The sequence below is a fragment of the Trachypithecus francoisi genome, unplaced genomic scaffold (genome assembly GCF_009764315.1).
Source record: "Trachypithecus francoisi isolate TF-2019V2 unplaced genomic scaffold, Tfra_2.0 Lachesis_group11, whole genome shotgun sequence".
Taxonomy (NCBI): domain Eukaryota; kingdom Metazoa; phylum Chordata; class Mammalia; order Primates; family Cercopithecidae; genus Trachypithecus; species Trachypithecus francoisi.
The window spans coordinates 25,530,454-26,107,169 of NW_022681456.1; the positions used below are offsets into that span (position 1 = coordinate 25,530,454).

The following is a 576,716-nucleotide window of genomic DNA, read 5'->3' on the forward strand; positions in this document are numbered from 1 at the left end:
GCACAATCTTAGCTCATTGCAACCTCACACTCCTGGGCACAGTAGCTGGAGCTACACGTGCATACCACCATGCCCAGCTAATTTTTTTATTTTTTGTAGAGACAGGGTCTCATTTTATTGCCCAGGATTGTCTCAAACACCTGGGCTCAACTGATCCTCCTACCTCAGCTTCCCAAAGTGCTGAGGTGAGAGCCACTGCACCTCGTCCAATTTTTTAATAGTTTGTGATTTTTGTGTCCTATCAAGGTCACAAAGATTTTTGTCTTTATTTTCTTAAGTATTATGGTTTTAGCTCTTACATTTATGTGACCTGATTTTTATGTTCACCTCTCAACTTAATAAAATTGTTCCAAAAGAATAGACATCCAAACCCAAACCTAGTGAAAGTATTCGGCTGGTAATAAGATACATCATCATTCTCTAGGCTCCAGATTTGAAGTCGCATTTCAAGGAATACTGTCTCTCAGTTGGGATGATGACCTTGTTGATTTAGACTTCTATTTGTTGTCAACAGAGAGCAAAACCAATGTGACCTGCCTGCCAATGTTCAGTGAAGTTTCCTTATCTGGAATGTGCTTTCTCTCCATGAGAAGTAAAGGAAGGGAACCATTTTGGGGGTTGACATCCCACCCAACTCTCATCCAAAACGTTGCATGTGCCTCTACCCTTTCATATTAGATTGAATTTTCAAAATTCATCAGTCCCCACTAGACTGCAGGCAGGTGAAGGTCAGGGCTTGTGCCTTGCTGTGTATCCCTAGGTTTGAGATCTAATTTAACAAACGCTTTGTGAATGAGAGGAAGAATCCCTGGATCTGCTGTTCTGCTGGTGTAAGGGAGCCACCAGGCAGTGTGGTGTAGTTTCAACGTCTGCTGCTCAGGAGCTTGGGACCATTTTCCTTTAAAGCCATCTCGGTACTCCGAGCGTTAGGGACAGTGCCTGGCGCGCAGTAGAGAACTAAGGGCAGAGAAAAGGGGAAGGAAATTTGTTTAAAATCCCAAACCCCAGCATTTACGATAGGAAGCAGGCAAACTGGACAGCCTTCAGGCGTAGCAGACGGCGAAAAATATTCAGGATAGAATCTCAATTCCTCCTGGGCAGCAGAGGCAACTCTTGGGGCCAAATCTTGTACTTCGAATTTTGGGGGCTTTGTGTGGACCCATGCTTCTCTAGTAGGGGAATGTCATGAAGACTGAAATCTTGAGTCTGCGGGATTTAGGGGATTCAAAACTCACTCCCTGCAGGTACAGCAACCCTGGTCGCCTAGCAACTATGGGTCGATCGCTCGGCGCTCGATTCTAGCCAGCCGGATGGAGACGCAGAGCTCGCGGCCGAGCCTCTCGCGGCCAGCGCATCTGCCGTGCGCAGGCGCGGAGAGGCCTGGGCTGGGAGAGGGTCGAGGCAGTGAGCCGGCGCCGCTTGCGGGCCGCGGCGGGGAGGGCGCACGCACTGGGGGCGGAGCGGCGGATGCCGAGAGTGGCTGAGGAGCCGGAAACGCGCCGCGGAGGGTGCGGCCTTGAGGAAGCAGCGGGCCGGGAAGGGCCGGGCCGGGCGGCAACGTTAGGGCAACGGCCCCCGGGGTGAGGGGGCCGAGGGGACGGGCAGGGCCCCGAGGCGAACTCTGCCCGGATGAGGAACAAAGCAGTGGGGCAGGCGCGCGCGCCCCCAGCGCAGCTGTCAGGTGGGTTGCGCGCGGGCCCGGAGCGGGGCGGGGAGAGGCGGCCCGGCCTGCGGGCCCCCGGCCGGCGGGCTAATCCGCAGCCCTTAGGAGGCGGTGTCGGCAGCGCCTGGGGCTCTCAGGTGGCTAGAAGATGGGGGCTGCGACCTCGTTGTGGTTTTGGTGACCGCTCTTGTCCCACTCCCCCAGGTTGGGCAGCCCCCCTCCCGAAGCTTCTGGACGGAAGGCCCCGGGTGTTCCCCGACATGCCCCAACCCGTGACGGGGTGCACGGCCACCGGCCGTCGGGAGAAGTTGGGCGGCCCCGGGAGACCCCGGGGACGAGTGGCCGCGTCGGTGCAGCGGTTGTGAGCAAGGTGCGGTAGCACGTGACCCTGGAACGCAAACCCTGATGCCTGTTCCCCACCACCCGAGCCCTCCTTTCTCTGACATTTGGCCCCAAGCCGATGCATCACAGGTAAGTAGGGAGGTGGGCTTCAGCACTGGTGACATCTTTGGAAACTATCTGGCAAGTGAGTGTCCAGGGTCAGTGCCGTTGTTTTTGGTGCGATTAAGAAGGTTACAGGTGTGATTTGCAAAGGGAACAAGAAATCCAGAAACAAGTGTTGGATGGAATGTAATCTCGTGCATCCTAATTTACTCCACATGTGAAAAGTTGTTCCAAATAGCCACACGTTTATTGTTGGCTTGTTGACACCTTTTTCCTGTGTCTTTCAGTTATTTGAGCGTTTAATATATTTTTCTGGATTCCAACGTGTATTGTTATCTCATTATGCTTCACCTTGAGTTTTGCTGGTATGGCAGGGACGATAGAGTGAGGGAATTAAGTTCTTAATTCTGCAAGCTTCGTGCTGATGTTTAAAGTACAGAAGCAGGCCAAAGAAATTGTTGTATTTAGCTGTTTTTTCAAGACCGTTTCAAAGGCCATATGTTTAGAATGAGGAAGATAAGGCACAAATTCATTGAAATTATTGAAACCCCACTGCATTTTGCAAAGTGACTGCATTTCAGTTTCTTATATTTTATGCGAAGAGGTGTAAAATCAGCACCTGGCAGATGGTTGCATAGGTCAATTAGAAACACACACGTAAACTGCAGAACTGTGTAGGAAATTATTTTACCCTAAATGAGTAGGTAAGATAGAGCTTAGTATCTTGATTCTTGCCATCTTCCGGGATTGCTTCTTAGAATCTCATAGGAGAAAGAAAATGAGAACAGAATTGCATTTTAGAATGAGAAAGTCTTATAAGGATCATACTGTACATTCCCTTCATCTGCCTTCTCTCTGTGAGATACTCATTACCTTTGGTTTATGGCTGCTGAGGTCATCATGTTTTAGTGACTCACAACAAAGCAGAAATCTGCTGAGCCTCTCGCATTAAACTCTGGTGTGAGAAGACCTAGGACTCAACCTAGAAACACCATGCTGATTTTTATCTTGAGATTAAATAAATATCAGGAATTTTCAGAATGAGAGTTGAAGGTGCAGACCTGTAGCTGTACTTTTAAAAAAATATTGTAACCAATTTGTTAAGTAGGCTGTTATGGCTGTAGTGATTGTAGTGTTTTAATTATTAAGAGTAGCTATAAAGAGTTATGGGAAAAGTCTGTTTTAAATCAACTCAAGCCCAGCAGCTTTCAAAATTAAGGAGATATGTTTTCTCTAGGCTACAGGGATTGTTTGCTTTTGTTTTTGTTTTTAAGACACGGTCTCACTCTGTCACCCTGGCTGGAGTGTAGAGGTGCAAGCAGAGCTCACTACAGCCCCGACCTCCCCACTTCAGTCTCCCTGTAGCTGGAACCACAAGCACGAACCACCATGCCTGGCTAAGTTAAAAAAAAAAAAATGTTTAGTAGAGACAGGGGTCTCACTGTGTTGCCTAGGGAGGTCTCCAATTCCTGGGCTCAAGCGATCCTTCTGCCTTGGCCTCCCGAAGTGCTGGGATTACAGGTGTAAATCACCACGCCTGGCCTGCTTTATAGTATAATAAAAACTGTTATTAGCATGCTGTTCTTCATAAGGTGTACCTCATTTACCAGATGCTTCTAGCTGTCTTTCTGATAAGGATGATGAGTTAGCATTGCTCAATCCAATTAGAAAAAAAATTCAGAATGTCTGTTCTATACAAGGTACTAGGTTGGCCTTTTACATTTTATTGATGTCTTAGAGCTTAGTTTTATGGGATACATGGCCAGAGATAAGGGTGAAACTTACGGGTGTATCATAATGCAGGAAACAGGTCTATGTAGAACTTTAAATATACGCCACAATATAAGTAGATAGGCCCTAATGTATTGCAACTGTGTAAAAGGCAATATAGTTCCTTTATTGTAATGTCTTTTTCTTACTATAGTTAAGAGCTTTGGTTTCTTAAATTAGATCTGAATTTAAATCCCAACTCTCCTTACTGGTTATGTGATTCTGGTTAAGTTTCTTAGCATCACTGAATTTTAAGTTTCCTCATCTTTAAAGTGGGATTAAGAATAATACTGACCTCCAGCCTGGGCAACATAGGGAGACCCCATCTCTTCAAAATAAAAACAAATTAGCCAGGCATGGGGGCACATGCCTGTGGTTCCAGCTACTTGGGGGGCTGAAGTGGGAGGATCTCATGAGCCTAGAAGGTAGAGACTGCAGTCAGCTGTGATCATGCCACTGCATTCCAGCTTGCAGCGACTGAGCAAGACCCTGTCTCAAAAACAAAAACAAAAGGATTAAGAGAGATAGTTACATGTAAATCACTTAGCCCAATACATAGCACATGGTAAGGGAGCCATAAATTTTAGCTATTATTATTTTCAGGTTGATTGATAAAATGGTGTTGCCATTTTTCAGAATTAAAAACCTATTTAGATTTGATTTCACTGCTGAGGAATATGTAACCTCAGTTGATTCCTCTTCTCTGCTTCTCTGCTTCAGCCTTACCATATGCAGAGAATAATTCATTATTATGATGGCCAGTGTAAGGACTGGAGGTCATTAGAGAGCCCCTTTTGGATAACCTGTTGGCTAGCCTAGTGGTTCTATAATATTTGTAATATGGCAGTCTCTCAATTCTGATAAAAGAACTAATACTTTTTGATAACAGCCTTCAGTGCTGTTTTATTCAAATCAGTATTACTCTTATTCAAAAGACATTTGTAATGGCAGTGCAAGATGGATTGCATAGAAAAGGTCATTCCTAGATTCTTCACCTTGCTAAAAATAGTCTGTAGTTAAAAAAAAGTTTGGGTGCAATGAAAAACTTTTTGGCAGTGTTTTGCAGTTTGATCTGTGTTCTTTCACTTAATAGCTGTGTGATTTGGGGCATATGACATGGCCTCTGTGAGCCGTAATTCCCTCATCTATCTTACGTTGCAGAATTGGTGTGAGGATTTGAAGTCATTTTAAATGAAGTGGTAGCAAAGCTTGCATAGTGACCCTCAATATATGGAGGACATTAATATTAGGACATTAAAAACTGATACAGAATCTTAGTAAACTGTTGCTGAATGGGGAAAATATGGTGCTTTTCACATCATTGATAATTTGGATCTTTAACTCCTATTAGAAATGATTAGTAAAATTTATTTGAGTAAGTTAAAATGCACTGCCTAAAAAACTACTGATTTGAAATAATAAGCCATTTGGAGAAAAATAAATATTGTAAAAGATGAAGCTTGAGTGATGTAAAAAAAACAAACTGTCATTGCCATTGTGCTGTAAGGACTGCAAACCTTGCTTTAGATGGTGTGCCTAGAGTTTCGAGCAAGGCAGAATTCAAATCCTGTTTCTGCTATGTGACATTGAATTGAGTTTTTTAATGTCTCAATCTCAGTTTTCTTATCAGTAGAAAGAATATGGCACTAGCTGTCTAAGAGAATTGTTGAGTGTAAAAGTGAATCGTTGGCCAAGTCCCATTTCCCCATCCCCACTGTTTCAGTTTCTTCAGTATCTTAATACAGAGTCATCGGAGTAAATTTTTGCATAACTAGTTGTGTGTGTTCTTTTCTAGAATGAATGAAATGAACCTGAGCCCAGTGGGGATGGAGCAGCTGACTTCATCCTCTGTGAGCAATGCCTTGCCAGTCTCAGGAAGTCACCTGGGATTGGCTGCCTCACCCACTCACAGTGCCATCCCTGCCCCAGGTGAGTGGTAAGGGAGACCTACTGTTTTCAACACTTAACTATGTTATCAGTTCTAAATGGAGTCTAGAAGAGATCAGAGCCCCTTTAAGGGTAGAAGGGAGAAGGTAAGCAGGCCTGAATGGTGGTTCAACATGTGATAGGTAATGGAAAAGAAGGTTTTTGTAGAGGTAGAATATTAGAATTCTAGTGGATAGTAGTAGCAGTTTTTTTCTGATAGTCCTCTTCTAAGTTGGTAGCTTTTTGTCCAGAGCTGTAATTAACTTGGCATTTTATTTAGGGTTGCCCATTCATCTGGTTCACACTTTAGTACTCTGTCCCTGGGTTAATAGAAGAGAATCAGTTAAAGTTACTCTAATAACTCTTCCCAGAGAGCATGGGGAATTGGGCTTTATATTCCACCGGGTTTGAAATTAAATGGCAGTAACTGCAGGTGCACCAGGTCTAAAATTAGTGGAAAGAAGTGTGGTATTTTTACATGGGGCTTTTACATGGAACGCCTCATGAGCCTCCATACGCAACAAAATAGTATAGGAAAAATTCATTCTTCCTATCACTGTACTTTTTTTTTTTCTTTTTTAAAATGGAATGTCACTCTGTCATCCAGGCTGGAGTGCAGGGGCAGGATCTCAGCTGATAGCAACCTTTGCTTCCCAGGTTCAAATGATTCTCCTGCTTCGGCCTCCGGAGTAGCTGGGATTATAGGCAGGTGCCACTACACCTGGCTAATTTTCTTTCTTTCTCTTTTTTTTTTTTTTTTTGAGATGGAGTTTCACTCTTATTGCCCAAGCTGGAGTGCAATGGTGCGATCTCGCCTCACTGCAACCTCCACCTCCCAGGTTGAAGCAATTCTCCTGCCTCAGCATCCCGAGTAGCTGGGACTATAGGCACACGCCACCACGCTCGACTCATTTTTTGTATTTTTAGTAGAAACACGGTTTCACCATATTAGCCAGGCTGGTCTTAAACTCCTGACCTCAGGCGATCTGCCCTCCTTGGCCTCCCAAAGTGCTGGGATTACAGGCGTGAGCCACCATGCCAGCCATCACTGTACTTTTAAAACCTTTTGTCTGCCTAGCTTCATTTTCTTATTCCATTGAAATGGAATATATATTCTATTGATTATTATAATGATAAGCTGTCAGTTCTTTTTTTTTTTTTTTTTTAGACGGAGTCTCGCTCTGTCGCCCAGGCTGGAGTGCAGTGGCCGGATCTCAGCTCACTGCAAGCTCCGCCTCCCGGGTTCACGCCATTCTCCTGCCTCAGCCTCCCGAGTAGCTGGGACTACAGGCGCCCGCCACGTCGCCCGGCTAGTTTTTTGTATTTGTAGTAGAGACGGGGTTTCACCATGTTAGCCAGGATGGTCTCGATCTCCTGACCTTGTGATCCGCCTGTCTTGGCCTCCCAAAGTGCTGGGATTACAGGCTTGAGCCACCGCGCCCGGCCAAGCTGTCAGTTCTTTAGGATCAATGACATGGTAATGTATTGGACTTTCTTTGTCAAAGTTGGAGTTAGTGTAAATAAATCTATATATTGTTTAAATAGTTCTCTAAAGAGAATTACTTGCTTAATTAATAAAATGCAGCAGTTAAATAAGATTCATCGAAACTAGGGTCTTTTCACATTTAAGTGTCCACAAAAGAAATTTAAAAAAATTATTAGTGTTTTGTAGGCATTCCTTTTAGTGGGCACTCTTGTTAAGGAGGAAAACATTAAAAAATATTGCCGACCAGGCACAGTGGCTTATGCCTGTAATCCCAGCACTTCGAGAAGCCAAGACAGGAGGATCACTTGAGCCCGGGAGTTCAAGATCAGCCCGGGTAACATAAGGAGACCCCATCCCTGCAAAGAAAAAAATAAAAATTAGCCGGGCATAGTAGCACATGCCCGTCCGTAGTCCCAGCTATGTAGGAGCTATGTAGGAGGCTGAGATGGGAGGGCCACTTGAGCCCGGAAAGCTGAGGCTGCGTGAGCCATGATCATGCTGCTGTGCTGCAGCCTGGGCAACATAGCAAAACCTTGTCTCAAAAAAAAAAAAAAATTGCCCCTGGCAAAAATATGCCCATCAGCACTGACCTAGTTGATGGGTATTTGTTATGATACTTAGGCACAGTAAAAGTCATTTCACTTTGGAAGTACATATAACTCAAAGTAGATACAATCTCACATTTAAAGGTTTGTTAATCACTAAGTATACCATATATACAAAAGGTATAAAAATGTACATGTACAGTTTTACTTCTAACTAAATTACGTTATTTTCCAAGTAGAAATGAAAAATTCTCACCATATAAAATGGTAACTATAATACAGTTTAAAAAATACCAAAAAAATTCCATACTATCACTACCTAGGGACCACTCCTGTGAATATTTTATGTTTCCATTTTTTTCTCTATATAATTTGTTTTCTTGTGTTTAAACTCGGTTTTTAATTCTAAATTAAATATTTTCGCTGGGCACGGTGGCAGTCCCAGCACTCTGAGAGGCTGAGGAGGGCGGATCACTCGAGGCCAGGAGTTCGAGACCAGCCTGGCCAACATGGTGAGACCCTGTCTCTATCAAAGATACAAAAATTAGCCGGGTGTGGTGGTGTGTGCCTGTAATCCCAGCTACTCAGAAGGTTGAGGTAGGAGAATCGCTTGAACCCTACCTCAAGGCGGAGACTGCAGTGAGCTGAGATCACACCACTGCACTCCAGCCTGGGCAACAAAGCAAGACTCCATCTCAAATCAATCGATAATTAATTAATTAAATATTTTGGTATTTAAGCACGATACAGACAATTAGAGTATTAACTTGTCAGTTTAGAACTAACTTAAAAACTATCTTTGGGACTACGACTACTTTGTTTAGGACTGTTTGTGGATATTTGCACATCATCTATCTAAGGATGAAAAGGGATACTAGGTGAGATTTTTGCCCATATGTAAAAACCTTTCTAAGAATTTAGCCAGTGGTTGTCGTGAGAATTTTTAATTACCTATTTTCTTTTCACTGAGAAAAAAAATTTTGTTTTGTAGGCCTCCCAGTGGCAATTCCAAACCTGGGTCCCTCCCTGAGCTCTCTGCCTTCTGCTCTGTCTCTAATGCTCCCAATGGGTATTGGAGATCGAGGGGTGATGTGTGGGTTACCTGAGAGAAACTACACCCTACCTCCGCCACCTTACCCGCACCTGGAGAGCAGTTACTTCAGAACCATTCTACCTGGTAAGTGTTGTAGTTATTTGGCATGTTAGAAAAAAAGAATGGCGCCAGCTTTTAAGTTTAGTTCCTGAAGATCTGAATAACACTTTTTTCTGTTTGTCACTATTAGATATTCATCTCTAGGCAGGAAAAGTATCTTTGTTTATATTTATGTACTTTTCCTCTTAAAATGTGCGTATAACACATTATTAATACAGTTTGACTAAGCTGAATTTCTTAATTGCACATTTTTCTTCTTTTTCTTCCAGTATCTCTTTCATTCAGTCTTTATAATTCTGCAGCTATAATTCCAGTCAACCAGTACAGAGAGAGTCTGTCTCTGTCTCTGTCTCTCTCTCTCTCTCTTTCTCTCTCTCTTTCTCTCTCTTTCTCTCTCTCTCTCTTTCTCTTTCTTTCTTTCAGAGACGGGGTCTCACTATGTTGCTCAGGCTGGACTGGAACTCCTGGGCTCAAGTGATCCTCTCACCTCAGACTCTTGAGTAGCTGGGACTACAGGCACATACCTGCCTTAAGACCATACCATACTCTCTTTCTTTTTTATAAATAACTTTTTTTAAAAAAAGAGATGGGGTTTTGGCATGTTGCCCAGGCTGGTCTCGAACTCCTGCACTGAAGCCATATGCCCACTCCAGTATCCCAAAGTGCTGGGATTACAGGCATAAGCCACTGTGCCTGGCCCAAGACCATACTTTCTATACAATTGTTTATCCTTACTTTTTTCACTTTATCTTTTTCTCTGCTGTTACATGGGTATTTTCCTTTGCCGCTACGTGGTTTTCATAATTATCCTTTTTAATGATGCATTACTTTCTACTGAATGGGTATTTGATGGTTTATTATCTTTATTGTTGGACAGTTTGGTTTTTCCAGCTTTTATTACCATTGTAACGCTCTTATGAATGTCTTTATGTATAATATTTACAAAATGGATTTAGAGAAGATTACCATAAGTGGAATTTCTTGTACAAGAGGGTATTAACATTTTTGAGGTTCTTAATATATATACTTCACCAAGAAGTTTTAGCAGTTTACATTCCCACTGGCAGTTTAGTAAGTGTCATTTCACCACATCCTCCCAAGCACAAGTGTTAATTTGTTTTGTTTTAATAAAACAGGTACAATTGTGACTTGTATTAAATAGTTTGTGTTATGGTAGTTTAATTATATTAAATTATATTTAATTTTATTTTTCATGTAGAACTGTTCTTAAATCATTTTACCTTTTAATAATTAGTAGAGCAAATTTTACGCCTTAGGACTCAGGAATTGCAACCATATGTATATTAAAGGCAGTGTTTTTGTTAGTGATTCCCAGTTAGCTTCAAAGGAACATGGTTAACTTTTTAAGGATTTTTGAGTTTTACAGGAAAAACTCAATTATGGTATATGTATGTTGCTATTTATAAAATAATGTGTATCGATTAAATTAAAGAAGCAGGAGATTATTTGAACTTAGTAATGTTTGTAAGGAAGTAGCTTCTAGTGCTTGGAATTCTTCAGTAATGTACTGTAAGTCTCTGATATCTTGTCTTTTCCTTTTCTCAGGCATTTTATCTTATTTAGCTGACAGACCACCTCCTCAGTACATCCACCCCAACTCTATAAATGTTGATGGTAATGCAGCATTATCTATCACCAATAACCCTTCAGCACTAGATCCCTATCAGTCCAATGGAAATGTTGGATTAGAACCAGGCATTGTTTCAATAGATTCTCGCTCTGTGAACACACATGGTGCCCAAAGTCTTCATCCCAGTGATGGCCATGAGGTGGCCTTGGACACAGCAATCACTATGGAGAACGTTTCTAGGGTTACCAGCCCAATTTCGACAGATGGAATGGCAGAGGAGCTTACAATGGACGGTGTTGCAGGCGACCATTCCCAAATCCCAAATGGCTCCAGAAGTCATGAACCTCTGTCTGTGGATTCTGTGAGCAACAACCTTGCAGCAGACGCTGTAGGACATGGTGGTGTGATACCCATGCATGGGAATGGCCTGGAGCTCCCTGTGGTCATGGAGACAGACCACATTGCAAGTCGGGTCAATGGCATGTCTGACAGTGCCCTCAGTGACTCCATCCACACTGTGGCCATGAGCACCAACTCTGTAAGCGTGGCACTCTCTACCTCACACAACCTTGCCTCCCTAGAATCTGTTTCCCTCCATGAAGTTGGCCTCAGCCTAGAACCTGTGGCTGTCTCCTCCATCACTCAGGAGGTTGCTATGGGGACAGGTCATGTAGATGTATCTTCAGACAGTCTTTCTTTTGTACCACCTTCACTGCAAATGGAAGACTCCAATTCAAACAAGGAAAACATGGCAACCTTGTTTACAATTTGTGAGTGTGCTTAGCCTTTCTTTTTTGGAAATATTCGTAAAAAGGGCCACCATCCCTAACAAGTTAAGTCACAAAGTTTGGCATTAAGAGAGTATAGAAAGTAACTAGACCTCGGAACTTTTCTTTGCCTTGGTATTGTCCTTTATATTAATGTGGTGCCTTTTCTTCAAGTAAGCCAAATGATATACATACATTTAGTTGGTTCTTACAGCATCCTCCTGAAGAAATGAAATGTGAAGTTGTCATTTTTGTATTTTGCAGATAAGCTTAGCACGTGCGGTAGTGTGTGCCTGTAGTCCCAGCTATTCTGGAGGCAGGGGCAGGAAAGTTGCTTGAGCCCAGGAGTTTCAGGCTATATTGTGCTACGATCACACCTGTGAATAGTCCTAGCTATTCTGGAGGCTGAGGCAGGAGGGTTGCTTGAGCCCAGGAGTTTCAGGCTATAGTGGGCTATGATCACACCTGTGAATAGTACTGCACTCCATCCTGGGCAACAAAGTGAGACCCTGTCTCTGAAAAACAATCATAATGATAATACAATATTTTTTTAAAAAGGTCAGTTTAGCCCAGTAATAGTTAAGGTATTTCCCAAGATTTCACAAATAGAGAGTTATAGGGGTAAATTCTAGTAAAGTTGTTTGTGACATGCCTTGTGAAAATTATTAGGTCACTTTTATAACCCTATGGAAAAATGTAGGTGAATGTAAATGCATTTTTTTCTTTGTTCAGGGTGCATATAAATTATTCTTGGGCATGTAAAAGTTTTTCTTACTGGGCAACAACAACAAAAAGCAATATAAAAACATTTGATTTACTGGTGTCACTACGTTTCATTCACGCAGGAAACATGTTGAGTGCTTATTTTATTTTATTGATAGGGTTTCTCTGTCGCCCAGGCTAGGGTGTAGCGGTGTGATCACGTCTCACTGCAGCCTCAACCTCCTGGGCTCAAGCGATCCTCCCACTTTAGCCTCTCGAGTAACTGGGACCGCAAGTGTGTACCACCACACTTGGCTACTTTTTAAATTTTTTGTAGAGATGGGGTCTCACTGTGTTGCCTTGGCTGGTCTTGAACTTGACTCAAGCGTTCCTCCTGCCTCAGCTTCCCAGAGTGCTAGGATTACAGGTGTGAGCCATCATGCCGGGCTCTTTGGTGCTTACTATGTGGCAGCCTCTGCTAGATGCTAGGGATAGAACGATCTACCAAGAGACGGTGTGTGTACATACCTTTAAGGAGCTTACAGTCTGGTAGGAAGCATAGGAGACTGTTACAATACAGTATAATAGTAAGTGTGAAGATGGGATTAAGTGTAAGGTACTAAAGTAGCCTGAAGGGGAGCAACTAGCCAGGCCATGGAAGGGTCAGGGAAGACTTAACCAAGGAAAGTAACATACATGTTAAGCACAGACCTTAAGGACAAGAAAGGTGTGGGCAGTTGAGAGTCAGGAAGACGGGAGTTGGCACCTGTAAGTGCCTAGAACCAAAAGAATCGTGAGTGTTTCAGAATTGCTGAAGCATACAATGAGGGTGAGGAGAGGGGTCATGTGGTGAGAGAGAAGTAGGAGCCAGAACACAAAGGCTCTTTTAAGACTAGGTCAAGAGTTTTAGGGAGTAAGGGTTGGGGTAGGGCTTTTGCTGCAATGTGAGAATAAATTTGTTGAGAGGCAAGGAGGTGTGGAAGATACTATAATTTATGGGAAAGGTGATGATTCCCCAATCTAGAGTAGAAGTAATTAGGATGCAGAAGAGTAGAGGACATTTTCAGAGAGCCCAGTTGAGCTTATTGATTGGATAAAGTTGGAGGAGGGAAGGATTAAGGAGAAAACCCTGGTTTTTGGCTTCGGAAACTGGTTAAGTAGAGAAGGCCATGCGTTGGCTCACGCCTATAATCCCAGCACTTTGGGAGGCTGAGGCAGAAAGATAATTTGAGACCAGGAGTTCAAGATCAGCCTGGGCAAGATAGTAAGACCCTGTCTCTGGAAAAACAAACAGAAACTAAGTAGGTAGGGTAGTAGTAAAAGACAGAGGAGGATTCGATTTTGATTTTTATTATTTTGGGAAGAGTGACGATTAGTCAAGTTTTAGACATGTTGATTTCAGTGTCTGTAAGACACCCAGTAGAGATGTCTAATGAAAAGTTGTGTGTGGAGCTGAGAGAGATCTGTCTGGAAATATTTAAGAATTGTCAACATTAAGATGTTATTTGTGTCTGTAGAAGTGGAACGGAATTATCTAGTAAGCGTATGGAATGAGAAGAGGGCTAGGGATATCAAGATACAGCAGCAGAAGAGGAGCTTCCAAATAGACTCAACGGGAGCGCCAAAAATAGGAAGCCCAGAACCATTCAGTGCCACAAAATCCAGGCGATGGGGAGACTAGTTTTTACCTTTTAAAGTCTCAAATTTAGAATTTTAAAATGTTTTAATCGAAGAATGTAATGAATGTAAGGCTCATTAATTTAGCAGAAGGTAAGAGGTGGCCTAAATAAGCTTACTGATTTTTTTCCTAAGGGGGCAAATGGAACCTCTTCTAAGTGTTTGTGTGTTACAATGAGATATAATTTATGTATACATTTTAAATGTGCAATTTAGTGGTTTTTTTGGTATATTTACAAGGCTGTGCAACCACCACCACTGTCTCCTTCCAAAACATTTTAGTCAACCTGTAAAGAAACTTCATAATCATTAGTCACTTCCCATTCCCTCCTTCCGCCTGTTCTCAAGTTTTTGTATGAACATATGTTCTTGGATATTTAGGAGTGGAATTGCTGTGTGCTTAACTTTTTGAGGGACTGCCAGACTGTTTTCCAAAGTGACTGTGCCATGTTACCATCCTAGCAGCAGTGGATGAGGGGTCTAATTTCTCTACATTTTTGCCAACAGTTTTTTTTTTTTTTTTTTTTTTTTGAGACAGAGTCTGGCTCTGTCACCCAGGCTGGTGTGCAGTAGCGCAATTTCAGCTCACTGCAACCTCCACCTCCCGGGCTCAAGCCATCCTTCCACCTCAGCCTCCCCAGTAGCTGGGACTACAAGTGCTCGCCACCATGCCTGGCTGATTTTTTGTATTTTTGGTAGAGATGATTTGCCATGTTGCTATCTGGTCTCATGCATTTGAGACCAGCCTAGGCAACATGGCGAAACCCTGTCTCTACCAAAAGTATTAAAAAATCAGCCAGACGTCATGGTGCATGCCTGTGGTCCCAGCTACTCAGGAGGCTGAAGCGGGAACGCCGCTGTACTCCAGCCTGGGTGACAGATCAGGACCCCATCTTAGAAAAAAGAAAAAAGAGAAAGTAAGATAGATGACTGTGGTTCTAAGGTTTATGTATTCCAGCTATTTTGTGAATGGTTTTGGTGTTTGAACGTAATGGTTGAATAATAGTATCGTAAATACTGTTCTTTAGCAGAGTGGAAAGTGTAAAGAATAGAGCAAAAATGGAGGAGGACACTCATAAACTTGTGAAAATGAAGTTGTAGTTAGAATAGAGAACAATATATAAAGGCAGCATCCTCTCTGCCAATGCCGAAAGAAAGACCATATGAAAAATAAGAAACTAAGAATTTTAAGGAAATAATGTCTGCAAGAATACAATTCTGTCTGCCCTTTGAAATAGCAGGCTGCAGATTGTTTTTGTCTTAAGAATGTGTCATCAAAACTTGGTTGACCATCTTATTTATAGTGAAGCAAAAGAGTGCAGTGGTGCAGCTGCTCTGACCCCAGTGGCCTATGTTCATAGCACAGTCAGAGCATAGGCACTGGGGTCAGAGCCAGCTGTACTACTGTGGCCATATTTTGGCTCTGCATAACAACATTTCAACTCAGTTTCCTCTTACAGTTCAGAATTGGAATCTTTTGGACTTTAGGGCATCATACCTAAATGTATTATCTACTTAATGTAAGGGATAATGTACTTGATTGTTGAAGTAATATGGTGCTATTTTTTCTTTTATTGTTATTATTTTTAACTTTTTTTTAAACAGACGGGATTTCACTATGTTACCCCAGACTGGTCTTGAACTCCTGGGCTTAAGTGATCGTCCCACCTCAGCCTCCCAAACTGCTGGGTTTACTGGCGTGAACCACCATACCCAGCCAATTTTCTGATCAATGTTTCTCTTATGCACTGAATAGGAAACTTGTCCTGTTGGATCAAAAGAAAAAAATCAGATCTTATTGAAGTCTGAAGAGTGGTATAAGAGTGGATATATATGTTAGTGTAAGGAAGTGAGTCTTTGATCAACATATCTCTGTTAGAACCATGCTTCTTACTGGATATGTTTTAGTAATTATAGCATTTACATTAAAGCCTGGGGCTGGGCACGGTGGCTTACACCTGTAATCCCAGCATTTTGGAAGGCTGAGGCGGGTGGATCATCTGAGGTCAGGAGTTCCAGATGAGCCTGGCCAACATGAGGAAACCCTGTCTCTATTAAAAATAGAAAAATTAGCCAGGTGTGGTAGCACACGCCTGTAGTCCCAGCTACATGGGAGGCTCAGACAGGAGAATCGCCTGAACCTGGGAGGCAGAGGTTGCAGTGAGCCAAGATCGTGCCATTGCACTCCAGCCTGAGTGACAGAGCAAGACTCCATCTCCAAAAACAAAAAACAAAAAAAGCCTGATGGTAATTTAGCCTCCTTGAACTAAACCCATTTGTATTGCTCAAATTTGCCATCTACAGGGTGCACTCTCTGTGACCGCGCCTATCCCTCAGACTGTCCCGAACATGGACCAGTGACTTTTGTTCCTGACACTCCAATAGAGAGCAGAGCAAGGCTTTCTCTCCCAAAGCAGCTTGTTCTCCGTCAGTCAATTGTGGGAGCAGAAGTTGGTAAGAACCTTGGGACTGTAAAACACTATTACATCTCTTCTTCCTTTGTAGGGTACAGTTGTAAAAGTGGATGTGTATAATTTAGTAATTATTTGGACCAGAAGTCAATTTATGGCTTAAGGTTTATGCTTTTATGGAATATTAGTCTTGTCCACTGATGATAGCAGTAAATCAAGTCAAAAACTATTGGGAAACCTCTCCTTTGTTAGAATCAGTATTGAGTAAAGCAAAAAGTCCTAGACTGAGTCTTTGAAGATTTTTATTCTCAGCTGTCCCATCCACTAATAATTATTCTAACAACCCATTTCTTAAAACTTAGTTTCTTTTATACAAACATGGAAAATTCACTACTGATAACCTTGACACAAATTTAGATCAAATGTTTGTAAATTGTATAATGGTCCTTAGAAAAAAGGAATAAAGAATGTAGATTGCCAGACTTTACCAATATTTGAATTTAGCATGGCTTCTGAGTTGCTGTGACATTTCTTTGGAAATATAAAATTAGGTTCATTATTCTTTTAGCTGCAGTTTGGGTGTGAGTCATTTGAAAGCATCAGACAGTTTAGGTACAATACAGCAGTGCTTTAAGCACAAAAGATTTTAGAAGTTTGATTTATTTCTATAATAATTGCTTTATATTTTTACAATAGAATAATGTTTTCTGTTATTTTGAATTAATTAATTTATTTTTAAGAGACTGGGTCTATTCTATTGCCCAGGCTGGAGTGCGTTGGCCCGACATCTGGAGTGCAGTAACTTGAGTGCAGCCTGGACCTCCTGGGCTCAAGCAGTCTTCCTGCCTCAGCCTTCCAAGTAGCTGGGACTACAGGCATGTGCAGTCATGCCCAGCTAATTAAAAAAAAAATTTTCTTTTGTAGAGACAGCATCTCACTATGTTGCCGAGGCTGATTTCGAACTCCTGGCCTCAAGCAGTCCTGCCTTGGCCTCCCAGAGTGTTGACTCATTATACGTGTGAGCTACCATGCCCAAACTTTTTTATATTTAACTCCAAAATAATGTATTTGGAGAGACATGGTAAGATTCCCTGTGGATAAAACTAGGTTCAGGAATTTCTGATACTGCTTCTTACTCAGCATTTATTGTGAGCCTTGTGTTATCTGTTCATTACATTTTATGTATTTACAGGCTGGGACCCACAAGGCTTAGCCACTTCTGAGGACTGCTAGCATATTGGTTTTTTTTTTTTTTTTTTTTTTGAGATGGAGTCACGCTTTGTTGCCCAGGCTAGAGTGCATTGGCCCGATCTTCACTCACTGCAACCTCCGCCTCCCGGGTTCGAGCAATTCTCCAGCCTCAGCCTCCCAAGTAGCTGGGACTACAGGTGTGCACCACCACGCCTAGCTAATTTTTGTATTTTTAGTAGAGATGGGGTTTCACCCTGTTGGCGAAGCTGATCTCGAACTCCTGACCTCAGGTGATCCGCCCACCTCGGCCTCCCAAAGTGCTGGGATTACAGGCATGAACCACCATGCCCAGCCTACATATTGGTTCTTAAGTTCACTGAAAATAAGATTCATTGCATGGGTGAAGCACCTCTGTTTTCTATATCCTGCTATTTAAATCATTGATTGTGTAGTTGGTGTCCTTCCACTGATAGGTGTATGGACTGGAGAAACCATTCCTGTGCGGACTTGCTTTGGGCCTCTAATTGGCCAGCAGAGTCACTCCATGGAAGTAGCAGAATGGACAGACAAGGCAGTTAACCATATCTGGAAGGTCAGTCCTGATGAAACTTTTCTGTGGCTTCTGGCTGTTTTTCTTAGTAAGAGGTAGTTAAAAAGTTATGATAAAGTCAAAATCAGCCAGAACTGATACAGTGCCATTCACTGGTCATCATTTATTTAATGTACTTTTTTTTTTTTTTTGAGACAGAGTCTTGCTCGTCGCCCAGGCTGGAGTACAGTGGTGCAATCTGGGCTCACTGCAAGCTCTGCATCCTAGGCTCACGCCATTCTCCTGCCTCAGCCTCCCGAGTAGCTGGGACTACAGGCACCTGCCACCACGCCCGGCTAATTTTTTGTATTTTTAGTAGAGATAGGGTTTCACCGTGTTAGCCAGGTTGGTCTCGATCTCCTGACCTTGTGATCTGCCCACCTCGGCCTCCCAAAGTGCATTCATCATTCTTGGTAGCCAAGTTATAATATACAGCAAAACACCAGCTACTGGAAAGAGAGGACAAACTGTTTTTGTCTCCATTTTGTGAGTTAATCCAATTATTTTAACCATTTAATGCATTTGAATTACTTGTGGCAGCTGAGACCATTTACTTTGTTTATATGATAAAAGTCTCATTTTATAATTAATTAAAACATTCCTCAAATATTTACCTTGGGAAATAATTCTGGAATAAGAAGCTAAGATTATTTTTCTAGTTTTCTTTTTTTTTTTTCTTGAGACAGAGTCTTGCTCTGTTGCCCAGGCTGGAATGCAATGGTGCCGTCTTGGCTCACTGCCACCTCTGCCTCCTGGGCTCAAGCGACTCTCCCACCTCAGCCTCCCAAGTAGCTGAGTTTACAGGCACCTGCCATCATGCCCAGCTAATTTTTGTATTTTTGTAGAGATAGGGTTTCCCCATGTTGGCCAGACTGGTCTTGAACTCCTGACCTCAAGTGATCCGCCCTCCTCAACCTCCCAAAGTGCTGGGATTACAGGCGTGAGCCACTGTACCTGGCCTATTTTTCTAGTTTTCTAATGAAAGGGGTTAAAAATGCAAGATTTTCACATGGATATCTATTGGGAATGATGCTTGCAAATTTGAAGTAAGGGGAAAATGGGTCTTGTGATCATTGGAAAGGTAAGGTACCACTGTCATTGGGAACTTTAAATTTGGAATGCTAGGCCCATGTGGGAAAATCATGAGAAGGGATGATCCTCTGCCCTTAATGGACATTCTGTCATTCAGTGTCTACTGTGTGATAGGTGATGAAGACAGGTGGACAGGTAGACTGGTTTTTTGTCTTTTCCAGGCAAAGTTTGAATAATCAAAAACAAAGTCAGTCTCTTCACTGAGCACTAACTGTAGGTCTCTGATGGTCTTTACTGTATTGCTGGAAATAGGGAGAATGTTGAAATGATAGAATGTTGGAGAAGGTAGGAATATATTTTGACACCAAGAAAGCTGGGACCTACTGCAAATGAGTAAATGAAATGATTGCTGGCCTAAGTGTAATGTAGTACTTTATTGCATGTCAGTGCATTTTACATGTGTGCTTGCTTTCTGTTGGCAGATATACCACAATGGTGTCCTAGAATTCTGCATCATTACAACTGATGAAAATGAATGTAATTGGATGATGTTTGTGCGCAAAGCCAGGTATGAGTAGTCTCGGATGAGAAAAATAGTTACAATTTAGATGTTTTTCAGTAGGAAACTTTGCATAACAGAGAAAAGAGTTAAGAATCCAAATCACACCAACACCTGGACGTACTTAAAGCCCAAGGCAGCATGGCATGGTGGCTCACACCTTTAATCCCAGCACTTGGGTTGGCTGAGGCGGGAGATTTGCTTTGGGCCAGGAGTTTGAGACCAGCCTGGGCAACATAGCAAGACCCTCATCTCTAAAACAATTTTTTTCAAATTAGCTGGGTGTTGTGGTATACACATGTAGTCCCAGCTATTGGGAGGATCACTTGAGCTGAAGAGTTCGAGCTGTGATCATACTATGGTGGTGCTGTTGCATTCCAGTCTGGGTGACAAAGTGAGATCCTGTCTTAAAAAAAAAACTTACTAAGGAACAATATAGTTACCACTGAATTTGCAAGTGGGTGCCTTTTCTTTATATTGGCTGTTAATCCACCCCTGAGTTACCGGAGTTAATCCTTGTTTAGCTAGCTATCTCCATGTCTTTGTCATAATGTTTTTTTAAAGATTTCGTTTTATTTACTTGGTTTGCTTCCAATAAGAGACTCTAGTATTTTTGACTACAAAAGGTCATCAGCTAGTATGCTGAAGTAAGAATTCCGTTTCTCTACAACTGCCTCCTCATAGATAGGATGGGAAATTACGAAAACATTCCAGAGGAAATAGTTCTGCCTGAGCTTTCATATAGGATTTTGCAATGGGGAGAATGTTGTGCTTAGTATGCATTTCACAATTAATGTGCTTCATCTATTAAATGTGATAACTCAGGAACCGGGAAGAGCAGAATTTGGTGGCTTATCCTCATGATGGAAAAATCTTTTTCTGCACCTCACAAGATATCCCTCCTGAAAATGAACTTCTTTTTTATTATAGCCGAGATTATGCTCAGCAGATTGGTAAGTTAATATATGTTTATCATGAATCTAGCATAGTAAAAATACCAAAGACCAGGATTAAAGTTTTGGTAATGATATACATGTTAGCTGAAGCAAATCATATACCTTTGTTTGTATAAAAGCAAACTATTACTTCTGTATTTGAGGTGTTAAAATCTGTGAGGTTCTTCACAAGCCGAATGTTACTGACCAAGCAGTAATTCATATGACATGGTCTTCCATGGTAGGACTTTGGTTGGGAGCATTGAAGTTCCTAAGGCTACTTTTCGAACTAGCACCATTGAGATGTAAACTCACGAAGGACAGCAAAGCCCCTCGGTTTGATTTAACCTGCATAGGCTTTCTCTTTGTTGTGCTGTTTCATGATGACAAGTGGTGTTTAAGAGTTTGTGTATGCTACAAAATCTAAGTATTTTGCTTATAAAAGAGACCTTATAATCCAGTATTTACCAAGTGCTTTCTTGGTGCCTGGTACACTGTTTTATTTTATGTATGTATATGTGTATTTAGAGATAAGGTCTCACTCTGCCAGGGTGGAGTGTAGTAGTGCAATCATAGCCAACTATAACCTTGAACTCCTGGGCTCAAGCAGTCTTCCTGTTTCAGCCTCATGATTAACTAGGACTATGGGTGTGTACCACCATGCCCAGCCAATGATTTTTAAGTCTTTTTTATGGAGATGGGGTCTTGCTATATTGCCCAGGCTGGTCTTAAACTCCTGGCCTCAAGTGATCCTCCCACTTTTGGCTCTCAAAGCACTAAGATTATAGGCATGAGCCACTGTGCCTGGCCCTAAGTACATTATTTTAGATGCTGGGGTTAGAGCACTGAATAAGACATTTGAGTTTTATAGGAAGTGGGCAAATTGGAAATTTGGGGAGAAAGGAGAACTGCAAGCGATCGTTGTTAATATCAAGAACAAGTTTTAAGATTCAAGTATCAGGAGATAATGAGTAATTTTTTATTTTAAAAGGTGTTCCTGAACACCCAGATGTGCACCTCTGTAACTGTGGCAAGGAGTGCAATTCTTACACAGAGTTCAAAGCCCATCTGACCAGCCACATCCACAACCATCTTCCTACCCAGGGCCATAGCGGCAGCCATGGGCCAAGTCACAGCAAAGAAAGGAAGTGGAAGTGCTCAATGTGCCCCCAAGCTTTTATCTCTCCTTCCAAACTTCATGTCCACTTTATGGGTCACATGGGTATGAAGCCCCACAAGTGTGATTTCTGTAGCAAGGCTTTTAGTGATCCCAGCAATCTGCGGACCCACCTCAAGATACATACAGGTAAGTTGTGTTGGCCCATCAGAATGGAATTTTTGCAACAATTAGAAAATGTGATAGTAAAGGCTTTGTAGAGGGACAGTAGGCGGAGTTGAGATTTGATGTCAGAGAAAGAATTCAGGGTGGAAACCTTTGTGGTTTTAACTGAGATTCCTTGGAGGCTGTCACTTCCAGTTTAGGATGTTCTGCTTTCCAGTTCTCGCCACCATAGTTGGAAGGTGCCTGGGAAAATGCACTTAATAATCAGGAAGTCGATCAATGTGTTTGGACTTAAATAGAAACTTCTGAGTCTGAGCCTCTCATTAGAGCTCACTTCAGTCACCAGCCAGAGCTAGTTTCTCTCCTTTAATATTATTGCTCAATAAATATTGCCACAATTTATTTTTTGAGCTTCCATTTTCTAAATTCCATTCAAACCAACACCTTTCTTTTAGTACTTTTTAAGAAAAAAGTTTTTTTTGAGATAAGGCCTCACTCTGTTGCCTAGGCTGGAGTACAGTGACACCATCTTTGTTCACTATCACTTCTGTCTCCAGGGCTCAGGTGATCCTCTCACCTCAGCCTCCTGAGTAGCATGGACTGCAGATGTGCGCCAGCACACCTGACTAATTTTTGTATTTTTAATATAGATGGGGTTTTGCCATGTTGCCAAGGCTGTTCTTGAACTCCTGGGCTCAAGCAGTCTGCCTACCTCAGCCTCCCAAAATGCTGGGATTATAGGCCTGAGCCACTGTGCCTGGCCACTAACTTTTTAAAATACATACTACAAAATAACTGATGGTTTTAGCTTTCTTGTTTGGGTCATCTTTTCTCCAAATCTTCAAAAGTTTCTTCCTCAACCTTTTGCAACAGAGATCTTATGGCTCACAAAGCCTAAAATTCTATCTAGCCTTTAAGAGAAGTTTTGCTGACCCCTGACTTAGAGGAATCTTATTTTTGCACTCTTGGAAGGATTTTGTTTCATCCCTGGTTTACAAGGCAATATTACGTGTTTTAAAAAGATAGAAAACTATGAAGTCTAGCTTGTAAAAATATGTTTCCCTATAGATAAGTCCTAGAATTCATGAGGCTGGTTTTTTTTTTTTTTTTTTGAGACGGAGTCTCGCTCTGTCGCCTGGGCTGGAGCGCAGTGGCCGGTTCTCAGCTCACTGCAAGCTCCGCCTCCCGGGTTTATGCCATTCTCCTGCCTCAGCCTCTGAGTAGCTGGGACTACAGGCGCCCGCCACCTCGCCCGGCTAGTTTTTTTTTTTTTTATTTTTTTATTTTTTAGTAGAGACGGGGTTTCACCGTGTTAGCCAGGATGGTCTCGATCTCCTGACCTCGTGATCCGCCTGTCTCAGCCTCCCAAAGTGCTGGGATTGATTACAGGCTTGAGCCACCACGCCCGGCCTTCTTTTGTTTTTTTTTTTTTTTTGCTTAATGTTTGTGTTAGGCAGGGCATTAGGATTATAACTCATTTTTTTCAAGTTTTATGTATCACCTGTACTTTTTTAACAATACATATTTAGATCAGAGGTCCTAAAGGAGATCAGATTAATTTACTAGCTTTAGTTGCAGAATATAAATTCAGGGGCTCTGAGTGGTCCCGCATAGACAACCCTAGAAAGTCAAGTGCTGCTTACCAGTCAACTCTGTTTCGTTGCTGCCTCTGCTGCATGCCCATATGTGTGCCTGTTTGTCTTGGGGATGCCAGCAGTTGTTTTCTTCACGGTGTGATACTTTGGGCTGATTTGCAGGTCAGAAGAACTACAGGTGTACTTTGTGTGACAAGTCTTTCACCCAGAAGGCTCACCTGGAGTCCCACATGGTTATCCACACTGGGGAGAAGAATCTTAAGTGTGATTACTGTGACAAGTTGTTTATGCGGAGGCAGGACCTCAAGCAGCATGTGCTCATCCACACTCAGTAAGTTATCCTGCAGCCAAGACGTTGTTCCTCAGATGGGGAGCCTTTGTGTGGCTGCAGCCTGCCTGCTGATTGAAGGGCTGGGGAGTCCTGGCTCATCATCTGTTTCCTGCCTTGGTACCATGGTAGAAGCCTTCTGTGTTCCGTGTAGCCAAGCCAAGGTTGGAACATTGTTTTTGGTGTTATCCTGGAAGATTCCAGTTGTTGGCTTCTTTTTCTTATTTTTCACATGTACTCTTTTTTCACACCTACAAAAACATAGAGGCAAAAAGGACTATTGACTACAAGTGGTTGCTTATAGTTGGACGATAGTGTGCATGTAAGACAGTGATGGAGTGAAAAGAGTAAGAGTCAGCAGCCACACCTTGAAGAGCCTTTGGTCCTATTAAGAAAATTCTATTTCATTTTAGAAAATGGCGACACTGAAGGATCTGCCAGTCCCTGCCATTTCGGAACTGTTCTGTTTGTGTGTGTGTGTGTGTGTGTGTGTGTGTGTGTGTGTGTGTGTGTCTGAATTGCAGTAAAAAAAAAATTATCTTAACACCTAGTTCAATAGTGTTAGTTATATTCACATTGTTGTGAAAACTATAGGATTTTAAGGAAAGGAGTGTCATAGTGACATACCCATTCTGTTAATACAAAGATTACTCAGGCAGCTGAACAGAGGATGATTGAGGGTCGAGAAGTCTAAATATTGGAAGACCAATTAGGAATTTATTGCATGAATCCAAGTGTAATTAAATGTCTAGACTGCATTAGTCACAGTGGTCATAGAAAGAAGGGATGGATTTTGTTGTCCTTAGCTTTTAACAAGTGTTAGAAGAGGAAGAAAACATTCTCAGTTTATATTACGGAGATTCTCTTTAGAAATCTATCTTCACTGAAAACATTATATTCTTAATGTAGAATTTGGATAGACACTTGGCTTTGATATCAGTTGTTCTGTCTGCTTCCTCATCACAATGCAGCCTGAGATGCTAAACAGCCAAGGACCCTGGATCTACATTCATAACTCTCAGAAGGACATTCTAAAACAAAGACTTCTTTAGTTTCATTGCTGGTGTGAAATTTTATAAAATGAGACCGAAATTATCAAATATTACATCAAATTGTGCAATATTGGAGCCAAAAGAGATCCCTGGATCATCAAGTCTAACAGCCCATCTAGGCAGCTCAGGTTGCGGTAATAAAATACCACAGATTTTGTGGCTCAAACAATAGGGAGAGACACAGTGAGAGAAGGCAGTCATGAGCAGTCCTGGAAGAGGGCCCCTTGACTGGCACCCTAATCTCTGACTTCCAGCCTCCAGGACTGTGAGAAAATACATTTCTGTTGAGAGAATGAAAGAGAAAGAATATGAGAGCTCTGATCTCTTCTCGTAAGGACACTAATGCCACATCATGGAGGCCCCACCCTCATGACCTCATCTAACCCTAACTGCCTTCCAAAGGCTCCACCTCACACTGGGTGTTAGGGCCTCAACATGTGAATTTGGAGTGAGGGGGACAAATATTTGTCCAGAAGACTGCCCATTATAATTTCCTTGGAAAATGTGAAAAACGTTTGGTGCTAGGACCCCACCCAGGAATTCTAATTTAATTGTTCAGAATTAGAGCCCTGGCCTTGGTATTTTAAAAAGCCCCCCAAGTGATTCTCATGCCCAGCCAGGGTTAAGGACTGCTGACTTCATCCATGTGCAAGACTGATTTCCACAGTGTCTCTGGCAAGTGGATATATTGTTTCTTAAATATCACACAGTTATAATTTGAGGAAAAGTTTTGCTTGAATCAAGATGATATCAGCCTCTATCCTTTCATTTTACATTTGCCTAACAAATGTGGATCTGGACTCTTTATCAGGATAAGAAAATATGGTAAGCCTCTTTTCCAAACTTTCATGGGATAGAAAGAAGGTTTTGGACAGTCAAAACTTAAAACTGGTATAAGTCATTCATATAGGAAGCACTGTTCCCTCAAACTGTTTTTGAATAAGGCTTTAGGCTTCCTATGGAGATCATTGGTCAAATTTTCAGATGCTTGTATTTTTACTGTGGGACATTTCAAAGTGGGTATAGTAGTAGTGGTGTCTTTTTATTTATCTACTTAAAAAGAAAACAGCTACAACCCTAATGCCAAATGCAAGAGGAGTTCTGCCCCAGTGTTCCCCCGAGAGTAGAAGGGTTGTGACAGAACCTGGCTTTGCTCATCCTGTAAGAAAGAGGAAGTGAGAGGAAGAGCAGTAATGTTTACTCCCCAGGTCATCTTGTCTCATGGCTTTAGATACCATCTTATGATTTATGTCTCCACCCTTGTACACCTCACCATAACTCAGCAGCTCTGATGCTGGATGTTCACTAGGCAACTTAAATCTAATGTGTCCCACACTCAACCCAATATTACCCCACGAACTTGATTTCCTCCAATACTGAGCAGCTCATTGAATGGCACCACCATTATTCACCTCACTGGTCAAGCCAAACACCTTGAAGTAATTTTCAACTCAATTTTTCCTTCCTTCAATTAGCACCTTGTCCAGACCACTAGCTTCTTTTCTATGGATGGCTTCAATAGCCTCCCAGTTGATCTCCCTGCTACTACTTCTGTTTCTCCTCATCTACTCCGCAACACAGATGAACACACATACACATAGTTTTCTGTCCACAGTGCCAGAGCAATCCATTTCAAATATAAGTCAGATTGGCCTGTCTCCTCTCATAAGTCTCTGGTGGCTTTCCATCGTATTTGTGTTAAAAGCTTTTTACCATAGTCAGAAGGCCCTTTATGTTATGGTAATAGTACTTGGCTACCTCTCCTGTTCACCTTTATTACTTTTCATATTCTGCTTTGGCCACTCTGACCTCCTCCCCTTGCTACTCCTTGAGCATACTAAGCATATCCATTCTCAGGGCCTCTGCCTTAGAAACTTCTCTCTCCAGATACCTGCGTGTCTTCGTCCCTCCATTCGGGTTTCTGCTCAAATGTTATCTCCTCAGGAGGGCCTTCCTTGACTATCTTATCTGAAATAGGACCCCTTCACTTTTACCTGGCTTCATATGTTTTCATAGTCTTTATTGTTATCTGATATGTTACACATTTGTTTATGGTATAATCTGTCCACTAGAACGTTAGCTTCAGGAAGGCAGGGACTTAGCTTACCTACATCCTAAAGCCCTAGCATCTAGAGCAGTGCCTGGCATATATTACACAGAGTAAATATGTGTTGAATAAACCTCTAAAAACCATAAGACTAGAAGATTAAAAGTCAGACTTTTGATTGGGGTTTTGTTGTGGCCTTGGGCAAGTTCCTTAGTAGTTTTTATGCACATAATGTTCCCTATCTGCAGAATTAAGTGGCTAGATTAGATTGGTGGTTGTAAAACTGCTCCGGGGAGTTCCAAGGATTCTTCAGTGCCATCTGTTGCTAGAACAGGATGGGAGAAATGTTAAGGAAGCCAGGCTTCAGAATGCCCGACTGCACCCTCTCAGTCCTTCCAGGATTTCATTAATCACTTGCCTTAACTGTTTCATATTGGGCTTTCATAAAGACATGGGGTTCAGCTACTCAAAAAAAAAAAAGGTTAAAAAATTCCTGGTCTGTGTGATCTCTGAGGTTCTTTTCAGCCCTAAAGTGTTTAGGCCAGGGTTGCTCAAACCTAGACATTATTGACATTTTGACCCAGTTGATTTTTTGTTGTGGGGCTGCCCTGTGCATTGTAGAATGGTTAGCAGCATCCTTGGCCTTTTCCGACTAGGTGCTGATTGTACCGCCCCTCCCCAGTATAACAGTCAGAAAGGCCTCCAGACGTTGCCAAATGCCCCTATAGAGGCAGTTGCCCCTACTTGAGAACCACTAGTCTAAGAAAAGGACAGAAAAATGGCAATTCCATAAAAGTGGCATTCAGGGAATACAAATAACAGCATAATGAGAGACCATTATGTACTGGCTAATTGGCAGACATTTTCAAATTTGAGTCTTCCAGTTGTTGAGAATATGGGACAACCAGAACCGTCAATGATGGAAGTGTATATTGAAACAACTGCGTTGGAAAACCGTTTGTCATTATCTTGTAAAGTTGAAGATGTGCATATGCTTTGATTTAGCTATGTAGCTCTTGGGTATATACCCTAGAGAAACATATGTATTGCAGGGCACTGTACGAGTATAAAAATGTTCAAATGCCAGGTGCAGTGGCATGCACGTATAGAGCCAGATACTTGGGAAGCTGAAGTGGACAGATCACTTGAGCCCAGGAGTTCAAGGCTGTAGTGCACGATGATCACACCAGTGAATAGCCATTGCACTCCAGCCTGGGGAACATAGCGGGACCCTGTCTCTAAAAAAAAATAATAATAATTTTAAAAAATGTAAAAACATTCATAGCACTCTTGCTTGTGATGATAAAAAACTGGAAACCACCAAAATATTCATTAGCTAGAGACAAATCAAGTACCATAGATAAGTTGTGGTATATTTGTAAATAGTATACAGCAGTGGAAGGGAACAAACAACTGATACAGCAACTTGAATGAATTTTATAAGCGTCATATTGAGAGAATGCAGCAAGACAAAAGAAATACATATAGAATTTACATAGAATTGGAGAATTTACATAGTATTCTAAAACAGGCAAAATCAGCCTACACTGTTTTAAACTATACTCGTTTTATGAGTCTTCTATATATCGCCTATGCAAAAGCCTGATTTGGAAGGATAGAGCTGCTCTGACAAAAGGCCTGCGGTTATGAAGAATAAGTGTTGCCTCAGTTGTTATTTGTAACCCTAAATCAAATGTTTTTTCTTGTGTTCCTCTTAGAGAACGCCAGATCAAGTGTCCCAAGTGTGATAAGCTGTTCTTGAGAACAAATCACTTAAAGAAGCATCTCAATTCTCATGAAGGAAAACGGGATTATGTCTGTGAAAAATGTACAAAGGCTTATCTAACCAAATACCATCTCACCCGCCACCTGAAAACCTGCAAAGGGCCCACCTCCAGTTCATCAGCACCAGAGGAGGAAGAAGAGGATGACTCAGAGGAGGAAGATCTAGCAGACTCTGTGGGGACAGAAGACTGTAGGATTAACAGTGCTGTATATTCAGCGGATGAGTCTCTCTCTGCACATAAATAAAAGGAAACAAGCTATTTTGGATGAAAATGCAAATGGAAAAACACGCATAACCAGTTATCCACTATAATGGTTTTTATATAAAATGGTTCCTGATTTATTTTCAGCCAATAATCACAACAGACTGGGAATGAATAAAGCACTTACAGAAGAATATCCTAATGAAAATACTTTAAAACAGATGGGAAAATTGAGCATGTGTCCTATTTTAAGTGATGGACTGGGAGGGAAGTGTCGACTTCTGAGGTCTGTTCTTTATTTACATGATGATCTGGGAGATGCATTTATGCCTGAATCAAAGCTGCCTTTTTGCTCAAACAAATCAGCTTTATTTCACATTCTTCCATTATTCCATTTTCCTGCTGGTCCTGTGACTTGGTAACATTCTAAACTTGGTCCTTGCCCCATAGCCATCCTGATTGCTGATTGTGTTTTATGCAAACTCCTGTGACTTATACTCACCACAGAATGGATTGGGACACAGCGGCATAAGTGTGCTACTTGGCAGCTAGTAAGTTTAAAGCAGCACCTGCCGTAACTGCTCCTGGCTACTTGGGAGTTTAGGGTAGATCTTGCTTTCCAAAGTTTCAGCAGGTGCCTGGAGGGCAAATAAAAAAGCAGCAGTCAGTCAGTAGTCAACGATGGAGAGAACAAGAGGAGAGATGGCTGGCCTCTGCCAAAGAAACTAGCTTTGATGGAAGCCTGCGTGAGTCACCTGGTTATTGTGACATGGAGATCTTTGTAGGTTTAGACATGGCTCTCTGTCTCCAGTAAGCTTTCAGCCATTCAGACAAAGGGGGCCTAGAGATATAGAGGGCCCAAATAATGCCTGCTGGATTGTCTCCTGACAAGTACATGTGGACTCAACTGAGGAAGGAAAGGAAGGGAATAATCTTTTATGTTTCATTTACCTTATGAAAAGTGTTAAAACTTTGCCAACTCAAAATAACAGATTATTTAATGCATGTGCAAAGTTAGGTCTTCCCAGTTGTCTTGGTGCTGAGGAACCTCATCAGAGAAGTATGGAAGATGCCAAAGGATTTTTGGAAGGTAAAGAAGGCTGAATGGTCACCACATGGGCCTGTTTTCAGGGTCCCAGCTTAGTTAAGTCACCTTTGCCCCTGGTCATTGTGTCTCCCATGTATATCCAGCATTTTTCAGAAGCAGACCCACCCTTAAGTTGACAGGGTTGATGGAACATGCTCTCCTGCTCAAGGCACAACCCCTGGGTTGGAGTAGAGGACTCTGGTGGGAAGGATTTGCTGCTAATGTATTTATGGAATGAATGTATTTCATTCAGATCTGTATTCCTCTAGGAAGGATTAAAATTAAACTTTTTTAACATACAAGATTCCTCTGGTAGTCTCATTTTATGGAGGAAGGAGATGAGTGAGTCTTCTAGGGAAAGTCAAATACAGTTTGAATCTTTCTGAGGTTAGAAGGAGAGAGAGCATTTTTAGAGTATTACAGCTTTCGAGTTCATATTCTTATTGTTTCTGCTATTAGTACTTAAACTGCTTCCTGTGCTTCCAGCGCTCTTCTGCCCTGTTCCTGCCTAAGGTATGCCTTTACTCTGTTACCTTCTTGTAGTAATGTGACAGGTCTGCAGTGGAGAGTTGGGGGATGTGTTGTGGATGGTTAGGGGTGGCTGCTGACACTGGGTCGTGACGCCTCCCTCAGGGGAGCTTTATACTCAGCCTTTTGCTGAAGGCATCCAGCTGGCAGGTTCCCCCATTCTCAGGAAACCACTGGTACTGGAACTGTAAGCTCTCTTTCTTCCTTTATCTCAGTAGCACACACTGGGTTAATTTCATTCATTCCCAAGACTGAAATGATGCCCAAGATCGTTATGCCTAGTGTCACAAACACAAACGGCCGAGGAAGCTTGGAAACCTTTTTAGTGAAAATGTAGCTGTTAGTGCTTAGTATTTACAACTGTCTCTCCATTTTTTTACCTCTTAGTTTTAAATTCTAAGTCATTTTCACAAGATGAATAAATGAATAAGCATCCTTTGACATGAATGTATTCAGCTTTTTCTGCCCATTTTGGATGGCCTTATTGCTACTGTTTAGTAAATGGTCACGGTGAGAGGCAGGATGTGTATATAGGCTCTAGAGCCCTGCAGAATGTTTTTTAGTGTGGGCTTTGCTGTGTGATGAAGGTTTGTAACCTTAGCCAAACTATGTAAGCTCTCTATGCCTCTTCCCTTAACTGTAAATGGAGAGTTTTAAGAGCGCCTCTTCATTATACTGTTTAGATGTTAAGTTCATACATGTCAGTGGCTCCTGCAGTGTTCAATGTAGAGTAAACAGTAGCTGAAATAGTTTCCCATTAGTCTACATTTTTCATTTTAACATAGGTTTCTACACTAAAAAAATTGAGGTGTAGAATACCCAAGAAGCCCTAGATTTTAGTAATATAATTAAGACTGGAATAATTTGAGTTTTCAAGGCCAAAGCCTATAAAGTAGTTCAGAGTATTCTTGTAGCTCACTGTATGCTTGGCATTTCCTTCTCAGAAAGGTGAGTTGCTCATAATCCTGGCATTTTTGTTGTGCTGAGATTCTCAGAGGGCAAAGAGGTAACAGGAACTAGAGTGTTTGTCAGTCTTTTCACGCTTGACCTTTGTCCCTGCTTTCTAGTAAACACTCCTTTACCTGTGTCCCGAGAAGCATAAACATGCCAGAAGCTGTCAGCCCCTCATCAAGTATGTAAACTTGATCTAATCACCAAACTGCATCTTGGAGGCACACACTAAGGAACGACCTATCTCCATATACATAAGTGAATATGGTCTGTTATGGGCTGAGCACACCGCCCCCTGCCAACACCACCAGATTCATATGGTGAAGTCCTAACCTCCAGTAATCTCAAAATGTGACTGTAGTTGGAGATATGGTCTTTAAGGAATGCATTAAGTTAAGTTGTTAAGTTAGGACCTAACCCAGTATGACTGGTGTTCTTAGAAAAAGAAAATTTGGACAAAGCCTTATACAGAGGGAAGATGATGTGAAAACAGAGGGAGAAGACATCTACAAGCCCAAGGAAAGAGGCCTGGAACAGGTCCTTCCCTCACAGCCCTCCGAACAACCCTGTCCTTGCTCAGATCTCAGACTTCCAGCCACTAGAACTGTGAGACAATAAATTTCTGTTTAGTCGACCCAGTCCATGGCAATTTGTTGTGGTAGCCCTGGCACACTAAACAGTCTAATCAAATATATGCTCTTGATAATGATTGCTTAAAGAGGAGCAGCTTCCAGTATAGTGACTTCAGTTTAACCCCAGCTTTACAGATGAGCATGAGCAATATAAAGGCAGTCACCATTTCTAGCGGTGTATATTGCCACCAGCAGATTTCCCTACTACTGAAAGGGATGAAATCACTCCTTAACAGCTTTTTTGCTCCTTAGTTTTTCTTGCATATGCACTGTTGAGGATCATTAGGCACTCAGGCCTGTGTAGTCCTCAGACAAGGAGAGCATTCTTTTCAAAAACCATTTATTAAGTGCTGGCACACTTTAAGGCATTGTAGGGGGAACAGAAAAATGACTAGGGCTCTGCTCCTGCCTTTGGATACTCAAAAGTTTTGCAGTAGCTCTAAGACCTGTCCTCACATCAGGATTATCTAAGGAAATAAGAGAGCCCCAGCCCTACTGATGTGCTCCCAAGGCTCCCTAGGTGATTGTGAAGCAGTCCACAGGAGTCTTATGCTGGGAACCATGCAAGGTATAGATGGCAGATATCTATACCTAATGCAAGCCAGACTGTGGTCAGCCTTATAATAAAGGAACAGAATTTCTTAAGATCTAGGGGCAGGAGCGAAAAGTCACTCCTAAGAAGAGAAGTCTAAGAAAACTGGTAAAGTTTTAATTAGATGCACTCATGTGAGACTTAGATTCAGAACTGAATTAGGCAGGGAGAGAAGCAGGGCCTGAGGTATCTACTGTGCAGGCTTAGATATTACCAGTGAGGTGTGGTTTTAGAGCTGGTGGTGATGGTGGATGGAGGCTTTCTGATGTGGTAGGTGGCTTCTTGACAATAGAGGCAGCAGATGCACCTTGTGAGTTCATGTCTGTGGTATGGGATTAGGAGTCATTCCTAGAACTCAGCTTAGACTCCATTTTGTCAGCATTTTCAGTGAGTGATTCTAAGAGTGATCTATATTGCTCAGTAAATTCTTTTTGCTTAAACTAGAGGAGTTGTCTCAAAATATTGCAGATAACAGATCCTTAAGGAAATGACATCTTGAACTACTTATCTGACCTGGCTGGTTTCAAGGCAGTAAGGATCCAGTTACTGTTAGAGGAGGGGAGACAGAATTGTACCTGGCATGCATGGGTGGGGCATGGGTTAGATTATCACCCATGATCACCTGCAATTAAATGTATCCATATCAATAAACACAGTTTAAACTGTGTTTCTCCTTCCCTGGTCTAGAATCTTCAGAATCTTGCTGACACATATTCCTTGAGATTTTGCCAATACGTTAGGAAATTCTTGCAATTCTGTTAATATGTAAACTTTCTTTTCCAAGGTTTGACTTCGGAATTATAGAGAATTTGAGGATTTCACCTTGTCATAGGTCAGAAACAATAAGAGGTGGTAGGAGTGGTAAATGTAGAGAATGGGGACTATTTTAGAAGATACCTACCTGAGGTGTGGTCTTGTATCTTGAATACAAGATATTCAAGAAAATCAGAACCATTCTCATTAGATAGGGGAGGAGCTACTTCTGTTGGCACATCTTTGGGGTTTTGGGTACTTGGTCATTGTAATGTTCTCCGATATCACCATTCTACTTTTTGGGTTTGCATTCTTTCTTCCAAAATAATCTAATTGTTATTTAAGAAACCTGCTGAAGCAGTGAATTCAACTTACCTTGTATATCAGTAACCTGCAGGATCAGACTCTTTTCTAGTTTTTCACTGTGTAACTCTATGGCTACAGAGAGAAGAAATTATTTCAGGGCAGTCACTGCTTCTTTGACCTAGCCAAACATGTCTGTTGTATATGAATAAGAAGCATGCTTCAATATTCAAATTTTCTATTTCTTCTAGTACCGGTTTTCATAAGTTATGTTTTTCTAGGAATTTGTCTATTTAATATACATCTTCAAATTTAATCACAAAAATTGTTCATATCTTACTGTTTAGTGTCTGTAGTGTTTGTAGTGATGTCTTCCTTTTCAGGTCTCATGTTAATAATTTGTGTTATGTTCACTATTGCTATAGGTTTATCAACTTTCTTAGTATTGTAAATAATCCATTTTTTCTTTGATAATTTTCTATATTGTATTTGTTGTGTATCACATTTCTACTCTGTTATTTCCTTCTATCCACATTTTTGGGTTTAAATTGCCGGTCTTTTTCTAACTTTTCTTTTTGCGGGGGGGCAGGGACAGGGTCTCACTTTGTCACCCAGGCTGGAGTGCAGTGGCATGATCTTGGCTCACTGCAACCTCTGCCTCCTGGGTTAAAGCAGTTCTCCTGCCTCAGCCTCTCAAGTAGCTAGGATTACAGGCACATGCTACCATGCCCAGCTCATATTTGTGTTTTTGGTAGAAATGGGGTTTCACTATGTTGGCCAGGCTGGTCTTGAACTCCTGACCTCAGGTGATTGACCCACCTCAGCCTCCCAAAGTGCTGGGATTACAAGCATGAGCCATTGTGCCCGGCCTCCTTGCTTCTTTTGAATTAATCAAGTATTGTTCGCTTTCTCCCCTTTTGGCTTTTTTCAGTACTCTTGTAGTTCACCTAGAGATTACAACATGCATCCTTGATTTATTAGAGTGTAATAGCGATACTTTTATCCCTTCCAAAACAATGCTGAGATCTTAGAATACCTTAACTCTATTTGTCTCCTTCTAGCCTTTTGTCAGGCATTTTAATCTTCCAGGTATTTTAAGCCCTATACAACATTATTATTACTGTTTTCTGTGGTAATATTCACTTAAATTTACCCATGTTGATCATTATTCCTTCTTGCATTTCTGTATTCGCATCTGGGATCATTTTCGTTCTGCCTAAGTTTAGCGTAACTTTACTATTGTTGTTGTTTGAGACAGGGTCTCTGTTGCCCAGGCTGGAGTGCAATGGTGTGATCTTGGCTCACTGCAACCTCCACTTCCCATGCTCAAGCAGTCCTCCCACCTCAGCTTCTGAAGTAACTGGGACTACAGGTGAGCGCCACTGCACCCAGGTAATTTTTGGATTTTTTATAGAGATTTTTTATAGAGATGGGGTTTTGCCCAGGGTGGTCTGGAACTCCCAGGCTCAAACAATCTGCTTACTATGGCCTCCCAAAACGCTGGAATTATAGGTGTGAGCCATCATGCTCAGCCAGAGTGTCTTCATCTTTTTAAAGAAAGTATTTTACTTACCATAAAATTCACCCATTTAAAGTGTACAATGCATTGGTTTTTAGGATATTCAAAATAGTGCAACTAGTGCAACCATCACCACAATCCTATTTTAAATCACTTCCTCCACCCAAAAAGATCCTTTTTGTTCATTTGCAGTCACACCCTATTCTCACTCCCAATCCCAGGAAATGACAAGGTACTGTCTATGGATTTGCCTTTTCCTCTGAAAATTTTATATATAAATGGAATTATATAATATATGGCCTCATGTCCAACTTCTCTCGTTTAGCGTGTCTTTTTTTTTTTTTTTTTTTTTGAGATGGAGTCTCGCTCTGTCGCCCAGGCTAGAGTGCTGTGGCCAGATCTCAGCTCACTGCAAGCTCCGCCTCCCGGGTTCACGCCATTCTCCTGCCTCAGCCTCCCGAGTAGCTGGGACTACAGGCGCCCGCCACCTCGCCCGGCTAATTTTTTATATTTTTTAGTAGAGACGGGGTTTCACCGTGTTAGCCAGGATGGTCTCGATCTCCTGACCTCGTGATCCGCCCGTCTCGGCCTCCCAAAGTGCTGGGATTACAGGCTTGAGCCACCGCGCCCGGCCTAGCGTGTCTTAAAGGTTCATCTATGTTGCAATATGTATTAGTGCATTCCTTTTTATCACAGAACAGAAATCCATTTTATGGCAGTCCCACGATTTGTTTATTCATTCACCCACTGATGAACATTTGGATTGTTTCCACTTTGGGGCTGTTAAGAATGACACTGCTGCTGAACGTATGCATGTAAGTCTCTGTAAGGACATGTTTTGTTTCTCTTGGATATATACCAAGGAGTAGTTTCAGGTTCATAAACTTGTGTTTAACTTTTGCCATAATCTTTTTGGATATTGCTCTCCGTCATCCTATTCTGATTCCAGTTACATGTATGTTAGACTTTTTTACCATGCCTGATATGCATCTTATACTTTTTTATACTTTTTCCTCTTTGTATTTTAGTGTGGGTATTTCCCATAGACCTACCCTCACACTCACTAATCCTTCTTCAACTCTAATGTTGTTAGTCTCATACATAAAATTCTCTTAAGTTCTAGAGCTCTCATTTAATTCTTTATAGATTCCAATTCCTTGATGATATATTCAATCTTGTTTTTTCTTACATTTACCAATCCTGCCTATTTCAAAGTTCATGTCCAACATAAGTCCGTGTGAATTTATTATAGGTCTCTTTTTCTCATGGTGCTATTTCTTAGTATGCTTAGAAATTTTTGCTGGAATGCCAGAGACTGTGTATGAAAAACTCTAGAAGCTGTGGATGAAATTATCCTCTTCCAGGGAGGATTCCTCTGTCAAACTAGAGCAGGGACACCTCAATGCAGTCAAAAGCTGAGCTTACTTAAGGCTGGGCTTCAGATTCCTAAAGTTAGCTCTACTGGTTTATCTCAACTTTTCGGGTATAGCCTTTGAGGGGTCACAATGAGAGAGCTTGGAGTGTTTTTAGAGAACTTCCTTTTTGAAATCAAGTTCAATTTTTGTCTTTGCTCTGCTCCTTTTTTCAGTTTTCTTACCTTGTACAACATAAAAAGTGGTAAATGCTTAAGAAAGTCAGCATAGGCACATGGGGTTAATTCTGTGTACATCCCTTCTCCCAGGATCTTTACCCTCAAGTTCTGGTTGCCTTAGAAGCACTTCAGTGCCTTCAAATAGATGTTGCATGCCTCTTGTTCAGCTTTTGTTTAGTGTAAGCTATACTATCACATCTAGAAATGGAAGTATGAAACAAGTTGTTTTTGAAACAAAATCTGGCTATTTGTTCTGATAGGATGTTTTAAAAGTACTTATTTTGAAAAGACCTCCCTTGGCCAGGCATGGTGGCTCACGCCTGTAATCGCAGCACTCTGGGAGGCAAGGCAGGCAGATCACCTGAGGTCAGGAGTTTGAGACCAGTCTGGCCAACATGGTGAAACCCCATCTCCACTAAAAATACAAAAATTAGCTGGGCATGGTGGCAAATGCCTGTAATCCCAGCTACTCAGGAGGCTGAGGCAGGAGAATTATTCAAACCTGGGAGGCAGAGGTTGCAGTGAGCCAAGACCACGCCACTGCACTGCAGCCTGAGTAACCGAGCAACACTCCATCTTAAAACAAACAAAAAAACCTCCCTTCACCTAAAAAAGTATATAAGATTATAGTATACATTTCATACACCACCTTTACTGAAAAGAGCTTTATAAGATGTAGTTTGGGTTGTCCTGAAAAATTGAGGCCTTTAAGTTCTTACCTGTATAATGCTTATACAATATAGTATCATAGAAGTTGATATTTCTACTTTATAAAACAATTGGTTTTGCAGAATTTGAACTCCCGATATAATTAGCTGGCACCTGCCTACATCTGGGTAATTTTTTTTTTTTGAGACGGAGTTTTGCTCCTGTTGCCCAGGCTGGAGTGCAATGACGTGGTCTCAGCTCACTGCAATCTCCGCCTCCCAGGTTCAAGTGATCCTCCTGCCTCAGCCTCCCAAGTAGCTGGGATTAATAGGCATCCACCACCACACCCAGCTAATTTTTGTATTTTTAGTAGAGACGGGGTTTCACCATGTTGGCCAGGATGGGTCTTGGACTCCTGACCTTGAGTGACCTGCCCACCACGGCCTCCCAAAGTGCTGGGATTACAGGCATGAGCCACCTGGGATTACAGGCATGCCCAGCCATCTGGGTAAAATTGTTTAATAGCATTGGGTTTTCACTTTGACAAATATGATTTGCTCCATGGCATTTCCATGTGCTATGTAATGAAAACATCAGTCACCAACAAACTACCAGTGGTGAAAATGTTACATGTTGTTCCCCCACTTTCTATGCCAGACAGGCATTCTAAGCCACACATCTTTGGGCTCAGATGTACCCATACTTAGGTGCAAAACGTACCCACGGTAGGAAGTGATGTGGTTACTCTTTCTTCAAAAAGTCAGTATGACACAATGGAGCCTCCTTTTACATTTATAATCTGGGCTTGGATTTTAATCCCCATGTTACCCAGTTCCCACAGCTTGACTACCCCTATTGCTTGTCTACTCAGATGTCTTACCCACTGCCTGCACTGGCTTTTAGCAATAACTGCAGGTCCCGGCCAGCACTCTTCTGGTCCCAGGTGCTCAGATCTGCTCCAACCAGCTGCTTCAGAGACACATTCTTTTGGCTCAGAAAACACCCCATGCATAGCATTCACCACACTAGCACTTTCAAGTTGGAAACAGGTGTCAACCTCATTTACCACTTGGAAATTTGGTATTTATTAAATACAAATTCTTATTTTAGGCAGATCTATATGACTACATAAAGCAGTGGAAGTTATTTTTTATACATAACTGGGTCTTTTCCTGAGAACTGAAAGTCCTGGGAAGATGCCTATTTTAGAGTTATTATTTATAGAAGAAAACATCAAATTTGAGAGAGAATTAATTGAGTTTAAATCTATTAGAGGACTCCCTCTGTTATTAATTTTTAGTGATCTGGGCCTTATTTTGATACCTAAAAGCCAAATCAAAAGAAAGAAACAATACTCTATCCTTTAATCTCTTTAATTCACACATCTGTCCTTTGTTATAAAGAGGTGTTTTGGTGAACCCAAGTTGTTACACCAATGACATTCCACAGTATCAACATTAGAATGATTGAAGTCACATTCATGAATTATACAGGAAATATCAAAGGTTCATGAACTGATTATTCTTCTGGCAAGTTAGGGTTGGGTCTCATATTATCAAACTAATTTTTAATGCCTACTAAAATTCATGCTTAAGACAATCTACAATTAAAATTGTCCCTTGTTAGGTGGAGAGCAAAGACTTATTCACACTGAATCTCCCATGACTTGTATAGCACTAGGCACAGAATGGCATTCAGTGTTCTGAGAATGAATGAATGGTCTGCCTCTTGTCTTTGATAACAGCGAATATCATGATAGGAAAACAGGGGCATGTAACTTTTACTTACCAAACTCCACAAGTTGCACTGAGCATATTTCTCAATCACGAGCATTAATTTGAGAACAGTTAGGAAGGAAAGTGGAGTCTGTGGGGCACTTGCCTCTGTTTGTGGCCTCCTGTGCAATCTTAGCCAAATTAACAACCTTTCCAGGCCTAGGTTTACCTTAATATTACAGGATTTTATGCTTTAAAAATTCTATAAATTACTACTTATTTACAAACCTAGATTAACGGTGACAGATTACGGTATGTTTAAGGAATTACTTTTTAAAAATCATTATTACTCTTTTTTAAGAAATGCAACAAGAGCCTTACAAACCATCCATTTGAAGAGCAAGCACAAAGACCGGCTCTGTTTGTGGTGCCACCACAGTTGCAGAAAGGAATATCAGGCAGTCAGAAATGAATTGTGTTTCAGTCACTCTGCATGGTTGCTGCCACACATGGAACATTTTTAGGCCAACTTTTCAAAATTTCCAGTTAAGGTAAACAGGAAATTAGATGATCTTCATTAATCTTCATTAAGACTCCATGGGTGTGTCTGAGCTCCTGCTGCCAAAAGGGCCACTAATAGATGAATTTCTTGCACTCCCGAGAACAAGCCTCTCTCGTCTTCCAAATGCTTCATTTACTAAAATACAAACAAACAGTTAAACTAACAGATCAGGAAATTAAGTCAGAATATAAAAAGACACTAAAATGCAGACTTGAGCAATGAGGTTCTCTATTCTGGGGCAGAAATTTTATGAAAATATACTTAGTACTTTATAAATGGTAAAGTGAGTAACCAACTCAGAAGTCCAAGTTAATGTTCTGAATGAAGTGAATTATTTTTTTAAATGGTCCAATTTATTTTTGTACTTTACTTTCTTTGCCATGTCCTGGATTTATCTGATCCACCATGGTGACAGATGTCCCATTCCTTGTAAGTGACCCTCTGCTAGCCTTATTCTACTTCTGACTGCTTCCTACTTTTTCTTTCACTTTTCTCTGATCATAACCAGAACAGAACTTTTTGGACTTAGGACTCACATCAGAGTAACCCAGAGAAAAATCTCAGGATCCTTGTTTTGCATGGGAGGGAGGATGCAGGAATCACATAGTGGGGATATATATATATTATCTCTGTGTTTATAGAATGCACCAGACTACCTCAAAGTAATAAATAAGCAGCCAGGATCCCCTGAAGGGAGAAGAGTGGCCTCTTCCGGAAAGTTGGATTTTGTAGAATTTTATAGTTGAGCAAAGGGTGGATTTATTGACATTGGTAACTGTGGGGAAGAGGGCTATTTGTTGAGACCATGCTATATTTCTTTCCAGCTTTCCCCAAATATCTTTCAATTTTAAGATATGTATTTGTTAAATGATGTACACTTAAAAGTGTGAAGACAAACTTATTTGTGAACATGAACATTACCAATTACATCTGATCTTGTCTCTTTCCTAAGACTACACTGCTTTTGCTATCTTCCTGATGTAGTCACAGGTCACATACTCTGCACTTGGTCTTAGCCAAAATGCTGAGAAACAATTCGAGTCACACATTCTGTGTCAGTCCTTATAGAACTCATTCAGAAAAAGGAGAGGCCAGCATGATGGCTCACACCTGTAATCCCAGCTACACAGAAGGCTGAGGACCAAGGATCGCTTGAGGTCAGGAGTTTGAGACCAGCCTGGGCAACATAGTGAGACCCTTTTTTTTTTTTTTTTAAAGAGGCAGGGGGAGGTGTGCAGAGAACTAAAAATCCTTACCTGAAGAGACTGTGCTTATATCCCAGACCCGAAGCCCTTCTTTTTGACCTCCAAAGGCATAAATAAATGGCAAATCAGGGCAACATGAAGAACAGAAGAGAACTCCCTAGAGAGAGAACAGGAAGATGGTGATTTCAATCTCTTCAGAGAGCCCTAATATCTAGATCTTCACTCTTGTTTCTAAGAACCTATGGTTACTCAAAACCAACTTATGAGTATCACTTTCAAGCCTACTGCACAGGTAGCTCAGAGTCAAGTCAGAAGGGCTATTACAACAATATGAAGCCAGACAAGCAGAGCACGCTGGTTCTTCCACGATGGTATATGCATGTTCTGACCACCCAGGCTGCTCATCTTCATTATCACTCTGTCTCTTAGGGATTTCCTAATAAACCTAACGTGTCATGTATTTCCAGAAACTTTAGCTCTCCTTTTAAACAATGACAATGATGCCAGTTCAAATCATTTTTAAACTTTAATATTTTCTTTTTTACATTTTTATTAATAGGTAATACATATTTGTTACAGAAAATATGAACAAGAAAAATATATGAAAATCTCTCAGGGAGATAACCAGTTTATGTTCTGAGATATAATCTACTAGAGTTAAATGGAAGCATTTAGGCAATTATGCATTTAAAAATAAGCATGAGATGGTACTACAAAAACTGCTTCTGTAACCTGTTTTTCCATTTACATATATTTATTTATTCATACACAATTTTGAACAGCTGTGCAGTGTTATTATGTCTGCAGTCTAACTTATATAACTCAGTGGTTGGCATACAGTAGATGCTCAGTGTTTCTTGAGTGAATCTGGTTATTTCTAAATTTTTCCTACTATACAGTAATTCATTTCAGTGTAGTCATAACTAGTTATGCAAAGAGATAAGATACATAAACTGACCCTAATAACGACAGTGCCCTGAGGTTCAAGATTTCTTGGGATGGTCTTGATTTCAGGGTGAAAAAAAAAGCGGCCATTTCACTTGTGTCCTAGAAAAGCCTCTCCCCAGCGTCCTTGGTCTTACCAAGCAACTGTTAATCATGTGAGTTGGAAAAGAACCAGTCACTGAATTCCCCACTAAGTGTTCTAAGTCATAAAATCCCACCAAATTTGACTAAACTCAAAATTCACTTCCCCAACACATCCATATTAGTTAATGCAATGGTTCCAACAGAAAAACATGCAACACAAGTTCCGAAGAAAGACAAGGTCAGAAACAGAATAAATAAAAAACAGATACCCAGGGAGATTCTTACCATTTTCATGTCCCTAGAATGAACTAGACTTGGCCTATCTCCTAAGATGTCCCAGATCTTCACGTATTTGTCAGCTGAAGCAGTCACGAGACAGCCCTTGATTTGACTGCTAAGATCAAGACCTAAGGGAAGATTAGTTCAGACACTCTCACTTTGAAATACAGATTTACTTCATCATAAGTTAATAAAAATGAAAGAAGCATTACTCTTGCTCACCAGAGATTTCATCATTGTGTGCATTAAGTGTAAAAATTGGCATATCTGAACGTGCATCCAAATTATACACAAAGCCGTCATCTGTACTGGCCTAGAAAGAGTAAAAGATGGGCAAGGTCATGCTACGTCACAAAATCTAACAATGGGTAAAAAGTCTAAGTCATAGTGAAAATCAGCTATATGACTTAGTGGTGGAGCTTATGAAAAATTAACATGGACAGAAGTCATTTACTTTTGGACGACCTGAGTTTGCACTCACATGGGCTAATTCAGTTGACATGTCTACTGGATATGAGTATGAAGCTGTGGTGAGTGGTCTGGAATGGGGCTAGAGAGGCAGAAGCAAAGAGGCCATAGTTACGTCCACGTGAACAGAGGCCTGGTAAGCATGGCTACTCAAGTTGTAGGCTGAGGAGGCATCCACAGAAGTGGGTCAGAGAGGGAAGAAGGGACAGGGAAGAGTGTCAAAGAACCAAGGCGTGACCAACAGTCTAATTGACCAGTGTGGCAGCAGAGAAATTCAATCAGATAAGGAACTTAGGACTGAAAGGCAGATTAGAGTGGGTTGTTACACTGTCAAGAAAGGAAGAAGAAATGAAGGAATTAAGAGACAGACACAGAGTCGTAAATGGGAGACAGAAACCTGAGCCTGTATACAGGTCAAGGGCAATAGCCAGTACAAGAAAAAAGGATAAAGAAAGGACGGCTGAGGCAGTCTGAAGGCTGGGCCAGGGAAGAGAAGGCTTGGCTCTTATTTGAGATGAGAGGGAAGCAGGTGAACCATTTCATCTACTTTAACCTCCCACTTCCCTAAATATTTGGGATTTTAGTATCTATGATCATTTGTTAGCAAATAATCTCTAAGTTTCTGTGCTTGAAGAGTGAGAGCCGAAGTACACTACAACATTCAAGTACAACTGGAACTTCATTCCTGATCATTGTAAAATGAGTCTGGCTTCAGGCTGCCTGGCTAGGAACAGCATGCACCTCTACTAATGGTGCAGAATTGAGATTAAGTATCTCAGAATCATTACTTCAGAAACCTTATTAAAACTGTCCACATCTTTTGAGAAAGCTGTTTTTAAAAAACTCTTTCCCACCTTTGCAACACACTACATATTTACTTTAGGAAAACTGGGCAACAGATTTAACTAATCTTCCCTCTGGATGAAAGCTGGGCTCTTCTTTTTACATGTACTGAAATGTCAGTGGAATCTTTGGATGCTACGTGGAAAATCATCGTCCTCCCTAGATAATAAGGGTATTTAGAGAGAGGTCTTATACTTTTTTTCCTATTTGGGAGATAGTGCTATAAATTAAACAGGTTAGCATTCTCATCACTAGAGCTCCATTTAAGCGTGAGGATTTAAATAAAAATATCTTTTTGGACTGATTTAGCCATTAAACAAAAAATACTAACTATGCTTAGTATTTCAAACAACACTACAATAAAATGATCAAAATCATTAAATAAAACGTGGCACACTTTGGAATGGCCGGCAACCAGCAAAATCATTTACATGTTCACTACTTTTAAAATAAGAGCCATTCTCTTATTAAAAAAACAAAACAAAAACCTTATGCTTTCAACCCTAAATCCAAATACTTCATTCTGTTAAAACAGAAAAGGCTTTTCAGATAATTCTCTCTACTATGGAATTTAAAAAGTCTTTAGTAACCTAGAAAAGCAAAACAATAACATGCATACTCTTACCAAAAAATGACAAGGTGAAAAGTGATTCCAAGTCACTCTCTCTATCTGCCCACTGAATCGCCACATTCGATGGCTTTCATCTGGACTTCGGCAGTCATACAAAGCCACTGACCTAGACACATTCAGGCAAAGTTAGGGTTTTAAGAGTTCAATTCTCCTATATGTTTCATTCATAATGAAATAGTAATAAAATAGCACTGTGAAATCAAGATTCATTTAAAGCCTGTTTTAAGGTTCTAAATAAAGTAGAAAAAAAATGAGCTGAGTTTCAGTAATTGATGGATTCTGATCTTAACACTTGAAGGCACTGATGGCTCTAATGTTACAGTGGTTTTGACCTTCTCCAGGTCAAATCTTCCGCTCTCAAGAAGAATCCTCTCTATGTCCAAAAAGCCCAGGACGATTTCTAATTTCCCCTTCTCTGGTTGAGCTCAGAGCCGGGTTACTCATGTCTTAGGCACACTTACTCTCCACAAGCACGTTATTGTGTTGGGGGAAGCAAGGGATGCACTTTTGTAATTCTGCATGAATCACAAGAAATGTAAACATACCACGCTTCAAGAGAGTACGAAATGAAAATAAAGACTGCAAAGCTGGTTTTGGCTTCTACTATCTGTTTCTCCCACCCATAGACCCAATCTATAAAAAGGAGCACTGATGTGAGGTAGAAACCCCATAATTGACCAGTGGCCCCAATTCTTCACATCTCTCTATATCCATGGCCTCTGTCATGTGACATGGGAATTCTTCCCATAAAGGCAAAGTACAGCCTCTAAAAGCCAAAGAAGTTCCTAGTTCCTACAGTTATATTATTATGACAGAACCATGTTCCCTTGTAGCCTGAAAGGACCCAAGTTCAAAGGAAAGATAAGTAGTGCAAATAATTTAAACACAAAGGTGGCCTCAGGGATACATTCTGCCTGGGTATCAAATGATACTTTTAAAATGACTTCTAGAGGATAAAAACAGAGCAGCAATCATTCCTGCTGTGCTTTCTTACTTATCATACGAGCCAGAAATCAGAGTCTGTGCTTCAAATGGATGAAACTGCAGCGTCTGGACCTAAAGGGAGGAAACATAAATGCAGGTATCTCTGTTTGTTTGCTTTTCGTAAAATTACCTAACGTGGTAAGAATCTATTTGACAGTTATTTCTATAAATGCTTCCCTTTGAAATAAACAAAAGAAACATAAATGTACTGCATAATCAAAGGGCAAACCATGCTCCCATATAAAGACTGGGCACTTAAAGAAAATGTAGTTTCCCCAAACTGTTTGGCAGAATACTTAGGTCCCTCAAATGTTAGAAGATACTCAGAAGAAAAAGGGAAGTAGTCAAACCCATCTGGTGAATTCCCCATGCTCCAGAAGTCCCAAAACAATGTGCATTAGATCCCTGGGGAATAATGCAGTAATGGGTGTTAATTCTTTAATATCATTGTGACTGACAGCCCTCATCCTTTTTTAGGAGCCTCTATAAATATGTTACAGGGCACTAAAGTAACCATACCTTTCTGTACCCATTTTTTCATCTCTGAGATGGGCATTATACCTACCACACAGGGCTTTGTGAAAATCCTAAGAGATAACAGGTGAAAGCACGCTGCAAGCCAGGTAAAATTATTTTCAAAGCCATATATAAATGTCTGAGATTATTTTTAGCCAACATTTGTGTCTGAGTTTTAAGAACCGCTGTGATCAACTAAATCACCATACCTTGTCTGTGTGTACAGCGAGGCTAGCTGCTGGTTTCCCCAAGGACATATCCCACAGAATTACAGTGTTGTCCGCTGATGCACTTGCTAAAACATTTCTGAGAAAGGGAAGAATCCAATCAGGTAATCTTTTAAAAGTCAGGAGCATTAAATATGAGAAAAAGATTGCATTTACAATAGCATCAGAAAGATAAAATACTTAGGAATAAATTTAACAAAGACTTACATAATGAAAACTACTGAAGATTATGAAAAGAAACAAGAGTATCTAAAGAAGTGGAAAGACACCCCATGTTCATGTATTAGAAGACTTAATAGTGTTAATATGGAAATACTACATCTACAGATGGAGCTATAAACTGATCTACAGATTCAACCAATCTCTTTCAAAATCCCTGATGACGTTTTTCTTTCTTTTTGCAGAACGTGACAAGCTGATTCACAGCCAGGCAGTGGCTGACACCTGTAATCCCAGCACTTTGGGATGCTGAGGCATGTGGATCACTTGAGGTCAGGAGTTCAAGACCAGCCTGGCCAACATGGTGACACCCCTTCTCTAAAAATACAAAAAATTAGCTAGGCACGGTGGCGCACACCTGTAATCCCAGTTACTCAGGAGTCTGAGGCAGGAGAATAGCTTGAACCCAAAAAGCAGAGGTCACAGTGAACCGAGATCATGTCACTGGACTCCAGCCTGAGCGACAGAGTGAGACTCTGTCTCAAAACAAAACAAGATGTACTACTATTAGTATTAGACTAATAATAATAAAACAAAAGTGACAAGCTGATTCCTAAAATGCAAGGAACCTAGAATAGCTAAAATAGTACTAAAAAAAAGAACAAAGTTGGCAAGCTCATACTTCCTGGCATCAAAACTTACTGAAAATCTACAGCAATCACAGCAATGTGCTACTGGCAATAAGGACATACAGATTAATGGACTAAAACTAACAGTCCAGAAATAAACATTTATAGTCACTGGTTTTTGACAAGGGTACTCAGGTAATTAAATGTTCAATGGGGAAAAAAGTCTTATCAACAAATGGGGCTGGGCATGGTGGCTCATGCCTATAATCCCAGCACTTTGCGAGGCAGAGGCAGGCAGATCACTTGAGGTCCAGAGTTTGAGACAAGCCTGGCCTACATGGTGAAACCCTGTCTCTATTAAAAATACAAAAATTAGCCAGGCATGGTGGCATGCACCTGTATTCCCAGCTACTCAGGAGGCTGAGGCAGGAGAATCACTTGAACCCTGGAGGTTGGGGGGGGGGGTGCAGTTAGCTGAGATCACACCACTGCACTCCAGCCTGGGTGACAGAGTAAGACCCTGTCTCAAACAAAACAAAACAAAAACAAATGGTTCAGGCACAAATGAATCATCTTCATGAAAAATAATGAAGTTGGACCCCTACCTCACACCATACACACACAAAAAAACTCAAAATGGATCATGGACTTCAATGTAAAAGCTAATACTATAAAACTCTCAGAAGGAAACATACATGTAAACCATCATGACCCTGATTTAGGCAATGGTTTCTTAGCTACAACATCAAAAGCATGAACAACAAAATTACACACCATCACATGAAAAACCCGTGCTGCAAATGATAGCACCAAGAAAGTGAGAAAACAACCCACAGAATAGAAGAAAATATTTGCAAATCATGTATTTGGTAGGAGTTAGTATTCAGAATATATGAGAACTCCAAAAATTCAACATCAAACACAAAAAACAGGCAAAGGGAGGCCAGGCTTGGTGGCTCATGCCCATTATCCCAGCACTTTGGGAGGCTGAAGTGGGAGGATCACCTGAGCCCCAGGAAGTCAAGACTACAGTGAGCAATGATTGTGCCACTGCACTCCAGCCTGGGTAACAGAGTGAGACCCCCGTCTCAAAAAAAGTAAGCAAACAACTTGAAAAACATTTCTCCCAAAGAAGATACACAAATGGCCAATAAGTACAAAACAAAGATGCTCAACATCACTAATCGTTAAGAAATGCAGATTAGGCCAGGTGTGGTGGCAGCCCCTGTACTCCCAGTGAGTTGGGAGGATGAGGCGGGGGGACTGCTTGAGTCCAAGAGTTTGAGACCAGCCTTAGCAACATAGTTAGACCACCATCTTAAAAAAAAGGGGGGGAATGCAAATTAAAACCGCAGTGAGATACCACTTCACACCCATTAGGATGGCTATTACGAAAAACAGAAAATAACCAATGTTGGAGATGCTAGAGCCCTTGTGTGCATTGTTGGTGAAAATGTAAAATGGTGCAGCTACTATGGAAAATAGTATGGTGGCTCCTCAGAAAATTAAAAATAGAATCACCATAAGATCCAGTAATAACACTTTTGGGTACATACCCAAAATAATTGAAAGCAAGTACTTGAATATTTGTACACCCACATTCACAGCAGCATTATTCACAGTATCCAAAAGGCAGAAGCAGCAATCCAGGTGACCACACATAAATGAACGGGTAACATACCTTACATACAATGGAATGTTATTTAGCCTTAAAAAGGAAGGAAACTGACACTTATTAGAACATGACTGAACCTGAAGACATTAAGTCAAATAAGCCAGTTGCAAAGAAGTAAGTCTGTATGATTCCATTCATATGAGGTACTTAGTCAAATTAATGGAGACAAAGTGGAGTGGTGGTTGCCGGGGCTGGGGGTTGGGGAAATGGGGAGTTAGTGTTTAAAGGGCAGAGCTGCAGTGTGGAAAGATGAAAATGTTCTGGAGATGCATTGTGGTGATGGTTGCACAACTCTGTGAATGTACTGAAAGCCACTGAACTCCACACTTAAAAATGGTAAAAGTGGTGATATGATTTGGCTATGTCCCCACCCAAATCTCATCTTGAACTGTAGCTCCCATAATTCCCACGTGTTGTGGGAGGGACCAGGTGGAAGGTAATTGAATCATGGGGACAGGTCTTTCCTGTGATGTTCTCGTGATAGTGAATGGGTCTCATGAGATCTGACGGTTTTATAAAGGAGTTCCTCTGCACCTGCCCTTTCTCCTGCCTGCCACTACGTAAGACATGACTTTGTTCCTCATTTGCTTTCCGCCATGACTGTGAGGCCTCCCCAGCCATATGGAACTGAATCAGTTAAACCTCTTTCCTTTACAAATTACCCAGCCTTGAGTATGTCTATATTAGCAGCATGAAAAGACTAATACAAGTGTTAATTTTTATGTTATATGTATTTTGCCATAATTTAAAGAAAAAAGAATAAAAGAGTATATGGTGAGATGTGAAAACAAATAAAAATGTCTCCTGGGAAGACACACAATCCTATTGCATCATGGGCACTGCCAAACACCCTGTTTTTTCCCAGTGGTGGTGGAGATAGGGCACTTGGTCACCAAACATGTAATGAGCACCCACAGTGATGAGCTGGCAGGTGACCTGGAGGATGCAAAGAAACAGATGGCAGAGCTCCTGCCCGCAAGCAAAGCATCCTACAAGAAAGGAAGACAGATAGACACAAAGGTCCATGGCACAAATAAAGAGATGAGTGTAGGCATGAGGTAAGATCACAATGGCTACAGTCTTTTACAGTCATTCAAATGTTATTTCTTTTTACCTGATTAGCTTATTCCATGAAAGGTCAAGGACAGCATCGGTATGCCCTTCTGCTGAGGAACTCTGTAATAATTGTTTTAATTATTTTTTGTATTAAAGTCCCCCCATAATAAAACTGAATATATTAATTTGCAAGATTCTTTAAACCTTAAGATTGTTTTGAGATGGAGTCTCGCTCTGTTGTCCTGGCTAGAGTGCAGTTACATGATCTCAGCTCACTGCAACCTCCACCTCCTGGGTTCAAGCAATTTTCCTGCCTTAGCCTCTTAAGTAGCTGGGATTACAGGCACACGCCCCCATGCCCAGCTAATTTTTATATTTTTTGTGGAGATGGGGTTTTGCCACATTGGTCAGGGTGGTCTGGAACTCCTGACCTCATGATCCACTCTCGGCCTCCCAAAGTGTTGGGAGTGTGAGCTACTGCACCCGACCTATTGTTTTGATATTATATAAACTTTTGAAGACTAAAAGAAATAAAACCTTGTCTCCCTGTTAGAGACTCATGATAAATTTCATTACAGGGGCTGGGCGTGGTGGCCCACACTGTAATCCCAGGACCTTGGGAAGCTAATGTGGGAACATCGCTTAAGCCCAGGAGTTCAATACCAGCCCAGCCAACATAGCAAAACTCTGCCTTTACAAAAAAGGCAAAACTTAGCCAGGCATGGCAGCATGAGCCTATAGTCTCAGCTACTTGGGAAGCTGAGGTAGGAGAATAAGAGGATCTCTTGAGCCCAGGAGTTTGAGGCTGCAGTGAATTATAATCGTGCCACTGCACTCCAGTCTTGGGAGACAGAGCAAGACCTTACCTCTTAAAAAAAAAAAAGAAAAAAATTTCTTTACAGGGAACAAGGAAGAAACTATAATAATTTATTTTTTTAGAGACAAAATATCGCTCTGTCACCCAGGTTGGAGTGCAGTGGCACTCGATCATGGCTCACTGCAGCCTCGACCTCCTGGGCTCAAGCACTCCTCCCACTTAGGCCTCCCAAAGTGCTGGGACTATAGGCATGAGCTACTATGACTGGCCTAGCAGTTCTTTTTTTCCCTTGAGACAGTCTCGCTCTGTCACCCAGGCTGGAGTGCAGTGGTGCGATGTAAGCTCACTGCAACCTCTGCCTCCCAGGTTCAAGTGATTCTCCTGCCTCAGCTTCCCCAGTAGCTGGGATTACAGGCACACACCACCACACCCAGCTAATTTTTGTATTTTTAATAGAGACAGAGTTTCACCATGTTGGCCAGGCTGGTCTCGAACTCCTGACCTCAGGTGATCCACCCACCTCAGCCTCCTAAAGTGCTGGGATTACAGGTGTGAGCCATGTGCATGGCCCAGCCTAGCAGTTCTTAATCTAGGTACTGTAATTATACAAATATCATTATGGCTCCCAACCCTCATAAAACCTAAGTTTTAAAAGTTGCAGGGTTAATACATGGATAATTAGAATTCAACACAATAACAATTTTTTTTTTACAGATTAGTATATCTGTATAAATAGCTACTGTATTTGGAAGAGGCTCATTATCCGAGAGTCCTTCATCTATGGTAGCTATTCATATTAATATACTAGCTTTGAACTAGTTTTGTGTAAGAAAGAACAACATGACAATGGAGGTTTTATGCAATCAGAAATAAGTTTTCTTTGGATGGGCTTTTCAAAACTAAAAATTACAATAATTTCATAACTACCTATCCCATCTCACCAAGAATACCTGATTGAAAAAGTGTATGTTCTTACCCTTCACCCCTGCTCCCGAGTAAACTTATCTCTGACATTAGAGTTTAAATATTTATTAACTTCTTTACCTTCTTTCCTTTCTTTTTCTTCTTTTTTGAAAGTTTACTTCCAAGTGTGAAGACTGGCTCTAAAGAGTCCACTATATCAAGGTCCCACACTTCAATAACAGGGGTCATGTTTCCTACAGCAATGTAATTTCCTATGGGAGGAAACGATGCATGTATGATTACACAAAAAAAGACATACAGAACTTCTAATCAAATACATTACACTGTAGATCAACTGAAAAATGCTCTAGAGCAGTGCTTCTCAAACTTATATGCATATGCAGCATCTGAATATTACAAATACAGATTGTATTTCAGGTGGTTCTGGGTGGGCAGTTCTAACTAGTTCACAGGTGATAACTATGCTGTGCTGCTGCTGGTCTTTGGGCCACAATTTCAGTAAGAAAGGCTCAATCTCTTGGCCCCAGTGTTTTCACTTACATAATGGGAATAACCCTCCTCCCTTCCTCCTTCATGGGGTGCTGCGGGGATGAAGATCAGATCAGATCATGAATTGTGAACAAGGTTTACAAACAAGATGTAAGAGAGTATAATCAGTGTTTATTAAGCACTGACAGTATAATCAGTGTTTACCTTTATTAAAAAGTGCGGAGAGGTGCAACTAATAGTGTGCAGATGTGGTTACAAAGACTAACATGAGAACCTAATTACTTGTGACAAGCCTCTTCATTTCGGTTTTACCTTACTTTTTCTAAAACAGGTTATGCCACTGAAATCTAGCTGGTAACATCTCACACATCAGGCCATTTATACAGAGTCTGTATGGGACCTTTACAGTTCTACGGTCGAAAAGGCTTCAGGTCCCGTCCTTCAGCTTGTAGTAGAGCAGCTACCTCCTTACCTGTCTAAAGTCTGGGGATTTATGGACCCCAAACAATAAAGTGATGGTGTGTTAAGAACTCTAACTTCATAAAATAACAGTAACTTCAGAAAATATCAGCAACAATTCTGAAAACATTCAAGAGAATACATAATTTATGGAGCTAGGAGAAAATACTAAGACTGGAAATCACTGAACAACCTTAAGTTTTCTAATTACCAGTAGAATCATCTGGGCTAGGATCAAAATTCAGCCATTCCACACTCAGAGGATATGCAGACAAGAGTATATCATGGTGTACATAAAAAGAGTCTTCTTCTTGATTATAAACTGAAAAGATTGGGAAAAGAGATTTTAATGCATCAGAACAAGTCATCAAAAATCACATCCCACTCAAAAAAACAAATTTTTTTTTTTATGCCTTTCCTTTTTTATTTAAAAAATTTTCATGCCACCCTAGAAAATTCTTTTTTTTTTTGAGACGGAGTCTCGCTCTGCCACCCAGGCTGGAGTGCAGTGGCCGGATCTCAGCTCACTGCAAGCTCCGCCTCCCGAGTTTACGCCATTCTCCTGCCTCAGCCTCCCGACTACAGGCGCCCGCCACCTCGCCCGGCTAGTTTTTTTTTTTTTTTTTTTTTTTTTAAATTATACTTTAAGTTCTAGGGTACATGTGCATAACGTGCAGGTTTGTTACATATGTATACTTGTGCCATGTTGGTGTGCTGCACCCATCAACTCATCAGCACCCATCAACTTGTCATTTACATCAGGTATAACTTCCAATGCAATCCTCCTCCCCTCCCCTCTCCCTGTGATAGGCCCCAGTGTGTGACGTTCCCCTTCCCGAGTCCAGGTGATCTCATTGTTCAGTTCCCACCTATGAGTGAGAACATGCGGTGTTTGGTTTTCTCTTCTTGTGATAGTTTGCTGAGAATGATGGTTTCCAGCTGCATCCATGTCCCTACAAAGGACTCAAACTCATCCCTTTTTATGGCTGCATAGTATTCCATGGTGTATATGTGCCACATTTTCTTAATCCAGTCTGTCACTGATGGACATTTGGTTTGATTCCAAGTCTTTGCTATTGTGAATAGTGCTGCAATAAACATACGTATGCATGTGTCTTTATAGCAGCATGATTTGTAATCCTTTGGGTATATACCCAGTAATGGGATGGCTGGGTCGTATGGTACTTCTAGTTCTAGATCCTTGAGGAATCGCCATACTGTTTTCCATAATGGTTGAACTAAAAACAAATTCTATTAAATGTATGTGAGCCATGTGCTTCAAAGTGAGACATTTGATATTATAAAGAGATTCTAGGCTGGGCACGGTGGCTCACGCCTGTAATCCCAATACTTTGGGAGGCCAAGGTGGGCAGATCACTTGAGGTCAGGAGTTCGAGACCAGCCTGGCCAACATGATGAAACCCCCGTCTCTACTTAAAATACAAAATTAGCAAAAATTAGCAAAATTAGCAAAAATTTAAGTCTACTGAAAATACAAAAATTAGCTAGGTGTGGTGGTACGCACCTGTAGTCCCAGCTACTAGGGAGGCTGAGGCAGGAGAACAGCTTGAACCCAGGAGGTGGAGGTTGCAGTGAGCTGAGATCGCACCACTGCACTCCAGCCTGGGCAACAGAGCGAGACTCCATCTCAAAAAAAAAAAAAAAAAAAGATTCCAATATCATGACTAGGCAAAAATTCTGCATGTCTAATACAGTCCCATCTTGTGGCATACCCCACAGGAGAAAATGAACACTGACATCTGATACTCCACCTGCATCCTTGTCAGATAAATGGTCCTGTCTTCTAGGTCATTCACAGAAAACAAATGTTCATAAGGTCTCCACAAGAAGTACTTATTTTATCTTTTAATGGTCTAGCTGCTTATAACCCAAAAAGAACAAACAAAAAATAGCACGGGAGAGAAATAACTCATATTTGGAAATGTAAATGCTTATCAAAAATTACTGTTCTTTAATATTTTTAAAAAAGGTTTATGAAGATGAACGATAGAAACAAAGCTCCCGATAACATCCTTTTGGAATATGGCGACTAACAGCTCCTTAACATTCACAGCTGTAATGTTAAGCAGCAAAAACACTGTAAAATCAACGACTAAGAAGTCTTTTTAAAATTTGAAACACTGATAAAACAGAACCCACTAATCAGAACCTCCCCATATGCTTTTTATTAAGAAAGAGGCAAATATATAATAAGTTAAGGATTTTATTTTTAATTCCTCAGATCGCTGCTTCTGGAATCGATCCTGGGACTAGCAGATTGGTGTAATATTCTATCACATCCCTATGATGAGAATTCACGTTCAAAATCATTAGACTGTGGTCCTACAAAAACCTCAACCATGTTCTATATACTCAGCTTACATTTTACATAAAATTGGTAATAATACTTTAAAACATAGTCTTAACCATGTGAGATCAATATTTGGATCAGTTTTAGAATATAAATTTGAAGTTATTCTTACACAGACATACTGGGAAATTTAGAAATTCCTTCCATACCCAAATAATAAAGTGTATCTATAATAACCTAACTTAGAAGGAAATGGAAATATAACAGCTTTAACTTCTTTCTCAGCTCCTCTTTGATCCTGAGTTCAAAGGAATGACTATAAGTTCTCAGATAGGAATGAATAAAAAAACAATGATGACAAAAAAAACTGTAATAGGGTCTCAATTTTTTGGAATAGAATTGGTCTTAAAAGCAAAGTAAACAAATGGTTTTCATTTGAAATATGTAAAAGTTCAAAGATATCAAGAGTTAGAAAGAATGACTTCACATTAAATTGCCTGCTATGCATAAATAGATCACAATGAGCCATGGGATAAAATGGGCCTCATCTACAGGCTTCCCATGGACAGCCTTAAGGATTCTGAAGAGTTATAGAAATCCAAGCTAAACAATGGATGCTGTGATGAAGCAACCTAGAAGATGCCGATAAACATTAAGCCTAAGGGTTTTATTTTTTCAAGCTGTGTAACTGTGTTTCCTGTAACAAAAGGACTTATCAGCCTAATAATCTCTTTGAATCTTCAAAGTCTCAAGACGATCTGAAGACTGCTGGGGGAGGACAGTATCAGGCAAGGATGGACTTGTCTGAGGATATGAGCACAGTGGAAGGGGCATGAAAAACAAAAGGGAGAATCTGTAAGCAGAGTGCTCCAGACATTGTGGAAGTCCACTTTTAGCATATAAAAAACAGATTTTACATTAAAAATACCAAAGTGAGGCAAGCCATTCAATATTAAATCAAAAATAGCAACATTTAAAAATATGATTTAAAAATTCCTATTTTCATGCCTACTTCTGATTACTGCAAAGCTTTCGCTTCTGGCTTTGGTACAAATATTCCTTGAAGTGGAAAAGGTGATCAAGATGTTTTGGTTCCAAAAAAGAAATGTGGCCCTTTGTGTTGAATAATTATGAAGAAAATAAAATGTTTTGCAAAGGGGAAATATCTGAAATAACTATTTAAAAAACATGAGAAAAACCTGTCTATCCAGTATAATCCACATAAAGAAAAAGTAGCCAGAAAATAAATTAGGAGTAAATATCCAAGGTGGCAAGTTATTAACTCAGAGGAATAGGATTATGCATTTTTATCTCCCTAAGAGATGGGGTCTTTGTCACCCAGGCTGGAGTACACTGGCGCAAACACAGAATCATAGCTCACTGTAGCCTAGAACTCATGGGCTCAAGCGATCCTCCCGCCTTACTTAGCCTCCCAAAATGCTGGGATTACAAGTGTGAGGCACCGCACCCGGCCTTCTATTTTCATATATAGTTTTACTTCCAGGTTTTTTATAGTGGGAGTAGGAGATGAGTGAAAAACAGGCAATCCTATTTGAATAAAAGATTGAAAACCTCTATGAGGCCAGGTGTGGTGGCTCACACCTGTAATACAGCACCTAGCACTTTGGGAGGTCAAAGCAGGATTGCTTGAGCCCAGTTCAGGACAGCCTGGGCAACACAGTGAGACCCTGTTTATATATGAAAACAAAAAAAGACACCCCTATGAAAAATTTCCAGGGGATTTATTTCCATAGAAAATTCAGATACCAAAGTGATGTACTGGACTACACATGTCCAGAACAATAACCAAGAAATTGGCCACCTGTGTAAAAGTTAACTATGTAACCAACTTAAACAAGATACAATAGGATCTGGCACCTAAAAATGAAACGGTAACTAATTCACTTATTATTTTACCATCACTTAGAAAATCTTTAGTTAGGGATTTGTCACTTACCATGCACCTCTAAATTGCACTGGTCCTGTTCAGCTCGGCCACAAACTATGAGATTATCACTGGGCTTAATCAAGAAATCTTCACGTTCATATTGTTCCTAAGTGAAAGGAAAAATATGTCATTGGCTAGAAGCACAGAGCCAGTAAGGTTTTTCAAACACTTAAGAGCATAGTTAGAAAAACGATGTAAATATTTACTGTATCTTTCAGAGTAACGTAAGGATCTTGATCATTACTCCCGTAGACCGTAAGACCCAAGAGAGATTCACCAAGAGTCTCAGCATCTGTAAGAAAAATTGACACGCTAAAATAATAAAATTGTCATCTTGACAAAAACATTTTTTCTATGACATCCATTCTTGGACTTACATGCAACCATCTATTTTATAACTAACTCTGGATCATCTAGAGTTGGGAACGGAAACTACATAAGAAGAAGCAGGAATTTAAAAGCCATTTGTATTTGACCTTTGGAATGGATTTCAGACAGTCTTGGAATTCACAATCTTCCATTGAAAGAATTGTATTAGGGAATTAGACCCTTTTAGAAAATATGAGAACTCTCTTGAGATTCTCCTACTAGCTCCCTGCATTCATGACTGAAGGTGCTACAGAGAGGCAGCCTTGAGGACCTGCAAATAAAATGACCCTAAAACACTGAAATCAACAGAATAAATAAGGGTTGCCTGATCAAATAAAACTGAGAAATGACTAGTTTCAAAAAATTAACCAGGTTACTCTACTGCACATGTTCTGATATGCTAATATGCCTTGTAAGCATATGAAAAATGAAATACTGTATGCTCTTTCCACTAAACTTACTTGAAAATGAAATTGTTCTTTTATGGCACATCTACAATGGTAACAAAGGATAACTCAGGAAAAGGAAGCTACACTGAATTGTTAGAGGAAGCCACTTTGAGGAGGCAGGATTGATAGGTCTTAAACATCTGATAAGCAACAGAGAAAGCAATTTCTGCTACATGAGAAAGAGATGATTCTGAATGCCATCTCTCCAGGCTGGGTTAGCTCTTTGTTTCTCTGTATATCCATGGCACTCTGTCCCTAACAAGGTTGGAGCCCATAACCCAGAGTCCAGTGGAAACAACTATCCTCTACTGGACTGTATCTACAGAAAAGATGCAGTGAAAAGAATGAAGGCTTTAGAGCCAGAGAGTGGTCAAAACTTAGCGCCATCTTTAACCAGCTGTGTGCCACCGGTAAATGGAGGTAATGATTCCTTTTTAAGTACTGTGGATAATGAAAAATGAAGTTAATAGTAATCCATAGGACAGATGGCCAAGGGAACAAGGAAAAAGGAGGAGTGAACATCTAGATGGAAAAATGGATAAATGACAATTAAATTCAATTCAGATGGAGTGAAGAAATCAGGGTTACTTCTTGTCTGAAGGAAAAGAGGTACACCACCAATAAGAAGACAGAAACTAGAGGTATCAATTCTGGAAGGATGATGCAAAACTCCCAGCTACCTCTGCAATCCCTTTCTTCCATGTCCTCCTCCTCATTCCTAGTGCCCCAAGCCAGGCCCTCATTGCTTCTGGCCTAATTTATCTTAAGTTTCTGCTCCTCTAAGAGATTCCCCTATCTCCCAACCTGTTCTCCACTGCTGCCAGAGTTAACTTCCTAAAGTGCATGTTCAATTATCATGTGTTCCATGTTCAAAAACCTTTAATGATTTCCTCCCGCACAGAGAACACACAGATTGCTAAGCCTGGTATTCTAAGTTTACTGGGACCCAGTAAGTCTTTTTTCCAGACTTCCCAGCAACTCCCCATCCACCTTCTCTGTGCTTCACTCATGCAGATCAACCTGCCAAGCATTTCCCCTTCTTTGGGTCTTTTTCCAGGCTGTTACCATCACACACATCAGGTCAAGCTCAACACTGCTCTGGCACTAAAGGCTTCCTATAGTTTGTCACATTCCACTAAATTTTCCTCTTACTTGGCTCAGTTCTACCTCCACAATGTTATCTACAGGGCTCAAACATGCCCCGCCTGGGGCATTCAGGCCAAGACAGCTAATTGACTTTGGTCAATCCCATCTCCACCCAGAACCTACTTCCTCATTTCTCATTGCATGTCCGTTGTTTACTGATCTTCCTGTGCCCAACACAGACCATGTCTCATGTCCTATTCTTCACGCACTCCAACCACACTGCTCTTCCAGATACCCCACAGATTGGGTATCTGGAAGTGCTCACCATCAACCCGTACGTGTCTGATTTTTTTAAAACGTTCTATTATAGAAATTTTGAAAAATGAACATTAGTAGAGAGGGCATCATGAACCTTGTATTACCTTGCTTTAACAATTAACACTATTTCCTCAATGTCATTTTCGACCCTTCCTCTCCCCATCTCTGGAGTTTTTCAGGCCAAGGCGGGCAGATCATGAGGTCAGGAGATCGAGACCATCCTGGCCAACATGGTGAAACCCATCTGTACTAAAAATACAAAAATTAGTTGGGTGTGGTGGCGTGTGCCTATAATCCCAGCACTCAGGAGGCTAAGGCAGGAGAATCGCTTGAACTAGGGATTGGGAGGCTGCAGTGAGCCGAGATCACGCCACAGCACTCTAGCCTGGGCAACAGAGCAAGATTCTGTCTCACACACAAAAAGTCTATTATTTTACTCAGCATTTCAATGATACTCTAACAGCTACGGATATTTTTAAGTGTCTGATTATAATTGCTGTAAGACTCTTTAAAACTTTTAAAATTATTTAGACATGGTGTCTCGCTGTCGTCCAGGATGGAGTGCAGTGTGATCTTAGTTCACTGCAGCCTTGAACTCCTGGGCTTGAGTGATCCTGCTGCCTTAGTCTCCCAAGTAGCTGGGATTACAGACATGAGCCACCATGCTCTGCTCTGCTATGACTTTCTTATGTAGTATTTTAACCACCAATTTAACAGGTAGTTGCAATTTAACAGGTAGTTGTGATTTTACTTTGTCACAGATAACATTTGTATTAAGAGTTAATTTTTGTTTCAGATCATCTATATTTTGATTTTATAATTTGGAAGTAGCTGATTCTAGCTATCAGGAGTCCAGGAGTCCCTTCAGCTCCCAAATATGCAGACTAACTGGGATTTACAAGTTAAATAAATAACTTATTTAACCTGCTCAGTGTGCCAAATGCCTATTTCTCAAACCCCAAGATTAGGGGTTAGTGCCACTTAGGGTAGCACATTCCAAAAGAAACAAAGCGAGCTTACCCAGCTTTTGTCAGATTGTTTTCCATTTATCTTTATACTTACTTCCCTCAGAAGAGCAATATACATAGTTGTCATCTCAGCTCACTTTATTCCCCCTCACGGCTTTCTATACAAACTTCTAATTCTAATCTGTCTCCAGCTCTATTTCCTTTTTCTCTTCCCACCCATGATTTTCTTTTTCTTTTTGAGATGGAGTCTCACTGTGTTACTCAGGCTGGAGTGCAGTGGTGCGATCTTGGCTCACTGCGGCCTCCGCCTCCCAGATTCAAGCGACACTCCTGCCTCAGCCTCCTGAGTAGCTGGGATTACAGGGGCCTGCCACCACGCCTGACTAATTTTTGTATTTTTAGTAGAGATGGGGTTTCGCCATGCTGGCCAGGTTGGTCTTGAACTCCTGACCTCAAGTGATCCACCCGTCTTGGCCTCCCAAAGTGCCGGGATTACAGGGGTGAGTCACCGCACCTGGTCTCTTTTTCTAATTATCTCCAACAACAGCATCTCAAAATGCACACAGTAGTCCCCCCTTATCCACGGGGATACATTCCAAAACACGTAGTGGTGGTCTAAAACCACAGATAGTATACAAACCTTATGTACATTGTTTTTCCTATACGTACCTAGGAATCAAATAATTATAATAATATACTGTAATAAAAGTTATATGAAAGTCATCTCTCTCAAAAAACTGTACTTTACTCACCTATTTTCAGACTGCAGTTGACTGTGGCTAACTGAAACCAAAGAAAGCAAAACCGTGGATAAGGGGGCACTACTGTATTCTGAGAAAACCGACTGCAGTTGAGGAAAAGGTATATGGATATAGGTTCAAGCACACCATAGCATTGTAACTACATACAAAAACTCACAAGTGGGTTACAAATGATTAAACCTGGTATATGCAATAAAATACACCGTACTTTTTTTTTAGATCCTAGATTTGTATCTTAGATTAGTGAGTTAATCTTCTAAACTAGTTTAGGAATCATGCTGTCTGCCCAAGTCTTCAACCAGATTATCTTACTGATATCAAGAACAATAAAATCTAAGAGTAAAGCTTTGGAACACCACAAACATGATCCAACATATTAAGCTTATAATTACAAACCAGTAGAAGTGGATACACTCTAACCTGGGTCATCTTCCTCATCGTATTTATCTAAGTCGTACTCAGCCAGCTCATCCTCATCGAGCGTCCTGTCGTCCTCTGGGTCACCATCCTCCAGGGGCTCTCTTGGGCGTGCCTGGGTGCGTGCACTCTGCATGCCATCTTCTGAAGGACTGCCTGTCTCCTCTTCATCACTGCCACCACCTTCTTCTCTATGAGCACAGAAAGAAAAAGAGAATCACCCATAATGGCACCTTCCAATAACAAGACCACCTGGTCATCATTTAAGATGCAGATTTCATCTGGTCCTAAACTTAACTGCAATTTCTCCTTTGCCTCAGCAATGAGACGTTTTACTTCTTCTTTACTCAGCTCTACCTGTAAGAGAGCAAAGATTTCATTACAATATGTGTAAGGAAATCCTCAGAATTCTTTGAATTAAAAAGTAGTTTGCAAACAAATGTAAAATGTAACGCCAAGCAATGTCATCAAGATAAGAATCAAACATCCAGACTCTACATTAAAAAAATATAGATTTCATAGATCCTTACAATTAAGATCCCTCCCCACCTGAAACTTCAAAATTCATGCTCATTCTACTCTACTTCTCCGTCTTAAAACCCCAAAGACTGGTTTTGGTAAAGTGGCTCTGAGGTACTCGTCTGGTTTTCTTCCAGCTATCTCTGACTCTATCTAGGGCACCTCCCTCTGCTTCCCTGGGGGCATTCCTTAACAAACCACCCTTAAATTAGTCCTCTGTTTTCTGTTTTTTTGGTTTTTTTTTTTTTTTTGAGACAGAGTGTCACTGTGTCACCCAGGCTGGAGTGCAATGATGCTATCTCAGCTCACTGCAACCTCCGCCTCCCGGGTTCAAGCGATTCTCCTCCTGCCTCAGCCTCCTGAGTAGCTGGGATTACAGGCGTGTGCCACCATGCCTGGCTAATTTTTGTATTTTTAGTAGAGACAGGGGTCTCACCATGTTGGTCAGGCTGGTCTCGAACCCCTCACCTCGTGATCCACCCGCCTCGGCCTCCCCAAGTGCTGGGATTACAGGCATGAGCCACCACGCCTGGCCTAGTCCTCTGTTCTTTTCCCTATTATCACTGCCACACGGTCACTCATCAGGCTCATGTCCTTGCAAAGCTCATTCATTCTCAAGACTGAAACCACCACCTCTGAACTGATTATTCCAAACTTTCTTCTCTCTAATCTTATATTCCGTTTCCATTTCTCCAACTGCCTACAAGACTTCCCACCTGAATATCCTTTATCCTAATATTACCAGGTTCAAAGCCGAATTCAATCTCTCTACTTCACAACTGACATTCCCTCACCTAATCAATGCTTCAGTACCTTTTAAAAACACCCCTTTCACGGCTGAGTGCAGTGCCTCACGCCTGTAATCCCAGCACTTTGGAAGGCTGAGGTGGGAGGATTCCTTGAGCCCAGGAGTTTGAGACTAGCCTGGGCAACACTGGGAGATCCCCATCTCTACAAAAAATTAAAAAATTAGTCAGGCATGGTGGTACACGCCTGTAGTCACTTCAAGAGACTGAGGAGGTCGGATTACTTGGGACCCAGGAGGTTGAGGCTGCAGTGAGCCATGACTGCACCACTGCACTCCAGCTTGGGTTTTAGAGCAAGACTCTGTATCAAACAGAAACAAAAACACTCCTATTACAACTAAACTGTAAGCTCTCTGAAGACAGAAACTGGCTTGCCATTGTATATCTCAGCATGTAGTTCAGTGCCTGGCCAACGGTGGTGATGCTTAATGACTGATGAATAAATCAGTCACCTAGTTTCCACTGCAATGCCTCTAGTAATATGGAAATCCTCTTGAGAATTCCATTGTGGGATAGCTCCAGAAATTAGTTGCTTGATTAAAATATGCTTATTTGTCCAGTTTCTTTTATTTATTTTTATTTTTAATTTTTTTTTTTTTTTGAGAGGGAGTCTTGCTCTGGCGCCCAGGCTGGAGTGCAGTGGTGTAATCTCGGCTCACTGCAGCCTCCGCCTCCTGGGTTCAGTGAATCTCCCACCTCAGCCTCCCGAGTAGCTGAGATTACACGCGTGCACCACCACGCCCGGCTAATTTTTGTATTTTAGTAGAGACGGGGTTTCACCATGTTGGCCAGGCTGGTCTGGAACTCCTGACCTCAAGTGATCCACCTGCCTCAGCCTCCCAAAGTGCTGGATTACAGGCGTGAGCCACTGCGCCCGGCTTTAATTTTAATTTTTAAGAGATGTAGCACAGCCACAGCTCTCTGCAGCTGTGAACTCCTGGGTTCATGCGATCCTCCCACCTCAGCTTCCTGAATGACTGGGATTACGGGCACGAGCCACCGCAACTGGCTTGTCCAATTTCTCTTAATTGGTCCAAGTTTTCCGTTCTGGGATTTCATAAAATAAATTCAACCTCTTTTTCCTATAACTCTTCAAATATTGGTTCCCAGACTTGTCTGTACATTAGAATCACTTAGGGAATCTTATTTAGGCTACACTCCAGGCTAATTACAACACAATACTTGGGAGTGGGACATACACATCAGTATTTTTTTAACCTCCCCAAGTGTGAGATTTTCAATGTGTAGATTCACTTGGAAATCACTGTCTTCAAGTATTTGAAAGGCTATGTCTCTTTTTAATAACTGTTTCCTCCAACAATTTTTTGTGAGATAATTTTCTGTCCCTATTCTATAAATATACACCGAGTGCCTACCATCAACCAAACCCTGGAGAAACAGTGGTAAATAAAACACAGTCCGTGCCCAGGTGGAATTTACAACTACTGGGACTACTCCCATCCCTCATTCCTGTTAACTCCATGTCCAAGCCAATCACATTCCTATCACCATCATTATTATCTTGGTCAATTACATTCAAATCAACCCCTTTTACTGTTTGGTTGCACTTACTCCCACTGACATAATATATGTGCACATGTCGACTCCATAAACGCAGGGACTTTTTCTGTTTTGTTTATGCCTATCCCAGGACCCTGAACAATGCCTGGCCTACAGAAAGCACTTAGTATCCAGGAATGGGTGAATTAGTGAAGTAATCTTCACCTCTGCTACAGTCTTAGTCTTCAACTCCTGTAGGTTTTTCACGTGTTACGTTTACCTCTCATCCTCACTGCCACCATCAACATCTCACCTGGATTACTGCAAGAAATTCCCAATTCATCTCCCAGCCTCAAGACAACTTAGTCTCCACACCTGTTTTTCTACACCACACTCATCCTCACTCCTTCAGACACGGAACACAGGAGTGGAAAGTGGAGTTTTCATGCTCTCTTCCCACTTATGCTTGAAAATGCATTTGGGTGCTAGTGAAGCTGTGGTGTGGTCAAAAAGCCTTTTGGGGTATTACCCACGAAAACAGCAGCCCACCCCTTTCCGGCCCGCTAAGTCTACGTGCTTGCGAATTTGGGGATGGGGCTGGGCTTGAAGGTGGAAACAGTGAGGAGGCGCGGCCCCTGACTCCCCAGGCTCAGGAGAACCAGTCTCTCTGAACCGCAGCTCTAATCGCGACAATCGGGGCAAAGCCGCCCTCACCCCAGCCAGTCGCACCAGCCAACGCCCCAAGTTCTGGGTCCACGTTCCCCTAGTGGGGCGGACCCGCAGTGCCGTAAAGACGCTGCTCCCCTTGTCTCCCAGCGACCAGGCCTCACCTTGTCTGGTGTCTCTTTGGCCACGCCGCAGCGGACCCAGGCCACGCACGTCACCTGGCGGCTGCGGTTCATGATCCTTAGGTCAAGGGCGTGTCAGGCTAGAAACCCGGCCTCAGCCGGCGGGACCACAGCCTCGCTGCGGCCACACGCTCGGGGCGCAGCACTGGACCGCTGCCAGGGCAGAGCGCATGCGCGGGCTCCTACTCGGGCAGCGTTGGCGCTCGTTTTGACGTTATTTTGAGGCGCCGAATGGGAAATGGCAGGGGACAGAATGGAAGCGGAAGCAGCCAGGCGAGGAATCCACGTGGGCTGGGCTGGGCTGGGCTGTGTTGAGTATCCAGAAAAGGCTTTTCAGTACTGCATGTGACGATGCCTGCGGGCTTTGTAAAGGCCAAGAAAATATTTGGGACTGTAGGGGTCAGTCAGAAGCAAAGTTCCACCAGTCTTTATTTTGCTTGCAGTTCCGTAGACTTCAAGCTGATAAATGGCAGAGGTTTGTGGTTTGCGTTTTTTTAAAGCTTTCTCCAAAATGAATTTGTCGTTTCACGGAGGTCCCACCATTACGTTCCTAAATGTTACTTTCTCATCTTAAAACATTGACCACCAATTATATACTAAGTATGCGGTAGTGATTTAGTATTGGCAAACACAAAGTGCTTGCTTATGTTGAAGTCGCTGTTTTGAGTGCGGTATATTCACGTGATTACTTACCCCTGTGTGGGAGGTCCTATTTCCCTTTTACACCTGGGAAAACAGGGAAAACAGCGATCCTTCCCAAGGTCTCACTGCTAGTAAGTGGTGCAGCTGGGATCTGAACCCAGGCAGTGTGACTCCCTTGTATTTATGTCACGCTTCTCAGCTAAGATCAGTCATCAGTTAGAACTTGTGAGTGGCTGGATGACTGTAGAATGGAAAATCTCACACTAGCATCCCAGAAAAAGCTGGGTTTTGATCTCTTTCTTGGCTATGTGGCACTGTACTGGTCATTTACCCTCAATGCATCTACCTCTGAGAGATGCAAGCAAAAGAAACAGGAAGGTGGCTGCTGTGGGGAAACAGTGGCAAGGATAAACTGACAGTACACATGACCTTCCCCAGTCGCATTGTCAAACGGGGGGTGGCTACATGTGGGCTCTATTCGGGGACCTTTTTGCAACACATTTATCTTTATATACAATATTTTACTTGGTTCTCACAACACTTTGTTTTAAAGATGAAGTTACAATCCCCAGTAGTCAAATACTTTCCTATTCATCACACACACAGGAGCTGATACAACTACGAGTTCTGTCACCAGCTCTACTCAGCTTAGTGCCCTTGGCAATCTCCCAGCCTGAGGAGAGACCCTCCCAGGAGTAAATTGCTCATTGTTTGTGTAGGCAGATTTGTTCATTAAGGCTTCTCCCCCTGCTCTGTTTCTGTAAGATGATTCTTCTGTGGTTTCTTTGCTTTTAATCCATTTTAGAAAGATCATATGGCAGATAATATTTTTCAAGGATGGCTGCAACAATATAGTCCTTCACACATGTTTATCTACAATGTGATCTTGATATTCCTGCATCAAAGCACACCCCCGCCCCCAACTTGAATCTGGGTAGTTGTAGGTCTGTTTTGGCCAATAAAGTATGACAGAAATGACACTTCCAAGGTTAAGTCATAAATGGGATGCAAGTTTTGCTTCCCCACCTCCACACCCACTTCTCCACCTCTACACTCCCCTTCCCCGCCACTGCCCACTGGTAGAACACTAATGTTTGGAGCCCTGAGCCACCATATAAAGTTTGGCTACTGTATTAGTCTGTTCTCACACTGCTAATAAAGACATACCCAAGACTTGGTAATTTATAAAGAAAAAGAGGTTTAATGGACTCACAGTTTCAGTTGGCTGGGGAAGCCTCACAACCATTACAGAAGGCAAAAGAAGAAAGGCATGTCTTACACGGCAGCAGGCAAGAAGAGAGCATGTGCAGGGGAACTCCCCTTTATAAAACCATCAGATCTCGGCTGGGTGCAGTGGCTCACGCCTGTAATCCCAGCACTTTGGGAGGCCGAGGCAGGTAGATCACAAGGTCAGGAGTTCAAGACCAGCCTGGCCAATATAGTGAAACCTCGTCTCTACTAAAAATACAAAAATTAGCCAGGCATGGTGGTGCATGCCTGTAGTCCCAGCTACTTGAGAGGCTGAGGCAGGAGAATCGCTTCAACCCAGGAGGTGGAGGTTGAGGTGAGCCAAGATCACGCCACTGCACTCCAGCCCAGGCAACAGAGCAAGACTCTGTCTAAAAAAAAAATACTAAATAAAAATAAATAGTTAATAAAACCATCAGATCTCACGAGACTCATTATCATGAGAAAAGCACAGGAATACCCCACCCCCATGATTCAGTTGCCTCCCACTGGGTCCCTCCTACCACACGTGGGGATTATTACAATTCAAGGTGAGATTTGGATGGGGACACAGAGGCAAACCATATCAGCTACCCTGAGCCCACTATGCTGTGAGGAAACCAAACCACATGGACAGACCACATGTGGTACTCCAGTAGACAGTTCTGGTTTTTGAGTTAACCCAGACCTGTAAATGAGAGTGCCTTTAGATGAATCCAGCTACCAGACATTGATTCACTCCCAGCCTTTGAGTTTGCTCAGCTGAGACTTAGCCATCATGGAACAGAGACAAGCCATCCCCACTGAGCCCTGCCCAAAGTTCTGACCCCCAGAATCTGTGAGTTTAGTAAAAGATTGTTTCTAACAACTAACTTTAAAAAAAAATCCTTCCATAATTTCTTTTTTATTCTGGTAAAATATACATAACGCAAAATTTGCCATTTTTAAGAAAAGACAGATTTAGGGTGGGCTCAGTGGCTCGGCCTAAATCCACTTGGCCCTCCTTTGAGAGGCCAGCACTTTGGGAGGCCAAGGCAGGATGATGACTTGAGCCCAGGAATTTGAGACCGGCCTGAGAAACATAGCAAAACCTTGTCTCTACAAATAAAAAAAATTAGCTGGGCATGGAGGTGTGCACCTGTGGTCCCAGTGATGGCAGCAGCTGCTGCCATCATGCTGGCTACAGCAAGGAGGCACAGCTGGGGCTGCATGCTCCATGGAGCTGGTGGGAGCCCTGCCCCTTCTGAATTGGGGCGGGAGCTCCGCGGGTACTGCTGCAGTCACCCAAACTGCAGCTGCAGACCCAGGCCTCCTGCTTTATGGAGCAGGCAGCAGCCACCCAAACTGCAGCTGTGGATCTGAGCCTCCCTATGCTCTTGGTGGGGGTGGCGGGAGCAGGCAGGATCTGCCCTCCCAGGTGCAGCTGCAGCCGCAGCCGCCTGACCAGTGATTACAGACCTGGGCCTCCTGCTCCATAGAGCAGGCAGGAGCTGGGGACAAGTGGGATCCCTGCCCCTCCCGAGTTGACAGGGTGGGAACTCCCGGGGTGCAGCTGTGGCTGCCCTCCCGGGTGCAGGACCAGGCCATCTATATAGCCTATGGTCTCAGGGGCCCGGGAAGGGCCCCCAACCCTGTCACTCAGGGCTGTCTGCTTCTAGTGCCTGACTTCTCTCCTTTCTTGGAACCTGCTCAGATCTTGGAGCGGCCTTGGGGATGAGCCCCAGGGCCATGAATGGCATCAGGAGGCAGACAGATTCCTGGGCTGCAGTTCCCCAGTAAGGCCTGATCTTCAGGCCAGGGAGAGCCTGAAGGCTGGGGGCCAGCTCCCAGTTCCGATGCCGGGAGTGGGGACTTATGGTGCCTCTTCTGGGCCACCAGGGGCCACCCATGGACCAATCAGCATGTACTTTCTCCCCTCTGAGGTCCATAAAAGCCCAGGCTCAGCCAGCGCACGAGAGAGGATGGCCAGAGCAGGGCAGAGGACGCAGACGATGGGAGGACCAGCTGCAGAGAGCAGCTCTCCTCTACTGATAGCTGGAGATGACAATACGACTTGCCGGCAGAGAGGAGCCACCCTCTCCAGGGCCTCCTGTCTGCTGAGAGCTGAACACTCGACTGGCCGACCTACCTGCGGAGAGGAGCTACCCACTGTGGGTCTTCTCTGAGCTGTTTTAACACTGAATAAAGCTCATCTTCAGTGTGTTCACCCTTCACTAGTCTGTGTTCCCCATTCTTCCTGGACTCAGGGTAAGAACTCGGGCAAAGGTGCCACCTGCCACAGAGGTTTCTGGCCAGAAAATCGACACCTCAAAGATCCCATAACACCAGCTATTCGGGAGGCTGAGGTGGGAGGATTGCTTGAGACCAGGAGGTTGAGGCTGCCGTAAGCCATGATTGCACCCATTACCTGGGTGGCAGAGTGAGATCCTGTCTCACAAACTAAAAAATAAAAAGGAAAAAAAAAAAAAAACAAACCCTGAGTTGCAGGTTTGGTGCTCCCTTCTTGCAGAGTCCAATAACAAGAATGAGGTCTGGCATAAAAAAAGTGACTTGGCCGGGCACGGTGGCTCACGTCTGTAATCCCAGCACTTTGGGAGGCCAAGGCCGGTGGATCACCTGAAGTCAGGAGTTTGAGAGCAGCCTGGTCAACATGGTGAAACGCTGTCTCTACTCAATATACAACTATTAGCCAGGTGTGCTGGCACATGCCTGTAATCCCAGCTACTTTGGGAGGCTGAGGCAGGAGAATTGCTTGAACCTGGGAGGCGGAGGTTGCAGCGAGCCAAGATCACACCATTGCACTCCAGCCTGGGTGAAGAAGCGAGACTCTGTCCCAAAAAAATAAATAAATAAATAAATAAATAAATAAAAGTGACTGAATTCCAAAGCTAGCTTAAGGGAAGAAGTATAGGCTTCCTGCCTTCAGGGTAGGAAGTATATATAGGCTTCCTTCTGGGGCAGAAAGCTGGGGCTTTTAAAGGAGGATGTGACATGAATGGCATGCATGGGAAAGGGCAGGCAAATAGGGGCCTGTGTGACTTGCTTCAGTGCCTTATCGACCAGATGGTTCAGCAGGTGCCTTCATGGGCAGAATTAAGTTGTAAAAATGGCCCTTGTCTCCAGATACTCTCCAGGTGAGAGAGTGTTTTGTAGGAGACACCCCATGGTTGTAAATTGACTGTTGTCTCTCGAGGCAGTCTCCTGGTGGGAGAAATTTCCACTCTGGAGCTTTTAAGCACATAGTTAGATAAGCTTGCCCTGTAGAGTGTCTGGTGAAGGGAAGGTAAAAGGTTATAATTGCATTTCTAAAGAGCTAAGTAGGAAGTGGGGAACAGGGCAAAAGGAGAAAAGAGAAAAGAATAATGAAATTTTAAAAATAACTCATTCTCTTAAAAAATGGGGGTGCTTGGTTACAACTCTGTCATCCAAGCTGGAGTGCAGTGGCATGATCATAACTCATTGCAGCCTCGAACTTCACCATTTTTAAGAGTATAGTTTAGTGGTAGTAAGTACTAAATCACTAAGTTTTGAGGTCATCTTTTAATGCAGCAACAATAAAGCAGGTGAGAACTATGCTATATTTAGAATAGAGCGCATGAACTGATTTCTTAGCAGAGGCTGATGTATTAACCCCTGGCTAGGCTTACGTGGGCTCACCTGGTATACGGGAGTGGGCTTAGGCTTGAGTATTTGACTCTAGGTCTTTTGCCCCCATGGGTTGCCCTCTCATGAGCCAGCTTCTGCTCCATGATGGCCCAGTCCCTGTCAGCTTTGCTGTCACACCCAGCACAGTGCCTGGTGCAGGGTGGGCTCTTGATAAATATTAACAGTTGTTAAATGAGTGAATAAGTTAAATAATAGAAGGTAAGCTAGGACTCCAGTTATTTTGGGCCTGCTCAACTCAGCTTCTTTTACAGGACTGACTTCTGACATTCTGCCACTTCAGCCCAAGCTGTGAATTCCTTTTAAAAATGAAAATCCCATGGCAGCAGGTATGATTAGTTCCTTATAATGAGAACTGAAAGAGATTGAGCTTAAGTAGCTCTGTTTCTGAGCCTTATGATTGGGAACTGATGAACATATTTAACTCGGAAAAGTCTCTTTGCCAGAGGCCAGAAAAAATGTCGTTGGTGGCACGCTGGCTATTCTTAGTTAAGGGTCCTAGAGGATCGAACCCTGGGCCATGCCAGGCTCTTGTTACACCCTTTAGTTCAGTGTCGTCTGTACTTTGGCTCATAAACATTTTTTTCTAAATGGCATTGAGTGCTGGGAAGGAAAGGAAGGCTGTGGTACCCTTCTCCCCCATTGTACAAGGCTCTGTTTCTTGCTCCTCCTCTGGCTGACCCTACAATATTAGCTGATAAGGAGTGGGAGGAATGATAGCTACCAGTTACCAAGTGCTAGAGACTTAGACCACAAATAGATTTGACAGTGACAAAATCAGGTGTACAAAAATGAAACTTGATTTTTCTAGAACTGAAGTTAATTGGCATTTTCACAAGGATGAGAGCATGAGGGTCTTGTTACCACAGTATTGCCAACACCTGGCAGAGTGCCTGGCACAGCAAATTTCAGTAAATATTTGTTGAATAAATGAATAATATTAGAGTTCTAAACTGAAGTTCAAATATATTAGGAAGGCTAGGCGTGGTGGCTCAATCCTATAACCCCAGCAGTTTGGGAAGTCGAGGTAGGTAGATCACCTGAGTTTGAGACCAGCCTGGCCAATGAAACCTTGTCTCTACTAAAAATAACAAAATTAGCTGGGCATGGTGGCACGTGCTTGTAGTCCCAGCCACTTGGGAAGCTGAGGCAGGAGAATCGCTTGAACCTGGAAGGCAGAGGTTGCAGTGAGCAGAGATCGATCATGTCACTGTACTCCAGCCTGGTGACAGAGCAAGACTCTGTCTCAAAAAAAAAAAAAAAAAAAAAATCAGGAAACTTGCCCAGTATCACAGAGTTAGTAATCGCAAGATACTACCCCGACTCCTGAGATAGGATCCTGTCTGTCATGTGACACACGTTTTCTAGTAGAGTTGCTCATCAATTCATTCATTCATTCATTCCTTGGTCTGTCAGGACTCTATTGAATGCAATTGACAGCTAACCAACTCCAATTGCCTTGGGCAAGAAAGAGAATTTATATGCTTGGTAGCTCAAGAACCTACTGACTTAAATAGTTTCAGACATAGCTGGATCTAGGGGCTGCAGCCACTGTCATCAGGATTGGACCTCTCTCCCATATATTGTCTCTGTCTTCCAATCTGTTCACTTAACTTTAAGCCATCAGCAGCTTCGGGCTTGCTGCATCTTTACTACTTGCAACTTCAGCAGAAAAAGCACTTGCATTTCTCTCTACTTCTCTCTTTCTCATTTGCCTCTTTGGTTCTGGAATGATCACTAGTCACTGTGGTCGGGAGAAGGTGATGTTCTGCTTAGCAAAGCCTGAGCCTTATGCCCAGCCCTGGAGCCAGAGACAGAATTAGCTGTACAGGGAACACAGCCTGTGGCAGCAAGAATTCTCTGGAGGAAGCCTGGGGTGCTGCTGCGAGGAGGCGAGAAGAACTGTCACCCATGCCATGCAACAATTGTTTTCTTTGCCATCTTTATGGAGGACAGTTTGGGAAACAGGGAGCTACAACAATGAACATGACACAGCCCTTCCCTCGAGGACTTTGTACTCTAATGTAAGATCAGAGGTTTATGGTTAAGGGAAAATTAAATAAGACGTGCAAGCAAATGTGGTTGTGACAGTCTGATTGGTGACTACTTCATTCTGTTCACCATCCAGTTGCTGGGTGGCAGCTGAGGTTTCTGACGATCTACCCTTTACCAGAAACCGCATTCCCTCAGTCCCCTCCACCTTGATGCTACCACCATCACCACCTGTCAGAAAAACTCCTTTCCACGGACTTGAGTAGTTTTCTGCCGCCTCTAGCTTCTGTGTAACAACTCAGTGTTAAAGTGAAACTTCAACCCTATACGCTTTCCAACGCAAGTTCTACCTTGGTTTTCTGCTCCAGTCTGTCTCCAGATGACCAGCTGTGTGGTACCAGGGTCACAATCCCAGAGGTGAGGCTGGAGCAGTGTGAACAAGGAGACAGAGAAGAGGGGTGACAGGGAGCCAGATGATGCGGTCTTGCTGTGTGTGGTTAGGGAGGCACAGGGCTGTGGGTCGGGGCGTAGGATGATGAATGACACCGTTCGACTTAGGTTTCAGGTCATTCCAGCTCCCGCATGTGGAATGCAGGGGTGGGGGTGGTGGGGTGGGCAGAGTGAATGTGGGGAGAACTATGAGGAGGCCATTGCAGTAATCAAGGGGCAGATTCCGATGACTTGGACAAGTGTTGCCTGGCTGCGGGATTGAGGGGAGTGGAGAAAGATGCCATCTCCTGATGGGAAAGTCTGTCAAGAATTTGTGGCTACATTTAATCTACCACAGCTGGGAAGACTAACGAGAAGAAGGAAGTGACGGATCTAAGACCACACATCATCTAAGTGTCAAGATGGGGGACAGAGCCTGGGTTTTCCAACTTTAGTCCTGTGTGATTGCTTCCATACCTATGCCACCTCTTTTGGAAGGAAAGACAGAAATGTGTGCCCAGGGAAAAGTGAAAGCCTCCACCAAAGCCCTGGATATAATGAAATCAATCACATCCTTGCCATCTCAAACCCCACCTGATATGGTGTGGCTGTGTCCCCACCCAAATCTCACCTTGAATTGTAGCGTGATTCCCATGTGCTGTGGGAGGGAGCCAGTGGGAGATAATTGAATCATGGGGGTGGTTTCCCCCATACTGTTCTCATCATAGTGAATAAGTCTCATGAGATCTGATGATTTTATAAGGGGAAACCCCTTTGTCTTCATTCTCATTTTTGCCCTTGCCTGCTGCCCTGTAAAACATGCCTTTCACCTTCTGCCATGATTGTGAGGCCTCCCCAGCCACGTGGAACTGTGAGTCCATTAAATCTATTTTTCTTTATAAATTACCCAGTCTTGGGTATGTCTTTGTCAGCAGCATGATACCCCACTTATGTGGCACCCACAGAGATTTCTGAGAGGACAGGGAAATGGACCAGACTGTTCATGAGAAGCAGAGGAAGGATGGGCTAGGCAAACGTTTTGATCTCCCCCTTTGTGATGCCAGAGGAGAAAAGAGGATCTGAGCATGATTACTGGGCCCCTCCAACCAGGCTTTGGCAGGTGTCAGTCGCCATGTAGGTCAGGCTGAGTGGACACCGATCATATGTTTGTCTTCTCCACTAGATGATCTTATCCATTTTAGCATGCCCAGGGACTGGGAGAGAGTACACGCCAAGTAAATACTCAAGGAATAAGTGGAAGGTGACTTCTCAGACCTTGTTAAGGATGGGATGGTGTACTTGTTGCATGGCTGTGAGATTCATCACAGAAGCAAAGAATTTGTTGCCGGAAGATAATTACAGCTCCTAAGTACCGCGTTTAGTGTTGGATTCCCACGCCTGGCACAGAGTGGGTGCTGAGTAAATATTGAATGAATGAATGGATGAGTGAAACTTAATCCCTCACGTATGCGCCACATTCATGCTCTTCAACAGAAAAAAAAAAAAAAATTAAATTCTTGGGAACCCAAGAATGCAGAAGTGTGGCTCCACCTAGTGGACACTCCAGGATTATGCCTGGATTTTTTTTTTCTTTCTTTTGAGAGGAGTTTAGCTCTTGTTGCCCAGGCTGGAGTGCAATGGCGGGATCTCAGCTCACTGCAACGTCTGCCTCCCGGGTTCAAGCGATTCTCCTGCCTCAGCCTCCCGAGTAGCTGGGATTACAGCCATGCGCCACTACGCCTGGCTAATTTTGTATTTTTAGTAGAGACAGGATTTCTCCATGTTGGTCAGGCTGGTCTTGAACTCCTGACTTCAGGTGATCTGCCCGCCTCGGCCTCCCAAAGTGCTGGGATTACAGGCTTAAGCCACCATGCCCAGCCTTTTTTTTTTTTTTTTTTAAGACAGGGTCTCACTCTGTCATCCAGGCTGGAGTGCAGTAGTGTGATCTGTGCTCACTGCAAGCCCTGCCTCCTGGGCTCAAGGGCTCCTCCCACCTCAGCCTTCCGAGTAGCTGGGACTACAGGTGTGCACTACCATACCTGACTAATTTTTGTATATTTTGTAGAGACGGATTTCTAACATGCTGCCCAGGCTAATCTTGAACTCCTGCGCTCAAGAAAAATCTCCTGCCTCTGCCTTCCAAAGTGCTGGGATTACAGGCATGAGCCGCCACACCTAGCCTATGCCTGGACCTTGAACATTTTTTTCCCACTTGTTTTGTTCTGTGTCTTCTCCAGTTGTTCCTGCTTTACCCACTTTGGCACAGACTACCGAGTATGGCAGTGTGGCACTATATGGCAGGTGGGCAGAAGCCTATCTGGAGCCCTGAAATGGGCAAGAAGTTGTAGGGGGCAGAGTGGACTAGATGAGTTGGCTTAGAGCGCTGATGCTATGCCCAGGACAGTGTACCAGGTGTGCTGAGGACTGTCACTAGTTTGCTGTGTGGCCCTGGGCAGCCCACTTTCTCTCTCTAAGCCTCACTTTTATTATCTAGGAAGGCAGAGGCTGAGATCAGACACAGCTGTGATGACTCAATCTACCTTGTGCCCCCGGGGCTAGTTCTCAGATTCCACCACAGCCTCGCTTGACTGGTGGGGACGATTAGGCTTTAGGTTAAAGTAAGGAGCCCAAGGCCTCACAAATAATAAGGGTCAAAGCCTGGAACTGAACTTGGATCTGCTTGACTCCAATGCCTGAACCACTCTTTATAGACTTTCTGAAGCCTTTCTATGATTCTATACATCTTCTTGAATCTGCCTCTCTCCTTATGAGAGGATGTATATGAAAATGGCTAAGGGTAGTGGCCTCTGGAGCAGAACTTTCTCAGTTTGAATCCTGATTCAACTTACATACCTACTCCTGAGGTATGTGACCTTGGGCAAGTCACTCAGTCACTCTCCGTTTCGGTTTCCCCATCTGTAAAATAGGAAGATGACAACAAAATGTTGCCATAAAAGTTTACACATGGCACATACCTGTAATCCCAGCACTCTGGGAGGCTGAGGTGGGTGGGTCACCTGAGGTTGGGAGTATGAGACCAGCCTGGCCAACATGGTGAAACCCTGTCTCTACTAAAAATATAAAAATTAGCTGGGCGGGATGACAGGCACCTGTAATTCCAGCTACTTGGGAGGCTGAAGAAGGAGAATCGCTTGAACCCAGGAGGGGGGGTTTGCAGTGAGCTGAGATTGCACCACTGTACTCCAGACTGGGTGACAGAGTGAGACTCCATCTCAAAAAATAAATAAATAAATAAATAAATAAATAAATAATAAAAGTTTGTACACACGCACATCACTTACAATGCTACCCAACATATCCAGTTTTTATGTTTTAACTATACATAGTTATACATATATGTATATAAACATGTAAGTACTTGTATGTTTTAACTATTATTTTCTGCCTCTGAACTTTTGTTGCTCCTTATGATAAAGCCTCAAAGAGCTGTAAATTTTGATCTTTAATATATTTCTAAGTAAGTATATTTATAGTTACAGAGACACACTGACAGGACTGAGGAAAAGAAAGCTTCCATCAGGTTGTACCCTACTGTAAGGCAATCCTGTCTCTAGGGCACTGTGAATTAATATATAACTTGTATAAATATTGCAATTATATTGTGAATAGTACAAGTACATTGCATTCCATTGGTGGGGGGGTAATGGGGTAATTTCTTACATGCAAATATTTATATTTCTTATGTGCAAATATTTAAAATAAACAGAAATTTTTATAATCTTATTTTGGCATCTTTCTGTACTTTTGTACTTTTTTTTTAGTAGATTCCGGTTTCACCATTTTGGCCAGGCTGGTCGCGAACTCCTGACCTCAAGTAATCCTCCTGCCTCAGCCTCCCAGAGTGCCAGGATTACAGGTGTGGGCCACCACACCCAACCTCTTTTTGCTTTTACAGTTGGAGCCTCCGAGGCATTCCAAGATGGCCAAATAGGAACAGCTCCAGTCTACAGCTCCCAGCGTGAGCAACACAGAAGATGGGTGATTTCTGCATTTCCAACTGAGGTACCAGGTTCATCTCACTGGGGCTTATAGGACAGTGGGTACAGGACAGTGGGTGCAGCCCACTGAGCGTGAGCTGAAGCAGGGCGAGGCATTGGGAAGCACAGGGGTCAGGGAATTCCCTTTCCTAGCCAAGGGAAGCTGTGACAGACAGCACCTGGAAAATTGGGTTGCTCCCACCCAAATACTGTGCCTTTCCAATGGTCTTAGCAAACGGCACACCAGGAGATTATATCACACGCCTGGCTTGGAGGGTCCCATGCCCACGGAGCCTCGCTCATTTGCTAGCACAGCAGTCTGAGATCAAACTGCAAGTGGCAGCGAGACTGGGGGAGGGGTGCCCGCCATTGCTGAGGCTTGAGTAGGTAAACAAAGCTGCTGGGAAGTTCGAACTGCATGGAGCCCACAGCAGCTCAAGGAAGCCTGCCTACCTCTGTAGACTCCACCTCTGGGGGCAGAGCGTAGCCAAACAAAAGGCAGAAGAAACCCCTGCAGACTTAAATGTCTCTGTCTGACAGCTTTGAAGAGGGTAGCCGTTCTCCCAGCATGGAGTTTGAGATCTGAGAACGGACAGACTGCCTCCTCAAGTGGGTCCCTGGCCCCCGAGTAGCCTAACTGGGAGGCACCCCCAAGTAGGGGCAGACTGACACCTCATACAGCCAGGTACCCCTCTGAGACAAAGCTTCCAGAGGAACCATCCGGCAGCAACCTTTGCTGTTCAACAATATTTGCTGTTCTGCAGCCTCCGCTGCTGATACCCAGGCAAACAGGGTCTGGAGTGGACCTCAAGCAATCTCCAACAGACCTGCAGCTGAGGGTCCTGACTGTTAGAAGGAAAACTAACAAACAGAAAGGACATCCACACCAAAACCCCATCTGTACGTCACCATCATCAAAGACCAAAGGTAGATAAAACCACAAAGATGGGGAAAAACAGAGCAGAAAAGCTGAACATTCTAAAAATCAGAGTGCCAATCCCCCTCCAAACGGAACACAGCTCCTTGCCAGCAACAGAACAAAGCTGGACAGAGAATGACTTTGATGAGTTGAGAGAAGAGGCTTCAGACAATCAAACTTCTCCGAGCTAAAGGAGGAAGTTCGAACCCATTGCAAAGAAGCTAAAAACCTTGAAAAAAGATTAGATGAATGGCTAACTAGAATAACCAGTGCAGAGAAGTCCTTAAATGACCTGATGGAGCTGAAAACCATGGCACGAGAACTACGTGACGAATGCACAAGCTTCACTAGCCGATTCAATCAACTGGAAGAAAGGGTATCAGTGACTGAAGATCAGATGAATGAAATGAAGCAAGAAGAGAAGGTTACACAAAAAAAAGTAAAAAGAAACGGACAAAGCCTCCAAGAAATACGGGACTATGTGAAAAGACCAAATCTACATCTGATTGGTGTAACTGAAAGTGACAGGGAGAATGGAACCAAGTTGGAAAACACTCTGCAGGATATTATCCAGGAGAACTTCCCCAACCTAGCAAGGCAGGTCAACATTCAAATTCGGGAAATACAGAGAACACCACAAAGATACTCCTCGAGAAGAGCAACTCCAAGACACATAATTGTCAGATTCACCAAAGTTGAAATGAAGGAAAAAATCTTAAGGGCAGCCAGAGAGAAAGGTCAGGTGACCTACAAAGGGAAGCTCATCAGACTAACAGCAGATCTCTAGGCAGAAACTCTACAAGCCAGAAGAGAGTCGGGGCCAATATTCAACATTCTTAAAGAAAAGAATTTTCAACCCAGAATTTCATATCCAGCCAAACTAAGCTTCGTAAGTGAAGGAGAAATAAAATCCTTTACAGACAAGCAAATGCTGAGAGATTTTGTCACCACCAGGCCTGCCCTACAGGAGCTCCTGAAGGAAGCACTAAACATGGAAAGGAACAACCGGTACCAGTCACTGCAAAAACATACCAAATTGTAAAGACCATCAATGCTAGGAAGAAACTGCATCAACTAATGTGCAAACTAACCAGCTAATATCATAATGGCAGGATTAAGTTCACACATAACAATACTAACCTTAAATGTACATGGGCTAAGTGCTCCAATTAAAAGACACAGACAGGCAAATTGGATAAAGAGTCAAGACCCATCAGTGTGCTGTATTCAGGAGACCCATCTCATGTGCAGAGACACACATAGGCTCAAAATAAAGGGATAGAGGAAGATCTACCAAGCAAATGGAAAACAAAAAAAGGCAGGCGTTGCAACCCTAGTCTCTGATAAAACAGACTTTAAGCTAACAAAGATCAAAAGAGACAAAGAAGGCCATTACATAATGGTAAAGGGATCAATTCAACAAGAAGAGCTAACTATCCTAAATAGATATGCACCCAATACAGGAGCACCCAGATTCATAAAGCAAGTCCTTAGAGACCTAAAAAGAGACATACACTCCCACACAATAATGAGAGACTTTAACACCCCACTGTCAACATTAGACAGATCAATGAGACAGAAAGTTAAAAAGGATATCCATGAATTGAACTTAGCTCTGCACCAAGTGGACCTAATAGACATCTACAGAATGCTCCACCCCAAATCAACAGAATATACATTCTTCTCAGCACCATATCGCACTTTTTCCAAAAATGACCACATAGTTGGAAGTAAAGCACTCCTCAGCAAATGTAAAAGAGCAGAAATTATAACAAACTGTCTCTCAGACCACAGTGCAATCAAACTAGAACTCAGGATTAAGAAACTCACTCAAAACTGCTCAACTACATGGAAACTGAACAACCTGCTCCTGAATGACTACTGGGTACATAACGAAATGAAGGCAGAAATAAAGATGTTCTTTGAAACCAATGAGAACAAAGACACAACGTACCAGAATCTCTGGGACACATTTAAAGCAGCGTGTAGAGGGAAATTTATAGCACTAAATGCCCACAAGAGAAAGCAGGAAAGATCTAAAATTGACACCCTAACATCACAATTAAAAGAACTAGAGAAGCAAGAGCAACATATTCAAAAGCTAGCAGAAGGCAAGAAATAACTAGGACCAGAGCATAACTGAAGGAGATAAAGACACAAAGAACCCTTCAAAAAAGCAATGAATCCAGGAGCTGGTTTTTTGAAAAGATCAACAAAATTAATAGACCACTAGCAAGACTAATAAAGAATAAAAGAGAGAAGAATCAAATAGACACAATAAAAAATGATAAAGGGGATATCACCACTGAACCCACAGAAATACGAACTACCATCAGAGAATACTATAAACACCTCTACACAAATAAACTAGAAAATCTAGAAGAAATGGATAAATTCCTGGACACATACATCCTCCCCAGACTAAACCAGGAAGAAGTTGAATTCCTGAATAGACCAATAACAGGCTCTGAAATTGAGGCAATAATTAATAGCCTACCAACCAAAAAAGTCCAGGACCAGACGGATTCACAGCCGAATTCTACCAGAGGTACAAGGAGGAGCTGGTACCATTCCTTCTGAAACTATTCCAATCAATAGAAAAAGAGGGAATCCTCCCTAACTCGTTTTATGAGGCCAGCATCATCCTGATACCAAAGCCTGGCAGAGACACAACAAAAAAAAGAGAATTTTAGACCAATATCCCTGATGAACATCGATGCAAAAATCCTCAATAAAATACTGGCAAACTGAATGCAGCAGCACATCAAAAAGCTTATCCACCATGATCAAGTAGGCTTCATCCCTGGGATGCAAGGCTGGTTCAACATACACAAATCAATAAATGTAATCCAGCATATAAACAGAATCAAAGACCAAAACCACATGATTATCTCAATAGATGCCAAAAAGGCCTTTGACAAAATTCAACAGCCCTTCATGCTAAAAACTCTCAATAAATTAGGTATTGATGGGACGTATCTCAAAATAATAAGAGCTATTTATCACAAACCCACAGCCAATATCATACTGGATGGGCAAAAACTGGAAGCATTCCCTTTGAAAACTGGCACAAGACAGGGATGCCCTCTCTCACCACTCCTATTCAACATAGTGTTGGAAGTTCTGGCCAGGGCAATCAGGCAGGAGAAAGAAATAAAGGGTATTCAATTAGGAAAAGAGGAAGTCAAATTGTCCCTATTTGCAGATGACATGATTGTATATTTAGAAAACCCCATTATCTCAGCCCCAAATCTCCTTAAGCTGATAAGCAACTTCAGCAAAGTCTCAGGATACAAAATCATTGTGCAAAAATCACAAGCATTCTTATAAACCAATAACAGACAAACAGAGAGCCAAATAATGAGTGAACTGCCATTCACAATTGCTTCAAAGAGAATAAAATACCTAAGAACCCAGCTTACAAAGGATGTAAAGTACCTCTTCAAGGAGAACTACAAACCACTGCTCAACGAAATAAAAGAGGACACAAACAAATGGAAGAACATTCCATGCTCATGGATAGGAAGAATCAATATCGTGAAAATGGCCACGCTGCCTAAGGTAATTTATAGATTCAATGCCATCCCCATCAAGCTACCAATGACTTTCTTCACAGAATTGGAAAAAACTACTTTAAAGTTCATATGGAACCAAAAAAGAGCCCACATTGCCAAGACAATCCTAAGCCAAAAGAACAAAGCTGGAGGCATCATGCTACCTGACTTCAAACTATACTACAAGGTTACAGTAATCAAAACAGCATGGTACTGGTACCAAAACAGAGATATAGACCAATGGAACAGAACAGAGCCCTCAGAAATAATACCACACATTTACAAACATCTGATCTTTGACAAACCTGACAAAAACAAGAAATGGGGAAAAGATTCCCTATTTAATAAATGGTGCTGGGAAAACTGGCTAGCCATACGTAGAAAGCTGAAACTGGATCTCTTCCTTGCACCTTATACAAAAATTAATTCAATATGGATTAAAGACTTAAATGTTAGACCTAAATCATAAAAACCCTAGAAGAAAACCTAGGCAATACCATTCAGGATGTAGGCATAGGCAAGGACTTCATGTCTAAAACACCAAAAGCAATGGCAACAAAAGCCAAAATTGAGAAATGGGATCTAATTAAACTAAAGAGCTTCTGCATAGCAAAAGAAACTACCATCAGAGTGAACAAGCAACCTACAGAATGGGAGAAAATTTTTGCAATCTACTCATCTGACAAAGGGCTAATATTCAGAATCTACAAAGAACTCAAACAAATTTACAAGAAAAAAAAAACAACCCCATCAAAAAGTGGGTGAAGGATATGAACAGACACTTCTCAAAAGAAGACATTTATGCAGCCAACAGACACATGAAAAAAGTGCTCATCATCACTGGCCATCAGAGAAATGCAAATCAAAACCACAATGAGATACCATCTCACACCAGTTAGAATGGCAATCATTAAAAAGTCAGGAAACAACAGGTGCTGGAGAGGATGTGGAGAAATAGGAATACTTTTACACTGTTGGTGGGACTGGAAACTAGTTCGACCATTGTGGAAGACAGTGTGGCGATTCCTCAAGGATCTAGAACTGGAAATACCATTTGTCCCAGCCATCCCATTACTGGGTATATACCCAAAGGATTATAAATCATGCTGCTATAAAGACACATGCACACGTATGTTTATTGCGGTACTATTCACAATAGCAAAGACTTGGAACCAACCCAAATGTCCATCAGTGATAGACTGGATTAAGAAAATGTGGCACATATACACCATGGAATACTATGCAGCCATATGAAAGGATGAGTTCATGTCCTTTGTAGGGACATGGATGAAGCTAGAAACCATCATTCTCAGCAAACTATCTCAAGGACAAAAAACCAAACACCGCATGTTCTCACTCATGGGTGGGAATTGAACAATAAGAACACTTGGACACAGGGTGGGGAACATCACACACCAGGGCCTGTCATGGGGTGGGGGGAGGGGGGAGGGATAGCATTAGGAGATATACCTCACGTAAATGATGAGTTAATGGGTGCAGCACACCAATGTGGCACATGTATACATATGTAACAAACTTGCATGTTGTGCACATATACCCTAGAACTTAAAGTATAAAAAAAAAATAGACTAGATGAAAAAAATGTAGTGCATATACACCATGGAATACTATACAGTCATAACAAACAATGAGATCATGTCTTTTTCAGGAACATGGATGGAGTTGGAGGCCATTATCCTTCTCAAGATAATGCAGGAACAGAAAAACAAATATCGCATATTCTCACTTACAAGTAGGAGCTAAGTGATGAGAACACATGGACATATAGAGGAGAGCAACACACACTGAGGCCTATGGGAGGGTGGAAGGTAGGAGGAGGGAGAGGATCAGAAAAAATAACTGATAGGCACTAGGCTGAATACCTGGGTGACGAAATAATCTGTACAACAAATATTCACGACCACAAGTTTATGTAACCAACCCGCACTTGTAGCCCTGAACTTTTTTAAAAGCCCTGAAGTTTTTTAAAAGGCTGCCAAAAAAAAAAAAAAAAAAAAAGGAAAAGACACTTGTACTGTATGTCCACCATATGGAGGACACAATGAGAGGGGCTGTCTGCAAGCCAGGAAGGGAACCCTCACCAGCAACCAAACCAAGCATGCTGGCACTCTGCTCAGACTTCCAGCCTGCCTCCAGAACTGAGAGAAAAGAAATTTCTGTTGTTTAAGCAATAATAATGATAATAATAGTAATAATCATAGGAGCCTCCAAAATGGGTGTGACCTGGGTTTCTCTTGACCTCCCAGAAGCCCTAATCTAGGTCGAAGTACCAGGATTAGAAGAAGCTAAAAACCCTAGAAATCCCTCTGAAGGGCCGAAGTGTCCTGAGCTCTGATGTCATAAAGCGCCCTGGGATGACACAACCGAATGGGACTGGACTTGGCTCTGGAATACAGCACAATCTAGCTCATCCCAGAGGCTGTTGATATTGCTTTTCCTGTGGTTGGAGAAACCATGGAGGAAGTGCTGGCCCCTATTCCTTCAATATTACTGTGAATATTCCTGTGCTTTGCAGTGAATGGAGGCTCAACCCCATCTCCCAGAACAGAGCTTCTTAACCTCAGCACTACTGACATTGGGGCTGGAGAATTCTGGGTTGTAGGGGACTGTCCTGCACAGTGTAGGATGTTCAGCAGCATCCCTGGCCTCTGCCCATAGTAGCACCCCATTGCCAGCTGTGACAACTGAACACATCTCTAGACATTACCAAATCTTCCCCAGTAGAGAGCCACTGCCCCAGAAGAAATAGAAAGACTCATGAGGCAGGTGGTTTGCTAAACTTTTTCCAAGTAATGTGACTAGTCTCCCCTGGTCTGATACTTTAGCGAAAAGCCGTGATGATGTTGTATATAGTGGTAGTGGTGTCAGGGGCGGGAGAGGTTGGCCTTTTATTATCTGGATAATTGATCAGTCCTTCTTCATGCCATGTTGTAGACAGGACCATGGTCTCTTTGGATGAAAAGAAACAGTTTTTTTGTACTACTGAAAAAGTCATGTTTCATTAATAGGATGACAGGGACATAACCTAAAGGCTGAAATCTTCGGAGTTTGGGGCATTCTGTAAAAATCGATTTCTTATTATTACTTTTGTATTCTCAGAGGACATTTCTAAGGAAGACATTTCAAATTGTGACTTTTGCCCCCTAGATGCACCATTCAGAAGGCCCCCTTTAAGCTGTCTTCATCCATCTGGGCTGCTCTCACAAAAATGCCATAGACTGAGTGGCTTAAACAATAATTTATTTGTCATGGTTCTGGAGCTGGGAAGTCCAACATGAAGGCACTAGCAGATGAAGTATCTGGGGAGAGCCTGCTTCCTGGTTCATAGACTGCCGTCTTCTCACTGTGTCCTTCCATGGCAGAAGGGGTGAGGGAGCTCTCTGGGGTCTCTTTTATAGCCACACTAATCTCATTCATGTGGACTCCACTCTCATGACCTAAGCATCTCCCAAACACCCCATCTTCTAATACCATCACATTGATGACTATGAATTTTGGGGGGACACAGACAGTCTATAGCATAAGCCTTACAAAAACTTCCTTCTCTTTAATCCCTTTCTCTGCTCTTTCCCCTTAGTGGCCCATCTGTCCTACTTTGGGCACAAGCTGGTTTTGGCAAACCTCACACATGTGTATGTGCTTTTAGAAAAAGCCCTTAACCTTCTGTGTCATCATTCTCCAGAATGGAATGGTTTTTGTCTAATGATTGGTAAAGAAGCTATTCATAAAGTTGTCAGCAGAAGCAGGTAGCTGGAAAGCGTGATTGCTTGCACAGTGCTCTAAAGCTTTTTCACAGCGTTCCCCTGGTGAGAGACAGCAGGGGAAAAAAACATCTAATGGGTAAGGTAATTTAACAGACATTCATAGTGGGCTTGAAAAACATCTCACACCTCTAGTCAGAGGGGAAATCATTGGCAATAGATGGGTGCACAAATGACTTTCAGAAAATGCCTCAGAGAACATGGAGTTCTTAAAATGACTTATTACAGATAAATACAAAAACATCTTAAGGATTTTACCTGAGTCCTGACCATATATATAGATGATCTTTTATTTATTTTTTTTTTTTGAGAGTCTCGCTGTGTTATCCAGGCTGGAGTGCAATGGTACGATCATGGCTCACTGCAGCCTCAACCTCCCAGGCCTAAGCAATCCCCCCACTTCTCCCACTTCAGCTTCCCAGGTAGCTGGGACTACAGGTGTGCACCACCACACCCAGCTGATTTTTTATTCTTTTGTAGAGATGTTACTATGTTATCCAGGCTTGTCCCAAACTCCTGGGTTCAAGCAATCCGCCTGCCTTGGTCTCTCAAAGTGCTAGGATTACAAGCATGAGACACCATGCCTGTCCTAGATGGTCTTTTTTTTTTTTTTTTTTTTTTTTTTTTAGGTATTGTTTCAAGTATCCTCTGAGAGAGAGGAGCAGAAGAACCTGATACCGTCGCAGTGACCTGGGAGAACAGAGCAGTCCTCCTCAGACCTCAGTGTGCTCAGCACTGGGCCTCTAGTTAAAATGCAGATTCCACGGTAGTAGGTCTGGAATCGAGGCTGAGATTCTGCATTCCCCACAAACTCGCAGTGATGCAGAAGTGACTGTCCGGCTCCACTTTGGAAAGTGAGGAAGTTGAGTACTTATTGGGGGAAAAGCCACAAATGCTCACAGGGTTGGAGAAGCAGTGACCCAGCAGAGAAGTTACTTACCTTGCCCAAAGTTGCAAACAACAGTGAGAGTAAGCGAGATCTGCGGCTGGCGCTCCTGGTTCCTGAGCCCGTGTTCAAGTCTCGTTGATGCTGTTTCCCTCATTCCAAGTACAAGGAGTAGCTGCTGCACGGTAACCTCCCCATCGGACAATGAAAGAATTTTATGTCCCACTTCAAGCTGCATCCTACCCAAATCTACCTAAGGAGCCATCACCCTTCTTTAAAGCAACTGTGTGACGACTTAGGATGAAACAACTCCACACAATGAGCCAGAACCATCCAACTCAAGGCTGGCATTCCTGAAGGCTTGCACTGGGAGGAGCCCACCCTGCAGCTCAGCCCTGAGTCCACAACCCCAGCCGCAAGTTGCTCAATGTCCTAACCTCCTGCTGCCTCAACATCAGAGCTATTTACCGATTTCCTCTCTTTACTAAAACAACTACCACCACCACAACAAACTTCTGATGAACTGGGGTTTCCCAATCTGCCCTCGTACTTTTGCTCCCCAAGAATCCAGTGCTGTATGTACAGTGGGAAATGGAAACAATGGAACCATTGTGCCAGCTGAAACTGGCACAATTAGAAAAAAAACAACCACGAAAACACTAGAATGCCGACATGAGCTTGGGGATTTTTTGGTGCTTTATTCTTAAGATGCTTTTGAAAGGTTGCAGCTAAAAGTAAAATTTGTTTTGATGGTATTCTCAGCAACAGAAAGCAAATGAATGTCTTGTCCTCCCCACGGAAGTAAAAAGAAGGAGCCCAGTTGCTCCTCTGCAGAAAGTGGCCACAGAATTTGCCTTCTCTGTCCTTAGAATGAAGAGCGTCAAGGCAGCCTTCATTTGCAGGCTTTGCAGGACTTTGCTGATATAAAAAACCTTAGAAGCTGTTGAGTCTTTGAAGTCTTTCTTGAATCTAACAGGAGGCTAAAAGCCAAGTCTCTCAAATTCAGATTGTTCCCTGGGCCTGGAAAGAGACTGAAATCCAGCTTGGCGGTCACCCAACCACACCTGCTCCACCACACCCTGCGGGAACAGAGTGAGACCCGGAGGCCAGCAGACGGCCTTTTGGGGATGTGTCCCTGGTAAGTGAGGTGCCTCACTGAGTGACTGGGGTGAAATCAGCCTTTAGGAAACATTTCTCAGATACTTTTCTTGCTTTACCAAATGAGGCTGAGCACCCAGATTGGTGGGACCTTGGCCCAATGAAAGCCAAAAATCCGAGTTAGTGTATTAGTACAGAGAAAAACAAAGTAAGTATGAAGAAAAAAGTATTTTAAAAATCTGAGTTAGGAAAGGTGCAGACTCAGATAAAAGAAGCAAAATGGGCCAGTCACATCTCCTGTTGAATCCAGTGCCCAGCTGAGCTTGACCATGACAATCAGTAACCATGGACCCACCTGCCAGAGGTGCCTGGCCGTCCTGGGGTGGTGGATCCTCAGTGGCCGTCCGTCCCCACTCCTGCCCCCTCACTTCACACCAAAAGAGTTGGCTTGGCAGCAACTAAGTCCCCCAGGCTGTGTCTGTGTGTCAAGGAGCAGCTCGAGGGACCCCGTCTTCCACACCTCTGTGTCCCCTCTGTGTCCTCAGTCCCATTAAACATTGATCTATCTACATTGAATCCTCATGCCACCCACTATCTCTTTCTCCCCCAAATAATAATCACCAAAAAAATGACATCCAGAACAAGTAGACCCGTCATTACAGTTCATCACAGATACACATGACTAACATTTGTCTTAGCCCAGAAAACTCTTTCTTCCTCCATCTCCTTTTTTTCTTTTTTCTTAAAGACAGGGTCTCACTGTGTTGCCCAGGCTGGCCTCGAACTCCTGGGCTGAAGTGAGTTTCTTACTTCAGCCTCCCAATATGTCAGACTACAGGCACATGCCCCCATACCCAACTGATCATATTTTTTATTATTATTGTTTTTTGAGACAGGGTCTCATTCTGTCACTCACCCTGGAGTGATCGTGGCTCACTGCAACCTCTACCTCCTGAGTAGCTGGGCCTATAGGTACCCGCCACCATGCCCGGCCAATTTTTTTTTTATTTTTTGGTAGAGACGGGGTGTCACTTTGTTGCCCAGGTTGGTCTCAAGCTCTGGGCTCGAGAAATCCGCCTGCCTCGGCTTCCCAAAGTGCTGGGATTACAGATGTGAGTACTGTGCCCGGCTTGATCATATTTTTCAAAGCAGTGGAGAGGAGAGGCGCATCTTATTCACTCCCCTCTCTCTTTAGAGGAGGCATTGTAACTGAAGAGGCACTGCAAAGAGTTGGGCTTAGAGGTCAGGTCAGCCTAGGTCCATATTCACTCTCGGCCACTTTTTAACCTTGTTGCCTGCACCTCAGTTTCCCTATCTGTAAAAATGGGAATCAAAATTCTTACCATATAGGATTTATTATGAGAAGTAAGATAAAGGCATATAAAGAGGAGCACAAAATATAAAGGAATGGAAAACAGCGGCCTCCCGTGTACTGAAAATCGCCCATGATGTTTCAGCCACGTAGAGGCGTTTCCAACGCAGCACACAGAGGCACGGTGTTCAGGCATCGTTTCCATTGCCTCTGGGATGAAATGTGACAACTGGCTGACAGTCACATAGTCACATTCCCTCCCAAAGAGCTCAGAGCAGGAGATGAACAAAATGCTGGGGTCCTAGGGGACTCTGGGGAATGAGGCTGTCAAGAGAGTGCCGTCAAACTGGAGCCTGGTGGATGAATGCTCATATTCCACAGTAGAGTAAGAGTGCAGCCAGTAGGCTGCCTCAGGCTGATGGCTTACAGAGCCACTGCTGGCCTTTGGGGACTTGAGGCTGCTGGGGAGGTGGAATTAACCAATCCGTGATAAAATTGGAGGCGGCCATGTCCAGGGCACAGAAAATCCCTCTCTTGCCTCTTGCTTCTCCATTCATTTTTGACAGAGTTCTCCCTTCCACCATTGCTGCACGAGTGCCTCTCTGTCACCTGTCGTGTTAATGCAACAACATTCCCATTCTGCAGGAGGGAAGACTGAGGCTGACAGGAGACCTCACTCACCAGCCACTTGTGCCAAACTGATGCATGACTCATAGGTTTTCTTTTTTTTTTTTATTTTATTTTTTTTATTTTTTTATTTTTTTGAGACGGAGTCTTGCTCTGCCGCCCAGGCTGGAGTGCAGTGGCCGGATCTCTGCTCACTGCAAGCTCCGCCTCCCGGGTTCACGCCATTCTCCTGCCTCAGCCTCCCGAGTAGCTGGGACTACAGGCGCCCGCCACCTCGCCCGGCTAGTTTTTTTGTATTTTTTAGTAGAGACGGGGTTTCACTGTGTTAGCCAGGATGGTCTTGATCTCCTGACCTCGTGATCCGCCCGTCTCGGCCTCCCAAAGTGCTGGGATTACAGGCTTGAGCCACCGCGCCCGGCCGACTCATAGGTTTTCTTTGTTGAGTCTGGTTTAAAAAAATGCATATCAGACGTGGTGGACGTGTGCAAATTCACATACCTGGATTTCATCCTACTCTCAAAAATGGCCTTTCCCTAACTTGATCATTTTACTGAAATGCATTTTTTTCTTTATAAAAAGAAGTCCTACTTTTCAGTGACCAAATTGCTTCTAGCTACTTTTTCTCTTCCCAGCTGGTAAGGTTTTGTGGACAATTTTTCTTGCTTCTGTATTAGATAAGTAAGAATAATGAATTGATCTGTTGCCTCACAACCTGATGAAGATAAATAGGGTGGCATGCTGTAATAAAATGCAGCAGTGGCCAAAAAATGAAGACTGGGAGGTCATTACAAATTCTACGTAAGCTATATCAAGATTGATATCCATTTTCTGAGGCCAAATAGATGATGTGTATCAGAAGGAGAGAACTAATAATGACAACACCCCGGAGTTGTAAGGAACCTGTAAATTCTACCCTCCCTTTATTGCTTGAATCTCTATCGAGGGGTTGGCTAGCATTTTCTGGAATGGCTCCTGTCATGGAGAACTCACTACTACCTCTTCATTCCATCTTTGGAAGGCATTGCTCTGACTGTTAAAAGTTCTTATTTATACTTAGGTGAAATCTAAATCCTTAAAGGGTCTGTCACTGGGACAGCTCTTATCCTTGTTATCATACTGAACAAGGTAGTTCCTTTTTCTTTTCTTTTCAATGGGGGTGTCGCTCTATTGCCCAGGCTGGGGTGCAGTGGCATGACTGCTGCTGACTGCAGCCTCTACCTCCCAGGCTCAAGTGATCCTCCCACCTCAGCCTCCAGAGTAGCTGGAACTACAGGATGAACTGCTGCACCTGGCTAATGTTTTTAAAATTTTTTGTAGAGATGGGGTCATACTATGTTGTCCAGGCCAGTCTTGAACTCCTAGAAACAAGCAAACTTCCTGCCTCAGCCTCCCAAACTGTTGGTATTATGGGCAGGAGCCACCACACTCAGCCTGATTCCTCTTATCTGTGAGGCCTCTTCTGCTGTTTGAAGACAACTAAAATTAAGATGGTCACCCAAGTCTTTTCTCCTGCAGGCCAAACATCCCAGTTCCTTTGGCTATTCTTTTTTTTTTTTCTTTTTCTTTTTGAGTCTCGCTCTGTTACTCAGGCTGGAGTGCAGCAGCATGATCTTGGCTCACTGCAACCTCCGTCTCCTGGATTCAAATGATTCTCATGCCTCAGCCCCCAAGTAGCTGGGATTCCAGGTGCCTGCCACCACACCTGGCTAATTTTCATATTAGTATTTTGTATTTTTGTCTTAGTAGAGATGGGGTTTCATCATGTTGGCCAGGCTGGTCTCGAACTCCTGGCCTCAAGTGATCCACCCACCTCAGCCTCCCAAAGTGCTGGGATTACAGGCATGAGCCACCATGTTCAGCCTCTTTGGCTGTTCTTTCACCTTTGGTTACTTCCTTCTGATGAGGCTGCAATTTCTCTGTGACTTTCATCAAGCACAGGGGACATTTGTCATGTTCATGGCTACCCATCATCTTTCTATATTTGTAGAAATCACACAGTACACTTCCTATCTCCCTAACGTAGTGGCGCGAAGTGAAACTGCCAGCCTCCCCGGCAGCTAAGGTGCAGGCATGTGACCTAGGTTCTGTCTGTCAGATGTGGATGTACCCAGTGAAATTTTGATACTAAAGGGCCAACATGAGGAGATGGGAGCTTCCATTATGTAGCGCAAGTGGAGGCAGAAGCACTGAGCTTTTTGGGGTAGGCCGAGTTCCTGATGTAGGAACGACATTGGTGCTTGTGGAAAGAGCAGTGACTGAAGCCAGATTTCTGGGAACTACAGAAATACCGTTAGTGATTTCTGCTTCCATATCATTTGGTGGAAGCAGTGGTAGCAATGACTTCATCAGGCCAGTTCAGTGTCATGGTTTATACGTTATTCCAAAAGGTTCTGCCTTTAATGGTTTCTCCAGCCTTCCCAACAACTGTGTAAATCTTCTAATAGTTTTGAATAAACCCTCTTTCTTGTTAAATGAACCAGAGTTGCTTGCTGCTAGAAACCTTGACTCATGCAGGACATGATCTGAGTGCATAATTCCAGCAGAGAGCCCTCCAGTGCACAGTGGAGCACCATCACCTCCATCATTCTAGCAATCTTGCTTCTATTAATGTAGCCCATAGCTAAATGAACTCTTCTAAGCAGCCACATTACACAGCTGACTTACATGAAACTCACTGGTCAACTGAAACTCTCACATTTTAGGGGCAAGGAATCATTCCTTGGCTCAAGGAATTTCTCGAAAAAACAGACTTCATTTACTTTCTCATTACTTATTCAACAGAAAACACTATCTGAGCTTTTCCCTTCCCCAAACAAAATATTTAATGTATGACAGCGAGTCCCTTGAAGTGCCGAAAATGCAGTCGTTCCTTTCACAAGTAAAGAAAATAATGAGTAATTATGGATCAGATCCTACCAGTTTTTCTTCATCCCCACCCACTCATTCCCTATAGCATACAACTGAGAAGTATCAGGGTCACCCAGCAGCCATGTTGAACCAGATACTCCAGCGTCCCTCTCCACTATCAAAGTGTTGTGAAGTGAGCAGGGAGGGGCAGCGTCTTTGATTCTTCCCTTGTTGATTCTCCTGGGTGTCCCCGCCACCCCAGGGGGGCTCTGTGAGTGCAGAGAGAAGCCTCAAAACAGAGTCTGAAAATAAACAAGAATCTTTTCTTTTCCTTCTGCCGCCAACCCTGAAGGAAACAGGACAAAGAAAAGGGGTGAGGTCACCTTTGGTGACCTTTGCTTAATGCCATTGCACAGAGGTGGGTCTCTTATATTAGGGCATCAGTAAATACTCGTGAAATAAATAAACTTGATTTAGATCAACTGACCAGGGAAAAGTAAGGCAGAGTGAGGTTATGAGTAATTCCTTAGCTTAATTCAGACTGTTAGAGCCCTCCACCTAGGAAGACAGAATTACATTTATTTATTTTTATAATTATACTTTTAAGTTCTAGGGTACATGTGCAGAATGTGCAGGTTTGTTACATAGGTATACATGTGCCATGGTGGTTTGCTGCACCCATCAACCTGTCATCTAGGTTTTAAGTCCTGAATGCATTAGGTATTTATCCTAATGCTTTCCGTCCCCTTGCCCCCAACCCCGACAGGCCCTGGTGTGTGATGTTCCCTTCGCTGTGTCCATGTGTTCTCAGAAAGGGCTTAAGATGAATCTCTGACTTCCAGACTCCACACCTTTGCTCCTCAAAGTGAAGTCCCTGGACCAGCAGCAGCAGCAGCAGCAGCAGTAGCAGCAGCAGCAGTGCTGGGATGCTTGTTAGAAACAATGAATTTCAAGCCCCACCCCAGCCCCACAGAGTCATTTTAACAAATTTGGGAAGCACTGCCCTACACCATCAGTGAGATGTCTAGAAGTCGTCAATTACAGAAAGACCTAGTTTGGGAGCAGCCTGGACAACATAGTATAACCTCATCTCTACAAAAAATGAAAAAATTAGCCAGGTGTGGAGACTCCCACCCGTGGCTACTCTGGAGGCTGAGGTTGGAGGATTGCTTGAGCCTGGGGAGGCTGAGGCTGCAGTGAGCCATGACCACGCCACTGTACTCCAGCCTGGGTGACAGAGAAAGCCCCTGTCTCTCTCTGGTTAAAAGGCGATGGGATGCTGGGGAATGCTACTCAGCAATGAAAAGGAACAAACATTTCATATGTGCAGCCTCCTTGGATGGGTCTCTGAGGCATTCTGCTGAGTGCAAAAAGCCAGCCTCGCCGTTTGAGGTGCTAACACCTGTAATCCTAGAACTTTAGGAGGCTCAGGCAGACAGATTGCTTGAGCTCAGGAGTTTGAGAGCAGTCCTGGCAACGTGGCGAGAACCTGTCTCTACTAGAAAATTTTTGAAAAAGTGATCTGGTGGTGGTGTGCATGCCTGTGGTCCCGCTACTCAGGATACTGAGGTGGGAGGATTGCTTGAGCCCAGAAATTCGACACCAGCCTGGGCAACATGGTAAAATCCCCATTCTACCTAAATAAATAAATAAATAAATAAATAAATAAAAAAAATTAGCTGGGCATGGTGGCTCATGTCTGTGGTTCCAGTTACTTGGGAGACTGAGTCAGGAGGATTCTTGAACTTGGGAGGCGGAGGTTGCAGTGAGCTGAAATCACACCACTGCACTCCAGCCTGCGTGACAGAACTAGACCCTGTGTCAAAAATAATAATAATAATAAAAACACCAGTCTCCAAAGGCCACTTACTATATGGTCTCATTGACATAACATTCTTGAAATAACAAAACTATAGAGATGGAAAACAGATTAGTGGTTGTCAGGGGTTTGGGATGAAGTTGGTGGAGGAAGGGCCAGAGTGATTACAAAGGGGCAGCATGAGGGAGATCCTTGTAGTGAGGGAAGAGTGACCTTGGTGGTGGTTACATGAATCCACACGTGACAAGATGTCACAGAACCATACACACACATTGTAGCGATGTCAACTTCCTGGTTTGGATATTGTACTAGATTTATCTAAGATGTCACCATTTGGTTACTCTGTATTATCTTTGCAACTTCCTGCGAATCTGTGTTTCAAAATAAAAAGTGAAAAAAAAAAAAACAAACCCAAAACCAAAAAGGAGATGGTAGTCATGTAGCAATGATCTAGAGAGATGCCATCCTCATGATAAGATAGCTGAAGCCTCATTCTAACGCTTTATCTGCTTTCCTGCTGGGAGCCTGTTTTGCTGAAGGCATCATTGTCAAATGATGAAAAAGGTCCCTTTTGCTAAATCCTCCTGGTTGCAATCTAGAATGTTCTATTACACAAAATGATGTTCTCACAAGGCTCTAATATAGGAGTGTGGTAAGGAGAGTGTGACAGGTTCCAGTCTAGGCTCACAGGACATCAAGTCAGAAGGAGTTGAGGAAACATGTCCAGATGAAGAAGAGGCCTGAACAAGGTCACCCAGGTAGCAGATGACAGATTCAGGGTCAGGGGTGAGATGTGGTGCCCAGCACAGAGCCCCTCCATTGTACCAGTCAGCCTCTTCCCTTTGTAGCTCTTCATCCCAGAGGTTTTCCACAACATTAAAATTCAGAACTCATCTGAAGGTTAACTCTGAAAAGCAACATCCAAAGAACGCATCAATGACATCAGGGCATCTCTTCTAATTGCCTATTCACACAGACAGATTGTCTTTTCAGATTCAGGGCTAAACTTGGAGATGTGTCCTTTCACAGGGCACTCGTTATCTGCCTGCCTCATCAGTGATGGGAACTAAAGCACGATGTGATTGCTGAGTATGAGTTCTATTTTTTTTCTGCCAAGCAGGAAGTTCAAAATCTGTTGAGTTATTTTTAAAGAGGGTGGAAAAAATAGGCATCATAGCAGCTTCTGCAGTGGCCCCAGCCAAAGGCACGTGCTGCTTTATTCAAGGCATTGGCCAGACTGGGAGGAACAGAGGTGACGTGAAGTTCCACCAGGGAGGTTTCTTGGTGGAGTTGGGGCGAGGATGAGTGTCCACACACTCAAGTGGCAGCACAGGACATATGGGCTTGCCTGCTAACTTGATGAGGACAGCAGTCCCAGATTTTTCTGGAGGGATATCTAGCAGTTTATTTCATTTAGGGGTTTGTGGCTACCCTCTCCCTCTTGACAGAGTCGTGGTCCTCAAACCCTGGACTGAGAGTTGGCTCTGGTGGGCCTGGGCCCTGCTCAGCCATTTGTGGGGTCTTGGACCTTAGACGCACACCATGGGAGTCTTGTGTCATCCAAGTCACACATGTGAATCTCACATTCCTGTGTATTCTCTTCCGAGGAATTTGGAAGAGTGAATCCCTGCAACTCTAATCTTTTGAAAATATCATGTTTATATGAAAGGAAATCCAGGTGTACTTGGCTTCTATTTGCAAACATTTCTTGATTACTTTGTGTGAAGCACTGTGCTAGGAACTAGAATCACAAAAGAGCTCAGTTTTGGGGGAATTCTCCTATACTCCTCAGAATAAGTAGCAAAACCCTAGAGAATCACAAATCACCATGGGAACGGCTGCTGTAGAAAGTTCTAGAAATGAAGGCAAAGTCATTAGCCTTCCTTTCCTTGTATGAATCATCAATTTCCCCTTCCTTCTGCTCATTCTTAGAAGTTCAGAAAAGCCTTTTGCCTGCTACTAACAGTGTGAGATTCATACAAACTATCTCCTTTAATCCTCCCAACAACACTATTCACTAGTTATAGTGGTTTTATTTTTTGCTTTTTGAGACAGAGTCTCGCTCTGTTGCCCAGGCTGGAGTGCAGTGGCACAATCTTGGTTCACTGTAACCTCTGCCTCCCAGGTTCAAGCAATTCTCCTGCCTCAGCCTCCCGAGTAGCTGGGATTGCAGGTGCCCGCCACCAGGCCCCATTAATTTTTGTGTTTTTAGTAGAGATGGGGTTGTGCCATGTTGGCCAGGCTGGTCTTGAACTCCTGATCTCAAGTGATCTGCCCACTTTGGCCTCCCAAAGTGTTGAGATTACAGGCGTGAGCCACAGCGGCCAGCCACTAGTTACAGTCAAACCCTTTTTTTTTTCTCGAAAGAGGAAGGTGAATACTAGATAGAGTAAGTAACTTGTCCAAAGTCTCAAAGCTAGTCAGGGGTTGAATCCAGTTGGAACAGGGTTTTCAGGTCTGTGCTGGAGTCCAGGGCTCAGCAATCAGTTGCTGCCAACAGAAGGTGCTCAATAGATGTCTCCCTGAGTGGAGAAACCCACAAAACTGCTGGCCAAGGAGGCTGTGTGTAGGGGCCAGGCAGAAAGAACTATAAGTGGGAGAATGTGAGCCCTTCTGCGACTATTCATTCATCGCTGACGCAAGGTGGGGGTGAAGGGAGGTGGGCGCTGAATTCTGAAGCCAGAGGACTCAAGACTGGTGAAATAGATTTTCTCAAAGAACCCTTTATCCACACAGCCCGATGCTAGCAAAACACTGTGTGATGAAAGTCTTGGTATGACAACAGGCAGTCGAATAGCACTTTTTGCCTGGGGCTTTACAGGAAGAAACAATGTGAGATCCAAAAGCAGAATCGCAGAACCGGGAACACAGAACAAAAGCAGAATCGCAGAATCTCAGGGTGGAGGTCCCAGAGCTCCTCCTCCAACCCCGCCCCCACGCCTGACTGAATCGTCTTCCGGTTTCTGCCTGGGCGTCTCCGTGATGGGAGCTCACATCGTGATCTTCATTTTGAGTGGATTCTCCTTCTTTTGAGGAGAATGAATGATATCCAGGTATGGTATATGTAAGACCAATAGCCATGGGGGTGGGCACAGAAACTAAGGCGGGTCCTTGTGTTTCTTGGGGGCGCCTGCACGTACACACTCCTTCCAGTGTCCCATTGCAAATGGAAGGGGCGGAGGGAACCTGTGGCAGGCAGCCCCCCCACCCCGCCCCGCCCCACGCTTTCCTCCACACCCTAAGATGTTAATGGGCCCCTGCATGGGTTTTGCTGAGGCCTGAATGTCAAAGCCACCTGTGAGACAAGAACAAGGCAAATGGGGTAGCATGCACTTTAGCATCCTAAAAGCAGTAAGTCAAAAATGCCTACTCACCCTGAGGCCACACCGAGGGCGACACACAGTCAAAAATAAACCGACCTTCTGCTTTCCTGGCCTGACTCACAGTTCTGGCCCTAGCACTTGGTTGCTTCCTAGAGAAGGAACAGACCTGGATTGCTAAGCAGGCTTGAGCAGTCATTTCCGGGAGGTGGGGCGATGTGAGCGCTCTACGGGGCCTCACTGGCCCAGGCCTCCCAGGGCTGGCTGGGCCTCTCCTCCAACCTGCTTGTAGGCTTTTGTGGATTGGCCAGGTGGATTCATCTGCACATGCCTGGGTTGGGCCCAGGCTGGGTCAGGAGCCACAGCAGAGCCCCTGGGGACTTGGTTTGACCTCAGCAATGATGACACCCAGGAAGAGAGCTGCCTGTCCCTCCATGACCCCCACCCCCATCCCATAATGCTGCCACGATCCCCTAGCATCAGCTCACCCTGGCCCTTGGTGGGGACCCACCATGTGGAGATAACTTTTCTCATACCCCCATCCTCAAAAAGTGTCATCCAGGCACACAAGTGACAGCCAGAACTCCACCCTCTGCAGGCGAGTTCTCTGCCTTAGTGCTATGGCGGTGGCCCAGGTGGTGGCACCTGTAGCTTCTCTGCCTGATGTGAAAAAGATCACTAGGGCTTGGCTGCCACACCGCCAGCAACAGGAACATTTGTCTTTTATCTAGCGTCTTCATTTCCCTTGACTTTTTCTGCGGGACCACATTGTCCAATCTCTTCATGGAGTGAAGTTCTGAGGCTTGAACTGTTGGGATAAAGAGCTCACTCAAACCACACACATGGTGCACGGCCTGGGAAAATCATTTCTTTTAATGACAGAGAAAGCACACCAAACGATAACAGAAGCCCCATTGGGAGTTGCCACTGTACAAATCAACGCCTGGAGGCCCTGAACTAGCATTAAGACATTCACAGGGAAGTCAGCTGAGGTTAAGGAAACATCCACGCAGCATCTCTGAGGATACAGAAGAGCGAGGAGGAAGGTGACAGCTGCGATGCACACACTGTGTATCTGTAGCTTGGACTCTTCTTCAGGCAGTTCTTGTTTTCCTTCCACATTGGATGGTAGGGGCTGGGGGAGGTTTGCAAATGACCATGTGGAAGAAAGGCCTTGTGTATCAGCCTCACAGAAGAGCCAATACTGTAGACAGATGTCACCCAGATGCTTCATGGGCCATGCACATGAAGCGATGTTACATTGATCCTCTGAACAATGGTTCAGGGAGCTCGTACAATAGAAGAACAGTGGCTCCTTCACAATCTAGGGTCTGGCGCAACTTCCTGAAGGCATGCTAGGAAATAGGTTTATCAACAAAACTTGGCCATCCCCAAGGATAAAAGTCATTCTCCTAGTTTTTACTGCATGTATCTAGGCTTCAAATTAAAGAACGAGAAGAAAGGCCGCAACTGAAAAGTTATCTGGAATACTGTGGCACTTTACCAATCTCTTTTGCTTATAATATATGGCAGAGCCAACGAAACCCTGTTGATATAAACTTTCATTATAATAATCCTATACTGTACACTCTCAGAATACAGAAAGAATCCATCCTATCGTACATGTTTCATCTTTAAAAATAATCTAACATAGTCATACTCTCTGGCTAGTAACAAACTATTAACATCTTCTGAGAATACAGAGAAAACTCTGGGATTAATAGTAAATTCTCTGACGTGCTGCCCCCCTCCCCCCATTCAGCATCATCTATGAACACATTTCTGCAAAAGCATCCCCAAATCATCCATAACTAGGAAAAGAAATGGATATGTTGGTTTCACCAAATGGAGTTTTAGCTAGAAATGATGGAACATTTTTACGTTGGCAAAAATGAAGCACAAACGTAACATTTCACAGGTTCGGACCCATGCAAATGCATGTTATGTGGGGGTGTTTTATTCTCACCCCGAAACCACGATTAGCATGCAGGTTGTTTTCAACTATTGAATTAGAGATACTTATTGGCAGTGCACCTCTTTTGTGTAATCATGATCACTAAGGCAAGATTATTTAGACTTGTTTAGAATATCAGCAGTATCTTATCAGATGCATGTTTACACAGTGTGGACCTGTGACTTACTATTTAAAAAAAAGAAAGAAAGAAAAATCTCAAAACACAGATCCCTAAACACAATTTAGTTGAAAACGAACTGTTAAGCTTTTAGAAATATATTTTAAACTACAAGACTGCCCTGTTTTTGTTTTTTTAAATGAACATTTTAAAAAGTTCCCACCCCTAAAAATTTGCCAAATTATTTCCTCATTATGGGTCACAGCCTCACCAATTTACTACCATGGTTGACGTTTGCTGAAGCACAGCTACCAAGGTCCTCAGTGTGTAATACAATCTCTTCAGGGTCGGGACGGTGAAGTCCTCCAACTATCAACCTGGAACCTGAGTGACCTTTGAAAGGCCTCAATCCATTCATTGGACAGTGGTCCCCGGCAGTGGGTGTTCAAAGGTCCTAGGGGTGCTTTTGGTTGGGGTTAACTTGGTTGTCCAGCTGCCCATTAAGCTCTGGACCCAGCTGATCTGATCTGCAGACCGGTGGAAAGTCCTTTGTTTTTCAACAGGAACACGTGGGAGCGGTAGAGGCAGCTCCTCGGCCCAGCCAAAAACAGGTGCCAGGTGGAATTTGTCTGTGTTTGTGTAAAGCCAATGCGGCAGGAGAACTGGAAGGTTCCCGGGAAGCATTCGCTGCACTGGGCATTTCAAACCACGGAACCTTTGGAAGATGACAAGTGGATGGACTGAATTCTGATGGCCAACGTCCTCTGTAAGTCCTGGAGCACATCCTGGCCGGTCCCTTCACCATTTTTGTCATACAGGAGCTGCTTGAATGCTTCGTTTTCAATGAGGACCATCATGTTTTTGAGAAAGTAGCCTTCGCAATATGCTGAGAGCTCCGTGACGCCAAGAAACTGTGGAGAGTGGAGAGGAAATGGGAGACGGTTATGCTTCTGAAAAGCACCTTTCAGATTATGCCTTCAGAGCTAATAATTTTAAAAAAAATTAGAGCTACTATTTAAAAAAAAAAAAGAAAAATCTCAAAACACAGATCCCTAAACACAATTTAGTTGAAAATGAACTGTTAAGCTTTTAGAAATATATTTTAAACTACAAGACTGCCCTGTTTTTGTTTTTTTAAATGAACATTTTAAAAAGTTCCCACCCCTAAAAATTTGCCAATTATTTCCTCATTATGGGTCACAGCCTCACCAATTTACTACCATGGTTGACGTTTGCTGAAGCACAGCTACCAAGGTCCTCAGTGTGTAATACAATCTCTTCAGGGTCGGGACGGTGAAGTCCTCCAACTATCAACCTGGAACCTGAGTGACCTTTGAAAGGCCTCAATCCATTCATTGGACAGTGGTCCCCGGCAGTGGGTGTTCAAAGGTCCTAGGGGTGCTTTTGGTTGGGGTTAACTTGGTTGTCCAGCTGCCCATTAAGCTCTGGACCCAGCTGATCTGATCTGCAGACCGGTGGAAAGTCCTTTGTTTTTCAACAGGAACAGGTGGGAGCGGTAGAGGCAGCTCCTCGGCCCAGCCAAAAACAGGTGCCAGGTGGAATTTGTCTGTGTTTGTGTAAAGCCAATGCGGCAGGAGAACTGGAAGGTTCCCGGGAAGCATTCGCTGCACTGGGCATTTCAAACCACGGAACCTTTGGAAGATGACAAGTGGATGGACTGAATTCTGATGGCCAACGTCCTCTGTAAGTCCTGGAGCACATCCTGGCCGGTCCCTTCACCATTTTTGTCATACAGGAGCTGCTTGAATGCTTCGTTTTCAATGAGGACCATCATGTTTTTGAGAAAGTAGCCTTCGCAATATGCTGAGAGCTCCGTGACGCCAAGAAACTGTGGAGAGTGGAGAGGAAATGGGAGACGGTTATGCTTCTGAAAAGCACCTTTCAGATTATGCCTTCAGAGCTAATAATTTTAAAAAAAATTAGAGCTACTATTTAAAAAAAAAAAAGAAAAATCTCAAAACACAGATCCCTAAACACAATTTAGTTGAAAATGAACTGTTAAGCTTTTAGAAATATATTTTAAACTACAAGACTGCCCTGTTTTTGTTTTTTTTAAATGAACATTTTAAAAAGTTCCCACCCCTAAAAATTTGCCAAATTATTTCCTCATTATGGGTCACAGCCTCACCAATTTACTACCATGGTGCACACCTGCTAAGGAAGACTGGCTGCAGAATGTCTGTGATTCCCCAGCACACACACCCATGGGGTGTGACTTTGCAGCTCATCCCGTCAAAGGGCTAGAGTCCATTCCTCCATTCCTTGGCCTTGTGCCAGTCAAATCACTTCTCTGGGCCTCAGTTTTCCAAGTTACAAAAGCAAGGGGTGGACTACAGGGGTATCGTGCTCTGCTGTGCCATTTAGGACAGGGATGCATGTAGTAATTCTGTGGTCTCCAAGAGGCTTATAAAGCTTGATGAAGTTTATCTGTGAGTGGGCTAGTTATCCCACAAATGTCCATATAGATGCACAAATCCTGGAACTGACAGAGATCTTAGCAATCCTTTCATTCTTTTTTTTTTTTTTGAGACAGAGTTTCACTCTGTTGCCCAGGCTGGAGTGCAGTGGCATGATCTGGGCTCACTGCAACCTCCACCTCCAGGGTTCAAGTGATTCTTCTGCCTCAGCCTCCAAGGCAGGCCTCCCAAAGTGTTGGGATTACAGGTATGAGCCACTGCACCTGGCTTAGAAATCTTTTCATTCTTTCAACACGAATCCTGCTCTTAGAATCACAGAGTACAAGGCTTCCTGGTACAGGTGAGGGAACTGAGGCTCAGAGTTGCCAATCTGATTCTGAGGACACAGTGAACACTCCCCACCAGCACACCTGGCACTTGCTTTGTAGATTAGTGTCATTCAGCACATGTTAGTGGAAAATAAAAGCATAATATATACCTACATTGATAATATTTGATAGCATTTATTGAATGGTGACTGTATATCAACCTCTGGCCTATCTCCACACAACTAATTACTAACAGAACTGGGATTAGAGCTCTCATTCCCTAGACCATTGGTTGGCAAACTATAGGCCTGAAGGCCAAATATGGCCCACCACCTGTTTTTATAAATAAAGTTTTATTGGAACACAGCCATGCCATACCATTCATTTACATATTCTTTGGCTGCTTTTTGCAAAATTGAGTAGGTACAAAGCCAACTGTGTGGTCTGGAAAGTTGAAAATATTATCTGGCCCTTGTCCTAGACTATAATTTTTTCAAGGGCAGAGACCATGTCTAATTTTTTTTTTTTTTTTTTAAATACAGAGCCTCACTCTGTGGCTCAGGCTGGAGTACGGTGGCGTGATCTCTGCTTACTGCAGCCTTGACCTCCAGGGCTCAGGTGATCCTCCTGCCTCAGCCGTCTGAGTAGCTGGGACTAGAGGTGCGCGCCAGCATGCCCAGCTTTTTTTTTTTTTTTTTTTTTTGTATTTCTTTTTATAGAGATGGGGTTTCACTATGTTGCTCAGGCTGGTCTCAAACTCCTGGCCTTAAGTGATCGTCCCACCTCAGCCTTCCAAAGTGCTGGGATTACAGGCGTGAGCCACTGCGCCCGGCTCCTCTAATTTCGTATTATATTCTGATGAATACAGCTCCTAGGAAATACTGGCTACTCAATAAACACTAGCGAAAAAATCCTTTGGTTTCCAAACCTGTGTTCTTTCCATCATGATGCACTGTTGAGCTTAACCACAACAGCCGAGATTCAGTCTGATGAACCAGCTTGTTCTTTTTCTCAAGAGACACGTTGAAAGGGCCACAAGAAGCTCCAGGGCCTCTTCGTAACTGAATAGTTTGGTACAGGTTTACTAGGAAAAAAGAGATGGCTAAGCCATGCATTTGTGGAATGGGTTTCTCCTCTGTATAAAATTCCACAGCTGTCTCAAACGGTTAGATGTAATACAGAGGTAACGTTGTGGAGATCGTCATGGACATTTGGAACGTGGCTCTTAGCATCTAAATGCCTGTATTGCCTGGAGTTACAAACGCCAAGTGTTGGTTTCTTTCTTGACCACTCTTTTTCCTAAACTAGCCTCTATTTGCAGCACAATCTGCCAGTCATCGAATCCACATGGTGTGTGGCCATTAGCGGACTGCAGCATCCACAGCACAGGGGAAGCAGTGTACAGAAAGGGCAGGGGGCAGCTGGCATTGCCCTCCAGGTGACTATCACGAAGGGCAGGTATTTCTCTTGGAAACACTCCAGGTAGTGACCTGGACGTCTGAGGCAGAGCTGGTGTCCGTAAAAGCCAAAGCCCTGTCTGCAAAGGGTGTCTGTAGGTGTGTATATATATATATGTATGTATATATGTATGTATGAAAGAGGCAGTTTCTCTGCCATAGGTGTTCTAAGCCTGTATTCCCAGCCGAGGCTCACATTGCATCAGGCAATATTATTAAATCACAAGATACGCTACAGAAGCTGCCTGCCAACAAACTTGAAAAGATTAAAATGGGATTGTGAAACACAGGCCTCGCTGCCAAGGTGGGAGGCCACAGAAAAGCCACCGTGGATGTCAAGTTCATGGGGCAATTTGAGTGACCATGGTCAAGGAGGAGGGCAGAGGAGCACAAGGCTAATCAGGCTCTCTGCCTTGGTGCAGAGAAAGAGACCTCTCTTCTGCACAGCAATCAGTTTAAGAATGGAAAAAAAAACTGCTTGTGTCCTGAGAAACCAGATTTTGGTATAATCGTCATTTAACTAGAACCCATGTGTGTGTGTGTGTGTGTGTACAATGTAGACTGACTGTACTTTTTGATTTACTGATAGCCAATCAGAAAATCTTGAGTATCAAGGATTATTGAAAATATTTCCAACATTTATTGAGCCAGACAGTAAACACAGGGTTAAGAACCTATGCTTTGGAGTGAGACAAATCTGGGTTCAAAAGTCTCAGTACTACACTTCTGGGAATATACCCCAAATAACTGAAAGCACAAATTTGAGGCCAGGCGCGGTGGCTCACGTCTGTAATCCCAGCACTTTGGGAGGCTGAGGCTGGTGGATCACCTGAGGTCAGGAGTTCAAGACCAGCCTGGCTAACATGGCAAGCATCTGTCTCTAATAAAAATACAAAAATTAGCCAGGCATGGTGGCACATGCTTGTGGTCCCAGCTACTCAGGAGGCTGAGGCAGGAGAATCGCTTGAACCTGGGAGGCAAAAGTTACAGTGAGCCGAGATCATGTCACTGTACTCCAGCCTGGGTGACAGAGTGAGACTCTGTGTCAAAAAAAAAAAAAACAAAAAACGCAGGGATTTGAACAGATATTTGTACACCCATGGTCACAGCAACACAATATTGTTCACAATAACCAAAAAGTGGAAGCAACCAAAGTGTCTATTGATAGATGAATAAACAAAATATGGCATGTACATACAGTGAAATATTATTCATCCTTAAAGAAGAAATTCTGACGCATGCTACAATATGGATGAACCCTGAGGACATTATGCTAAGTGAAATAAATCAGTCACAAAAAGACACATACTGTATGATTCCACTTATGTGACATCCCTTGAGTAGTCAGATTCATAGAGACAGGAAGTAGAATGGTGAATACCAGGGCCTGGGGGAGGGGAGGAATGAGGATTTGATGTTTAAAGAGTATAGTATCAGTTTGGAAAGATGAAAAAATTCTATAGATGAATGGTAGTGATGGTTGCACAACAATCAAAGGTACCTAATACCACTGAACTGTATACTTAAAAATGGTTAAAGTGGCAAATTCTATGTTATGTACATTTTACCATAATACAAAAATCTCATTACTAGCTGTGTGACCTTAAGCAAGCTACTTCACCTCTCTGTGCTTCAGTCTCCTTATGATGACATGGGACTAGTGTAGCATTTACCTAAAAGGGTTGTAGTGAAGATTAAAAAACAAGATGCAACAAGGCTCTTAGCACAGGTGCCTGCACATTAAAAGGGCTCACTGAATGCTGTCTTAAGCAAGTAGCATCTCACATGCAATCTGATTTTTCACAACAAGCAATAGGAGCGTCATTCAGGTGCATTGTCACTGTCCAGAGCTGTGTGTGATATGGGAGTCATGTGTACTGGGCTCCAGTTATATAAAACAGGAAAATTTTGTGTTAAACTCCTAAAATAACTCTTCATCTTGGCTGGGTGTGGTGGCTCATGCCTGTAATCCCAGCTACTTGGGAGGCTGAGGCAGGAGAATTGCTTGAACCCAGGAGGAGGTTGCAGTGAGCCTAGATTGCACCATTGCACTTCAGCCTGGGCAACAAGAGTGAAACTCCATCTCATCAATCAATCAATCAATCAACCTAACTCCTCATCTTAACTGGTTTTATTGTTTCTTGCTGGAACTGTTAATGCCCCCTGTGCTCAGCACGTGGAACAAAATGCAGTGGTACCCGGACAAAGTATTTTACTTCTCTTGGGCCTAGTCTCCCCACTGATGAAGTGAATTGGATGAAGTCAGTGGTTCCTGAAAACTGGAGTGAAGACTGATTTGAGGGCTGATGTCACTCTAGCAGCTTGTTAAAAATACAGATTTCTGGGCTCCCTGAGGGGATACTGCTGAGGTCTTCGGGGATGGGGGACTACACTGGCATTCTGAAAGCTCCCCCAGGTGGTTCTAATTCGTAGCCAGGTGTTGGATCCACCTGATTAAGCAGACTCCAAAGACTTCAGCAGCGCTTACAGCCTATTCTCAATCTTGGCCACATCTGAGCATCACCTGGGAAGCTCTGAAAGCTGCCTTTCTCCAGGTTTCACTCCCAGAGGCTGACTGATTAGTCTGTGATGGGTCCCAGGCATAGGAAGTTTAAGTGAGTCCCCAGGTGATTCTAACGTGCAGCTGGCATTGAGAACAATTCTGGAAGGGCGGTTCTCACCCCTGAGCACGCATTAGAGTCAGCTGGAGGGCATCAAAGCCACAGGTGGCTGGGTCCCCTCAAGTTTCTGATTCAGTAGGTCTGGGGTACGGCCTGAAAATGTACCTTTCCGACAAGTTCCCTGATGCTGCTGGATTGGAGAACCACTGTTCTAGAACCTTAGAAGGTGTCCCTTAGATCATCAGCAGAGATATCACCTGGGAGCTTGTCAGAAAAGCTGAACAGGGCCCATCCCAGTCTATGGAACCGGAGTCTGTGACATGAGTCATATGCACAAGAGAGTTTGCGAAGCACTGTTTGAGAACTCTGCCTTTGAAACTTCTGGGCTCCTACTTTCCTTGTTCTGGGGGGAGAGGTGGAAGGCATCTTTTCTAGAGCAGGAAGCAGATCTTGGCAGAAGCCAGCGGCTTAGCCCTCAGAGAACTGGCCCAGCACCCGCTCTCTGCCCTGCCTCTGTGTTTGCCAAGGAAAAGCCTCCCCGGCTCCAGCGCTCCCGTGTGCGCACTGCGCAAGAATGAGATTGATTACCTTGGCATGGTTGTAAATATCCACACAGTTGTCGGTATTGATGCTTTTCGCACAAATAATCTCACAGTGTCGCTGCAAAGCCTCCAGCTGGAAAAACTTAGCAGCAGACAGAAGCTAAAAACAACAAAAAGAGTCTGTTAGAGGCTGGGAGGTGGATGGAAAGGAGGTAACAGGAAGGAACCACAGTGGTAAGGCAGTCATCATCCTCATCTTCCACACAGTCAAGGGTGGGGGACAGAAAATGATGCACAAAGGTAACACTACAGGAAGAGGACAAAGATAGGATTCTGTCGTGGGGGAAGATGGGGGAGGAGGGGAGGACTAAACAAACTCAATTCATACCCATCACAGCAGGAGGTCAACCCAAAATGCCCAAAATTGTTATGTCCAGAAACAAGGGTGAAAATCAGGGTATTATCAGCAAGCTGGATATCGAGGTGGCTCACTCCCTCTGTTGTCCGGGTCTCCACTCAAGATGTCGCCTCCTCAGAGGAGCCTCCCTCTACCCCATCTATCCTCCTTTCCTCCTTGCCCTGTCTCACTCCTCACAGTCACAGCACACCAGGTGTGATGTCATGTCTGCCTCCCTCACTAGAGTCCAGGAGGACAGGGATCTGTGTCAGTTTTCATCACTGCTGTAACCTGGCCCTGAGCACAGTGCCGGCCTGGGAGATGCTCGACAGATGTGTGTTGAGAGAACGACAGGCTTTGGGGAGGGGATGGAAGAGCTAAGAGCAAGAGTTCAAAGGACTGGTTTTGGGAACGAGGACTGGAGGGAGGGCAGGGTGGGCCCGGGCAGCTGCTTTGTATTCAAAACCCTTCTGTATGATTGAAATGATTTAAATGTATATTCCTTATTTTTAGTTAAAATTATTTTTATTTATTTTTATTTTTGTTAAGGCTAGACAAATGAAGCAGTGGGAGTGGAGAAGGAACACAGAAATTCATAACTGGTTGTGATCAATTTGTTGTAAACAGCCAGGCGCAGTGGCTCATGCCTGTAATCCGAACACTTTGGGAGGCTGAGGTCAGGAGTTCGAGACCATCTGGCCAACATGGTGAAACCCCGTCTCTACTAACAACACAAAAAATTATCTGGGCGTGGTGGCAGGTGACTGTAATCCCAGCTACTTGGGAGGCTGAGGCAGGAGAATGGCATGAACCCAGGAGGCGGAGGTTGCAGTGAGCCAAAATTGCACCACTGCACTCCAGCCTGGGGGCAGAGTGAGACTCTGTTTTAAAAAAAAAAAAATTAGTTGTAAACACCACTGCACTTTTGTTTACAAACGAGCCCACACCCTTGAGACTAAAACCATCAGAAGAGTAGTCCAGGGAGACAAGAGAGTCACTGTGTCCATGTGTGTCTGCATTTGTGCATGTTTGGGTGGGGAGAGAGTTACCACGGAAGGTTTCACAGAGTAAGAAGAAAGGATCAGTGGGCCTGCAGTGAACACATAGTCCTAATCACAATCACTATGTGCCAGGCATTGTTCTAAGCACCTTAACAATTTTTTAAGATCCTCTAAAAAACCCAGTGAGGTAGATGGTTATCCCCATTTTACAGGCGAGGAAGCTGAGGATTTGAGGTTAACTTGTCCACAGTCACACAGCTCAGAAGCTCTAAAGCCTGGATTTAGACAAGTCTGGCACAGCATCTGTGTTGTAACTACTGTGTGAGGTCTGCTCTTGAACAGTTGATTGTGTCCTGACATCTCTCGTCAGCCAGGCACCCTAGACATCAGACAACTGACCGTGATCCTGGCTCTTTTGCTGGGGATTAATTGGGGGTGATTTTTGGCTTCTGGTTCAAAGTTCCCAGTTTTGATTAGGAAAATGAACAAGATTTCCACTTTTGGCAAGGAACAGGGGAAAATCTTGGCTTTGGACAAAATCGGGCAGAAACAAGTCTCCTGGATAGGCAGGTCTAGAACTGGTCGAATTACAAGAGGTGGACAGGGGGCGGGGGAGAGTGAAGAGTGAAGGAAGCAGGTGTGGGCTGCCTGACTGTGGGATGCTCAGTCTGAGGAAAGCCCGGAGGAGATTATAATCTGCCCTCCACTTCTGCATCTTGGAAGAAGAGACAGTGTTGTGATTTGAGGGATGTTTTTAGGGGATATATTTTTATAAGTGACAAGGGAGAAGACGTCATCTAGGATATTTCCTGATGATATCACTATTAGAGCCTCAGCTGTAGCCTCAGACTTTTCAGTCAAATTCCTTCCCTTCCCTGCCCCCCTACCACCAATGCCAGTTAAAATTGGGTTTCACTCAGTGGCTACTGAAAGCAGTCAGGCAAGCAAGTGCACTAGCACCCCAGCCTACCAGGGAAGGTCTCTGATGAGAAGCCCTTCCTGTCTGGGAGGACTGAGGAGTCAGGACGGAACAAGAGCCTCAAGTCTTCATCCAAATGAAAACCCAACACGGGTCCTTCCAGACACTTCCCTGCACTCTGGCGACCCGAGTTTACAGAGGTGCCACTCACCCAAGGGACTTGCGACAGCCACTACCACGGATGGCTCCCTTACCTCCATGATCTCATTGTTCTTAATGAGCAGTGACTCTGGGCCACCGTAGTAGAGATACTGCATAACCAGCTGGAAGAAAGCACAGAGAACAGTGTCAATGGCAAAGACACATCATCTTAAAGCCATTCGGTGGATGTCCCAGCTCAGGCTTAGTTCCTGAGACCTCTAGGACATCCATTCCAAATGGTTGCCCATTTCCATGTCACCAGTGACCAAGAGCTCACTACTTTAAAGGGAGAAGACTCCATTTTGAACAGTTTCATCAGTCAGATAGTTTGATACCATGTTGAAACTTGCCTCTATGGTTTCCCACCCCCAAGACCAAACTAAACAATCCTAAGCTACTGCTCCTCATGACAGCTTTTCCATGTATGCATGATAATCACGGGTTCCTCTCCCATCTCCCACCCCAGTTATGCTGCGCGGAACTGCTGCACACGTGGTGTGCCTTGAAGAGCCTGCACCAGAGGGCTGTTCCCTGCTAACATGGCCCAGTTTGACTCAAAGCCACCAGTTGAAGTCCCAGAAGGTGAGTCTGGGATGCCACAGGGCCATCTGCTCCTTATTACAATGTGCCGAGCCCCAAGGCGAAGCCATGAGGGGTCCACGGTTTCTGTGTATCACTGACGATGTCAATGGCCCTAGCCCGGATGTTCTTTATTCGTGTGACCCATGATGCCCAAACAGCAGGCAAAGTTTCCAGAGCTTTGCAAACTGGTGTCCCTTGAATGGAATGGGGCCCATAGATGTATCTGACTTTGCTATCTTATCTCCTACGACAACTGGGTATTAATTTTTTAGGTGGTTTGTCCCAGTCTCCTTCACTTCCTATTGTCTTTGCGTGTGTATGTAGGGGTGGGGGGAGATGGAGTCTTGTTCTGTGGCCCAGGCTGGAGTGCAGTGGTGCAATATTGGCTTATTGCAACCTCCACCTCCTGGGTTCAAGCAGTTCTCCTGCCTCAGCCTCCCAAGTAGCTAGGACTACAGGCACACGCCACCACGCCTGGCTAGTTTTCTGTATTTTAGTAGAGACCGGGTTTCACTGTGTTGCCCAGGCTGGTCTTGAACTACTGAGCTCAGGCAATCCACCCACCTTGGCCTCCCAAAGTGCTAGGATTACAGGTGTGAACCACCATGCCTGGCCCCAATTGTCTTCTACCTGCATGCTTGACAAACTCACTTTACCTCCCTGGCTCTCAGGCAGCTGTGTGGGCGAAATCTAGACTGGTTTCCTCCCTTTTTTGGGTACTTGTAAAATAAGCCTAGAGTGGGCTGTCCTCGGTGGTCCCTTCAGGCTGACAGTCTGTGACCAATATAGGACACCGACTAAGTGCAATGAGCCTGGAGTTGGGCTGCCACAGTTTCTGATCTGGCTCTGCCACTTAAAAGCTGCGGGACCTGAATTAAGTTAGGCTCTGTGTGTCTCAGTTTCCTATCTGTGGAGTGGGGATAATGTTACCTTCTTCATGGAATTGTGATGAAGACTAAATGAGTCACTGCATAGAACAGGCCTAGCAGGGGCCAGCCCTCTGCAAATGTCAGCTCTTTAATTTTCTCTGAGACTGAAAAATCGTTTCCTTTGTTTCTGCTACATGCTGCCTTGTTCTCACCCAGGCCATCTGAAAGTCTTTGCGACTGGTCTCAGACTGTTTTTTGCATGTGTGTTTAAGTTATTTTAAAAATACTGTTTACAGCTTTATTGAAATTCTTATTTATCATTATTTTAGACAGGGTCTCATTCTGTTACTCAGGCTGGAGTGCAGAGGTGTGGTCACAGCTCACTGTAAGCTCAAACTTCTGGGCTCAAGCAATCCCCCCACCTCAGCCTCCCAAGTAGCTAAGACTACAGGCACGCACCACCGTGCCTGGCTAATATTTTAATTAATTTATTTTTAATTTGAGACAGGGTCTCACTCTGTCACCCAGGCTGGAGTGCAGTGGTGCTATCATAACTCACTGCAACCTCTGCCTCCCAGGCTCAAGCGATCCTTCCACTTCAGTCTCCTGAGTAGCTGGGACTACAGGTGTGCACCACCACACATGGCTAATTTTTGTATTTTTTGTAGAGACGGGATTTTGCTATGTTGCCCAGGCTGGTCTTGAACTCTTGAGCTCAAGTGATCAACCTGTCTTGGGCCTTCCAAAGCACTGGGATTTACATGTGTGAGTCACCATACCCGGCCAAAAGTTGCCTTTTATGCTTGGACCACTCGACCGCTTGCCTGCATCAGAACCTCCCACCCTCTCTTCTAGTCCCGTGCTTTTGCCCACACTGTTCCCTCTGCTAGGATGCCCTCCCCTTCTTCTGTCCACTGAGCTCTGCCCGCTCCTTCTGGATCTAGTCAGTGGTCATCTGCAGTGGAGCGGCTCCTCAGATCTCCACCCCACCGCAGGTCACATCAGGCAATCATGCATCATCCTCGATTGCAGTGTTGTTTCTCACTAGAGTCTGAGGGCACAACCAGGTCTTGCCCATCGCTGTATCCTAACGCCTGGCACACAGCAAGCAAACAGCCTGCAGTGTGCACACCCTGCCCATAAACACGAATCCTCGTCTCTCTGTGTTTGACTCTCCCTCGTACCGACTTTGGGCTCTTGGGACCATCTGCTTGTCGCAGAGATGGTGGTGGCACCTGAGGATTTGTGAAAGAACATAGCATTGTTTACCCTCCCCTCTCCCACGCTGATGGGTCATAAGCATTTAAAATACCAAGTCAGTAAATGTTGGAATTGGGCCTTATTAAAATCAATTTATTCGCCTAGCAGTTTCCATTTATAAAGGCTAAACAAATAACGATAAGAGCCATAATAATGACCACCCTGAACATTTACAGAGCATTTCTCTAGCACGTGGTCTCATGTATTCCAGGTGGGGCTGCTGAATGGAAATGCTGCTCCTTAGTGGAGGGAGATCCCGGGGCCAATGCCATTTAAATTGGGCTGGCCCGGGCCTCCTTCAAACTCTGCCGGCACAAGCCTTTCTGCAAGGGGGTGAAACGAACACTTATTAGGCTAGCGGGTCTGTTCGTGGAGTTGTTTTTCTTGGCAGTTGCCACCTGCATGAAGCAGGGATTCAAATGGCACCCACAGCCTCGCGGAGGCCCCCACTTCCAGGTGCAGCCTCAGCTGCGTCCGGCCCTTGCCGCCGGCGACTGATGTTAAACAGACTTGGGGGAGGAGACCCGAAGCAGGCTCATTTACTAAAATTCTTCTGTCAGCATGGACTGAAGTGAGCCGGCCCCTGGGAGCCTCCTGCTGGGTCGTATTCAGCCCTCCTTGGCCTATTTCAAGCCACAAATGAGGCTTTTCTTCTTTTATGGGGAAAGGGCGGGAACATGGAAAAGTCCCCGGGGCCTGTTAAATCTTCGCTTCCCATTACAGTAACGTGAGTCTAATGTGGCCAGGAAACCTTCCCCAGTCAAAAGCAATTACAGACCCCGGGATTCCTCCAGGGACTGCCTTTTCCCATGGAGGTCTCGTTCAGCGAGGCCGCTTGGCAAACATTTATTGAGCGCCTACTGCGAGCCAAATTCTTATTACAGGAACCTCCCCAGTTAGTCCCAGGCTTCACAGTGTAAGCTCCCCCTTCATGAGCACTGGGGGAGCACACATTTTCCAGCTTCCAGCTCATGCTCCAGACGAATGGGCTGGAAGATTCTTTCCTCAGGGCTGGGTGAGTTTAGCGGGGGCCCCAGGTGCCCATAGAAGGGAAGAAGTTAAGAGAACAGGTCTGGGAGTCAGCCAGGCCTGAGTTTGAACCTTAGCTCTGCTAGAAGCAGCAGTGGGAACCTGGGCCACTTACTCCGCCTCTCTGAGTGCGTGCCCTCATCTGTAAGGTGGGGATTATGGCTACCTCGCAGGGCAGCTGGAAGGATGAAATGAGGTGAGGGGCAGCAGTGGTTCTCAGAGACAGGTCCCAGAGCAGCAGCAGAAGCACCTGGGTTCGTGTTAGAAATGTGAATTCTGGGCTGGGCGCAGTGGCTCACGCCTGTAATCCCAGCACTTTGGGAGGCCGAGGCGGGCAGATCACCTGAGGTCAGGAGTTCGAGACCAGCCTGGCCAACATGGAGAAACCCCGTCTCTACTAAAAATATAAAAAAGAATTAGTCAGGCGTGGTGGCAGGCGCCTGTTATCCCAGCTACTCAGGAGGCTGAGGCAGGAGAATCGCTTGAACCTGGGAGGCGGAGGTTGCAGTGAGCCGAGATCACGCCATTGCACTCCAGCCTGGGCAACAACAGCAAAACTCTTCTCAAAAAAAAAAAAAAAAAAAAAAAGTGAATCCTGACATGGTGCATATGCACCATGGAATATTATGCAGCCATAAAGAATGAGATCATGTCTTTGGTGACAACATGGATGGAGCTGGAGACCTGAACTTATCCATCTCATGCCTATAATCCAGCTTCATCCATGTACTGCATCCATGTTCTGACTTATAAGTGGGGGCCAAACATTGAGTACACATGGACACAAAGAAGGGAACAGCAGCCACCAGGGCCTGCTCAAAGGTAGAGGGTGGGAGGAGGGCGCCATACTTATTACCTGGGTGACAAAATGATCGGAACACCAAACCCCCATGGCACACAATTTATCTAACGAACTTGCGCATGTGCCCCTGAAACTAAAGGTTAAAATATGAATTTTCACACCTGAAGAATCAGAAACTTTGTTTGGGGTGGGGTCTAGGAATCTGCATTTTAAGACATTCTCTGTGTTTTAACAAGTACCCCACCCTTCTCCAGGTATTCTGAGAGCTGCTAATGTGTAAGAAATGCTGTAACTGAGAGCACAGGTTCTCCAACTTGGTTGCACTTTGGGATACTGGGAGGAGGTGGGGGAGACCTCAAAATGCTGATGCCTGGGCCCCACCCCTAGATTCTGATTTAATTGGTCTGATGTATGGACTGGGCATTGGGAATTGTCAAAGCTCCCAGGTGATTCTATGTGCCTCTGAGGTTCAGAACCACTAGCTTTGAGCCTTACACACAGTGCTCAAGACGTGAGAACTGTTCTTACTCTCAGCACATTCCCATTTAGAAAGGGTATTCTAGAACAATGTCCCCATGCTTTGCTACCAGGCAGGCTGGGTTCAAATCCTGGCTCTATCTCTAACTAGAACTAAGACTTTGGGCACATCATTTAGCTTCTCTGGGCCTCAGTTTCTTCATCTATAAAAGTGGGAATAATGCCACACGCAGTAGCTCATGCTTGTAATCCTAGCACTTTGGGAGGCCAACCAAGGTGGGTGAATTGGTTGAGCTCAGGAGTTCAAGACCAGCCTGGGCAACATGGCAAAGCCTCATCTCTATAAAAAGTACAAAAATTAGCTGGGTGTGATGAAATACTTCTGTAGTCCCAGCTACTCAGGAGGCTGAGGTGGGAGGATGGCTTGAACCCAGGAGGTGGAGGTTGCCATGAGCCAAGATTGTGCCACTACACACCAGCCTGGGCCACAGAGCCAGACCCTCTCTCTCCCTCTCAAAAAAAAAAAAAAAAAAAAAAAAAGGGAATATCATTCCAGACAACACGTGTAAGCACAGATCAGTGCTTCACTACTCATGGTTCCACAAACATTTCCTCATCACCCTCCAGAGCAAAGCCACGGCTGCATGGAACCCAGCTTTCCAACCCAACAGCTGCCATTCAGGAAAGGGCTGTGACCACTTTGCTCTCAGTAGAAAATGGTGCGGAGGGCCTAGGGTGAGGGGACATGGGCACTTGGATGTCTGGAGTATGCCAATTCCCCAGGCCCACCTTGGGGCTCCAGCCTCCTCACTACTCTCCTGACCTCAGGAGGACAGCTCACCCAGGCTTATCTTATCTTTGGAAACTTTTTTTTTTTTTTCAGATAGGGTCTTGTTCTGTTGCTCAGGCTGGAGTGCAGTGGCACGATTAAGGCTCACTGTGCCTTGACCTCTCAGGCTCAAGTGATTCTCCAGCCTCAGCCTCCTGAGTAACTGGGAGTACAGGTGTGTGTGTGACCACGCCTAGTTAATTTTTGTATTTTTAATAGACAGGGTTTTGCCATGTTGCTCAGGCTGGTCTTGAACTCCTGGGCTTAAGTGATCCTCCCACCTCAGCCCACACTGGCCTCCCAAAATGCTTGGATTACAGGCATGAGCCACCGCACCTGGCCTGGAAATTTCTTTCATCCTTTCTCCAACTCCTAGTCCAAAGTAACCTATTCTATAGAGTCTTATGCTTAGTGGGGAAGTGGTTTATCGGTTATGGCTTAGAACTACAACAACCCACTTAAAAATTGCCATGATGCAGCAGATGCGAAGTTGAAGGTTTTCTCATGTTGTCCTACTTGGTCTCTGCAAGAACCTGGGACATGGAGGTGATAATGAATGGCATGAATTGTCTCACTGACCCTCTTAGAACTCAATGGCCAGCCTGAGTCTTACCCACTTAGTACTCTTTCCAGGGCTGTCCTTCCTGAATTGCATTGGAGGAGAAACAACTGCCTGTTGGCATTCTATAAACTCTATCCCCAGGTCACCCACATTGTCTTACAAACCCTGGAAGGTGGGAAGACAGCCTGGTGGGACGGCCTACACAGCCTTCATGTGCCTGGAGGGTCTTGGAGCTGTAGAAATACAGCTGCAAAGCTGGCTGGGGAGTGAGTGAATTTCTATTAGCTGCAAGAACATTGTTGCAGAGCAGGATTTATGAATCAGGCATAACTGAAGGAAGGTGGAAAAGAGGAAAAAGCTGTGGTGCCCCTCAGAAAAACCACATAAACCAAAACTCATTGTTCATGGCATGAACTCCCCCCAAACAGAAGGAGACATGGTCATGTCATCTGGCCTTGGACGAAGAAGCCTTCCTTTCCTAATTGGGGTAGATTTAGACTGATGCTAAAATGATACAAATTCCTTAAAAGCACAGCGGCTCCTGATGACGCTGGGCTCAACCAAAGTTTTGGGACTTCGCACATGCTGTTCTCTTTGCCTGGAATGTTCTAACCAGCTTTCTTGAGCCCTATCCTTCCTGTGGCTCACCAACTTCTCAGCCTTGGATGTTTTGACTCATAAGACCTCATCCAGGAGGTTGTCTTTATTTCCCTTGGTCTGAGTTGCTGCAGCACATTGTCTCACTCCCCTAGAGTACCCTACTGTATACTGTAATTGACGAATTACTCAGTCACCGCCCTCCCTCCCCAGACTCTGAGTCCCCAGGAGAGGACATCCTTTATCCTTGTGTCCCCAGCCCTTCGCACAGTGTCAGGCAGAGCAGGCACTCAGTTAATGCTGCCGGGATGAATGGATGGAAACGGAAGGGGCACTGTGAGGAGGGGCCAGGAGTTCAGGAGACTGACAGCTCATTCTAAGGACCTCTCCAAGTGGCCAGTCCTCAGGCTGAGGATCTGAGGCAACCCCCTGTGCCCCATGGCCACCAGCTGAGAGTCCAGGCTGCAGCAGGGCTCACCTGGAAGATGGAGTATTTCACATAACCGATCTCTATGCAGGTGCTGTCATTTGTTGGCTTGCTGGAGAGGAGTGCTTTGAACCTGAACAAGGACATAAAAAAGAGATAAAAAGGACTCACACACAAATCCATGGCTCGCAAAAATAAAAACAAAAACAAAAGCAAACAAAAAACAAACAAACAAACAAAAAACCCAGCTCTCCTGACAATAGAAAGACTTTGTTTCTTCCCCTGCAACTCTGAAATACAGCAGTGGTATATCCTTACATTTCTTAATTTAAACCCTCCTATTACACCGTAATCTAATTTGAAGTTAAAACTCTAAAGTTAAAAAACAGTGTTTTGAACAGTTACATTCATTCTCCAACTGGTGATTGGAAAAGAATGAGTGCCTGTTAAACCCCCTCCATCTTTCAGGGCCTGTCACATGGCCGCCACCTTCATGGCATCTCTCCTAAGCCTAGGGCTATGGCTTCACTCCCTCTCCTCTGGTGCCCATGGAACACGCTTTGCTCCACGAGGGCAGGGTCTTCAGTGGTTTCTGTCTCTGCTACATCCCCACATCCTGTCCCAGTATGAACCTGACACATCATAGATATTTAATCAATGTTTGTTGACTACCTAATCATCTCCCTTATGGGTGACTTTCTGTCTTGGATTTTCAGTGCACTTTCCTGCCTATCAACTAAACTAAAAGCTCTTTGTGGGTAGAGATCTTATCAATGGAACACACAGATAATATGTTTAAGAATAAGCTGATACGTATCTGTTTTTTTAAACTCATTTTTGAAATTATAGATTTACAGAAGAGTTGCAAAGATAATATAAAGTCCCTGTTTACCCCTCACCCAGCTTTCCCTAATGTTAACAGCTTACACAGGCATGGTACCTTTGTCAAAACTAAGAATCTAACATTGGTACAATATTGATCTGGTTTGTCTACAGTGTCATGACTGAAAACTATGCAAGGGAAAACATATTTTTCTTGTGGTGGCAAAGCAGACATCTGGGGTTTGTGTTTGGTTTTGATGGGGGGATTGGAGATTCCTGGATGCTTTTAGAAATGCAGGGAGTGCTAGTCATACACATTCTCTTAGCAAACTTCCTGGAAGGGAGTTCCATTTCTGGGTTCGCAGTGTCCTTACCCAACTCAGGTACCCCCTGCTCACCACCCAGCTGGGACTCTTGGTATTCTTCATTTTGGCATCATTCTGTCCTGCCGCCTCCTCATTTCAGCATCAATCTCTCCTCTGCCCCAGCCTCACTCCTCCCTGTTCAGGTCTCTGGACAATATGGTTCTAAATTGTCAACCCAATCTCTACTCAAAAGGAGAAGAAAGGCAGTTGCAGAGCTAGCAGAGAGGGTGAGCAGTTCTTTCTATTACTACATGATACTACTGTCTGTTAACTCTACAGTTAGGGATAAGTAAAGTCAGGACCTGTGTATTTCAGTGACTTATGCCAAATACTGTTCCCTGACATTTGGAGAGTGGCAGTCTCAAGGCTCCTGTGTGTGGGGTCTCAGGTTGTTCACCGCTCAAGGCCACCTAGCCAAGGGAGCCAAAATCTAAATCCATGCTCTGCTCCCAAACTCAGCTCCCCCTGCCTCCTTTATTTGCCCAGAGGAGAAGGCGCCTTGTTCTAGGCTGTTTATGCTAGCAGCTTCCCTGTACTCTGGAATTCTTGATTTTATTAAGATGATCTGCCAGTTCGGTGAAGAGACCACCAAAAATGACTTCAAAAAATAGTGATAGCAACAGCCAAAGTCATAATGCAGCTGCCTTCAAAACCGATGATACATACCTTGGAGAGGCTGTAAATAACAGCACTTTGTGAGCATAAAATGGTCTTCCTTCTACCAGAAAGGTAACATCAGACATTTCTTTATTGTTAAGAAAATGAGGATCTGGAATTGGAAAGGGAAAAAAAGGTAGCTTTAGTGGAAAAAAGGATGAAGTTTAGATTTATCTTGTAGAAGGTGCAAATAAGAGTGAGCAAAGAAATCTTGGTGATAAAATACTCATTGGCAAGACAGCAACCAAACAGCAGACAGGACTAATCAGAGGAACAGTCAAGCCACTGAAATTTAGTTTTTCATAGGAAATCCTTATAGCTTATTTGTGATTAAAAGTAGCATTTCCCCAGAGAAGATTCACCTGTAGCTAGAGTGAACTTTTCAGGTGTGAAAGGTAATCACCCACCTACCTTGTCTCTAAGAATGCTGCTCATCCCCACCTCTGCTGCTCTCTCTCAGGGCTCAGCGCCCTCCCTGCCCAAAGTAAGTGGTTTAGAAGAGCTGTCCCCTTGCCACTGCATTCCAGGTGATTTAAGTCCAAGCCTTTCTCTCCCAGGGTCAGTGACAAATGAACCAGTACCCTGCCCTCATTTTCTAGAATAAAGATTTAGCTACTACTTATTGAGCACTTATGATATGCAACCTGGTTGCACATTATCCCCACTGTGCAGTTGAAGAAACTGAGGCACACAGAATTTACAGTGACTTGTTCAAGCTAGTGACTGGTGGAGAAGCTACGATTCGAACTCGGACATTCTGATTGGATGGCCTGCTTTGTTAAACACTAGGATTCTCCAATTTTCCTGTCATTTCAGCCCTTGAGACCCGAGGCTCCTGAAGGTGCCAGTCTGTTCTCAGCTCAGCACTTCTGTCTTGTTGAGAATATCCATCAACACCCCCTGTCCTACGTTTCTTGAATCTTCCATTTCCCTCCATTCCCTTTGATATTACCCTAGTTTGGGCCACATCCTCTCTTCCTGGGAACTCACAGGAGCCTCTGTTGGTCTCTCTGCCTCCACTCTTGGCCCCCTCAATCTGACAGCCCACCTCACTGCAGGAGCCATCCTTCCTAAAGCTAGCTCTGATCATGCCACTCCCCTCCTCTGCTACAAATCATTCAATAACTCCCAAGTGCTCCCAGGATAGAGTCTAAACGTCTTAATGAGGTCACTTGTGACTGGGCTTCACTGCCTTCTCTGGCTTCTCCCTGTTAAACTGTGTGTGTGCTTGAGCTATGGGTGGCTCTCAGTTCCCCATGGGTGCTATGTGCTCTCTCCCCTCTGGGGTCTGCACTCATTGTTCCTTTACCTAAAACACCCTTCCAGCCCCTTCCAAACCTGGCTCATCCCTAGGTGGTCTTCAAGTTTCAGACATACTGATCAGATGCCCTTGGTCAGTAAGCCTTGCCAGATTCCCCCACTTTCCCCAGACCCAGTAGCCCCAGCTGAGTTCCCACAGCATATGCACCCCTGCTGTAGCCTCATCATGCTATGATGTATCCACGTCTGTCCATTTCAAACCCTTTCATCTGTGTCTAGTACAGAAAGGTGGTAAAGTGTAATAACAGTATGGGCTCTGAGGCTAGAAATCTCAGCTGTGTAACCTTGGCAAGTTATTTATCCAACCCATGCCTCAGTTTCTCCTTCTGTAAAATGGAAATTGCAGTACCCATTATACTCCATCACAGAGTAGTGAGGAATAAACGAATGAGTGAATTTATGGAGAGCACTTAGCAAAGTGGCTGACAAATGAGTATCCCTCAATAAACATGACCATAATACTATTTGTAGAGGCTCAATGGATGTTTTTTGAGTGAATGAAATAATGCCTTGACTCCTGTTGCAGAAACTTGCTCTAGGAGGCTGCCAAGGACCCGGGGGCCCTTCTTAGCCTGTAGGCCCCTTTGTTGTTGATGGGCCCTTCCCCAGGGGTCCAGGGGCTGTGCTGAAATGAAACCCCACTGCGTCCTCTGGCTGGATTTATGGGTTGTCCTAAATTATTGAGGGCAGGACCAAGCCCCTGTCTTCCTGGGGGATGTGAACACTCAGCTGCTGGACTCACCCTGTCTGTCTGTACCTTGGGGCCCTGGCCTGGCTGCATTTTCCCCAGACTGCTGTAACTTGGACCCAGAATTTGCCTTCCAGACTGATTCTCTTCACTCAGACCCTGAACCCTGTGCTGCCCCAGATGGTGATCCTGGTGGTCCTCCACTCACCTTTCTCTGTCGGTACAGAGTTGCCTCACTTCTTCTCATTTTTTTTTTTTAAAGGCTCTTACTTTAAAAATATCAGAAAAGACCGGCCAGGCATGGTGGCTGAAGCCTGTAATCCCAGCACTTTGGGAGGCCGAGACGGGTGGATCACGAGGTCAGGAGATCGAGACCATCCTGGCTAACACGGTGAAACCCCGTCTCTACTAAAAAATACAAAAAACTAGCCAGGCGAGGTGGCGGGCGCCTGTAGTCCCAGCTACTCGGGAGGCTGAGGCAGGAGAATGGTGTGAACCTGGGAGGCGGAGCTTGCAGTGAGCTGAGATCCGGCCACTGCACTCCAGCCTGGGCGACAGAGCCAGACTCCGTCTCAAAAAAATAAATATCAGAAAAGCATAAACAGTAAAAATCACCTGTGTAATCCCACTTTCTTTAAACATTTTAATTAAAAAAACTCCCCCCAGAACTTCTGAAATGATCCAGATAAAGGGAAAAGAAGCTGCGAGGGAAAGCCTGAGAGTTGATGGAAACTCATTTCTTCACTTGACTTTCTCTCTGCTCAGTAACCTGCCTCCCTCTGCTCACCTATCACACCCACTGTTCATCTCCAGCCAGTTCCCCATTCCTGCTTCCCAGACTATTAATATCCTCTACTTTCACTTTTAACACTCTCTCCCAGAATTCACTGGAAGGGCAAGAGGACACCATAACACACACACACACACACACACACACACACACACACACACACACCAGTGCTCTCCGATTTGCCACAGTCTCCACCACTCCCTATTGTCTAGTGCTGAACCCATTTCACTCATTTATATCACCTGCCTGGTCCCACAGAGATGCTGGTTTGAGATCCTTGTCACTAATCATTCTTGTCTTTTCTTTAAAGCAGGTCCCTAAAGAACCACTATTTGGCAACCTTTAGTTATGTTAGCTTGAGCTGCTGGACTGAAGACACAAAATGTACCTGCTGTATATTCCATTCGTTAATAATTACATGATGCTTTTTCTTTCATATCATGAGCTTTGAGCCTCTTAGGTCTGCCTTTTCTTTTCTTTTTGGTGCTAACCCTTGGAATTCTAATGCTTGGGCTGAAAACCAGGAACTGAAATTAAAAAAAAAATTTTTTTGAGATGGAATCTCACTCTGTTGCCTAGGCTGGAGTGCAGTGGCATAATCTTGGCTCACTGCAACTTCCACCTCCCAGGTTCAAGTGATTCTCCTGCCTCAGCCTCCTGAGTAGCTGGGACTACAGGCATGTGCCACTGCGCCTGGGTAATTTTTTGTATTTTTAGTAGAGACGTGGTTTCACCATGTTGGCAAGACTGGTCTTGAACTCCTGACCTTAAGAGTAGTGAGGAATAAATGAATGAATTTATGGAGCGCACTTAGCAAAATGGCTGACACATGAGTATCCCTCAATAAACGTGACCATTATAGTAGATGCTCAATGGATATTGATGGTATTTGATCTGCCTGCCTCGGCCTCCCAAAGTGCTGGGATTACAGGCATGAGCCACCATGTCCGGCTCAAAATCAGAAACTTTTAACTGCTAGTGAAAGAAACTTCAGCAAATTCAGGAGGAGAAAATGTTCCCTCCCATCCTGTAGCTAAGGGAAAGCAGATTTTATGCCACTGAAACTGACCTGGCAAAAGTTTGCTCTAAGGATGGTGTCTTATGAGGCACCGAGACATCAGAGATTGTTGCTATCCTGGGAATGTACCCCTCACTCTCTAACGTTTGCTAACTTGACTGGTCTTTATAACGTGTTGCCCTGATAACATTTTAATTAATACATATTTTCTATAAGGGAGAAGTACTTGTGACTTGGGCACATCCCAGTTTTCCCCCACACGTGGTCAGAAAGATAGACAGCCTTTGACTCAGCTGCTAAAATTTTCCATTTCAGCAAGAAGTTGTGTCTCATTTAAATTAACAAGTTATTCAAGATGGGAACAAAAATAACTTTAAAATAGTCCCATGAATTCAGCCTTTTAATTAATCTAAACTGGCTCATCCCTTTCAAATTTTGCTAAAGAGTAGAAATTTCAGTCTTCTATTACTCAGATGTCCTTCAACTTTATTAGGAAAGGGAAACAGGAAGTAGGAAAGGTCCCCAACCTATCTAAGGAGAAGGAATCCTTTATCTTTAATATTTTATAACTCTCCAGGCAGCAGGCAGACAGGTTCTTCCATCAGAAGGCTCATGTTTCAGGCCTCAAAGCAGCCTGATATTCCTTCTCCTTTCTGTAGGTTGATCAACCCGGTTGCAACAGCCCCAGGATCCTCTGAAAGAACCTCGAGCCTGATGGAAAGGTTTCTTCTGAAAAATCTCAGAAGCTGGGACTGCAGAATGACAAAATTATGGCTTCTGGGCACACCTGGGTTCAAGTTCCAGCTTCACCCTGTACTGATATTGCAGCCATAATGTAGGATGAGTCACAGTGCCTGCCTCTTGGGGTGGCCTGAAGATGACTTGAGATAGGGTAGGTCAAGTGCGTGGCTGGAGCCGGCACAGTGAACGCCTCCCAGAAGAAGAGGTTATTGATACTGTCATGGGACTTCTGAGCATCCAGCCTCTGCAGCTCAGGTATGTCCCCTCATATTTTTATGGGGGTGTGTGTGTGTTGGGGGGGCCTTGTTCTCCTGTTCTCTTATTTCCCTGTAGAAGAATCTCCACTAGAGGAACAGCCCTGGCTCCTCACTGTCTCCCGCTCATTCCTTCTTAGTGAGGAAGAAGGACTTTTAGAGGGGAGAGTTTGGGGGACAGAGCTGCCATGTGCAATGTGGCCTTCTTTCAGGAGCCACCTGTGCAGGGGATGTGTATGGAATCAGGAGGTCTTCCGCAGCCCCCACTGTCTGTGTCTAGAGGAGAAAGTCCCTTTAACTGGCAAATCTCCTTGTCCACATTCCCAAGGTATGTTCTCCAGTGTCATCACACAATAAAGGAGAAATTCTGATTTCCCCCGGCCTGACTCCTGAACCGACCTTGTTTGCCCTTGAACCCCTTCCCTCCTTTTTTATGGCATTCTTTGGCTCCCCGTCCTTAAATCACAAAGCAGCAGCCAACACAGGCCCGGGGGAACCACTCACCCAAGCGTGAGGTCTGTTTCCGTTTGATCTCCGTGAGCTTGGGGATGGGGTAGGGCCCGTAGCAGTGTGTGAAGATGACGCACAGCTGCTGGCTGATCACTTCGTTCTGCAGAAAAGAAAGAGGAGGTCATGATACTGGGGGCTGTGGCCAGCCTCAGCCAGGCTGTGCCCCAGGAATGCATCCCTCCAGGTGATTAGAGCTCACACATTTACTGCAGGCCACAGGAGAAATCCTCTGGGGTAGCACACAAGCCGTTTGCACTCACGAGTCCTGGATTTACTTGCTCTGTTTTGTCCACTGTCTATTTCTAGTGGGTTCACTGGTGAAGCTTAAGAAATTTGCAATTAAATTCTTTTCTCTGGCCCTTATGATTCGCTACCCACTGGAAAGCAGGTTTTTGTAGTTCATAGAGAAAGGAAAGTAAGGTCTTACCCCAAACCCACCTTTACCAATACTCTAAAATTCTGGAAGCAATGAATTCTCCTGAAATTAGCAGGATTTCAGGAGAATTATCCTGAAATTAGCCCTTTTGATCCTGTGGCTGTGCTCTCCATTAACGAGACAAATTCTCCTGATTCAGCTTTCATGTGAACTTGATTCTGGTGCTGAGGCATTTCTGGACCCAGAAGTGCTCAGCTGAATCACTGGCTCCAAACAAAAGGTGGGAAGGAGCTGGTTCCGCAATCCCAAACTACAGCTGCCCTTCACTGCTGGGGACATAGGAGCCTGCTTCTCCCTGACCCTCAGCGTTCCATTGATCTCTTCCCACTTTGCAGCCATTTCCTTTCATGAATCTCCCTCCAGCTGCAGGTGTATAGGAGGAAAAATGAAACACAGCATTTTGTTTCTATTTATTGGATAAAGGGTGTTGAAACTAGGGGCTCAAAGGGGTCACATTGAAAAATATTTACAATAGATTAAGGAAGAAAAGTAGGTTACAACACAGTTTGTACCAGGTCTTTTTGGAAATAAAACCCTCTACAAATATATTTGTATTGACAGATATGTATAGAAAAGGATCTAAAAAAAATAGAGTAGTTACCTTTGGGTGAGATGAGGATGTTTTTTCTTTTATTTATATTTTCTACAACAAACAAGCATTGCTTTTGTAATAAAAACAATAAATATTCTTTTGAATTTTAAAAGATAAGTTTGGGGCCACTAGTGATGTGACTGGTTCAAGCTGTTCTTAAATCTACTCACTTCATTGTGTTCCCAAGGCAGAAGCACACAGCTTGGCATATAAAAGATAATCCAAACCCTTCAATTAAAGTGGGTAGATCACAGAAGGAACAGTGTCACCTCAGATGTGATTCACAGAGGCATAATCATAGTTGAAGGACAAAGAGACTCAACTTTCAAAGATGAGGCTTTATAACCAGAGGGCATTCAGTGCTCCCCTCATTTAATAGTCCTAAAAATAACTGCCTACCTACGGGCTTAATGCAGTTCTTCTCGAAGTGTGGTCCCTGGACCAGCATCACCTGGGAGCTTATTAGAAATGCAAATTCTTGGGCCTTGCCCCAGACCTTCTGACTTAAAAACCCTGGGAGTGAGGCCCAGGAATCCACATATTAACAAATTTTCTGGTGATACTGACATTCCCTTAAGTTTGAGAACCACAGGTTCCATACACTGAAATTCTCTCATGGGTCTGACCTGGGCTGTAGGCTATAAATTTGTTTCCTCTGGCCTAAAGCCCTGCCACCCAAAACGTACTCCATAGACCACGAGCAGCAGCATCCTCTGGGATCCTGTAGGAAATATACACTCTCATTCAGACCCACTGAATCAGAATCTGCATTTTTAACACACTCTGCAAGTGACTCCCATGCACATTCATGCTTGAGAAGCACTGTGTGGTAAGAAGAATTATGGCCTTCTAGAAGATTGCATGGCCTAATAATCCCTGGGACTGGGATTGTGAACATGTTACATTACATGGCAAAAGCGACTTTGCAGGAGTAATCAAGGTTAGTGCTTTAGTCCATTAGGGCTGCTAACAAAATACTCTAAACTGGGTGGCTTATAAAGTGCAGAAATTTATTTCTCACAGTTCTGGAGGCTGGGAAGTCTAAGATCAAGGTGCCAGAAGACTTGGTGTTTGGTGAGGGCCCGCTTTCTCGTAGATGGTGCCTTCTAGCTATGTCCTCACGTGGTAGAAGGGGTGCTGAGGCCCCTCTGGGGTCTCTTTTGTGGACCGACTCACCTCCCAAAGACACCACCTCCTAATATCATCACCTTGGGGGTTAGGACTTCAACATTTAAATTCTGAGGGGACAAACATTCAAGAGCATAGCAGTTCCTCATGAGTCAACCTTCAAATAGATTATCCTGGATTATCTGGGTGAGCTCAAAGTAATCACATGAGCCCTTAAAAGTAGAGGCAGAGAAGGACTTCAGATAGGAGAGGGGAGAACAAGATGACAGAGATTCCAGTCTGAGAAGGACTTGATGCTCTGTTGCTGGCTTGAAGATGGAGGGGCCACATGGCAAGCTTGTGAGGGGACTTAGGTAACCACACTAGGAGTTAAGTGTGACACCAACAGTCAGCAAGGAAGTGGGACCTCAGTCCTACAGCCACAAGGAACTGAATTCCACCCAAAACATCTGAATGAGCTTGGAAGCAATTCTTCCCCAAAGCCCCCAGACAGGAACACAATCCTGCTGACTCCTTGATTTTGCCCTTGAGATCCTAGGCAGAGAACTGAGCTGGGTCACACTGCACCCAGATTTCCAATCCAGAGAAACCATGAGATAATAAATAGGTGTTGCCTTACGCCTCTGAATTATGGTCATTTGTTACTGCAGCAATAGAAAACTAACACATCTCATCTAAAGTTTACATCTATTGAACTATACTTCATCACCTCTGTAACCCAGAGTACCAGACACATCGTGGACATTTGATAAGAACTGGCTGATCATAAAAAAGATAAGACTTGTTATCTGCAAAAATGCTTTGTACAGACTGTATTATGAATGTTAGGGATAAGTCTCACTCGTCTACACCAGGGTGTGTCTCATGCATCTTGCTGGTGAATCAGCTCCCATCTAATCAACTCTAAATGAAGTAATAAAAACCTGTTTCTTGGATTCTTGTGCCCTTCAGAGAGGCCTGTAGAGTCTGTAGACTCTTCTGCACGTTTTTCTTTTTTGGCAGACAGTGGTGGTGGTTTGATTCGATTCAGGAGGTATTGATTAAACATGGAAGAGGTGTCCTGCAGTGTGAAAGGCACTCTTTTGGGGCCACAGAAGTAGGCAAAGCAAGACCCCTCCTCCGCTGGAACTCACAGTTGACCTCTCTTTCTAACTTCAATGTGTAGTATATCACCTGAGAACGGAAATATAAGGGCTGGCCATGCTTGTTCCGAATGGACAATCTTCAAATACGTAACAATGGTCATGGGGAGGTGCAACTCCCCACTTTTCAGTGGAGGGCATTGCATGCTCACTGCATTCCAAAGAGGACAGTATGGAAAGAGGGGAAGAGAGGAAGATTACAGTAGAGAAACTTGACAAACACTGCCTCAGTCAGGTGGCCCAGGTCAACAACAATAGTGATAACTCACCTTGATGGAATGTGCCCTTGATAAGATGTCTTTCTCTCTGGGGTTTCCCTCTGAAAAATCCAAAACCCCAGTCTAATCATGAGAAAAACGTCAGGCATATTCCACTAGAGGGGCAGCCTACACAATGCTTGACCAGTACTCCTCAAAACTTTCAAGGTCACCCCAAACAAGAAAAGACCGAGGAACTGCCTCCATCAGGAGGAGCCTAAGAGAAATGATGACGAAGTGTAATGTGGTATTCTGGATGGGATCCAGTAGCAGAATAAGACACCAGGTACAAACTAAGAAACTCTGGCTATTTCTCAAAGAACTACAAATAGAGCTACCATTAGACCCAGTAATCCCATTACTGGGAATATACCCAAAGGAAAATAAATCATTCTACCCAAAAGACACCTGCACTCACATGTTCATTGCAGCACTATTCACAATAGCAAAGACATGGAATCAACAAAGGTGCCCATCAATGGTGCACTGGATAAAGAAAACGTGCTACATATACACCATGGACTACTATGCAGTCATGAAAATGAATGAAATCATGTCCTTTGCTGTAACATGGATGCAGCTGGAGGCTATTATCCTAAGTGAATGAAAGTAGAAACAGAAAACCAAATACCCCATGTTCTCACGTGTAAGTGGGAGCTAATCACTGTGTACACATGGATATAAAATTGGGAACAAGAGACACTGGGGACTCCAAAAGAGTGAGGAGAGAGAGAGGGAAGGAGGCAAGGGCTGAAAAGCTACCCATTGGGCCCTATGTTCACTATTCGGGTGACGGATTCAATTGAAGCCCAAACCTCAGCATCATGTGGTATATCCATGTAACAAACCCACACATAAACCCCGTGAATCTAAAACAAAAACAAAAACAAAACCCTAAGAAACTCTGAATAAGGTATGGATTTTAGCTCATAGTAATATATCAATATTGGTTCATTATTTATAACAAATGTACCTAGTAATATAGCCTATTAATCATAGGGAAAAGTGAGTGAAGGGGTATATGGGAACTCTCTGTACTATCTTCTCAATTTTTCTGTAGATCTAAAACTGGGCCAAAAAAAAAAAAATCTATTTTAAAAACCTTGTGTGGTGGTGCATGCCTATAGTCCCAGCTGCTTGGGAGGCCAAGGATTGCTTGAGCCCAGGAGCTCCAGGCCAGCCTAGGCAACACTGCGAGACCCTGTCTTTAAATTATTTTTTTAAAAAATTGGCTGGGCGTGGTGGTGCATGACTGTGATCCCAGCTATTCGGGAGGTTGAGGTGGGAGGATGGCTTGAGACCAGGAGTTTGAGGCCAGCCTAGGCAACATGGCAAAACTCCATCTCTAAAAATAAATTTAAAAAAAACTGCCCACCATGGAAATATGATTATAATGAAAGCACTAGAAGTTCAGAAGACCAAAGGAAAGAGGGAGAGTGGAAGCTTAAACTGGACATCGGGGGCTCCCTACACTTCATCCAGTCATTCCCCAGAGGTTTAGGGAATGTTTCCCCATGCACTAAGCTACATATTCATTCATTCATTCATTCATTCATTCTCCAAATATTTATTGAGCATCTACTAAATACCAAGCACTGGCTGGTCCCCAGGAGTTGGACATTGTGCAGAGGATTAGGGGGCTATGCCAAGTGTTGGCACCAAAGATGCTGCCTTTTGCGAGGCTTTCTTGCTGCTTTCTAGCCACTTCTTTTTCAAGGAACAGAATCCTAAGAGAAAATTCCCTGCTGTATCCTTGAATCTGTCCATGTTTGTGGAGGTGTCTGCCCTGTGCCCTTCCCAGTGCTCCTCCTCCAGGCAGTGGAGCACCAGTGTCATTTGTCCTGGTTACCTGGGACCCAAAACGATTGTGAACTCCAGGAGGGCCCTCTGAGGGTGAGGGGTGGCGTCATTCCTATCAGGTGACTGCTGTCAGGGGTGAGATCCGTGGGTCAGGGGGGTCAGACTGGGATGAAAAGCTGGGTTATCCGATGGGTTTGGTAAATCCTGGACCAAAACCCAAAGACAATAGAATGGAAGCAACCAAACTTGAGGCTCATTCCATTCTGGAAGTGGGAATGGGTGGTGGTTGTGCTGGGACAGATGCCTGGATTCTCTGAGCAGCACATTTAAGCACAGTGCTTCAGGCCAAAGGGATGACTGGCTGCAGTCTCAGGGCAGCAGGCCAGTTGGTCTTCACATGCCGAGTCTGACCTGGGAGGCCAGGACGAGTCCGGGAGGATGGGTGGGTGGGGGTGGGGCCAGGCCTGAGGACACAGTCCCGGGTTAGTGCATGCTATTGGCATGCCGCTGGGTATACCTGCCATTCAAGTCTCTCACGGAAAATTCTAGATGTGCAGATGGAGTAAATTCAGGTCCCCTGGACTCAGAACTGTGTGACCATATAAAAGAACTAAAGCGGAGTGAAGCAAAATTCTTTTTTTTTTTTTTTTCTGAGACAGGGTCTCTCCCTGTTGTCCAGGCTGGACTGCAGTGGTGCAACCGGCTCATTGCAACCTTGACCTCCTGGGCTCAAGTGATTGTCCCACCTCAGCCTCCCAGGTAGCTGAGACTACAGGTGTGCGTCACTATGCCCAGCTAATTGTGTGTGTGTTAGTGTGTGTGTAGACGAGGTCTCAGTATGTTGCCCAGGCTGGTCTTGAACTCCTGGGCTCAAGAGATCCTCCTGCCTCAGCCTCTTGAAGTGCTGGGATTACAGACGTGAGCCACCATGCCCGACCTTGCAAAATTCTTAATAGCATGGTTGCCAGGAAACTCTCCTGAGATGGAGTCCTGTGGATTTTGGGGGTGACATCTTTCCTCTTCTCCTTTGCCTCCACTCTTCTCCTAAAAAGATGTGGAAATACTTTCTTATCTTCTGAAAGGAGCACTAAGATTAACCCCAAAGGTCCTTTATAGGTGGCTCAGGCTGGAGTTCTATGTGTTGGTAAAAATATAAACAATGGGATGAGGTGGCGTGGGTCCCAGTCCCAACCCTTCACTCACTAGCTCTGTGACCTTGGGAAAGTTACTCAGCTTCTCTGGGCCTTGGTGTTCTTTTCCAAAGAGGATTAAAAATACTTGCTTGATGAGGTTGCTATGAGGGCTAAAAGACAACATATCACCATATGCTGTTAGGTTGAACTAAAATAAAGTGCCGCTATTTGATCATTTTTAATCCCTAAACACAATGTACCATAGTTGAACCTCATTCCTTTTTTTAAGATGTCATAAAATTCATGGCAGATTTTAAGAAAAAGAAAAAAAAAGCCCTCCTTATTAAATGTACACATCCATCTTAAGACCTGTTTCAAATGGAGAAATGCTCAATTGTGAAAAAAGCTGTTCTCAGAATCAAGAGAAAGTAGAATTACTGTTACTTTTGGGGACACTGACAGCAAGCTCTCTGTCTCAATCCACATCAAGGAACTCACTTTGGCTGGGCGCGGTGGCTTGCGCCTATAATCTCAGCACTTGAGGAGGCTGAGGCGGGTGGATCACCTGAGGTCAGGAGTTCAAGACCAGCCTGACCAACATGGTGAGACCCTGTCTCTACTAAAAATACAAAAAATTATCCAGGCATGGTGGCAGGCGCCTGTTAATCTCAGCTACTTGGGAGGCTGAGATATGAGAATCTCTTGAACCTGGAAGGCAGAGGTTGCAGCGAGTCGAGATCGCCCCACTGCACTCCAGCCTGAGTGACAAGAGCAAAACTCCGTCTCCCCCCGCCCATCGCCCTCCCCGCAAAAAAAGACCTACCTCTACAGATGGCTCCCTTGTGGAGCAGGCTAGGCTGCATTGTGAGGGGGGAGCACACCTGGAAAGGTGGAAGCAGGTGGAGGGTGGGCTGCCAGCCCCAGAAGGATCCCAGCAAGATCCTCGGGCCCTGAGTGCAGCACTCATCTTACTGCTATTGTGCAGTCACACATCTACTTTGATATGTCCCTTCCACTCATGGCAAGTGATGTAGAGTATCGACTTATGGTAGTAATATGTTTCAAACACATTTAAGAAAAAGATCAAGTAAATAATAAACTGCATCGATGGTAGTTTTACCTACTTCATGCTTTCTTTAAGTAGTACTTTTTCCAGGTCTGGAAAACATTCTGACAGCAGGATTCAGATGACTGGACTAGGAGAATCACTGGGCTAGATGATTTCCAAGGTTCCTCCCAATGCAGATGCTAGAGGCCCATGACTGCACCTGACTTGGGACCGTCTTCCCACCGAAAGAAGTCACCATGGCTGCAGGCCATGTCTGCTTCTGCCCTTAAAGGGGATGACGCTGTCATTCCACAGTGAGATGTGCACTGCAGGGAAAATCCTGAAAGGGAGCCGAGTGGTAGGGTGACCTCACAGTTAAAAGCATGTGCACTGCAGGGAAAATCCTGAAAGGGAGCCGAGTGATAGGGGACCTCACAGTTAAAAGCATAGGTTTTGTGTCTGGGTCAGGATCCTGGCTCTGCAGGGTGACCCACTCTTGGGCCTCAGGGCCATCATCACTAACATAGGAATAAAAATACAACTGCCTGCTTCCCAGGAGATGATGAGTAGAAAGTACCTAGAATGGCACCTGGTACACAGTGATCATTTCCATTAGATCCGTGTCCAGGCTTGCGTGCCTGGGGCCAGTCACTTCCTAAGCACAGGTCCTGACCAAGAAAAGGGAGGCCAGAGGGATGGTGAAGAACTGAGTGAGGAGAGGGGAGGGAGTGAAGAAACGAAACAAGGAGGTGAGAAAGACAGGCCCAATCAGTTGCTAAACACAAACTTGTCCCTGGGGTCAACAAATTAAGAATTTTTAGCAAACTGTTTTACTAACTCTTATTTTAAAAGGTTTTGAATACACACTGTGACTTTCCTCTCTTAGATGGTTGGACTGTAGTTTTGTGTAGAACTGGGAATGTCTCAGTTGACTTTCTTTTTTATAATTAATTTTTGTTTGTTTGTTTGTTTTTGAGACGGAGTCTCGCTCTGTCACCCAGGCTGGAGTGCAGTGGCGCGATCTCGGCTCACTGCAAGTTCTACCTCCCGGGTTCACACCATTCTCCTGCCTCAGCCTCCCAAGTAGCTGGGACTACAGGTGCCCACCACCACGCCTGGCTTTTTTTTTTTTTTTCGTATTTTTTAGTAGAGACGGGGTTTCACCGTGTTAGCCAGGATGGTCTTGATCTCCTGACTTTGTGATCCACCTGCCTCTACCTCCCAAAGTGCTGGGATTACAGGAGTGAGCCACTGCACCCGGCCTTTTTTTTTTTTTTTTTTGAGATGGGGTCTTGTGATGTTGCCCAGGCTTGTCTCAAACTCCTGGACTCAAGTGATCCACCTGTCTTGGGTCCCAAATCAGATGACTTCTTGAGCTGTTTGATATTTTTGGGATCTGATCCTATGTCTATTTGGTAGTTGTCATTTTGTTCATGGTTAATTATTACAGAGGTAGAGGCAAAAAGAGATTGGACCATTCCTTAGAGGCTTTATGGATCCCATTTACTATTATTTTTTCTGCTTACATGGATGTTTTTGCTTTTGGTGACATGGACAGTCACTGTCCAACTGGGGGCTTTGCAAACAGATTCACTTCTTTGAGGGTGCCTGAGATCCCAGATGGCTTAAGAAGATGACAATAAAACCCAGCACTTTGGGAGGCCGAGGCAGGCAGATCACAAGATCAGGAGATCAAGACCATCCTGGCTCACACAGTGAAACTCCATCTCTACTAAAAATACAAAAAAAATCAGCCGGGCATGGTGGCGGGGACCTGTAGTCCCTGCTACTCAGGCGGCTGAGGCAGGAGAATGGTGTGAACCTGGGAGGCGGAGCTTGCAGTGAGCCTAGATCATGCCACTGCACTCCAGCCTGGGCGACAGAGGGACACTCCGTCTCAAAAAAAAAAAAAAGATGATGACAATAGTACACAGTGGTCAGACTGATTTTTTTTTTTTCTTTTTTTTGAGACGGAGTCTCGCTCTGTCGCTCAGGCTGGAGTGCAGTGGCCGGATCTCAGCTCACTGCAAGCTCCGCCTCCCGGGTTTACGCCATTCTCCTGCCTCAGCCTCCCGAGTAGCTGGGACCACAGACGCCCATCACCTCGCCCGGCTAGTTTTTTGTATTTTTTAGTAGAGACGGGGTTTCACCGTGTTAGCCAGGATGGTCTCGATCTCCCGACCTCGTGATCCGCCCGTCTCGGCCTCCCAAAGTGCTGGGATTACAGGCTTGAGCCACCGCGCCCGGCCAGATTGATTTTTTAAAAACACATGATTACTTCTGCTTCAGGAAGATGTAATAGACATACTTTTCCCTAATCCTTTTGCAAAGTGCAACTAAAAACCCTGGACATTATATATAAAAGAAACATAAGACTTTAAAAGGTAGAGAGAAGATGGCAGACAACCTAGGGAGCTTAGGACTGGAGGAGCAGCACAGTGGTGGTTTCACTGGACTTCCTTTTTGCCTTATCATCCCATACTTGACATTGAAGAAGCTGCAACTGACGGCACAGATGGGGAAAAAAACCACAACAAAAGCCTGTTCTCTGTAGCCAAAGGACCACTAAAGGGATAGCCTAGAAGGCAGAAAACTTTTAGATAATAGCTGCTCTACTCCAGCCAAACAGCACAGAAAACCTGTGGACTCACCTTGCCAGCAAAAGTCAAGTGGGAAGCCTAGACTTCTGCCCTTGCCAGGCTGCAACAGGGCACCCCTGACACTCCACCGAGATGGTGTCATTGAAGGTCAAGCAGGGAGCCAGGACCTTTATCCCCACCAGCCAGTAAAGAGCCTTGGCCCAACCCCCTGACACCCAGGTGTCAGTGGAGACCCAGGGAGCCTGTGTTCCCCTCTCACCCAGCAGTAATGAGGCATCTCTCCCACTTCCTGCTGGGGTGGTGTCACAGGACACCACTGGAGAGTCAGACTCTTACCACTGCCCAGTAGTCATGAGGCCACCCTCACCACATGTCAGAGAAGACCACGTGGGGGCCAGAACACTTACCTGCTCCCGCCTATCCCGAATAACTAGCCCCTAACTTGGGTACCAACAGAGGCCAAGTAGGGGAACCTGGATTTCTACATCCACCAGGCAATAATGAGGTGACAGCCACTCTTCCCCTGTCAGAACAGTGTCAGAGAAGGTCAACTAAAGCAGAAGGTCTAAATAAGATCAAGAGCCTCAGAAAACATCCAGATTTCAATCAAAGACCACTCATAATACCATGGACCAAGAAGATTTTCAAGTGAATGAATAAAAACATAAATCAATGCCAGCATCAAGATAGCAGGATGAAAAGACAAGCTACAGAGTTGGAGAAAATATTTGCAAACTGCATATCTGACAAAGGACTAGTATCTACTATACATAAAGAACAATCAAAATTCAACAGTAGAAATGCAAACATTTAGAACACAGGCTTAAGACACAAAGAGACATTTCACTTGAAGAGAATATACAAATGGTGGACAAGCACATGAAAATATATTCAACATCATTAGACATTTAGGGAAATGCAAATTAAAACTACAATGAGATATCACTACATACCTATCGGAATGGCTAAAATGAAAAATAGTGACAACATCAAACAGTGAGGATATGGAGAAACTGAATTACTCAGTCTTTTCCAGTGGGAATGTAAAAGGGTACAGTCACTTTGGGAAACAGTTTGGCAGTTTATTTAAAAACCAGACATGCAACTGCCATAAAACCAAGCAGTTGTACTCCTAGACATTTATACCAGAGAAATGAAGATAGAGTCACACAAAAACCTGTGCATAAATGTTTGTAACAGCTTTACTTGTGATAGCCTAAAGCCGGAAACAACTCAGATGTCCTTCAACAGTTGTGTGCTTAAGCAAACTGGGGTACATCTATTCCATGGAACACTACGCAGCAATGAAAAGGAACAAGCTGTGAATACATGCAACATCCCGGATGATCTTCAGAGAATTATGATAAGTGACAAAAGTCCAATCTCCAAAATTACATACTGTATGATTCCATTTAAATCACATTCTTTAAATGACAAAATTAGAGAAATGGAGGCTAGGTAGGGGCTGATGGGTGGAGGCAGGAGGGAAGTGGGTGTGGTTCTAAAAGGGCAACATGAGGAATCCTTGTGGTGATGGGAATTTTCTGCATGTTGACAATCATGTCACTATGTTGGTTGTGATATTTTACCATAGTTTTATATTGCTGTTGGGAGAAACTGAGATCCCCCTGTGTAAATGGCACACAGGAATCTCTCTGTATTACTTTTTACAACTGCATGAATCTACAATTATCTTAAAATAAAAAGTTTAAAAACAGAAACATTTTAACTTTTGAGTTTTTCATCACAAAATGAAAATCTTAAAAACTTAAAAAAAATTTTAAAAAATCCCCACAGATCACACTTTGCCCCCATCTAAAACCTCTCTTGTCGTGTCCCATTCATTGCACACAGAAGAAAACCCAAACTTTCCCTGGCCCAGTGCAATCTGATTTTTATCTCCTACACTTTTTCCTTTGAGCACACAAACATGTTCCTACTAGGAGCCTAATCACCTGCAGTTCTCTTACGTGGAATGCTTTTGCCCCAGATCTCTGCACAGCTGGAAGGTTTTCCTCACTTAGGTGGTTGTTCAAATGCCACTTTCTCAGGGAAAACTTCCTGACCATTTTGTCTAAGTTAGACCTCACCAGCCCCACCCCCAGAAACCATAATGGTCCAGTTTCATTTTGTAAACACTGATCATGCTCTGACTCTGTTTTGTTGATTTATTTTCTTGCTTCCTATCAGTAAGCTCCAGGAGGATAAAGAACATGTCTGTCCCATCACCACGGTAGTGCCTGGAACCAAGTGGGCCCTCCTGATTATCTCTTGATTATGCCTAGAGGAATTATATGTTAGAAAAATAAGCTAGAGGCCAGATGTGGTGGCTCATGCCTGTAATCCCAGCACTTTGGGAGGCCAAGGCAGGTAGATCACCTGAGGTCAGGAGTCCGAGACCAGCCTGGTCAAAATGGTGAAACTCTGTCTCTACCAAAAATACAAAAAGTAGCCAGGCATAGTGGTGGGTGCCTGTAATCCTAGCTACTTAGGAGGCTGAGACACGAGAATAGCTTGAGCCTGAGAGGCAGAGGTTGCAAGGTTGCAGTGAGCTGAGTTCATACCACTACACTCCAGCCTGGGCAACAGAGTGAGACTTTGTCTCAAAAAAAAAAAAAAAAAAAAAAAAGGCCGGGCACAGTGGCTCACACCTGAAATCTCAGCACTTTGGGAGGCCAAGGCAGGCAGATCAGGAGGTCAAGAGATTGAGGCCATCCCAGCCAATGTGGTAAAACCCTGTCTCTACTAAAAATACAAAAATTAGCTGGGAGTGGTGGCACGCGCCTGTAGTTCCAGCATACTTGGGAGGCTGAGGCAGGAAAATTGCCTGAACCCAGGAGGCAGAGGTTGCAGTGAGCTGAGATTGCACCACTGCACTCCAGCCTGGGCAACAGAGCCAGACTCCATCTTAAAAAAAAAAAAAAGAAAAAGAAGTTAGGAACTCTTTTTAAACAGATGTATTTAAAAAAATGAATATATTGTTCTGCTCCTGGGGAAGTCTGGAGACGCTGAATTCATTTGAAGTTCAAATTTAGAAGCAAGAACATAGAAGCAGATGTGCGGTCAGATTTCTAGTATGGTTTGAGTGAGCACAAACCAAGAACGGTGGCAGGAATATGCCTCATTTTACAGGACAGCTGTTTCTAAAAATTGACCATAAAGTGGATTTATTGGCAATAATCTATTCACTACTCTGATAAAACAAGATGTTTGGCCAGAAGCAGTGGCTCACACCTCTAATCCCAGCACTTGGGGAGGCTGAGATGGGAGGATTGCTTGAGATCAGGAGTTCGAGATCACTCTGGCCAACATGGTGAAACCCTGTTTCTACTAAAAATACAAAAATTAGCCAGGAATGGTGGTGCATGCCTGTACTCCCAGCCACTTGGGAGGCTGAGACACGAGAATGACTTGAACCTGTGAGGCGGAGGTTGTAGTGAACCAAGATCATACTGCTGCACTCCAGTCTGGGCGACAGAGCGAGACTTTGTCTTAAAAAAGAAAAAAAAAAAGATATTTGTTTGGACAAACATTTGAACAGGAATCCTAGTCCAACAGGAGACTGTCTTCTCAACTTGGAATTTCTCTGTCATCATCTCTCTCCAGTTTTTCTTTTGACCATAAGAATGTCCGCCGTGCTTGGGGAATGGGTGACTTCATCCTGCAGGCTCCGGGAAACTGATTTCCTCTTTAACCTCCCCGGGGCCCGTGGTCAGTTCATGTGATGTGTAAAGCCACATTTCACCAGTAGGGGATGCCATTGAACCCCCTGTAAAAGCAAAACATCCTTCACTGCCTCCCTCCTCTTGAGACACCACGATGCCCAGTTAATTTTTGTATTTTTTGTAGAGATGGAGTTTCATCATGTTGTCCAGGCTAATCTCGAACTCCTGGGCTCAAGTAATCCTCCCACCTCGAACTCCCAAAGTGCTGGGATTATGGGCATGAGCCACCGTACCCAGTCAACCTGATTTTCAAATGACTGACTATTAAACGATGGGAGCACCCACCACTTCTGTGAATGGAGGGTAGTTTGTACGCTGCCCTGTAGATTCTTATAATCATGGGTTCAGGTTCTGAGAACTATTTCCTATCTAATGAGCTGTCCAAGTCAAACGCACTGTGGCTCCAGGCAAAACAAAGTGTGGTGTTAGACATCGGGAGAGTGGCGGCCCTTTGGGGGATAGCAGCAGAGCAGGGCGAGAGGGGACCACTCGGGTGCTAGTCATGTTCCATTTCTTGGTCTGGATGCGGATTGAACAGTTTGTCTATCTTATGAAAATTCATTTGGCTTTGTAGTTATGAGCTGGGCACTTTTCTGTACACATGTCATACTTCAAAGTAAAGTTTTAGAACACACAGTTTAGGTTTACTTAATACACTGAATGTCTCAATAAATTCTGGAATTCCCAGTATAGCCTGAAGAAAAGTTAAAAACAACAAACAGACAAAGAAAACCTCAAAAATGATTGAACAGCAGACCCTGGGAACAGACCCAGCAATGTTTCTCACTAAGACAGTTTCTTAGGTGATTTCAGGTGAAAGCCTCTTTATTCATTTACTTATTTTTAAGTCGGGCAGGGAGTTTGGTTTTGAAATGCTTCCAGCAGGTTTTACTCCTCATGGACTCGCTGAAGCTTGTTATCCTAGGCCTGATGCACCTGCTCCCATTTGGGGTCCTGGTGGGTCTTGACCTTAAGCACAAATCCAGCCTGCAGATGGCCCAGGGACACCGGGCTAAGGACAGGCGCTAATGAGAACACCTAATGGGACTTGCTTTCCACCCGAGGCCCAGAGCTCCGAAAGCAGAGATGCTGTGTTGCTGCCTCCTTACTGAAGGGCTGTCTCTGCTGTGTGGAGGAAGCAGCCTCATGACTCTCTAATGGCCCCTGGACAATCACGCAGCCCCGTTTGGCAGGGGGACCCACACTGCCCTTTGGTTCAGAGGCCAATTTCCACTGAGACTTCCCAGGCTCCGTGGTAGACCCCAGAGTTCCACAAAGGCTGTTCTGGGGCAAAGAGGTGAGAGGGCTGGTGCTGGGGTCCTGCGGGGACTGGAGTGTCTAGAGAGCGTCACAAAACAACCCCAAAGAGATTTTTAAGAATTAATATTGTAATCGTTGAAAGGCTGGACTGCTGTTAGGAAGAGGCTGCATTTCCCTGTTGCTGGGGATATAGGCATCAGCAGGGGTAAATCCCAAGAGGTCAGAGCTAGGTTCATTTGACCCTCTCGACCTGAAAAGCCTTCTCCCAGGGCCTGGCTTTCCAGAAACCTCAGCAGGGTCTGTGTTTTATTTATCCAGAAAGCTGCACCCATTTCCCTCATCCTACCGATTCCTATCGTCCATCCTGACACGGTCTAGTCTCAGCACCTCAGGGGGGCCCACCCTCCCATGACTCCCTCCTGAACTCCCACACCTCTCCTAGCCTGCACCCCCAAATTTAATACTGTCTTATCAACTGTCTCATAATGCTGTTGGGGCACACATGTTGGTATCATCTTTCTAGTTCTTCTGCAAGTTCCTTGAGTTAGAAGGTATCTAAGCTGTCCATGTACCCAAGTGTCTCAGCTCATGCAGATGCTCAGCAAGACAGCTGCCCTGCAAATGAGTGCACAGGTAGCTTTCGTCTGCTGGGGTACATTCGCCACTGGGTGCTATGACCGTAGTGATCCCACTCAAAGGGGAACACCAGGCTAAAATACCGTTCAGATCTGGGAACCTCCGGCTATGTTCTCTGCCGATGACCACAACAGCCTCAAACCCCACATACCTTGCTGGCTTTCAGGATCTCAAACATCAGGGGCAGGCCTTGGGTCACGAGCTCCTCTGTGTATTCCTCCTCCTGAATGGTCTTAAACTCCTTTAACAAGCACTGGATGAGAGGCCTGCGGTGCTGCTGGAAGGCGATCCGCAAAGACTCCAGCCATGTGTGTAGAGTCCACGGGACGCCTGGAGCGGGAAGAGGAGCCAGGGAAGGTGGCAGGGGAGGGGGAGAGAGAGGGGAAAGGCAGAAAACAACCAGAGGAGTAGGCAAGTTTTTATCTGGAAGTTGGCTTTTCCCTAGGACATTACTAAATGACGAGACCAAGGGATTGACTTTCAACGAATAGAACAAGTGTAGGTTTTTTCCAAAGACCTGCAAAAGTTGAAATTAAAGGTCATAATTTAATTCCCTCAACTATGGGTGTCCATCTCTGCATGCTACTCATATTATTAGGGGCTGCATTTCACAAGATGATATATATAATCATCGTGTAGCCTATTGGAATTATTATGCATGCTACTTATGCATATTCCATACTTTTGGATTCTGAGCGCATAGGCTCCATCCCCTCTACTTACTGGAGAAGGAAGCTCAGTGGGGAGAAGAGTCTTGCCCAGGATTAAAGAGTGGATGTGCCCAAGGATCTGGAACACATCCATGCCCAGATGAGAGCTTAGAGCTGGTGAAACCCATTGGTGGACTTCACCATTTACAGCTCTGGCTAAGACAGATATTTATACCCGAATAAGAAGACATGGGAGGATATTCCTGCTGCTCCTCTGTGCAAAACAACATTTCCATCTGCAGGTACTTCATCAGGTCTTCCTCCTTTAACAGGGGCCTCTCCAGCAGCTGATTGCTATAATTTGCCTCTCCCCTCTCATGCAGAGGCACAGACTGAGGAGGAATCTCGCTACTGTTTATAACAAGTAGCCCATTCAGAATCTCGAGCTTCACAATCATGCAAAATGGGCTCCCAGGGCAATAGCACAAATGTTTCACGTACTAACCCCTCCCCACCTTCCCTGGAGAGAAGTCGTTTCCAGAACAGCATTAGGAGTCTTCTCCTCAGCCCTCAACCTGCCTTAATCTGCCACACCCTGTGTTTAGGGACCCATGGCTAGGTCCGGCTGTTTCTAAGCCAGAGTGAAAGCCACTAGGCTGGTGAAGGCTAGGCTAGCCTTGTTCCCCAGACACACGGAGGAGATGGCTCTGGGCTAGCTCACCCAAGGAAGAGCCAGCTCAACCTTCCTGAGAGTGGATTTGCCCTCAGAAGCTCAAGAGGAGTTGTGGTAAGAAACGGGCGCCCTCACCTTAACAACTGCCCAGTGCTGCTTCGTGGAGTTGGCTGCTCTAAAGGCAGTGATTCCTCAACCACTGGGAACCACCTGGGATGATTGTTAAATATAAAGATTTCCAGCCTTTATCCATCCAGACCCTCGACAGCAGAGCCTCTGGGTGTAGGGCCTGGCAATCAGTATTCAGACAAGTTCCCCAGGTGATTTGAATTCCTGCCCCAGGGTCCAGTGTTTGGGAATCATGGAAAGATGGTCTGAGGATGGGTCTTTGGGGCAGGCAGGACGCTGCTATCTATGGGGACGGTGTGGGCATCTTGGCCTGGAAGTGTTTCGACTGGTAAAGGGGAGGCTCCCTGGGCCCCCTTGTATGTGTGTGCATGTGCGTGTTTTGCATGTGTGTGTGTGTGTGCATGTATGCATGCTCATGTGCATGTGGACCTAAAGCTGGAGGCACCATGGTGCCCGTGGTGGAGGGTGCCCAGACTGACCTATGCTCCTGATATCAATTGTGACATCCACGTAGCCATGCTCAGCGCTGTGATACATGGCCTCCCTCAGGGCCCTCAGTTTGGCCTTGCTGTTGCGGCTGGCGCACAGGGGGGGCGGGGCTGTCTCTGCCAGGTCAGTCCCCTCAGCCAGAATCTCCTCCAGGGACAGGATATCACTCTTCTCCTTCTCTGGCTGGGCGAGCAGTTTGCGGAACACATTCCTGTCAATCATAAACCCAGAGAGGATGACACTCAGAGATGGAAGTGGCTTTGCCGGGGCAGGGCAAGGGCAGGCTGGGGAAGCAGGGGGCCACTAACTTGGGTGGGAGGATGACAAGAACAACGGGTGGCACTTTCAGAGGCCTAACAGTGGGTGTCACGTTTTGGGGATGGAGGAGATGATGGGGCACGACTGGCCTTGTTTCCCTGAGGCAACTTGGACCTAAGTGATTTCCTCAAAAGTCTAGAAGGCTCTAGAACTCTGCACTTGTCACCATCAGCCTGCCCTCCCTCCACAGTGAATGTGCTTTGCTCGGGGTTATGTGTAATGAAAGCTGATGATCGGGGGGAAATTCTGAAGGAGATGTAGAAGGGAAGTCACCAAACATGAAAGGTTTTATTATTTTTAAAATGGATTCTTGTACTTCATGGCAGCTGACATGACGTGCTCTGAGCAAAACCAACCAAGAGTGACGTCTCTCCGTGAGTTTAAAGCCGGCTGGGAGCGCGTAAAAGAAGGCATTCTGAGTGGATGTGCGCTGCATGGGTCGCTCTGGCCAGGCCCGGGGCCTGGACCACCTCACACTGCCTCTGGGCCCCACATCCAGAGAGACAATGGGTCTGGGGTAGGCCTGGGAATCTGCATTTTTAACAAGCACCACTCGGGATCTCTGGCTCTGGCCCATCCTAGCCTACCTGTGTCCGTGGGCTGCAGCCTGGCTGAAAGAGTTCATATCACCCTGGGGGGTTGTAGAAATTCCATTCCTGTACATGGTTCCTATCAGGGGATCGGCACCACGCTCCAACAGCAAACTAACCAGCTCAAAATTTCCTGCAAGCCCAGAGAAGGGGGTTTTATAAGAGAATAAAGCAAAAATATAGTCACAGGCACTTCAAGGGCCAGGGTGGGAACTGGCAGCTCTTACCTACAGCAGCTGCCAGCTGGAGGGGCGTTTCCGAGTAGTTCTCCTCGCCGTGCTCCACCGAGCCTTCCACCTTGGCCCCAGCATCCAGAAGGAGCTGCGGAGGAAGAGCGGCCATCGAGACGGTGAGAGGAGATACACTGTGCACAGGCGTCAGGAAAGACTGCTGGGATCGGTGAGATGCCAGCGCTCCTTCCCTCCCTCTGGGTCGGTGACCGCGTGCACAGGCTGAAGGGCAACTGTACCTCAGAGGATGAATTGAGAGCCTCTCATTGCTGCTAGAACCCCGGACTACTCAGAGTGTGTTCCATGCACAACAGCATCAGCACCACCTGGGAGCTTGTGGGAAATGCTGACTCTCAGGCCCCACCCAGGTCTACTGAATGAGAGTCTGCATTTTAACAAGATCTCCAGGGGATGTGTACATACATTAACATTTCTGGAAGCACTGGGCTAAAGGTCCTTGGCACAGGAATGCTGGAAGACTCCCCTCCTGGGCTGGTTACACAAAGCCTCAGAGGGCACTAGGGTAGCCTCGTAGAACCACAGACTCTCAAGAGTTCTGAAGGACTTTGGGGAGCCCCCAGGGCCCCACCTGGATGGCCCTGAGCACAGTTTAGCAAATGCTAAGGTTTCTGGCCAGCAAGATCAGTTAATAAAGTGGCAGAGTGAGCTTCCAGAAGTTTTGCTTCCTATGGCTTCATTCTGTGCATTCCCTGACATAGCTGGGCTCCCTAAAGAGGCAGGGATTCTGTTCATGCTGGATCTCATTCACAGTGAATGTGCTGTCAGCAGTGCTGATGGAATATGGGGGAAAAATCTGCTATCTTTACTGCCTACTTAGGGCTCCCTGAGGGCACGGCCATGGAGGAGCCACCTACTTGGCACTCCGTGATCGCTGGCCCTGCGGCAGGGAGGTGGCCTGACTTCTGTGTGACTTTGCTTGGCTGCTCACTGTTCCCATTCCTGATTTAAAGGTCGAGAATGTCCTTGCATGTTAAGGAATGACATCTGTGTCCACCAGACCACCATCCGACCCCTTCTTTCTTAGTTTCCTCTACCAGGAGTGGACTGGGCATACTGTTCTATAGGCAGAAGCCAGCTCTCAGTGTGACACGTCACACTCTCAGCCTCCTGAAACATGACTTGGGATCTGTTCTAAGGATTCTCATGACCCAGGAAACAACAAAGGATTCCCATAAAATTCCAGCATTGCAGAGCTGTCCCTGCTCTGCATGGAATCAAGAGGCACGGACCACACAAAAGGAGGTGAGTTCCTGATGTGCCCAAAGCTCAGCACTCACTACGGGACCAGGTGTGGTCATGAACTCGGATGCTGATCTCTCTTTTCTGATGAAGTAAAGATCAAGCTTATGATTTAGAATGTACTGTCTGGCTGTTCACTGAACACCAACTACAATAGCCAGAAAAAGTGCAAGCAATACACATTTATATGCCCAAAGGACCTCCAATGAGGACACGTCACTGTGCTTGGAGCTGTTTCAGAAGACACATAGCCAAGGCCCTACTCTAGACCTCCTGGATCTGATTCTCAAGAAGTGGGATCCAAGCAAGTGTCTTTTGGAAACACTCCCTTGGTGTCTTGGATGCTTCTTCCCACTGGCTGGAAACCACTGGATTCTACACAAACACCAGGGGTCACACCTAAGGGTAGGTTCTAAGGTATCAATAGCAACCATGTTCATGTTGCGACAAGCAGAATGAACAAATCCATGAAAACAGCTGAAGCCCCACCCCAGAGCAACCAGGAAGAACTTCATGAGTCTGTCACTCTGTGTGTGAGGCTGTGTGTGGATACGTGATCATTTCATATTGGTTAAAGCCTGGCCATATAGATCACTACATATAATATTTTTATTCACATGATATGAATATGCTATATTGAATTGCAGTTAACCAATATGAATGTCTTAGAGAATATGCATGCTGGGAGAGGTATAGATGTGTGTTATGGAAGAGGTAAAATCAAAGGTCAGATGTGGATAGGGAAATACGTTAATACCTGAACTACAGGAATATGTCCATGCAACACAGCAAAAGTCAGAGCCGTCCAATGGCGGGTCTCGGGGTGGACGGATGGATATTTATGAGGAGTACTGACAACCTATAAACAAATTGAAGTTATTTTCAAAATGTGACCTTCACAATACTTAGGCTAGCAAATTTGACCTATCTGTGGCTAGGCATATGGGCTAGAGATGGACAAAAAGACATCCTGGAGGATGCCTTGGGCAGAGCTGGCAATACAGGGCAGGGATTTTCCACTGCTGGATGCTCCAAACACCTCTCACCAAAGCCGTGGATCTGTCCTGTTTGTGTTTGTAAGAACAAAGACCAAAGCAATTCCCCAAAGCCAGGACACTGGAAGTCCGTGTTTTGGAGATTTTACTCTTGAAGGCAGTGAGAAAATGTCTCAGTGACTTTACGTCCTCTGTGCATAAGAAGGACTCCTTTGCTTCTCCTCTGAAAGGAAATAATGGATGATTCTGATCGCCTCTAAGGTGCTTTGGAGAAGCTGTAATGGCGGTTACAATGAGCCAGCTTTCTGACCTGTCTCCTTCCTCTTTCTACCTAACAGAGCGTGGTGGTTCTGGGAGCTACAGGATGTCAGAGAGCATGAGATGCCACTACCATGCCATCCATACTTTTAAGAGAGATTCTCAGTGGTGGCAAACCCCAGGCAAGGGACGGTCTGCTTTCAGTTTTCAAGCCAGGGAAGTCCATCACTCGTCTGATGGAGGAACTTCACCGTCTGATCACAACTGGCCCTACCCTGTTCTCATTTCACTCTTCTGCTGGCTTCCTGGTTGACAAGGACCCTCTGGCACTACCGCAATATGGGCATGAAGCTTTTCTAGGACACATCACGAATGAACAATCTCAGACTGGGCTTTCAGGATGGGGGCCTCAAAACACTGCAGGCCAAGAGAGAAGAGACAGGGCAGCTGAAGGCTAGGGTCTTGCAAGAGCAGCACCCACATGGAGCTTTTCTCCCAAACACTCCTGGGGTCATGTAACCTCAATGCCTGCTTCACTCAGAGCAGTTTGGTTCACTAAGCATCCACCGGAGGAAGGCCTGAGCTGAGATCCGTGGGATGGGCTAGAGAGGACCTGAGAATGCCCGAGAACCCAACGCTGAGGACCCCTTGCGCGGGTCTGCATGGTGCTTAAGGATTCACAGCAGGAGGGAAAATCCCCACAGATTCCAAAGTTATAGGATCCAAAATGATTCTGGATCCAAAACTATGTCTATTGTCTGCTTTTCTCAGATAAATATAAAACTCACATTTACAAAAACACACACACACAGTACTGAGACTGCAAGGGCATCTAATTTTGAACTGAAAAGGTTTCCCAGGGTTGCTGAATTATGATTTCAGCCCATCAATCTCTTTGCTGTCTGATACTGCCAATATCTTGCCACCAGGGAGAGCAGGTCTTCAGGCAGCATAGAACATGGTAAAAAGGTAGTATTTCACCTATGATGAGGTTGGGGTGTGGGTGGAGGGACCGATATTAACTGAGTTCCAAACTTACTCTCTATATCCCTTCTGACAACTATATGAGATGGGTGCGATTATTTTCCCATTCTGCAGATTGGGAGAAAAAAGGTTAAGGTACTTGCCCAAGCACAAAAGCAAGTCACCATGGCAGTGGTGGCATCCGAACTTGAACCCAAATCTGTCAGACTCTAAGGCCAGTGTTGCAAGGGGGAAGGGAGGGCAGGGTTTTTGAGGGGGACGTGCTTTCCACCAGACCACATTGTCTCAGGGAAGCTCTGAGATTAGCTTTAAGATCTGTCAACTCAGCCAACAAGGTGAGCCAAAGAGGGTTTGGAGGGGGAGCATGGAGGATCTGCAGGAGGGAGACTTCAGTGTAGGGATTGAGTCAGTGCCTCCTCTGCTGTGTGTTCAGTGGAAAGAGAAGGCTGATGGCTCAGGAGTGCTCTTTCTGCCCCATCCTAGAAGAAATGGATCAACTGTGGGAATCAGGAACTCTGGAAATCGGGACTGCTGAGTCAAGGAAAAGCCAGTGCTCTTTGCAGTTATGTTGGTTGTTTTTAAACATAACATATATGCAGGCAGCTCCTTGGGGTTTGGTTGAGCTGGGGCCTCAGGATGGTGGTCTCACCAGGGCCACAGCAACTAAAAGGACATAGGAAGGATCTATTTGTTGCACTGTGCACCCTCAGCGGCAGCTCTTGGGAGAAATAGCCTCCCTTTCTTGCTCGCCTTCCCCTGGGGACTGCCGGCCGAGGGGCCTGCAGGCCTCTGCACCCTCACCTCCACATTCAGGTCAGCTCCGGCATCCAGCAGCATCTGAACCATCGCCTCGTCCCCTCGGACGCAGGCATACATCAGGGGAGTCATGCCCTGTGGTGAGTTAAAAACCAGAGAACAGAGAACGTTTACAAGGTGGCTGTGGTCAGTCAATGATAACAAATGAAAAATCTTACTTGTGTTTCGGAGACCATGCTTGTGCTGTGGCATGACAAAAATAAACGTGCAGCGCTGTGACTCGTAAGGTCACAACCCTCCACATGTGGAAACCAAAATAGAGGCGACGAGGTAGCCTCCATGGCCTTTTCAGCATTTATCTTTCCTTGCGTTGGAGGATTTTCGTTCGTTTGCCTGTCTCAGGGTGCAACAGACCTAAGGGTGTTTGCTAAACACTTAAAGCTCTTAGGAACTTTCTAGATTGATTCTGCAATATCAGCCCTAAGCTACCTCATTGGTAAACACTGTTTATCTGACATTTTCTCTTTCACAATATAACAAGTGTGATCTTTGCTCTATAAAAGCTACTGGTCAGCATCAAGGGAAATTGAGTGCCTCTGAGCATGTGGCGTTGCCCATCACTGACATCTGGTTTGACATGGTCATTTGCAAGCAAAAGGCAAGTGAATGAGGAATGGCCTTCAGGAAGACCAGATTCACCAATGACCCTTGTTTCTGTAAACGAAGCATCACAACCAACAGAAGGAAAGGATGGATTTTCAATAAACAGTGTCACGAAGTCGGTTATTTGGGAAAACATCCAAATTAGAGACTTTTCTCATACCACACATCAAAATCATTTCTAGTTTGATTAGAGATATACAGCAAAAATTAAAACCATAAAAGATATCTAACTGGTTTGTGGATCTCTTTCTAGGCACAAAAGGAATGGAAGAAATCACAAATGAAAATCATTACAGCATTGAGGATGTGTAATTGAAAACATTATAAGCAAAATCAAAAGGTAAATAAAGAATTGAGGCATATTGATCACATTATAACAAAGGATTATGTCCCTAATACGTAAACAGCACTCCTGAATAAAGAAGAAAAACAGTAAAGCTCTAATGAAAAACAGGCAAAAGATAAGCAGAACAATAATAGTGAACACACACATAGCTAGAGGGTGTGTAAAAGGAAACAAAAGTTCTGGAAAGTAATTTAAGATTGAGAACCTTAAGAAAAGCGGGTGCCTTTGAGCCACTATTTGCATTTTTAAAATTTCCCTAATGAAATAATCACAGATTTGAACAAAGACTCGTGTAAATATATTTAGCTTAGCATTATTAATAAAAATAATTTGAAACGACCTAAATTTCCAACAATTGAGGCCTGGTCAATGAATAAATAATAATGACCATTTTGTGTAGCCATTAAAAGTGATTAAAAAAAAAGACACTGGGCCCAGTGGCTCATGCCTGTAATCCCAGCATTTTGGGAGGCCAAGGTGGGAGGATCCCTTGAGGCCAAGAGTTCGAGACCAGCCTGAGCAGTGTAGCGAGACCCTGTGTCTATAAAAAATATAAAAATAGGCCGGATGTGGTGGTGCACACCTGTAGTCCCAGCTCCTCAGGAGGCTGAGGCAGGAGGATCTCTTGAGCCTTAAGAGTTCAAGACCAGCCTGGACAACATAGTGGGATCTCATATCTTAAAAAAAAAAAAGAATATTCAACAATATTGCAAAGGAACTTAATATAAAGTATTGAAAAAGGCAAGATGTAATAAATCACTGGGGTTTTAAAAAGAATATAAATATACATGTATGTCTGCATTTGTGTTTGTGTGTATTAGAGCTCCTTGGTGTTGCTCAATAAAATTGCTATAGCTGTAGTTAAATAAATAGTCCCTGTCATTCCCTCTCTGGAACTCACTGCATGAGCTGCCATGTGAGAAGCGGCCCCATCTGTCTCTTGTGACTTTCCATGTGAGACTTGCATTTATAACTGCTGTTTGTTTTCTCTGTCCATGACAGTTCACCACACAAGGTATCTCCCTGACTGGTGGGCCCACGTATCTCTCACTGTACCTCAGTTTCAGGAGTTGGGGGGATAGCTGCCTATCTCTGAGGCACCTCCTAGGGTCCCCAGAATGACTTTTGTGCATCTTAAACATACTCTAAAAGTTTGATGAAATATGTCTGGGCTTGTCCTGTGCAGGAACAGACAAACAAGCAGAGAACTAATTTTAACCACCCTGGAAGAAGGACTTGAAGGACAGATACTAAATATAAATGATGGTTACATGGTGATGGCATTATTTCCTTTCTGGAATGGGCCTATTTTTCCTCCCTTTTCCATTTCAGCTGCAATGATCATGTGCTACTTCTATAAAGATGAACCACAGTATTTTTCTAAGATATTTTAAAAACTGAAGAAAAACACAAGCAAGCAAGCAATCTAAGCCGTCAGCAGGGGGAGCCTCTGCCCAACGCCTGCGGTGGGGATTCACCAGCTGCCTCTGTCTTGCCAGGGCTGGTGCACATGGAGGAGGTGGGGAGCGTTCAGACCCTCGGCCCCTGTACCTGTTCACTCATGGTATTGATTCCATCAGGCCCCAGCAGAGACACCGCCTGCTTCACCAAGTCTGTTCGTCCACAGTTCAGCATCCGGAAACCCAGGTCCTGCTTAAACTTGGCTTCGATGGCCACTGCATCCAGCTTCCGAGATGCACAAAAACAGTCGTCGGCCCTAAGGAAGGGAAGAGACACCATGCGGGTACAGCGGCTTCCCAGAGGGGCACAGGGGCAAACTCCGCAGGAAGTACCCTGAAACACTGCATTTGTGTTTCATGTAAATTGTCTGCTCCTAGACTCCAATTAAAATGATTTGCCTCTGGATGTCTCTTGATCCTTTGTCCTTTATGACTACTGTGAATCTGTCTAGTCTCGTGTGCTCCCACAGCATACTGAGCTAAGTCACATAACGACTAATACGTATTGAATATTTACTACGGACTAGGCACTCTTGCTAAGCTCTTTGCATGAATTAATTCATTGAACCCCCACATAGCCCAAGAGGTAAATCCTGTGACCTCTCTTTTACCCATGGGGAAACAGACACAGATAAGGGCCCTGCCCAAGGCTACACAGTGTGAAAGCAGTGGAGCTAGGATTTGAACCCAGGTGGTCTGTGTGGAGAGCTGGCCTGTTCACCTACCGTCCCCCTGTCCTGCAATCACAGGACCTAACTATTTGCCTGTTTATGTGTCTGACTGCCTGCTCTAGGCTGGGGACTTCTGAGATCAAGGGCCTTGTCTGGTGAGCCTCTCCATCCCAGGGCCCGAGAGGGCAAAGGACACGGAGGTTAATGGGAGCTGAATGAACACATACTGGGTGGATTCTGTGCATTCAAAACAGTCGCAAGACAGAGAACTGGCAAGATCAAACGGCAATATAAGTGGCAAGGTGCATGGGAAGTTGTCATCCAGCCAGCCCTGGGCATCGAGAAAGAGGTTAGGGAAGGGTGGGGAGGAGAATCAATGGAATCAAGAAGGTGCTACAAATTCTGCTTATAAAGGATGTTATTTCCTTATCACAATGAACTGATCAATCAATTAATTATTAAATCACTAAGCATTTATTGAATACCTGTTTGTGCTAAGCTCTGTTCTAGGTGCTGAAAACACAAAAGTAAACATGTCACGATCCCTGCCCTTGGGGCCCCACTGCCTGGAAAAGGAGAGGACACAGGAATGGGTTGTTATAATTCAATGTGGCAAATGTAAGAATTGAGGGGTAAGAGGCACACACTGTTACAGAACACATGTGCTGTGGGAGTGCAAGGAAGCAGCCAGGCAGAGACTAGGGGATCCAGCAAGGCTTCCTGAGGGAGATAACCATTGGGCTATCTGTGTCTTTATTTTATTTTATTTTATTTTATTATTTTTGAGGCAGGGTCTTGCTCTGTCGCCCAGGCTAGAATGCAGTGGTGCGATCATAGCTCACTGCAGCCTCAGACCTCAGGAAGTGATCTTCCTGTCTTAGTTACCCCGGTAGCTGAGACTATGGGGATGCACCACCACACCCACCTCATCAAAATTTTTTTTTTGTAAAGACAGGGTCTTGTTATGATGCCCAGGCTGCTCTCGAACTCCTGGCCTCAAGCAATTCTCTTGCCTTGGCCTTTCAAAGTGCTGGAATTACAAGCATGAGCAACTGCACCTGGCTTGTGTCTTAACTCAGGAGATAGGAGAAGAGAGAGCAGAAAAGCTGTGAGCAGGGCCAGTATGAGCAAAAGTATGGTGTCGAGACGTGCAGGCTGTGTGAGGGTAACCATGGAGGTTTCAGTGTTTCTGGGGCATAAACTTCTAGGCAGAAGCTGAGGTAAGCAGGGCCTAGACCACAGAAGACATGTGACGTAGTCCTTAAGGCTTCAGACTTTATCCTTAAAAGCCATGAGGGAAGTGATATGGTTGGATGGCCAACCCTAGGAGAGGATGGAGGGTGGGCCTGAGCCAACTCTAGAGGCCAGGAGACATGCTAGAGCCAACTGAACCAGCTGAGTGGACAGAAGCCACTGCCAAAGTGTGAAGTGATGAGGGGCTGAGTTGAGATAGTGGCTTCTGGGATGGAGCAGAGGGCATGGACTCTGTCTTCTCCATGTGTGCCTGCCCGCTTCTCAGATATGCACTGCCCCTACCCAGAAGCAGGTGTGTCAGCTGGAGTCAGAGCTGTCCTAGACCCCCTCACACTCCCCCTGCTTGCTGACTCAGGGGGTGGGAACTAAGGGGAGGAGGCTGGTGTTTGAGATTCCTGGTTCTGTTTCTGCCTCAAATGAACCCACTTCGTGGTGGAAGTAAGGGCGAAGTTTGTGAGGAATGAGAGGGGGCCATTGTCCCAGGTTTATGGCGCTAAGACTCCTGAGCACCTGAGGAGTGAATGACCACAAGAGCCCCAATAAGAGAATGTGATGTGTGTGGCTCTGGACTGTCCCTGGGTTCCTGACACATCACTCATCTCTGCGGAGGAGCCTTGGTCTGAAAACTATTCCGGAATGGGAACCCAGGGGTAGCAGATGCTTTGGCTCTAGATGCTAGACATGAAGTGTTTGCTTCTGGCCACCAGGGGGACCTGCTGGGATGCAGATGGACTCCAAGGACCGGAGCCAGAAGCCTGGTGTTGAGATGGGGGGTCTGATCTGCACACTTGTCTCAGGACCTAAGCGTCAGGCCAGGCCTCCAAGAGCCTATTTGTAGGAAAGTCCTGGGAGGGACAATGAAAGGTACTTAGGGGCCCAGAGTTGATCAGAATCTGGACTCCAGGATTAAGGCCTTTTCATGGCAGGTGGGAAAGTCAAGAACACCCAAACGCTGTTGAAAGGCTATCCAGGGACGACAGAGGGTTACCCTGGCAGTGGCGGAGGACTGGCTGGAGAACCGGGGCCTGGCTTCAGTCTATGGCATCAGCATCTGAGACCTGAGCTTCTAGGGCACAGAACGTGGCTCAGCCATAGAACTTCTTGGCCCAGCTCATGGGGGCCTTGAACGTGGCTCTCCTACAGCTAGGGTTACCAGATTTAGCAAATAAAAATACTTGAGAAATATTTCATGGGACACACTTATACTAAAAACATTATCCATGGTTTATCTGAAACTGAAATATAACTGGGTGTCTTGACTTTTATCTGGGAGAGGGCAGAGACTAGGGGCCCAGAAAGAACACAAGGAGAAACCATGGATCCTTCCAGAATGTAAACACAGCCTCTATCTCCACGGCAGGAGGGAGGACCCTTGCTGCGACTGTGGGCTTCATCCAAGGGACCAACGATCCCTGAAAAACGGGTAAGGAAGGAGCTTCAGGCAAAATGAACATGACAGACGGAGGCAGGCCAGAGTAAGAGAGCATGGTCCCAGAGCACACATCACAGAGGCTTCCAGGAGAGGTGCGCACAGGCCTGGGTGTGCCGTACTGAAAATTCTGGACCCTCAACTGGGGTTGTGTGTGTGCCAATCCCAGGGAGGTATCAGATTTGACTCACTATAGAGAAAACCTTTCTTCTCACAGACCACTATCCAATTCTGGAAGAGGCGCCTTTCTGAAAGCAAGAGCTCCCTTCTTGGGAGCAAAGATGCTGTAAATCATTATCACAGAAAGACATCCACTGGAGTTTCTTCTTTTTTGTCTAAGTTCCTTCTGATATCCTTCATGCTTGATGGATTCAATCAAATATGCATTTTTGCATGAAAAATATACATTCTTCATTCCATATGACTGGATAAACATTACTGGGCACCTACAGTGTGCTGGACCCCACACTACGGGGCTACAAAGGTGGGAGACACAGACCCTGTGTTCTCAGAGCTTACAGACTCGTAAATGAATAATTCCAAGAACATCAGGAGAAGTGTTTACCAGCTATCAAGGTACTTGATTTTAATTAGAAAGAGACAAATGGCAAGAAAATTACCGCAGCTAAGATGATGATAATTGTTATTACAGGAAGCTGACATTTACTGAATTCTCACTATTGAAATGTAAGCTCTTTCTGTGTACGAACTCAAACCATCACAACAAATCCTGATGTAGGTAGGAGCTGCTGGAAGCCCCACTCCACAGATGAGGAAACTTTAAGAAAACTGTCAAAGTCACAGAGCTGGTAAGTGGTGGGCCAGATTTTGACCTGACCCCTCATCCTGCCCTCTTCAGTGAGACCCAGCCCTCTCCCTCCACCATGCCTATGACTCCACACATATAGCTGCCTCCTTGCACTCAGCTCTGGATGGCTCTCAGACCCTTAAATTTAGCAGGTCCCAAATGGAACTTTTCATTAACGCACCTATCCCCTTCCTCCAAACTTGTCCCTCAGCCATCCCATCTCAGCAAACAGCACCACTGTCCACCCAGGTACTAAGGCCAGAACCTTTTCTCATGCCCATATCCATTCCATTAGCTGTTGGTTTTGCTAATGAAATCCCAAATCCATCCACTTCTCTCCACCTCTGCTGCCCCACCTGGGTCTCAAAGAACAGCATCTATCTCTGAGGTATCCAGTTACTGCCACAGCCTCCTAGCTGGTCTTCCTGCTTTCATTCTCCCCATCCAAACCAGTCTCTTACACAAGGTCAGAGTGAGCTTAAAACATCAGTAGAACCATGCTACACCCCTGCTTAAAACCTTCCACTGCCTTCCAGTGTACCAAGGATAAAGTCCAGCTCTCCAGGCAGGGCCTGCTGAGCTCTTCAGGCTCTGGGCCCCACCCCCTTCCCGGCTTCTCTCCCTCCTTCACTCTGCAACAGCGACTCTCCTCTTTCTTCTGACCCTTCAACAGGCAGTGACCTTCCTGCCTAGAGGACTCAGCTCCTGCGGTTCCCTCTCCCTGGAAGGTCCTTCCCCTGGCTCTCTGCAGGACATCTCTGATACGTCCATCCAAGCCAGGGCTCTCCAGGCCAATTTTGTTTGTCTCCTTGTTAGCATTTTTCACAGTTTGTGACTATTTTATTTACTTAAAAAATATTTGTTTTTTCCAATAGCATGCCAGTCTCCATGGGGCAGGACCACATCTACCTTGTTGTCTATTGTATACTCATCAGTGCCTGACACACACCGCACCAATGGATAGGTAAGACATGCATGATCTACCATTCATTCTTAAAAAAAATTCAATTACGTTTTAATTAACCATTAAGCACGGTATGTATTTATGATGCACCACATGAGTACACTGTGGTATGGCCAAATCAGGCTAATTACCAAATGCATTACTTACTTCACATACTTATTTATTTATGGTGAGATCATGTGGTGTTTGTCCTTTTGTGCCTGGCTTATTTCACTTAACATAACGTCCTCCAGGTTTAGCGACTTTGTCACAAATGACAGGATTTCCTTCTTTTTTTTTTAAGACTGAATAGTAATTCCACTGTGCATATATACCACATTTTCTTTATCCATTCATCTGTTGATAGGCAGGTTGATTCCATATTTTGGCAATTGTGAACAGTGCTGCAATAAACATAGCAGTGCGGATATCTCTCTGATATACTGATTTCATTTCCTTTGGATATACAGCCAGTGATGGGATTCCTGGATCTTATAGTAGTTCTATTTTTAATTTTTTGAGGAACTTCCACACCATTTTTCATAATGACTGTAATAATTGACATTCCCACCAACAGTGTACAAGGGTTCCTTTCCTTGACACCCTTGCCAACACTTTTATATTTCATCTTTTGGGTAACAGTCATTCTAACTGGTGTGAAGCAATATCTCATTGAAGTTTTAGTTTGCACTCCTTGATGATTAGCGATATTGAGCATTTTTTCATATACCTGTTGGCCATTTGTATGTCTTCTTTTGAGAAATGACATGTTTAGGACCTTCGCTCATTATTTTTTTTCTCTCTGTTGTCCAGGCTGGAGTGCAGTAGTGCAATCTCAGCTCACTGCAGCCTCTGCCTCCTGGGTTCAAGCGACTCTCATGCCTCAGCCACCTGAGTAGCTGGGATTACAGGCATATACCAGCATGCCCAGCTCATTTTTATATTTTTAGTAGAGACAGAGTTTCTCTATGTTGGCCAGGCTGATCTCGAACTCGAGCTCAAGTGATCTGCCTGCCCTGGCCTCCCAAAGTGCTAGGATTACAGGCATGAGTCACTGTGCCCGGCCTTCACTCATTTTTTTTTTTGAGACAGAGTCTCACTCTGTCACCCAGGATGGAGTGCAGTGGCGTGATCTTGGCTCACTGCAAGCTCCGCCTTCCTGGTTCATGCCATTCTCCTGTCTCAGCCTCCCGAGTAGCTGGGACTACAGGTGCCTGCCACCACACCTGGCTAATTTTTTGTATTTTTAGTAGAGATGGGGTTTCACTGTGTTAGCCAGGATGGTCTCAATCTCCTGACCTCATGATCTGCTTGCCTCAGCCTCCCAAAGCGCTGGGATTACAGACCTGAGCAACCACACCCGGCCCTCACTCTTGCTTTTAATTGGGTAATTTCCTTGCTATTGAGTTGTTTGAGTTCCTGATATATTTTGGATATTAACCCCATATCAGATGTATGATTTGCAAGTATTTTCTCCCATTCCATAAGTTGTCTCTTCACCCTGTTGATTATTTCCTTTGCTGTGCAGAAGCTCTTTAATTTGATGCAATCCCATTTGTCTATTTTTGCTTTTGTTGCCTATGCTTTTGGAGTCATCACCAAAAAAATAATTGCCTAGGCCAATGTTATGGAAATTTCCACCTGTGTTTTCTAGTGGTTTTACAGTTTCAGGTCTTACATTTTGAGCTGATTTGTGTATATGGATGACATAAGGGTCCAATTTCATTCTTCTGCATGTGGATATCCAGGTTCCCCAAAACCTTTTACTGAAGAGAGTGTCCTTTGACATTGTGTGGTCTTCATTCTTGAAAGCAGGTCCCAGAAGGCATCTGTTTATCAATAATCCCTTGGTCATCCAAAATAAATAATAAATAATGGTTCTGGTTACTGAATTTTACCAGGTAAATCAGGCAAGTGAACTAGAGCAGGTAAGAAACACTTTCCATAAAAATCTATGACAACTGTGACTTTCTGTTCAACCTGATTTGTTGGAAATGTTTAACTCTGCAAAAAAAAAAAAGTTCCTGTAGAATATCTGTAAATGTGGCTGAGAGCCCCATATAGTCTTTCCAGAAAGTTCCTGAAGGATCTCCACCACTGTAAACCAACATGTCCCTCTGTGGCCTGGACAAATAAGTGTGCCCTCCTGAGTGCCTGACTTATTTATGCAGAAATCTATTCAGCTGGTCACCTGGGGCATCACTAGAAGGCAACTAGCTTTATGGTTTTCCCTTCAAGAGGCTTTCAATGATGCAGTATAAAACCTGATCAATTTAAGTGAGAGGGCAACTACCGAGGTGGTCAATTTCTCTGATTTTCAAGTGCCCCAGCCCCGAGAGATAGGCTCAATATCTTCCACCACTTCAGGGACATAACTTTAGAAAGATGTTTTCCAGGAGGCTTGCAGGCCTGAAGACAGCAAGTGATGGCGTTGCTTTCTCTCTCTTGGGAAGGAGGCGGCACCGAGGCGGGGAGTTAATGCATTCTGCTGATCTCTGGATGCTTTCTGAGTGACAAATGCAAGCTGGTGAGGTCCTGGACATCTTTATGCATTTATTATGTTTTAAAGCTAGTATAACAATTATGAGCATAAACTCTGGTATCTCAAATCCCAAATCTGCTACTTGGCAGTTGTGTGATCTCAGGGCCAATTACATAACCACTTTGTTGCTCAGTTTTCTCACCTATACAGTGAACTTAGTCATACCTTCTTTACAGGATTTTGGATATGAATTAAATAAGATAATTTGTGTATAGTGCTTAGCAGAGTACCGCGCTCAGCACACAGCTCTCATGAAGTGTGAGAGATCTCCTATGATAATCATTAAATAAATTACAAAGCAAAGTGCAGACTTTGGAAAGAATATACTGTATTTGGAAGAAGCAAATACAGAGACACAGAAACTACAGTCCAAGTGTGTTTTAAGGTCTCCAATTAGATACCATGTCTAACAAACACCACCAGAATCACAGTAGACCTTACCCAGTGGGGAAACCCTGGCCCCCGGGAAGGCTGCCAACCCTGTCCCGCATGGTTTTGTAAGTGATAGCAGAGGGTGGGGAGGGAGTCAGTGCTAGATGAACGCAGTTTCTGGAATAGTTCAGAGCCCCTTAGGGTGCTGTGGGCCTACCCTACCAGGCTTGTGGCCCTCCTTTTTCTCTCCGATTCCAAGGACCAATCCTGGCCTCACTGTCGCTAGAAGGTAACCGGCTGCTCCCAGGTTCCCTGAGAGTTTTACTCAAGTGTAACTCCGTTAAGCCCACCCCCAAGGATCTGGGCTCGGAGGCCAGGCTGCCCCGGTTCATCCCTTGGCTGTACCCTCACTCACCAGGCAACCTGGCACGGCTTTAATTTCATTTTGTTTTCTCATATGTAAAATGGGAACACTAATCTTACTTAACATGCTTTAACAAATACTTACACAGCACTTACTATTTGCCAGGCATAGTATAAACGTTTTATAAATACAAACTTGTTTAATCCTCATAATAACCCTATGATGAAGGCACTATTATTTTAAATTTATTTCACAGATAAGGAAAATGGGCACAGAGGGGTTAATCAACCTGCTCATCGTCACACAGCTGAGTAGGAGTCAGGATTTGAACCCAGCAGTCTGGCTCCATAGTCCATCCTGCTGATCACTCTGCATGGCCCAGTTCTTAGTGAGGTGCTGCCCAACACTGGGCTGCTGTGGCTTGGAAGCACAGGCTTCCAAAGGGATTCCTCATACTATGACTCTGGGATCCTGTACCGCAAAAGGCTCCAAGCAGCCCCAATAACCATGATCACTCATACAAACACCACCCTTTATTACATGCTTATTGTGTTTCATACAGTGTGCTAAACTGTGCTAAAAAGCCAATTTTCACCACTTCAATCGATCCTGTCTTGGGAGGAGATCATCATCATTATTCATATTCTATCAGCAAGGAAACTGAGGCAAAGGTCTGAGTGTCTGAATCCAAAGCTTTGCCCTCACAGAGGCAGGAGAGGCTGGTGCCTAAGACCAAAATTCACATCCTAGTACTTACTTGCTCAGGGATCTTGGGCAGGTGAAAAAAACTCTCTAAGCCTCAGTCTCCCCCTCTGCAAAACAGGGATGACGGTAACAGTCCTCACTGTCTACATCTGCAATGAGGTTTAAAAGAGATAATACTTTTGGACCACTTAGCATGGTGTGTGATGATAATAATTGCCTAATACATGGAATGGGTAATTCATTGCTATGATTTTATAATTGCAGGTCCTCTCTCCAGGGATTTAATCAGGCCATCTGGACACTCCCCACCACCATTCTTCAGCCACACAGTCCTCCAATCCCAGGGCAGGTCTTTCCTTGCTGCCAAGGCCTTTTCCAATTGTTCTAGGGCCTGGACCCTCTGAGCCCAGCCCTCCTTGTGGCCTGTCACGTGCAGGGCCTCATGAGAGCTCTGCCGTGTCTCCGGTGGCTTCTCACTTCCCTGTCCATGTGTTTCTGTTCTCATTCATCTGGGTCTCACCAGCAGTTGGCAATCTGTGACAGAGCAACTTCAAGGCTCCTCTCCAAGGTAGCAGCCATCTGCCTGGGGAGCTGCGTGAGAGGAAAAGTCACTTTTCCTTGCTCACATGGAAGATTCCTGAAGCCCACCACTGGACGGTGTAGGCTGAGGTGTTTGGCTGTTGTGGGGATACATATGAGAGGATGCAGCCCCGTTCTGCTGCTTGGGCCCCTGGGAATTGTGGTCTGGGTTATACTATGGCTCCATCCAGCAGTCAGATTAGTCATCTTGAAAGAGAGCAAAGATAGTAACAATAACGAAAGGCACAGTAAACATTTACGAACAGCTTTCCTAACACACTCTAGTTAATATCATAATGGTGACTGGCATTTATAGACAGCTTTTCATTTGTTAAGTATTTCACATATAATAGCTCACTTAAATCTTCAAAATGACCTCATAAACTGTGGACTGCTCTGCTCGTCTTACAGAAGAAAAATTGCGGCATCGTGGTTGCATATCGGTTGCTCAAGGTCGCAGAGCTTGTAGCTGATGGAGCTGGCACTCAACCCAGGCCTCCTGACTCCTCAGCCCACACCTGCATCTTGCTTAAACCCTCAGGAACCCCAAAAGGTAAGCTTTCATGTCCCCCTTTTACAGATGAGGAAACAGAGACTCAGAGGAGTTACATATCTGGCCCTAAAGTCACTCAGCTTCTTAGACTTCAGTTTCAACCCAGATCTGTCTCATTCCAAAGTCCAGGCTCAAGTAAGACCTGTGTGTGTGGGTGAATGCCCATACTCCATCCCAGCCCGTTCCACAAAATTCAACATTACTGAATACCTACTGTGTGCCACACACTGGGGATCCACAGAGGCCAATAGGATGTGATTTCTGCTCTGGAGAACCTCAGAGTCTCAGGGAAATACCATCACTCATTCATTCATACAGACTTTTTTTTGGCTTTTAAAATTATTTTTAATTGGCACATAATAATTCACAAATGCATATTTATTGGGCTCCAGTACCGGCCAGGCACTGGATTAGGTGATGCAGCAGCAAATGAGTCAGACGCGGCTCCAGCCTCACAAGGCTTTCGTGGAAAAGGAAGTTAAGTGAGCTGTTTGCTACACAGGTAACGACATAAGTGAAAATGAAGGTACCTGGGGGGAGAAATGAGAGTACAACACTAACTCAAAATAGTAATTAAGGACCAAGTCGCCAGTCTTTCATATTCCTCTGTGGGCATAACAGAGATGTATGGTATCCAGTGTACAATAATGCTGATTACACTTGTCTGGATACTCAGGACATCACTGAAGGGCGGCAGGGAACTGCTGGAGTTGAAATGCATGCGGACACAGCACATGTCCTTGCTGTGTTACCTTCAGCAAACTATGCCATCTGTGGCTATGCTTCCACTTTCTCATCTATTAAATGGGGAGAACAGTCCATATGTGTTAAGATTTTGGTGAGGATGAAGTGAGATCATACACACGAATCTGTTTTTGTTAGGCTGGGGCACTGTTTGACAGGCACCGAGAAAAGTGGGATGTGTAATACTCATATAGACTAGAAATATCTAGATGACCTGGACCTAGGCAGCCATCTGAAATGCAGAAGAAACACTCCAGGCAGTCAACACTCCAACACCTGTTCAGGATCTCTGGGGAATCTCATGGTGGCCTTGAAACAACACCTAAACCAAGGATGGCAGACAGGGTTCAACTTGTGCATCAACTCTGATTCACTGCTGTGGTTGACTGGAGGATGGTGTCAAGGGGGATTCTGAGGCTGTGTCCAGACTTAGCCAGGAAGGAGGAACACCCAAGCCCTTGAGAACAGTTCTGAAAGCAATGGGTAATGCAGGAGCAGAGACACCATAAGGGCCCAGATGAATGTGGTTATATCATGACTGTATCACCCATTAGCTGTGTGACTTTGGACAAATCATATTTCTTCTAACAACTTTAGTTTCCTTGTCTGTAAAATGGGGATGTTAGGCTAGTCAAGCTCTTGGGTACCTCCCAGCATGGACATTCCCTGAGTTTATTACATGCCTTCTGGTACTCATGAACCATTCTTTACTGTGTAATAGCTTTTCTCCTTTACTCTATCCCAGCATATTAGCTTCTCTGTTTTTGGTCTTATTTCATGCAAACATTTATTCCTGTGGCCAAGAAGATCACCTGGGAAAGAGATGTGTGGCAATGAGTTTTAACCATCCCCACCATTGTTCTCCACTTCTTCTTCATAGTAATATAGAATCAACTGTGTCACTGAGTTTTGGCTGGGTGCAGGGTCACTTAGTTAGGGAATACATTTTCCAGACTCCGTGGCTGGCTACAGCCATGTGATTAAGTTCTCACCAACAAAATGTGAGTAGAAGTGGCATGGGTAACATTTGTGTCCAGTGGTGAGCTGAAGCCAGATCTTGCTGGCTTGTGAAAGCCAACTGTGTGCATCTTCCCCATCCTGTGTTCAGTAACATCTCATTGCTAACTTGAAATCAGCCATACTGGGGGTATTTACACCATGGAAACTGGCAAACACTGCAAATCACAGCTCTCACCACCCTCCGGGGACAGATGATTGTTAAACATTTACCAGCATGACACAATGTCATTTGATTAAAAGGAAGCTCCTAGCTCTGACTTTCCCTTTGTCCCTTTCCCCAGCTGATAAGCAGACTTGCCAATGTCCTAGCTTTGACTATGCAGGTGAGCCTAATGCTCCAGGGCCGACTTCTTCTTAAAAGGCAACACAGTCAATAATTTAGGCTTGTAGGCCATATGGTCTCTGTTGTATTTAGTCAATTCTGCTGTTAGAGCTTGAAAACAGTAAACAAATAGGTGTGGCTGTGTTCCAATAAAACTATTTAAACAGAAGGCTGACCCAGGGGCCATAGTTTGCTGACTCCTGCTTTCAAGGAACTGCAAAGTAACAAGATGAAAGGAACTTGGGTCCTCTAAAGATCTTGTGGAGAAGTCACCCCACCAACCTGCAATGGCCGATATATTACATGACAGAGAAATATCATCTCAGTCAAGCCACTGTACTCTGGAATCACTCTGTTATGGAAGCTGGCCATCTATCTAATACATGAACTCAGAAAATACCTGCCTGCTACGGTTTGAATGTCCCCACCAAAACTAATTGAAATGTAATTGCTATTGTGGTAGTGTTTTGAGGCGGGACCTTTGGAAGGTGATTGGGTGATGAGAGCTCTGCCCTCAAGAATGGGTTAGTGCTATTATCATGGGAGTGGGCTAGTTATTGCAGAGGTGAGGTCAGCTGCCATTCTCTCTGTATCGTGCATGCTCACTTGCCCTTCTGCCATGGGATGACTCTCACCAGATGCTGGTGCCACACTCTTGGACTTTCCAGACTCTAACTGTGAGCCAAATAAAGCTCTTTTCTTTGTAAATGCCCATTCTGTGGTATTCTGTTATAGCAACAGAAAATGGACTAAGACAATGCTCATTATGGCTGCTGCCTTAATAGGTCAGAATGGAAACATGTCTTTCCTGGAATTTACAGGGCCAGATCTGGCTGCTTTCTCCAATTTCCTGATTTCTGGAGCTCAAGATAAGAATGTTGGAGTCTGCAGACTCAGAATATCTAGGACAGTAGGGGTTTCATTTATGAGAGTCTGGTGATTCATTTATGGCCCACAGGGCATTAAAAAAGCACAACAATGTGCCGTTGAGTTTGTCTGTGGTTACACTTCAGGCTGTCCAGTAGGACTCTAAGGGATGCACCAGGGTTGCAGGTGTCTGCTGTGTCCAGCTCTAGTTTCTAAGTTTACTGGACACCTGAATAAAGTCAGCCTGAGGTGGGACAAGAGCAAGATTTGGTGTTTTATGCTTTTATTTAAAAGCAACCCAGCGATTCTCAAAGAGCCACAAGGAAAGCCACATTCTGTTCTTATTGTGAGGCAGGGAGGTGTGAGTGGAAGAGAACTTAAGGAAGGGGGAAGGAAGGTGGAGGGGTAAGGAGAGTAGGGAGGGAAGGAGGGAGAGGCTCTTGGCCTGGATGCAGAGGGGAAAATTCTAGGGCTTGTGGCCAGTGCAATCCTAAGACTCGTGCTGTGTGCCAATACGGTGTTTGAAGACTATTTTGTTGTTGTTGTTGTTGTTGTTTGAGATGGAGTCTTGCTCTGTCACCTAGGCTAGAGTGCAGTGGTGCGATCTCAGCTCACTGAATCCTCCACCTGCCAAGTTCAAGTCATTCTTCTGCCTCAGCCTCCTGATTACAGCTGGGATTACAGTCGTCTACCACCATGCCTGGCTAATTGTTGTATTTTTAGAAGAAACGGGGTTTCACCATGTTGGCCAGGCTGGTCTTGAACTCCTGACCTCAAGTGATCCACCCGCCTGGAACTCCCAAAGTGCTGGGATTATAGGCATGAGCCACTGCGCCAGGCCAAATTTGAAAACTTTTATGTGGGACACACACTGGCTCAGTTCCCCCCGTTGCCCCACATTCAACTGGATCCACCCATGTGTTTCCTGCCTGGCCCTGGTGGCATTTGCAATTGGATCCTTGACTGGAATAGGGTGCAATGTGATATGTTCTAGTATTACAGATGAATATTAAGGAACTAATATTTTAAGAAATCTTCATTAATTCATTCTTGTCACCTGTTAAATGTCAAACAGTGTGCTAGGCATTCTTGAGTGCTTCCATACCTAATATTTTATGATTCTCAAATAATACTTACAGCAAACACATAGCATTTATTATGTGCCAGGAACTATTCTAATTATATATACACATACAATATTTATAAATATATAAGTGAATATATGTATATATACACATATGCTTATATATATATTACCTATCTATATGTGAATATAAATATGTGAAATAATATGTGAATGCATATATATGTATAAATATACATGCATACATATATACACATTCACATATATGATCTTATCTAATCCTTACTTGAATCCCACAAAATTCATCTTAATTTTTCAGAAGAGAAAATGACAGCACAGAGAGGCTAAGAAACTTTCCCAAGGTCACACAGCTAGTCAGTGGTAGAACTGAGATTTGAAACCAGGCAGGCTATTGCTGGAGCCTATTCTTCCCGCTCAACTCCACTGCCCCTCTGTGCTATCAAAGGCCTTTCACATTCGCTTAGATTCTCTTCCAATGCTGCTATCTGGGCAACTAACTGCTAGATGCCAGGTACTGGGTGAGGTGCCAAAGAAATATATATTCCCAATCATAGGCTTCAAGTTTAAGGTTGTCTTGCCATTCCTCCTCTGAGAAGTTCCTCACCTCTCAAGCATTTCTTTTCCCTCCCATTGCAGCCAACAAGGCCTGCTTCCCACTCTGAATACACATTTCCCTACTGCTTTCTTGCCTGTATGCATGGGGTGCTCCTCAGGTCAAATCTGCTCCCCTGTGGCTTGCTTTCCTTCAAATCATATTCTAGAAACAGATCCCATATACCAGCTTCTGACTTGCAGTGTTCCAGAATGTCAGTGCTGAAAGAGATTGCACAGCCCAACTCCTCACCTTCTTACGATCAGGAAACTGGGAGCGCCAGAAGGGCTGACTAATTTGTCTGAGTCACAGTCATATTTAGGAAAAAAATCCATCTTTTTTCCAAAGTCATTCAGCAAGTCTCTCCATGAACACATTTAGGTTTGCATAGGTTAGTGATCCTCAACCAGGGTCGATTTTTGTCACCCAGGGGACATTTGGAGACGTTTTTGGCTGTTACACAAGAGGTGCTGCTGGTATCTAGTAGGTAGAGTCGAGGGTGCTCTTAAACATCCCGCAATACACAGAGTGCCCCCCACCAACAACAGCCCCCAGCAACAAAGAATTATCCAGCCCCAAATGTCGTAGTGCTGAGGTTGAAAGACCCTGGTGTAGAGTAATACAATTTTTTGGCATCATCTTTTATATATCAAGCAGTTCCCATTACAGGATTTTGTAAATGTGACAATAAAATGGTGCCTTCAGAAATGAGTCGTGAAATGGCAAATCAGAGGACGACATGTCTGACTCGGATACTGGCCCCCCTCCTCAAGCACACTTTCCCAAGAATGCTGTAGTCAAACTCCCTTTCATAGGCTTCCAGTCTCCTGGTTGATGATTTTTTCCCCTTTTCTTTTGGGTAACAAAAAGATGAACAAATTGAGAGTGCTTTGTGCTGAGGTAAGTACACCAAGATCTCTGAGCACCTTTCTAAGAAAGAAAGAAAAAAATTATATTATCTCAGCAAATGGAACATGTAATGCTTGCAAAAGTTCCTAGGAGGAATCTTTGTCCAAAAATCATGCCCACTTGCTGTTTAATGCTGCTACTAAAGTACAGAAAATAACCAGCTCATTAAACCTGCCTTAGACAAGGTAAAGCAAGTTAGATTCCAAGTCCTCCTCCCTACCAATTCTTTCTGACTTAGGAGAGATACCAAAAGATAGAAATTCTGGGTCTGTCTGAATATGTTTTAAAATATTTATTTCAAAAGCAAGGGCTGCAAACGCCCAGCGGAATGAAACTATGGTGCACATGTCTGAATGTGTTGTCATGTGATTTTGAAAATGATGAGGCAGCATTATCTTGCTTCAGCATCATGGCTTATGTTCAAAGAGTCAAAAATGAGGGCCACCTCCAGAGAAGGAGTCACCTCTAATTAAGGATGCAAGCCCTTAATGCATCTTCTTTGGCAGAGACTGTTTGCTGTCTTTCAGACCTTACCTTTTTTATGTATTGCTGCAGGTCTTGGATTTTTAGCTGGACACATGGCTGCTCAAATAAAGACTACATTTCCCAGAGTCTCTTGCCGCTATATATGGGCATATGACCAAGTGCTGGCCAATAGAAAGTGAGGGGAAGTGACATGTGCAATCTCTAGGGGCATGCCCTGCCCTTCTATTTTCTCTTTTCCCACTGGATAGATGTAGTCCTGCTGGATGGGGCCATGCAGAGGAAGGTATCACCCAAGGGATGGCAGAGCAACAAGAGGGAAAGTGGCTAGGTCCCCAACCTTGTGGAGTTGCCCAGGGTTGCTTATGTCTGGACTGTTATATGATGGAGATTTTAAAACTCCTATCTTATCCAAGCCACAGGTATTTTGAATGTCCATTATAACTAATGAATCTACATCCTAATTAATCCATTCCACAAACGGTTTTCAAGTTTAGATCAATTCAGTGAAGTACTTCAGGGAAGTGCTAAGTATATGCTAGCTAGTGGGCTCGGTGCTGGAGATTCAAGATGAAAGCACACATGCCATCCACCCTCCAAGGAATTCTAGAAAGAACTGATGGCCTTCTTCATAACAGTTTTCACCAATAAACAAACCAAATTCCTGAAGTGTTAGGGCAAATTTCTAGTTTTCCAATCCCCAAATGCACTCCTAGTAACACCAGTCCCACAAGATGCTCTATGATGGGTCCACAATTTGTTTCTGCAAAGGGCCAGATAGTATGTTAGGCTTTGAGGACCACATGTTCTCTATCATAACTACTCAACTCTGCCACTGTAGTGGGAAAGCAGCTGCAGAATACTAAACGAGTGGGAGGGGCTGTTTTCCCACACAACTTTACTTACAAAAATAGGTAGCAAGCAGCTATAGTTTGCTCACCCCTGCTCTATAGTAAAATATTTACACAGAATAACCTTCTTTTTGAGAGTTACAGGAAACATAGGATGTTAAAGCACTGATAAATTTTTTAAAGCTTATTTAATTTTAAGCTAGTGTTCCTCAAATTTATTGAATCACTTAACCCTTCTTTATAATGCATATTCATATCCCAGAACTTGCTTTCTCAATGTGTTATTGCAAATACTGGCTAGGTAAATAACTTTTATTGTTAATGAATTATTTTCAGCACACATAAAATATAGAGTAATATAATGACCACCTACATGCCGACCATCCAACACAATTGAAATAATAAAGCCTTACAAGCACAAAGGCCCCTGCACCCGCCTCTTGACTCCATCATCTTGTCTACCTTTCTGAGTACCCTCTCTCCTGAATTTGACATTTGTCATTCCTATGCATGCTTTATTCTTTTTACTACATATATAAATTCCTAAAAATATACAGGATGTTTTGCATGTTGGTGAACTTTATAGAAGTGTTAGCATACTGCATAAATCCTTCTTCAACTTGCTTTTTTTTGTATAACATTTGAGAGTTGGCCATGTAATAACAGGCTGATCTAGTTCATGTATTTTCATCGTTACTTGGTTTTCCATCGAATGAACACAACACAATATAATTTATTTATCCATTCTCTCTAGGCAGCTTGTTTTTTCCTCTCTTTTGCTATTACAAAATGCATTTATGAGTATGCATGTACATGTCTCCTTATTTCTATATGGGAAGCCTTTCTCTAGGGTATAGACCTAGAGTAGAATTGTATCTTTTCAAGTTTACTTTAAAGTAGATCCAGAGTCTCCTCCAGTGGTGTTTAAGAGTTTTCACTATTCTACATCTTTGCTTGAATTTGTTATTGTCAGATTTTATTTATTTATTTACTTTGGCCAATCTAACTGCTATGAAATGCATACCTGAGTGTGATCTTGAATTGCATTTCCAGGATTACTAGTGAGGTTGGGGACTTTTCACATATTTCTTGGCTCTTTGATAGAGTATTTCAATGCTAAGGCTTCACAGGGAGTTCTGGCATTGGAAATGCTGATGACGCTAGATTGATGTAGTGCATCTGACTTCCTAAGAGGAACTGAGGCTGGAGGCTGAGCCTTTCAAGATGAACCCAAAGGCCTGGTGCAAAAGTGACTTTCACATTTCCCATTTATTCTTTGATTAGGGCTGCCTTTCTAGTAGAGAGAATGTAGCCTTTGGAATAAGACAGACCTGACTCAAATTCCATATGGGTCACATTATCCATATAACCATGGGCAGGTTTCTTAACCCCTTGGAGTTCCAAGTTCCTCAGGTATGGAGAAGAAAAGGAAGCCCCTTGTAGGGCTGAAGGAAACTGAATGGAGGTGGGCATGAGAAATGCCCAGAACTGGGTCTGGCCCATGCAGGCTCTTGATTGTTCCTGCCATCTTGTGGAGATATAAGAGAGGGCATGAGCTGCAGTTATTCTTATTTCCTTTGCCCGTGACATGCCTCAGTTTCTTCTACAGGTAACAGTGTCCCTGCATGAGGTGGTCTGGATATGTGTCCCTGCCCAAATTTTAATTCCCTGTGTTGGAGGAGGGGCCTGGTGAGAGGTGATTGGATATGGGGGTGGAATTCCCCCTTGCTGTTCTCATGATAGTGAGTGAGTTCTCATAAGATCTGGTTGTTTAAAAGTGTGTAGCTCCTCCCTGTTTGCCCTTTTCCTCCTGCTTCAGCCATGTAAGACTGGCCTACTTCCCCTTCCACCATGATTGTAAGTTTCCGGAGGCTTCCCCAGCCATGCTTCCTGTACAGACTGTGGAACACTGAGTCAATTAAACCTCTTTTCTTCATAAATTACCCAGTTTCAGGTATTAATAGTTCTTTATAGCAATGTGAGAACAGACTATTTCCATGCCATTTTGCATATCTAACATCTGACCACAAAACTGAATAATTTTCAGAGCTAGAAAGGACTTTGGAGATCATTCAATCTGGTGGTTCTTAACCTTTTGTAGGGTGATTTAATGAAATGGCATGTATGCACTGAACGTTGTGATGCCTACAAGCTTTTTAAAGTATGGGACTGGTTCCTTGTTACCAAAAATACTTTTGTCCTGGCTTTGTGCTAAGCACTTTGTACTAAGCACGTGACTTTGTAGTAAGTACTGCTGGCCTGACTAATTGCTAAGGAAAGATAATGTCCTCATGTAATTAATATTTTAAACTAGAGTTTGGGAGCTTTGCTGGCCTGAGGAAATAAGCATCTTAGTTAGAAATTTAATGGACTCAAGAGTAGGCCAAAAATAAATAAATATATAATCAATAAATCCCTGTTTCCCAAGAAGCCAAATCCCACATGGCTAACTACATACCCTCAATACTACCAGCCGGAATCTGAAGGCTTACTTTGGAAGCAAGCCTCAAATGCCATTTAAGATGTAGTTCCCTGTGTTGCTATAAGTACCAAATGTGTTTCTGTTTTGCTTTTAACACTTTGGAAGCTCAGAACTAATTCCAAGTGTTGGCAAACTGTCTGCTGCCTGCAGTCTGGTTTCCACCCACACCAGCCTGTTGGAACTGCTATTGTAAAGGGCACTAATGAATTCCTCACTGCCAGCCCAGTGGCCTCCTTTCTCTGCTGATGTTGCAACCTTGGATTCTGGTGACCTCTTTCCATCTTAGTTTCCCTAGTCCCTGCTACCTTATTCTCTCTGGGCTCTTCTATGACTGCACCACTCTTCCTTGTCTCAGTGACTCCTCTTCATCAGTTGCTTCCAGGGGCAACGTCCTCCACACCCACAGCTTCAACATTCACCTGTTTGCCAAGTGCCCCCAAAGGCTTCCTTAGTTAAGGCCTCTCTTCTGAGTTCTACACCTGAGTTCTCACCTGTCTATTAGTGTGTTTATGTAGAAGCCTTTTTGCATCTAAATTAATAAAGGAGGCTGGGCGCAGTGGCTCATGCCTATAATTCCAGCACTTTGTGAGGCTGAGGCAGGCGGATCACTTGAGGTCAGGAGTTCCAGACCAGCCTGGCCAACATGGCGAAACCCTGTCTCTACTAAAAAAAAAAAAAAAAAAAAAAAAACAAAAATTAGCCAGGCATGGTGGTGGGCGCCTGTAATCCCAGCTACTTGGGAGGCTGAGGCAGGAGAATCACTTGAACCCAGGAGGTGGAGGTTGCAGTGAGCCGAGATCACGCCACTGTTCTTCAGCCTGGGTGATAGAGTGAGACTCCATCTCAAAAAGAAAAAAAAAATTAGTCCAGGAAAAGTCTCTGTCTGCTCACTTATAGTACCATGAACACACTTCCTATCAGCTCTGCATCCTTCATTCATTCAACAATTATTGATTGGGCCCCAACTATGTGCCAGGCTCCACAATCAAGGCAACTTATTTCTGCCCCAGCCCTAAAGAGAGGAGGAGGCCAGCTGTGAATACAAGTCCAGGCTGTGAACCTTTCTTCTGTAATAGTCCATGCCCCCTTGTGTCTCTCCTAGTCTCTGCTCATTCTACTCACTTGGGACAAGGCCCAGCCAACCAGGGACCATGTTTCCCATCTGCACAGATCCTCCTTCCCTTCTGCTATCTTTTCCCATTAGTGAGCCCCTCTCTGATTACAAATGCTAGATACAAATGATGGATGTTCAACTGCTTTGATTATGGTTTTGGATGCCAGCCAGTGATGGCTTTCCAAATCTCATATTTCAGAGGCAACAGAAAACCTGAGTCACACAGAGGAACCCTGGAGTCACAGGTGGGGACAGTGACTCACAAGCCAGACAGTCCCAGCTGATTTTCTTCCAGCAGTGGCAGAATGTCCAAGACACACCAGACCTCAGTGAGAGTTACCAACCATATCCCAAATGGTATACTGCCACATCTCTTCAAGGTATTTATTTCCCCTTCTTTTCAGAGGGCAATGAGGCTATTGTTTTTGACAACCAGAAAGAACTGACCTTCTTGGTCGAGAGGGGAGAAAATAAGCTAATATTTCATGTGCATTTACTATGACACAAGTATTGTGCTAAATGGTTTGTATACATTATTTAATCTAATCCTCTCACAACCTTATGAGGTGGGTATAATTATTGTCCGTATTTTACAGATACAGAAATTGAGGCTCAGAGAGGTGAGTAACTTGCCTAAGGTCACACAGAGTAAGTAGTGCAGCCAGGATTTGAACCCAGGCAGTCAGGCTCCAAGTCCTGTGGTTCTAACCACAGTGCTCTGCTTTCTTTCTGATCAGATGCTGGAGTGTGGACTTAATTCCCTGGTAAACTTGCTCCAATAAAGAGGCCTGATAAGGACTCTCTCACTTGGATGGACAACCAACATTTAAAAAATGGAACCCGGCTGGGTGGGGTGGCTCACGCCTGTAATCCCAGCACTTTGGGAGGCCGAGGCGTGTGGATCACCTGAGGTCAGGAGTTCCAGACCAGCCTGGCTAACATGGCAAAATCCTCTCTCTACTAAAAATACAAAAATTAGCCGGGCATGGTGGCACATGCCTGTAATCCCAGCCACTCAGAAGGCTGAGGCTGGAGAATCACTTGAACCCGGGAGGTGGAAGTTGAGGTTAGCTGAGATCATGCCACTGCACTCCAGGTTGGGTGACAGAACAAGAGTCCGTCTCAAACAAACAAACAAACACCACACACATGAAAAATGGAACCCATTAGTACTTCTCCCACATTGTCCTGTGCCGCATTTGTTAAAACCATCCCTAGCGACACACTCTCCCATGCCAGAAACTTCAGTCAACTTTTAATGTAAACATTTGGTGAGGGGCCTACTAGGCAACACAGGCACATGCCACAAAACCCAACATTCCAAGTCTGTTTCCCTCCTACCACTGCCTCTCAGTGTTACGGGTTGACCTGTGTTCCCCAAAAAGATACGTTAAGTCCTGACTCCTTTTCCATGTGAGTATGACCTTATTTGGAAACAGGGTCTTTGCAGATATAATCAAGTTAAGATGAGGCTATTACAGTGGGCCTTAATCTATTATGAATACTGTCCTTACAACAAGATGGAAATTTGGACACAGACACAGAGGGAAGAGGGCCATGTGAAGATGGAAGCAGAGATTGGAGTGATGCTGCCACGAGCCAAGGAATGCCTGCAGCCACCAGAGGCTGAAAAAGTCAAGGAAGGATCCTTGACTTTAGAGGGAGGCTTTTGAAGGAGTATGGCCCTGCAGCACCTTGGTTTTGGATTTTTAGCCTCTAGAAAGGTGAGACAATAAATGTCTGTTGTTTTAAGCCAGCCAGTATGTGGTACTTTGTAACTGCAGCCCTAGGAAACTGATACTCCCAGCTTCCCAATTCCCCTCTTTGGAGACATCTCTGGTTATCCGTTTCTTACCCATCCTTCCAGAGGCAGCCTAAGCATATACAGCAAATACACGTGTGTGTATTTCACACAAGGCCAGTGCTGACACTGTGTACCCTGCTGTGTATAGATTATTTTTTATTTGAGAACACTCCAGGACCATTTTGTTAATTGTGATAAAACAGACATAACATCAAATTTATCACTTTAACCATCTTTAAGTGTACAGATCTGTGCATTAAGTATATTCACATTGTTTTGCAACCATCCATCTCCATCTGAAACTCTGAATCCATTAAACACTCACTCCCCCATTCCTGCTCCCCCTGCCACCAGGGCCACTTAGAATATTTATCACTCCCTCTTCTTGACATTCATCACCAAGTCCTGCTGCTTCTGTCTTCTCTGTTTCTGTTGCATCCTTCCCTGTTTCTCCATCCTCACTGCTCCTGCCTTCCTCCGGCTGTCAGCCTCTCACGTGGATCACTGACTCCAGGCTCCCCTGCCTCTGCCCGCCTCAGCCCACTGTCCACAATGCCAACAGCTCATCTTTCTAAAATATAGATCTGTTGTCATTTCCTTGTTTACAAATCTGCGACAGCTCCTACCCCCTGCAGATACTGCCACAGTTCTTTTGCATAGCATCAAAGACCTTCCATGGTGAGTGTGGCCCTTCAGCTCTGTAACCAATGCCTGGTGCAGGGCCCATCCCACAGTGGGTGCTCCCTGTTTGTTGAGCCCTGTGCTCTCTCTGTCTGAATTCCTCGTGTTTCTTCCAACAGTTTCCCACCTTGAGGCCTTTGCTATGTGGTTCCCTCTGTGTGGACTTATTTCTCTAATGCCTTCTCTCCTTCTTCCCCGTTTTCACCTTCTCCACCTGATACATTTCTTTATTCTTCAGGATTTCAATCAAATGGCACCTCAGCAGGGAGGTCATTTCTTGCTCCCTCAAACCTGGATCTCTACTGACCTCCCTAGAGCAGTCACCACATTCTTCTGTAATTATGTGTGGGCCTCTCTGCCCACCTTCCACCCAGCCAAGCACAGAGCAGGCCAGCACACAGCAGGTGCTCCATACATGTTTGCTGAGTGCAAGGTACTAGCCTGGCTCCTCGAGCAGGCTCCAAGGCCTGTCCCTGACTCTGTTAAGCGAGGACAGCTGAGCCCCAAAGCAACTCCCCAGGGATCAGGGAGAGGGCAGTTTTTCTGTTTTCTGGGAGGCGCTAATGCATTGACATCAGTTCTGGGGAGGCAGTGGCTCAAAATGGGTCACCACGGGGCCGTGGCGTGGAGTGTGATGTCTGCTGGAGGTGAAGAAGGGGTTGGCAGCCCAGCCGGAGAGTATGTGGGGAGTTGCAGGATTTGTTCAGGGCCAGCTAAGGACAGGGCATTCAAGGAGAGAGGAGAGAGAAGTTTCTGATTCTGTGAGAGGCTGTGGAGTTTTCCAAGGCCTCATAGAGCCACGGGCTGGGCCCAGGTGCTCAGCCTCTGCAGGTGACCTGTGGAGGGAAAGATGGGGGAGGTCCCAGGTCTGAATTCAGGGGTCAACGTGTGGACATGACTGGGGGAAATGGCTGGTGCGGATGCAGTTCTAGATGGCTTATGGAAAGCCATAAGCTCCTTGCCCCATAAGATACCAAGCCTTTCTTTAAAGCAGGAGCATGACCCTGTTCCTGCCCCTGCAAGGTCCTGAGGAGCTGTCCGCACACCTGATGGATGTGTCCCTCCCTCCTCACCTCCTCTCTACCCCCTCACCCTGTTTTGCTTTCTTTGTGGCACTCAGGTTCTATGAAATAATCTTGCTCATTGGTTCGCTATTGTTTACCATCCGTATCACCCTAGTGACATTTAAGTCCTGGGGACTCCATGTCTCCTGACCCCAGAAAAAGATCAGGTACCATACAGATCTCAGGGGGGAATGGATGGTAACTTTTGACACCAACGGTTGGAATTCCCCTTATCTGGATGATCTTCTTCTCAAAGGGCCACAGAGGTTGTCCTGTGTGGGCTGGGCAGGCCTCAGCACCCCATTCATCTTTGGTAAATGAACCTGAACTTCCAGCTGTCTATAGAGTTGTATTTTAGGAAAAGTGCTGTTAAGGCCCAGCCTTCACCTTATAATCCAATTTGGCCCACACCAGACAAATAACAAAACCTGTCAGCCTCAAAAGGTGCCCAGGGGACCTGGGAAGGGTTGAAAGTAGCAGGTCATAGAGTGGTGCAATTCGTTAAATTCATCCCTGACCCCCGCCAAGTTTCCCCAGCTCACAAGGCAGCTGTTACTACCATTTTCACAGAGGATGAACCAAGTCCTGCGAGATGGGGGAGGGGACTTGTCCAAGGTCACCTGCTGGAAAGCAGCAGACCTAGATGAGAGCATCTGTGTGGGGATTGGCACTTAGTAGGTGCTCAATAAATAGAGCAAAGGCAAGAATGTAATGACTCAGGTTTCCTGAGTCCCATTCTAATACTCTTTGCAGCTTACCACCCCTAAACTTTCCCATTCTGGAACAGCTCAAAATCTGGTTTACATTGCAGAAACACTCACAAAATGAGTAACCATTTTCTGAAATAAACTCGTGGTTCAAACAGCCCCCAAATCCTGTTGATAGGTACCATTTATCAGCTAAGAGAGGACTTAAGAACACCCCTGACTACCTTTAGTTTAACACGGCCTTCACTCCAGAACAGAAAAATGGCCTCTTACATGAGGAAAATGACAGTATTTACTCTGTATATTTCCGAAGTGTTTCAAAACCAGTAATTAAGAAAACATAAGAAACCCTGTCAAATGTATTAATTGCTCTTTTCTTCCCTTACACTGCCCTCCCCACTCCTTCACCTTCCAAAGAACAAGAAAAAAGGGGCGGGGGGGGTAGTTGGTGGCGGGGAGAATTCACAGGTTTGTATTATCTGATACTTTAATTAAGGAAGAATAAATGGGACACCACTGTGAGCTTGGAAACGCAGCCTCATGGAATGGAATTCCTTTTTGAATAAACCTGATCACCATGGTGAGACTTTCCCTTAGCTGCATAAAGACAAAAGCAGAGCTCTGGCAGCTTTTGATCAAGGTCACTCTGCAAATCAATGGCAGTGCCAGTATCAGACCTGGGAATCCTTGACTCTGGTCTCTCTGTCCCGGCTGGTATCCAGGCTGCCTCCCACCAGGAAACCTCGGCCAGCTGGTAGGTAATTATATGTGCTAATAGTCACTGACACTCCAGCCGCCAACACCACGTCCCAAGTTCCCGCATTTGTTAGAACACCAAACTGCCTTCCTCTTTCTAGGGCTGTTTATTTAGAAAGAAGGAGCTCAGCTCTGACCGACTCAGAACTAAGAGCCCACCCGGCAACTTCTAAAATGAATGTCTGGGAAGGGAGAGAGGCAAGGAGACTGTAGTTTTATATTATTTGCCAAGTCCTCCATTCTAGCCCTGCTCTGCCTCACAGCAGCTGTGTGACCTTGGACAAGTCCCATAACCTCAGTGGGCCTCAGCCTTCTCATCTGTAAAATGGGATAATAAAAGCTGTCTTGCACGGTTGTTGGGGACAGCTATGTACACACCACACAGACTGTAAGTGTAAGAAACAGGGTGGGTCCCTGGTATCTATCTGTTGGGTGTCTTGAATGAACAAAACTTCTTTGATCCTGTTACCTGCAAAATGGAGACAGTAATTCCTACTTCATGTCACATTAAATGGGATTAGAAAATATACGTGTAGATATATCTGTATGTTGATTAGTCTGAAAAATGTGTATTCTTTTTAAAAGAAATGGTTTATCCTTTCATTTCCTGAATTTTTTGTAGCTAATAGAACTTATAAGTCCTTCACTTACTATTTAGGTAAGCTAACTCAATATTTTAGTTTTCTCTTTGAAGATGATTTCCAAATCAAATGAAAATTTAGCTCGAACAATCAATCAGTATATTTTCTGTACACAAATCATCATTCAGGAGACAAATGAGTCAAGAATGAAGACATAAATGATTAAAAAGAGCCCAGGGACTCAGAGGAACCAACTTCCTCTGTTCTTCTGTGCATTCTGGCCTGTGTGCACATCACATTCACATCCTGAAAGCCAGGGCCGAGGCTTCAAACTGGACAGATGCTGAAATTGAAATCCTTGGTGTGACTGTCAGAATGACACACAAGTGGTTGCTAGACCATGCAGAAAGAACTCTGTGCTGGGAGAGGGGTGCAGAGATGGAGAGTGGCCCCTGAGGCTCATGTTCAGTCTGCAAAATTGTGAAAAGGGACAGAGCCATTCAGAAGATAGCATCCTCCAAGAAGGCTTGTCTAGGTCTAGGGTGAGGGAGCAGAAAAATGACACATGGTTGTATCAGTGGGTCTCTGGGTGTGATATATGGCTCCCAACTCTGTCACTTACCATCTGTGCGATGTTGGCAGAGTTACCTAATGTCACTAAGCCTTGATTCCCTCCTCTGCAAAATGGGGCAGCACTGCTTTTTCTGGATACCAATGTTTGTTTTGAGGTTCTTATGAGAAAGTATTAAAGGTCTTCAAAAATTATAGAATAATACCTAAGTAGGAGCTGCCTCATTATTTCAGTGGTAGCAGAGGCTTGGGGAATTGAGTTAAAAATGACCGCTTTATAGGCACTTACCTCCTTTCAGGCATTGTTTGAATGAATAGTGCACATTCATTATCCCACTTCATGCTCACACCAACCTCTAAGCAGAGTGCTATTCACATTTCCACATTACTCACGGGAAAACTAAGGTCCAGAGAGGTTAACTAGCTTGCCCAAGTTTGCACAGTTGATTAACTCTGGTGGTGAGATCTGGACCCAGGCAATGGCATCCTGGAGCCCAGGCTCCTAACTTTTAAGTTGTGGGGTCTCCTGAAGGTATGACAAACAAGGAACACTTTGTCAGTTAGCACTAAGAAAACATCTAACCTTTCCTGTCACCCAGCAGTCCCAGGCTTCCTGCAAAAGGAGAGCAGGAGCTACAAAGACATCCAGGTTGGAGATCGGGGCAATGGGCAGGAGTGGCGGGAGTGAGAATGTTCCCCCCACCCCTGAAAACAGGAGGCAGGACAGTCTGGTGGCAGAGGCTGGACTTAGAATAGGACCACAAGAATTTCTTCCTTGGTACCTCTGCCTACAAGCTGCTCTACCAATGGTTCCTAATCTGTAAAATGGGAAGATTATGCCAACCTCATGACGCCCCTTCAGGGATTAAAGGAAAGAAATCTTTTGTTGCAATTGATAACCAGCACATAGTAGGTGCTCAGTGAATGACCTCTCCTCTCCCTGAGATGGGCTGTTATTGTAGGTGGCAAGGTACAAGGCATGGTGGCACAACCAGAAAATGCCTGGGTAAAAATCTGAAGGCAGGAAAGCTCAGTGGTTAGAACTATGATCCCAGGGCTCTGGGTTGCCTGAATTCATATCCTGACTCTATTATTTACTACTCCTGTGACTTTGAGCATGGTATTTAACCTATCTGTGCCTCAGTTTCCTTTGAAGTGAGCATAATCACAGTACCTACTTTACAGCGTTTGGGAAACATTCATCTGTGTAAAGCACTTAGAACAGTGCTCGGCATGTGGTAAACATCCAATAAATGCTAGCAATTATGACTTTGACTAGCTCTCTGCATGTTCTTGGGCTGAGGGACAGCTCTGGGCCTTCAGGGGGCTGTTTCATACTGCAGACCCACTATTTCCTTGCAGAACCCCAATCAGATCTGAAAGGGCAGAAATCTCTGCCCTTGGCCCGGTTGGATAAGCTGTGGAGAAAAGGCAGTTTCCCATCAGGTGGGTAGGAGGGGACTTGAAAATGATGACAATGACACCTGGGAAACAGGTGGGAGTGGGGGTAGTAAGGAAAGTGCATGCTCTTAGGTTTGTGCGTGTGCATGCGCGTGCACACACACACGCCCCACTGGGTTTCTGTGCTTCTTGTATTTAAAGCCAGATTATGACTCACCTGAGTGAGTTCTTTTATTTCTCTTGCTTTGGCTCAAAATGAGCACCCACGCAAGGGGCCCCTGAGTGACCCAGGAGTAATTCCCACCTTGATGGAGGAGAGCCCTGGATACAGGCCTGAGGAATGCAGAGAGGACCACTCCATCCTCACGCAAGTGAAAACGCAGAGGCGCTCTCTGACCCAGCCAGAAATTTCACTCTGCAAGGTTTGGTTAGAAAACTACAGGAAGACCGGATTTTACTGGGAAAGGAGAGAGAGAGGGAGAAGCTAAGCGCAGAGAGAATAGCCAGAGAGAAGCCACACCGACATCTGTAATCTAAGAATCGGGCCTCGCCGCGTTCTTTAATCCCTGCAACTCCAGGGACCTGCTTATTGTTCAGCCAGCGCCTGCCACTTCAACCAGGGAGCCTCCACCCCAGCGCAACGGAGGTGTGTGGGGCTCTAATTGGAGGGGTGGAGGCTGAGAGCCCAGAGCCCGGAGCCCTCCGTCCCCCGCCGCCCCACGCCGGTCCCCGCGCCTACCTGAGCTGGCGCGGCTCGCAGTCCACGCCGGGCAGCAGCAGCCGGGCCGCCTGGCGGACGTCGTCGCTGTCCATGGAGAAGCTGCGGCGGTGGCCGGCGTGCGCCACGGCCACCCGGATCCACTCCATCAGCGGCGGCAGCACGAGGAAGGGCCTGCGGTGGGAGGAGGGACCCGGAGATGAGCGTTAGGGCCTCCCTAGAGGCAGGGGCTGCCGGCTCGGCCCCACCCCCTGCTCGGGGGATTTCTCCCCCATCTCCCGACTCCCCAGCCCACTCCCCGCTTTCCCTGGAGACCCTGCCTCTGAATTCCAGAGTAGTGGGAGAGCCTTTGGAGACATCCGGACCGCACCGGTGACCCGGGGGCAGGCTCTCTGGAATCCTTGGGCCTCAGTTTCCTCATCTGTAACCTGGGGATAATGTGACTAGGAAAGGCTAGGAGGTAACTGATCTGGGAATATTATCCCTCTCAGCGATCATGTGAACATAAGGATGAGTCACTTGAAGCACCAAGCGCAGGGTCTGGAGCGGCGGAAAACCAATCAGCGCCCCGTGTTATTTCTATTTGGGGCTCCCTGATTGTGGACCTAAGCCTAAGGTGTCTGCTAGCGCTTCCTTTCCATCTGCAGCCTGGTCCCTGTCGTCTTTCTGGAGCTCTTTCAGGCTTCAGCTCTGCCCAGGCAACATGCTGCCAAAAGACTTTAGCACCTGGAAGAGGCTCTCTAAAGAGAGCCAGGTTAACAGGCAGCCTTCCCTCAGACCCAGCCAGGCTGGGCAGCCACCCAGTGGCGCCCACAATTTGAGGCCCCTTGGACCTTGGTCACACCCCTGAAACTCTGAGAGCCTCAAGTTCCCTGCCTGCTAATTGGATCATGGTAGGCTGTTGCAAGCTTGTTGCAAGCATTAACTGAGACAATGCCTACCACTGAAGGACAACTTTCTTTTTTTTTTTTTTTTTTGAGGCGGAGTCTCGTTCTGTCGCCCCGGCTGGAGTGCGGTGGCCAGATCTCAGCTCACTGCAAGCTCCGCCTCCCGGATTTACGCCATTCTCCTGCCTCAGCCTCCCGAGTAGCTGGGACTACAGGCGCCCGCCACCTCGCCCAGCTAGTTTTTGTATTTTTTTAGTAGAGACGAGGTTTCACCGTGTCAGCCAGGATGGTCTCGATCTCCTGACCTCGTGATCCACCCGTCTCGGCCTCCCAAAGTGCTGGGATTACAGGCTTGAGCCACCGCGCCCGGCCTGAAGGACAACTTTCTAAGTGCAATACATTTGTGTCATCTTCCTATTTCTTCCAGTGATGATAAACTCTGTCCTCACATTAGGATTACTGGAGAAGATTTTGAAAAAATAATGACACTTGAGTCCTGTCCCAGGCATTCTGATTTAATTGGTATAGGGTGCAGATGGACACAGGTAGTTTTTAAAACCTCCCCATGTGAATTTAATGTGCATCAGAATTATCTGGAGAGTTTGTTAAAATACAGACTGCTGGGTCTCATTCCCAGAGTTTCTGATTCGATAGATCAGGAGAGGTACCCAGGAAATGCATTCCTAACTGGTTCCTGATACGGATGCTGCTGGTCTGAGGACCACATTCTCAAAGAACCCCTGCTCTAAAGTCATCGTGAGAGGGCTTGGGAATCATCTGGCTCTATATCCAGCGATGGTGACTGTGCTAAAGTCCAAGAACTTAATTTTAACAGGCAGCCCCTGCAATTCTGATTTAGGTGGCCCAAGGACCACACTTTGAGAAATGCACTATGTAGATCCAAAAGGTTTCCCGCCATTCAGCAAGGGTCAGACGAGCATGAAGCCAGTGGGGTTCCCCAGGTGCAAAACTGAAGGAGGCCAGATTGTGCAAATATATTCTGGGCATGTTTCTTGCCGTCCCCCGCCCTGGGGCTGCCATTCAGTCCAGCATGACCACCATGGCATTGAGAAGAGGATGACAGGTAGATGGGGTTACAAGTCAGCCAGCCCCCTTGAGAAATGCAGATGTCATGAGCTTCCCAGAAAGTTTTTGGTGGCAGGTGCCAGTTTTTCTAAAGTCAGATCTATTTATCTGATGTTAATAATATTCAGCAGCTCAGCCATTTACAGTCATTCATGGTCTCATCTGAATGCCTAAGACCAACCTCTGTGCTAGTTATGATTATGCCCATTTCATTGATCAGGAGAATGATGTTGATTCAGGTTAAGTATCATGCCCTGGACCACAAGATTAGCAAGAGCTGGGAGTCAGACCCAAGTTATTTGACTGCATATCCCGTGTGCAGAAACCCCATGTGATATTGACATTCTGTTGTCCAACTTGGTAGCATGCACTCTGTTACTCAGCATGCACCTGTCACCCCAGGGGAGCTGATCAGGTCATGGACTCTTGCTGGTATGCAGTGGGCTAATTCCTGTTCATGCAGCTCAGCCTCCTGTCTGTAAGGCTTCAAGCCCTTTAAAAATCCACATCACACGTAACCTTCAAACCACAGGCTAAATCCCATTTCTCCCTAGACGTTCCTCCTGACTTTATCCCACTTGAATCCCTCGCATTGTGGGCCTCACCCCAGAGGACTCCTCTGGCCTTACCCACTGCTTCTGCAAATGCCCCATTAGAATGTAAACTCCACCAGGGCAGGGAACGGGGACTTCTTGGATCACCACTCCTGCTGCAGCCCCAGGACGCTGCCTGGCACACTGTAGGCATTTAATAAATATTTGCTCATGTCACAGACTAAGATTTACCAATTTCTTACTGGGTGAAACCAATAAAATTGCGTTTCTGGACCTGTGGACCTATCTGTGGGGCAGAGTCCCAAGGATTTTCTGCCTGAATCAGCCTGCTTCTTAGGCTGTCTCCCTCATTCTCCCATTCTCTCCATCACCTAAACTGAATCAGGCACTCAATAAACACACATTGACTTGAAATTGAATTGGATTCTACTGTCTCAGGTGAGCAGAACTTATTTTTGTCACAGTGTTTCCATCACTGTTGGAAACCAGCCCCAAGTGCTCAGAGAACTCCTCTCTGGATTCGGTTTCAGAGGTGCCTCCCACCATCATTCTTTTGCTCAGTGGCCCCAAAGCACAGCCCACAACCCTGAGTCCCTGGAGGACTGCATCTCCATCACAGAACTGCCCTTGGGCTGCTGCCTTTCATGTTAGATGCCAAGCGAGGCCCAGGGCACACAGCCAACGCCTGGTGAATGCCAAAGAATAGAAAAAAAAAAAAAAAGGCTCTGCTGCCTTCAAAATAACACCTTTACCAAGACAGCTGGCAAGCCCCAGAATAAGACACCTTGAACCACAGGATTCCAGCCTCTCCTGGAATTTTCTATGTACCTATTCTCTCCTTTCAACATTGCCTTCTTTTTGTCACTCTGACCTTAATAGTTTATAAGCTCATGAATTCTTTGCCAGTAACTCATTTAAAAATCTTCTTATCTTATCTACTCAGAGGGGAAAAAATAGCATTATTTGTGATGTTTTCTTTGGAGGAATTGGAGATGGGAAAGAATTCAAGGGCCCTGAGTTGAGGAGAGGGTGGAGAATGCTGAAGAAAAAATCTTGCATTCTCTTTATACATTTTTCTTAAGAGAACAATGTTCCACTGGTTATCTCCTTTATTCTGAAGTTGTTTGCAGTGACTAAAATCCAAAAGAAGCTTGAGGAGCTCATGGTTTAGTGAAGTGGTTCTTAGACTTCATTGAACATCAGAATCACACGAAGAGCTTGTTAAAATGGCAACAGCCATGATTTTACATCCAGAGTTTGGCTCCGATAGGTCTTGGGGTAGGGCCTGGGCATCTGCATTCTAAATAAGTTCCCCTGGAAATTCTGGAGCAAGGCAGGTTTGTTAATCCCCGACCGGGTGGCCTGAGATGAGCAGAGGAGGGAGATGGTCCACTCAAACAGGACAGTGGCCATCTACATCTTCACTGTGGTGTTAGGAGAGGTATATAGGGTGCGACTGGAGGCTCTGGAAGGAAAGAGAAAGCCGTGATGGGCTTCCTGCAGGGTCAAGCCAACATGTCAGCTCAGGATGGTTGTTGAGCCCAGATTCAAGTAGGAGATGGAGAACATATATGGACACAGCCTTTCTCTGAAATGGTGAAGAGAGAGCTGGTGATGAGGCTGACCATCCAGGATGGAAAAGGAGTTTGGCCGGGGAGTCTGGGTACTAGAAAGAATGTTACAGGATGTGGGGAAGGCCTGGTTTGGGATTCCGCAGAACTGAATCCCAGCCCTGGATCTGCCAGGAACTCACTGGAGGGCTCCTCTGGCCCATCAACATTTTGGCTTTCAGTGTCTTCACCTATAAAATGGGGTGGGTTTGGATCAGATGGTCTATTTCAGGGCTCAGCAAACCTTTTCTGTAAAAAGCTAGCTGGTAAGTATGTTAGGCTTTATGGGCCATATGGTCAGTCTCTGTTGCTACTACTCAACTCTGCCATTGCAGTGAGAACAGCCACAGATGATACACAAATGAAGGAGCTTGGCTGTGTTCCAATAAAACTTTACTTACAAATGCAGATGGTAGGTCACAGGTGGCTACCATTAGCCTGCTCACTTCTTTCCAATGCTAATATTATTTGATTCTATTGGAAAAACCAGTTGCTGGGGCTTTAGGAAGTACCTACTGTGTGGACTAGGGAAGATGGAGAGAAAACCACGAAAGTCCTAATGATAAGACAGAAAGTTTTGGGGAGATCAGAAGATAGGACCCTCCCACAAAGAGGTCATGGTTGGATATGGGGCATATTGAGCCACAGGCATATCCAGAGGTAGTAGATTAAAAGGTATTGAAAGGGTTGCTAAGGGTGAGGTTGGAGATGTGGTAAAGAATGTAGAGTAGGCATGTAACCTAGGGGTGAGAACATCCATGGGGTCTGGAATTCATCTCACACACTAAACTGCCTTGTTCTGGGGTTCAGAGAAAATACCCATTATTATGGGCTGAACTGTGTTCCCCCAAATTCCTATGTTACAGCCCTAGCCCCCAGTACTCAGAATGTGCCTGTATTTGGAGAGAGAGCCTTCGAAGAGGTAATAAAGTTAAAATGAGGCCAATAGAGTGGCCCTAATCCAGTCTGACTGGTGTCCTTAGAAGAAGAGGAGATTAGGACACGAGAGACACCGGGGTTGTGTGTGCACAGTGGGGCAAGAGGGTGGCCATGCCAAGAAGAGCGGCCTCAGAGGAAGACAACCCTGCCAGCAGTTTGATCTGGGGCTTCCAGCCCCTCCAGAGTGGGGAAGAAATCAATTTCTGTTGTTTAAGCCACCTAGTCCATGGCATTTTGTTATAGCAGCCCCAGCAAACCAATATACTTGAGGTTGGACATTTTGAAGAAAACTTGAGCAAAGGGTCCCCAAACCAAGAAATCCTATTTTGAGGTTTCAGTCTGCAGTAGAGGGGCTTCAACTGGAAGCTCAAACTCCTTAGAAAGCTGATGGTGTTTGGTTTGTTTCCTTTGACCTAGTGCAGTAGGGGATGGGGTCAAAGTCATTTGAGGATTGTACAGTGCTGTGGTTAGGAGCACAGGCTCTGGAGAAAGACTGATTGGAACGGGATTCCAGCTCTACCTTCTAGCAGTGGGACCTTGAACAAGATATTTCAATTGTCATGCCTCAGTTCTCTCACTGGGAAAATGGGGATAATAACAGCACCCACTTCAGAGGGTATGGTTGGCTGAAGAATGCCCCCACCCCTAACCCAAGACGTCCACATCCTAATCCCTATAAACTGTGAAAGCTGCCTTATCTGGCTAAATGGACTGTGCACGTGTGATTAAGTCCAGGATCCTCCAAGTGGGCCCTAAATGCAACGAAAAGGGTCTTTATCAAAGGCAGGCAAGAAGGTAAAAGGAGAAAGGAAGAGAAGCAGTGGAAGAGGTTGGAGTAATGAGAGGAGGAGCCATGAGCCAGGTAATGCAGGTGGCCTGTAGAAGTTGGAGAAGGCAAGGAAATAGATTCTCTCCCAGAGCCTCCAGGAGGAACCAACCCTTCCTACACCTTGACTTTAGCCCAGTGAGGGTGATTTTAGACTTCTAGCTGCCAGAACTGTTAAAAGAAGAATTTTGTGTTGTTTTAAGCATCCATGTGTGTGATAATTTTTTACAGCAGTCACAGGGAACAAATAAACATGGTTATTGGAAGAATTGAATGGGATGATGCATGTAGCGTGGCGCCCAGTACCGAGAAAGTACTTAATAAATGGGGGCTGTTATTATCATCACCACCAACATTGTTTTTAGCATCACTCACCTTCTCCCTGCCAGGTACAGGAAAAGGCCTTGCTACACAGAGCGACATAGAGGGATGTTCCTGCCTTTTCTTTACAAATAGATGCAAACCTCTGCAGTTGTTATAGCCTTCCCTTTGTGAACTATGTGGCCCTGACTTTTCATCTTTGTTATTTGTTGAGTGTTTCTTAGACCGGAGAGGAATTTAGATATTTGTGGTTTAGGAAGCTCATAATTCCAGAGACACAGAGAGTGAAGGAAAAGCAGCTACATTGATAGTAGACCATATCCGGTGCTGGTTTCTATAGCAATACTCATTGTAACATCACTGCATCTGTGGGCACCAAAGCCAGGAAGATGGTAGAGGTAAGAGGCGGCCACAGCTGGTTACTATAGTGATAGACCTACTGTGCAAGGCGTGGTCCAACTGCCCACGAGGGTGGTTTCTGCAGATGTCCTGGAGTGGGGGAAGCCAAGGTAGTGTTCTAGGTCAGTGCTTCTTAAATGTTTCTGCGCCTTTGAGTCACCTGGGATCTTGTTAAAATGCAGATTCCGATTCAGAGGGTCTGGGGCAGAGCCTGAGATTCTGCATTTCTTTCTTGTCTTTCTTTTTTTTTTTTTTTAGATGGAGTCCTGCTGTGTCGCACAGTGATCTCGGCTCACTGCAACCTCTGCCTCCTGGGTTCAAGCAATTCTCCTGCCTCAGCCTCCTAAGTGGCTGGGATCACAGGCATGCGCCACCATGCCCAGCTAATTTTGTATTTTTAGTAGAGACAGGGTTTCACTATGTTGGCCAGGCTGGTCTTGAACTCCTGACCTCAGGTGATCCACCTGCCTTGGCCTCCCAAAGTGCTGGGATCAGAGGCGTGAGTCACTGCACCCAGCTGAGATTCTGCATTTCTAATGAACTCGAGGTAATGATGCAGCTGCTGGTGTATGGAACATATTTTGAGTAACCATGACCCACAGAGAATCATGACTCAAGCCAGAAACCAGGGAAGGTGAATTCTGTTATTAAGTGGGGGAGAAAAAGGGGCCACAGGTCCAGGAGACAATGGAATAGGAGGAGTTGAGCTGGTGCATCAGATCGACTGAGCCTGGTTCATGAGCCCTTGTCAAGCTGCAAGTGAGGTTGGGAAAAGCTAGTGCCTGGTGGCTTCAGTTTTTATCATAAAGGTGGATTCTGTCTCCACCTGGATTCTCATTTAGTCTTCCAACAACCCTATGAAGCACTTCAGTCTTGGGGAGTTTGTTCTGAACCAAGCATTGTCTGCAGACGATTTTGTATTCATAGCAGTATTTAGTATCATCCTGGGAATATAAACACTTGAGAAAGACACCTTGTGATATTAATTTTATGTATCTACTTGGCTAGGTCACAGTATCCAGATATTTAGTCAAACACTAGTCTGGACATTACTCTGAATTTTTAGATGAGATTAACATTTAAATCAGTAGGCTTTGAGTAAAGCAGATTATCTTCCATAATATGGATAGGCCTCATCCAAACAGTTGGAGGCATTAAGAGAAAAAAAAGACTGATTTTTCCCCAAAGAGGGAATTCTGCCAGTCGACTTGAGCTGCAACCTCAACTCTTCTCTGGGTCTCCAGCCTGCTGACCTACCCTGCAGATTTTGAACTTGCCAGTATCCACAATCTTGTGAGCCAATTCCTTAAATCTGTGTGTATATATAAAGCATATTAGCCAGGGCTATCCAGAGAAACAAAACCAGTAGGATATGTGTGTGTTGATCAATCTGTCTCTCTATCTGTCCACTCACCATCTATTCCATCCATCCATCCATCCATCCATCCATCATCCATCCATCTACCCACTCATCCATTCCATCCACACATCCATCCATTCATCCACCCAGCCACCCATCCATCAATTTATCCAACCAGCCACCCATCCATTCATTCATCCACCCACACATCCACCCACACATCCAACCATCCATCCCTCCAATCTCCTTTCCACCAACATGTACACACATCCTGTGGGTTCTGTTCCTTTGGAGAAACCTGACTGACACACTTCTGCAATGGGATTTAGTTGCATGCAGGGACATAGCCTTCTCTTTCTACTGCTGATTCTGCCTTCCTCACCATCATACACAACTGGCTGAGGCAGGGAGGAAGCTCAGTGTGCTAGATCCCATGGAGGACGATTTCCCCACATCCTGCCTACGTACAATACACCACTTGGGAACCATGAAACAGAGGCCTCATGGATAGAGTCAGTGCTTTTAGGGAAAAGTAAGCCATTTTGTACCAAAGTACAAGTCTTCTGCAGTGTGAAGGTCAGTGCCACTTATGAATGATTACATAAATTGCCTGAAATGGGGCAAGTGGGCAAAGGGCACAGGTGAGGAGGTGATTTCTACAGATGGTGCCCAGATGCATGTGACTGACCAAGGAAGCATCTCTGGCTTTCCAGCCGCACATCCTAAGAAAGGTGACTTAGAGGGCTGAGGGCTGCAAACAGCGCTGAAGACAGGCAGGTCTAGGCAGAGCGAGCAAAAATGATACATGAATAACAACAGCCTCCACCCTGCCTGCAAACAGCTACACATCTCCTAGGCTTCACTTCCCTTCCCATCCCAGAGAAGGATTCCTTTTCTCTTCCCTGCTTCTGCTTCCCTGGGGACTTGGCTCAATCATTTATCTCCCTGCAGTCCCATGACTTCAACCTCCATCTCCTCTCTGTATGTTTCCCATCGGTATTTAGGCATTCAACATGCTCCAGGCTCTCACAATTTAAATAGGATGTGAGCAAAACTGTAAGAATTCATGGTCCTCCTGGAGCATTAGCCTGGATGCTCCATCTAGTTCTCCATCTTCAGGGAGTCTCCAGATCACCTGGGGAGTTGGTGAAAATTGATATTCCTGGGTCTGCACCCTTTTGCTTGGTGTGTTAGTTTCCTATGACTGCTGTAGCAAAATACCACAAACTTGGTGGCTTGAAACAACAATCTGGTGGCCATATGTTGAACTTCTGGCCTCTCACAGCTCTGGAGGCCAGAAGTCCAAAATCAAGGTGTTTGCAGGGCCTCCCCTCCCTCGTGGAGATCTAGGAGAGGGTCCATTCCTTGCCCCTCTCAGCTTTTGGTGGTAGCTAGCATTCCTTGGCTTGTGGCTAGTCACTCCAGTCTCTATCTCTGCCTTACATCACTTTCTCCTTCTTTGTGTCAAGCATCCCTCTCTCTTATAAGGATACTTGTGATGAGATGTAGGGCCCACTCAGACAGTCTAGGAGAATCTCATGTCAACATTAATGGAATCACATTGGTAAAGACTGTTTTTCTTTATAAAGTAGCATTTTCAAGTTCTGGGCAGTAGGACTTGATCATTTTGGAGCTATTTGTGATTTACCCTGCTGCACTTGGCATCTGCATCTTATCTCTTATTCTCTGTAGGTATTTTCTGATGCCGACCAAAGGCTGAGACCCTCAGGTCTAGAGAGTGCTAGCTGTGAGCTGCAGGATGCTCAGCAAGCTCAGTGTCCATCACATACCACCAGCCAGACTGTGCCTCTCTCCGCTAGCTGCTGCCTGTGCCACAGACCAGCCTGGTTTTAGGAAGGCAGAGGCCTCTGTGGAGGAACCTGATCTCAAATGGGGTGGGATGATGATGGGGTCCAGGATATAAATGGCCCTGGGAGGGGAGCCACAGCCTCAGAAGTGGAGAAGCCATAGGCTCTGTGTGAGGCTGCCGCAAAACACTCCTTGCAGGCTTGGGCACAAAAAATAAACATCCAGGAGGCAGCAGAGGCTGTACAGCTTCATATCCTGAGAGAGGTGGCTCTAGAAGCCTAAAAGGGCAGGGCCTGGCCTGGTCAGGGCCAAGAGGCAAAAGCCAGGGTGGGCTCCTAGGGGCCACGTGGGCCTGCTTCTGCCTCCAAAAAAAAAACACCGTAAAAATTAGCAAAAGGCAGCACACAGCCTTACAGAGGAAACCACTACACTTTCACATCTGGTGCTGATGTGGTAGAAAAGGTATGTACTCTGACGATGTCTGTGCCAGGCTTCATCATTTGCTAGCTGTGGGACCTTGGGCAAACTACTCACCATCTCTGTGCCTCAGTTTCCTCATATGTGAAACAGGGGAACTGTAAGGCCATACCTCAGAATTATTGTGAAGATTAAGGGAGAGAATGTCAGTAAGGTGCTTAGCACATAGTAAATGCTCAACAAACTTAGCTACTATTGAGGGCTTGTTATATGTGAAGCAAGGCTCTGAGCATTTTTCTGATGTTAGCGCATTTGATAATGACAAGAGCCCTAAAGTAAGTGCTATTATTAGATAATAAAGTAGAGGAGCAGAGAGGTTATCTAACTTACCTAAGGACACACAGTTATAAGCAGTAGTGCCAGGATATACCACAGGCAGCTGGGCTCAGAGCCAGGCCTATTCACCATGCATTATATCATTTCCAGGCAGAGGCGAACAGCATGTGTACAAAGGCCCAGAGGCAGCCTGGAGCCTGGTCTTTGGACCTCAGCTTGTTGTGACTGGGGCTGAGACACAGAGAGCAACGGAAGGAGAGGGACTGGTGGGAGGCAATGCTAGAGAGAGATGCAGGGGGAGGGGCACACAGGTAGGGCCTGCAACTTCTGGAATACAACTGTACGTTCCTAATATTTTTATTCTTCCTCAGATAGGATCGCAGTTGAAAAATACAAAATCAGAAATGTATTTGAAAAAAAAAAACCATCAAGAATGGATTGACATCCAATCCCACTGGAAACAAGAAAAAAAAAAAAAAGAATGGACTGACAAAAACCCCTCTAAGAAGGTAAAACTATAGGTTAGCCATAACCCTTTATATAGAAAGTTAAAAAGAAGGGTCAGGCATGGTGGTACATCCCTGTAATCCCAGCACTTTGGGAGGCTGAGGTGGGTGGGTTACCTGAGGTTAGGAGTTTGAGACCAGCCTAGCCAACATGGGGAAACCCTGTCTCTACTAAAAATACAAAAAATTAGCTGGGTGTGGTAGCGCATGCCTGTAGTCCCAGTACTTGGGAGGCTGAGGCACGAGAATCGCTTGAACCCGGGAGGCGGAGGTTGCAGTGAGCCGAGATCATGCCACTGCACTCCAGCCTGGGCAACAGAGTGAGACTATCTTGAAAAAAAAATACAAGAAAGGTAACAATGAATGTATTTATACTGTGGCAGAGGCTGCTGGTTTTCCCTCTATACGTGTTCTCTTCTTCCTTAGTAATGAAACTCAGAATCTTTAGTTGGGCTTATGACCATCCAGCATGAAGATTATATTTTTTAGCCTCCTTTGCACCTAGGAGACAAGTTCTTACACTGACATCTAAGCAGTGGTTCCTTGTGAGACTTCCAGGAAGAGCCCTAAAGGGAAGAGGCCCAACCTTCTCTAGTCTTCCTTCTATAAGCAAGACTGTGGACATGATGGCTGGTGCATAAGCAGCCAAACTGGACCATGCGGTGGAAGACACTTGTTGATAAAGACAGAGCAACAAGATAGAAGCAGCGCCTGGACTTCTGACCATTGCTTAAGTGGCCATATCTGCCCTGGATTTTTTACTTCCAGGCTTTGTTTGTATGATAAACTTCTATCTTGTTTAAACACCAGCTATTTGCATTTTCTGACACTGGTGGCTGAATCTAAGTGACGCTTATATCAATTCCTATAACATTGAAGTTATATCTCTGTTTCTCCTATTGTGTCAACATGGATTCATGTTTCTTTCTGTTTAAAAAAAAGGACAGAGACCTTTCCTTTTAACAGTTATCGTCTAAACACTATGAACTTGTTGTAAACTTGAGACTCTATATTTGTTCTCAGAAACCACAGTTGTGAAAATATTTGTTGCAATGAATTGTTTTTGTTCATTTAAAGGTGTGAGCTATGTCACAGGAAGCTGAATTTGTTCATCAACCTTGTGAAAATTTACCAACCATGGCTTTGAACTTATCATGTTAACCCAATCAAGAAAAATAACAATATACACAATCTAAGAGTCAGAAACACATCTCAAAGTCTTTATCCTTGCAAACATTGTCTTGCAAGTGAACATTTTAAATTTAAAATTAACAGATCAATTCTAAACACCAAGCAGAATCTCTTTCTTCCACAACCCAAACCAGAAAGGAACGTGAAGGAGAGGCTGAGCGGTCCAGATCTTCCCCCATGCCATCTTTGGTGTCCTTGCCACTGGGTGGTGGCTTTGAGAAGATGATATTCTAGTTCCCTTGTAATAAACTGCTTGGACTCACATCACCCTGCATTTGGCAGTATGACAGAATGGGTTAAATGTGTGCTTCAGCCCTAATCAATCAGAACCCTACTTAGGAAAACACAGGCTTAGCTGATTCCCTGGGTCTCCTGTGTCACTATAGAATAATTCGTGCACTGAGTCAGAAGCACGTTTGGACCAGCTCTGGTATTAACTAGCTGTGTGACTTGTGTATCTATCTGTTCCATCCCCTGGGCTTCAGTGTCTTCACAGGTGGAGTTACGAGACCACAGAACCTTCTCTTCTAGCTTAAAATGATAGTACCATATTTTGAGAGAAATAAATAACAAAAATATTAATATAAGGAAGCTAGGGGAAAAAGCCTGTGAGGGCAGCTTCCAATAGAACTTTCTGTCCAATAAAATTTTCTGCTCTGATGAAAAATGTTCTATATCTGTGCTGTCCATTTTGGTAGCTACAAACCTCAGTGGCTACTCAAGATTTGAAATGTGACTAGTGTGATTGAAAAACTAAAATTTTAACTAATTTAACTTTAAATAGCCACATGTGTCAGTGGCTATCCTCCTGGACAATGCAGCTCTAAGAGATGTCTTTTGGGTCAGTGTAATTTCAGATCAGAATCCCAGCCAAGTAGGGTAGTGGAAAGGGGGCTATGGTAGATATTAGGCAACCTGGATTTTTGACTTTCTCTTTCCATTATCATGATCTACACACATCATCATCACTTTTACCATGATTTTATAGCTCCCACCATTTCTTGAATGCCTATAATATTCTAGGCCCTGTGCAGAATGCTTAAATATATATAATATTCCTATATTACAATGATGAACAAACTGTTACAAGGCTTGGCAAGATTCAGTAACCTGCACAGAATATCACAGTTATTGGAGGAGAGCTAGGGTTTAACCTCAAGTCTGCTAGAATCCAAAGTCCGTATGTTTAGTCATTATTTTATTGCTTCTCCAAAGACCAGTGTGACATTGAGTCACTGAGCACTAAGATATAGTCACGTGTCACCGAGCAACCAGGATACATTCTGAGAAATCCTCTGTTAGGTGATTTCATCATTGTGTGAGCATCAGCACATCAATACATCAAGAATGTACATCAAGAGTCCACTTATACAAACCAAGATGATATAGCCCAACGGTCCCCAATCTTTTTGGCACCAGGGCCTGGTTTCATGGAAGATAGTTTTTCCATGGACTGGGGGAAGAGGGGAATGGTTTGGGATGAAACTGTTGCACTTCAGATCATCAGGCATTAGATTCTCATAAGGAGCGCAACCTAAATCCTTTGCATGTGTAGTTCACAATAGGGTTTGTGCTCCTGTGAGAATCGAACGCGGCCTGTGATCTGACAGAAGGCAGAGTAATGTTCATTTGCCTGATGCTCACCTCCTGCTGTGCGGCCTGGTTCCTAAAAGGCCATGGAATGGTACTGGTCTGTGGGCCGGGGGTTGGGGGTCCCTGGTGTAGCCTACTACACACCTAGACTCTAAAGGATAGGCTGTTGCTCCTAGACTGCAAGCCTGAATAGCATGTGACTGTACTGAATACCATAGGCAGTTGTAACACAATGGGAAGTATTTGTGTAACTAAACATATTTAAATGTGGAAAAGGCACAGTAAAAATACGGTATCATAATCTCATGGGACCACCCTTATGTACGTGGTCCATTGTTGACTGAAACATTGCCCCATGGCACAGGACTGTACTTCAGTTCTTCATCTGTAAAGTGAGGAGACTGGGCCATATGAACTCTAAGTTCCACTTGTAGAAAGGTCATGATTCCTATACCCGCAAGGGCGACACTTTTGCATAATGAATGCAGTGGTTTACACTTGTCACCATGTTACTCAGAAAGACCCTGACTACTCTGAGCACAGGCCAGTGATTTCCCTTCCCCTTGACTTGATTACGGATTTAATTGATTCATTGAGTTAGGGTCTTGGTCTGTCACCCAGGCTGAAGTGCAGTGGTGCAATCTCTCAGCTCACTGCAGCCTTGAACTCCTGGGCTCAGATGGTCCTCCCACCTCAGCTTCCTGAGTAGCTGGGACCACAGGCAGTTGCCACCATGCCAAGCTAATTTTTTAAACTTTTGTAGAGATGGGGGCAGTCTCCCTCTGTTACCCAGGCTGGTCTCGAACTCCCAGGCTCAAGCAATCCTCCTGCCTTGGCCCCACAAAGTGTTGGAATTACAGATATGCTGGAATTACAGGTGTGAGTCACTGCCCCTGGCCTATAGAATGTTTTTAAAAGCTTCTGAGGTGATTCAGATCTCCAGAAAAGGCCTAAGAGTATCAGCCCTGGATTGAACTCGCTGCAGTCAGAAAAGATCTTTAATGAAGTGTGTTTTGGTAAAGATGGTGTGTGTGTGTGTGTGTGTATGTGTGAATGTTTAAATTAGATGATGAAAGATACATCATACCTGTTTCCTGTTTTGCCTTGGTGGCTAAGAAACTCAATGTTAAATTTTGTGTTAAATTACAGTAACAAACCTTCGGAGAGATTTTCTGCTACAGCAGTCTTCCTTACTTTTAATGACATGTTTTTTACATTGCTATCTTTGTTTAGTAATTCTGTTATAACTAACTCATACTGTGAATCTGGCGCAAGCCCTTTCAGAGTTAAATTGGTTATAAATGATGAATAAATAAACATCATTTGTCTCAGGTTGCACCAAAGCCCCAAGAATAACTGGGATAATAAGAATAAGAAATTAGAATGACACCATGTAGAAAGAGATGGTTCCTTCAAGGAGGTAGGGGATGGGAATGGGATAGAATTTTCTGGTAAAAAGAAAAATTAAAAAAAGAACACAGAGAAAGGAAGGAAAGAAAAGAGACATCTCTAGAAGAATTAAAAATCAAGGAAAAGATAAGAGCAGGAAAAGAGGTAATTTTTGGTGCCTGCACAAAACCACTATTTGGCCATTTAGTGAATTTATGGGATCTCTCTGTGTGCAAGAAGAAAACATACATGCAATTTACTTCCCAGTCTAAATGTTACCCATTTTACATTTTGCTGAATCTGGAGGTGAGGGATGATAGAAACCAGGAAGGAAGCTTGTGATTTTGATAAAAGGAAAATCAAAAGGGCTACTTACTAAGCTGGACATTGGTGCTATATAGGGAAGGACTCTGAACAGGTCAGGACTTCAGGGCCTCTCACTCCATGGACACTGGCAAAATATTCAGGGCTGAGTATCTGGTGAGATGGAAAGGGGACCACATGTGCCCTTGCCTGCCTAATTCCTTCTCAGGAGAATCCTGAAGTCCCTCCCTCCAAGGAAAGGGGTTGATTTCTGGGGCCAGCTGTAAGGTGGCAGAGCAACTACCAACCAGGGCATGAGTGTAAAGCCCACAACCGAGGAAGAACCAAAGCAGATCTCACCAAGAGATGGAGGCCCTGTGAGGTCAGGAGATGGAGGGGTGCAGGCTGGAAAGTAGGGGAGTGTTTGGATTTGGCTGGGGTATGGCAGCTGGCTCTGAATGGGAACTGGTGCAAGGTGCGTGGAGGAGGCACAGATGTCTCCTAACCCTTCGGTGCTTCTCTCCCCTAAAGAGTGAGAATAACAGAGGGGAAATGAAATAGGGGTAGAAGTGCAATTATATGGAAGATTTACATTCAGGCATCTTCATCTGCATCCAGCATGCAGCACATATAGTCGGAATTGTCACAAATTTAAACATTAGATGAAGACAAACACAACGTTAGATTCAGAAAAAAAAAAAAAGTCAGAGAACAAAGATGCCAACAATGTCAGGGTTGGACCCATTTCCTTCAAGTCCTCCAGCCATAACTGTAGCATAGCAATACCACAAAGTGCCTAATGGGGGAGCTCCTGCATACGTGCTCAGTGCACAGGCTTGGTTCTGAAGGCTTTCCCATCAGTTCTTTGCACCTGTTCTGTTTCCAGCTTCCCAGCCTCTCTCGGTCTTGCTATATATTCCTCTTTGCTCATCAATGGGATGTGTCCAAGTTGAAGCTTTGCTTTGCTCAAATCTGGTTATATACACCAATCACATGCCTTGCACCTTTCCAGGTACACCCCCCTCCTGTATCCTTCTAGCATACAGATCATTTTTCCTGGGTATGGACTCTGTGGAGATGGCTCCTGCATTGGGCTTGCCCTAGTGTAACAAGGAGGAAACCAGGCCTGTGCAATGGGCTAAACAGAAATCACTTTCGTCTTCTGGAATAGCGCAGGCCGCAAGCAAAGCCAAATAGACATTATTATAATGCTTGAGTGTGAACTCCACTGTCCAAATCTCCAGAGTGAGGATCCCTGGAATGTGGTAACCATGCTTGCTCCTCACTGGCTCCACCCTGTTCTTTAATACCCAGGACAGGAGATTTCACATCAGTCAGTGCTAAATAAACGTTTGTTGAGTTAAATTGATAGTTGCTTCCAAAAGTGCAGGCTCTGGAGCTAGAGAGCTTTGGGTTTTAATCCTGGTGCTGCCAAATAATTGGGTCAATGACCACATTTCAGCAAGTCACATGGCCAATGAGCCCAAGGTTCCAGTCTGGAAATGGGGTGATACATGCCCTGCAGGCATGCCTAGCGCACAGAGATGCTCAGGAAATTTCAGCTACTTTTAAATAATGCAAAGCTGCGCCAAATTAGGGATTAGACTGGGTTTTTAAGCCTCAAGGAGCAAAAGTAGTACTGGTGGTAGCTCCAGGGAGCAGATTTCTGTTCCACATGAGTGAATCTTGACTCTCTGAAGCTGGGATGGGAAGTCTCAAAGACTGGTGTCTAGGTTGGGTGATCCTTTGGGAAGGGTGTTGGAAAGGAGAGTCGAACATACAATGAGTGGCAGGACTAGATAACTTTCAGAGTCCCTCCCAACCCTGAGTCTAACACTCTCAATTTTACTGATTAGCCAAACACAGACACACACACACACACACACACACAGAGCGAGCGAGAGAGAGAGAGAGAGAGAGAGAGAGAGAGAGAGAGAGAGACTCATTTTAAGATCAGACCATTGTATTATTTTCATAATAATTTCCTGATTCTAGTTTCTCTCTTCAATCCTTCACATTGCTGCCAGGATGAACGCACTAACATGGAAATCTGGTCGTCCAATTATAGCACAGATTTTTCAGCCTGGCCATTTATTAATTGGCCTCAACCTACATTCGCACCTGTCATGCTCCCATTCCATGCCTATCTAGCGCCAATGTGCTGTGGTCACAGCAAATGACCAGGCATTTTGGGAATACACTGTGTTTGTTCATCTTTCCCTGTCTTCGCCCCTGCTCTTGTTTGCTTTTTCTTTCTACCCTTTCCATCCAGTACAGTCCTACTTATTTTTCAAGATGCTGATCCAATGTCACCTCTTCAAGCGTCCTCCAAGGGACCCCCATAACCACAATAGTAATTTGTTTCTCTCTTCCTCCATAGCACTCTGTGCACAATGCCCAATACCATATATTATACTTTTGTTATAACTTATGTCTTCACTGCCACCCCAACCACAGTGTAGGGGCATGAATTGTTCATCTTTGTATCCTCCAAACTTGCATATAGTAGCACTTAACACTGCTCAAGATGACATTTTAGATGAGTTTCCTGGTTTGTTCAGTCTCCTCTGCTAGACTCTCAGCTTCCTGAGAGCAGGAGCTTACCATGTGTTCTGCTACCTCCCCAGAACTTTGAACAGTGTTGGTACTTTGTAGGTCCTCAATCACCTTTCTTTGAGTGAATAAATGATTGTTAAATGAATTAACAAATGTAAAATTGAGTTCTGTGAATTTGCTTAGCTTAAATTCTGGTGGTTTTCCCACTTTACTCCAGGGAATGGTTCACTGGAATGGTTTATAGAGACTAAGAAAAATGATAAAAATAGCAAAGTGTGCCTTATTTTCAGTTGCATTAAGGGTAGGAATTTCACATAATTAAGATTTAATGAGAACCAGGCTTGGATAAAAACTATATTAAGAGCGGGCCCAGGATTCTGCCAAGGGCCCAGAATAAATCCCAGTGACCCTCAAAGACTTCAGAGTCTGGGAAAGACAGAAATGAAACAGAAATGTCAGACCGGCATTAGGACCATATTCCTCTTGCGTTCAGATGTTCCCTGGTCCAGATCTGCCAACACAATGAAACTGGTCCATATAGGAAAGGCTGGCAAAAGTGTCACTGGCCAAAAGGCTTTGGGAACAATCACAAGGCTGTGCTAATTCCAGAACAGGCAAACTCACACAAGAATAGGTTTTCGAATTGCTAAATGGTACTGTTCCTAATGCTTTTGTGTTTGTAGGCAAGGAGAGCAGACTTAGGATACTGCGGGGTTCAAACAATGGTTTAGAGCCTATACTAAGACAATGCCCAATTTGTTTTAGTTCAACTCATCTCAAATAATTCAATCTGACAAAAATTTACTGAGCTTCCCATCACATATGGAATAGAAATCAGGTCCCTCTGCAGGCTCAAGAGGCCCTGTAGGATCTGACCCTGCCCACCTTGGACTCGTCTCTGATCACACTCCCCATTCACTCAATCTGTTCCAGCCTCCTTGCTGGTCCTGGCACGTGCCAAGAATGTTTCTGCCCCAGGGCCTTTGCACTTACTGTTCTCTCTACCTGGCAAGATCTTTCCTCAGATATCCACGTGGCCTGCTGCTTCACTTTGTTTAGCTCTCTGCTCCAATGCTATCTCCTTAGATAAAACTTCGCTGACCACTCTACCTAAAATAGCACTTTTCAGAAGTTGTCCTTGGTTTAAGTACCCAGTTTGATTTCTCTGTATGCCACTTCTCTGTGCCTGATGTTTGTATTATTTATGCATTTGGTAGAATGGAAGCTCCACAAAGGCAGACATTTTGCCTGTTGAATGGCAAATGCTCTATAAATATATGTTGAATGGATGAAAGAATAAGTAAGTACCTTCTGTGTACCTGGTTCTACACCTGGTGATACTGCAGAGGTCCCAGTACCCAATTAACTCAAGGTCTAATGTGAAAAGCATGAGAAAAGAAGCTATTATGCCACCTTCCGAAAAGCTTCATGATAAAGGAATGCACAAAGTCTAATGAGAGAAGGAAGTAGGAGCATCTAAATCAGCCACAGTTGAAGGGAATGAGTGTGCTGGGAAATGTCGCCCTGAGCCTGGACCAGGGAGGCAGAAGTGTTTGGAAAAAGAATCCAAGTAGAGGGAATGAGGTGAAAAGATGTAGGGCAGTTTCAGGGGATTCCATATGAATTGGAGTAGCTGAAGGAGTAAGAGGGTGAATGAGTAAGATGAACTTGATAAATTAATAAATACATGAACGGGAAGGGCAGTTTATGGAGCAGACTGAGCACTTAACTGGTTTCCGATTTATTGACTGTCTCCTTGGAGCAAGGGTCTGTGTTGAGTTTTATGGAGGACCCAAGGATTTAAAACCTGGTCTCTGTTGTTCAATGTAGCAAGGAGGTTTACTGTGACTATACATCCCTGACTTTCCAGGGCAGTCCCAATTGCAAAAAATCTGTTTGACTTTTAAAATTATAATTATACCCCTTAATTATACTTGTGTATCTGTTAGATCAGGACTTTTGACTGGTGGACTGGGGCATTAAGTGGCTATCAAGGAAAGAAAAGCAGGTAACTCTCATGCAAGGCAGACCATGAGAAGTGCTTTGTGGGATGTTGCTGTAAAGGGCTCTGGAGTCTGAAGAGGGACAGTACTTCCAGGGAAGGATTTCAGAGGGAGTAGATGTTCAGTGTTTTCAACAAGTTGGTCCTTAGTTTCCTTTTACTAGTTTCCTTTCCTAATCACAAAAATATGCTTTCCCCACCTTGCTGCCCCAGGGTCTGGGGTGTGGCAGTGCAAGGAGAGGGCGGGATTCTATGTAAGGGACTAATACAGAGCAATGGGACAAAAGACTGCAAAAAGAGCTTGCTCCAGGAGGGGAGTTTGAACCTACCAGTGAGAAGAGAATGGAAGCCTGGGAACACATCCACCTTCTTCTGCCAGCACACTTGGCTTAAATTCCTGAGCAGGTCTGAACTTGACTGGCTAACTCTTGACCGAATTCCTCACTCTAGTTTGAAAGAACTGAGAAAGACATCACAGGTGATGCTTCTTACACACACAGAAAACATAAGATAGAGCCACATTTTAAAATCCAGAATTAGACACAAACAAACACAGCCACCAAACAAACATAAACCCCTTGAATTGTGGCATCTTCCTCAACTATAGACTTGGCCAAGTGTGCGTTCTATGAACTTTGTCCACAGAACAAGCTCAAAACTTGCTTTCTGATGAGGCTGCCATGCCTCTTTCCATTCTAGAAGCAATCCAGAAAGAGCAGGAGGAGATTCCCAGGGATTCCCAGAGCAGCCCTCTGGTTTCAGTTTGGCCACTCACTGCATAACTTGGGGCAAATCTCATGACTTTTTTACAGTCAGTCTCTGGAGACGTGAAAAGCGATCTTCCCAGCTCCCAGTTTTGCTGTGAGAATAGAGGGAGATCCTGAGTGTGGAAGTGCTCACTCCAAGAGATTCTGATCATTACTGTTGCTCTAGAAAGCTTGCAGGCCAGGCAGACGCCATTGTTCCCTACACTTCCCATAAGGCCTTGCTTCCTGGAAAAAAAGCAACAGCTTGGATTGGGCTGGGTGAGGCTCCCTCCCAAGGTTCTCCTTCTGCAGTTTTTTCCTCCTACAGGCCACCAGAGGTCCCATGAATTAACCCCTCAGTTGCTCTACTCCAAGCTGACTACTCTTTTCATAACCATTTCCTCTCCATTGATGTTTTAGTCACACCACTGTGGGTAGTTTTAAAAGAATAGCAATTCGCACACTGGAAACAATTCAAATGGCCACGAACCCTGGAGCCATTAGGCAAATTATGGTACAGTCATACGATGGAATATTCTGCAGTCATTAAGAATGTTTATGAATGTTCTATAGTACAACCAGGAATATGCTTACGGTATGCTATTAAGTGAAATAAAAAGAAGACATAAAATTATATATACACAGTGTAACTATGTTCAAAACCCTCCCTATTTGTGTTAAAAAAAGACAAGACAATAAACTAAATAATAATTTTGGCTACCTCAGGGTAGCAGAATTATAAATAATTTTAATTTTCTTCCTTATATTTTCCTGTAGTTTTCAAAATTTAAAAAACAAGCATATATACCTTTTCAGTAAAAAATAATAATAATAATTGAATTTACAGCACCTTTTATTGTAGGTATAAAAAGATGTAGTCTGTGAGGAGAGCAAAATGGAGAGATGGGGAAAATGTAATTAAATCAATAAAAATCCAAGGAACTGTATAGCTGTAGAGGATTTGTTTATGAAGTCAGACTTTGAAGAATGCACATTCAACTCAGATGCCATGTCTACCAGGCAAATGACCAAATTTACTGCCAGGGCTACTTCCCATAACATGTGAAAACCAGTTGTGTGCTAGCAGCTGTCAACATCACTATTTCTGAAAGGATAAAAAAAGAGTGGAAACTTGGAGCAGGGGCAGATGGTTCAAAAGTGGGATGAGCTCAGACAGCACTTTCTCTCTGCAGGCCCCTCTGCTCCCAGGCATTTGGGCTCCAGGCTTCCATTGGTTCCTGCCATGCTGGGCCAGCCCTCAGTTTGCACTGGGCAGTTTCAAGGGCTAATATTCGCTAATGTTGTTTTTTCCCCCTGAATGTTGGCCCCAGACACACAGCATGCACGGGGCTGTCAGTTCCAGGCAAATGAGAGCAACCTGGGGAGGCCAATGTGGCTTGCCTTGGGACCACTCAGGAGAAAGGAGGAGGCCAACTGCTGATCTCTCTCTGGGAGACACTGAGGAGGGCACTCACTCAGCTACCGGCTTGTCATCTCTCTTTGGGACTCTTGCAGGAAGCATCCAGCTGGTCCCTACATCTCTCTCTGCGCCAGTCCCCTGGGGCCAGGTCCTAACTGATTCTTCTCTTCCCCACCCACTCTGTGCCAGTCCTTGTCTGGCTGTCAGAAAGTGAGACAAATGATCAAAGCCCCGTCCCTTCTTGTGCAGAGCTCAAAGCCTGGCAGTGGAGACAGACATGGAAGCAAATAATGCCAGAGAAGTCATGGGGCCCCATGGTGGGTGGGCAAGAGGACGCATGCTCTGGAACCACAGTGCTGAGGCCCAGCTTCCAGCCCCGCCACATCCTAACTTAGCTGTGTGACCTTGGGCAAGCCCCAGAACGTCTGCTCACTCTTCTTATCTGTTAAATAGGCAAAATAACAGTAGCTGAGAGGGTGACTATGAAATTTAAGTGGAATGCTCTGGAAAAGCTCTCATCACATGGCCTGGCATGAGCTGGCACTCAAGGACTATTAAAATTATTCACCGAAGGGGTTGTGAACAGAGAAGGCCTTCTGCCAGGGGCACAGGTCAGTAAAGCTTTCACGGGAGAGGTGGGGATGCAGCTGAGTCCTGAAGGATGAGCAGAGGCATTTGGATTTTGCTTATGCTTCTCCCCTGATCCAAACCTTCAACCCTAACCCTGCTGTCAAAGGAACAAAGCCACCCATGACACCTGCAAGACAAAACCCTCTCCCCGACACTTTCAACTCAGGATGATATTCTAAATATTTAACTACTGTGAAGCTCAGGCACAGATCAGCTCCTACAGCCTTAGTGCAGACAGGGCCTCCTGGAGTACCCGCAGGGCCAGATGCCAAGCTGTTGTTGCTGGATGGCAGGGACATCGTGGGGTTGGGAGCACTTGGGGCAGTGGCTTTTTACCAACCCATAGAGAGAAGCATTTCAGCATTTTATTAACTGGTTAAACAGCTGCACCTCTGCAAACCAGCTGATGGGCAGTACAGCCCCTGTGCTAGTCTGTCTCAGTTGGTCTATGCGTCCCCCACTATCTCTGGATTTCCAGCCTGGAGCCTTTGACAGCTGCTCCTCTCACCTAGAACACCTTCCCCACTTCCAATCATCAAATGGCTGGTTTTTTTCATCTTTCAAAGTCTGACTCAAATACCGCCTTGCCTGATCTGTCCCACTCCCAGCAGTTCCCTTCTGACACTACACTCTTTCTCCATTCTGGCTGTGCTGGACGGGAGCCATGTGAGGCCTCCCGGAGTCCCCACTCCCTAGCAAAGGGCTGGACACACAGCAGCAAAGGTATGGTGGTGAAGGGAGCGAGTTCTGGAGCCAGCCTGCTGGGCCTGAATCCCTGTGCTACCACTTCCAGGCCCTGTGACCTTGGGCAAATTAGCTATCCTCAGCCTCACTTTGTCCATCTGTAAAACGGGGATGACAATAATAATACATACCTCATGGAGTTATAATGGGGGATAAATGAGTTAATTCACATAAAGTACTTAAAATGGTGCCTGGCACATAAAGAATTTGATGAATATTATCTCTTACTATTATTGTGCTTATAGCTGGCACTTAATGCATGTTTATGGATTGACTAAATGAACGACTGACTGATAAAAGCTTAATAATATATAGAATCAACAATGAAAAAAATTAAAATAAAATGAAAAATGAAAAGCTCAATATTGAAGTAAAGATTTAAGAGGCAGCTTCTGAGTTTATTTATATATAATCACATACTGCATGATAATGACATTTCAGTCAGTAACAGACCTCACATATGATGGTGGTCCCATAAGATTATAATACTGCATTTTTACTGCAGCTTTTCTAGGTTTAGATATGTTTAGATGCACAAACGCCACTATGTTACAATTTCCTACAGTATTCAGTAGAGTAACATGCTATACAGGTTTGTAGCCTGGGAGCCGTAGACTCTACCACGTAGCTTAGGTGTGGAGGTGAGGCTACACTAGCTGGGTTTACGTAAGTACACCCTGCAATGTTCCCACAATGACAAAATCACCTAATGATGCATTTCTCAGAATGTATCCTCATTGTTAAGCAACGTATCACTGTATATAGCAATTTGTGTCAGAAGATTAACATGTTTCTCAAAGGCTGTCCAATTGGATGGAGTGATTTGATTATCATTATACCACTTTTTGTTTGTTTGTTTGTTTCTTTGAAACAGAGTTTTGCTCTGTCGCCCAGACTGAAGTGCAATGGCACAATCTCGGCTCACTGCAACCTCAAACTCCCGGGTTCAAGTGATTCTTCTGCCTCAGCCTCCCAAGTAGCTGGGTTTACAGGCACGTGTCACCATGCCCCGCTAATTATTGTATTTTTAGTAGAGATGGGGGTTTCACCATCTTGGTCAGACTGGTCTCGAACTCCTGACCTCAGGTGATCCACCTGCCTTGGCCTCCCAAAGTGCTGAGATTACAGGTGTGAACCACCACGCCCGGCACATTATTCCACTTTTATTAGCAATATTTGTTGCGCCTAAGCCAGGGACAAAACTAAAAGGAAAAAGGGAAGATGGAGGGTGATGTATATTAAGGCAAGAATGTTCTTGGCCTTAGATTTTCAGGCATTTCACCTTCACGCGGACTCCTCTGCCCTCTTTCTATACCCTGCATCCTTCTCATCTCATCCCACAGTGGGGTGCAGTTGCGAGGGTGAACTCTGCACTCAAGCCTCCTGCCTTTGCATCCCAGTTCTGCCTGGTGATAGCTGTATGACCTGGGTAAGCTACGTAACCTCTCTGAGCCTGAAGTTCCTCATCATCAAGACAGATAAGGCAATAGTGCAGTGGCTCATGCCTGTAATCCCAGCACTCTGGGAGGCCGAGGTAGGTGGATCACCTGAGGTCGAGAGTTTGAGTCCAGCCTGACCAACATGGAAAAACTCCGTCTCTACTAAAAATATAAAAAATTAGCTGGGTGTGGTGGTGCATGCCTGTAATCCCAGCTACTCAGGAGACTAAGGTAGGATAATTGCTTGAACCTGGGAGGCGGAGGTTGTGGTGAGCCGAGATCGTACCATTGCACTCCAGCCTGGCAACAAGAGCGAAACTCTGGCTCAAAAAAAAAAAAAAAAAAAAAAAAAAAAAAAAGATGCTGACCGACTCATAAGATTCTTGTGAGAAATCAATGAGCTCATGCACTTAGAAGCCAGCCTGACACACCATGAACACCTGGCAAAATGAGATGATGATGATGATGATGATGATGATGATGGCTGCTTTAAGAAACTCAGCTCTAAGAGGATCAAAACACAGTCATGTGGCATACATTTCAGTAGGTGAGTTGGTCCCTGGTCTCTACAATGAATCCTTCTCTGTTGCTCTGAGAGTGGGATTTTCAGTCTGTTTTTCTAGAAGGGGGATACTACCTGCATTAAGTCTCTAGTTCAGGGCTGTCCCATAGAAGTTTCTGTGATGATGGGAATGTCCTATGCTGTGCAATACAGGAGCCACTGAGCCACATGTAGCTGTCAAGCATCTGAAATGAGGCACATGATATTTTATTTAATTTGAATCCATTTAAATGCAAATAGCCACACATGGTTAGTGGTGACCATGCTGGCCAGTGCAGCTCTGGTTCCTTAGTCTTTGTGTCATAGAAGTCAGATTTTTTTTTCCCCTTTTCCCATGAAATAAAGATAAGCTGGTATTAGATTAAACTAGATTAATGCAGCAGCCAGTTTAGTGGGATTCCAAAAAGACCTGGACATTGAAAAGAACAAGTGCAGCCTATCCATCTGATCAGACTAAACATGCATGTTCCAAGAGAGAGCTGTTTCTTAAACTTGAACCTCGCAGCTTGTCACCTATGGTCAGAAACAATTTCTCCCCCTCGGCTGAGAACTCCTGGGCAACCGAGTGGAAGCTGTTTGACTAGCCCTGGAGGCTGGAGGTGTTTAACAGCCCTGAAGCGGGTGAAGTTTAGGATTTGCCCTGATGCTGTCCCCAGGGAGGACATTTGTCAAATCCTGCCTCACCTTTCCCTGGTAAAGCTTGTCACTCATTTGTCATTCCTGAGCCACGTTAGAGGAACTGGCCGCCTTGTTAGGCTTAGGATGATCATTAAATTGGGATGCTAGAAGCTATCACTTGGCAGCTACTGCTCCAAAGCCTGAGAGTTCTGCAGGCTGGCCATGTCTGACCTTGGGGACCCATTCATTTCAGCAAACTGCAGAGGGATCCAGCCTCGCAAGAGGGAAGGGGAGTCGAGGCCCTGCAAGGCTCACTCCAGTCCCCAAAGTCTGAGGAATATTTATAAGCACCTATGACAGGCTAAGCTCTACCAGGGAGACAAAAGTCACTATAAAAGCTGATTTCTTGCCTTTAGGTAACTTGTAAATGGAGGTTGGTTTCGGTGAAGGAACAGAGACAAGACACATGCACAAAAAACGACTATACCTTGTTATTCACAGTGTTGTTCCTGAGCCAGTAGCAACAGCCTCACCTGGGAGCTTGTTAGAAGTGGAGACTCTCAGGCCCCACCCAAGTCCTAATGAATAGGATCTCCATTTTAAGAAGATCCTAGGTGATTCAAATCATTAATGTTTGAAAGACTCTGCTGGAATATATATCCAAGCCGTAAACACCATGATGGTGAGAATAATAACGGTCATTATCTATAAAAAGGCTAATGTGTGCTGAGTTTTAAGTGCTTTAAATATATTAACACAAAATTGCTTAATAAGAGCCCTCTGAAGTAGATTCTATGATTATCTTCCATTTTACAGATAAGGAAACTGAGGCTCAGAGTGGCTAAGTAACTTATTTAAGGCCACACAGCTAATGAGTATTAGAGCTCTGATATTCACCTAGGTGTTCTGGCTCTAGAATTAAAAAAAAAAAATCTAGAACTATTCTTCCTAAATGATGTACATATGTATTGAAATATCACACTGTACCCCATAAGCATATCAAATATTATTTATTAATTAAAAATAAAAAAAGTTCTATGAAGATCCTTAGGTTTCAAATAACATTTTCCTATGAAGCAGCAATTTAGGATCAAAGACTTAATTTTATCATCTGCAGGTGAGGCATAACCTACTTCACAAGGTTGATGTGTGTGATGTACTTCACACAGTACATGACACATAGTAGACGCTCACCAAATGTTCAGTACTCTCCAGTACCATCCCTTATGCTTCTACTGGGGTCTCAGACACAGTTCTGATATCTTACCTCTCTGCTCAGCATCCTTTTCTGAGCTCTTCTGAATTCCTCTTTTCTCTCTCTCTCTCTCTTTCTGTCTCACTCTCTCAAGACAGAGTCTTGCTCTGTCACCCAGGTTGGACTGCAGTGGCACAATCTCGGCTCACCACTACGTCCACCTCCCGGGTTCAAGTGATCCTTGTTCCTTAGCCTCCCGAGTAGCTGGGACTACAGGCATGTGTCACCATGCCTAGTTAATTTTTTGTATTTTTAGTAGAGATGAGGTTTTGCCATGTTTGCCAGGATGGTCTCGCATTCCTGCCCTCAAGTGATCTGCCTGCCTTGGCCTCCCAAAGTGCTGGGATTACAGGTTTGAGCCCCCATGCCCAGTCTCTTCTGCATTCTTCACTGCCTACAGGAGAACATCCTGCCGCCTTATCCAGTCTCTCAAACTTCCTTCCAGCTTGATCTGGGGCTGCATCCAAAGCCTCTTCTGGACAAGGTCTCACTCTCTGTCCACTCACCTTCCTCCCCTGATGGTGCATATTCTGTTCCCTTAGCATGTAGCTCCTGTCCCTATAGTGACCCAGCACTCATTTGACATTTGTGATACTTAGAGACTTTCCCCAATGTGCATGACTTTGGGCAACTTACGCAACCGTGTTGCATCTCAGTTTCCTCATCTGTAAAATGGAAAGACGTAAGACTATCTGCTCCTGACTCAAGGAGTATTGGGAGGACTGAATGAGTTAATACACATAAAGTATTTAGAGCAGGGCCTGCCACATTTGTAAGTGTTCGTCAAAATCTCTTGCAATATCAAAGAAGAGATCAATCTGGATTAAGGGAGTAGAGAATAATCCCCACCATTTATGGATCACCCGCCATGGTGTCAATGATCATGCATGACACTTATGTAAGTTAGTTCATTTGTCACTGAAACAGCCCCATGAAGTAGAAATTATTGTTTCTTGTTCACAGCTGAAGAAGCTGAAGCCTTGAGATCAGACAGCACTTGAATGCAAGAACCAGTACCAAACTGAGGACTGCCTGAGTTGATTCGGCAACATGGCTCTCTGGGCTGGAAGCAGGAATACTCTGTTCAGTTCTGTAAGCATTTATTGAGCACTTACTATATGCTATGCACCGATCATTTAGTACAATCTGAAATGGTAGGGAAGGGTTTCTGGAGGAGGTGATGCCTAAATTGGATCTTGAAGGATGAACTTGAGATAGCTAGAGGATGGCACAGAGGGAAGGAAGCATTTCAAGAGGGCAAAACATAAGTAAAGGCACGGAGGCACTGCCTTGCAAAGCCTCTGGAAATGTGCTCATGACTCCAGCCAAGTCCCTCATCACTCTGGGCTTCAGTTTCATTAACTTCGACATGAAAGAAGCGAACTTTCTCTGTTCTAAGATCTCCTTTGACTAAATTTCATGTCCAATGACAGAACAGCCCAATGAAAAGTCATGCTTTCAAAGCTATCCAATGGAACAAATCAGTAAAAGTAGGTGTAGTATCTGGATCCTATACTGTGAAACAAACAAAACCTTTTGTATGTACGCAGAAAACTAGACTAGAAGGAAATGCCTTATATAGTCACAGTGCTTATCCCTGGATACAGAGACTAGGAGTCATTCAAAGTTCCTTCTTTATATTTTTTGGACTTTGTCACATTTTATTTAATAAGTGTATTCATTTTATACCCTGCAAATACTAATGAAGATTATGAAAAAAATTCTAGGGACTGGAGATGAGACTTTCAAACTTTATTTCTTTAAAACCACTGCCCATGGAAGCAAAACAGACTAATAGATAGGAACCCAGACCAGGGCTTAACTCCAAAGGTTCAAGTATTCCTTCTCCAACTTCAGATGTAGCCTTGGGCAATAAATCAACTTCAGTTAGGTTAATAAAACTGGGGTAAAAACTACTCTGATTTTAAAAATTTAATTCTGATTTTTCTGAAAATGAAGATTATGGCCGGGCATCGTGGCTCATGCCTGTAATCCTAGCACTTTGGGAAAACGAGGTGGGCGGATCACCTGACGTCAGGAGTTTGAGACCAGCCTGACTAACATGGCGAAACCCCATCTCTACTAAAAATACAAAATTAGCCGGGCATGGTGGTGCATGCCTGTAATCCCAGCTACTCGGGAGGCTGAGGCATGAGAATCGCTTGAACCTGGGAGGCGGAGGTCGCAGTGAGCAGAGATTGTGCCATTGCACTCCAGCCTGGGCAATAAGAGCGAAACTCCGTCTCAAAAAAAAAAAAAAAAAAAGAAAAAGAAAAAGAAAAAAAAAGATGAAGATTACAACCCACATTAGAGGTCAGCAAACTTCTTCTGAGAACGGTCAAATAGTATTTTCAGCTTTCTGGACCCTAAAGTCTCTGTCATAACGAAGCAACTCTGTCACAGTGCAAAAGCAGCCATAAATAATATGTAAACAAATGAGTGTGGCTGTATTCTAATAAAACTTTATTTGTAAAAACAGACAGTGGGCCAGATTTACCAGCAGGGTGTTGTTAGCTAACCTCTAGCACATTGATGTAATGGCCCACTCATGGGCTGTAACCTGCAGTTTGAAACATAGTGGAATGACAGCAGTTTTTACCATGGACAGAGGAAATAAATTGCCACAATGCTCAAGTTACAAATGGATCATGTTTCAAAACTTTGCTTTTTGAGTCAATAATTTAGAATTCAACACGTATTTTTTTTCTCCTTAAGAATCATTTATATAGTGGTTGAGATTCCAGGTCTACAGAAAACAGATCTAATATCTCATGTTCTCGCTCTAGCATGTCCCCATTCATCTAGCAACTCTGAATTTCTCCAGAGCCATTAGCCCTGGGCTGGGCATTGTAGGGGACTGTAAAATGAGCCAGACATGACTGCTCGCTCAGGAAGATGAGGAAGTAGCATTCTTCCTGAGAATAGACCTTCTGAATCCCTGCTCAGGATACCAGGAATGGCTCTCTTCTCTCCTCCTTCTTGCTATTGAGGCTTCCAGGGTGTTAGACCAAGGAGTCCTTATATTGGGGTGGTATTTTGGTTCTCAACTGTGATGTGTAAGCCAGTCAGTTGTGACTTGTGTGGCTAATAACAGTAATAAGTGCTGGCCTGTGCAAATGATTCACTTGTGTGTTATTTATTTTTTTAAAAGTAAATTAGCAGAGATTGGGCACAGTGGCTCACATCTGTAATCCCAGCACTTTGGGAGGCCGAGGCAGGCGGATCAGTTGAGGTCAGGAGTTTCAGACCAGTCCAGCCAAAATGGCGAAACCCTGTCTCTACTAAAAATACAAAAAAAATTAGTTGGGCGTGATAGCACACACCTGTAGTCCCAGCTATTTGGGAAGCTGAGGCGGGAGAATCGCTTGAACCTGGAAGGTGGAGGTTGCAGTGAGCCAAAATTGCACCACTGCACTCCAGCCTGGGTGACAGAGTGAGGCTGTCTCACAAAAAAAAAAAAAAAGAAAAAGAAAATTAGAAGAATATAGTGGACTTTGTCAGTTGTTGTTGTTGTTTTTCTTTTCTTTTTTTTTTCTTTTAGCTTCCCAGAACCACTGATGATGATGTTACTTGGTGTTTGGAGAATTTTCCATATTATGAGTCCATGGTTCTACTAGGTAGAAATTCACCTTCCCAGACTCCCTTGTTAGGGTCTAGGCAGGTCCTGTGACATGTAGGGTACGTGGAGCTGATGTGGGCGGTGACAGAGACACTCAGCCTTTAGAGGCAACAATGACAGAGGTCCTGTTGGAGTGTTCAGTGGCCAGCATCAGTAGTGTAAGGTCCAGTGTCTGTGCCTAGTACCAGTGGCTATGAGATCTCTGCTAGAGCAGTCCTGGGGTGCAATCCCAGGTTATGTAGCCTGGTTATATAGCCTCTTGCCCAGTCATCAGGAGCTTATCTCCTGTCCAGGTGACATGCAGGTGCAAGGAGCTGAGATCCACATGGGTGATTGTGGGAGCTGCCCTGCCCTGGTTTGCAAACCCCAATATCTCTTGTAACAACTCCATAGCAATAGCTTCCAAGGTCTCTTCAAAGGACACAGCTAGTTACAAGAGTCAATAAATTAAGGGAAGTCCAAAGCTCTGGGTCTTTATCAAGTATTTCTGGTACCTCCAGGCCAGATGTAATTTGTCAATCTTGGATCATTCTGACCATAAGCAAAGTTTCCCAGAAACATAGTTGACACTGCAATTTTTATAAGGTTTCCTCCAGGGGAACAGAGCTAGAGAGTTAATTCAAGGTCAAATTTTCATGCAGAAGGGGAAAAGATTTGTTAATCTTCTACCCATACTGGGCCTCCCAGAGGTTTTCTTCCTGCTTTAAGTGTCATGAGAGGTTCAGCTTTTGCAACTAAGTATCCTGACTGGTAGTGCTGTTTGTATCAAGGATACCTCTACTCACTTGCATTCTGATTTACATTCCTTAGTGGAAAAGAACAGAGTAGAGCTATAACTAACATGCTGGACTTATTGCATAACTGCAGGTATGTCCATAGGAGTAAGTTGAAGTTTGAATCTCACTTGTCACATACATCACAGAGACAAAAAATGTTAAAATGCAACGTGTTGGGGTGAGCTTTTGGTAGCATGAGTATCATGGAACATGTATTTGGTTGTCATTCACTGCTAATGTCTGTTATGTCTGCTTTATTAACTCTGTTTCTTCAAGTGTAAATTCTTCCATTTGTTAAGATTATTTTGTTTCACATTGTTAGTTTTCCTCAAACAGTTGGTGATTGGTGATTGTATACCCATGTTTGTAGTTGAAAATCCCCTGGCAGATATTTCCCTGATATAAATGTCTGTACATTCTGTTTGCAAAAGGAACAAGAGCACCTGGAAATAAATTCTGGTTTGTTTTCAGTGAGACTGGAAGAAGGCAGAACTACTTAATTGTCTAGTTTTCCAAGTGAAGCTGTGCACAGTTACCCTAGGCATTACCAGATAGCTACCTGAGGCAACAAAATACTCCCATTTATCCTACTATTTTTTTTTTTTATCTTGTGGTAAGAAATTACTAAAATCATCCATGGCCAAAGACATCTAGGAATCACTGATATTCCAGTAATGATACAGGTGAGGGAAACCTTATTCTAGATTGAGGACGATTCTTTTTGAAAATAGTACCCTCACACAGCCCCTCCTATCAAAATTAAGGTGTTTTCACTTATCATTACTATTTGGAAAATAAATATCACCTAATCGTAAATATTACAAAATTTGTCTGAGTTTTTTAAAATAAAAATATCTGAGGTACCTGAATGATTTTAGAAACTCAAGAAATAGGAGCCAAAGTTCTGGAAAAACTTAGACTACAGAAATCTCACACTGGCACTGAGCTTCTTCAAAATTCCACAATGAAAAACGAAACTATCCAAAACAAATGGAGCAACTCCAAAGCTGTGCCCACATGAAATGGCAAAATGGCGCATGCAGGCCTACTTCCAAATACTTCAGCCAAGAAAGGCTGTTCTGACAAGAAGGGATGGTTTGAGGCATAAAATAATCCATATTTCGCCAATATTTCCCAGGCTGTCTGTTGGGCGCAGATGAAAACAAGTAATATTCAGCCCCTGTTCTTGAAGAGCTTATAGTCTAGAGGAAAACCATATAAGCATCATGGCCCTACCTGACTTGTCAGAATAAAGATAGTCAAGGAGATGATACTGTTTGATAGATTTGCAGAATAAAAAGAACGCACACACAGAGAAAGAGAGAGAGAGAGAGAGAGAGAGGAGAGAAAGAAATAACTTCAAATTAGATTCCTAACTTCTACTGGAAATTCTCATTTGGAGGCTTTGGTACAGAGCTGGTGTAAATAAACACTTGACTGAAAACAGAAGGCCCCTTGCTTCTGAAGTTCTTCCGCTCGTGTTTTCTGGTGCTAAACACTAAAGCCTGTTCCATCAGGGAGCCGGAAGAAATAACGATCCCTCTGGAAAGAATCACAAGCAGGTTTTTTTTAAGGACAATGAAAACAGCATTTTAGAGCCCCCAAAATATAATATAAGTGACTGTTTTAGGAGGAAGGGGGTTCCCCTCGTGCCAGGCATGGCACTGGATGTCTTAGCTACAATGTCTAATTCATTGCTTACATCAGTCTCATGAGGATGGTTGTGTTCTCACTTTACGAAGGACAAATGGAGTTTCAAAGAGATGAAATAACAGAGCCACAAGAAGCCGAGCTGGGATCCAAATTTAAAGGACTATATGACTTCCAATCCATATGCTTCCCAGAGGATCACACTGAACAGAACATGGAAAACGCTAAGTTCCACTTTGTCTTTTGTGCTGACTCTTGAAAATTCAACCAAAGAGGCATGGAAAGAATGAGATAAATGGCTCTAACAAATTCTGGGACATGTTCTCCTTGCTCTCCTTCCCTGCTCATGCCTCTTTAAAACTTGTCCCAGAAAGTGTGGAAGCATTAGAGGGTCCTTTTTTACTTCCAGCCACTTCAACTACACTCTGAGTCCAGAAGGAGATTCAAGAGGGAAAATGGACACTGTGTAATAGAAAGTATAATGGGAGCTGGGCAACTGTGCTGAGCAGGAGCAGGAGGATGTCACATGGTGAGACTTCCATTTTAGAAGTTTTGCTATGAGGAAGATGGAGCTCGTCAGAGGGTGGTGGTGGTGGTGGTTGTTGTTGCTCTTCTTCTCTTTCTCCTCCTCCTCCTCCTTCTTGCTGTTCTTCTTCTTGTTGCTCTTCTTCTTCTTCCTCTTCCTCTTCTCCCTCCCCTTCCCCCTCCCCTCCCACTCCCCTTCCCCCTCCCCCTCCCTCTCCCTCTCCTTCTTCTTTTTCTTCTTCTTCGAGACAAGGTCTTACTTTGTGAGCCAGGTTGGAGTACAGTGGTGCAATCTCAGCTCACTGCAGCCTCGACCTCCCAGGCTCAAGCAATCCTCCTGCTTCAGCCCCTTAAGTAGCTGGGACTACAGACAAGCGCCACCACACCCAGCGAATTTTTGTATTTTTCGTAGAGATGGGGTCTTGTCATGTTGCCCAGGCTGGTCGGTCTGGAACTCCTGATCTCAAATCATCCACGTGCCTCAGCCTACCAAAGTGCTGGGATTACAAGTGTGAGCCACTGTGCCCAGTCTTGGTCAGAGGATTTTAAAATTTAATTTAAATTTATTTTGAGATGGAATCTCACTCTGTCACCCAGGCTGGAGTGCAGTAGCATGGTCTTGGCTCACTGCTACCTCCACCTCCTGGGTTCAAGTGATTCTCCTGCCTCAGCATCCTGAGTAGCTAAGACTAAAGGTGTGTGCCACCACGTCCAGCTAATTTTTTGTATTTTTAGTAGAGACGGGGTTTCACCAAGTTGGCCAGGCTGGTCTCAAACTCCTGACCTCAGGTGATCCACCCACCTCAGCCTCCCAAGGTCAGAGGACTATTAAAGCTCACATGCAGGCAGACCATGTAGACATCAAAAGTAGAAACTGAAGTAGAAAAGATGGGGTCCTGAACCATAGAGTGGCAGTGGTCTAGCAGGGAAGGACTAAAGAAATCTCACTGATGCAGCTTCAATAAGACCTGCTGACCAGCTGGAGATGGTGAGGGAGAGGAAGGAGTGCCAGTCAAGCCTCAGTTTTCTGACCCGGGCGATGAGGCCAATGGTGGTACCATTCTTAGAGTCTGGGGAGAAAGGAGGAATAGTGGGGTTTGGGGGAGAGCTGAAGGCTGTAGTTTTGAAGTAGTCTGAGCTCTCCAGATGGCAATATCCCATGGGCACTTACATCAATAGGTTTGCTCATCCTTTCATTCTACAAATATTTGTGGACTTCCCATTCTGCTCCAGATGTTGAGTTTGGCATCATCTGAGGAGTGATGGCTAAAACAGATGTGTTCTCTGCCTTCATGAAGCTTTACAGGCAATAAATAAACACAGAAATACACACATAGTTACAAATTATGGTAAGTGTGAGGCAGAAAAGAAAAAGGTACTAGGAGAAGAAAAATCAGCCTGCAAGTATGAGACCTGACAGTGGAAACTGGAAGTCGGCCGAGTGGGATGAGAAGGTTCTGGAGCTCAGAGGAGGCAGTGTCTAGCCGCAGTGGGGAGAGGGGCTCATCTGCATGGAGGTGGGAGCAGGAGATGACATGAGGGAGCTGAACCAGAGAAACTGCATTACTGGACAGGCTGTTGGGGCTGAGGGTGAAGAGCTAGACACCCCATAGGTGAGGCCAGTGGTTTCCATTCTCTCAACTCTTAGCATTTGTACCCAGAGACAGCAAAGTTTCGGTGTGTCTGAATGATTATTTTTTGGCCATGGGCATCTTACCACTTCTCCATGTTGGGCATGTTTGCACGTGAAAATATGCACAAGGTACTGACTGATTTGTTGTGGATGGCGGGAGACTTGAGTAATTTAAGTAGTTAATTTCCTGATTAAGTTAACTCCAGACTGGATTGAAATATTGGTGTTAAATTGGGATTCTTAAAGAAAAAGAAGAAGTAGCCTGGCATGGTTGCTCACTCCTATCCCAGCACTTTGGGAGGCTGAGGCAGGAGGATTACTAGAGCCCAGGGTTTGGAACCAGCCTGGGCAACATGGTGAAACCCTGTTTCTACAAAAAAATGCAAATATTAGCTGAGTGTGGTGGGGCGTGACTGTAATCCCAGCTACTTGGGGGGCTGAGGAATGAGAATCACTTGAGCTGGGAGGCAGAGGTTGCAGTGAGCAGAGATCATGCCACTGCACTCTATCTAGCCTGGGTGACAGACAGACTCTGTCTCAGAAAAAAAAAAAAAAAAAAAAAGGAAAAGAAAAAAAGAAAGAGCAATCTCCATATAGCCTATGTTCCATCCTTTTCCCTTAACTGAAAGCCAAGAGACATGGTTTTGTAAGAGAGCCCAATTCAGCCCCAATGCATCTGGCAGAAACAGAGCATCCAACGAGCTTTCCAAAACCACTTGGCACCAAGTAACAGAAAGGAAAACTGTAGGAGCCCAAGTTGGGAGTTGTTCAGCTATATGTAGATCATATCTACAACAACAATAATAAAATTTAACATTTATTGAGCACCTACTATGTGCTGGGCACTGTTCAATTTATTTAATTTTCAAACAACCCTATGTAGGATTTACTCTTTGTATCCCTATTTTGCAGATGCCTTTCCCAAGGATCCCCAGCTTTTAATTAGAAGAGCCTGGATTTGAACCTAGGCAGTCGGGATCACAGAGCCTGCTCTCTTAACCACTCTTTTTGATAAATGGGTCACACCTACAGTACTTAGAGTAAATGGGTCTGTATGGAGGAGGGGCCTGATTCGTGAGGCACTGTGGGGAGAGGATCTATGAACCCGTCGCTAAAGGAAGTGGGGAGGCAGAGAGGAGGCCTCCAGGCAGTCTCCGGGTCCTCTCCCAGTTCCTTCCCTCCCCATGAGGATTCGGCTTCAAAGAACAGTCACACTGCCTCCCCCTGGGCAATCAAGCCCCTTGCACACCCGAGAGGCCCACTTCTGGCTGAATAGGTGCTTCTGGTTCTCCTGGGTCCCAGGGCAGCCAGGATGAAAGAAGATGAAGATAACTCCCACGCCAGGCGGTGGCGTCCTCCAAGACTGCCTTCATGAGGAAACCACCTTCACTGCAGAGGCCCTTAACCCTCCAGAATTTGCAGACCCACTTATCTGACAGGCCAGTTTTATCCCAAACAGAACCAGCCCTATAAAAATCCATTTCAAGGACCCCTACACAGGTCTAAGATACCCACTCAGGGTGCAAGGTTCCCACCGGACCACTCTGGCAAGTTTTAGGAAGTGAGTCCTTTCTACCCCCATCATTCTCCCCATTTGGACACTTGCCCCACCCTGGAGGCAGTACCCACACACCACAAGGCAAGGCATTTCTTACCTTTCCACCTGGAGGTTGACTTTGGAAGGCTCCACGTTGGGGTTTTCCCATTCCATTTGCGGGCAGTGCATGAAATAGCAAAGGGTGTACAGGGCCTCGGGCTCCCAGTACAGCGCCCCCTGCTTGTGGTGCAGGGGGGTGCCATTGCCGTGGTGCTTGGCATTGAGGGGCTGCAGGTGATGCATTGCACGGGACACCAGGTCACCTGTGGACAGAAGGAAGATTTCAGATCCTCCAGGCAGCCAACACTGGCAGAGAAACTGTACCTGAAGATCTCTGGAGAGACTCTGGTCCTTGCAGTCCCTTACTTAAATGAAATGGTCCATGAGACCTTGAAGTTACACACCAAGCAGAGAGGAATGGATTCATTTATTTGGCATAAGTTACTGAATCTGGGGTGCTGTTTCAAGCACAGAGGGCTGCTAAGATCATTTTAACCCTGCCCTTCTGGAACCCAATGTTTCTAACAAGGCACAGGAAGCTCTTTGCGTCCCGTTCTTGAGTACTGCCTCCCTCGCCTTGTGACACACCCTCTATGTTGTGGCCAACACTGCTTTAACGGTAGTCATAAGAATGGGCTATGCTCTCTCTTGCCCCTGAGCCTTGTGCATATGCTATTCCCTCTGCCCAGAACATTCTCTCCCTCTTCTTCTCCAGGCTAACTCCTACTGATCATCCAGGTATCTGCTTATAAATTAATTCCTCTAGGAAACCCCCTCTGGAGTCACCCCTGCCTTGACTTGGTTATCACACTGTACTTTTCTTTTTTTTTTTGAGATGGAGTCTTTGTTGCCCAGGCTGGAGTGCAGTGGCATGATCTCCACTCACTGTAACTTCTGCCTCCCGGGTTCAATCGATTCTCCTGCCACAGCCTCTTGAGTAGCTGGAACTACAGGTGCCTGCCACCACAACCGGTTCATTTTTGTAATTTTAGTAGAGATGGTGTTTCACCATGTTGGCTAGGCTGCCCTCGAACTCCTAACCTCAGGTGATCTGCCTGCCTCTGCCTCCCAAAGTGCTAGGATTACAGGCATGAGCCACCATGTTGGCCCTATAAAAGTAAATTTGATGACAACAAAACAGTGTACAGTTCACCCTTGAACAATGCAGGCTGGAACTGCGTGGATCCACTTATATATGGATTTTCTTCCACCTCGGCCACCCATGATACAACAAGACCAACCCTTCCTCTTCCTTCTCCTCCTGGGCCTACTCAACATGAAGATGACAAGGATGATGACCTTTATGATGATCCACTTCCACTTCATTAATAGCAAATATATTTTGTCTTCTTTATGGTTTCCTTAATAGGTTTTTCTTTTCTCAAGCTTACATATTGTAAGAATATCAATATATAAGAATACAACATAAAATACATGTTAATGGGCTGTTTATGTTATCAGTAAGGCTTCTGGTCAACAGTGGGATATTAGTAGTAAGTTTTTGGGGAGTCAAAAGTTACACAGAGAGTTTTGACTTCATGGGGGTTCAGTGCCCTTAAGTCCCACATTGTTCAAGGATCAAATGTAATTAATTTCTAGCTGAATTCTGGCCCTGTTTTCCTTTTTATAAATAACAGGTGTTAGAGAAGTGTTAAGGGCTCATATCAAATGGAGCCTTTCTTTTTAAAGTAATTAAGATTCAAATGAATTTAAAATAATCACTCTATAATCAATATTATTTAATGCACTGGCCCTGTCCCACTTATGATCCTCTCATGCACATCAGAATGTGTTGCATACCTTGGGAGACAGTCGACTAAGGTATCCGTGATGGTTAATTTTTTTTTTTTTTTTGAGACGGAGTCTCACTCTGTCGCCCAGACTGGGGTGCAGTGGCGCGATCTCAGCTCACTGCAACCCCTGCCTCCTGAGTTCAAGCAATTCTCCTGCCTCAGTCTCCTGAGTAGCTGGGATTACAGGCATGCACCACCACTCCCGGCTAATTTTTTTGTATTTTTAGTAGAGATGAGGTTTCACCATGTTGGCCAGGCTGGCCTCGAACTCCAGACCTCAGGTGATCCACCTGCCTTGGCCTCCCAAAGTACTGGGATTACAGGCGTGAGCCACCGGTGCCTGGCCAGTGATGGTAAATTTTATGTGTCAACTTGGCCAGGCCATGGTACCCAGTTGTTTGATCAAACACTAGTCTAGATGTTGCTCTAAAGAAGGTTTTCTTTTTTTTCTTTCCAACTTTTATTTTAGGTCCGGGGTTACACATGCAGGTTTGTAACATGAGTAAATTGCATGTTGCAGGGGTGTGGTGTACAGATTGTTTTGTCACCAGGTAAACAGCATAGTACCAGACAGGTAGTTTTTCAATCTTCATGCCCCCTCATCCCCTACCCTCAGGTAGGCCCTAGAGTCTATTGTTCCCTTATGAAGGTATTTTTTAGATGTAATTAACATTTAAATCAATAGACTTTGAGAAAAGCAGATTACCTTCCACAATGTGGGTGGGCCTCATCCAATTAATTGAAGGCCTTAAGAGAAAAGACTGAAGTTCCCCGAAGGGGAAAGCATTCTGCCTCCAGACTGCAACATCTTCTGCTAGAATCTCCAACCTGCTGGCCTGCACTGCAAAATTTTGGACTTGCCAGCTCCCATAATCGCATAAGCCAATTCCTTAAAATAAATGACTTTCTTAGTCTTTTTCTCTACAGAGAAAGAGAGAGAGAGAAATCCTGTTGGTTCTGTTTCTCTGGAGAATGCTGACTAATACAATATCTGACATGATGCTAGCCCCTGTTGGGGGGCTGTGTCTTTCCCATCCCCTCTCATTGTTCAGCTGAAACCAGGCCTTTAGATCTCACCCCTTCTCCACTATCCTGCTGTACATTTCAACGTGACACATTTACCTAACATTCAAACTCGAGTAAGTGAGGCAAAGTGAGAGGCAGGAGTTGCTCTTCCAAAGGCTTAGGACTCATCTCCTGGCTTCCTATTTCCTGCCTGAGGGAGGAGCTACTACTTCAAAAGATGACTGACAAGAGGACTGTTCACCAGCTTTAGGGGGGTTGACTATGGGAATGAGGTTCACAGAGTTCTTGATTGATTGATTATAGATGCAGCCTTAAAGTCCTTCTCAAGACAAGATTCCAAGCAGCTATTATTTTTTCCCCCTTTTTTTTTAAAGAGACAATCTGTCACCCAGGCTGGAGTGCAGCAGGGCGACCATAGCTCGCTGTAGCCTGGGCTCAAGTGATCCTCCCACTGAAGCCTCCCAAGTAGCTGGAACTACAGTCACAAGCCACCATGCCTGGCTATTTTTTAATTTTTAATTTTTTAATTTTTTGTAGTGGAGATGGAGTCTTGCTTTTGTACCCAGCCTAGCCTTGAACTTCTGGCCTCAAGTGATCCTCCTGCCTCAGCCTCCCAAAGTACTGGGATTATAGGAGTGAGCCACAAGCAGCCCCTATTTCTATTAGGAGTTGTCAAAATAAAGAAAAGCTCTATGTTATCTAAGTCCTAAGGCTTTGTCAGGACAGCCTAACTAGACTATAATCCACTGAGCTCAGTGCCTGGCCAACAGATCAGGGCCTTGAGCAGATGGCAGCAGGCGGTATGATGGTTAATTTTAGGAGTCAACTTGACTGGATTTAGGGATACCTAGATAGCTGGTAATGCATTATTTCTGGGTGTGTCTGTGAGAGTGTTTTCAGAATAGACTGGCATTTGAATCAGTGGGCTGAGTGAGGAAGACCTGTCCTCACCCAATGTGGGCAGGCACCATCCAAGTGGCCAAGACCTGGAGAGAACAAAAAGGCACAGGAAAGGTAAATTCTCTCTCTCTCTCTGTCTCTCTTCTGGAGCTGGAACACTCTTCTCTTGCCCTTCCACCTCCTGCCATATGAGGACATGGCAACAAGCCACCATCTTGGAGGCAAAGAGAGCCAGACCACTTGACCTTGACCTGGCTGGTGTATTGATCTTGAACTTCCCAGCCTCCAGAACTATGAGAAAACACATTTCTGTTCTTTATAAATCCTCCAGTCTCAGGATTTTTGTTAGAGCAGCACGAATAGACTAACGCAGGGGGTTACATCCTTACATCTGTCTGCATCTTCACATACCCAGCCCTGAGCCTGCCTCTCCACTCTCCATTTCCCACAGCTGGAAAATTCATCCAAGAAAAATTTTAAAAGCATCAAGGAAGGACATTCTTTTTTAGAGGCAGATCACAGGGAAGACACAAGGGCAGCTGCAGATGGAAAACGTGGAGAACTACTGCCGAAAGTTAGGTAGGGGTCAAAGGAAAGAGTTCAAATCTCAGCTCCAGCCTGTGTAAACACAGGTGAGTCACTTGACCTCTTAGGTGAGGAATAATCTTCACCTCTCAGGTGGTTATGAGGGTTAAGTGCAAAATGTGCAAATGCCTGGCACACTTGGCATTGAATAAGCAGTTCTTCTGGACTCATGGCCTACCTGCTCTTCCTCCTTTCTGAGTGGTGAGACCAGGATGCTGGGTACATGGGACAGAGAGGGATAGTCCTGCCAGCAACCTGAATCCTGAGCACCTGATATGCTGCTTCATGCTGGGGTTGACTTTTTAGGACTCTACACTGCAAAGCTGCTCACTCCTGGGGTCCCTTTGGGCACTGAGATCCCTAGCTGCTACTGCTTCCTTTTTCTCTCCATTCTCATCTTTTAGAGATTGCACTCCCTGGGAGGAAGAAAAAAAAGGAAGTTAAGCTGGGTGCCTGCCTCCAGGCATTCACATCACTCTAGCCTAGTAAGGGGAAGCTCCAACCACTGGTCAGAATAAGAGCTCCCAATCAGTGAAAGTTGGGAAGGGATCTAGAAGAAAACTCAAAGATAGAGGCCTGGGGTGGGATCAGGCACTGTGACAATGTTTTTAATTTTCCGATGAGGACAGTGACCTAGAGTAGAGGAAACGGAGACAGCAGAGGTAGAAGCCCCAATATGCTGAGCACCTACCATGTCTCTGGACATTTAGACACGTTTTCTGATTTGATTTATATAAGAGCCACATGAGGTGGGTATTATTATATCAATTTCAGAGATGGGAAAATTGAGGGAGGAGGCAACTAGCCCAGGCGTCACTCAGCAAGTGGCAGACTGTGACTTCAACCTGGAGTTGGACATACAATGTTGGCTTGTGTTGTCACTACAACACAGTGCCTCCAAAAAGCCACAAATCTAGAACCCACTTTTGGGTGGGGCCCTTAAAAATTCTGATGAAGAGTCTGAGGCTCAAATCCCAAACATCTCCCAAAGTCGGTGCCATCGCACACTCCAAAGTGGGGCCCACTTGGTGGGGTGGGGGCTCAGGAGATTGGTCGGCCTCTGCTGATGGAACAGAGCTTCCAGCTTGGGGTTCTCAGAGTCTGTCCCGTTGGTGTCTCTCTGGAGGACAGTGGGGTGGCAGATGGGTCAACCTGCATAAGTGACCAAAGAGGCTGTAAGAAATCACCGAGCAGGAAGAGCCTGGAGGGGTGGAAGAAGCAACTCAACAACCAGGGAGGCCCGGAAGGAAGCTGGTGCCGAAATCAACAGAAACCTGGCTTCTCTGGTCAGACTTCCTGCCTAGCCCCTGGCAGAGCTGAAAGAGCTGCTCCCTGAAAGCTGTGAAAAGGAGGAGGAGCTCAGGCAGCTGAGCTCTGGGGTCACCTGAGGAGGCTAAGGTGGATGACAGCAAACCAGCAGCTAGTGCTTCCTGTGTGCAGGATAATTCTCAGCACTTTAAACCTGTGACACCGATTTAAGTGCCACATGACCCAGTGGGCAGGTCTTGCTAGTATATTCATCTCACAAATGAGGAGTGTGAGGCACAGAGAACTAATAAGACTGAAAGTACCCTGCCACTGAGTCCAAGAACTGGCCTGGAAGCTGCTGCCATCTGGCTCTCCCCCACACCACACTGCCCCGTGAAGGCAGAGGTCTTCATGCCCTGGGAGCAGCGCTGACACAGTGAGGCCTCCGGAGATCCCAAGCTGCTTCTGCATCCCCAGGGTTTTGGCAGAACAGCTCAGCATCCCTTCCACTGGTGTCTGTTGGTGGTGGCATTCTTGGTGGGCATAGAGTAGGGAAGAGCCGCATAGACCGTGAAGGCAGGGTTGATGCCAGTAGCTTTGGAGAGGCCTGGAGACTTCCCAGTCCTGCCCTTGGCTGGGAGGTCAGGGTCGTCCAAGGCAGCCCCAACCATAGGCTCATGCAGGTTCACAGGAGGCCAAGGCTGCAGGCTGTGGGCAGCCCCAAGCTGGGCCACAGCCTGGCAGGAAGAAGTGGTGGTTACACATCAGATGCCACCTGGGGACTCTGAAAAACTGCGGGGCGCAGAGGCTGGAATTCCTGTGAATCTGCATTTAGAGGGCAGAGTCTGAGAAGCTCTGAGGTTGGCCAGATCTGAGGTAGACCTGGCCTCCACTGCCCCCAGAGAGAAGCAGTTTGAAGGGTGTGGGCTGCCCGGTAACTGAGCCATGTTGACACTCACTGTCCTCTGGGAGGAAGGCTGTGCTGCAGACAGCCTGGAGTGAGCAAGGGAGGGCGAAGGGAAAGCCAAGGGGGAAGGCTGCCATCAGGAAGATGTGAGAAGCGATTCTATTTCTTTTTCTTCCTTTTCAGTTGACACATAAGAATTGCACATATTTATGGAGTACACAGTGATATTTTGATACATGTACATAATGTATGATGATCAAATCAGGGTAATTACCATATCCATCACCTCAAACATTTATCATGTCTTTGTGCTTGGAACATTCAAAATCCTCTCTTCTAGTTTTCTGAACATATACAATACATTATTGTTAACTATATTCACCCTACAGTGGCAGAGGACATTAGAACTTGGTTCTTGATCTAGCTGTAATTTTGTATCCATAACCAACCTCTTCCTATCCTCTTATCCCAGCTACTCTTCCCGCCTTCTAATAACTATAATGTTAGTCTCTACTTCTACAGGCTCAATTTTTTATGATTCCATATACGAAGAAGATCATATGGTATTTATCTTTCTGTGCCTGACTTATTTTATTTAATATATCGTTCTCCAGTTTCATCCACGTCGCCATGAAGGACAGGATTTCATTTTTAATGGTTGAGTGGTATTCCATTGTGTATATATACACATTTTCCTTATCCATTCATCTGTTGATGAACTCATCATAGGTTGATCCATATCTTGGTTTTATAAATAGTGTTACAATAAACATGAGGGTGCAGACATATCTTGGATATACTAATTTTTGTTCCTTTGGATAAATGCCCAGTAGTGGAATTGTTGGATCATATGGCAGTTCTATTTTTAATTTTTTGAGGCTCCTCCACACTGTTCTCCATAATGGCTGTACTAATTTACATTCCCACTAATAGTGTGTGAGGATTCCCTTTGCTCTACATCCTTGCCAGTATTTGTTATTTTTTCTTTTTGATAACAGCCATTCTAACTGGGGTGAGATATCTCAGTGTGGTTTTGATTTGCATTTCCTTGATGATTATTGATGTTAAGCATTTAAAAATATACTTGTTGGCTGTTTGTATGTCTTCTTTTGAGAAATGTCTATTTAGATCTTTTGCACATTTTAAAATCATATATATATATATATATTTTTTTTTGTGGTTCAGTTCCTTGTCTATTCTGGACATTAGTCCTTTGTCAGGTGAATAGTTTGCAACTATTTTCTTCCACTCCAAAGACTGTCTCTTCAATTTGTTAATTGTTTCCTTTGATGCACAGAAGCTTTTTCATTTGATATAGGCTCATTTATCTATTTTTGGTTCTGTTGCCTGTACTTTTGAAGTCTTACCTCTAAAATGTTTGCCTAGACCAATGTCCTGAAGCATTTCCCCTATGTTTTCTTCTAGGAGTTTTACATTTCAGGCCTTGCATTTAAGTCTTTATCCATTTTGAGCTGATTTTTGTATATGGTGAGAGATAGGGATCTGGTTTCATTCTTCTGGATATGGATATCCAGTTTCCCCAGCACCATTTATTGAAAAGAGTGTCCTTTCCCTAATATACATTCTTGGTCCCTTTGTTGAAAATCAGTTGGCTGGAAATATGGATTTATTTCTGGGTTCTCTATTCTGTTCCATTGGTCTATGTGTCTGTTTTCATACCAATACCATGCTGTTTTGGTTACTATTGCTTAGTATACTTTAAAGTCAAGTAGTATGATGCCTCCTCTTTTTGCTTAGGATTGCTTTGGCTGTTTAGGTTTTTTTGTGTTTCCATATAAACCTTAAGGTGTCTTTTCTCTATTTCTTTGAAGAATGTCATTGGTGTTTTGATAAGGATTGCACTGACTGTAGATTTCTTTGGGTAGGGTGGTAATTTTCCAATGTTAATTATTCCAAACCATAAGCATGGAATGTCTTTCCATTTTCCGTGTTCAATTCTTTCATCAGTGTTTTGTAGTTTTTATTGTAGAGATCTTTCACCTCCTTGCTTAAATTTATCCCTAGGTATTTTTTTTCTTTTTTTTTTTGTAGCTATTGTAAATGGGATTGCTTTCTTGGTTTGTTTTTCAACTAGTTTGTTATTGGCATATAGAAATACTACTGATTTTTGTATGTTGATTTTGTATCCTGCAACTTTACTGAATTTGTTACTCAGTTCTAACCGTTTTTTGGTGGGGTCTTTAGATTTTTCTAAATATAAGATCATGCCATTTGCAAAGAGGGGCCATTTTACTTCCTGTTTTTTGATGTGGATGCCATTTCTTTCTCTTGCCTAATTGCTTGTTAGGGCTTCCAGTACAATTCGAAAAAGAGTGGTGAAAGTGGGCATCCTTGTACCATTTCTTAGGGCAAAGGCTTTCAGATTTTTCCCCATTAAATATAATGTTATTTGTGGGTGTGTCATATATGGCCTTCACTATGTTGAGGTTTGTTCCTTCTATGCCTAATTTGTTGACAGTTTAGGGATGTTGAATTTTGTCACATGCATTTTCTGCCTCTATCGAGATACTCACATGGCTTTTGTTCTTTATTCTGCTGATGTGATGTGTGTGTTTATTGATTTGCATATGCTGAACTATCCTTGTATTTCTAGGATTCATCCAACTAGATTATGATGTATTATTTTGCCAATGTGCTGCTGAATTTGCTTTGCTAGTATTTTGTTGGGATTTTTGCATTTATGTTCACCGAAGATATTGATCTATAATTTTCTTTTTTGTTGTGATTTTGTCTGGTTTTAGTATTAGGATAATATTGGCATTGTAGAATGAGTTAGGAAGAATTCACTTCTCTTCAAGTTTTTTTGGAATAGTTTGAGAAAAATTGGTGTCAATTCTTCTTTAAAAGTTTGGTAGAATTCAGCAGTAAAGCCATTCAGTCCTGAGCTTTTCTTTGTTAGGAGAATGTTTATTACTGAGTCAATCTCATTACTTGTTATTGTTATGTTCAGGTTTTCTATTTATTCATGGTCCAATCTTGGTAGATGGTAGGTGTCCAGGAATTTATCCATTTCCTCTAAGCTTTCCAATCTGTTGGTGTATAGTTGTTCATAATTGTCTCTAACGATCCTTTGTATTTCTGTCATATCAGTTGTAACGCCTCCTTTTTGTCCCTAATTTTATTTATTTGGGACTTCTCTGTTTATTTCTTAGTCTAGCTAAAGGTTTGTCAATTTTGTTTATCCTTTCAAAAAACTTTCAATTTTGTTGATCTTTTGTATTGTTTTTCAGTCTCTATTTCATTTATTTCTGCTCTGATCTTTATTATTTTTTTTTCCTTCCACAAATTTTGGGTTTGCTTTCTTCTTGCTTTTCTGGTTCCTTAAAGTGCATTGTTAGGCAGTTTATTAAAAATCTTTCTACTTATTTTGATGTAGGTGTTTATTGCTATAAACTTTTCTCTTGGCACTGATTTTTGTGTATACTATAGCTCTTGGTATGTATGTTGTGCTTCCCTTTTTATTTGTGTCAAGGAATTTCTTAATTTTTTTTTTTTTTGAGTGACAGGGTATTGCTATGTTGCCCAGCCTAGAATGAAGTGGCTATTCACAGTTGTGACCGTAGAACACTATAGCCTCAAACCCCTTGGCTCTGGTGATCCTCCTGCCTCAGCCTCCTGAGTACAGATGCATGTCACTGCGGGTGGCTCTTTAATTTCTTTTCAAATTTCTTCATTGACCCATTGGTCATTTAGAAGCATGTTGTTTAATGTCCACGTATTTCCAAAGTTCCTCGTTATTTCTTTGTTATTCTAGTGTTATTCCTTTGTGGTCTGAAAAGATACTTGATATGATTTCAGTTTTTAAAAATTTGTCAAGACTTGTTTTGTGACCTAACATATGGTCTAAACTGGAGAATATTCCATGTGTTGTTGCAAAAAATGTGTATTCTATGGCTGTTGGGTAAAAAGTTGTATAATGTCTGTTAAATCCATTTGGCTTAAAGTGCAGTTTAACTCTGATGTTTCTTTGTTGATTTTTCTATCTGGATGATCTGTCCATTACTGAAAGTGGGGTGTTGAAGTCCTCTACTATTATTGTATTGCAGTAAATCTCTCCCTTTAGCTAATAATGTTTGTTTTATATATCTGGGTGCTCTGGTTTTGGGTACATATATATTTAAAACTGTTATATTCTCTTGCTGAAAGGATTCCTTTATCATTGTATAATGGCCTTCTTTGTCTCTTTTTATGTGTTTTGGTTTTTTTTTTGACTTAAAGTCTATTTTTGTCTGAAATAAATACAGCTACTGTTGTAAGCTTTTGGTTTCTGTTTGTGTAGAACATCTTTTTCCATCCCTTCACTTTCAGTCTATGTGTGTCTCTATAGGTGAAGTGAGTTTCCTGCGGGCGGCACATAGCTGGGTCTTGCTTTTTTTATTCTTTCAGCCGGTCTATAACTTTTAATTGGAGAATTTAAACTATTTACATTCAAGGTTGTTAATGATAAGTGAAAACTTACTCCTGTCATTTTGTCAATTGTTTTCTGATTGTTTTTTATATTGTATATTATATTGTATATATTTCTTCCTCGCTTATTGCTTAGCTTTGCAGTTTGGTGGTTTTCTGTAGTAGTAATATTTGATCCTTTTGTTTCTCATTTGTGTATTTGCTTTATCAGTGAGTTTTATACATTCATGTATTTTTATGAGGGTAGATATTATCCTTTTACTTTCAGATGTAGGGCTCCCTTGAGCATTTCTTGTAGGGCAGGCATAGAGGTGGTAAATTCCCTCAGTTTGTTGTTGTCCTGGGAAGGCTATTTCTCCTTCATTTCTAAAATATAGCATTGCTGGATATAGTCTTCTTGGCTGGCAGGATGTTTTTTTTTCCTTTCAGCACTTTGAATATATCATCCCATTCTTTCCTGTCCTGTAAGGTTTCTGCTGAGAAATCTGTTGCTAGTTTGATGGGAATTCCCTTATATGTAGCTGGATGCTTTTATCTTGCTCTTTTAAATTTTTTCTGTGTCTTTGACATTTGACAGTTTGACTATAATGTTCCCCAGAGGGGATCTTTTTGGGTTTAATCTATTTGGAGATCTTTGAGCTACCTTATCTGAATGTCACCTATATCACTCACAGGACTTTTGAAGTTTTCAGCTATTATTTTATTAAATAGGCTTCCTATGCAGTTGCTTTTTATAATTTTATGGAGTAGCTTTTGCAAGGAAAGACTTTTTGCTGTAGATGTATCTATAGTGTTAGTTGGGTAGGATTCTTTGGCTTGATTCTGGGTGGATCCAGCAGTGTAGATTTTGTACGATTTCTTCCGCTGTAGTCAACGTCAGCAGTGTCTGCATGTTCCTCACTAACTTAGACTGTAGTTGTTTGTGATGGATGTGGTATGGTTTTGCTGGGGACAAGGATGCTGGATGGGCCAGTCCTTGGGCTCCTGGATGGCGCACAAAGGTGCATGGTGGTCCCACCACTGAAGAGGCAGGTTTACTGGACAGCAATGGCAGTGGACCCTGGTTGGGCCTGTCCTGGGGCCCTTGAGTGGCACACATGGGTACTGGTGATGGTAGACCCTGGGTGAGCTGATCCTCAGGCTCTTGGGTGCTGTGTTTGGGTACTGATGCTGGTGGTCTTGTCTTTAGGTCCCTGAGTGATGTGTGGGACCACTGAAGGGGGCAAATTTGCTATTGGTGTTAGCCCTGGGGCAGGAAGCTCTCAAATACTGGGGAGTGTGTGCTTTGGCTTCCTATGTCCTGGAGGCAGCCTCCCTGATGTGCAAGACTACCTGTTCCCCATGGCATAGGGCACTGACTGGGCTTAGGTGCTAAGGATGTGGCTGCACTGCTGGGTCCAGCTGGTGTTGCAATGCTGCAGACTTCTGAGTGGACATGGGAGATGTTAGCTGAGTCCCAAGGGTGTGGAGATGCAGGGGTTACTGGGTTCCAGGGCAGGATGTAGTCTAGTAATGACTACTCTCAAATTGGTGCTATGCTGCAGCTTGGTTTTGCAGGAGTGGGGAGAAGGGAGGGACTATCCAAGAGTGAATCCCCTCTCCAGAATAATGCAGTTTCCTGGACTCTAGGCATCTCCCTGTGCTAGGCTTGGGTCCTGTGAGGGCTGAGGGGTTTTCCTGTAACTAGCATTGCAGGTGTTCTAAATAGCAGGCCACTCTCTGACCTCTGGATTGAGAGGAACGGAGACATCGCTGGATGATTGGCCAAAGAATCAAAGAACCAGAGGCTCCTAGTGTTGGGACTGGCCTTTGAGCTAATCCAGCCTGTCCTCTCCAGAGTCCTTTCTGTAGCATTCAGCAGTGAGAAACTATTATTACCACTATTACTAGTAACAATAGTAAAAGCTGTATCACGTGCTGTGAAAAGTATTTAATATACATTGTTTTTAATCCTAACAGTGCTCTATAAGGTATGTATTAATATCATTTCAATTTCACAGTAGTAATCCTCAACTGGGTTGCTTTTGCCTCCCAGGGAACATTTGGCAGTGTCTGGAGACATTTTGATTGTCACATCCAGGTGTTTGCTACTGGCATCTAGAGGTTAGAGATACTGCTAAACATGTTACAATTGACAGTTCTCACAACAAATAATTTAGTTCAAAATGGCAACAGTGCCAAAGTTAAGGAACAATGTTTTGCAGACAAGAAAACAGGCCCAAGGTTACAGGGTTAATAAGAGGCAGACAAGATTTCAACCCAGGTCTGTCTGACTCTAAGGTCTGTGCTCTTCACTCCAAATAATTGGAGTCCCTCTTTCAAAGGCAGCCCAATGAAGCCTTGGCCAGCTCTCGGTCCATCTTGAAGCAATTTAGCATTATGTAGCAAAGGTACTAACAACTACTCATAACTCCTGACTCAGTAATTCCATTTCTGGGAATCTGTCCCAATATTTGAATTCAAAATGTAGCAAAATCTTCATGCACAAGGATTTGCACCCAAACCTTACTTATGGAATCCAAAATTTGACAAACAAGTGTTTAAAAATAAAAAGCATGATTAAATAAACTCTAGTACATCCACATGATAAAATAGCAAACTTATGCAGCCATTAGAAATGATTACATAGAACTGTGATACCAAAAAAAAGAATCCTCATATTAAAATGTTAAGTAGAAAAGAGCAAAATTCAAAATTGTATACAGTATAATCAGGATTATGTTATTAAAAACTACGTACTAAGTAAACACCAGGGAGAAAAAACCCCAAAGTGTTGACCAAGGACTTTTCTTCCTAGTGGGATTATCAGTGATATTCTGTCCAATTTTTCTGTAGTTTCTGAACTTTGAATTATGGCATGTGCTACTTGTTTTACCAGAATAATAAGCTTACTGAGGTGACATTTACTTTCTTGCACCTGCCATCTAGGTTGAGGGTGGAAGACACTTATCTTTCCCTCTGTCTCTCTCAAAAACTTCCATTAAAAAAGCTCAAAACAAGAAGATTCAAAAGGAAGTGGAGAAGACGAGAATCATTTTGAGCCCCTACTCCACTCATTCACTTCCCCAAGGCACTGGGAAGCCTGATGGTCAGGTGCCTTTTGCTTGGTTGAGCTAACCGTCTCACCATCTCCTCAGAGCACTTTTCAGCTTGCCCTGCATTTTCAGGCTCCCTTCTTCTGTTCTTGTTTTCCCACCTTTAATTGCCCTTTCCTGCATTCTCCTAACAATTGAAGACCTTCAAGGCTATGACCAAATACTACTTCTTCCATGAAGCCCCCCAGGATGTCCCTAGTCAGAATCAAGTCCCTCTTTTCTCTATATACCTGTAAATCCTGCTTATAAAGTCTAACACATTACGTGTTTAATTCTGTTGCATTTCACAGTTAATTATCCACACATCTGCTTTCCCTACTGAGTCTCAAAAGCAGAGACCATGCCTCATCCATTGTCCTGTTCCGGGAAGGGGAGGCAGTGTGGCATGTGGTTAGTTAGGAACATGCTCTTGATACTCAGACTGAGAGCCTCCAACCTGCTACTAAATAGCTGAGTGACCTTAGGTGAGTTATTTAATGTCTCTGTAAATGAGAATGATTATGACCTAATGAATTTGTTTTGTGGATTAAACAAATAATATACATAAACTACCTAACCTTTGTTTCATCTGCAAAATTAGGGCAATAATAGTACCTACCTCACAGCATTAAATGAAGAAATGCATATAAAGCATTTAAAGCACTTGGAACAGAGTCTGGTACATTGTAAGCACTTAGTAAGTATTCAGTACTATTATTCTTTGTATCACTACCATCATCATCTTCATCTTCACCTTCATCACCATCCCCACCACCATCATCATTACCATCATGTACATCATAATGATTATCATCTCTGTCATCATTACCATCACTGTCACATCATCACCATCACCATCATCGTCTCCATTATTATCGTCATCACCATCATCTCCATCATCGTCACCATCATCATCACCATCATTATCATCACCATCATCTCCATCATCATCATCACCATCACCATCATCATCACCATCACCACCATCTCCATTACATCACTATCACCATCGTCATCTCCATCATCATCATCACCATCATCATCACCATCACCACCATCACCACCATCTCCATTACATCACTATCACCATCATCATCTCCATCATCATCATCATCACCATCACCATCATCATCACCACCATCATCTCAGACATCACCATCATCATCACTAAAGTCATCTCTGTCATCATCGCCATCACTACCATCATCATCTCCATCATCATCACTATCACCATAATAATCATCATCACTATCACCATCATCATCACCATGACCACCGTCATCATCTCCATCACTGTCACCATCACTGCCACCATTATCACCATCAGTGGCAGCAGTAGCAACAGCAGCAGCCTAGTCCCAAGGTCAGAGGTCCCAAAGATGTCTCTGAGGAGGGCTGGCCATGGGAGATGGAGTTGGCACTGTGCTATCTGTTGCTTTCCTTGTCAGTGTCATGATCCTAAAACAACAAATCCAATAGTCACTAACTGAACTGAGTTTGGAGAGTTGGAGTTTGATTTTAGAAGCCTACCTGAGAATCAGTCCACTAATAACTATGTTTCCCAAATATCAGCCATTTGGGAATCACCATCATGATGTGTCTCATATCTGTGTGCTGCTGATACAATTTATTTACTTAATATTTTTCTTTAATTGGCTAATTATTTCACACATATAAATTCATTTTAAGAGAAAATTTCATATCAGTGCCATAAATGGAAAACTAATATTGTCCTAGTACTCATAAAAATATATTGCAATTTAAATTAGAAGGTGTTTTGTGCATCACCTACTATCATTTCCAGTGCCACCCTTGGGGAAATGCTACTCTAACCTACCTGACTCAGGATCATCTGTGGAGCCCCCAAGAAACCATTGTTCCTGCATGCCAGGTGTGACCATTCTAGGACAGAGTCACAAATTCCAATGGTGGGCTCCTTCTGCCCAAACCCATGCTGCTACAGCACCTTCACTGCCTTCCCTACTCTTCCTTCTGTCCATGGCCAGCTACCACTTACTCTAGTACATTTCCCAAACCTCCCACAGCTCTGGGAGAGGAGGTATTGTCTCCCTTTTCTCACAGACAATAAAACCAGAAATCAGAGTGATCAAGTCACTTGCCCTAAGTCACACAGCACAGACGAGGAAACCAAGTCACTCCACAGTATCATAAACTGCTATTTTACTCATCTGGCTGAAACCCTTCTCCTTGAGAAAAAAAGAAAGAAAACAAGAAAAGAAAAAAACCCACATATAATCCAGGTCATTAGGTACAGAGTAATGAAAGATTTATTCTTATGGAGAAGGAGAGATGAAGAAACAGAGATGCAGCAAGAGAAGGCTAACCTCTGGATTCAGCTGGAAGCTTGCCATTCATTAACTCATTCAGCAAATATTATTGTGTCCTACTGTGTGCTGAACATTGTTTTAGGCATTGGGGATGCAGTGATATTTAAAAGAAAAAAAAGTCTCAGCCACATGCAGTGGCTCACACCTGTAATCTCAGCACTTTGGGAGGCTGAGGCAGGCAGATCGCTTGAGCTCAAGAGTTCGAGATCAGCCTGGCCAACATGGTGAAACCCTGTCTCTACTAAAAATACAAAAATTAGCCGGGCATGGTAGTGCATGCCTGTAGTCCCAGCTACTCGGGAGGCTGAGGCACAAGAATTGCTTGAACCCAGGAGGCGGAGGTTGCAGTGAGCTGAGATTGCGCCATTGCCCTCCAGCCTGGGAGACAACAGTGAGACTCCGTCTCAAAAAAACAGTCTCAACTCTTATGGGATTTACAGTCTTGGTGGGGGAGACAGAAAAGAAACAAATACATAGCATGTCAGGTAGTAACAAGTGCAAGAAGAAAATTAAGGCACAAGAGGGAATAGGGAGTGATGTGGGGAGGGGTAGGTGGGTGGGACAGTCATGGAGGGCATCTCTGAGGAGGTGACATTTTAGAAGAGGCTTGAATGAAGTGAGGGAGCTTTGAGAATGTTAGGGGAAGAGCTTTCAGGCACAAGGAGCAGCAGGTGCAAAAGCCTTGTGGTAGGGGCATGGGTGGAATATTCAAGAAATATCAGTAGGCCAGTGGCCACTTTGCCACATGAGAAGATGACAGGTATACCCCAGGGGCTGGAGGCAGGGGACTCTCAGAAAAGAGCCCACTTACATTTCAAACAAGGGGAAAGACAACTTTGTCCAAGCAAAAAGCGCTTTTTTTGTGGGGTTGCTTTTTCTTCTGGTGACACTGAGGAGAGACAACCCAGAAAAGCTTTTTTGGCAGTGGAAAGCAATTGCCCTGTTTTGATTGCCTAATTGCCTGGGGACAGCAAGTTCACAGTCTAGTGTGAAAAGACAACAGGAAGAGACATTTTATGAAGAAGTCCTCATTTGTTTTTTTTCTTTAAACAGAAAGCAAACACTATAATTAACGACTGTCAGCTGGGGGTGTAACTGGGAGCTTGGGGGCAAGGCTGAGTGACAGGCAGAAGAGCCAAGACAAGGTCTCAGAGGACACAAATATGGACTTGGATGGGACCAAAAGCAAATTGGTCCTAAAGGGAGAGAAGCCAGGGCCTCTGCTTCCCCTCTCCTTCCCCACAGCCCTGTGGGGATTGGGTGGACCTACTTCCCCCAGCCCCACTCACTGGTTCAGGGAAGAAGACCTGGACTGCCCACCGGACTCTAAGCCAACTGTGATGTGCATCGCCCGGCAAATTTCCCAGGGCTCAGGATCAAAGACTTGCCAGCTGGTGTCAGTTTGGTGATTTTTGTGGCCTCTTGATTTAGCTTACCAGTCAAATATTTTAGAACCTGCATAGGTTCAGCTCTACGTCCCTGAGTTCAAAATTCAGCTCAATAGAAAATTTATTATCTGACTGGGTTTCATTAAGAGTCCCACTCACAGCATTTTCTTCTGTTTTTGTTTCTCAGACAAGTTCACTTTAGGTCATTCATTTATTCATTTGACATTCAAGGGAAATTTTCTGAGCTGTGGGTGATGGTGTTAGGTGCTCACAATACAAAGCTGATTTGCACACAGCACAGCAGAGGGAAAAAGAAAAAATGGTTTTAATTATGACTGCCACTTACTAGATGAGTGGCCTTGGGCAAGACATTTATCCTTCCTAAGTCTCAGTTTGCTTATCTGTGAAAGGAGAAGAATAATACCTTAAAGGTATTCAAAGCAGCTGATACACAGTAGGTGCTCCAGAAATAGGGGATGTGTTTTTACCTCAAGCCATAACAGACTGGACAAAGATAAGTGCTTTGGACATTTCAGGTGATCAAGACAGTTCTAGATTTTAATATGAGGCCCTAAGGAAACAGGCAAGGGTTACCAGGAGGAGTCCCAGTCCGCAGAGGTGGTCCCCTGTCTAAATACAGCCCAGCATTGATTCACAACAGGGATGGGTTCTGAGAAATATGTCCTTAGACGATTTCATCGTTGGATGAACATCGTAGACTGCACTTACACAAACCCAGGGGTACAGCCTACTGCACACCAAGGCTGTAGCATGTAGCCTATCACTCTCAGACTACAAACCTGTACAGTATGTGTCTGTCCTGATACTGTGGGCAATCGTAACACAATGGGAAGTACTTGTGTATCTAAACATACCTAAACATAAAAAAGGTACAGTAAAAAATGCGGCAATCTTTTTTCTCTTCCTTCCTTCCTTCCTTCCTTCTTCCTTCCTTCCTTCCTTCCTTTCTTTTTTTTTTTCTTGAGACAGGATCTTGCTCAGTCTCCCAGGCTGGAGTGCAGAGGCACGATTATGATTCACTGCAGTCTTGACCTCCAGTGCTCAAGGAATCCTCCCACTTCAGCCTTCCGAGTAGCTGGGACTACAGGTGCATGCCACCATACCTGGCTAATTTTGTTTTATTTTTTGTAGAGACAAAGTCTCACTATGTTGCCCAAGATGGTCTCAAACTCCTGGGCTCAAGCAATCCCCTCGCATCAGCCTCCCAAAGTGCTGGGATTACAGGTGTGAGTCACTGCACCTGGCCACTATTATGATCTTATGGGACCACCACCATATATGTAGTCTGTCATTGACTGAAATGTCATCACGCAGCGCCTGCTGTATTTGGGGAGGTATTGTAAGCTTTGTGAATGTTCGCACCTGCAGTTTACTTTACAGGAGAGTATCCACAGTGCACCCTACAGAGCAAATTGCAAATCTTCAGAGTAATTTGCAGGGAACGCAGACCCAACTGACACCCTGATGGTACAGAGGTGGGGAATCTCAGGTCTGAGTGGAAATATCTTCTGGACTTCCCTGGAGATAGTGTAGTTTTGTGGTTAAGTATAAAAGCTTTACCTTGAGAAGCCTGGATTCAATTTTGAGCCATTCAATTCACAGGTGTGGTTGATCTTGGACAAATTGTTTAACCTCCTCTTGCTTCCATTCCCATATCATCGAATGAGGACAATAATAACATATTGGAAGTAATTCCTGTAAACACTTAGTTTCATAGTTCCCTGGCTCATTAAATATCAGCTGTTGCCATTATTATTGTTATTAGCTATTAAAATAGGGCTCCCCTCTTGACCCTGGCCAGACGTGTCCCTCTTTCAACAAGAGCAGGGATGACTGAGAACAAACTCTCCATCTCACCTTTGCTGGAAAAACAGTGGTTTCTACCGTCCACATTGGCAGAGCAACCTTTGAATATGAAGAACAGCTCTCTATGTACACAGAGAGCAAGGCTGTATTGATTCAGACCACAGAGCAAGCCAGTCTAAATGACAGTCAGATCACAAAAAAAGGCAATTTTATTCCTTTCAGCCGCCAATGTGACTTATCAAAGTGTTTCCTTGTGTGCACATTCTATGGGGCTGACTTAGTTAATGTACAAAACCCATTCGCAATTAGCAACACCCATTTGTGTGCCAACAACTCATATGCAAAAGTCAACATTCAATGAGGACAGCATTTAATTTACAGAGCAAATTGTCCTTAAAAACAATTTATGTGGCAAGCAGCTCCTGCAGGCTGCCTGTTAGGTGAAGAGCAGATTTGTTTAGCAAATCCTTTCTTGGAAGAGAGTGCTAGAATCACGCAGGGCCCAATCCAGGTGCTGGAGGCCACGGGAGGACTTTGAGACATCCCAGGACAAAGCTTTGAGACCCTAGGGACAGTGCGTGTGGGCCACATGGTATGAGGGCCTCTTCTGGGGTTGTCCCACAAAGCTATGTCCCAACTCGGTAGCCAGATCCTACATTTCTAGGGTCATGAGCATGTCCTGGAAAATACTGAAGTCCCAAATGTGTGGCACTTCTTCTTAGAGCAGTGTTTCTCCAAGAATGCTGCCTGGACCTTCTGCCTCTGAATGCCCTGAGTACGTATTAAAATGCAGGTATTTCCTTACCCCATTCCACTTGTCGCAGACATCTCAAAATAGCATTCACACATATTACCCCCAAATCACAGGGACATCTGACCTGCTGCTAGATCTTGTTATGTCACATGCTAATTTAAAAAAAACAAAAAAAACAGAGAACTACTATACTACAATTGAGATTAAAAATATTATGATGATTGAATTTTAATGTAATCAGTTTCCTTTGTAATCATTTGCACATTATGCATTTAAAAATATTATTCTGAGACAGGGTCCATAGGTTTCACTAGATTGCCAAAGGTGTTGTGGCACCCAAAAGTCTCAGAAGAATCACAGGACTGACCCGTAGCTAGGAGGCCCTGTGACAGGAGGCGTTTTGCAACTTCAGAGGTTTGAAGGGAATGGAAAGCTCAATTTCCAAATTCAGATGCCAGGAAAGTAGCTCTCTAGTGGCCATAAGCACCCCCTATAGCTTCGATCAGCTACTGACTCCCTTTCCAGAGGTGCAGGCCGTAAGCTTAATGGAGGGTGCCTATCTGGGTGTCCAGGGAACTCCTCTGGGAAGAAGTAGAAGTTGCATTTTGGGTCTTAAATCCCTTCATAGTTTAGGATTTGCTGGAATTTCAATACCAACTCCCACTTTAACACAATCTAGCATTTCTGTGATCAATGCTTCAATTCCATCAGTAACTAATACTCAGCTAAATTTTTTGATAATCAATTGGATCATAAGTAAATACAGGATTATTTTCCTGTGGTTGGTCAGACTCAGAGCACAGTCCTGAATTAGGGGGTATATAAGCATGGTAAATTATTACTTAAACTTGGGACACCCCAACCTTGATTATTCCTTCCTTCTTTGCATCTTTGTACCTCTTTTCCCTCCCTCCCTCCTTCCTTTCCCTTCCCTTCCCTTCCCTTCCCTTCCCTTCCCTTCCCTTCCCCATCCCTTTCCCTTCCCTTCCCTTCCCTCCCTTCCCTTCCCTTCCCTTCCCCATCCCTTTCCCTTTCCCTTCCCTCCCCTTCTTTCCCTCCTTTTCCCATTTCCCAACCCCTCTCTCTTTCTCTTCCTTCCTTCATGTTTCCTGAGGGCCTACTATATGCCAAGCAATATTCCTGGTGCTGGGGTTATATCAGTGAGCAAATAAAATGTTTCTACTATATTCTATATACTAGGAGGATAGAGAGATAATTAAAAAAATAAAATACAGAGTGTGGGTGGGAGGGGAGGGGAGTAGTTGATGACGAGTACTGGGCTTCTTGTTGCGGTAATACAAATGCTCTAAAATTGATTATGGTCATGGTTGCACATCCTGGTAAATATACTAAAAACTGCTGAACTGTATGCTCTACAAAGGTAAATTGTATATGAACTATATCTCAATAAACCTATTATTAAAAAACAAAAATATAGAGTATATCTTAGGATGGTAACTTCTGGGGATAAAAGTAAAGCAATGAAGGGGAGAAGAGTTGCCATATTCTGAAAGTTCGTCACCCCAAATCCATATGTTGAAGCTCTGCCCCTCAATGTGATAGTATTTGGAGATACAGCCTTTGGCAAATGATTAGGGTTAGGTGAGTCCATGAGGGTGGAACCTCATGATAGGGTTGGAGGATTTAGAAGAAGAGGAATACCTTCCCCAACCCCACCACCCTGTGAGAACACAGGGAGAAGGTACCCATCTGCAAGCTAGGAAGAGAGACCTCACCAGGAATTGAATTGTCCTGCATTTCTATCTTGGACTTCCCAGGCCCCAGAACCATGAGGAATAAATGTCTATGTTTTAAGCCATGCTGTCTATGGTATTTCATTATAGTGACCCAAGTTGACTAAGACAAGGGTCCTCAGAGTATTATGATTTTAAATACAATGGTCATGGAAAGCTTCATTGAGAAGGTAATATTTGGGTGAAATGTGAAGGTAGTGAGGGAGTGAGCCATGGGGATACCTGGAGGAAGAGCAGTTCAGGCAGAGGGAAGAGTAAGTGCAAAGGTCCTGTGGTATGCCTGCTGTGTTCAAGGAACAAGTAGGGGACAGAGGGAAGGTGGAGGAGTGTGTCTAGGGAGGGTAGGGGATGGGGGGAACTGGAAGTAATTCTGGGGCTTTGGCTTTTCCTGTGGGTCAGATGGGGAACCAATGAACCACAGCCAGTGGAAGACTCTGAACAGAGGAAGGATGTGACCTGATATATGATTTAAGTGGATCTCACTGTGGAAATCAACAGTAGCCAGCCATTTATAGAGTATTTACCATGTGCCAGGCACCTTGGCAAACCCTCTTGTGAAAGCTGTCAGAATTAAAATGGAATCATTTGTGTTAAAATCCCTGATGAAGAGTCAGGGAAGGCCATGAAGGGAAGATTCTCATGCACAAATGCCTGATAACAAGAACTATCACAAAAAACCTCTGCAAAAATCACAGCCTTGCACAAAGGCCATGGTATCCTTACACACACACACACACACACACACACACACACACCACACACACACACACACACACACTCTCTCTCTCTCTCTCTCTCCCTCTCTCTCTCTCTCTACTTATATGAAGATACGTGACCAGCAACTGCCAGTCCAATCTCGAACGGGTGCCACCCTTGTTATTTACTGATCCTTGTAGCCAAGGATAATTATCTCAAAAACAATTTTGTAATCCTCCTCCTCACTCTTCCATTAAAGACCATGGTCTTCCTTTAGCCCCCAAATACACACGTAGTATTTCTCTGAGAATATACTCTGGCATGCACATTCTCATTGCAAGGCCTATTCCCAGATAAACATGATTTTCTTTTAGAGAATCTCCTTCTCTGTTTGTTATTTAGGTTGACACCTTTATGGATGTGAGCTCATTGAATCACTGCAGCTACACTCTGGGTAGGCACTGGTATTTTCTGTATTTTATAGAAAAGGAAACTGAGGTTCAGAAAAGCTTAGGAACCTGACCCGATTTATGGTGGAACCAGGAAATGAACCAGCTTCAGAGCTCTTACCTTCCCCATGCCACCGGCATTGTTTAGTGTATACAGCAGGCACTCAATAAAAGGTGTCACCTCACTGATTACAAAGTAGTGCCCTGAGGGATTGGCATGAGGACACTGTGTCACTTCGGGCACAAACAGAATATGTCTTGAGGCATGAGAGCTGGAGAACCAACATCTACTTACTCAGTTCTGCGATGCTGCCCACGCGCGTGGCCAGCAAGGACTGCTCGATGGTCCTCAGCTCCGACTGGCTGAACATGGGCAGTTCTCCTGGCTTGTTTGACCGCTGTGGGTCTCTGTGAAGATTCAGGCTGTCTGGTAGGCACAGCACCCCTGCAGTCAGAAGGGAGACAGAGAATGAAAGGAAAATCTATTGTTATTTTTCAGTTAACCGAGGGAGGGGTGCAACATTTCGCACAACCTCAAACCACACCAGAGCTGGTACTGCAAAGAAAGCCAGTGTAGGAACCAGTGCTCTGGACTCCTTTTAGAAATGGATGCCCAGCTATTTGCAAAGGTCTCTTAGAAGTCCTGACTACTGATTTTAGCAAGCATGTGGGCATTCATCTGGACACATGCATTTCCAAAGGACACAAAACAGAATCCTCTCCTCATGCCTGGAAGGGTTGTTATCCACTCCTAGATGCAACTTCTTGTGACTCTGGTGGTCACTCCCCTTGTTCTCCCCACAAAGGCAGTTGTGGTCCCTCAGTGCCCTGGGGGAATAGTCTCTGCCTAAAATTGCTTCTGAGGGCTCACTTTGTTTGCTCAACAAATCTAGCTCTGGATGGTCGGGCTGTTACCTGTTTGACAAGGCTTCTGGCTTTCTCTGTAGAGTTGTATGTCAGGAGGTAGAAGAATCCCCATGGGCTTTTGTAACTTGTATGGTGAATACCCACGGGAAATCCCTGCAATCCAATTATTCTCTTCCCTTCCTTTCCATTCCATAAACATTCAGTAAGAAGCTGGGAACTTCCTTGGGTAGATGATTCGGAAATATTCACTCTTTCCTTGGCCACCCCAAACTCCCTAAGTCGAGTGCATTTCCTTTCCTCTTGACGTTGGGCTTGACTACTTGATTTACTTCGGTCAAAGCTATGTTAACAAACACGATGGAGTCAAAAGCCTGAAGACTGCTTGTAAAATCGAACTTGCTCTCTTGCGCCTCTGCCTTGGTCATAAGAAAAACATGCCCTAGGCCTGGCATGGTGGCTCATGCCCATAACCCCAGCAATTTGGGAGGGCAAGGAAGGAAGATCACCTGAGGTCAGGAGTTTGAGACCAGCCTGGCCAACATGATAAAACCCCGTCTCTATTAAAACTATAAAAATTAGCTGGGTGTGGGTGGCATGTGTCTGTAGTCCCAGCTACTAGGGAGGCTGAGGCAGGAGAATTGCTTGAACCCGGGAGGCGGAGGCTGTGATGAACCGAGATCATGCCACTGCACTCCAGCCTAGGCAACAGAGCAAGACTGTCAAGAAAAAAAAGAAAGAAAGAAAGAAAAGAAAAAAGAAAAATGTGCACTGTCTGCAAAACTGCAGATCTGAAGGTGGGAAAAGAGAAGAAAAATATGCCCTGGTTAGCCTGGCATGAGAGACACACAGCAGATCCAGAACTGGCCTGCAGCTTAGAGCTGCCCTGGCTGCCTGCAAAGACATATGCTTATTTGGTATGCCACTGAGATAGTGGGGATGTTAGTTACTCACCATTATTGTGGTGAAAACTAACAGATACACCTACCAAGTATCCTACTGAGGATACAAGGGACAAGACAGACATTGTGCTGTGTTTGGGGTTGAGGATATAGTGATGGAGAGAACACACATAATCCCATGCTCAGTGAACTCCCAGTGTAAGTGAAGGAGACAGGTTGTTACACACGTAGCTGCAAAACCATTTCTTAAATGCTCTATGGTAGGAGAAGGTTAGGAATGAAGGGATGTCTTATCAGAGACCTAAAGAACAAGTATCTGTCAATACAGTGGAAGCACTTACTGAATACCTGCTGTGTTTCCAACCCTGCTCGGCATTTTGGAGATGCAAAAGAAGAGGACATATTCAAATCATTTAAAACTGAAGAGATGATACTGGCATGGACAAAATAATCTGGGAATAAAATAGTGCCAATAGACAAGTGCTAATTAATTTAAACCAACTAGCAGGTGAGGGGAGACAGAATGCCAAAGCCAGTAGTTAAAGTCCACTCCTCACCCTGCCAGAACCACACAGTCTCAGCAAAGGTGCTTCCTTTGAAGACGGGCACCTTCATACGGTGGGCCTGTTACACTCCTGCTCTCATCCTCACTGCCTGATTGGTGGCTCCAGACACATGGAGCTACTCACTTTCTCCTAAATGTTTTACCTTCACATCTAACAGAGGGTGAGACAACAGGGTAGGGAATTCTAGTAGATGACTTTTTGGATAAATAAATAATGAATAATGAATAACGGGGCCGGGTGTGGTGTCTCACGCCTGTAATCCCAGCACTTTGGGAAGTCGAGGTGGGCGGATCACCTGAGGTCAGGAGTTCAGGACCAGCCTAGATAGCATGGTGAAACCCTTCCTCTACTAACAATACAAAAAATTAGCCAGCTGTGGTGGCGGATGCTTGTAATCCCAGCTACTTGGGAGGCTGAGGCAGGAGAAACTCGGGAGGTGGAGGCTGCAGCGAGCCGAGATCATGCCACTGCACTCCAGCCTGGGTGACAGAGTGCCACTCTGTCTCCAAAAAAATAAAAAATAATGAATAATGGATGAATGATACAGATGACCATTAGATTTTAATGTTTCTATAATCAGGAAATTAGTCAAGGGATATTTTTCTAAGATTCTAATCCAATCTTGTTTTTTTCAAATATTTTTGACTGTGACTCAGAGTAAGAATATATTTTATATCACAGCTTGGTGTGCGCACACACACACACCCACACACATACTCTTCATGATTTCCATTAAAAAAATTAATAGAAAATAACAGTGACCCTTACTACATGTGAGGCCCTCTCATTTGTTTTCCTTTTCACTTCTCTTCCATCTTAGTAATAAAAAGTGCTGAAACTGCAGCAACAAAAGTGACATCATGATCCACTAATGGGTCGACATGGGCAGTTTGAAAACACTGTGGGCTGTGACACAGATTCACCATTTCCTGGGCACTACCTAGTGCTATACTTCAGGAATCCTCAGCTTTCAGGGAAGACAAGACCTTCCCAGAAATGCTCGCCATCCAAGCCCAGCCTCCTGCCTCTCCCTTGACAGCCATGTCATTCTCCTGTTCAGCCCAGGCAAGAACACACTGAGTCATCCTTGCTCCCTCTGGTTTGCCCACCTGCCAAGACATTAAGTCAGAGGCTAAGTCAAGTAGCTGTTGCCACGGCAATGAATCTTGGGCCAATTCCTCATCCGATGCTCCTGGTGTCTCTGACTCTAATTCAGGAACTTACTACCCCTTAAAGAGTTCACTGCAAAAAGTACCAGATAATCACGACCCACTCCAACATGTGACCCAGTTTTCAGGACCAGTTGCACAAGATTGTGAGAAGATGATCTGCAAGGCCATTTGAATCCAGACATTAAATAAACGGAACGGCACATCTGCGGGAACAGGGTATTTATCAGGGTATTTATGAGACCCTCTACTTAGGAAAAGGGGATGATGGCCAGAGGGGACTTCACAGCAAAGGAGACTCGAGACCTGGGTCCTGAATGTTGGGGAGAAGGTTGTCTAATTAACAGTACAGATGACTCACATGTTCTCAACGGGATTGCTTTCTTGGTATTTGCATTATTTGCAGCAAGTCAACAACCCAGATCTGTGTTTTAAAATGTTGCCTCACATATTGGTTGAGGCCTGAGCAAATGGGACTTGGAGACTGGAACCCAGAGCTTCAGTCTTAGCCCTGCCACATCTCACTGTTTGACTTTGGGCAGGTCACAGAACCTCTCTGGACCTCAGTTTCCTCTTCTGTGAAATGAGGGTGATAGTAATGACCTTGTTTTCCGCATTGGACTTCTGGGGATGGGAGTGAGGTATAAGAGTGAAATGAGATCATGTGTATCAAAGTATTCTGCATGTGCTAAGCAAACAATAGGTTCTCAACGTATGTTAACTGAGAGCAAAGTCAGTTAATGTGCACTAACCCAGCTTTAGACTACTTTGTCCTTTATCATAAGAATCAACAATTTCCCTTGGAATTATTTCTCCTTCTTTTAGGGGTTATGAAATTTAAATATGGAAAGAAAATTATTCAAAGAAGCTTCGAGAGTTAGATTATAGAGATTAGGGAAATCTATAATTGATCTATTACACAAAGATTATATACCAGGGTTTAATTTTTTTTTTCCTCGTTGGAGACTCTATGTGGGGTATACACATAAACTGAAGTTATTTATTTATTTTTTGTGTAAAAATCTGCTTGGTCAGGGAGAAGGTGCGAGCATCATGTTTTAGTGTCAGATGCAGGCCTGAGTTTTGGACTACTTGTCTATTTCCACTACTGGGGCCAAGGACGGCCATGGCCTGGTGATGAAGACCCAAGTTTAGAAACAGAGGGAACTGAGGTTCAAATATGAGTTTGAATGGACCTAAAGGAAATAATTTCCCTGGAGAGCAAGTGAACAGAAGCCAGGATCCACAGTGGGCTGGAGGGGTCACGATCTCCCTGAAATTCTGTTACTGTGAGTGTGTTGTGCATTTGTCTAAGGGGAGAGTTCATTCAAATTCTCCAAAGAGTTTATGGGTCCTAAAAAAGGGCAAACCAATGCCTTTGATTGTCCACATTCCCATTTATTCAAGGTTTCTCTTCTCTGGGACTGGCCTGGCGGCAAGGTGGGGTAGAGCAAGGGAAACAAGATACCAGCACTGCCAGAGCTTGACACCATCCTGCAGCTGCCCTCTGTGCAACTGGGACAAAGAACTTCCTGCTCTCCAGCCAGCTTCTGCATCAGCGAAGAGGGGTTCAACTATCTATTTCATAGGTTTATTGCAGTGATTAAACAAGATAATATGCTTAAAGCCTCTGGCCTATAGAAAGTGCCTGATAAATACCCTGTTCCCACAGATGTGCCGTTCTGTTTATTTAATGTCTGGATTCAAATGGCCTTGCAGATCATCTTCTCACAATCTTGTGCAACCAGAGACAGACAACCATTTGGTGAGGTCATTTTGAACAAAAAATATGAGAGCTGCTGCTCTGGGCAAAACCCTGGGCCAACCATGTCTGGCACTGTGTCTCTGATAGAGGCCATCAGGGTGCATTGCTGCCTCCCAATGTGCCTACCTTTCTAGATGTATAGGATGGCCCCTTGGCAAATATAATGCCCTGACATCCTTTCACTCTCCTCTGGGCTTTTCTCTGTGTCTATGTTTTTTTTTATTGAACGCAGGGGACACGGATGCTATATTAGTCCATTCTCACACTGCTATGAAGAAATACCCGAGACTGGGTAATTTAGAAAGGAAAGAGGTTTAATTGTCTCACAGTTCCGCATTGCTGGGGAGGCCTCAGGAAACTTACAATCATGGCAGAAGGCAAAGGAGAAGCAGGCACCTTCTTCACAGAGTGGCAGGAAGGAGTGAGTGCAAGCAGGGGAAATGCCAGGCATTTACAAAACTATCAGATCTTGTGAGGACTCACTTACTTTCAGGAAAACAGCATGGGGGAAACTGCCCCCATGATCCAATTATCTCCACCTGCTTCCCCCCTTGACATGTGAGGATTATGGGGATTACAATTCAAGGTGAGATTTGGGTGGGGACACAGAGCCAAACCATATCAGATGCTACTTATCTACAAAGAGAAAACCAAGTAAGAGAACCATCAGCATTGATCCATCCAACCGTCAATGATGATGATGGTGGTGGTGATGAAGGAGGAGAACAGCCAACTTTTATGGAGTACAAACTATGGGCCAAGCACTCTGCTTAGCATTTTACATGTTTAAATTCAGATTTATTTTAATCCTCTCAGCCACACTATATGGTAGGAAATCCAACATTTATTAAGAAACAGTATAAGGTAACTGTTAAGAGCAAAGACTCTGGGTTCACATTGCCTGGGTTTGAACCCTGATTGCTTTACTTACTACTTGTGTAGCTTTAGGCAAGTAAGTATAATCATTCTGTGCCTTGATTTTCCTATCTGTAAAATGGTAATATTAATAGTGACTACCTCACAGGGTTGTAGGAAGATTAAAAAAAGTTAGTATGTATAAAACATTTACAAAAGTACCTGGCATGGAGGAAGTGTTATAAAATATTTGCCATTATTATCTCTACTTTATAGGGAATGCAATAGAACTTAGAGACGTTTGGTAATTTGCCTAAGGTCACATAGATCCTAAAAATGGGGCTAGGAATTGAATACCAAGTCTTCTGATTCCAGAGCTCAATCTGTCAGCCACTCAGCATACTGCTTCTTGGTTACTCAATCCCTACTCTCTGGCAGGCACAACTAGGGAACATGGTCGTACACAGACAGCTGGATCCCTGCCCTCCTGGAGCTTACAGTATAACCATATGTGAGATGTTTTCCCTGCCATTATTACCCAGGAACTGACAGGCAAGTATACAAACTTCGTGGGTGCTGAAATACCATTAACTTCAAATGGAAAACCTTTACAATTTGCCCCCATGGGACAAAAGACAAAGTCTAAAGATACATAGCGTAGATGTGTTTCCTACTTTCAGTTCCTACTAGGAAGCTCACAGCCAAATTTGCAGCCCGTGTGTACATAAGGAAATGCATTTTTAATATTTTTGCCTTTTGTTATCTATAGTACAATGTTGTACATATTTTTATAAGCTGCCTCAAAATCTGTTGGAAATAACAAATTAAGCACAAACAGTGAAATAACTCATTAGCTCTGTTTCTTTTGCTTCCTGGGGTTTCCATATATTTTGTAGTCATTTTTGGGGAGACTTAGGGGATCAAGGCTGGTGGGTGAACAGAACCATGTAGATTTATTAAGTATGGAGTTAATTTTTCTTTTTTTTTTCTTTTCTTTTCTTTTTTTTTTTGAGATGGAGTCTCGTTCTGTCACCCAGGCTGGAGTGCAGTGGCCGGATCTCAGCTCACTGCAAGCTCTGCCTCCTGGGTTTACGCCATTCTCCTGCCTCAGCCTCCTGAGCAACTGGGACTACAGGCGCCCGCCACCTCACCCAGCTAGTTTTTTGTATTTTTTTAGTAGAGACGGGGTTTCACCGTGTTCGCCAGGATGGTCTCGATCTCCTGACCTCGTGATCCGCCCACCTCAGCCTCCCAAAGTGCTGGGATTAAAGGCGTGAGCCACCGCGCCTGGCGAGTTAATTTTTCTTTTTTTTTTTTTTTTTCTTTTCTTTTTTTTTTTGAGATGGAGTCTCGTTCTGTCACCCAGGCTGGAGTGCAGTGGCCGGATCTCAGCTCACTGCAAGCTCTGCCTCCTGGGTTTACGCCATTCTCCTGCCTCAGCCTCCTGAGCAACTGGGACTACAGGCGCCCGCCACCTCACCCAGCTAGTTTTTTGTATTTTTTTAGTAGAGACGGGGTTTCACCGTGTTCGCCAGGATGGTCTCGATCTCCTGACCTCGTGATCCGCCCACCTCAGCCTCCCAAAGTGCTGGGATTAAAGGCGTGAGCCACCGCGCCTGGCGAGTTAATTTTTCTTTACCAGTAATTATTAAGTGAAAAACCTCTGGGCTTGACCCAGGGTAATTTCTGGTCTTCAGGGCCCTCAAAGTCCTCTTGAACTTAATGGACATCCTTAAAACCCCTAGGCTGACCAGAGTTTAAAAAAGCTTTGTTGATGGGGCTTCCATCAGAATAGGTAAAATATTCCAGACTCCCCACTAAAACCTGGGGGCCAGAAGTTAGAGTTCCTTGCTCGAGAATTAAGCAGTTAGTTTGCTTTCCAGTCTCTGATTCCTTATCTGTTCGGGTAGACTGACTGCAAAAATGGTCTCCCTTTTTTCACCCCTGTCTATATGCATGCATGATGATTTTCAAGTTCCTTCCATCAAGGGTCTATTTGCCCATCCGTTAAATCTTGGCCAGCCTGGTGACTTGCTCTGGTCACCAGAATGTGATGGGAATGTTAGGGTGCCAGTTCCAAGTGTAGGCTTCAAACAGTCTTGCCTGCTTCTTCTCTCTTAGAACCCTGCCACCACCAAGAGAAGAAGCCTGGCTAACATGCTGGAGGATAAGAAGACACATGGAGAAGAGCCAAGGCTCTCCTAGACCAATGGACAGTCAGCCAAATCCTAAAAATGCAAGAGAGTCTGGCCAAGATTAGCAGAGCTGCCTGTTCAACCTGTAACCGACCAGACTCATAAGTGAGCCTGGCCAAGATCAAAGAACCACCCTGCTGACCCACAGAGGACTGAGCAATAGAAAATGGTTGATGTTTTAAGCCACTGAATTTAGAGGTAGTTTGTTATGCTGCATATGCACAATATCTAACTGGTACTTATCAGTTATGAAACTGAGAGTTGGTTAACTTATTGTCTTAAAATGCTTTTCACTTTTCCCCATGTCACTGTGTAGAATCTAGTTGTTCTAGGCAATTCCCAACTGCCAATTTCTTTTGGGCCTGGCCTATGGAAGAATCTTCCTAGTGCATAGGAAGGCAGGGATGGCAGAGATGATAAAATGACTCTCTTGGGGGTTTCTTGGGCATAGCAAACACATTTTCATCTCAGGGCCCTTTCATTTGCTCTACTCTCTTCTCGAACTCTCTTTTCTCGGGTAGATGCACAGCCTACTCCCTTACTCAGTTAGGGCTCTATTTGCTCAAATGTCACCTCCTCAAAAAGACTGTTCTTTTTCTTTTTCTTTTTGTTTTTTTGGAGACAACATTTGGCTCTATTGCCCAGGCTGGCGTGCAGTGGCCCGATGTCAGCTCACTGCAACCTCCACCTCCCAGGCTCAAGCCATCCTCCCACGTCAGCCTCTCAAGTAGCTGGGACTACAGGTGCACACCACCACGTCCAGCTAATTTTTGTATTTTTTGTAGAGAGGGGGTTTTGCCATGTTAGCCAGGCTGTTCTCAAACTCCTGAGCTCTAGTGATCCGCCCTCATCGGCCTCCCAAAGTGCTGGGATTACGTCCTTTCACAGGTGTGAGCCACTGTGCCCAGCCATCAGAGAAATCTTTCTGAGTACTTTACTAAAAAATAATACCCTGCATCGCTCTCCCATCCCCTCACTCTGTTTTATTTCTTCTTTATAGCACCTACTACTGTGTTATATTATATTATATATTATCAGTTAATGTGTTGTCTATCTCCAGCATTAGAGTGTGAGCAACCAAAGGTTTACTTCCCAGTGTGGGGAGGGTTATGGTATAGCACTGGGGAAGGAGCCACAAGCCCGAAATAATTGTATAAGGCTGTGCTGGGGAGGGGCTGACTGTGTAAGCCTTGGTACTCTGGACACAGGCTTGGGTGCTTCCTTGTCTGTCTCTGGCTGCAGGAGGAGAGCTGACTCTGCTAAGTCCTGCCTGACAAGCTAGGTTTGGTCTTCTGTTAAGTGACCCCCAGAATGTAAAGGGGTGCGTCCTGGCGCCAGGTCTCAGCTTTAACAAAGGGGAAGGAAGCAGCTGGGGTGCAGCAGCACGCCAGCCCTTGAATGGGCATCGGACGGACCTGGTCAGGTTGAGATTCCCACCTTACCGGCTTCCAGCTGTATGGCCAGGGCTCTTGACTTGGCTTCTCTGAGCGTATTTCTCCCTCTATAAAGTGTTTGATACTATCTGCTCTCTAGCATGGCTGGGAGCCTGTAATGGGATAACAGACAGAGACAATCTGACACAGAGAAGGGGGTCCATAAATGTTTGCTAATAATCTAAGTGAAGGTCTCTGAAACTAAAGATTTAGGAATCCAATAACACAGACAATGCCAGAAGGCTTTCTTTTACTGTTAAATTTATTAGGAAACAAGACAGGAAATTATCAGATTAAGAAAAAATGTTTGTACACTAGCCTGGAAACCCCTTTTAAGAGACTTGGCAGTGGGAAACAGATTCTGGCTTGGTTTGCTGAAACCATTCCTCTGCGAGAGGCATGCCCCACTCCAATTCAGAAAAGCATCTGCATCTGCAGGTCCCAGCCCCAGTGATGAGCTCCTTTGGGAAGTGTCCCAAAGCTCCCAGGCTGACTTGGGGTCACCCTGCTGTGCTGCACAGTGGTACCCCATTCCTGCTATGAGCTGCTGTTTTTCTCACAGTATACTAGTGGGTAGGGGGTCTGTCTCCCCAGCCAACCTGAAGCCTGTGAGGGCAGGAATACATCCTGTTGTCTTTGTGGTACTCAGTGTTCATGGTTAAATTAATAAATGATCCACAAATCACAAATATCTTCATGTTCTTTTCAGAAGGTCACCACCTTATTCTCCACGTGTACTTCAAGCTCCGTTCTTGAACTCAATTCTGAAAATTCTCCATTTTTGTTTTCTACATTGGTTTGGCTTTGACTGCCTAAGAACCTTCCCTTTCAATGTAATCCAGACAAGATTGTTAGTTACTTCCTTTGCCATTGCTCCTTCTCTCCCAAAGGTCAGCCTTTCTTGCATTATCATTGCAACTTTCCCAAGAGTCCTGGGTGACATCTGCCTCATAGGGGCTTAAGAGGAAAGAGACTCATTCTCCCTGTTTCCTCATCTCTGTATCAAGAGCTCCTGGGGCCTGGCAGGACTTGGGAATACCTGCTTCAGTCCCCAACTCCTCCTAAAAGATCTAGGGCTCCATTCCAGAACTTCCAGGCATGGAATGGTATTTTAGACCTCCAGCTAAGTCTTGGGTAGCTATGGAAATGTCATAGGTCAGTCAGGTTTTGGAGATCAACTGGCCCCCAGGAGCATGAACTGTGACCTTTGAAAGTTCTCTGAAAAGCCTTTCCCTTGTCCCCTACACAGTAGTGACACTCATGGGCATAACGTCATGTGGTGTGATAAAACTCAGCCCTGGAGTGTAACTGACAGGGAAATTGTGTGCTGGAGTTGTCTGAGTAAAGAAATGATAGGCGGGGCTCGGTGGCTCACGCTTGTAATCCCAGCGCTTTGGGAGGCCGAGGCGGGTGGATCACGAGGTCAGGAGATCGAGACCATGGTGAAACTCCGTCTCTACTAAAAATACAAAAAAAAAAAAATTAGCTGGGCACGGTGGTGGGCGCCTGTAGTCCCAGCTACTCAGGAGGCTGAGGCAGGAGAATGGCATGAACCCGGGAGGTGGAGCTTGCAGTGAGCCGAGGTTGAGATTCCACCACTGCACTCCTGCCTGGGCTACAGAGTGAGACTCCGTCTCAAAAAAAAAAAAAAAAGAAATGATCTCGGCTGGGTGTGGTGGCTCACGCCTGTAATTCCAGCACTTTGGGAGGCTGAGGCAGGTGGATCAAAAGGTCAGGAGATCAAGACCATCCTGGCTAACGTGGTGAAACTCTGTCTCTACTAAAAATACAAAAAATTAGCCAGGCGTGGTGGCACATGCCTGTAGACCCAGCTACTCGGGAGGCTGAAGCAGAAGAATTGCTTGAACCCCAGAGGTGGAGGTTGCAGTGAGCTGAGATTGTGCCGTTGCATTCCAGCCTGGGTGACAGAGCGAGACTCTGTCTCAAAAGAAAAAAAAAAAAAAAGATCTTTGAGATTTTAATTAACATCGTGGCAATGGACCAGGGTAAAATAATGAGGAGGCAGCTTTTTGGACAATGTCTACCTTGCTCTACATCAAGGTGGCCATGCATACTTGCAATAAAAATTCATCCATCCATCCATCCATCCATCCAAACTTCTGTCCATATGTCTGATCATCCTTCAATTAACTAAACAATTTTTTAAGCATCCTCCTATGTGCTGCTCATTGTGCTAAGCAATGGGAGATACAGGAGAAAACAAAGGAGCTTCTCTCTTGGAGCTTAACTTCCATTCATCTATCTATTCATCTGTACATCTACTCTTCCATCCATCCATCTATCCATCCATCCATTCATCTTTCTACCCTTCCATCAATCTACTCAATATAATGTGCCAGATTAGGACTACAATGAAAATTAAGACATAGATCTTGCCCTTGAGAAACTCTCAATATAGTGGAATAGATACACATGTTCATGAGTGTTATAGGTACTCTTAGAGAAGTCCATCCATGCTACACTGATGGCACAAACAGAAATTGGATATTCTGCCTGGGTGGCATGTCAGGAAAGCCTTCATTGATGAGCTGACCTAGAATGATTGAAAGATGAGCTGATGGTCATTAGGTGACCTGGCTAGGGGGTGAGGAAGAGGAGGGCATAGGGGAGTCCAAACTGGAGGGAGCAGCAAAAGCCAAGGCACAGAGGCAAGAAAACTCATGGTGCATTGTCGGGATTGTAAGAAGTTGGCCATGGCTGGCACACTGAGTTGAAGGGAATTCCCATGAGGTGGGCAGGGACCAGATCATGGAGGGGAGCATCGAGGGGCTCAAGTGCTTTGCTGAGGGGCTTGTATATCATTGGGAGGAGGCAGCTGAATCCCTTGGGAACCAATTCTGGTACCTCTGTGAGGTCAGGATTCATTGCTGGTATTCTGGCCAGAATAACCATCAGAGGGAGGGAGTCAATGGGAGGGATGACAGAGGCAGAGAATGGCACTTTCTGCTCAGGTTGCCAGCAGACCCAGACCAGCGCATCTCCCCATCATTCCTGGCCTCTCAGATCTCCTGGACTCAGAATGCTGCTTGTGGATCTTTTCTGGCTCGGCAGACATCTCAAACTTGACTTCTCCTGCTTCCCTGGACTCTCAACACCCACTTGTTTCTTCGTTATCTCTCCCTGTGCCTCTAGAGCTCAACCAGCCCCTTAGGGGTGGCTGAGCAGGACACTTGGCTGTATCCTCCTCTCCCCTCAGCACTCTCCTAAGAGCTTCCATTCCAGACTGACCCTCTGCTTCCCTATCAACATGTTGAGATAATGTGGTACATCAGAAGTTGGCCTCTTTACACCCTCCTTCACTGCCATCTTGAACATTCGTTTAAAAAATGTAAGCTAGTTTCAAAATATGAATCACAAAGTTATCTATGCCTATTTTTAAAACTTCAATAATAAGAAAGGGATAAAACAATAAACTGAAAACAACCTCTTTTCCTCTCCTTGGACCTAATCCTACTCTCCAGAGGTAAACCCTATGATTAGTTTCTTGTGTAAGATTCCAGAACTTTCTATGTATTCTCATGCATCAATTCATTCATTCACTCAACAAATATTTATTAAGTCCAAACAATGTGCAGGTTCTACAGGGGATAAAGGTATGAGAAAAACACCATACAAGCCCTAGCCTCACAGAGCTTAAAGTAGAGCTTGAAGGACAAACACACATCAAATAATCCCGCAAAGAAATGTACAAACACAGCTGTGTAAACTGCCTTGAGAAAAGCACCTGTACATACACCATTCCCTAACCAATGTCAAAGTTGGAAAATGGTATCTAATTTAATTTGATTTCATGTAACTGTAAGAAAGACCATTTTTTTTCATGGTTATTAACATCTGTTTTCCTTTGTGAATGACTTTTGTATATCATTTGCCTAGTTTTCTGTAGAAATATCAAATTCTTCTTATCAGTTTGTAAAAGTTCTTTTTATATTAAGGAAATAATCCCTTTGCCTGACGTGTGTCTTGCCCACATATTTTCCCAGTTTTTCATCTTCCTTTTGAGTGTGCTTACAGTATTTTTCTAAGTAGAAATATTTTCATTCAATGCAGGCAAAGTTATTGGTCTTTCTCTTATGGGTTCTGAGTTTGGGTTTACATTCAGAAAGCCCTTCACCTATTCAAGATTATTAAAAACTTAACCATGGTTTCTTCTGGTAATTTTAGTTACACTTTTACTATTAAAACTTTGGGTTGCAGAATGCATATACACTATTGGTGGGAATGTAAATTAGTTCAATCATTGTGGAAGACAGTGTGGCGATTTCTCAAAGACCTAAAAATAGAAACACCATTCAACCCAGCAATCCCACTACTGCGTATACCCAAAGGAATAGAAATCATTCTATTATAAAGACACATGCATGCATATATCCACTGCAGCACTATTCACAATAGCAAACACATGGAATCAACCTAAACGCCCATCAGTGGTAGAGTAGATAAAGAAAATGTGCTATACATGCACCATGGAATACTATGCAGCCATAAAAAGGTATGAGATCATGTCCTTTGCAGGAACATGGATGGAGCTGGAGGTCATTCTCCTTAACTAACACAGAAACAGAAAATTAAATATTACATTTTCTCACTTTATAAATGGGAGCTAAGTGATGAGAACACATGGACACATAGAGGCAACAACACACATTGGGGCCTACTGGAGAGTGGACAGTGGGAGGAAGGAGAGGATCAGGAAAAAGAACTAATGAATACTAGGCTTAATACCTGGATGATGAAATCATCTGTACTACAAACCACCAATTAAAAAAAAACCTTTGATCTGTCTAGCATGAGGTAGGAATCCAGTTTTTGTTTTTGTTTTCCCCAAGTAACTAACCAACAGAGCCAATATTTGCTGAATAATCTACCTTTTCCTCACTGATTTAAAATAATTCCACTTCATCATGTGCTTTATCTCCAGATGTTATTAAGAACACTCAATATTTCCTATTTTATCCCACTGATCTAGTTTTTCTCAGTGTCAGAAGTACATTGCTTAATTATTGTAGTTTCATAAATGCTTTAAAATTAGGTAGGGCTGGTCCTGATTCATTACGTCTTCTTTTTGAAAGATATTTTGAGGCTATGTTTTAGCTATTTATTTCCCAGATTAATTTTAATTCTGATCCATTAAATATCTGACTATGGTTCAAATGGTGAAGGTAGTCACATTAGAAAGGGAAGAGGAAGGTGATGGGCAGTTAGGGGTGAATGGAAGTATACATCCATTTAAGAAAACTTTTGGATTTACTATTTGAGTATGCACTATGTTCCCTGAAATAAATTTAGCTGTACCTCTTCCTGTTACTAACTCTCCACTTCTGTGTCTCACTGACATCTGTTTAATAAACACAAGTTGAGTTAATGAATGAGTCCTGGGTAGAGTTCTTGGTAAAAAATAAAGATTAGTAAGTGTTAAAGAAAGGTGTTAATACCAAGTGAGCACCCCACTGAGGATTTCTCCCTGTTATAGAAATCAAAGGGGGCTGAAAGAAATGGAGAGATGTCACACCAGCTGTCAGAAGCATTTTACGCTAAGGACAAACATTCACATTTGTCTTGTCCCAGGGATGTCTCGTAACCATTTTTAGGTAATAGCAAGGATACCCTCTATAGTGGAAGCTGGTGTACCTGGCACGCTTCCAACTGAAAATCCCTTTCCAGTGGAACTTCTGCAGAGTACCAGGATCATTTGTATTCATAATGAAAGTCCCTAGGGCCTGGAAGATCCTGAGTCACCCAAGAAAGGAAAGATTAAATCATGTTCAACTAAGCCTTCGTGTTAAGTATATTTAATTGTATTCTAGGTCTTCAAAGACTGATTATCTTTAATTAAACAGCCTGGTGACTATAGACTTATTATTTATTTGATATGATATAGTGAGGAACTATTCACTAGAATGTTTAATAAGTGGAAATACCCTGTGTGTGTGTGTGTGTGTGTGTGTGTGTGTGTGTGTTTGTGTGTTTACGGGCATAGAAGAGATTAGACCAAGGTTTTGAGAGCTGACTAAATGCTGCTGTTAACATAGTGTAGATGTTAATGGCACATAAAAGCATAAAGCTGCCATTTGCAGCCATGCATGTGCACGCTGATATAAAGAACTAATAGGCCTTTCACAATCCATCGAAAATACAAAGATTACTAAATTGGCTTTTAAAAACATTAGAATCCCATTAGGCCAAATTCAGGAGCTGATTACAGAGTAAAATAAACCACAGGAGGACTCTAAATTCTCGTTTGTCATTGCTGTTAAAAGGTACTGCATTTTCCCCAGGCCAGGAGCCCTTGGGGAAGGCAGCACGCAGCACTTGCTGGGGAAGCCAGACCTATCCAGCCAAGGAGAAAGATAAGGATGCTTCTGGGGAGAGGCTTTCTCCTAGCACCTGTTCTGGGAGTTGCATCAAAAACTACATGAAAGTAGCCCAGTCATAACTCAACGTTTCTCGACTTTTTATTATCGCCCCTTCCACCCCAAGAAACCTGTTTGGACATTTTCTTCCCTACTCCTCCACTGCCACCCCACTGTATTAGCCAGGTCTCTTTTTCTCCTCCTTCTCCTTCTTCTTCTTCTTCCTCTTCCTCTTCTTCCTCTTCTTCTTCTTCTTCTTCGAGATAGGGTCTTGCTCTGTCACCCAGGCTGGAGTGCCATGGCGCAATCACAGCTCACTGCAGCCTCAACTTCCTGGGCTCAAGTGAGCCTCCCACCTCAGCCTCCTGAGTAGCTGGGACTGCAGGCGTGAACCACCACACCTGGCTAATGTTTGATTTTTTGTATAGACGAGGTCTCATCATGTTGTTCAGGCTGTTTTCAAACTCCTGGATCCTCCCACCTTGGCCTTCCAAAATGCTGGGATTACAGGTGTTAGCCACCTCGCCTGGCCTTATCCATGCCTTTTATTGTCTGTATTCTGATGCTTTGATATCTGGGGCTTTGCTGACCCTGGAGGGCAGTATCCAGGGTTGGCCCCACTGAAGGTTAGCCAATTCCTAGGGACAGTAAACAACCTGCCAGCAAGCACACTTTTCAAATGCAAACCAATCCATCCAAAGCCCACACCCCAGCCACCACATCTATGGGCCTGTCATACTCTAGGCCACTATCCAACTGCTCTAATCTCTCCAGGGCCAGGCACCAGGTAACTAGGGGCAGTCTCTATGCCCCAGAGCCTGCTGAAATTATTCTAATCAGCTAATCCTAAACCTGGATTCTCTGCCTCACCCATTCCTTCCCTTGGAAATGATGACAAAGGCTCTTGCCCAGGGTTTCCTTCTGCCCCCTGACCAACCCTGGTGCTTCCGCATGTGACCCTATAAGGCCTGGCATGTCCCCTCCTCTTGGGAACTGTAAGTAACAAACTGTCTTTTTTTTTTTTATACTTTAAGTTCTAGGGTACATGTGCATAACGTGCAGGTTTGTTACATATGTATACTTGTGCCATGTTGGTGTGCTGCACCCATCAACTTGTCAGCACCCATCAATTCATCATTTATATCAGGTATAACTCCCAATGCAATCCCTTCCCCTCCCCCCTCCCCATGATAGGCCCCGGTGTGTGATGTTCCCCTTCCTGAGTCCAAGTGATCTCATTGTTCAGTTCCCACCTGTGAGTGAGAACATGCGGTGTTTGGTTTTCTCTTGTTGTGATAGTTTGCTAAGAATGATGGTTTCCAGCTGCATCCATGTCCCTACAAAGGACGCAAACTCATCCTTTTTTATGGCTGCATAGTATTCCATGGTGTATATGTGCCACATTTTCTTAATCCAGTCTGTCACAGATGGACATGTGGGTTGATTCCAAGTCTTTGCTATTGTGAATAGTGCCGCAATAAACATACGTGTGCATGTGTCTTTATAGCAGCATGATTTATAATCCTTTGGGTATATACCCAGTAGTGGGATGGCTGGGTCATATGGTACATCTAGTTTTAGATCCTTGAGGAATCGCCATACTGTTTTCCATAATGGTTGAACTAGTTTACAATCCCACCAACAGTGTAAAAGTGTTCCTATTTCTCCACATCCTCTCCAGCATGGTACTGGTACCAAAACAGAGATATAGACCAATGGAACAGAACAGAGTCCTCAGAAATAATACCACACATCTACAGCCATCTGATCTTTGACAAACCTGAGAGAAACAAGAAATGGGGAAAGGATTCCCTATTTAATAAATAGTGCTGGGAAAATTGGCTAGCCATAAGTGGAAAGCTGAAACTGGATCCTTTCCTTACTCCTTATACGAAGATTAATTCAAGATGGATTAGAGACTTAAATGTTAGACCTAATACCATAAAAACCCTAGAAGAAAACCTAGGTAATACCATTCAGGACATAGGCATGGGCAAGGACTTCATGTCTAAAACACCAAAAGCAACGGCAGCAAAAGCCAAAATTGACAAATGGGATCTCATTAAACTAAAGAGCTTCTGCACAGCAAAAGAAACTACCATCAGAGTGAACAGGCAACCTACAGAATGGGAGAAAATTTTTGCAATCTACTCATCCGACAAAGGGCTAATATCCAGAATCTACAAAGAACTCAAACAAATATACAAGAAAAAAACAACCCCATCAAAAAGTGGGCAAAGGATATGAACAGACATTTCTCAAAAGAAGACATTCATACAGCCAACAGACACATGAACAAACTCTCTTTTCAATAGTAATTGTCTCCTGATCCACTGGCCTCACTGCACTTCAAATTTTCTATCAAGACACTGTAATTTAAAACAGCGGTCCCCAACCTTTTTAGAACCAGGGACCGGTTTTGTGGAAGACAGTTTTTCTACTGACTGGTAGGTTGTGGGGCCAGGGCTGGTTTTGGAATGAAACTGTTCCACCTCAAATCATCAGGCGTTAGATTCTCATAAGGATCATGCAAGCTAGATCCCTTGGGTGCACACTTCACAGTAGGGTTTGTGCTCCTATGAGAATCTAATGCTGCCGCTGATCAGACAGGAGGCGGAGCCCAGGTGGTAATGCTCACCTTCTCCTGTGTGGCTCAGTTCCTAACAGGCCACAGAACTGTACCAGTCTGTGGGCTGGGGTTTGAGGACCCCTGATTTAAAACATTCCACTTCATGACATTTTAATATTATAAATACACTGTATATATGTTTATGCACTGTGGCCCTTTTGAGGGTCACAAATCATTCTAACACCCACATTTTGTGGGGGTCCTAAGAACCAACTTTCACACTGGTGGTGCTATATTGCCTCACATCCCATTAAGGATGCATGAGAATAACGTGGGGAGTTTTAAAAAGTACCAATGCTGTAGGGCATGGTGGCTCACACCTTTAATCCTAGCACTTTGGGAGGCTGAGGTAGGCAGATCACTTTAGGTCAGGAGTTTGAGACCAGCCTGGCTAGCATGATGAAAACCCATCTCTACTAAAAAAAATATACAAAAATTAGCCAGGCATGGTGGCACGCACCTGTAATCCCAGCTGTTCCGGAGTCTGAGGCACAAGAATCACTTGAACACAGGAGGCGGAAGTTGCAGTGAGCTGAGATCGTGCTAGTGCACTCCAGCCTGGGTGACAGAGCAAGACTCCATCTCCAAAAAAAAAGGGAAGGGAAGGGAAGGGGAGGGGAGGGGAGGGGAGGGGAGGGGAGGGGAGGGGAGGGAAGGGAAGGGAAAAGAAAGTACCAATGCCCAGTCCCACCTCAGACCAATTAAATGAAAATCTCTGGGGACATCACGTAGGCAGTGGCATTTTTTCAATGATCTCCACGGTAATTCCGGTGTACATCCAGGTTGAGAAGCTCTGAGTTGACTCAAATCACAGTTTCTGCCCCATCGCTGCCCCTCAGCAAGCCTGGCCCCAACCCATCACATTCATATTACAGACCAGAAAAACCACAAGATAAAAACCAAATGATTCAGGGCTCCATGGTGTTTCCCCACTGAAGGATGCTCCATCTCATTTGAGCCCAGACATGTGCCTGGACATTTTTTTTTTTTTCCCTCAGAACAGGCAAACCCACACTTGAACAGGCTGTCTTTCTTTTTTTCATTTTTGAGATGGAGTCTCACTCTGTCACCCAGGCTGGAGTGCAGTGGCGTGATCTCAGCTCACTGCAATCTCCACCTCCCAGGTTCAAGTGATTCTCCTGCTTCAGCCTCCCAAGTAGCTGGGACTACAGGCACACGTCACCACACTGGGCTAATTTTTCTATTTTTTTTTGTAGAGATGGAGTTTCACTATGTTAGCCAGGCAGGTTTCGAACTCCTGCCTCAAGCAATCCACTCGCCTTGGCCTCCCGAAGTGCTGGGATTACAAACGTGAATCACCCGTGCCCAGCCATCCTCCCTTGTTTTTTGTTTTTTTTTTTTGTTTTTTTTTTTTTTTACTGGGAGCATCTCTACCTGTTCTTCAAGGTACGACTTGAATGCCACTTCCTTCGACAAGCTGCCCCAAATGGCTGGGATCCCTACCTCTTCTCCCATAGCAGGTTGTCTTACGGAATGTCCACATCCATCCAGGGTTGCAGCAAGGTAATAATAATACTGATGAAAAACCAGAGTTAAGAGTTTATATGGCATTTACTATGAGCCAAGCACTATTCAATGTTAATGCCTTACATGCACTGAGTATTCTAATCCTTACAACATCCCTCTGCAGTTGCTGTTATTATTATTATTATTGTTGTTGTTATCATTTTACAGATGATGAAACTGAGGCACAGAGAGGTTAGGTTACTCTCCCAAGGTCACTGGCAATAGGTAGAGCTGGGACTAGAACCTAGTCTGTCTGGCTTCAGAATTGTGCTGCAGAGAAAGGCAGGGACCAAGGCAGGAAAGGGCTCATAAGACGTGTTAAAAAGTCTAGATTTTATTCTAAGATTAATGAAGAACCACTTAAAGGCTCTAACAGAAGCAAGAGAAATAATCTGGGCAGAGACTGAACAAGGCTGGGCTGGAGTCCTCTGTGTGGTAAAAGACGGTAGCCGGGCCGGGTGGGAGCACAGCTTCTCGGAGTGGGGTCTGCTTGTTGTCTGCAGTAGAATCATTCTTGGGTGCTTGTTTTTAAAAAAAGGTGGATTCTCATGTGCAGCCATGAGATCACCCCCTGGTTTATACAGTTGTGGCCTGAGTAGGGCAGGGAGGCAACTCTGGTATAAGGCAGGGGTGGAGAGTGGGGGGTAACTGGCTCAGAGCCTTTAGTGACTTGTCCAAGGTCACACTGCTGATACATGTGTCAGCTAGGGCTTGAACAGACTTTGTAACCCAAGTGAGGCACACAGTTAATAATGAGCAGCAGTCAAGCTAATGGAGAAACTGCTCAGGAGAGAACCAAAGGACAGCAGCCTATCTTTGTTGCCTGGAAGCACCCTGGAGACTAGATGGTTGAAAGCGGATGAGGGCAACCTGGGGGTGTGCATGGGGAAGCACAATCCAGACAATGAAGAGGTCATGAGGGGCCAGGGAGAGGGCAGCAGGGTGTTTGCCACCCCAGTCCTGGCTCCTCCCTCACCAGTGGTCACTCTCAGCAGAGGAGCCAGGCCTCAGCAGCAGCAGGATCCACAACAAATAAATAGCCCTTGTCCTACCAAGGTGATATGGTTTGGCTCCGTGTCCCCAACAAATCTCATCTCAAATTGTAATCGCTGCATGTCAGGGGAGGGACCTGGTGGGAAGTGATTTCCCTCATGGCTGTTTCCCCCATGCTGTTCTCATGATAGTGAGTGGGCTCTCATGAAATCCGATGGTTTAAAAGTGTTTGGCAGCCTGGCACAGTGGCCCATGTCTGTAATCCTAGCATTTTGGGAGGACAAGGCAGGTAGATCACTTGAGGACAGGAGTTCGAGACCAGCCTGCCAACATAGCAAAATGCTGTCTCTACTAAAAATATAAAAATTAGCTGGGCGTGGTGGTGCGCACCTGTAGTCCCAGCTACTTGGGAGGCTGAGGCAGGAGAATCGCTTGAACCTGGGAGGTGGAGGCTGTAGTGAGTAAGATCATGCCACTGTACTCCAGCCTGGGCGACAGAGTAGGATTCTATCTCAAAAAAAAAAAAAGAAAAAAATAAAAAAAAAACAAAAAGTGTATGGCTATCCCCCTGCCTGCTCTTGCTGCCATGTGAAGGCCTTCACCTTCCAGCATGATTGCACTGAGACCCAGGGCCTGGGTGCTTGTGTAAGGCACAATGAGAAGCTGCCAGGAACGAGGTGGACCTCACCATACCCCAAGAGGCTATACCAGCTGTAGATACAGGTTTCCCTGAAGTTCAGGGAGTATTCATAGAGGGCAGGCCCTGAGAAATGGTTGTAGGGTTTGGCTGTGAGTTGGAGGTGGGCATGGAAGTGGCAGTTAGTCCTAGCCTCTCTTATGCCCCTCTGGCCCCTGTCAGAGATGGAGTCTGAGGATGGCTACATTGGTTCTAATCATACCCAATCCAGGGCCTATGAACAGCACACGGTGGCAGCTAGGAGCCCCCTCTGCAGGCCTCCCTCCAGCTGGGACTGGCCGGCCGGGCCATCCCCCCCGGGGTATGGGGGACAACCTGGCTCGAGCCCTACCGCTGCCTGCCTCAAGTCTGTTCTGCCTGCAGAGCACACGAACGCGGGAACACCAGAGCGCGGCTGAGCCCATGCAGGTAGGCCTGGCTTCCCCCAACAGGCTGGACACTGGCTAAGTGGCCTGGCAGGAGGCAATGCCTAAGGCCAAATGTAACGACTCCAACTGCATGTCACGTCTTCTTTCCACTCCCCGTTCCCCACAACCAAGGGAGAGGGCATGGCGTTCCTGAGGATACTGTGGGGGCGGATGAGCCTCAGTCTGCAAGCACCGGAGAGGACTCCTTGGGCGCTGGGTGTCCTGGCAACCCCCTACCTTCCCCTGGTTCCTGAGAAGCAACAGCCACTTCTCCCTATCCCTGCATTTCCCTGGTTCTGTTAGTGACAGCTCCCCTGCGTCCCCTGCAGTCCTGTGGTAGGAGACAGAGCTTAAAAGCCTGTTTTGCAGGCTCCAGGGGAACTGTGATGCCATCTTGCTGTGCTTTGATTAAGAATGATCCTCGGGGCCCTGTGGTAAGAGGATGAGCTCCCCTAACAGTGTGGAAACAGGGAAGGGAGAACAGGTGGCTGCAGGGCAGAGCCCTCAGTAGGAAAGGGAGGTGTCGCCTGGGGAAACTGCTGAAGCCCAAGGGAGGTGGTGAGGGCTGTAGAAGGTCTGTTGGGAATAATCTGGTATTCCAGAGCAGTGGAGGAGATGCCCAGGCTCCGAAAGCTCTCTGAAGAAGAACATTAAAGAGAGCCAGAGGCAGGATGGCTCAGGCTTTTATAGAAACTCCAGTGATCTTTTGGCTCCTGGCACCTGTGAGGCTGAGTCTTATCGGTAGGCCACTTGGCTCCCTGGCCATACCCGGTCCAGGCTGGGAGAGGCCTTCTACCCTGGGCCATATGCAAAACAGCCCTGGTCTTTGGTCAGCTCATGAAGGGAGTCCCTTTGATTCCTGACCAGCTCCTACCTCCTTGTTCCTGCCTTCCGAGATCCCTGACCAGCAGACTCAGCCCAGGATCATCTGGGAAGGTCCCAGCTCTTCTGTCGGAGCCCATTTTACCATGGGAGGGGTGAGGGACTCGGCAGGCTCATTTCATAGGCCCAAATCCCAGCTTGCCAACTGCTAACCTGGGAGCACCACAGTGCTTCTCAGATCTCCTAGACTTCAAACCAAGACTCAGGATCCAACACTCATGTGATTTCTTCACTCTCCATGAGCCTGGAGAGCTGAACAAAGCTGGGCTCTTACCCATGTTCTTTTCTCACTTGCCATCTCTGAGCTCAATTCCTATTTTTGTAAAGTGAGGATCCTAATACCTCCCTGTGTAGTGCTCTTAGGTCTAAGAAGGTAATATGCTGCATTAGCTTCCAAGCACTGTCATAACAAAGTTCCACACTTACTGGCTTACACAAGAGACATTTCTTGTCTCCTAGTTCTGCAAGCCAGACACCACGCTCAAGGTGTTGCAGAGTTGGCTCCTCCTAGGGACTGTGAGAAGGAATCTGCTCCAGGATTCTCTGCCAGCTCCTAGGGTTCTGCTGGCAATGCTTGGCATTCCCTGGTTGTATTGTAGAAGGATCCTCCCCATCTCCACCTTCATGTTCATGGTGTTCTTGAGTGTGTATCGGTGTCCAGATTTCACCTTTTCCCATGAGGACATCAGTCCGGTTGGATTAGGGGCCCACACTATCCGGGATGACCTCATCTTCACTAGTTGTATCCACTATGAACCTAGCTCCAAACAAGGTCACTTTCTCAGGTACTAGGGGTTAGGACCTCACCATATGAGTTTTGGCAGGTACACAATTAAAACAATAGTACCTACATAAAGATACCAAGTACAAAATGGGTCCTCTATAAATGCCAGGTCCCTTTCTTTCCCATGAAAGAGGAGTTGGCCTCAGAGGCTGAGAGAAGGTTCTAGAACATGGGGCTGCTTTGTGGATGGATGCAAGCTCTGCTTGCTGGAAAACATTGCCTGCAAGTGCTGTCAGAGGGTCTGTCTTCATGCTTGGGCCTGACTTTCGCAGAAGGGATGTCCTGCACCTCCACATTGCACATCAAAGCGGTCCTCTGCTGCTCCTCTGGCCCATGACAGTGAAAGGACAGGGACAGAGCTTGCTTGGCAGAAAGAAGCTTACCTACTCTTGACTTTTCTTGCCCATGCTTCTCTGTAAGGACCCTGAGTGGGGAGGCCCCCAAGTGCTCCCTCAGTCCCCAGGTGATGCCTTTGGGCTTTCATTTGGTCTTCTGCCCTCTATTTTCTATCAAGGAAGAGACTCTCTCTCTCTCTCTCTGTGGCTTGGCCCTGGGGAAGCTTCGCTCTGCTCTTCTGCACCAGAGGTTAATGCACTTCCTGTTTTCCTAGTGTCATTCTGGTCCTAACAGCAGCACCAATACCTACTAAACACTGAGGCTGGTGGCACTGCTAGTACAAAGTTCTTCCCTGCCCTCAGCTCATCTGGCACCAGCAGCTGCAGGGCAAGTCAGTTTATCTCTGGGAAGGCAAGTGGCTGCCCAAGGGCACAAAGCTCAAACAGGCAGAGAAGTCGGCACTAGATTTTGCCCTGCGGCTGTCCCCAAAACATGCTGGCTTTCACGGAGACACTGTTTTCTTTGGTTGGGTTAAATGTGGTTGATTTGGCCTCCTCTGGAAGGACAGGGCAGACCTCCCACAGCGGCTGTTAACTCATTCTGCAGGGGAGACAGAAGTGTCTATGAAGGAGGCTGCAGAGATGACAATGAGGTGAAGGGGACACAGAAGCAGAAGTGGGAGGGACTGGGGGTATGGCCAAAGTGACTTTAGGATTGTGGGAAAAGGTGCCTTTGCCACTGGCATTATGAGAAGCCCGTGAGTATGACAGGAAAGGTGCTAGCTTTGGAGCCCAGAAATGCCAAGTGCACATCCTGCCATCTTCTCTGCCTTCCCGAGGGGCCTTGGGCAAGAACGCAGGTCTCTCTGATCCATCTGCAAGATGGAGAGAGGAACACTGCCTAGCACAGAGGAGTGTGGCAAACCCCTGGTGAACAGCATCACCCTCAATATTTCAGATGTGAAAATGGTGCATGGTCAAGACGTTATCATTATTAGGGGGTTCCAGTCAGTGGAGGTGAACACAAAGCCTGACAGACTTGGGGCCAGGTGGGCGGGGATTCCTTCCACTCTCATCTAAGTTCTTATTCAAGGCCACCAGACTTCAGAAACATCATTCTATAAAGTCTCCTCAGAGGAAACGAAGCAGCGTGAGGATGCAGTTTCTTCATGTCCCTCTCCCATGACTTCACCCTGCACTCTTCAGTCAATCAACATGATCTCCACACTTCGGCCAACTCCAAAACCCTTAAAAGCCTCAGCCCTCTCCTTGGGGAGATGGACTAGAGGTTTCCTCTCCTCTCCTCGCTCAGCAGCCCTATGACTAAACCTCTTTCTCTGCGGAAAACAAAGTCCCAGAGAATCACTCCCTTTTATAGTCTTCTCCTCAAAGTTCCTGGATCCCAACAAGCTGACCCTGGGCTCAATCAGGTTGTTTTTTGAGACAGAGTCTCACTCTGTTGCCCAGGCTGGAGTGCAGTGGTGTGATCTCGGCTCACTGCAACCTCTGCCTACCAAGTTCAAGCAAATTTTGTGACTCAACCTCCTGAGTAGCTGGGACTACAGGCGCATGCCAAAACGTCCAGTTAATTTTTGTATTTTTAGTAGAGACAGGGTTTCACCATGTTGGCCAGGCCGGTCTCAAATTCCTGGCCTCCAGTGATCTGCCTATCTCAGACCCCCAAAGTGCTTGGATTATAGGCATGAGCCATCCAGTTCTTGAATGAAAATGGCTCATGGTTGTTCACCCCTCCTTCCTTCACACTGGACTGCTTTCTGCCAGGGCTAGCATTGCATTTCCTTCCCTTCCAGCCCCAGTTTTTAGCACAAGGCCTGGTATGAAGGGAAGGGCCGGCTATGTCTGTTGAATAAATGAATGACTTCCCAGTGAAAGAATGAATGCATTTAAAAGGAAATGACACACTTCTGGTACCATATTCCCTCTTATCTTCTGATGGTATGAGCAGGCCTGGGGAACAGGGTATGAAGGCTGGGAGTTTGGGGGCTGCCATCACATCAACAGGACAACTGAGGTGCCAGGGCTCAGGGCGAAGGAGCCATTCACTTGGCTGATGGAAGAACAAATGAACAGATGAATGAATGGATCTTGGAGACAGGCTGATTCCTCAGACATAGAGGCCCACCTACGAGGATATATGGTCATTATTATACACACCATCACTCCTGGGAAGGCGTGGCCCCCGCATGACTTTGGAGTCTGGCAGATGTGAGTTCCAATCCAGCTCTGCCCCTCATAAGCTGAATTGCTGGCTAACAATTCAACCTCTCCGAGCCTCTTTTCTCATCTACAGAAGGGGCTCTCAATGGCTTAGGATGGTTGTGAAGACTGAATTAAGTGGGGCAATCATTTAGAAGCTCTGAGCCAGGCCTGGAAGCACTGCCTGTGGCTAACACATCCAGCACCCTTTCTCCTGTGATCCTCTGTTATAGATGGGGAAGCAAATTGCTCTGTCCCACTAGGACTTGGTTTCCCCTTCTGTGAAGCAAGACCAACACTACCTGCCTGGCCTCTGTCACAGGACTGTGGTAATGAGATGAAGAAAATAAAAATGCTTTATACATTTAAATGCACCAGGAGACATGGTTGTTTTTATTTTGCAGTTAACTCCTATAAACATTTGTTCCAATCGGATTCCTAGGGGTGTTAGAGACAGCTTCCTGGGTTGGCTCCCACCTGGTAAACATCCACATTCCTCTCCCCACCACTATCATTTCTGATCCTACAGACTAAGAAGTCCAGAGGCAGTACTATGCCACCATCTGTTTCAACTCCCCCAGTCCAGGTGGAATAATATTCGTATTAAAGTGCATAGAAGATGCCCTCTCCAATCCCTTGCAGGGGCTATTTCCAGTCACAAGGATGGCAGTCGAGCTGTTGACCAGGACTGGATTGTCACCATCCGCTCCTTGTCCATGATATGTGCCCTACTGACCATAGGGACCAGGACTATGTGCAAGTGCAAACCCACGGTCTCCTCAAGCAGCCTCACCTTCAGGAACCCGGGCGGTGGAGGGGAACTAAAGAACAGCCAGTGCACATTCCTTTGAACTGGGGGTTGTTCTCTTAGTCATGTCAAGACACCTGGAATAGGATATAATTAGTCTCTGGACAGAGATCCACCTATGAGTGGAGCTCACTTTTGTAATGGGCCTATTATTCCCTAATTGTTGCATAAAAATATATATTTTTTCTAACTACATTTTAAATCCCTCAGGGCACCTCCCTATGTAAAGGAGTCTTGTAACACGTCTTTACATTTTTGTTTGTTTGTTTGTTTGTTGGGCCATGCACGGTGGCTCATGCCTATAATCCCAACCACTTTGGGAGGCTGAGGATCGCTTGAGCCCAGGAGTTCGAGGCTGCAGTCAGCCATAATGGTACTGCTGCACTTCAGCCTGGGTGACAGAGCAAGACCCCGTCTCTAAAAAGACAAAAAAGACAACGTTTAAAGGTTCATTTAGTAGAAATGTCACATTTTATCAAACTGTTTGATTCACTGGGGACATTTAGGTTGCTTCCATTTTGGGGCTATTATAAAAACACCTGAGGTTCAGGGATATCAACACATACATGGCTTCTGTGAATTCTGTTTTATTCTGATACTAGATCCTTGAAAACTGAAGCACGGGATCAGAGTAAGAATCGTTTTTTGTTTGTTTGTTTGCTTTCTGTTTGTTTTTGTGAGACGGAGTTTTGCTCTTGTCACCCAGGCTGGAGAGCAATGGTGCGATCCTGGCTCACTGTAACCTCCGCCTCCCAGGTTCAAGTGATTGTCCTGCCTCAGTCTCCCAAGTATCTGGGATTACAGGCATGCACCACCATGCCTGGCTGGCTTTGTATTTTTAGTAGAGATGGGGTTTCACGATGTTGGTCAGGCTAGTTTCAAATTCCTGACCTCAAGTGATCCGCCTGCCTTGGCCTCCCAAAGTCCTGAGATTACAGGTGTGAGCCACCATGCCCGGCCAAGATTCATTTTTTAAATGGCCTTTGACACATATTGCTATATTAGTTTTCTAAAGGTTGTGTCCACAGTAACATACATAAGTGCCAATCTCACCACACCTTCGTCAGCATTATTATCAATATGAATGTTTTTGTTTTACAGGACTGCTAGAATCTTAAGCCAAATAACATGTGAAGAAAATTATTAATATTGAAAAGAGAGCTTGAGATGCCTTTGTACTTTTTAGTCATCTTCGTGACTTCTTTCTTTCTTACTCATAATTAAATTTCAATCAATTGCCAATGCTGATGGTTGCTTCTTTCCTAAGTTCTCTTATATATTTCTTCAATTCCTGTAAATTCACCCTAATTCAGGCCTTCAACATCTGCATACACTGTTCTAAATAGCGTTCCAACAGTCTTTTTTGAGCTTTTCTCTCCTCTTGGTTATCCTGCCCAATTCCTCTCTTAAGAACAAAGTTTTAGATGGTGGTGATGGTTGCACAACAATATTATGCACCAAATGCCACTAAACTGTACTTAAAAATTATTAAAATGGTAAATTTTATAATATATAATATTTATTATATATATATTTATTATATATATAATATTTATTATATATAATATTTATTATATATATAATATTTATTATATATATATATAATTGCAATTAAAACAAAGTTTTGATTGCTTCCTTGCTCAGAAATTTTCATGGCTCCCTGTGCCTATCAGACAAAAGTTCAAAGTGTTTAGCAATGGCTTATGAGGTTCTACGCAATATAACACAACAATATAATCATAACTTATAATGAGCCAAGTATTGGGTTAAGCACTTTATAAGCATTTCTTGGTCACTCCTCACACCTTTCCAATGAGGTAGATATTATTATTCTGCCATTCAGATGAAGAAATCTGGGCACACATTTTTTTTTCTTTTGAAAGTAACTTTACTGAGATATCATTCACATAAGATAAAACATCCATTTAAAGTATACTGCTTGAGGAGTTTTGACAAATGAACAACCTTTGTAACTATGACCCCAACCAAGTCACAGAACATTTTCACCACCCACCAGGCACGAAGAGATTTAGGTTGCCAGCTAACGGTATACAGCTAGCAAAGTGGATGGTTGAAAACTGAGCCCAGGTCTGACTCTGGGACCCAGACTCTTGACTGCTCCATCCCCGCTGAATCTCCTACACACTTTCTAGCTGTACCATCTCAGCCATCCCACCTTGAAGGTACCCTTGTACCTGAACCACACTCTCCACCCTCCCACCTGTGTACCTTTGTAAACACTGTTTCCCACGCTGAGAGCCCCACCCCTCCCCCATAGCTTTATCTTATTTCCCCCAAAAGTCTTTCTGCCCCGATCCAGTCAACCTGAAAGTGGACCCCCTTTCCATTGAACACTGTCACGTCACCCTTGTTGCCAATGTCACCCCTTGGATGCTGCTCAAATACTCAGTTGATGGTGATCAAATGTCATTTGTATTTTGCTAGCTTTTTTCCAATGTCCTTTCTTTCTAATGGACCAGTTGACTCCCAACGGTCTTTCTGGTAATGATTCTTTGTGGTCCCTGTTTGGGTCTGCAAAAATGTAGTTGGGGTCTTTGTCAATAAATAAGTTTCCTTGAAGATCAACCCCACCGGAGTAGAAGGGGGTAAAATTCCATTTGCTGAAATATTTCCTGGTGCTGGCAGAATTTGTGCTGATTTACTCCTTAAGGGGAATGATGGAAGCTTTTGAAAAGGCAGCCAAGTCACATTAAACACCAGTGAGCGTAGCAGGTAATGTCCTTTCCTTCCCCAAGAAACACCTCCCAGCCAAAGTAAACAGACTCTGGCACTGAGGTATGGCTGACCTTTTCCTAATAAGAGCCCAGCAGACAGAGACTTTGTGTCTCAGCAGCCAATACAGTGTAGAAAGGAACTAGAGTTCCAACCCCATAAGTTTAGAAAGAAGGAAGGGCACAGGCAAGCCGAAAATGGAGGGCTTCCTATTTTCAGAAAACTTCCTCCCTTCTTGACCCACTTGCTGAGCCCAACTTCTTTGAGGCAGGAACAGGACTGGGCACTGGGGACCCAGTGATGAACGGATGACCTCTCTGGTCTCTAAAAGCTCATGGTCAAGAAGGTGAACCCCTCTCTGTGTACCTGATCATCTCTATGCATTGGGCACTAGGGTGTGGGGAGAGGAAGGGTACCTCTGTTCTCGAGGAAAAACTGAGATAGACATGGATTCTCTTAGAATACAATAGAACACATGCTATGTGGTCTGTTTCCCAGCTGTACAATGGGGATAATGACAGCGACTGTGGCAGCCAAATGGTGAAAGGACTGCCAGACTACCTGGGTTCAAACCCCAGCTCACTTATTTACCAGTTGTGTGACCGTAAGAAAGTTACGTAATCTCTCTGCCTTGATCTCCTCATTTGTAAAATGGTAATGATAAAAGTACCTACCACTTAGGGTTGCTATGATGGTTAAATTAGCTAATGTCTATGACATGCTTAAAACTGTCTAGAATATGATATTCTATGAACATCAGTGATTTTTTTTGCTATTAAAAGCCCCTTGGACGTCCAGAGGAGGATGTGGTTAGCTTTGCCTTGGGCTTGGGTAGCTACTAGAAGGTCTCTCAGGAGAAAGAATACTCTAGTGTACAGCCACATTGTCCTGAACATGCCAGATATTGTCTGATTTCAGAAGTTAAGCAGGGTCGGGCCTGGTTAATACTCGGATGGGAGAAAGAGCACTCTAGTTAGGCCTTGCAGCTGCCTAGCAGTTTGCCAGATAGAATCTGTGTGTCTGTGGTATGTGTGAACAACAGTTACCCAACTTTTTCTATAAAGGGCCAGATAATAATTATTTTCAGTTTTGTGGGCCATATACTCTTTGTAGCAACTACTCAATTCTGCTGGTGAATAGGTGTGGCTGTATTCCAACAAAACTTTATTTACAAAAAAGGCACTCAGGCTAATGATTGCCAACCTGTGAGTTAGAAGGTTAAGGGAACACAAATATAGGTTTACCACAGAACAAGGTCTGAATATGTTTCTCAAGATTAATAGGGCTTCTTGCAGAACTGGTCCTCAGTCAGGTCTCTTTTCTATAGCAGAGTTGTAAACATCAACTAGAGGGGAAGTTCGTGTCCAGTGAGAGAGACAGAGAACATAACATCCCAACGTCTTCCCTTCCTGTCAGTCCTGAGAGCTATGGAGTTTTAAAAAGTAATGGCTTTGGATGGCATAAAGGCCATGTCTGCCAGCATCATGACCACTTACTGTCCCCTGCCCCCAGAGCTTGGTAGAATTTTCAAATGTCGGCCGGGCATGGTGGTTCACACCTGTAATCCCAGCACTTTGGGAGGCTGAGGCAGGCAGATCACGAGGTCAGGAGTTTGAGACCAGTCTGGCTAACATAGTGAAACCCTGTCTCTATTAAAAATACAACAAATTAGCCAGGTATGGTGGCGTGTACCTGTAATCTTAGCTATTTAGGAGGCTAAGGCAGGAGAATCACGTGAACCCGGGAGGCAGAGGTTGCAGCGAGCCGAGATTGCACCATTGCACTCCAGCCTGGGTGACAGTGTGAGACTCTGTCTCCAAAAAAAAAAAAAAAAAGAATTTTCAAATGTCATCCACAGAGCCTGGATGGGATTTCTAAACATCTGTGGTGGGGAAAACATGTGCTTTGGAGTCAGCTCTTGTCATTTACTAAATGAGTTATCTGGAGCTACTCTCTCTGCCTCAGTTCCTTACCCGTAAAATGGACTGTTATGAGAATTTAGTGAGGTAATGGATACTAAACGTCTTAATCCATTTTGTGTTGCTATGACAGAATACCTGAGACTGGGTAGTTTATAAAGAAAAGAGGTTTATTTGGCTTATGATTCTGGTGGCTGGAAAGTTCAAGATTGGGCAGCTGCCTCTGGTGAGGGACTCGAGCTTCTTCAACTCATGGTGGAAAGTGGAAGGGGAGCAGAGATGTGCAAAGAGATCACACAGCTAGAGAGGCAGCAAGAGAGAGAAACTAAGGGAACCAGATTCTTTTTAACAACCCACTCTCAAAGAAACTAATCTAGTCCCAAGCCAGTAAGAACTCCCTTACCCCTGCAGAAGAGCATTAGTTTATTCATGAGGGATCTGCCCCCATGACTCCAACACCTCCCACTAGTCCTCGCTCCCAAAACTGTCACACTGGGGACCAAATTTCACCATGAGTTTTCACCATCCAAACCATAGCACCAAATAATAAGGTCAAGCACATTATTGGGAATCCAAGAATCTTGTTTATCTTTATCTGTACAGCTCTCGTAACCAGTTTCTTTTGCTTGCATTAGACTCAGATATCTCTGCTCTCTACAGTTAATGTATTTTGTGAGCAGGAACCTGGAATCAGAAAAATCTTTGCCACTTCAGCATGACTTGGAGAAACATTTAAGAGAGTAAAATAGATATATGAAGTCATTTCTTTAGATGACCCTAAGACATTATTTTCTTTCACTAAAATAATTTCAACTATAGTTTGTTGCAATCTTAGAACATTGCTTTCAAAAGAGAAAGTTAGGTTGTGTGTCAGGAGAATATAAAAAAGAAGAAATCAAAAAACAATGATCCCATTTATTGCCCTACAGGTATTATCTTTTTCGGTCTGGTAGAGTGGTTGATTTATTTACAAGGTTGGGGTTATTCACTTCAGAAGGTCAAGCCTTCCGCTATTTTCATTGCTTGAGCCTTCAATGTGTAAAAACATACATAGAGACACACACAGGCAGACCCAGAGTCACAAAAAAAGCTTCCATCTCAAGAAGCAAAGGGCCAAGAGCCAGAAGAAGGAGGAATTAAAGTAAGAACACCTGCATGAAGTAGTACCCACATGATTGTCACTTACAACCCAAACTGCCTAGGACACAGCAGGAACAAGGGAAGGATGGAGGTCTTGAGGTACGGGCAGGGGTTCTATTTTCTTAGCTCAGGAGGACAATGATAACATTCACTGGTTAACAATATTTTCATTAGTATTTTTAATCACCTGAAAAACTGAGGAAGTAGCAAGATGGAGAGGAAAGAAGCAATGAATTTGGAATCACAGGGGTTGGGGTTTGAGTTCTGTTTTGGCACATATACATCCCGTGAGCTTTGGCCCATTATTTACCCCTAAGATGCTCAGTTTCCTCATCTCTAAAATGGGTAGATAATGTAATCTATCAGCTTATGGTTCTTATACACATGGAAGGATAGAACATATGTGAAGGTCTCTTTCCTTCCATAGTCTTCTCCATCTCAGTGGACATCTACTGGACATCACCACTTACTGTCCAATGGGCAATGCAAACATAGCACATCCCACACTGACCTGCTGATCTCTGCCCTGTCCCCAAACCTGTTCCTTTAGCATCTTCCCTATCTCAGTAAATAACACCTTCTTCCTTCCAGGGCTCAGGCCAAAAACCTTGGAGTCAGCCTTTACATCCCACATCTAATCTATCAGCAAATCCTGTTGCCTCTTTCTCCAGAATAAGCGCAGAGCCCAAATGTTTCTCAATACCCACAGAGGTAGCACCTGGTCCTGACAACTTCATCTGCTACCTTCATTGCTGACTCAGATTACTGACACAGTCTTGAGTGGTTTCCCTGCTCTGGTCCTTGCCCCACCCTCACCAGGGTCTATTCTCAATGCAACAACCAGAGTGATTCTATTTAAAAAAAAAAAAAAGTCGGATCAGATCCCTCCTCTGCTCAAAACCCTCCAATGCCCCATCCCACTCGGAATAAAGTACAAAGTCCTTACAATGCCTGCAAGGGACCCATTCACCCCTGGGACTCACTTTCTCTTTTCCTCCTGGCTTACTCTGCCTGAGGCATCCCGGTCACTTTATTATTCTCTGAACTTATTCTTTGAACTCCTACTTTAACTTGCCCTTGGGCAGTTACACCTACTCATCCTTCTGCCTGGAGCCATCTGTCCAGACACCACAGGCTCACTCACACCCCTCCTTCCATGTGTGCAAATGCCACCTTTTCAGAGGCTTTGGGACACCCTGTTTGAAGCTGCAGCTTTGGCCCATGGTTCTCCCAATACCCAGACCTGCTTTGCTTTTCTCCACCTAGCTTTCCCCAGCTGGTAGACTATCTACTTGACTTAATGTATGTTCATGGTCAGCTCTACAAAGACAGGGATGTTTGTCCCTGTGTTTCCTTCTCCATCCCCAGCACCTAGGATGGCACTCAATTGACAGCCACCCAAGGACTTACAGACACTTCTTTATGAGGCACAGGCACATCTGATTCATGGGTTGGAATGGATTAAAAATAAACAGCCTGGCCGGGCATGATGGCTCCTGCTTGTAATCTCGGCACTTTGTGAGGCCAAGGTGGGAGGAATGCTTGAGGCCAAGAGTTCACGACCAGTGTGGGCAACATAGTGAGATCCCATCTCTGTAATTTTTTTTTTTAAATTAGCCAAGCATACTGGCACATGCTTGTGGTCTCAGCTACATGGGAGGCTAAGGCAGAAGGACTGCTTGAGCCCAGGAGTTTGAGGCTGTAGTGAGCTATGATTGCGCCACTGCACTCCAGCCTTGGTGACAGAGTGAGAACTGTCTCTAGAAAAATAAGTAAACAAACAGCATGGACCACCTAGCTAATGTCATCTCCTCTACATCTGGAAAGTGCTTCAGGCAAGCATTTGGGAATCAGATCAATCAAGTTAATTCTCCCTCTAGCTGATGCCACTCAGGGAGCTGCATATGACCTGGTGGGGAAGGGGAGGGGACTGAAGGGAGAAAGGCTGGGGGACTGGCATCTGGCAGGGTGCTTTGCCACTGGCAGGGAGCGTCTGCAATGCCAGAGGGTTTAAGTACCCATCAGTCCCCAGGGAAGAGCAGGATCAAGGAAATCATGCTGGTGGGACTCACTCCCCCAATATTCCCCACAGGAAAAATAGGATAAAAATAAGCATCAAAGTGCTGGGCATGGTGGCTCATGCCTGGCAATCCCAGCACTTTGGGAGGCTGAGGCAGGCAGATCGCTTGAGTCCAGAGTTTGAGACCAGCCTGGGCAACATGGCAAAACCCCATCTCTCCAAAACCTCCTCCCAGCGTCCCCTCCAAAATTAGTTGGGCGTGATGGTGCATGCCTATAGTCCCAGCTGCTCCAGAGACTGAGATGGGAGGATCACACAAGCCCAGGAGGTTAAGGCTGCCGTGAGCTAAGCCGTGATCACATCACTGCACTCCAGCCTGGTGACAGAGTGAGATCGTGTCTTTAGAAAAAAAGAAAGAAGAGAGAGAGAGAAAGAAGAGAGGGAGGGAGCGGGGGAGGGAGGGAGGGAAGGAAAGCAAACCTCAAAGCAGGCTCTGAATGGAGCCAGGAAGGGGAGAGATCCTACACCTGCCCCTTGGCTTGGAGTGGACAGTGAGGAGGTGGCATGTCAGGAGAGGCTGCCAGTGCTGCAGGAGGGGGATCATGGGCAGACTAGAGTGGGCACCTCATGCATATTTACTAGAAGGAAGGCGAAAAGGCAGGAAGGGTAGGAGGAAGGCAATAAATGGCTTTTAAGTCATTTCCCAGCTCCTAGATCAGGGCTCTTCTTGTCCTCTCTCCCCTGAGTCACTGTCCAAATCCAAGTCACCTGCTCCTACTCCCTTCCTGCACTCCAAGCCAGTGCCCCAAATCCCGGCCATGAAGAGAGCAAAGCAAGATCTTGAACTCCACTGGGGTGGCTGGCTCCCAAGTCTTGGGTCTTAGACCTGGACTATCCTCTCCCCATCTCCTTCACCTCTTGTTCTCCAGGCCAAGAGTCAAAACCATGGGTAGGTCCTTTGGAGGTAGCTGTTCCGCCTTAGGGGGCCTGTGTCAGAGGCTGAAGGAACAGGCTAGATATCAGGACACCTGTACTGAGCCCAGCCACTCATCGGCTAGAGGGGTGACGTGTTATTTTGGCCCATCCAGTGTCTACTCCCCCTTCTTCTGGTAACAGCATTCCCAATTTTCTCTGGAGGACCACCCCTCTCCACTCCCTGCACAGGCATTATGGACCCTCCTTTCTGCTTTGGGCTGGTCATTCAGGGCATCACTTCCTCAGAACAACAGGGGCTGGATCAGGGATGGATATATTCCCTAACTCAGAGCCCATAGGTGCATTTGCGGGGACCACTGAGAGTGAGAGAGAGAGAGAGACAGAGAGAGAGACAGAGAGAGAGACAGAGAGAGAGAGAGAGGGAGAGAGAGAGAGAGAGAGAGAGAGAGAGAGAGAGGAGAGAGAGAGAGAGAGAGAGAGAGAGAGTCCTGATTTCTCCCTTGATTAAAGCTGTGAAGTTGAAACCTGACAGTCCAACCATCATCTTGCTTCCAAGACAGCTCAGAATATCCCAGGGAGAGAACAGAGTCAAGAAGTGGCCAAAGACCCAATGACATCAACCGAGACCCTGGATCCAGCTGTGTCAAAGGTGGAACCCGGGTGTTTTAGTTACTGAGTGAAAACAGTTGGCTTAATCTAGTTGGAGTAGGATTTTCTGCCACTTGCTGGAAGAAAATCATGGATACACAGTCACAGTCATGGGCAAGTCATTTCACCTCCCTGGGCTTCCATGCCTTCTTCTCTAAATATAGGGGTGAGATATAGGTAGGGAGGGGACAAAATGGCCTCTCAGTTCCCTCCAGCTCTGTGCCATTGGTTTATACAGTGGACCACAACCAGTGACCTGAGTCCTGAATTCCAGATACGCAGGGGGAGATGCAACCTGGTGTTCAGAGGGAACCAGGTCAAATGAGCCCCTGGGCAGGGCCTCCGGGGTCAGGCCTATATCCATTCCTGAGGGTTAATGGAAATCATAAAGACTTCTGCTCACCATACATAGGCCTGTTACTCCATAGGAGGCTAATTAGACCTCAGCCTCTTCTGGAAGCTGAGCACTGAAGATATAAGACCGGTGGTTTTGTTCAGCTCTGTGCTAGAAGTCAAGACTTCTTCCTCCAAAGCAGGGTTTCTCCACCTTGTTACTATGGATATTATGAGTCCGATAATTATTTATTGTCAATAGGGCCATTCCTGTCTCCATTTGTGACAACGAGAAATGTCTCTAGACATTGCCACTTGTTCCCTGGGGAGCAAAATCACTAGTCATCGAGAACCACTGCTTTAAAGAAGGCTGACTGCCCAGAAGACACTTTGTTCTTAAGCCTCAAGTGTTCATTTAACTTCTACCCTTCCTTCTTCCCACTGAAATCAATCAATCAATCTGTCTCTTTTCTTCTTTTACTGTTGGTTTTGTAATGCAGGCAGAGTTCCTAAAGAATTCTGGGCTTCACCTTTTGGTGTGACTCCTGAGGTTTCACAGTGGTTTGTCATTGTGTTTGCAGACACTAAAACGTGGATGCATGTGCCATCTCCCATGACCGATCCCATTTGTGCACATGCTCACAGGACACACACACACACACACACACACACACCGTTCTTGCTGAGGAGTCCTCAGACCTCTTGTAACTAGAGCCATGACCCTTTAGAGTTCATGAGACTGAATATTCTTTCAGATCTTCTAATGGGATCAGCTATATCTTTGCTTGGTATAGCAGAAATAATACAGAATTTAAAGTCAGAAGATCTGACTAGGGTTTGGGCTCTACTTTTCACTAGCTGTGTGACTTCAGACACATCGTCTTCCTCACCAAGTCCTGCTTCTGGAGCACTGGGAATATCTCATTAGTTTAGTCATCATCAAATCCAATGACCTCCTAATGTCCCATCTCTCCACCTGATATTCTTCTGCCAGGCTAATCTTTCTAGATCACAGCTGTGGGCATGCTCTTCTCTGCTCAAAAGTGTTCCGCGGCTCCCTGTTTCCTATAGGATAACATTTTCTTATTTTTTTGGTCATGCAATGCCCTCTACAATCAGGTGCTATTTTAGCCTTCCACCTACCTATACTTTAGCTAATGCTAACTACTTCTGTGCTTAAACATTCTCTGGGGTTTTAGCTTTTGTATCTTTGTTCATGCCATTCCTTCTACCTGGAATGCCTTTCCCTATCCTACTCTCCATACTTTTTAAGGCCTGGCTCAAAGTCCACCTCCTTCAGTAGTTTGTAATGCAAACCCTATAGCATGTGCCACTATATGTTCTGTCTGTTCCGTCTGTATGCCATACCAGGAGTTTTTTATTTAGTTGTGTTATTTCTCAATCTCTAAGTAGTGGTTGAGGCATGGGATCTGAGGTTGGCTATCCTGGATCAAGTCCTGGATATCATTTGCTTTCTCAGTTCCTCCCAAGTCTTCTTTTCCTTAGCCGAAAGCGGGGCTAATCATAGTGCCTACGTCAAAGAATTATTGTATGCACTAAACTCTGAGTCAGGAATTGAGCCAAGCTATAGGCTCTCCTACAGGCTATAATGTCAAGTGCTTTTCACAGTGTCTGGCACAGAGAAGGGGCTCAATACATTTCAGCGTGATCATCACCATCATTATTAGGCTCTGGGGAGACATTAGGATAAAAATGGTCACATAGGGCTCAGGTGAAATAATAATGACCAATTAAGGGACAGGGACCAACTTCTAATTCCATAGCGATCTCCAGAGAAGGAAACTAGGAATAATAACAGCAAACACCTACTTGGTGCTTAGTATCTGCCAGGCCCTGTCCTAAACATTTTACAAGCATTAGCTCTGTAATCCTCACAACAGCCCTATAAAGTGGAGACCATTCACTTTCTTTTACAGATGTGGACACTGAGATGCAGAGAGGGCAGATAAATCGCCTGAGAGCACAGAGCTGAGCTGGGATTCAGTCCCTGGGCGCCTCTTCACTGTACCAAAGACCCTCGTGCCCTAGCAGAGGGTGTGTTAGTGATGTCTCTTAGAACAGAGACACCAAGGGGTATCCCAGGTGGAGAAAAGACAGTGGCAAAAGCCACAGAGGAATCTGAAAGGTGCCTTTATGCATGGCCGTGTGCGCCCTTGTGTTTAGTCTGAGCTCTACCTACAACCACCTGAAATTCGCTACCACTCTGCAGGACTGAAAAACATCTGGAGCCCAGATGTGTCATTCCCTGGGCAAAGTAAATGCATGCAGCACAATTTTCAAAATCTGTTCCTTCTCAAAGCATTGTGAAATACCTTATGGGAAGGAGGGAAAGGAGGTGGGAGGGCAGAGTTAGGACATCTCTGGGAAGAACCTCAAGCAAGTCCTATTTCCCCCATTAGTTCCACAGTTCTGAAGGTTCAGGCAGATCAAAGGTTGCTCCTGATTCGGTGTGTGTTGGGACAAATCTAGAAGCTAGTGGGGCCTGAGGGCCATTTTGAGGGGTCAGTGGCTGAGATGGTGAGAATCCTTCTCAGTCAGGGCAAGGAAGCAACTCTTGGATTCTAGATAATGATGAGACCAGGGTCCTCTCTCCAAGGGGTGAGATGAGAGGGGTTTCAAGCACCCTGCATGCCAAATATACTAGTTGCATATTAAAATGAGGGTGGTGGAGGATAAACTGGACTATTACCTAAGATCCAGTCCTTTCTCAATGCAAGACATTACCTCATCATTTAAACTCTTCACAAGATGGAAAAGGTTCAGCAGGTGTCCACTATGACTATCTTAATGCACCTGGATTAATTAATTGTTTTCTTTAGTTATTAATTTGTTTATCAAACTATTATTCAATCCATATCCCTAGCCCTTCATTCAACAAACAACTACCATGAGCACCTACTGTGTGCCAGATGCAAGACTAGGCGTGGGAGGCATCGCAGTACACTAGACCCACGTAGCTCTTCACTTTATGGGCCTGACCATCTCACCTAGTTTGAGCCCTTTCTAATCCCTCTCCATCCAACAGTCAGAGCTTTCAAAACTCAAATAAGACCATCTCCTTAAAAATTTAAAGTGTAAGACATGTATGACATAATTGAACACCAGTTTTAAAATAACTGCATGAAGTTTCAGCCCTGACACAAAAATCCCTGTGCTAAACAGACTGACACAATTGTAGGAGTGATAGATCCGGGCATCTGAGCCATAACTTGTCTCCCTGAATTGTGTGTTGAGGAAGGCCCATGCTGAATATTTGCTCAGTGGACAGAACCATTTGATGCAATGTTGGACTTTCTGTAAGGATTTTTCTAGGGAGCTTGTTCTTTACCACACTGGGTCTTCTTCCCAAAGGGCTTAGAGGAAATTCCCCTCAGGTCTCAGTATCAGCCATAGTTTGCCTGTCCTGATCGATAGGTTTGTTTGATGATAACTGGAACAGTATAACTGACTAGGTTTTCCTTATCCTAATGCCTTCCCGGAAGCTCAGAGTCTTGTTTATAGTGCACCAGAGTAAGCATCTGTATAGAATGGTATATCATTTATTTAAAGATGCATCTTGTTTCTGGCTTATTTTTGTATCTTCACTCTCATTTTTCTTTTATCTCTGTCATTGAGTTCACATTTAGTTTATCTTGCATAAGTAAACTTTAATCCTTTTTAGAACTATTTTATGCATGTTGGTGCATAAAATAGAATGGAATCAAATCAATACAATAGAATAAACTAGTATAAAATAAAACAATGGTTTTGAGCTTAAGTTTTTGATAAATTCCAGGTCTACCTATATAGCAGGATGACATACCCATAGCATTCACTCTAAAGCACACACAAGGATGAACTTCATGGCAACACCCTAGCACCTTCTTTCCAAAGGCCCATCGGTACTGGTAGATTAAAAATCCCATCTCAAAAGATGTATCTGGCAGGGGCAAGTCTTAGTGTCAGTGCCTGCGAACCCACATGGCCTCCCACCCTGAGAAATACAGCTTTCTTTGTCATTTTCACACTAACAAGGAGGTAATCTGCCTTTTGTTTGCTTGTTTTTCATAGTGATGTCTCTGGACCTGCCCATTGAACTCTGTATCACAGACACAGGCTATAGGCAACAGCAGGAGAGGGGGCCACAGACCCCTTTGACCTTACTTCAGTCACAGGGTCAGACGTGAGAGGTGGAAGTGGCCTTCTGTGATCCCCCAATGCAAGCACACCAATGCCTTGATTTTAAGTGCAGAGGCCCAGTATTTTCAGACACAGGGCACAGACCTATTTTAATGTCCCTGAGGAGCCAGCACAGAGCACCAGTAGTCCTGTGGACATACCTGATGTAGATTTCTTCCAAAAGCTGGACCCCCTTCCACCAGCTAGAAAACAGAGTCACTTTTCTTCAGCACAATTCAACAACTATTTCTTGAGCACCTACTATATGAATATCATACTGGCTACATGCATATAGATATGAAATGAATAAGGAGCATATATGTGTGTTTATGTACATATGAGTTGGCATACAAGTAAATCCACACACACACACTTCATGCATTCCCTCACACACGCACATTCTCTGCCTTCAAGGAGCTCATGGTCCGCTTGGGGATGGGGGGTGAGAGCAGACACTTGCCTGCAATCCTGGCTCTCTGTGGTCCACTAATTTCCATGGAGACTCCAGAATGTAGCCCCAGCATTGCCTCTCTTGAAAGCCTATCTTGATCATCTTCACTTCCTGACCCTTCCCTTCCCTGCAGGGTCAGGTGTCCCATAGGTCTAGTGACAGAACTGATATTATGGATATACCTGACACTCAAGTTGCACTTACTACATTTCTGCCTTATTATCTCTATGTTTGGAGATGGCAAAACTGAGCCCCTTGGAGACTGTATGACACATCCAGGTTTCACCTCCAGGCAAACAAGGAGGTGGAACTAAATCCAGGTGAAGGTGAGGATTAGATGATTAAATGCCTCTGAGATGCTCACCTTCGGCTTTGACAACTTTAAGTTCTGTGGTTTTTCAGGAAACCAAAGACTCCAGATCACAATTTAGAAGGAGGTGCTAGGGTGGTAGAGACCTAGCTTGGTAGCTCCCAGCTCATCTGACATTTCACTGTACCCCAGGAAGCCTCAGCAGGAGGGGCAGGCAAGGGGCTGAACGGCCTAGACAGCGGCGGCCAGGCTAGCCAGCCCCACATTGCCCTCCCTCAAACCTCTCCCCAGCCTACCAAAGGAAGTGGTGGTTTCAAGCTGCAAAATAAGCAAATCAGGGCCCCAGCTGCCAGGGGGCGGATGTTTGTGTCTTGCTGCATTGTGACCCACAGCTTTAATCCAGTACCAACAACCAGTATTTCAGATGCAACATGATGGGCTCCAGAAGCCTCAGGAGACGTGAAAATGTTCTCTGGCCAGGCCAGGAGGTTCTAACCTGAAGCACTGTTCAACCTTCAGCTGGCAGGACATGCTCTGTTGTCAAAAATGCATCCACAGTGGCCAGGGGCACATAGGAGAGGGCCAGAGAACAGATAAGGGCTTTCGTGTCAGCCTTGGGTATAAGGTCCAACTTTATTCTTGAGCTCTTAGTGCCTCAGTTTTGTCATTAAAAAAAAGAAAAGAACAATACCATCTGCATAAGTTTGTTGTAACCAGGAAACAAAATAACCCATGTAAAGTCCAGACCTTTTGGTTGAGCTCAGAGAAGCTGTGGATTCACACCTAGCTCCTGTGCTCCTGGGGTTCCGGTGCACAAAGGGTCTGGGTCAGGTCTGAGTTCTACAAGGGCCCCTCTGTGTGCTGTGTGGAAAAGGACTTGAGGGGACAAGACTGGGGGCAGGGCCACCAGGCAGGAGGCTGCTGTGACATGCCCCAGGTGATGGAAATGATTTACACTTCCCCTTGGATACTGTTTCTGGCTACTCTGGGTAGCTGACTGGTCAGGTGAGCTGTGTGCAGCATCTCATGCCTGCTACATCTTTGGTAATCCTGAGAACTGGATGACCTAGGTGTCATTATTCCCACTCCACAGGTGCAGCACCTAAGGCTGAGAAAGGTCAAAGTCAAGTCAGATCTCCACCACGAACCCAGGAGCACACACAGACTGCTTCCTTACCTCGGGTCCAAGGAGATACTGTCCCTTAAAACACACCAGAGGGAGGTCAAAGTAAGTGGGATTATTTAAAAGCAGCCAGAGGCAGCTGGGCCAGGATGGAGGTTCACTGCTGAGTTGAGTTAATGCTGCAGCCAGACAGGATGCATTGGTAAAAAATCACCCTGAGCGTGAAGGGCAGACTCAGTGCTGGGAGAGCCAAAGAAACCAGGAGGAGAGTCAGGGGCCTGGGAGTCAGGAGAGCTCAGTCCCTTTTTGATGGGACCTAGGGTGGGCTGATGGCCCTGGTCCCTTAAAACAGTTGTTTTCTAGACCTGGCTGGAAATCAGAATCACTGCTGGGGCTTGCACTATCTGCTTCTCAAGCCCCAACCTGGAGAATATGACTCAGTGGGAGGGGGCAGACCAGTTGTCTGTGTTAAACTCACTCCGCAGGGCATCTGCTGCCCTAAGAAGCTGGAACCAAGCACTGTGCTAAAGGTTGGTAAAATGTAATAACAAGTGAAGGCTCTTTCTTTTGTTCTCTTTCATTCCATGTATGTTTGGCCATTTCCTCCCTACCTGTCCTTCCAGGGGCATTCTCATCTCCAGTCTTTCCGGATTTCCCTCCAATGCCGCCCCTTCCCTTTGTGGCCAACCACTCCCCTTCCCAGCATCCATGGTCCAGCCTGCTTTCCCCAGAGTTGAGCCCATTCAGAAGAGCACAGGTTTTGATTTCTTAATCTTTGCTCAAGCATCCCTGCTTCCCATGGCTTTTAATCATTCGGAAACAGCCTGCTGTTTGGAGCAGTACTCCCTTAAATGTGTCGATATCGTGTTATAAATCTTTCATGCTGCTCTGTCCCAGGGGCCTGACTCAGGGTCACACCCTCATTAGAGAAACAGTGAGCCGAGATGGCTCTCGGCGGTGGCAGACAGCTGGGAGCCCTGCGCAGGGTCTGGCTGGGAATCTATGCTCAATAAATGTGGGCTGGTGGCTCCTCTCCAGCCCCATGTTGGATGTCAAGTAAAGAGGACTCAGCCATTCTGCTCCCAGATATACAGCCCCCAGGACTGGGCGCAGTCACGAAAAACATGCCGTAGGATGTCCACAGCAGCACGGTACATAGCAGCCCCAAACGAGAAACGGCCTCGGCTGTGTGCGGTGGCTTACGCCTGTAATCCCAGCACTTTGAGAGGCCAAGGTGGGTAGCTTACCTGAGGTCAGGAGTTTGAGACCAGTCTGGCCAACATGGTAAAACCCTATCTCTACTAAAAATACAAAAAATTAGCCAAGCGTGGTGGTGCACACCTGTAGTGAGGCAGGAGAATCACTTGAATCTGGGAGACGGAGGTTGCAGTGAGCTGAGATCATGCCACTGCACTCCAGCCTGAGCAACGGAGCAAGACTCCGTCTCAAAAAGAAAAAAAAAAAGAAAAAAGAAATGGCCTCATGCCCAGCCACTTGTAGAATGTATGATTTCTTCACCAAATACAATAAAATACAGCTACCACACAACATGGATGAATCAAACAAATACGTTGAGCAAAAGAAGCCAGACACAGAAGACAGCATACTGTTATCAGTCCATTTAGGGGAAGTTCAAAAGCAGGTGAAACTATTTGGGAGGCCGAGGTGGGCAGATCACTTGAGGTTGGGAGTTTGAGGCCAGCCTGGCCCACATGGTGAAACCCTGTCTCTATTAAAAATACAAAAATTAGCTGGGCAAGGTGGCAGATGCCTGTAGTCACAGCTACTCCGGCCACTGTACTCCAGCCTGAGCAACAGAGCAAGACTGGTCTCAAAAAAAAAAGAAAAAAAAAAGCAGGCGAAATGAATTCGTGCTGTGGCAGTCAGGACAGCATTGCACGTGGGAAGTGGTAGTGACCGGAGGGAGGATGGGGGGGTTGGCCATGCTCGAATTCTTAATCAGAGGCCTGGTTCACAGGTGTGTGTTCAGGTGGTACAAAGGCACTGAGCTGTACACATTTGATGTGTGCACTTTCTGTATATATATTACACTCAATTAAAAAAATAATCTTGCCCCAGAGAAGTTCACAAATGTAAAGAGAAAAAGGTGCAAAGGACCCACAAAGCTGCTACACAGGACCTCTCTGTCCTCACTAGGCCCCTTGCTTACTGTGGCCTCGCCTGTTCCCTGGGCCACCTGGGGCCTTCATGTTGTCCTTCCTCTATAAAGCAAGGACACTGGAATGGTACAGCTTCTGTCGCCCTGTGGGACTGTCTCTGATGACAGTGCTAAGGGAGGTCAAAAGGCCAAGGTCACACTCTAGATATCTCTGACTTCCTCTAGTGATCCCACTGAACATCCCTGGAGTCGGCTAAACCTTACGGTACCCTCAGTGCTGAAATCTGTCATTATGTCTTGTCCCTACCATCCTGTGAGCTCCTCCAGTGACCATTCATCTTTCCACCATGAGGGCTCCATCAGATAAACATCTGGGGAACTGAATGGCGCATGTTCCCACTTGGTGCAGTACTGATGACAGTAGCAGCCGACGCTCGTACATCACTCACTATGTTTGCACAAGGCACTCTTCTAAGCCTTTCTCACGTAGTATTTCATTTACTCATCAGAGCATCCCTGTGAGGGAAGTTCTGTTTCCTAGCTCCATTTCACAGATGTAAACTGAAGAACAGAGAGACCAACTGAATTGCCTAAGGTCACACAGCTAAAAAATGGCACAGCAGGGCTTCAAACCAAGGGAGTCTGGCCCCAGAGTCCATGTTTTTGACCCTCTCCCTATAGCTTGTTGGCCTTTGACTTTTCCTGGCTCCTGCAGAGGCCAGGGTGCCTTGGTCCTGTGTTTGCTCTGTCCCTTCCCTGGTTCCGTTTGTCACTTGATAAGCTCCCATGGTAGCTCCCTTTGGCCCTTATCTTCCTAGATCCAAGAGGCCTTTAAGGTTCATGTGTACACATACATGCCAGCTGCTCCGAGCTCTTCATCACTGTGACGGGCCTTGCTCTGGAACTTCTCCAGCCTGAACCTGCCTCTGCTGCAGAAATAATGGGGATGGATAGAGAGGCTCTGTTCTGGGCTCTGTCACCCCAGACATGTGCAAGAGCCCCTTGGTGTTTTCTCTTTGGTCCCCAGTATCCTCCCTGATGGTAGCCAGCTCTTTCCTTTTTTCGGTTTAAGAGGTATCAGGAGCCCTAGAGACTGCATTGGGCTGGGGCCCTACGTTCCAGTCACCCCTTCCTTGGGTTTCACTTTCTGCATCTGAAAAGTAAGGAGATTATGCCTCTTGATGGGGGTTCTAACTAGATCCGAGGGGGAAGAAGGGAGCCTCACAGTCTGGGGTCAATTTGCAGTCATGTAGAAAGCCTCAGAGCAAGGGAGCCCATAGTCTGAACTCTAGGCATGGGGGCAGAGTTAACGCCCCCCTCTGCCCCTGAGCCTCACCATGGCTCTGTGAGGGGCGTTCTTCCTCCTGTTTCAGAGAGGACACTGAGGCACAGTGAGCTCACCCTGCTGTGGGCATCAGCATGGGCAGCCCAGGGAGTCCCAGTGTTCCACCTTAAAGCCTGACCTGGGGGGTCATGGAGGGGAAGCTGCTGCTGTGTCTCCTGCCAGGGATGCCAGGGTCATTTTGCAATGTGCCTCATGTGTAAAAGTTACAGATTGCAGGCAAAGCTCACGCCAACCTCAAAGTACGGGTACTCTAAGGATTAAATAGAATGAAACAGAGAAAGGGCTGAGTACAGAACCCAGCACACAGTAAGGGCTCAATATCTACAAGCTGTTATTTTTACTGCAACTACCTCCTCTCTTCTCCTCTCCCTTTTTTTCTTCTTGACCTGCAATGGGAGCCTCTACTTCTTTTTTTTTTTTTTTTTTTTTTTTATTATATACTTTAAGTTCTAGGGTACATGTGCATGACGTTTATATCATGTATAACTCCCCAATGCAATCCCTCCCTCCTCCCCCCTCCCCATCATAGGCCCCAGTGTGTGATGTTCCCCTTCCCGAGTCCAAGTGATCTCATTGTTCAGTTCCCACCTATGAGTGAGAACATGTGGTGTTTGGTTTTCTCTTCTTGTGATAGTTTGCTAAGAATGATGGTTTCCAGCTGCATCCATGTCCCTACAAAGGACGCAAACTCATCCTTTTTTATGGCTGCATAGTATTCCATGGTGTATATGTGCCACATTTTCTCTACTTCTGTACCCAATCCTAAAATTCCAGGAAGACGAGAAACCATTTCTGGAAGATTAGGTTCACCCACGTAATCCCTTATGTTCCTAAATCTTGTGACCTCTCTTATCTCCACCACTTGCTAGTTGTGTGGCGTTGTGATGGTTACTTCACTTCTTTGTGCCTTGGTTTCCTCATCTGTAAATTGGGGAAATAACATGTTTTATAGAGTCCTAGTGAGAACCATTGAATGAATATATTTAAATGCTAAGAATAACACCTGACTCAAAGCACAATAGAGGGGTTTGTTATTCTAAAAATGTATGAGGAAAATGCTGAGCACCGACTATGCACTTGCAGCCCCATCCATCAAGCCACACAGCAATTTATTATTTATCAAATGCCCCCTTCATGCCTGGCATGCTCAGTACATTACATCTGTTCTCTCTGACAGCGACAACTGTTCTAAGGGGCTGGGGATACAGTTGGGAGTAAGACGTCTGCATCTTGCCCTCCCTTTTCTATCACCCCCAGATTGGCCCAAGATCTCATTTCTCCCAGCTGGCCGGTGAGGTGTTGGGCTGGCCCCAGCTTTCCAGATGGCTTGGCACCTTCTCCGTTCTGGGTGGGATTCCACCCCCTTCGCTCTGGCCACCATCCCAAGTATCGGGGCAGCCCTTCCCCACTGGGGCCCAGCCAGCCAGAGCCAGGCGTTGGGAGAGGTGCCACCAGGCCAGGGTCAGTTAATTTTGTCTTTAATTAGCAGTCATGATAAGGGACGAGGCCCAGTGGTGACCCTGCAGATGGCAGTGTGCTCTGCTCCGAGTGACAAGTTGGGAACATCCCGGTCTATGAAGGGTCCATGCTGCTTCCTGTGGCTGCACTGCCCACACCGCGGCACTGGGGGCGGGGGTGGCTTGGCCAGCCAGGCCCTCCTCGGGGCAAAGGACACTGGGCCCAAGTGAGGGTGGGGAGGGTAGGCTCTCAGTGTTCCCTGGGACCCCAGACTGGCTCATCCCAACCAGATCATTTGAGAGGAAGGAACTAAATATTTATTGAGCCCCTACCGTAAGTACCTTGCTAAGAAATAACAAGGATCCATCAGGTGCAGTGGCTCATGCCTATAATCCCAGTACTTTGAGAGGGCAAGGCGGGTGGATCACTTGTGGTCAGGAGTTTGAGACCAGCCTGGCCAATGTGCTGAAACCCTGTCTCTACTAAAAGTACAAAAATTAGCCAAGTATGGTTGTGCGCACCTGTAATCCCAGCTACTCGGGAGGCTGAGGCATGAGAATCGCTTGAGCCCAGGAGGTGGAGGTTGCAGTGAGCTGAGATTACACTACTGCACTCTAGTCTGGGTTACAGAGCAAGACTCTGTGTCAAGAAGGAAGGAAGGGAGGGAGGGAGGGAGAAAGGAAGAAAAAGCAAGGATCATGTTTACCATTTCAAGTTGCCATTTTTGTAGATGAAGAATAATGGAATATTGACACTTCTTCAAATGATTCAAGCTATTATTACCTAATAAGTGCTCGTGTGTGCCAGGCACTATTCTTATGTTAACCAGTCGAATCTTCACAACCACCCTATAAGGTGGGCGCTGCCTGCTGCTGGGGGGACCTCAACTCCATGGCTTTGTGCTTTAGAGCTGAGGGCTTCTTTGAGAACAAGCCAGTCTGATGCCTCGCCCTCTCTGCCCCCGTACGTGCCAGGCACTGCCCTAAGTAACCAACATGCGTCACCTAACTTACTCCTTACGGGAATCCCATCAGATGGGTGTCAGTGCTGTTCCCATTTTAGGGATGAGAAAATCAAGTCTCAGAAAGGCTGGACAGTTTGTTCAAGGTCCTGCACCTAGCAGAGGGCAAAGCCAGATCAAGATTTGAACCCCGGGCTGCCTGGTGCCGCATTCACGCCTCTATTGGGGAGTCGGCAGACCAAGAAGGGTGAGAGGAAGCTCAATTCAGCCCCTTCCTCCTGCCTCTGTTTTCTGGTTTTGGGAGCCAACCACCAACAGGAAACACATATTCTGCTTCTGGGGCCCCATCAGAAGCAGCTGTCTGCAGGGGAGGCCTGTGGCGGTCCAGAGCTGCCAGTGGCCGGGGTGGGGTGAATCGCGGTGTCTCACGCCGGGGTCTGTTTGGAAACCTGCTTCAGGCCCCACAGGTAGCCACATCCCTCAACCCAGCCCTCACCCATCAACAAGGGGATGTTGTTAATCCTCGTCTGCCCGTCTGCGTTTGCAGGTATGGGAAGACAGGTGTTATTTATTGAACCTCTGAAATCCCTACAGTGATCAGCCCCTTTCACAGGTGAGAAAGCTGAGGCACAGAATGGGTGTGTGACCCAGACGTGAGCCTTCAAGGTCACATAGCCCTGCTCGTGTCTGCTGCAACACATCACGGGTTAAGATTCCCAGAAAATGGGTTGCATTTCTGCCCCTATATCCTGCTCCACTTTTCTTCATAGCACTCAACATCATCAGAAGTTATAGTATTTATGTCTTTATTTACTTATTTTTTCCTATCTTGTTCATCTTTATATCTCCTTTGCCGAAAACACTGCCTAACACATAGTAGGTGCTCAATAAATACTTGTGGACTATTAAGAAATGGGCGCTCCCTTCCACTGAGTACGGAATGCCTTTCAGCTCGCAATGCGCAGTCCATCTTTATAGATGGTTCTCTCTCACCCAGCCTCATCCACAGTGGATCTCTGAAGCAGCATTGTTGGTTTTCAAGGTCATTCTCAAAGTCTCCCATGCCCAGCTGGCAGCTCCCAGCAGCAAGCTACTCACACGCAGGTCCCTGGCTATCTGCAACTTCCTGTGGCCCTGGTGGTCCCCTGCTAGAAGCTGGAGCCCCCTTAAACTCTTCATACTCACAAGGCCACTGACTGGCCAGCTTCCCTCTCTCCCAGCATAAGAGAGAAAACAGTGCCTACCTCCTGCCAGGCCCACAGAAGTGGAAAATAAACACCCCAGCCGGCTGGCTCCAGCTCACCTTACCAGGGAGTGCTTGGTCTTCAGATTTTCCCCTTTTTTGCTTGATTAATACAACACCAGTTCCCTGCTGCCCAGCCTTCTGGGAGGCACATTTTGCTCTTGATTCAGCTGACCTTAGCTCAGGAAGGGCTCATGAGCTAAAATCAGGGAGCAGAGGATGACTATGGCGTTTCTCGGTTGTGAAAACCGTGGATGAGTTTCAGCAAAGTCTAAGAATCTTTCAAGCCAAGGTAATGATGAGGGGTCTCTGCAGGCACCTGCTTTTCTTCTCCGCACATAGGGAGAGGGGGTCCTCTTCTGGTCTCTAGGTGGAGGCGGGTCACATCTAGAGGGATCAGTTCGTGGCCACATCTTGAGCCCTCTAAAGCCAGCCAAGCCTCTGCTGTTTATTTAATAGCGGTCAGGGAAAATGTGTGGGAAACAGTCCTTAGTAAACAAAAGGAGTGACCTTCGATGTAAACAGAAGCATTTTCTCCTGGTCTTTTCCCAAAAGTCCCTGTCTCTGACAGAGAAAGGCAGGAAAAAATGAACTTTGCTTCAAGAAGCTGGTTTCTCTGGATCCCTGAGTGGATATATCCCAGTGGATATAGCTGGGTCTTGATGTGTGTTGGTATATGTGTGTGAATGTGTGTGTGTGTGAATGTGTGTGTGTGTGAATATGTGTGTGAATGTGTGTATGTGTGTGTGTGAGTGTCTGTGTATGTGTGACTATGTGTGTGAATGTGTATGTGAATGTGTGTGTGTGTGTGTGAATGTGTGTGTGTGAACGTGTGTGTGTGTATGAGTGCCTGCACATACATGTGTCAGTGGCTGGGGAGTAACGCAGAATCTAGGTGTTTCCAAAGCAGGTCTCGAAGTGTCTTCTGCCTAGAGTCAATACGTGAGATTCAACTCAGAACAATTACCAAGCACTCCAGCTGGTGCTGAGGACAAGAAGGTGCCAGGACGACCCAGGCTGTCAGGAGTTTACAGGCTATCTATACCACGCCAGGACACACCAGGCTTGTGGGGGACAAGGGATGCCTGCTGGGAGCACTGGCCAGAGGTAGGCACGGCTGCTGCTTGTTGGAATAGCACACTCTACAATAACAAAATACAAAGGCCCATTTTCTTGCAGGCCCCAGCTAAGCGGAAAACAGATCGCTGTGTGAATGGCTTGCCCAGCTCAGCTAGGTGGTCAGGGCACCTCAACTCTGCAGACAGCAAACTTGAGCCCACACTGTCACACCAAGGGGTTTCAGAGTTTGAGAGCTCATTATAGCAACTACATGGACAGCTCCCATTTACTGAGGTTTCACCACGTGCTGGCTGGACAGTTCTGAGTCCTTCACTTGAATACCCTGATTTTTATCCTCCTCAACAACACTGTGAGTTAGATACTACAACAGACAATCACATTTCCAATGCCCTTGGGGCCAGAGGTGTTTCAGATTCAGAATTCTTTGACTTTCAGAAAGATGATATGGTGAACGTGCTGTATATTACATAACACTTGTGGAGAATCTGGGAGGGCAGCGGTAATCAAGCACCTGGACACTTCTGCAGCCACATAGAGGGCTATCTGCGTTTGGAATAACAAGACCACAGAGAGCCAGCCTCGTGTCCTGTGGGCCAGGTTTAGCTGCCAAATGTATTTTTGCCAAGCTTAGTTGAAAAACAAAAACAAAAACAAAAAACCCTTCCGGTTTCCAGATCCTTGGAATTGGTTTTGGAATTGCAGATAAAGAAGCACAAAGCCCTGTTTTGCAGAGTAGAGAGTGAAACAGACATGAAGCTGGTCAGTGGGAGACCTAAGCTTCACACACAGGCAGACGGGCTCTGCACCTGGCTGCTCAGCCCCCATGCACTGCACACCGCACTTACATTTATGTGGGAACTTCTGAAGGGTTACCTTCACAGAGGCAAGGGCTTGTAGGTTCTGCTCCCAACATCCCTCCCAGGTCTATCGCTTTGTTTGCACTCCAATTCCTACCCTAGGAGCCAACCATCCAGCTTGGGAATACACCTGGTCTTTTGCTCCTCTTGGCTTTTGCAAAATCTGTTCCTACTGCCTTGAATGCCCCCAACTTCTCTTACTGTCCAGCCAACTCCTATCCATCCTTCAAAGGCCACTCAAATGCTTCTTCCTCGGCGAGGCATTTGCTGACCCTCATCAGCCCATAATGAATGGTTGTGTCCTCCTTGGCCCTGCTCAAAGCAGCACAGTTCCTAATTAAACTCTCCAGAAACACCTTCAGCTAAGCTTTAACCAGATGCCAAAGGCCCTGCATGCCCTTTGGGATCTGAACTAGCCCAGCATCCAGCCCCTGCAGAAGTCCAAATTCCCCACCCTGCCGAAGTCTGCAGACCCCCAGGGCAGGTCTCATTTGCAGTCCCTGTGCCTGCAGGCTCTTCTTCCTCCAAGCTGTTTCTTTCACATGATAACCAGGCCCCTTTTGACACCCACTGAGAAGCCACCTGACGGCACACATGTGAGAACACCTGCCTCTGCCGGACATTTGTCGTTGGGGAGGGTGGCACAGCAGGGATATTGACCCTGGAGTTACACAACCCAGCTCACAGTGAAGGTGTTCCTGTTCTTAAATGTCCTCTTCTGGACAGCCTGGTTACCCCACGGTGTTCCAAGCCCCCCACCTTCTCACTGGCCCTTGCTTTTCCCCTCGCTTCCCTCTGCCCTCTTCTAGCCTCTGCTCTGTCCTCTTAGGTAAACCCAACAGCTGTTTCCTCCTTGCAGAGGAAACTGACCCGCTCCTGCCCTTGCTTGGGTGCCTCCTGACACCTTCTCACCCATGCCCTAAGCCTAAGGCTCCCAAATACCACCACAAGCAGCTCACTAACACTTTCGCCCAAAGCAAGCAGCATCCACCCCCGGGGATACTGAAGGCAGCAGCTAAAATGATAAAAACAGTTTGGCTTATGACAGTTGTTTACCTGCCTGTCTTGCTCGCGTTGTTAGTCTCTTTTGCTCTGCTCACCGTCCTCAGCCTCTAGCACGAAGCTGGATGCATAGTAGGGCTTCGGTAAGTGATTACAAACTGAATGCATGCATGATAAATGAAGACTACTCCCAAGAGGCAGTATGAAGCGCAGAGATTTATTTTCTACAAGAGCATGAAAGACGTAATAGGAGAGAGAGCGCACGACTGTGTGTGTGGATGTGTGTTTTCCGGGAGGGAAGTCAGGGATGTTAGGCCTGGAAATGTGTAAAGGGAGAAAGAGACAAGATGAGCCAGGCCCCTGAGGTCAGGTGGGCAAGCCTGGAGGCCTGAGGCTGGAGACAACCGAGCAGCTGAGCGCTGAAGGGCAGCAGCTGTGAACTTGACCTTCCTGGTATGTAAATGAGGACAGAGCATCACAGGGGAGGTCTGCCCCCAGCAACCCCTGCCCCTGAGCAGGATGCCCACACTGTTCAAATGATGGGACTGCATCTGCTGTTACATTGAAGATGCCTGCTTGCATCCAATAAACCATCATTGAGTCCCTACTGTGTGCCAAACCCTATGTTAGGTGCTGGGGATATAAAGGTAGGAAGGGGCTCACAGCGTAGGGGAGGAACACAGTTGTAAGCAGATGATCCTAACATAGATAGCAGAGCTAGGGGCCCTGAGCTTGCACCCTGGAGCTGGTCTGCCTAGGAAGGCACTGGACAACACCACCTTAACGTGTTGAGGAAAGTTGTTTGACCTCGGTGCCCTCCTCGCTGTGCTGTTGTGGGCTGTAAACAAGTTAATATGCATCAAGTCCTCGGGGCACTGGAGGGCAGACAGTATGCTCTGCCTGAGTTTGATATACTACTCCTACTAATGATAATGGTAATTATTATTACGCTGTGACAAATGCTATGGCAGTCCCTGCCATGGCACCCAAGGCCCTCCATGGTCTAGCCCTTCTCTGACCTCAATTCTTAACAATCTCCCCATAGACCAGCATTTCTCAACCTAAGCATAGTTGGCATGTGGGATCCAAGATAATTCTTTGGGGTGTGTGTGTGTGTGTCTGTTTTAAGGTAGGGAGGCTGTCCTGTGGGCTGTAGGATGTTTAGCAGCACCCTTGGCCTCCACTCACTAGATGCTGGTAACATCACCTCCCTCCCCAGCTATGCCATCCAGAAATGTTTGCAGACATTGCCCAACATCCCCTGGGTATAAGGGAGAGCGAGTAAAACTGCCTCTGATAGAGAACCACTGCTCCATACACACCCATCTCCTTGCTCAAATACATAAGCTTACTTAGACCTCAGGGTCTTAGCACCTGCTGCTCCCTCTACCTGAGTGCTCTTTCTCTGGTAAACCAGATGGCTCAGTCCCTCACTATTTTCAGGTCTCTGGTCAAATGTCATCATTGGCCAGGCCCAGTGGCTCACACCTGTAATCCCAACACTTTTGGAGGCCAAAGCAGAAGAATTGCTTGAGGCCAGGAGTTTGAGACCAGCCTGGGCAACATAGTGAGATCTCAGCTTTACAAAACTTTAAAACACTAGCTAGGCATGGTGGCATGTGCTCGTAGCCCTAGCTAGTTGGGAGGTTGAGGCAGGAGGATCACTTGAGCCCAGGAATTCGCAGCTGCAGTGAGCTATGATTGTACCACTATACTCCAGCCCAGGTGACAGAATGAAACCCTGTCTCAAAACAAAAACAAAAACAGTCACCACCTCCTCATAGAGGACTTCTCTGACCACTGCATAAATACACACACACACACACATACACACACACACACACACACACACACTGTTCACATGTTTCATGTCTCATAAACTCCCTTTCTCAACCCACCCTGTAGCCAATCCACATCTAACTGGAGTCAAAAGTGGACTGATTTAGAAGGCAGTGGACCCAATCAAGGCAAGACAAGTGCCAAGTTGCATCTGCCTCTAAACCTGGCTCATCTGGACTGTGCCTCCCGCTCCTCCCTGGGCTGACCAGGCTGAGCCTTGGAGAGCATCTGTATCTCCCTGTTGGTTTTGGATGAAATGACAGAGGCCCAGAAATGAGGGCAGATTCCCCCACAGTCCCACAGAGAGCTGGTGGCAGTGTATGAAGCATCTTTTCTGATTCCAGGCAGGAATGATGTTCTCTAAAAGCGAAGATTGAAAGGGAGGCTGGTTGAGGCTTCCTAATACAGCATTAGGCAAAGTTGTCTATCTGCAGAATGAGGGTAGAAGTCCCTTGTAAGGGTGCTGAGGAGATTAAATGAGAATGTTTATGAAGCACCCAGCACATGCCTGGTGCGAAGGAGATGCATAGTTAGTGTTTGCTATTGCTGACGTTTATCATTATTGCAAGCGCTTGTCTCATACTGAGTTTATGTGGCTTAGGGACAAACTTTGGAGTCTGACTATCTCAGTTCAAAGCCCAGCTCTGTTGTTTACAGTCTGTGGGACTCCAGTCAAGTTACTTAACCCCACTGTGCCTTGGTTATCTTATGTGTAAAATGGGAGTAATCACAGAACCTGATAGGGAGTTTGTAAGGGTGAAATGAGATAATGTGTATAAAGTGCTAATCCAGGTGGCCAGGTACATTGTCAGTGTTCATCAGGTCACTACTGGCATCATCATCAATACCATCATCGTCATCATCACCACCATCATCATCATCAACCACCATCACCCTCACTACCACCATCATCACTACCACCACCATCACCATCATTGTCACTATATCATCACCATCACCATCATCACTATCACTTCTACCATCATCACTATTACCACCATCATCACAACCATTATCATTACCACCATCATCATCACCATCATCACCATCACTATTACCATCATCACCATCACTACCACCATCATCACTACCACCATCATCATCATCAGTCACTACATCATCACCATCACCATCATCACCATCACTTCCACCATCATCACTATCACCACCATCATCATCGCTACCATTATCATTACCACCATCATCATCACCATCATCACCATCACTACCACCATCATCACTATCACTACCATTATCACTATATCATCATTATCACCATCATCACCATCACTACCACCATCATCACCATCACTACTACCATCATCACCACCACCATCATCAGTCACTACATCATCACCATCACCATCACCATCATCACCATCATTTCCACCATCATCACTATCACCACCATCATCATCACTACCACTATCATTACCACCATCATCATCACCATCATCACCATCACTACCACCATCATCACCATCACTTCCACCATCATCACTATCATCATAATCACCATCACTACCACCATCATCACTATCACTACCATTATCACTATATCATCATTATCACCATCATCACCATCACTACCACCATCATCACCATCACTACCATTATCACTATCACTATATCATCATTATCACCATCATCACCATCACCACTATTATCATCACTGTCACTACCACATCATCACCACCATCATCACCATCACTACCACCATTGTTACTATCACCATCATCATCACTGTCACTACCATTATCATCACCACCACCATCATCACTATCACTACATTATCACCACCATCATCATCACTGTGACTACATCATCATCACCATCACTACCACTATTATAACTATCCCCACCATCATCATCACTGTCACTACCATTAACATCACCACCACCATCATCACCATCACTACCACCATCATCACTATCACTGCCATCATCACTTCACTATCATCATTACCATCATCATCACCATCATCATAACTGTCACTACCACCACAATCACTATCGCCACCATTGTCTCACTATCACTACATCATCACCACCACCATCATCACCATCACTTCCACCATCATCACTATCACTGCCATCATCATCACTACCATTATCATTACCACCATCATCATCACTATCATCACCATCATCATAACTGTCACTACCACCACAATCACTATCGCCACCATTGTCTCACTATCACTACATCATCACCACCACCATCATCACCATCACTACCACCATCATCACTATCACTGCCATCATCACTTCACTACCATCATTACCACCATCATCACCATCACCATTCCCATTGCAAACTTACTACGAAGTCTAGCACAATGTGGCCCACAGAAGGGTTCCACAAATCTACTTACTGACTTTCAAATCCCCAGTCCTTGGTTTCCAGAGAAGCTTTTACTTCCCCCCAGACACTGGGTTAGAGGACTTCTCTGCTCTCAGAAACTGTTCTGAATACAAGAGAAATTACAGGAAAGCCAAAAACTACACTCAAGATAGTTTCATTCATTGAGTATTAAACTAATATTAAAATCCCATCCCTTTTTAAAGGCATTAATGAAAAGACTTTACATTTTCTGCAAATAAAACAGTACAAAAACGAGGAAGATTTCCAGGATCTGCAAAACCCCACTTCCTTTTCTACTAATGAACTTCTAAACTGAGGCTGATTGAAGTCTCAAAATTCTCCCCAGGGACCCCAAAGAAAAACAACCCATCAGGAAGGGCTCAGACATTCTCCCAATGCAGACCACCTCCTCCTGGGCCATCCTCTTCTTTGCTCTAACCCACAATGTAAAATCAGATGGGACTCTCCAGAGAAACCCTGGCTTCCTCCTTATCTATTCATCAGCATATTTGAATTCCAGCTGTCTCTGGAACCATGCCAGCAGGGGAGCATTTGATTATGCCGAGTGCCAGGCTCAAGATCCCCAGCTCCAGGCCTGGCTTATTTTCTTTCTCTGGAGGCTTTGGGACTGACGTGAATCTCTGAGGTTTGGCTTTCCAACTCCAGGCTTATTCACATCCTCTACCTCCCCAGCTTCCCCATCCTCAAAACTTTCTTTTTCAAGGCAAATCTGCAATACAACTCTTAAGCAGAAAGTTGATTATTCAGAAACCACAAGAGCCGAGGATTTATAAAACAAGGGGTTGCAGGTAGATTCATTTCCTGGGGCTGCTGTAACAAATTCCTACAAACAGCCTGGCTTAAAACAGCACAAATATAGTTTGGCGGCTAGAAGTCCAAAATCAAGGTGCCAGCAAGGCCAGTTCCTTCCGGAGGCTCTGAGGGACAACTTGTGCCCCTCTCCTGGCTTCTGGAGGCTCCCAGAAACCTTGGCATTCCTTGGCTTGTAGCTGTCTCCCTCTAATCTCTGCCTCTGTCATCACGTGGCCTTCTTCCATCCGTGTCTGTGTCTCTGTGTGTCCTCTCTTCTCTTAAGGAGGCCAGTCATACTGTATTTAGGGTCCACCCTAATCCAGCATGTATGGTTTCGCTGTGTCCCCACCCAGATCTCACCTTGAATTGTAATAATCCCCATGTGTCAAGGGTGGGACCAGGTGGAGGTAACTGAATCATGGGGGCGGATTCCCCCATACTGTTTTCATGGCAGTGAACAAGTCTCACAAGATCTGATGGTTACCTAAATGGGAGTTCCCCTGCATAAGCTTTCTTGCCTGCTGCCATGTAGGACGTGACTTTGCTTCTCCTTTGCCTTCTGCCATGATTGTGAGGCCTCCCCAGTCCTGAGGAACTGTGAGCCCATTACGTCTCTTTCCTTTATAAATTACCCAGTCTTGGGTATGTCTTTATTAGCAGCATGAGAACAGACTAAAACAACCTTATTTTAACTAATTACATCTGCACAGCCCCTATTTCCAAATAAAATCATATTCTGAGGTTCCAGGGGGATATGCTATTCTACCCAGTACAGGGGCAGGGATTTAAAAAAATTATTTAATATGTTTCCCCACTGGGACCCTCTCTGAGTGCCTTACATCACACAGCCCCTAGTCCCCTGATGTGGGATGGAAAAGAGAGTTGTTGGATCAGCAAGAGGAGCAACACCACGGCCCCTCTGAGGGAGAGCTAGAGTTTTCCTTTTTTTTTTTTCTCTCCTTTTTTTTTTTTTCTTCAGACGGAGTCTCACTCTGTAGCCCAAGCTGGAATGCAGTGGTAGGATCTCAGCTCACTGCCACTTCCGCCTCTGGGGCTCAAGCGATTATTGTGCCTCAGTCTCCCGAGAAGCTGGGACTACAGGGGCGTGCCACCACACCCAGCTTTTTTTTTTTTTTTTTTTTGTATTTTAGTAGAGACGTGGTTTCATCATGTTGCCCAGGGTGGTCTCGAACTCCTGCGCTCAGGTGATCCAGCTGCCTTGGCCTCCCAAAGTGCTGGGATTACAGGCATGAGCCACCACGCCCAGCCAGAACGAGTTTTCAAACCATTTTCCCAGCCAGGATCTCAGTATAATCTCACAATGGCCACAGAGGGAGAGTGAGCTTTCCCATCTTCCAGTGAGTAAACAGCTCAGAGAGGTTAGTCCACTTGCCTAAAGCCACACCGCTGCTGAATGCAGAGCTGGTCTAGAATCCAGGCCTTTTCCCCCAAGACCAAGGCTGTTTCTCTTTCTGTCTTTTCTTTCCAGGGAAAGAACACTGGTGAGTTTGTAACAGAAAACAGGTGGCTTGGTACCCTGTTAAGGGTTTGGGGAGAAGTTGCCCCTTGAGAAAATAGCCACCCCCACAACACTGATGTAGCAGGGCACCAGGAGGGTACAGGGAGCCAGCCTGTTTTCCCAGGTTCCTGCTGCAGGCTCCTTTTCTTACCGCCCCCCACCCCCACCCCGGCCCCCTGGCTGCTTTAGAGTCACTGAGAGATGAATGCCAGGGGTTCTGTCTGCAGGGCAGGAGGGCCAGGCTGTAGGGGACACTCTGGAGGGCCGGGCCACGGCCCCTGCGACCCACAGCATACAGGGCTGCCCCACAGTGGGCCTGTACATGGCTGTATGTGCCACCCGGCAAGCCCTGGCTTCACTCAGAAGAAACGCAGCCATAACGCAGGTCACTTAATAAATGGCTGAGGAGCTACAGTCTGATAACTGGCCTCTTTGCCTGCACCCCCACTGGGTTGTTGCATCTGCTGCTCCCTCTGCTCGGAATATTCTTCCCCTAGAAGGGCACTAGGCACTTCCTCACTTGCATCAGGGCTCTACTCAAAATCACCTCCTCTTCGAGGCCATTTCTGATCAGCCTTCTTAAAACTGTGTCTGCAGCACTCCCTGCTCCATTTTTTCCCATCTAACCTCCTATAGGTTTGAATTTTGTTTATGGCCTGTCTCTGTAGATGCTAAGGTCAGCAAGAGCGGGGAGTTTTCTCTGTTTTGCTCACTGTTGGATCCCTAGTGTCTACCATAGTAGCTGGCACTCAGTAAGTATTTGTTAAATTAATTAATCACAAATGAATGGATTTACCATGGGGTTCAGTGGGGCAATGGGAGGAGGCCCTGAATTCAGATTTCCTGGGATGGATTCTAACCCCTCACTGCCTAGCATGTGGCTTTGAGCAAATTATGTAATGTCCCTGGGCCTCAGTTTCCTCATCTGTAAAATGGGCACAATAACAGTGCCTACTCCATAGGGTTGTGGGGGGCAGGGATCAACTGAGATGAGTCTGTGGTGCCAGATACACTGCCAACCCTACATGTCTATGTCAGCTATTATTATTGGATTTTTAAAAATTATTTGCAGCATGAGAATAGACTAATAGAGAACACTGCGAAGTTCTACAGGGGAGTAGGTGAAGGAGGCAGGCCCCCTGTTCTCAAAGGCCTTAGAGTTTCAAGGCATCTGCCAAGCTCCCAACATCTATTCCCATGCCTGGCATAGAGGGGGCCCACAGGGGGTGGCAGATGAATAAAGGAGAAGGGCCTCATTCTCCAGAGTCCCTGACACAGGAAGGTTCAGTGTTTCATGGCTTCATCCGTGGGAAGCAGCAGGTAAGTTGGTGGTGAGGAGAGCTGGGGACAGGGCATTTAGAGGAGCTCAGCCTGTTGGATTTCCCTTGCCCTGTGAGGCCCTTCTGCCCACAGGGGCTCCCCGGGCTTCTAGGGTTCAAGTCCTGGCTCTCCTCTACCTGGATGTGTATCTCCCAGCAACACACTTTGCCATTCTGGATCTCATTTTCCCATCAGTAATGTGAGGGGGTAATACTTTAGGGTCCTTGGTGGTCCCCATTGGCGCCACCATGCCAAGTCTCCACCTTGAAGACTTTCAAAAGGAGGCCTATCCCCCTAGATTCTGTCTTGTCCCATGTAACAAGGATTGATAGGGCTGCTGTTCTGGCTCCAGTCCTCTTGGCAACTGCCCAGAGGTGTGGACCTTGGCATTGGTCCTGCCTGGGCTCCAATCCCAGGTCTGCCTTTGCTTGCTGAGTGACCTTATGCAAGTCACTTAACTTCTCTGACCCCATTCTGTCCACCTGTCAAATCACAATAAAACTGCTTTATTCCCCTGGGAGTGGGGACAATGAAATAACAAAGCCCATTTAAGATACTTGGCACACAGTAGGCACTCAGTACAAACTATTTTCCTTTGCATCAGGCTGGGAAGAAGGGGGACATTAGACAGGGCTTGACACAGTCTCAGCAATGATGATGAGGATAAGGAGAAAGAACAAAGATAGCAGCGGTGAACATTTACTGGGTACTCACACCTAATCTTGTGTAAAGTTAAACGAATCATCCATTTAAGATTTAATTTAAATCTTCACAATGTCATTATTCCTATTTTACAGAGGAAGAAACTGAGGCTCAGCAAGGTCAAACAAGCTATCCGAGGTCACACAGCTACTAAGGGACAAAGCAGGGACTTGAACCCATTTCTTTCTGTTGCCAAAGTCTCCACTCTTGCTGTAATGTCCTGATTGCCTCCTACAGCGTGAACATTTGCGCCGCTGGCTCTCTTTGCCCGTTCTGCCAAGTGGGAAGGTACAGATGGAAGAACAGGACATAAGCCTTGGCATGCAACAGGCAGCCGAGGCCATGCCTCAGGGCCCTGGGTGACAGTGCTGCTTTTTATCAAGCTGAGGACAGCCATGTTATTGCTGTCTGCCCAGAAGGACTGTGTCCCTGGATTGGGAATTGGGACAGCTCTGAGCTCGCAGCATTTTTTTCTGCTCTAACAAGATTGAACGCTGTGAATCTGTACCCAGAGACCCCATCCATTAGTTGATTAAAAGCCATAGATCAGCCTGCCTGGGACCCGCTAGCACCATTATGAATAAGAAGTGTCAGGAAATCTTTTGGCATAACCAATGTCTTCGAAATTGCCATGGTGACAGTTAATAAAACTTCGGAGTCTATCTTTCGGCAAGCCAGCTCTGCTGCCAGGCAATAAAATTTGGGATAGCCTTTGAAGCAGTTTATATTTAAATGAGCCGTGGGTGCCATATCTCAAAAGTTCTACACCCTTGGATTAAAAACAACCATTACCATCAAAGACAAACTTGTCAGACCATTATTCCAGGCTAACACAGGCAGCTGTGAACAATGTTCAGGTTTGCCCAGGATTATCAAGGGAAAGAAAGACTACTGTAGGGCTGAGTGTGGTGGCTTATGCCTGTAATCCCAGCATATTGGGGAGGCCAAGGCGGATGGATCACCTGAGATCAGGAGTTCAAGACCAGCCTGACCAACATGGTGAAACCCCGTGTCTCTCTACTAAAAAAATACAAAAATTAGTTGGGCGTGGTGGTGGGTGCCTGTAGTCCCAACTACTTGGGAGGCTGAGGCAGGAGAATCGCTTGAACCCAGGAGGTGGAGGTTGCAGTGAGCTGAGACCATGCCATTGCACTTCAGCCTGGGCAATGAGCAAAACTCCATCTCAAAAAGAAAAGAAAAGAAAAGAAAGACTACTGTAGTGGCCACATGCACCGTCACTAGAGTCAAACTGTCCAAGTTCAAATCCAGGTTCTATCACCTCCTAGCTGTGAGACCTCAAGCAAGTTACATCAATGGTCTCTGATCTTTTTGTTACCAGGGACTGGTTTCATGAAAGATAATTCTTCCATGGACCTGGGGGTAGGGGGATGGTTTTGGGATAATTCAAGTGCATTACATTTATTGTGCATTTTATTTCTATTATTATTACATTGTAATATATAATGAAATAATTATACAACTCATCATAATGTAGAATCAGTGGGAGCCCAGAGTTTGTTTCCCTGCAACTCGATGGTCCCATCTGGGGGTGATGGGAGACAGTGACAGATCATCAGGCATTAGATTTTCATAAGGAGCACAAGACATAGATCCATCACATTCACAGTTCACAACAGGGTTCGTGCCACTATAAGAATCTAATGCTGCCGCTTAGACAGAGCGTAGGTGGTAATGCGAACAATGGGGAATGACTATAAATACAGATGAAGCTTTGCTTGCTTGCCTGCCACTCACTTCCTGCTATGTGGCCCAGTTCCTAACAGGCCATGGACCAGTACAAGTCCATGGCCCAGGGGTTGGGGACCCATGAGTTACATAACCTTTCTGTGCTTCTGTTTCCTCATCTGTGAAATGGGGATAAAACAGTAACTCCTTCAGCGGGTAGCTATCAGGATCAAATGTGTTAATATGGAAAAAGCTTACAGTAGTTATTGGCACATGTTAAATGCACATTTATTTAATTAATAAACATTTATGATGCATTTGTATTCCATTTCTCATGCCTCTGTTGTCCACAGTCTTTCCAAGTGCCCTTGCACATTGACTCTGAGCTGGACTTTGTGACTTCCTTTGGCCAAGAGAGTGCAGTGGATGTGACGATGCTACCAGATTGAATGCTATGTCCAGACCTAAAGAAACTTCGTTCAATTCTGCTCCCTCTCTGGGTGCCCTAGCATGGCCACGTGAATAGGCCTGGGCTAGCCTGCTATAGAGACAATGGAGGAAAGCCCATCTGTACCATCAGAGGCCATCCTAGACCAGCCTGCAGCCAGTTGACCCTAAACCTGTGAGACAGCCCAGCCCAGAAAGCAGAGCTGACTTCCCGACCGACAGCTAACCTAGGAGATACACGCAAAAGCCACAGCTGAGACCAGAAGAACCATAGAGCTATCCCCTGGACTTGTGAATTCTACTAATAAATGCTTATTGTCTAAGTCCTTTTGAGTTTTGGGGTGGTTTGTTACACAGCAATAGCTAACTGACACAGGACCTACTCTCTACTGAGAACTGGAATAGGCATGGAGGAAACAGTGGTGAATGAGACACTGCTCACAACCTTCAGGAGCTTACTACCTGTAGGGGAAACAACACCAAAAAAAAAAAAAAATTCCATCACAACTGGATCTTGTAGGATCCCCCACTGAGAGGCAGAAAGGGCACATCAGGCAGAAAGACCAGCATGGGCGACAGCACAGAGGTATGAAAGAACCATGGACCTGAACCCTCTTTGGGCTTGGAGACAAATGCAGATGTTAAAGTATTTCTTTAGAAAACTTGCCTAAGATCATACAGTTAAGTGGTACAGATTTATCCCCACCAATGTGGCACCATGCCACAGCTCTAGAATCAAAGAGACAGGGATTCAAATCCTCTGCCTCTCATTAGCTGTGTGACCTCAGGCCACATACTTGGGCTCTCTGACCCCACTGTCCTCTTCCATAAACTGAAAGTACTAATCTAGAATTTGAGATAATGTGTAGCAGCTGCTAAATCCATAATAGCAATGTCTCTTCTCTTTGGACAAGTGACTTGATTGATCTTGCTAAGCCTCAGTTTTCTTCTCTCTTAAATGGGAATGGATAATATTGCTTAACCTCAAGGGTTGTTGTGAAGGTTAAATATGACTGTGATAGGCCGGGCGCGGTGGCTCAAGCCTGTAATCCCAGCACTTTGGGAGGCCGAGACAGGCGGATCACGAGGTCAGGAGATCGAGACCATCCTGGCTAACACGGTGAAACCCCGTCTCTACTAAAAAAATACAAAAAATTAGCCGGGTGAGATGGCGGGCGCCTGTAGTCCCAGCTACTCGGGAGGCTGAGGCGAGAGAATGGCGTAAACCCGGGAGGCGGAGCTTGCAGTGAGCTGAGATCCGGCCACTGCACTCCAGCCTGGGCGACAGAGCGAGACTCCATCTCAAAAAAAAAAAAAAAAAAATATGACTGTGATAATAAGGTATTCAGCACAGTCCTTGACACATACCAAAGGCTGAGTAATTAGCACCATTTGTCATTATTATTTTCTATAATTTAAAGTAATCTGATTTAACAGAGGTACAAAGATGAGGGGAAAAGAGGGAGTAAAGGAAAGGAGTGGAATGCACCATGCAGCTCCCCGAGCATGCAGCCCTGGGGTCTGCAGTTTAGAGCAGGGACCTCCTGCTGCTGCCCAGGAAGGACCCCACCCACTCGAGGGCCTGCCTTCCCACCTCCAATCTGGCCAATGCCCACTGCACCTGGGTGTGCCCGAAGAGGTGGCAAGGATGCATCATCAAGGAGAGATGCACAGCTGAATTGCTCCCCAAGACACACAAGCTGCATGCAGCCTGTCCCTGCTGGGCTCCTGGAACATCTGGGCTCCTTCTGCTATTCTATGGAAAGTTCTGCATCAGCCTTTATCTCAGAAACCCTGGATGAACCCCTGCTAACCCTTAATAGATCAGCTTCCTACTTAGGAGAAAAACCAGCTTCATGGCCGTGCAAGCTGTGCAGTGTAGAGCACCCGTGGTTGGTTTAATGATTTGCTGTCACCACTTTACATTCCTTAACGATTTTTAACAAGGGGCCTCACCTTCTCATTTTGCACTGGGCCCTGTGAATAATGGACACCTGCTTGGGGCCTATTCAAGTGTGGATCTTCTGGGCATCCCCAGATAAGATCTACATTAGCAGGGACTAACACTGCATCCCCACTGATCAGGTAGATGTGGGTACATACTCATTCAACAAGCACTTATTGAGTACCTACTGTGTGCCAGGCACAGGGTAAGTGCTGGGAGTATATGTAATGAATAAGACAAGATCTCTACCTTCAGACGTTTGCAGACCCTAGCTGCATTCTTGATTTCCCCTTAATCCAGTCCTCTCCTTCTCACTCCTGGATTTCCACCCCTCAGTAAACAGTGCCTCATCCTCCCAATCTCTCTAGCAGGAAACCAAGGAGTCATCCAATTCCTCCCCCTCCTCACCCCTATCTGCAGAATCGTACCAAATTCCCAGGGTTTTACTGTCAAAATTTCGCTCCAATCTGTGCATTTTTCTCATCTTCTCATTGGTACCCTTGCCCTTTCAGGCCACCATCCCTTCTTGTCTGGGGGCTGCAACAACCTCTTCACTGCTCTTCCCACATCCATTCTTGCCTTATCCCATTTTCTGGTTAAATGTAAATGTGATCATATTACTCCCTTGTTTGAAGCCCTCTTAGTCCATTCAGGCTCATATGACAAAATACTATAGACTGGGTGGCTTATAAACAGCAGACATTTATTTCTCACAGTTCTGGAGGCTGGCAAGTTCAAAACCAAGGCACCAGCAGAGTTGGTGTCTGGCGAGGGCCCATTTCCTGGCCCATAGATGGCACTTCCTTTCTGTGTTCTCACATGGTAGAAGGGGCTAGCTGGGTCTCTGGGGTCTCTTTTATAGGGGAACGAATCCCAATCATGAGGTCTCCACCCTCATGACCTCATCACCCCCCAAAGGCCCCACCTTTTAATACCATCACCTTGGGGGTTAGAATTTCAACATTTGAATTTAGGGGCTGGGGAAGACAAACATTCAATCTGTAGCACCCTCCCATCATCTCCTGTTGCTCTTAGGATAAAACCCCAGCTCCTCACTTTGGCTTCCAACCTCAGGACTGGTCCCTGGCCTCACCTTATGCTGCTCTCCCCCAACTCCTGATTATCCAGCCAGCCTGGCCTTCTCTTGGTTCCTTAAGTACAGTAAGTTCATTCCTGCCTGAGGGTCCTCACACATGCGATTCCCTAGACCTTTCTCTCTGCTGTTCCATAGCTGACCCTTTCTCTACCTTTGGTCCTCACCAGAAATGTTACAACTTCAGAGAGGCCTTCCCTGACTATCCTGTCAAAAGGTGTCTCAGCCGCACCCCATTATTCTCTATCGCATCTTGTTTTGGTTTTGCCCATCACTTGTTACAACTTGTAATTGTTTTAGTGATGTGGTTTTCTAAATTTTTGTTGTTGTTGTTGTTTATTTGTTTCTGTTTTTGAGACAGAGTTTCACTCTTGTTGCCCAGGCTGGAGTGCAGTGGCGTGATCTTAGCTCACTGCAACCTCTACTTCCCGGGTTCGAGAGATTCTCCTGCCTCAGCCTCCCGAGTAGCTGGGATTACAGGTGCCTGTCACCACGCCGACTAATGTTTTTGTATTTTCAGTAGCGGCAGGGTTTCATCATGTTGGCCAGGCTGATCACCAACTCCTGGCCTCAGGTGATCCACCTGCCTTGACCTGGGGTTACAGGTGTGAGCCACTGGGTCCGGCCTGGTTTTCTAAATTTTTAAGACTCTCCCCTCCGTGGCTTACCCCCTAGACACTGTAAGTTTCATGTGGGCAGAGATCTTTTCATCTGTCTGGGTCACTCTTATCCCTAGCATTAAACACAGTGTCTGGCACATAGTCAGTGCTCAGTAATTGCTGACCAAATGAATGAATGAACGAGCTCACAGTTTAGTGCAAGAGGCAGAGAAGTAAATCAACAATTATGGTCCAGTCTATACATGCTCCAGAAGCTCAAAAGAGGCACATCTTTAGCAAAATGGGCGATGAAGGATGGGATTAATAATAACAGTGCTTCCCTCTCAGCTTGGCTGTGACTATTGCACAGGTGTGAGTGTACATAATGGGCTTAGCTCACTGGTTGGCATGCAGTAAACAATACTCAACACCTGTTAGCTATTGTTATAGTATTATTATGGTTATATTCTCCAATGTGTCTTGAAGGGCAAATGGGAGTTAAACAGAAAGGGGAGAAGCATCCTAGCAGAGGGACTGTGTAAAACAGGGAGGTAGGGAAGAGCCTGTGTGTTCAGCTGTCCATTCAGGAGAACTGGGGGGAAGGAAAGGTGGGGGTGGAGAGAGCCGTCAGGGACACAGGTGGGGAACCAGGCAGGGGTAAGATTCCAATGGCCTTGCCTGCAATGCTAAGGAGCTCAGACTTTACCATGAGGTCAGTGGGAAACCTCCAGAGAATTTTAAGCGAGACGTGGTCTGTTTTTGATGGCGTGTTCTGGCACTTGTGCACAGGATGAATTAGAGGGGACCAGGCGAACAGAGTTATTTATTCACTCCAGGGAGCACATGCATCCATTACACGCAGCCCTCTGGAGGGCTCAGTACTGAGTAACGCAGCAGAGTGTGGTGGGGTGGTTCAGACAACCCTGCCTTCAACATTCTTCATACAGATTCACCTTTGGAGTTGCAGCATCTAGCCAAGAGAGAAATGAGGTTTCCACCTTGCCTTTTGCAAAGAAGAGGGTGAAAAGAGCTATCAAAGTGAACCAGTCTCATCTCAGATTAAGTCATGAGTGAGAGGAAGAAAATCCATCCTCTATGGTGCCATATTCTTCTCTCTTTAATGTCACTTCTTTCAAACCAGTCAAAGCAAAACGTGCTGTACATGGCGGTTGCATTAATATCACAGGGGCCGCCGTACGGAACCCGTATGTGCTGCAAAAGGGCACCATTCCTAATGCCGAATTCCTTGACTTGAGAATCTTTAGAAATACTTCACATGCATTTCTTTTTAAATACATACTGAAGAAGCACAGAGAACTTCATCCCAAAATATGGCTCCCTGCTATAATGAGTATGTTTAATTAAAGGCCCTTAGAGATCAACATATACCAGAAGAGACTTTCCGCCTAACTACATAAAGACCAGAGAGACCTGCAAAGAAGAACAATTGTTTTTCCTCCCCACCCCCTCCTGCCTCTCAGTCCTCCACCTCTCCCAAAGCAGGGGCTGAAGTTGCCTTATTTGCCTAATATCCAGACCAACCAGAGAAACCAATGACCTCTAGTTCCCTCACTGGGCTTTCATGAACTGAATGCATATCACAGGAAGGAGGACTAGAGTCTGTCGACAAACGTGGACAACAGACAGACCTTGTCCTAGACCACTGAATGTCCTTCAAGTCCACTAAATCCTCCCTAATAATCATGTATTGCCCTCAATCAAATTTCTCTTCTCCCTGCTCCCAAAACCTGTGTTGCCAGGACCCAAGCCCCCATTCTTTCTGCAACCCCAAGACGGTATACAAGGTTCTGTACTCTATCGAGGGATTGAGTCTTCATTTGAAGGCTCCCGTGTCATCTAAAACTATGATCAAATATATTTGTACATCTTTTCTCCAGTTAGTTTGCCTTTTGTGAGCTGATCTTTTAGTGGACCTTCCAAGGGTGAAGGGGAAGCTTTCTGTTGCCCCTACAATATCAACCCAGAGGCATAGTTAGAATTTCCCTTCATCCTGTTAAGGGAAGAGAAGAAAATGATTATTATTATTTTTTTAAAAAGGGAGAAAAAAGTCATAAGAAAGAACAAGACAAGTAACCACCAAGAATTGCCTCCAATCATTTCCAACCAGTCTCTGTGAGCTGTTCATGACTTGGAGTTCCAGCTACCACACATTAATTGTTGGGACAGCAAAGATTTATTAAAGGAAGAGCATTGGCATTCCTTGAGCACCTACTGCATACCAGGCACTGTGCTAAACTCATTATCTCAGTTAAGCCTCGTGTCCTTCCATCAGAAGTGGGTACATCAGCCAGGCACAATGGCTCATGCCTATAATCCCAGCACTTTGGGAGGCTGAGGCAGGAGGATTGCTTGAAGCCAGGAGTTCCAGATGAGCGATGAAACAAACTGAGACTCCTTCTCTATGAAAAAAACATTAGCCAGTGTGGTGGTGTACGCCTGTGGTCCAAGCTACTTGGGAGGCTGAGGTGGGAGGTTTGAGCCCAGGAATTCAAGGTTACAGTAAGCTATGATCACACCACTGCACTTCAGCCTGAACCAAAGAGTGAGACCCCATCTCTTAAAAAAAAAAGTGGGTACTTCATTACCCAATTCTAAATGCAAGAACAGAGGTCTGAAAACTTAAGTGATATGACACAGACAGTCTGTAACAGTTGATGCTATTATGCTCGGTGGTCAACACAGTATGATATTTGGAGGGATTCCAAAACAGCTGAAGATGGGGGCGGGGGAAACTTTCTCCTGAAGCTCAGAGCCTCCTGAGTCAGGAAGAAAAATTTAGGGAATAAACGGAGAAGCAAGAGTCTTAGAGTTCTAAATTTTGGGGTGTCCATTTGTCACTTGTCCCATGTGCTATCTGAGGATATGATGTTGACATAACCAGTTTAGATGCTGGGAGGTCTGCTTCATCAGAGCATGCCCAGCCTGTTCACACACATATGAAATAGACCAGCATGAAGAAGAGCGATCCTGTCTGCAGAGAAGAGAAGTCCCAATAGCAGCCTCTGATGTTACCTGGGCTTCCTGGAGCCCAGCTGGGTCTAGGCTCTGTAGTGTATCCTGCCCCAGTGCTGCAGTTTTACAAGTGGGAAACCGAAGGGCCCAGATACATGGCTGCCTCACCTAAGGCCACATGATTAACAAGTGGCCACATAAGAGTGGCCCCAGGTCACGTGGTCCCAGCCAAGCCTTTCTTTTATGCTTCCTCCTGAGCCTTACTTGTCAGTACTGTGCCTGCATTCATGATGGCCTCCCTCATGCTTTTCCAGATGCTGCGTGGGGTCATTCATTCATTTATGAACTCATCACCAAGCACTACTCTGTGCAGTCCTGAGCCCCACAATGAACAAATAGAGGCTCTGGGGCTGGGCGTGGTGACTCACGCCTATAATTCCAGCACTTTGGGAGGCTGAGGCGGGTGGACCACCTGAGGCCAGGCATGGCGGGTGGCTGTAGTCCCAGCTACTTGGGAGGCTGAGGCAGGAGAATTGCTTGAACTTGGGACGTGGAGTTTGTAGTGAGCCGAGATTGTGCCACTGCACTCCAGCCTGGGTGACAGAGTGAGACTCCACCTCAAAAAAAAAAAAAAAAAAGAAAGAAAGAAAGAAAATGAAGGTTCTGCCCTGGCTTATATGCTGTTCCTGGATGTAGCTGATGCTGGGTGCTTTGCACACCATGCCTTGGGCTTGGTTTAGAGTTTTACTTTAAGTTTAAATTATTTTTATTCTTGTCTCTTCTTATTTATTTGGGAACTGCCTTCTGTTCTTTCTGGACTTCGTTTTCAGTGGCAGGGGTCAGTGTTAGAGCTCAGGCTCTGAGTGGGGCCCCCCTGTGGGCAGAGCATGGAATTAGTGGTCAAAGACAAAGGCTTCCAACCCTGGAAGCGAAGACTCAGGCAACTCAAGCAACACAGCTCGACACAGCTGCCGCTCTGGGAGTGCGCACCATAATTACACACCTTAACTTACTCCTCCCAGCATCCTTTAAAGTCCTTGAAAGATCCTCATTTTTTGCAGGTGAATAAACCAAAGCTGAGAGGAACAGTATTTTGTGCAATCCTGTCTTAAATGATGGAGCCTGGTTTGGGAGACGATCAACTGATCATCTGATCAACTCAGATCAGTCTAATTCCTGCTTCCATCTGGGCCTCATTCTTCTTATCTCTAAAATGGGGATTACAGAACTTACTTTCACAAGGTTGCTCTGACATTCACTAAAGACAATTATGGAAAAGTCTTTAGCCCATGCTTAGCCCAGCTTAGCATCTCGGCCCATGCAACTCCTTCGTAAATATTTGGAAGGAGAGTAAAACACCCTGAGTGGCAAGGGCTCCTGGGACCTCCCAGGCCCAGTACTGCAGGGCCTCCCCAGAGGGGGCTCAGAGGTTGAAGCTCAAGTTCTTTCTAAGTGATTTCAAAAGTATGTATTTAGCTTGCAGGAGGTCTTCATGAAGAGGCTGCTCTTGGCACCTCTGATTCTCTCTTAGCAAAGTAGGGGAGGGTGGGCTCCATAATTCATGTGGAGAAAACTATTACATGGGTTGACCTGTGAGTTCTGTTGTAGGTTGTTTTACCTGGTAATTGCAAAAACTAATACAGCGCCGGGAAGCACTGCAGGTATTTGAATTTCAAATGTGGCAAAGCTGCTTGAAACATCCCAGTTGCAGGCAAGAACACATTTCACTTTCTCACTGCCCGCACCTCACAACCACCAGCTTGGGGTGTGGGTTTGGCGGATCTGGATTCTCAGGTAACCACCAACATGAAAAACCAGGCAGGGCTGGGAGGGGGACAGGAGGTTTAAAAAGTCAATTGGCTGGGCGCAGTAGCTCAAGCCTATAATCCCAGCACTTTGGGAGGTCGAGGTGTGTGGATCACCTGAGGTCAGGAGTTCGAGACTAGCCTGACCAACATGGTGAAACCCCGTCTCTACTAAATACAAAAAATTAGCCTGGCGTGGTGGTGCATGCCTATAATCCCAGCTACTTGGGAGGCTGAGGCAGGAAAATCGCTTGAACCCAGGAGGCGGAGGTTGCATTGAGCCGAGATTGCTCCATTGCACTCCAGCCTGGACAACAAGAGTGAAAACTCCATCTAAAAAAAAAAAAAAAAAAGTCAACCTCATGGCCTCTGTCTGTTCTATTTCACCAGCAAGCAGATGCCTGGAACTGCACCCTCTGGTCCCCCACAGTGTTCTGGAACCAACTGCTCTGGAAAAGTGTCCTGGTTAACTGAGAGGGGCTATGAGATCCTGAGTGGGCGACCAGTTTTCAAAGAATGAGAATATCCTTCTTAAAATCCCACCCTTTTAAAATTATAACATTTTTACTTGGAAAGCACCATTCAATCTTTCCACTAGCCCCCTAGAGTAGAAATTATTATTCACACTTTCCAGATGAGAAAACTGAAGCTCAGAGAGGTTAAGTGACTTGCCCAGAGTCACTTGCCACAAGCATGCCACAAGCAGTTGCCACACAGCATGCCAGCAAGACAGCTGGGATCTGAAAATCTTCAGAATTTGAGTCCTTCCTCTTTGTGTCAACCTGTGTCTACCAGATACTCCCCTGTGATGATTCTTTCCTCTGGGATTAAGGACTTTGCTGGCAGGAGTCACTCGGGATGGATGCAGAGGCAGCTAGAGACCCTGGGGTGAAGCTCTACTGACCCCAGGACATATCCAAGAGCTGCTCTGAGCTCCTTTTGGTCACCTAGGGCTCGCTTCCTTGCCCCACCGGAGGGATACAGGGGAGAAAGTGACCCTGGTCCTTAAGTGTGTTGGTGTTTCACTTCCCAACACTGCAGGGCACACTGAATTTTCAATCTCTGTAATTTATAAAACCTGACCCAAAAGGTGCCTGGTCCCCCTTTCCATCTGCATGGAGTTAGGCCCTCCCAGTCTCTAAACCATCACCCCCTTCAACAAGCCACCACAAATAAACATGCCATATGAGTAAAGACAGCATGACTGTTACCTGACACGGTAGCTTTGAAATAAGCCGCTAGCCTTGTTCTACCCAGACTAGCTCCCAGCCCCTCCTCTCTAGAAGCCCACATCATCTAGGAGATCTGGAAGGCTCCAGCTGTTTCCCGTGCACTCAGTGCTGTGTTTACTATGCCTTCGCTGAAGCAGTTTCCCCTGCCTGAGTGCCTTCCCACTGTGGTAGACAGAGTAAGGGCCCCCCAAAGATGCTACACTTGAATTCCCGGAACCTGTGAATGTGTGACCTTACAGGGCAAAAGGGGGTTGCAGATGTGACTAAGTTGAGAACATTGAGATGCGGAGATGATTCTGGATCATCTAGATGGGCCAATGTAATTACAAGGGTCCCTATAAAAGGGAGACAAGAGGGTCAGAGACAGAGGAGATGGGAAGACAGGGGGAGGAGATAAGGGAGGGGGAGAGGGAGAGGGAGAGGGAGATTTGGAGATATTTGCTCCTGGCCTTAAAGATGGAGGAAGAGGCCATAAGCCAAGGAATCTAAGTGGCCTCTGAAAAGACAAGGAAGTGGATTCTCCTCTAAGCCTCCAGAAGAAGTGCAGCTGACTTTCTACTGACACCTTGATTTTAGGGCTTCTGATCTCTAGAACTATAAAATAATAAACTTGTGATAATCGTTACAGCAGCAACAGAAAGCCTATAAACCATCCATCTCTCTTTGCTGAAACTTTCAGTGTTCTCTTCTCTGAGATGCCCTGAGCTCTCCTTCTTCTGTCAGTGCTGCTTGTATTAATACATTAGAGGTGTCTCTGGGCACCCACTCCTTGGCATGGCTCACAGGAGGTGCTCAACAGCTATTTAATAAGTGAATAAATCAGTGAATAAATGCTAATGTATGAGTTTCTTGCTGGTGCTATTTCTGCATTACTCATTTTCATATCTTTAATGGCTCATGCGGTATGCGTGGTATACAGTAGGCGTGCAATAAATGCCTATTAAGTGAATAAATTTAGACTGTAAACTGCTTGAGGCCAAGGAACTGTCTTATTTATATCCTTGAATTCTCAAGGCCTAGCTCAGTGCCTTGGGATGGAGGTTTTGCTAAGTGCTTGCGGGTTGACGGCCAGAGCGAGTAGGACTAGACTTAACACATGATGACAATCAGTGCCTGTCCACTGAAAGATCTGCATAGAGACCTGAGCTTCAGCCGTGCAATTCTCAGCAGCAGCGGAGCTAATTTAAGGAAGATGGGGTTCCAGGCTGAGGCGAGAGCTGTGATCAGAGGCATAGCGGTCAGTAGTGCTGATTTCTAGGGCTGCAGCCCTGCCTCAGCCAACTCCGTGTGGAGCTCTCCTGACCAGCCCTGCACATCACAGGCCTGTCCGTCTTCCTTTTCTCTGGAGCACTCTGTGGTACTCCTCCCCTCCCAGCCTCTGAGGGGGCTTTGCTCCCATTCATTCCCACTAGTAGCACCTCCCTAGGCCTCACGGGGGGCCCGACCTTAACTGCCCCGTTAGAAACAAATCCCATTTCCACACTAGCAATACAATCTTCCTTTTCCCAAAAAGGTTGAGCGCGTATTTCCGAAGTTTATTCAAATGAATAAACATTTGGGGCACATCAGTGAGTATGGATGTTGAAGACATGGTTAATTTCATCTCGAGCAGACCTGGGTTTGGAACTCTACCTCCCTTATGGCTGCACATGTGTTACCAGCTTCCCTTGATCTCAGTTTACTCAGACATAAAACAGGACTAACAGGTCTACCTTGGAGAGCATTCTGTTCATTTGTCTATTTATTTATTATTTATTCATAAATTCAACAATCTTTTTTCAGCATCTAGTCTATGCTAATAGCCACTGGGCTGGCCACTGGGCACAGTTAGGTGCTGGTCATAGGGTTAAAACAGGTCAGAGTCCCTAACAGGCCTAGCCAGGCCTGCCATACAGTGGGTGGTCAATGGACTGTGGCTTTTTTCATTGTCCCTTCTCTGTGTAGCCTGGGCTCTAATTTATATCCCAATGTACAGCTTAGAAAGCTAAGCCCCTCGGCTATGCCGTAGAAAGTGAAGATAAACCCCAGGTAGGAGACTGGCAGCACACCTCATCGCCATGCTCTACTGTTCCAGCTTCTCTCTGCAGGACCCTGACCTTCGCCAGCTTTCTTATCCCAACTCCTCGGTTTCCTGAGCCAATCAGGCTGTGGCTGGCCATTCCACCCACTCTCTAGTGACCAGAACTGCATGGTGGGGGGGAGGTTCTATTCCTTTCCAGGTCTGGAGACTCAAGGCTGAGGCTCTGTGTTCATCTCTGTGTTTCTACCTGATCCCCATCCCCATCTGGGTGGCCCTGTCTGTGAGACAAGGGTTCACAGAGCCTTTGGTCTTGAGTCTGTCTCAGCACCTAGTGGAGCACCTACATTTCACAGTGACATGAAGAGTCAGTCCTTTCCAAGGGAAGGAGACTGGATCCAGCCATCCAGGGTCCCCACCAGGCTCCCCACGCTGTGCTGTCTGCCCTGTTGGGGTCTCCACCACCTCCTCTCGGACCTATTGGCACAGACTATAGCTTGGATTATGAATGTGGGCCTTAGATGCTGAGCATCTATTCCCAACACAATGCTCAGAGAGAAAAGCCAAAGTTCTTTTCAAGGCACTACAGACTCTTTGCAATCCAGACTTTAATACTTCTCTGACTGTATCTCCTACTCCCCTCCCCACATTTACTCTGCCATACTGCTATCCCTGCTGTTCTTTAAACTACTGCCACATGCCTACCTCAGGGCCTTTGTACTTGCTGTTCTCTCTGCTTAGAATATTCTTCCTTCAGAAGACCACCTGGCTTGCTCTCCTCCCCTCTTTCAGGTCTGGTGGACAAGGTCATGTGCTACCAAGGTTGCCTTCAAAACAATGGAGGTACCTATCCAGCAGCTGGCTGTGCTGCCTCAGCTGTCAGCCTCCCTCAGGGACCGTCCCAAAGTGCTGGGATTACAGGCGTGAGCCAACACTCCTGGTCCCTTTGCTCTTAAAAAAGCTAGAAAAAGAGGCCATGTCGTTTCATTACCTGCAATTCCTTCTGAGCAAATGCATCCCACTCCCTTATAGATTTGTAATAGAACGTGGCTGCTGCTATGCTATAAATGTCCTGTCCCACCCCCACCCCCAGATTCCTATGTTGAAATCCTAACCCCAAAATGATGGTGTTAGGAGATGGGGCCCTTTGGGAGGTGATTAGGTCATGAGGATGGAGCCTTCATAAGTGGGATTAGTGCTGTTATAAAATAGGACTGAAAGACACCCCTTGCCCTTTCCACCATAAGAGGCACAGCAAAACCGTGCCCTCTGTGGACCAGGAAGCCGGCTCTCACCAGACACTGAATCTGCTGGTGCCTTGATCCTGGATGTCAGAATTGTGAGACATAAACATTGTTTCTAAGCCACCCAGTTTACGCTGTTTTGTTACAGCAGTCTGAGTGGACTAAGACAGCTGCCCTGGGGATGGAGCAGGACAAGTCTAGGAAAGAAGATTCTAGGAAGGCAAGCAGGCCAAGTCTCCCCACATCCCCCTTTCTTCCTCAAAGCTCCTTATTCAAGAGTCCTCCTGGGCCTCCAGGAAGGACAATTATCTAACAGGATTTTCATGCTTTACGCTTTTCAGGAGTCCCTTACTGCTAATCCTGGAACCATTATAACTGGAAGGGAAAGAAAGAAAGGAAAAATGGAGGAAAGAAAAAAGTCCCACAAGCCTCTTTATTTACTTCTCTGTTTCCTAACATTTTGGAGCCTGGTGAGGAAAAGCCATCCGATGTCAAGATATTCAGCCAAATAAATGTTATCCAGCGACATCAATCTTCCACATTTTGCAGTACACAATTAAACAAACGAAAAAATGTTCAGCTTCCAACAGGCAAAAAAGGAAATGAAATCTACAATCTTCTCTACTTTTCAGACACAAATTAGGTTACATCTTTGAAAGGAGGAAAGTTATTTGAGCCTATACTCTATTAAAAATTCTAACAGGACCCGAATTACTCTGAAAACTTCTTGCTTAATTGAAAACAAGATTCAAAGTAAAAACATTCATCCACTCACTCACTCATCTATGCATTTAGCTAATGTTTACTGAGTACCAGCTATGCACCCTGTGCTAGGCCCCAGAAATGCAGAGACTTGTCACTGCCCTCAAGAATAAGAAAAGGGAAGTGTTTCTCACGGTGTAGACCCAGGGTGTTTAAAAAACATTGATTCCAGGGCTGCATGCCAGACTTACTAAAATCATATCTCTGGGAATGAAATCAGAATTCTGCATTCTAAGCACATACCCCAGATCCCAGATGACATTTTTTTTTTTTTTTTCTCTGAGACAAGGTCTAACTCTGTCACTTAGGCTGGAGTATAGTGGTGTGATCATGGCTCACTGCAGCCTCAACCTCCTGGGCTCAAGCAATCCTCCCACTTCAGCCTCCCAAGTAGCTGAGACTATAGATGTGTACCACCACACCCTGCAATTTTTTTTTTTTTTTTTTGTAGAGACAAGTTCTCACTATATTGCCCAGGCTGCTCTTGAACTGCTGGGCTCAAGTGATCCTTCTACCTTGGTCTCCCAAAGTGCTAGGATTTTAGGTGTGAGCCACTGTGTCTGGACCCCCCCAGGTAACTCTTTTTTTTTAAGTTTTAATTTTTATTCTAAGATCTGGGGTTCATATGCAGGATGTGCAGGTTTGTTCCATAGGTAAACATGTGGCATGGTGGTTTGCTACACCTATCAACCCATCACCTAGGTATTAAGTCCATCATGCATCAGCTATTTTTCCTGATGCTCTCCTCCCCACACCACATCCCCCAATAGGCCCCAGTGTGTGTTGATCACCTCCTTGTGTCCATGTGTTCTCATTCTTCAGCTTTCACTTATAAGTGAGGACATGCAGTATTTGGTTTGCTGTTCCTGTGTTAGTTTGCTAAGGATAATGGGTTCCAGCTCCTTCCATGTCCCTGCAAAGGACATGATCTCATTCCTTTTTGTGGCTGCATAGTATTCCATAGTGTATATGTGCCACATTTTCTTTATCCAGTCTATCATTGATGGGCGTTTGGGTTGATTCCATGTCTTTGCTATCGTGAATAGCGCTGCAATGAATATACGTGTGCGTGTGGCCATGTGATCCCCAGGTAATTCTTAGGCACTCTAAGATTTCAAGAATCACTAGCCTACGATCCCCACCGAAGCTGAGGCTGGGTCTGCCTCCTCCAGCACCGGGCTCAGGCATTTCAACTAGTCGGCTACGTTGAGGACTGAACTCTAGCCTCAACTCTGCCTACCTGTGTGATCTGAGCAAGTCACTTCCAACTGGAGCCTCATATTCCTCATCTGTAAAATGGGAGAAACGCTAAGATTATTGTGAGAATGTAAAGATTATATATTTCATGCCCTTGGCTCAGGCAGTCATTCATGCAGCTGTTATCTTTATTGTCACATGGTGGGGCCTCACTCCTTCCACTCACTTTCACTTTTTCTTCTTCTCTTTCCTTTCCCTGCCTCCCTTCTTTCCTTCTTCCATCCCAGAATAATTACCATATGACACATAGGTTCCTGGTACTGGTCCAAGACTGGGCTAACTTCTATGAATGAAATAAAGAAGGAGCCGAGAGAGAGAATAAGGGAGGGGCCCTAGCGAAGAGGCAGGGTAAGGCTTCTTTGAGGAGGTAGGCACCCTTCTGATGTGGGAAGGACGAGAAGGGTCAGCCCTGAGAAGAGCTTGGAGGTTAGAACCTTCCAGGCAGAAGCAGCAGCATGGTCAGATGCCCTGAGAAGTCGGTGCGAGCTTGGGGTGTCTGGGGAACTGAAAGAAGGTCCCTGTGGCTGTATGGAGGGCACAAAGGTGTAAACCTGGAAAGGGAAGCAGATAACACCGAGCCCACAGAACCTTGTAAGCCTTACAAGCCAAGCAGTCTATGTCATGGACCCACACAGGCTCAAGGTGGATGCTGACTGCAGTGATGAAGTGGGCTTCAGTGTGTGTCAATGGTGAACCCTTCGCTGCTGGATTCTAAGGAGCGGTGGGGGGAGGTATTCCCAGGTGATGAACCAGACAAGACTTCTAATAACCAGTGTAGCCTTGCTAATGAATACCAGCTAAATATCAGGCCATCCAACAAGTCACATGAAGACATTTATATTTTATTCTAGGCACAACGGGAAGCCACTGATGAGTAAAGCAGCAGGGAATTAATACCAGCAGGTTGACATTTAAAAAGCTCACTCTGTTAGCAAATTTTAAGTATGCAACAAAACAAAACAAAACCCAATAGAAATAATAATAAAGGAAGTGGGAAGAAACTTTGAGAGGGGATGGATATGTTTGTAGCCTTGATGGTGGTAATGATTTCACAGGTACATCCTTATCCCCAAACTCATTGAGATACATATGTTAAATACATGCAGTTTTTCATATGTCAATCACTAAAAGAAAAAGCCCGTTCTGGTTACTGTGTGCAGATGAGCCATAGAGGTCAGAGTGAAAGGGGAGACAGGGAGGAGGTCTCTGTGCTGGGCCGGGAGAAAAGAGGGAAGCTGGGGAGAGCAGTGGGGAAGGAGAGGTGGGGTCATTAGGTGGAGCCTCAGCCCTACCTGTGTGGTTCCCAAGATGCACTGGAGCCCCACCCTACAGATGGGCTGGGTATCCACATGGGCTCACCGTAAGGGAATGGGTGGCCTGCGAATTGTAGGCAGCAACCAAGCCAGGTAGAGGTGAGATTCCTGACCTATAGATGCCTGCCCTGGAGCAAGAGGCCTGAGTCAAGAAGTGAGGGGCTAATTGATTGGTCTGAGTGCTTCCTTCCTATTCCAAACACTCCCACAGCTAAAGTTCAGACCCAGCTCCCGTCAAACCGAACGGCCAACCTTATCATTAAGCCAGGCATGTCTGGCTAAGGTTAAATTCTAGAAGAAAAAAACAGACAACCAAAGTGCTGTTATCTACAAATTACAGCACCATTAAAGACGCGTGATTATTAGCACTTCATGTGTGTGGGTGACTGTCTTTATGCTCAAACAACAAACAAACTGTTTGTTCTTCAAGAGACAAATGGTAGCCACACTTCCATGGCTGTTAACAACCACAATAATAAAATAAAAGGGGTGAAGTCTTATGTTTGCAGAACACGTTACCATTTGCTAATTGCCTAATATTGGCACAAGCAGGAGTGTTTTCTTCAGCTAAAGAGATATTAAATAATAATTTTTTGAATGGTCGTGTAATTGCTTGGCATTCAAATTTATTGCACCTGGAGCAACTGCCCCCCAGGAGACAAGCAGCTGTAGCCTTCTGAAACGAGAATTTATTTTTCAATCAGCATAATTGCTAAGAAGGATCTGGTGCTAATGCGTCCTTGCATCACATCTTCCATGCAAACTTTGGGGATGTTAAATTGAATGGCTCCAAGAACTCGAGGAGGGGAGTGAGGGCAAGAACAGCAATTTATTGGTTAAGAAGAGGAAGGGAGAAGTTTTCAGACAGCTGATGCCTTTTATCTGCCAGAAGATGTGTTTCCAGAAAGCACAGATATTTGCATTTCTGAGGATAAGGTATCGAACATGTAAAGAATATTCTAACGCCTCTCGAGGCTGCAGCACACAGGTTTCTGGTAGGCTCAGACAGCAGCAAAGCAGGTAACCAGTTGTACTCACACACAGCTCCACCAGAGTTAAACACCACACGCCACCTAAAAGAATCCATCCTGCAAGCTTCTGCAAGGGGATGGAAGACCATTTTTGAAAGGCAAACTTGTTTCTGTGGCCTGAAAAGGCATGACTTGCAAACTATCCATTCTCAGTAGAATGGCTTATAGGTGCTCTCTCCCACTATCTGTCAATGCATGAAAAAAGGGTGCAGTGTGAAACCCCCTCCCCACTCAGTCCTTCTCGTTTCCCAGAAAAGAACATCACATAGAGTGTTCACAGTGACTGTAACCCAGGGCAGGATCAGAGATACAGGGGTGACTCGATGCCTCGGGCCCTGGTTGTATCATCTTAGAGCTGATCTGGGCTCAGCTCAGGGTCTCTGGGTCACCTTCAAATGGTCTCCCCGTTAGAGAATATCTTCAGGAGACACCGATTGAGACCAGAGAAAAACAGGCAAAATGCAAATCAGTCTCTCTTGTTGAGACTTAGCAGCTTTGATCAAGAGCTGTTTGAAGGTGACTCAAGGTCAAGAAAAGGCAAACAACCCCCGCCCCCAATACCTACTATAATAGGTTGAAGGATGGCCTGGCAAAAAGATATGTCCACATCCTAATCCCCAGAACGTGTGAATGTGACCTTATTCTGGGAGAGGGTCTTTGTGCATATAATTAATTAAATTAAAGATTTTGAGATTACTCAGGTGGGGCTCAAATCCAATGGCAAGTATCTTTGTAAAAGAAAAGCAGACTGGGCATGATGGCTCCACCCAGGTGTGGTGGCTCACACCTGTGATTCCAGCACTTTGGGAGGCTGAGGCAGATGGAGCACCTGAGGTCAAGAGTTCGAGACCAGCCTGGCCAACATGGTGAAACCCCATCTTTACTAAAAAACAAATACAAAAATTAGCTAGGTATGGTGGCGCACACCTGTAATCCCAGCTACTAGGGAGGCTGAAGTAGGATAATCTCTTGAACTCAGGAGGCGGAGGTTGCAGTGAGCCAAGATCACGCCACTGCACTCCAGCCTGGGCAACAGAGTGAGACTCCATCTCAAAAAAGAAAAGAAAAGAAAGAAAGAAAAAAGAAAAGCAGAGGGAGATTTGAGAGACAAGAGAGGAGGCAGTGTGACTGTGGAGGCAGAAACTGGACCAATGCCAGTGGCCCCAGAAGCTGGAAGAGGCAAAGAACTGGATGCCCTCCTGGAACCTCTGGAATGGGTGCTGCCCTGCTGACACCTTGACTTTGAGCTTCTGACCTCTGGAACTGTGTATGCTGGAATACATTTCTGTTGTTTTAAGCCACTGAGTTTGTAGTCATGTGTTACAGCAGCCGCAGGAAATAGACCCACCTCATCAGAGGACATTAAGCTATGGAACACACCCATCCACAGCCCAGGCTTTCTCAAGAAGAACCCATGGGCCCCTAGGAGTTCAAGGATGACTCTTCTACTCCTGAAATCCGAGGCAAAATTCTGCGTGACTGGGCACTCAAGCATTTTGGAGGGGCGGGGGGTGAAGGGTGGGGGAGAAAGTATCCATAGCTTTCATCAGGCTCTCAAATGAGACCAGGACCCCTACAAAATATCAAACACCATAGACTTTCTCCACATTTGTTTTCTTACTGATCTATAATAGTTGCACATACTTTGGGGGTATGTGTTCCACAAAGATTTATAAAGTACCTATGACACGGTAGGTGCTCGGCTGTGTGGCACAAAGGTGTGAACCTGGATAGGTTGAAGCAGAGCTGGCAGAAGTCCCACTACGCGCTGGGAAAATATACATAGAGAAACTCGCTCAGCCTCTGGATACTGTGCCCATGAGGGCCACATTTCTTTAAGCCCTGAATGTGTTGGATCTGGCAGGGTATAGCAGGCAGGATAACCATTCTGGATGCTGAGTCACTCACAGGCTTGTATATGTTGCCATGTGAAATCCTCACATCCTTAGAACGTTCCAGAAATTCCAAAATGGCAACCATACCCCTGACTGCCTGCCTCCTGCAGAAGTGGCTCCAAATCCTCCTTTGACCACATGACTACATTAGTGGTGTAGAAAACACAGCCCCAGAGTTCATTGCACTCACACACAGATCCCTAAGCCCAGCTTGTCACTCCCAGCATGAGCTGATTAGGCCTCTTAGGCATCTGTCGCCTGATTCCCAGAAGGCACACAGAGACCGGTCAATAAGCTGCATGCAACCGGGATGGAGGATCATTCCTGAATTCTCCCTCCTAGCACACCTGACCCTTGGAGAGTCTTCAGTAGGTGCCTCCAGAATACAGGAATGTGACAATGTCCCCATCCCTTCTGCCATGGCTTAGGAAGAATCATAAAAACTCTTTGTTGGCAGATGTAGGGAACTGGGTACACGTGGGCTGTGCTGGTGGCACAGCTAGTGGGTTCTATTTTTGAGGAGGGTGCCCTGGAAATGCAGAGCAAGGGTTTAAAATGGTGTGTAGCTGCAGTGTGCAATATGACGCCCACTGATCAGGTGTGGCTACTTAAATTATCCACAATTTTAAAAAATTAAAAATTCAATTTATCAGGCACACTTGCCCCATTTCAAGTACTTAATAGCCACATGTGGCTAATAGCTGCTGTGCTGGACAGCACAGATAAGAACATTTCCATCAGTGCAGAAAGTTCTACTGGATAAAACAGACATAGGCCCTCTGGCCCTGTAATTCCACTTCAGGAATTACATCCCAAGGAAGTAATAAGGAAGAACAAAATATCCTGTACAGAGAGCACCATTTAAGCAAGGAAAGTTGGAAACATGCCAAATGCTTTTGCATAGGAGACTAGCTAAGCAAGGGGTATCAGCTCAGGGAAAAAATAACGACCTTCTTATATCTTATATGTGTACTCATTCATTCATTCATTCAACAAATAGTTACCTAGCACCTACTATGTGCCAGGCCCTGCACCAACTGTATGAGGCAGATGCCAAACAAGGCAGAGAAGTCCTCTGTCCTTACAGTACCTTCATTCCAGAGCAGAGAAGCAAGATTATCAACAGGTAGGCGAATGAATAAAGATCATTTCAAAATATGTTAAGTATGGTCAAAGCAACAAAAACCTTGAAGCCACAGAGAGTGACAGGCAGGGAGAGAGTGCTGTGTACAAGGTGTTCTCAGTGCACTGCTTCCCTAGCCGTCTGAATGCCTCTGAAGAGCTCCTCCTACAGCATGTGGATTAAAGTCAGGGCTGGGAATGTGTGTACTCAGTGTCAGTGTAAGCTGCAAGAGAAATGGTGGGTGTGTACTGATTCTATTTCCATAAACACATGTGCCCACGGAGCAGCAACAATTGGAGGAGAACTCAGAGGCACGTACGTTTAATTAATGTTCTGCAAGGCTGGTTTTGGTTTGTTTTTGTAGCACTGATGCAGTTCAGTTTCAAAAAAGAAACCTCAGCTAAGCATAAACTGCTCCAAAATTAAAGCCAGGACAATGAGTGCATGAGGGACAAGGTGACTGCCTAGGGATGGTGCTGTCCATACCCATGAGGCAACTGGCCACCTCCTACGCTACCCTCCCTTGGAAGAATTAATTATTGTCTCCTCCATGTGCCTATCAACCTTTAATCTTTTCTTTTCTTTCTTTTTTTTTTTTTGAGACAGGGTCTTGCTCTGTCACCCAGGCTGAAGTACCGTGGTGCAATCTTGGCTCACTGCAACCTCCACTTCCTGAGTTCAAGTGATCCTTCCACCTCAGCCTCTCAAGTACCTGAGGCCACAGGTGAACACCACCATGACCTGCTAATTTTTTAAAATTTTTTTGTAGAGATAGGGTCTCACTTCATTGCCCAGGCTGGTCTCAAAGTCTTGGACTCAAGCAATCCTTCTGCCTCAGCCTCCCAAAGTGCTGGGATTACAGGCTGTGAGCCACTGCGCTGCACCCAGCCCAGCCTTTATTCTTAATGCACATATAGTTCTTGGACATTGAGTTATAGTTAGCCTCTAGCTCCTGGATTTGCTTTCACTATTTCACTGGAGCATCTGAGTATGCGATGAGTGCTATGAATGCAAAGAACAAGACAAAAGTCCTCCCTCAAGGGCTCACAGAGAAAGGCTGTAGCAGATGCTGTGGGTGTCTCACCCACATGTCCTTGACTTACCACTTCAGTGCATGCCAGCTGACCTCCCACTGCCAGCACCTGCATTTCTTTACCTACCAGCCTTCTTATGCCACCAGAGCCCACTTTGTGTGGCAGGTTGGAAGTGCCTGCTGGGGGCAGCTCCCAACCACAGACTGATGGAAGCTGGTGTATACATATCCCAACTGTCTTGCCCCACAGGTGGGATAACTCTGAGACATGTGTTCTACACTGGCTACCAGTTTCTCTCGTGAGAATAAGCTGTCATGGTGGTCAGTGATGTTAAGGACCAAATGCCTGTGTCCTGTAAATTCCACATGTTGAAATTCAAACCCCCAGTGTGGTGGTGTGAGGAGATGGAGCCTTTGGGAGGTGATTAGGTCATGAGGATGGAGCCCTCATGAATGAGATGAGTGTACTCATAAAAGGGACCCCATAGAGCTCTTTAGCTCTTCCACCATGTGAGAACACGACAAGAAGTTAGCAGGCGGAAACCTAGAAGAGGGCTCTGGCTAGAACCCAACGGGTCCCTGATCTTGGACTTCCAGCCGCCATTACTGTGTAACATAGATTTCTGTTGTTTATAAGCCACCCAGTCTATGGTACTTTGTTATAGTGGCCAGAACAGACTAAGAGAGCTGGCTTGCTAGCACCCCTTTATTGGCTATCTTAGTTTCCTTGATTCACTTCCCCACTCCTCTACTATCACTTCCCACATAATTCTAGAGCTGACATCTTTGCTTAGGGTCTGCTTCTGGGGCAAAACCAACCTAAGACAATGGCCTACCCTTCTGAAGGTTGTTGTGAGGGTGCAGAGAGGAGAACATACATACATGACACACACACAGTGGCACTCAGCAAAACCACTTAACTTCCCATAGGGGCTGCTTCTTCCTCAGTGGTTCTTCTGTTCCCAGGGCCATCTTGCTCGTCAAGCTCTGTAAGCTCTGGAATGCCCATGTCATGCTCTACTCTTTCCCCAGTAGCTGCTTGGGTAATTACAATTCCAAATTATAGCTCATCTTTATGGTTTGAATAAATCCATTAGAGCCACCTCCAACAAACCCCCTGGCCTCCTCCCTCTGCGCTTCTTGTCTTGAATGTGTTAACCCTGCTCTGCCACGAAGAAGAGGCAGACAAATAGGTGTGTGCTTGTTAATGAGTGGGCTGTGGAGAAGGAAGCTTTTCACACTACAGTCTCATTAAGAATGATCACCCAGAGCATAGGTTTCAAATTGAAACGTGCCTTAGAACCTCCTGGGGAGCTTTTTATAAAATGCCTATAAATGGGTCTCTCCTATAGACATTCTGACACTGGAAGTCTGTACGGAGCCCAGGAATTTGCACTTTTAGCAACTTCCCCATAGTACACACTTACAGAAACACATTCCTCTTGTTCTTCTTGACCTGCACTGTTGTTCACTGGCCCACTGCCTGAATCAGAGTAAACTCCCATCCACTCATCCTTTCAACATCTCTTATTAGACACCTCCTCTGTCCCAAGCCATGAAGCTAGGCACTGGCATCACCATAAATATTTGCCAAATGAGAAAATGGCCCATATCTGCTACTTTCAGCACACTTGGAACCAGCTCTAACCACTTACGAGGTTCTCAAAGAAGACTTCAGGCAAGCCAGGGCATCCCTAAGGTAAAGAACGGAGGTTGATTTCTTCGAAGGAGTTGACAGACCTGTCTCACTGAGGACTCAATAACTTTATGGTGACTTGGAGAGATAAAAATGTACCAGAGTGTCTTTACACAAAATCAGCTTATAACCCATTTCCCTCTTTCCTTCTCTCCCAATTCCATCAGTGCCCTCAGGCCTCAGAGTAAAAGGCCTTCGACCTTTGGGGCTTTCCACCCTCAGTACCACCTGGCTATGCTAGGAAGGAAGAAGTGGGTGGAGGCAGGTCATACATGCTCTGTGTTGTGCTGAACCCCTATTAACCTCAATAGGGTTGGACAGGAAAACCTCCTTATACACAGAAATGGCCCCATAGTGGTGGGCTGGACAACATAACCACATAGCCAAACAGCAGTTGACTGGGCAGGAAAACTGCAACCTCTTGCAAACAGCATGCAGTAAATATTGCATTTTCACTTAACACCCTCCCCTTAATGACCTCCACCTGCAAACTTCATTTAACCCCAAACTCAGGGCCTCAATTCCCTGGACGGCTCATGTTCCATGGACCAGGCCGGGGACTCAGATGTTCCTTATAGACGAGGAAGAAATCTCTGAGTTGGCCAATCCCGGATTCCCTAGTTGGGAACACACATTCAGGTACGTCTGCCATACAGTATCATCCTCAGGGTGTGTTAAAGTTACTGCTATCAGGTGCATTTACCTTATGCTAGGGATGTGTTTGGCCGCATGGACCTGACTTACATACATGCTGCCCCCACCCCACAGAATTCACAGTTTGCAGTTCTTTGGATTAACTTATTTTTTTTTGGCAGGTGGCAGGGGGGTAGTGGGGACAGAGTCTTGCTCTTGTTGCCCAGGCTGGAGTGCAATGGTACGATCTCAGTTCACTGCAACCTCCGCGTCCCAGGTTTAAGCAATTCTCCTGCCTCAGTCTCCCGAGTAGCTGGGATTACAGACATGCGACACCACGCCCGGCTAATTTTTGTATTTTTGGTAGAGACAGGGTTTCACCATGTTGGCCAGGCTGGTCTCGAATTCCTGACCTCATGATCTTCCCGCCTCAGTCTCCCAGTGCTGGGATTACAGGTGTGAGGCACTGCGCCCAGCCTGGATTGACTTTTTAAAGTACCTACTATGTACCAGACCTCCTGGGAGTGCAGAGGTGGCTAGGCCAAGCCTGCTCGTGGAACAGAATGAGTGTTTTCGTTTGTATTTTGCCACTGACTGGTAAGCATTTAACAAGAGCAGAAATCAAATTGAACGAGACCTTTTTTCAGCACAGAAGCACAACCCCCACCTGGATCTAATAGGCTTCACCTTCGATTCATCTAGGTCACATAAGACCCTGATGCATTTACTCGAAATACTTGGAAAAAGCACAACCATGTGCCTGTTCACATGTTTCTGATGAGTATTTCTGTGAATGGAGAGCCAGGAAGATTTCCATTTATTTTATAAAGTAAACATAATCTTTAAATCATATGCAGTGGTGTGTTTTAAAAATTGTTAAGTGTTGACTAAGAAGAGTTTGTTCTAATAATAAAAAGTGGTTAATATTAGGAAATTAATACTATAGTTCAATCATACTGATCAAAGGAGATGAGAAATTATCTTTGAATATGACAGAAGGTATTTCATAATCTGCGTTAATATTTGAAAAATGAAGAACACAACACATTCATATTATGGGAAACACCTCTCTAATAATCAACATCATACTTAATGGTGAAACACTAGAGATATTTCCACTGAGGTCAGGCACAAGAAAAAGTGACCTATCACCATTATTTTTTAACATTATTCTGGAAGGTACAGCCAATACATTGAGAAAGGAACGGACGGACAGACAGACGGATGGACAGATGGATGGATGGATGGATGGATGGATGGATGGATGGATGGATAAATGAAAGACAACTATCAGAAAGAAGGGTCCAAAATCATGATTATATGTAGGTGTGGTGACAGTCAACCTTGAAAGCCAAGAGTGTGGGAAAATGAATATTCTTAAACACTGATTATTAGGGTATAAATTGTACAGAATTTTCAAGAGTAAGACTGAAACAACAAACCCCAAAAGCAAAAGTGTTTTTCACACATTTTAATCCAGCAGTTGCACACCTAGAAATGTCTTCAGAAAGTAATCTGAGATGTCTAGATAAATGTCATGTGCAAAAATATTCAACATTATGCTATTTATAAAAGCACAAAAGTGGTAACAGTCTAAATGTCCAACACAAGGGGACTGGGTAAATACACTATGATTTCTCTAGGAGAGAGATGGAATATAAAGCAGTATTTTAAAAAGGGGACTGGGTAAATACACTATGATTTCTCTAGGAGAGAGATGGAATATAAAGCAGTATTTTAAAAAGGGGACTGGGTAAATACACTATGATTTCTCTAGGAGAGAGATGGAATATAAAGCAATATTTTAGGTGAACAATACTTATTGCAAGAAAAAGGTCATGATACACTATCAACTGAAAAAAGAACAATACATATAGTATGCACAGCATAATAGGAGTTTGTAAATTATAGCTTTAAGCATAGAAAACAGACCAGAAATGCTCCCACACAAATGCAAAAGGTGATTATCTTGGTGTTCGTGGTATCTGTTCTTCATGCTTATTAGTGAATAATTAGAACATAAAACATGCTATTTAAAAATAAGTTGGTGCAATGTTTACAAGAGGTAAGGCTGCCAAGTCTGTCTAAAGTGCTGCCTGCTATGCTTGTTACAGCCACTCTTGTATCTCAAAAGGTCACATCTGGAATGGATACCAATGTCAGACATTGCAAAGCCTATCCACAGACCACTGACAGGTTAACATTGTTTTTTCTGTATTATGGCTGATTTAGACCATGCATATTGGTGAATTAAAACCCGAGCTACACATTCATAAAGGAGACTATCTTGTGTGGAGAGCCCTGGAGAAAACGAATCCATTGAGTCAAGCCTCTCATAACCCACCATTCACCCACTGGCAGCTAGTGGAGTTTCAAGAAATCAGCAGCTTCTGGGCAGCTGATGTTGCAATTCGAATCTGGCAGGTGAGGACAAATGCCCGAGAGCCCAACCCATAGTAGGAGGAACCGTTTGGCTCAGGTGAGCAAATGTGACAGCTGTGACTCACTGCACACTCGATTTCCCTACATCCCAGTGAAGAGAGCCGAGCAGGAAAGAAAACGAAAATTTAAAATTGACATGGGTGGAGAAGTATGGTCAACCAGTTGTCCAGGCTGATGGCAGTGTGGCTTTTCATCTCAAGCCCAGAGGCAAAAGATATAGTGGGCTACCCACATGCAAGCCCTGGGACAGCTCTAGCCAAGGGTCAGCTTGGCAGTTGGTCCTACCCATTTCGCAGGCTCTGCCCAGGCTGGAACAGAACTGACTCAACTCAGAAGCAGAACAGACAAGGAGAGAATGGATGCCTGCCAGCTGCTGCTAACAGAAGCCTAGCACTTTCTGTGCGTTAAGCCAGAGAAGCCCCAACCTTCACACTCACCTCACAGAACAAGTCCTCCTAATTTAAGGATGCTTCCTTTCCTCTCTCCCTTTCTTTCCTCTGGACTTTCCTCCCCTACCTGCCCTAGATGCTTAGAGTGGTGGCTTGGTGGTTTGGTGTGCCAGACACTGCGGGAGATGCTGCGAGAGTCGAAGAGCAAGGATCTGGGTTTTGGGAGGCGGCTAGTGGCTTGGCAGGGCTGGACCTGGGACGCATGAAGGGATGAGGTGGAAACAAGGAGGGCAAGGGGTTTAAGGCTGTTCTGGGGAATTCTGACTTGTGTGCAAAGGTGCTAACACGCCCGGAATACACCGGGCCGAGCCCTGAAATGGATCCCAGATTTTGACATGGTCAGCATCCAGGGAACACACGAGCTAATATCACTGGGACCCACGGTCACAGACACGTGGCGAACGCTCAATCCATTTTGACTGTCAGCATTAGACTTTGATATATAAGCCTCTGAGAGCCATCATAGATTTCTAATGAGAGAAGTAGCGAGTATTTTGGAAAATGGCTGTGACAGGCTGAGTAATGGCACCCCAAGGATGTACTAATCTCTGGAACTCGTGTCACCTTACATGGCAGAAGAGACTCTGCAGATGTGATCAATTCAGGATCTTGAGATGGGGATATCCTGTATTATCTGAGTAGACCCAAGGTAATCACAAGCGTCCTTATAAGAGGGACACGGGGCCAGGCACCGTGGCTCATGCCTATGATCTCAGTACTTTGGGAGGTGGGAGAATCACTTCAGAACAGCCTGGACAACATAGCAAGACCCCATATCTACAAAAAATAAAAAATTAGCCAGGCATGTTGCACACATCTGTTGTCCCAACTACTCGGGAGGTTGAGGTGGGAGGGTGGTTTGTGCCCAGGAATTCAGGACTGCAATGAGCCATGATCATGCCACTACACTCCAGCCTGGGCAACAGAGCAAGATCCTGTTTCTAAAAAAAAAAAAAAAAAACCTAAGGACACAGAGGGTCAGAAGTCAGAGAGACAGCAACGAGATGATGGAAGAAGAGAATGGAGTGGTGCACCCACAAGCCAAGGAACACCAGCAACCTCTAGAAGCTGGAAGAGGCAAGGAAGGGTCTCTCCTGGAGCCTCCAAAAGGAGCCAGCTCTGCTGCCCTTTGACTTTAGCCCCAGAAGCCTCATTTCAGTCTTCTGACCTCCATGACCATAGGAGGAGACATCTGTGTTGCTTTGAGCCACAAAGTTTGTGGTAATTTGCTACAGCAGCAACAGGACAACTAATACAATGGCTCTGAGGGCGGTGAGGGTGAAAATGGATAAAACTGAAAAAAGAGGAGGATAAGGGGGCTACTGCCAGGTCACAGGTGATGGTGACTCAAGGGAAGGCAGCAGCAGTGGGCACGGGGAAGGTGGATGAAGTAGAGAGGACTTAAGAGGACAGAACCCCCAGGACTTGGCAGAGGTGGGAGAGGAGGGGAGGGGAAGGGAGAGGCAGAGATATGGCTTGGGTGGCTGGGCAGATAGCAGCAGAGGGGAGAAGGCCAGACTGAAGTGCAGGACCTTTGCTGGCTGGTGCCAAGGCAGTGCTGACCTTCACCCTCCATAAAGGCTGCCTTTCTTCACAGCCTGACTCTCAGCAAGGCCAGTGCATGCCAATGAGCCAATCAGTAAACCCAACCTGGTCAAGATGTGCAAGAGACCCAGGTGGGGCGCTGCAGAAGACGACATCTGGGTGTTGCTGGGGTGACTCCAGAAAGGAAGGGGAGGGGAGTCGGGTTGAGTGGGCAGGAAGACAGGCCAGCAGCACCCTTGATTGTGACCCTGCCACAGTAGGCTGGGAGCCCACTCCAGGCCCCAGGCTAGAACTATCCACGTACAGATTCCTGGGCTGTGTCCCATCAGGGATGCAGAGGTCAGCCCAATGGGCTGAGCTCTGCACTGACTCACAGCAGGCTCACAGCCACTGTTGCAGGCTTGCGGTCCACCCCTCCTCTCCTTGTCCCCATCGATCTACCTTGGGCCTGCCTAGACACAATGGGGCCAGCGGGCTACTACTTGTCCTTAATCATTCTAAACTGTTCCAAAAAGAGGGACATGGCACTGCTGTGAAGTGCTGATGGCACAAAATTGGAGAGAATAGTAAATAAAAAGGAAACATCCAGAAGAGGAGTCGAAAAGGAGATGCCAGCATTTATGCAACTAGGCCAGAGCTCTGTGAATCCCCCTTGCTGGGGGTGTGAGGGAGGGAGGCTGGGAAGCCCGTGCTAGAAATGCAAATGCTTTCTGCAGCCGCTGAACAGATCCAGATCTGCAGAAAGTTGAACTCCAAACGACTCAGAAGGTTGTGATGGATGGTCGAACCCAACTGGGCAGAGGGTTTCCCCCTTCTCCAGAATGTGAGGACTTGAAAGGTTACAACCTCCCAGAAAGACAAGGGTAGGGGAGGATTGGCACCAGCTGAGCATCACCACGTGCCTGGCCCTGTGCTAGCGACAGAAGATGGGGCTTAAGGAGTTCATAGGCCGCTGGGGTTACAGGCATGGAAATAAATGAGTGTAGTCAAGTTCTGGGAGTGGTCTGATAAGATCTGGATGAAATATGGTAGGCATGGAGTGCCACCATTAAAAAAGGTGTCTGTTTTCAACCAGGTGGTCCATGAAAGTCTTTACAAAAGGAGCAATTCTTTGAGTTTGTTTATTCGAGGCAAAATTCATATAGTACAAAATTAACCCTTTTAAGGTGAGCAGTCCAGTGGCATTTAGTACATTCACAGTTTGTGCAATCATCACCTTATCTAATTCCAAAACATTTTCCTCATCCCTCAAGGAAATCTGTTCCAGTTAAGTCATTGCTTAATTCATCCACATGGTAGGTATCAGGACTTCATTCCTTTTAATGTTTAGATAATACAAGAGGTGATTCTTCAGCTAATTTTGAAAAATGAGGAAGTATTACATGTGCAATCCAGGAGACAAAGGGAAAATGGCACTCCGGTGGCGGGGGTGGCATTGGCAAACTCATGGAAGCATGAACCATGAGGTCAGCATGGCAGGGCCGTGGAGTGTCGAGAGATAAAGCCGGGAAGGCAGACAGGGTCTGGCCTGCTAAGGGGTTTGGGGCATTATGCTTAGGTAATGGAAGCCATGGCAGGCAATCGAGGGTGTGAGATGGCCGGGTCTGGATTTTAGAAAAGATGTTGTATCCGCAGCATGGACCACTGGAGCGGAGAGACCAGTTAGGCAGCTACTGGGAGGGACAGGGCCAAGGCAGGAGCTGAGGAACACAGAGGGAGACTGGCCATAAATACATTAATCAGGCAAACCTAACAGCTTGGCCCATTCACCCTGCATGTGAAAGTGGCAGATGTGCAGGAGTGCAGGTGAGGATCTGGGAGGAGCTGGCTTGGTGTGTGGCAATGCGGGGAGATGTGGTATTCTGCTAGGTTTTAGGGTTCTGAGGGTCATCTAGGTGGACCCTTCCAGCAACAGCTGGGTGGTATATGGGTCTGGGTCAGGACAGGAGTCTGGGCTGAAAAGAGTTTCGAATCTTGCTTCCTTTATTCCTTACAGTGCCTCATAAAGTGTATGTTATTCCCATTCTACAGCTGGGAAAATGGAAACTCAGAGAGATGAAGCCACACACTCAGTCACACCACTAATAAGGAGCAGAGCCGGGGCTCAAACCCATCCTTGACTGATTCCAATGCCTCAGGGCTTTTCATTAAACCAAGCAGCCTTTTAAATTCTCTCACTGCATCTTCCTTTCTACTCTCAATCCTAAATCCACTCAGCATCTCCAAGGGAGAAGGAATATGGGCCTGAATGGACCACAGAGCAGTAATTCTGCCATCTTGATATTTACCTGCAGTGGGTAAGGGGTAGAGAAAGGAGAAAAAGGCAGGAGACACTGTTTTCCCAGTAAACACTTCAAATTTCCAAGGATGCACTGGAGAAGCACGGAACCTGAATTAGACCCCAGGGTCTCCCGTATGAAGCCGCCACTGATAAGGTAACCAGGGAGATGACCCCAAGGTGGAGAATCTGAACTTGTTTTTTTTTTTTTTTTTTTTTTTTTTTTACACCACTTAAGTGCCTGCTCTGGCATCTCAAGGTAATGGCATTAGCTGAGTCCTCCCACATCACGTGGCCCAGCTTATGGTGCCGTGGTGGGTAAGAAGATGCAAGTTAACAATTTTATGGGCAAATTTGGGGCTTTTGGAATCTTCTTAACTGGCAAGAATAAATCAGGCCCAGAGGCAAACAAAACTCAGGCCGAGTACAAAACTACCCAAAGAAAACAACTCAGGGAAGTGAGCAGATGTCACTGAAAGCAAGAGAGGCAATAGAGGAACTGTTATTTTAATGAAGCAAAAGCAGCATCTTCTCAGTGTTTCTTTAAGTGAGTCTGGCTTGCATTCTCAAGGCCGAACAGCCCACACTGCTGAGGGACAGCCCTGGAGTGGTATCAGGTTGTCGTTGAACTTTGGTCTGAATTATTCAGCGTGACTCTGCTATCCTTTTTAGCAGAAAGCCTGATGTCCAGGGTCATTCGGCATCACAGGCTCCAAATTGGGACCTTTGTGCGATGTCCCCTGCTTTTTATCTTCACCAACCTCTCTCCTCCCGGCCCCACACACCACACCAGCCCGCACCATCAATGTCCCACTTCTCCATTCTCCTTACACAATAGCTGGATACAGTGTGCTCTCCTGTCTGAATGGGAGAAGTACTGTACGGCTTTCTGCTCTCTCTGTGCTCATCGGGTGGTTAGAGAACATGTGACTGTCAGCTTTTCAGGTTCAAGTTCCTTTACTTGGCATGGAGATATGGTGTTCTGCAGCTGGATAATGTGTGGCGAAGCACTCTGAAAACTGGTATCAAGCATATTGTAGTTCTCTTTGCTACAATTACATTTCATGCCTCTGTGAAAGCATACTTCATGACACAAGAAAAATGAGAAGGCAGAATTCTCACTTATTGAAAAAATTCTTATTATCCTCAAGTAGTATAAATCGATTATTTTTGCCTACATAGTATTCGTTTTCCCCCCTCCTAGTAATGCACAACTTTAGTGGGGGAAGGGACACTTCTCTGCCACCAGTCCCGATTCCAAATTGGGCACACAACAAGGCTTGGTCATGCTGTGTATTCTATTTTCTTGGACGGAGTGATTGTGTCAGAAAAGGGCAGGTGACATAAGGTAGATGAACCATCAATTCTGTTGAAACTATAGAGGAAGAAATATTCTTTCCCCATTGCAATTGCTATCCATAAGCTTTGTGTCAGTTTAGAGCTGCTGGGGGCTACATGTGAGAAATGGAACCAAGATATGAGAGAAGGCTAAATTCTGAAGATATAATTGGCAATCCTGGAACCAATGATGCCTGAAACCCATCTATGGCTTGACTGTTCTGTTACAGGAGCCAGTGTGAGTTGGGTTTCTGCTCTTATAGGCAAGAGTCCTAATTAATACAACCTAGTACAGTGCTTTGCACCAAAGAGGCATAAGAAGTTATCTCCTCAATCTATTAGCAAATCTTGGTGGATCTGCCTGCAAAATAGATCCCAAATCTTGCCAACTTCTCATCACCTCCACTGCTGCCATCAAAGTCCAAGCCACCAGGATCTCTCACCTAAACAACTGTGAAAGTCTCCTGCTTGGTCTCACTGTTTCCCTCTTATCTTTCTACAGCCTATTCTCCACTTAGCAGGCTGGCAGAATTATTCCTTTAACACCTAATTCAGACCATGTCACTCTTCTGCTTGGAACCATTCAATCAAAGCGGGCTCCCATTCCACTTTGGATAAAACCCAAACACTTTCTGCAACCTGTAGGGCCTCATTATGGCCTGTGAGGCCTCGCAGATCTGGCCCAGCTCCCTCTCTGACCCACCTTCCATCACTCTTGTCCTTGCTCACTCAGCCCTGGCCAAGCTGGCCTTGCTTCTATCATGTCCATTCTCACGTTAGGAACTTCGCGCTTGTCCTTCCTCCATCTAGAGTCCTCTTCCCCCAGTATCTTCCTGAATCCCTCTCTTTGTTCAAATTTTATTTCCTTGAGGCCCCTCCTTGACTAACCCATTGAAAGCACCTCTTCAAACCTACCTACCTCCCAGCCTTACTTTTCTCTATAGCACTCTCTATTACCTGACATTACATTATATTTTTTTCTTTGTACTTTGTCTTCCTCACTGGAGTATAAGTTCCATAAGGCCAAGGACTCTGTCTCTTGTTCACTGCTGTAGCTCAGTGTCCGGAAGAGTGCCTGGCACATCATAGGTGCTCAGTATTTGTTGAGAGCCTGAGTAAATGCTAACTATGTAATTAATGGCCTTGGGCAAATGGAGGCCTCTCTGGTCCATCAGTTTCTCCATCTGCACAATGAAGAGATTGGATGAGATCCATGGTCTTCAAAGATCAGCTCCCCTCTAGGCTGAAGTGGAAGGTACAGGGAGTACTTGGAGCCTACTTCCCTGCTTTGACTGAACAGCTCAACTTTTATTTCTGTATAGTGGGGTTCCAGAGAAGAAATAAAGTGGATCAGCACTTTGGGAGGCCGAGACGGGTGGATCACGAGGTCAGGAGATCGAGACCATCCTGGCTAACACGGTGAAACCCCGTCTCTACTAAAAATACAAAAACTAGCTGGGCGAGGTGGCGGGCGCCTGTAGTCCCAGCTACTCGGGAGGCTGAGGCAGGAGAATGGCGTAAACCCGGGAGGCGGAGCTTGCAGTGAGCTGAGATCCGGCCACTGCACTCCAGTCCGGGAGACAGAGCGAGACTCCGCCTCAAAAAAAAAAAAAAAAAAAAAAGTGGATCCATGTCAAAGGTGGCTTATATCGTTTTCTGAACAATTCAGTGCTAGGCCTAGAAATGCATGATTTCCTTGTCTCTGAAGCATTTCAGTACTTTTTATATTTTCTCTTAGCAGAAGAGCTTTGCAGGCTTTTTCTTTTTGCCTTAAATTCTAAGAAAGTCTAAGCAGATTCTCTTTCTCGTCATTAAGAGGCACAGAGCGGGTGCTCCCTTCTGACACCAATATATTTTCTGGTCAGTATGTGCCATCCCTCTCAGCTGTGGAAGGTCCCAGCAGAGAAGTCCAGGTGCTGTGGGTATTTAAAGGAAATCCCTTCTGCCTACTTCACTTAGTAACACATCTCTCCTTTTTCTTTACCTCATGCAATTTGGAGAAAGTGGCAACTCGCTCTAAAACTACAGAGATGTTAAGTTTAAACAGGAAGAGAAAAATCAATCCATGTATGAGGCTAATTAAAAAGCCTCTCAGTAGGACTGTGTTTCTTGCTTATTCTTGCACCTTCTCTTGGAGACAAAATTTTTCTCGATAGACTAAGCACATTGAGAAATGTACATGGAAAAAGAAAAGCCTTAGACAATAATCCTTCAGTAGACTTCCTCTCTACTGAAACCTCTCTACTCTTTTACAACAGCTCAGAAATTTGGTAGAAGAGATACGAAAACTTGGAACCAAGGCTTGTGTCAGCTGAATAGTAATGATTCAGGCAGCTCCCTTGGAAAATATCTACATTTAGGGGCAGGAAGCAAAACAGAAAGCAGGAGACAGAAGGAAGCAGTGGGATGGGGAAGTGTCCTGTACATACTTAAAGTCAATACTCAGCTGGGTTTTTTAATCCCCAGGGTGCAGAAAAGCTTCTGAAAGTGAGAGTCGGGTAACCTGCCTGAGTCCCACAACTAAGGCAGTGATGAGCTGTGATTCTAATCCAGGCCTGAAGTCAGGGTTCTTTCCAGCACAATGTGCTGCCTCCCAGGAGATCTAGTAACATATCAAAGAAGCCCAATGATATGGTTTGGCTGTGTCCCCACCCAAATCTCATCTTGAATTGTAGCTCCCATAATCCCTACATGTCATGGGAGGGACCTGGTGGGAGGTAACTGAATCATGGGAGTGGGTTTTACCCATGCGTGATAGTGAATAAGTCTCATGTGATCTGATGGTTTTATAAAGGGCAGTTCTCCTGCACATGCTGTCTTGCCTGCTGCCATGTAAGACATACCTTTGCTCTTCCTTCGCCTTCCGCTATGATTGTGAGGCCTCCCCAGCCATGTGGAACTGTGAGTCCATTAAACCTCTTTTTCTTTATAAATTACCCAGTCTCAGGTATTTCTTCATAGCAGTATGAAAATGGACTAATACACCAAGAATGCAGAAGGGTTTAGGAGAGATGGTGTGGTCAACTCTCAAGTGGATCAGAAAGATCAAGAAGGACATCATCGGAAATCCCCCCACTGGATGTATAAACTGAGGTCCCTGAGAGAGCCGTTTCAGTGGAGGAATGAGGACCCTCACCTCGGGTTTGACTCTCATGTTGGGGAGAAAAGTGCCGGGCCATCTTTTCAATGCACACATCTGCTGAAAACCCTCCACTGGTTCCCCACTGCCAACCTCTCAACTTGGCCTACAAGGTCTTCTAATGACTCCTCCACCACCATTTCCTTTTTCATTCCTCAAACATCACACTTGATCCATATCACTCACCTGGGCTTTCCCAGGTCACAGTGCTGTGTCTGGCATTGGTTCATGCTGCTCCCTCTGCTAGGCATGTTCTTCACCTAACTCTGGTTCTTGTGGCATGTGTGTAAGAAAGCTGTCTGAGGCTTCGAATCAAGGTTAGCAAGTCTGGGCTGAAATTAATGATGAGGGCTATATGTAAATAACTAACATTCATTGAATACTTCCTATGTGCTAGAGCCAGGTCTAAGTATTCTTCCTGTATTAACTCATTCCATCCTAATAACCATCCTATGTGGTACAGTGCCATTATTTTATAGGTGAGAAGCCAAGGCACAGAGGGGTTAAGCAGCTGGGGGTAACAGGAGACAGAGAGCAGCCGTAGATAAAGTGCTCCAAGCAGTTGTCTCAGAGGAGGTAGCATTTACCCTGAAGACCTGAATGAGGAGAGTGAAGTGGTCATGGGAATATTAGGAGTTGGAGAGAACGATCCAAGCAGATCAAACAGCAACGGCAAACATCCAGAGACCGGAATCAATTAACTGGTCCTGGGAGGGTCCAGAGAGGCAGGCAGATGCCAGATCATGGAAGGCTTCTCAGGCCATGAAAAGGAGTCTGGACTTACTCTAAGTGTCTCCACTTGCACAGACCAAGCAGACCAGTGCCTGGAGGGGTAGGATGCAAGAGGGGAAGGTCACAGAACAAACGTGTCTCCCTCATAGGCCATAGGCACTGCGCACAGCCATGTGGGCCTCATTCCACCCAGCTGGCTCCCCTGGGCTCTGCTGTGAATGGGCCCCCTCGCCCATCGTGTGATCTTGTGAGTTGATACTACTTAATAAACTCTCCTGGGGGTATGCAACCTCATGACCCTGATCACCAGATCTCAAGTCTATTTCTGAGAGCAAGCACTCTCAAAGTGTTTGTTTCTAAATTAAATTCCAGCAACCTGCTCCTTTGAATTGCATTAAATTATCAGGCCATCTGCTACCTGGGCAAGCAGGGATACTTGAAAAAAGTCCTAGGGAAGCTACTGGACTTTCATGGGGGTAGGACTGAGGACAGGGAGCCCTCAGCAGATTTTGACTTACACAAAATGGGATTTGGGGAAAGATTTTAAAGCAAGTCTTACTGTTTTGTTTTTTAAGTTGGAAAACTGCTCTAAATCAACCCCATCAAACTCTAACTGAATATCTGAGTCTTAGAGAACCATAGGGTCTTGCTCAAGGTTACCTAACAGAACTGCAAAGAAGGGACAGGCACTCCTGCCAGCTCCCTGTCAGACCAGCTCCCTTCTCGGATGCCCAGTTTCTGGCCTGCAACATGCTGCTGTTCTCAATATGCTCACAGCCCTGCCGTCTGTGGAACACCTACTGTGTGGTTGATAAGAAGTGTCCTTGTCAATTCCAAATGCTGAGAAAAGACCACAGTGGCTAGGCTGGGTGGGCTGGGGCTGGGGTGAGGACAGGATGCAGGTCTAGCTTGACTTCTAAGAGCCAGCTTGTATTAGTCAGGGTTCTCTAGAGGAACAGAACTAACAGGATAGATGTATATATAAAGGGGGAATTTATTAAGTAGTATCAACTCACACAATCACAAGGTCCCACAATAAGCCATCTGCAAGCTGTGGACCAAGGAAGCCAGTCGGAGTCCTAAAGCTGAAGAACTTAGATTCCGATATTCAAGGGCAGGAAGCATCCAGCACAGGAGAAAGATATAGGCTGGGAGGCTAAGCCAGTCTAACCTTTTCAGGGTTTCTGCCTGCTTTGTATTCTGGCCACACTGGCAGCTGATTAGATGGTGCCCACCAGATTAAGAGTGGGTCTGCCTTTGCCAGCCCACTGACTCAAATGTTGATCTTTGGCAACACCCTCACAGACACACCCAGGATCATTACTTTGTATCCTTCAATCCAATCAAGTTGATACTCGGTATTAACCATCACACAGCTGTCAGTTTCCTCTGTCCCCAAAATTGCCAGAAGATATCTTGGAATAAGCTGAGAAACTTTCTAGAATTGCCTCCAAACTTTTCCCTACTGGTAGGGCCATGGGTCATTCTCTATCTGTAGGAAAACTGGGCTTTGCAGAGTTGCTGGGCAATCCCATCACTGAGTAGACCTCAGATGTACACAGGAATTAAACACAGGTTCTGCAGACTATATCAGAGGAGGCGTGGGACTTACTTAGCTCATCAGGGGATGCAGTGTGAGCTGAGCACGATGTCTAGGCACAGGGCGGACACTGAGTAAAAGAGAGTATCTGCTGTTGATGGTGCACACACTAAGCACAGACACTGAAAGAGTCTTCTACTTATTCTCCCTACGGGATACATAGTAGAGGCATCTCCATTTTACAGCAAAAACCACCAAAGCACAGAGAGGTTGAATACCTTGCCTAAGGTTGTTTAGTGGGCTAAATGGTGGCCAAAGTCCCATTTAAGGGACTTGGGAGATGTAGTCAAGGATCTTGAGATGAGATCACCCTGGATTACTCAGGGGGATTATAAAGATACTGTCCAATGACAAGTGTCCTTCTAAGAGACAGAAGAGGAGAAGGCAGATGAGAAACAGAGACACAGACTGGGGTGATGAGGCCATAAGTTAAGCTGGAAGAGGTGAGGAAAGATCCACGGCCTTCAGAGAAGTTTCTGCTATGCTGAGCCACCCAGTTTGTGGTATTTTGTTATGGCAGCTCTAGGATACTAACACAGGTCCCAAGGCCAGCTGGTGGCAGACTTGGTTCTGTTTGACTCCAAAGGTTGTACTTTTAACCAATGAATGAGTGGACCTATGCTTGGATGAATGAATGAGGAAACCTCCTTTCAACACAACACCATCAATATTGTTTCGATAACAGGATATGAAAGAGGAAGATCCGGCCAGGGAAAATTCAATTGCTAATTTCCTTGCCTTCAGTTGTCAAATTTGATCCTCTTTATTTTGCCTGCTTATTTGTCACTAGGGATGCTGTGCTCAACAGAAAGGGAAGAAGGGAGCAACTCCCCACCTTGCATTAAGAGGACATGGGGTGGCTCAGGCCTATAATCCTATTGCTTTGGGAGGCCGAAGTAGAAGGATTACTTGAGGCCAGGAGTTTGAGACCAGCCTGGACAACATAGTGAGACCCTATGTCTACAAAACATTTTTTAAAAATTATCTGTAGTCACAGCTATTTGGGAGGCTGAAGCAGTAGGACCACTTGATTGTGCCACTGCACTGTAGCCTGGGTGACAGCCTGTCTCTTAAAAATAAAACAAAACAAAACACAGAGGACATGGTGTGAAAATAGGATGGAAAACCGCCAGGGCCAGGCAACCAACTGCTTTCTAGTTCAACTGTAAGTGGGTTACTCCTGGAAAGAGAAGAAATAAGACAGGGAGGTGATGGGGGTTCTTAACAAACATACCTAACTAGGCATCCAAATAGCTGAACCATTTACTCTTCAAAGGTCACAGGGCCTCAGGGGTTCATCCTCCTTTCTGCTTTCCCCCACCCCCTCAGAGTAAAGGAGTGGGTGCAGGACCTTCTGGGCAGAGGAAGGACCAGCTAGCTGGATTTCCAGAAACTGCTAACAGAAATACTTTGAGTTCAGTTCCTGGCAGGTGCTCAATAATAGGAACGAAGACTGTACGTGTTCAATACCTCTCTATCTAGGTGCCAGGTCGTGATGCTTCAAAATTGCACAAGAAATGGAAGGAAATATGGAAGAGCCTCCTTTCTCCTTCAACAAACACATCTGGCACCTTTCCTCAGATTCTGGGCTCCATTGTGACATGTGGGCAAGCATTTCTCCAGGCTGTGTTCACCTTCTGAGGTTCCTGACCACAGACTTCTCTCATTTGCAGCTGCGCCTGCCTGAATTATTTCAGACTCCAGAATTTTCCCAATCTCCCATTACTGGCTGGCTGTGAAACAGAGCGTAAAATGCCAGTCACTTTTTTTTCTTTCAAATTCCATAGTCATCTGACAACGTAACAGATTTCAGACTCAAACTGTCAGAGTGTGGGCTCAAACCACTCTTACCAGCCCCCGAAGAACAAGGCAGCATGGCATGACGCAAAGAACCTTGAACTCAGGGTCATATAGGTGGGGGGGATCAAATTCTAGCTTTACCATTAACTGACAGCCAGGCCTAGACAAGTGTTCTTATCCCTCTGAATCTCAGTATGTGCTTTTGTTTTTGGGGTTTTTTTTGGGGGGGGGGTTGAGACAGAGTCTCGTTCTGTCGCCCAGGCTGGAGTGCAGTGGCCATCTTGGCTCACTGCAAACTCTGCCTCCTGGGTTCACGCCATTCTTCTGCCTCAGCCTCCTGAGTAGCTGGGACTACAGGCACCCACCACCATGCCCGGCTAATTTTTTTTTTAGTAGAGACGGGGTTTCACCGTGTTGGCCAGGATAGTCTCAATCTCCTGACCTCGTGATCCGCCCACCTCAGCCTCCCAAAGTGCTGGGATTACAGGCGTGAGCCACCGCGCCCGACCCAGTTTGTGTTTTTATCCAAAAAATAGTTAACACAGCTCTTCCTCTAGAGTGGGCACTGTTCTTCTCTGCTGGAGGAGACAGACCATGAACAAATCAACAAGAAAAATATCAGACGGCGGTAAGCGCTACTGAGATAATTAAAATGGGTGATGTCTGAGTCAGTGGGTGTGAGTCAGTGGTGATGTCTGATCTCAGCTTTACATGGAGTGGCCATGGAAGGTCCTTCTGAAGAGGCAACAGTGAAAATAAGACCAGCGTGACCAGGAGAAGCCAGCAATGCAAAAACAGGAGGATGAGCATTCTAAGTGGAGGAAACAGCTTGTGAGTGTCCCAAAGTCTGGGCTGCACTTGGAAGTTCAGATGGAAGCTGTGAGGTGGGAGTGTAGTCTGCGTGGGATAAGGTGGTGATCGGGTTGCGCACGGTGGCTCACGCCTATAATCCCAGCACTTTGGGAGGCCAAGGCAGGTGCATCACTTGAGGTCAGGAGTTTGAGATCAGTCTGGCCAACATGGCAAAATCCCGTGTCTACTAAAAACACAAAAATTAGCCAGGCATGGTGGTTTGTGCCTGTAATCCCAGCTACTTGGGAGGCTGAGGCATGAGAATCGCTTTAACCCGGGAGGTGGAGGTTGCAGTGAGCTGAGATTGCGCCACTGCACTCCAGACTGGGTGATAGAGTGCGACTCTGTCTCAAAAAAAAAAAAAAAAAAAGGGCAGGGCGGGGGATGGCGAAAAAAAAGATGATGCTGGAGAAAGGCAGAGACTAGATGCAGTGTGGCCTCAAACTGGGGTGCAAATGATGATCGACTGCATGCAGGAAATAAATATCCGAATGTCTCACCACCTTTATTTCTGACTCTAAATATTTAAGAAGGAAATTAAACTCAATTAATGTTACTATGTTATTGCCAGTAATATGTCTTTAATTTCCAAATGATTATGCTTATCATGAGGGTGCTCAGGTTTTCTGGGTAGGGGTAAAATTTTAGACATCAGTAATGCAGGGCTTTGTAAGAAAGTGAGGAATGGGAGGTGAAGCCTTCAGACAGTTTTAAGTAGGGGAATGACAGGAGCTGACTGATATTTTTAAAGCATCGCTTTTTGTAGAATGGCACTAACATCCCCAGTCCGTATGATCCACACAGTGTATTAGGAGCCCCTACTAGGATAATACAATTGATGCTGTTTTTATTGCATACAGAAATGCTGTGTGACCAAAAAAGTATTGAAACCATTACCAATTAGCAAATTATCCCTGAGATTCTAATCAGTCTAAAAATAAATTCATGTTCATTTGCATTAAAAAATTAGATGAGTCTCTAAATTTCACCTGTCCTCACCTCCTCTTACTGAAACATACGCTCTCCATATTTCGTATGACCTTCCTTTCCTAGCTATGCCTTCTTTTCTCTTGTGTGCCCCAGATGCCCGGGCTGAGAAAATAAACTATTTCTCCTTTTAGGAATCCACCATGTACATTTCACTGTGTACTGAAAGCCCTGAGAAGTTCTGCAATTTAAAAAGCCAGTTTAGCTTTGTCTAACCTAGTGCCTTTCAACATGGCCACACATTCGAATTACCTGGGGAGTTTTACAAACAACTTATTCCTGAGTCCTGCCCCTAAGAGGGACTCAGCATTGCCTGGGCAGGAGTTGTCAAAGCTTCTCAGGTGATGCTAATGTGAAGCCACCATGGGAATCCCTCCTTTAACTCAACAGTTCCCAAACTTATCAAACAACCTTCAACAATCTCTGTTAAAAATGTTCCAGACAGTTTTTTTTTTTCTTTTTTTTACATAATACCTCCTCATGCCCTCATGGAACTGAGCTGGGGTTCTACGGAACAACCTTCATCACTTTTTTCATAAACAGCATTGCCATTTGGTGGACCTTACACACAAACGCTCCCCTTTGCTGCCTCTTTCAATCTTGCAGGACTAGAGTGTCCTGCTTGAATGAATAATATCCAACAGTAAGCGCAAAGGTGCAGGCGTCTGAACTTAGTTCAGACTGTGAGCTGTGTGGCCTTGGGCAAGCTACTTAACTTGTCAAACTTCAGCTTCCTCATCTGTATCTTAGCCCTCATGGACTAAGGTGGCAGTCCCCAAATTTCAATGCATATTAAAATCAGTTGGGGATTTTAAGGAAGTGCCATTTCCCAGTTGCAACCCCAGACACTACATCTGGAGCTTCAGGGTTGTGGCCTGGGAAATCGGAAGTTTTAGCAGGTCCTTCCCATGATCCTGATGCTCCTGTGAGTTTGGGGACTATCAAATGAGATAATCCAGACACTAGATGGGTAGGGTGGAAGGTGAGGGGCAACCAGTTGGAAGTGAGATCTTTCAATTCAAAGTTCCTTTAATTCAGTGGTTTCTTACCTTCCTGCCACCTCACCCCACTGCCCACAGCAAGAGCACCCTAATTAGGCAGGGTACACTAGGCAGGCACTAGGCTTTGAGTTGACTGGGTGGTCAGAGAAGGGCGTGTCTTCATTGATTTTGTGTCACCTGGCACAGCCCCTATCTCCTGGGGCCCCAGGTTTCTGATCTCTGAAATAATAAAATGATCTCTAAGGCCCACACTCAAACCTCTTATGTTTCTGTGTTCCTCCGTTAGTGCAATTTCATGAAGAGCATTGCCATTTGGTGGACGTTATGCAGAAATGGCTCCCCTTCATTGCCTCTTTCAATCTTGCAGGACTAACGTGTCCTGCTTGGATGAATAATATCCAACAGTAAGCGTGAAGGCACAGGCATCTGAGCTTGGCTCAGGCTGTGAGCTGTGGGGCCTTGGGCAAGCTACTTGAACTTGCCAAACTTGAGAATCCTCATCTGCAAGATGAGGAGAATTGTATTATGTTCACCACATGGGCTGTTGCAGGAATAAAATGAAGGGTTGTATATACAGTATTAGCACAGTCTCTGGTACTTGTTAAGAGCTCAATAAATGTCTGTTGTTGATAGCAGCATTAAAGTAGAGTAATAGAGGGCCACCCTATAAACACTGTCAATTGCTGTAATAAGACCCACAATTCCTAAACAACACTGCAGTTGCTCATCCTTCAGGGTGAGTCAGGGTTTGCTGGGGGTCCTGGCATCCTTGAAGCAGGAATAAACACTCTTGGCTCAAAATGAGTCACTGTTCTATGGCTCTGGTGCCAAAGGCCACAAAAGGACTTGCTCTCAGTCCCCAGAACCACTGGTCTGAGTATGGCTAGATGTGGCTCAGCAGATCATAAACCATGACATCTACTAATCAGAGAGATAGATCAAGCCGCAGCTGGAATTTGGAGAGCTCCCAGGGCATAGACTGAGAGCTCAAGGTAAAATTTACCCCACGGGGCACAGGTAGTCAGTCCTGCAAGGCAAGGGAAATGGTGAGGAGAAGCCACTTGGCATAAACCTGTATAGCTCATGAGGCCCTTGGGCTCGCAGGCCACAAAATCAGACATGGCAGTGCAGAGGGTTCATGGTCCTTCTGCTATGAGGGAACGGAGAGTCAGAGAAATAGTGAGGGACACAGCCCCTATCTCCAGGGGCCCCAGTTTTCTGATCTGTGAAATAATAGAATGATCTCTAAGGCCCACACTCAAACCTCTTATGTTTCTGTGTTCCACTCGCCAAGGTGCCACACCCTGCCAGTTGAAGACGATGAAGGAAAAAAGAGGGGTACACTAATATTTATTGAGAACTATAGAATATCCCACACTCATTCTGGCAATGTCTAAGAGTGCCAGATACCGCACTTATAGGTGCCTTACATAAATTACAGCATATGATTTACATAATACTCAAACAAGGTAAATATGAATGTCTACACATAGGAGGCAATCAATGCTTGAGCAGGCAGCCAAGGAATTGAATTTTAAGTTGTATTTCATTTCAATTAATTAATTAATTTTTTTTGGAAGGAGGAGACTGAGTCTTGCTCTGTCGCCAGGCTGGGGTGCAATGGCTTAATTTCAGCTCACTGCAACCTCTGCCTCGCGGGTTCAAGTGATTCTTGTGCCTCAGCTTCTCAAGTAGCTGGAATTACAGGCACACGCCACCACGCCCAGATACTTTTTGTATTTTTAGTAGAGATGGGGTTTTGCCATGTCGGCCAGGGTGGTCTCAAACTCCTGACCTCAAGTGATCTGCCCACCTTAGGCTCCCAACGTGTTGGGATTACGGTCATAAGCCACCGAGCCTGACCTCAATTAATGTAAATATTAGTAACTACATGTGGCTAGTGGCTGTTGTACTGGATAGCACAGCTCTAGATGTTGTCTACAGGTAATTTCATCCATGCTCAGAGCTTCATTCTCTGTCTATACCTTGAGAGCTCCCCAAATTCCACCTGCAGCTTGATTTATCCAACTATTTGATTAGCATCTCTTTTAGCAAAAGCACCTTAAATTCAGCTAGCCTAGGATGAAACTCATGACATGCTTCCTTAAACCCCATTCTCCTCCACTCTCCCCTTTCCCAGCAAGGGCACTTCCATTCACCCAGCGCCTCAGTAACCCTTGTCCCTTCTCTTTCTCCTTCCAGTCCTTCACTACGTCTTATTGAATTCAATCTTCAAAATCTGTCCAAGTCCTCCCCATCTCCACTGCCACTGCCTTGGTCCAGTCCACGGCTATTGCCTCCCCTTACACAGCCTCTTAACTCGCCTACCCATTTCACTGCAGAAACTCTATTTCCTTCACCAAGTCAGAATCCTGCAGCCTAAGGTTTTTACAAATGCAAACCATGGTGAGTCCTTCCCTTCCTGTATCCCCCAGCATCTTCTGCTCTCAGGACAAGACTGGAATCCTTGGATCCTTCTCTCCCTCTCCACCCACTGTCCCCTCAACTCTGCTCCCTCCGACTGCAACCCACTTCAGCTCCTAAACATACCACACAGCCATCTGACCCAGCAGGCTGTACTTTTCCCTCTGCCTAGAACCCACTCTGCTCCCCTTCTTTAGCATAGCTGATTTTTTTTTTTTTTTTAACAACTCTGGTCATTTATTTACTTGCTTACAAAGTTTGTGTGCTGGACGTGTCTGCAGGTGCCCTGAGTGGCTCTCATTCAGGATCTCTCATACAGTTGCAATCACATAGTGGCTGGGCCGATGTCCTCTGGAAGGCGTCCTCACTCTTACTGCTGGCAGGTGATGCTGGAACCTCAGCTGGGCCAGGGCTGCATGGGTATGCAACGTGTTCAGTTGCTGAAGGCACTACGTTTAGAAAGGCTCCATGGTTGATTTAATGCTCTGTTGTCACCATTTTGAGAATCTTAATAATTATTTTTAAACAAGAGGCCCTATATTTTCTTTTCTTTTCTTTTTTTGATATAGTGTGCTTTCTGTCTTTTTAAAAAATTTTATTTTATTTTAAGTTCTGGGATACATGTACAGAACGTGCAGGTTTGTTACGTAGGTAAACATGTGCCATGGTGCTTTGCTGTACCCATCAACCCATCACCTAGGTATTAAGTCCTGAATGCATCAGCTCTTTATCCTGATGCTCTCCCTCCCCGCAGACCCTGACAAGCCCCAGTGTGTGTTGTTCCTCTCCCTGTGTCCACGTGTTTTCATTGTTCAGCTCCACTTATAAGTGAGAACATATGGTGTTTAGTTTTCTGTTCCTGTGTTAGTTTGCTGAGGATAATGGCTTCCAGCTCCATCCATGTCCCCGCAAAGGACATGATCTCATTCCTTTTTGTGGTTGCATAGTATTCCATGGTGTATATATTCACTATTCGCTAGTGTGAACAGTGCTGTAATGCACAAAAATGTGCATGTATCTTTCTATTCCTTTGGGTATATACCCAGTAATGGGGCTGCTGAGTCAAATGGTATTTCTCGTTTTAGATCTTTGAGAAATAGCCACACTATCTTCCACAATGGTTGAACTAATTCACATTCCCACCAACAGTGTAAAAGCGTTCCTATTTCTCCATCAGAGAGGCCCTATATTTTCATTGTGCACTGGAGCCTGCAAACTACATAGCTGGTCCTGACTGGCGCTGTTGGCCACAACACCTACACATGGCCTTCCAGGGCGTCTGCACTCTCTCACAGCGTCACAGCTGGGTTCCAGGTGCAAGAGCTTCCAGAAAGAGAGAGGGAGAGAAGCAGAGAGACAGAGAGACAGGAGAGAGGGAAGGAGAGGGGGAAGGAGAGGGAGAAATATAGCTTAGCTGACTCTTCTTTAGAGATACCCTCAGAAGTCCCTTGCTGGGGGAAGCCTTCCCAGGACCCACAGTTTCCCTAGTCATATGCCCTTAGGGCATTATGTTCCTTTCTAGCAGCTCTGTACTTTTTTGCGGGGTGGGCTACAAAGCCCAGGAGGAAGAACCCTGCGTCTTGCTCACCACTGTGCCCCTGGCACCCAGCACAGCATCTGGTGCAGGGTTCAATCTCAGTTAACACTTGCTGAATAGATGGATGAATAAAAAGTCCCTGAGTCCGGAGTAAATAGGACTTGAACCCCAGACTGCCTGACTCTGAGCCTCATGCTCTTTCCCCCAGGGCAGGGAAGCCAGGGCCGGTCTCAAGACACCAAAGTCCAGTGCTGGGTTCCAAGGCTGGCTTTGCTGCTTAGGAGCCTCCAGACCCTCATTACACTCATCTGTACAATGGAAATCACAGATTTATGTAAGACAAAAGAAAATGTATGTGCAAAACACCTAGAAGAGTATCTGATAGTAAGCACTTAGTAAATGTTAGCTATTCCTAACTCTCCCTAAATCTAGCCCAGCTCTCCTCCCCTGCCCCTACTATCTTCCCAGAGGTGAGCCAACTCTTGACACCCACAGTCAAAAAGCTCCCCAATCACACTGAGTGTTTAAACCATTTCCTGACAATCTTTAAATTTGCAAATTGGAAATGTCAATGCTCATCTTGAATGAGCCCGATAAGGATGGGACAGCAGCCCACAGGGCTGTGGATTTTAATAAAAGAAAAATAACCAACAATATCAATTTTTTAAAAAGCACCTGATGTACATTTTCCAAATTACTTCTCTTTGCCTTTCTCTCCTTTATGTGCATTGCAGTTAAATTACCTTTCTCAGAAAATCTCGGCCACACAGAGCACGCCTGTCTCCTCACAAAGCCGCACACATTTTTAGCATCCGCTTGGGATTTTATTGTAGAGAATACAATACACGGCAAGAGACCGTTTATCATATTTGGTCGGCTTGCCCCTCATTTTTCCAGCTGTCAGTTTTATTTATTTTGTTGCAAGGACAGGTTTGACGTGGAGGTCGGGGTTTGGAGGGAAGCATTCCAGGACTTCGCAGCCCAGCCTTCCTGCACCCATCCTCCATCATTGTACAACATTACTGGGAGCAAAATCCCATACTATATCACCAAGCATAGAAGGGAGAAATCTGGAACAGCAATCCTAGGAGAGCTGGTAGAGCTGAAAATACAGAGGACCTCCCTGAATCACCGCCATCACCAGCTGCTTACAATGATCTTCTGGGGGTTCTCAGGAGGCCCAGTAGATCCTATTAGTGTCCCCAACTCTTCAGCCCTGCCTTCACTCACGCCTCTTGCCATGTGACTTTGCAGTTCTTTCCACTAAAGGGGAACTATTTCTCTACCCTTTGACTTTGAGTTTGACCATGTGATTGCTTTTCTGATTACCAACAGAATGAGGCAGAAATGATGGCACCTGCCCCAGCTCAAGCCTGACGAGCCCCTGCATGTTCACCATCTCGCACTTCTGCAGCACCATGAGAAGCGTGTCCCCTGGTAGCTGCTGGACACATGTGGAGCAGATCTGAGCCCAAACCTCAGCAAGGGGCCAAGCCTTGTTGGATCTGTAGCTTGAAACACAGTGGCCCAGCTGAGCCTAGAATATTTCAGCTGCCTCACCTGACCCACAGATATGTAAGCAATTATAAATAGTGCTTTTAGCCACTGAGTTTCAGAGTGATCTGTCATGCAGCAAGAATACAGGAGAGGAGAAGCAGCATCCACTGTGTGCTAAGCACTGTGCCAGGCATTTTATATGCATTATCACATTGAAGCCTGCCAAACCTGGTGAGTTGGGGACTATTTTATGCGCATTTTACAGATGAGCAAACTGAGGCTCAGAGTGACCTGCCCGAGGTCATACAGGGGCAAGCACTGTTGTAAGTGCTTTACATGTATTAACTCATTGAATCCTCATGACAGCCCTGGGATGGGGGAAATGGTATTTTTAAAGATGAGGAAATAGGAAGGGAAAGATTAAGTGGCTTCCCCAAGATCAAAAGCAGCCAGGTTGCAGGGGTAGAGTTGGGTCTCAAAGCCCAGGCTTCTCTGGCTCCAGAGCCCAAGCTCAGGGGACACCTAGAGGAATACAGTAGGAGCTGAGGCTGGGGGAGTTTAGACTTTATACACCAGTGAGTCACAACTAGCGATAAGGATGGTAAGAATCAGAAAATCTCCTTTGTTTTTTTTTTCAAAGCAACATCTAGAGATCCATGTTTATATTTTCCATTTTATTTAATGTCTGGCTTCTCCCTGCCAGACTGTAAGCTCCATAAAGACAGGGATTTCTGCATGTTTTGGTCACTGCCTTATCCCCAGAGCCTGCAACAGTACCTGAGCAGGTGCTCATTAAGTAGACTGAAAGAGTGAATGAAGAAATGCTCCGTGAATATTGGCTGTGGGTTGGTTGAGACCATCTCATGCTCTGAGCTTACTTGAGGAGAGTGCGTGGTGAGGTTCCTAGGCTCAACAACAACCAGACTCCGAGACCCGGGACAGTGAGATTAACTCTTTAAGCAGAAAAAGTAGAGCATCATTGGTTTTTCCTTGTTTCGTTATTTATTTGTTTTAAGAGAGACAGGGTTTCACTCTGTGGCACAGGCTGGAGTATAGTGGTGTGATCATAGCTCACTACAGTTTCAAACTGCTAGGCTCAAGCGATCTCCCATCTCAGCCTCCCAAGTAGCTGGGACTACAGGCACATGCTGTCATATCTGGCTGACTGGGACATCTTTAAGGAGCAGCCTAGTAAGTAGCCAGCTCCATTTATGGGGTGCTTCTGGAGCCAGGCACTGTTCTAAGCACTTCGTATATGAAGTCATAATCTTTGCAACAACCCCATGGGACAGGTACTATCATAACCCTGTGCCCAACCTGTTTTACAGATGAGGAAAGTGATACCCAGACAGGTTAAGTGACTTATGCCCCAGCTAAGATAAGTGGCAAAGCCAGAACTAGAACCCAGGAGTACGACTCAGCTCCACGTAACCACAACCCTACACTACCCCTCAAACAAACTAGAGGGGAGAAAGTACAGGCTTTCCAAGGTAATCTGGTACAATGCCTTCATTTACAAATGGGAAAACTGAGGACACAGAGTAGAAGCATGATACCCAAGATGGAGCTGGTGAGGAGCAGAGTGGGGACCTATACTCAGGTCTGCAATCGCCTGGCTCAATCCCTCTTTCATGCAGACGATGGGCCCTGGGAGGACAGGAAAGACAAGAGGCCAATTGCACCAATCCTGGGTGGGAAGGCTTCCTTGGCTGGTGGCCATGCCAGGCCATGTGTCTGTTTTCAGCACAGCCCCCCCCAGGGACTGGCTTCCCTTCCCAGCGTAAGCTGGCAGATCAGATGCCTGCTGCCAGGGCTCCAGCCCAGACTTGAGGATTTCCAAGTGTCTACCATTCGACGCTTGGCAGGCAGGACAACCCCAGACAGCTGTGCCAGCGCTGATCCCTTGCCTGCCCCACCACTCAGAGGGTGGTGCCTTCATTAAGGATGAAGCTACAGAAAGGAGAAATGGGTATTGATCTAAAGTAAAATATAAGTCAATAAAAACAGTGACCATTTGACCATTTAATGACGGATTCCTGGATCCTTACCATGACCCTGATAGGTTGCTGTTACCATTATCCCTATTTAACAGATATGGGAACTCAATTGAAAAGCCAAGGTAACACTGCTCTAAGTGATAATCATAATCATAACAGCACTCACAGTGGCCCGGCCACCATTTTGGTTGTGCAGTTTATGCACTGCTTAATTCTAGAGGGCGCTATTCACATAGACTTCACAATGACTACTGCCCTCTAGAGTGAAGCAGTATACAACCTGGCCTACTGTATGCCATGGTCCAGACAGGGGTGCCTCCCAAGGCTGGTGAATCAAACCAGTGCCTTGTCTACTTTACCCTAAGATCTGCTCACCAAAGCAGAGTGTTGCAGAAAGACAGCAGGGCCTTGGTTCTGCACCAACCTGGGTTTGTATCCTGGATCTGCTACCTCATACTGATGTGAGGCCTCTGGGGAGTCCTTAAACCATGTCTCACTATGTTCATCTGCAAAACAGACAACATTAATAGTGCCTTCCCTGTAGCGGGCTATGAGGTTTCCACAAGCCAAGACACATGAACAGTGTCTCAACGCAGCTGGCATTTGGGACATAGTACCTACTATGATGAGTAAGGCCTGGAGTGGGGAGAGAGAGCCCTGACTGGGGCTGCTTCAGCCAGGGAAGAGGCTGTGCCATCCATCAGGGCAGGCTGTGGCAGTGAAAAAGCATCTGCCTCGAACAAGCAGCAGAGCACCATTAATCATTGCTCCCCAAACCGGTAGAAAACCTGGGTATGCATCATTCCTGGAAGCCAGAGGAAGTCCCGGGAGAGCCAAATCCAGCAAGTCATTCGCAGATACTCCATCTTTTGGGGTGCTACATTTTTCGGAGTTGCTTTCAAAGGCAGTCTTGGACACACCCACCTCTAGTATGCATTTTAGAGACAGGCTGCAGTGCCAAGGAGGGGCTCCCAAGAGGTAATGCAGAGATGGCCCAGCCACTACACTCTCTTGAGGAGAGATCGAGTCTTTGTGGGGCCAGTTCCCCAAACTACAAGTTTTTCTGGCCCCTTTCCGCTTGCTCAAGAGAATATGCAGAGATTTTGCTGTGGAAGCAAGTTCTTTCCAGCAGACGGGACATGGATCATTAGAATAAAATCTGGTTGCTATCGATTCTGGCTTCTTCATAAGTTCTAAAGACTTCCAGGCATTTCACTGAGTCTCCTTTGTTTGTGTCATTTACTTCATCTTCTTCCTTTTCTTTCTTTTTTTGTTTTTTAGTTGGAGTCTCGCTGTGTTACCCAGGCTAGAGTACAGTGGCGTGATCTCAGCTCACTACAACCTCTGCCTCCCGGGTTCAAGTGATTCTCCTGCCTCAGCCTCCCAAGTAGCTGGGGTTACAGGTGCCTGCCACCACGTCCAGCTAATTTTTGTATTTTTAGTAGAGATGGGGTTTCACCATGTTGACCAGGCTGGTCTTGAACTCCAGACTTCAGGTGATCCACTTGCCTCTGCCTCCCAAAGTGCTGGGATTATAGGCGTGAGCCACCACACCCGGCCATGTGCCATTTACTTCTGATTTGGGTAGGGGGCCAGGAAAGGAGGGTCTCTTCCTGGCATTTTTAGAGTTCCCTAGGAAATATGTGGCCCTTTGGAGAGGTGGACCCTCCAAACTTCATTGCCTGAAGTATTCCTCTGCCCTCTGGGATCTGCGACTTTCAGCTAAGCCTGACTACAGACTGCTCCCTGACTATTTGGTCTGTGCTCCCAGACAGCTGTAAGTTTCTAAAAACAAAAATAGTGTATTGGTGGAAGCTTTTGTCAAGGATAAGGTGAATAACATTTATGAAGTGTACTGTTGACGCACGGTTTACAGACATGATCTCATTTTATTCTCCCTACAGCCCTAGGAAGTATCACTATGCATCTGTAGGCCCATTGTGGGAAGAATAAACTGAGGCTCACAGGAGTGGTGAAGGCACTCCCTGGGCTGAGGTAGCTGATAGGGAGGTGTAGTCACTGGTAGGAAGCTGTAGCACCCATCTGCCAAGCTTCCTATGGATTCTGGAAATAGAGCCCAGTGAAACAACCCACTACATTTTCGGTCTGTGTCATTCCAGGCATAGGGATATTAGAATGAAGAAGGCCTTATGCAAGTTCAGGTCTGCCACTAATGGGCCATGGGCAATGTGCACATTTCTCTGCCCTTTCCAAGCCTTGGTTTGCTCATCTGTCAAACGCAAGTAAATAGGGCCCACCTCACAGGCAGCCAGGAGGATTCACTGATATACGTGATCTCTATCTAGACCATGCCTGGATATTACAGGTCCCTCGTTAAAGGGTATTCACACAATCGGAATGCATGACTTGGGTCCGAGGCCTGTGGGAGCCCTCACCACAACCTGGAGCAGATGGAGGAGAAGAAGGAGCAGGATCTATGTCTAAGACATGTTGTGGCTGGTGTCTACTCTGCCCCTGTCCCACCTCCCAAGAGCACAGCCTGGGGGTGGGTCGGGGGGACAAGCCAGCAGCAGGACAGACTCAAAAGCCACTGTCACTATCCTGGAAATAGTTGGTTCACAGGTATCCAATTGACTGGGCCAGCCATAGAGATGCAAATCTAGAAAGAGGATGAATTTAGGAGGTAGCAGAAGGGGCAAGGATGTCATTAGTTAGGAATTCTGTCTGCAAGGCCTGGTGTGGGGTGAGGAGAGCTGGCAGGCCCGCTACCTCCCACAAGTCAGAATCCTGGGAGAGGAGGCAATGGCTTGAGAGAGGTAATAAAGCAATGTTTAGGGAGCAAGGGGAGCTGCAGCTTGGTTTTGGCACTAGGGGGAGCGAGGTGCAAGACCAAATGACAGCAAAAAGCCCCAGGAAGCCATTTGCAGTCCAGTAGCCGTGGCTGGAACATGGCTTTCTATCCAGGTGAGGAAGGAGAAGGAGTACCAAAACCCAAGAGCCCTCCATTACTTCACTTTATCCTCAAAACAATCCTAGAAGGCAGCTGTCAGGAGGACCACTTTACAGATGAGACAGCAGAGGCTCAGAGAGGTTAAGACTCAGCCTCTTAGGCAGTCAAGCCAGATTTGGAATCTGGGTCCGCCTTTCTTCTGGGCCATCCTTTGCCCACATGAGAGGTGGTATCGTTAAGCATACAAGCTGCAGGATCAGGCTGCCTGGATTCTCATTCCAGCTCTGCCACTCAAAATTGTATGGCTTTGAGTAAGTGATTTAACCTCTCTGAGCCTCAGTTTTCCCATCTGTAAAATAGGTATGGTACTACTACTAATAGAGTCCACTTTCCATTGTTGCTATACTTTGTTCACTTTATTGAATAAGGTAACTAGCACATAGCAAAGATGAAGCAAAGCAGCACATTGTTGCTGTTATCATAATTACTTTTTTACACCCATCTCCATCAAGACCAGCTTAGGAGTCAAGATAGAACCGGGCTAACAGGCAGGGAGGCTTCTGAGGAGGGCAGAGGGTAGGGAAGCAAGACAGGAGAAGGCAGCAAAAAAAGAAAACCCCTAAGCGGTTTTTACCCACTATATAAAGAGAAGAAGCTGAGGGTAAAAAATGCTACATACACGGGATTTTAAAATGAAAAAGATTCCTTTTATTTCTTATTATTTCGCTTATTATGTTGTTTTCTTATGTATAAAACAGTGATGCTCAGACTCTAAGATTTCATCGATCAGGAATTTCTCCCCTACACGGAGATTAACATTAGAGGCCAAATTTGTGTTATGTCAAAACGACAGAGGCAACCACTGATAATCATCTTCATCATTTTGGATTTTTTAAAGGGCATTTTAACCCCAGGGCATCCACTCAAGATCAAGCACCAGCCTTTAAATTTAATACATTTTGCATCATGGGAGCACTCACTACTGTGCCGTTATTTCTGTCTCTTTTTGCCAGGCTACTAAAACCTTGGGCAGTGACTGACTCCCTGTGACGGGGCAGGCGTTCCTGGTATTGAATATCGCCCATCCCCCCACTTGGGAATGCTGGTGACTGGAGAGGTGTCCGTTTCCTATAATTACTGAGTGTTAATATAATCACTAAAGTGGAGAGCCAGCTGGAAAGGATGGAGTCTGACATCCAAAAAGACAGACAGCTAAATAAGTCATATGGCTTGCAGACAGCCTGGCTGCTGGGGTTACGTAATCACCTCCCCTTGGCTCCCTTTGGGTTGGTCTAGTTCTTGGTTTGGCCTTTTTGTGCTTTTGCTTTCTGAGGCTGAGCCTGTACAATAGGCAGAGAAAATATTGCACATGAAAAGGAACCCATTGGGGAACATGGTACAGACAGCCACCTCATTTGTCTCCAGGCTCAGAACCAAACCCCAGGTTTCCATGAGAGCTGGGATGCGGCCAGGAGACAAGTCTTGGCACTACGTGGTCCTGCATGTGAATGTGGACATGGTCATCAGCCTGGCACATGTGGGTAGGAGACAGGGACCGGCCCTTCCCAGATGGCTGGTCGCTCCTTGACAAACTTGGTTAATGCATTTTAATTTGACCAAGGCCTTTCGAAACCAGGCTGCGTAGGGAGGCAGGAAGTAATCAATTCTCTGCCAGTCCATTTTCCTCTGGGCACCGGATCTACTTGTACAAACCAGCGAAGGGAGATTAGCTTGAGCATAGCTCAGCAGTGAACTGGGTAAAGGTCACTTCACTCAGGTAGCACTCTTGCAGGGGTGTGTAAGTCTCTCTTTGTGTGCTTTGCATGTCCCTAAATAACAGTCATAACCAATAACAATGGTAACACTGACCACTTACCACAGCCCAGACACCACGCTCTGAGTACTTCATCTCACTGAATGTTCACACATGGCAGGAAGTGGATCCTATTACAATTCCCACTTTACAGGTAAGGAGACTCAGAGTAGAAAAGGCAAAATTCAAGCTAATGGCCCCACGCATGCAAACAGACACAAATGTCACTGTGCCTGCTCAGCAAACATAAACAAGAACAGAGAAATCATGACTCAGTATTTCTCAGACCCACCTGTATTAAGGGTTACATGAGTACTTGTGAAAAACACAGATTCCTGGGTCCCCACTTAGAGCTACTCAGTTAGAAATCCCAGTGGAAAGGCCTGGCAACCTGGGTTGGTCATGAATGCCCCCCAAGCATCTCATCATCGGCCCATTTGAGTGTTGATCACATACATATCATCGAGTAAGTTAAAATATGTAAAGCAGAAATACCATTTGACCCAGCAATCCCATTACTTGGTATATACCCAAAGGATTATAAATCATTCTACTCTAAAGACACATGCACTTGTATGTTTATTGCAGCACTATTTACAATAGCAAAGACTTGGAACCAACCTAAATGTCCATCAATGATAGATTGGATAAAGAAAATCTGGCACATATACACCATAGAATACTATACAGCCATAAAAAAGAACGAGTTCATATCCTTTGCAGGGACATGGATGAAGCTGGGAACCATCATCATCGGCAAACTAACACAGGAACAGAAAACCAAACACTGCACGTTCTCACTCGTAAGTGGGCGTTGAACAATGAGATCACCTGGACACAGGGAGGGAAACATCACACACCAGGGCCTGTCGGGGTGTTGGGGGCAAGGGGAGGGAGAGCATTAGGACAAATACCTAATGCATGTGGGGCTTAGAACCTAGATGACAGGATGATAGGTGCAGCAAACTTGCACATTCTGCACATGTAGCCAGAACTTAAAGTAAAATAAAATAAAATTTTAAAAAAGATATAAAGCATATGGGTCAGTACTTGACACAGAGTTGTATCTGCTATCAAGGTAGTAATAATCGTTATCATCATTTTCTGGCAAGGTGATTCCACTCATTCTTCCAGTCAATGAGCTCACGCCCAAAATGAGGGGGAGACGGGTGCCTGGACTCCGCTGCTTCCTTGGGTCCCCCTGTTACCAAGTGTTCTCCACTCCCAGCCCTAAGTATGAGTCTGGTGTTCAAAGACAGAGGCAGAGCCAGGTTCAAACAATGGAGGGAACGGGTTTTGGGGGTGGGGTGTTCTGCCCCTTCTCGGGAGCTTCTGGAGATCCTGTTTCCACACTGTTCCCTGACATCCTTTGTTCATGATCCTAGCAACCATCGTGGCACTGTGTTACTTAAATATCTTCAAAAAAGAATCACTCTTGGAGAATGTGCTCAGTGGGTACCGCTGCATTCCTCTTCTCCAGCCAGCTGGGCTTCTGTTTAAAGAAAACCGGTTTTCAAATGCATCCCTTAAACACACAAGCCACCTACTTCATCTGGTGCTCAAAGACATGGTGGTCCGCTCCAGTGATGGAGGAATAACCAGCTGTGGTGGACCTGCTTTGAGAATGTATGTCTGTACATTATACTTCATAGGCATATGAAGTATATGTGAGGGATTTTTCTAGGGTAATTTTCACTCTCAGTGCACTGGTGTGAGACTCAACTCCTCCTATCCCAACCCCATGCAAGACAGGATGTCAGTATAGCTTGTCTAGGATCATACAGAACTCAACCCTGGGTCTGTGGTCTCCAGAGTCCAGTACTCTTACTGGTTTACTGATTGTACTGATTCTTAGAAGGTATTGCTAAGCCAAACCATGTTTTGTAAATGGCACACAGCAATTTATTCCATAACCTTCCTGTTAAATAAGTCCCGTGTGGTGTGAGTTTGGACTCCTGTATAAGATGTAACAGTCTTCTGCCCCCCAGCCCCAATTTAGCAGGCTCCTAAATTGCTGCTTCATGCGCTGGATTTTAAAGTGAGGTTAACAGTATGAGAGCCAAGTGCCCATGCAATGCCCTGGAATTCAAGAGCCACAGTGGGAAATAAAGAGACATATCCGCATGCCCTGGAGCACACACAAATGCTGCTCGAGGGATAGAGCAATATGAAAATGCTACTTCTCAAAGTGGCCCCAGCAACCGGCCTGCCTGTTACCTCCAGCCTCCTCTTTCAGCTGAAAGACGCCTGCTCTGCCAATGAGCTTGGAGACTTTAAATCTTTCTGGGAACCAACTTGCACTGTTGTGTGTCTGTGTTATCTAATCTCTGTGGGGACAGGCCCATGGCCATGGTTAAATTGCTCTGAAAAATGACTCTATCGCAGTGAGGACAGGCATGCATCAACACTAGGCTTCAGGAAACAAACGGGGGCCTCACGTGCATGCTGCCTCCCAGAGTGGTGTGGCATCTGTCCCTGCTCGATGCATCAGGCTTTTTTTTTCCCAGTGGAAGCCCACCCCAGCCCCAACCCAATGCCAGAGCTGTGCAAGGTGGCCAGGCTGTGTAATGGGAAGGTCTGTAATTCACACAAAAGCTAAGAAAGAAACAAAACAGAGCAAAGGAATGAAGGGCCTTCTAAATCCCCCTGATATGGGCTCTCACAGCAGCCTGGGCTTTTCTTTTATGGCATTTCCTGCAATTATGATTAAGGAATTATTCCTACCCAGGTAAAGAGAAGAAAACAGCTTGGAAAAGACCCACATAAACACCATACGTCAACGCAGCACAGAACAGAGGTGTCATTACAAGACACTGTGGAAACGATGGGCTATTCAAACCATTGGGACCAATGACTTTCCTTAGAGAAAAAAAAAATTAGATTCAATCCCCATCTCTCACACACACAAAAATAAGTTCCAAATGGATGAATGATCTAAACATGAAACTGAAACACAAACTTCAACATTATTGGAAGAAAACAGAGGAGAGTATCTTTACATTGTCAGGTCCTAATCAAGGCAAGAAAATCGTAATCATAAAAGAAAAGATCAGTTTGACCATAACAAAATTTTAAACTATACAACAAAAAGCCCAAGAAACAATACGCCATGATAAGCAATACACCCATTTGCAACTTATATAACAGGTAAAGAATCAGTCCAAAAATGTATCAGGAACACACACATGCTCACACACAGAGAGAGACACACACAGACAAACACAGACAAGCAATCCAATAGAAAAAATAACAGGTAAAGAATTTGAACAGGTCTTTTGCTGAATAGGAGACCCACATATTCAGAAAACATGGTGTAATGTTCAACGCCTTCATGATCAGAGATACGCAAAGACAGGTTTGAGCTCCATTCCACACCCAATCTGTTTGGCAAAAACTAAAACATCTAATAATACCAAGCGCTGGTGGGAATGTGGAGAAACAAGAACTCTCAGATGTTGCTAATATAAATCCGTGCAAACACTTTGGAAAACAGGCCAACGCTAGCTAGTCAAGCTGCAAACGTTCACGCCCTGTGATTCAGCAATTCTACTTCTAGGAATACCTCCCACTGGGGCCCCAACGGGAGGCACAGAAGATGGATCCCCACATGTTGCCTGTGAGAGCAAAGGTTGGGGGTGATACAAGAGCACATAGTGATGAAAATGAATGAACCAACTCAATGCTTTCACATGGATGGATTTGAAAAACAATATTGGGTGAGTTACAGAATATCACCCATAGTTTGCTGTTTTATAGGTAAATGAAACACACAAAAAATCATCTATGATTTATGAACACACAGAGACAGCACAACGTAAAGACAGACTGGAAGACTATGACCCAAATTCAAGATCAAGGCTGCCTGGAGGGAAGGAGGAAGGTCCACGGTGAGTGGCTACCAAGAGGGATTTTGGCTGCAGCTAAAATGTTTTACTTCTTTTATGTGAGAGAATCATGCAAATACGAGAAATTCTCAACCTCTGTTAATTCGGGTAGATGGTTTTATATTCTCTGCATTTTTAATTATTGAAAAGGGCATGAGTCCCAAAGCAAATAAAATTAAAATTCACCATGCAAAAAAAAAAAAAAAATCATCTTTGTCACTATTTCTTTCGGACCCACCTTCCCTGAGGGCAGGGATTGGGTTTACCTTGTCTTTGCCACACATCCAGAGATCAGCACAGGCTGCTGGATGAATGGATCTTTTTAATGCATTGCCTCATTCAGTCTTCACAACTCCAAGAAGCATCTCCATTGTACAGTTGAGAAAACTGTGGCTGGGCAAGATTAAACCAGTTGCCAGAGCTTTCAAGGCTAGCAGATCTTGAACTTGCGCCTAACTCTACAGACATGGGTAGGGAAAGTTCAGCGCAGGCAGGGAAGAAGGTGGGGGCAGAAGCTGTGAGTGGCAGGCATTGTTCTCAAGGTTTTGTATGCATTCACTTACAGTACAACCACCATGTGAGGAAAGTATTATTAATGGACAGAGGACAATGTGGAGAGGGAGAGGAAAGGCTAGGCTGGGTTCTAAAGGTTTTGAAATACGAGGGCTGGGCAAGGAACATTCTCTATTTCCTGTGGGTCCTGCACTTGGCCAAAGGATTTCCCAGGCTTAGGCCAGGAGGGGGCCAGGAGGCAGTCCCACTGGAGTCAAGACTAACAGGAAATATGTACTTGGCTCAGCCTGGTCTGTACCTTCAGCGCTCCCTCCCTGCTGTGGGCAAGGCCACACAGGGTTCCCATCAGCCTCCTGTGCTCATCACACTATACTCTGAGTATCTCTGGTCACCACCTCTTTGCCCCATACAGGGTTGCTGTGTTGCCTTCTGCCAATTATTCATTTTCTCTGTGCCTCGGCTCCCTCCTGTGCAAAAATGGGAACTTTAGGGACAGAGTGTGGGAAAAGGGAGGCAGCTGAGAATGGACAAGACTAGATGGAGGGAAGTGACCAGAGCTGGCCCCCACTGGGGGTGGATGGCACTCTTACAGCACCTGGGGAGCATGGCCAACTTGGGAGGCCATGGACACCACAGAAAGACCCTCTCACTGGGTGGGTGGGTGGGAGCACTCACCTGAGCAGGGGGTGCATGTGATTGGGAAAATGCTTGCACACGGTTGGAACAGATGGTGCACCTCAAACCCTGCATAGAGAAGATGCTCAATAAACACGTTTAACAAAACTAGTGTGAAGCTACGGGCTGGGGGTGCACACAGCACAGGGGAGTACCCAGGGGGACTCATGGGGGCAATAAGTTGTGTGTCAGGGCCATAGGCAACTCATCTGCATTCATTTCCTCCTCTGAGCCTCAGGTGGTCTTAAAGCAGTGAGACCGCACCCACTGTTACCAGGGAGGCCAAGACCAGCATGGACAGAGATTTTGGTGCCAGGAGGAAGTACCAATGAAAGTGTCTAGCCTAGACCCTTTGACAATGTTAGCAGAGGACCTAAAAACCAAACCAGGAAACTGAGGTAGAAACACCAGTGTGAGAAACAGGTCAACTCAATGGCAGTGGGGCAGAGAATAAAGCTCAGTATACACGCAGGTGGGTGTTTGGGGCTTCAATCAGGTGAGGACAAAAGGAGCACATCCTGATGCCACTTGCTGATGAGGTCACCCTCATCAGAGACAGGACTCTGGCAGGACTCTAAGGCAGACCAGGGCCTCTATCAGTGCTTCTGTAGCCACCGCTGAAGAAGCCAGTGATTTATAAGTGGGTGACTCAGGAAACGCTTCCTTGAGGGGCCTTGGGGGTGATCAGTCAGAGACGGGAGTTCTGCTCTGCAAGAGTTCTGCTCTGACCTCTGCAGGCTGCCTTGGTCAGAGACAGGACTAGGCCAGGTATGCAGGTGGGCCATGCTCAGGGCTCCATGGAGAGAACAGAAGAGAGGGAGAAAAATACCAGTGAGAACAAGGACCCTGGGGAAACCCAAGACCTCTGTACAATGCAGCCACTGCAGGGCTGCCGCTGGCTCTGCTGGTAGTCACAGGCCATCCTAAGGGAAGCCCCTGGCCTGCTTCTATTTGCAGAGAGAATAATGTTTTTTGGTGATGATGATCATGATGATGATGAGGAGGAAAACAACTATCATTTACTGAGAGCTTGCTCTGTGCTAGGCACTGTTCTAAATGCTTTACAGCATCTACTTATTTAAATAGCACAACAACCCCATGAGGAAAATATTATTATCTTGCAGAGGAAGAAACTGAGGCACAAAGAGGTTAAGTAACACAGCTAGTAACTGTTAGAGCTGGGATATGAACCCCTGTCATTTGGCTCTAAAACCCATACTCCTAAGAGTCAGGTTGTAAAAACAGCTCACATTTGAACAGCACTTCAATGTCTACAAAAGTCCATCTGCATTCATTTCCCATTTGAGCCTCAAGTGGTCTTAAAGCAGGGATGCCATACCCACTGTTACCAGAGAGGCCAAGATCGGAATGGACAGAGATTTTGGTGCCAGGAGGAAGTACTAATGAAAGTACCTTTCACTAGGAAAGTTTGCTAAAGGGAATCAAACCTTCCTAATGAAAAAGCCATGTCTTCATAGTTCTTAGTTTGACTCAGGAACTCTCTCATCTATTACTCTGTGACACTGGGTAAGCTAATTATCTTCTCGAGCCTGTTTTCCCCTCTGTCAAATGGGCCAACAAGGGCAATCTCCAAGAACAACTGGAAGAATCATGCAAGATGATGTGTGCACGTTACCTGGGGAAACCTGTTTGGGCAATGATTGGTGGGGCTTCAGGGAGCATCCATGTTGAAATTCTTTGCAGGAGGGTTTGATGGAGCAGTCAGTTAAGGACCCTGGCTTTGGAGTTAGTGGTCATGGGTGGGAATCCAGACACTGCTGGCTGTGCCATCTTAAGGAAGTCAATTCACCTCTCTGTGCCTTGTTTTTGTCATTCATTCTACAAACATTTACTGAGAGCCAACTGTGACACAGGCACCATGACAGGTGTGCTTCTGTAAAGTGGGGTGGACTGTGGTGAGGACTGAGTGACATCATCCCCGTGGAGGCCATCACACAGTGCCTGACCATGGTCAGTGCCACTGGGCAGCTGGTATAAGTTCTAGAACTCAGTGCCCATCAGTTACCAGGAGCTCTTTGTCTCCTGGTTGCTGTGCAGTGCAGTAGTTGAAGGGAGGCTTTGCGTTCCTACGCATTTTCATTTCCCTGGCTCTCCCTGGCACACCCCCACCCCCACCCCAAAGTGCCTCTGCTTGATACATGAAACCAGATCCAGAGATCACCTTCCTGCCCAGCTCAGCCTTCCTACTAGAAAGCACAGAGCGATTTTTCCCGTGACCTCATTAGAAAACTACAAAAGATTTATTTTTAAGACAGGAGGTGATGATTGTAGTTTGCAGAGCAGAGCTCCCGTCTCTGACTGATCACCCCCAAGGCCCCTCAAGGAAGCGTTTCCTGAGTCACCTATGTATAAATCACTGGCTTCTTCAGGGGTGGCTACAGAAGCACTGATAGAGGCCCTGCACCAGGCATGGCCTGCACACCTGCCTCCTCCCTCCACCTCACCAGCGGTGGTTCTGCTCCAAGACTCACCCTGAAGGAGCCAGCCTGCCTCACACCTTCCCACCCTTCACCTTCCACAGCCTTCAGCATGTGCCCACTGTGAGTCTGCAAGGGGAGCTTCCACAGGGCGGGAGAGCTCCCCCAGGTCAGAGAAACTCTTTACAAAATTCCCAGAAAAGATTAATGCAGCCTACTGTTTTACTTCATTTGAGTAAACATGTATTAAGTGCCAACTGTGTACACAACACCAGGCTTAGTTCAGCAATGAATGATATTTCCCACCTCACAGAGCCTACAGTTGTGTAGACGAGATGGGCTTTCATTGCAAATTAACTGATTGCTACGGAAACATGGAGTCCTACAGAAGGGGAGAACAGAGATGGAATTTGGTCAAAAACAGCTCTTCTGAGGGAGTAAGGCTGACATTGAGAGATTAGTTAAGGCTAGGCTGGCAAAGAGAGGGTCCCACTCTGAAAGACGAGAATGAACAAAGGCTCAGGGATGAGAACGATCTGGGCCCAGACGCAGAACAGAACGACCTGCATGGCTGGAGTAGGTGAATGAGAAGCAGAGGCAGGGAGGGAGAGGCAGGGCTGGATCACACAGTGTCTAGTGGGCCATGGCAAGGAGTCTGGATTCTAGCTACCTCCCTCTAAGAAGCCTGGGTCAGATCCCCAGGAACAGTTAGGAGAGGGTCCCTGCGAAGGAAGGAGATAAAAACACAAAAGCACTGGGCTCTACTTCCAGGAAAATAGCTTGACAGGCTGGGAAAGCAGGGAAGCCCAAAGAAGCTAGCTCATGGGAAGGACCCCGGCCTGCCACGACGCCCAGGAAGGCAGGGGTGCCCAGAGAAAGGGGTCCTCTCCTTGTCCTGGTTGGGCATTTGTTAAGCACTTACTGTGTGTTCTTCACAGGGCTGGACAGCATCCATTCACTCATGAACAGCCCACAGAGTTGGTATTGCCAGTCTGTTTACAGGTGAGAAAACTGGAGCTCAGAGACAGTAACTTGCCTTTGATCACACAGCTAACAAGCAGCAGAACCCAGATCTGAAGTTAGAAGATCCAGTTCCAGAAACTGAGCACCGTTTGTTGGTCCCAAGTGTTCCTGAGAAACTATTGAATGCTATGCACCTTCTCCCTAGAAAATGCACATGCACGCGCACGCGCGCACACACACACACACACACACACACACATCACACACAGGTGCAGGAGCCTCAGAGGCCTCTATGAAGCAGAGCCCTGAACCTTGGGCTAAGAATGCCTGGCTAAGGAGCCACTACCAACGTGCACACTGGGATTCACGAGACTGACACTCAGGACCTCTGCAGTAGAAACCGCCAAAGGGGCCGGGCGCGGTGGCTCAAGCCTGTAATCCCAGCACTTTGGGAGGCTGAGACGGGCGGATCACGAGGTCAGGAGATCGAGACCATCCTGGCTAACACGGTGAAACCCCGTCTCTACTAAACAAATACAAAAAACTAGCCGGGCGAGGTGGCAGGCACCTGTAGTCCCAGCCACTTGGGAGGCTGAGGCAGGAGAAGGGCGTAAACCCGGGAGGCGGAGCTTGCAGTGAGCTGAGGTCCGGCCACTGCACTCCAGCCTGGGTGACAGAGCGAGACTCCGTCTCAAAAAAAGAAAGAAAGAAAGAAAGAAACCGTCAAAGGTTATTTTCTCATTATATGAAAGGAAGACAATGGCTTAAATAGAGAAGACCTAGGTTAAAGTCTGGGGTCCACATGTGTACTCTTAGGGAATTCATTTTGTCTAAGTCTTGAGGTCTCCACCTGTAGAATGCAGACGATCATTCCCTTGCAGGGGAGTGGGGAGGTGGAAGGATCAAATGTGTTTAAGTGTTAGTCACTGTTATGCTCATTCCCTCTACAAGTGCTCTGTGTTTTGGCCAAGCTGGTTTACCCACTCTCTCCCCAAAAAGACCCCCTTCTAAATCAGTCTCCCTTACAAAAGGTGGTCCAGCCTGATAATTAGGATCCCGATTGTGGTGCCAGAATGCACATAATTGGAATTCAAATCCAGCTCCACCACTTTACACACTGTGTGAACTCAGACAACTTACCTAATCCCTCTGTGCCCCAGCTTCTCATCTATAAAGCAGCAATAATGATGGCACCCAATTCACTGGATTGCCTGAGGGTTCAATAAATTATTTTATTTTATTTTTATTTTTGAGATGGAGTCTCTGTCGCCCAGGTTAGAGTGCAGCAGTGCGATCTTGGCTCACTGCAACCTCCATCTCCCAGGTTCAAGTGATTCTCCTGCCTCAGCCCCCCAAGTAGCTGAGATTACAGGCACATGCCACCACACTCAGCTAATTTTTGTCTTTTTAATAGAGACGGGGTTTTGCCATGTTGGCCAGGCTGCTCTCAACCTCCTGACCTCAGGTGATCCCCCTACTTTGGCCTCCCAAAGTGCTGAGATTACAGGTGTGAGCCACCATGCCTGGCCAAGTTCAATAAACTAATTCATGGAAAGTGCTTGTAGCCCTGTGAAGCCCATGGTATGTATTGTGTAAGTTAAACTATTACCACTCCTCAGACCTTTTTCCAAATTCCAATCTATTTTTTTCCAATCATTTTTTAAAATTCCACTTTCTCTGAGGAACAGCCTCCAAGATCATCTCCTCTCCAAGTCTGTCTCCTCTCCCTCCACCCTCGGTAGTACCATGTCAGCACTAACCAGTATTGTTGGTTTTATCTTTTCCTGTTTACCTATCTTGTCCCTGCAGTCAAGTTCTCTGAGGGCAGAAAGCAGTACTGACACTGCCTCCTACCACTTCCTAGAACCTGGTACATCCTAATAATTCAGTGAATATTTGTTGGCTTGTTTAATAAGATTTGATTGAAAGTGGCAAGCAGACACAAACGTGTACCATCTTCCCGGAAGAGAGAATGTCATAGAGGAAACAGCATAGGTTTTGGAATCAGGCTAACCTGTCAGAATCCAGGCTCCCTCACTCAAGGCTTGCCACCCAGCCTTGAGCAAGTTATTAAGCATCTAAGGCTATTCTCTCATCCATAAAAGGAAGAAAATAATATCCCCCTCCTAGGATTGGTGGGAGCATTAAATACAATAAGATATGCTATAGGTAAACTGCACAGTAGGTACTTTTTAAAGTCACATAGATTCATTGCCCATGAGCTGTGTGACTTCTCCATGAAGGAGAAGTCTCACTGTGGTAGCTGATCTCCAAAGGGGGTCCCAAATGGATCACCTCTCTCAGTGCCATGCCCTTGTTTAGTCTCCTCCCACACTGAAATCTACACAGAACTTTGACCAGAGAATCAGGCATGGCAGCTTCTGCTTTTGAGCTTTTGGAAGCCCTGAATACCATGTAAGAAATCCAATTATTGTGCTGAAAGACCATGCAGAGAGAACACATGGAAAGACATCATAGTAAGGCTTTGGGAAGAGGAAGTGATTCTCTATCAGGGACATACACACAGACACACAGACACACACACACACACACACACACACACATGCCCCAGCATCCCACCTGACCTCACACTTGCAACCATCTTCCACAAAGGCACCAGACATGTCAGGGAGTCATCCTAGATGTACCAGTCCAGTAGAGACCCCAGCTATCTGCAGCCCCAGCTGACATTGTTGGAGCAGAAGAACCACCCAGCTGAGCTCAGTCAACACTCGGAATTTGTGGGATAAGATGGTTGTTGTTTTAAGTTACTATGTTTGGGTTAGTTTGTTTCATAGAAATTAATAACCAAAATAGTCACTCTGGACAGGAGTGTTGGAGGAGGCCAAATCCAGAAAGTTGAGTTGCCATGCCAGTTTCAGAACCTGCAATCTAAACAGATTCTTGTTAGGGGGCAGAATGTCACTGTGGGGAAACATGTAGGCTCAGATGTCAGACTGTCTGGCTCTATCATTTATAAGCTCTATCATTTATGATCCTTGGGGAGTATTCCTGCTTATACCTCAGTTTTCCTACCTGTAAACTAAGATGATAGTGAGCTTAAATGAGAGAAAGCATGCAATATGCCTAGTATATAAGCATTAAAAATGTTTAGCTATTATGGGGGAGAGACTAGAGGAAGTAGGTGGTTACAGCTGGAGTCACATTGTTTCTTTAAACAGTTTTTGTTTAATTTTCTAAAATTTCTCAAACATTGTTGCAAGTTTGTTGAGGTGAATCCCATAGCCTCTGGCTCCATTTTCCAACCTCAGGTATTCAAAATAAGCTTGTGATCTTTGAAGTACAGAGGTGCAGTCCCAATTACCACAGGTTAACACCCACCTACAGCTCATATCTGTTTCTTTGAAAAAGGAAATTAAAAAGTTGAACTCTGATTTTTAATGTTCATTCACTCCAAAAGGAAAAATGTAAACTTGATGCTTTTCCTCTGAGGAACAGAGAACACAAAATCTGAGCAAACTCACTTGATCTTTGTTAAATTAATGTATCCATGGAAGAGCTGAAGAAAAAACCCCGGCTCCTGATAACCATCATCATCATTACCAACTTGACAATGTTCATTATTTATCTTTGAGCATTTCCCATGTGCCAGGCACTGTGCAAACCCTTCACATCTATTAGCAGAGCCCTAGGTCAATTCAGAATACAAAGGGCAGGGAAGCAAGGAATATCCAACAGAGAGCTGCTGGTGCTGTGTAGATACCACTTGCCAGGCCCCTGCATGGGCCTTCAAGGGCTCCAGGATGGCTGGCCCAGGCCTCCAGCAGGAGGGGAAGAGGGGAGAGGAGACAGGAAGAGGGAAGAAGAAAGGGTGGGAGTAGGAGGGGAATGAGGAGGAAAAGAAGATGAAGAGGAGGAAGGAAAGAAGGAAGAGGAAGAGGGGAGAAGAAGATGAGGAAAATGGGAGGAAAAGGAGGGGAAGAGGAGGAGAAAATGGTAGAAAGAGAAAGAGAAGGAAGAGGGGAGAAAGAGAGGAGAGAAAAAGAAGGAGGAGGCACATAATAAAAAGTAGGAGGAAGAATTAGGAGGAGGAGGAGGAAAAATAAAAAGAGGAGAAGGAAGGAGGAGAAAGAGAAGGAAAGAGAAGGCAGAGAAGAGAGAAAGAAAGAAGAAGGGCCGGGTGCAGTGGCTCATGCCTGTAATCCCAGCACTTTGGGAGGCCGAGGTGGGCAGATCACCTGAGGTCAGGAGTTCAAGGCCAGCCTGGGCAACATGTTGAAACCTCGTCTCTACTAAAAATACAAAAATTAGCAGGTGTGGTAGTGGGAGTCTATGATCCTAGCTACTCGGGAGGCTGAGGAAGGAGAATCACTTTAACCTGAGAGGCAGGGGTTGCAGTGAGCCAAGATCGCGCCACTGCACTCCAGCATGGGCAACAGAGCGAGACTCTGTCTCAAAAAAAAAAAAAAAAAGAAGAAGGAGAAGAAGAGGACAAAAGGCAAGGAAGAGAAGGAGAGGAGTAGGAGGAGGGGAAGGAGGAAGACGAGGGAGGAGGAGTCTTAACTATTTGGTGGAATAAGGACCAATCCCACGAAAAAGTCAACAAAGCTCCTGTGTGAGACGTGCATTTATATTGGTGCTAAATTTGAATTAATTGCACAAGTCAAAAACTTATCAAGTCCCAGATGGCAGGGGCAGGTGTCCTGACTGTTCTGAGGAAGGAGTCACTGCTATGGCCTGGTGGTCTAGGAAGGTCCCAGGGACAAGACGTACTTAACCTAGCATGCTGCCTGGCACAGAGCAGTTGCTTTAAGATACTGTTCAACAAATGAATGAATAAACTCAAAAATGAGACACCTACTCTGCCCCTCTTCTTTGAAGTACCTGGAACACTTGTTACCATATCAATATTACAGCTGGTGATTTGTTTAACATCTATCTTCCCCACTGAACAGTCATCTACAAGCTGGCAAAGACTTTCCTGGATTGCCACTGCTGAGCCCTCAGCACCTAGCCCAGTACTTGACACATAGTAGTCCCTCAACAAAAGTTCACTGACTTAGGTATAGGCTGATCAAGGACACAGACCGCCTACTACCAAGAGGGGTGAAGGAGACTTACCCACAGGAGCAGGCTCAAGGTGGGGGAGAATGTTTAAAGTGGATTTAGAATGCAGCTGACTTGGCCAGGCACAGCAGCTCATGCCTGTAATTCCAGCACTTTGAAAGGCTGAGGTGGGCAGATCACCTGAGGTCAGGAGTTTGAGAACAGCCTGGGCAACATGGTGAAACCCCGTCTCTACTAAAAATGCAAAAATTAGCTGGGTGTGGTGGCATGCACCTGTAATCCCAGCTACTCAAGAGGCTGAGACAGGAGAATCACTTGAACCCAGGAGGTGGAGGTTGCAGTGAGCCGAGATCACACCACTGCACTCCAGCCTGGGCAACAGGAGTGAAACTGTCTCAAAAAAAAAAGAATGTAGCTGACTGTCTGATCCACACTATCTTCTTGCAAGCGTGTACACACACACACACACACACACACACACACTTTCCATTTCCTTCGACTTCTCGGCCTCCCACCCAGGGAAGCCCAGGGCACTGTGACATATCAAGGACATCACCATGACATGACATAATTAGAAAGTTGTGTGTGGCAGCTGCGGGAAAAGGATGTAACACAGAAAGGCTGAGCAAGACCAAGCAGCCAGCCACTCAGGGACACACACCCTGGTCTGCTCTATAACAAAGGCCAAGGGAATGATCAGTCAGGGCTGTGGGCTCACTAGGCACAGGCTGACTCAGGACAGAACGGGGGGCAGATGCTCTTTTAGCTTTAGAAATGTCACCCAAAATCCCTGCAGATCCTGAGATGCTTCCCCCAGGCCAATGTCATTATCCCACTGATAATAGAACACCTCCCTTCTATTTACTGCTTTACATTTATAAGGGGCCTTTATCTATATAATCTCATTTGAAGAGTCATTCTATAACAAACATTTATTGAGCATATACTACACACCAAGCTCTGTGCTATGCACTGGGGATACAGCTACAGACAAGACAGCAAGATGCCTGCCCTCACTGGGGCATGTAAGGATGGTTACTGGTCAAGAATCCCACAAGCAAATATCAACTGACAACTGATTCATGACAAGGGAGAGGAATATAGTCTTCTGTAGTCCTATCAGAGTGGATGACTGTGAACTAGCCTTGTTAGGCAGGTAGGACGATTGATTGAGGCCTGAAGGAGGAATAGAGTCTACTAGATAAAAGGTAGAGAGGTGGGAAGAGTATTCCAGCAGAGGTAAGGCCAGTGCAAAGGCCCTGAGGCAGGAGAACAGTTGTGAGAGATGGAAATAACGTAAGTCTAGTAAGGCCTCATTTTTACGGATGAGGAACTAAAACCCAGAGAACACTGGGTCAAGGTCACACAACAGGAGCTGGACCAGAACTCAGACTTCTCACTCAAACCCTGGTTTTGTGAAACTCCACAGAATCCTCAAAGTTCCAGGGTCCCCTTTTCCAGGCCTGTTGTGGTCCTGGCTAAGGCCAGACTGGGCATGTCGGTAAGGATGGCAGGAGGGTGGGGGCAGGGCTGTTCTCACAAGGTCTTCCAGGCCAGCAAGGTGCAGGAAATGCCAGAGAACGCCCATTCTCACAAGATTACCCAAGTTGAGTCAGGGCTTGGGGAGGGTGCACATAGCTGTTGGGCCCCATGAGCCATCATACTGGCAGAGCAGCTGTGATTGGCAGCTCCCGGGGGGCTTGGGCAAGGACCTAGGTGGGAGCTTTTCCAAGGAACATCTCAGCCCTGCCAGGCAGAGCACTGCTGAGTCAGCAAGCACCACACCTCAGGAAAGCTTCTCGGAACCTCACCCCAGCTGGCAGGAAGGACAGGCCGCCCCCAAACCTGATGATGCCAGTTAAGTCAGCCTGTCATCAATTACAATCAAATAACTAATATTTGTCATGTAATGGGAGACCACACCAGGCACTGCTCTCAGCAGGCAATGCAAAGGTGTCACCCTTGGGTGTGTTGACTCACACACCTTTGCATTGCCTGCTTAGAGCAGTTTCCAATACCTTGCTTTATTTTCATCACAGTATTTATCACTGCTGGAAAGTATTCCATGTGTTGACTTGTCTATGTCCAGCCCACAAGGCAGCAAACTCCATGAGGGCAGAGCCTGTTCGTGTCCGTCTTCTCACTGCTGCATCCCCAGCACCTGTCACTTACTCAATACCTAAATGTGGGATGAGGAGACAATAAAAAGAATGAATGAATGGCTGCCTTTGAGGAAAGAAGAAGCTGGATCGGGCTTATTTTCATTGCTCAGTGAGTAGGCATCAGAGTCTAAATCCAGTCCAGGGAAAAGTACTGAACTAAGCCCTAGTATGAGGATGGGCAGAAGTGCAAGCAATCAACAGATACGCAAAAGAAAAAGCTACATGACATGGTGTGGAGGGGCTGAGAGTGCCAGAAAGTCCAAGCTGCCACCTTGGTTTCTGGTTATAACCCCTGATTCCAGGGTGATTTTTGTAAAATTGCTCTGTGAGCAGTGCCTCCTGCAGTGGAGGCTGTAGGCTTTCCTTGCAAGCTCTGCTGGCAGGTTCAAGGCCCTCCTGCTGAGTCTCTTTCCAGGAACTGCTCAGCCTAAGGAAGGCCTGCCTCAATGTCACACCTGCTCCTGGGGCAGCTGTATCCAAAGACTAGTTGGTGTGGGGATACAAAGACCTGGCCCCCTTGTCTGGACTGGGGACAACGCTGGAGAGCTATTCCCAGGGGACGGACTGAGGCCTATGTTGTGAGTATATCACAGCTCAATTTCTCTCTCTGACCAGTTCTGCATCCCTGAGTTAACCCCAGGGGCAATCCCCTATAAGTTTCCTTCGGGCACCTCTTAAGAGTCTCTTTCCAGGAAACTCCAACCTAAGACACCTGCCAAGAGGCACTTAGGGAACAAAGACACCCAATCAGGGTCTCCATTCTGGGCCAGTGCCACTGGCTCTCTCAGCTAACCTATTTTTCCTTCTGCTGATATTTGGGGAGGCTTCTTGTCCCGCATTAGAAATGTTCACATGCTCGTTAAGGAAATTGTTGGCTGTGGAGCCAGGCTGCTTGAGTTGAAACCCCAGCCACATCCCTCCTAGCTACATGGCCCTAAGCAGGTCTTTTCTGCTTCTTTATTTGTAAAATCGGTTTTTATCTCCTTGGATGTTGAGAATCACACACATCAATACATAGGAAATCTTTGGAACATGACTTGGTGCTCAGCAAATGTCCCAGACAAGTGAGCTCTCAGCTACTGCCATTTTTGTCAGGAGCACACTTGTTTCCTCACTCCCATAGGGACTGCAGCTGTGTGGGTCTGGAGCCCGGCATGCTCAGCACACCTGGGTCTGATGCTCATTACTGGGTGGATGGATAGGTGGATGCCTGCACACCTGGACACTTGGAGCCATGCTTGGATGGGTGTTCTCTTGCTGTTCTATCTTACACAGCCCCCTGGAAGCTTTCACAATGAAAGGCCCTGAGCAGATGGAAGATCCTGTGATTATCTGAACTGTCTGAAGTTTCCTTATCACTAATTCAGTTCACCTGGGGACACACCATTTCCATAAATCAGTCAACCACAATAGGTTCACCCAGGCAAAGCATAAAGATGACAATAATAATCACGTGTATTCATGCAGTGCCTTTGTTCTGCAAAGCTCCAAACAGTCGACAATCATTATCTCATTAATCCTGCAGCCATCTCTGAAAGGTAGGCAGAGAACAGGTGCCTGTCCCCTTGAATAGGCAGGAAAGTAACACTGATAACTGCAAACACTTATTGACCACTTACTATGTGCTGGGCTCTCACTCAGAACTCTGTAATGTAGTTGCTGTGGTTATCCTCATTTTACAGAAGAGAAAACCAGAATCTAGAGAGGTTAAGGAATTTACCCAACATCACTTGGCTGGCAAGGAGTGGAAGCAGGATTCCACCCCAGGCAGCCTGTCTCTGGGACCTTCTGGCTTCACCTCTACACCAGGTTGCCTCTCAAAATGCGGCACACACACAGGCAACAGAGGCAAATGTTAAAGTCAAGGCTGTGGGTGGAAGGCACCAAGTGGTCTCTGGCCAGCCATACATGCAGGGCAAATGCGGAGGGCCTATAGGCCTGGCTTCTGGAATGGGTCTGCACCCTAAGTGTGGCACTCACTGGCTGGCCAATCTGGCACCCAAACGAAGAGCTGCAAAGTAAACCGCTGCAGTCTCTTAGCTGGAATGATCCTCAGAATGGGCCTTGACGTGGGGTCAGGGAGAACGTAAGCAAACTGGAAGCAATGAAGGGCAAAGGTGACACTGAGGAGGTGAGGGGACGCAGCAGGGGCACTGACAAGCCCATTTTCTTCTTCATGTCAAGGACCCTCCTACCCTGCAATGAGTCCAGGCAGCAGTTACGAGGATTATTTTTTAAATTATTGTTATACTTTAAGTTCTGGGATACATGTACAGAACATGCAGGTTTGTTACATAGGTATACACGTGCCATGTTGGTTTGCTGCACCCATCAACCCATCATCTACATTAGGTATTTCTCCTAATGCTATCCCTCCCCTAGCCCCCCCACCCCACAACAGGCCCTGGTGTGTGATGTTCCTCTCCCTGTGTCTATGTGTTCTCATCGTTCAACTCCCACTTATGAGTGAGGACATGCAGTGTTTGGTTTTCTGTTCTTTTGTTACTTTGCTGGGAATGATGGTTTCCAGCTTCATCCATGTCCCTGTAAAGGACATGAACTCATCCTTTTTTATAGCTGAACTCCATCATCTCAGCCCAAAATCTCCTTAAGCTGATAAGCAAGTTCAGCAAAGTCTCAGGATACAAAATCAATGTGCAAAAATCACAAGCATTCCTATACACCAATAATAGACAACCAGAGAGCCAAATCAAGAGTGAACTCCCATTCACAATTACTACAAAAAGGATCTTTTAAAAAGTAGTCAAATCCCACCACATGTAGAAACCTCTAGTGGCTTTGCATCCAAACCCCTTCCCTTGACAGACAATCCCTGTGTGGCCAGGTCCCCGCCCATCTCTCCTAAAGCCTCCCTCCCCTGGGCCCACTATATGGCAAACACTCATTCTTGCAGGCCTTCGAAAGCATCCAAACTCATTCCAAGTAAGTCACCTCCTGCAGGGGGTCCTTATGGAATGCCCAACCTGAGGGAGTCCCATCACCTTTATACATCCCCACTGTAATTCTCTTCTTGGTCTTATGCTGGCTGATTTGTTCTTGTTAATTTATTTCTTCATTTATTGTTTTTTTCTGCCCTAATTAGAATGCAAGCTCCATGGTTTAGGTGTGATTTGGTCATGACTGTATCTCCAGCCTGGTGACCATAGGGGGCTCAATAAACATTTGTTGAATGAATTATAATAAATTGCACATATAGAGTAGTTATTACATGCCAAGAGCTATCTCTGCGATTTACATAAATTAGCTCATTTAATCCTCCCAATGCCCTGCTGAGGCTGATCCTATTATCATCCCCATTTTACAGCTGAGGGAGCTGAGGCAGGAGAGGTTAAATAACTGCAAATCACAGAGCTGACACATGACAGAGCCGGGATGCAAATCCAGAGGTCTGGCTCTTACTCCATGCTCCACACACCACACCACGCTGCAGTGGGAATGGTTCCCCCTGCCCTTAGGATACAGCCCCAACTCCTGAAGACAACGTAGAAGCGTTTGATGAACAGATCTAATCTCCTTTCTAGCCCCATCCGTTGCCATTAATTCCAACACTGCCCAGCCCTGAGGAAGACGCTGCCCTCTCTAGTCTCTTGCCATCTGCCCTTGCTGTTTCCACCTGGAGCTCTCCTCTTTCTTGGCCAACTCCTCGGGTGCCAGCGTAGGCAGCCCTTCATTAGGAAGCCCCTTTGCATACCTTAGGCTGGATCAGATGCCCGCTTGGCATCCCCAGAATACTCTGCACTTGCCCTAAGCCTGTACACAGCCCACTCTTGTGGGGCATGTGTGTTCACCTGTCTGTAGAGGCTGCACACCCATTCATTTGTTTCAGCAAGTACTTAGCACATGCCCCTGAGTGTCCAGCCTACACTTCTAGGTGCTAGGGAGACAATAGTAGGCAAACCCAAGTCTCCACCTATGCAGAGCTACCTTTCTAGTAGAGGAAACAGACCATAAACAAAAATGCAATAAAATATCAGGGAGAATGATTAAGACACAGGCAGAATAGAGGAAATGAGAATAATGATGAGGGGTGGGTAGTGTAGACAGAATGGTCAGGAACAGCTATGCATTCATTAAACCAGTGGTCTCCAAACAGTTCTGATCACACATCCCTATCATTCTTATGTATACCTCCCTGATATGTGACTATATATTTAATTATAGATTATACCAAACCTATAACTGAATATATAGTATAATATTGGAGACATGTACGTAGCATATATAACATTGTATATAATATACTGCTGTACTACTGTATCATATAGCTTATTATAAAATATACATAAAGTATATAAATACTAAAAGGATAAGAAAAAATGTTCTAGAACATTCTTCTTGCCCTTTCGTGCACATTCATGCATGTACCCTGTTTTGGAGACTATTGTGACAGAATGGCAGCTCAGCTCAGGGTTAAAAAGAAAAATGCAGGCAAAGAAACAAAGCCACTCCCCGATCCTTGCTAATTACACTCAGCAGGCACCCCAAAATAATTTGTCAAATGACTCGGCATGGGGTTCAGTAGATGCTAGGTAAATCAGCCTTAGACAGGTCATTTCCTAATTCTTGGTGTCAGTTTCCCCATCTGTAAATACAGGGTGTGGTCCTCCTTGAGACCACACAGAAACAAAAACCTAGGTTCAGGTTCACTCAGCCTGTTCCCTGACCAAGAAGGGGCCAACTCAGTCATGTTGGGACACGCAGCCAAGTTCTGGTGTGGGCAGGGCTTTCATCTGCTGACTTTTTATTGATTTTTACTGGTTTACATGGAAGGAAAAGAATGCAAACAAAGAAACAAAGGCACTCCATCCCTAATCCTGGCAAATTATGCAGAGATTCAGGAGAGTAATGAAAACCATAAAGCATGCTCTGAAATAAGAACTCCCAATCTTCCATAATCTTTGGTGATAAAACACAAAGCAGCAGACCAGTGACACCCATTCATAAATACTGGGTCTGTTTACCAGCGCTCAGTTCAGAACACATTTGCTGGTGCTAAGAACCTATACTGCTGTACCGCACCCTGGGAGTTAAGGACAGGTCTTTCAAGGGTCACAGATGAATCCTGTGGCTCCTATTTGGCTCCTATTTTACAGCCTCCTGGGGACCCCAATGCTTGTCCGCAGGGCATGGCATGCAGCCAAAGACCCATCAGGGGACGTTTTCACAAGTGACAGGAGATCCATTCTTATTCCCAAAGACAGAGGGAACCAGCACAGTTGTAGGTTTGGGTATGAACAGTCAGGATGGGTTGTGATAAGGGAAAAAGGGAAGGCAAGCCAGTGTGTAGGGCAGAACCAGACAGCTCAAGGAAATCAGGGCCTGTAGGGGACAAGGTGGGAGCCAAAAATATGAACAGGTGGCATCGTGCAATGCCAGGGCTGCAAGGGGCCTGAGAATCTGTTCTTCTGGAAGGTGGATAGATGGCTGCAGGTCTGCTTTCCTTATGAACTGCAGCCAGACACAACACTGTGAGGTGTTATGGTGAATATAAGCTCATTGTTCAGTTAAGGAACTTGAGCCCAGATAAATCAACCTGTTTCAGAGACATGGAGCAAGGAGTGGAGCCGAGATTGAAAGCGAAGGCTTCCTGGCAGCTTGTCCAACTGACCCTTGTTCTTCTGGAGGGCTCTGTAAGCTCCTCAGGGCTGAGTCAGTCTTTGTCATCAATCTGTTTCCAACTGTCCCAGCACTAGGCTTTGCTGGTAGTGGGTAATGATTAAACTTGAGGAAGGAAGAAAAGGAATGAGAGAGAATGGGATGTGGGGGATATTCAATTTGTATGTAGCTGGTGTATTGGTCTATTTTCATACAGCTATGAAGAAATACCCAAGACTACGTAATTTATAAAGAAAAGGAGGTTTAATGGATTCACAGTTCCACATGGCTAGGGAGGCCTCACAATCATGGCAGAAGGTGAAGGAGGAGCAAAGGCATGTCTTACATGGTGGCAGAAAAGACAGTGTGTGCAGGGGAACTGCCCTTTATAAAACCATTCGGATCTCATGAGACTTCTTCTCTATCACAAGAACAGCACAAGAAAAACCCACCCCCATGATTCAATTACCTCCCACTAGTTCCCTCCCATGACATGTGGGGATTATGGGAGCTACAATTCAAGATGAGATTTGGGTGGGGACACAGACAAACCATATCAACTGGTCTACTAACACCAAGAGCAATGCCAACAACCATGACCATTTATGGAGCCCTTACTCTGCACCAGGTGGAGCAATGAGTGCTTTAAATGCAATGTCTCACCTACTTTTCCAGCAGTTCTATGGGAGTTCACTATTATCCCAGTTATATAGAAGGGCAAAGGGAGGTTCACAGAGGTTCAGTAAATTGCATAAGGTCATTCAGCAGGTACATGGTAAGTCCAGGATGTCAACTTTGATGGCTGTGGTGCTTAACCACTACGCCACACTGCCTACTGCTATGACCAAAAATCAAGCTTCTTAAATTCCTTCTGGCATCATCTGCTACTCTGTGCTACAAAAGCAGGAGCGGCTCTCACATCAGATGCAGGCAGAATCCCAGTGACTCCTATTTTACAGCCTCCTGGGGAACCCCAATGCTTGTCCGCAGGGCATGGCATGCAGCCAAAGACCCATCAGGGGACGTTTTCACAAGTGACAGGAGATCCATTCTTATTCCCAAAGACAGAGGGAACCAGCACAGTTGTAGGTTTGGGTATGAACAGTCAGGATGGGTTGTGATAAGGGAAAAAGGGAAGGCAAGCCAGTGTGTAGAGGCAGAACCAGACAGCTCAAGGGAAATCAGGGCCTGTAAGGGGACAAGGTGGGAGCCAAAAATATGAACAGGTGGGCTTCTCCAGGTGGAGGGGGACTAAGAGGAGGGGGCGCATTGTTGGACAGCCCTAGCTCCCCTACTTACTTGCTACAAGACCTTGGACAAATTATCTATGCTCCCAGAGCCTCAGATCCTCATCTATAAAATAGGACAGTATCTGCCTTATAGAGTTGTTATAAGGATGAAACACCATAGTGTACACATACACAAATTGCTTTAAGTGCAGGTCCTGGCATACGGTGAGTGCTCAACAATTAATAGCAATTTGTGGTGGCAGTGGTGCAGTCATTGCCAAATGATGTGCAAAGTAAGGGGATAAGCAGGGAAGATGCCAAGAGGAAGCAAACCCATCATCCCCCAATATTTAAGTGACTTGAGGTTAAGAGACCATGTCTGCCTATAGCCAAGCCAAAGAAAGTGGTTAAGGGACATGCCCAAGGTTGAGTCACAAGTGTTTTCTGGACAGGGACCATGGCTGAATCATCTAATATTCCAGCCCTTAGCATTGGCTTTGCACAAAGGGAGCACTCCACTGGTGTTTGTGAAATTTACACATGGCTTGGTCTCCTGAAGTCTATGATGAGATTATGTTTCCCACTTTTTCCCTTTGCTTGGTTCCCTTTTACTTCCTACCTGCTGATTCATTTATCTTCTTCCCACACTTCTCGAGCATCAATTGTGTGTTGTGGTTCTTCTGGAAACTACGAGGGGATTAAAACAAGTCCAGAATGGAGCTGTCATTGAGGCACCCAGATTCAAACATGATTTGGCCACATCCTACTGCCTTTATTACATTTGGCCACATCCCACTGCCTTCCCAAAACAAGGTCTTCCTCTTGGCTGTGTGGCCTGTGTGCAATGGTAATCCCATTTCTGCCTTTCTCATTCCCAAAGCATCCGTCTTCAACAGGCATTTGCCAAAAATGACCATGGTGCGTGTTTACAGTAGCTCAGCAAAGAGTTATTCATCTAACCAGAAAACATCACAACTCAGAACCACAATGAGGAGCTAGATTGAGAGTCACCTCCAAGCACATGGTCACCTCCAGCACATGGGTTCCTCTAAGTCCTAAGACAAGTCCACAGGGATCCAGGGGAGACATCCCTGAGGCAAGTTGGGGTCCCCAAGGAGCAAATGAGGAGACAGAAATGAGCATAAAAGGAATGTACATGGGACACACACATACACACACACTCTCTCTCTCTCTCAAGGAAGTGTTCTTGGGCTCAACCCCAGTGGCAGGGAAGGGTGAGAAGCAAAACTGGACAAAGGGAGAAGTTAGACTGTGATGCAGTCTCAACAGAGGCCTCAGCCCATTCTAGTGGTTGTTAGCAAGCTAGGATGGCGCTTCAGCGCTGTCCTAAATTGGTGCAGGGGGGCTGGGCTTTTATATCCCCACATCAATCAGTCCCTGGACAGGGGCTGCCTAGGGAGAGGGGTGAGACTTTGGCCCAGAAGCTCTCTCAAACAAAGTCAACTTCCAAAGGGGACTGAAAGCTGACAGCTGCACCAGCAGCACTCCCCTCAGCTGTGGGGGGAGGCCCTTCAGTCCTGAAGGGGTATCTGAGCAGTGCATCTCCATGTCCAAGACAGTCCAGGTAGTAGCCACTGACTCTTTTTCTTCGTTGAAGAGCAGAAAAACACACAGCAGTGGTGAGATGTCAGGCTCTGGACTCAGATGGGCCTGGCTCAAATGGAGAATCTGCCCCTTATACCTCTGGGCCCCTCACCTGAAGAACAGGGCTGCTGAGAGCACCTTGCACACTCAACACAAGGGTTGTAGGGTTGAATAAAACAACAAGTGAACCTGGCATATAGTAATCACTCAATAAAAGGCAGCTCTGATCATCATTACATAACTCAGAATGAAGGAGAAAACTGTTTGCTCTGGGCCACAGCAGTAGTATTTGTTTCTCAATGCTGAGAACCTATACTGCTATACTGCACTCCGGGAGTTAAGGGCAGGTCTTTCAAGGGTCACAGATGAATCATAGCATCATGCAATGCCAGGGCTGCAAGGGGCCTGGGAATCTGTTCCGCTGGAAGGTGGATAGATGGCTGTAGGTCTGCTTTCCTTCTAAACTGCAGCCAGACACAACATTGTGAGGTGTTAGAGTGAATATAAGCCCATTGTTCAGTTAAGAAACTTGAGCCCAGAGAAATCAACCTATTCCAGAGTCATGGAGTAAGGAGTTTGCAGCATAAATGCAAATTCATTTATTCATCCATTCATCAAATATATACTCAAGGCCTACAATTACGTGCTGGGAACAGTTCTGGGGACCAGAGATGCAGTGGTGACAAAACAGAGAAAGCCTGGCCCTCCTGGAGTTGAGTGAAACAAAAGAACCAAATATATAACACACACCCTGTGAAGGAAAATATGGCCAGACGAGAGGACAGAAGGGGGATGGCTGGGTCGCAGGGTGGTGAGGGAGGGAGAGGAGGACATGGCATCTTCCAGGAGGTGAGCAAATACCAGACAGAAGTGAAGACGGGGGCCATGGGGCTGTCTGGGGGACACCATCCCGGTAGAAGGAACCACAAGGGCAAAGGCTGAAGCTGAGAGTTGCTGGTCTTATTCAAGGGATAGCAAAAAGGTCCCTGGGCCTGGAGAGTGACAAACAAGAGATGGGGGACAGGGAAGTGGGCTGGAAAAGCAGCCCAGCCCAGGCAGGATGGTACAGAGCCTCAGTCAAGGCAGGAACTCTGGATTCAACTCCCAAGGTGATGGGAGGGAAGCCTCTGCAGGTTTGAATAGGAGACACCACTGAAGGGTATAGGATTCCAAGGCAGGAAGAGAAGTCCATAAAGAACAATTGTCCAGCTGGGAAGACGGCAGTGGAGGTGGAAGGGAGGGGATCACAGAAACGAAGCGGTAAGGAACCTCAGAGACCATCTGGCCCAGGTCTGGCCTCCAGCAGCTAAGTAACGAACATCACTGTGCTACATACCAGGAACCTGAGCCCAGAGACTTCGAGCCACCTGCTAAAGGCTCCACAGCCAGTGAGAGGTAGAAGGACACCAGGCCCCTGGTCTTCTGCCCTGGAGGTGCCCCACTGGCCCAAGGGGAGGACACGGCCCTGGTTTTGTTGCTGTTGTTTCTGCTGTCATTTTATTTATTTTTATTGATGATGATGATGATTTCTGAGACCAGGTCTCACTCTGGTCCTTCAAGTTAGAGTGTAATGGCACAATCTTGGCTCACTGCAGCCTTGATCTCCTGGGCTAAGGTGCTCCTTTTGTGTTCGGAATTGGTGGGTTCTTGGTCTCACTGACTTCAAGAATGAAGCCGCGGATCCTTGGCGGTGAGCGTTACAGTTCTTAAAGATGGTGTGTCAGGAGTTTGCTCCTTCAGACATTCAGATGTGTCCGGAGCTTCTTCCTTCTGGTGGGTTTGTGGTCTTGCCAATGGGAGTGAAGGGGGAGACCTTCGCAGTGAGTGTTAGAGCTCTTAAAGGTGGCCCATCTGGAATTGTTTGTTCCTCCCGGTGAGGGGGTTTGTGGTCTGGCAGTCTTCAGGAGCGAAGTTGCAGGCCTTCATGGTGAGTGTTACAGCTCATAAACGCAGCGTGGACCCAAACAGTGAGCAGCAGCAAGATTTATCGCAAACAGCAAAAACACAAGGCTTCCACCAGTGTTAAAGGCCACCCGAGCAGGTTGCCCTTTTATTCCCTTATCTGGCCCCACCCACATCCTGCTGATTGGTCCATTTTACAGAGAGCTGAATGGTCCACTTTACAGAGAGCTGATTGGACCATTTTGACAGGGTGCTGATTGATGCATTTACAATCCTCTAGCTAGACATAAAATTTATCCAAGTCCCCACTAGGTTAGCTAGATACAGAGTACTGATTGGTGTATTTACAAATCCTGAGCTAGACACAGAGTGCTGATTGGTGTATTTACAATCCCTCAGCTAGACACAAACGTTCTCCAAGTCCCCACTAGACTCAGGAGCCCAGCTGGCTTCACCTAGTGGATCCCACACCCGGGCTGCAGGCCGAGTTGCTTGCCAGTCCCACGCCGTGCACCCGCACTCCTCAGCCCTTGGTCGGTTGATGGGACAGAGTGCCACTGAGCAGGGAGCGGTGCTCGTCGTGGAGGCTCCGGCTGCACGGGAGCCCACCGCGGCGGGGTTTTGGGCATGGGGGGCTGCAGGTCCCGAGCCCTTTCCCGCGGTGAGGCAGCTGAGGCCTGGCGAGAACTCAAGCACAGCCCCAGCGGGCCGGCACTGCTGCTGGGGGACCCGGCGCACCACTGCAGCTGCTGCCGCGGGTGCTAAGCCCCTCACCGCCCTGGGCCGGTGCCGCCGGCCGGCTGCTCTGAGTGCTAGGCTCGGCAAGCCCGCATCCGCACCCGCCGGAACTCACGCTGGACTGTGAGTGCTGCGGGCAGCTCCAGTTCCCACTCGCTTCTCTCCCTCCACACCTCCCCGCAAGCAGAGGGAGTGGCTCCGGCCTCGGACAGCCTAGAGAGGGGCTCCCAAAGTGCCATGGCAGGCTGCAGGGGTCCTCAAAGCGCTGCCAGAGTGACCCCGAGGCCAAGGACGTGTCCATAGTGAGGGCTGCTAGCATGTTGTCACCTCTCACTGTCACCTCAGCCTCCTGGGTAGCCAGGATCACAGGCACATGTCACCACACCCAGCTAGTTTTTTGTATTTTTAGTAGAGACAAGGTGTGGCCATGTTGCCCAGGCTGGTCTCAAACTTACGGGCTCAAGTGATCCTCCTACCTCAGCCTCCCAAAGTGCTGGGATTACAGACGTGAGCCATGGCACCCAGCCACTACTGTTATTTTAAAGGGAAGCCCTAATACTTAATGGCTTAGTGTTTCCATTTCAGGGAGGTTCCTCAGTTCAGGAATCTGCTTGCTAAATGGGTTCTCTGTGTGTCACGTGACCAGAGGAAGCCAAAAAGAACCTTTCTCCAAAGCCAGCTACTTCCTCCATAAAGCATTCATTCAGGGCCCAAGAGAGAAAACAGTCAAAGATCTCAGGTGAGTTTGGGTACCAGAGCATCAGGAAAGATCAAATTATTCACTGTAGAGGAAAGCTACTCCTAAATGGTTTTTTGATTAGCTGATTTTTTTCCATCAGAGCCGTTGGCATTCATCAACACTCTCAGATGTCCCTACCAACACAGGCTTCCTCAAAGGCTGTTCCTAAATGTTTCAGCTGGGTGGTGCCTGTAGGAAAAAATATGAGAAGATTCAGGGCCCATAAGCAGAGAAGCCACTAGCTTGAAGCCATCTTCCTCTGCCCGAGCCCAGAAAGCAAACGCTCCCCTGGGGTTCACTTTATGTATATAAAGCATGACTTTCAGCAGGGCAGCCAAGAATCCTGGTCCCAGCGGATTGGGTGGTACTACGGAGCTCACTTTGAAAAGGCCAGGAAGGATGAAAGCACTCAGGAAAAGGGCCTCCCCTGGCCCCAAAGTGCAAAGATTTGAAAAGCCAACTTTGAACTTGGTGTAGGAGGGTCCCAGCCTGGGAGGGGGACACGGGGAGACAGAAGTGAGCCGGCCTCAAACCCAGCCTCGAAGGGCAGGTGAGAGATCCTGCCCAGCAGGAAATGGGAAATGTAGGTTAGACAACTAGGGCAGTTCTGAAGCCGGAACTGTGTCTGTTGCGAAGTCAGGTAGGCGCTGTAAGATGTAGGAAGTAGAAAAAGGAAAGGACCCAGCAGACCTCAAAGCCTCCGATTTGGAAAAGAGAGCAGAGGGGAGAACAAAGAAGTGCTCTGACCAAGCAGGAAGAGGGTACAGGGCACTAAGGCAGACAGAGGGGAGGCTGCAGCTACCCCCAGCCCCCTTCCCTGCCCACTCCCTCTGTAGGTACAGAACTGAAGATTCCAGAGCCCTCCCACCATGGAGACTCGGTGGGCTCACCCTGGGAGGGCTCACCCAGGCCTCTGCCCAGGAGACACACTAACAATTCCACTGGAAAGTCCTCTCCACCTCCCACGTGTCCTGAACTGTCTGCACGGAATCCACTCCAGCACTGATCCTGTCTGACTTTTATTTGCTGGGCTCTGCACTCAGTTCCCCTACAAGTATTTACTGAGCATGAATGGAAGGTGCCAGGCTGGGGAAAGTGCAGGATGCTGAGTTACGGGGCCATGCCTCTCTCCATGGAAGAGAAAGTGCAGGGTCCCACAGCCCAGACACCTGGGCTCCAGGGTCCGGCTCCATCACTTCCTGACTGTGTGACGTTGGGCACATTCCTCCAGCTGACTCAATTTCAGTTGCTTTATCTATAAGATAGAGGAGCTTGGAGATGGGAATGTGGGATGAATACGCTGGAAAGGCAAGCAGGGGTCAGGTTAAGGCCTCTGCATAATATCACAGCTGCCATTTATTAAGCATCTACTACTGTGTGTCTGGAACTGTTTTAGATGCTTTATGGATATTATCTCTAAACCTCACAATCACCCCACTTCCTCAAAGGAAAGTGATGCTTTATATACATAAAGTGAACCCCAGGGGAGTATCTGCTTTCTGGGCCAAGGCAGAGGAAGACCGGTTCAAGCTAATGGCTTCCCTGCTTATGGGCCCTGAATCTTCTCATATATTTTCCTACAGGCACTACCCAGCTGAAACATTTAGGAACAGCCTTTGAGGAAGTGTAGATGGGAATTGCTCCATCTACGCACACAGATGCAACAGTAAGTGGGAGAAAACCTGTGCTTAGCACACAGTAGGAGCACCATCAACCAATGCGGAGTTCATTCATTCTCCCAACACATATTTGTGCTTGCTAGGTGCCAATGTTGTTCTAGGCCAGTGGTTCTCAACCAGAGGTGATTTTGCCTCTCCCCCAGGGGACATTTAGCAATGTCTGGAGGCATTCTTTTTGAGAAGAGGGGGTGTTACTGGCTACTACTGGGTAGAGGCCAGGGATGCTGCTTAACATCTTACTATGCACAGGACAGCCCCTCACAACAAAGAATTGTCTGGGCCAAAATACCAATGGTGCTGAGGTTGATAAACCCTGCTCCCGGCACTGGGGAGACAGCAATGTGCCAAAGAGGCAATGTCCCTGCAGCTCACATCTCAGAACAGGAGACAGATGATGAACAAAGACTATAATAAGTCAATGTCTACAGGTCCACTGGTTAAAGTGCTACAAAAAATAAAGTAAGAAAAGGAGGAAAGAGAATGATAGGGTCATCAGGGACATAGGGGACATTTGAGAAGAGCCCGGAGGGAAGCAAGGGGGTGAAGCTGTGGCTGCCAGGCATGATAGACAGAGGCCCTGGGGTGAGTGTATCCTCAAGTGTGGCAGTAAGTCCACGCGGCTGAGCTCAGTGAACACAGAGGCAAATGGTTATAGAGGATGTCAGGGGGTTATTATGCTGATTTAGTCATGTGGACACCTTATGGCCCTCTTGGTAATACACTCCTTGAGGATGCAGGCTCTATCCTACCTCTCAGTGCCATACACTTGCTGGAACTAAGCTGAGAAAGACGCCAAGTTGAATTGAATTTTGGCTCAGGGGAGGCAGTTTCCTGTATTATGAAATTTACATGAGATGAACTATCTCCGCTTTGCTCTGGTTTGGGGCAGGAAATGGGCTTAAATGTACTGTCAGCTTATGTTCTTGTATTCTGTAATTATTGCTTGGCTTTCCTTTATGTGTTTCTGGGGAAGGAGGTGCAAGACCTAATGCTGGTCCTGCATACAATTTCAACACTGTCCTCTTAGCCTTAATGAGAAGATATATTCATTCATTGATCCAACAAATAGGTATTAAAGATGACAACAGGGCAGAATTGGGATGATGCAAAAGTAAATCAAACACAGATTCTTCTCTGAAGCAACTTACAGAAAATATATCTTCACTTTTTCATATATAGGTCTTCACTATATCTTATATTACAAAGTGAAGATACTTTGTCATATAAGGTACAAAGTACCAAATAGAATGAATAAAGAACTATGAAGAAGACCGGATGAGTACCTACAGAGCAGGAGAGCAAACAGCTTACATCTCACATGCTAATTCTCATGAGTAGCAGCTGCCTAGAACTGTGTTGAGAAGGATCCTGAAGTCCTATCTGAGCTCAGTCAGAAAAAGTGCTGTGCTCAATTACTTATGTCTGCCATGATCACAGAACCCCAGTGGCAGAAGTACCAAGTATTTTTGCCATCCAAGCTGAAATGGAGATCAAATAAGTGGAAACGGAGCTTGAAGAGTAAATTATAGCCTTCCTCTTAACGTTTAACACAAAAATATAGCAAGTATACTGCACTATTAAGATGGAAATGGAGGAGGAGTAAAAAACTCAATTTCATAATCTATTTTGAGCGTACATTTATTTACCTCCTTAACTCCAGGAGTATTTAAGAAATGAGAGAGAAAAGCAAGGAATCCTCTGCTAGTAAAGGAATAACTACAAAAGACTAGGCCAGACTTTACTGCTTAAAATTGGAGGGCAACTGGCTCTGAAACGGAGCCCAGCTCTGGGCATCTGGACTGAGAGCCCCTCCCCAACCCATCTCCATACTTCTCCCCTAAAGCTTCATAGGAGCCTGGCAGGACAGCAGCTTAGTATCATCCTAGAATGAGATTTGCCAGTCAAATCCTTCCATTCCAGGGACTAGACAGACAGTGTGAGGATGTTTAGCAACAGGTTTGGGGCAGATTTTCTAAATCTTTCTCTCCAATCCGTCAGCCTGGCAGAAGCAACATAGAGATGGGATTTAGTCTCATTCTGGCACAGCACAGTTGCAGAATGATCTCCCTGCTTGCTACTCAAGCTGGAATCAAGCCAGAGCCTACACACAGGTCCCTGGATCCAGAGAGGAATGAAATCGCTTTATTAATATCATAAGGTTGGGGGGAAGGGAAGAGTGTTCTGATCGGCTATGCCAGCAGTAGTTCAAAACACAATCCAAAGGGAGGAGGAGAAGTGGGGTGGGTCAGGCCAATGCCCGCTGAGATAAATGCCTTCTGAGGGCTGCCATATAGGAGGAGGTGGTCACCCTTCTTGGAAGGTGATAGCCTTTCTTGGCCAGTGTGCTGGGTCGAAAAGAACTTTTGGATCCTCCTGCCTAGCCTGACAGCCCTTCAAGGCTCAGCAAAGGTATCAGCACAGAGCCACAACCAAGGGATCAAAAGCTTAAGTCACAAAAGTGTAAAAAAAAAAATCCCTTTTTTGAAAGGCAGCCAAAGAAGCACCTTCACAGAGCTGGCTTTGCATAGCCTTTCAACCAAACTATTTCCAGCAGCACACGCTCAGCAGTCCCACCAGGCCACGCAGCCCAGAGCACGGCTGCAACACTTCCCATGCTTTCCTCAAGCCTGTGACCCAGAGACCATGCTTTGTCTTGATTTTATCTCTATTTTTTCAGGGGAAAGGGCTGAGAGAGGTAGGGGAGCCAGGCAGAAATACTGTGTTCCTAAAGCCCATGTGAAGAAATGCCCAGGCCAGAGCCGCACTCTGAGGACTTGTCCAACATTCCTGGCCAAGCATCTACATCTACCTTTGTCTCCAAGCCTGTGGGGCTGATTGGCTGACTCTGGAAGAGGAGAAAGTGTGTGTCCCTGGAGACCTCTGCAGTGCCAATGGAAGTGTGCCCATTGGTGGGAAGGCCAATGGGAAGCTTCCATGAGCCCACATGGGCCACCATGGGGATACACAGAAAGAACTGAGGAGAAGTCATCCATTAGCAGGTGAGAACAAGAGACAGTGACATTTGGGGGATCAGGAATAATGTGTTCCCAATGTATACCTGTCTTGGTGATGCCTGGGGAAAACCACTTACTGTTAGAGTTATTATTGTCTGGTGACAATGATCAAAGGGAAAATAACGTTTACTGAAAGCTATGCTTTTACATATATTCTAGCATTTAACTCTCACAGAATTCCTAGGAGATACATATCATCATCCCTGTTTAATAGATGTACAAACGGAGGCTCAGGGAGGTTGAGGAAGTTGTTCAAGTTCACATGGCTATAAGTGGTGGAGCCAGGACCAAGCCTGGGTTCCTCTGACCCCAAGTTTCACATTAGTTTCATTATGCCTCACCACCTCCCAGCATTACAGGAAATCATCAAGGCTCCCCTACTCAGAACACACCAGACAAATTCTGCCAAACAAAACTCATTCTGTTTTATTTCTTGAACAATAAGGTGCAGAGAGCTCAGAAGAGAATAAAAGCTCAGGGAAAAAAGAAAAACATGTTTGGGCTGGGTACGGTGGCTCATGCCTATCATGCCTATAATCCCAGCACTTTGGGAGGGCAAGGTGGGTGGATCGCCTGAGGTCAGGAGTTCGAGACCAGCCTGACCAACATGGTGAAACCCCGTCTCTATTAAAAATACAAAAAAGTAGCTGGGTGTGGTGGCGGGTGCCTGTAATCCCAGCTACCTGGGAGGCTGGGGCAGAAGAATCGCTTGAACCCGGGAGGTGGAGGTTACAGTGAGCCGAGATCACACTATTCCCTCTAGCCTAGGTGACAAGAGCAAGACTGTCTCAAAAAGAAAAAAAAAAATGTTTGAACCTGATTTATAATAAAGGTTGCATCTCATCTCAATGGGGAAAGGAATGGTTCTATAATGTCGAGAAAACTGGCTCACTAAATGAATTTGGATCCCTCTCAAACACAATATATAAAAGTAGACTCTAAGTGGATAAAAAACCTAAATGTGAAAGGAAAATTACAAAGCTAACAGAAGAAAGTGAAACAATACCTTTGTGAACTTAGGGCATGGAAGGTCCTCTTAAATAAAATCCTCAAGGCACAAAGCAAAAAGAAAAAAGAAAAAAAGTTGGTAGATTTGATTACATCAAAATTAGGGCTTCTGTTCAACAAAAGACACTGTGGAGAAAGTTAACAGAGAGGTGGCAGAGTGGAAAGTGATATTTACAATGTCTAAACACAACAAAGAATTAACATCTAACTACATATGTAACTCCTATAAATCAATGGGGAAAGAAAGGAAATGCAATAGAAAAATGGTCTGTAGATATGAATAGGCAGGTCACAGAAGTGGAAACCAGAATAGTCAACAGGCAGATGAAAAGATGCTCAAATTCATTAGTAATAAGATAAATGAAAATGAAAGCAATGAGATTCCACATTATACTCAACAGATTTGCAAAATTACAATGTTGAGTAATATTGATTGTTAAACAGGATATGGGTAAATGGGAACCCCTCTGCACCACTGGACTGGCATAGTAGTTCCAGAGACTCACCTAGTACTGATTATCAAAACCAAGTTTGTATGAACCTTGTGACCCAACCAACCCACTCCTGAGTATAGATACTTGCATGGGGTCCATATGGGAACAAGTGAAAGGAGATTCATGACAACATTATTGTTCAGGGTAGTGGGGAATTGGAAGCAACTAGTTGCCCATCCCTAAAGAACGGATAGACGCAAAATATGATGGGTGCCTACTATGTGATAGTCATTACACAGTTCACCAAATATTTCCAGTGTTTCCACCTCTTAGATTCATAGTAGGCTTGCAGTTCCCACCACTTTTAAAGTGGAGAATGGCCATGAGACTTGTTTTGGCCACTTCTGGGCAGGCTTTAAAAATCAGTGTGCTATTTGTCACCTTCTGGACAGAACCTTTAAGAGCCAATGTGTGATTTGCCACTTGCTCTTCTCTCTGCCATGTTGAATGGCAGAGGCTCCATCAGCCTAAGTCTCCAAAGCAAAACTCTTATTAACGGGATGGATATGTAATATGGCTAAGCAGTAAACCTGCGTAATTTTTAGCTGCTAAGATTCTCATGCTATTACTGCTGCATAACTTAACCTATCTTGATTGAACCAACTGTGCAGCTATTAAAAACAATAAGCTAGATTTACAACCAACATGGATAGATCTTGAGAACATGGGTGAAAATGGAAAGATCCGAACAAGCTCCTTTGTGCAATATCATTTCTATAAATCAATAACACACACACACACAAAGCAATTTTACATGTTTTACAAAGACACGTACCTGTCCAAGAGCATATATTAAACACCTTGGATGAGTACCTACAGGGGGGTGGAGATATAGACAAAGAGAAAAAAGTGAAGATCTAAAATGAGGGAAAGAGGCCGGGAGCGGTGACTCACCCCTGTAATCCCAGCACTTTGGAAGGCCAAGGCAGGCAGATTGCCTGAGCCCAGGAGTTCGAGACCACCCTGGCAACATGGTAAAATCCTGTCTCTACTAAAATACAAAAAATTGGCCGAGCGCGGTGGTGCTCGTCTGTAGTCCCAGCTACTCAGAGGCTGAGGCACAAGAATTGTTTGAGCCGGGAGGAGGCAGAGGTTGCAGTGAGCCGAGATTGCACCACTGCACTCCAGCTTGGGCTACAGAGTGAGACTCTGTCTTAAATAAATAAATAAATAAATATAAAATATTAATAAAATGAGAGAGAGAGCCCTTGCATGATGATAAAATGTCCGTGAACTTCTGAGTATGAATAATTCAACCCTCTATTGTATCCAAGATCCAAAACAAAAAGGAAAGAGGAAAAGGTGTAAATCATTTTCTTGGTTGACTTCAGTATGCATTTTAAACTCTCCATGCCAATCAGTCTTCTATAAGCACAGAATTTCCTTTTCCTCACCAAATTTTAATCAACTTGGATGTGTTTTCACTTCACAGCCTCTATGGTTACCACCCCCTTGGTATGAAGGTACAGGTGCATACCATTCACAGAAGCTACTGCCAATCTTCCACTTCACTGTGATCTGAGGGAAGGCACTGTCCAACAAAGGACAAAGCCACAAGCAGTCTGGAGAGACAAGAACCGGGCTGTACCAACTGCGGCAAAATCTAAGCAAATCACCTGTGTCCCAACTATTTGGGGAATGGTTGGGGGCTATGCTCCAGCTGCCTGACAGGATCTCAGCAGAGAACAAATGGTCAACTGTCACGGCCAAGTGGGGAACCCTACAAGCTCTGCTTGAGCCTCACCTGCAGGAAGTGATGCAAGGCTCTCAGTGGAGTGCTTCTGGCAGCCTGAGTTTGCAATGTCCTTCCTTCCTGTCCCCAGGATACCGTGGGATCCTTTCCAGAAAGAATAATCAGTAATTCAGATGAAAGGAGTCACTTTCCTTCTCACACATTAAAAAATATGTATTTTCTGTTGATAGGGTGCCAATATAAACTCAATGTGGATTATAAAATTGTATTTTCCACCCCATTTTCATTTTAATAGTAAACCATATTTGCTAAATATCCCAATTAGAGGCTGAAGAAAAACCATGCTTCTTCACTCTTAAAGCTGGATTTTCACTAATTTGGTCGCTAGTCAAGGGTTGAAGAGAGATGGCAGCTCTCAAGCCTACATGCTGCCCTCCTCCTAGCCCACTCCCCAGCAGACATGACTAATCAATCTTTTCTCCTAAGCCTGAACTTCTCCTGCAGCCTCAAATGGTATTCTCCAGAGTTGTCTCCTGGTGTTAGGTTTTTTTCTTTTTTACGCTCTTCTCCCCTCCCCCCACTTTTTTTTTTTTTTCCTTTTAAAGGCTTTAGAAGAGGAGGAAAATGTTCACTCTTCTATTCTCAGGAGAATAATTATATCCAGAGACCTTATGTATGATGCTTTCTCTGGAAAATAGTTGTTTTCAAGGTCCCTGACTTCCTCTCTTAATTACTCAATCAACAGTCATCTGTGAACTGCCTACTGTGTGCTGGTGCTTAGGGTGCCAAGCACTGAAAGACACTGATAAAAGGTTCAAAGAGGCACAAAACAAAAAGGGGCCAACCAGCTGGGAAGGCAGGGTGTGGCAGGGTAGGGAAGGCTTCCAAGAGAAGGTGGCACATTCTCAGCAGCCTTCTAGAACAGTGACTGTGGCCTGAAAGGTGCTCATGGCAGTGATGCTATCAGGGATGTGTGATGTGTTCTCAGGATATGTTATCCCTTATCTGGGCTTCATCAGCTCCCAGGGGTGCCCCCCATCGAAGCCAACTGTTGGTGGATTCCAGTGTGAGGTAGTTTCTGGCAACTAGCATTCCTTTAGAGGCTGTCAAATTCCATGAATGCTACCCAGCTGTGAATAAAGTCTAACTTTTCACTTTCTGGTGGGTCAGTTGCCTAGGTGGCATCACTCACTGCAGCAGGTAGGGTCATTCACTGCATTGCAGTTGTCTGTTAGGATCTGTGCAGTGCCAAGCTGGACCTATCCGATGTCACAGCACATCTCCTCCCTGGCCCCTAAAATTCCATCCCATCATGAAAATGGCACTTTAGGAAGGAAAGAACATGGTGGGACAGGTTGGGGGTCATAGCAAATGACATTTACTGCACAGCCCCTACATACCCACATTGGTAGGTGCTTGTCTCAGCTCATTCAACCCTCCACAACTTGGGAGGCAGGGAAGAGCTGAAGAAGATACCCAAATAATCTAGTACAGCTGGGTTAGGATTAAAATCTGACATCATTATGAAGTTGGTACAGAAAAAAGGAAAACACCTATTTTTTGTGTCTACTGTGTGTATTGTGTCCATATATGTGATTTCCCTCATACTCCCAAAAACTCTAAAAAGTAACTATTATTCATTTTACAGATGATCAAGTTGAGGGTTCAGAAAAGTTTGCTCATCATCATCATCATCATCATCACACAAATAACAATTACTATCCATGAACACTCAACTTTGTATCAGGTTCTGCAAACACTATCTATTATCTTATTTAATTATCACAGCAACCCTGTGATGTGGGCACTGCTACAACCACTTTAACTGTGAAGTCACTGAGTCTAAGAAAGGTTAAATAACCTGGTTAAGGCCATACATTCAGTAGGTGTTAGCTCTGGAATTCAAACTCAAGGCTGTCTGACTCTAAGTCCATATTCTCAAACACTGCCAATGCTACCTCCCAAATGTGTGCTATGTACTATGTGCAGAGTACTGGAGCAACCCCTGTGACAGAGTGCAACACCTACTACCTCCCAGGGGACTCCATTTGGCCTCTTTGCTTGTGTGGAAGTTATTCCTTAGATCAAATCTTCAAAAGAAGAATAACCAGCTTTAATAAAATTTAAAATAATACTTTGGCAGTGCCAGCATTCGGCAACAATAGCTTACACTTACACGTACTGCGTGCCATGCAGTCTTTCAAATAAGCACTAGACATATGGTGACAGACATACTGCTGCTCACCAATATTCCTAGTATCCCTCTGCTTCTGGGCCCTTTCCATCAACACAGATTCATGCACCGCAACCTGCTTTGGCCAATGAAGTACAAACAGTGATTTGTGGTTTGTGATTTGTATCACTGTCATCAGAAGTCTTTGAGAGCCAAGGCCAGGAGTGGTGGCTCACACCTGTAATCCCAGCACTTTGGGAGGCTGAGGTGGGTGGATCACCTGAGGTCAGGAGTTCAAGATCAACTTGACCAATATGGTAAAACCCCGTCTCTACTAAAAACATAAAAATTAGCCAGGCATGGTGGTGTGTGCCCTGTAGTCTCAGCTACTCAGGAGGATGAGGCAAGAGAATCGCTTGAACAAGGGAGGCAGAGGTTGCAGTGAGCTGAGATCACACCACCGCACTCTAGCCTGGGCAACAGAGAGAGACACCATCTCATTTAAAAAAAAAAAAAAAGTCTTTGAGAGCCAGTAAATAATTTTCCATAATCTGTCTTCCCTTTTGCAGCAAGAATGGAAGCATGTTAATATGAAGGGGCTGTAAAATTGATGCAGCAGGGAGTATGTCAAGCCAACACATGGAGGGTAACTGCTCTGGGGTCACTGGTCCTTCAAAGGAATCTGCATGAGTGACAAATACACATTAGTTGCATTCAACCTCTGAGATTTGGGATTTGTCTATTACTACAGCATAACCCAGCTTATCCTGACAAAATCCTCACAATAACTCTATGCTGGATGCGCTGTTGTTATCCCCACTTTGCAGAAAAGAAACTAAAGCAAAGAAGAGTTGGGTAACTTGCCTAAGATCATATAGCTAGAGGGTACAGTCAACTGTGAGTCTCAAGAGTTAGGACTCCAGAATCCACAAACTTAATCAGTATTCTATATTTCCTCACCCACCTTTTTACCAATCAGATATACTAATGCATGAATATGTAGATCTACCAATTTCTTAGTATACCTTAGCCAGTCTTTACAGAATAAGAAAATTATCACAACATGTAATTTTAAAAATACCAACATTTCTTGCTTTAAACAAAAAAGGAAAAAAAAAAAGCCTAGTTTCAGCTTATATGGCAATTAAAACTAAAAATGGGTTACAACAGAGGTGGCTGCTCTTTGGGGAATTGCCTAGAACAATGGAAAAATGCTTAAAGAAAAACTCAGTTTCTCTTTCTGTATTCAATTTCTTAGTTTACACGCTAAAGGGCAACAGACACAAAAGTTTAATTAGTGTTCTCATCCTCCCCTCCCAAATTATATGTTTTCTTTCTAATCAAAAATTATTTCTTTAACAGATTCATTGTTTTCTCCCTAAATTCAATTTGATCCTTAATGAGGCACTGCAATCCTTAAGTCAAAATGGAATCATGAGAAACCTCACTTTGTGAACTCAAGTGTGTCTCTCTTAGTTCTCCAAGAAGCAAGGACACTTGTCAAAGTCCTCTGTTGTGTGCATTCCATCATAATTGCTGCTCATGGCAATTTAGAACACATGGGGAAGTGGTTCTTTCAAAAGCAATGAATGAATTTCATGGGAACAAGGCTGGGCAGAAGGCCTGCCCCAATGTGGTGAGGGGCATGCCATTTCAACCTGGGGACAATGACAAGCTGGCAGTCTGGCCTTTTAGCTGGATCTTCCTCTAAGTTTAAGGGTTATCACCCTTTCAAAAGTCTGGTGATGCTGATGCGGGGGAGGGGGGGCAGCTTTATCATGGCTGAGTGATCTCTGGAGTCAGACTGCCTGGATTCAAATCTCAGGTCCCCCACGTACTAGCGAGGGGAATTAGGACAGGATCCTTAATTCTCTAACCCTCAGTTTCCTCATCTACAAAATGGAAATGGACAGAATATCCATCTCATTGTTAGAAGAATCAGAAGAAAAGATGTATGAAAAATGTCCAGCATAGTGCTCAGTACAAATTAGCTATTTTTCTTTTTTAGACAGGGTTTGTTTTGTTACCCAGGCTGGAGAGCAGTGGCATGATCACAGTTCACTGTAGCCTCAAACTCCTGGGCTCCGACGATCCTCCCACCTCAGACTCCTAAGTAGCTGTGACTACAGGCATGTGCCAACATGCCAGACTAATTTAAAAATATTTTTTAAAGACTGGGTCTCACTATGTTGCCCAGGCTGGTCTCAAACTCCTGGCCTCAAGCAATCCCCCCACCTTGGCCTCCCAAAGTGCTGGGATTACGGGTGTGAGCCACTACACTGGGTCTATCATTTTTGTTGTTATTATTAGAGAACAGTATTCCCCTCTCCTGATGTTTCCTGCCACGTGGAGGGACATCCATTTGTATGATATTCCTGGCATTACCCCCTTATGTCTTCCCTGGGGAGGTGGAAGGCCTCATCTGGTTAATGAGTTTGGGAAGAGAAGCTGGCAGGCATAGCTGAGCTCATCCACTCATCCTCCTTGGGAGCCAGCTACCAGCAGGAAGCAAGCATTCTGCTGAACTCCAGCATTACCATAGTTCCAGGTTGAGGTCTACTGTTTCCTAGCACAGCCCATGAGTAAGTACTTACACCTGCTTCATTGCAGGGTTCAGTATCAGGAAACCAACTGTGGCTATACCACTAAGCCACTCTTAGTCTGTTTGGGTTGCTGTAACAAAATACGATAGACTGAGTAGCTCAAACGACAAACATTTCTTTTTCACAGTTCTGGAGGCTGGGATCGTCCAAGATCAAGGTGCCAGCAGAGTCAATGTCTAATGAGGGCTGCTTTTCTGATTCACAGACGGTGGTATTCTCATTATGTCCTAACATGTTGGAAGGGGCAAGTGAGCTCTCTGGGGTCTCTTTTTTTATAAGGGCACTAATCCCATTCATGAGGATGCCACCCTCATGACCTAATCACCTCCCAAAGGCCGCACCTCCTGATACTCTCACATGGGGGAAAACTCAACATGCGAGTTGAGGTGGTGGGGTGGGACACAAACCTTCGATCGACAGCAGCCATGTTCTACAAAGCAGCCTGTATTAGTAATAAAAGCAACATTTCCATCTCTAACTCCCTGACCTGCCCCCTGTCTACATCAGCTATATCAGAACTAGTATAGAAAAAGGAGGTATTATTTATCAGGTCCTCTCAAACCTCAATGGTTGTCACTGCAACCTTTCTGGAGGGCAATCTGAAAGCCTTTTATGAACTGGCTGATCAAATCCAGCAATTCCACATTTAGGAATTTATCCTCAGAATATCATGAATCGTATACGAAAAGTTACGTCGCAGAATAATTTACCCCAGACTGTTTATAGAACTGAACAATGAGAAACAAGTAAATGTCCAGTATTACAGAATTGACCACAAAACATCACGCAACCATTTTAAATGATGCTGTCAAAGAGTGTGCCATGACATGTAAGGACATTCACAATCTGACAAACGAAAAAAGCAGACACAGACCGTTATGTACAATATGATTCTATTTTGTAAGGAAAAAACGTAAATGCATGAGAACATTGGGAAAGGCTATAATACATCAAGTTGTTGGTAGTGTTTAGCTCTAGATGGTGGAAGGATGGGTCAGTTACATCTTCCTTTCATCGCTTATGTGAATGCTCTAATTTTCTCTGATGTATGTGTAGTCAGAAATATGAAAAGAAGGTATTTTTTATTTTTCAAAAAGCCAGGTGAGGCCAGGTACAGTGGCTCACACCTGTAATCCCAGGTGTTACTCCTAAAATGCTGCTTTGGGAGGCCAAGGCAAGAGGATCTTTTGAGCCCAGGGGTTTGACGCCAGCCTGAGCAACACAGTGAAATCCTGTTTCTACAAAAAAAAAAAAAAAAAATTAAAATAGCTGGGCATGGTGGTGCACGTCTATAGTCCCAGTTACTCAGGAGGCTGAGGAGGAGGATTGCTTGAACCTGGAAGGTGGAAGCTATAGTGAGCCAGGATCATGCCACTGCACTCTAGCCTGGGCAACAGAGCGAGACCTTGTTTCAGAAAAATACAAAAAGCCATGTGCCCAGTGACTAATGGAGAGAACTCCTTTGGTGAGCACAACCTCTGCTTCTTGCCTTCCAATGGGCCTGGGTCCCCTTTGGAAACAAAGCCATTAGGGAAATAGGACTGTGCATCTTCCCTGACTTTGCCAGTTAAGAGGCTGATAGCTCAGACTCTGCTCTGAAACTTGGGGCACTTGTGGGACAGTCATTGCTGACTGTAGGGGAGGGGGGAGGTGATGACCAAAGCAAGGAGCTTAGAATAGAGAGCATATTCAGGAAATGGGAGCCTGGGATTTTGGGGTCTTCACTGCCTACAGGTGAAAGTCCCAACTGCTCAACATCTTACATCTTACCCCATTGGCTGGGCTCCAGTCCAGCAAAACTCTTACTGTTCCCCAAATGGTCCATACCCTAATCCCTCAAAGCCCCTGATGAGCTGTTTCTTCTCCTCACCCTTCTCCAACCACTTTCCATCTCTTTCTGATGGACTCCTGTTTATCCTGCAAAGCCCAGATCAGCTATCACCTCCCCTGGGAAGCCTTTCATTACCTTCATTCCCATTGCATGTTGTTCAGACACTGATTATATCAGTGAACATAAAATGTGATAACTATTTAGTTATGTGACTTATTCTTACCAGCCTGGGGGTTCTCTGAGAGCAGTAACTATCTCTTATCACTGGACTTTATAACCCAGCATAAGTCTGGCACGTGGTAGGCACCTTTTTATAAAGTTTTGAGGTAGGAAGAAAAGAAGAAAGGGATGATGACAGTTAGAGAGAGAAGGAGAGAGGGAGGGAAAATAGGAAAGGAAGGGAAGAGATAAAATTGGCAAAAACCTGGTACCAAACTAGTGCCCAAACCATAGGCTGGCAGCTGACGATGAAAGGAGCAGAGGCAAGTGGAAAGGTCCCCAGCTTTGGTTCAGACTGAGAGGGGATCAAACCCCAGTCTTGGGCAAGTTACTTAAAGTTTCTGAGGCTTGTTTATTTTGTCTGTAAAATGGGAATTTTACAGACAAAGTTTAGAAATGAGGTCTGCACAGTGCCCAGCACATGGGATGGGGTCAAAACCTGAGAGCTATCATTTGGTGACTCATGGCTGCACTGAGTACAGTCCATCAAGACAAAAACAAAGTCCTAAATAACACTCAGGGCTGCCTGGTGACAGGCTGCAGTGCTCATCTCCCTAAACCTTTCATTTTAAAATGACATAATGTCCGAGGCGGCTGTAATCTCTGCTATCCAGTTTCTGCTCCCTTTGGAGCCAGCACACCACCGGCATCCCTGAATTTACCCAGCAGCAGTGTTCTTGGAGCACCTGGAACCCCGAGCCTGGAGGCAAGGCTGGAAAGGGAGCAGGTGCCTAGAAGCCCAGAGGATGCACGGCAATCTCATCTGTACCTAATTAGCAGTCAGTTCTCCTTTCTGGGCCTCAGTCTTCTCATCTGTGAGATAAGAGGCCTGGACCAGATGTCCTAAGGGTCTCTCCACCCGGACAGTCAATGATCCCATCTCTTGGGCATCAGCCCCACTTCCCTGCCTCCTACCTTTTGTCCTCACAGTTGCCCAGCCGTCAATTTGAGCACAGGCACCACCTCTGACTTGTTTTTAATTAGTATGAATGTCAACTTCCAGATGCTCAGATGATGGCATTTCTTAGGATTAGGAGGTCAGGTCAACAGCGACACCCCTTCTGTCCCATGCCACACCTGCTGCTGCCTGCGGCCTGCCAGGAACACAGGATGGGACAGCAGACTCTTTGAGGGGAGTCACGCCTGGCCTGGCTGCTACAGAGAGATGGCTCCCACATTTTAGTGGGTTTCAGAATCCTAGGAGACCTCCTTAAAATAGATGGTGGAGGCCGAGCGCAGTGGCTCATGCCTGTAATTCCAACACATTGGGAAGCCGAGAAGGGTGAATCGCCTGAGGGTGGATCAAGACCAGCCCAGTCAACATGGTGAAATTCCGTCTCTATTAAAAATACAAAACTTAGCTGGGTGTGGTGGCACGCACCTGTAATCCCAGCTATTCGGGAGGCTGAGGCAGGAGAATCACTTGAACCTGGGAGGCAGAGGTTGTGGTGAGCTAAGATGGTGCCACTGCACTCCAGCCTGGGCAACAGAGTGAAACTCTGTCTTGAAAAACAAAACAAAACAAAAAATAGATGGTGGACCCCACCCCAGAGTTTCTGATTCACTGGGTTTGGGGTGGTTTAGGGACCACAGTTTGAGAATCGTTATTTGAGACAGGATTTTAAACCCCACCCCATTACCTGCCTGAACTTATATCCTCCACTTTCCCCTCCGCAATGCACTCCAGCAGGCCTCCTCGCTCTTCTCCAAACACACCAGACACATTCCTACTTCAGTGCCTTTGCACATGCTGTCCCTGCCGCTTAGAAAGTCCTTCTCCAGGTATCTGTAGAGCTCATTCCCTCACTTCTTTGGAGGTCTACTAACATGCCACTTTCTCTTGCCACCCCGGCAAAAATCACAATCTCCCAACACGTATATCCTCGTTCCCCGGTTTATTTTTCTCTGTAGCACTTATCCCCACCTAACAGGCTATCTATTTTATATTACAGATTGCATTTATTTGTGTCCCTCCCCCTCCACCACTAGAATGTGGATTCCATTGAGGGCAGAAGATTTTCTCTGTGCTGTTTACTGCTGGACCCCAGAATACTGTCTGGTTCATTGTAGGCAACTTAATATTTGCAGGAGAAAGAGAGAGAAGAACAGAAGGAGAAAGGAAAGGGAAGGAGGGAAAGAAAGTAGAAGGAAGGAAGGAAAGAAGGAATTTCGCAGACATGTAATTTTTTTAATAGTTGTAAGGGATCGACAACATGGGTGCCAACTGTGTTATTTTGCCAAATAAGGACTTTAAGAGCCCAGAAATACCAACTACCATCTCTCATCCTATTAGGGCCTCACAGGGCAGACCAGAGGCTGCTGAGCACATGTAGCCTGAGTGAATGGTCCCCCTGGAGTTGGGTGCTATGCAGCCCACATGATGCCATGCACGCTCTGAGCACCATCATTTCATGAAAGAAAGGATATTTTAGCCCCAGTAAAATATAACAGAGTGACAGAGAAGGGTCAGTAAGCAGACTTCACTTGTTTTAATTTTATAATTTTTATTTTTTTAGAGATAGAATCTTGCTCTGTGGCCCAGGCTAGAGTACAGCGGTATGATCATAGCTCACAGCAGCCTCCAACTCTGAAGCTCAAGCAATCCTCCCACCCCAGCCTCCAGAGTAGCTGAGACTACAGGTGCATGCTACCACAAGCAGCTAATTTTTTAAAATGTTTTGTAGAGATGGGGGTCTCCCTATGTTGCTCAGGCTGGTCTCGAACTCCTGGCCTCAAGCCATCCTCCTGTCTTGGCTTCCTGAGTCTCTGATATTACAGATTTCACTTTAAATACCAGCTCTGAAAGCCTGGGGCATTGGGTGGAGAACGATGCTGAGGCCATCTCTGGGATGCCCACAGTGGAGCAGTTGGTGGAGGTGGGAGCACAGGTGTGCTATACACTTGCCATTCTTGCAAAATATGTCCCATAAATGCTGGGCAAACAGATAAGTGGCATTTGCCTGCTGAATATGTCCATAATATGCTGGCTGTCTAAGAGAACAAGTACAGTGACATTTCAAGACATTATCCAATGCACAAGCAACTTCCCAAGCTGTAATTCACGAGATTCCTCAGGGTCCTCTAAGCTCCTAGAGGGCAGAAACTTATCTCTGTATTACAGTTAGCCTTCAATCAGTAGGTGTTGAGCTGATATTTTTTTTTTCCTTTTTAAACTCAGAAGTTAAGTTCCAGCTTCAGTGGCAATGCCCAGATGGTCTGATTCTGAAGGACAAGAGAATTCAGTGGCATAAGCCCAGAGCTTGGCATGTAGTAGGTTCTCAGTAAACTTTGGCTGGTGGGATCACTGACAGATCTTCTGACTCAGACAAATACTAACCACGGCTCTGTGGTGTTGACTGTTGCTCAGTCTTTACTGCTGCATTTGCTTCTAAAGGAGATAGTGCAGAATTTGCCTGGAGTATTGCTGGGATTTATGAGAAAGCTAGAGAAGACGGAAAACAGCAAGTGCTACTCAGGGTGGAACCCTTTTAGCTAAAGAAACAGCCTGATGAGGGTTAATTTTTCCATCAGGGATCAAAGGGATGGGAAGGGCTGTATTAAGATGATGGCATTCACAGTCCTACAAATCAAGAGCTTGAGACACCTGGAAGGGCTTCACACGGAGAATGGCAGGCTCCCAACCTCTCCACAGTGGTCACAGCATCATAGCTCCTAAGTACTCTGCTCCCGCGGTGCCGGGCCCCAGCTCCCAGCCAGCCTCCTCATCTTATCAAAGAGGATTCCTTCCGATCTTCTCCATAAGGAAGGGGAAGTGCCACTCATTCTTCATCTTCCCCTTGATAACTCCATACATTCCGTCATCCATTCATTCATCATTTACCAAGTGCCCATAATGGATCTCTATGGTACCTGGTGTAAGGATACCAAGATGAATAAGACACAGACAGAGCCCACTTATGATGAACCCATAAGCAAATCCCCGTATATCAAGCCATTTCCTACACCCAAGTGTGGATCACCTATCGTTGGGCAAAGCTGGTCTTAGGTGGTATATGGATAAACATTTTTATTGTGAGTTATGTGTTTATTTATTTGAATGTGTATTATAAAAAAATAAAACTAGCACATCAAACCCTCTGTGTTACAGGCTTTTTAAAATGGGACATGTTTTTGCTGAACAAGAAATATTAAAGATGATTTTAATTAAAAAATTAGCTAAATAATACCACAAGAGTAGAGACAACTTATGAAGGTGTTACACAAATAATAGGTTTAGGACGCACTGGTAGTAGATGAAAGCACAGACGGTGGGTTCAAAGTTACACTTGGTTAAATAATTTGCTTACTCAACAGCAATGTAGTTCAACAGGGCTGCTGCATACCAGCAGTACAACTAAACAAATGATTTAACCACCTGTGACCTTGATTTCTTCTCGCATAAGTTATTATGTCTATTTCATGGGTTCTGATGTATGTAATAAACCTGGTAGGTACAATTTCATTATTATTTTATATGTTTACATCATATTCTCCCTGAGCCTGTAATAGAAAGTTGGAAAATTGGAGCATTCAAGGTATGGACAGTGGGGGATGAGGGTGGCAGTGCTCAAAACCCCAAGCTGCAAGCCTGCCATGAAAAGATGAAAAGAGATAAGGGAACAAGAAAATGGCTTTATTTGTCCATCCAAGGAGTTTCTGGGGCTCCCTGATGAGACAGGAGACAGCTGGACACTGAAGTCTCAGGGCTCCCAGACAACAGCTGTTCCACGTGGTCCAGTCCCCACCTGCCTCAGTGGGCTGGGGCCCACACACACTGCTTCCCAAGAATGGTATGTCAGAGCCACGGCACAGAGAAATTCTAATCCCAGGTGGGTCTCCACCCCAGGAAGGCTGCAGCTCATAGACGGTGAGCCCAGCTCTGCAGCTCAGAGGGACCTACAAGAGGAACAGGAGTCTCCTGTGAGGCTGGCAGCCTAGGGAGACATGGGAAAGATCTCTCCAACTATAAAAACCCCTAGCCAGGGGAGAGAACTTGGCCTCTGATTCATTTGGGCGAGGGACCCCTCAAACTTTACTGGCTGTAAAAGCAGGCACTCCCGGGGTAGCACATGCATGCAGTGGAATGCGACTCAGCAACAAAAAAGAATGTAATCACATGGATGAATCTCAAAGACACAATGCTATAGAGAGGAAGGCAGAGTCAAAAAGTCACATAATATATGATTACAGCAAATCTACAGGGCCAGAGAATAAACTAATGAACTGCCAGGGGTTAAGGGTATGTACAGGGAGACTACACTGAGACACCACTTCACACCCACTAGGATGGCTATAATCAAAAATACAAATAATCAGTGTTCGGCAAGCATGTGGAGAAGCTGGAACTCTCGCATGCTGCTCAGAGGACTGTAAAAGGTGCAACCACTTCATAATAGCCAAAAAGCAGAAACAACCCAAATGTCCAGCAATTGATGGATAGATAAACAAAATGTGGTATATCCATGCAGTTGAACATTACTTAGCAATAAAAAAAAGGAATAAGGTACCTATATCTGCTAGAAATGGATCAATCTTGAAAACATTATGATCCGTGAAAGAAGCCAGACACAAAAGACCAGCTATTATATGATTCCATTTCTATGAAATGTCCAGAATAGATAAATACAAAGAGACAAAAAATACATTTGTGGTTGCCAGGGGTAGGGCAGGGGAGAAGAAGATAGACAAAAGGAATTGGGGGAGTATGACTGCTAAAGATTATAGCGGTTTCTTTTTGGGGCCAAGTGTCCTAAGACGGAGTGTGGTGATGGTTGTACAACTCTCTGAATATACCGAACACCATTGATTTGCACACCTTAAATAGGTGAATTGTATGGTATGTGAATTATATCTCAAGAAAGCTATTACAAAAACTAAGAGATAACAAATTATCACATGGAAGAAAAGAATGTAAGAGGGTTTAGCTCTCAAAGAGGCAGGAGACAAGACAATTGGGGGAAGGTGGTGGAACTATTCTGTATCATACTTGTGGTGTTGGTTTCATGGCTCTATTACTTGTCAAAACTCAGAACTGTACAACAAATACACAAAACAACAACACACCAAAAACTGGCCTATCCTAAACAATATTAAAAATGGCTACCTTCTACTGGTCTACTAGAGCAGTGATCTCCAACTTTTTGGCACCAGGGACTGGTTTTGTGGAAGACAATTTTCCATGGATGAGGGGAGGTTGGGGAGGGAATGGTTTCAGGATGAAACTGCTCCACCTCAGATCATCAGGCATTAGATTCTCATAGGGAATGCACAACCTAGATCCCTCACATGCACAGTTCACAGTAGGGTTCACCCTCCTATGAGAATCCAATGCTGCCGCTGATCCGATAGTAGGCAGAGCTCAGGCAGTAATGCTCGCTTGTACACTGCTCACCTCCTGCTGTGTGGCTCAGTTCGGACAGGCCGTGGACCCCTACTGGTCCACAGCCCAGGGGTTGGGGACCCGTCTACTAGAGTAAACATCATACTAAGCACTTTATATGCCTTGAATTATGTAATCCTTTAAGCAAACGATTTAAGTATAACCATCCCCATTTCATAGGAGGGCAAACTGAGGTTCAGAGATGTTAAGTGATTTGCATGGGCTCACAGCTAGGAAATGTTTTCAAAGCCAGAATTTGAACCCAGTTCTGTCTAATCCCAGATCCCATGTCAATATCCACTGTGCTCTGTCTCCTTACACGGCTGACAATCTGAAACATTCCTTAAGCATCTCTCAGTCTTTGATCATTAACCGTCCACTTATTACCACCCCACTAGTGAGTTCCTTTAGGGCCCAGATGGTGTCGTATGGTCCTATATCTCCCCTGAACATGCTGGGCTCAGAGCGAGGCACTTAGTGGGTACTTGCTACATGTTTGAGCATCAGGGTATCATGAAAGACAGGCGGGGAGAATGCTGTTCAGTAACTCCAAAGAGCTGTCTACCATGAGCTGACAAGACAAGCCAGGGTCTCCTGACTCTTGGCCTTGAGTGTGGCCACTAAGCCACATGACCATCACTTGATGGGTCTCCTACAGTTGGATCAAGAGTCTGAGTGAGAGTTGGAGAGCTGGCAATCAAACCTAACTCTGGCTCTTTTGGTAGCCCAGGGACAAAACACTTACCCTCTCCACTGTGTTCTTTCTCCACTTAAGATTTCTGCTTTCAAAAGAACTTTCTTACCTCACCCACTCACAGGAAGTAATGAGATCCAGGTGGTTCATACAGGCCAGTGGCATCCTCAGTACTCAAACCCACTCATTCTCTCCAACCCCACTGCCTCCCCAGGTCCCCCCTATCTTTTCTCTGCCCACAGCCCTGACTCTACATCCCCTCCTACTCCTTCCTTCAACAAACCCAGCAGCCAGAGAAGAGGCTGAAAAACACAGATATGATCACATCATTCTCCTGATATCAAGGATAGCACCAGCTCTTAAGCCTCCCTGGTAAGAATTAGAAAAAGGCACCCTCTCCCAGGTAGCCCCAGGCCCTGCACTGGGGCCCATGGCTTGGTATACGGAAGGGCCCCCTTAGTTGGACACTCTTGTGCAAGACACAATCTGGGTAACAGCTAGCACAGCCCTGCCCTTTGATGCCTGCCCACTGCCCTGAGAACAAACATCAGTTTCCTTCCAGGGGTCTCTGAGGTCTTGCACAATGTGGTTCCTGTTTATTTCTGCATCCTCTTTTCCCTCCAGACTATTCTCTTCCCACTGCACTCTAGCCTCCATCCAGACAGTTGGCACAGTGCTAAATTCTCCAAGTGCTCTGTGTGTGCCCTCCCTTTGCACAAACTGTTCTCTCTAAGTCTGGACAACTCCTGAACATCATTTGGCTCTTACCTTGGATGTCCCTCCCTTCACCAGAGCCCACAAAGGCCTCGCCTGACCCCACAAAGTCCTAGACAAGGTACCCACAGCACCCTGAACCTGCCTCCTAACAGCCCTCTTCACCCAGTGTCATAACAGCCTGTTGACTTGGGTATCTCTCCCCTAGACTGCAAGCTCTGAAAGGGCAGGAACTGTCTGCTTAGTCACCAATATCTGGAGCACATACTTGACACAACATAGGTATTTATTAAGTGAATTAATTAATTAGTAAGTAAAGAAGTAAGTGAATGAAACAGAATGGCATGACATTGGTAGACACATAGGATTCCATATCAGTTAAAGACTCCTGCTACCTCAGCCTGACTCATCATTTTACTGAGGAGAATGATGCCTTAGCGAAGTCCCATGATTTGCTTCAGGTCACACACAAACAGGTATGAATTGGGAGAGGGTGTGTCTTAGTCTGTTTTGTGTTGCTGTAACAGAATATCTAAGACTGTTTCATTTATAATGAATAGAAATTTATTTGGCTCATTGTTCTTGAGGCTGGGAAGTCCAAGATCAAGGGCCTGCATCTGGTGAGGGCCCTCTTGCTGCATCATAACATCGGGAGAGACACTGCAAGAGAGAGAAGGGGCCAAACTCATCCTTTTATCAGGAACCCATTCCCAAGATAACAGATTCGTGAGAGCAGAGTCCTTGCATTCTAATCATCTCTTAAAGGTCTCACCTCTCAACACTGGTGCACTGGGGACTAAGTTTCCAATACATGAACTTTGGGAGATGCATTCAAACCACAGTAGGGCATTAGAAGCCAGGCCATTCCTCCAACCACCACAGCAGGCAGAAGGAGCAGAAATTCTTGTAGCCAATGGGGACACTCCCTCAGGAGAAAGTCTGATGGCAAAGTGCGGTGGAACACAACGGTAAGGCTCAAGCGCTTTGCAATCAGAAGACCTGGGGCTACTCATAAGCCATGTGGCCTCAGCAAATAACTCAAACCCTCTGGGTCTACAATACGTAAAATGGCCACCCAGATACCTATTGCATGAGATAGGAATGAGGATCAAAACACCCTGAAAAGGTATGAAAAGCCCCTTGGCAGAGTGCCTGGCACTAACTAATCAATTAAAATTTGCTGCAAATCCTGTTAATTGGATAAATGCCTTTAATAACTTGGTAGGACCCCTTTCGTCCTCCCTTTCAGCCCCAGGCTTGGTTTTTTTCCCCTTTTCCAATCTTATTAGCACAGGCATTAGTGCTGACTCCTTCCCATCCATCACTGTGGCACAATGGAAAACTCAAACCTCACTGGGGAGTTGGTTTCTCGAGGTGGCTAAAAGCAACCAAGAGGACTCCAGGACAGACTTTAGGCTTTCGGGCTTTTTAAAACAACCCTCTCCATCTAAAATATGCCCTTGCCCTCTCTGGGAAAGAAGAGAAAACATTCAGTAATGCTGATAGACCATGTTCAATACCAGGCCACTCATTTACCAGAGAAGTCAAGAATGTGTCCAGCAGATATCACCTTTTTAAAAATGTCCCCAGTCTGCTCCAGCATTTTGATGCTTGGAGCTTTACACAAAGAGATGCTTTGGGACTTTTTTAGTGTGAAGCCAGAGATGCCAATTGTGTGCCTCCTATTAGATCCCTGGGTGGCACATGGTAAATTTACCCCTAGGCCCCTAAAGAAGCAGAATAATGAACTTTTTTTTTTTTTTTTTTTTTGAGACGGACTCTCGCTCTGTCATCCAGGCTGGAGTGCAGTCACGTCATCTCAGCTCACTGCAAGCTCTGCCTCCTGGGTTCACGCCATTCTCCTGCCTTGGCCTCCCCAGTAGCTGTGACTACAGGCACCCACCACCACACCCAGCTAATTTCTTTTTGTATTTTTAGTAGAGACGGGGTTTCACCATGTTAGCCAGGATGGTCGTGATCTCCTGACCTCGTGAACCACCGGCCTCAGCCTCCCAAAGTGCTGGGATTACACGCGTGAGCCACCGCGCCCGGTCAGAATAACGAATTCTTACCATTTTATCTGAGAAATGCACATTCCACAAAGTCAGGGAACAATATGATTTTCTCCCTCAATTAGTTTCATTTTATTTTTAAGTGGCTTATAGAAAATTAGAAATAATGAATTGTCTGTTTCCTGTACAGCAAAGGTCATCCTTTGCCTTGAGAGGGAAGGAAACAGAGTTCATCCTCCCAGATTACTCAGTGGAAAAGCAAACTTGAACTATCTGTATTACTTAATGTGCTAGCATTTTGTGCTCTCACAGCGTCAATCCCACAGTTACCGAGGTATTTGACAAGGCTGCTAGAAATCAGCAAGCATGGATCTGGATTCTTATGAGCTCAAATGGAGATGTCCATGTTTCCACAGCACTCTGTCTGTGCCTCTGCCATCAGTCAAATTGCCCTTCAATGTATGATTAGCCTGTGCTCCTCCAAGAAAGGCATTTTTTAAAATTAATCCTTATCCCTGGGTAGAGTTGCAGTTAAAAGGATGCACAGTTATAGGATGCACAGTTAAAGTTGAATATCGGATAAACATGCAATACTTGGGACATACTAAAAACAAAAATTCCTCATTTATCTGACATTCAAATTTAATTGCTGTCCCATCTTTATCTGCTAAATCTGGCAATCCTATCTCCGTGACTTCTCACCAAATCCTCACAACTCTGAAAAATAGAGATTATACCCATTTTACAGCAGAAGAAACAAAGACTCGGAGAGGTTAAATAACCTGCTGAGATTACACAGTTAGTACATGGCAGAGCTGAATTTGAACCTCTGCCTTTCCATCTGCATGCTTAATGTTTGGGGAATGAATGAATAAGTGAATGAACCAATTCAGAAGATGAGCAGCCGGAGAACCTGTTATGCACCTTACTCTGAGTCATCATTCCCCGTCTGGAATCCCAGCACACTTCCTTATTAGTGAAATTGCTCACTGTGATGATGCTGCCCCACATTCCTCCTCTTGGGAAAGGGCCAGCTTCCAGAGAACAATGATGTTGTAGATGAGGCCAGGCTCTCCCTAAGTGAAAACAAATCTCCCAGTGCCAGGAACAGCAGGGGCTGAGGCGTCAGGACAGAACAGGCTGCTCACCCTGAGAAGCCACCTCCCCAGAGCTCAAGGCATGGAGGCTGACCAGTCACCACCTGCAGCTGCCCTCTTCTGTGGCTATGAGTGAGTAGAGGGCACTGAACTCTAGCTGTGTGACCTCAAAAAGCTTCAGGGTGACAAGGCAGGTTTACAGGTACAGAGAGAACCACAGTGCAAGATGGAAGCTAAGTGCCAAGACAGTTCAAATACGCTCATGCCCAAGGTCTTCTCACAAGCTGTTCTCTTTGCCTGGAACTCTGCCTAGGGTCCCCTAGGACACTGCTACTCAAGTGTCACCTCCCAAGGGAGGCCTTCCCAGGTGCCCTGTCTAAAATAGCTAAAATAACTAAACCCTACCTTATCGTTAGTACTCTGAAATCGCATTCCATATTTCAATGTTTATTGCTGTTCTCCATCACAGAACATAGGACCATGAATAGGTCTCTCTTTTTTATGAGACAGGGTCTCATTCTGTCACCCAGGCTGGAGTGCAGTGGCACAATCAAGGCTCACTGCAACCTCAACCTCCCAGTCTCAAGCAATTTTCCCACCTCAGCCTCTCAAGTAGCTGGGACTACAGGGGCACACCATCACACTGGCATAATTTTTAAATTTTCTTTGTAGAGACAGGGTCTCACTATGTTACCCAGTCTGGTCTCAAACTCTTGGGCTCAAGCACTCCTCTGCCTTGGCCTGGGATTGGAGGCATGAGCTACTGCACCAGGCATGAACAGGTCTCTTCTGACTGCTTCTGTTTTCTTCACCACCACATCCTCAGCACCTAGAATACTGTCTGGCATATACATTAGGTGGTCAGGACACATTTACTGAATGAAAGACTGAATGGAAGTCTCTGTTAAAATATGTGTGTGTGTGTGTGTGTAGATATGGGTATATTCATATATGTACGTGTGTGTATATATATATATTTCTATATACATATGTAAATACATACATATGCATAGATACCCACATCCATATATACACACACACATGCACACATTAGTACATATAAATAAAAGTAGTGAAGTATGCAGAGACATTCTGAGTAAAGCCTTCATGAGGACCCCACCACCACACTTTCCTACCTGTAGTTCTCTCTCCCTAAAGTGCACAAACTATTCATCTTTCAAAACCCATCTTTCAAACCCTGGTTGCTCTTTCTTTTGAAGCCTTCTGTACCTTCTCCCCAACCTAGCCCATTGGCAAGCCTGTTCCTCCATCTCTGGGCTCCTCTTTCAGCTCACTGGTGCTTCATTGTTGTGGTTACCACCCTGCGTTATACTTTACCAAACTGCACATCTGGATATCCTTTGTGGCCAACTGCATTTTCCAAAGAAGTAAACAATTAATCCCTTTGCACATGCTTTTTGGCAGAGTGACCTTGTTACTCTCCCATCAAGGGGTGGGATTCTTCCCACATTTTTGAAAGTGGGCAGCCCTGTGACTGCCTTGGCCAATGGTGAAAGTGACACTGTCAGTTTTGAACGTAGCCCTTAACTGACCTGGGAATTTATAACTCCTGACTCTTGGAAGCTAGCCATCATATAAAAATAGCCATTACTCTAATATCTCTATGCTGTAAGAAGCCCAGACCCTGTGGAGAGGCCTTAGAAGACAAGATGCAATATAGAAAGAGAGGGGTCGAAACGCATCAAGGCAACAAGTGTATGAGTAAGAAGCCATCTTGGGAGCCACATGCATCACAGATGAACTGCCTGGCTGAGACCTTCCTGGGTTCCTGATGCACAAAATTAAATGGTTTCTTGAAGCCAATACATTTTGGGGTAGTTGTTATGTAGCAATAGTTAACTGAAAGATCCTCGAAGGCAAGAACTTACCCCATCATATTTAACTTTGTATCTCCTAGCCTAGAACAGTGTGAGGCTCATAGTTGGCTCAATAAAATTTGGCTGAATGGAGTTGGTTTGCACTGAATTAAATATTCCCCAAGTTAGGAGGACTGCTTCAGTAAATAAAGTCAAAATGTAATCAGCTAAAGCTACTTCCTGGCCCATGTGAAAAATGGATGACTAGCATTTATATGGAGATTTGCAGAATAATATATGCTGCTCCAAATGGAAGACTTTTACAGGGATGAAATAAAACTATGATTACCTCCAGTAAGTTTTAAGAATACTATTGGTTATGACAGTCACTGTAAAAACATCACATAAAAATACCCCAGTTTTATGCCTAGTACTAGGAAGCCCTACCCTGTTTCTTCATTCCCTGCAGGACCAGAATGGAGATGCGATACTTTGGCTTCCACTATTTACCCCCAAGCATTCAGAGACTGAGTCTGGCAAGCCAAGGTCTCTGTCTCCAGTAAAAATTGTACGTTTTGCTGGCAAAAAATTAAGAGCAGACTAGCCAGGCATGGTGGCTCACGCCTGTAATTGCAGCACTTTGGCAGGTTGAGATGGGCGGATCACAAGGTTAGGAGATCAAGATCATCCTGGCTAACACAGTGAAAACCCATCTCTACTAAAAATACAAAAAGTTAGCCAGGCTTGGTACCATACACCTGTAGTCCCAGCTACTTGGGAGGCTGAGGCAGGAGAATTGCTTGAATCCAGGAGGCAGAGGTTGCAGTGAGCCGAGATCACACCACTGCACTCCAGCCTGGGTAACAGAGCAAGACTCCATCTCAAAAAAAAATTAAAAGCAGAACCAATCTGAAGTGCTTCCTGTTATGTGATGATAATTCTTGTAACGAAGAGATCTAGCTAGAGGATGCCTTCTTTGGAACATCACAGAGGGCCATTTCCTGGCCCTGGATGCTTCTCCTCCTAGACGCCCCCTAACTTCCCTCAATGGGGGTGCTTCCAGAAAGTATTCTCAGTTTAACCCCCATCCCAATCTAGACTTTCCATCTTCCCCCACATCATAAACTCAGAAGCAAAAGGGACTTGAGGTCCATCTATTTCAGCAGCCTCCAGTTGAATCCCTCATCAGGAGCATGGGGTTTTCACTACCAGACTCCTTGCAGTGTGCAGGGCAGCTGGATGGGAATGAGCACAAGCTCTGCTCTCAGCCGCCCCAGGTGTGAGCACTGATTGTGCCATTTAATGACAAAGAGACCTTGGACAAATCCATGGATCTTCCTGGGTCCGCTTGCTCATTGGTGCACCAAGGCCAAAAGGAGTTCATAACTCATGAGATCATCATGAAGATTAATTGAGATAATGTCTTATAAAACGTTTGGAATCCAGTAACTATTGAATGAAAAGAGCAGTCATCTCTTTACGTCCAAGTAGCTTCTCTAGTTCGTCATGCATTTCCTTCTACCCACTGTTTCCTCTTAAGCTCCCTAGGTTTTGTCCCACCTCCCCACCCACCAAGCCCTACTGCCAACATCTGCCCACACTCAGTTCAAATTTGGGGGAAAAAATACAACTGCAATGGGCATTTTTTTTCTCCCTAGTTTTACTTGTTTTCCTTTGGGGAATTCAGCCCTTCCTCCACTCTAGTGTGGTCTGGGAGCAGCTGATCTAGCCCCAGCTCCAGGGTTGTGGGGGTCCCATCTGGCCCAAGCCAGTCAGTGTGGGCAGTCCCTGATGCCAACCCCGCCCCTGGGCTTCTCTTGTACCTGAACCAATAATCCCCCCTTCTGCTTAAGTGAGTTTGGGTTGGATTTTTTTTTTTTTATCACTTGCAACTGAAAAGAATCCAAAGATACCACAACCATTTTGTCCAAAGACAAAACAAACCTCCTTCCAATTCTCTTTGCTGGGCAAATCCTATAAAACTCTCCCTTCATAGAGAGCTCCAAAGCCAGAGAAAGGATCATCCACTTGCCTTATGAATAGCCTTGGAGATTCATTTTTCAGGCCCATCAAGGTGTCTACCTATTTGTAAAGAGTCTTCTGCCTTTATCACTCTTTATTTTGCCCATCTATTCAACCCAGAGGTAGTCCATGATCTTATACTTCATGTTTATCTCTATGCACTGAATACCCTGAAAAGAGAACACTTTCAGGTGGGTGAAAAGGGGCGCTCCTTCCAGGTAGAAAGAACCTCCTGAGCAACAGGAAAAGCAAGGGTGGTGTCCAGCTCCGTATCTCACAGGCCTGGATGAAGGACCAGGCTGGAAAATGATTATCTTGCACTGGAAATAAACAAGGTCTGGCCATAAAGTTATGAGGCTGAGTGCTTTCTAATCCAAGGCTAATTTCTTTTAGAGCCCCTTTTACCCACCAGGGTGATTTTAAAAGCAAATCAATCATTTTTAAAAATCAGAATTCACTCTTATTAATCAAGGTGCTATATTAAAATCTACAGAAATATTAAATTAAGTCTGTGTTAAAGCTCAAAGTTGCATGGACTCAAGATTATGTTTATTACATGCACTAGGGACAATGAATTTAATACAGAGGCTGTTCTGGCTCTACCTCTGCTTTAACAAATCTTTAATGTGATATGGAAAATGCCGAGAACATTCCTCAATGGAAGGAGATGAGCTGGCCATGACAAAGGTGTTAGCCATCATCCTTCCATGAGGTCAATTGTAGTTCAGTGATTTGAGGGGCTCAAGGTGAATCATTCAACAAACACTTGTCTGGGGATGAGGTCTTGGAGAAACCTGACCTCCGATGTCCTGGGATTCACTGGCAGAAAACTGCAAAGCTGGGGCTGGAAATATCCATTGCCTTATCTAACAGGCACTTACTCTGCCTGAAACACAATAGGTCAATTAACCAGCTACAATAAGCACTATTGATTGGCAACCCAACCAATTTCCCTTCTCTCCCTCTTCTTCACTAATGTGATTGGGTGGTAGTGGTGGGAATACTGTGTCTGGCTAAAGAACTAAACTTCTTAGCCTCCCTTGGGGATATGGGTGCTGGGGGACTAAGCGCTGGCCAAAGAGATATAAAAAGAATTATTAGGTGGACATTGTGACACTGCTTAAAAGAAAGACTGACTCCACTGGTAGGTATCCCTTTTCCCACCCTTTGTCACTCTTCATTCTGCTTAAAATGCACATGTGATGATTGATGCTGTAGCAGCCATCTTGGGACCATGAGGCTACCTTGAGACTGGAAACCATGTGCTAAGGCTGGCAGGGCAGAAAGACAGAAGGAGCCTGAGTTGATGCGGAACTACAGATAAGGTTTGGCTCTCTGTCCCCACCCAAATCTCTCTTGAATTGTAATCCAAATTGTAATGCCCAGGAGTCAAGGGAGGGACCCGGTGGGAGGTGACTGGATCATGGGGGTGGCTTCCCCCATGCTGTTCTCATGATAGTGAGTGAATTCTCACAAGATCTGATGGTTTTAAAAGTGGCAGTTTTTCCTGCACTCACACTTCTCTCTCCTTCCTGCTGCCTTTGAAGACGGTGCCTGCTTCCCCTCCATCTTCCGCCATGGCTGTAAGTTCCTGAGGCCTCCCAAGCCGTGCAGAACTATAAGTCAATTAAACCTCTTTCCTCTATAAATGATTCAGTCTCAGGCATTTCTTTACAGCAGTGTGAAAATGAACTAATATAATAACCATCCCAGCTTTGGACTGCCTACCTGCCTTGGACTGTTGTAAAAGAGAAAACCAACTCCTTACCTTGTTTAAACCACTGTTAGTTTGGTCTCTGACACTAGCAGCCAAACACATTGTGGCATCAGATTGGCCAATACTTTCAAATCAAATGTTATTATTGGTCAAATATGGCACATTCACCTCCAGCCACCTTTAGCAATCAGAACACTCTAAGTGAATACATGTGTTTGTGCTCTAACTGAGGGAGTATTGACCAAGAGGCATCTTCACTGAGTAGAGAGCAGGAAAGAGATACAAAAGAACTGGAAGAGGTCGGGTGTGGTGGCTCATGTCTGTAATCCCAGCACTTCGGGAGGCCAAGACAGGAGGATTGTTTGAGCCCAGGAGTTCGAGACTGGCCTGGGCAACACAGGGAGACCCTATTTCTATAAAAAATTAAAAAGCCAGACAGGTGTGGTGGTGTGCGCCTGTGGTCCCAGCTACTTGGGAGGCTGAGATGGGCGGATCCCTTAAGCCTAGGGGGTTGAGGCTGCAGTGAGCTGTGATCATGCCCCTGCACTCCAGCCTGGGTGACAGAGTGAGACCCTGTCTCTAAAAATAAAAATTTTTAAACTGGAAGATTCAAGCCCTGCCCTAGAAGAGCTTACAGTCCAATGGAGGGGCAGGTCATAGCCATAGCAAAACACTTCCAACAGCAAAAGGACATATATGACCCATTGCCCAAGCTGTATTACACACAGCAAGCAAAGCCTACAGGGGTTCAAAGGAAGAAAAATTTGCTTGGATGGGAACAACCCCAAGAAAGATGTAGGGCTTGATTTGCAGCAGTGAAGCCGACAGCAGGGGAACAGAGTCATTCCAGGTGGGCAAATGACTTGAGCAGAAGCTTGGGATTAGGAATGACAGGGTTCATGGGGAGAATGGACGCTCTGCCTAGGAGGAGCAGAGGTTCCACCGAGGCAGAATTAGGGGGTGCCAGGGTGAGGAGCTCGGACTTGATCCTGCAGCCAACAGGGCAATAGTAATATCAGAGCAGGGCTGATCTGGGGTGTTCAGGAGGGATGAACTTGGATGAGAATCAGGCAAGGCTCCGGTAAGAAGGTTAACCATGGTCCCTAGGTTCCTGAGACATTCTGAGTGGGGATGAAGCAGGGCAGCTCTGGCCAGTGTGGGAGATGAGATAACAGTGACAACAGCACCACCATGGTCCTTCCAGCTGGGAGCTACACTGGACAGACAGAGGGATAGAGCAAGCCAACTATACCTCAGCTCTCTTCTCCCTTTCCTTCTTCCCATCCTCTAGGGAGCTGCTTGGATGGAAGCTTCAGCATTCATGCACCTCCCCCCACCAAAAAAAATGAGGAATATGAGGAATATGAATCTGGCATCCATCTGCAAAGAAGGATGGTAGCCCTGGACCCAATGGAGACTCAGGATTCCAGATACAGGATCATAGTGGCTTAGAAAGGAAGGGACCTGTCACCAGGAAGTCACAAAATTCTAGGACAGCTTAATGTCCTGGAGGTCTCCCGTGTTAGGCTGTTCTTGCACTGCTATTAATAAATACCTTAGACTGGCCAATTTATAAAGAAAAGAGGTTTAATTAGCTCATGGTTCTGCAGGTTGTAGAGGAAGCGTGATGCTGGCATTTCTTGACTTCTTGGGAGGCCTCAGGAAGCTTCCAATCATAGCAGAAGGTGAAGGGGGATCAGGCATGTCACATGGCAAAGCAGAAGCAAGCAAGACGGGGGAGGGAGGAGGGAGGTACCACACCCTTTTAAAAGGCCAGATCTCATGAGAACTCACTGTGGTGAAGACAGTGCCAAACCAACAGAGATCCAAACACCTCCCACCAGGCCCCCCTCCAACACTGAAGATTATAGTTCAACATGAGATTTGGGCAGGGACAAATGTTCAAACTATATCAGATCCTCAGGGATCATTTCACCCACTGGTTTTCAAACTGGGTTCCACTGGGCAGTGGCGTCCACTGATGCTGATCATACCCAAACAATTCTGCTTTTCAGTGTTTCATATATTGAGGTTCCCAGAAAGATTGCACACCAAACAAAGGGGTCACTATTAAGTCTGATAACCACTGACAGCCCAACTCCTCCCTCACTTAACAGCTGAAGAAACTGAGGCCCATGGAACTCTGCACTCCCTTTCTTCTTACCCCCTTCAGTCTTGCGCTGACGTGGTCAATGTCTACATTTCCTGGGCAGCCTCACAGGGCTGGGGCTGGGGCATTCTCATTCACTGCTAGACTCCCTGACTCCAGGCTGACCCTCAGCTCCTGGGACAAAGCCTGCCACAAGGTAGGTGCTTCCCAAGTCCCTGCTACAGTGCTATGGAAGAATGGGGATGGAGGCAGCACAGCGTGTCAGGAGCAAAGCCATGATTACTCAATCCCAGTATGCGCCTGCAGCCTGGCGTAGCCCAGCTACTGCAGGTGACGGCACTCGGGGGTGTGCTAACAGTGCATCCTTGGCTTTTCTGCTCATAGAGTTTCCAGCAACCTGTGACAGGGCTTGGAGTCTGTGCCCAGCCCTTCCCACGGCCCACTGTCCACAGCTTGCATTACAGTTCACATCATCCTAGATTTGAGTAATGGTGTGCGCTTCTCAAGGGCACCAACTGCATTGTATTCATCTTTGTCTCTCCAGCACCAGCCTGAACAAGAATGGGCACTCAGCACCTCCCTTCTGTTTCTCTTCAACAAATTCCTAATTTTTGTAAGCATGTGGCAAATTTTGGAAAACATACCTGGGGATATGCAGATGGTAAAGTGACTTAGCTAGAAAAGGGCTCCACCCTGGGAGATTTCTGGTGAATTTCCCAGGAGGGTTTGTTTGTTTATTTGTGTGTTTGTTTGTTTGTTCCTACCTGGAGCTTATTTTTTTCTTCTCTCTAAAATGGGATGGTTGGCCACTTAATCAACTCCCCAAGGGTTACATCAATGCTTCATGTAGCTGTAGGAAAAGGGACCAGTGAACTGAAAACAATGAGGAGACACATCACAGGTACCGACTGTTTCTCCCTCCCCCACCTCCAGATTCTGAACCCAACTTCTTCCTGTTCAGATTTATAGACAACACACAGCACCATCCACAGGGAAGGGGGAAGAGGCAGGAGAGGGCTCACTGTTTGGTTTTGTTTAAATTTTGCACTAGATTCTATTTATTGTTAACAACTGCATAGCCCTGCACAGTGTGAGTGTGTACGGATTTGAGTATGTATGAGATGCCTCAATCAGAGAATGAAACTCTCAGAGTGACCTTTCTGAGGCCAGTCTCAGCTGGGTTTCTTTATGTCAAAAACACAAGACCATTTTTCTCCACTAAGCAACTCAGTTCTTGGGCCTTCTTGAGCCCAAGAAAATATCCAACACTTTAAAAATTATCAACTCCAACACATGAAAAGAAAACTACAAAGCCATGATTAATAACTACGTAATTAAGCGGCTAACATGCTTAATGTGAAGTTAACATCATTAATTGACTTCAATATTCACAACGATTTCATTGGGGGGCAAAAAAAGACTGGTTAGATGTTTCCCATTTTGCAAGAATTCCTGAGGATATAAGATAATAGCAGAGAAATCAGAGCCCTCATAAAATAAATATGATATCAACACAGCAAAAACCATTCCACAAAAGCAAAATCATTACAAACTTTTTCTAGCCAGGAATATAAAGGTAGTGGTTTGTGTTTGAGGGTGACATGGGATAGGGCCTCCATAGATAAGAAGGCTGGAGCCTATGAAGATGTTAGAATTGGATACATGACAGTCTGCAAATATTAGCTATCAAAACTCAACCCAAACTCAGAAGCTATGGCAAGCATCCAATTTCTGATAATTCTGCTGAGTTGATATAGGCACCCGCACATGCAACATACACACATACACACACACACGTGCATGCACACACACAAGCTCCCTGTTTCTCGGGCACTACTGCAACAAACACTTCCCATCGCTTAACCCAAATGAAAACATACTGAAGCTTCCTTTGATATACGATGTACAATCAATAACCTCCCACTTCTCCTTTCATAGAAAACTCATTTTAAGGAAAACATGATGACTGATTAAGATCCATAACAGAGGCCCTGTGAGCAGAATACATAAAGAGTTTGATTGTGACAATCCTTTCAGTGGAAATCTTTTAGCAGAGTAAAAACACAAAAGGAAGGAAACCTGTCTAGAGGCAAGTCTGTCACTGGGCAGGCCTCATCTTTTCAAGAACCCAGCACAACACAGAATGACCTCTTTTGGGTGGGAGCGGAACAGATTGACAGCTGAGCAGAGGCATGTGGGGCTTGAGCCTCTGCAATTGTGTTTTCCTTCCGAAAGAGCTTGATTGGGCTGGGCCACAGGTTCCTCCAGAAAGGCCCACTATGGGGAAGGTACAAGGAGCCCAGGACCTTGGCCCCTTCTTTCTGGGCCTGTGGGATATTGACCAAGGGGTTATCTGACCTGCAAAACTGGCAAGAGTGCAGATAATCCAGAAGTTTTATGTCCTCCTCTCCTTTTGAGTGGACATTCCATGGACTTCCTAACCTTCAAGTAGCAGCATCTGAGGTCCAAATCAAAATGCTCTGATAAGCTGAGTGCAGTGGCATGCCCCTATAGTCCCAGCTACCCCGGAGGCTGAGGCAAGAGGAGGGCTTGAGCCCAGGAGTCCAAGGCTATAGAGCACTATGATTATACCTGTGAACAGCCACTGCACTCCAGCCTGGACAATAAAGAGAGACTCTGTCTCTTAAAAATTAATTAGTTAATTAATTAAAATGTTCTGGGTGGCTCTCGAGGAGCCTCATCCCCTCTGATGACTGCTGATAGGAGGGTAGGGGCCAGGGTGAGCCACAAGGCTTCATAATGGCCTTAGAGGCTACAGGGGACAGAACAACTTCATATGTCCAAGAGTTGGGGGATTATGTCCCCCAAAATAACATATTCCTTGGGTTGGCTGGATTATGTCCAAGGCTGAGTCAACCTCCATGTCCTCATTAGTCTTCAGATGAGATCCCCAACCCTGGAATATTCAATCCAGGTCCTCAAGGCATTTGAGCACCAACTATGTGCCCAGAAAGAACACTGGGTGGAATCAAACATTTGCCCAGACTGCCGCTTATTTGGTAACCTAGGGCAAGATACTTCACCTCTCACACCCTCAGCTTCTTCTTGTGTGAATTAGGATACAAACACCTACCCACTCTACAACATAGGGCTGTTGTGAATTTTAATAGAAATAACTAACAGGACTCTGTAAATTATGCAAGTCTAAAGAATTAATAATAATAAGGTGTTGTTGGGCTCAAAATTACAGACAGTATAGCCTGATTAATATTAAACATATCCTCCCGTCTTCCTGTTGCCCCCTTTTCAGTTACATTCAACTGGCAGGTAAGTTTGGTCCCTGGGGAAGTGGGAAGAAGATACAGATTTGAGTTAGTCAGGAGGAACATTAGGTTAAACCGGCTTAGATAAAGTATTTGAATTAATTAGTATAACACTATCTGGGAAAAAAAATGGTTCTGGTCTTTCCAACAACAAAACCAGGTTAGAAACTGAGAGTGGCACATCCCTTTCCCATTACACCAGTGCCTGTCACTCCTAGGCACTGAACTATTTCCTGAATGAAGAATTAGAAGAGAGGAGAGAGAACAGCGAGACCACAAACAACGACTCATAAGAGGATAGACAAGTGGTTGCTTTATCTTTACAATTCTACATTGCCAATTTGATTAAATCAACAATTATTCATCTAATGGTTGATTTTCACCCCCATGGAATTGACCAGCTGCCTTAACACCATCTAGTCACAGTTTTGGTGTCATCAGAGCATTGAAGGAACTTTCAATGTGTCACACTGTGCCCACCATATGTGGCCAACACAGTCAATGGGAGGGTCTGGTGATGATGAGCCAGGTGGCTGGGTGGGAACCTCAGCCCCTACATCCCCACTGCATGGCCTTAAGTATCTCTTAGCCTCTCTGAGTCAGTTCCTCAGTTGTGCGGTGGAACTAGTAACACCGACATCATCGGTGGTGATGGAGCAATTGAATGAGATACTATTGTGAATGTGCTCAGCAGAATCTGATACATGGGAACCAGCCACATTAATAAGTGGGAAGTGGTGTGAATCACAACTAAAGAAAGAGAACAAAGCCTTGTTTCCTTTTCCCTGGGGCAGCATGGCATCGTGGAGGCACCAACCTGGGAATTCAGAGGGCTGAGATCCCGATCCAGCTGAGAAGGAAGGACTTTCCACCTTTAAAACAGGACTTCTATCACCCACTAGACTCACTCGCCTGCCGGCAGCTGTGCAACCCCATACAAGTCTATTAATCCCCCTGGTTCTCAGGTGTCTAGCTTGCAAAATCCATCTGATATCCAGACTGAAGACAGCGGGGCTGCGCCCGGAGAATTGTGAAGCTTCTCTCAGCAATAAGATCCAAAAGTCTACGCAGACACAGCTTTCAACTTTGGATTAGAACAAGGTGCCATCTCATGGGCAGAAACTGGGTACAAAGGGATAATGGGCAATCATTTCCTTTCTGTTCTTCAAAGAGAAGCAAGCTTTGAAAAGGAACGTTGTTCAAGGCTGAGAATTCAGAAATATGCAGGAAGACTCCCAGTCAGTTAACCAATGGTTAGCAACAAGCTCTGGATTTGCCTGTTAGTGAAGCTCCATTAATTCACAGTTCACTTCACAGGCTGTAAATATTTATTCAGGACGTACTATACTCTGGCAGTCTTCTAGGTGTTGGGGGGATAGCAATGAATAAAAGAGACAAATATCTGTGCTCGCATGAAGTTTACATTCTATGGTGTCATCCATTCATTGAACAAGTATGTTGAAGTGCCTACTATGTGCCAGATGCTGTGCTAGAGACACAAGATGTAAAGACTGATAGGTTAGTGGGCCATTCAGTATAATCTGATAAGTGTTACAATAGAGGTTTTCTATGACTGGGGACAGTCCCAACAATAACAGCCAACATATATCAAGCACTCACTGCCACACATTAAGTGCTTATAGACGTCACGTCATTCTGTTTCATCCCCAAACACTCCTATGAGGTGACCATGCTTACAAGGGAGCAAACTGAGGCTCGGAGAGAACTGGACCAAGGTGGCTCAGCTAGTAAGGGATGACACTGGGATTTGCAGCCAGACTGTCTGTCTTCGGACCCTTGATGTAACTACCATGTGATCCCTCCCCTTAAAATCAACCAGATTAGAAGATTTAGTGGGTAAGTAACTTACACTGTACAAGTCACAATATCCCAAAGTCACTATTTGCTCACATCAGGGTTTGAGAATGCAGGACTGATCCTTTCTGTTTTCAACCTCAGACCTTTGATAGCCGTCAGGTGGATATGCCAACTTTGACAAATGAGAACAAGCACTTTGGCATGGGAAGTTGGGAAGTGTCTGGCTGGATAGGCTATTTTTGGTTCAGAGATGGCTTTGATGACTTCTACCTCTGCTCCCGCCAATCAGCAATGCCACCTGGGAGGTGAGGATGCAGCAATGAAGGAGGAACACAAGAGAGCTTTGCACTGGGCGGGGCTGGGGGGTAGGAGCAGAATTGCAAATAATTGTCAGGGGCGGGAGGAGGAAGGGAGTCATCTTCAACTGCAAAGCATCCAATTGTTGGACCCTGAATTCTGCCAGTTCAGTTTATTTCCAATATTGGTTCTCCTCATGCCCTGTCTTCTCTCTTTCATCCCTGTTGGGTCCTCGAGCTGCAAAGATTCCAAGCACAGTACTCCTCTTTCCCTCTCCTCCTGGCCCTACCTCACTCGCCTAGCCTCATTCAGCTGCTTCTCTGAGCTTCAGCAGCACATACTTTCTAAGCTTGTCTCATTGGCCAAAGCCAAAGCACACATCCACTGTGGGATCCCAGTTTCATGGGTAGTCAGAGCCTCCCGGGAAGCCAGAGCAGGAAGGACTTGCTCATTACCCAGGCTAGTGCTCTTCAAATTCTACATCTTATTCAAAATCCCAGTATATATAAAACAGATACAAGAGGAACAACTGCTGATGTGTGTGTACAGGGTGGAAGTGAGAAGCCTCCCTGCCTTACTCCATAAGAACCCAGATCAAAATCACTGATTTGGCCTAATCCCTCTGGTTTATGGTTTATAGATGATATACTGAGGGCATTTTCCCTCTATCCCCTTAGGAAAACATCACAAATATCCTCAGAATCATTATGGTTAGTGTGGTTCCAATAAATACATCTATGCTGCTGCTTTTCTCTTTCCTTTTTTTTTTTTTTTTTTTTTTGAGGAAAGGTCTTGCTCTGTCACCCAGGCTGGAGTGTAGTGGCATGATCATAGCTCACTGCAGCCTCAAACTCCTGGGTTTCAATGATCCTCCCACCTCCTGAGTAGGTGGGGCTACAGATGCATGCCACCACTCTCAGCTGACTCTTTACATTTTGTATAGAGATGAGGTCTTGCTATATTGTCCAGGCTTGTCTTGAACTCCCGGTCTCAAGCAATCCTCCCACCTTGGCCCCCCAAAGCACTGGGATGACAGGCGTAGGTCACTGCACCTGGCCTCAGTGCTGCTTCTTCATGGGGCCTGAAACAGTCCCCAAGGGTTGCAGACAGAAATACTCACAGAGTTTGGGGGTACAGTGGGAGTAACTACCTCAGATATCACCTGATTCAGGGAACCACTTCCTCCTTGCGGGCACACTATCTTCTGTTAACTTCTAGGACATTCCCAGTTCTCCTCCTCACTTGGCTGCTCCTTCTCAGCCTCCTCTGCTGGTTCCTCCTCTTCTGTCTGGCCCAAGGAAGGGCTCTGTCTTTGGTCGTCTTGTCCCTTCTATACTCACTCCCTCTGTGACCTTGCCCACCTCATGGTTTGAAATACCATCCACATGCTCTCAGTTCCCAAATGTATATCTCCAAACCATCCTCTCTCCTGAATTCGAGATACTCCTGAGTGAGTATCCAACGGCCTGGTTAACATCTCCTCCTGGACACCTAAAAGACAACTCGAACTTTGCATGTCCCAAGCTGGGGTCCTGATCTCCCTGCCATCTCCAAACCTGCTCTTTCCACGGTCATTCCCATCTCAGTTTAAGGCAACTCCATCCTCCTCATTGTTCAAACCAAAAACCCTTCAGAGTCTTCCTTGATCCCCTTCGTTCCCTCACACCGCACACCCAATGTATCAACATGAGCTTGTTAACTCCACCTTTTAGTTATAGCCAGAAGCTTCTTCCTAGCCCACCTCCACTGCTACCACCCTGGCTAGGCCACCATCCTCTCCTGCGCAGGTTATCAGAAGAGCCTCCACATACTCGTCTCCCTGCCTGCACTCTTGTTCCTCTGGAGTCCATCTTCAACCAGACCTGCCAATCCTTATTCAAAACCCTGCCATGGCTTCCCAGTTCACTAAGAATGAAAGCCAAAGTCTGCGATGACCTATGTGGCCCTATCTAACCTGGCTTACGATGACCCTGTGCTTTCACTTCTCATTCTTCTTGGCTCATTCATGCTTCTCCACCACAATGGGTTCTTGGCTATTCCTGCCTCAGTGCCTTTACACTGGCTGTTCCCTCTGCCTGAAACAGTTTTCTCCCAGATACAAACATGATCAATTCCCTCACCTCCTTCATCTTTCTACACCAATGTCATCTTTGGAGTGAGGCCACCCTGACCATGCTATCATTACAACCATCCCCTACTCTCCCGATTCCCCTTACTCTGATTTAATTTTTCCACGGCAGTTGTCACCTTCTAACACTTTTACTTATACAGTGTGTTTATTATGTAGTAGGATCTCCCCAACTAGAACATAAGTTCTGTAAAGGCAATGATTTTTTTTCTATGGACTGATGGATGCTAAGTATCTAGAACCATACCTGGTATATGGTAGCCTCTCGATAAGTATCTATTGAATAAATGATTGAATGAATGGTTATTTTACAGTTTACAGTGAACTTTTACATCTGAGAACTCCTTTGATCCTCAAAACAATTCTGGGAACCTGGTATATTTCTTATCTCCATTTTTCTGATGAGCAAACAAGTCCAAAGAGGTTAAGTTACTTGCCTGAGATCAACACAGCTTATTCTAGAGCGGGCCTCATGTCCTTTTCTGGCACTAAACCCTCAAGTGCTGTCTCATCTGACCATATCGATGAAATCTCTCCAAAGCCCAGGTCTCATCCAGCTCTCTCCTGCTTCCCTAAACTTGCACCCCAGCTTGCTGATGACTATATTTGCAGGTGCAATGTGTGGTCTGCTTATTTTGTCTCAGAGGAGCATATGAACTCACTCTGCTTCTCTACAGACCATCTGACTTAGACATACACTTCCAGGGCACCTTCTGACCCTAAGACCCTCCTCCAGAACATAGGAGGAAGAGTCATATGCTGCCCCAACCCCTGCCTTCTGTTTATACACAAAGGACAACAAGTGGACATACCATAAGGAATGAGCAAGGGGGTGAAGGCAGCAGGAATGGGTGGGAGAGACCCTTTGCAGATCAGGAAGCAGCTCCCCTTGTTCTTCCTTAACAACCATGGGCTGAAATGTGAGGTCGCTAAATGCAACTTAATAATGGCTTCTAATCTCCTACTGAGAAATTTCTTTCTGGCCTAAGCAACAGGCACAGCTATAGCAACTGATTTATTGCTGTCTCATCCACCACACAAAGACTTGTGAGTCGGCTCATGATTGCTCCTTTTGCACAGGCTTCTGGGAAGCTCAGCAGTGGCAAATCTGTAGCCCAACCCTAGCAAGGCCAGTAGGAGAACAGGGCCTTGCCACGGGTCACAACATTGTATGGCATGGCCTGGGGAGACTCACACCTTTTCCCCTCCTCCCTTCACGTGTGCTCAGGCCTTGAGGCAGGATGGCCTAGGTTCAACCCCGAACTCTGCTGCTACTATTCACGCAGTCTCAAGCCGGCTGCCTCACTTCTCTGCCCCTGACAGATATTACTCACCCCAGGTGTCTGGGTAATTTCTCCTCAGTCATCTTCCATGATTTCTGAGTCAGATCTCTCTCACATCCCATATTTCCTCCTCAAGGCATGGTGGTTAGGAACAGGGACTGAGAACCAGGGACGGAGTCCCACTCTGCATCTTACTAACTGTAGGACTTTGAGCAAGTCTCTCCATCTCTCCCAGGTGTCCTCATCTGTAAAACAGAGATGATAACCATACCTGTCTTATAGAGCAGCTAATGCTCTCTATTACTTAAAATGGTGCAAGGAGTGTGGCAAATGCTCAGAACGTGTCAGCTTTTGATGATGAGCTGGGCTTCCTGATTTTCCAAAGCATCACCTCATTAGACACTTCCAACCCTATCAACACCAGAACCTCATGTGATCACTATTTCCAACTCCCATGTGAGGGCAATGAGGCTCAGAGAGGTCAGGAGCGTGAGGTCACACAGCAGGAGCCCACCCTCCTGGGCCTGAGCCAAGCGAGGCCTTCCCCTGCACTGAGGGGCTCAGGCAAATTCCTACCTCAGCATAGGCTCCCAGCTGCCCCTCGAGGCTCCACATTATGGGGCCATCAGAGGCTGTGAAGGTGCCAGCTCACTCTTGGTCTGTTTCCTTGATACATAGCTCTCATGCTGGGAGAGAGAAAACTTAAGAGCAGCAGCCGAATCAGCAAGAGCAGCCAGCGGATCCAGGTGGGGAGAGATGGGGGAGGGGGAGGGGACGGGAGGGGAGGCCCCTGCCCTCCACCCACCATGGCTGCTGCAGCAAGCTGAGCAAGAGGCCTATCATCTGGCCCCAACAGTAGCAGCTGCAGAATGGCAGGAGCAGGAGGAGGGTAGGGAGGGCTTCCAAAGGGAAGGAGATTGAGCAGAATCAGAGGCGCTGACATGGGGATGAGATTCCCTGCTCTCTGCCCTCTGCCTGCCCTGGCGGTGCAGACTTCCGGGTGGGAAGGCGGAGCTCCAATCACCTGTGCACAGATCACACCCTTACCACCCCATCCCTGCAGGCTTGCCCACCGCTGTGTCACCATCAGCAGCAGGTGGAGGAGGCTGATAAGGAGCCTTCCACCTCTGAATGCCTGGTGTCCCCGGTCCCCCCGCAAAGCACAAGGGAGGGGTAGCTCCCCTCGCAGGCACTGCCCTGGACCTCACCCCGCAGTCTAGGGAGGCTTGTCCCCATCAAATACTCCTGGCCCCGTGAATCTCTCCCGCTGAGCAACTGTCATGGATGCAGTTTGACATCTGTGTGACTATCTGTGAATAAACTAAACCCGCCTCAAGCCCGCAAGCTCCATGAGGGCAGGAAGCACCTGTGGCTTTGCTCACGCGAGTGAGCCCAGCCCCTAAACGTCAAAGTCAGTATAGAGAAGACTGAAAGGGGATGAGGAAGGAGGCGGAGAGAGAAAAAGGCTGTGCCACCTCCCCAGTACTTGAAATGCTCAGAAGCATCCAGAGAAAGAAAAGAGGTAATTTAAGTCTGGCATGCTTCTTGGGCACATCATGACTCCCTGGGTGGTACCCTGAGCTGGGATTAGGAAGGAACAATGACACATACCACCCAAAGAAAATCAGTTAATCCATGCAGCCTCAACCTCAGAGGCAGGCACTGTAAGATTTCACTTACCCCTCCTCAAAGCTGCCTCTCTGATTTGCTTTTAGATATGAATGCACAGGGGAACTGTTAATTTGATTCTGCATTTAGCACACCTGATCTTCACAGTAATTGCTTTCATTGGTTCAGTCACAATCTAATGGGGACCTCCACATGCTTCTAGACTAGCATTTATTTTACCGTGAGATGTATAGTAAAACTGGAGATATTACAGCCGGATCGTAAATTAATCTCCAAACTGCTATCGATGATGCAGGCTCTCATCCCACTGTGCTTCCCACAGGTGATCTGGTTTACGGGAGACCATACATCACTGCGGATGGGAGACGGGCTCTGAAAATCCAGAAACCTGGTATACCGGTTCCAGCTCTGCTGTGTGATCTTGGACAAGACAGTATCCCACTCTGGGCCTCAGTTTCCATATCTGTAAAATGTGAGAGTTAAACCAGATGCTCCCTTGGAATGAGGCATGGTATGGTGAGAGGAAGGTCGAATTTGAAGTCCCTCAGACTTAAATTCTATGTTTTTAAATTGAGTTCTTATTGTCTTAGCAACTTTGGGCAAGTGACTTGCCTCACAGCCTCAGATTCTTCTTGGGTAAGATGGGGACGATGATAATACCTAACCAGCCTTTCCACATTTACCCTTCCAGTCTGCTCTCTGAACTACTGCCAACATGATCTTTTTAGAACACAAATCTGATCACTGTATCTCCCTCCTTAAAAGCTTTCAAAGGCTCTCCAGTGCCCTCTGTAAAAGCCTGCTTAATCTGGCAGATGCTTAGTCTAACCTCTACCAGGCTCCCCTACCTACCTGCTCCCATTCCAGCTGCACTGGCCATTCTACCTTCCCCCCATGCTCTCCTCTGCCACAGGCCCTTTGCTCATGCAGTTCGCATTCACCAAGTATTCTTCCTACCTTTTCCACCAACTTAGCCATGCTTCAGCCTCATTCCAGCCTCACTCAAGCCTCACTTCCCCATTTCCTTAGTGAAGCCTTACTCCCAGCCACATCAAGAGCCGTAGTAAAGACTCAGCCTGTATGTCTCTCCTTTGTTGCACATGTCACCAGTTGTAAATTTACATCTGCATAATTCTTTGATGAATAAATTAAACCCAGCACAGGCCCACAAGCTCCATGAGCACAGTTAAATGTTGCTCAACATTTAACACAGTGCCTATAGAAACAGTCATAATGAATATAATGAAACCCCACAATGGCCAACATGTATGAAGCAATTTCTACATGTCAGGCACTTCCCAACAGCCTTCAGAATTAGGTTTCACTATTACTCTCATGTAACAAAGGGAAAAAATGAGTCACAGAGAGGTTAGGTAACTTGCCTGACATCACACAGCTAATAAGTTGTCAAAGTCCAGAAGTCTGGTTACTGACAAACTATAGAAAGCTTTTCAGTCACTCAGTAAATGAGGCAGCGTCCAGGGAGCAGTTCTTTAAGCAAGGAGGCTGGCACCTGCTTAGGCACTTAATAATAATGACGACGATTGTTAACAGATATTGAGTACTTACAATGTGTCCAATGTTATTCTAAGGACTTTTACATGAATTAATTCATTTTATCCTCTCAATGGCATTTTCTTTATGAGGGAGTACTACCAGTATCATTATTAAGCAGATGAGAAAATTGAGGCTGGGAAAGATGAACTGACTTGCCCAAAATCACCTGGCTTGTAGGCAATAGAGGCAGAATTTGAACCCTGGTCCACCTAACTCCAGAGTCTAGCAAAAACCCAGCTCTGTGATTCTCAGGGAGGACCAGGCTCGATCTCCTCTGCAGTAAAAATGGAATCAATTCTCCCCTATGCCACAGTTTTCTGAATTCAGTTCTACCTGTGAGAAGGCCTGTGCTTCTTATGGCACTGAGCCCACCCAGCTAGGCAGGGTATGGAGGGAGCTGTCCCTGGAGATGATAAAGCCAGCTATTTCCCCAGGGCCTTAGCTGAGGAGGCTATGCTGTGATCTGATGGACAGCTGGGAAGTGACTCATGGGGAGTCAGGGAGAGGGGAAGCCGGCGAGGACTAAAAAAAGACCTGCGACCACATATTATGCACAAGGACAATCATCAACCGTAACCACCACCACCAAGGCAAGCCCCGCCCTCTACCCCACACGCCCCTCAGGCTGCACTGGAGTCCTTCTGGGATCCTCCTGGAGGCCCCTATGATCCGGATTTCACCACCCGGCTGTGGCAGTTCAGAGCACAGGCTCTTGAGTCCAAATCCCAACTCAATCACTGTGTAGCTGTGGCATCCTGAACTAGTTGCTGAACTTTTCTGAGCCTCAGTTTCTTCCTCAGCACATTGAGGATAAGAAACAGTCATTTTGCAAGAAGAGTGTGGAGATTAAATAAAGTCTTGTGTGTGGAAATTCTGGAATAGTCCCTGGTTCAGCAACTGGTAGTTCTCCCTGTAGATAAAATGCAGGAGATGCAGGAGACACATAATACAATTTTCCTGGAGCACCCACTTGTTCAGATTGACATTTTTCCTTCACATCCATTCACTGTTAATCTACTCCACTTTCAGTATAGAATGATACTATCGATAATAATAAAGATAACAGTTATTAAGTACATATGAGATGCTACGATCAACATTTCACATTCATTATGTCATTTTAATCCTCACAAGCATTCTATAAGGCAGAATGCCAACTGCCTAATTCAAATCTGGCCGGCCACTTGCAAGCCATGTCACCTTAAGCAAATTCATTAAACCTTCTGTTCCTCAACTTATTAATCTGTAATATGGGGATAATAATAGCGCCTGCTTCATAAGGTTGTTGAGATGGCTAGCTCTCTATTAAATACTTATGCCCCTCTGATACTGTAGACTTGTGGCTATGGGTGGCTGCCCTGCCAGAGACCATAATTTCCAGCCCCCTTACATCTAATGGAGGCCATGTAACCAAGTGCCAGTCACTGGAATGTGGAAGGAATTGACACACCCACACCCAGGACTGTATTACAATCCTCCACATTCTCTATCATCATCAATCAGAGACGTCTCTGGGAGTTATGTGTTCAAGATGGTAGAGCTTCCATCAACTTCCACAGACAGAGCACCTCTCTCCCCTGCCATCAGGTGGACTCTACATGAATGAGAAAGCAGCTTTTATTATGTTCAGCCACTAAGATGTTAGGATTTATCTGATGCATCAGCTAGCATTATCCTAACTAATACAGAACTTAGTTCCAGAAGCGGACTACTTAAAACATGTGACATTGGCTTAGAAGTCAGGTAGCAGGTTACACTAGAGCCTGGAAAACTGGAGACCCATGTGATACAGAAGAAAAATGTCTCATTAAACTGTCATCTATAACTTGGCAGTCGGTGCTCATGCCTACTAAGCCTGTATGCTCTATAGAAAGAGCATAAAAAAAAATGATAATAGAGTTTGCTAACTGTTCCTGGCTAAGTAAGGTACTAGGTAAAGAGAAGAACTCAGGCATAAATTAACCAGTTTGAAAGTAATTTTAGAAAGGAATAATGGAGAGGTAAAAACAGACAACTATGTCTAAACCCTAAACAATAAAAGAGTGAGAAGACATTTAAGTGAAATAAGTATCATGTGAAGAATATAAGCTTCCCACCTAAGCCTGATGGCCTCAAGGTAGCTGCCATTAAATTTAGAGAGAAAGAGAGGTATGGGGAAAAGGAAGTAATAATCCGGGCTTCAGAATTAAGTCTAGGAAATAACTTTGGGTGTGGCTACTGGCATATTAGACATCATAGATCAAAGTCTTACTAAGTTGTTGAGGGAATTGCATCGCAAAATCTATAAACCTTGACTTTAATAGTCTTTTACTGTTATAGCATTAAAACAATCCTTGGGCCCCCAGAGGTTCAAGGGAAAGAACTAGGTGACAAAAGATTTAGAGCCCCCAAGAAGGCCATACTGCCCACGACCAACTTCAGGTGTGGCCGTGGAAAATAACAAAGAAAAAAAAAAAAAATCCTCCCACCAGCACAGCTGAGAGTGTGGAGAACAATGAACCAGTAAATTCCTATCAGGAGAAGAATCAGGACCTAATCCAGGAGCTTCACCGACTGCTGGGATATAACCCCACAATGCTTGCTTGGCAAGATTTCATCACTACTGAGGACCGGTGACTGCTATGTACGTACCGTCCATGATTATCCTTTCCAAATGGGAGTTTTGTGATGGTTATCCCACCCTGCTCAGATGTGGGATATGAATGCAGAGTGGCAGATAATAAGTTTGTTTTGCCTCATGAGTCCCTGGACCATGGTGAGGTGCCACACTCAGCTTCATGGACAGGACTGAGCAACATCCAATGACTCTGAACTTGAAGTTGGAAGCAGGGATCAGATAAAATGTGGGTTCCTCCCTTAGGGAAAAGAGAATGTGTTTTGAGCATAGGAAGAAGGAGGCACACACATATTGGTGGTCAGAGAGCCAATGATACATCTGGTCAATGATATGTGGACACAAGCAATGTAAGTCCCTCCAGGCTTAGCCTATACCACCTTTCTTAAGCTCCTCCACACTCACTGTCTCCCTCTACCTACTGGCTGGATGAATGTCCAAGGAAAGCACTGAAGGCCACATGTAGAAAATAAAAAAGGCAAATTCTCCATTAGTCAAGCTTGGTACCTAAATGACCCTCCTGCCTCCTCCAACCCCACTCCTCTCTCAATCAGAGTTTAAGTGTATAAGAAATGAATTTCTATTGTGTTAAGCTACTGAGATTTCTGAACTATCTTTAATAATAACTGGTAAGGCCAGGCATGGTGGCTCATGCCTGTAATCCCAGCACTTTGGGAGGCAGAGATGAGTGGGTCACCTGAGGTCGGAAGTTCGAAACCAGCCTGGTCAGCATGGTGAAACCTTGTCTCTACTAAAAATACAAAATTAGCCGGGCGTGATGGCACATGCCTGTAATCCCAGTTACTCAGGAGGCAGAGGCAGGAGAATCGCTTGAACCTGGGAGGCAGATGTTGCAGTGAGCTGAGATTGCACCACTGCACTCCAGCCTGGGCAACAAGAGCAAAACTCCATCTCAAGAATAATAATAATAATAATAATAGCTGATGTAACTATAATGATTATAATACATAAAGCTCTTAAAATAGTGCCTGGCATATCATAAGCTATACAAGTAGAGCTGTTTATTACAATACCCATTTTACAGATAGGGAAACTGCAGCTTACAGGTGTGCCTGAGTCCAGAGTCAATTACTATTTTGTATTTACCTTTCAGTGGATAATAAGTTTGGTAATAATGAGTTTGGTGCCTGGCTCAAGGTCACAAATACTAACAGACTCAGAATTAGAGGCCTTCCTTCTAGTCAAAGTTCATCAACTCCACCTCTGACCCCAGGTCTTCAGGTTAGTCCTTCTTTGTTTTGTTATTTTTATTTTATGTTTCAGGAAACACCCAACTTGCAAATGCCCCAGCACTGAACTAGCAGGTCTGCACAGAAAACCCAATCACCCTCTACTGACCCAAATTCAAGTTTTAATTTACATCAAGCCAGTTAATTAAAAAGGTGCTCTGTGTGCACAGGCACTGCTACAGCTGGCTCTTGAGATAGCGTTTGCTCTTCCTCTTAAGAAGCTGGGTTTCTTCTGTGACATTTTTGGTCCAACACAGCAACACTTTTCCACAGAACAGGATGACCAGTTTAGGGAAAAGAAAACAGCTGAGCAAGCATTTTGTGCAGAGGCAATAGAAAAGCAAAAGACCTGAAAACCAGCCTACCCCCAAAGCCCATGCTGACAGGTGAGGGCTTGTGTTAATTAATGTTTATCAAATGACTGGGGATCCCTGAAATGAAAGAGACTATTCAAAATCCCCCAAGTATTATTATTTTCTCCAGCCTGAATAATCTGTTTTTTAAGGAAGCCATTATTATCGAGTGCCTACTATGTGGCAGGTGCTTTTATAAACTGTATCTGAATTAATCCTTGTAATCGCCCTTTGTGTTCGGTTTGGGTTTTCTTCCTTTTTCAAATACATCTTCTTTTGTTTTCTAATCCTCACTGTATAGATGAGAAAACTAAGTTCAGCAAAATTAAGTCACTTGCTAGAGAATGGTAGAGTGAAAATTTGGGGTTAGATCTAAGTGTAAGGTCTTTCTCCCTTCCTTTTCACCATTCCATACCACCTCTTCCAGTCTGCCCTTCAAATTGTACATTTAAAACAAACTGTAATTCAAGAATACCTATGGCTTTTTTTTTGGTGTGTCTTTTTTTTTTTAACTGAAGTATATTTCGCAATACAGTAAAATGCTCAAATACTAGGTTTACCATTAGATACCAGCCTGGCCGGCATGGTGAAAACCCGTTTGACAAATGCATACATGTACCTCTGAACCCACATTCCAATCAACATAAGGAACTATTTCCAGAAAGTTTCCTGGTGCCCCTTCACTAAAGATAGACATCATTTAAGTTTAAAATACAGCAAATAAAATAAGCTACCTTAATGTTATTTTATTTTACTTTATTTATATATATATATTTTTTTTCTGTAGAGATGAGATCTCACTATGTTGCTTCAGCTGGTCTCAAACTCCTGGCCTCAAGCAATCTTCCTGCCTCAGCCTCCCCAAAATAAGCTACTTTCCTTTGACCAAAACAATCCTTTTGTGACCCTGGCCATGGGGCTCTGCCCATGGCATCAATCTTGAGGCAGGTGTACCGAGTTACTTAGTGTTGTACTAAAAAGGGGGATCCAGTTAAAATTCTGTGCCTTGTTGGTTCCATCCACCCTGAGCATGTAGGAATGAATTAATCTGGATGTGATAGAGATGAGATACCATTGTGCCTGGATTATCACAACTATCATCATCATTTTAGCACCTACCATGTGTCAGCACCAGATTATAATAGCCTTAGACACATAATCTCATTTAATCCTTGTAATTATTACCTCTATTTTACAGCTGAGGAAACTGGAGGACAGAGGGGTTGGGTCACATACCTAAGAACAAACAACTAGAAAATGGCAGCCTTGAAATTCAAATCCTAGAGGTCCAACACCAGAGGCCATTCTCTTAACTGCCTTTACAGCTGATGGGCAAATTTTAAATGTGTAAAATTGAATCAGCTGGTTATATTCATGTAACAAGCAGTAGAGAGCATCTATTATACAAAGTGCCAGGCACTGTGCTGAGTGATACGGAAGGAGACACAGAGATGAATAAGAACGGAGAAGGGGTTGTGTCAAGGAAGCCCTCACAAGGAAGCCAGGAAGACCAACTCATTCTTGAAGCCAAGTCTTCAAGGATGAGTAGGAACTGGCCAGCTCTAAAGGAATTTAAGGCACAATGACTAGTACATACAAAGGCACAGTGAAGTACTTCTGCCCACTCCTTATTTAGCTCAATCAAGTCAAAATTTTAAAACTCCACAGTGGGGTCCCTTAGCTGTTGCCCCGGCTCTTCAAAACAGCTGAAAATCAACACAAAACTCCAGTTCTGAAAAGTTTTTACATAACTGCAAAGTTCATGCCCACAGCAAGCCCATGGATGTGATTTTTGAGAGCCCCTAGGCCTTCTTTCACTTCAGAGCCAAATATATTTTGTTTTCTGAATCCAGTCCCATGTGACTAGTTTCACAATTCCTTAGCCTGGGCAGTTTAGCAGCAGCAAATTAGAAAGGTGGACAGGTACAGAAACATCAGTAAGAAGGGGCAACCAAGGAAGAACTTGAAGCCAGTGCCAGCCTGTAGTCCCGGCTACTCGGCTGAAGTGGAAGGATTGCTTGAGCTCAGGAGTTCAAGGGCAGCCTGGGCAACATAGCAAGACCCCTTCTTTAGAACAACAATAACAACAAAGTAGAAAAACTTGCAAAGATGATTCAAGAAACTCAAAAAGCAATCGTTTTTTCAGGACATCGTTGTATAATGCAGTACAATAGCTTGCTCAACTCAAACAGATATCTAATAAGCTCCAACTGTGTACTAGGGCCTCTTTTTTTTTTTTTTTTTTTTTTTGAGACAGAGTCTTGCTCTATCGCCCAGGCTGGAGTGCAGTGGCGTGATCTCGGCTCACTGCAAGCTCTGCCTCCCTGGTTCACACCATTCTCCTGCCTCAGCCTCCCGAGTAGCTGGGACTACTACAGGCACCCGCCACCACGCCCAGCTAATTTTTTGTATTTTTAGTAGAGACGGGGTTTCACTGTGTTAACCAGGATGGTCTCAATCTCCTGACCTCGCGATCCGCCCGCCTAGGCCTCCCAAAGTGCTGGGATTACAGGTGTGAGCCACCATGCCCGGCCTACTAGGGCCTCTCTTAGGCTTAGCAGGAGATATAAAAACACGCAAAATCCAGTTCTGCCCAGTTCCATTTGATAGGAACAAAAAGTATACAATTCAGGAATTGTATGACAGGAAGGGTGTCTGTTCACCTGTGTAGGTAATAAAGGGCAGGTGGGATGTCTGAAGGCAGGGAACTCATCTGTCACTAAAGAGCCATATAGACAGGGGTTAAGAGTACGGACTCTGGAGCCAGACTATCTGCATTTAAATAAGCAAGATACTTAAATTCCCTGTGCCTCAGTTTCTTCCTGTAAATAATGGGGATAATAGTGTAGTACCTTTTCAAGAGGTACTGGGGATCAAATGGGTCAATATACAGAGCCCTGCTGGATACATGTTAGCTGTTATTACCTCTCACCCGGCGCTTGCTCAGACCCTAGCATTTAGCAACTGCAGTAAGTACCGATGAACAAATGAATTCACAAATGAATAAATAAATGATACTGCCAAATTAAAGGAGGGAAAATCTATTAGGTAAGGTATGTTGTCCTTAATAAGGCTTGCAGATCAGAAAGACTCCGTACAAAATAGTTTAAGAAATAGGTTTGATGTTTAATGTATGATTCCGATACCTAAGGAATTAATCACTCATTCTTTAACTCTTCTGCATAAATGACCTGCCATTTTAAACAAGCCCAAAGAAAAGACATGAAGAGATCACAATGAACTTACAGTATATCTCATACCCAGAGGAGGCTGAAGGGGCCCTGAAACCTAAGAGTTAAGCGCTGTGGTGTGGGAGAGGTTGTGATGGCAGCAAACCCCAACCGTCATTCACTCACCCTGCCCAAAACCAACTCTGTGGTCTTCTCCTTCCTTAAATTATACTTCCTCCAAAAAGGGTAAACACAAAAACTGTTTTTAAAAGTTGTTAAGGTTCATAAAAGTAAAACCGATTTGAAAAAATATAGAAGCTACTAACACAGAGCTACAAGAGGACCTGGGGTTGTATTACATATCTAGCCCCCTATTTTACAGAGGAGGCAACTGAGGCCCAAAGATGTAAAGTGACTTGCCCAAACTCACAACTTCAGGATAATGGCAAAGTCAGAGGTAGGGCAGGGTGCCCAGATTTCCACACTAGAGCCTCCCAAAGGAAATAATGAGGGAGAAAAAAGAAGAGGTTCCAGGCCCAGAAGGTGGGTAAGGAGTTGGAAGTCGGGGGCAGCAAAGAGTAAGATGATTGTCATGGGGGCCACCAGGAAGGAAATTAAGCCCCTCTGTGCTTTTTGGTGGGGGTAGGGTTTCAAACAAAGATCAATCCAGTCCAAAGCTCCCAGGTTTTGCAGTTGAATCCCCGCATTCTCAAGAAGCACATACAAAGCCCAATGCCTTCTCCCCAGATGTTTCCATCTTAGTCGAGAGTTCAGGGTGTGTGTGTGTGTGTGTAAGTGTGTGGGGGGGGGGTCCTCGAAGATATCCTCTCTTTGAGGGTTGTGCCCTGGCTGGCAGCAGACGGGGAAGGGCTCTGGCAAAGAGATCCTGAAGAGTCTCAGAGATCAGCGCGGATTCCCCTCCCCAACACACACAAACACACACACCCGCTTTGCTCCTTCCTTTCCCTCCCCCACTGATGATCAAATCCAGGTGAAGGGACCGAGGGCTGCAGGGTCGGTTTCCAAAGGCTTCCGCTGGAGCCGGGCGCCCAGCGCGCCCGCTCGTTCCTGCGCACACTCACAAGCACACTTACACACGCACGGACGCGCGCGCACTCAGACTCTCACACGCACATGCACACCCTTGGCACCGCCCACCGCAGTGCTCCTCCAGCCCCCGGGAAACAGACAGGCAGCAACATGAATGAAATCTGCCCAGAAAGACTGCATTTCAGCTCCAACCACGCAACCTCTGGCCAAACCGCCGAATATGTAACAAAGTTTTCTTTCGCCTTTAAAGTCTCCAGTTACGCTTCTACCATTTCCTGTGGAAAAATGAAGCTTTGAAGTGTCTAGCTCCGGCTTTCGCAGACGGGCAGCACCGCCAGCGCGAGCTCTCGAAAACAAGCGCCCCGGCCCCACCCCCTTCAAGGACAGAACTGCGGGTTCAAACCCACCCAGGTCAGGCCTTCAAAACAGTGGGGCGTGAAGAGAGGATGATAGAACCTACTGGAAACGACGCCCTAAACTGACAACCCCCTCCAGAACTGCCCCCGCCAGCTCCATCCTGCCCAGATCCCCAGAGGCGCTCCTTCAGCCAAGTGGTGAGAGCTGCAGCTCCCTGCCAGAGGGAATGGAGAGGCCAAGAGCTGGGAGGCTGGAATTGGGGGCTTTGTCCATCCCGCAGCCCCCACCAGCTGTGTGCTCTAGCCCTCAAAAACTGCTCTGGAAAAACTTGGCACCGACAAGTCTTCCCGCACCCCAGTCTCACCACACACACCTCTACGACTGTCTAGGCCAAGCAAGCTCTCAAGTATTCAGCCGGTACGGCCGTCAGGCCCCTCCTTCCCCTGTGCACTGAGTGTCCCCCGAGGGCGTGGGGGAAGTGGGAGCATTGGGTTGCGGAGAGCTGAACGCGCCTCCTCCCAAGTCCTAGGGAGCCAAATTCATGCGCCCAGGGAAGTGGCATCTTCAAGGTCAAAACAAACAGTGTTGGGGTGGAGTATATGTACTAAGCGCAAATGATCTCAACCCTGCTCCAAAAAATGGTGCTGGGTTTTGCTCACTGCTTGCTGGAGGCAGCTGTCGCCCGGCCCCTCACCGGGGGCGGAACCTCGCGCTCGCGGACCTGGGACAGCACCAGCGGCGTAAAATACGCGCACCCGAGTGCTGGAGGGAACAGACAACCGCCTGTTCTGGCTACCTCCAGCCCGGCCGCCTCCTCAGCGGCTTGGGACAGCAGCGCGTGGCTGGGAAGACGCGGGAAGGGGACGCGAGGCAAACTTGCGCCAAGAGTTGGCCAGGTTGGGTGGGAGGGAGTGGCACCCGCGCAGCCACTTACCGCTGGCGTTCTTCCCGCAGATGAGGTGCTGGTAGGGCTGCAGGAGACCCCAGATCTCCGAGTCGTTGTTGACCGTGTGCTCCAGGGTCTCCACGGTGAACTTGGGCGCCTCGTGGAGCGCATGGTGGTGGTGATGGTGGTGGTTGGCTGCGGCTGCCGGCGGGACTGCGGCGGCCGCGGCGGCCGGCGGGGCGCAACAGCTGCTGCCCCCGCTGGCGCTGCTGGCTGCGCTGCAGGCGCCGCCGCTCGCCGCTCCTCCCCCGGGCGCCTCCCGCTCTTTATCCGCCGCTGGGGCCGCACCGGGGCCCGAGCTCGGGCCTGGGCCGGAGCCCGAGCCTGACCCAGGGCCACTGCAGCTCCGGGGCACACCGGAGGCCACGACCCGCGAATAGATGTCCCGGAAGAGGCTCTCCATGCAGGCTGTCAGGTAGATGGCGGCGTGCTCGTGGATGCGCAGCGCCACGCGGCTGTCCACCATCCAGCGATACACGCGGCCCACGGAGAAGGTGAGGCCGCAGCGTGCCGACTTGCCGCGGCCCAGGCGGTCGCCGCCGGCGCTGCTCATGTTGTAGAGGGACAGTGCGGCCAGCGCAGCCGCCGTGCAGTGTGCGGCCAGGCCCCAGGACAGCACGATCTCCATGGCGCTCTGGATCTCGTACTTGGTGCACTTGGCGAAGCGCAGACTCAGGCGCTGCGCCTCTTTGGCGATGCGCACCAGCGCTCGGCTCACCAGCGTCGACAGCTTGGCCAGCGCGTCCTTGGGCAGGCCGCCGGGGACCGCCGGGCCTGCCCGGGGATCCCGCGAACGCAGCAGCAGCGCCTCCAGCTCCTGGAGAGTCCAGGGGACCTCGTCTAGGTCCGGCAGCAGCCGCGAGCAGTGCTGGCCGGCGCAGTCCAGCCCCTCGGAGTCTTCCACCAGGGCAGTGTTGACGGTGTCAAAGCTGTTGTGCCGGCTGTGCATGGAGTCAGCTAGAGGCGGCCAGCAGCTCCCGCCATACGGGGACGCCGGGTGCGAGTCGGAACAGCACAAAGACAAGTTGGAGGAGCGCACCGAGTCCGCCGCGCCACCATAACCCGAGTCCAGCGTCAGATCCTCCAGCGTTCTCACAACGGGCTTCTTACCTCTCCTGGCCATCGCTGCGCCACTTCATGCTGCAGCCGCCTGGGAGCCAAGGAGAAGGAGCAGCGAGGAGCAGCGAGTGCCGCGGGGCGCGGGGAGAGCGGAGTCTGCGCCGCCTCGGCTCACTTTTCCACCAGCCGCTGCTACCAACTGTTACTACTTTCGGCTGCCTCCCGGAACCGCCGCGGCTGGAATATACAGAGCAGACCCTGGAGTCATCTTCCAGAGTCCGGGCCGGAGCTGGGCGCACGGGGGAGCGAGCCAGGCCGGGAAGGAAGCTCTCCCCGGGGCTTGCCCCTTTCTTCTAAAATAAAAAGTGTCTAGACCGTTCCTCCCTGAGCCCCTCTGGGCGCAGAAGCCACAGGGCGCCGGCCACGGTGTTCGTGGGACTGAGACCACCCCAAATGCCGCCGCCGCCGCAGCTCCGCGGGCAGCTGGCTCCCAGCTCCCGGCTCTTGGCCCTGGTTCGCTCGGCGCCAGCCTGCCCTGCACCGGAGCGCAGCAGCGGCCGTGGCGGCTGCAAACCTTGCCGAACCCCAGCAAACCCCGGGCAGCTAGTGGGACGGGCGTATGCAAAGCAGGGCCGGCGGAGAGCCAGTGGAATCGGAGAATGCTAATTACCTCGCCTTTTTTTTTTTAAATCCCTCCTCTCCATGCGGCCCCGCCCCTCACACACGCCCCCGGAGGAGACCGAGGCTGCAGGAAGTGGGGAGCAGTGGCCAGGAACTTGGGGAACCCTTGCAAGCGTAGAGACGTGGATGCCGCCCCCTGCTGCTGTCCCTGCCCTCAGTCTCCCGGAGGTTGGTGGGTTGGACCGGTGACCTCCCCACCTAGGTGTGCTCTCCACCGCGGTTCACAAGGTGTCTGCCTGACAGTCGCTGTCTCCCCTGCGTTTCGGATTTCACTTTTTTCCCCACTGTAACGCCTGAAACACGGTTTCCCTCCCTCTCTATTCCCACTTCGGGTACGCAAACCAATTAGTGGGGCCCTTTTTCAGCCCAGGTTTGCTCCAGCATGGAGAGAAATAAGCCTGGCGAGCGGAAGCCCGGGGCGGTGGACTCCACTGGGAGGCCGGATCTCCAGCCATTCGCCACCTGCCAGTAGGGCTCGATTCCTTTCAGCAGCCAGGAGGACCCTGCTCCCCGCTTCAAAGTCCTGGGCGTGTGCTGCAGGGAGGGCTCACGCACCACTTTGCCATCCTGGTGGGCATCGTTCCAAATAGCTCCGCCTTTTTAAAAGGAGTAAATTTGCTCAAAGGAGAATCTTCTTTTCTGACTAAAGATATAATATCTATATGCATGACTTTGCTGCATTCCTGTGTCAAATAGCATCGTGTCCTCTACTTGTCTGTCCCCACCCGCCCGGGCAGAAGCCGTATCTTACACACATGGGGATTCCTCCTCACACTGTGTCTCTCAGCTTAGAATCCCTTCCTATAGGAAGCCGGCCCAGATCTTTCAGGACTGGCTTTGGTGTTTCCACTGCCTCCGTCCCCTTCTGTGGTTGCTGATTTCTGTGCCCTTGCAACACTAGGTTGCAAAAGTCTGGTTACTTGTCTAGATTCCACGCTGGGCCAGGGGTTCCCATGCAGAGTCCTGGCACAGTAGAGGTGCTCAGTAAATACTTGTAAATTGATGAAGGACCTAAGGATATGCTTTTAAAATGTTGCTTTGAATGTTCGACAATGGCCAACAGGTATATGCAAATATGCTCAACATCACTAATCATTAGGGAGATGAAAATCAAAACCACAATGAGATATCACTTCACACCTGTAAGGATGGCTATTATTAAAAAGTCAAAAGACGACAAGTGTTGGCACGGATGTGGAAAAAAGGGAACCTTTGTACACTGGTGGTGGGGTGTAAATGAGTACAGCCATTATGGAAAACAGCATGGAGGTTCCCAAAAATAAAAATAGAACTACTATGTGATTCAGCAATCCCACTTTTGAGTATACACCCAAAGAAAATAAAATCTCTGCTGAATGCAGTGGCTCACGCCTGTAATGCCAGCACTTTGGGAGGCCAAGACAGGCAGATCACTTGAGGTCAGGAGTTGGAGACCAGCCTTGCCAACATGGTGAAACCCCGTCTCTACTAAAAATACAAAAATTAGCTGGGCATGGTGGTGCACACCTGTAATCCCAGCTACTGGGGAGGCTGAGGCACAAGAATTGCTTGAACCCAGGGGGCAGAGGTTGCAGTGAGCCAAGATTGTGCCACTGCACCTCTGCCCGGGTGACAGAGTGAGACTCCGTCTCAAAAAAAAGAAAGAAAAAGAAAAGGAAAAGAACATCTCTCTCTTGAAGGGAGAGATGCACTTCCATGTTCATTGCAGTTTCTTCACAATAGCCAAGATGTGGAAACATACCTAAGTGTCCATCCACAGATAAATGGGTAAAGAAAATGTGGTGTGTATATATCTGCAATGGAATATTATTCAGCTCTAAAAAAGAAGGAAATCCTGTCATTTGCAATAACATCATGAACTTGGAGAATATTATCCTAAGTGAAATAAACCAGACACAGAAAGACAAGTACAGCATGATCTCATTTATATGTGGACTCCTAAAAAAAAAAAAGTTGAACTTATAGCAACAGAAAGTAGAACGGTGGCTACCAGGGGCTGGAGAGTGGGCAAAAAGGGGACAATATTGGTCAAAGGTCACAAACTTTCAGTTGTAAGATAAGTATGTTCTGGAGAACTAATGTATAGCATATATCAGCAAACTATATCGCTTGCTGATATAGTTAATAATAACGTATTATATACTTGAAATTTGTTAGAAGAGTAGATCTCATGTGCTCTCATCATACACAGAAGGTAACTATATGAGGTGAAGGATCTGTTAATTAGCTTGATTGTGGTCATCATTCACAATGTACATGTATGTCAGAACATCACATTGTCTACCCTAAATATAGATAATTTTTATTTTTCAATCATACCTCAGTAAAGCTGGGAGGGGGTGGGAGTCAATAGACTTTCTCAGGTAACCTCATGAATTGTCTCGTGTTTCTCATACCTGTGAGCCTCAAATCTGCTATCGCCCTATAGCTGCCATCCTAATATACACGCTGATCACCTCCCACTTTCACTATTATAGTATCCTACCAACTGGTCTCCTATTCTCCTGCCCCTACCTTCTTCAAACCATCCAGTCCAAGAATCTTCTGGAAGCCTGGTTTTCATTTTATCATTTTTTTGTAATTATCAGAAAAGAAATTCAAAGGTTCTCCATTACCTTCCAGCTAAAGTTTCTACTGATTAACTGGATTTCAGGGATCTGTTTCCAGATCTCATGGTGTTTCCAGACTCTTTCCATAATATCATAAACCTTTTATAAGGGATGGATGGCAAGGATGTGGAGAAAAGGGAACCCTTGTACATTGATGGATGGTAGGAATGTAAATTGGTACAGACATTGCAGAAAGCAGTATGGAAGTTCCCCCCAACCAAAGAAAAAGAATAAAAAATGGAACTACCATATGATCCAGTAATGCCACTTCTGAGTATATTTCTAAATGAAATAAAATATCTGTCTTGAAGAGATATTTGTACTTCCTCTCTAGGGTCTCATCACCCCAGCCTTCTGAACACACACTCACACTCATGTAGACACATGAACAGACTACTACAGTAACTATTCAAAACTACCAGTAATATATGTTATCCTCTAAGAAATGCTACTAGACAATAAACATATACTAAAGATTAAAAATATATTAAAAAACAGAAATTAAATTACTAGGATTATTTTGCCTACCAGATTGGCAAAGGTTTATATAACCAGTGATGATTAATGTATGTCATATAGACACATGATATACACAGATACATTCACACACCTTCACACAGATACACAGAAACATGCATGCACTCATAGGCAGGCATAATCACATATGCATGCACCCTACGCTGTAGCCATCCTGAAATCGCTTGCTGATTTTCCAAGGTAACATGTTGTCTCTTGCATCTGATATGTCTTTGCAAATGCATATTCCCTTTGCTTGTGGCACTCTTCTCCCACCTCCACTTCTCCATCCTTTCTTCTCAACCAGTAATGTTCAGATCCAAGCTTAGCTCCACTGTGTTTTCCCTGATGCTGCCTCCTCTCCTCCAGCCCTGATGTGGGAAGGTGTCCCATTTCTGAGCTTAGGGCTTGTTCCCAAGGCCTTTCTCTCTTCTCTGCATGTTTCCCCGGTGATCTCACCTACCCCATGCCTTCAGTTACCGTCATCTATCTAAAGTGATGAATGCTCAGTAGAATGCAGGGAGCAAGAGAATTCTCATTTTCTCCATGAGGGAAAAGCCTCATGGAGAGGAAAAAAGAGACTGAAAGCAATGGGCTGTATGTTGACTCTTTCTTCTACAGCACCAAGTTGACTTGGGTTCTAGTACTATCTCTGCTGCTTTTCCAATCACGTATCCTGAAGTCGCTCATTCAATCCCTTTGCACATCTATCTCCTTGCCTTTGAAATGAACAAAGTAATTGCATTCACTTTATAGGGTTTCTGGAAGCGGGGAAGAGGGATTAAATGAGATTTTAAAAATATACTCTGTAGGATTTGGCATGGTGTTCCACCTTGATAATAACCCTATAAATGTCTGTTAATAGCTCCCACATTTTCCTGTTTTCTGTAATAAGCACTTATTTCTTATAGAGTCAGAAGAAAAATAAAACAAATGTTTCATTAAAAATTCAACTTATCCTTCAAGGCTGGGCTGAAATGCCACCTCCTCTAGGAGACTTTGCCATTTCTCAGCAGACATGCTCTTTCCTCTTCTTATGCTACAAATGTCTTCTCTCCCCTTCCAGATGGCACAGTTCTTAAATGCAGGGATCTTGCCCACAACATAGTGCTAGTACGAATGAATGTGATCCTTAGAATTATGAATAAACCAAAGCACACGTCCATTTGGTTGACGAAAGTAAATCATTCATGATACTGTTAAGCAACTGCAAGTGAGTGACCCCACACACTGATAACAATACACAAATCAGTCAAATGGGAAATATTAGCCCCATACGATTTGAAAATTCAGTGTCTGCAAGCACAAAACATTAAGAATCTTTAAGTCACCCGAAATCCCATCCCATGGAGGTAACCAACATTAACAACTTCTTGCAGTATTTCCTTCTAGCCTTTTTAATTTTTTCCCCATCCTTTTTGTTTAAATACATATATTTTAACACAGTTGGGATTATCTGCAAATTATTTCACATTGTGATTTTTTCTCAAAAATTTTCTCAAACTTTATAGTATAATAATATCCCCATGCTTTCAAATATTCATCCAAAATATTCTCTCTCTCTCTGTGTGTGTGTGTGTGTGTGTGTGTGTCTACAAGATATTCTTCCGTTGTATGTTTATACTTTCATTGGTGTTCAGATTCCCCCTTTGGTTCTTTCTGCTTACTAACTGGTATAAGTGATACTGGGAGGAAACTTGTTGTATCTAAATAACTGATATGATTCAGCTGTGTCTCCACCCAACTCTCACCTTGAATTGTAATAATCCCCACATGTCAAGGGCAGGGCCAGGTGGAGATAATTGAATCATGGGGGCGGTTTCTCCCATACTGTTCTCGTGGTAGCAAATAAATCTCACGAGATCTGATGGTTTTATAAAGGGGAGTTCCCCGGTACAACTCCGCCCGCCTGCTGCGGTGTAAGATGTGAGTTTGTTCCTCGTGTGCCATCCACCATGATTGTGAAGCCTCCCTACCCATGTGAAACTGTGAGTCCATTAAACCTCTTTCCCTTGTGAATTACCCAGTCTCAGTTATGTTTTTTTTTTTTTTTTTTTGAGACAGAGTCTCGCTCTGTCGCCCAGGCTGGAGTGCAGTGGCCGGATCTCAGCTCACTGCAAGCTCCGCCTCCCGAGCTCACGCCATTCTCCTGCCTCAGCCTCCCGAGTAGCTGGGACTACAGGCACCTGCCACCTCGCCCGGCTAGTTTTTTGTAGTTTTTAGTAGAGACGGAGTTTCACCATGTTAGCCAGGATGGTCTCGATATCCTGATCTCGTGATCCGCCCGTCTCGGCCTCCCAAAGTGCTGGGATTACAGGCTTAAGCCACTGCGCCCGGCCAGTTATGTCTTTATTAGCAGAAAACAGACTAATACAGTAACTATTCAAAACTACCAGTAATATATGTTATCCTCTAAGAAATGCTACTAGATAATAAACATATGCTAAAGTTTAAAAATATATTAAAAATTAAATTACTAGGATTATTTTGCCTACCAGATTGGCAAAGCTTTATAAAACCAGTGATGATGAATGTATGTCATGACAGGGCATACATTTGGGGAGGGTAGTTTACTGATATATATCAAAATGTCAATGGGTATTCCTTGTGACTTCCCAGAAATCATATATTCTGATATTATCCAAGGTGATCCTTATACATTTTCTTAAAATATAAAGGAAGCCCTTGGTCATGTTGTCACATAGGACTTTGAGAAACAATCTAAAGCAGTTGCAAAGAATAATCATGGTGACCTGTATTTCTACAACATACTGGTGCATGAAGAAATGCTTTTAAAAATAGGTTTCAAAGAGTACATGGTACATAAACAGGATGTTTATGTACCTTATGTAGAGCTAAATATGTGTATAAGTGTGTCAATTTGCCTGAAAAGATAGAAACAATAGCTATAATTAGTTTGTTGGATTTCTGGTGATTTTTAATAAATGGGGTCTCACTCTGTTGCCCAGGCTGGAGTGCAGTGGCAGGAGTGCTCACTGTAGCCTCCAACTCCTGAGCTCAAGGGATCCTCTTGCCTCAGCCTCCCGAGTAGCTGGGACTATAGGTGCACGCCACCATGCCCAGCTAATTGAATTTTGTTTATTCTAGTTTTATTCTGATGTTTTCTTCTTTTTCTTCTTGTTAACTTCTGAACATTTTATAATAAACATATTATTTTTATCAGAGCCACAAAATTGTTTTAAAAGACAACAAAGTTATTTTCACCCACTAGTTTGAATCCTTCCTGTCAATCAGAGTACTAATATAATACTTTGCCTTTCAGCATTTTAGAAACCAAAGAGTAAGCACAACTAACCCAACACCATAATACAAACTAGCCTCACCACATATTGAGTTCTGAACTCATACATGTTGGTGTTCTCTGAGCATCTACCGTGTATGATTGTACCAAGAAACACCACTTGGATTGAAGCCTGTCTCTACTACTTAACTATTAAGTTGGTGCAAAATTATGGTTTTGCAATTAAAAGTAATGGCCTCTGCTCTTCATCTTCAGTCAGGGATAATACTGCTGTGAGGTTTAAATGAGATAACTAGAAGAGTGTCTGGCTAGCACTATAAATGCTTGATAGTACTGGTTACTTTTATTATAGGTCAGGTACAGGACTGGTTGTAGGAGGCTATGGAGACTCAGCTTCCCTCCTGAAGCCTGTCTTTGCTGAGCTTTTAGTTGATAAAAGGACTTTAATAAGAGCGGCAAGTACAATGAATTTCAGAAAAGGGGAAGTTTGAGAATTACACACATGAATGATCAACTTCTATATGTTTCACTGTATCATTTCTGAGCACACCCCATACAAATATCAGCTGTTTCCTAAATGCATAGACAGTATGTGTAAATCTCCGCAATGATCCTTGTGCTAAGGCTAATGTCTGTGTTGTGAATGGAAGACTCTCCTACTGGGTAGATGATTATAAGTGAACCCACCCAATTTCAGTCTGCTTCAAATCAGTAAGAGATGTATTTTTCCACTTCTGAACTCTCTCCTGAAACAGAATTGCAAAGCTGACATAATGGCTCGCTCATTTGCAGAGCAGATAGGTCACATAGCTCAAAGAGCTTTACTTATTTTATTTTTTTGAGGTGGAGTCTCGCTCTGTCTCCCAGACTTGAGTGTAGTGACCCAGGCTCAGCTCACTGCAACCTCTGCCTCCCAGGTTCAAGCGATTCTCCTGCCTCAACCTCCTGAGTAGCTAGGATTACAGGTGCCTACCACCACACCTGGCTAATTTTTGTATTTTTAGTAGAGATGGGGTTTCACTGTGTTGGCCAGGCTGCTCTCCAACTCCGACCTCAAGTGATCCACCCTCCTTGGCCTCCCAAAGTGCTGGGATTAGAGGCGTGAACCACCATGTCTGCCCTCAAAGAGCTTTAAAAAGGCAACTTTTAAAACAAGGGGTATAGTTGCACCTGTTAACTTTGGGGGTTGTCAGAACATATCCCAATGTGAGCATGGCCCTCCTAGCAGTGATTCTTTATGTCTTGGGCATCAGGCACCCTTTGCCATAGTGGTAAAGCCATCATCTCTCTCCCCGGAAGCACCTTCAACACACGCTTCTAAAACTGATGAGGCAGAAAAAGAGGTGGAAGCCATAAGAATAACACTGACATTTCAAGGTTTTCACCTGGAAGTTACACATCCACATCGCTTCTGTTTGTTTTTCATCTGCTAAAGCCAGGCACATGGCCACATCTAACCCCAAAGGAGCAGGAAACTACAATCTTAACACCCACCTGTAAAGGGAACTGCAATGTTTGTGGACAATCATTACAGCTACCACAAATGCAGTGTTGTGCTTCACCAGGAATGTTATTCTATAGGAGGTCAGTTGAATTGACAGACTCTGGAGGAAATGCTAACCTTTCCAAGTTCATTATCTTCAGGCAATCTGGTCTGTTAAAATCTGAGAATGTTGGTGACAAGAACTCAGAGAGTAGTAAGAAAATAGGACAGGCGTTTCTTGGGTCTTACTTCCTCGGGGAGACTTGACCTGACCATTGAAAACCCAAGCTAGGTCATGTTCTCCTACTATCAACTCTCATAGGATATTTACTTCTCTTTCAGTGTACGTGTTCTGATTTTTATCATAGATTTATCTCATTATTTGCTTAATATCTGTCACCTCAACTAGACTGTATGAGGCATGAAGATGTTGACCTATTTGTCTCATTCACTACTATAAACCCCATCAACTAGCACATACTAGGTACTCAAGAAATGCTTATTAGAGTGAATGGATAGGTGTGTCAGCACAGAATCTGCCTCCAAAATGATACTACTATTGTTGTTTTTACCCTAAAAGTCTCTGTTTCCTAAGCAGATCCTCTCCAGTCAGTGACTCTGGGAAAAGTGGACCAGCCTCATCTCCCCAATGCCTTTTTGGTGCACCAAAGTTCCCTAGTAATAGGTGAGCTCCACAAGGAAAGGCTCATTCTATATCCCCAGCATTTACTAGACACTCAATACATGTTTGTTGATTGAAGGAATGAATGAATGAATGAAAGGAAACTACTCCACAACCCAAGCAAAGCCCCTAGAAGGAGGATTAAGAACTCCTTCCTCTTTCCCTCATATCTTCTCTTTGCAGACCCCACACAGGAGAGCCGATGAGAATCACCAATGGGATCTGAGACCAGGAAATCAAACAGATAATTCTTGAGTAACCACCATGTCCCTCCTGTGGAATTCTAAAAATGGAGAGAGAGTCTCTGTCCATTAGGAACTTCTGCTGTAGGTGGGGAATGTGTCAGAGTCCAGCCAGGGAATAGAAGCCACTCTAGGTGTTTTAATCTGAAAGAATCTAATACAAAGAATAATTTACAGCAGGCATAGGAGAGCTGAGGAGTTAAAAGGACAGGAAAGGCTGGGTGCAGTGGCTCACGCCTGTAATCCCAGCTCTTTGGGAGGCTGAGGTGAGTGGATCACTTGAGGTCAGGAGTTCAAGACCAGCCTGGCCAACATGGTGAAACCCCATCTCTACTAAAAATACAAAAATTAGCCAGGTGTGGTGGTAGGCGCCTGTAATCCTAGCTACTCAGGAGGTTGAGGCAGGAGAATCGCTTGAACCTGGGAGGCAGAGGTTGCAGTGAGCCAAGATTATGCCACTGTACTGTAGCCTGGGTGACAGAGTGAGACTCTGTTTAAAAAAAAAAAAAAAAAAAAAAGGGAGGAGGCAGCTGGGAAATTTGCACCAGCAGGCAGCCTCAGCCACCCCCAAGGCTAAAGGGACAAGGAAGGAAATGATATTACCAGAAGCCAAGCCAACCAACAAGAGCTAGAACCACAGTAGAGACTGAGCAGGAAAAGGCCTATGTTGGGAGGGGCTGCCTGGCAGGATCTGGACTCAAAGGCAAGACACAGCTGCTGCCAGGAACACAACCTGAAGCAGACAGAGAGGGACAGAAAAGCCCAGGGATCTCCTCTCCACCTACCTCCCATCTTCTGCCAGGGCCATCCGCTGGCTAAACCTACCAAACCACTGGAGGGCGAGAGTCTGGGAAGGGGAGTTCCCCATGATACAAAGTTGGCAAGGCAGGGCAGGAGAATGCCAGGCATGGTTATGAGTACAGACAAGCAAAGGACCCATCAAGGAGATAAGACACACATGTAGGTAGTTTATCATATTGCAAGACAGGTATTTATTAGGGAGGGTATCCAAGTAATGCCTTCCCACTGTCCTTATCCTGGTAAAATCACTCATCACCTTCTGTTGGGATTGTTACCAAGAGGCCCTCACTTAATGTCCCCAGTGCCAGACTTACTGTCTATGCAAACTTACCTCTACTCTGCTGCCTGGATCATTCTTCTACACTAGCTACCATTCCATCAGAAAGTAGTAGTGCTGGTCTCTGTCCAACCTCATTAGCTACCACCCTGCTCTGATAACCAACCCCCACACTCTTTAAAAACAAATGATAGTCTTTATAGTTTCTTAAATACAGTGTGTGTCTTTACTCATGCTGTTCCGCTGTTTCCTCTGTATTGAATACTGTTACTTTTTTTTTTTTTTTCCCTGTTGTACTCCTATGCATCCTTCAAAGCCCAGCTCAAATGTTACCACTTTGGTAAAAACGACCACACTACTCCTGTCCTGCCCTACAGAACTGGTCCCTCCCTTTGCTGTGCTTCTTTAAAGCATTGAACATGTACCTCCATTACACCTTTATCAATAATTATGAAGTGCAATCAATATAATTTCAGCAGCTGTGGCAGCCTCCTGCTCTTTGTGCAAAAGAATAGTATTAAGAGTGTGGACTTAAGGTCATAAAGACCCATGTTTAAGTACCAGTGGCTGGATATGTGGTTTTTAGATAAGGTTTTAACCTCTGAATTTTCATCTGCTGTTTGTTTACGTGGAGAAAATTGTAATGCCTCCTAAACCTGATGGGGGGTTATAATGACATGAGACAATGCCTATAAGTGCTTTGCACAGTATATGGCACATAGAAAGGCTCCCACAAAAATACCAGCTACTGTTATCTAACCCTAATCTTTTAACAAAAAGTGGGATCATATTGATTTATATATACTGATTTATAGACCTTTTTTTCATTGAAATATATCATTTTTTTCTGGGTCTTCAAATGTTTGCTTATATTTTTCCAGGTTTTTAGTTTGAAAAATTTTAAACAGAAAAGTTGATAAACACCCCATCCATCCTTCACCCAGATTCACCATTACTAACATTTGCTTTCTCTCGTTCTCTGATATTTTATGTATATCAGAAATAACATATATATAAATATATGCATACTTGAAAGTATGCTGCAGACATAACACTTCAGTATTATCCTATATTCTCCTGCAAGGAAATATAAGATCATTATCACACCAAGAAACAGCATTGACATAATAGTATTATCTAATAATATATACTTCATATGCGAATTCTCTCCAAAATGCCTTTTATAGTGGTTTTGCTTACATCATCTGTAATGATACAGTCTACTGAATGGATGTTCAATAATTTGCTTACTGAATCTGTTATTATTGGGCATTTGTGTCCTTTCCAGTATTGCATAAATGTACACAGTTCTGAAAAGAAACCACTTACAGCTATTTCTTCCTATGTTTGACTTCTTATTTTCTTGGGAAAGATTCTTGCAATGGAATTTGGTCCAGGGCAATGTAGCATTCTAAGAGTTTGATGCATGATGCTAAATTGCTCTCCAAGAAGACTGGACCAATTTATATCCCTCTAGCAGCATGCAGCCTGTGTCTCTACTACATCAGCACCACTTGCCATGATCATTTTTTTCTATGTATCACTTTAAGAGAAATAATAACTAACACTTACATACCATTCCCAATGTGTCAGGTACTATTCCAAGTGCATGAAATGTATCAGCTTGCCTAGCCCTTACAACAACCCTATAATGCTAATTTTACAGATGAGGAAACAGGTTCAGAGACTTAACAGCTTGCCCAAGACCATACAAGTAGGAAGCAGCACCCTGTTGGCCCTGAGATGTCTTTTTCTTATTGGTTTATATGAACTACTTATAGAATTAAAATACTAAGTCTTTCTCTGTTATATATATTGCAGGTAATTCTCCATGGCTTGTCGTCTTCCCCCTTAAATTTATTTATTTACTTTGCTTTCAGAAGATTTTAATTTTCTCATGGTTAAATTTGTCCATTCTTCTCTTTAAGGTTCATAAGTTAAAAAGGTCTGCCCTATTTTAAAGGGATAAAGATTATCTTATCTTTTATCTTATTTTATATCTGTACATTTTACTTTTGAATTGTCAGTCCATCCTGTTTCTTCTTTACCAACACCAGCACTGCCTTATTTCTATAAATCCAGATGTCAAATGCCTTCCAGGGATAAAAATGGGATATCGTTAGCTGATAGGTTGATCCCAGCACATTTACTACCTCATTAAATCTGGGAATGTCACGTGAATTCCTCAGGAGCAGTGCACCAAAGACAAAATAAGATTGCCATTTCAGTCTGTTTCACAAACGAGGTGTCCCTTTCTCCCTGCTTTCTACCCCAAATATGAAACACTGGATACACATTAGACATCAAGACAAAAGCCTGGCTTCCGCCTACTGCTTCTCTGATGCTGGCTATTGTGGGGAAGACTTTAGTCATTGAGGGAAAAGCACGCCAAGAATTCATTTCAATTTGAAAGACCTTTTCAGGGCTTTATTTGTTCCAAGCGTTCTTTAAACATTTTAAATACAGTACAATAAAGTGTTTCAGGCACTATTTCAATACGGATTATGTCTTCTCTCCTTGAGGACAATTCTCTGCTTTAATACACATTACTGTTTTCAGTGAGGCTTTGATTTTAACAGTAGCCAATTCCATTCTTTCCCTCCTTTGCTCTTTGCCCAAATATTGTGACTGAAACCATTACTCCCAAAATGAAACAATTAGCTAATTTCCAAATAGACTTAGGGAGAAACACAGCAGCCCCATTGCCCAAGCAACAATCCAGTGCTTGCCGTGCTTGCAACATAGCAAATAATCAGTCAATGTTTGCTAAATAAATTAGTGCAAGTGTGCCTGTGGTCCAGGAAAAGAAGAATCGCTGTTAAGCTCATAATGAACAAAGGGGGGCATACTCTGAAATTTTTGCAGGGGAGTTTAAGCCTTTAAAATTACAAGTTTAATTCATTAACTCATTTAGCTAATAGAAAATTTTCTAATTTGTGTTCCATAAAACATTAGCCCTATAAAATGCCAAGCCAAAAAAAAAATATTTAAAGTTTGGGATCCACCAAACACTTTCTACCCCTTTTAGAGATTCATGATTAATATTTACATATTAAAGCCTCTATTTATTCCTGTAGGATAGAAACAGGTTTAAATTAATTAACTCCATAAGGGCCAAACTCAGTTCTATTGTGATCACTAAAATGTCCCAAGAGCCTTGCATCATGCGCTTTGATATTTATCGAATGAATGAAAGAATATACTAGTTATGTATTGCTGTGTAAAGAATTATTCTGAAGCTTGGCACTTTAAAACAACATGTTAAAACGTTACTTCATAGACTCCGTGGGTCAAGAATCCAAGAACAGCTTAACTGGGTTTTGTGCTTCGGAATCACACAGGCTGAGATTAAGGTGTCATCCTGGCTGCCATTATCTCAAGCCTCATTTGGGGAGGATCCACTTGCAAGATCACTCACATGACTGTTCATGGGCCTCTGGTCCTTCCTGGCTCTTGGTTGGAGGCTGCACTTCTTTGTCATATAGACAGCTCTCAGCAGGACAGCTGGCTTCCCCCAAAGCAAAAGAGCAAGAGAGAGAACCCAAGATGGAAGCCATACTCTTTTTATAATCTAATCTCAGAATTGACATCCCTTCCCTTCTATTGTAGTGTATTTGTTAGAAGCGAGTCAATAAACTCAGCCCACACTCAGGGAGAGAGTATGAGACAAGGGTATGAATAACAGGAGATGCGGATCATTGACCAGCTTAGAGGTTGCCTATCACAAAGAATGACTAAATGAATCCAGCATTTTCCACAATTATTTGACCCCCAACTTTTTTTCAATAGCTTTTGATCTAGAAAAATACTTCAGAAACATGTAGGACTAATACGTATTGAATGCTGAGTCCTAGGGCATAAGAATAAATAAAACATATTCCTTTATTAACTTATCCTTTTCAGAAACCAAAAATGATTTGAATACCTAGCACTATCTCTTCAAAGAATGCAAAGGGTAGCCCACATCTAGAGATCCTTTTTAGAATGCATCACCCTGGTAGAAACAGGCTTAACTGACCAGCAGTGCAAATTCCAACTAACAAAGAAGAGGAAAAAATCAGTCATATTTGTGGTCTTAGGGCTGACCAGCATGTGGCTTCTCTCATGTGTCTTTTTGATGGGGCAATGTGCCAGTGAGATACTCTTGCCGGAATTTTACATTTTAAATGAGTAGCACAAATTGCAGAGCTAGTAAGCAAACATTCATGGTGGAGGTAGTATTGGAGTTTGCGAAGTCATCAAAGCTGATCACAAATATAAAAATTCTCCTTGGGGATACTTAATAGATTTGTACTTTCCCACCCCTTATGAAATTAGGCATGGCTATGTGCCTTCATTAATGAAATGTGAGAGGGAGGTAGCGTGTGGTACATCAGAAAGAAGCTTCAAGAGCTGATGTACAAATGGCCTCATGCTCTTCATTTTTCCAGCCTCTGGGATCACAAACACCTGAGTTGAGCTGGAGTCTCTATCAGTCTGGGATCTTGAACAACTCTGATGATCAGAGTCATCCTTCCCACGGTGGGAGACAGATAATGGGAGTAAAAACTTAACTTTTGTCATTTAAGACATTAACATAAGGCTGTTTGTTACTGCAGCATAACCTAGCTGATACAGTATTCCAGCAGTGAACATCAGCACTCAATATCCAGCAATGATGGACTGAGTGTCTAGTAGGGGTAGTGTCAGTGGTGGCAGCTTAACCAGCCATGACTTTGGTTGTATTCTTGCCATGTAACCTCTTTTAGTTCCTGTCAACATTATAAAACTGATTCTGTGGGCTATGTCACTCTAATAAATCCCTTTCCTGCTTAAATCACTCAGGACAGGTTTCTGTTGCTTGCAGCCAAGAACCCAGTCTCATACCAATTCTGTTTCATCCAACAGGAATCTATTGAGCTCAGTGTGTCCATTAATGTCTTAACTGCAGGCAATGCAGGCAAGTTTAAGATTGGAACTCAACAATGGATAAGACATATTCTCTAATCTCAAGTAATTTACAATCTCATTAAACAAATTAAAATGCACGTAAATGATGCTAGTTGAAAAATTTAAAATAAGCATGTGACAATGAAGATACATGGGTGTGTTCTTTACCTGGAAACTTTCAGAAGAAAACATACAGATAAAAACAGATTGGACATTTATATTTTAATTTCTTTGTCTTAAAATTTAAGTATTTTGATTTGAGAAATATTTTCTAAATGACAGTGCCTGGCACACAGTAAGCACCAAGTATACATTTGTTAAATGACTAAATGAATGATTGTGATCACGGGTACATAGGCTTTAGAGTCAGTGGCCTAGGGCTTTGAGTCTTATCTCTACCACTTATTAGTTCCTGCAAAGCTTCCTTAAGGTTACTGAGCCTTGAAACGGAGACTTTTATAATTCTCACCACAAAATGGGGTGCCAGTCTTGGCTTCACAGGGTTATTGGCAGAATTGAATAGATGTTATACGACTAACATAAAGGAAGCATGGAATAAATGGAACATAGGCATTTAGACACCCACATATAGGTACCTGTGTGTGTATGTACACACTCCCCAGAATGAAATTTCACTTCGCTTATTATAAGAATAGTTCCTGAGCATCTACCACAGGCTACATGCACTGCTAAGGACTGAGAATCAATGGTAAGCCTGATGACAGAGGAAGGTCATGAGAAGTTACGAGACAACACTGCAGAGGAAGTTTGGGCTGACCTTGGAAAATTAGCATTTCTGCTTTTTGTGCTTTTCTGGAGTCCTAGGAGTTCTCCAAGTTCTACCCTCTAAATACTTGTCCCAGTTGAGAACAAAATCAAAGGCCAGATGGGGCTGATGGTATAAGTCACCTATTTGATATCCATTTCCCCTTTCACCTTACTACCAGAATCTTGATTTCCTTTGGAGTGTTAATGCATCCTTCTATGAGACTATAATTCCTATTCTCCCCCATAGCTTGGGGTGACTCATTTCAGGCTAAAGATACACATGCAGAAATGTGCTAGGCATTTCTAGAAAGTTTTGCTTTCCTGATGTAGGTGGAACCTCTTCCTCCCAGTCACTTCCTTCTTTATAACCTGGAGCATGAAGGGGAGCCAAGAGGTGAGGCGAACATTCCCATGCTCATGAGAACACCATGAGGAGAAAGAAAGCCACCTACCAAAGATGGCAGAGAGGAAAGCTGGATGGCCAGGCCCCCTGATGGCCTTGTGCAGCCACCCTATTGGCCTGAACAGGCCCCTGTTGTTTGAGTTTTCTGTTGTGCAGCAAAATTCTAAACCTATAATGTTATATTCATTCATTGGACATAAATTTATTGAGCACCTACTATAGGCAAGGCACTAATTGAGACCTTGGGGATATAGCAAAGAGCAAAACAGACAAAGATACCTGTATTCAAGATGCTTACTTTGGGGTGGAGGAGTAGAGACAAGATAAGTAACTAAAACATACATTATGTTAGTGAAAAATCCCTCAGCAAAACACAAATCATGGAAGCAGGATAAAGGCTGTGAAGGATGGGTTATAATTTAAATAGAGTGACCAGGGAAGTCCCTGGGGAGAAGGCAAGTATCAAACGAAGCCCCAAGGGAAGGAAAGGAGCAAGTCATGAGGATACCTGGGGAAAAACATTCCCAGCAGAAGGACCAGCCAAGCCCAAGGCCAAGATGGAAGGGTGTATGATGCTTTATGGAAGGGGGGTCCAATTTTTGGCTTCCTTAGGCCACATTGGAAAAAGAAGACTTGTTTTGGGTCATACATAAAATACACTAACACTAATGATAGCTGATGAGCAAAAAAAAAAAAAAAAAGAAAAATCTCATAATGTTTTAAGAAAGTTTACGTTTACATATTTGTGTTGGGCCACATTTGAAGCTATCCAGGACCACATGTGGCCTGTGCATCATGGGTTGGACAAGTTGGTTTTAGGAGAATAGCAGAGAGCCTAGTGTGGATGCAGCAAAGTAAGCAAGGATGAGGTAGGGTCTGAGAGGCGACAGTAGGGAGTGGAGATGGGGCACGATGTAAAGGGCTGATAGCAAATACTTTAGGCTTTGCAGGATGCAATGGTCTCTGCTGTAATGGCTCAACTCTGTAGCTGTGGCAAGAAAGCAGCCCTAGACAGTAAATAAACAAATGGGCATGGCTGTGTTCCATTTAAAAAGACTTTATTTTTAAGTGGACAGCAGGCAGCCAGATTTGGAGCATGGTTGGGAGACCCCTGATGCAGGGCCTTGTAGATAAGTGCAAGGACTTTGGGTTTTACTGGGAGTAATTGGTTAGGTGTTGGAAGGATTTGAGCATACTGACATGATCTGAATTGCATCTTAACAGAATCACTCTGGATGTTGGGTAGAGAATAGAAAACAAGAGGAGACAAAGGTGAAAGTAGGGAGGCCAGTTAGGAGGCTACTGTAATAATCCAGGCTTATGTCACATAAAATATTTCCTTGGTTTCCAAATCCTGGGGAAGAGTGTGACGGTGTTACCAGAGTGATTTATTCAGCCCCGCACAGCTCTTGTATAATTAACAATACCTGCCTCCCCTCCAAATCAGGAGGACCCCAAGTGCTTTGCAACCTGATTTGCCAAGCAGAACATGAAGAACACTTCATCTAATTGAAACAGTGGGGGTAGATTTTAAATAGGCAACATGCAATTAACCAAATGAGGACAGACACAGGACACCAAGACTCACACCCCAACAGAAGTAAAAAACAAAAGCAGTCTAGCCCCAAGCTCAGGAGATTGGCAGAGAATGAGACCTGGAACCAAGCAATTATTGGTATCATGGCAGAACAGGTTAATCAAGAATACTGAGACTGGGACAGCAATAATGGAGCTATTTTCTTCTCTTCTACCGCAGACATGGTGCTGGCCCTGGGATCAGGGAAGGCTCCTATTTAGAGAGCAGCCATGTCTGCGTGAATTCGGGCTGAGATGAACTTGCTCAAGGGCCACCTGTTGGGGCAAGAGCTTTCTTGAGGGGTGAGCTTTCTTGAGGCAGTGGGACTGACTTGGCCTATGGGCCATTGTTTGATGACCCCTGTGCTATGTCACCACACACTTGCTTCTCCTATTAGTACTCCATGGCTTCTACCACATCTGCTACTGCTGTGCCCATTCCCAGTGAAACAGAGTCCAGACGACTCTAGTTTAGTGTGATGGCAGAGGCTGATTACCTACCATGAAGCTATTGAAGCTTTAGCTCCGCAGGCTCACTTGAACAAGCTCCTGCTAAGGCCCTGGGTGGGTCCCCAACAATGGGATTGCATGGTTTTATTATATATATATATATAATTTTTAAAATTTGCATAGGGAAGGTATTTTAATAATATCTCCTCTCCTCCTTCTTGTTCTCGTGTTGGTGGCACTGAAATGGTCCAAGGGTATTTTGGGGGATGTGGTGGAAGAGAAACTTGAGTCTAGAGAAGCATCTAGTTGAGGTCTAGTGAGATATTTGTGGGATCACAGTCAGTTGTGTGTATCATTAGGCTACTGCTTGCTGCCCTAGTGTGGGAATGGCTTCCAGGATGTTCTTATCACCCGCTGTGACACCCACACACTCTCTCTAACCATGAAGGTGCAGGGTAGAGATCCCAAGGTGCTATGACAGTGTCCTACAATGGCTGGCACTGGGGGGAGGGAGGAAGAGGAGAAAGAAGGCTTGAAATATGGGAAGGCAGAACTCCAAATGTGAAAAATTCCTTTAATCATCAGACATGTAAAACTCTAAAGGGAGGATTGGGTTCTAATCCATGCTCAATCAAAATAGTTTCTCTCTTTTCAGGCCCATACTTAATAATGCAGCATCTGCTATTGTGAACACACTACAGATTTTTTACGGGTATTGCACAAGGCAGTAAGGTGCTTAATGAATATTAGCTATTTTATTCCATTTTGCTCTCACTGTTCTATAAAAATGAATGGAAAATAGAAAACTGACAATGTTGATATGAGCACTAAGAAATGCAGGTCTCAGAAATGTAACACTATTAAGAAACAAGAGAAAGCACATTGAGCAGATGAAATCGGTGAATTGTTAGCTTCAATTTGATCCTTACTGATGTAAGCTGAACAACCCATAGTCATTCAAGAAGGAAAAGAACAAAATGAAAGACCATGTACAAAACATACGAGGCATGTCCTTGAAGATGATACATAAATAGGAATTCCACAGTGTTTTTGTAACTGGGAAGCAGTCTCCCTTCCTTAGTCTCCTATGACATTTGACACACACACATTTTGAGTAGCTCATTTATATAAAAATCAGGCACTGACTAAAGACACTTCATCTCCCGGAGCCTCAGTTTCTTGATCTGTAACATGGGGTTTGATAACATGACTATTGCGAGACTTCCACTAGGAAATGTTCGTGAAACTGCCGAGCAGAGGGTGGGGCCCCCTGTGGGTGCTCAATACATTTAATTCTCTTCCCCATACCAGGTTGTTGAACGTGGAATGAAGAGTTGGGAAGCTTTGAAGGCCTTGTTTGCCAGTGTCCACATCATTTATTAGTCCAACACTTGGCTTAGGCATGATGCTGAGTAATATCCTGCATTTGTTCGGAAATGATTTAAATCCTCTGCAGCCAATGCAGACCCCTGGTCTGAAACAAGAATGTCTGGCAACCCTGTGCTGCTAGGAGTAGGCCCAGGGCAATGAACACTTCAGAGGAGGTGTGAGAAGGAAGAGAAACACCTGTAAACTGTTTGGGAAAGAGGAGAGAATGGAATTCCCTCCTTTGTAAAACTGCCCCTGCACTTGATCCTATGAGAGACGCACTGAGCCGTGTGCGTTTCACCCTCACGTCTATCCTAAGCTGGGGATTATGACCTTCATTTTACAGATGAGGAAACTGAGGCACAGAAATTCCAAGGGTTTGCCCAAGGACACATGGCAGGACAGGGCTGGGGCTCCAATTTCCTGAACCCATCTCTAGCGCTCTGTGGCACTTGCCTCTCCCCCCATCACAGATTCCATGGCTCTTCCACCTGCTCATGGTGAAGGCTTTGGGATGGCTTCTCTGGTCCTGTTCCTCACCTTCCCACCAAACAAGAAGAAGACACCATGTAATTTTGCTTTGGTGAAATTGCTCTCACTGATAAGCCAAATTTTGTCTACAAATTCTAAGGTCATAGGAGTTTCTCCGAGGATGCAGGACATTGAATCCCAAGTCCAGAGAGGTTGATCTCTACCTTTAAGAGTTTATCTGAGGCTGGGTGTGGTGGCTCACGTCTGTAATCCCAGCACTTTGGGAGGCTTATGTGTGTGGATCACGAGGTCAGGAGTTCAAGACCAGTCTGGCCAACATAGTGAAACCCCATCTTTACTAAAAATACAAAAAATTAGCTGGGTGTGGTGGTGTGTGCCCGTAATCCCAGCTACATGGGAGGCTGAGGCAGGAGAATTGCGTGAACCCAGGAGGCAGAGGTTGCAGTAAGCTGAGATCGTGCCATCGCACTCCAGCCCAGGCAACAGTGTGAGACTGTGTCTCAAAAAAAAAAAGTTTATCTGGAAGAAAACACTGTATCCCAGATCTTCACTCACTCACTCACTCATTCATTTACTCATATGTGTATTGAGTGCCTACTCTCCTGTTAGGTGCTATGCTGGGCATAGGCACACAATGATGGACATGACCAATGATGTTCCTGTCCTACTGGACCTGCACCCCAGCAGGGAAGACAGACCAAAAGAGAGAAAAACAAGTAAAAAGTACTACTGCAAATGGTGATGAGAGTTAAATAAGAATTCAAACAGGAAGCTGAGGTAGAGGCTGCCACTTTGGGTCAGGTGGTACAAGAAGGTGACATTTAAGCCTCACCCAAAGGGATGAGAGGAAGGCAGCCAGATGAAGGGTGAGGGTGGGGTTGGGATGCTTTGCAGGTAAAGGGAACATGTGCCAAGCCCTGACCTGGGAAAGTGTAGCCAGTGTGGCTGGAGCACAGGGAGAAATGGAGAAAATGGCCAGAATTGAGTTTGGAGAAGTCATCAGGGACCCGCTAATGGCAAGCTTTGTAGTGACAGTAAGGAACCAGTGTTTTACTCTGGTTGCCATAGGAAGCCACTGAACTTCAAAAGCATTGCTGTCTAACTGTACTTCAGTGGAGTAGAAAATGGATAGAAATAAGGTTTTGATTTGGACATTCACCTTGAGGTAGGCTGATTGCATTAATAGCTCCCAGTCTTCACCCTGTCTATATCCATTTGCCATGTGACTTTCCAATTCCTGCCAGTAAAGATTCACCTAGAATCTAGGTGTGACGGGTGACTCATTTTGGCCAAAGGACTGTAGGCAAATGTGATGCAAGCAAAGATTGAGCAATCACTTGCATGTTTCTGTTTGTTCTGCCATCACCATCAAACATCCAGCCTAGATGGAAGAAGAAAGACATGGACCAGAGCTGGGACCTAATCATCTCATTCGATGAATAGATGACCAGCCAGCTCTCACACCAGTGAGTGAGCCTGGCCAGGTCAGCAGAGCTGACTAGCCGAAATGCAACTGACTGCAGGCACATGAGTGAGCCCAGCCACGTCCAGAACAGCTGAACCATGCAGACTTGTGAGCTAGTTAAATGTTTATTGTTATATGCCGTTGAAGTTTTGTGGTTGGTTATTACATAGCACTGTAGTGGCGATGGATAACCAATTCATGCCTCAACCTCAAACTACTTATATCTAAACCCCTGAAACTTAAAAATCAAAGAGTTCAGGTGGACTGTTTGGATGCTTTAGCTCCTTCTAGCATGAGCTCTGGAGTCATGGGGACTGCTCTGCTGTTTATTCCTGGTCAACACTTGAGCAAGGTATTTTACTTCTCTGAATCTTAACTTCTTTATCCATAAGATGCATTTAATGACCATACCCACCCAGTGAGGTTATTAGAGGAGTCAAAGGAGAAAACACTTTGTAAATGTTAAATTCTGTCTTTGCATCTTCAAGTTACGATCATCGACATCTTCATGTACAGAGAACAGGGAATCAAAGTGAAAAGGAAATAAAAGCAGCTATGGAAAGTGTGGCACAGAGAAGAGATATAAGAACTTGTGCAGAGTTGTGTGTTGAGTATGCACCCTGGTTAGTAAGAGGACTTCTTAGAGCAGGATTCATCTTTTTTGGGGGGTTTTTTTTTTTGGTTGGTGTTTAGTTGGCTGGTTCCTTAATTGGTTGGTTGGTTTTTTTGAGACAGGGTCTTGCTCTGTCACCCAGGCTGGAGTGCAATGGCACAATCTTGGTTTACTGCAACCCCTGCCTCCTGGGTTCAAGTGATTCTCCTGCCTCAGTGTCCTGAGTAGCTAGGACTACAGGTACATGCCACTATGCCCAGCTAATTTTTGTATTTTTTGTAGAGACGGGCTGATCTCAAACTCCTGAACTCAGGTGATCCACCCACCTCGGCCTCCCAAAGTGCTGGGATTAAAGGTGTGAGTCATAGCACCTGGCCAGGATTCATCTTTGTATCGCCACAATACTTAGCACAGTACAATGCACACAGCAGCTATCCAATTACCATTTCCTGAACAATAAACAAATATACTTCAAATTATTGGCATAAAGATGGTTGCCATAAGTCATAATCCTAAACTATTTTGCCATATGGTAAAGTCATGTTTATCATACCAGTTAATCTAAGGGTTGTCAACCCAGATGATGACAGGGGCCAGGCAAGTAATATAAATGGTAAAATAGCTGAGTAGGTCCTGTGGCTAATGTTATAGTCCCTGCCACATACAAAAGGAGCAGCAGCTACTTAGTACCAGCCAATTGTCACCATTTGGAGATGTGGGTCCAACATTACCAGGTCATTTGATTATTAGAGATGCAAGAAATCTGAATATTATGTGAAATTGTTCTGTTTTTAAAAGTTGGCAACTAGCTCAATTTTTAACAATTGGGCTGCCAATTTGCAAGTATTGGGCTAGAGAATGCTGCATTCTGTTTAAATGCTACTTAGTTGACTTACCAGATAAAATATAACCAGGCAAAGATGGTTGACTCTCAAGAGAATCAGAGCATCCTGTAATGCAGTTAATGCTGGCTCCATGGTTGATTCAGAAGCCACTTTGTGGCTTTGCCATGTCTTGGCTTCTCATTTCCAACATCAGTCATCATCAGGGAGAACAGAGAAGAGCTTTCTGGGAACTGGAACTCTCTGCTATCTGTATTCTGGAGACAACTGCACTGCTTTCTTCCAACTGCATCTATTTCTGAGACTGCTTTCATTTTCCCTGTCTTCCGCACTGAGCAACCACTTTGTGGGCCTCTTGGCAGGTATATTAGGGTTCTCTACAGGGACAGAATGAATAGGACAGATGAATATATGAAGGGGAGTTTATTAAGGAATAGTGACTCACATGATCACAAGGTGAAGTCCCACAATAGGCTGTCTGCAAGCTGAGGAACAAGAAAGCCAGTTCAAGTCCCAAAAACCTCAAAAGTAGGGAAGCCGCTAGTGCAGCCTTCAGTCTGTGGCCAAAAACCAGAGAGCACCTGGCAAACCACTGGTGTAAGTCCAAGAGCCCAAAAGCTGAAGAACTTGGAATCTGATGTTTGAGGGCAGGAAGCATCCAGCATGGGAGACAGATGAAGGCCAGAAGACTCAGTAAGTCTGCTCTCTCCACCTTCTTCTGCCTGCTTTATTCTGGCCATGCTGGCTGCTGATTGGATGGTGCCCACCCAGCTTGAGGGTGGGTCTGCCTCTCCCAGTCCACTAACTCAAATGTTAATCTCCTTTGGCAACACCCTCACTGACACACCCAGAAACAACACTTTGCATCCTTCAATCTAATTAAGTTGACACTCAATATTAACCATCACAGCAGGTATCAGAGAACTCCAAGTTCAGGTCTCTGATCCTCTCCAACTCCAACTCCATGTGATCTCAGTGGCTGGCAGGGCCCAGACTCAAGGAACTGGGAGTTGCACAGGAAACAGCCTGCTCCCCCGCCCCTGAAGCCCCAGATCATTTTTTTTAGCACCATTCCTATAGGACTTACTTATATTTTTTATGTAACAGTGACCATATATTGAGCACCTAAGCTAGGCATTTCCCCAAGTATGTTGAATTCTTATGATACTGCAAAATAGATAATTGCATTAACCAGGATAAGTTAATGGCTATAACAAGACCACCCCAAAATTTCAGCAACTGGACACAATCCCACATGATTTGTGTTAGGAGGGAGAGCTCTGCTCCATGCAGCCATTCAGGGACTCAGGATCCTTTTGCCTTGCGGCAAGAGCTTCCTATAGGATCTCAGGAGTCGCTCTCTCTCTCCAGGTGGCAGATGGAGAAAGAAAACAAGGATTGCATAAGGGAGAGTTTTATTGATCACACCTGGAAGGGGCTCACATCACTTCTGCCCACATTGTGTGGACCAGAACTTTATCATGTGGCGATACTTAACTGCAAATATAGTCAGGCTGTATGCCAGGGTCAGAAAGAACAGGGGAACAAGATATTGGTGAGCTCTAGTAACCTCTACCATAGTGGTCATTCCCATTTCCCACATAAGGAAATTAATTTCAAAGAAGTTACTTCATTGTCTAAGGTCACATATCACTAAGTGAAGAACTGAGCCTAAAACCTAAGCTCGTCTGGCACTGACATCCACCTTTTCCCACTGCTCCACTTGGTCCCTTTGGCATCTCCCGTTGTACACTTCCGGCATTAATAAACATGATGTGCCCACTCCCAGAAGAACATTTGCTTCAAGGGAGTGTTTTATTGCCATATCTCCATAGGACTTTGCCTAAAGATGCTCTCAATCTTTGACCTTTCCTAAAGAGGTACACATTACCTTCTTCTGGTAGAGAAGGAGGACAGAAGCAGGCCACAGTGATGTACACCTCACTTGCTCATCAAGGCCACTCTCAGACTGACAGTGTGCCACTTCATATCGCTGATTAGCTTGTATTGTGTTTGTATATTGCTTCCCCCACCCCCAGTAGCTTGAGAACATGTTGAGTCTCAGGCTTCCAGAATGTTCCATAGTCCCACCATGGACCTGTGTATATCATAAATACCTATTAATACATTTTGGTTGATTAGTTTCGTAGAGTTAAGGTGGCTTACAAGGTCCATACAAATGCACAGCATTAACTATGTGAGAGAATTTGGGAGTACAATTAGCTGCAGATAATTATAGATAAATTAAAGATAAACTTGGCTGGGTGCTTCTGTTCCACACTCTGCCAGCACTCTAGATTCGTATAGACTTCCTTCATGACTACTGATCACAATTACATTTTTGAAAATTGTCTATATAATTATTGATTTAATGTCTGCCTAACCCCCTCAGGCTATAAACTCCATGAGGGCAAAGATCATGTCTTTGTCACTTGCCACTATTTGAACTGGTCAGTCGATGTTGCATGATAAACAATCCCTAAACTCAGTAACATAACAATTATGTATTCTCACTTGCATATCCACAGGTTCGCTGGAATTTCACTGATCTAGGCTTGTTTCCACCGAACCTAACTCCAAGCTAACAGTGTTCTTATCCTTCAGAGATCTGCTGTCATGTTTTTCTTATGGCAATGACAGAAGTGCAAGAGGCAATGAAAGCAGTCTTTTACAGCCTGGTCTAGGAACTGGCATACAGTCACACCTGCCCACACTCTGTAGGCTAAAGTGAGCCACATGGCCAAGCCCAATCTCAGTGGGGTGGGACAATATACTCTGCCTCTTGTAGGAGCAACTGCAAAGTCCTACAACATAGGACACAGATGTAGATAGGAGTGAATGATTTAAAGCAATAATGCAAGGTATTACATGGCTCTATCTCCATTAGCCAGCACACTACATTGTACATCAGAGCTGTGAAATAAATATTTGAATAAACATATAGGATATTCTAAGAAAATTAATCTCTCTGGGTTGAAAAAAAAAAACCCAACCACTGGTTGGTAAGGATTAACTAATGTGACAGTATAATGTATTAAGAGATTAATTAATTGTATGTTTAAATTGCACTTTGTATATTAATTATATTAAGAGATTAATTCCCCCCTTCTGTTTCAAGCAGGAAGCCAGGTAGAGTTTGTGTGCCTGCTCACAGGGCAGGAGAGCAGAAGCAACCTTGGGCCAAGAGCTCCTCTGATGTTTTGTTTAGGTCTCAGTAGATGCAGAGAGAATGTTGGTCTCCCTGAAAGTGAAGGTAGAGAGACTATTGAGAGAGGAAGACTTGCCCAGCTAGGAACGGGGGAGCTGACCGTGGATTTGTCATGCAGCAGACACACACACACTGCTCTGTGCCCTTCTTCAGCACTTTGAGAGGCTGAGGTGGAAGGATACCTTGAGGCCAGGAGTTTGAGACCAGCGTGGCAAAGAAAGCAAGACCCCATCTCTACAAAAATGTTTTTTAAAATGAGCCGAGCATGCTGGTGCATACCTAAAGTTCCAGCTACTGGGGAGACTAAGGCAGGATACCTTGAGCCCGAGTTTGAGGTTACAGTGAAATGACTGGGACACAGCCACCAAACTGGGTGACAGAGCAACATTCTGTCACCAAAAAAAGGAAAGTGACTCTTGTGTCAGGGGAACAAAAATACTCAGACACAGACACACTGCTCTGTGCCCTTCTTCTGGGAAAATGCCTCATAAGAAAGGCAGTGAGGAATCTTCAACAAGGATAGCTGGTGGGTGTGCCTGAGGCAAGGGAGACCCTGAGCCCACCTGGAAAAATTCCCAAACCCTATGAATGGCCCAGAAGCAGAGACCTGCAGACATTGAGGGCCCCATTGGGCTTATACAGTGAGAACACCCAACCACTTAAGCCTCCCAGATCCTGTTAAGCCCCCGGGACGTGAAGGAGTCCCCAGTATGGTTTGAGATTAAATTTCCCACATCCCAGTGGCATAAGGGTACAGTGTCATAATTCAGCTGATTTAAAGAAAGGAATGAGGCCAGGTGCAGTGGCTCATGCCTATAATCCCAGCACTTTGGGAGGCCAAAGCAAGCGGATCACTTGAGGTCAGGAGTTGGAGACCAGCCTGGTCAACATGGTGAAACCCTGTCCCTACTAAAAATACAACAATTAGCCCAGCGTGGTGGCAGATACCTGTAATCCCAGATATTAGGGAGGCTGAGGCGCGAGAATTGTTTGAGCCCGGGAGGTGGAGGTTGCAGTGAGCGGAGATCCCACCACTGCATTCCAGCCTGGGCGACAGAGTTAAACTCTGTCAAAAAAATAAAAGAAAGAAAGAGAGGGAGGGAGGAAGGAAAAGAAAGAGAGAAAGAAAAAAAGAAGAATGTTATTTCCTATATATACACCTGAGTTACAGGATAGTCATCAACAACTATTAAACTATAAACATTATAGCTGGGAATCAGAAAACCAAGGCTTTTTGAGAACTTATAATAGTATTTAAATGTTTTGGGGACATTTGTTCACATTTTCATGGGAAACCGTATAAATCCATATAAAGGCCTGCACAGTGCACCAGGGGAGCGGTGCCCCGGTAATAAAACAAAGACCTTTCCCCTGTCTTCCAGGTTTTGAGTACTCTCTTATAAAGCCCATATAATCCCAGATTGTTAAATTAAATTATCAATAATGTTTAAATTATGTGGGTTCCCAACTGTGCTGTGATGTTTGCACACTTTATAGGAAGTGACTAATTATAATTAGTGCTTCAATACAAAAGAGCTGCTGTCATTAAAAGAAAAGGAGAAAAATTCATCTTATGTATTTAGATCTCAGTCTCCCAGCACAGGCTGTTTGCTTTCCCTTAGGCTGGGGTTGCCGGCTGAAGGACAGGCGGGAAATGAATGCTGGTTTCCACACGATGTGTGAGAAGATGGATTTAGATATCCATGGGTCAAGTGAGGATGCCAGACACAGAACAACTTGTAACACTGAGAATCTGATGTCAGCAAGCCACCTCATCAGAAAGGCAGTGAGGAGTGGAAACCGGCAGCAGGTCATCAGCATCGCTGGTTCTTGTTCCGGCTCTGTTCCTCATTATTTGCAGAAGGTCATTTAAATTCTCTGGGTCTCAGTTTCCTGAGTTGCAAAGGGGAGCCAACAATGCCTGCCCTACATCTTTGATAGGGTTTTGTTGTTGTTGTTGTTCCCCTGACACAATACACTATTACACAAAATAATACACAAAATAGCCACTATTTTTCTTTTTCTTTTTTTTGCAACAGAGTGTCACTCTGTCACCCAGTTTGGTGACAGTGGCCCAGTCATCTCCCTGTAACCTCAAACTCTTGGGCTCAAGGGCTCCTGCCTTAACCTCCCCAGTAGCTGGGACTATAGGCATATACCAGCATGCTTGGCTCATTTTTAAAAATATTTTTGTAGTGATTGGAGGAGGGGGGGTGGTCTCCAACTCCTGGCCTCAAACTCCTCAGCCTCCCAAACTGCTGAGATTATAGGCATGAACCATGGGCGACTATTTTCTGAGTGTTTGCAAGGTCCCAGGACCTGGGCTGGATCCTGTGGGGTTGGGGGTAAAGAATAAACACAGAACCTTCCCTCCTATGCTCCCCAGACTTCCTGACTAATCATTATCATGGTGGTTTTCTCAATTGATCTCCCTCACTTGCCTTTGACCATGAAGGATAGGGTCCAGGTCTTATTCATTGTTTACTGTTGCATCCCCAGCACCTCCCATAGTGTCTGTACATTGTAGACATTTGAGAAACATTATTTGGAAGAAGGAAAGGAGATGCCTTGTCTTATATTAACAGAAAATGATTTGAATGTATTAGTCTTGCCTCATTTGCACCACAAACTCTTTGAAAACAAGGAGCGTGTCTGACATTCCTTCTGGTATTTACTACAGTACTCAGCAATTCTGAGCTCCTCTTTCAAAGAGGAAGACTCTTTGGTAGGTGTTGAGGGCACAGCACAGAACAACACAGCCACACATCCTGCCTCATGGGAGTTACATTGGAAAGGAGAGTCAGATCTTAATGAATCATCAAACCAACAAATACTCAACCACAAATTGTGAATAGTACTGCAGTAAACACTGCAAACTGCCAAACACCATCACTCCCACTTCTTTCTTTTGCTAATAGAACCCTGATTTGATTTGTGAGGTCATATCTCCAGTATCAAATGATTCATCACGATTTAATTGACTTGGACTAAGCAGTCATGATATTGCTGTTTCTCTTTGCTAGCCATTGGTCTGGATGGACATGTGACCCAGCCTGGCCAATTAGACAGTAATGGCGGCACCGGGTAGGGGGAGCATTCTGCTAAGTGGCTTCTGGGGAATATTTCCCTCCTTGATAAAAGAGAAAAGCACCTTTGCCTCCCAGTCCTTCTAGCTTGGATGTGTCATGTGATAATGTGATATTTGCTGCTGTGGCAGCCATCTTGCGATGCTAAGGGGACACATCTCCCAGGCACAGTGGGCAAATTGAAGGTATCTGGGCTCTTGATAGTGTCTGTTGGAGTCTCTAAAGAAGCTTAAAGAGTAGCTTCTCTCCCTTCTGAGTTCTGAGGAAATTGAGAACTCAGGCTTCCAGGTCATAGGTAGATTCAAAGATTTTCTTTCTTGGCCAGGTGTGGTGACTCACACCTGTAATCCTAGCATGTTGGGAGGCTGAGGTGGGTGGCTCACTTGAGGTCAGGGTTTCGACATCAGCCTGGCCAGTGTGGCAAAACCCTGTCTCTACTAAAAATACAAAACTTAGCCAGGCATGATGGCACATGCCTGTAATCCCAGCTACTCGGGAGGCTGAGCCAGGAGAATCACTTGAGCCCAGGAGGCAGAGGTTGCAGTGAGCCGAGATCACACCACTGCACTCCACCCTGGGTGACAGAGTGAGACTCTGTCTCAAAAAAAAGATTTTCTGATTGGCGATTGGTTGAAGAGTTAAGTTATTGTCTAAAGACCTAGAATCAATAGAAAGGAATGTCTGGGTTAATATAGAGGTTGTGGAAACCAAGGTTCCCATTGTGCAAAGGAAGCCTTTGGGTAGCAGGCTTCAGAGAGAATAGATTGTAAACATTTCTTATCGAGTTGATTTTCTCCTGGATCAGGAGAAAGGCCTATAGCAGGAAGGGAATTCTCTTCACAATGTAGATTTTCCCCCAGGAGACAGACTTGCAGGACCGTGTCAAGATATGGCAAAGAAGCATAATTTGGGGTAAAATACTTTGATTTCCTTCAGGGGCTGCTGTCTGTTGGGTGATGCTATCCTAGAGTGAGGTTGGAATTTGGTATCTTATTGCTACAAAGAGTCTGCTTTGTCATTCTTAAGATCTGTTTTAGTGTTAATGCTGCACAGCTGGTCCTGAATTCTGAAAGGGAGAAGGGTATAATGACGCATGTCTGACCCCCCTTCCCATCATGGCCCGGACTAGTTTTTCATGTTAACTTTGGAATGGCCTTGGGTGAGAGGAGGGGTCCATTCAGATAGTTGGGGAGCTTAGAATACCGTTTTTATTTACAAGACCAAGCACATATTCTCTGAGTCTGAATTAACATGCATTGTGCCAACTTCTGTTCCTGCAAAGAATGAGCCATCCACCAGCTTTTTCTTTTCTGAACCATTGCCTCTGTGACAGGATGAAGCTCTCAGAATCGTAAGGAATGCTTGAGAGTACAGACATTTAGACACTGGAGGCTGAGTTCTGTAGCTGGCATCTCATGGGGATATTTGGGTCTCCATAGCTCTCTCCTTCAAATAATAACTGTTCCTCCCATCTCTTAGGGAGCCACTCCTTGGTGGAAGCTACAGGTCCTGTTCTGTCCTCTGGTCTCTCAGTTGCCACTGTCACAGAAGATAGACCAATAAGAGGGCCAAATTCTCTGGTCTTATTGTTTGGTTCAATGATAGGCATGTGACCTCAGCTGAACCAATCATCGTTCAGCTCTTCTTTCTTTCTGGGCACAGAGTTGGATGGCCCAGGGGTTGCAGGTATCAGCTACTCTGCCAGAGGGAGAATAGAGCTCACACAAAGAAATAGCAGAACAAGAGACAGGGAGTCATAACAGCATTTGAGACCTGCTGTGGCAGAAGTTTTAGAGGCCAGCCCATCTATCTCCTTGATTATGCAGAGCTAAAAATTCTATGTCACTCCACTCTCAACATCTTTTAATTTTTTTTTCTTATACTAGTTTGATTTGGATTTCTGTTTCTCAAAGGGAAAAATTCCTGACCAATACAGATTAAGTCACAACGCTGTATCTATAGCAGTATGGGATATTAGGACAGAAAGGGATAGTTTTGTTCACTTACTCATGTGATCACTCAACAAATATCTACCTGTCTACTGTTGCAAGACAGTCTAATAGTAGTTGAGGCTGTAGCTTAGGAGTCAGAACTTTGGGTTCAAATCCTGACTTCATCTCTCTGTGACACTGGGCAAGTAAACTGGCTGAGCCCTAATATCCTCATATCTTCATATCTTCAAATAGAGGTTAAAAGTATCTATATCAGGTTGTTGTGCAATTTAAATAACCTATTTAAACATGTTCAGCATTAAGCCTAGCATTTTCTAGGTTCTTATAGAATAACAGTTCTAAATGTAGATAACATGTCCTGCAGAAAAAGCAGGGAATTTCCCAAGGTCACGCAGCTATCCAAGGACTTGATTTATCCCTGTTTTACTCAGGGATAAATCAACTCAGACTTACCAAATTCCCTTAAAGAACCAAATAATATAGATCTAGTTCACCATCCATTACTTTTAAGGGGTTGTCATTAACTTAAACTTAGTCAAGTAAAAGGTGAGGTTAAGAAGGCTTCTGAACCCTCCAATACCCTGATATCAATCAGTTTGTATCAGCATACACTGATGCAAACTCCAAATTGCAGTAGTTTAAGCACATAGGGATTTATTTTTCTCACATAATCAAATATAGGAGAAAGGCAGTTCAGGTCTGAATTGCTCCATAATTCAGTTCAGACTCTGCAATGCCATCAAGGATCCCAGATCCTCCTGTCTGTCTTCTGTGTCATCCATGCATTGTGGCTTTTGTCCTCATGGTCACACCATGGCTGCTGCACCTCAAGGCATCACTTCTGCATTCTAGCCAGGGCAAAGAAGAAGGAAGCAGGAAGAAGTGGTACCTATATAAGAAAAATAAAAGCTTTCCCAATAAAAGCTTGCCCGTCCAGTGTCCAAATATAGCCACAGGAAGTCTAGGGAAGTGACTATTTTCTTCTGGGTACATTACCCCCCTAAAGAAAACCAGGCTTCTTTAGAAAGGAAGACAGAGAATAAATGTTAAGTAGAAAACTTGCAGTGTTCACTCTATTCCTATCTTCCACTTGGCAGCTAGGTCCACCTAAGCCCCAAAGGACCTCACCTTTTATATCCTATCAAACTCTTAGTTACAGACAGATAGGAATTAATTACATTGTTTATTCATTTTTTTATTCAGCACATTGTCAGATACTAAGTTAAGCAGTGTGACGTGACAAATAACAAGAGATGGTTCTTGCATCAAAGGAGCTCTCAGGCTAATGGAGAAGATAAATAAAAACAAACGATTACAATATAAATATGATAAATAGGGTATTAGAGGTAGGTTCACAGAGCAACTGGAGCACACTCCAGGGAGTGGCGTCTGACTCTGTCTATACAGGCAAGTAAGGGGAAGCTTCACCTTTGGCCTGGGCCTTGAAAAGTAAGTGAGCATGTTAGTTAGGATAGGTTGTGCTTTGCTATGGTAACAAGTAAATCTCCAAATCTCAGAGGACTAACAGTAAAATTGTATTTTATACTCATACAAAGTTGAATGCAGACACAAATTATCAGGAGGCTCTCCTGGCTACCTCTACACTAACTGGTGACTTGAGGGATGCAGGCTCTTCCAACTAGGGGCTCCACTGTCACCTGGGGGCCTTGGAGTCCTCTCCAGATACTCTAAATCCAGCTGGCCATTGAGTGAAGAGAGACTGTGTGAGGAGGATTGTGAACCCCAAACTGAATGACATTACCTCAAGTGTCACGTGCCAATTCTGCTCACATTCTATTAGTAGGTGCTGGTTACATGGTCCCACCTACATGCAATGGATGCTGGGAAGTGTGATCCCTGATTGAGCAACAACTCTGCAATATGGAAGGGTTATACTGCTTTTGTTGACCAGCTAGCCACCTCTGCTACTGTAGAGTTTGGTAGGCAGAGAAGGGAGATAAAAGGCATTATTTGAGAAAGAGGGGCTTATGCAAAATCTTGGAAGTATAGTTAAATTAGAGACACCCACAGTAAGTTTCTGTGACTGAGTTTCAGGTTACGAGGAAGGTAGGAGTAGTGTGTAAGGAAGAGACTGAGAAAGTAGATATAATGGGGAAGGTCCTTGAAGGAGCTGTAACTACATGCTAAGAATTTGGCCCTGTCTTATAGACAGTGGGGAGACATTAGAGGTCTTTGGTATGTGAGCAGGACTTTGGTGGCTACTTGAAGGATGAATTAGAGGATGCGGAGAACATAGGCAGGGGCCACATTTGAGAGACAAAAGCAAAAGCCCAAGTGAGAAATGATGAAAGTCAGACCTATGCCAATGGCTGGGAAGTGGAGAGGAGAAAGCTTTGGGAAACACTGTGTAATAGAGTTGCTTGGACATACCCACAATGGAACAAGGAAAAGGGAAGCTCCAATTTAGCACAGGGTGCACCACTCAAATACTCTTCTGTTCTGTGCTCCCATCTTATTTCCTACTATGGTGATCTACATAGGGTCTAAAGGAGAACAAATAACTCCTTTCTCTCTCTTGTCAATTTGGAACATATCCCTGCAGCCTGGGCATCACCCTGTCCCCTGTCCTCAGAGTGAGCTACCCTATCCCAGTGCTCTTTTTGCTCCATAATTCAATAACAACACAAAACATCATGGGGCAGTGATATGGTTTGGCTGTGTCCCACTCAAAATCTCATCTTGAATTGTAATCCTCCTAATCCCTACTTGTCTTGTCAAGGACAAGACCAGGTGGAGGTGATTGGATCATGGGGGAGGTTTCCTCCCATGCTGTTCTCATGATCATGAGTAAGACTCATAAGATCTGATGGTTTTATAAGCATCTGGCATTTCCCCTACTTGCACTCACTCCATCCTGTCACCCTGCAAAGAGGGTGCCTTCTTCTTTTCCTGCTTCTCCTTTGCCTTCCACCATCATTGTAAGCTTCCTGAGTCCTTCACAGCAATGTGGAACTGTGAGTCAATTAAACCTCTTTTCTTTATAAATTACCCAGTCTCACGTATTTCTTCATAAGTGTGAAAATGGACTAATACAGTAAATTGTTACCGAGCTAATTAGGCACTGCTATAAGAATACACACAAATGTGGAAGCAACTTTGTAATTGGGCAACAGGCAGAGGTTGGAACAGTTTGGAGGGCTCAAAGGAAGACAGGAAAATGTGAGAAAGTTTGGAACTTTCCAGAGACTTGGAGGGCTCAGAAAACAGGAAGATGTGGGAAAGTCTTGAACTTCCTAGAGACTGTTAAATGGCTTTGACTAAGATGCTGATAGTGATATGGACTGTGAAGTCCAGGCTGAGGTGGTCTCAGATAGAGATGAGGAACTTGTTGGGAACTGGAGTAAAGGTCACTCTTGCTATGCATTAACAAAGAGACTGGCAACATTTTGCCCCTGCCCTAGAGACCTGTGGGACTTTGAACTTGAGAGAGATGATTTAAGGTATCTGGCAGAAGAAATTTCTAAGCAGCAAAGCATTAAAGAGGAAGCAGAGCATAAAAGTTTGGAAAATTTGCAGCCTAACAATGCAATAGAAAAGAAAAACCCATTTTCTAGGGAGAAATTCAAGTCGGCCTCGAGAAGAGAGCTACCATCCTCCAGACCCCAGAATGGTAGATCCACTGACAGCTTGTTCCATGCACCTGGAAAAGCCTCAGACACTCACCACCAGTCTGGGAAAGCAGCCAAGAGGGGGGCTATACCCTGCAAAGCCACAGAGGTGAAGCAGCTCAAGGCCTTGGGAGCCCAGCTATTGTATCACTGTGACCTGGATGTGAGACTGGAGTCAAAGGAGATCATTTTGGAACTTTAAGGTTTAATGACTGCCCTGTTGGATTTCAGACTTTCATGGGGCCTGTAGCCCCCTTTTTTTGGCCAATTTCTCCCATTTGGAATGAGCGCATTTACCCAATGCCTGTACCTCCATTGTATCTAGGAAGTAACTAACTTGCCGTTGATTTTACGGATTCATAGGTGGAAGAGACTTACTTTGTCTCAGATGAGACTTTGGACTTGGACTTTTGGGTTAATACTGGAATGAGTTAAGATTTTGGGGGACTGTTGGAAAAGCATGATTGTGTTTTAAAATGTGAGGACATGAGATTTTGGAGGGACCATGGGTGGGATGATATGGTTTGGCTGTGTCGCCACCCAAAATCTCATCTTGAATTGTAATCCTCATAATCCCCATGTATCAAGGGAGGGCCCAGGTGGAGGTAATTGGATCAGGAGGGCAGTTTCCCCCCATGCTGTTCTCATGATAGTGAGTGAGTCTCATGAGATCTCATGATAGTGAGTGAGTCTCATGATTTTGCATACCATAGACGTTAAAAATGAAGGTAACAGAATTGCCGGGCGTGGTGGCTCATGCCTGTAATCCGAGCACTTTGGGAGGCTGAGGAGGGCAGGTCACTTGAGGTCACGAGTTCGAAATCAGCCTGGCCAACAAGGTGAAACCCCGTCTCTGTTAAAAATACAAAAATTAGCTGGGTGTGGTGGTGTATGCCTGTGATCCCAGCCACTTGGGAGGATGAGACACGAGAATCACTTGAACCCAGGAGGCAGAGGTTGCGGTAAGCTGAGATTGCACCACTGCACTCCAGCCTGGGTGACAGAGCAAGAGTCTATCTCAAATAAATAAATAAATAAATGTAACAAAATAAACAGATAAATAATAAAATAAATACATAAAAATTGAATTGAAGAATACATAGTCACTTAGGATCTGACATTTAGCTCTGGTACAGCACAAATGACAACCCTAAACATTCACTCTATTATCAACACATTAAGACTCCAGAGAGATGCTTCTCTACATTTTCTTACAAAAGGTGACTGTGTTCAAATGCCATGAGGGTTTGTAAGCTGTTGTGGCAGGTGATGTCAGAGACGGACAGAGATGAAGTGTGGAAAGAACAGAAAGGATGGAAGTGTTTAGGTAGGAAAAAAGAAAAATGAAATAATTTATCAAATCTTTCCTCTCAGAAAATAATGCAATACATTCTTATATAATGAAGTTTTGTTTCCTAATAGTGTCAAATGTCTGGTTGCTGCCTCTCTTCTTGCTCCAATTTGGAGTTACAGGAATACTCACGATTCAAAGTGGTCCTCACAATAGCTGCATGTGGAGGGTGAGGGACATTTTACATTAATTCGTATTACTCTTACAATTGCATGAAATTTATGAAGTGAGATGCCAGTTATTTCCACTGGCAGCTGTGTAGATATTGAACAAATAAAATTTAATTAGAATTTCTTTCTCTCTCCCTCCCTCCCTTCCTTCCTCCCTCCCTCCCTCCCTCCCTCTTTCTTTCTTTCTTTCTTTGACAGAGTCTCATTCTGTCACTTAGGCTGGAGTACAGTAGTGTGATCTCAGCTGACTGCAACCTCTACCTCCCGGGTTCAAGTAATTCTCCTGCCTCAGCTTCCTGAGTAGCTGGGACTATAGGTGCATGCCACCGTGCCCGGCTGTTTTCTTTCTTTTTTTTTTTTTTTCGTAATTTTAGTAGAGATGGGGTTTCACCATGTTGGTCCGGCTGGTCTGGAACTCCTGGCCTCTTGTGATCCACCTGCCTTGGCCTCCCGAAGTGCAGGGGTTACAAGTGTGAGCTACTGCACCCAGCTTAATTAGAATTTCAAAACCTTAAATAACAATTTCAGCCATTTAGACTATTAAACAATGTTGATTTAAGTTTTGATATCATTAACATTAATTTGTATTCTGTCTTTGAATTTCGATAGGTACTTCTGATATTTTAGAAGAAAGAGCTGTTTTAAACATGTAAAATATTTCTAATTTTTGTTTTGTACATTGTACTAGCTTTCTACTGTATAACAAATTACCACTGATTGTGCAGTTTAACATAACACATTCATTATCTCACAGCTTCTGTGGGTCAAGCAAGAGTCTGAGTCTTAGGCAGGTCTTCCACTCAGGGTCTTACAAGGCTGCAATCAAGCTTTCAGCAGGAGTTGCATCCTCATCTGGAGTTTGGGGTTCTCTTCTAAGTTCATGTGGTTGTTGGCAGAATTTAGTTCTTTGTGGTTGTAGAACTGAGGTCCTCAGCTCCTGAGACCACCTGTAGTTCCCTACCATGTAGCCCTCTCCATTAGTACTTCACAGCATAGCAGCTTGCTTCTTCAAGGATACAGGAAAATCTTTCTCTTTAGTCTGCTAAGGAGTCTCATATAATGTAATCTAATCAAGAAAGTGATGTTCTGTTACCTTTGCCATATGCTATTGGTGAGAAGCAATAATAGGTCCAATAACAATAAATAAGTCCTGCCCAAACTCAAGGGGAGGGGTGGACTAAGATAAAAATCACCGGGGTCATTTTAGGGTCTGGATTCCATACTCACATAAATCTTTTTAAAAAGCAAGATTTAAATACTGCTATGTTCATAAATTTTCTTCATGGAAAATGCAAACAGGCAAAAAGAAGAAAAAGAAAATTCATAATCCCATTCATCAGATAGAATTGGTTAATATTTTGGTGTACGTTTGCTTCTAGACTTTTCCCTCAAGTATTGGTATATTGACCCATTACTTTTAAAAAAGCAAATATAAGATCCTGCAAGTATTTCATATCTATTTCCAACATTTAATAATACCCCATGACTATTTCTCATGTCAATACATTTATATGATTTTATATATCCCATGTAAGGATATGCCGTAATTTATCTACTCAATCCTACATTCTTGAACATTTAGTATTTTTCCTTCTTTGGTGTGTGATATTTTAGACAATACCAAGATGAACATCTTAATTGCTGAAACTCTGGACACATTTTAAACTTTTCCTTCAAGTTAAGTCTTAAAAGAACAACTGTTAGGTTAATGAATACCTTAGGTTAATGGTATCTAAAAGTGTATCTTTTTAAAGGTTTCTGGCATATATTGTCACATTGTCTTCCATACACTAATCTTCTCTTTCCTTCTTTCCTTCTTTCCTTCCTTCCTTCCTTCTTTCCTTCTTTCCTTCTTTCCTCCTCTCTCTCTCTCTCTCTCTCTCTTTCTTCTTTTTGACAGAGTTTTGCTCTTGTTGCCCAGGCTGGAGTGCAATGGCATGACCTCGGCTCACTGCAACTTCTGTCTCCCAGGTTCAAGTGATTCTCCTGTCTCAGCCTCCGAAGTAGCTAGGATTACAGGCATGTGCCACCACATCCAGCTAATTTTTGTATTTTTAGTAGAGATGGGGTTTCACCACGTTGGCCAGGCTGGTCTCAAACTCCTGACCTCAGGTGATCCACCCACCTTGGCCTCCCAAAGTGCTGGGATTACAGGTGTGAGCCACCACACCCAGCAGACTAATTTTCTTAAATATTGCTTTCTCCTTGTTATTCCATTATTTAAGAACTTAACAGTGAATTAATTCCTATGACCAAGTGTCTGTTTGTGGCATTTGGGTGCCTCCATAAATTGGCCTCAACCTTTCTTTTTATATTTATTTTCCACCAGACCTTACAAACACCCTTTCTGCCACCCAGATGTTCCATGTACTTTCTCCTCTGGACTTTTATTTATGTTATTCTTCCTGGCCCTCCCCTGAACTAAATCCACTTCAAGGACGAACTCAAATGTCACTTTTTAGGAAGTCTGATGGCTTCGTCTCCAAATTTCTATTGCACTTATGGCTCTTCCATTGTATCATCTGGGTAGTTACGTTTCCCTAGCTCAATTGAGTCACTATGAGCAAATGCCAAGATTGTTATACTGAAAACTAGTATTCCAGAAAGGGAAGTGCTGCTCACAGCCTGTCAGCGTGGGTTCACTATGATTAAACTTAATGTCGTTTCCTCTTTTGAAGGGTTTGCTAGAAAGACTAAGGGAAGGAAGGAAGAATACTAATATTTCTGTAGTGTATAATAGATACATATATGTATCAGGAATTTTTTAGCTCATTTTTTTCAGGTGTTTATTCCAGGCACTCCGCTAAACTCTCTGTGAGTACTATTTAAGCTTCTGCTTACAACAGCACTGTGAAGTGGATATTAGTACTATTCCCATATTCTAGATGAGGGAACTAATGTTCTGAGAACTTCAGTGAGTCCATAGTCACAGATTAAGTTAGCCGTAGAACTGGAATTTGAACCCAAGTAGTCTGTCTCTGCAAAGGGTAATTGTAAGCACTACATTCTGCTAACCTCATGAATGAATTATATACGTATTCCATTTAATGCTCACAATAATTCTAAGAGGGAGGAAATATTTTTATCTTCAATCCACAAATGAGAAATCAGAGACTGAAAGGCACTAAGACATTCATCTGAGGTCACAACAGAAAACAAGTGGTTGTATTAGAATCCAAACCCAGATTATTTGATTTCCATCTCTACTGTAATGATGGTGTGGATGGATTATCAGGGTCTCCTTGAATATGACATATTAGATAGAGATGTAAGGTCTGGATTAGGTGAATGTATAACTGGCTAAATGGCCATGTGTGAAAGATATTGGGCATGCAGTCCTTCCTTTGAGGAAGATTTCTAATGTGGTATCATAGTGCTTTGGCTGTAACTCTTTCCTAACTAAAGAGGCTGCACAGTCCATATCTAGTCTGGTTTCTATGTGGATCTCCAGGGGGTTGTATTTGGACAGAAGGGCTGGGCTCAGAAGATGCATTCTTGTGTTGAATTTCTCAGTATCTGAGGAATGTCAAAGCCATAAACCAGTGTAGTCTGCTGGAGAGATGAGAAGAATGTCAGAACCAGCCTACCATGTATGTCTCTAGCTCTGTAACTAAGAGCAATCATGAGAATTACAAAGAGACCACTGATATTCAAAGTCAGGAAGAACTTTCCTAAAGTCAGGACAGTTTGCTGATAGAATGGGTGATTGTGGATCCACATAAACCCAATGTCAGGAGATTTGCAGGGAGAGTGTTTTTCCCTCAATATTCCAAAATAATGTCTGAATATCCCAGAAGGAAAATAAATCATAAAAATTGGAAATGTCATAGACCTGACAAAAGAACATGAAAGCAAAAAAGTAAAGTTTTAAAGCAGAGGTCTATTTGTTCCACAGTCATATAGAATTGCAAAATTTTCAGCAAAATGGAAAGTAAAAACAAAGAGTATAAGCATCAGATTATAGAGAGCACTGCCCCGTCTAGATTAGCATCAGCCATTTGCTGTGCTGTGCTGTGCTATGAGGGATAGTGAGTTTCTTGTCAATAACACATCCAAGCAGAGGACAAATGGCCATTTTGCAGGGAGAAGATGCTGAAGCTATTCTCAAGCACAGGTGGAGAAGCAGATTCAATGGGTTTCTTTCAGTCCTAACGTTCTAGGGTTCTACAAAAGGAGGCAAGAAATTTTCAAGGAAATGCTAAAATAGAAGGTAGGGAAAGAAGAGGTGTTTTTTAAAGGTTCTTAATGTCAACACCTGCTTAATAGTGCCACCTTGCCCATCCTCTTTCCCTAAGAGAACTTCCTCCAGCAGCAGGTATGTTCCCTGCCATTATGGGCTGTGACAGGGTTGTATTTGTGTTCTCACCTCAATAACAACCATTGTGAGGAGGGGCAGATGGTCATATTGTTTTAGTCAGAATAAACATTATGCTAAAGAGAGGCCTTTCTGATGAAAGAACAGTGTCTGGGTGATATTAGAAGTGAGACTATCTCTGAGGAGTTCTGGGTATACACAATGCTGTTTCTAAAAATTCTTAATGTTAAGAGCTCTGTCCTTTTCTCATGAACAGCAAGCACTGGGTACAAACGGCTCCCATGTCTTTTTACCTACTCTGTTAGAGAATCTTCCCAGCCTAATTCTGATTCTGTCTGGTTCCAGTTGGTGGAACCAGGGCCTACTGCATGGCAGTGTGCAGTAGGTGCTCAGTAAGTGGTGGATTTGTATTAGGTAGGAACTTCCTTCCCCTCTTGCTTCATGTTCCAAGTGGAGGGACCACCATTAGAGTAACACTTCTGCCCTCTCTCCCCAGAGGAGGAGTGATTTATCTGCTTGGTAAATTTAAGATAAGGAGGTGAGCTGGCTCAGCTCTCTCTCTCCCCCACCCTACCCCGCTCCCTTCTCTCAGGGCCAGATGCTTATAAAGCATTATCATCAGCTCTAAACCTATCAGCCCTTGTAGGAGAGGCCTGCATTTTGGGAATTAAGTTCAGTACTGGGAAGTGTTAGCAAGCAATTTGGCTAAATCTAAGCCGTGCTTATTGTTTTATCAGTAGTAAAGCTGACATTTTAACCTCCATCTGCCTGACTTCTTGGGGTTCCTCTCAATTAAGAACTCAGGCAGGGAACGGGGTGTCATTTATTAGCTCCCTAAATCCCAACAGTTCAAGTTCCCAACTTGAAGACAAGACCTTCCCAATGTGGTTCACCCATCTCTCCAGGCTTAGCCCATACTACCGCCTGCCTTTTTTATCCTTGAAAAACATCAGGGTGCTAGTCATTCTTTTGTACCCCTTGCTATTTTATGTTTTTATGCCTTTATGTTACTTTTTTTCTGTCTGCATCCTCATTGACCTCCACTCCACTGCCCCATCTGCTAATGCATATCCACTGATCTGTCCTAATGCCTCATTTCAGGGAGCATATCCAGGAAGTCTTCCCTGATTGTCACCTTCCCACCATTCCTTACTCAGTTTTGGTCTCCCATAGGAATAAAGCTCTGAGATGAACACGCTTACCATATTGTTTTAAAATCTCTCTCTCACCACTAGATTGTGAGCATATTGAATAGAGACTAAGTGTTCTTCATTCAGAAACTTTCACAGAAGACATGTACAGTAAATGTGTGTTAAATCAATGCATGAATTAGTCAAGAGTAGGCGATACCCAGTGCTGAGACCAGGCTGAACTGGGAAAGGTATTTACACCAAGAGATGAGGAACAGAACGAGGAGATAGGGCCAACTATATAGTCCACAGAGCAAGGACAAAGTGAGCAGAGGTAAATACAAATGGACAGGAGAAAGAAGAAGCTGAGAAGGAAAATGGTGGACAGAATGATTAAGGACAAATGATATAGAGCTAAAACCGTGAGGGACAAATGAACCCTAATGTCAGGTGCATGGTTTAGGGAGGAATGGAAGCTTAAAGCAAGAATTTGGTGACAGTGGAGTGCAGAAAATAATCATAGGAGTGAGAAGAAGGAAGTGTGGTTCCTAGTCCCAGCTTTACCACTAAAAACTTGGGTGATCTTGGATAAATCTTTTCTTTTTCCTGGGAGAAAGTTTTCTCATCTGCAAACTTAAACTGCGTGTCTTATGTCACTTCTAAGTTCCCTTCCAGCTTGAACGTATCATGATCCTCCAACAACCATTCCACAGTATGATGGGGGAGAATTCTTCTGTTACACAAATAATATGTAATTTTTATAAATATATAAACATATATTTTACATGTAAATATATTATAATATTGAATCTCCATTTTATTCTTTCTATTTCATCAACCAAGGGTGTTTCTTCTATATTGACCTCAGTTCTTCTTCTGAAATCAAGGAGGTGAAACTTCATTTTTTTTGAGATCCTTTCTAGATATAAAATGCTTATTCTGTAATTTTCTTTGTTCATTGAACACTTACTCTTTGTTCCTCTTTGTGTGTGGCACTGTGGCACTCTCTATTCTGAATAAATCTATAATCCAGTTGAAACAACATCTTCAAAGTGATTGAGAGAAAGTTGTATAACTTAGTGCTAAACTGTGTGTTATAGACTCTAACAAATTGACAGAAATAAGGGAGATGAAGGGTAGCTGAAGATATTAAGGGTGTAAGGAAGATTTCCTGGAGGAAGAGGGCCTGCCAGGGTAGGAAAAAAGATAGAGATGAAAGGATGGATGGATGGATGGATGGAATAGGAAATAGGATATTATTTTCTTTCTTTTGTTCTTTTTTTATTTTATTTTTTATATATATTTTTGAGACAGGGTCTTGCTCTGACACACAGTCTGGAGTGCAGTGGCACCATCTCAGCTCACTGCAACCTCTGTTTCCTGGACTCAGGTAATTCTCCCATCTCAGCCTCCTAAGTAGCCATCATGTTGGCTAATTTTTGTATTTTTAGTAGAGATGGGGTTTCTCCATGTTGTCCATGCTGGTGCTTGGACTCCTGTGCTCAAGTGATCTGCCTGCCCTGGCCTCCCAAAGTGCTGGGATTACAAGCGTGAGCCACCGCACCTGGCCATAACAGGATATTCTTTTTTTATTTTTCCAAAAAAACAAAATCTTTATGTTCCTTTACTAGAGCAAGATTCCTGATCAGTATACAGTGATGTATTTACTAAACGGAGACCTGTGCAGAAATTACATACTATCTATCTAGATAGGTTGTTACATTTTTGCCTATTGATGGAATAGTTCTGTTTATCAAGTTCTGTACATCAAAAAGCTTTTGAATTTCACCAGACTGTCCATTAATTCACCTCTGAAAAAGTGGCATTTAATTTCAGCTACTATATTTACAGCATTAAAAAGCTTATGCATTAAGGTGCTTCTCTGCACAATGGCACTGAGCAGACTGAGCTGAGTCCATTATCCCACCCAGATTCATATAGTCACATTTGAGAGCTTTGTACCAGAGAGCAGGGACAGTTACTGCTAACTATCACAGACTTCTTACTCTGAGAGCCTATCTTCTTCTTGGCCACATTTTATATAGCCAGTGAAGACATGCCAGCAACCATCCCATGTATAACTTGGCATTAGAGCACCAGGTCTGTTGGATGGTGGTGGCAGGCACTATTATTTTATATTCAGGTAAAAGGCCAATTTTAAAAACTTACACTTGGAAATAAAAATCAAGGGCAGAATATACTCAGAAAGTATTCAGCAATCTGGTATCTCAAATGATGTGAATATTTTCAGAAACCAATGGCAAATTTTACCCACATTTCCCAGCTATGGAGATATTAATACATTGATTCAAATCCTGTTACTCAATTCACATAACCCTGAGGTCATCCTCCAAAGTGCGTATCAAAAATAGGAAGTTAGAGTGACAGAGTTTGAAAGTGATGTTATACAAGTCAAACTTGGAAGGTCATAGTAAGCATACCTATGCTGAGAGAAAAGCATCAAATCCTTTGTGTACACATTTAGTTTTATTGTAACAAAGCAATTTGTACACTTTTAACGTTTAAAACTGAGCATCCCAGCACTCTGGGAGGCCGAGACGGGCGGATCACGAGGTCAGGAGATCGAGACCATCCTGACTAACACGGTGAAACCCTGTGTCTACTAAAAATACAAAAATTAGCCGGGCGCGGTGGTGGGTGCCTGTAGTCCCAGCTACACGGGAGGCTGAGGCAGGAGAATGGCGTGAACCCAGGAGGCGGAGCTTGCAGTGAGTGGAGATCGCGCCACCGCACTCCAGCCTGGGCAACGGAGCGAGACTCCGTCTCAAAAAAAAACAACAACAAAAAAAAACTGAGCATCATCTTTCCTTTCCAGTGAAACAAAAAGAAAATTTAAAAATAAACAGGAACAACATTTCAATAGAGAATGTCAATTCCAAAGAAGATCCTACAGGTTCTGCTGATTCTCCCACTGAGTGGCAGGGCTCAAGTCATCATCAGGAGATAATTTATTTTAAAAGTGTCATCTTAAACTGCAAGGATATCTGTCAAATATCACAATTAAACATGCCAAAGGAGAAGCCATGTTGTCAAAATGCCCACTTAACTCACCCAAACATCTCAAACCCATCCTTTGCTGACCTTCTATAACCCCACTTTCTAAAGTTTCTTTTTCTTTTTTTAAACAAGAGAAAGTAGACAGATATATGTTGGTAAATGCTACCTGTCCATATTCACATAGAGACACAGTGTATTCTCTGAGTCCAACAAACAGAGAAAGGAGGAAAAAAGCTCGAATTCTATGCACTACTACACGGGGCCTAGCACCCTCCAGCTTCCAGCAGAGCGAAGGGAGCAGGGTTTTCTTTTTTCCCGCAGAGCTCGGTGGTGTGGATTCCATACAGTTTTTAATCAGATAGTAAGCAATAAAAATGAATTTCGAGCAGAAAGGGGTAGAGACTTCCCATTGTATTCTGCTCAAGGTATTTCCCCCAAAATAAGTTGAGGAAAGAGACCTCAAGAACAGGGTGACTGAGCACAAGAGGGAAAACAACAACAACAACAACAACAAAACTGCAACTTGCTCCCAGGGACTGGAGAAAATTTTTAAAAAGAGAGAGTTGGAATCTATCAGTGTTCTATTATTTATCTTCTCCTTCATCCTCCTCTTCTTCCTTTCCTTCATCATCATCTTCTTCACCTTCATCCTCACCCCCTTCTTCATCAATATCTTCTAATCCTTCCTCGTCTTCTTCATCATCATCATCTTCTGCTCCTTCTTCTTCGTCATCCATATCAGGAACCAAGTAGTACAGTAATGATTTTGGCCAAATATCATCTTCAATGACCTCTCCTAACCCATCAGCACCTGTATCAGAATGGTCAATAAACCAGGTAAAGAAGCTCTCTGGTTCTTCATGCTGCCTCTTTCTGCTGTCTTTCTTCTGCATTTGACTTGAACGTTTCATCAAATCCTTTTCAGATTTCCATTTGATTTCAGTGGAATTTGAAGATAGATCACCATTCTCATTCAGATGAAATTCTTTGGAGAGAACTTTATTTTCAAAGTAAGGATTTTCATCCACCCTGAATGTGCCCGATCAAGTCTGATCTCGGAAGCTAAGCAGGGTCAGGCCTGGTTAGTACTTGGGTGGAATTAGGATATTCTTCATAAGAGGTATAGCCCAAGCAAAGGTAAAAATATAGTACAATCGTGTTTGTGTATGGGCTCCTCATGGAAACCTGCTCTGCTAGAATTAGGAGAGTGGGGAGGGATGGAAGCTAATATTTGTTGTGCTCCTACTTGTGCTAGGTGCTTGCAGCTCATATGTTTTGGGGTGTCTGCTCTCCTGCAGGCCCTCTCCCTAGGAATCATCCCCATACAGGGCTGAAAGGGTGGGCCTGTAGCCATGTTTGTGCCATTTGTCCAGTCTCACATCCTGGTCACGAATCACTGGACCATGGGTGAACACTGGATCTAAGCTCAGTTGATCCAGTTCTTCTCCCAGAAACATGGCACTAGGACACAGAAAAACTAACCCAGTGGACTTCCTGTGGAAAGGCTGGAGTGTAGAAAAGTCCAGAGTGGGAAATAGTGAGAGGTAGAAGGGAACCAAAGAAAGGTGAGATCAGTCCGTACAGCGTAGAGAAGGGAAAATGCACACAGAGAAATACACAGGATGTTGTAAGAAAGATTCAGTAGCTCCTGGGAGATGGCACATGTGCCTGGATTCCAACTATTTGGTTCCTGGTTTCTCTCCTGAGGATGCTATATTTCATTTCTTATTCCTTGATTTCAGTTGAATTAGTTTAAGTGCTTTCCTGTTCCTTACGATAAAAATAGCCTTGGCCAAGACAGTTTGTTCACATTTTTTCAGATTATCCTCTTAACAATTCATTGAAATAGATATCACTTCCACATTATTAATATGGATATCAAGGCTTAGAGCGGCAATGTGACCTGCCTATATGCATTCGGTTGATAATGGTTGAGCTAAGAGTGAAACCCAGGCCTGCCTGGCTCTAAACACCTTACACTTCTCCCTAAGGGACCTTGGCCAGTGTTTGAATCAACAGTTGATCCCAAAACACTTTGTCTGTAACTGCACAAGACACCCTCACTTCTGATGCTGTGTCTATTCAGGGCCAATTTGTTAACTTTTAGTCATTCTGAGATTCTCCTGTGGAGGTTCAAGCCCAGAAAGCTTATTTAATACAGGAATTCAGAATTTGTAAGAAGTCAGATGCTGTATTCGTGGCTCTTACTGAGTCAAATTCAATGCAATCTTATCCTTAAAAAATACCCAGATTCTAGTGAATAAAGAGAAACTGGTCAAAATTAGTAGAATTTTTCCAAATCAAGAAAATTAAGAATGTCTTTAATTTGGGGGCCAGCTAAGTAATTTATTCATCCTAAACAATACTCACTGAATGGTTGATATGCCTCTTATATTTTAATAACCCATTACAAATATACCTTCTTTGCACAATCTATATTCTAGTCATAGTCAATTCTTACAGTCCTTTCAAATGCCATGCTACTAGAACCTGTATGCCATAATATGTGTAAAAATTCATTTCCCTTCCCCTATCTGTCTGGAAAGCTTCCACTCTTTAGTATTCAACTGAAGGTGTCGCCTCCTCTACAAAACTGTCCACTAACTCTTTGCCTCATGAGGTTAGTAATCTTTCCACTATGGCCCCAGGAAACCCCTGACCTTAACTCTCATCACTGCATTGTAATTGTCTCTTTGCAGTTGAAGTGACATGTTCTTCTCACTCGCATGCCAGGCCACTCTCTTTCCTTTCTAATTTCCACTTCCTCCTCATCTCTCATCTAGTAGGAGATGAATTGCTAATCTAATGAACTTGAGATATTGATTAGACTACATTTCATTAGTGAGTAAAGTTGCCATGGTCAAGACCACTGTATCCTTCCTGTAGAAACTCAGGACTTTCCTACCCTTCCCCCACCATCAAAGAAGGTCTGGGATGTGACTCAGGCAACCCCCTTTTCCTTCTATTTCTCTTCTGTACAGTTGGTAAAGTAAGAGATCATGTAGCCATGTGTGTGATGGAGGTGAAGCAGCTCTACCCCACAGGCCCAGCCATTCTCCCCATACCTTTGTGCCAGCATCTTCACCTGTGCATGCCTAGGTAAGCTAGGTGCGTTACATACTACCAGCTATGCTATTTTTTTGGAGGGAAAGAAATGGGAAACCCTACTTCAGTTTCCCAGCTGAAGTCAAGTGGTCCAGCTCTGGGTACCAGGGATGAGGTCATGAGTGGTGATGAGGTCATTGAGTACCTGCCCATCCACTAACAAAGTGGAACTTGCTTTTCATTTAGATCTGTTTCCTTGTAAACTTCAGACTGTTGTAGTCAGCATTCTGGGCTAGGAGACTCGGAGCAGAGTTTGGCACTCAAACTCCATCCCACAACCCCCATTGCACACTTTTTAGTGAAATATTCTAACCCAGTGGGTTTTGACCCTGGCTATACATTAAAATCACCTTCTATACCAGAAATCCAAATGACTCTAACACGTGGCTAAATTTGAGAGCCCTTGCAAAGGAGAGCTTCACAGTCTCCCCCATCCCACCCTAACCGAGGGCATGAGTTCTGCTATAAGGTGGTGGAAGGAAGCTTCAGGCATCAGTAGATTTGACTAGAGCTCAGAGTGAACTTGAGTTCACCTCTCTGTGCCATAGACCCATCATCTATAAAATAAGAGGATTCACTGAGAACTCTTGACATTTTGGGAGTCATAGACACCTTTGAAATTTTCATGAAAGCTATGTGCATCTCCTCAAAAAAATGAACATTTGCCCTTATTCAGACATTCACATTCAGCTTCTGGGGTGCTTGGATGCTCTGACACCCTGGCCTACAGGATCACTGAGATTCTGTCCAGCTTTCAGGTCCAAAGGCCAATCTCTGTAATGTGCTAGAGAGGACCATTGGGCGGGCCAGGCTTCATTCCTTTTTCAATATTGTTCAAAATACACGTGCTTTGGACACCCGCACCAGCAAGATGCACATGCTGTGAGAAGCAGGGGGCATCTGATAACTGAGGGAACAGTTATCAGGGAGTGATTTATTAGTAAAATATTTATGGAAATTTTCAAGGCACCAGGCTCTAGGGATACCATTGTGAGAAAAAACACACACACACAAACCCCACATTCATGATAAGGATATATTCTGATGGAGGTTTTTAGCTTTCATATCACACTTAGTACAGGACATATGTTCACTGAGTGGAATTCACCCATTCTACTTAAAAATCTCTGTCTCCCTCTGTCTCTTTCTTTTTCTAATGGCCAAAAGTGCATCGTTGACCTTTTAAAAGACAATGCAGAATTTCCTTTGAAATTGGGCAAAAGACCCTGACCCTTGGTCTGCTCTGACCCTCCATTTCCTGTGTCCTTCCTCCCAGAGCAAGGACTCTTTGAGGCTAAGGACATGTCCACTTGGGGCCTGCACTCCACCCTTTCACACCATGCTCTTATCATCCGTGACCCCGTATTCCCTGCCCGAATGTCCCTGAATCTGTTCCTAGAGCTTGTGCAGGCTGCTTCTTCAGATGTCTCTTCCCCAGGCTGGGTCACACTGCTGGTTTATGTGTCCCTGGACCCAAGGGGTGGCCACAGGGCAGCAGTTTGCTGGGGATGTGAAGGAGCTTGCATGTGCAGGATGGCATATCCACACAAATGCAAGTGAGGCCCATTGCAGAGAGCCAGAACTGGGAAGAGAGGGCCATGGGCTGGGGCTAGGGAACTGCCTCTCTCCAGGCCATCATTTTACAGCTCTGAAACTGAGAATTCTAAATTCAAACTTGGCCTTCCAGGGTATTATAAAAGTATATTTGTCTAAGTAGGTGGATAAAGACATATTTTAGTGAACAGTCTCTTAGCCTGAATGATAACTTTAAAGTATTTTTATAGATGGTATTTGGGCCTCCGTTTGTACACTTGTTCCAGGCTCCACAAATAATTGCGGGAGAGTCTAAGGTAGTAGGATTATGGTATGGACCCACCCAAGTTGCTTTGGCTCCTGACAGCTTTCCTTCATAGTTTCTTATAACAACCAAAGTAATAATAGCTAATTTTTTAAAAATAAAACTCTTATTGAAGTATAATATACATATATTAAAATGCATAATCATAGAATAAATACATCCATGTAACAGCCAACTGGATCAAATCAGAACATTGCCAGCATCTCTTACACACCCTTACAATAACCACTCCCTCCATCCTTCTCAAAGGTGACAAGTATCCCATATTAATTTGCCTATTTTTGAACTTTACATAAATGTAGTCACATCATATATATTCTTTTGCATCTGGCTTCTTTCCCTCAATATTATGTTTATGATTATCTGTTTTATTGCATGTAGAAATAGTTCATTCACTTTCGTTGCTATATAGTGTTCTATTGAATCAATTAACCATTTTTCATTTACTTATTTGGTTGCTGATATATGTTTGGATTGTTCTCATTTGCTACTAAGAATGATGCTGCTATGTTTATTCTTGTACCTGTCTTTTGGTGTCCATATACTTTCCTTTATGCTAAGTATATATTCCTAGAAGTGAGACTGCAGGATTTTAGGGTGTGTGAATACATTCAGCTTTACAGTACTGCAAAAAGTTTTCCCAAGAGGTCGTATAGAAAGACTTTTAAATTTTCTTTTATAGATAGAATGCTTTTCTGATTTCTCATTCTCTCATGTGTCAGTTTTGTTAAGGTTTGATTTCCTAGGGATTTATTCATTTTCTTTAAATTTCCAAATTTAAAAATAGACTTATGTTGTTTCTAACAGTCTCTAATTTATTCTTAATACCCATAGGACCTATAATAATATTTCCTTTTTATTTCTAAAATCTGTGTCTTTTTTTATTTTCCTGTTTTTACTCTTCTTTTGCAAGTGATTTATTGATGTTATGAGTCATTTCAAAAAATAACTTTTGGTTTTGTTGATTTTCTTTATTGTACATTTGTTTTCAATGTTATTAATTTCTACTTTTATATATATTACCTTTTTCCTTCTACCTTCTATAGGTTTTACTTGCTGGATATTTTTCTAACTTCCTAAGAGATACTTAAATAATTGAGTTGCAGCCTTTCTTCTTTTCCAACATATGCATTTTAAACTATACATATTCTTTAAGCACTGCTTTAGCTGTGACCACAGGTTTTGATATGTCATATTTTCATAACCATTCCATTCTAAAAACTTTCTGATTTCCAATGTGATTTTATTGTTGATTATTTGGAAGTATATTGCTTAATTTCCAAATATTTAGAGACACTGTAGTGGCCCATCGTTATTTATTTCAAGCTCAATTCCACTGTGGTCAGAAAACATGTTTATTGCAATCCCTTAAAACGTGTTGAGATTTGCTTTAAGGCCCAGTACATGGTCAATTTTGGTAAATGTCCATGTGCACTTGGAAACAGTCTGTATTCTGCAGTTGTCAGGTGTAGTGCTCTATATATATCAACTAGGCCATGTTTTATAATCATGCTGACTTTTTGCCTGCTTGTTCTATCAGTTACTGAGAAAGATATGTTAAAATCTCCAACTATGCTTCTGGATTTGTCTGTTTCTCTTTTTAACTCTGTCTTTATTGCTTCATATATTTTGAGGTGTTGTTAATAGGTTCATATAAACTTAGAATATTTCCACTTTCCTGTGGATTGACCTTTTAATCATCTTAAAACACTTCTCTTTATCTCTTATAATTCTTCTTGCCTTAAAGTCTACTTTATCTGATGTTAATATAACTATACAGCTTTCTTTTGGTTGGCATTACATGATATACTTTCTTTTATCCTATTACTTTCAGTTTTCTGTATCTTAGTATTTAAAGTGTATGTTGTAAAAAGAATATGGTTTTATTTCATTTTTTATCCAGTTTGACAATCTTTGGCTTTAAATTGGAGTATTAGGTCTTTTTGCAAATCATGGAATTATCTGCATATTTGGGTTAATTTTGTTATTTTGCTAATTGTTTTCTCTTTATTTCATCTGTTCTATGTTCTCTTTTGTACATTTTTTGCCTTATTTTGGATTAATTATGTATTTTAATAATTCCATCTACCATGAACAAGGTTTTACCTATTGTTACTATTCTTTTCAGTGATTGCCCTGAAGACAACTGCACAGATAGACTCAGCCAAGCCTAATATCAGTGAATAAAATTTGCCAATTCCTGGACAACTCAAGGAACATGAATACTTCATTTACCGCCCTCATATGTTTTAATTCTAAAAATATTTTAAACCACATAGATATTAATATAGCTGTTTTATAAATATTCAATATTAATGTGGATATACCCACATATTTATGCTTTCCACTAATCTTTGTTCTTTCCTGTATTTCCATGCTTTCACAGTGTATCATTTACTTTCAGCCTCAAGAACTCCCTTTAGTATTTTTTTAGGAAGCATCTGCTGATTATCAATTCTCTCATATTTTACTTGTCTGTAAATGTCTTCATTTTACTTTTATTTTAAAGGTTATTGTCAGTGGATACAGAAATGTGAGTCATAACTACTACCTTTCATCACTTTAAATATATCACTCACTTATCATCTTCCTTTCTTTGTGTGCGTGTGTGACAGAGTCCCATTCCATCATCCAGGCTGGAGTGCAGTGGCATGCTCTTAGCTCGCTGCAACCTCTGCCTCCCAGGTTCAAGAGATTATCCTGCCTCACCCTCCCGAGTAGCTGGGATTACAGGCACCTGCTACCACATCTGGCTAATCTTTGTATTTTCAGTAGAGACAGGATTTCACCATGTTGACCAGGCTGATCTCAAACTCCTGGCATCAGATGATCCACTCACCTCGCCCTCCCAAAGTGATGAGATTACAGCCATAAGCAACCCCACACGGCCACCTAGTTATAGTTAAACCCCTTTTTTTTAATCATATCAAATTAGTATTTCTTCTTTAAAGGTAATATGTATTGTTTTCAGTTGACTTTAAGATGGTATGTTCTTCTTTGATTTTTGAGTAGTTTCACTACCAGGTACCTATGTGTGATTTCTGTTCCATTAATTCTCTTTGGAGTTCATAAAACTTCTTGAATCTGTGATGCAGATCAGTTTTGGAAATTTTTCCGCCTCTATCTCTTCATATATCATTTCTCCCCCATTCTATTGATCTGTTTTGGAAAAACAGATCAGTTTGGGAAAATTTTCAGCCTCTATCTCTTCATACATTATTTCTCCCCATTCTATTCCTCTTGTTCTTCTGGGGCTCCAACTACTTATTTGTTCAAACTTTCACTCTGTCCCACATGTTTCTTAGGTCCTTGTCCATATTTTCCATTCTTTTGTCACTCCATGCTTTAGTCCAGATGTTTTCTTCTGACAAATTATTCAGTTCACTAATCCTATCTCAGCTCTTTCTAATCTAATGATAACTTCGTATGTCAAGTTTTTTATTTTGGATATTGTATTTTTCAGTTCTGGAATTTTCATATGATCATTTTCAATAGTTCTATATTCCATGCTGAAAATTACCGTACCACCATCTAATTTCTTTAATACACTTATGACAGTTATTTTAAAGTCTGTTTTAACTCCAGTATCTTTATTTTTCTATCGGTTTCTTTATACTGTCTGGCTTTCTCTTCCTCATGGTTGTTGGACATTTTGTCTTATCTGCAGGTGAATCTGGTAATTTTAGATTTAATATGAGATATTATACATCAGGCTGTTGATTATGTTATCTTCCTCCAAAGATTATTAACTTTTGCTTCTGGCAAGTAACTAGGTAAAGGCAGATTGACTCACCTTAATTAAGTCAATGAATGAACAGATTCAAAACTGGGCATTAGTCTTTATGAGGGTTGTTGCATTTCTAGTTAATCCATATTTCTAGATTATAACCCTTGAAAGTTCCACCTGAAAACACTGAGTAAACGTGATGATTCCTTTTTCTTGACCCTAAACTCCAATTTTTGTCTCCTTTAGCTCCGTAAGTGTGCCAATAGAGATGCTCAATTCTTCACCTTTCAATCTTTTCTGTCCAGATTCTGGGTATCTAAGGTAATCCTTGTCAACTAGCAGATGCCTTGTGGGGAAAAGCAACACAGAATGTCAGGTTCACAGCTCTTTGCTTCCTTCCCTTCTCTCTGTGATCTTAGGCTCTTAAGTTCTCCCAGCCTTGGAAGTTCTCCAATGTCTTTAAAATTATTTTTATTTTTTATTTTTTGTTTTTGAGATGGAGTCTTGCTCTGTCACCAAGGTTGGAGTGCAGTGGCAGAATCTTAGCTCACTGCATACTCCATCTCCCGGGTTCAAGTGATTCTCCTGCCTCATCCTCCCTAATAGCTGGGATTACAGGTGTGCGCCACCATACCCAGCTAATTTTTATATTTATAGTAGAGACAGGGTTTCACCATTTTGGTCAGCCTGGTCTCAAACTACTGACCTCAAGTGATCCATCTGCCTCGGCCTCCCAAAATGCTGGGATTACAGGCTTGAACCACTGAGCCTGTCCTAAAATTACGTTTAAAAATTTCATACAGCTTTTCTATTTGTCCTTAGTGGGAAAGTTGGTCTGAAGTAAGATAGCTATTATGAAAGTTTTGATAGCTAACATTTATGAAGAGATTAATATGTTTCAGGCACATTTTGCACACTTTACGTATATATACTCACTTTACAACAATTCTAAGATGTAAGTTCTCTTATTTTCCCTGCTTTACAGAGAGAAGAAATGGATCATAGAGTGATGAGTAGTTTGTCCAAGGTCATGTAGTATAAGTGATACATCCAGAATTTGAAGCCAGGCAACCAGGGTTTAGGACCCTACACTTAGCCATAGAGATCTAAACCTCTTAATTCTCAGCTGTCCTGTATGCATTTGGGATCATGAGGTATACCTAATGCCTCATATTAAATACGCATTTTACTTGAATGAATCTGAGTGGGTTTCTGTTACCTGCTCTCAGATGATTTCTGACTAAGCTCTTTGGACAAGTTGCCTCTCCCACCAAAATGCTTCTTTAGAACAAAAGTGCATATTACTAATATCCTTTCCCCAAATGGGTCTTATTTATCTTCCCAGAGCTTCTCATTTGTTATTATTCTCATGATCTCATTTACTTTCCTTGTTTTTAAAAGGGCACATGGGTAATTCCCTCACACCCATGGTTCCAGCAAACCCGTCTATGAGAGGTAAAGGATGTATTCAAGCTAAAAGTAGGCAGCCTCAGTGAAGGAACAAAGTCCTCCAGCAAGGTTAAAATTCCACCAAGCTTGTGTTTCAAGACCCAAAGCACAGCTTGAACAGGAGAGGTAATTGAGCCAGCTGCTGAGAGGCAGCAGCCATGTCCCCCCAACTCATTAATCTGCCTCCCTCTGCTATGAAAGGGACCCAGGGCTTCGATTTTAGCAGCGTGAGGAAACACACCATTTTCATGCATGGTTCCATAAAAACCGCCTCCTGGAGCTCTTATCTTAAAAAAAAATAAAGAAAAATACTCAAGAGAACAGTCTTTGCAGCTTCACATCGCTTTTTATTTAGCAATCTTACTTTATAAAATTCAACCAGCTGTTTATTTTTTCCACTACTGGCCAAACATGGTACCCAGTCGTGGTTTATTTGGGGTCCATTTTGGCCCACACCATGGTCTAGAGTTGGGGGAAGTTCAAAGGAGGGTGCTTGTCTTGGGGGGAATTGGAAGTAAGAAAAAAACAGTCTTTTCAGGGAAAATGGCCCTTCAATCATGATGGAAACATTTCCTCTTTATCAGGACAGAATGGGGAAAAGGATAATAGAAATTCATCTTATCCAGTGGATATGCTGTTGCCTTGCATTCAGAGAGAAATCTAAAAACTTAGTAAGAGCACCAAAAAGGGGTTAGGTTGCTCATCTCAGAGGATTCCAACAGGAACTCCCACCTCCTACATTAAGATAATGATGATGATCATGATCATGGTCATAATCATGATCATGATGATGGTTCATTTTATTGGCTATCATGTGTGAGATGAATTATATACCTTATCTCTGAGCAACATGAAAGGTAGTTATTTGTATCCTATTTTACAGATGGGAAAATGAGGTTAGAAAAGTTGTATAATTTGCCCACAGTTTCTCCGCAAATGGTGAAGTTGGGATTCTACCCTAAAGCCCATGCTCTCCTCAAAACACCACCTTATCTTCTGACTTCTCTGTATTGTCACACCAAAGTGATAACGATTTTTTTTTTTTTTTTTTTTTTAAATTTTAGATAGAGTCTTGCTCTGTCGCCCAGGCTGGAGTGCAGTGGCATGATCTCGGCTCACTGCAACCTCTGCCTCCCAGGTTCAAGCGATTCTCATGCCTCAGCCTCCCAAGTAGTTAGAACTACAGTGCCACCATGCCTGGCTAACTTTTTGTATTTTTTAATACAGATGGGGTTTCACCATGTTAGCCAAGATGGTCTCCATCTCCTGACCTTGTGACCTACTTTCACCAGTAAAGAGGTTTTTAACACTGTAAAACAATGCTGCTATTCTCATTAATTTTTGTTTGGAAAATACAGTTATTTACATTAAAATCTTATTTATGTTAACATGTAATGGGTTTATTTTTATTATTTTTAAATAAGTTGGTAAATATTTTTAAAGTTCTAGTTTTAATTTCTAATATTGTGAACATTCACAGGTGCTGTAAACAAAAGCTCCCTAGAGCTGTCAGTAATTTTTAAACATGTAAAAGGGTCTTGTGACTAAAATATTTGAGAACCGTTGTGCTAGGAGGTGGAGAAGCACCCCTCCCATCCACTGTAGAAGGAAAAGGCTCAGACCCCAAATACGGCAGGACCCACTAGGCCTGTGACTAATTACCCAGACTTCCCACAACCTCTTTCCTCTTGATAAAGAACCAGTTCTGCAGCTTTTAAGAAGTCCTGGGTGAATGTCTGACTCAGTTGTTTGTGGGTCTATTTAGAAGGTTGGATATTTGGAACCTTTGTTCAGTGTTAGTTGTCTTTTCCTGGAGCTAGGAACTTTCCCACTCATTACTGTAAAATAATCTTTAATGGTTTTGCAGTATTTTTTATTTCTTTGTGGGAGAGTAGTTATTCTGTCACAACATTGATTTGACCTTATTTTAAAATACTCATTACTGGCTGGGCGTGGTGGCTCACACCTATAATCCCAGCACTTTGGGAGGCTGAGGCGGGAGAATCGCTTGAACTCAGGAAGCAGAGGTTGCAGTAAGCCAAGATGGCACCATTGCACTCCAGCCTGGGCAGCAAGAGTTAAACTCCATCTCAAAAAAACAAACAAAACAAAACAAAACAAAAACAAAACAAAAAACAAAAACAAAAAAACCCTACTGTCCAGTTTCATCCCAAATTGCTAGATTCTTATATCTGCTTCTTCATTTTATCTGTTTGTATTTACTTTGATTGAAGAATATGAAAAACACTGACCTTGCACAAATATGCAATTGGAAAAAAATGAATATTTTAATAGCTGTTAATGTAGCTGTGGATATTCTTCTTTGATATTACACAAAAACTTAAATAGTTATTTCTTAAGCATTACAATGTAGAATCTGAAATGTTAATCATTTCTGGTCTTTGCTATTCATATGTTGAAATCCATTGGTCTTTCTTGTACTCAGAATGGATCTTTTTACCCATTTGTTAAACATCATCCATTGGTAATTGGAAATATTAGTTATTTGAGTTATGCAGATTTTCTAAATTGATACATTTCATTACACTAGTCAGAAACCATACTCTTTGTCATCTATGATGTCATTAGAAAAGTGTTAAGTATGGGAAGCTATCAAGCTTATGGTTGCAGATGCAAATTTTGAAAAATTCTAACTTCTGCTTGAAAACCCATTGTTTTTTCAAGTGACAACAATACTGTCAGTTACTTTTTTGGAAGTGACAGACTCTCTTTGTACACTTTCAAGGAAATAGCTGCTAAACTCTCAAGTTGATAGAGCAATAATTTGTTTTTTTTTGATATTGTTTCAAGTAAAAATAGTGTTCCATGAAAGAAGGGGCCAGTTCAGCTTACAACTCAGTTGCAAAGTGTTTTTTTCTTAGGACCGCCATCATACTTTTGCATGCAGTAGAAGTACCGTATGTATATTTCCCATTCCATCACAAGGAATATTGTTATTAGGATGTATACATCCAGGCACAGTGATTCACACCTGTAATCCCAGCGCTTTAGGATGCCAAGGTGGACAGATCATGAGGTCAAGAGATCGAGACCATCCTGGCCAACATGGTGAAACCCATCTCTATTAAAAATTTAAAAATTAGTTGGGCATGGTGGTGCACGCTGTAGTCCCAGCTACTCAGGAGGCTGAGGCAGGAGAATTGCTTGAACCCCGAAGGTGGAGGTTGTAGTGAGCTGGGGTCGCACCACTGCACTCCAGCCTGGCGACAGAGTGATACTCCGTCAAAATATATGTATGTATGTATGTATGTATATATATATATATATATATCTTGAAGGGTTGAGATTTACAAAATTTAATAATTTTTACTGCTTCATCAAAGCATTCTTTTTTTTTTTTGAGACGGACTCTTTGTCACCCAGGCTGGAGTGCAGTGACACAATCTTGGTAGTAGCTGGGATTATAGACATCTGCCACCACACCCAGCTTATTTTTGTTTTTTTATAGAGGTGGGTTTTCTGCCATGTTGACCAGGCTGGTCTCAAACTCCTGACCTCAGGTGATCTGCCCACCTCAGCCTCCCAAAGTTCTGGGATTACAGCCATGAGCATTCTTAATGGAAACTGGAATTCTTTTTCCCTACTGGTGAGTGTGTGGTGGTGAAGAGTATATTTGGGTACCACTGCCTTCATTCATGCTGAGCTGCTAGCAGTTTCATCTACCATTATTGTACCATTAGTGCAAAAGTCAACACAATCAGAAAGGCAAATGTTTTATTATGAAAATGATTTTAAGCTTGTGAATCCCCTGAAAGGGTCTTGAAGACCACCAGGAATCCATGACCACACTATAAGAATAGCTGTCCCATCAAATTGAAGGAAGATGAAGCTTCAAGAAAATCACTGAGGGGGTTGCTTGCAAGAAGTGGAGATTGGCACCCTCCCTGGATGCTTGTGCAACTTCTGAGTCAGTAGGCAAACCCTGGGCTGCCATCATAGATGAAGGGATTCTTGGGAGAACTTGGCATGCCTATCCTGGAATCTGCGGGGGACCACAACATAGGATTGTGCATTTTTACTGTTCATTAAGATGGCTGGCTGAGGGCAAGAATAGGGGCTGAGGAACAAGGGAAAAGGATAATTTGTCCATTCAGATGAGGTGCTCTTTTACAGCCTGCACAAGGCATAATGTGTATCAGTGGCAGCTCCAGGTTGGGAGCATGCATGCACCCAAGGACTTCCTACCTGGAGATTTCTAAAATCATGAGGCTAGCTGGAGTAGCCCCCAGTAGTATGGAGAGATGAGATGGGACTGTGGATAATGTGTGTCTTGGTCCTCTGAGACTGCCGTAACAAAAATACCATAGACTGGGTTTTTTATAAACAACAGAAATCTATTCCTCGTGGTTCTGGAGGCTGGGAAGTCCAAGATCACGGCAGATTTGGTGTCTTGTGCAGGTCTGCTTCCTGGATCATAGATGGCTGTCTTCTCACTGGGTCTTCATGTGGTGAAAGGGGCAAGACAGTTCTGTGGGGCCTCTTTTATAAGGGTACAAATTCCATTCATAATCACTTAGGAAAGGCCCCACCTCATTATACCACCACATTGGGGATTAGGACTTCAACAAAGGATTTTTGGGGGATGCAAGCATTCCATCTATTGGCTTGTGCCTAGGAAGAAAATGAGGCATCTTCTGCCCAGCCTAGTTCCCCACAGCCATTTGAGAATGTTAAAGAGGATGTCAGAGGTTCTCAGGGCTTCATGCAAGGTAGCAGAGTGCTAAAGGAAGGGGCAGGGGACAGAAAGATGTCCAAAGCTGATAAGAGGATGGATGCCTCACAAGGTAAAGGATCATTGAGAGAGATTAGAGGGGTCAGGGACATCTGGGGCAGCAGGCGCCAGGATGAGGCTCAATATTACCTCTAGAAAACCATGCATGTCATCAACACAGAGAGGACCACATCAAATAGAGCAGACCAAGGGCATCTCCTCACCCTCTGCCAGCAAATAACTCATCTCTTCTTCCTAACTCTCAATTGCCAGCAAGGATAGGCCCAGGCAGGGGAGGGGAAAGGAAGTGAGCTAGTACTGCTTATGTCCTCCCCTGTTTTCCCCATTCCCACCATACATTGCTTTTCCCCATTCCCACCATACAATACCCAGAGACAGAAGAAGGAAGAGCAGCAGTTCACAATCCCCTTATTTGAGTTGGGACAGCCTGAGAGTTTGAAATGGACATTCAGAACCATAGTCTTAAACTAGACCAAATTGAGTTTCAATTGCCTGATGTGTCAAGAAAATAGTTGGATCAGTTTATGTTCTTGATATGGTATCTGCTACACTGTGAGGAAGATTTAATACAATATAACTAGAGGTAGTGAATGAAATAAATGGAATTGTTATGTGTTTATTCCCCCAAAGAGCTGAGGCCACAAATCAATCACGTTTAAACAACTAAAACTGGCTGTAAAGCACAATGACCAAGATTCCTTTCAGCCACCTCCCTAAAGTATCCATGGAAGTAAAAATAAGTGTTGTCTGTTTTTCTGCCCATCATTGGCTAGAAAACTCCATGGAGTAATGAAGGGAGCATTGGGTAGAGTGAAGATACACAGCTTCTATCTTCCCAGAAACCTCTATCCATTGTCACTATATCTCCATCCCATCTGACACCAGTGGACTACTAATTGCATTACTTTGCTTGTCCTCCGGCCACAAAGGTGGACATGTAGTTAAGGCTTGGCCAAACATGACTCCCCTTCTCCTTGCTTACAATAATTAGTGTATTGGGCAGACTAAGACCAAAGCAGGCCAATCAGACTGCCATCAAGTGAATTAATCTATGGTTGCTAGGGCAGGAAGTTGTTTTCTGTTTTTTTCTAAAATCATGGTGCTGTAAGGATGAACTAAGCCTCTTGCTGGTAAGGATCCTCTTTAGTGGATAAAGGTGAAGAGCTGAGAAGAAAATAGGGCTGAGGGGTAGAAAGAGAGACCGATGGTGATGTTGTCATTGGACCCCCTGGGTCCACCTTGGACTGAAACTCTGAAAGATGCCCCTTGGACTTCCAAGTTCTGGGCCTATTGCTCTTTTGTCAAATTTTTTTCTGAGACAGGATCTTGCTCTGTCATCCAGGCTGGAGTGCAGTGGCATTATCATGGCTTACTGCAGCTTTGACCTCCGGAGCTCAAGTGACCCTCCCTCCTCAGTCTCCCAGGTAGCTGGGACTACAGCTTCATGCCACTACACTTGGCTAATTAAAAAAAAAATTTATAGAGACGGAGTCTCCCTATGTTGCTCAGGCTGATCTCAAACTCCTGGGCTGAAGCAATCCTTTTGCCTTGGCCTCCAGCAGTCTTCCTGCCTTGCCCTCCCAAAGTGCTGGGATTATAGGCATGAGCCCCTGTGCCTGACCTTTTGATTAAGATAAGAAAATTTGAGGTTTTATTGTTCTTTATGACCAAAAACAGTGTGAATACACTGGACTCTAGATTCAGCTATTTCAGTTACACAGGAGTGTGGGCAACTTATTAAACTTTATTAATTTTTAAATTTATTTATTAATTCACTTATCCAATAAACATTTATTGAACATATACTAAGTAAACTCAGCACCAAAGATGAAAGATGAAACTGTTTGATTCCTGTCTTTAAGGAGCTCACAGTCTTTGGAGAGAAAAAAAAAATGACCACAAAACAAGGAAATATTGTTTTAAAATTCAAGGTGAGTACAGAGAAAGCATATAAACATAAGTCTGTCTGGAAATTTCAGGCAAGGCTTTGAGTTTGAGACTTGCTGCCAGAGAGGCAAGGGCATTCCAGATAGAGAAGAGCACCTGCAAGGCATGGAGGCAGGAGAGGGGTGGGCATAGGATAGCTCTAGCATAGTGTGGGAGACAGGGAGAGGCAGACCGTTAAGTCAAGAGAGGTGAACAGGGTCAGATCACAAACTATATTATGCAAAAAGGTTTTGCCTAAGTCATGGAGAGCCACTGAAGGATTTGCAGTAGGAGAGAAAGGTTGGATAGGATTTGAAAGATTAAAAAACCCAAACAAACAACACAATTCCAGATGATTGAAACAGGGCAAGATTGGAGACAAAGAGAACTAAGAGATCAAATGGTGGTAAGAGTAGGAGATTGAGGAAGGTGGCTGTTGAAATCGTTTGTGTGAAATGCTGCGTGGTCGGGCTAGGTCATATATCTAAGTGGTGAGCAGATATTCTAATTGAGTAGCCAGAACATGTTGGCTCTTTGGATGTGGATAAGCAGGGAGAGGATTATATGTTACTTAATGGGTTTATGATAAGAATAGTTCTTACATTTCTGAGATTCTTAACCTTTTGGGAGTCATAGATCCCATTGAGAATTTTATGAAAGCATAAAATTGTCTTCTCATAAATATGTCTTCCCATAAATATAAACATATATAAATGTCTTCTCATAAATATAAGCATGCATAATAATAATAGCTACCATTTGCTAAACACTATGTTCCAATTACTGTTCTAGATACTTTATTTATTTAATTGTCACAGCAAACCTATGATTTGGTACTATTTTTTATCCCCATTTTATGGTTAATAAACTTGGAGAGGTGAAATAATTTGCCCAAGTCACACAGTAAACAGCAGGCCAGAAGTTGAACCAGGTTGTCCAACTCAAGCTCTGTGATTTAATGACTATGTTTCACCAGCCCTCATACACAGGTACCTGTATTAGTCCATTTTCACACTGCTGGTAAAGACATACCCGAGATAAAGACATATCCAAGACTGGGCAATTTACAAAAGAAAGAGGTTTAATGGGCTTATAGTTCCATGTAGCTGGGGAGGTCTCACAATCACAGCAGAAGGCAAGGAGGAGCAAGTCTTGTCTTACATGGATGACAGCAGGCAGAGAGAGCTTGTGCAGGGAAACTCCGTTTTTAAAACCATCAGATCTCATGAGACTCATTCACTATCATGAGAACAGCACAGGAAAGACCTGCCCCCATAATTCAGTCACCTCCCACTGGGTTCCTCCCACTACACGTGGGAATTATGGGAGTTAAAATTCAAGATGAGATTTGGGTCGGAACACAGCCAAACCATATCAGTACCTATGCTGTGCCTACAGTTCAGGAAGTCAGAGATTCCTCCACCCAAAGTCCATCCACTGCCCCTTAAAAGTCCAGATCTGGCAGTAAGAACACCTGCTATAAATGAAAGCCATTGGTCAACTCTAGGGAGTGAGATCAGTGTAAGGGATTCCCATCAATGATTTTGAGTACCCTCAAACCTGCCTTCCATCACTGTGGTTGAAAGAGACCAGCTTTCTGGCCTAACCCAGTGATATTATGTCTCTCCCTGAAGGAGCATTTGAAAACATTTTTTTTTTGAAAACATTTTTTTGTTAGATTCCTCATGAAATGTTAATAATAGATACACTGTTTATCAGTTTATGTTCTCTCTCTGTATGTGTGTGTGTGTGTGTATGCTTTATACATAAAAAATAAGGTTTTTTCAGTCTCTCCTCCCACTTAGAGTCAACTTTTCCCTGGTTAGGGGTGTCATGTTACCATTGAGATACACACTCTAACCCTAACCATCTATCTATTAAAATTGTTTTCAATAACTCTGTGTCTTAGCCTACTAGAAAGAGACTTACCTTGCTTGATGGCTTGAAGAAGCTGCTCTGCTGTGAGAGGACTTATGGAGACTGCCTTTTGGTAAGAAAAACCTGCAGGCAGTCTCAGAACTGACAGTAATTCCCAGCCAATAGCCAGCAAGAGAACAGGACCTCAGTTCTACAATCCCAGGGAAATGGATTCTGCCACCAACCCGAAGGAAGAAAGGAGGAAAGGGTGGGGAAGAGGGAGAAGGGAAGGAAGGGAAGGAGAAAAGGAGGAAGAAAAGAGAAGAAAAAAAAGAAAGAAGTAAAATTGAAGGGGAAACTAGATTGGATGTTAACTAATATGTATTGTAGAGAAATAGAAAATTGCCATTTTGCAACAAACTTTAAGGAGATGCCAAAATCACTGAGTGAAAAGTTATTGAGAAACTGGTTATTTATACCATCTCAAAGGATAACTCCATGAATTATTTAGTAATTACAAAAGGTTAAAAGGAACCTCTACAATGGGAAAATCTGGCACTATCACCTTAATCAAGTGATCAGAATTACCATCACTAATAATGAAAAAAACAGATATTCTGTGTCTACAGAAGTGATGTTCTGGAGACATCATCGTTTATGCAGTATTCCTGTCTTTTACGTCAGAATCTAATCATAAGGAAACAATCAGACCATTCTGCAGAACAACTGTCCTGGGCTCCAAAACCTCTCAATGCCATGAAAGACCAAATAAGAAGGAGAAATAAAAAGTAGCACCTTTCTGGATTAAAGGAGACACAATGGACATACAAACATAGCAACTAAAAGCAATAAAACAATGGGTGATCGTGGTTTGAATCCTGGATCAATTAAAAAAAAAATCTATTAAAGACATTTTGGGGCATCTTCAGGAAATTTGAATTTTTGTTACTATGCAACATCATTGCAGCAATATTAATGGCTCAAGTGTGATACCTGTGGGAGAATGTCCTCATTCTTAGGAGATTCATGCTAAGTAGTTAGAAGCAAAGCGTTGTGGTATTTGCAACTTCTTTTCAAATGATTCCGTCAAAAGAATGTGTGTGTGTGTGTGTGTGTGTGTGTGTGTGTGTACACATATGGAAAAAAGCAAATGTAGCAACAATTGATAGGTGTGATGGTTAGTATTAAGTGTCAGCTTGATTGGATTGAAGGATGCAAAGTATTGTTTCTGGTGTGTCTGTGAGGATGTTGCCAGAGGAGATTAACATTTGAGTCAGTGGATTGGGAAAGGAAGACCTACCCTTAATGTGGGTGGGCATCATCCAATCAGCTGCCAGCAAGGCTAAAAAAGGCAGACGGTAGAAGGTGAAGTAAGCTGGCTTGCTGAGCCTTCAGATTTTCATCTTCCTCCCATGCTGTATGCTTCCTGCCCTTAGACATCAGACTCCACAGAAGTCGTGGGACTTTGCCTTGTGGTCATGTGACCCAATTCTCCCTAATAAACTCCCTTTGATAAATACCTCCCTCCTATTAGTTCTGTCCCTCTGGAGAGCCCTGACTAATATAATAGTTTAGGTGAAGGGCGAAGTTCGTTGTACTGTTCTTTAAATTTTCTATAGTTTTGAATTTTTTCAAAATAAAATTTGGATACAAACAAAACGGTTTCCAAATGACACGACCGCTCATATTTGTGAATCCCAGAGGCTTCCAGTGATAAGCATGTCACTTCACACACATTATCTCAGCTAATGCTCACCAAATTTAGAAGTTGTTGAATGAATAAATTCATCATTTATCAGGTACTTGCATGAATGATGAATGAATTATTATGCTAATTTTCTAGCTGTAGAAAACTGAGGCTCAGTGATGCCAACATTTCTAAGGTCTCACTGTTAAAAAGCGACCACACCTCCCCCAACATGGCCCCATGACTCCTCCCCAACAGACAAACTTCCCACACAGACCAGACTCCACCAGTTGGTCATGGGTGCATATGAGATGCCCTGTCCAGAAGTTGGTGCTCCTGGAAGTTTCTAGAAATCAACAGAGAGCAGCAATTACAGGCTGCTTTTGAAACATGTTGACTGCCTGGGAAGCCCTGTCATCCATTCTTTGGGCTTATTTGCACCTTCCAGTTACTGTTAACATCTTTTGCCCCTTTGCGGTAATTGAGATTGTAAATTTTAAGAAGCATAGCCTTTTGTACATGTAATAAAGGATTTTGTTGCCGGTTACTGCTACCCAAAGCAGTCCAGAAATTTTCTCCAATGGACTGTAGCAAGGGCATACCCGCACTACTCTGTAGGTTGCCAAAGGTATCCTTTAAACATTTTAATCTCACTGAATGTTTGAATAAACTAAGGCCAAGTAGGTAAAGTGACTTGGCCAAGTTGATGTAATAAACTTGGTAACAAATACCATTTCCCGGAACAGTGGGTCATAGTTCCACTAGACTCTTGCTTCTCAACTGGTAGACAGAAGGAACACCAAGGAGGCTTGTTAAAAATACAGACTCCCAGTCCCCATTCTTGGAAATTGTGATTCAGTAGCTCTTGACAAGGCCTGGGAATCTGCATTTTGAAAGAATGCCCCAGGTGAATGTAATGTTGGAACTTACCAGACTCCACTTTGAGAAACATCACTCTAAACTCTCCACTCCATGCTGACAAGGAGCAGGTCTTCTCATATCTGTTTCTCCAGTGACTCATAGAGTGCCTGGCACATGGCAAGTGCCTATGGCATTTCAACAAATATTTGTCGAGTTTCTGTGAGATGGCAGGTTCTATTCCAGGTATTTGGGATGTGTCAGTGGAGAGACAAAGATAGAAAAACTCTTGCCCTCAAGGAGCTTAAATTCCAGCAAAATGTAGAGAACAACAAACCAAAAATGTTTAAATAAATAAATAATATGTTATGTTAGAAAATGATAAGAATGTTGGGGAAAAGAATAGCAGGGGAAGGATCAGGAGTTTGGATCAGTGCTGTTTACAGTTCCGTTTGGTGGTTTTGGTGAAGGTGGGGTTCATAGAGAAGATGACCTTTGAGCAGTGGCCTGAGGGAAAGGCGGAATGGACCATGCAGGCTTCCAAGGGGAAAGTGTTCTAAGCAGAGTGATCAATGAGTGCAAAGACCCTAAGAATGGAGCGTGCCTCATGTGTTCAAAACAGCGAGGAGGCCTGTGTGGCTGGAACGGAAAGAGGCAGGAAGGAAGTAGTTGGAGGTAAGGTCAGAGAGGTTGTTAGCTGGGGGTGAGAGGGTGGGGAGCGTTGGTGATGGGGAGCGGAGAGGTCGTGAAATACCTTTAGGTTTCTATGATGACTTTGGCTTTTACTCCAAATGAAATAGGAGCCATTGCAAGGTTTCAAGTAGAAAAGTGATGTAATCAGATTTACATTTTAGAAGGATGCTTCTAGCTCTAGCATTAGTGTGGCAAGGGAGTAAGCTTGAAAAGCAGTGAGGAAGATATTTTAATGTTCAGGCCAGAGACAATCATGGCATGAACCATGATAACAGTAAAAGAATGGTAAAGGCTTGGAGGGTTCTGGGCTTATTTTGGAGAGGAAGTAGCAGGGTTTCCTGGTGGACTCGATGTGGAGTACAGAGAGGGAAGTCAAGGATGACTCCATGTTTTCTGGCCTGAGCAACTGGAAGGACTGAGTTTTCATTCACTGAGATGGAGAAAAATGCAGGCAGGGTGGGTGTAGGGGAGACCCACAAGTCAGCTTAGGACATATGAAGATCAGGGTATCTATTGAACATCCAAGTGTAGGTAGTTGGCTATATGAGCGGGTACCAAAGAGAGCTCTAAGCTGGAGATATGTACTTGGGAGTCATTGGCATAGAGTTGGTCTTTAAAGCTATGAGACAGGACAAGGTCACTTCAGAAGCAAAGGTAAAGAGAGAAGAGGACCAATGGCTGAGGCCTTCCTTATGTCAAATAAAAAAGAAGGAACCAACAAAGGAGACTGAAAGGGCAGAAGGGAAATCAGAAGAGCATGGCATCTGAGAAGCCAAGGGAAGAAATTCTTTCAAGGGGAAGAGAGACTGGAATGCAGCGTCAACTGTGTCAGATGCTGCATTCTAGTCAAGTAAGATAGACTTTGCACTGAGAATGGACCATTGGCTTTAGGAACGTGGAGGTCACTGGTAACCTTGAGAAGAGCAGTTCGGCGTCAGAGTAAGGCCAAAGGCTGACCAGAGTAGAGAGTGACACAGATTACTACAGCAAATATAAACAGCTCTTTGGAGGGGTCTGTTAGTTTTCTATTGCTGTATAACAAGTTAGCACAAACTTAGTGGCTTAAAATACATGCAGTTATCATCCTACATTTTCCATGGGTTGGGAGTCTGGGCAGGGGTTAGCTGGGTCCTCTGCTTGGGGTGCCACCAGGTGAAATCAATGTGTCTGCTAGGATGGATTCTCATCTGAGGCTCAGAGTTCTCTTCCAAGCCCACTCAGTTGTTGGCACAGTTAAGGTCCTTGCAGCAGTTATTTTTTTGCAGACTGGCAGCCAGCGGTCACTTTCAGCTCCTAGAGGTGACCCTCAGACTTTGCCATGTACCCCCCCTTCATAGCCCCTCTCACAGACTAGCTGTTTGCTTGGTATTGGCCAAAAAGAAAGCATCTCTGACACTTCATCTTCTCATAAAGGGCTCACCTGATTAGGTCAGGCCCACCCAGGATTATCTTGCTTTTGATAAACTCAAAGTTAGCTGATTAGTAACCCAATCAGAAGTGTAGTATTTCATCTTATTCACTGGCCCCTCCATACTCAAGGAGAGGGGACTATACAAGGTGTGTACATGGCAAGTGGGAGAAATCCTGGGGCTTAGAATTCTGCCTGCCACAAGGGGTTTTGGGGCTAGGAAAATGGGGTGGTAGAGTCTGGGAGTGGTGCCTCACACCTGTGATCCTAGCACTTTGGGAAGCCGAGGTGGGTGGATCACCTGAGGTCAGGAGTTTGAGACCAGCCTGGTTAACATGGTGAAACCCCATCTCTACTAAAAATACAAAAATTAACCGAGTGTGGTGGCAGATGCCTGTAATCCCAGCTGCTTGGGAGACTGAGGCAAGAGAATCACTTGAACCCAGGAGGTGGAGGCTGCAGTGAGCGGAGATCATGCCACTACACTCCAGCCTGGGAGACACAACGAAACTCTCTCTCAAAATAAACAGGAAAAGGAAAAAAAAGAAAATGGGGTAGTAAGGGCAAATGGGTGTGGTAGGTGTCTCCAAGATGCCCCCAATGATCCCTGCCTCCTGCTATTCATGCTTTCCCTTGAGTGTAAGTTCACTAATTTTTTTTTGCTATAATTTAAAAAAATATGATAAAATATGCTTAACAAAAAATTTACCATTTTAACAAGTTTTAAGTATGCAGTTCAGTTGTATTAACTACATTTGCCTTGTTATGCAACCATCACCACTATACATCCCTTAAGCTTTTTCATTTTCCCAAGCTGAAACTCTGTTCCTATTAAACAATAACTCCCCATTTCTCCCCCCAGTCCCTGGGAACCACCCTTCTACTTTTTTTCTGTCTCTGAATTTGTTCCAGATGGCTACAAGTAGAATCATACAATATTTCTCTTTTTGTGCCTGGTTTATTTCACTTAGTATAATGTCTTCAAGGGTCATCCATGTTGTAGCATATGTCAGAATTTCATTCCTTTTTATGGCTGGATAATATTCCAGTGTATCTATATACTGTATTTTGTTTATCCATTCATCTTTCAATGAACACTTCAGTTGTTTGTACCTGTTGGCTATTGTGGATGCTATTATGAACATGAGTATACAGATATCTGTTCGAGTTCCTGCTTTCAGTTTTTTTGTGTGTATACTCAGAAGTAGAATTGCTGGGATATGTGGTAATGTTTTGAAGACCCACAGTACTATTTTCCACTGTACCATTTTACATTCCCAGCAGCAGTGCACAAAGGTTCCAATTTCTCCTAGCCTGACTTACTTCTAATAAATAGAATGAGACAGAAGTGATGAGATCGGACAGGTTGTCAAAAAGCTTGTCTTGGGTACTCTCTTGGTTTGCTGGCTCTGAAGGAAGCAAACTGCCAGGTTGTGAACTGCCCAGTGGAGAAGCTCAAGTGGCAAAGAACTAATGTTTCTAGCCAATAGCCACCAAGCACCTGAGCCCTCCCCACAGCTGTGTGTGTGTGTGTGTGTGCGCTTAGAAGTGAATCATCTCCCCATCAAGCCTTGAGATAACTGCAGCCCTAGTTGACATCCTTGTGAGAGACGTTGAACCAGGGCTTGAGCTGCTAAATTTTGGGTATACATAGCATAGATAACTAATACAGTGGGGCTGGATAAAAACTTATTAAGAAGAAAGAAAAAAAACAGGTTTGTTTGCTGCTGTCAATGATCTTGTAGAGGAAAAATTCCAGGGGAGAGAGGAGAGAATTGCTGAGGGGATACCCTTTGGTAGACAAGAGGGGATAAGATCTGGCAAATGAGAAGAGGGATTGACTTTAGATAGAAGCAGAAGCTTATCTACACAGTGAGAGAGTGGATTCACCGGAGAAATCCATATGAATTGAAGTCTGAGAAAGGAATTTAAAGTAACACCAGCAGGAAGTGGTGTGATTTTTCTCTAGCTACTTTCAGCTGCACAGGTTTGAGTATAGAGTAGGTAGGACTGCACTTAACCAGGGCTTTGTTTTGCCAAGAGAGGATGGCAAAGCCAGAGGGGGGACAAAGGAGTTGGAGATAATTCACAAGGCAGTTATTTTAATGGTTGGCCATGAATAGCGACATGGTAGGATTGAGCAACTGGGGGTCCCAGTTAGGACAAAAGATTGTCGGAGTTGGGGTACTTGAGACCACAGTGTTTAGCAGGTGGACACAAGAAATCAAGATTAGTGATGGGGTGAAGTTGTAGGGTGTGGCCATGGGACAGAGTAACTGAGAGAAGGTAGAGGAGAAGGTCGTTAGAGGAAAGAAGTTCAAGGAACCGAAACACCAGTGTGTCAGGTGCTGTGGAGGGATCATCTTTAATATCATCACTATAGAGTTCACCTGTATTGAAATTACAACATTGAGGGTTAGTAGGAATAAATGCATACATTAATAAGTAAAGAGGCTATTGAATATGTGTGTCATATCTGTGAAGCCATTTTTTAAAATCTAGGACCAAAATAGCAAAAAATAAATCTTGATCATGGCAAACATGTGTTTACTCCTTATTTTCTGCTAGGCACTATTTTAAGTGCTCTATGTGCATCAACTTGTTTGTTTAATCCTCAACAAACCTGTGAGGTAGGTACTGTCATCATTCCCATTTTATAGATGAGCCAACTGGCACAGACAGGCTTAAGTAATTTGCCCCAAATCGCATTGCTGATAAGTGGAAGAGCTGGGATTTGAGACCTAGAGTCTAGGTCTGGTGTCCTTACTTTTAATCACTAAACTCTCCTGCTTCCCTTTTGTCCCTTCATCAATTTGCTCTTCTCTAGAAAGTTCTCAAGGCACTAGGGTCAGGGCCATGTAACTTGTCACTTAATCATATTTCATGTTGAATTAATCATCATGCTTTCTTGTGTGTCAGTCTTCCTTCCACAACTAAGAGCAAAGAAACATCTGTAATGCTCACTCTCTTCCTCCCCAATCCCAGTTCTTGCACACACACACTCACAAATATGTGTGTGCGTGTACGCACAACACACACACTTGCACCTCCCTCTGCCAAGCACAGAGCTGGACACATAGTTGAGTGTCTTTCCGGTTAGGGTAGAATAGAGCAGTGATTATGAATGAGCTCTGGGGCCATTTCCTGGGCCCAGGTCCTGGCTCTGAAGCCTCATATTGGTTATGTGACCTTGGGCAAGCTCCTTTGCTTTGATGGGTCTTAATTTCTCAGTTGTAAAATGGGAACTTTGATCGCCCCTTCCTTGTAGAGCCTGTGAAGAGAGTGAGTGGGAATTACCTAACCCTAAACAAGTACTCAACAGAAGTTATTATTGTCATCATTATTACCCTCCCTAAACTCCCATCACTCTCCTACTTCCAGCTCATTGTCTTTCTGGTAATTCCTTGAATATATTAAGCGATTCCTTGCCTCCTGGCCTTTACATTTGTTATGTCCTCTGCCTGAATCATTCTTACTCTATATTTGCATAAGATAAGCTTCTTTGGTTCAGATCTCTGCTCAGATGTCACCTCCTCAAGAGACAGCCTCATCTCATGATTTTATCTAAAGTTCACCTGTGCACATGCATGCACACACACACACACACACACACATTTTACTCTTTTATTATCTGCACAGCACTCACCACTGTCTGGAATTATTACAAATATTAATTGCTTATTGTCTGTCTCGCTCCCTAAAATATAAACTCCAGGAGGACAAGAACTTTGTATTCCTTGTTCATGGCCATAATCCAGTGCCAGGCATTAAAAAAACACTCAATAAATCTTTTTTGAATGAATGTTGAATGAACAGCCATAACTGCTTATAATCAAGATCACTATTAACTGAGTGTTTACTCTGTGCAAGGCATTGCATTAAGTTCTGCATATGAATTGCTTCATTTAACCTTCACCAATAGCCTAAGAAATACCTATGATGGTTCTCAAATTTACAGAAGACACACTTGAGGAACAGAGCATGTGAGTGACATATTGAAGATCATACTGTAGGTACATGCAAGAGTTGGGCTTCAAATCCATGTTTCTTGGGCAAAACCTGCAGTCCTGACCACTGTGCATTTCAGGTAAAAGACTTCTCCTCTCTTCCAGCCATAACTTTTTCCTCTCATATTCCAACCCAGCTGCTGTATCTGGCACTCAGACAGGCTGCCTTCAGGTCCACCAGGGAATATTCTGGAAAAGACCCAACTCAGCTCCTTGGAAAGGAACCCCAGCTGGGCTGGGAGCATCGGGTCTGTGAGGCCCCTGCTGGCTCACCTGCTGCCTGCTGACAAATCCACATGTCCATGATTGGTTCTGAGGGGAAGCCACCAGGTGTGGGAGTTGCTGAGCCAAGATCTCAACAGGCTCCTCACCCTTCATAGCCTACCCCTGCCGGCCCCCTACCTTCTAGCTGTAATAGAGTATGTGGTTTTTCCACAAGAGTCCAACCTGTCTCTCCACCCCTTGCCTCAGAATATTCTGCTCTCCTACTGTCATACCCTTCCTGCCTCCTTGTCCTCAAGCAAACTCCTGCTTATGCTTCAAGACCCAGCTCAATAGTCACTTCCCACATGAAGCCTTCTCTGATTTTCCCCAGGCTGACTGGACTACCCTCCTCTGTTTCCTGCCTCTGCACTGCACTGCAGAGCAACTAAGCAGGTGGGCTTGGAGCCGGGTCATTAGATGCATACATTTTCTCCTTTGCTAGTAAGCTGTGTGACCTCAGCAAATTAAAGTCCCCAAGCCGAAGTTTTCCCATCTGTAAAATAGGGACAATAATAGCACTTACCTCATAGTATTGGTGTGAGGCTTAAATGAGATAACCCATGGAAAGTGCATGTGCCTGGTACATAGTGAACCTGCAAAAATATTAGCAATGATCATTATTAACTCTACCTTTCTTAGAGAGCCTGTGTGCCACTTTAGACTAATCTTGGGACCTTATCTTGTACTCATGAGCTTTGCCCTGTGACTGGAACATACTAGTTGCTCCATAAAGGTTTGTGGAATGGATCTGGCAACTTTTTAGGAAGCATGAATTAAGAGAAGAGAGGAGAATGCATTTCTCTTTGTGTCTCTGTCTCTCTCTCTCTCTCTCTCGACAGGGTCAGAGTCTTGCTGGGGTCAAATAGTAAGGATGTGGATGAGGTGGTAAACAGCCCAGCCAAACCCTGTGGCTTCTGTGCTTACTCTCAGCTTGTAGCCTCAGTTTCCTTCATCCTCTTAATCATTGTATTTACAGTGGGAAAATCTTTTTGGAAGACAGTTGCTGCAGGCATCTCAAAAAACCTAGGACCCAGAGAAAATTCTTGGCCTCTTTTCACCGGGCTCATATGCTCAGGTTATTTCCTGAGGATTTCCTGAGGATCTATGTAACCAGATCCTTTATTGCCCTGGTGCTGGGAGAAAGCAACAACATAACCTTATAGGCTAATGCTGGGGAGGTCAGGTTTCTTCTCAACTTCCTGTGCATTTGGTGGGCATGGCCTTACCAAGTGATGAATGATTCCATGACTCAAAGTGCCACATTACAGAGGGGTTCCTTGGGTGTAGAAAGGTGATCCCTCTGCCATACCCCTCTCCTCGTCTTTCTTTCTATAAGGGTCTAGTGCCCTGACTATAAGGGGGTACCTCCTTCCTACCATTTCTTCCCATTTCATCTCTCCATTTTCCCTGCCTGTCCTCATATTTACTTCTACTTGATAAGAGTCATGCTTTCAAGAGAATTTCTTATAATAAATATCCTACATTAACATAGCACATTATTGCATCTCTATTCTTTTAAAAATAGTCATTTTATTAAATAAGTAATGCATGATCATTATAAAAGATGTCAAAAATGCAGGGGCATTTAAGAATATTTAAATCAACTGTAACCTCATAGCCCCAAGAAAAACTGCAAAAAAAAGTTTGCACATTTCCTTCTTGACTGCATGTGTGCTTATGTATACATTTGTACATACTTAACACCACCCTACATATTCAACATAGATGCACACCATACACTTTGCGTTTACTTAGATCTTGCGACTTTCCATGACTTGTTCCCATGATGTCTTTTTTTCCTGGCCACCATCATAAAAAGGAAAGCAGATGTTATTGTCTTGGGATTCTGGATACAGGAAAACTAAGACCCAAAAAAGGAACACCCTTTCTCAAGGTCTTGCAGCTTGCTGGCACAGTTGGGATTGGAGCCCAGGTCTCTTGGGTCACAGCCAAGTCTTCTTTCCAGTGGCCTGAAAGAAAAAATAATCTGCCCCGGCAGTACCAAGGAGAAGAATCTTAAGTACCAGTGCCAAATTTGTAAAATCTAGAATCAGAGTTCTTAGGTTGTTGACACTTTACCCAAAGTCCAAAGCTAGCAAATGCTGAAATGCTTCCATGAAGCAAACTGGAAATGTCCTGTGATCACTGAGGGAGGTGAGAGGCACCTTATGTGGCCTTGATTTTGATACTCTCCCATCCCTGGTGACCCTCTCTTAGCCAGGGTTTCAAGTTGCAAACCAAAACATGAGTTACCCCTAATATATGCAGAAAGTTAATTTATTCAAGGATATCAGGTACATCACAGAATCTCCAGAAAGGCTAGAGAATCAGATATGGTAGCCACATTGCCAGAAACAACCAAACCTAAGAACAACTGTCAAATATTTGACAACTTCATGACACAGGCTCTAAGTAATCAGAGGAGTGGAAGATGGTAGATAACCTCTGCAACTGTTCTGGAACATACTCGCTGAACATCAGCCCTGCCCAAATATACCTCAGAAACATGCCAGTAGGAAATGGTATTAGTCAGGTTTCTTTGGCAGTAGTGCCACATAGCAAATTATTCTCCAGTCTCAACAACGAGCATTTTATTCTCTGTTCATGGATCTGTTATGACTTGGCTAATCTCTGCTTGGCTCAGCTGAGCAAACTGGAGTTTGGTTTAGAGTTCAGGTCAGTTTCAGGTCTGTTTCAGGTTTCTTCCTTCTAAGACCCAGATAGAAGGAGCAATGGTTATATGGAACATAGTCTTCTCATGGTGAGGAAGGAGGCTCAAGTGGGCTGATGGAAACTCACCATGCTTCTTAAGGCCTCTCTGAGATGCTGTCCCTTTCGTCTACTGTCCATGGCTCAAAACAAGTCACACAACCAGGCCCTCAGTCAACGGTCCAGAATGTAGACTCTGTCTTCTGCCACGGGAGGCACTGCAGAGTCACATGGTTAAAAGCTTGGATTCTAATACAGGGAGGAAATGAAGAGTGGAGACAGTTATTCAATCTACCATAGCCCTACAGATGCCATCCTTGGGCATAGCTTCTTCAGTTTACACCACCAACACTGAGCCCTGCTACCACTGGAACCTCTGTTCCTACTGCCTCTTATAAATGGAGGTGTTTGCCACCATTTTCATTAGAATGGATTCTACCCAGAAGCTGCTTTTCTGGTTCACTGGTTTCTAGTTCATTATGTAGAGCAGATACAGCCTCTTGACTGTGTCCTGGCTACCAAGGAGGCTCAAAAACTCAAGTTTCTGGCTTCTATCTAGGTGGGGATGGGCAAGTTCATTTATTAAAGGGTGAATTGGTTAATTTAGTGAGAAATCTCTCCGACACAGGAAGTGTGGTCAGGGTATCGGGTGACCAGAAAGGATGGCAGATGCCCACTGCACCCACCTTCACAGCAGACCTCTGGGAACAGGGAGATCTAGCACAGCCCATAACTCAGCCATGTGTCTACCACTGTCTTCTTGCTGTCTCCATGCTCTCACCTCCCTGACTCCTTGGCTCCCTGAATTTATCTTCTCCCACTCATAACATCTGCCCTGCCTCCTTTACTCTGATGACTGTCACAGAGATTGCTGGACGCACCCAACACCCATTCTCTCCTTCTTCCTTTAAGTAAGGGACCCTTAAGCTTTAGCTGGGTGTAAGGATAACCACCTGAAGACTACACTTTCCACTTTCCATGCAGTGAGGTGTGGTTCTGTGCCTATCTTAGGGCCAATGGATGTGAGTGGAAGGGAGGTGTGAACAAAGGCAGGACCATATTCTTAAAAGGAAGTTGCTTGCCTTTCATTTTCTACTTTTCCAATCCCACAGATTGGAATGTAGATGGGGTGAACTGCATCGATCCTGCAGGAAGGGCAGCAGCCATGGAGATTTTGAAACTGCAGGATAGAAGGACCCAGGTGTCTGAGAGACCTTGGGGAGCAGACCCGCCTCCCCTGCTGGACTGTCAACTCTGATTCATATTAGTACATAAGAGAGAAATGAACTTCTATCCATTGAAGCCACTAAAATTTTGGTCACTATAAAAAATAAAACCAGCTGAACCAATATTCTAGCAAAAACAGAGACCCACCCAGTCTTTCTTTGGTGTGAGAGTAGATAAAGTTAACTTACTGGCTTTGGAGATAGGCATATCTAAAGTTCGAATCCTGACTCTGACAATTCTTAGCTTTGTGACTTTGGGCATATTATCGCAACCTCTGAATCCTCATCTGTTTTCATCTGTGAAATGGGATTATCCTATCTACTCATAAAATAGTAGTATGGTTTACTTTTTTAGATTGGATATAAAGCCCTTAGTACAGTGGCTGGCATTTAACTGTTCAAATAAAAGGCATGGATTACTATTATTTGGGAGTAGAGTTTGGACTTTGGTTGCAAACATACATCTCATATATGTGACAGCCAAAGGCTTAGGTTTAATGAAATTTTCATTCACTAACTAGAATAGTTATTAATTCCTACTGTGTATAGGACATTCTCCTAGATGATGTGGAGGAGATAAAAAGATAAGATAAAAATATAAAGATAAATAAGGAACAATTCTGCGTTCAGGTATCTTACAATTTAGTGAGAAAGGAACTCCACGGCTAAATAAAATAAATGTGAAACATGAAGTGCAGACAAAATGTCAGGAGCAAGAAGAGGTTATACCCAAACCCAACTAGGGTAGGATTACCAGATTAAAATGTGGGACATCCAGTTAAATTTTATAAGTAACAGGTAATTTTTCAGTATAAGTATGCTCTATGAAATATTTAGGACATACTTATAGAAAAGATTATTCATTGTGCATCTGAAATTCAAATTTAACTGGGCATTCTTTATTTCATTTGCTAAATCTGGCAACTCAAAACTTGGAAGGATTAAGGGAGACTTCAGGGACGAATTGGCATATGAACTGTGCCTTAAGGATAATGAACAGCATTTCAGTAGCTGGATTATTTAAGGCTATTCCAGGCTGAGAAGACAACAAGAATAAAGGATGAAAGGTTGAAAATGCCTGGCATATCTTGGTGAGTATGCGTTACAGTCTGGTGATTCATCTAACTTGGCCATCGTCTTGGTGGATCTAGCTAATGCCGAGCCTAGAGACAGTTACAGAAAAATGTGCCGCCATGTTGCAAAATTCAAAAACTAGGATCTGGGATCCTTAGCATTGTGTCTGTCTAACAGTACATGTCCCAAATTCTGAAAGCACAATTAAGCCAGAAAGTGGAGAATTTAAAGAAGGAGTGCGTAGTGCAATAGGGACATTCGATTCTAGGAAAAATAGGAATCACTACCCAGGTCTTCTTTCTCTGCAAGACAACTATAAGACACACTACTTATAGGTTCTGGCAGCTTACAAGGACCCTAGTCTGTCCCCTCACCCAGGGATTGGCCCTAGGCAGCCATGTATGTTCTATGAGGCCCAAGTCACCTTACCCAAAGATGATTGGGCCAATTGTGAGTATGTGACTCAGACTGAGCCAGCTGGACTCCATTTCCTGGGTGTTTGGAGTTAAGACTAGAAAATTCTAGTTCATTCTAATCAATTGCTTGCATGGAGGAGTTGCAGTTATTAATAATTGCTGACAGGTAGAGCAAAGTCTTGTCCTTGCATTGGCTCAGGAACTCCGCTTGCTGAGGGCAATGAGACAGGAAGCCTGGAGACCCTTCTCTTCTGAGTTTGCTGATCAAAAGTTGGAAAAGTTCTTTGCCAGGTTCTAAAAACTGATATGGTTTTTATCATATCAGTTACTGTGAAATTACAGATACTGTAAAATGTGCAAACAGGCCAATAATTGAGCTTTAGCTGGGTGGGTGGACAACTATCCAGCTAAACCATTTCTTTTTGTTCTTCAGTCACTATCCTTTAGCCAGCGTCAGGGTTGGCCTGGGCACCAAGGGCCCAAGGTGAGGACCTGGCTGCCACCTGCTCTCTGGATCCCATGCTGGCCTCTTCTCCATATGTATTCTCTGGAACCACAGTAAGGATGTATCCTGATCCCTAGGATTTTTCTGCTTTGTGCCCGCTCTAAACTCTGAGGGCTGCTGTTTGCATTATCGATAAGGAAGCAGTGAATCTGAAAGATTAGCACCGTGTGCCTGCCTCTAATACCTCGTTCAAGCATGGGCTTGCAAGCCACGCCTGGTCTCATGATTCGAGCTTGGTGAGCTTGGGATTTAATGAGACTCATCTTGGGTTTGAACTGGTTTTGCTTTGGTCCTTGGGAATTCCCACAGAAAAGGATTCATCAGACCTATCAGGTGAGCTCTCTCTGAAGAAAATGAAAATTAATTGCTTATGGTGTCTTGCACTCATGAATCAGGAAATGAGTCGGGGGGAAAATGCTAAGGAGTTAAAGCTGAAGAATGGTTTGTCTAACCTTATTGCCTAGATGTGGCTTTGAGCCCTATCAACTTCAATGCTAACTGTGGAAGGAGGATGCTTTGAATGGAGAAACAGGAAAAGACTTGTTTCCTGGGGCAGGGGACAGGGGTATAAGGTGCAGGGGATGTGGTGTCTTTCCCCTCACACTCTCAGGCATCCCATTGAAACTGGATCCCATTTCAAAAGTCCTCATTAAAGACCTCATTCTAGTATTGTTTACAGTAGAAATACCGAAGTGGGGAGGATGTAACCAATCTTCAAATAACCCGAGGTGCTGGACAGAGATGATTTTCACAGCTGGAGGATAGGAAGATGGAATCACACAAAAGCAAAAAGTAGTAAGCCTGTTACATTTCCAGCTCAACCAGACTTGCCAAGGTTACCCAGGCTCCAGGGAAGTCCTCAGTGATTAGCCCACCTCAAAAATTTTTTTTTTTTTAGAAACTGATGTTTATTTTTCATCAACCATTTTTCCATGTTGCTTAAGAGCCCATGCAAGAACAGCTTAAGACCATTCAGTGGTAGCTCCTACGCATTCAGTGGCCTGAGCAGTGGGAGCTGCAGACCAGTCTTCCGTGGCAGGCTGAGCACTCCAGTCTTCAGTAGGGAACTGCTGAATAGACGCAGAGGGCACCTGCACACCTTCAGACCAGTCTGCAACCTCAGGCTGAGTAGCAGTGAACTCAGGAGCTGGAGCAGTCCATTCACCCTGAAATTTCTCCTTGGTCACTGCCTTTTCAGCAGCAGCCTGCTCTTCTTTTTCAATCTCTTCAGGATCTCTGCAGAAGTAGAGATCAGGCATGACCTCCCATGGGTGTTCATGGGAAATGGTGCCACGGATGCGCAGAACTTTCCGAGCCAGCATCCACCACATCAAACCCACTGAGTTTGTTGTTGCATGGGATGGCAATGTCCACATAGTGCAGAGGAGAATCTGTGTTACACAGAGCAATGGTAGGTAGGTTAACATAAGATGCCTCCGTGAGAGGCTGGTGGTCAGCCCTGGGGTCAGTAACCACAAGAAGCCGTGGCTCCCGGAAGGCTTCCTGGATCTGGTTAGTGAAGGTTCCAGGAGTGAGGCAGCCAGCAATTGGAGTGGCTCCAGTGGCAGCAGCAAACTTCAGAACAGCCCTCTGGCCAGTATTCCTGGAGGATATAACACTGACATCAGCAGGGTTTTCAATGGCAACAATGGCACAAGCTGCCAGCAGAAGCTTCTCCCAGGTCCTCTTCAGATTTATGATGTAGATGCCATCACTTTTCCTTTTAAAGATGTACTGTTCCATGTGGAAGTCAAGATTGGTGCCACCTAAGTGGGTTCCTGCTGCAAGGAACTTAAGGACATCCTCCTCCTCCATTTGCAGGACATCAAGGGCTCTGGACATTGTGAAAGTTTCCCTTTAAATTAGGACGGAAATCCAGAACAACGCCATATGGACCCCTCTGTAGGTAGCGTGGAAAGGGAGCTCACCTCAAATTTAGTCCTTGCCTAACTGGCAAAACCTGAGAGTGGATTTGTGATTAAAAGGGTAAAGTATCTTCTTGCCAGTAATAATGATCTCTGTTGTGAGGAAAAAGCCCCAGTTCTCTGAACCAATGTAATCTTTCATCAATGCTCATGTTTAATATCTTTCTGGAATGACAGTAATTGTTAATATACTTCTTACTTTGTGTGTGAGATTAATCTGATGTTTCATTCCTCACACCAGGCTCAGGGGAACCATAGTAATTTTCCACTTTGTAAAGCTTTCCTTCATGTTTTGTCCCACTCAAAGGCAGCTGTTCTCAATTTTGAGTACCTTTTGAATGACACGGGCATTTCTTGGACTCGTATGGATGGCTTTTTAGAAAAAGGTATCAGCAATTGACTCTGGCTACATCAGCGAAACAATCTTACCATGGGAGGTTGCATTTCTTTCTTCCCAGGGCCCATACTCAGCGTTTTATAGACGTGACCACTAGCCCCAGTCTTAATCAACTACCCATGATCTGCCCATACATTAGACAGTAAAGCCTCTAAATTGTCAATAAATCACCAAAACAGAGCAACGCAGAAATGAACCACATGTATTTTATTCATTCATGAGTTTTCACAAGAGCTTTATGAGAAAATGGCCTGGACAGACTCCCAGAAAGAGAAAACCGCTGGATATCAAGAGACACCCCTCCCCAACTTTGGTAGTGCCTTAAAGAGTAAAAAGAGGCTTCTAAAAGCTCAGCAAGTAAGTAGATAGCTATTTTACCTGATTGTGCACATCAGGAACTAGACTGAAGACAGATTTGGGTTCATAATCTGGCTCCACCACTTTGCGATTTGAGACAAGTTACTTAATCTTCCTCTGCTCAGTTTCCCCATCTACAAAAGGACAATAATAAGGGCACTCACCTGATAGAGCTGTTATACAGTTAAATGAGATACTAATATTAGCAGCTAATTGTTTTGAGGGGGACAAGGTCTATCTCTGTTGCCCAGGCTGAAGCGCAGTGGTGTGATCACAGATTACTGCAGCCTCAACCTCCTGGGCTCAAGCAATCCTCTCACCTCAGCCTCCTGAGTAGCTGGGACTACAGGACTTCACCACTATTCCTGGCTGATTTTTTATTTTTTATACATATGGGGCGTCTCACTTTGTTGCCCAGGCTAATCTCGAACTTCTGAGCTCAAGTGATCCACCTACCTTGGCCTCCCAAAGTGCTGGGATTACAGGCGTGCCCAGCCTGAAGCTAACTCTTTCAACAAGAAATATGAACCACTTTAGGTGTTTTAATCTAGGGAAATTTAATACAGGAAATAACTGATTCAAGAGACAATAGAGATGAGAAAGCAAACTGATGCTCATAAGGCAGCTTTGAGATTAGAAGTAGTGGGACACAGTTCCTAGGGCTGGAGGAAAAGCAGGAAGCTGCCCTGTGGGAGCTGAAACCACATCAGGATCTGAGCTGGAGCCATGGAGGAGATGCCACAGGATGCAGAGAGAAGGGGGAGAATATTCTGCCTCTATCCAAATTCTGTCTTCTGGTCTTCCACTGGTCTTCCTCCAAATGGTTGACCCTTCCTGAGGGTTACAGGGAGCCCAGGGAATGTAGTTTCCTGAAATACAGAGCAGAGCAAGGGAAGGTCCAGGACTGATCTGAGGGCAAACAGGCAGTTAACCAGCAAAGCTGACACTCATTGAGCCCTTACCATAAGCCAGGTACTGGGCTAAGTTTTACATGGGTTAATTCATTTAAACCTGTTAGGAAGTGGTAGAACCAGGGTTTGAAGTGCCCAATATATGTTATATTAATTACTGAAGTAATCAGTGTGCAACCTAAAGGAAACAATGGCTTGTGGGTGCACCCCCCAAATTAAAAATAAATTGAAGGGAGGAAGCATGTCTTATTCATCTTTAAATCTCCAGCACATGGCATGATACCCTGCCCTTAATGGTCACTCGATTCATATGTGTTAAGCTAAGTGAAATTGACAGCAGTAAAGTCAGTGAAGTGAGTTCAAGTAAAGGACTGTCTCCCACCCTTGCTACTGACTTCCAAGGCGAGTTCATAAAAGACTCCTGCCTGGCTCTTTATCTTAAGATAGCTTTGGAGTCCTGAGCCACCATGTAGAGCCCATCATGTCCCCCTTGAAGCCCAGGCTGAAAGATCACATGGCCAGACTACACAGAGAGAGAAAGATGCCCTAGGAATACCCAAACCCAGGCACCAGACTTGTGAATGCAGAAGCCTTTGAGAGGAACCCAGAGCTAGCCATAGCCCCAGCCTGACCACAGCTACAGAAACTAGCTGGAGCCAGGGGTCCCAACTGGCTGCTTCTGAATTGATGACCCACAGGTAAGAGATGTGTGTATTGCCACTTTCAGGCACCAAATTTTGGTGTGATTTGTTATGCAACAATAAATAATTAATATACAACTATAATACAGCAATATAAAATGGGAAAAATCCATTAAAAAGACAGGAATAATATGTCCCAAAATATTAACAGTGAGTGTCTGATAGGATTGTGTGTGTGTGTACATGTGTGCATTTCTTCCTTCTCCTTTCCAAATTTTTTTGAATGATCAACTATTTCCTTGAAAAACTGAAAAAATACATTTTGTATTGAAAAACACTTAACTGTGACGGTTTTTGGCATCCAGGCTCCTTCAGCCAAGCTCAAGGCTTCCCACCAGGGATTCCTGAGGATCACCGGCAGGTATATGAAAATGAATACAGCTGAAGCCTTAAGGGGAACCATAGCCTATCTGGCCCAGCCCCCAGCTGCTCTAAACCCATATGCACACCCATGAGATGGTTGTTGTCCAGCCTTTCTGTGAATTAAACCTCTCCATGACAGGGGATTTATCCCATCCAGAGCCAGTTCTTTCCATCTTCAGGCTTCACTGACAGAAAGTCTTTCCTCCTAATGAACTGAAAAGTGTCTCCCTGGAGCTTCCACTCACTAGTCTTGCTCATGAAAGATTCATGAAGTCTTCATCGAATGCCTACTATGAGCCATTGTTCTAGGCCCTGGATACAACTGAATACAAGATAGATCAAGTGCTTATGCCCAAGGAGCTTAGATTCCAAAAGGGAAGATACACAATATTTTAAAAACTATATAGTTTAAAGACATAGTACTAACTACTATGAAGAAAACAAGGTGAGATGATTTAATTTTTTTTACTTTTTACTTTTTTTTTAATAGAGGTTAGTCACATTATGTTGCCCAGGCTGAAGTGCAGTGGCTATTCACAAGCATGATCATGGCACACTACAGCTTTGAATTCCTGGGATCAAGCAATCCTCCTGCTTCAGCCTCCTGAGCAGCTGGGACTACAGCCATGCCTCACTGCATCTGGCTACAGCAAGAGGATTGATGAGAGCATGATTTTAACATGTGTGGTCAGGGAATGCCACCCTAGGGAGATGACTTTGAGTAGAGATCTGACTGAGCAAGAGAGGGCACCTTGTGAATATCTGGGGAAAAGAACATTTTGGATAGAGGGGCGGCTTTTTCATTCTTCCCTGACTTCGTTTTCCTTCCTTTCTCACCCGTCTCCACCATTCTCCAGCCATCATGGCCTTCACACTGTTTCTCAGATTTGCCAGCTTCCGGACTCCATCCTTGACGCCCCCTAGAGGGCCATGTTAAGAACTTTAGATTTTATTCCAAGCATTATGGGGAACCATTGGAGTATTTTGCCACTGGGGTGACAGGAGCCGGTTGATGTTTTCAAAGCATCACGCTGGCTGCTGTGTGAGAACAGAAGGAGGGTGGGGAACAGAGCGGGTGGGGAGACCTGTAATTGTTGTCCAGGCAGAAAATGGGTAAATGGGTGCGAAGTGGTTGGATTCTGGATATATTTTAAAGGCAGAACCAGCAGCACGTGTTGGATTAGATGTGCATGCGAAAATGAAAGGGGAGTCAGAGATAAGCCTAAGCTTCTTTTTAAATTAGCAATTTTACATTAACAAATATTTGTGTTAAGATGGTGGGGACACACCTCTGAATAAAACAGCTGGTTGGTAGCCCGATGTGGTGGTGCACATCTGTGCTACTCGGGAGGCTGAGGCACAAGAATCGCTTGAACCCGGGAGCCAGAGGTTAAAGTGAGCCAAGATCGTGCCACTGCACTCCAGCCTGGGTGACAGAGTGAGACTTTCTGTAAAACCAACAACAACAACAAACAGCTGGTTGATACATGTTTTCAAAAGAGAGACAAACATATTTAACACATTAGTGTTTAATATATTGAATACACTATAGTTAGGCTATGTTAAAATGTACATCCTTGGGAACCCAGAGGAGGGGCAGTAAGGGCTTCCAAGAGGAGAAATCCCTCCATGAGTTGTGGGTGAGAAAGGCAGGCAAACATCTTCCCAGCAGGTGGCCCAGCCTGGTTGAGACCCAGAGGCAGGAAACTAAGGAAGGCGTTGAGGAAAACACTAAATGCTTGGGAATTATTGAGCTTAGTGTGCAAGATGGAAAGGAAATGAGTATAGGAAAACCCACAGAGACCAAGCTCCGGGGAGGAGTGGTCATTCTAAGGAGCGTGGGTTTTACCCTGAAGACAGTGAGAGCCATGACTGGGTATGGAACCAAGGGGCTCTGTGATGCTGTGGTCCTCAGAAAGATCATTCTGGCCGCCAAAGTGTGGAGAAAGAAATGAGATTGCAGTCTGGTGTGAAAATCATAATAGTAATCCAAGTTAAAAAAATGCTAAAAGATTGAACTAACACAAGAGAGGCAAAGAAAAAAGATGCACCCAGAAATAAGAGGTCAAGCGGACAGGTCTTCATGACTGATTGGATGTAGGGATGACCAAGTGTGATCTAGAATGGTTCCAGCTTCTGTGAGATGGAAAATAGGGGGAAAGGCAATGAGTGCTTCTGCACGTGTGGAGTTTGCGCTGCTGATGGACACGCCAAGTGGGCTAGTCCTGCAGGCAGTTAGATATAGAAGTCTGAAGCTCAAGGGAAAGGTTGGAGCTGGAAAGAAAGATATACCCATGTCATTCTGTCCCTGGGGGTTCTATAAGTCAAGTCTGATTTGCTTTCTACATGGAGGCCCTTTAAATATTTGAGGACAGCCATGACATTCTTCAACTCCACCCTACTGAGCTGCCTTGAGGTGAAAACCCTTGGTTCCTCCCATCACTGCTCACGTTATGGGTAGTGAAGCAGAGTGACTGGAAGTCTCACTGCTCAGTGTGGTCTGTGGTTCTGCAGCATCACCTAGGAGCTGTTAAGAAGTGCAGAGTCTCGGCCCCACCCTGGATCTACTGAATCGGAGACTACGTTCTAACAGAACCCCTCAGTGATGTGTGTGAAACGCTGGTTTAAAGTAGACTGGATTTACACTGCAGGGGTTGCCCTCTGGTCCTGATGCTTATTAGCTGTGTGGAGGCAGATCATTTTAACTGCTCCACGCCTCAGCTTCTTTCTTTATCAAATGGCAATAATTTTAGGATTTACTCCATGAGGATGTTATAAAGGCTTAAATGAAACAAGCTAGGCAGGTAAAGCACTGTCAGGCATTTGGTAAGCATGAGGATTACTGATGACAAGGCTCCAGCCCCCTTCCTAACTAACCAGCTTCCTCTAGATAGTCTCCAACTTGTCTACACCCCCTTTAAAGCAGAGCACCCAGAACTGAGCACCTCTGCTGGGTGTGATCCGGCCAGCCCTGGGTAAATTGAACTAGTTCATTCCAGATATTCCATTTTTATAGCTGCTGCCTTCAGGTCCCATAGAATAGAGTCAATAGCATATAAGGGCAAAAAAAAAAAAAAAAAAAGAAAAATCATTGAGCTAGATACCTAGACTGCCTGTGCTTACACCCTATCCCTACAGTGTATGCTGGGTGGCCTTGCACAAGTCACTTAACCTCTCTGTGCCTATTTCCTCTTCTGTAAAATGAGGATAAAACTAGTACCTACCTTACAGGGTTATTGTGAAATTTAGATTATTTAAGGCACTTAGAATAGGACCTGGGGCATATAAGTATTTATTAACTGTGATAACATGATAACGTGTAAAATCCCCATGTAATGCATCTTGCAAAAGAATGGCATTTTAAAGGTTCAGAAAGGTTAAGATGCATCCAAGCCACAACATCTGGAAAGGTATATACTTAAGACTGGTTCAGAAACAGGCCCCTTGCCCCACATCTGTGTCCTCTCCTCATGCAGGTATATTGTGGGCTGTGGGAATGGTGTCCCCACTGTGAGGTTGAACCACTCGGCCTACATAGCTGTACACAGCAGATCTGCCCTTTGTGTGTTCAGAGCATCAGGGTCCTGCTGCCTTCACGCAGGCTATGGAGGGAGAGGGAGCCTTGCTGTCTACACTCACAGAATCTTAATATCTTTGGATTTTGCTTCAGGTCACTAGCGAGTTCTGTAATTATGACTTAAATGTGGAGTTAATTTCAGCGAGAAATAATTTTGATTTTTCCTCCACCCTCACTGCCTTAAGTCTTTAAAAACTGTTGATGGCAGGGATTTTTGTCCAGGAACCTGATGCTGAATGTATTAACTTCTTTACCTTTTCCTGTCAATGTTGGCAGAATGGCGAAGAAATAATCACCTTTTTCTGGTCTGGTATGGGCTGAGGTTTTATTTGTTTTTGATTTGCTGAGTGGCCACCAGGAGCAAGGGATTATGCTAGGGCAGTGGGACCACCAGGGCTGAAACTGACAACGGGATCATAAATATCAAACTCTAGTGAGCATCACAGCTGTCATTCCTAACCCTCCCCAGAAAGCTGATTCAGTATAGGCTCCAGGAGCTGGCATTTGAATGCGTACCCCAAAGGCTTCTCATGAAAAACATTCACTCTGAGAAACACTGCCGTATAATGTAGATTAAGGTAATAGTCATTGGAGTTAGATAAGGGCCAGGTTTCCTTGTGAGATCATAACTTTGCTAAGCTTTGGATCCCCTTAGCAGGGGCTAATAATTGGATCCAGCTCACCATGTTGCTGTGAGGATTAAATGAGACAAAGCATATAAAACATTTAAACACTGTGCCTCAATAGTCTGTGAACTCAATGAAAGAAAACTCACTGTTCTCGAAGAGCAGTATAGTCTTTTGGTTTGAGTGCAGATACTGGAACCAAACGGATCTAGTCTCCCATCCTGTTCTACCATTTATAAAATGTGTGACCTTGGTTTCCTATACTATTTTTAAAAAAATGAGACTGATATAGTTCCTCCCTCATGGAGTTGTAAAGGCAAAGACATGGATCGAATTGCTCAACACAGTGCCTGGTGTAATGATTAGTACCGTTCCCCAATATTTTTGGCTCTCCTTCTGGGTACATGATGGAATTGTACCTTTCCAATTTAAAGTTAGGTATGACTATGTGACTTGCTTTGGCCCATGAAATGTGAGCAGAAACGATGTGTCACTTCTGAGCAGAAGTTTTAAGAGACAGTGTACAATTGGCCACATTCCTCTTGCTCTACTGGGGGAGAGTGTGGAGCACAAGTCCTATTGGAGCCTCTGTTTATCTGGATCCTGAGAGTCTATGTGGAGCTGAGGCTGCCTGGTGACTCCAATGGACATGTAGAATTAGCAGGCAAAGAAAAGAACATTTGTTATGTTAAGACATAGGGATGTAGAGGTCATTTGTGACTGTGGGATAACCTAGTCCATCCTACCTAATACACCTGCTGCACAGGAGCTTCCCAAGTCCTTATCAACTATGAATGTTATAATCTTTGTCCTTGAGCGACTTACAACTGAGGTGGAGCACAAGCAAGACTACGACAAATGAATACTAAAGAATAACCCTTCACTGCCTATGAGAGTGCTAAATAAGTGGACATTTTCAATATAGTATATATTCTAGAAGGAAGTGAAGAGAAAGAGACTGTGGCCTGCAATAATTAGAAAAAGTCTGGTTTTATATTAAACCCAAATTTACTGAGACTTTTAATTTTTATTCTATCTAAAGCAAAAAGAAATTTAATTCCTGATGTGTCTTGTCCTATAACCTAGACCTTGAGTTCTTGGGAAGAATCTTCAATTGAATATTTAAGCAATTATAGCAACCAGGACCTCCTAAAGTGTTCCCTGTTTTCATTAAATCTCAATTTCCAAGACATATGTCTTCCCTTTTAGCATTTCATTAAAGAAAAAAGAAAAGAAAGGAGGGAGGGAGGGAAGAAAGTACAGTGAAAGGCTATGGGATAAATTGGTGTTTTGTTCTTTCTTACAAAAGGCATTCCTCCTCTTTCTTCCTTCCTGGCTTGAAGCATTCTTGGCTCTCATCTGCTGTCCAAGTCACTAGAATCCAAGAAGGTCTAGGCAGTGGGATTGAGATGAGGCTGCAGTGGGGAAAGCTGTGACGGGGACCACAGCTTCAGCAGCAGGTACCAGCCCAGGGCACCAAGAGACCACATGAGAGAAGCCAGAGACCACAGCCTCAGAACGGAGCCAGGTCTGTGAACCTAGCGAGCAGTACCCAATGTGGGAGGCCACTGAGCATGTGCAAAGACCTCTCCCCTGCCGCCACGAGGCTACCTCAGCTCTTCCTTGTGCCCACATGCCTTCTTAGGATAGAGGTGTAGGAGGAGGAAAAACAGCTCCATAGAAGTTTGAACTTTGGATGGATGAAGTAAACAGAGACTTTCCCCGGGGACTCCAGAGGAAGACGAAATCAGTTTTAGAAAACTAAAGTACTATTTTTGTTTACCTGAATAAAATTTAACGCCACCACCACATATTGAATTATAACCACATGCAATGAAATTGCAATGATTGTACTATTCACATTTGAACAAGTATGAAAAAAAATGAACCCACAGACAGTGAGGCCCCTTCTTTGCAAGGCATTAAAACAGCATTCATTAATTTAGTGGTTCTCAAAATTTACGTGTGCATCAGAAATACCTGGAAAGCTTGTTCTCTAGTGAGAACAAATCTTCTCTAGTGAGAAATTACATCACCGTTTGTGAGCAGAATACCAATTACTGAACCCACACTCAGAGTTTCCGACTCGGTGGATCTGAGGTGGGGGCTTAGAATCTGCATTTCCTTTTTTTTTTTTTTTGACATGGTCTCACACTGTCACCAAGGTTGAAGTGCAGTGGCATGATCTCAAGTAATCCTCCTGCCTCAGCCTCCCAAGTAGCTGGGACCACAGGCATGCACTACCGCATCTGGTTAATTTTTGTATTTTTAGTAGAGATGGAGTTTCACCATGTTCCCAGGCTGGTCTCAAACTCCCAGAACCTGCATTTCTAACCAGCTCTCAGGTGATGCTGATGCTGCTGGTCCAGGGGCTTCACTTTGAGAACCACTGCACTAATTCATCCAAGTCCAGTGTTCTGCTAGCTCTTCTTTTCTATGGTTTCTCCAGTTGTTATTAAATACTAGCTGATGAAACTATAGAACACAGCTGTAGCTATTTCATTATTGTTATTATCATCATTTCTTCTTCACCTTCATCCCCACTGACATTTACTAAGCAGTTACTATGAGTCAAGCACTGTACTAAGTACCTTATACAGCTGATCTCATTTCATTTTCACAAACACTATTCTCATTTTCCAGGTGAAGGAACTGAAGCTTCCAGAAGTCAGAGAACTTACTATTCAAAGTGATAGAGCCCCCAAGTGGCACAGCTGGATCTCACTGGGCAGTCTGACCCAGAGCACAATTCCTAAACCATTGGTACTTCAATCTTTCACTTGAACAATGCTCTTCAAAATGGGGTAATTGAGGGGTATGGAGTCTCAGAACTGATAAAAACAAACATACACAAAACCCCACTGAATATGTAAAACTGTGTTAGTAGTCCTTAAGCCATCTCAGATGGGGGAACATTTCTGGCCCTGTTTCTCCATAACTTCAACACCTGCCACTGTGTCACTGACTTTTAATTTTTTCTTTTTTATAGAGTCTCACTGTGTTGCCCTGGTGGGAGAACAGTAGTGGGATCACAGCTCACTGCAGCCTCTAACTCCTGGGTTCAAGCAATCCTCCCACCTCAGACTCTTGAGCAGCTGGGACTACAGATGCCCACCACCACACACCTGGCTAATTTTTTTTAACTTTTGTAGAGACGTGGTCTTGCTATGTTGCCCAGGTTGGTCTTGAACTTCTGGCCTCAAACGATCTTCCCACCTTGGCCTCCCTAAGTGCTTGGATTATAGGCATAAGCCACCATGCCCAGCCTCCATTTCACTGATTTTTAAAACGCTCTTCCCTTTTCTGAACCAAAAAGTTTCTATTTATTTCCTATCAGAGTTTAGCTCTCTGTTTTCTGGTCACTTTCTCAACTATCCCCCTGGTGGGGGTGGGGGGCAAAGGGAGGGGTTCTTGCCCAAGCACCTAATTAAATTGAATTTTGCTAAACAAAAAAAAACTTCTCTAGTGAGAAATTATATCACTCTTTGTGAGCAGAAGCAGCTGTCAGCAATTATGTTTTAAATAGTAGGGCTTATTTTTCTATTCGATATGTGTGGTTTATAAAAACTCGCCTGTATGGAGAAGCAAGGCCTGTGATAATCTTGAACAGGAACAGTCCATGTCCAAGTCCACCTTTTGCAATCTGTGTTAGATCCAAAGAGTATTTTCATAGTCTCCCCTGATTCCAGCCCTCTGGTGTGCCAGATTTGGGGGCTAGTAGCAACCACTTGTTAGGTGGCCCCAGCAGTGTGAGCAAACCTCAGATCCAAACTTTCAAAGAATGAATTGGGTCCATGAATCCCATTAGTCAGCTGCCAGGAACATGCTCTCTATGTTTTCTCCACAAGAATTTCCAATCTGGGTGTCACATGGAGCAGGGCAAGGTCGTCTTCAGGGTCCGTCTGTGCAGGAGAGCATTGTTCTTGTTCTCCTGGAGGCCTGGCTCAGCTCTGCTTCCTGGGGACACGATGAGGGAATCCTGGATGGAAACCCCACTACTTCCTCCTCCTCCCTGCTCCTTCTCCTCCTCCTGCCCCCTCCTCCTCCCGGGATCAGGGATAGGTGGTTGGGAATGGCACATCCTAGTGGGCCCAACTCTTTACAGGGTGAGGAGGCGTCTTCCCAAGGATCAGCTGGATCACGGCTCACTACAGCCTCCAACGCCTAGGCTCAAGCCATCCTTCCACCTCAGCCTGAAGAGTGGCTGGGACTACAGATGCACACCACCACGTTTGGCTAATTTGTTTTGTTTGTTTTGTTTTGTTTTTTGAGATGGAGTCTTGCTCTGTCGCCCAGGCTGGAGTGTAGTGGCGCAATCTTGGCTCACTGCAACCTCCGCCTCCTGGGTTCAAGCAATTCTCCTGCGTCAGACTCCTGAGTAGCTGGGATTACAGGCATGCGCCACCACACCCAGCTAATTTTTTGTGTTTTTAGTAGAGACGGGGTTTCACCATGTTAGCCAGGATGGTCTTGACCTCCTGACCTGGTGATCCGCCCGCCTCAGCCTCCCAAAGTGCTGGGATTACAGGCATGAGCCACTGCACCTGGCCATTTTTTTGTTGTTGTTTTTGAGACTGAGTCTTGCTCTGTCACCAGGCTGGAGTGCGGTGGTGCGATCTTGGCTCACTGCAACCTCTGCCTCCTGGGTTCAAGCAATTCTGTCTTAGCCTCCCGAGTAGCTGGGATTACAGGTGTGCGCCCCCACGCCCTGCTCATTTTTTGTATTTTAGTAGAGACTGGGTTTCACCATGTTAGGCTGGTCTTGATCTCCAGTGGTGTCAAGGCTGTAGGAATTTCAGATGTACTGAGGTTCCAGCACAAGGAGCTTATAAGGAGATGGAGAGATTCAGGAGAAAAACCTAACAGCCCCAACACAGAGGGGAAAGTGAAAACCAGTAACAGCTGTGGGGAGACCAGGCACATGGCTTCCACCTGTAATCCCAGCACTTTGGGAGGCTGAGGTGGGTGCTTTACTTGAGATCAGGAGTTTGAGACCAGCCTGGCCAACATGATGAAACCCCATCTCTACTAAAAATACAAAAAATTAGCTGGGCGTGGTGGGAGGCACCTGTAATCCCAGCTACTTGGGAGGCTGAGGCAGGAGTATCGCTTGTAACGTGGAAAGTGGAGGTTGCAGTGAGCCAAGATTGCACCACTGCACTCCAGCCTGGCAGGAGTGAGGCTCTGTCTCAAAATAAATAAATAAATAAACAAACAAAGATCCCACTATCCCCAAATAACCACTGTTATTTTATATAAGTGTAGTTACATATTTTTGTATGTCTTTTAATATTTCATAAATATGAGATATGTGTATCACCCAGATTTTTCCTATATTTAAATATATGATATTCAAAATACAATTGCATCATACTGTGGGTGCTGTTTCACGATCTCCTTTTTTCCCTGCTTCATAATAAATTGTGAATCTATTTCCAAGTCAATCAGTAGACATCTATGTCATTCCTGGTGGTATATTATAGGGCAGACTATTATAATTTATTTAATGGGTTTCCTCTTGTGGAACTCCTGAGTTCAGCAAGAACTGGACTAGTCCACTTCAACTGGACTACAGTCCTCTTCTCTCTCTACTCCTCACCCCCAAAGACTAACATAGCAATTTTTCTCCCCACAGCTGTTACTGGTTTTCACTCCCCACCACCCCGCCACTGTGTTGGGGCTCTTAGATTTTTCTCCTGAATCTCTCCATCTCCTTATAAGCTCCTTGTGCTGGGACGGTGACCTCCATATATCTGCAATTCCTACAGCCTTAACACCACTGCTTGCCCACTGACTGATTGATGGACAGGTGGGCAGCCGCCCAGGATAAAGGAAGATTTGCTCCTTTATTTTTTTCTTTTTCTTTTGAGACAGAGTTTCATTATTGCCACCAGGCTGGAGCCTCTCAAGTAGCTGGGAATAGAGGCGTGCACCACCACGCCCAGCTAAATTTTGTACTTTTTAGTAGAAACAGAGTTTCACCATGTTGGCCAGGCTGGTCTCAAACCCCTGACCTCAGGTGATCCTCCCGCCTCGGCCTCCCAAAGTGCTGGGATTACAGATGTGAGCCATCGCACCCAATCGAGATTTGCTCTAAATCACTCTTCTCCGCAGCAAGCGTTCTCCCACCTGTGCTTATCCTCCTTCTTTCCCTCGCACACATTCTAATATTCTCTGTCTCACTTTTCATGTCGTCTTGTATTCTCCTTAAGCTTTCTTCGTTAGCCAACACACATTCTATAAATCTTCCTCTTTTTCTTTATCTTCTTAATCTTTTCTTCTTTTCTTCCCTTCCCAACATACAGTTCACACCCCCATATCACACCCCTCAAACTCTCCATATCCCCTTATGCTCACACCCCCTACACAGACACCCCCCTATAACTGGATATCCATCCCACATACACTAGGATAGTCTGTATCTCTCCCTCCTTCTTCATTGAGGAAACCCAGCCTTTGTAAAATCAGGCTGAGCAGGCCAGCTGAAGACTGCCCATCTGATTGCAATGCTATTGAGGGGCGAATTTGTCCAGGCCCTAGAGCTCATGGAATTCCTTCATTCCCTCAAGCAGCATTGAATTTGAACTGCACAAAGAAGAAAGAAAAAGAGAAAAAGCAAAGTGTATGTTATCCTAGATTCTTACGGTGCTAACAGGACCAGGAATTTCAGATGCATTAACACTTTACATCAATTAAAAGAGACAAAACGGAGGGGTATCTTCAGGGTGTCAGGAAGATTCATAGGAAGACTGGAAATGACTAGGAGGTCTTTTGGGAGAGCTTCTTTCAGTTTTCAGATGAGCATCACTGTGTTTTATCTAAGGTGGAAGGATTTGTTGGGGTTTTGATTCATTTCACTGTCAACAGTTTTCCTCCTGGCATGGTGGCTCATGCCTGTAATCCTAGCACTTTGGGAGGTCGAGGCCAGTAGATCACTTGAGGTCAGGAGTTCAAGACCATCCTGGGCAACATGGTGAAACTCTGTCTCTACTAAAAATACAAAAATTAACCGGGTGTAGTGGTGCATGCTTGTAATCCCTGCTACTAGTGAGGCTGAGGCAGCAGAATTGCTTGAACACAGGAGGCGGAGGTTGCAGTGAGCTGAGATGGCACGACTGCACTCCAGCCTGGATGACAGAGCAGAGACTCCATATCAAACAACAACCACCACAACAACAACAATTTTCCAAGGGAAACTTAGGAGCTTCCGTTTCCAGATGTGTTCATTTTGTTGCCATTGCCCTCAACTGGGAAAATGGCAAAAAAGAAAAAAAAAAAGGCTTAAGGTGGGAAGGTGGACTTACGTCTATATGGCGGAGTAAAACCAAGACACACAGGTCCGACCTCTGCTACTAGCTACTTGTGTGAGGACAAGTCACTTGCTCTGAAACTGTTTCCTCACCAATAAAATCACAAAGCCTTTTCTAGCTCCTGATTTCTATGTGAATAATGGCTTTGCTTTAGGAAGCAGAGAGAAAAACATGAAAAGGAAGAGAACTTGGAAAAAGCGAGAGACAACAATTTGTTTCTCAGTCTGACCACTGCTGGGTGAATACTGATTCAAAATAAAATTCAGACTTGTTAAGAACAGAACTGTTCCTAGGGAGATTATGATGCAGCCTGTTAACCACTCTTCAGAGATGATTTCCCCATTTTCCTTTAATGAATACAGAGTTACCCTGATCCAAATAACACATCAATATTAATTACTTTCTAACATCAGCACAATGGGATATGAACAGTAGTGACATGTGCAACTTCAGCATTATTTTCTTTTCTCTTTTATTCTTTTTTTTTTTTTTTTTTTTGGACATGGAGTCTTGTTCTGTCGCCCAGGCTGGAGTGGAATGGTGTGATCTTGGCTCACTGCAACCTCCTCCCCCCGGGTTCAATTGCTTGTCCTGCCTCAGCCTCCCAAGTAGCTGGAATTGCAGGCACGTGCCACCACCCTGGCTAATTTTTGTATTTTTAGTAGAGACGTGATTTCTCCATGTTAGCCAGACTGGTCTCAAACTCCCAACTTCAAGTGATCCGCCCCCCCACCCCATGCCCCCTGGCCTCCCAAAGTGCTGGGAATACAGCCGTGGCCCCACCCCACACCCAGCCTCTTTACCATTATTTTCTTAAATATGCCTGTCCTTGACTCTTTCTCCCACTTTTCACCAACTGATCGCTGGTGACAACTGGAGTTCCCTAGCAAGCCACATCATAAGTGGCAGAGCCTTCCTGCAGGCCTGGACCACTCAGCCATAAACTTTCACATGAGAGAGAGAAAAAGAATCCTCCACAGTTTAAGCAGCTGGGTTTTGAGTCTTTCTGTAAGAGCAGATTAATCTTTAGTCTAACTAATATGGAAATCTTCAGATAAGAATCTAAGAAGTTCGAAAGTAATTCATACTATCATCAGGGAAAAAGTTAGAAACAGCAATGGGATTGTATTGAAAGAAGACAGGCTAAGGAGGCTGGCAGACCTGGATTTGAATCCCGGCTCTGTTGCTTACCAGTTCTGTAATTTTTTATTTATTTATTTATTTATTTAGAGACAATGTTTCCCTCTGTCACCCAGGCTGGAGTGCAGTGGGGGCAATCTCGGCTCATGGCAACTTCTGGGTTCAAGTGATTCTACCGTCTCAGCCTCCCAAGTAGCTGGGACTACAGGTGTACACCACCATGCCTGGCTAATTTTTTGTATTAACGGATCATTTACCCTGTGTCTGTTTGCTCATTTATAAAATAGCAAAATGCTATCTGGTTTAGTTGTGAAGAAGAGATCAAGATGGAAAAGTGCCTGACTACTCAATAGATGGCAGTTGTAGTTATTATTCACAATGCATCATTGAAAGAATCAATTCAAGGAGGACTTAAGCAGTAGGACTCAAGAAGGGTGGCATTTTTATTATTTTCATGTGTGGGGCAATAGCTCTCAACTTCAGAGCCTCTAGCCTTCCCAAGTTCCAACCAATGTGAGAGAGAAGGTAGTCAGCAAAATGACTAAAAGCCCAAAGGAGAACCAAAAACAGAAATACCTTAACATAAAGCAGTGACTTTCGCAGGACTGGGATCAGGAGACATTTCTTTCTGGTCCTAGAATCAAGAAGAATTGTGCCTAATGGACACTGTAAATTGCATACCTGAGCAAGTCTCCCTCTTGGCCTTGACTGTTGAAAAACTCAAAGCCAAATTTGACTGCTGGAAAACTCAAACGTGTTACACCTAGCTGGTAAGACAGGCTCTTTTCTGTTTGCTTAACTCCTGACTTCATCTTACATCTCTAACCTGAAAGATTTTTTTCTCTTTCTTCTTCCAATTTGTGTTCTCTTCTGGTATATTATGAATTCCTATAAGACTGTTAAATGTTTTCTTGGAGCAAAGAATGAGAATGCATGGATGGGTAAATGAGAGAATAACATCCTCACAGATGGTCAGTCCAATTGCCTAATCTTGATATTTGTAGTGATTAGAAGCTCCCCATCTGATAAAATAGTTCATTTAAATTTTATTATTAGAATATTCTGGCTCACACAGTTGATATCTGCTTCCTTATAGGAAAAATACTATTATTCATAACGAGAGGAATTTTTTGTTTTTTTTTTTTGTTTCTGTTTGCTTGTTTTTCAGAGGCAGGGTCTCACTCTCACCCAGGTTGCAAAGCAGGGGCACAATCACAGCTCACTGCAGCCTCAAATTCCTTGGGGACTACTCAAGCAATCCTCCTGTCTCACCCTCCCAAGTAGCTGGGACTACAGGTGCAGCCACTTTGAAAAACAGTCTACCTTTTGCTCAAAAGATTAAACATAGAGTTATTGTATAATCCATCAATTCTACTCCTAGGTGTATACCCAAGATAAATGAAAACATATGTCCACAAAAAAACCCACTTTGTACACAAATGTTTATAGCAACATTATTCACAATAGTAAAACAACCCAAATGCTCAACTGGAGAATGGATAATGAAATGAGGAATATTCATACAATGGAATATTTTTCAGCAATAAAAAGAAATGAAATATGATACATACTATAAAATGGATGAAACTTGAAAATGAGGTTAAGTGAAAGAATCCAGTCACAAAAGACCCTATTATTCTATCTGTATGAAATTCCAAGAATAGACAAATAGACACAGAAAGTAGTTTCGTGGTTACCTAGGGCTGGGGTTGGAATGGGGTGCCAGATGTTGAGGGGAAAATATAGAGTAACTGTTAATGGATATGGAGGTTCTTTTAGGGGTGATGAAATTGCAAAATTGATTGTGGCGATTGTTGTACAGTTTTGTGACTATACTGAAAACAATTGATTTGTATATTTTAATTAGGTCAGTTGTGTGCTATATGAATCATATCTCAATAAAGATGTTATTTTTAAAATGAGGTGCAGGTGTTGTATCAATCATTGTTCTTAATTACAAACAAGTGAATCTATGGTTAATAGCTGTGAACAGAAGTTCTCAGAAAAGAAATTTGGAGGAAAAAAACTTTGTGAACAGTTTGTAAACCAGGGAGCAAACTGTTTAAAATGAAGATGCATTTCAGAGAACAAAGGGAGGATCTGCGTTTTATAGTGAAAGTTCCCACCCAGGTTCCCAATCAGGTCTGTTTTATGTATTTGAAGAAGTCAAGCTAACTTAGTTCTGATTGGTCAATATAGCTGAGTCCTGATTGGTTGATATAGCTGAGACCTGATTGGTTGATTCAGCTGAGCTCTGATTAGTTGGTTCAGATGAGCTTTGAAAGTCCCACAGTTAAAGAGAAGTGTCGGTTTTCGTGACAGAGTATGTGTGTGACTTCTAGTCAGCAAATGACTGCTTGGTTCTATTTAAAATTTAGGCCCAGTTAGCCACTTGGGGATCCACTGGAAGAATTTACTCTTTAGGGGTCACACTTGTTTACATAGCTTAAGCAGAAAAGATAATTTATTAAGGATATTAGGAATCTCATAGACTCTCCCAGTGGGTTAGGGTGTCAGTCCTCAAATGCCACCCTTGGGGACTCCTCCAGTGCAGCCACTACTTACCCATACTCTATAGCTCTCGCCAAACAGTCTGAGTATCCCCTTACTGCTACTTGCCAAGACTTGATTATCCTCATCACCTCAGCTCAGATGAAGCTTCCTCGGGATGCCCTCTCCCAAATAGATATCCTGAGGGAAGCCGTCTGATTGACTGGCTGACCTTTCATCACATGCCTGCACCTACCCTGCTAAGGAAGCTGGAAAAGTGAGATCTGGCTTCTGCATTAGTGGGGTAGGTTGCATTTGAGAAATACTCTAATTAAGAGAAGGATGTTTCTTTTATATTCTCTTCCTCCTTTCCATTGGATAAGGTGAGTTTCCATTTAAGTTTTCTTCTGCTGGTTTAAAGGTTAGATATTCCATTTTTGTTCTTATGATACTTGCCATTAACTTAAGACCCATTTGTAGGTTTCTTAATACAACAGTGTGCTATAGACAACTTGTGCACATCTTACTCAGCATTCATTGTATTCTGTGTTTCTTAGTAGCTGGAATTCTGTCATAGCAGGAGAATATTTACACTATAGAAATTGTCTAGTGCTATCCCTGTGTCTGGAATTGGTTCCTTCCCATGAGTTCTTGGTGAAGAAAGTCATTGGTAGCTTGATGGGACTGGCATTGAATCTATAAATTACCTTGGGCAGTATGGTCATTTTCATGATGTTGATTCAATAAACTTATCTTTTAGAATCAATTGACCCTCGAGTGAGTCAGGTGACAGGAGAGTATATTTTCTTCAGGCCTCCTATAGCCAATCGAGGAAGCCACATGGATCTTCCTTTCCCTAAGTTATGGTGGACATCATTGAGTAATTCATGGGCTTTTTCCTAATTCTCCTTAGTCATTCTAGAACACAGGTCAACAGATGTTTATGACTCCAGTCCCCATGATCTGAGTCGAGGTCCCAGTGGGGATCCATACTGGGGATGGCTTGCTGACCAGTAGGGAATTTATCCCTTTCTTTGGCTGTCATTCTATCATTTACTTGATTAAGATACCAGGTATCCCCAAATTCTCAGGCTACAGCTAAAGCCACATTCTTTTCATTAGAGACCAGGGTTTGATCTAACAATAGCATGACATCTCTCCAAGTGAAATAGAAGGTTTGCCCTAGACCCTGTAGGACATCTCTATGATGTACCTATCAGGATCATCTGAAAACTTCCCCAGGTCTGCCTTGATCTGCTTTAAATCAAAGAGGGAGAAGGGAACATGTACCTGGGTTGGGCCAAATTACCCTCCCCCTACAGCTTGAAGGAGACCTAACTGATAGCCCAGGGGGTTTTGTGATCCTTTGGAGATTTCTTTGCTTATTTCCTTCTGGGCTGGGGAGATTAGGGGAGGCTTATCATTAATAGGAAGGGGAGCTATAGGGAGGGTAGGATAAGCTGAGAGGTCCTCCCGTGGGGTGTAAATTGCAAGCTTTGCATAGTTGTGGATTCTCCTTCAATGAAAAGAAGGCTTGGACATAAGGTATTTCACTCCATTTGCCTTCCCTCTTACAGAAAAGATCAAGCTGCAGGATAGTACTGTAATGTATACTTCCCTCAGGTGGCCATTTTTCCCCATCAGAGAGAGAATATTGGGGCCAGGACATAGTGCAGAAAAAATGAGCCACCTCTTTTTCAGGGTTTGCAGGCCAAATTGGACCCAATGGCTTAGGATGCGTTTCAAGGGTGAGCCTATTGATGCCTAAGTGTTTCCCATCTGAAAGAAAAAACCATCCGTGGTTTTGGTTTGTTTGGTTTCTCCCCCTGCCCAAGAACCTGCAATGGTCCCTGGATCCTGATAATCAGAATAGTTGTGCTCACCAACGCAGCAGCAGAAACCCCTCTTGCCCAGGAACCTGCCACGTTCCCTGGACCCTGCTGATCAGAATAGTTGTGCTCACCGACGCAGCAGCAGAAACACCTCTTACCCAAGAACCCACCATGGTCCCTGGACTCTGCTGATCGGAATAGTTTCACGCACCAACACAGCAGCAGAAACCCTAGTTTTCCTTCTAGACCACAAGGAGGACCAAGGAAGGTCGAATTTAGTGGCCCCTACTGACGCATTCTCAAAAACCTGTTAGAGTCCTAAGCATTCTCCTGTTAGTATTGGGACCTTACCCCTGTCTAGTAAAGATGTTGTGCCCCAAAAATAAAGTGAAGGGCCATACACTGAGGGAGGAAAGGGACCTCCAGAGTTGGAAGAGTGATGTCTTTTGTCCTCATTTATATGGATAGGAAAGATACCATTTCTGAAGCTCCTCATATCCTAGCTTCAGGAATAGCTTTTGTTAGGCTGCTACTCTGAGAAGGGATCCTAAAATTCCAGATAGTCCCCTGCCCCAATGGGGCCTTGGGCAAAAATTATGTTTTTCTGATTGGCGAGTCCAGGTGCCTAAAGAAGGTAACAGAGTCCTGAGGTTTATACTAGAAATCATTCTTATAGGAGAAACTAGAAAAGCACCAGAGACAGGGGGTGGTTTTTAGAAGCGGGACTAGCCTCAGAGAAGAGAGGCGAGAGGACGTTTGTCTGACAGGCATTAGGACCCAGGAGGCAAGGGTCAGGATAGATAGGATAGATGGGCGAGTCTCACTTAGGTGACATGATTTTGAGAGTTCTACTCATGGCTGCAGGGTCAACCAACTTGCTGTCAGGACCCCAGAGCTGAATGGCTTTCCTCTCTGTTGACCCTCGGCTCAGCCCAGAAGTACAAGAAAAGCGGAAACTGGTTCCAGGCAAACCAATGCTCCCAACTCCGAAGAGCTGGGGATTGTTAGCCCTTTCCCAGAAAACCTGACACCCATGTCTTTAGTCTGGCAGCTGTGCGAGTCACTTTTAACTGGCCGTCAGGTGCCCAGTATTCAGCCCAAGAATTCTAAGGAAAAATAGGACAGAATAGCAAGCAAAAGGGGTCCAATGGTGCTCACTGCTTGGCATTAGTCAATAGTCCCTTCGTGTTTGCCAAAATGTGTCCGGAATTGATTCCTTCTGGTGGGTTCTTGGTCTTGCTGACTTCAAGAATGAAGCCATGGACCCTCATAGTGAGTGTTACAGTTCTTAAAGATGGTGTGTCCAGAGTTTGTTCCTTCAGATGTTCAGATGTTTCTGGAGTTTCTTCCTTCCGGTGGGTTTGTGGTCTCACTGACTTCAGGAATGAAGACGCAGTCCCTCGTGGTGAGTGTTACAGCTCATAAAGGTAGTGCAGACACAAAGAGTGAACAGCAGCAAGATTTATTGTGAAGAGCGAAGGAACAAAGTTTCCACAGTGTGGAAAGGGACCCAAGTGGGTTGCTGCTGCTGGCTCAGGTGGCCAGTTTTTATTCCCTTATTTGGCCCCGCCCACATCCTACTGATTGGTCCATTTTACAGAATGCCAACTGGTCCGTTTTTACAGAGTGCTGATTGGTACATTTACAAAAGTTTTGCTAGACACAGAGCACTGATTGGTGCGTTTACAAACCTTTAGCTAGACAGAAAATTTCTCCAAGTCCCTGCTCCACCCAGGAAGCCCAGCTGGCTTCACCTCTCATCCCCACTTCAGAGAACCAATTGTGAAACATTGACCAGCATATTATTGTCTTAATCTCTATTGATAACTAATTTGTCCCTGAAACAAGACAAGTATTTTAGTACAGCCCTACCCAATATGGGATCCATGGGCCTATGGTGACCTACAAGCATTTACTATAAGTCTGCAATAGGTACAGAAATTTAGAGTAATTTACAGCAATTTGAAATTACAATGATACCCAAATATGTGGTTTTATATTTCACAAAAGCATCAGTCCAGGATGGGTTGGAAATTTGAAACTCATCCATCACCACTGGTTGTTTGAGAAGTACTGCTTTAGCACACTGTCATGATTCTTTGTTCACCTCCCACCTCCTAAGACAGATGGTAATATTGTCTTTTCAGATATTATAATAAAAGTCCTGTTACCTGGTTGTGGATGGATTCCTCATCAGCTTCTTACCTCGTGGGCTTTAAAAATTGATTCTGATATCTTCATTCAGGTTCCACTGTTCTGACTTCTCCTTGGCAGCCTCCTCTTCCAATTGAAGTAGCATCAAAAGGCTTAGAAGAAGTGCAAGAGTTTAAAAACAAAGACTCACATAGATTATAAAATATCTCTTCCTCTTTTTATCTTTCACATGTTTAAAACCAAGAAGGCTATCCACAGACTTATATCAGGGGTTATCTTTGGGTGGTAAGATAATGAGTAGAATTTGTGTTCTTCTGCATATATGAATTTTGTATATTTTCTACAATCAATTATGTATTATGTTACCAAGAGAAAAACAAGTCCATGCCTTCATATCCTGGGTTTTATGGACTTGCAATGGATTTTCCTTCTTAGATCCTGGTTCCCTTCAGAGGAAATGCTGAATTTTATATATAATTCCTGGAAAGTCTCAGGAAACTGTCATAAAACTGTTGTCTTGACATTCTCAGATATTTAAAACCATATTAGAACTTATCCACAAACACTGAACTGTTACATAGAGTTGTGGTTTGTCTCCTCTCCACCAATTTTCCATTAAATCCTGCAGTTCCTACATTTATTGAGAAATTATTTTAATCTTGAAGATTGGTTTGCTGGAACATCATCACTAGTATTCCCTACTGGAGGATATGATACATGTATTCAACTCTGAGTTCTCCGTATGTAAAGTAGAGCTCTTTCTGGACTTATCCTAAGTATCTTAAACATGAGAACTATGAGAACTATTTTGGCTTGTGGTCAGAACCTAAGTATTGCAAAACAGTAATACATGCCTTGCATTTCTATAGAAAAATTTTATATCCAGGGGAAGTTTAACACATATAACATCATCTCATCCTATTCTTAAGTAAGATCCTTAAAGTAATTGTAATTAGAGAAATTGAAATTAAATCCACAATGTAATACATTTTTTAACCTATAAATTACAATATATTCATTTAATACTATTATCCAATCCTGGAAAATGTATAGGGAAACTGGAGCTCTCATATACTACTGATAGGAGCATAAATTGGCATAATGTTTCTGGAAAGCAATTGATCTCTCTGTATCAAAACTATCAAAAATGCATGTACCAGGCCAGGTGCAGTGGCTCATACCTGTGATCCCAGCACGTTGTAATACCAAGGTGGGCAGATCATTTGAGGTCAGGAGTTCGAGACCAGCCTGACCAACATGGTGAAACCTCACCTCTACTTTAAAAAAAAAAAAAAAAAGATACAAAAAAATTGGCCAGGCATGGTGGCGCATGTCTGTAGCCCCAGCTACTTGGGAGGCTGAGGCAGAAGAATAGCTTGAACCTGGGAGGCGGAGGTTGCAGTGAGCCAAGATTGTGCCACTGCACTCCAGCCTGGGTGGCCAAGTGAGACTCTGTCTCAAAAAATATAAAAATATAATAAAAATGCATGCACAGACAGAGCATCTGAGTAGAGCAGAAAGATAGGGAAGGCAAATCTCTCCCCTTCCCCCAACCACCAGCAGTAACAAAACTGGACAAAGTTATTCAAAAATAAGTATTTCAGGGCTCTGGAAGTTAACCAAAGGCAAACAGAAAATTTAAAAATATATATTCATGAAAAGCTGCTGAACTTTGGGTAAAAACATAAGGAGTCTACTATATTATTGTCTGGAACTATTCCCATCCTGCCAGCCAACTTGTGACCCAGTAGTGCTATCAGTGTGGGGCAACCTGTGCATATCAGTAGCTTTGATGCTAGAAAGGATTTGATTTGGGACAGAAAGAGGAAAATCTATGCCCAGGAGTATTGTCAGTAAAAGTAGCAAACAAATAGGGAACAGTACTGATAGTTTGAAGTTGCATTGCTAGTTGGGGTGAGTGACAGAATGGGAAACCATCCAGAAATTTGACAAGAAGATCCTGGAAATGATAGAATTATAGAAACTTGACATAGAAGCTCTCCACACATCCCTAGCTAACTGGGACACTGCATGCATTGATCTGTAGATCCAAGAAGTTCAATAATGCCTAAGTAGGATACGTGCAAATAGACTCTCACCTAGACACATAACAATCAAACTATTAAAAGCCAAAAACAAAGACAAAATCAAAAACAGCAAGAGGAAAAATGACTTACCACCTACAGGGAAACAGCAGTATGATTAGTAACTGACTTCTCATCAGAAACAACAGAGAGCAGAAGGCAGTGGAACAACATGTTGAAAGTGCTGAAAGAATTCTGTCAAAAAAGAATTCTAGCTGGGCTCAGTGGCTCATGCCTATAGTCCTAGCTACTAGGAAGGCTGATGCAGGAGGACTGCTTGAGCCCATGAGTTTGAGATTGCAGCAAGCTATCATCATGCCACTGCACTCCAACCTGGGCAACAGAGCAAGACTCTATCTTTAAAAAAATTATATATCCAACAGAACTATTCTTCAAAAACAAAGGCAAAATAATGTTATATGCATTTGAACAAAAATTGAGGCAGTGATGCTAAGAGACTTGCCTTACAGTAAATACCAAAACAAGTTCTTCAGGCTGAAATAAAATGACATCACATGATAACCAGGATGGACAGAAAGAGGCAAATGGTAAATATGTGTCCAAATATAAAAGGCTCTATAAATGTGTTGTCTCTTCTCATCCTTTAGTGTCTTTTAAAAGATATAATATTTTCTAAAGAAACAATTACTACACTGTATTATTTGGTTTCCAATACATATGGATGTAATACATATGACAATAATAGCACAAAGTAGAGTGAATAAAATGGAAACATATTGGAGCAAAGTTGCCATATTTTACTCAAATGAAGTCAGGAATAGCCTCAAGTAAAATGTGAAAAGCAAATGGAGATACATATTGTAATTCCTAAAGCAACCACCAGGAAAATAACTCAAAATATATAGACTTTACAAAATATAATCCCCTTAGGTAAATACAAATCAAAACCACAATGAAATACCCCTCATACCCCATAGGAGGGTTATAATTTATAGAAAACAGAAAATAGGCAGGGTGCAGTGGCTCACACCTGTAATCCCAGCACTTTGGGAGGCTGAAGCAGGCAGATCACCTGAAGTCAAGAGTTTGAGACCAGCCTGACTAACATAGTGAAACCTCATCTCTACTAAAAATACAAAATTCACCAGGCATGATGGCACATGTCTGTAATCCCAGCTACTTAGGAGGCTGAGGCAGGAGAATTGCTTGAACCCAGGAGGCAGAGGTTGCAGTGAGCCGAGATCGCACCATTGCAGTCTAGCCAGAGCAACAAGAGTGAACCTCTGTCTCAAAAAAAAAAAAAAAAAAGCAGAAAATAATAAGTTTTGGCAAAGATGTCAAGTTTTTGGAATCTTCATGCATTGCTGGTGAGAATGTAAAATGGTACACACACTATGGAAAGCAATTTGGTGGTTTCTCAAACATGGAATTACAATATAGCATAGCAATTCCACTCTTATGCCTACACTGAAAAGAAATCAAAACAGAGACTCAAAGATGTACTTGGGCATGAATGCTCATAGCAGCACTATTCACAATAGCCAAAAGATGGAAACAACCCAAATGTCCATTAACAGATTAAAGAATAAGCAAAATATGAAATAGACATACAATGGTACATTATAAAAAGGAAGAACCGATACATACTACAATATGTAGGAACCTCTAAAACATCATACTAAGTGAAAGAAGTCACACACAAAAGGTTACATGTTGTATGATTCCATGTATATGAAACATACAGAATAGGTAAACCCATAGAGACAGAAAGCAGATGGATGCAAGGAGCTGGGGGTTGGATGTAGGAAATGAAGGGTGTCTGCTTAATTGGTATGGGGTTTTCGTTTGGAGTGTTAGGTTTTGGAAGTAGATGGGGTAGTGGCTGCACAACCATGTGAATGTACTAAATGCCATTGAATTGTATATTTTAAGACGGTTAATTTTATGTTATGTGAATTTCATCTTAATTTTAAAAACCTTGATCCTATACACTGAAAATCCTAAAGAATCTACCAAATTTAAAAAACCTACTAAAACTAATAAAACTATATAATTTTAGCAGGGTGTAGGAAATAAAATCAATATGCAGAAATCAATTGAAAAACAAGAAGTCAATTACATTTCTATATACTAACAACAAACAATTTGTACATGAAATTAAGAAAACAACTCCATTCTCAGTAACATCAAAAAGAAAAAAACTACCTGGGATTATGAAAAGATAAGCTATAGAATGAAATAAAATATTTTCAAATCATATATAATAAAACATATGTATTTAGAATATATAAAGAACACTTACCACTAACTCTGAAAAACAAAAAATCCAACTTAAAAATTGGTGAAATAGGCCAGGCGAGGTGGCACACCCCTGTAATCCCAGTACCTTGGGAGCCCAAGGCAGGAGGATCATGAGGTCAAGAGATGAAGACCATCCTGGCCAACATGGTGAAACCCTGTCTCTACTAAAAATACCAAAATTAGCTGGGCATGGTGGTGCGCACCTGTAATCCCAGCTACTCAGGAGACTGGGGCAGGAGAATTACTTGAACCCAGGAGGCGGAGGTTGCAGTGAGCCAAGATCGCATCACTGCACTCCAGCTGGGCGACGGAGCGAGACTCAGTCTCAAAAAAAAAAAAAAAAAAAAATTGGTGACATATTTGAGTAGACATTTTACTAAAGAAGGTATACAAATAGCTAATATACATATGTATCAGTGCTCGACATCATTAATCATTATGAAAATCCAAATTAAAACTATAGTGAAATACCACTACACATCTACTAGAATGACTATAATCCAAAATATTGGTAATATCAAGTCTTTGCAAGGATGTGGAGAAACTGGCACCTGAACACATTGTACCCGGAATGTGGAATGGCACAGCCACTTTGGGAAGTAGTATGCGTATATTTATACAGTTGAAAATAAATTTACCATACAGCCCAGTAATTCCATTATTAAGTATTTACCCAAGAGAAGTGAAACATATGTCCATGTCCATACAAAGACTTTTACGTGAATACTCACAGTAGCATTATTTAAAATAGCCAAAGGTAGAAACAACCCAAATGTCATCAACTCATGAATGAAGAAACAAAATGTGATCTGTCCATTCACTGAAATACTCTGGGCAGTATAAAGGAACAAATTGCTAATATGTGCTGCTAGATGAATAACCTCAAAAATGTTATTTAAGGGAAAGCAGTTGGACACAAAAGAGTACCTTTTGTATGATTCCACCTATATGAAATTTCCAGAAAAGACAATCTGCAGAGTGGATCAGCGGTTGCCTGGAGTTAGGCACATTAGCGTGAAGAAACTTTGAGGACTGATGAGAACATTCTCAAACTGAATTGTGGTGATGGTTGCACAACTCTATAAATGTACTAAGAATTATCGAATTATACCCTTTTGGTAAATTATAATTCAATAAACTGTTAAAAAGGTTTGTACTTTTTTGAACCAGTAATTCCACTTCTATCTTTTTTAACACTCATAACCATTAATATGATCAGTTTTAGCTCTAAGGATGTTTACCATACCCTCATTTATAAATAGAAAACAATTTGAAATAAATGATTCAACATTGCATAATGATTAAACTGTGGTATAGCTTTACATAGGAATATTTTTACATGGGAATATTTACCAAATTATAATATTATATACAATATTATATATTCTAAAATGATATAAAATATATTAATTAACAATAAAAGATGTTCAAGCCATTCTGTTAAGCTAAAAAATAAGGCCATAAAATAGTACACAGGGCCAGGTGTGGTGTCTAACGCCTGTAATCCCAGAACTTTAGGAAGCCAAGATGGGTGGATCACAAGGTCAGGAGATTGAGATCATCCTGGCTAATACGGTGAAACCCTGTCTCTACCAAAAATACAAAAAAATTGGTCAGGCGTGGTGGCGCATGCCTGTAATCCCAGTTACTCAGGAGACTGAGGCAGGAGAATCGCCTGAACCCAGGAGGCGGAGGTTTCGGTGAGCCAAGACTGCGCCATCGCACTCCAGCCTGGGCAACAAAGCAAGACTCCATCTCAAAAAAAAATAAAATAGTACACAGAGTGATCTCATTTTAGAAATACACACACACAAGTACATGCATAGAAATAAGTCTGAAAGGGTATACAACAAAATTATATCTGGATGATGGGATTGTGAATATTTCTAGCTCTTTTGTATCTTTGTTTGCCTGCATCTTACATTTTTATACAATACGAATATTTATGAAGTAAGAAAAAATAACATGGGAGGCCAAGGCAGGAGGATTGCTTGAGCTCAGAAGTTCGAGGCCAGCCTGGACAATATAGTGAGACCTCGTGTTTACAAAATGCTTAAAATTAAAAAGAAAAAAAAGTTAAAAGAAAGGTCTGTGAGGTAGGCATGGCTGATCTGTATGACAAGTAAATGGAGTAATTTGCCCACCTGATTTATCACCTCTGATTTATCACCTCAGCAAGTGAATTTCTGCATAAAAATCCCTTCCTCTTTCTTTTATGCCATATTCATTAATCATTACACTTCATACTTGTCACAGTAATTTGTGCATATTTATACTATGTGTTATATATAGTGTATAGCATAATGTATATTTTTTACATATACATATATATTCCTCATTTAGCTTTCACAACAAATCTGAAGTAGCTATTATCCTTATTGTATAAATTGGAAGAAAACCTGAGTCACAGGTTAAGGAATTAGCAAAGTTACTTTATTATCCCCACTTTAGAGATTGGAAAACAAGGACTGAGCCTCTGAAAGGCAGAAGTATGGCAAAATCACACAGCTAGAAAGATGCAGAATCAGCACTTAAACTTTCCATGAGCATGACTCATTATTACAATGGCCTATCCAGAATCTTCCCTATTGTTTGAATGCTCACTTTCTTTGGAGGTGGAGAAATAACGAGTGTTGGCACAAATGGATTTATTTCAGGGGGTAGCAAGTAACAAAAGTTGAAAGAAATGATGGATCCCTTGCAGTGGTTTGTCCAGGAGGTGCTTGGCCTACTTTCTCTCCCTGTGGAGTTTGGTTCCTGGAAAAAGGTGATTTTCTTTCTTTGGATTTGGACCTTAATTTGGATTTGAGTAAGCGCAAGCCACAATGCTCTGCCCACGTAAAGGGCCTAATACAATTTGTTCAAGTCCATTTGTTCCTGAATTTCAGGCAAAAACTGAGATGTTAAATATAAAAATATAAAAGCATAAAGTTCTCCTTTTGGAATCCAAATGCTCCAAACGTTGAAACACATGTTTGAGTGTATTGAACATTGTATCATGCCTATTAGGAACCAGGCACTGCAGATAAGTTTATGTATATTATGAGCAGCTAGTGGAAGTTACAACAGCCATCCTTGATGCCAAGTGCTAGCCGTGTGACCTTGAAAACGTTATTACTGTAGCTAGGCTTCAGTTTCCTCATCTGTTAAAAAAAAAAAAGGCACAAAAATGGTACCTTCCTCACAGGGTTGTTGAAAGGAGGGTTTCATAAAATCCCATATACAATGCACTAAGCTCTATGCATAGCACACAGTAAGCACTCAATAAAAGTAGATATTATTATTGCTTAGTTCTGGGTTTGACAGCTGTAAAAACAACCCTAGCACTTACATAGCCAGAATTCAAACTCAGATCTGTTGGACTCAGAATTTGAACTGCATTCTAGAAGAGATTCTGTCTGTTGGACTCTATACTGCCCCCTCTTAGAATTGAGGATGTAGGTATCCCTGACTCTGAAAATTTGACTGCTTCAACTACTTGTATTCTCAGAATATTCCCAAAGACCTCTACAGTAGTTTGTTTGTTTGTTTTTTTAAAGGAGTAAGAAATACTGTATTTATATATCAGACCAATTTCAACCTTTGTGTGAAGGTGCTACCTACTTGCTGAAGTTGGAAGAGTTAACCAGTTGGTAAGGATCAGAACCACAGTTGGTTAAAATCAATGAATTCATTTCACTCAGATTCCCAACATGGCTATGGGGGTGCTAGGCCTTTTATAATATTATATTTGTGTTTACAATATGTACAATATAACATGTGTTACATGTGTTATAGTGACAGCAGGGTGATGTTTAACATTTTCAACCTCTGATATGGCGTTGGCACTGACCCACCAAGTGGAGTGGACCCTAACTGTAAGCGATTGGTATGACTGTGCATTCCTAGTAGTGAATGTCAGCTCTGCAGAGTCGTACCTACAAGAGCAGAGAAGCTTGAAGGCAAGGTAGTATTTTATGTTTCAAATTGAAAAGCGAATTGCATTTCCCTAGGCAAAGAGCCAAAAGAGCATTCTAGGAAAGAACAGCATGAACAAAAGAAAAGCAAGGAAAAGGCCAAGCATGGTGGCTCAAGCCTGTTATCCTAGCACTTTGGGAGGCTGAAGTGCAGGAGGACGGCTTGAGGCCAAGAGTTCAAGACCAGCTTGGCCAATAAAGCAAGACCTTGTCTCTAGAAAAATAAAATTTTATTTTTTAAAAAATAGAAAGGCAAAGAGGGAAGAAGCTACATGATCAATGGACCAGTTCAGCTTGGAAATGGCTCCCTAATGGGGACAGTAGGAGATAACCTGCGAAAGACAGATCAGAGCAACATTCTGGAGAGCCTTGAGTATCACAGTGAATGCTGTGATATTAATAAAGGAATACTGTGATTCCTTTCTATTCTTGGCAATTTGAAGACTTAGGGTATTTTTGAATAGGAAAATGATGTGATTACAAACTGATGTGAATCATTAGACATTTTCTAGCCTCTCATCCTTAAAAATGCAAGTGGTAATCCCTGCAAATTGGTCAGCCAATTTTTCCTTGATTACATTCAATAATAAGCAGCTCATTATTCTTAGTCTAATTCTCTGCTAGAGAAAATACTTTCTCAACTGCTTTGCTAAGAAGGATACACTTTGTTTATGGTATTTTGTGACTGACTGACTGATGAATGAAGACATACATTTCCATGTACACTATAGTTCTTCAAAATGACATAGAAGATAACTCCCTGTTTCCCACACTGAGCCTTCAAAAATTTGAAGTTAGCTACATTCTCTCAAAAATCCCCTCCATAGGCTAGGTGCGGTGGCTCAAGCCTGTAATCCCAGCACTTTGGGAGGCCGAGGCGGGTGGATCACGAGGTCAGGAGATCGAGACCACAGTGAAACCCCACCTCTACTAAAATACAAAAAAAAAAAAAAATTAGCCGGGCACAGTGGCGAGCGCCTGTAGTCTGGGTTACTCGGGAGGCTGAGGCAGGAGAATGGAGTGAACCCGGGAGGCGGAGCTTGCAGTGAGCCGAGATCATGCCACTACACTCCAGCCTGGGCAGCAGAGTGAGACTCTGTCTCAAAAAAAAAAAAAAAAAAAAAAAAACCCTCCATATAACCAATGTTTGGAAGCAACCTAAGCGTCTATCAACAGACAAATGGATAAAGAAAATGTGGTACATATACACAATGGAGTACTGTTCAGCCATTTAAAAAAATGAGATCATGTCATGTGCAATGACATGAATGGAACTGGAGGTCATTACATTAAGTGATAAACCAGGCACAGAAAGGCAAGCTTCACATGTTCTCACTTATTTGTGTAAGTTTTAAAACTTAAAACGATTGAACTCACAGAGATAGAGAATAGAGTGATGGTTACCAGAGGCTGGGAAGGGTAGTGAGGGTTTGGGGAATGGGGGGTGGGGATGGTTACTGGGTACAAAAAATAGAAAGAATGAGGAAGATGTAGTATTTGGTAGCACAACAGGGGGACTACAGTCAATAATTTAACTATATGTTTAAAAATAACTAAAAGAGTATAACTGAATTGTTTGTAACACAAAAGGTAGATGCTTGAGGTGATGGATACCCCATTTACCCTGATGTGATTATTACACATTGTATGCCTGTGTCAAGGTATCTCATGTACCCCATAAATATCATAAATATATACACCTACTATGAACCCACAAAAATTAAACATTTAAGAAAATCCCCTCCATGATCTAATTCTTAGCACCATGCACTGTCTTGATTTCTCTCCTCCTGAATACAGTACTTTAGCTTATTGATATCCTTTTTACGCTCAAGGCTATGCAATAGACATTCCCTGCAGTCTATCTAGCACATGGGACTATTCCCGTTCTTCATCTGAACATGTTTCTTTACCTCGGTTTTTGTTAATTACTATTTTTTAACTTTTTAAGATTTGCTTATTACAAAATTAATAAAATGCTCATTGTAAAATAAGTCAAGTAATACAATATGTATAAAGTAAAACATGTAGCCCTTTCTTCCTCCTAGTTCCACTGCCCAAAGATCACTACCATGAATTCTGTGAGTCCTTCCAGACTGTATCCAAACACTAACACAATGTGATTGCACCATTATTAGAATTTAATTAAGTTCTTAAGCATCTGGCTGGCCACTGTCTCTGCAGACTCATACAGAGATTGCAGTCAGCTAAACCTCCTCCCCTGCCCCACATCCTCGAGTTATTAGAGAGTTTTGCTGGTTCTGTAGCTAGAAGCAGTGCTTTATTATTTCTCTTTGTTGAACGTGTTGCTTTGAGCATTTTATCCCAACCTCTAGCAGTCTCTCCAACTCTTTGCTTTGTATCACCCATAGATTTAACCATGGAATTGAATAGGAGAGGCTTCCAGAGAGCCCCGTTGGCCCATCCCTGTTTAAAATCCCCACAGTGCCTCTGAGCTTTCCTTTCCTCACCTGTAAAGTTAAGAGATATGATTTAGTGGTCTTTGAGCTCCTTGTCTCATTTAAAAGTCTTGGAAACCATGTGCAGAATGGCATGCCCTGAAAAGCCTGCTTCTAACACTAGCTATAATGCTTTACAACCCCGGGAAAGCCCACATTTCCAAGACACGTTGCAGAAGATAGAGGTGATTATTCTGAGAAACCGATCAAGGGCAAAGCAAACAGCTTTGTCTTTTGTTTTGAAAGACGGGCTGTGAAAACATTTGCAGCAATTCTAGACGGGGGCCTAGCTTAGTACTGTTTTTAAGTTTCAAGTCCTGGATACATAAACTCAGCCGGGCATGGTGGCTCACACCTGTAATCCCAGCACTTCCGGAGTCCAAGGCGGGCAGATCACGAGGTCAGGATTTCGAGACCATCCTGGCCAACATGTTGAAACCCCGTCTCTACAAAAAATACAAAAGTTAGCTGGGCATGGTGGCGCATGCCTGTAATCCCAGTTACTTGGGAGGCTGAGGCAGGAGAATCACTTGAACCAGGGAGTCAGAGATTGTAGTGAGCCGAGATTGTGCTGGCAACAGTGCCTGGCAACAGAGTGAGACTCTGTCTCAATAAATAAATACAATAAATACAGTAAAATAAATTTCCCTTATTTAGCCAGGCATGGTGGCGCGTGTCTGTAATCTCAGCTACTCAGGAGGCTGAGGCAGGAGAATGGCTTGAACCCAGGAGGCGGAGGTTGCAGTGAGCTGGAATTATGCCATTGCACTCCAGCCTAGCAACAGAGTGAGACTCCGTCTCAAAAAAAAAAAAAAAATCAAATCCATGAGTTATAGCTGTGGCTCCCAGTTCTACCAAGTTTGGCTGGAAGTTAGAAACTTCTGAAGGTGACTTAATTGCTTGGCTGGGCAATTCTCTTGGATGAGAATCTTAGCCTAACCAGCCTTGTGAGACTTTTCTTGAAATGGAATTCAGTGCTACCTCAAAGAACTTGTCCTCACTTAACCCCCAGAAAAAGGAGAGATCTGCAGAGCAGAGCAAGGAAAATCTTGAAGTGTAATTAATAGTTGAGTACACTTTAATTATTTGGTTGAAATACATTATGGGAATAATTTTCATTTTTAAATGATTTACTTTTTTTCTTTTCTTCTAATGTAGAGGATAAAAGCGGTCCCTAATTTCTTTTTCTCAACAGCATATTTGTAGGGTTCTGTTCAGACCAGAAGGCATTGCTATTTCCCTTTATACCACACGTCACAATAGAAAATGTTGCAGAACCCAGCCTTGATTGATGTTAGGAAATAGATGAAGGACTTTTAGGAAGAGGGGAGGTGATGAAAGGGAAATCCAGTGCATAAGAAGTTACCAAAATAAGTAGAATTAAGCAAAGCTACCAGAAGAGAAGGCGTCTGAGTGTCCTTTGCAAAAGCAAGGATTCTGGAGCCGGAATGCTGAGTTCAGATCACCACATTCCAGCTGCATGACCACAGGCAAGGTCATGCATACTTACCCTTTATGTGCCTGCTTTTTCATCTATAAACTGGGGACCATAATACCTGCTTTACGCGGTTATTGTGAGCATCACATGAGCTAAGACATATAAAGTGCATAAGAGCAATGTCTGGCTCATGGTGAGTCTCAATAGAAGTCTTATACACAGTCTCAATAGAAGTCTTATACACAGTGTGTATGGATTATATATTTATTCATAATACATATTCAAATACGAATGAGACCTTCACAGCCATTAGGATAGCAATTGTATTAGTCAAAGTTTTCTAGCGCAATGGGACCAAAGTCTACCTATCTATATTTATCTATCAATATATTGATCTATGGATCTATCGATCTATCTATCCATCTATCATCTATCTATCTATCTATTTTAGATAGATATAAATAGGTAGATTTTGGTCCCATTGCACTGAAAAACTTTGATTGATACAATTGCCATCCTAATGACTATGAAAGTCTCATTAGTATTTGAATATGTATTAGATAAAGCGGTAGATCGATAGATGATAGATAGATAGGTAGATAGATAGTTGTAAGATATATTGAGATGTGTTGTAAGAAATGACCCACATATTGTGCAGGGCCAGCGGTGTAGTTCCAGTGAGCAGGCTGTCAAGCTGGAGAACCAGGAAGAGTCCATGTTCCAGTTTGAGTCTAAAAGCCAGCTGGAGAACTCCCACTACTCAGGGGAGGGTTGTCTTGTGTTCTATTCAGGCCTTCAACTTATTGGATGAAGCCCACCCACATTATGGAGGGCAAGCTGCTTTAGTCAAAGTTTTACCAATTTAAATGTTAATCTCACCCCAAAACACCCTCACAGAAACACCCAGAATAATGTTTGACCAACTATCTAGGCACCATAACCCAGTCAAGTTGATATATAAAATTAAACATTCCCATTTAAAAAATGGGAAACAACAAGATTTGTCAAGAATGTGGAGAAATTCAGCACTTGTGCATTGCTGCTGGGAATGTAAACTGGTGCAGCCACTGAGGAAAACAGCGTGGCAGTTCCTCAAAAAGCTACACATAAAGTTACATTTGGTGACTGGGCATGGTGGCTCACGCCTGTAATCTCAGCACTTTGGGAAGCCAAGGCAAGTGGATCACTTGACGTCAGGAGTTCGAGACCAGCCTGACCAACATGGTGAAACCCCATATCTACTAAAAATATAAAAATTAGCTGGGTGTGATGGCATGTGCCTGCAATCCCAGCTACTCGGGAGGCTGAGGCAGGAGAATCGCTTGAACCTGGGAGGCAGAGGTTGCAACGAGCGGAGATCGCACCACTGCACTCCAGCCTAGACAACAAAGCAATACCCTGTCTCAAAAAAAAAAAAAAAATACATTTGATGCAGCAATTCCACTTCTGGGTATATATACAAAAGAGTTGAAAGAAGAGACTTAAGCAGATACTGTACACCAATGTTTATAGCAGCATTAATTACCACAGCCAAAAGGAGGAAAAGAACACAAATGCCCATCAGTGTATGAATGGATAAACAAAATGTGGTCGATACATACAAGGGAATATTATTCAGACTTAACTAGGAGGAAATTTTGATACATGTACAATAGAGATGAACCTTAAAGACATTATGCTAAGTGAAACAAACCAGACACAAAAAAGACAAACAATGTATGGTTCTACTTACGTAAGTCACCTGGAATAGTTGAATTCATAGAGACAGAATGTTGGACAGTGATTGCCAAGGGTTGCAGGAAGAGGAAAATGGAGAATTATTATTTAATGGGTACAGAGTTTCCATATGGACAAAGAAGTTCTGGAGATATGTAATGATGATAGTTGCACAACAATGTAAACGTACTTAATGGCATTGAACTTTATACTTAAAAGTAGCTAAAATGGCACATTTATGTTATGTGAATTTTACCACCTTTTTAAAATGACTCAACAAACACACACACATACACACACACATGCACACACACACACACATATTTTAATTAGACCTAAGCAGCCTGATTCATCTTTATATGTAGTTTAAAAAACTCATCATGATATAATTTCAGGGGCTTTTGAAGAGACACCTTGTTAAAATATAACTATGAATTCATCATGTTCATATGCTGGAAGGGACCTAATTGACATTACTTAAATGTTTTTTCACCTGACATGCCCTACTTAGTGCTCTACATGTAATAACTGATTTTATCTTCTCATCATCCAATGGCAAAGGTCCTCATCTTACAGATGAGCAAACTGAGGCACAGAGAGATCAAATAACCATCAAATGGTCACATAATTAATGATATAAACATGGTCCTTTGGTCCTGGGTCCAGTTCTTTCCCACTCTATCACTTAAAAATTCTTCATTCAGCTGGGGCTTGAAATTCCCCCCTCCCCACCTGGTACCTCCCCACAGCACTCAAAGACATTTAGAAACTTTTTCTGATTAAGCCTGAAGACCGTTTTACCAGATTCTTTTTGATAAGGAGGGTAGAGAAAAGACTTGAGGAACACAACTATCTGAGGTGGGGGCAAGAGGATGCCAAGGAAAGAGAGAGAAAGGAAGAAATTTTAACCCTGCCCTGGTTTGAGTGTGTTCCCCAAAAGTTCATGTGTTAGAACCTCAATTCCTCAACGTGCAATGCTGGAAGGTGGGCCTGGTGGAGGGTTTTTGGGTCATGGGGACTCTGCCCTCATGAAGTGATTAATGCAGTTCTCATGGGACAGGGTTCATTCTCCAGAGAGTGGGTGGTTATAAAGCAGGTTGCCCATTTATCTCCCCTCTCCTTCATGTGTACTTGCCTTGCCTTCTGCTTTGCCACCATGCTACAAAGTAGCACCAGGCCCTCACCAGATGTGGCTGCTTGATCTTGGACTTTCCAGCCTCCAGAACCATAAGAAATGAATTTATTTTCTTTATAATTTTCCCAGTCTGTGGTATTCTGTTACAGCAACCCAAAAAGGACCAAGACAGGCCAAACTGGGGAGCACCCTAGTTTTGATAAGAACAAACCCTAAAACCAGTCAACCATAATCTTGCTGTGTGAACAAGGGGGAGCCAAGTTTTAAAGGCAAACCAATGTTTGAGAGTCACAGACTTTCCTGTGGAAGGTCTTAGGTGCTTGGGGAGCAATGGGAATAGTATACTGAGTTTCCTGGGCAGATGCAGGACGTCACAGGAGCACTGTCCCTGCTCCCTCCCATCTGGGTCCCCAGGAGCCATACCATGTGGAGCAGGCTTGGCATTCAGGTGAACAGCTGGCATGTGCTGTGTAGTGGGGCTTCTCAGTACCTGGGCGTCCTTTCCATTTGGCCTAGCTGACTTTTAGAAGAAAACTAGCAGGGTCCCAGTTTATTTCCTGGAAAGCCTTATTGGGCCCCATGGGGTGATGTACTGAGACCAGGTTCCATGTACTGAATGGAGAGTACCATTTCTTTTTGCCTTGATGATAAGGAATTTCATTTTTAAACTTGGTTTGTAGGAGGTGATTCTTGAGGCTCTCTCAGCCCCAGGCATGGTTTGGGCACTCACGAAATCTTTGTGACCCTGAGGACCTCATGTGATGCTCTGTGGTGCCTGATGGTGCCCATGGGACATACCCCCACTTTGCAGGACTTCTTGCCAGAAAAAGTCTGATAAGTCACTGCTTGTTAGATGATAAGACACCCTCCCTCCCAATTATGTCTACCCCTAACACCCACTCCAATCAAGGGCAGAGTAGCTACCACCTTTGTCCTTCATTCTGGCAACAGCCTCAGACTTGCAAATGCTGATAATAACAGTACCAGCAGTAGTAATGATAATACCTAATGCTTATATGTAATCTGGCACAATTACTGTATATCAGCAAAGTTTCTAAGTGTTTCTCACATTATAACTTGCTTAATACAACAATCCTATGAATTAGATAATATTACATCACTCCATTTTATCAGTGGGAAAACTGAGGCACACACCAGTGTCCTATACCAAATAAAATGGCAGAGTCTTGGATTCCAACCCAGGTAGCCTGATCCAAATTGCACATTATTCCCTAAAGGATTTTAAACAAGAGATCTCCCACCTGTGAATACAGTGTCGAAAATTATATGAAATTATAGCAAGGTGCCTGTGAATCCATATGGCAGGCAAGCATAATCTGCAAACAAATATATAATGCTTGATACATTTATGTACAAATGTTTTTCAAATGTATATAGATGTGTGAAGAATAAAAATATCAAATATTGAATACAAATATTGTGGCTCTTACTCATTATGTTGTTTCTCAATCTCAGATATAGAGGAGAAATCAAAGCTCATGGTGATATATCCAATTACTGTCTTCTTTTGCCTTCTTTCAAGACGCTGATAGATTTGCTTTTCTCTAATATTTTAGAGAAACATAAATCAAAAGAATAAACAATTGCAAATTCTAAACAAAGGTGACTTAAAAAATTGTTTTTATTGAAGCATAGCATACATACAGAAAATGGTACATATTGTAAGGGAAGAGCTGGATGAATTTTCATAAATGGAAGCCAGGAGTAGCTAGCATGCAGATCAGGAAACAGAACATCACCAGCACTCCTGAAGATTCCTCCTGCTTCTCAATCACTCAACACCCCTCTTCAGGGAGAGCCCTTTAAAGGGGTAGAATCGTGTCCCTAAAACATTATATTCAAGTCCTAACCCCAAGAATCTCAGAATGTGACCTTATTTGGAAACAGGGTCCTTGCAGATGTAATCAAATTAGGATGAGGTCATATTGCATTGGGGTGGACCCTAATCCAATGACTGGTGTCCTCTTAAGAGGACAAAGACCCAACAGACAGAGAGGAGAATGCCATGGGAAGACACAGACACATGCAGGGAGGATGGCCATATGACATGGAGACTGAGATAGAAGATGCAGCCACACGCTGAGGTGCACCCAGGATTGCAAACAGCAACAGAGGCTGGAAGCAGCAATGAAGGCCCCTCTCTGCAGCCTGGAGAGGGGACATGACTCTGCTGACACCTTGATTTTGGACTTCCAGTCTCCAGAACTGTGAGGGAATAAGCTTCTGTTGTTTCAAGCCACCAGCTTATGGTAATTTGTTACAGCAACCCTGGGAACTTAATACACTGTTATTCTGCCTTTCAACACCATAGAATCATTTTTGCCTATTTCTGACCTTATATGAGTATAATCATACAAGACTTATTCTTTTGTGTTTGCCTTCTTTCACTCAGCATTGCTCAGCGTTATGTTTGTGAAATTCAGTCACGTTGTTGAGTGTAGTTGTAAATCTCTCATTCTTTTGTTCTTAGTATTCTACGTACAGTAAACAAAAGGACTTTTTAACAGGAGATCTACCTACATCACATGTTCTGTCTCACCACAAGTTTGCAACCTACCTTTGAGTAAAGGCAGGGAAGCTTGGCAGACTTTGTATAAAAACAATAGTTAGTGTCTTTACATTCCATTAGCTTCCCAGCGGAAGAAAACAATGCTACAGAGTGGTATCAGAGAGTCTTAGGTCCCATGTACGAGGGTCCCCAAGGGTCTCCCGAAACACTCCAAACATTGCAAGGAATCCTATCACAGCATTCGCCTGCTGGTACGGGCCTTTGACTGGAAAAAATATTGGTATTTGGAATTGAGGGGAAATTTGTAATTTCAGAAAAATTGGTAGAAAAAAAAATCAGGGATCTATTCCTTGGTTTTCCAGCCCTTCTTTCTGGGGCTGCCTGCTAAAGTCATTACAGAGTTAGATTTTCTGTGTGTGTCTGTGCTGGTTCAATAAGGGAGATTTACATGCAGCGATAAACAAATAATAAAACAAAAAGTCTTCATACTTGAAAAGATGAAGAGTCGTCAGAGAAAGTGATTGTATTACTTTGCTAGGGCCACCATAACAAAACACCATACACTGGGTGACTTAGACAACAGAATTTTATTTTCTCACCATTTTGGGGGTTGGAAGTCCAAGATCAAAGTGTCAGCAGGTTTAGTTTCTTCTGAGGGCATGTCTCCTTGGCTTGGAGGTGGCCGCCTTCTCACTGTGTCCTCATGTGGCCTTTCCTCTATTGAAGTCAAATAAAATACAGAGATAAATCTCTAAATTTAAAACGTTTTCTTTGGGAAGCCAGAATTGCAGTTTGGGGCATATACACATACTGAGTGGTCTTTAGTATGTCCAAAGAACAAACAGAATGTTGGAAGTTTTATAAAAAGGAGAAATGTTACATATTGTTTTAAAAGAAAGTTCATTGGCATTAGGTTGGGGGAGATGGCAAGTTTTGATTGGTTGAGTGAATGTGGTGGGTAAAACTAGTCTTTTTTTTGAGATGGAGTCTTGCTCTGTTGCCCAGGCTGGAGTGCAGTGGCACAATCTTGGCTCACTGCAAGCTCCACCTCCCAGGTTCACGCCATTCTCCTGCCTCAGCCTCCTGAGTAGCTGGGACTACAGGCTCCCGCCACCTCGCCCGGCTAATTTTTTTGTATTTTTTTTAGTAGAGACGGGGTTTCACTGTGTTAGCCAGGATGGTCTCGATCTCCTGACCTTGTGATCTGCCTGCCTCGGCTTCCCAAAGTGCTAGGATTACAGGTGTGAGCCATTGCGCCCGGCCAAAACTAGTCTTAATGACACAGCAAGTTGTTTCAGGAATTATTAGATAGAACTGGTTTCAGGTTACAACAGGCAGTTTCAGCAGCCAGGAACCAGGCTTACAAAGAATTACATTGTTGGAGTAATGTTATATGCCCCGAGTGCTTCCCCCCACCCCTGGGGTCTTTCAACTCTGTTTTAATTGGGTATAACAAGAATGACCCAATATATATGATCAACTTTCACACCTCTGTGTGTGTGAGTCCATGGTGTCTTTCTATGTGTCCAAATCTCCTCCTCCTGTAAGGACACCATCAGATAGGATTATAACCCACCCTACTGGTCTTATTTTAACTTAATCGCCTCTTTAAAGTCCTGTCTCCAAATACAGGCACATTCCAAGGTGCTGGGGGTTAGATCTTCAGCATATGAATTGGGAGATGGGGTGTGTGGCAAAATTGAGCCCATAACAGTGATTTACTATTGTTTTCATTGTTAACTTTTGTGGTCGTTCTGACCTCACCGTAGGGAACTTTTACACAAGCAGGTTTCAGACAGTAAAGCCTGAGCCAAGGAGATTGCTGGTGGGCCTTCTAACACAGAAGCTCTCTCCTAGGCTGCAGTCTCTGTGGTCTTTTTTTTTTTTTTTCTTTAATGTGAAGACGTTCTGATTTTAGAATGTGGGAGGAAATGCCAAGTGAAGTTCTAAATCATCTCCTATAATGAGGTTTGACACCAGTGTTTCCCTATGTAGAGTTGTACTGCCCATGACTGACAGTAATTGCCTTAGAAGAAAGAATTTTCCACTCAGTCACTTTCTAAGGCAAGCACTTTCCAGGTTTGGTTTTTTTCACCTTTCAGTGAAGGTATGCCCTTTCCAAGGATGTGCCTCAAGATGCTCACTGTTGTTTTTTCTTCCTTTTCTCCCAACTTACTGTGTTTTATTTTGTAGTGTTTCATTGAGAGGTTTGTAAACAGGGACTTTCATTAGTATTTGCGCGTAAAAGCAAATGAGTAAATGCTCATTCTTTCAAGGAGTCTTTTTTGAGTGCCCACACTGTGCCAGGCAATGTACTTTGATCTTGGAGATATAGAGATGAGTCCTGGGGGGTTCAGGGTCTAGTGAAGGAGACAAGAATGGTGCCAGTGATTTCCAGGAAGCCTTGTAAGTGTTATGACACAGTTCATTCAACCTGGGATCCCATTTCTCTAAGGAATTGCTCCTTCTGATATGCAGGAACAGGACCTGGCAACAATGTGGACCAGTGATCCTGCCATCCAGCCTTAGCAGATGAAATAAGAAGTGTACAGCTGTCACTGGCTGGGTGTATCATTGTCCCTCGCCTTTGAGTCGCGCAGAGATACTCATTAGTCTCTGCTGATCACTTGAACTAAGGACATGTGAATTTGGGAGCAGCATCATATGCTGCTGTTTAGAGAAACAGCCAGTCTGTAAACAGGAAAGACTAAAACTCACTCTCAGAAAGATGTGAAAATAGGAAACTACATGGAGAGAGAAAGAGAGAGAGATAATTAATGCACACATAAATTGATTCTTCCCATTCTAGGTCCTTTTCAGGGACCTCCTGATAAGCCCCTCTTTCTCCTTATGCTAGAAAGCGAGATTGATGATTAGGGCTGGATAAGTCTTTGTTGCTGGGGACTGTCCTATGTACAGTAGGATGTCTAGCAGCATCCCTGACCTCTACCCACCAGATGCCAGGAGCACCCTCCAGTTATAATAATCAGAAATGTCTCCAGACAATGACAGATCTCCCTGGGAGGAGTGAAGCAAAATCACACTTCCCTGGAGAGCCGCTGTGCTCACTCTAGTGAGTGAGGTCCTGTTACCTGAAACCAAAGGATCCCTGGCTGAGATCCTCCCTGGGGGAAGCTGGGCTGGCCCCAAGCATTGCCAGATGCATTTACAGCAGAAGGGGTGTCCCAGAGAGAGGACAGGCTGGACACGGTGCTAGACCCTTGGAGAAGACACCAATTTGAGGGAAACATGGTGGCTGCTGTTAGAGGTTCCTAGAGGGTGGATAATATAATTTTAGAATTAACAGCTCCTTAACCTTTGATACATCCAATGTGGTAATATCTCTTTTATTTTTCTAAATTAAGTTTAAATGAGCTGGAACACTCATCTGCCACATTAGAAGGAATACCCACCCTTTTCGTTCCCTTTTCTACCTTGACTATCCGAAATAAAAAAATAAAAAACTATTCTGGGGCTTAAGCACACCAAAAAATGGAGTCGGTTCTACTTTTAACCCAAAAGGAATGAACACTAGTTCTAAGGCAAAGATTTTCAAACATTATTAAGCATGGACTCATATCTTTTGAGATTGTCTCTCAAAATCTTTTTGAGATTGTCTCTCCAGTATATGTAGTTATGTATACATTTTTTTTTTTTTTAGACTCCTCTCGATCTGTTGCCCAGGCTGGCGTGCAGTGGTGCAATCTCAGCTCACTGCAACCTCTGCCTCCTGGGTTCAAGAGATTCTCCTGCCTCAGCCTCTTGAGTAGCTGGGATTACAGGCACGTGCCACCTTGCCCAGCTAATTTTTGTATTTTTATTAGAGATGAGGTTTCACCATGTTGGTCAGGGTGGTCTCGAACTCCTGACCTTGTGATCCGCCCACCTTAGCCTCCCAAAGTGCTGGGATTACAGGCATGAGCCACCACACACGGCCTTATATTTATTTATTCATAAACCACAGATGAGATGACTTATAAAGAAAGACAGATTAATCCTTTTACAGTAATACATTAAATTATGTAACAATGTACTATGTTATAAAACATGGAAAATATCAACTTTTTAAAGTGATTAAAGTACATATAGTCCATCAATGAACAAATGGATAAACAAAATACGGTATATTCAAACAACAGAACATGATTTGTCCATAGAAAGAAATGAAGTACTGATACATTCTACCACATGGATGAATCTTAAAAACATTATGCCAAGTGAAAGAAGTCAGCCACAAAAGACCACATGGTATATGATTCTATTCATATGAAAGTTCAAAATGGGAAACTATAGAGCCAGAAAGTAGAATAGTGGTTGCTTAGGCGGATGGGGATACTGGGTGATGAGGAGGGGGCAATAGCTAAAGGGTAAAGGGTTTCTTTGTAAGATGAAGAAAATGTTCTAAAATTGCCTTTGCTAATGGTTGCACACATTTGTGATTATATTAAAAACCATTGAACTGTACACATTAAATGGGTGAGTTATATGGTATGTGAATTATAGCTCAATAAAGCTGTTTTAAAAATACAAATAAATAGAAGTTCTATTTTCTCCTCTCACCCCTTATTTCATGCTGGGTCCTTTTGGGCAAGAACATCTCACTTTGGAGATCACAAAAGCAATGGATCAGACCTATTCTTGCCATTGCCTTCCACTGCCAAATTGAGGCACTATTAAGACCTGGTCTGCCAGACATGGTGGTTCATGCCTGTAATCCCAGCACTTTGGGAGGCTGAGGTGGGTGAATCACTTGAAGTCAGGAGTTAGAGACAAGCCTGGCCAACATGGTGAAACCCCATCTCTACTAAAAGTATAAAAATTAGCTGGGCGTGTTGGCAGGCGCCTGTAATCCCAGCTACTCTGGAAGCTGAGGCAGAAGAATTGCTTGAACTCAGGAGGCAGAGGTTGCAGTGAGCTCAAGATCACAGCACTGCACTCTAGCCTAGGCGACACAGTCAGACTCCCCCTCCAAAAAAAAAAAAAGAGGAGCTGGTCATCCTAACGTGCCTCAATATGATGGCTAGAATTAAGAAAGCTTTCCACACCAAGCATTGCCAATGATGTAAAGGAATTAGGTGAAATGGATATACACTCACATGCTCTTTGTGGAAGTATAAATTGGCACAATCACCTTACTATTAAAACTAAATATATGCATACTTTAAGTCCCAGTAATTTAATTTCTTGGTATTTACCCGATGGAAATGCAAACACGTGGAAATCAAAAGATATGTACTAGAATGCTCATAGCAGTATTGTTTGTAACTGCCCAAAACCAGAAACAACCCAAAAGTTCATCAACAGTAGAATGAGCAGATAAATTGTGACCTATGGATACAATGAAATTATATTCAGCAATAAGAATGAATGAAATAATCCTACACATAATAAATGAATAAATCTCAAGAAAATAACTTGAGCAAAAAGAAAAGCCAGACACAAAACTGTACATACTTTATGATTCTATTTAGATGAAGAAAGGCAAAACTAATCTGTTTTTAGAAGTCAGGCTAGCAGTTACTGCTTAGGATATGGCTGGGGACTCATGACAGGGAATAAGCAAGGAGTTCTGGGTTGTTGGTAATATTTTATTTCTTGACCTAGGTGGTGGCTACATGGCTGGATTCACGTTGTAAAAATTCATTGAATGCTACCTTTTGACTTTTGCATTTTTCTGCATGAGTGCTATACTTTAGTAATGTTTATTAAAATAAAGTGAAAAATACAAATAAATAAAATTGGGGGAGGAGGGTCTGCTAGATCCCTTCAGCCTACTCCAAAGTGCTGCTGTGATAGGTTTGTCTGATGCACACACAGCAGGTCAGTATACTTAGGCAACAGGGATTGCAGCAGAGAAAGAGTTTAATAATTGTAAGGCAACCAAATGAGGAGATGGGAGGAAACCTCAAATCCACCTCCCTGAGGAGTTTGGGTCTAGAGAGTTTAAGGGGTTTGGAGTGGGTGAGGTGTGGAGATCATTGATTAGTCAAAGAGTGCAGGGTGAAGTCATGGGACAGGGAGATGAAGAAACTGCATCCTCATGCTGATTCGATTCCTCTGTGGGGATCTTTAAACTGGTTGGCATAAGCCATTCTACTGGAATTCAGGATCTGAAAAACATCTCAAACAATTCCTAAACAAAAAGGCTTATGACCCTAATGTCAGAAATCCTATCTATAGAAACAATGGGGATGCAAATGGTCAGTATCTAGTGCAACGACTTACAGATACAAGAAAGTGCGCCCAAGTGTCCACTGATTATTGTTTAATTATAACTGTATTTCTGCCCAGAACCAGCATGTAACTCTTATTAGCCCTGTGAGGACGGTTTCATGCCTCCATGCCCCAGCTTAGCTCCCAGGACAGAAGACTGCCAGGGTCCTCTGAAGGATGCCGGCTCAACTTCCTCCTCCCCTCAGCTAAGCTGGACCACGGGTGCCTCAGCCTCCCAAGGGTGTCAGCTCCTTCTGACTCTTGCACTGCCCTTTCCCACTCCCTCTAACCACCCTGCAGCTGCCACCGGAGGGGTTTATCAGAAACATTCAAGCATTGTACTTTCATATCCAGAACTACTTGCTCCTTTCTAGGAAATACAGAGGGATCAGACCGGTTCCTTTTAAATCTTTTTTGTTGCTGTTTTGTTTTGAGATGAAGTCTCACTCTGTCACCCAGGCTATAGTGTAGTGGCGCAATCTCGGCTCACTGCAACCTCTACCTCCCGGGTTCAAGTGATTCTCCTGCCTCAGCCTCCCAAGTAGCTGGGACTACAGGTGTGAGCCACCATGCCTCACTAATTTTTGTATTTTTAGTAGCGACGGGGTTTCACCATATTGGCCAAGGTGGTCCCAAACTCCTGACCTCAAGAGATCCGCCCGCCTTGGCCTCCCAAAATGCTGAGATTACCAGCATGAGGCACCACGTGCCCGGCCTTAAATCTTAAACAGAGTGCATTTCCCAATTTACACCCTTTCTAGTGAATTGCACTAAAGCTGTCTGCTGCACCCTCCTGTGGGAAACACCCCTCAGGATGCTGGTGACTGTGAATTTACCTTTCTGAGGGAGGTTCTCCCCATTGGCCATAATAGCTGCCTTTTAAGAGGGTTTCCTCTTCACCACATCCTGTGTTAGGTGCTTTGAATGCATCATCACATTTAATCTTCACAACAAGCTTTTGAGGTAGATACTATTATCATCTTCACTTTCCAGACAAGGAAGTAAGAGCCAGCACAAAAAAAAAAAGGTGTCAAGGCAATTTGTTCCTGTAAGAGAATTTCCCAAGGGATTCCATCCTTCCAGCGGTTCCTTAGTGAATTCCTGCAACACATCCCAGAAGAGTAGAGGGTGAAGAAAGGCTGTTCTAGCTAAACATCTCACTTCAATGATAAACATATAAATAATGATTATAGGAGGGAAGTATGTTAAATACCCAAGAGAGACATAAACAAAGGAGGGATAAAGAGGTAAGATAACCTCACAACAAGGAAAGGAAGAGAGGAAAGGAGGAGACACCAGTTGGAGGAGGTGGTATTGAGTGACCCTCAGTAAGCAGCCAAGAATTGGACAGGAAAAGATGAAGCAGGGACCCATGTAGACCAAAGCAGGGAGGTGGGAGAAACCAGGCATGATTAGAAAGCACTAGGGGTGGCCGGGTGCGGTGGCTCACACCTGTAATCTCAGCACTTTGGGAGGCCGAGGCTGGTGGATCACAAGGTCAGGAGATCGAGACTATCCTGGCTAACATGGTGAAACTCTGTCTCTACTAAAAATACAAAGAATTAACTGGGCATGGTGACGGGCGCCTGTAGTCCCAGCTACTAGGGAGGCAGAAGAATTGCTCGAACCTACGAGGTGGAGGTTGCAGTGAGCCGAGATCACGCGAGTGCACTCCAGCCTGGCGACAGAGTGAGACTCTGTCTCAAAAAGAAAAGAGAAAGAAGAAAGAAAAGAGGAAGAAAAAGGAGGAGGAGGAGGAGGAGGAGGAGAAAGAAAGGAAGAAAGAAAGAAAAGAAAGAAAGAAAGAGAAAGAAAGAAAGAAAGGAAGGAAGAAAAGAAAGGAAGGAAGGAAGGAGAAGAAGAAAAAGAGAAAGAAAGAAAGAAAGAAAAGAAAGTAAAGAAAGAAAAGAAAGAAAGAAAGAAAGGGAGGGAGGGAAGGAGGGAGGAAGGAAAGAAAGGAAGAAAGAAAGGGAGAGAGAAAGAAAGAGAGAGAGAAAGAAAGAGAGAAAGAAAGAAAGAGGTCCAGTGTGGCCAGTGGGTACTGTGCAGAGAGGCAATTGAGAGGTGGGGCTGGAAAAAGAGGCTGGGTGCCCCTCAATGGCAGTGTGATGATCAGTTTTATGTGTCAAATTTACTGGGCCATGGAGTGCCCACATATTTGGTCAAACATTATTCTGGGTGTTTCTGTGAGGGTCTTTTTGGATGAGATTAATATGTAAATCAGTGTACTGAGTAAAGCAGCTTACTCTCCCTAATGTGGGTGGGCCTCATCCAATCACTTGACAGACTGAATAGCACAAAAAGGCTGACCCCCTCCAGAATAGGAGAGAATTCCTGTTGCCTGATTGCCTTTGGACTGGGACATCAGCTTTTTCCTGCCTTTGGACTTGAACTGAAATGTCCTCTCTTCCTGGGTCTCAAGCGCACCAGCCTTCTAGACAGCACCATCAGTTCTCCTGGTTCTCAGGCCTTTGAGCTCAGACTGGAACTGCACCATCAGTTCTCCTGGGTCTCCAGCTTGCCGACTTAACCTGCAAATCTTGGGACTTGTCAGCATCTATAATCCTGTGAGTTTGTTCCCTACAATATCTATCTACATGGAGAACCCTGACTAACACAGGCAGGAAAAGGAGTTGACACTAAATTTGGTGAATAGTGGGGAACAAGTGAAGGGTTTGGCAAGTGGGCTTTGGAAAGATGAATTCAGCAACGGAGTGAGGCGTTTCCTCCCTGGGGAAATACTCAGTTCAAGGGCACCTCTTCAACCACCTTTTAATAGTTGGGAAGGTCTTTGGTTGAAGGATTGGTCTGAAAGTGCTGTGGTCTTCTGGCTCTAAAGTAATTCTAGAATCACATTCAGGTCATAGATACCTCACATGAGCAAAGGGCTCTGTCATATGATTTTAAATTTTAAAGGTACAAGAATATCCAGTGAAAAGTGCCATTCCCACTTACATCCTTCATCTATACAATTTCCTTCCCCAGAGGATTCCAGTGTTAGCAGTTCCCAGAAATATTTGGTTCATATACATGCGTATTTTTTTTTCACTTTCCTACAAACAGCACAGTAGACACACTATGTTTGAACCTCACCTTATTTAGTTCACAATATATCTTGGGGATCATTCCTTACCAGTGTATAAAGATCCTCTCATCCTTTTTGTGGCTATATAATATTCCATGGCTGGGATGTGCCATCGTTTTATTTAACTAGCCCTCTAGGGGTGGGTATTTAAGTTGTTTTTATTATTTTGCTATTACAAACGATGCTACAATTTAAAAACAAACAAAAACTCTTATACATATGTCACTTCACACATAGGCAAGTATTTAGGCGACAGAAGTCAGACATCATTCTCCTGCTCAAGACGCTCCACCACCTTCGTGTCATACTCAGAACAACATCAAAGTCCTTCCCACAGCCTTCAAAGCCTCACATGATCCGACCTCTGGCTCCTCTCCAATTCCTCTTTCCCCTGGCTCACTCTCCACACTGTCCTCCTTTCTCTTTCACAAACACGAGCTCCTTCTCACCGCAGGGCCTTTGCATTCATAATTCTCTCCACCTAAGAGAGCTGCACAGCCCTCTCCCTCCCTCCACCAGCTCTCTGCTCAAAAGTCTTCCCAGAGAGGCCTTTCCTGACCATCCAGCTAAAGTAGTCCCATCTGTCACTTTTTTTAGAGACAGAGTCTTGCTCTTCACCCAAGCTGGAGTGCAGTGGCATGATCTCAGCTCACTGCAACCTCTGCCTCCCAGGTTCAAGTGATCCTCCCACCTCAGCCTCCCTAGTAGCTGGGACTACAGGTGTGCATTACCATGCCACCATGCCTGCTAATTTTTTTATTTTTTGTAGAGATAGAGTTTCGCCATGTTGCCCAGGCTGGTCTCAAACTCCTGGCCTCAAGTGATCCACTCACCTTGATATCCCAAAGTGCTGGGATTACAGGTATGAGCTACAACCGCTGGCCTTGCTCTGTCACTTTTAATCCACTTTCCCCATTCTGTTTTCTTCATAGCACTTACTGCTACCTGAAACTACATTTGCTTAATTTTATTGGTTTCTTTAGTTTCCATCTCCCCAATCGAACATAATGGAACATAATCTCCAGGAGAGCAGGGACTTTGTTTTGTTCACTGCTATATTCACAGCTTCAGCAATAGTAGCTGGCATATACAGTCAACTCTCCATATCCTTAGGTTCCACATCCATGGATTCAACCAATTACAAACCAAAAATATTTGGGAAAAAATTGCATCTGTACTGAACATGTACTGACTTTTTTCATATCATTATTCCCTAAACAATATGGCATAACAACTATTTACATAGCATTTACATTGTATTAGTTATTATAAGTAATCTAGAGATGATTTAAAGTATATGGGAGGAAGCTTGTATGTTGTATGCAAATACTACATTATTTTATATTAGGAACTTGAGATTCATGGACTTTGGTATCCGTGGGTGGTCCTGGGATCAATCCTCCACAGATACCCAGGGATGACTGTAGTAGATGCCCAATAAATATATGTTGAAGGAAGAAATTTAGTGTCTCACCTGTCTTAGAAATGTGCCTGGCCTATGGGAAATGTTCAGGAAGTATACGTTACATGGGTAATTGCCTGTGATCTAGTTATTTCCATACTTGTTTCTCTTTCACTCTAGATTACAAACTCTCTGAGGCCAGGTATCCCCTATTTATAACCCACATCACCTATGTATCCCAGAGCTTTATACATTATAGGCCATGCATTTATTGACGTCTTTGCCTCTAAAGTGGGTGGTAACTGCTGTGCACCTATGATGCACTCCACCGATATTTTTAAATTGCTACTGAACATTTCCACTTAAACGTTCCATTACTGGGTTCATTATGAAGAAAGAACACAGACATTAAACAAGCGAATGACCACATAGGGAAGATCTGACCCTCATTTTGATTCATTGGATGATTTTATGTCTACAGCATTAGCAACCTGCTATTTAACTGTGCCGCAATAATTTTGTTGAATACAGAATCGGACCCACTCATAATACGATTGGGTTCTTTTTAAAGTGCCACTTTTGCTGTTTTTAAAGGATGCATCTTTGAACTAGCATTTTCAGAACATCTTGTTTCAGAAAGTTGCGTCTTCAGTGAAATTCAATAGCCTTGATGAGAAGCACTTTTTGGAATAAACAAGTGAAAGAGAGAAGAGACTTTTCTTTTTGATCAAAGGTCACAGGAGAATGAAATTGTCAAACACTTTTGCCCCCGTGAGAAAGCTAAAGAGCTGAGTTAAAGCTGCTTCATTATAGTGAAGAGTGGAAAGGAGAGAAGGGAAAGAATGTTGGCATTATTTAGTTAATTTCCTTTGGAAAACTCCAAGCCTGCGACACGCGTGTGCTTGCGCTGTGGCGTCCATCCGGAGCTTGGCTTCTTCCAGTGGAATCAGGGGCTGTGCCCAGGCACTGAAGTGATGTGGGTTCTTATTTCATCCAGACATCCACTTGTTATACACAAAGCTTGGAAGGATTTGTATTCTCTCTGATTCTGGAGGAATCAAATTTAGAAACAGGACAGAAAGGGAATTTTCTAGAATCTAATGACTGCCATTATAAGCCAAAGGCACAATGTTAGCTCAGGGCGGCGTGATAATGAAGTTGGTCATTAGCAGTTAGGAAATATTATTTCTGCAAATCCTGCTCTGGCGAACCACGTGAAATTGGTTGGAAGATTACAGATTGCCAGTTTATCCTGCTCTCAGTGGCCTGGCACATAGTAAGAGCTGGGTGTCATCACGAGTTTTCCCATTTGTACGAAAACAATAGAAGCTGAATAAAACTGAAAAAAATCTGTAAAATATCTGGAAAGAATATAGACTGGTGAATATTTTAAAAAGTGATCAGATTCTAAGGAATGGAGCAGGATTTCTCAACCATAACACACATACACACCCATTTTAAAGGAAAAAAAATTCTCCTCCTCCCCAACCAAAGAGTTTATTTGCCATAAGAAACAAAAGCCATTTTGCTAAATGGCTGTGAATGGCAAATAAGGATGCACAAAGAGAAGTTTTATCTTTCTCTTTATAACTGATGAAGTATTTTAAGATTACCATGAAAAATACATACTATATTTTAAAATTCTGGTAGAACATGCAGACTCTAAGAAATACTGTGTTGAAGAAGATCTGGCTTCTGTCAACATCAGCTTCTATCATATGGTCACTGGCTTACAACCGACATTTTTCACATGAACCTAAAAGTATGTTAACTATTAGTTAGAGGTAAAAGAGGAAAATGCATACAAAACTGATGCAGTTCTTCTTCCTCTTCCTCTTCCTCTTCCTCCTCCTCCTCCTCCTCCGCCTCCACCGCTGCTGCCGCTTCCTCTTCTTCTTCTTCTTCTCCTTCTCCTTCTCCTTCTTCTTCTCTTTTGAGACAGAGTTTCACTGTTGTTGCCCAGGTGGGAGTGCAATGGCCCAATCTTGCTTGGCTCATCACAACCTCCGCCTCCTGGGTTCAAGTGATTCTCCTTCCTCAACCGCCTGAGTAGCTGGAATTACAGGCATGCACCACCACACCCGGCTAATTTGTACTTTTAGTAGAGATGGGGTTTCTCCGTGTTGGTCAGGCTGGTCTCAAACTCCAGACCTCAGGTGATCCACCCACCTCTGCCTCCCAAAGTGATGGGATTACAGGCGTGAGGCACGGCGCCCGGCCTGGTGCATTTCTTTAATATGACTTTGCTTCTATTTTTGTAAGTCATGAAACATCAGGTTTTATAGGCGTGTCTTCCCCCAGAAATGGTTGAGTTAGTGTTACAGGTTAAAATCCTCAATTAACCATAATATTCAAGGATGCACGTGATCCTAACTAGAACATGGGTAGTTGGAAGCCAAAGACCAAGAACAAAGGTCCGTATAACTCAAACGCATCAAAGCAATGACGTGCTGGAATTACTATTGCTGGCTAATGAGAGCTGATTGTTAAATAATCAGGAATTTTGTAAGGTACTTGATAAAGTGATGGTAGCTTGAGATCTGCTGTAAGAATACTTACACCATGGAAATTGGCACACATTACATAGTTTGGGTTTTTGTTTTGTTTTGTTTCATTTTAAGAGACAGAGCCTCACTCTGTTCCCCATGGTGGAGTGCAGTGGTGCAATCATAGCTCACTACAGGCTCCAACTCCTAGGCTAGGCTCAAGTGATCCTCCTGCCTCAGCCTCCCAAGTAGCTAGGACTATAGGTGTGTAACACCACCTCCTGGCTAATTTTTAAACTTGTTGTAGAGACAAGGTCTCACTACGTCTCCCAGGCTGGTCCTGGCCTCAAGCAATCTTCCCACCTTGGCCTCTCCAAATGTTGAGATTACAGGTGTGAAGCACTGTATCCAGGCTTTTTTTTTTTCTTTTCTTTTCTTTTTTTGAGGGTAATTTACCCAGCAAACCCCTCTACATAGAAGGGTTTTTGGAGACATGCAAAACTGGTCTTTCAGGAGCTGCCAGGGTAAGCTCAGGAGTACAGGCTAACTGGGAGTCATGTAATAGTCAAGAACATTGGCCTTGAAGTTAGGCAGACAAGATTTCTAATCCCAGATTGTGTCTTACAGTTGTATGACCCTGGTCCAGTCACTTACCTGAGCTTTCTCATTTATGAAATGGAATGATGGCTGGGTGCAGTGACTCATGCCTATAATCCCAGCACTTTGGGAGGCTGAGGCGGGCAGATCACTTGAGGTCAGGAGATCAACACCAGCCTGGCCAATATGGTGAAACCCTGTATCTACTAAAAATACAAAAAATTAGCCAGGCATGGTGGTGCACACCTATAGTGTGCCACCCAGCTACTTGGGAGGCTGAGGCACAAGAATCGCTCGAAACCAGGAGGCAGAGGTTGCAGTGAGCTGATATCGTGCCACTACATTCCAGCCTGAGCAACAGAGTAAGACTCCATCTCAAAAAAAAGAAAAATAGGAATGATACCAGCCACTTCATGTGTTTGTGATGATTAGGTAAAACAATGTGTATATAATCATGACCTACCTAAATATAGTCCTGGGCACACAGTAGCCACATAGTGGGCAGCTATGTGTTGAATGCCAAATAAGCCCATTCCAAGCACACACTGTTGGCTTAATTGCCTCACAGACCTCTGAGTCTAAACCACTTCTTATCCAATTTTGATCACTAAATATTTATTTATTTATTTGAGACAGAATCTCACTCTGTCACCCAGGCTGGAGTGCAGTGGCATGATCATGGCTTGCTGCATCCTCAGCCTCCCCAAGGTCAGGTGATCCTCCCACCTCAACCTCCCAAGTAGCTGGTACTACAAGCATGTGCCACCATGCCTGATTGCCTGATAGTTTTGTTTTGTTTTGTTTTGTTTGTAGAGACGAGGTTTCACCGTGTTGCCCATGGCTGGTCTTGAACTCCTGGGGTCAAGTGATCCACCCACCTCTGCCTCCCAAAGGGCTAGGATTATAGACGTGAGCCACCACGCCTGGCCAGGTCATCTTTAATGACTGCCCTTGTCTTTACGCTCCTGTTCATGCTCTTACTCAAGCTTGGGTGCTCTCTCTCTCTCTCTCTCTCTCTTTCTCTCTCTCTCTCTCTCCCACCCTTTCTATTTCTCTCTTTCTCCTATCTCTCCTCAAGTCCTCTAGTCCTGAACTCTAAGGTTACAGAAGGAGTGGATCGGGATGGCAGCTGGGTTCATCTACAATCAATATGTTGAACAAGTACAACTTGTGACATAAAACACAATTTTATATTTATCTCCCACTATCTCTTTAAAAGTAATTCAGTGAACAGTCCGGCAATTCCTCAAAAGGTTAAACATGGCAGTTTTTCAAAGGTTATCATGTGACCCAGCAATTCCACTCCTAGGTATACATCAAAGAGAAATGAAAATACATGTCCAAACAAAAACTTTTGTACCAATGTTCAGAGCAGCATTATTCATAACAGCCAAAAAGTAGAAGCAGCCTAAATGTCCATTAACTGATGAATGGATTTTTTAAAATGTGGATATCTAAACATGGGTCTCCAGCATCCATCTCATAAATGCTGGAATATTATTTGGCTGGAAAAAGGAATGAAGTACTGATTCATGATATAACATGGGTGAACCTTGAAAACATTATGCTAAGTGGAAAATCCAGTCACAAAATACTGCATAGTACACAATTCCATTTATATGAAATGCCCAGAATAAGCACATCTATAGAGATAGAAAGTAGATGAGTGGTTCCCTAGCACTGGTGAGTTTGGAGAGACATAAGGAGTGATTTCTAATGGGTACAGGACTACTTCTGGGATGATGAAAATGTAAAATTGATTGTGGCAATGATTGCAGCAGACTTGGGGTGAAGGAAGTAGAACCATTTTTCTGTGCCCTCCTGGGAGGATAGAAAGAAATTGCATAGGACCTCCCCAAAGAACTCTTTCCACAAATCTTCTCCCACCCTGACCCTTTGTTAGAGCTTTGATCTAGTTGAGGGATCCAAGGGTCACAGAATTGTTCTTGGAGATTTGCTTTGTAAATTCTGCAATTGTAATGTGATCCCTTAATTTGAAGCCCTTTAATGTCTGAGCATGGGAAATACAAATACTATACTTGCTTGTCACCTGATCAGGTTCCTGGACCATCTCTGCTCTCAAGGAACAGCTCTACTGAGCAATTCCTCTTTAGACCATAGTGAGGTCCAGGAGACTCTGCCACTTTCTTGAAAAGTCAGCCACAGAGGTACCGGGGCTGGCCTGAGCTTTCTACTTGGAGCAGTGGTGGGGATGTGAGCAAGGAGTAAAGAAAACTTACTTCTTTATTCAGTGGTTGACAGTTAAGAATACAAGTAAAGTGCACAAAGAATTTAGTCCTCAAATCTAGGGTGCGAGACATGTCACAACACTTCATTTCTTGAAATCAAATGTAATCTGCTCCAACACACCCCCCACCACATTCCCACTGGTGGGGAATATTGTGGGGATTCAGTAATTGCAAGGTGGAAAAAAGGACCCTCTCCCCACTTCCACTGGGTAATTCAAGAATTCTGGGCTGGGCGTGGTGGCTCACACCTGTAATCCCAGCACTTTGGGAGGTTCAGGTGGGAGGATCGCTTGAGTCCAGGAGTTCAAGACCAGCCTGGGCAACACAGGGAGACCTCACCTGTACAAAAATTAAAAAATTAGTTGGGCATGGTGGCACACACCTGTGGTCCCAGTTACTTGGGGGACTAAGGCAAGAGGATTGCTAGGGCCCAGGAAGTTGAGGCTGCAGTAAGGTGTGATTGTGCTACTGCATTCCAGACTGGGTGACAGAGTGAGATCCTGTCTCAAAAAACAAGAATTCTGAAATTACAGACAAGTCCCTTCAGCAGACACAGCATGAAAGGACAGTGGTAAAACTGGTGCCCACTGTGATGCAATGAGCTGCCTCCTACCCCAGGTTTCTAGTCTCAGAATGGGTCTTCTCAATGGGTCTTTAGAAATCTAGTGTTGGCCTTGTCACCTGGTGGGAGGTGGAAGGAAGCAGATACCAACTTAGCTAGTCTTTCCTGTGTGTGAGTGTGTGTGTGAGTGTGTGTGTGTTCCCTTAAAATTTTACCCTGTTACAGAATCTCAGCAAACCATGAGTTTCAGCACACATATTCATGACCTGTTCAACAGAATAACTCTGAACGTGTGGACTCCTGAGTGGCCGCCATAGTAGATCCCAACCACAGATAAAAAGGACAAGCTGGTACAGGAGACATAGCAGGGAGAACTCAACTTCCAGCACTCTCCAGCCAGATTCCCTGTGTGCCTG

The 576,716-nt window shown here is 44.5% G+C and overlaps 4 protein-coding genes, 2 long non-coding RNA genes, 1 other non-coding gene and 1 pseudogene across 13 annotated transcripts; 3 read left to right on the forward strand and 5 right to left on the reverse strand.

Annotated features, from left to right (window-relative positions):
- The first annotated feature begins 1,352 nt into the window (after positions 1–1,352).
- PRDM4 (PR/SET domain 4) lies at positions 1,353–30,122 on the forward strand. 4 transcript variants are annotated; one of them, XM_033220765.1, is made up of 12 exons: positions 1,353–1,404; positions 1,868–2,134; positions 5,673–5,806; positions 8,826–9,011; positions 10,554–11,348; positions 16,029–16,178; positions 17,779–17,918; positions 19,430–19,515; positions 20,332–20,459; positions 21,433–21,747; positions 23,481–23,649; positions 28,464–28,776. In XM_033220765.1, the coding sequence occupies exons 2-12, from the start codon at positions 2,124–2,126 to the stop codon at positions 28,774–28,776; spliced, it is 2,427 nt and encodes an 808-aa protein (XP_033076656.1). In that variant the 5' UTR covers positions 1,353–1,404; positions 1,868–2,123. The 4 variants fall into 4 exon arrangements, with proteins under 4 accessions (XP_033076656.1, XP_033076655.1, XP_033076659.1 ...); XM_033220764.1 differs by having other exon boundaries at positions 1,369–1,508; XM_033220768.1 differs by lacking the exon at positions 1,353–1,404 and adding an exon at positions 1,502–1,681 and having other exon boundaries at positions 17,800–17,918; positions 28,464–30,121.
- Positions 30,123–34,908: 4,786 nt separating this feature from the next.
- On the forward strand, positions 34,909–42,441 carry LOC117089466. Its single transcript, XR_004439610.1, has 2 exons — positions 34,909–34,951; positions 40,833–42,441. It is a non-coding gene; the product is annotated as an uncharacterized LOC117089466 (long non-coding RNA).
- PWP1 (PWP1 homolog, endonuclein) lies at positions 38,399–64,518 on the reverse strand. 2 transcript variants are annotated; one of them, XM_033220770.1, is made up of 16 exons: positions 64,287–64,490; positions 60,930–60,988; positions 60,635–60,822; positions 60,206–60,236; positions 56,470–56,555; positions 56,273–56,369; positions 52,216–52,326; positions 51,177–51,307; positions 49,374–49,435; positions 45,779–45,875; positions 45,064–45,125; positions 44,064–44,175; positions 42,350–42,440; positions 42,134–42,255; positions 40,871–40,976; positions 38,399–39,749 (listed from the first exon to the last, which is right to left on the reverse strand). In XM_033220770.1, the coding sequence occupies exons 3-16, from the start codon at positions 60,650–60,652 to the stop codon at positions 39,640–39,642; spliced, it is 1,236 nt and encodes a 411-aa protein (XP_033076661.1). In that variant the 5' UTR covers positions 60,653–60,822; positions 60,930–60,988; positions 64,287–64,490; the 3' UTR covers positions 38,399–39,639. The 2 variants fall into 2 exon arrangements, with proteins under 2 accessions (XP_033076661.1, XP_033076660.1); XM_033220769.1 differs by lacking the exon at positions 60,206–60,236 and having other exon boundaries at positions 64,287–64,518.
- A 35,202-nt stretch (positions 64,519–99,720) lies between these two features.
- Positions 99,721–440,121, reverse strand: BTBD11 (BTB domain containing 11). Of its 2 annotated transcripts, XM_033220771.1 has the most exons (17): positions 438,434–440,121; positions 238,294–238,443; positions 214,880–215,084; positions 177,545–177,697; positions 148,624–148,789; positions 146,109–146,198; positions 143,828–143,929; positions 141,808–141,901; positions 141,578–141,713; positions 140,663–140,883; positions 138,883–139,061; positions 122,969–123,074; positions 117,663–117,765; positions 115,861–115,942; positions 108,429–108,497; positions 105,904–106,017; positions 99,721–100,340 (listed from the first exon to the last, which is right to left on the reverse strand). In XM_033220771.1, exons 1-17 carry the CDS (start codon positions 439,566–439,568, stop codon positions 100,131–100,133), a joined length of 3,315 nt encoding a protein of 1,104 aa, XP_033076662.1. In that variant the 5' UTR covers positions 439,569–440,121; the 3' UTR covers positions 99,721–100,130. The 2 variants fall into 2 exon arrangements, with proteins under 2 accessions (XP_033076662.1, XP_033076663.1); XM_033220772.1 differs by lacking the exon at positions 143,828–143,929.
- On the forward strand, positions 122,352–148,709 carry LOC117089468. The gene is made up of 3 exons (XR_004439611.1): positions 122,352–122,465; positions 146,980–147,066; positions 148,572–148,709. It is a non-coding gene; the product is annotated as an uncharacterized LOC117089468 (long non-coding RNA).
- On the reverse strand, positions 383,521–383,603 carry LOC117091227. Its single transcript, XR_004440336.1, has one exon. It is a non-coding gene; the product is annotated as a small nucleolar RNA SNORD74 (small nucleolar RNA).
- A 45,163-nt stretch (positions 440,122–485,284) lies between the features above and the next one.
- LOC117090822 (protein SET-like) lies at positions 485,285–487,900 on the reverse strand. The gene is made up of 2 exons (XM_033223469.1): positions 487,887–487,900; positions 485,285–485,850 (listed from the first exon to the last, which is right to left on the reverse strand). Exons 1-2 carry the CDS (start codon positions 487,898–487,900, stop codon positions 485,406–485,408), a joined length of 459 nt encoding a protein of 152 aa, XP_033079360.1. The 3' UTR covers positions 485,285–485,405.
- Positions 487,901–519,259: 31,359 nt separating this feature from the next.
- On the reverse strand, positions 519,260–520,202 carry LOC117090972 (annotated as a pseudogene). The gene has a single exon (XR_004440184.1). The product of XR_004440184.1 is annotated as a 40S ribosomal protein SA-like (transcript).
- Positions 520,203–576,716: the final 56,514 nt, after the last annotated feature.

Coding starts and splice junctions, on each gene's coding strand:
- PRDM4 (XM_033220765.1), top strand. Junction 9,012..10,553: donor CTTCAGAACCATTCTACCTG/GTAAGTGTTGTA, acceptor TCCTTTTCTCAG/GCATTTTATCTTATTTAGCT. Junction 17,919..19,429: donor CAGTTAACCATATCTGGAAG/GTCAGTCCTGAT, acceptor TTCTGTTGGCAG/ATATACCACAATGGTGTCCT.
- BTBD11 (XM_033220771.1), bottom strand. CDS start 439,568: ATGGCCAGGAGAGGTAAGAAGCCCGTTGTGAGAACGCTGGAGGATCTG. Junction 215,085..238,293: donor GGGCAGCATCGCAGAACTGA/GTAAGTAGATGT, acceptor TTCTGTCCACAG/GTGACCTGGTGTCCCGTGCA. Junction 143,930..146,108: donor GAGCTGACCTGAATGTGGAG/GTGAGGGTGCAG, acceptor ATTTGTTTATAG/GTTGTCAGTACTCCTCATAA.
- PWP1 (XM_033220769.1), bottom strand. CDS start 64,358: ATGAACCGCAGCCGCCAGGTGACGTGCGTGGCCTGGGTCCGCTGCGGC. Junction 56,370..56,469: donor ACGTTACTCTGAAAGATACA/GTAAATATTTAC, acceptor CCTTTCACTTAG/GAACAATATGAACGTGAAGA. Junction 45,876..49,373: donor TCATGGAATAAGCTAATCAG/GTAAAAAGAAAT, acceptor TCCCTTTCTCAG/AAATGTTTTAGCAAGTGCAT.